Source organism: Rhinolophus sinicus, chromosome 3, assembly GCF_057876585.1.
Source record: "Rhinolophus sinicus isolate RSI-liver-muscle chromosome 3, RSI-T2T, whole genome shotgun sequence".
NCBI lineage: Eukaryota > Metazoa > Chordata > Mammalia > Chiroptera > Rhinolophidae > Rhinolophus > Rhinolophus sinicus.
The window spans coordinates 44,875,694-45,452,409 of record NC_142503.1 but is presented as its reverse complement, the minus strand read 5'-3'; the positions used below and the strand labels follow the sequence as shown (position 1 = coordinate 45,452,409).

The 576,716-nt window shown below is 38.3% G+C and overlaps 13 protein-coding genes, 2 long non-coding RNA genes, 1 other non-coding gene and 4 pseudogenes across 52 annotated transcripts; 7 read left to right on the top strand and 13 right to left on the bottom strand.

Annotated features, from left to right (window-relative positions):
• Positions 1-124,396: 124,396 nt before the first annotated feature.
• Positions 124,397-127,697, bottom strand: CARTPT (CART prepropeptide). Its single transcript, XM_019728230.3, has 3 exons — positions 126,314-127,697; positions 125,802-125,885; positions 124,397-124,938 (listed from the first exon to the last, which is right to left on the bottom strand). The coding sequence occupies exons 1-3, from the start codon at positions 126,470-126,472 to the stop codon at positions 124,831-124,833; spliced, it is 351 nt and encodes a 116-aa protein (XP_019583789.1). The 5' UTR covers positions 126,473-127,697; the 3' UTR covers positions 124,397-124,830.
• A 279-nt stretch (positions 127,698-127,976) lies between these two features.
• Positions 127,977-143,123, bottom strand: LOC148758483 (uncharacterized). The gene is made up of 3 exons (XR_016020633.1): positions 142,976-143,123; positions 131,466-131,552; positions 127,977-128,763 (listed from the first exon to the last, which is right to left on the bottom strand). It is a non-coding gene; the product is annotated as an uncharacterized LOC148758483 (long non-coding RNA).
• Positions 143,124-159,977: 16,854 nt separating this feature from the next.
• MCCC2 (methylcrotonyl-CoA carboxylase subunit 2) lies at positions 159,978-215,404 on the bottom strand. Its single transcript, XM_019728086.3, has 17 exons — positions 215,116-215,404; positions 209,773-209,839; positions 206,249-206,333; positions 204,363-204,464; positions 201,550-201,677; positions 199,841-199,953; positions 190,061-190,174; positions 186,412-186,476; positions 180,067-180,166; positions 179,861-179,956; positions 175,906-175,978; positions 172,917-172,993; positions 170,219-170,285; positions 167,628-167,784; positions 166,679-166,793; positions 164,763-164,848; positions 159,978-162,088 (listed from the first exon to the last, which is right to left on the bottom strand). The coding sequence occupies exons 1-17, from the start codon at positions 215,242-215,244 to the stop codon at positions 161,971-161,973; spliced, it is 1,692 nt and encodes a 563-aa protein (XP_019583645.1). The 5' UTR covers positions 215,245-215,404; the 3' UTR covers positions 159,978-161,970.
• A 1,038-nt stretch (positions 215,405-216,442) lies between these two features.
• BDP1 (BDP1 general transcription factor IIIB subunit) lies at positions 216,443-295,801 on the bottom strand. Of its 5 annotated transcripts, XR_012495098.2 has the most exons (38): positions 294,568-295,797; positions 292,767-293,043; positions 289,964-290,073; positions 289,033-289,092; positions 284,764-284,892; positions 283,491-283,624; positions 282,206-282,300; positions 277,465-277,519; positions 274,352-274,495; positions 271,470-271,751; positions 269,748-269,895; positions 266,409-266,567; positions 263,931-264,090; positions 262,274-262,365; positions 260,894-261,089; positions 259,971-260,104; positions 253,454-254,645; positions 252,570-252,757; positions 251,904-252,126; positions 250,537-250,715; positions 249,555-249,756; positions 248,619-248,809; positions 247,277-247,664; positions 244,084-244,203; positions 238,946-238,982; positions 238,387-238,479; positions 237,088-237,316; positions 236,449-236,603; positions 234,994-235,138; positions 234,587-234,767; positions 230,953-231,016; positions 230,418-230,604; positions 229,471-229,675; positions 226,476-226,515; positions 225,584-225,851; positions 223,111-223,360; positions 220,865-220,956; positions 219,253-219,388 (listed from the first exon to the last, which is right to left on the bottom strand). XR_012495098.2 is itself a non-coding variant. In XM_019728085.3 (37 exons), the coding sequence occupies exons 1-37, from the start codon at positions 294,777-294,779 to the stop codon at positions 219,257-219,259; spliced, it is 7,056 nt and encodes a 2,351-aa protein (XP_019583644.3). In that variant the 5' UTR covers positions 294,780-295,797; the 3' UTR covers positions 216,443-219,256. The 5 variants fall into 5 exon arrangements, 3 of the variants coding, with proteins under 3 accessions (XP_019583644.3, XP_074184954.2, XP_074184955.2); XM_019728085.3 differs by lacking the exon at positions 220,865-220,956 and having other exon boundaries at positions 216,443-219,388; XM_074328853.2 differs by lacking the exon at positions 220,865-220,956 and having other exon boundaries at positions 216,443-219,388; positions 266,409-266,564.
• Positions 244,212-247,267, bottom strand: LOC141570696 (ATP synthase F(0) complex subunit g, mitochondrial pseudogene; annotated as a pseudogene).
• On the bottom strand, positions 274,628-276,492 carry LOC109445666 (dual specificity protein phosphatase 12 pseudogene; annotated as a pseudogene).
• Positions 295,802-298,793: 2,992 nt separating the features above from the next.
• LOC109445594 (small EDRK-rich factor 1) lies at positions 298,794-302,759 on the top strand. Of its 2 annotated transcripts, none has more exons than XM_019728083.3 (3): positions 298,794-299,286; positions 300,111-300,296; positions 302,487-302,759. In XM_019728083.3, exons 1-2 carry the CDS (start codon positions 298,809-298,811, stop codon positions 300,278-300,280), a joined length of 648 nt encoding a protein of 215 aa, XP_019583642.3. In that variant the 5' UTR covers positions 298,794-298,808; the 3' UTR covers positions 300,281-300,296; positions 302,487-302,759. The 2 variants fall into 2 exon arrangements, with proteins under 2 accessions (XP_019583642.3, XP_088652684.1); XM_088796558.1 differs by having other exon boundaries at positions 299,089-299,286; positions 300,111-300,219.
• A 9,090-nt stretch (positions 302,760-311,849) lies between these two features.
• On the top strand, positions 311,850-336,474 carry LOC109445593 (survival motor neuron protein). Of its 8 annotated transcripts, none has more exons than XM_019728079.3 (10): positions 311,864-312,024; positions 314,759-314,830; positions 316,302-316,421; positions 317,288-317,488; positions 317,656-317,811; positions 319,399-319,497; positions 320,266-320,376; positions 328,080-328,130; positions 332,076-332,101; positions 336,121-336,474. In XM_019728079.3, exons 1-8 carry the CDS (start codon positions 311,944-311,946, stop codon positions 328,125-328,127), a joined length of 888 nt encoding a protein of 295 aa, XP_019583638.3. In that variant the 5' UTR covers positions 311,864-311,943; the 3' UTR covers positions 328,128-328,130; positions 332,076-332,101; positions 336,121-336,474. The 8 variants fall into 8 exon arrangements, with proteins under 8 accessions (XP_074184963.2, XP_019583638.3, XP_074184960.2 ...); XM_074328859.2 differs by having other exon boundaries at positions 335,144-336,474; XM_019728081.3 differs by lacking the exon at positions 311,864-312,024 and adding an exon at positions 312,686-312,880.
• Positions 315,046-378,079, bottom strand: NAIP (NLR family apoptosis inhibitory protein). 7 transcript variants are annotated; one of them, XM_088796555.1, is made up of 16 exons: positions 372,876-374,667; positions 372,225-372,792; positions 371,055-371,154; positions 366,289-366,370; positions 365,322-365,373; positions 360,272-360,371; positions 355,293-355,374; positions 354,205-354,262; positions 352,006-354,108; positions 349,764-349,928; positions 348,267-348,419; positions 347,820-347,906; positions 345,512-345,676; positions 335,128-335,254; positions 333,115-333,315; positions 315,046-315,534 (listed from the first exon to the last, which is right to left on the bottom strand). In XM_088796555.1, exons 1-14 carry the CDS (start codon positions 372,915-372,917, stop codon positions 335,157-335,159), a joined length of 3,855 nt encoding a protein of 1,284 aa, XP_088652681.1. In that variant the 5' UTR covers positions 372,918-374,667; the 3' UTR covers positions 315,046-315,534; positions 333,115-333,315; positions 335,128-335,156. The 7 variants fall into 7 exon arrangements, with proteins under 7 accessions (XP_088652681.1, XP_088652680.1, XP_088652677.1 ...); XM_088796551.1 differs by lacking the exons at positions 315,046-315,534; positions 333,115-333,315 and adding exons at positions 341,679-342,240; positions 344,023-344,440 and having other exon boundaries at positions 372,876-374,666; XM_088796553.1 differs by lacking the exons at positions 315,046-315,534; positions 333,115-333,315; positions 335,128-335,254; positions 372,876-374,667 and adding exons at positions 341,673-342,240; positions 344,023-344,440; positions 374,696-374,769; positions 377,493-378,079.
• A 125-nt stretch (positions 378,080-378,204) lies between these two features.
• Positions 378,205-380,101, bottom strand: LOC109445678 (TIMELESS-interacting protein pseudogene; annotated as a pseudogene).
• Positions 380,102-385,245: 5,144 nt separating this feature from the next.
• On the bottom strand, positions 385,246-408,484 carry LOC109445591 (general transcription factor IIH subunit 2). Its single transcript, XM_019728069.3, has 16 exons — positions 405,127-408,484; positions 402,746-402,835; positions 402,068-402,145; positions 401,707-401,743; positions 401,409-401,495; positions 400,280-400,330; positions 399,901-399,955; positions 396,164-396,269; positions 394,819-394,909; positions 394,568-394,655; positions 393,949-394,056; positions 392,121-392,184; positions 389,596-389,699; positions 388,927-389,029; positions 386,950-386,989; positions 385,246-385,700 (listed from the first exon to the last, which is right to left on the bottom strand). The coding sequence occupies exons 1-16, from the start codon at positions 405,678-405,680 to the stop codon at positions 385,581-385,583; spliced, it is 1,776 nt and encodes a 591-aa protein (XP_019583628.3). The 5' UTR covers positions 405,681-408,484; the 3' UTR covers positions 385,246-385,580.
• A 1,820-nt stretch (positions 408,485-410,304) lies between these two features.
• Positions 410,305-457,842, bottom strand: OCLN (occludin). 6 transcript variants are annotated; one of them, XM_019728064.3, is made up of 9 exons: positions 457,704-457,842; positions 450,283-450,399; positions 445,962-446,637; positions 442,777-442,938; positions 423,576-423,721; positions 417,491-417,706; positions 415,113-415,284; positions 412,700-412,741; positions 410,305-411,375 (listed from the first exon to the last, which is right to left on the bottom strand). In XM_019728064.3, exons 2-9 carry the CDS (start codon positions 450,330-450,332, stop codon positions 411,274-411,276), a joined length of 1,566 nt encoding a protein of 521 aa, XP_019583623.1. In that variant the 5' UTR covers positions 450,333-450,399; positions 457,704-457,842; the 3' UTR covers positions 410,305-411,273. The 6 variants fall into 6 exon arrangements, with proteins under 6 accessions (XP_019583623.1, XP_074184958.1, XP_019583624.1 ...); XM_074328857.2 differs by lacking the exon at positions 457,704-457,842 and adding an exon at positions 457,596-457,702; XM_019728065.3 differs by lacking the exon at positions 457,704-457,842 and adding an exon at positions 457,525-457,659.
• On the top strand, positions 426,410-426,523 carry LOC141570841 (U6 spliceosomal RNA; annotated as a pseudogene).
• Positions 445,223-445,329, top strand: LOC141570969 (U6 spliceosomal RNA). The gene has a single exon (XR_012495394.2). It is a non-coding gene; the product is annotated as a U6 spliceosomal RNA (small nuclear RNA).
• Positions 457,843-483,955: 26,113 nt separating the features above from the next.
• On the bottom strand, positions 483,956-503,063 carry MARVELD2 (MARVEL domain containing 2). 8 transcript variants are annotated; one of them, XM_074328867.2, is made up of 8 exons: positions 502,762-502,935; positions 500,410-500,554; positions 498,618-499,781; positions 496,494-496,529; positions 489,547-489,695; positions 489,140-489,311; positions 486,528-486,578; positions 483,956-485,929 (listed from the first exon to the last, which is right to left on the bottom strand). In XM_074328867.2, the coding sequence occupies exons 3-8, from the start codon at positions 499,764-499,766 to the stop codon at positions 485,807-485,809; spliced, it is 1,680 nt and encodes a 559-aa protein (XP_074184968.2). In that variant the 5' UTR covers positions 499,767-499,781; positions 500,410-500,554; positions 502,762-502,935; the 3' UTR covers positions 483,956-485,806. The 8 variants fall into 8 exon arrangements, with proteins under 8 accessions (XP_074184968.2, XP_074184967.2, XP_074184970.2 ...); XM_074328866.2 differs by having other exon boundaries at positions 500,508-500,554; XM_074328869.2 differs by having other exon boundaries at positions 500,508-500,554; positions 502,769-502,935.
• A 233-nt stretch (positions 503,064-503,296) lies between these two features.
• RAD17 (RAD17 checkpoint clamp loader component) lies at positions 503,297-529,434 on the bottom strand. Of its 6 annotated transcripts, none has more exons than XM_019728050.3 (18): positions 529,342-529,434; positions 528,903-528,945; positions 527,905-528,008; positions 526,363-526,620; positions 525,699-525,782; positions 522,249-522,405; positions 520,805-520,941; positions 520,274-520,326; positions 520,068-520,193; positions 519,908-519,977; positions 516,970-517,081; positions 514,711-514,896; positions 512,738-512,823; positions 512,473-512,619; positions 511,096-511,245; positions 509,373-509,493; positions 505,533-505,590; positions 503,297-504,071 (listed from the first exon to the last, which is right to left on the bottom strand). In XM_019728050.3, the coding sequence occupies exons 3-18, from the start codon at positions 527,944-527,946 to the stop codon at positions 503,807-503,809; spliced, it is 2,052 nt and encodes a 683-aa protein (XP_019583609.2). In that variant the 5' UTR covers positions 527,947-528,008; positions 528,903-528,945; positions 529,342-529,434; the 3' UTR covers positions 503,297-503,806. The 6 variants fall into 6 exon arrangements, with proteins under 6 accessions (XP_019583609.2, XP_019583608.2, XP_074184964.1 ...); XM_019728049.3 differs by having other exon boundaries at positions 529,255-529,392; XM_074328863.2 differs by lacking the exon at positions 528,903-528,945 and having other exon boundaries at positions 529,255-529,392.
• A 170-nt stretch (positions 529,435-529,604) lies between these two features.
• AK6 (adenylate kinase 6) lies at positions 529,605-543,201 on the top strand. Its single transcript, XM_019728057.3, has 5 exons — positions 529,605-529,740; positions 531,910-532,002; positions 540,467-540,525; positions 540,632-540,777; positions 542,450-543,201. Exons 1-5 carry the CDS (start codon positions 529,713-529,715, stop codon positions 542,640-542,642), a joined length of 519 nt encoding a protein of 172 aa, XP_019583616.3. The 5' UTR covers positions 529,605-529,712; the 3' UTR covers positions 542,643-543,201.
• TAF9 (TATA-box binding protein associated factor 9) lies at positions 529,694-533,839 on the top strand. The gene is made up of 3 exons (XM_019728056.3): positions 529,694-529,740; positions 531,910-532,002; positions 532,798-533,839. The coding sequence occupies exon 3, from the start codon at positions 532,815-532,817 to the stop codon at positions 533,607-533,609; it is 795 nt and encodes a 264-aa protein (XP_019583615.2). The 5' UTR covers positions 529,694-529,740; positions 531,910-532,002; positions 532,798-532,814; the 3' UTR covers positions 533,610-533,839.
• LOC141570697 (uncharacterized) lies at positions 539,163-548,570 on the bottom strand. The gene is made up of 4 exons (XR_012495105.2): positions 548,434-548,570; positions 544,614-544,736; positions 541,063-541,285; positions 539,163-540,733 (listed from the first exon to the last, which is right to left on the bottom strand). It is a non-coding gene; the product is annotated as an uncharacterized LOC141570697 (long non-coding RNA).
• On the top strand, positions 548,544-574,816 carry CCDC125 (coiled-coil domain containing 125). 2 transcript variants are annotated; one of them, XM_019728054.3, is made up of 12 exons: positions 548,544-548,667; positions 555,101-555,446; positions 558,023-558,081; positions 559,328-559,414; positions 560,248-560,325; positions 561,021-561,106; positions 563,929-564,011; positions 566,142-566,257; positions 567,029-567,136; positions 568,230-568,404; positions 572,916-573,046; positions 573,781-574,816. In XM_019728054.3, the coding sequence occupies exons 2-12, from the start codon at positions 555,140-555,142 to the stop codon at positions 574,081-574,083; spliced, it is 1,533 nt and encodes a 510-aa protein (XP_019583613.3). In that variant the 5' UTR covers positions 548,544-548,667; positions 555,101-555,139; the 3' UTR covers positions 574,084-574,816. The 2 variants fall into 2 exon arrangements, with proteins under 2 accessions (XP_019583613.3, XP_019583614.3); XM_019728055.3 differs by having other exon boundaries at positions 548,646-548,777.
• The last annotated feature ends 1,900 nt before the right edge of the window (positions 574,817-576,716 follow it).

Sequence of the window (576,716 nt, the reverse complement as noted above, 5' to 3'; positions counted from 1 at the left end):
TTGAGGAATGATGAGGGAAGAAGCCCTCTGATTCTAAGCACTTAGCCTTAATTTGGGCAATGCAATGTGTGATAACTGGCCTCCCATAATCCTCTGCTAACAGTATTATGGAAATGATGGTAATTACTTCCAAGCCCCTGGTGAGCCCTGTGTCTTTGGTGCCGTTCATTGTCAATTCACCTCAGCCAACCAGCTGTCTTATGGATTTGTTTTTTGTACCAAACCTTTAATGAAACTGGCATTTGTGTCAATAAACTTTAAGCCCACCTTGCTGAGATAATTATCTGGGTCACTCAAATTTCAGCTACTTCAAATAATTACAGCCTTTTAGCCTCAAATATAAGGTGATGATTAAAGAAGGAGTCAGAGGTCCCCACGCCAAAGTCAATTAGATGAAAATGCTGGCAGGTCTTGGCTCAGGCCTCTGATTTGAATACACAGCCTCTGGGCTATGTCAGGGCCTCGCAGAGAATAAGTCACTCATAAAATACACATTTGTTTGTCTGACCCATGATCTAATTTGTGGACACAACAATTTCATCATATGAGATGTTAAGGGGAAAAGCTATCTCATGAACACATCATAAAGACTGCTTTGTGATACAATGGCATCAACAACCAGAGAGCAAGTCCATTTTCCCCAAGAACAAAAATGATAGCAAAAATCACTGTATAGATTTCAAAGCTATCCATATCCAGGGGCTAAAGACAAATTTTACAGTCTCATAAGATTTCTTTTCCATGGCTTGATAAAACTTCAAGGGGCTGACTTTTGGTCCTTTCATGTATTTGTCCCTATATTCTTAATGTAACAAAACTCACTAATTACAAAAAGACTCACGTTCTCATTTTGGTCAAACGCTTGAAGTGTTCAGAAAAAAATATCTTTGGAGAACAGGAAGTCTTGACACTTAAATCCCTTCCCTTCCATGAACTAGAAAGACAAAGCCCTTTATTAATCACCCCCACCCCCATTTCCATCTTCACCTGTCAACATTTAAAACTAGAGACTAATGGCCAAGAGGCTTCTCCTGCAGATCGTAATTGCCTTTCCAACAGAGAAGCTATCTCCAAAGCAACCAAGATATGAGGTATGAATTCAAGCTGCAACTCTCTATGTAAATTGCTTGCAATGAAATTGAAATTTCCCAAAAGAAAGCTGCCCTGGTTTGGTCTGTTAAATGCATTCCTATCTCAGATCCAGAGATGTACTCTAGCAGATAGAAAATTGTCCATACTTTGTACATTGTACAGACATAAGACCAAAGTGCTTTATAACCTGATCTTAATTTTAAAAAGAAGTCCTGTCATTATTGATAACGTAATTCAATAATCATTATTCATTATTGAAAGCATCCTGACTGTCCACAGCTGCCTACATTAGTCCCAAAAGGAAATAATGGTGTTCTATACACCCTTATCTCACATTGGCTTTTTTCCCCCCACATTAGCTTTGTCATGTTTTTGTGCAATGTATTTTTGGTCTTTGGCATGCCTTGACTATTCAGTATTAAAAGTTCCCATAAATCTTCCTGTTTTGTCTTGTTTTGTCTTCTTAATATTTTTTGCTGTAAATATCTCTATCCCCCAAACAGGATCTACTGTCAGATAATGTTCTATTATACTAAGCAACATTATTATTGTTCAATTAATAAAAAATTTGCCTAAACAAGTCTGTCAAGGGGATGAGATATGTGAACCCAAAGGGGCACCAAATTCGGTGAGCACTTGACATAGACTTCCAGATGACTGAACCACTCACACTTCATTTGGCCCACATCTGCCTCCATTGGCCATCACCAGCCCCTCCCTTTTCTGGGTTCACCTTACTTCCCACACCCTACATACTCAATACCTTAAGGCTCCCCCAAACTCTGTTTATGAATGAAAATAAAAAAATAAGGAAATAAACATGAGACTTCCCCTGGGTGGGGCAGAGTATCCCCCACTATTCATTTGTCCCATCTCCCATTACAATACAACACTTGACTTTTAGCTGGACACATGACTGCCTGGAATATAGTTAGGGATGACATGTGACTAGTTCAAGCCAATGGCATAGAAACAGAAGTTCCCTTTTGACAATGTTTGAGAATTTCCACTAACGTGTGTCCAGCCTGGGCCATTTGCCCTCTTTCCTCTTTGTCCTTTTCTCCATCTTGCTGTCTGGTAGACATAACTAGAGTTCTAGCCACCATCTTGGTGCAAGAAGTCAAGGGCCATACCCTAGGTGTGGCAGAGAACACTCTGGAACAGTGCCACCATACTAGCCCTAGACTGTCTATCTCCAGATCTTCATGTGAGAGAGAAACACACTTCCATCTTGTTTAAGCCACAATTACTTGGGGTGCCTGTTACTTGCAATGGAATTTGATCTTAATTATAGGCACTATGATTTCCATTAGTGCCGGGCTGATTTTGTTTGTGTCTGCATTCAGATCATGAAATTGTTTAAACACCTGGTAAGATCACATTCTTGACCAACGCTCGACAAACTAATTAAAACAGTAACCCCATTAGGAAAGAAAAAGCTCATTTTGTTCACTCAATGCCAAAAATTGTCAGAATTCTAACAAATAAAAACCTAAAAAGCATGCCTTATTTATGGAATATAAAATCTAGGTTCCTAAATTTGCTCACCAACTGTGTGATTTTACTTCCTGGGACTCACTTTGCTCATCTGTACAATGGGCCCCTTATCTCAAGGGGCAGGGAAGTAGGGAGGGAGCAGGGCAAGAGGAAAGCCCAGTGGGTATACCTCCAGCCCTGCAGCCCCTGCTTCATCCCAAGCAGCTCCACCTTCAGAATTCCCCATAAGATTTTGTGTTATAAAAGAGTTTCACCAAGGAAATGACAATCTTAAAAATCACTGGACCAGATCACCTGTAAGGTCCCTTCTAGTTACGATATTTTATAATTAGAAAGGCACCCATGTGGCCAAAATGAGGACGGGGTGACGCTGCTATGAGCTGAGTCAAACTGGGAGTGGTATTGTCCTGGATGTGTGTCAAAGGCGAAGCCTGAGTCATAGAAGGCAGAATCAGGACGGGAAGGTGTCAGATCCAGGGGGAAGGCAACAGGACCGAGCTTTTTGTATGTTGTTTCTTCCTGTTTGGCACCAGTTATGCATTAAACACAAGTACTTCAAGTTGAAGAATAGACATTTGCTTAATAGACACATAGTAAAGGCTATACATTGATGAGTTGTTATACGTGTTACAATTGATCTGAGTAGATGCTGCCTGGATGTATCTCATCTCATTTATTCATGAGATGCTTAGCCAGAGGGAGTGGCAAGGTCTGAGTGGGGTAGAACCCCCACATGCAATGCTGGCTGGGGATGTCATGGTCCAGGGCAGGGATGTGGGAAGGGCCCTGCCAGCTCCACTGCAGACGTGGAATGGACACAGGTCCGGGAGCCAGGAGCCCCTGCCTGGTCTCAGCCCTGCTCCTGCATCAAGTGATTTTCCCTCACTGAGTCTCAGTTTCCTCTTCTGTAAATGGGCACGTTGGTCTAGATCATCTTTGAAGTATACTTTTGGCTGTCAAATGCCAGGGTTTAATGTGTAAATGTGTGTGGGGGTGGGGAAGGAGGGATCATGCTTCTTCTCCACTTGACACATGTTTCTGGATAGAGGAAACTGCCCCAGTGGGACACTTCTGGACTCCCTTTACCCCTTGACTCACACCACATCTGTGTGAGGTGGGGACCTATCTGGTTGGTAACTTTAGGGGGGATGTATAGGCAAGCTCAACCCCATCCTTCCTGTTTGGCACAGGGGACAAGCCGTTGTCCTCCACCGCTGCTCCAGGAGGGGGTGCCTGCCTGCCTCCAGCACTGCCTAGGACAAGGTAGCTGTTCGTCATATGGCCTCAGCACGTGCCAGCCCTCTTGGCTACACTCCTAGTGACACATCCTCCAACCCGGTCTAGGTGTGACTTCATTTCACAGTCTGAATGTTGGGGTGGCCATCAGCCCCCGGCCCACATGCCAGCATCAAAGGGGGTCCCTCTATCCCATTGATTCTTTTATAAAACAACCTTGTGAGGGAGCTACAATTATCCCCATTTTATAGATTAAAAAACTGAGACTCAGAGTTTAATTAACTTATGCAAAGGCTCACAGCTGGGTGATATTGTCTACCTCGTAGGGTTTATGTAAGAATTGTATAAACTGTTTGTGAATGTGGTTTTTGAGGTCGTGTCTTCAAGGCCTGGCTGTGTGACATGTAGGGGGATGTCATACAGGGTGTGATGCAGGGTCTCTGCGCCTGCTCCCCATGTAAGAACGCAGGACATGGTGAGGCCAAAAATTAACACCCACGGAGCTATATATACGGGAGTCATGCCACTATATTCTCGCTGGCGGCTGGGTTGGAGACACAGAAAGCAGGAGCCATACTGTCCGCAAACCGCCGTCCTAACTGCAATCCGCGCTTGCCAGCCACCATCTTCTTGCTAGCCCCCATTTACTGCGAGCGTAGCCACGGCACTTATATTAGTGGCCAATGGCTCACTGGTTACAGCTGACGGCCAACTAGCCACAGCTGATGGCCATCCAATCACAGTTGATGGCTATTTACTACCTAAGTGAGCACCTTTCCACATGAGGCCGAGAGCCTGGAAACTGCACTCCTGGCTCTGTCCCCACAGGGGACCATAGGATGCAGGCCTGTCTGGAGAGCAGTGCCCCATCAACAGCCTGATGGATGAAGGGAAAAACCTAGCTTCAAAGTCACATTTCCAAGAACGCTTCATCTACTGCTCGCGCAGTCCCTACTCAGTAGCAGCTAGCTGGGCAGAGGTGGGGCTATCGGGTTCCCAGGGAAACCACTTCCCTCAGCTGATACCTGATACCAAGAGATGACACAGACAGTGAATTTGGATGTTCTGGGGTGGGCAAGCTTGCAGTCTGGCCATGCTTCTCTCAGGAGGTGCAGCACACCTGGAAGCCACTCCTGAGGATGGCCTCCAACCCTCCCTGTCTGAAGAGAGAAACTTCCACCCGGCAAAGCTGCCAGCTGCAGTTAGAATGAACCATCTTCAAACTGCAGCAGCTCCTAGCTTAAATGTTACCCCCTCCAGAGGTGTTTTCAACTGTCTATATCAGCAGTTCTCAACCCTGAGGCCTACACAGAATCCCCCGGCAAGGCTTTAAAAGGCACTGATGCCTGGGCCCTGTTCCTCCCCCAGGGGAATTAGAATTTCTGGGGTCGGCTGCGGGGGTCAGGGTTGGAAACTCCTGTTCCAGACAAAGCTCAGCCCTCACCACCACTAGGCCCACATCTCACTTTGATGCAGTTTAACAAATGCCACAGCCATCATGTTTACTTAGATGGCTGCGTTCTCTGCTAACTTGTGACCTTGATAGCCAGGAGCATGAGGTGGCCTCCTCTCTAGCACTTAACAACATTTCTTAACATTCAGCAGCAATTCAAATAACATTTGGTGAATAAAATCAAATAGCAATAACTTGGACTTCAGGACTTTTTCCAAAAAAAGAAACCCCAATACAGTTTTACATTGAAAAAACTCAGTATACAGTATGTTTGCATATGTGTGTCTTATAGTCTTATGGTTGAAAAACAGCTCTATATTTCTTATATAAACATTCATGAACAGCTTATATATTTCTTACATAAACCCTATGAGGTAGATACTATATCACCTAGGTGTGAGACCTTGGGCAAGTTAAACTCTGAGTCTCAGTTTCTTCACCTTTAAAATGGGAACAGTGCATCCCTCATAAGGTTGCTGAAAGGATTAAATGAAATAGCTGTAGCACTTAGCACATTGCCTGGCCCATAATGAGGGTTCAAGAATACCAGTTATTATTATGCTGATTATCGTTATCATTCCCCTCATGATACAGAGGGTAAACTGAGGCTCAAATAGGTAAAGTGACTTGCCCAAGATCCCACAGGGTTAGGACTCAAACCAAGGTTTACTGACTCTCAATCTTGTATTCTTTTATACACTGTGTTGAGCACATTCCTTTGAGACGGGGAGAGGCAGGAAATATCAGCCTCGTTTTCCAGATGGGAACTTTTATGACTAAGAGCGAGACTTTCCCAGAAGCAATACAACTGATGGGTCAGTGCCATGCCGGGGGAACAGCACTGGATCAGGGACTACAGATCACTCCCTGCTTCACACAGGCCAACCGTGACCTTCAGCATGCCGCCTTTTCTCCCCCACCTCGGTTTCTGCCTGGAGATGGGGGACAGACAAATGACTGCTAGGTCTTTCGCAGACCTGAGAGTCCGGCACTGCATGCAAGCTGTATCCAGGGACCTCTCAGTACTGCGTGCGTGTGTGTGTGCGTGTGTGTGTGTGTGTGTGTGTGTGTGTATGTGTGTTCTGCTCCCACCCTTGAGTAGAGCAGCTTCCTGTCTCCCTTCTATCCACACTGAGCCCAAGCACAGGAGCAGGTAAAGCCTGCCCTCCCCAGAATGCTTGACTCGCCAAGGAGTTGGGGGAAGAATGAAGCTGCCCTGGGACTCCTCCCTTCCCCCAGGCTGCCAGCGTCATTATGCACTTCCTGAGCTAGGAAGCTCTAGGGAGCCCGTTCCAGGAGATGATGGTCTCAGGTTCTTTCTCTAGAGCATTCTGCAAGGTGGTAAATAGACACTAACGAGTCTCTGGCTTTTCTGTGATGTGCCAAAGTGTCTCTCTCACTGGTTTTGCCAGTCAAGTATCACCATTTTTTCTAGGGAAAGAGGCGCTAGCATTCCTCTAAGCCCCAAACAAAAGGAAACTAGGCAGAAAGCATATAAAAACCCAGCAGAGAAAGAGAAAAAAAGACCCTGAAACCACATCAAAATATTTCCATTCATTATTTCCCAGTGATTTTTTTCTTTGTTTTGTCCTATGATATTTTGTAAATAGTGAGTAGGCTTTAGTTTTCCAAAGGGAAAAAATGTGTATGTTTACCCAGGCAGGAGTTCATGAAGAGGTGAATTGCTTCAGCTTCTTGTTTTTATCTTTGCTTCTGCCATGAGAATCTAAGCTGAGGGCAGGGAAGGTTAGCCAGAGAAGCCCAGCTCCTGTGCCCAGGCAGGCCCGTCTTCGCTGAGCCAGGCCTGTGACAGCCACAGGCCTGAGAAGCTGGACAGAGCCAGATGCCACTCACTCAGATGAGATGACTGGGACAGCCTGTCCCCCTGACCCGAGGCCACCTGTAGATCAGCACATTTCTTCTCCTCTCCTACCTGGTACCTGGCTATGACTGTCTGTGGCCTGCCTCTGGCCAGGCATAAGCTGCTCTCCAGGGCCTCTTTCCCTTAGACTTTCACACTTGCCAAGAGCATCAGGACAGAACACCCACCCTGTGACTTATTACCAACCAGAGGTTTTAGCATTTTGTCTGTTAATTCATTATCTCATCTTCACAAATCCAGTGAGAGATCTTCACAGGCCCCAGAGCAGTAAGGAAGAATGCTGTGTTTCCCCGAAAATAAGACCTAGCTGACCATCAGCTCTAATGTATCTTTCGGAGCAAAAATTAATATAAAACCCGGTTACATTATATTATATTATATTATATTATATTATATTATATTATACCCGGTCTTATATTATATTAAAATAACACCCAGTATTATATTATATTATATTATATTATATTATATTATATTACCCGGTCTTATATTCAAATAAGACCGGATCTTATATTAATTTTTGCTCCAAAAGACACATTAGAGCTGATGGTCCAGCTAGGTCTTATTTTCAGGGAAACACGGTGGCTACCCTTTTATACAGCACTCCCAATATAGGTCCAAGGATCTTTACACCTTCAGTCATTCATTTATTCAACAAATATCTACTGCCTTCCTGCTATGGGCCAGGCATTACGCTATGCTTGGTGCTGAGGATACAATATTGAGTAACACAGATAAAACTCCTACCCATGGGGAGTTAATAGACTTTATCTCAAATCCTCTCAAGGAATCTGCATAGTTGATATTGTTATTTCTATTTTACAGATGAGACAACTGAGGCTTAGAGAAACTAAATAACTTACCCAAGCTCACACAGCCAGAAAGGAGCACAGGCAAGATTTGAACCCCGATCTATTTGAACTCCAAAGTACACTTTTTACTACACCGTATCATTCCTTAGCAAACACGGGAGAATAGGTCTCTTAGCTCTGCATTGCTGGGGCTTCACTAACTAAATTGCACACACTGGAAAGGACGTCTTACATTTCTTTATAATCGCATGGTGCTTAGTACGTCTGTTACATAATAGATGCCCAATAAATAGGCGAATGAATTAATGCAATAAAATCTCCGGATTCACCAACCCTTTCCGTCTTCCTCTCTAGCCACTTCTCTCTTTCCTTCCAGCCGTGATTTTAAAGAATTGTCTATAATCTGTCAGCTTCCTCACATGCCTCACTCCTCAACCCTTTCTGGTTCTGGCTCTACTTCCCCACCACCAAACGTGCTCTCTGCAAGTGAGTCAGTAAATTCTTTGTCACTAAATCCATGGGTCCCTTTCCACGCTTGTCCTTTCAGTACTTTGTGATTCCTTGAAATTGTTTTGCCTCAGCTGCCAGAACTTCAGCTTTCCTCCTACTCCTCTGGCTGCTTCTCCTTGGCTCGTTTTTTTTTTGTTGTTTTTTTTTTGTTTGTTTTGTTTTTAATTAATCATTACTCTTTCATTGCCCCTCGGTTTAAGGCGGGTGTCCCCAGGGTTACAGCTCAGGCTCTCTTCTCTCCTCTCTATCTCCACTCTCCCTAGGCAACTACACTCACACTCATCTCCTTCAAATTTCCATCTCCTGCCAGACTTTGACCCAAGATTTAGACAGCAACCCTCTCCTCTAACTCAAACTATCTGAACACGAATTCAGTGTTCCCTTCCACAGAGCTCTTCCTCCTGTGCACATACAAGAATTAATGACATCCCTGTCACCCAGACACTGAGGCCTCCTCCTCCTCTCTCGCCTCCACATTGATCTGGCACCAAACCCGTCTACCCTACTCCTCAGTAATGTCTTAGTTGTCCACTTCTCTCTCTCATGACCACCACCTATTTTCAGGGGCTCGTTGTGTCCTACCATCACTTCATCATCCAGCAACTGATCTCATTTTCCTCAGCGAGTCTTGCCTCTTTCAGATCATCCTCCACCCTGACACGGGAAGAAGCTTTCAAAAGTTACAAATCTGTTCGTCACCTGCTTTAATTAATCTTATTGGATTCCTCCTTGATTTGAATTCATTATCACGGCCTCCAGGACTCGACAAACTTCCTTTCTAGCATCATCCATCACTACCCATCCCTATCTTGTGTTCAATGCTCTGACTATATTAAAATAGATTATAGATTCGGTACCATGCCAAATTCTCCACCCAGTATATGCCTTTGTACTTGCTGATCCTGCTGGTTGGAAAGCTCTCCCTGACCCCTTTTATCCTTCAAGACTCAGTGCAGGTGTAATCTCCTCTAGGAAGATTTCCTTAACCTTCAATCCTGGATTAGAGATTGTCCTCTGGGCTCCCATTCCTCCCCTACATTCCTTTCTCACAGCATCTAGCACACTGCTCTATAATGCCACAGGTATTTTCTCTCCTATTAAACTCTAAGGTCCTTAAGGGCATGGTTGTCTTTTTCACCTTTGTACTTGGAGTCCCTCATACGGCCACAAAACTTGGTATATAGAAGATGCTCCATGGAAGGATGAGTGGGAATATGGGAATGGCTGGGTGGATATGAATGAATAAGTAGGTGACTGAAACTCAGATGGAACTGGAATTAAAGTTGTCTGTCAACACCGAGCTCTCAATTCCCCATCCCCCAGGAATGGAAAGCCTAAACTTGCAAAATTGTTCCAAAGCCCTGTGAGAAGCAAGATTCTAAATTATCTGGGAAAAGGATATGGCACAGACAGAGAAACTGAACAAATAGTTTAATAACAAGCCATGATTTTTTAAGTGGGGTATGTCCAGGTTGGCATGAAAAAAATTCAGAAAATGTTGACTTTTATGTAAAGTTATATCCACATATACATTCACATAATGCAGAGAGCAGAGTTCTCAGCCAACAAATAGTCTAACTATTTCACTGGGTACAACTTATACCACTCTACACCAAGCCACAGGGATTTTTGACAAAATCTCCTAAAAATATCTAAGTACCTACTTTGACAAGAAAAACAAATCCATAATTAATTAGTATGTTGGAAAGATTTTTCAAATCATAACTGCGATCTGTAGTCAAGGTCTGAAAATTGATGAAACCAACGACTGCTGCCATAACAACATAGATAGCGATATCAAGTCCTTACTGGGTGTGGGACATGGTGCCTCCCTCCCCAAGAACTCAATATTTCACAAGACAGCCACCTTCAAACTTCTTCTTTCATCTGATCCTTATGACAACCCCAGGAGAAGGGCAGGAGAGGGCTGGTATTTTTATCCTGAGTAAACATGAAAATGAATGAAAAGAAAGGAGAGGACTGTGAGCTTGGGGAAAGCTGATGCCAAATTTCCTTTCTCAGCTCTAGTTTGGGGCAATTCGAATGGAAAGTTGCCAAGATGAGAGCACAAGAGACTACCTGATAGAAAGAGATGGCACTGTTTTCCCTGTCTTATAATGATGCCCGCCCCTCCCAGTGCTAAACTTGAGAGTTGCCCTCCTTCTCTCATCTTCTCCTTTCTTTTCCTTCTCTTGTATTCACTCTCTTTATCACTCATGACTCTTTAGCTACTCTGGAAAACTTTGCTTCAGTGTTAATCTTATTTCAATCTTTGCATCTGCTGTTCCCTATGCCTGGAACATGTTCTATAAGGAACTCTTTCCAACCCTTCAGGGGTTCAGATATTAGCTCCCTAGAGATATACACTTGCTGATAAGTAGCCAGACACCTCCCACCCCAACTCTCTTCCATCCTATTACCCTATTTTGTTTCTGCAGAATCAATCGTGGGTCTAGAAGGGATCAGTTAGGCTTCATGCAAATTCAATGTGGCCACTGTACTGTTCTCTCAGATATTATCATCCGCAACTGGGTGTATTCTCTTAGAGAGCATTTTGTGTTCTGGAAGAGTTCACCACTGTATGTCCTGCAAAACAAAGCTGGTCTCTCTAATATGAGTCCTGACAGTGCCGACTTCCTTCTCTGCCCTTACTTAGATAAGTAAATTCTGTTTGATTTATCCCAGAAGTATCAGAACCTGGTCTTTCCAGTAATACAGTCCTGTTATTGACATTGTCAGTACAGTACTTGTGCAGTTTACCAGCACTGAGACAATTCGTTGTCTCAATTCTGTTTTCTTCTTCCTTCATTGAAAACATTTTTTAGCTGGATACATGTTGTTCAGTATAAAGACTACACTTCCCAGACTTCTTTGCTTCTAGCTGTGGTCATGTGACTAAGTATTAGCCAATGGGGTGTGAATTAAGTTATGTGTACAACTTCCAGGTCATATCCTTTAAAAGGAAGAGGAGTGTTCTTACTGTCTTTCCCCTTCCCACTTGCCGGAATATAATCTAGAGGAGGTAGTTAGCCATCTTCCACGTTGTTGATAACCACATCTAGTGATGGCAGATCAGCAAGATAGAAGGAACCTGGGTCCTTAACACCATAAAGCTTCTAATTATCCTAGACTGCTCACCTGCAGACTGTTACATGAGAAAGAAATGAGATTCTCTCTTGCTTAAGCCATTTGTCATGTGGGAGACCCTGCTCGCTCAGCCATTTGTTGTGTGGGGCAGCCTGCGGGGTCTCAGGTCCCACTCTCCACATAAGAATGCAGGATGTGGCTAGACCAAAAAGGAACACCCACAGAGCCATAGACAGGGGAGTCATACAACTATAGTCTCACTGGAGGCACTATAGTCTCACTGGAGTCTGGATCCACACGACCTGCAACCTGCTGTCCACTCCTCTGCCTGCCAACCAACCCACTGACCAACCAACGCAGCCACAGCAGTTATATCAGTGGCTAATTGGCTAACTGGTTACAGCTGATGGTCAATTAGCCACAGCTGACAGCCATCTACTACCCGACTCAGCACCCTTCCACGTGAGGCTAAGAACCTGGAAACTGCTCTCTCGGACTCTGTCCCCACACTATTGTTATTTGGATCTCTCTGTTACAACAGCCAGCCTATAATCTAATGACTAGAATCTGAAATTATCATATTTATTTACTTATTGTATGTTATTTTCTATCACCTCTATAAAACAAATTTAAAGAAGACAGAAACCTGTATCTTTGATCATCATTTTATCCCTAGAACTGGGAACAGTACCTGCTAGATAACATTAGACAACAAATAATCATCAGACAATAAGTAAATATTTGCTATGTGAATGAATAAGTGAAAATATTAAGAAACAACTTTCATTGGTTGACTGAGTTTCTTTCTGTCCAGACTTTTGCTATCCCCTCCCTTTCTGGCCCTCTCTTTCAGCTTGTCTGCCCCTGTTATAACAGACATCTCAGTACTGAGGGTACCCCCATCTCTTTCCACATACTTACCTGATCTTAATGTGAAGGAGGAACTTTTTTGGCTCAGGGGTCTGAACTTTTCCCCAGTTCTTTGCTAACTCAAGTAAGTTTGGAAAGACCTTTTGGTACAAGATCACACTTCAAAGAAAGTCATCTGGGATATCCATTAGCATCTGGTCCCTCCCTGGGTTACCACTATGGTGCTCAGTTTTCTTCCCTTTCATGATGAAGTATCAAAACATGAAAAACAGGGGCTTAGCTACTATGCAATCTGTTGGATTTTTCTCTCACATCCCAGGTGTCTTGGGGTAACCTGAGGTTGTGAGTCTGAAAATATATTAGTCATGGTTTAGAGCAGTGTAATCCAATAGAAATATAATGCAGACTACAAATGCAAGTCGTATGTATAATTTTAAATTTTGTAGTAACTACATCCCATTTAAAAAGTAAAAGGAAACTCATGAATTTATTTTAATGTTATATTTGCATTAATATATTCAAAATATTATCACATCAATGTGTAATCAGTACAAATATTAACAAAATATTTCACATTCTCTTTTTGTACTAAATCTCTGTATTTTACTCTTACAGCACATCTCAGTGGAGTCTAACCACATTTCAAGTGCTTAACAGTCACGTGTGGCTCATGAATGTCATATTGGGTGGCATAAGTCTAGAGGAAAAGGTATTGAATTAGACTGTGTTCAAGTTCTGTCTTAGGCCGATCCCCCAAGGCAATCTGACCTTCAGTTTCCTCATATAGAAAAAGGGGGTAACGGGCGCTGTTTCATAATGCTTTGGGGAGGAATTATAGAACTAATATAAGTGAAAGTGTTGAATAAGTATAAGACACTGTGATTTTTTTTGTAAAATATAAAGGCAGGTTCAGCACACTCTCCCTCTCCTACTCCTCTCTATCAACATCTGAGTTTTTCAGCAAAATAAAGCAGAAGGAAGAAGGACTCACTGTTTTGGTCAATGGATGCATCCTCTATGTCTCTTTCTACGGCCACTGTCCATCTCAGACCTAGGAGGATTTCGGGTGGGGGACACAGTATTAGTCAGGGTTCTCCAGAGAAACAGAACTAATAAGATATAGATATAAATATATACATATAGAGAAGAGAATTATTACCCATTGAGTTCCTGAATAGAACAAAATGTAGGGGGAGGACAAATTCGCTCTCTGCCTGAGCCAAGCCATGTATTTTTCTCCTGCCCAGGATGCTGGTTCTCCTGGTTCTCAAGCCTGTGGACTAGGACTAGGATTTACACCCCTGGCTCAGATGTCCATTCCCACCATCCTGGTTCTATCCCCCACAGCACAGCTATTCCCCTCAGATCCGCCCTCACTGTCCTAGAAGTGGAGTGATTTAGGGGGCTCTAGAAAACACTTTGATTTCCAGATGTCGTTCCACTGTGCCTGACACCCACCATAATGATTCCTTCTAAATGGGTTTCAATCATTGTCCTCTGCTCATCACACCTCCATCCTTAAAATGTGAATACACCTGAGGATAACAACACTTGGGGAGCACAGTAGTTCTTAAACCTCAGTCTGATTCAGCAAGTCTTGGTGAGGGGTCTGGAAATCAGAGGCTTAAACAGCACCCAAAAGAGATTTGTGGAGCATGCTTTGAACAAAACTGTCCTTAAGCTACAGCATGGCCTTGTTTCTCTAAAGCTTTCCTCCTGTGGTGGCTGAGAACACAAATGGCTGGCAGGTCTGGCTTTTCTGACACTTCTGCCACAGAACAAGATCCTAGGGCACTGAGCAATAGGGACTCTGCACATTCATGCACACACACACACACACACACACACACACACACACACAAACATACACACACACCTGCTAAATACAGTGTCCCCACAGCACCTGCTCTGAACCCAGACCACTAGCCAGCCTGCCTCTTGGGCCCCAGACCTTTCAAAAATGCTGGGTAGGTCACAGCCCTCCTCCTGCTCCCACAGACAAAAACACAGTTCAGATGCAGGCAGCAAATTCTTGCTAAGGACACGTATCCATGGGCTGATTAGATAAACACCGCTTAATTAAATTCAAGATCAGAACCTGTCTAAACCCTGCTGGCTGCCCAACAGAGTCGCTCATGAATCTTTCATTTTCATAAATGAGTGATTGTTTGCCTGCTTTGGGGCTTGCCCTGAAGGAAGAGGGGCCTCTGGGTAGAAATAGCTTCCTCTGTTCTAAGGAAAACAGTTACGGGATATTGTTATTCAGGGGATTGGGAGGCTTTGGAAGCTTTTTATGCTTTTGGGAGTGAAGTAAGCATCATGCCTGTTACTGGGCACAGGATGAGTGTGACTAAGGCTGCTTCCAAGAGCCAGAAGGTTGTTAAGAGCTCTGGAACATTCGACCAAATGTATAGCGAGAGGGAGCTACAGAGAGTCAGAGATGGAGCATTGGTAAATATGCAAGCTCACTGCACATGAGACTGTCATGAATAGGCCTAGGGAATTCAGAGAGACAGGCTTTCAATGGTGTTGGTTGCTGCAAGGAATCAGCAAGGGGGTAAAAAAAAGCACCTGTCCCAGAAAATTTTCTCAAAGGAGGTGTCATACGAGATAAAGAAAAGCAACTGTGAAGCCGTATGGGGCAGAAAGAATTCCTCTGCTCAGCAGGGCAGAGCCCACAGTTGCCTTCGAGAGGCTGGCCTTAGAGGGACAGGAGAAAGAGCTTCTCAGCATGACTGGACCAGCACAGTCAGGGGTGCCCCCCAAGAGCCTGGTTTACAGTTCTTGCTATATGAGTCACCTGTGCTGGAGAAAAGGTGATGGAGGAGGGCACAGACACCGCCACCCCCAGGGGAACCTTTCAAATGCCGGGCCCAATGCCTGCCCCTTGCCTTTGCCCGCATCTAAACATTAGATCTGCAGTGTCACTGTGCAAAACAGCCTGGGCTTCAGTTAGCCCGTTTGGGGGTCTCCTTCATCTCTTCCTCTCACTCCAGGGGCTTGTTTCTTCAGGCCTATAGTCTCTTCCAGAAGGCTGAGCAGAGAAGGACAAAGAGGAGAACTGCACATTTTGCAAGTTCCAGTGCAAGGCCTTTGGGGAAGGAAGTTGAAACTAATGGGTAAGCTGTGGCTTTCATTCATCTAGGCGACAGTCACTTCCATTAGCCCGGAAATGTGAGAGGAGGACTGTGCAATCTATCATTGTCCTTTGTGTGTGCCAGTGACACTGCTGACGTGTTACTTTCTAGCTTCAAACTTACCCTCATCAGCAGGACTTTTGCTCCAAGTTCTTATAGAACTGATGCGTCTCATCGCTTTGCAGACGCTTTACGCTCCACCACTGGCTTCCCACTTAGTTCATCTCTCATCTCCCCCTACTGCCAACTCAGAGGCAGTGACAACCGAGGAGACATTGCTGTTCCTATAACCCTACACACTTGTTTCCACTGCCAAGCCCAAATCTGAGACTTATCCCAGCCTGGAATATCTCTCCATTAGCTTTATGACCAGTAGTAGAGATGTCTCCTTGTCATTCTGATAAAGTGCTCTCTGCCCAGTGACACCTTCCAGACTACTTCTCTAGCTCCATTCATCCAGGGATCCCAGAGTTGTAAGGATCAAATGTGAAAGTGCACTATAAACTATGGGACATTCCACCAGACTAGAGTCCATTGTCATGTGTCATGGCTGACTCTAAACTCTGAGTACATTAAAGAGCCATTTACAACCCAAAGGACCCCGAGCTTCTAATTCCCAGTGACAGACCCAGCCCATAGGTTTGTTAATCTCCTCTCTCTACAAAGAATCCAAGGGAGATCCATCAGGAGACTTCAGATTTCACAATCTTTCTGTAACATGCAAATATGCAAAGCAGATGGAGCAGTGTTAAGTCAGAGCTGAACAGAAGAGATACCGAGAAGATAAAGACAGTGGAAGGCAGGATGACAAATGAGAATAGAAACAGGGTCACTAATTGAAAGTCTGTATATAGAATAACACCCCTGACATTTCCCTCCAACATCCCTGCTTGAAAGATGTCTGGCAACCAGGTATTTACATCCAAGCCCAGGAGAAAAAACAGTTAAAATTAAAGCTGAAATTTTGTTTCTACAGAAATGCGAATGAATCTTCTGGTAAGAACTAGGGTATCCAGTGTGGGATCATGCTGTGCTTCAGCAAACCCTCTCATTCTGACATTCAGAGACCCTCCAAAGAACAAGGGGCTGCCTTCTCCCTCATGAAAGCCGAGCCCACCACAGTCAAGGAGACTCGCCACCATCACAGGGCTCCTGGGCAGCCTTGCTATCGTTTCATTCTTAAGCAGCCACAGTCACCAGACTGTGAAATAAAAAGACCATGAGAAATAAAAGATAAAATGACCTTGGAGGAAAAATAAAGAATAGAAGAAAATTAAACTGAAAAAATCTCTCAGTATTTCCAGAGAAAGCTGCATCCATAATACATATAGAAAAGAAACCAACAGAGAAAAAGAAAAATTCTTTAAAAAAATAAAAATATGATTGCTAACTAACAAGAGCAACTGGACCTGGAGCTGAACTGCGCCCTTCACAACTACGATTGAAAGGACAACAACTTGACTTGGAAAAAGTCCTGGAAGTACACGCTGTTCCCCAATAAAAGTCCTGTTCCCCTTCCCCAATCTTTAAAAAAACAACATATGATTGCTAAAAAATTTTAAAGTTAGTAAACATTGAAAGATTAAATTCCTGAAAGTATCCCAGAGTGTAAAACATTAAGACAAAGTGGGTGAAAAAAAGGGAGAGAAAGAGAAGAGGTACACAGGGCAATCCAACTAATAAGATTCCCAGAAAGTGAGAAGACGGGAAATGAAAGGACAGAAACAATCAGTGAAATAACAAGATAATTTCCCAAAGCTGAGAAAGGATGCAAATGTTTAGGATGAAAGGTCCTAAAGGACTGTCAGAACAGTCCTTTAAAAAAAGTCCTCTGTTAAATCACAGCATTGTGACATACTGGAACATAAAAGACAACAATAAAGTCTTAAATGCATCCAGAAAAAAAGAAAAGAGGTTCTTAGTTACAACAACAACAAAAATAATCAATACGGCTAACTTATACAGAATAGAAATGCATGGAAGGATGTTGAGTGAACTACCTATTGATGGAATAGCTGTAGACAGAGGCTCAGAAAATAGGCAGAAACAAAGGGAGGCCAAAAAACAAGAGGAGAGTCAAGGTCATGCCACAGAAACAGCCTGGTTGCAATAGAGCTGCCACTACTGCTGGGTTCCGCGTCCTGCTTCCAAGATCACCACCACTATCACTACCATTGAACTCTGAATACTTCCCCCACCCAAAATAAATTTTGCACTATTCACTCCAGATTCAAAGTTCCAGATGGAAGTATCTGATGCACTAAGCCAAGGCACATGCTACTACCCTAGCTTTTAGAAGTCAGAGAGAATAATTAGCTGTCCTTCTGCATGGAAGTTGGCCCCTGCATCCCACCGAGACTCTCACAAAAGTAGATTTTTCAAGCTTCAGAAGAGGTTCAGATGCCAGGCCATCAACACCAAAATAATAAATGTCTACTACATTTCACCCCTCTGACTCTTCACCGTGTTTATATACCTCTCTTCATATTTACAATTCCAAAACATACATTAAAATGTTCACACCTTCAATAGGCAACCATCTTCACACACACACACCCCCATGTAATAAAACTAAAGTTATATTAAACTTTGGTGCATCTGTCAACAATTCATGACTTTCTCGGTGATGTCCATTTTTCTTCCAGCTCTATCACAATCCCCTATTGATTTGTGAAAATTTGGGGCTTACATACCTTAGACAGGACAGTGAGATAAAGAGAGAGGAAGGAAAAAAATAAATTAAATTTAAATATATATGAAATTTGGGTAAGTATTACAGTCTTCATTTCTGCAAGTGGTCACAATGCTATGTGAACTTTACTCCTCTTCAGTTGGTAATGGTAGTAGACACATTGTAAGAAAAATAAATTTAAACTTAAGAATCTACTCCAATGAGGACAAATCACTGTCTTCCACATGAGAGAAAGAATCTAAAGCACTCAACCTTCCACATGGTGCCAGCTAACCCTCTCTGAGCACCATATTGGAGTCCCAGGGTTGTATTGCACACCGAGAAGCGGCAGTCAGCCGATCCGCCTTTGTAAATGGAAGGGCATCTGTTCATCTGATTATTAAGAACCCTCCTTGCAGCGAGGAGTCTTTGGTGAGCAGCCTCCAGGAACACAAGTATTCTCACACTTCGTTCATTTGGAGAAGCCAATGCATATAACTCTTCTCCAAACCTTCCACTCTCCCACCATCCAGTGTTGCTCCTTTCAGATCCCCAGCCATAGGCCAAAACACTATGTGTTATACATGAAGCAGTGTACATTCTTTCCCCGGGCCACTCTCTTTCCATGCAAATGCACAGTGACATGGACTGTTCAAAACTCTGCCCACTAGGAGGTTCTCTTCCCCAATGTCCTTTAGGGCGACCCCAAGTGAAGCTGCTGTTCCAGCCTACTTCTGGCTGATGCCAGAGCACTGAGCTCTGTTTGATTATGCTGTTTTTCAATTCTTGCTAAGCATCTTTCCCTCCCTCCTGCAGCCACAGACACCCAGAGAATGACTTCTACCATTTTTCAGTTTCAAGTCTAGTCCCTGAGCATTAGGGGCAAGATTCCCCTTTATAGATACAAACATATTTGGAGAGGCTTAGGGAACCACCTTAGAGTTCCTCTGATCCAATCACGCCCTGGCCATTCTTTCCTTCAGGCCTACACACAGCCCTCAGATATGGCTTATTCACATAGTGGACACTCATGAGGTTGCTGACTGGCTGACCTGAAAAGATGGATATTTAAGACCGCCAATGTTTGAGGCCCCACGTGTTTATTATATTGTTTAAAAATAAATGCATTAGAGCAGGTTGGGTTACCAGGAAGCAGATTCTGAGATGGGTGTTAGTGGGAGAAGGTTTATTTAGGAAGATCTTGGAATCAACACTTGGAAAAGAAGAGAAAAATGCAGGTTGGGCCAAAGGAGCAGATGGAGTGTGATACAGGATCAGTGACAGCTGCGGGTCCTATAGTGAAGCTCAGAAGCGGAAATGCGCTTTCAGAGCTGTCCTCAGTGGGAGCAGAGGATGCCCAGCTTTCACATACTACATTTCATTGGAAATACTTGATCTATATTTAGATTTTATAAAACTTACAGTTTAAAAAGTAGATTCATATACCCAAGTTGTTCCAAACACACTTAAATTTTCCCAATAAGTAAATTGCAGATCAGTTTTCAAATGTAAATTAAGTGACAGTACATACAATTAAAAATTCAGTTCCTGGGGCCGGCCCGGTGGCTCAGTTGGTTAGAGCTCCATGCTCCTAACTCTGAAGGCTGCCGGTTCGATTCCCACATGAGCCAGTGGGCTCTCAACCACAAGGTTGCCAGTTCAATTCCTTGAGTCCTGCAAGGGATGGTGGGCAGCGCCCCCTGCAACTAAGATTGAACAGGGCACCTTGAGCTGAGCTGCGCCCTCCACAACTAAGCCTGAAAGGACAACAACTTGAAGCTGAACAGCACCCTCCACAACTAGGATTGAAAGGACAACTTGAAGCTGAATGGCACCCTCCACAACTAAAATTGAAGGGACAACAAATTGACTTGGAAAAAAGGCCTGGAAGTACACACTGTTCCCCAATAAAGTCCTGTTCCCCTTCCCCAATAAAAAAAAAAAAAAAATTCAGTTCCTCAGTTGTACTAGCCCCATTTCAGGTACATAATCGCCACACGTGGCGAGTGGCTGCCCTACTGGACAGTGCAGGCCTACACTATAGAAATCATGTCCATGTACTCCTTGTGCGGAAAAGGTTATGGCTTTAGTCTGTAAGTGCCTCAGTTTCCTCCTCTTCAACATGGGACCAATAATGTAGAGCTGTTGGGACAGAGCCAGGAGTGCAGTTTCCAGGCTCTCGGCCTCACATAGAAAGCTGCTGGCTCAGGTAGTAAATGGCCATCAACTGTGATTGCATGGCCATCAGCTGTGGCTAGTTGGCCGTCAGCTGTAACCAGTGAGCCATTGGCCACTAATATAACTGCCGTGACTATGCTAGCAGAAATGGGGGCTAGCAAGAAGATGGTGGCTGAGCTAGCAAGAGCGGATTGCAGAGAGGTGGATGCTGCCAGTGAGACTATAGTGGTATGACTCCCCCATCTATGGCTCCATGGGTTTTCCTTTTTGGCCTCACCGTGTCCTGCGTTCTTATGTGGGGAGAGGGAGCTGAGACCCCGCAGGCCACCCTGCGTGACAAATGGCGCAGTGAGCAGGGTCTCCCGCATGACAAGAGCACAGATACAGGTCATTACCAATCCATTACAGCCACCTTACAAAAACGAATGTATACAGGTGCCTACTTCTGCCATAAAACTCTTAGAGTGTCTGTGGTTCAGAAATGGAAAGAGAAGAAACTGCAAAGCGGACCGGCCTACGGGAGCTGACCGTGGCAGATCCCAAGCAGCGTCACAGGCAGGACTGGCTTGTCTATGAGTTTTGCCCCAACCAAAGATCTCACCTCCTAATTCCAAAAGGTCAGAATGTTCCTCTTTGCTTTTTTATGGTGCTGACAGTTCTACCAATTAGAGATTCCTCTGCGTCTCAATTCATATAACTGTTAAAGATATAAGATTATTAATCATTCATATCTTAGAAATATTTTGATCAGATGGCTTACCTCTTAACACCTACGTGAGATCAACAGTGAATTCAAGACCTTTCAAGAAAGAAAGGAAAACAGTAATTTCAGGGCATAAAGCGCCACCTGGGTGTGGAGCCTCCTTAGAAAGCTCACAGCAACCTGGAAGCACTGAGGAATCTGCCACGGGGCATCAGGAGATGGAAGGGGTGCAGAAATAAATACAGGAGGAGCTGCCAAGGAAATGTCAGGCAATGCAGTCCTGTGGCCGAAAAGAAAAAATGGGACACTGTTTCCTCCTCACCTCCTTGCTGCTTTTCTTCTCCTACTCTCCTTTTTCCTCTTCTACCTCCTTTTCTTTCCCTGTCCTTTTCCTCCTCCATCTTCTCCTTTGTCCTTCCTCCCTTTCTCAGTTCCTGTCTTTGTCTTTCCTTGTCCCTACTTTCTCTGCTCACGTCTACAAATGGCTTCCTCCTCGTAGAGAGCAGGAATCAAGCTAATATTTGCAGTGGTAAAAATATCTACTACATACTGAGTTAAGTTTCCTTTTTTGGACTACTCTGAGAAATTACCACTAGGTATAATATTATTTTTGTAAGAAAATGAGTTCCTAGTTCCAAGCATCTATTTACTTAGCTGGCAATTGCCTGTATGTAGACTCTGGTATGCAGGGCCCTGCCCAAAGTGAAGCTCAATAAATATTAGTTTACTAGAAATAAATAAAGGTGTTGGCATTCTTGGATGTAAGTATATTCCATCACAAAAAAACAAACCGAACACATTCTGGTAGGTTTAGTAGCCAGATTGAGAACAGACTTTGATGAAAATATTCATCCATCAACTCAGAAGCCACCTTTTGTTATAACAACAAAAATCTTCCCAATAGCTGGAGGCCGTATGTTAAACAAACTTGAAGAAATATTTTCATCAGTGAATGTCAACTTCTTACATCTAAACCTGTCAAAATAATGAGTTCTAAAACGTAATCTAAATTCAGTTTCATATTTATAAATGGAAGGTTATTTTTTCTGTTTCTGACACATGAAAATAAGCAAGTGCACATTCAAGTTTTACCAACTCCCCTGGTTAAATTTTCAAATTAATTAAAAAATGTCTCCATGTAATTTGTATAAAATGCTAGGTTGGAGCTGTTTTTCTTTTGTCTGAATATACACACAATAAAGATCATTCTTCCAGGGTCTTTTCTTTTTTGTGGAGGGAGGAAGTGCTTTGGTTTGTTTTTATTATTATTAATTACATAATAAAAATATAATAATATTAAAATTTTAAAAACATGCTCATAATTTTACCACCTCTGCAGAATCAAAATGTTTTTATTTCTTTAACTGAAGTTAGTTTTAAACTAAAACTTCTGTCTGGATATAGGCAAGACTGTCACACACACACTGATGTCATTAACATTTTAATTATGCAAACAAGTTCTTTTCAGATACTAACATATGTATTACTGTTCTTTTAGCTTTATAGTTGAGAAAATACGTAATATAGTTAGTGTGGAGCCAGAGCACGATTCTCGACAAATTCACACTTGACCCTGCCTCCCACCCACTCAAGCATACTAGGGTCTCAGCAAGCTCTTTCTCTAGCTGCCTAGCAATTGTGCTTCCAGACCGCAGAGTCAGATACCTAAATTAAGGAGAGTCACACAAGCTTTGGAGCGGGCCTCCTGGCCATCAGCAGTGCAGTTATCTTTGGAAATTTAAATGTGACACAGAGAACTGTCATGAACTGGGAAGTACTAAAGTGAACTCTGCCAATCAAAGTGATTGAACCTCTGGCCTAGCCTTTCTGCTCTCAGAACGGAATTGCACAGCCTGGCTGCACTCATTGCTGTACTGTCCCTTCAGCCAATTAGTAAGAATAGGTTCCCTTTATAGGAGTGATGCTAACAAAGGGGTGAAAGGAAGAGAGAACACAGGGCTTTACACAGTTTTACCAACACATTAGATGCTTAACAAATGTCGGCTTGTTGATCTTCATGTAGAAAAGAACACCATTAAAAAGCACAATAAATTACTCCAAAGTTAAGACATCCCAGTCACCACCATTCAGATTAAAAAAAAATAGAGCATTATCAGCAACCCAGAAACCTGCCAAGAGCCCCTGCAGTCATTGCCTTCTTTCCTCCCCATAGGTAAATACTATCCTAATTCTAACACCATAGACTATTCAGTTCTACAGCCATGAAACTGCACGTGTTTATTCTAACACCATAGTTTAGATTTGCCTGTTTTGAACTTTATATAAATGAAATTGTACAGTATGCATGTTTGTGAAATTCATCCACATTGAGGTATACAGTTGTAGTTGACTCATTTTTTTTACCCTGCATGCATATATCATGCTACATACAAATACCTTTTCTACTGTAGAAAGATATTTGGGCTGTTTCCAGGTTTGGGCTATTACAAATAATGCAGCAATGAATATTTTCATGCATGTCTTTTGGTTACGTACACATGCATTTGTTGGGTTTCTGTTAAGGAGGTTCAGAACTGGCCTCCTCAGGATGAGCCACTTTGACCCTGGAGACCCTGAGGGCTCACGAGAAGCTTTTACTTCTCCCTTAAAGAATTTACATTTGGGGCCTTGCCCATAATAAGAGTTATTACCAGAAATAACTTTCTATGATTTATGGCAGGGCAAACTTCTAGTTAAATTGAGTATCTGCTCTTCTTATCACCCTGCAAAATGACCTTCCTCCCCTCTGAAGCCCCAAGGCACCTTACCTCATCTCAGCCAGAATGCCATACACACCTCATTTTAACTTCCTGTCTCTGACGACCCCACAGAGAAAATCTCTGACTTTCTCACTTACGTGGGGTTCCCATAACGTAAGCATGCAATTAAATTGGGTTATTTTCTTTTCTTTAAACTGTCTCATGTCAATTTCATTATTAGACCATCCAAAAGAAGTTAGAAGGGTAGAAAAAAGTTTCTTCCTCCACTTTAGTATCTAAGAGTGAATTTCTACGTCCTAGGGTAGATGTAAATTTAACTTTATTAGAAGTTGGCAAACTTTTCCAAGGTGTTTGTATTAATTTGTACTCCCCCCAGGAGTATAAGAGTTCCAGTGCTTCCATATCTTTGATGACACTTGGTGTTATCAGTCTTTTTAGTGTTAGTCATTCTGGCAGGTGTATAGGGCTATTTCATTGCGGTTCTTAATTTAAACATCCCTGATCACTAAAATAACTAAGAAGCTTTTCATGTGTTCAGTGGACATTGAATTACCAAAGTTCCTTTTGAGGTTCTTTCGTCCACTTTTTATTAGATTGTCTATCTTTTTCGGATTGATACAAGGACATCTTTTTTATAATCTGCCAAGGATCCTTTTGCTATATGTACTGCAAATATCTCCTCCCACTCTGTGACTTGACTTTACAACTCTCAATGGTGTCTTTGATAAACAAAGGATCCTAATGTCAGTGTAGTTCAATTGATGAATATTTATTTTCTGATTAGTGCTTTTTGTGTTCTGTTTATCTTTGTCTTCACAAGATCATGGAGATACTCTCAGATGTAATCTTCCAGAAGATTATTGTTTTATTTTCACATTCAATCTACAGTCCACCTGGAATTTATTTATTAAGCATTAAGATTTATTTTTTTCCAGATGGATGTCTAATTTGTCCAGCACCATTTATTCAAAACACCATCTTTTTCTATTGCTCTATAATCCCACCTTCTTTATCATAAATAAAGTGTCCATATATATGTAGATCTATTCTGAACTCCATTCAATCACATTTGCTTTTTTTTTTTTTAAGTAGACGGTGGAGTGTGTTTATCTGCACTTATGCATTGTTTTTTAAACTGCATACTAAAGCTTTATTAAAACTTAATTTGCAATAAAGTAAGTCTTCCAACTTTCTTCTTCTTCAAGATTGTATTGGGTTTTTTTTTTTGGCCCTTTGTAATTGTGTAAAATTTTAGAGTCAGCTGGTCAATTTGACTAGAACAGCTGCTGGGATATTGATGGGACTACCTTGAATTTATAGATCAATTTGCAGAGAATTCACATCTTTATGAAATTGAGTTATTTAGTCCATAAACATAGTCTATCCTTCCATTTATTTAGGTTTTAATTAATTTCTCTTCACAATGCTTTGTAGTTTTCATTGTGGAAGTCTTATACTTCTTTATTAGACTATTATGTATATGATATATTTTGATGTTATTATAAATGACAAAAAATTTTAAATTAATTTTCTAATTCTTTATTCCTGAAATAGAGAAATGTTATATTTATACTTTTTGACTTTTAGCCAGTGATCTTGCTAAATTCATTTACTAATGCCAATATTTTATCTGCAGATCCCTTTGTGTTTTCTATATACACAATTATGTCATCTGTAAATAATGATAGTTCCAATTCATTTACTCTTTCAAAAAATTGATATTGACATATTATGCTGCATAGAACTTCCGATACAATATTGAATAGAAGTGATAATAGCAAGAATACTTGTCTCATTTTCAATTCCTAAAGGAAAACATTCAATATTTTATCATTAAGTGAGATGTTGCTAAAGGTTTTTGTACATACCTTTTGTCTGTTTAAAAAATTTTTCTTTCATTCTTGGTTTTCTAAGAAGTTATTATTATTATTATTATTATAAATGGATATTGAATTATATTGTTTTTATGCCTATTGAGATAATTGTATTATTTTTCTCCTTTATTTTGTCAATGACATGAATTACATTGATTTTTAAATGCAAAATGAACCTCACATTAGTAAAGTAGAGTCATAATGTATTATCTTTTTATATATCACTGAATTTAATTTGCTAATATTTTGTTTGGTATTTTTGCATTTCTGTTCATGAGAAAGATTGCTTTACAATTTTTATTTTTTGTAAAGAACTTAATAGGTTCTGCTATCTTAAAATGTGTTGGAAAGTTTTTCTTCTTTCTATTCTCTAGAAGAGCTTATGTAAGAGCAGTGTTTTGTTTGTTTGTTTGTTTGTTTGTTTGTTTTAAGTAATTTAGAAATTTTATGATGAAGCTCTCTGGTTCTGGAGTTTTCTTTGTGGGAAGTGTTTCTTTATGGATTCAATTTCTTTTAGAGCTATAGAACTATTCAGATATTTTATTATTTCTTCTACGTCACTTTGGTAAGGTGGTTTTTGATAAATAGGAATTTATCAATTTCAACTAAGTTGTCAAATTTAGTGGCAAATTTAGTAGTTCATTAAATCCTTTCATTATCCTCTGAAAGTCTTTTTCATTCCTGATATTACTACATTGTACCTTCTATCTTTGTGATTGGTGTTGCCAAGAGCTTATCAATTTTATCAGTCTTTTTACAGAACTAACTTTTGGCTTTGTTGATTCTCTCTCATACATTTTTACTATATCATTCATTTCTGCTTTTAATTTTTACATATTCTTCCTTATGTATTCTGGTTTAATTTGCTATTTTTCCTACTAATTAAGATGAATTGTACTTTAAAAAGATGAATTGAGATGATTGATTTCTCAGCTTCTCTTCTTTCCAAATACATACATTTAAATGCCATAAATTTCTCCCAAATCATACTTTAATGGCATCATGTTTCAATATGTCATATTTTAATTATCATTCAGGTTAAAATATTCCCTTATTTCCATTGTTATTTTTTCCCTTGACTCATGAGCTATTTAGAAGTATATTGTTTAATCTTCAATCCAAATACTTAGAGATTCTCCAGTTATCTTTTTGTTATTGGTTTCTAGTTAAGTTTTATTGTGGTCAGAGAACATACTTGATATTGCTTCACTATTTTGAGGTTTATTAAGACTTAATTTATTGTTCAGCATATAATCTATTTTGCTAAATGTTTCATGTACACCTGGAAAGAATGTACATTGTGGAGTTTTTGGGTACTGGGTTCTGTACATGTCAGTTAGGTCAGTTTGTCAATCATGTTGCTTACTGTTTTGTGTGTGTGCGTAATTGTTCTATCAGCTACTGAGAAAGATGTGCTAAAAATGCCCACTATAATTGTGGATTTGTCCCTTTTGTTTTTGTCATTTTTACTGGCGCCCTAGCCAATAAAATGCAAATAAGAGAAGAATTTAAGGCATAAAAACTGAGAGGCAGAGACAAAAACTAGCACTACTTGCAGGTGATATTATTGTTTACTTGGAAATCCATTTTTAAAAGATTACAAATAATAAGAAAAGTCAGTAATATTGTGGAGTACAAAACTAATATAAAATAGTCAATAGTTAGAAGCTAGTTGATTGTGATAGAGGAAAATATTTCATTTACATTAATAAGAACTATAACAACAAAAAGGATAAATATCTTACAAATAAATTCAAGAATAAATGTACAAGATGTATACTAAAAAAAAATCTTTAAAATATATCAGAAGGACACATCAGAACATATAAATAAATAAGAAAGCATACCATATTTTTGGATAAGATGACTCAATCTGATTATCCTTTCTTATATCGAGTATACTGATCTTCTTAATTTGATTTTTAAATTTAGTATAATCTCAATAAACCTGAAAATGGGTAGGGGGGGTTAGCTAGACAAAGGAATTCTAAAGTTCACACTAGAAATTAAGCAAACAAGATTTTCAAGAGAAGCTCTGATAAAGAGATCAAAGAAGGAGGGTTGCCAAATGTAAAAATATTCTCCAAAGCTCAGTAATTAAAGCAATATAGCACCAGCACATGAATATATGAACCAACAGAATAGAAAGTCAAGTCCAGAAAAAGAACACAAACACTAAATCAGTGGGCAAAACTTAGCCATTGAATAATGAGAAAGGGTGCGGGGGGTAACTAGGTAGCTAGCTGGGAAACATTAATGTTGGACTCATATATCACTCTGTGTTCCATGATATGTTCCAAATGGATCAAATCTTTACATATAAAAAATAAATCAATAAAAGTATTAAATGACTAGATGGGATAATTTTTCATAATCTCAGAGTGTGGAGAATTTTTAATTATGACCCAAAATCCAGAAACCATAAAAATATCAATAAATTCAATTATCTAAAACATTTTTAACCTCTGCCTGACAAAAGTAAATCCCTCCATCAAAAAAATGACAAACTGGGAAACATAATTACAACTCACTATAGACATAGAAAAATCTTCCTACTAGTATATAAAAAGCTCTGGCGATTGATCAGAAAAAAGGCCAATAACCCATTAGAAAAATGAACAAATCTAAACAAACCTACAATTCAAAGAATATGTAAATTATTCTTAAGTATACTTTCAAGTGCTCAATTTCACACATAGTAAGAAACATGCAAATTGAAACTTGCCTAAGAGATCATTTTTCACCATAAAATTGGCAAAAATCCAAAATTTGATCGCATGTTCTGTTGCCAAGGCTGTGGGAAACAGGCACTGTCCTACCTTACTGGTGGGAGTATAAATTTGTACAACCCAGATGGACGGCAATTTAGCAATAGCTATCAAAATTCCAAATGTATGTGCTCTGAGACCCAGCAGCTCCACTCTGAGGAGTTTACCCTACAAATATATTTGCATAGCTACAAAATGGCAAACATAAAGCTTATTTATTGCAGCATTGCAGTCAGCAGTGAAAGATTGGAGAGAACCTGATACTTGTCAGAGGGGGACTGGTTAAATAAACTCAATGAAATATTCTGTAACTGTGAAAAAGAAATAAGGAAGCTCTTCTATACAGTGATATGGAAAACTCTCTAAGACATGTTAAGTGAAAAGAGCAGGGACTGAATGCTGTATAGAGCACACAAATATTTATATTGCAAAATAGGGAAAACAATACATTTGTATTGTTATTTACATTTGTCTTCAAAATCTCTGGAAGGGTAAATAAAAGACTAAAAACAGGGCTTACCTTGCCATTGGGTCTGGGGACTGAGCACATGAATGACCAGTATGGGATGGAGATTTTTCAACGTAAACTTTTCATACTTCTTGACGTTTTCACTATGGGAGTGTATTACTGTTCACATTTATTTTAAATATAAAACAAAGAACCATCCTAACACTATTGTCACACACATTTAATTCCACACATGGTTTAAACGCACTGTAGCTTTAACAAGGCCCTGTGTGCCTTTACTAGGTACATCAGTTAGGATGTTTTTGACTGTATGTGGTAGAAGGCTTAAACACTAAGACAATTTACTATCCCAAGTAACAAAATATCCAAAGTTGGATTGTCCCAGGGCTGGGATTGCTTCTGTAATTTCAGGCATCACATAGAGACCCAACCACGAGAAGCCAAAATGGACAATGTCCCTGACTTCCTGTGTGTTGCCCAGAAGTCCCCTCTAGACTTCCTCTCAGGTCCAATTGACCAGTAATGCATATGTCTACACCAACCTCCAGGAGATACTGGGACATAATTGCAATAATAATACCAATAATCACTAACATTTCTTGAGCACTTCATATGAACCAGGTACTGGTATAAGCACTTTACATGCATCAACTCATTTGCTCTTCAAAGCCACCTGTTAAAGAGGTAGCATTATTATACCTATTTTGCAGATGAGAAAAGTAAGGCACAGAAAAGTTAAATAAGGTCACAGTAAGTGGTGGAGCTGAAATTCACAGTTTGGCAATCTGGCTCCAAAGTCACTTTTTCCAACTACCAAGTATATTACCTGAGAATAAGTCTTCAACGTCTGCAACAGCCAGAGGTTGATTCCACCAACAAGGAAGAGGGGAGAAGAATGGCTATTAGATATACAACTAGTGGTGTTTCTCCCTAGGAACAAATTGCAGCTCTTGACTGGCATACACCAAGCCATCAGTGACAGACCCTGGCCATTTTGTCAACACCTCCCCATCTTCTCTTTAGACCTGTGTCTCTGATTAATAGTCAGGAGGAAACCCTGGGCAATGACTGGAGTCATTCTAGAAGCAACAATAGCAGCAGCTCCACCTAGAGAAATCTCCAAACTAATATGAACATGCCTACCAGGGGACATTGGAGTGAGTTCTGGGGAAGAGACAAGCTTTCTCCCAAGAGCAGGAAAGCCACCGGAGGCTGGGCCCCCATGTAGGACTCTGAGGTGCTCTGGTGACTGCCACATACGCACAGCTCCCCTGCAGTCCATGGTGCAGTACTTCTTTCTCCCCAGGCAGGAGTAGTGCTAGACTGCCCACCAGCACTTCACTAGTTACCAGCAGAGGTGCACCTTGGCGATCAAATGGAGTCTTTGGTTTGTGAGAAAACCAGCCCTGCCTGAATGAACTTCATAGACAAACCCCAGCCAGTCTGCTCTGCTGTTGATAAGATCATCATGGGGCATTTTCCTACTGCAGAGTCTTCCCCTCTCTCTGTGCCTCACTTACCACTTGAGAGTACCCGTCGCTAAACATGGCTAAAATACTCAAGGCTCTTTTTTCAAATAAAACTTCCATCTTTTAGGACTTTACAGCCGCTAACTCTACCCTCCTGTGCTAAAAATACCACTTTTTCTCCTCTGTCATTAATCCAGTAGTTTTTTTTCATATATTTGTCTTTTCATAGAGTCAGAGATACAGTGAGTCAGTTTCCTAACATCCCAAGCACATGGCCCAGGGAAGGGGGCGGATGTATTCTTAGCTCAAGAGCACTTTGCTCTGCCTTATGTAAACCCCCGCAGCTGGATGTCTCCAGACTCAGATAAAGAGGCGCCCAGCCCAGGGGGAGCAGAAAAGACCAAAGAATGAAGCCTCTGAACACCTAGCCCATCTCCCTAGGAACCTGATTGCTGCCTGCAGATCTGAAATGGAGCCCGCGGCCTGTGGGACACCTGATTTCTCTCAGACAGGAGTGAACAGAGGGGGAATTCCTCTCCAGGCTTCTTCCCACAGAGGTCTCAGCGCAGGTCCCGCAGCAAGGCCTGTGTTTTGGTCAGCCTGGGAGGCCACGGCTATGCTGAGGAGAGGTGAAGGGAGCTGGCCACCAGGGCACTGGGGACTCCCAAAAAGAAATTGTAAGAATAGTAAGAATAAGATGGAGTGTGTCTTGCTGGCTATCATGACCAACTATCCTCAGGCTGCAGAAAGGCTGCAGTCATTTTCATATATGCCCCAAGCCATAGTATTTGAATTTAAATTTTCCAGAGCCAAGAAAGCCACAGTCACTTATTTCAAGACTGTGCGGTCTGGTTGAGCCATCTGCTTTTGCAAGCTACCGGCACAAAGGCCAGAGATCTGAGACATACCCATGTTCTGAAAAGCCCCTGTCAGGCCTTGTAACAGCTGGTTTCAGAATTCTTCAGCTGTGGTATGGCCACTGACCTTGGCCACGTCATGTCCCCTCTATGGGTCTCCATGGCCCCAACATGAGGGAGGAGGCAGATCCTGACCTCCAGGCACATATCCAGGTCAGAAGTTCTGAACTTGAGAAGAGGACTTTGCTTCCCTTTGGAGGATGGCAGTGCCTATGCCCACCGCTGCATCTGCTTCCGTTTCCTTCACTTTCTCTATTCAGCCCTGCCCAGCATTTAGTGGAAATGCTAAGCAGACACCCTGACAGAGGTCGCAACAGTTTCTCAATCTGGGATGGCCAAGACAATCGATGACTTATTTATAGAGTACAATAGGCCAAATAATGCCCACTCCCAAGGTGGCCACATCCTAATCCCTGGAACCTGTGAATATGTTATGTTACTCACAAAAGGGACTTCGAAGGTAGAATTAAGGTTATTAATCAGTGACCCTAAAATAGGGAAATTATCCTGGATTATTCAGGTTGACACTATCTAATCACATGAGCCCATTAAAGCAGAAAACCTCTTCTGGCTGGAAGTCAGCCAGATGCTGCAAAAAGGGAAAGTTAGAGAGATTTAAAGATTGAGAATGGGCCACATGGGAAGCATGAGATGGAAAATGAGCAGCTTTTAAGATCAAAAGTCCAGCCCCTGGCTGACAGCCACCAAGGAAACAGGAACCTCAGTCCAACAACCAAAAGGAGCTGAATACAGCCAACAACCTGTATGAGCTCAGAAGCAGATTTTTTTCTCAGAGCTTCCAGAAAGGAACACACCCTGTCAGTACTTGTGGGAATCTAAGCAGAGGACCCATTGAGCCATCCTGTGCCCAGATTTCTAACCTATAGAACTGTGAGACAGTAAATGGTTATTGTCTTAATCCACTAAATCTGTGGTAATTTGTTATAGCAGCAATAGAAAACCAAAATACAGGGACTGTCCCTGACAATTGTATTACTTGAACATGAAAAATTTGTCCTTCCCAGATACCTCTTCCTGCCTATGGAAGCAGGATGGCAAAGCCTGGCCCAAGACACTGGGCTCTGTTTTACTTCCAGGAATTGACACATATTAAAGCTTTGAAAGAAAGGACAAAGAATGCATGGAAGGAGGGAGGAAGGGAGGGAAGGAGGAAAAGAACTGGCCCTGATTTTGTTATTACTGTAACTCCCATAGGCATGAAAGTCACAACACTGCCCTCTTCATAATTAAGAAAAGTGACGTTGGCTGCAGTGACCCTATGGAAGAAGGGCCAGGAGTGCTCTGGAATCCAGCAACTTAAATATCTGCAGAGAACATCTTGCCAGCAGCCCTTTGGCTGTGAAAATGCAAATGAGCCAAGCCAGCCGCCAAGTGTCACAGGGAGGCTCAGCTGACACAGCAGTCAGGGTAGAGCTCCATTCTCAACTCTCCTTCCCATAGAACCAGAGCGGAAGACACTCAGAGCGAGGTGCACCCCAGAGCCCCCCCAGGGATACTCAGCCCGGCAGGCAGGGCGCCCGCACCGCCTGCAGCTCTGGGGCCGCTCACCTACCTCTGGAATGAGTGTGAGGACGAGCAGTTGGTCTCTCGCCTCCTTCTCCTCTCTCACCTCCCTTTCAAGTTCCAAAGTGAAAACTGAAAATTAATTTTGCCGTCTCCTGCTCTCCTTTCTCAAATATCATCTCATATTTATGTAATGAGATTGTACCATGAATTTCTATTACTCATAAACAGCAAAAGGAGAAAAGACAAAATGTAAGAGGTCAAAGATCATATATATTTACATATATATACATATATGTACACACATATATATATATACATATACCTATATGTACACACACACACACACACACACACACACACACACACACTCACACAGGTCCTGTATATACATATACGTCATGTCTTTTTTTAGTTCTGGAAAGTCACCTCACACCTACACAGACCATGTACCTCCACTCGCACTTGCCCTGAAACTCTGATCCCCTCCTGTTGCCAGCCCAGATTATAGGGAAGCGGACAGCTGGGGGAGCAGAGCACGGGGGCCACAGATAATCCACTATGGGGGGGGAAATGTTTTAAGATTATCAACAGCCTTTAGGCCCTGAGAGAGTTTGAGAATTCTTCCCATCTGGTAATAATTATAATGACCAAACTCATTCTCCAAACAGCCTAAAGCACTCAGCAGGGACCCGTGCTCCATTTTAAAGGTCACAAAGATTGGGAATTACAGCCCATGACCTAAGTCAATGTTTCCTGAACTTTCAGTGGATGATTTGTTCATGAACTTCACATAGAGGAAACAGAAATGTGGTAAGGATTGGGGAACAGGAGGTTCATGTCCCTGGATGTTCCCCTGTGCATATAAATACCACTTCATCCAAACACTCCATCATCCCATGTAAATGTGTCTGCATGCCCACACGCATGCATACACACACACACACACACACACACACACACACACACACACACGCCGGCCTCCTGCTTTATTCCTCCGAGTCCAAATCCCATCTCAGCACCAACCCCAACCTACCTGGGAATGCCACACAAAATGCCACCCAATCTGAAGGACGCTCAGCTTGGTAAAGAAGAAAGTTACCCACCTCAGAGACACCAGCAGAGCTAGAAGCAGAGCTATGAGCCAGAGAAGAAATTGAGAAATCAAAGTTGGTTCTGCCAGCCAGATCCATCTCCAGGAAGGAAACCCCTCAACTCCAGTGTACCCTTTAAAATCCAGCAAGCCCTCCTCAACCCCACAGACCTGCTGCCACCCAGCCTGGCTGAACCCAGGGGCTCAAACTTCTAGTGTGATTTTACTCATGAGACTCGAAGGAGAAATCTGTCCCAGCATTTGGAAGAGCATGTCCCCTGGTTTGATCATTGTTCTTTCTCCAAGGCCATCTGTTGATGGCTATTATTCCACTAGAACACAAGCTGTGACGGTATTCATTTCTTTTGCTCTCCTGCTTCTAAACCTCATGATACATTGAACGATCCTTCAAAAAGAGACTTTCGGCATTTGGGTCCCTGTCCTATGAAAAGCAACATAACACCAAGCCATTATCAAGTGCCAAAGACTGTTCCAGCACTTTACAGGATTTAATTCATTTACTCCTCACAACAGCCCTCTGAGGTGGATTCCATTATTATCGCCATCTGACAGTTGAAGACACTGAGGCAAAGGAAGTTAAGTGAATTGCCTGCCGTCATGGGGTTAGTACACAGGTAGCAAATCTGGGATTCGAATTCAGAGAGCATGGCTCCAGAGTCCACAGTTTCAAATCTTAACCAGTGTGCTTTCAGCATTCCCAAACATTGTATCTGAGGAACTGCCCAGCCCCTTGGAAGAACACAGTGAATAAACAACACAGACCAACAGCACATTGTCTATAAAAGAGAAGAAATGTGTCCTCTGCAACACATTCCTCCACATTCATTCCCCCACCGCTCTGTCTCTCTCCTCCACCCCCCCCCCCACACACACACACACTCCTGCTGTACTTGGATCTAGTACCACCATGCAATGAGATTTAACTTTGACTCCAAAGAGTGATTGAGGCTGCAGGACACAGACACAGACTCTTCCTCACCCTATCACTTCATGCTCCCGGGTACTGTGACGGTTCACCTTATGAGTCCACTTGGCTGTGCCATGGTGCCCAGATTCAAACACGAGTGTTGTTATACTACAACTGTGTGACACAGGCACTGACAGTCCCAAGGGGCCACACTTTCCTTTCAAGTCAGAACTTGCTTCAAACGCAGAAGGAAGGCAGTGGCGTTCTAAGGAACACAAACCAGCAAGAGCTCTGTCACATCCTTTCATACCCGGGTTACTTGCCTGTATTAATTGACCGCTTACTCCAAAAACACTGGCATATAAGGGGAAAAAAGATAAGCCAATCCATTCATAGTTCTTTTTCTTTTCAGACCTTCCTTACTCACCAGCAAGCCAAAGGTAGGGAGTGTTGGTAGAACGTGCACATATCAAGAAGTGAAATGAATAGTTGAGTTCATTTCGTGTAGCGTTTCCCTTGTTCTGCTAAGAATGTAATACATATGCACGTATGAGCTATGAAATACAATTTGTATGATTTCGGAGACTCTGCATATGAGTTAAGTGCTCTCATATTTGCATTTAAAACTAAAATTGTACCATATAAAAATGAACTGTAAATTCACACTATCAATTTACATTTTTTATCTTTCTTCACTTAGAATGGCATTATAGCAAGTTTGTAAAAAACGCTATGACAAAATAGGAGACAGACTGTAGAAGAAAGGAAAAGAACCCAAAGCCACAGATAATAAGACCTCACAAAATTGTTGGGAGGACTAAATGAGGACTTGGTAAGAGGCCTGGGACATGGTAGGTGTATGTTAACCGCCCCCCATCGTAACCAACAAGATTCCAGCCTGACACCTTAATGAGAATTTAGGGATTCATGTAACTTGCTGCCTTTCTTAGGAGTATCTACATTTTAAGCAAAAGACACAGGATTTCAGATACGCAGTCAGTTGGAAGATAATGTGGGACTCAGGGCTCTGTCCAGACCCTCAGATCATGGGAGAAAGCCATAGTCAACCTTCCCTACTCAAAAAAGGAACCAAACTCAGCATTGCCATCTTTCTTGAGCTTCTCTTCCAGGTTTCACTGGGGAAGGAATTCCTTGCTCTTGTGTCTTAGGGAATAATGGCTGACTAGCTCTGGTTTCAGGGCCACTAATGCCTCTTAATAAGCTCCTCACTGTGGTGAGGGCTGGGCCTCCATCGCTCTGAGGTCTGTTTCCACCAGCCCACTCGGGGAGTGTCATTTAAAATCTGTCCACCTCCAAAGACAGCATCTCGTCACATGACAGCTGAGCCTGGGGAAGCAGGCTATTACGGTCAGAAGTGTCCTTTCTAATGACACAGGCAGAGCAGCAGGAAGAGCTTGCTTGGGAAGGGGTCACAGGACTGAGCAGTGAGTAACAGAGTGGCCGGAAGAGCACAAGGTCGGAGACTGTTGCACTGAGAAACATCCTCCAATGGGCATTCAAGAGGAGCTGCAGATAACAATTTCATTGTGTTGACGCAGACCTTGTTTCCCAGTGTTTTAGTCTATAATCTGTTCAAACTCTTGTTATAAAAGGAAAGAAATTCTGCATTCAGGAAGCACTATCGATCCTGGCTAATCTGGTCTATAAGGGGCAATTTAAACAGGTTGCCATGGTAACACTCCTGTTTTATTTATGGTAACAAGATCAAGGTATGGGATGTGAGAGCTCATCTCATTGCTGTGATTTTCAACCTCTGTTCCGAGGAGTGGGAGTTTGGGGAAAGACTCAAAAGCTGTGAGATGGGGGGGGGGGAGGGGGGAAGTTCTGGCTCCCACCTCCACCATACCTAGATCAGCCTCGCTTTGATCTCTTTTACGTTTTAGGATTACACTGCTTTTAAAAAATAACCAAAAAAAAAGAAAGAAAGAAAACCAGAGAATTATCATAAAGAGCACTGGATCAGGAATTAGAAAACTAGCTCCTCATCCCTTCCTCCCCCAAACAGGCAGAGCCGGATGCCCAAGGCGTTTCCCAGCCCCAACAGCCATCCCTCATGCCCTCATGCCTTTGGCCTGACCTTCAACCATCTAAGACACCCCTTTCTCCTCTGGCGTTTTGTCACAGAGGTGTTCCTCCTATACCGCCCCCCAGTCCCCAGAGGTGGCAGATGGGGCAGGCTTTCTCCTTACTAACAAGTCTGGTGGAAACCTGTCTTATGCCATGATCTCCTCCTTCATGTGACAGCCTTCACTTCTACCTTCCCTGAGGCTGAAATGGCAGAGAGGATGCAGAGACAGAAACTTAAACAACAAAGGGAAGAATCTACGCTCTTCTCCCTGCCACACAGGCCTGAGTGCAGCATGTGTCAAATCAGACTCTAGATGCAGAGCTCCGTGGGTGGCAAGTGCAGCTTTTCTTCTCTCAGCCTCAGCTGCTGAGGCTTTTTCTTCCCTCCACCCCACCCCTCCTTCTTGTTCTCTTCTTCTTCTTCCTAGTTATCAAGAACATCCTGATTCACACAGATAAACAGTTGAAAGAAAGCAAATTTTATAACAGCTCATCCTGTAGTCTCGAGATTCTCCTTCATAAACAGAGACGGCAGGAAAGGGTTTACCCCAGGGTCTGTGCCAAAACAAGTCTGACCTTGCAAGGTGTTGAACTGTGCATACCTGTCCTCCTACCAGGGAAGGAAAAGGGGATGGGCTGGTGCAGAAATCAGACCTAGAGGCAGATCTGGGAACCACGCTCAGAATAGCCTAGAACAGAGGTTATGACTGATGCACAGGCCTCTCTGCCTGGGCCTGAATGAGGGCAACTAAGTAAAGGACCCTGATTTGTAATGTTTGCCAGTTTCTATGGTGTATCTATTCCTACCATGGTCAATTTCAGCTACCCATGTGATGCTATCAAATGTGGAGTTGGGAAGAGATGTACAATAACATTATTATATAGTATTTGTATCATACAGATACAGTAGGCGGAAGTAACGCCAAGGTCAGAGATAATAGTAAAAAATTGTAAAAAAAATAATTAGGAGTGACATTTTGTGTATTTATTATCTTTGTTTTAATGTAATTTATTTAATTGTAACCTCATATAATTTAATTTCTAGTAGTAGCCATGTTTAATAACTGGCTCACAAGATGCCTGAAAATTTAACAACTGGCTCTGATGAGCCCCCTGCAGCACACCACTGCCCTGACCCTGCCCCACTGCCCACTCATGTTGCAGGGTGGAATTTGTGCAGAAAATTCTCTACCTCGATGATAAAAAAATATATATGTAGTAACAAAAAGCTACAGGTTTTTTCCAAGTCTAAAGAGGTAGTATATTGATTTCTGATCCAATATGTATTGTCCTGAGTTTTGCCTGTTTTTTGACACAAACATCTCAGTTAGGTCTCTTTTAGTATTCACCTTAGACCAGGGCAATCAACCCCTGCCCTGGATCCTACACTTTGGAAGGCCCTGCTCTGGCCCTCCTTCATCTTTGCCTCTCCCTGGATGAGGAGTTTGTGGGGCTGAGGGGATGTCCCGTCAAGGACCTCATGCCTCCCCTTCCAGCCCACACCCCACACATGCAGGATTCCTGGCCCCAATGGCTGTGGGCCCACTTCAGAACTCTGTGAGCCTCTTCCCTGAATCTGTTCTCCTGCGGGCAAACTCCACGGCTGCTTACCTGTGTGCATACACATAGGCTTGAGTGGTGACGAAGGGGAGGCGCTTTGTGGCCAGGGCAGTAGATGGAGAGTGGACGTTCAGACTGGGATGTCATCAGCTATGTTGCACTGCCCCTTGTAGTGCTAGATGGAACTGGGGATGGCACGAGAAGGGGGTCTCTATGTGCACTCTTGCTCTGGGTCCCCACAGGCAGGCATGGGCTTCTCGCATAAGCCTCCAGGCTCACAGGACCCATCTTTCTTACTTCTTGCCCCTCTCATGACTAGCAGGCCCACTCCACAAATATTAGGGAAGGAGACTCGGCCAAAAGCTGAACTTGATCATTTTTTTGGTATGAGAATCTCATCTCAACCTTAGCAGAGCTAACACGATTGCCCTTGAAAAACAGATGATGACAAGTCTTACTGATGCAATGACAGTCTGTCTTAACCAAGCCTACAACTCTCATGAGCCTGAAAAAGCTGCCCTGAAGGCTGCAGCTTCTCCAGCAGGATGAGAAATCTAAAAATCTATTCACTTCAAACAGCATTCGCTGAGTACCTATTACAGGCAAGGCACTTTTTGTCGCTACTTTATGCCTAATCATGTGAGAAAGACATTAGGTTCTGCCATTAAGAAATGTATCATCTAATAGAATGGAAGAGTTAGGGGCTGATTAAACTTGCACAAAGAAAATTAGAACAGCAGGAAAAATATTTTCAGTATGATAATAGGTTCAAAGTGCATGAGAAAATGCCCAAAACTAGAAGCAACCAAGATATCCTCTAATGGATGAATGGATAAACAAACTATGATATGCCCTTAAAATGGAATATTATTCAGCAATACAAAGAAATGAGCTACCAAGCCACCAAAAAAGTATGGAAGAACTTTGAATGCATAGTGCTAAGTGCAAGAAGCCAATCTGAAAATGCTTCATACTGTATGATTCCAACTATATGACATTCTGGATAAGGCAAAACTATAGAGTCAATAAAAAGATCAGTGGTTGTGTAGGGATTCAGAGGGAGGCGGATGAATAGGAGGAGCACAGGAAGTTTTTAGGCCTGTGAAATTATTCTGTAGGAAACTATAATGGCTGCTCTATGACATTCTGCATTTGTCAAACCCCATAGCACTGTATATCACAAAGAGTGAACCTTAATGTAAACTATGGACTTTAGTTAGTAATAATGTATCAATGTTGGTTCTTAATTGTAACAAATGTACCACAGTAATGCAAGATGTTAATAATATGGGACACAGAAAATAATGTGTTGGGGAGGATGTGGGGAAATTGGAGCACTGTTCACTGCTAATGGGAATGTCAAATGGTGCAGCCACTATGGAGAACAGTATGGAGGTTCCTCAAAAAATTAAACATAGAATTACCATGTGATCCAGCAATTCTAATTTCGGGTCTATGCCTAAAAGAATTGAAAAGAGGGACTTGATCAGATATTCGTACACCCATATTCATTGCAGCATTATTTATGATAGCCAAAAGGTGAAAACAACCCAAATGTCCATCGATGTATGAATGGATAAACAAAATGTGATATCTACATATGTGGAATATTATCCAGCCTTAAAAAGGAATAATATTCTGACATACACTACAACATGGATGAACCTTGAGGACATTATGTTAAATGAAACAAGCCAGACACTGAAGAACAAATATTGTTTGATTTCACTTACATGAGTTACCTAGAATAGGCAAAAATTCATAGAGACAGAAAGAAGAAGCGAGGTTACCAGGAAGTGCGGGAAGGAGAAATGGGAAGTTACTGTTCAATTGATACAGAGTTTCCTTTTGGGAAAATCAAAAAGCTCTGGAGATGGATACTAGTGATGGTTGCACAGCAATGTGAGTGTGCTTAATTAAAATGACACAGAAATCTACACTTCAATATTATTAACATGGTAAACTTTATGTTATGTATATTTTACCACGATACATAAGAATACTAGGGGAAACTGTGTAGTGGAGGGCAGTACACGAGAACTCTCTATACTATCTGCTTAACTTTTCTGTAAACCTAAAACTGTTCTAAAAAGTGAGGTTAGTAATTTTTTAAGTACATGAGAGTACAGTTAAAACTAATATAATGTTATATGCCAATTATGTCTCATTTTTTTAAAAAAAGCAAATGAGAGGTCAACGCAAGGAGATATATCATCTAATCAAGGGTACAGGCCAGGAAAGACTTCGTGGAGAGGACAGTTTTTGAGACAAGACTTAGAAGGTGCTAGGATTTCAACAAAGGAAGAGGTGGGAGAAGGCAGCCATTACAAAGAGAGGTGACGATACACACAAATGTACAGCAAAAGGAGAGGATAGATGTGTGGCATGGATATCTGCAATTTGACTGCAGGGTATAGGGATGTAGGTAAACAGGAGAAAAATACTCGGGAAAGTAAGTACATTAGTTTATTAAACAATAATTAGTTAAAACTTGCCACATGCCAGACACAGTTATTGGTGGTGAGGATGGAACCGTAAAAGTCCTCGTCTGCATGGAGTTCATACTCTAGCAGACTATATCACAGAGGTTTTGAATGCCAGGTGAGGTGTTTGTACTTAATTCATCAATCAGTGGAGAACCAGACAAGGTTTTTGAGCAGAAAAACTAATGCACATTCTTTTCTGTGTAGTTTCCATGATAATCTAAGAGCAACAAGGTTAGAGAGTATTTTACTGTAATACGACCTCATGATTTGTACTGGCCCCTGAAGACTGTGACCTCTCTATAGAAATCTCATCCTGTCTCTCTTTTAAGCACAGTATGAGAGTCCAAAATCATTATACAAGTGATTCTCAACTGTCAGTGAGGGACAAGGTGTTTCCCCACTCAGTGATCTGAGGGGAATCTTGGAGAGATTTAAAGGCATGTATGCCTTTAAAGATTCTGAGATATCTCTCTAGGAAGACCATGATACCCTCCCGTACACATACTCTATAAAGCAGGATTTGGTCAGAAAAATAGGAACCACTCAAGGTATTTCAAGGAAGAGATGTAATTCAGGGAAATGGAGGCTCACAAAACTGTTGGAAAGGCTGAGGAAGCAAAGGTCGGGAAAAGATGTCACTCGCTTCCAAGGAGTTTCAGCAAACTATCACTGATGATCTCAGCTTGTTACAACCCCAAAAGAGACAATTTGCAGGACACTCAGAAGTTACTGCAAAATCTCCCACGTGCCGTCAATCAAAGCCTATCCGTTTGCCTGCTGCTACCACAGGAGCAAAAACAATTTCATTGTACAAGTGCCTCTTAATGGCAGAAAAGAAACCAGAACTCTGATACTCAGGGATTCTGAAGAATGTAGTTCTCAGGCTTGCAGTCCCTGCAATACAAGAGAAAACACAGATGGAACGAGGGCTGAATGCTGGTTTCCAAAAAATACCTCCTATGATGGGTTGAATTGTGCCCCCCAAAAAAGAAATATTCAAATCCTAACCCCTAGAGCCCATGAATGTGATTTTATTTGGAAATAGGTTTTTTGAAGATGTAATCAAGCTAAAATGAGGTCATACCAAATTAGGGTGGGTTCTAATCCAATGATTGGTATCTTTATACAAAAAAGGAAATTCAGACACAGAGACAGGGGAGAATGCCAAGTGAAGACAGAGGCAGAGATTGGAATGCCACATCTACACACCAAAGAATGTCAAGGACAACCCAGAGGAAGCAAGGAAGGATCCTCCCCGAGAGCCTTTGAGGAGACCTGGTCCTGTGGACATCTTGGTTTCAGACTTCCAGCCTCCAGAACTATGAAACAACAAACTTCTGCTGTTTTAAACTACAGTTTGTGGAAATTTGTTACAGCAGTCCTAGGAAATTAATAAACACCCCCCCCCCCACGCACACACACACACACATTGCATACAGCCCAGTGTCCTAGTGAGCCACTATTACAGATAGAAGTATGTTGGGAGCAGAGGTTGGGAATGAGAAAATTGAGAGATGAACCCCCAGTTTTTTCATGGGGTTCCCCTACACTTAGAAGACAGGTATCATTGAAGGGACAGGAAGATAACAGCCCTTCCCCCCAAAGCCATAGCCCAAACTGGATAGGAGTACCTAAAATATAATCCTGGTTTCACCAGATATGGAAAGTTGGTTACTTTCTTACCCTGATAATTGCGAAAGGAGCTGTATATGGCTGGAACAAATTGGCACACAAAGTATCTTTCATTGATTTACTCAGTGTACAGCTCTGCTGATTTTAAAGCAGCTAGCAAATCTGTTTCTAAAATAAAAGGGCTGTGGTCTAAAAGCATATCTAGTTACCAAGTTCATAATGTTCTTGGACCAAAGTGGCTTTAGGAAGAGAAGAGCCTGCCTTTCTTTTCCCGTCTTTCCCTCAAGCCGTAGATCATTGAGTCCTTGGGCCCACTCTTCAGACACCTCCCCAGGACATTTCAGCATATCATTTGCTTCAAGGCCCATCCTTTTCTTAGACAAGTTTCCCAGAATTTAACAGAAGAATCATCAGAGTGGGCAGGTTGGCAGGAAGAACAGAGAAGGCCTGTTTGTCTGTGCCACGTGGGAGGAGGTAAGAAATAAGATGATGCCACAGACCTATGAAGACTGTGAGACGTTAAACCCTAGTTCTTAAGCAACCCATTTTCCTGGACTCGTGTCAAAGAGACTATTTTGTCTGCATTTTTCTGGTCAGTATTTCTTCAGTAGAGTAAATCTCAGAAATTACAAAATACAGGTAAGTAGCAACTACATTCCTAGTCTTGGGAAGTCTGAGCACCCACTTTTATTTGCCTAGCAAGAAAGGTGACTAAAAAATAGAATTGAACTTTGTATATTTGGCCTAATCTGAAAGCAGACTTGCCTGGAGGGCAGGAGACTGAAGCTATTGAGCCCTGGGGTAACTTTCCAACTGACTGTGACGTGTGTTGGATAATACTAGTGGTTTCTTCTTTGTCTTTAGCAACAGAGCAGCTCAAACATTTGCTAGGACCACCTCCTAAGTCACGTGGTTGGTCGTGCTCAGAGGTGTTCCACGGGCAGAAAATCTTTCTGCCTTTCCCAGTTACATGAAACTTCATGTCAAAAGACTGACAGAGGTGATGCTTTGAGCTGCAGAATTTTCCGACTAAATCCTAGCAAGGCCAAATACATGCTTATTCCTGCCATTCTGACCTGTCTCTAGTGGGCTGGCAGGAAAAGGCAGCTCAGCAATGAGCTCTGTGACACTTGACATATTCTGCCCTAAGCCACACACTGAGATGCTATGGCTCCAGGGCTCCTCTTTGCATGACATTTATCCAGGTTTAAGTCTTGAGTCTCTTCTTTGACACCAGCCCAGGAAAATGTAGAGGCTAAAACCAGACAGTGACTACACATTTTCAGGTTTTGCCCAGAGGTGATTTCTTTTCTCTCATCAGAATTCATTCCCATCAAGAAGGTAGGTTTTCTCATTAATAATCATGACAGTGATCAGCCCTCCTCGTTTATCAAGTTATTGCTCATCCCAAAATGTCAAGTGATCTAACACGATTAGGTAGCTGTATGCAGTGTCCCCGCTCTGAGTCCTCATCTGGACAATCTAGGAGACAACCTGGTTTTGCCTTTGCATAAAACTGAATGATCATTAAAGAGTCCACAGGACTATGAAGTCTTGGGGCCCAAAGGAACCTCAAGCTGTTAGTCAATTCATTCTCCCTCTCTCTAGACAAAAATACATGCAAGCGATTTAGAATACTCATCATAGTTAATCCACAATTGCAAGTAAGGAGACTATGTAAAAAAAAAAAAAAATTAGATAGATAGATAGAGATATATAACTAAAAGAAAGGCATCTTGTATTAATTACTTTACATGCATTAGAACTACTTTATGAGGCATCACTATTATTATTCCCAGTTAATATAAGTATAAATCAAGGTTGAGAGAGATTAAATGTCGTCCAAATTAGTGGCAGAAGTGGGATTTAAACACAGGCATTACTTGTATCCCAGAGGGTCCTTGTGACTAAAAGAATCTTGTTCTTATTATTGTGGTTGTTCTTTCCACATGAATCCATAGAGAAGGGAAAAAAATTTTTTTTTCCCTCTACCCACTTACGTTCTGTGTCTGAGGCTCTGCAAATTAGACTGACAAAAGACAGATTAGCAGGAGAAAATCCTTATTATTACATATGCTTATGCATGTGGAGGACTTCATAGAAAAGTGAAGACCCAAAAAAGGCAGATGAGGGGAGAGGGGTGGTAGATGAGGGTAAAGGGGATCAAATACATGGTGGTGGAAGGAGAACTGACTCTGGATGGTGAACACCTAGTGTGATATATAGATGATTTATTACAGAATTGTACACTTGAAACCTATGTAACTTTACTAACAATAGTCACCCCCAATAAACTTTAATTAAAAAAAAAAAAAAAATGAAAAAAAGACAGATAGGCCTGAGAGCTTATATACATTTTAAACAAAGAACAATAAATTGTGAAGCCTTGACATGACAAACAAAAAAGGGGTTTGGGCTAGGGGTGGCAAATTGTGGAAAAGTGAGTAGGAAATAAATGAGGGAAACTAGTGGAAGATAAAGGTTAAATTAGTAAGGTTTGTTTGCAGACCCATCCTAGTGCCGACTTTCTGTCTGCTTCATGGCCATGAAACTCCCCCAGGAGAAGAGATTTATGGCAGCCCTCATTTCTCAGAAGTTTCTGCCTCTACTCAGATAAGAACAGCTCTGAGAAGGTTTCTTTCTGCATCTGTTGATGCTCATTGGCCGCCAGCTCAAAACAATCAGGCCAAAGTGGCATATTTGCGGGCAGCATGTTCTGATCCCCTTCAAATCCGTGCCATCTTTCAGTACAATTTAGAAAGTATTTCGAATGTCAAAACAAGATATACATTCTTTTCCTCACTTTTTTAACCAACAGGAGGCCACAAACTCCCTTTCACATGTATCCTTGGTGCTTCCCAACCCCTTCTATGAGGAAGTTCTTTCTGAAGCTTAATTTTAATGCCTCCCATTGTAATGCAAGCCCACTCTCCCTATTCTGTCTTGAGGGAAAGCAGAACAGAGGTTTCCTTTTTTTTTTTTACATGGTTGAAGATTGCTGACTCTGTGTGTGTGTGTGTGTGTGAGAGAGAGAGAGAGAGAGAGAGAGAGAGAGAAAGAGAGATTTTTCTATCAGTAATTTGGAAGAGAACTGCCCTTGGTAGATAATCTCCAGCTTCTTTATATACTCAGATTTTTCACTTGCATTGTTAACTGTAACAGTCAAAATGAAAGATGTAATGTGACATTTATACCACCCCCCTTCTGAGATTCATAAAGTACCAACGATACTCTTGACTTATGAATAAATAGTTTCTAGTCCCCATGGTCTGCGATTCATGGCCCAGACTGATCAAAGTGAAAAAATTTAGCATAACATCCAAGCTTTGAGAAATGAAGACTTAAAGGAACCTCAGAGAAACCATTTGTCTCTGAAAAAGTCTTCCAGGAATCAGCAGAATTAACTTTATCAGAAGCAGCCACAGATGCATTTCAAAATAGGATGAATCTCTGAACTTCTTTATTTTAACGTTAGAGACATTTCAGTAGGAGGAGCATTGCCTTGAATGACTCTGATTTTTAAAAATCATTTGAATTGTTTGTTGAATTACCTATTTCTATCGAGGCCTCTGGAGGGCTAGCTAAATAAATGTTTACAATTTCTAACAGTTCTGTACCACTTGCAGTAGCTATATGCTAAGTACCATAACCAATTCCAATTCTCGTTCAAAGTGCTAACATATCATGGAAGGTTTCACAGACCAACAACAGGTTCATTTCAAACACCCAAATGTAAGCCCAGATGACGTTCTGCAGGTGTTATGGAACACTGAAGTTGGTCCTTTGAAACACATGGAAGCAGAAACACAGCTATTCTCTATAGCCAAGAGAGCAGTGCTATAGGTCAATTTTTATCTTTAGGGAACAAATTCACTGAATTGTGTCCAGCAGTTTTTAACTTTATCGCTTCCATCACAATAGGACTATGACCATTGTGTAGCACGGTATTTGTTCTCAAACTGAGTGAATAGCAGCATAACCTGAAGAACTATTTTTTGGAAGTTCCTCCAGTAATTTGGATGATCACCCAGGGTTGAGAACCATTATTCAATGGTGCTGCACAGACCGAGCGGTCCCTCAACAGAATTGAGACCTGGGCCAAGGGAGGCATAAGGACCAGCAAGTTTGTCTCAGGAATAGGAAAGGCCTGGAAAAGATGGGATGGGCAGGTGGAAGAAAAAGGGGGCTGAAGGGCAGGGCAGAAGCCAACCTTAGCCAAGCATCAACTCAGCTTAGGAACTGCACAGCCGAGGAGCTGGCTCAGCAGTTGGGGGATGAATCCACGCACACGATTCACAGCCTGGAAGGCAGCTCAGTGGAGGAAACCTGCAACGTGGAGTCAGACAACCTGGCTCTGCCCCTTGCAAACAGTGGGACCTTGGGAAAGTTACATATCCTCTCCAGGTCTGTGGCCTCATTTCTAAAATGGGGATAACATAGTAGCTACTTTAAAAGGATGTTGAAAGGATTAATAAGAGCTTGAAGTGTTTAGCACAATGCCTGGTGCCTCGTACTCAGAAGCTACTGTTATCTCTCCCCATCATGACCAAGGCATCCAGCTGTGATATTAAGAGTGGATCTGTGTGTGTATAAACTACATCTAAAGACTAACTGATGTGTGTTGATGAGCAAATCCATGGCCTGGACCTCAGGAACACCAAACAACCCACTGGACACTAGTCACCAATAGGTGAAGCACGTAGATCACAATAAAGGAAAAAAGGTTGAAAATTTCAGTATCTTGAGGAACGTGGCACAGTTTCTCAGTTAACTCTTCGGAAAGTGTATCTCATAGAGTGAAGGATATGGATAATTTGAACTGAAGGTCTGAAGCTGCCTCTCCTTGACAGTTCACTGTTCTCGTGGTCTAGCAGAGGGCAAGACCCAGTCAGAGCACGGAACATTGCACTTGTTGGGGCTGCATTTCCCTCACACACAGCATAGGCATCATTATAATACTTTCCGCAGAGCACAGTGAGAGTTAAATAGTGACAGCAAACAGAGAATCTGTGAGAAATATGGGGTCATTGTTAGTTTCTTCACAGCATTATTTTATCCACACAGTCATTCAGAGATTCCTGAAATAGGAATTTAAAGTTAGCAGGAAGTAGTCTGTATATCTCCAGCGCTTAGTAACTAACACCAGCAAATGACCAGAAAAGCTTTGTTTTAATTATTTCTGTGTTTGGGGATTTTTATGTGTTTTGGTTTTTTAGAAATGGAAGGAGGGAGGGACAGGGGAAGGGAGAGAGAGAGGGAAGAAGACAGGAGGGAGAGAGGGAGAAGGGAAGATGAAATATTTACTGACAGCTAGTGGGCTATCCCTAAGAAAGCTATATGGACCAGGGAAGCAGCAAGACAAATGTCCAGATTCCATTTCTGCCTCATTCCTGGGGACCAGGGTCACGGTCCCCATGGAGGAGTTTAGGCCTGGGGCCAACCGGAGCTACAATCCAGGCTCACTGACTATTTATAGTGCGGGGCTGCTGGGCAGATCTCTTCTGAAGCTGGTATTTCCAGCTCTTTCTAATTCAAAACAGCTCTTCACAGCCCTGGGCCATCACACTGTGTGTTTAAGTGTACAAATCAATATCCTGGGTCTCCCTGGATGCATAGATTAAAACATGTTAGTCATTCCAGTTCACTCCTCAAAGTAAAATAAACCACTCAGGAGTAGCCATGAATTGTTCTCCTTTGTATCGTAAAAAGGTTTAGCTCTGTAGTCACTGAGTTCGTCTTTCCTACTCCTTGTAAAGATAAAATTTAACTGTAACGATAGCTTCAGCTGTACTTCTTGTAAGCATGTTTTAAGATTCCTCCTCCTCCTGCTTAAAATTCTGAGATAACAGTGCGTCCTCTGTCCAGTTTAGCTGGTGTTATGAATTATGGATGCCCCAGCCACTGTGAGACCCACCGGTCACTGATATGGAACAGTTCTGAGGAAATACTGCAGCCAGGTTAAATGGTTTTCCAGAGACTCAGAATATTGATAAAACAGGTCGCCGTTCCAAAGCCAGGCCTTAGTAAGAAGTGCGCCTTTATTTGGTGAGTAAATACGAGTTTGGTAGGGTAGCCTTGGATTGTCACCAAAAATGAAGAAGAAAATGGAGGTGGATTGTGAATGGGGTCAAGAATGGAAGACTGTTAAATTTTATTTCTTGGGATTTATCTTGAATTTGGCGGGGTGGGAGGGGAAGAAGGGCAGTTGTCTTCATTTTTTTCCTTCTGGCTTCAGAAGATAAAAATATGCATTAATACCATCTTTTGACACCAAAATTAATTTCTTAATAGTAGGAAAGTATTATATTGAGAAACAACTTTTTAAAAGAGTGGCCTAAAATCTCATAAGGCTTTAAATACTCCTGTGTTATAGTATAAGGCATTGTCACAATATAGGGCTATACTACATACCTGATATAGTCTCTGTTTTTCTAGAACTCATATGTAAACTTGAGACCCAGAGCGTAGAGGTCTGCCAAGTCATGGAGACCTTAGGTTTCCTTCATTTTTCCCCTGTATATATATTTTTTTCTTTTTCAATTACAAAATTGGTACATGTTCAATGTAAAAAATTGGAAAATGTAAAAGGTATGAAGAAAAAAATTACCCATAACCCTACACCTAGAAGTAACTAGTGTTAACATTGTATGTCCTAATCATTTTCCTTAGCACATACACAGATATATGTGTATATTTTTTACAAAACTGTATTTTATTTTATGATACTATGTATTTTATTTTACATATTACTTTTGTCACTTAGCAAATTATCATAAATATTTTTCTGAGATGGTAAATTTGACTTTTAGTGGCTATATAGTATTCCATTACATGATGTACTACAATTTACTTAACAAATCCACTATGATTACATGTATTAGACTTTCACTATTATCAAGATTTTATGAGGAATATCTTTTGCATATATATTTGGCCATAACTCTGCTGATTTCTTCAGGATAGATTCCATGTGGCATGCTTTCACAGCTTTTAGTCATAATATCAAAATTACCCCCAGAAGTGATGTAGCCAGTAACCTTTCCCCAACTATATATGGAAGTACCTATTTTGGCAACACCTTCACCATCACTGGGTATTAAAAATTTTAAATGATAATTTAAAATGGAAATAGTTATCTCATTGCTTTCACTCCCTTTTTTTATTCTTAAACACATTTTTCTTGTATATACTATTAGTATTTTTTTCTTTTGTGATTTGTTCTTGTGTGTTATTTGCCATTTTTATACTGAGCTGTTTATACCTTTCCCATAAATTTGTAAGAGCTCTTTAAAAAAATATATCAGTGTTTTGTCTATCATTAATTTTATAAATATGTTTCCCAATTTCTGTTTGGTCATGATGTTTTATGACACCAAAAGTTTCTAATTTTTATGTGTTTAAATCTATTATTTTATCCTTTCTATTCCACTTTACATAGTCCTTCACTTTCTCCACCACAAGACTAAATTATATTTATCTAATTTTATTTTTTCTTATGGTTTTATATGTTTATGCTTAATTTTTTTATCACTTAAGAATGTATTTTGGAATAAGTCATGAGGTAGGGAAGCTAACTTGATTGTTTCCCAGGTGATTAGCCAGTTGCTGAAAAGTTGTCTATGGGATAATCTACCTTTTCCTTTAATTTGAAGTGGAAACTTTGTTGCATAATAACTTTCAAATCCATATGTAAAATCTATTTATAGACTTGAAGATTTTCTTTTCTTTTTTTTCTTTTCCCTATTTATCCATCAGTAAAAATATTTAAACTATATGGCTTTTGACATCTGGTGGTGATAGATATCCTATTATTCTTGTTTTAACATTTGTTATTATTTTTCTTATTGTTTATTCTCACAGATAATTCTCACTGGACAATCATTTTCAAGTTAAAAAATAATGTTTGGATTTTTATTGAAATTCTGTGATTAATTTATAAATTCATTTTGGGAGAACTGATAGCCCTACAATAGTGAGACTTACCATCCCCTATTTGTCTAGCTGCTTTTAAAGTTTTGTAGTTTCCTTTATATAAGTGCTTTCACTATTACATGCTTTTTCTCCCCTAATTATTTTATATTTTGGATGGCTATTGTGAATGTTAAGAAAACTATTGATTTGGGCCATATTATTATATTCTGTTATTAATTCTGAAAAGTTTTCATTGGCATTCTTGGATTTTTCCAGGTGGTCAATTATATAATCCCATAAATAATGATAATTTTCTTTTCCAGTATTTGACCTCACTTATTTTTTTATTTTTTAGGACTTTTCTTTTTTTTTCCAAGTCAAGTTGTTGTCCTTTCAATCTTAGTTGTGGAGGGTGCCATTCAGCTTCAGGTTGTTGTCTTTTCAGTCTTAGTTGCAGAGGGCTCAGCTCAGCTCCAGGTCCAGTTGCCATTGCTAGTTGCAGGGGGCATAGCCCACCATCCCTCGCGGGAGTCAAGGAATCGAACTGGCAACCTTGTGGTTGAGAGCCTGCACTCCAACCAACTGAGCCATCCGGGAGGCAGCTCAGCTCAAGGTGCTGTGTTCAATCTTAGTTGCAGGGGGCACAGCCCACCATCCCTTGCGGGACTCGAGGAGTTAACTGGCAACCTTGTGGTTGAGAGCCCACTGGCCCATGTGGGAATCCAACTGGCAGCCTTCGGAGTTAGGAGCACGGAACTCTAACCGCCTGAGCCACTGGGCCGGCCCCCTGACCTCACTTATTTTGTATGTCTATTTGCTTTTTATCACTTCTAGAATGATGTTGAACAATATGGTTACCATTCTTGTGAGGTGTTTTATTTTAACAAAAATGATAATAACTAATGTACTTGAAGGACTTATGATATGCAAGGCACTGTTCTAAGCAATTTAGATGTTTCCTCATTGAATCCAATAGTACTTCGAGGTAAGTACTATTATTATTCCCATTTTAAAGGAAAGAAACTGAGACACAGAGATACTGAGCAAGTTGCCCAAGGTCATACTGCAAGTCACTGGCAGAACCAAGACTTGAATCCAAGCATTCTGATGAGCGCGGTGGTGATGACCCACAGTGTGCTATGGCATAACAATTTATAGACTCTCCTGCCAGGGACTGGGATAGGATACAGGCTGAAGAAGCTCCACTGACATTAGCAGTATCCCTAGTGCCTCATTCCACCAACACTAGACTAAAGAGAACAGCCATTGGGCCCTCTAGTGTCAGTGGGAATGAGATTCCAGAAGAGCAGAGGCCAGGGAGTAACACTTAACCATCAGAGCAAATGTGAGCCATCGTTATCATGAAAACAGCAATACCACAAAGACAGCTGGGGTTGCCATAGTATTCCTGAGGACAAGATAGATGGTCACCCAACAGTGTATTGCTTGATCTTTATGATCACAAGAGATTAAAAATGGGTGAGTAGAAAGCTGATGTCAGCTACCCCAGTGGAAGTTCATAATGACTCAACCAGTTTCCAGACCTGAGTCATTTCTCAGCTCTAGAACAAATCAGTTGAAGGAGTGGCTGGTTCCCCTTGTGCAGAACTCCGCAATGCCATGGCAAGTGTACACAGTAGTGGTTCTACCAGTCCTTCTCAAAGCAACAAAGCCATTTATCTGAATAATTACACACCAGAGAAAAGAGAATATCCATATGATTTTTCAAGGTCTATTGGTGATAGGATATGGTTGACACTAATACTTAGAGGAACAAAATGCCATTAGATCCCCATGTAATAGAGGTGGTATTGGAGGCCAGGTGATAACAGAGTCTGGACCCTAGTCTGTCTTATTATAGATCCAATGTGTTTGTAGAACCCCCACACACACACACCTTATGTTCAGCGCCCTGATTCTTGAGTTCATAATCTGCATGAACATGCATTGGTAGAATCTAATATTAGTTGGCCTCACCTCTGGAATAAGAACTCTGCTATTAGTTACTAAGCTATAGACTCTCACCTTCAAGCCTTCAAGGTAGAATAGCAGAGATTGGGGCCACCTTAAAAGACGTAAAGGAAGCTGGCTGGGGTGGTGGTCCCCATCATATTTCCATTTAGTTCACCAATCTGTCCCCTAGAAAAGCCGACTTAACCAAGTACTAACCCAACCACAACAGCTGTCCCAGATGCAGTATCTTTATATCTTTATTTACTACAACAGATCTACATGGCTTCTGGCACTTGGTATGAGGCTATTGGATTGGAAAATGTCTTCTTTTCAACTCCTATTAGAAAGGAGAATCAAAGGCGGTTTGCTGTCACTTGGAACAGACAGAAATATACATCCACTGCCCTGCTTTCAAGGCTGTTAACCTCCCTGCTCTATGTCACAATAGAGTTTAACAGGATCTTGATCATCTGGATATTCTGTAGAAGGTCTTACAGTTTCACTCACCAGTAACATCATTTTTAATGTGCCTGGGGAACAGGACGTAGTAAATACTCTGGATGCAATGGTCAGACATATGTGGATCAAAGAGTGGGAGATAAACTTCACAATCAAGGGCTTTGCCTTGATCAGCATAGGTTTTCACAGGTCCCGTGGTCTGGGACATGCCAGGTGACTCCAAGGAAAGAACAAATTAGTATACTTTCCACCTCCTATCACTAAGAAAGTGGCACAATGCTTGATAAAACTAAGTTTTGAAGATTACATCCATTACACTTGAATACTGCTCCAACCTATTTATTAGTGATTCCAAAGGCTGTCAGTTTTGAGTGGGTGCTGGGATTGCACTGTGTCCTCCCAAATCAATATATTGAAGCCCTAACCTCCAGTACCTCCGAATATAACTAGATTTGGAGATAGGGTCTTCAAAGAGGTGTTTAAGTTAAAATGAGGTCACTAGGGTGGGCCCTACTGCAATCCGACGGATGCCTTCATAAGAAAAGGAAATTTGGACATACAAAGAGACATCAGGGGCTCATGCACAGAGAAAAGGCTATGTGAGGACACAGCAAGAGGGTCGTCATCTGCAAACCAACAAGAGGCCTTGGAGGAAACCAAACCTACCAACACCTTGATTTCAGACTTCTTGCCTCCAGACCTGTGAGACAATAAATTTTTGTTGTTTAAGCGACCCAGTCTATGGTGTCTGGTTATAGCAGCCCTAGCAAATGAGTACAGTGGGCGTGGAGCAAGAGAGAGCTCTGTAGAAGGCCCAGGTAAGCTACGAGCAACCCTAGAGCTCCAGCTCTGTGACCAGGTAACCCTACGGTGCTAGGCTCTGTACAATCTCTGACCAGCCTCAATAAGAGAATCACAAAGCAGACCCCGAGAGGTACTGAGCAAGCCCATGCCAGCTGCAGCAGAGAACTCTTCACTGCTCAGGGCCCATGGAGTGACTGAGCATCTGAGCATGGTACATCAAGTGACCATGCAGTGACCATGCACCCACTGCTGCTTTTATGAGATGTATATTATCAGAGCCACCGGGTCATAAAGGTTGCACAGAAGAAATGTATCATAACCTGGGACTTAGACCTCTTAGAAATAAAGATCTGATTGCTCCACCAGGCAAGCAACCTAAACCCACAGAAGTGCTGGTCAAGGAGAAGGGGGGCTCTACAAAGTGTGGGAGAGAAGGGACATAATGATGAACATCTTGGGACAAACTGCAACAGCAGGGAGAACTTGGCCCACCAATCTTCCTGTTACAGATTCTTTTTCTTTTTCTTTTTGACCTTGAAGATTCTGTGATAGGGTAGAGTAGCGTACCACAGGGAATGTGAGTGGTACAAAGTCTGGACTGTAGTAGATGCTGTTCAGACCCCCTCGTCCTTAATGTTTCAGAACACAACTGTCTACCTGTCAGCACCTAGATTTATTTGCCTGGGGTTTTCTCTGGCCTATGGAGCAACTCTACTCCTGTGCACAGCGGGCCAGATGTGCCAGAGAAATGACAGCATGCCCCCAGGAGCAGCCTTTAACTAATAAGCGATGGGACCTGGTGGGTAAATATCCCAGCTCTCTCGTCTCTTAGGCGGGATGACTCTGAGGCCCATGCCTCAAACAGACCCTCAAAGCCCCCAGGACTAAACTCCAGTCACCTGTAGTGCTCAGTGGCTTGAAAAGAACCTTCATTTACTGTCCTCTCTTCACTTCACTTACTCCTCTACCATACTTTCCTGTGATCATTTCCAAAGTAAATAATTTGCTCTATTGTCTCGATGTCTGCTTCTGGGGGGACCCCGATTAAAATAAGACAATGCACCTATCAAAATATAGACAATTTCTAATTAACAACATTTCTAATTTCTTCACATTGTTGTCTGGGATTGCTCTCTCTTATGTGTGCCAAAGGAAATGAGGTAGTGGACTGGAGAAGTGACGGAAAAAGAGTACATTAGCCGCTTAATGGATCAACACCTGTAAGGTAAGGCAATTGCACTGTTTTCTGGTGGGTACAATCCCTGGGTCTCTGCCTAAGGTGATAGAGAGTGGAGAATGTATTGTCCTTATATTTTTCAGTTGTCACTCTTGCGTTATCTATAACCTGGGGGTGCCATAAGGCATTCCTTAAATCTATTCCATTTGCCTTTTATATAAAGAGGAGCGACTGCTCCAAGATTCTGGCATTTGTTGTCCATCAGTGTTCCTTTTAGTCATCATTGTAAATTTCCACATTTTCCATGCCTTCATTTGCTGTGCTGTCATAGGTATTTTAATGAAAATTGAATGACACTGCATGATGGAGGCTGCTGGCCATATGGTATTTTGATCTGAACATCTGCAATATTCTATCTCAAGAAGCAGTAAAGTAATAAAATGGAAGATGAAATTCCAAAGGTCCAGGGAGGCCATCTTCCTGGAATAAGACCATCTTTCCATATATAGCCACAGCAGAGATGCAGTAGTAAGAGGCAGCAAGTAGAGAACTAGAAATTCAAGTGTTCGTTAGCATGGTTCCTCAAATGATTCCTAAGAAAATTATGAGCTTGGACAGAGAGAGAGAGAAAGGGGGTGGGGGAAGGGAGGGAGGGAAGGAGAGAGAGAGAGAGAGAGAGAGAGAGAGAGAGAGATGGGTCTACACTTCAAAGAGGCCTTAAGTCATAATTATTTCTCCAGAGACCTCATGCTCATTCAATAATGCTTGGAATATTTTGAGAAGAATTAAAAAACTATTTCATTTTAAAGTTAGCATTCTGAGTATTATTTCATTCTGTAGGTGACATTGTAATGGCCAAACAATTACAGTGCTGCAATAAATTCTGGAAGTGTAAGGGTTATTTTCCTTTTGGGCGAGGTCATGATTTGAGTGATTTTTCATTGGTTAAGTTCCATTATTATCTGAGTGACACTTCTTGTAATAATAATCTTGCCTTGTTTGCCATCTTGTCAATTTATCTTTCTTGACCCGATGCCACTAACACTCGACCCTGTGATAGTAGCTAGTCTGCCCTGACCTTTGCAGCTATTAAACCCAAAGGGGCTAATAAGCAACCAATCCACACCAACCCTAATTAGCCATTTCCAACTGCTATAGGAAAAAGGCAGTTCTTAGCCCTTTCCATCATAAAAATTGAGAGAAATTTAACATAAGCTGGAAAGGAAAAACCAAAAGGAAAACACCTTGGAAAACCCAAGAAGCTTCTCAGCCAAACTGAAATCCCATTTTAGCACTTCCAAAGCTTTCCAGAGTGACTCTGAACAGTTATTCTAGGGATGATGGTATTGGTTTAAAAATTCAAATGCAGGGCCGGCCTGGTGGCTCAGGCAGTTAGAGCTCCGTGCTCCTAATGTGAAGACAGCCGGTTCTATTCTCACATGGACCAGTGGGCTCTCAACCACAAGGTTGCCGGTTTGACTCCTCGACTCCTGCAAGGGATAGTGGGCTCCGCCCCATGCAACTAAGATTGAACTCAGCACCTTGAGCTGAGCTGCCACTGAGCTCCTGGAGCGCATCCTCTCAGCTGCAAGGTTGCCGGTTCAACTCCCACAAGGGATGGTGGGCTGTGGCCCCTGCAACTAACAACAGCAACTGGACCTAGAGCTGAGCTGCACCCTCCACAATTAAGATTGAAAGGACAACAACTTGACTTGGAAAAAAAAAGACCTGGAAGTACACACTGTTCCCCAATAAAGTCCTGTTCCCCTCCCCCAATGAAATCTTTTTAAAAAAGAATAAAAAGATTCAAATGCATATTCAGTGTGATGCACCGGAAATGTGCTAGGAGCTGAAGAATCATGAGACCATATAAATGAGCTGGGATAGCAAATAAGATGCATTACACATTTCAATATAAAACGTTTGGGTCACCTAGATACCTAATCTGTCTGAAACCTCCAATTACTATTGTCTGAGACTATGCTTTGAAATTATGTCATAGTTATATCTTTTTATTCAGCAATGAAAACCCCATAGAACAATATTTATTTAACTTTCATGTGCCTTAAGGTTGCCTGGAGAGGTCATCTCAAACCTCAAACGGTCTGAGAAGAGACCTAAGAACCTGTATTTCAAAAAATATAGACCAAGTTTATCTTGAATTATGCTTTTAAATGTTCCAGTAATAAATGTTGAAACAAAATTGTGGTAAAACCCAAAGCTTCACCATATCTTCGCCAATGGGGAACAGATATGCAAATAGAGCATCTGAGATGTCAGGATGAGACAGATTACTCTAGGTCAGAAGCCCTATGGCTGTTGGAGTTTTGTGTGTGTGTGTGTGTGTGTGTGTGTGTGTGTGTGTGTGTGTGTTTTAAGATTTTATTGGGGCAGGGGAACAGGACTTTATTGGAGAACAGTGTATATTTCCAGGTCTTTATTGGGAACAGTGTGTTTTTTCCCAGGACCTATCAGCTCCAAGTCAAGTTGTCCTTTCAATCTTAGTTGTGGAGGGCGCAGCTCAGCTCCAGGTCCAGTTGTCGTTTTCAATCTAGTTGCAGGGGGCACAGCCCACCATCCCATGTGGGAGTCGAACTGACAACATTGTTGTTGAGAGCACATGCTCTAACCAACTGAGCTACCTGGCCGCCCCTGGCTGTTGGAATTTTTATCACATTTTTCAACTGGCCATTTTATATTCAAATGGCTTTCAATGTAAAAATTATCCCTAGACTAAGAATACAAACTTATTCATTGAGCACCTGACTTGCCTAGCACTGTTCTAGTTATTATAGGAAAGTCAGAAGGAGAGGAAGACAGGGTCCCTGTCCAGGAAATAAGAGAGATTACCTTATCCTCCTGAAACCAGAAAAGACAATGAAATGCTAAATAAATCCCTGCACTTAAGAAGAAAAATCTCCATGCAGGTTACAGTGCCTACAGAAGGTTTCACATGAGGAGGTGGGAGGCGCACTGGCATTTGACTTGGGAAGAACTTAGGATTGGATTGGGGAAAAGAAGGAAGAACAGAAGCAGTTATTCGATATCTGGAATGAACACACACGTCAGAAGTCAAAGCCATATAAATTCATGGGCCTCGGGTTTCACAGAGCTTGGGAAGTGGAGAACTCCTAGGGGATGCGAGATGTACTTGAAAGTAATTTGGAGAAGAGAAAAACACAAGAACATGGTCAGAATAAGGACTGGGTTGGGCTCTAGCCCTGAGTCCTATGCCTGGGTCTGCTGTTCCCGCTGCGTCACATGGATCTTACACGGAACCCCTGTGTGGCCTGGCCTCCCCTCGCGCTGGCCCTCCACGATGGGGACAACACTGCTTACCTCATAAGGATCTTTTTGAGTTCTGAGTAAATGAGAGAGGCACCTGCAAAGGGCTAAGGAGCAACCCATAGAAAGAAGTTTAAGAATTTCCAGTAACAAAGGGACATTGTGAGAGTAACCAGTAGTGAGGGAGGAACTCCCTGAGGCAGCCCAGCGGCTGGGATGGGAAGGGAAAGCCAAGTGCCCTCTCCCTGGGCACAGCTGCCTGAGAGGAAGGAGGCACCTCTAAGAACCAGGCGCACAAGCCTTACATGTGAGCAGGAGAATACTAAAGCAACACTTTGTCAACATCTTAAGAAGGGACCTCTTGATAACCTTACTGTCAAACTGGGAGGAGAAAGGATGTGTTTGACAGCTGGTAGTTAAATGGGACCTCAGGGTTTGCTGCCAGCCTCTAGCACCCCATGGGGGGATCTTCTCTCCTCCCCTTATGCACAGGATTTTCACATATCATTTTCATCAGTGCCAAATCAGGCCGAATCCCCAGCCCTACTCCACTCCTACATGGGAATACAGATCCAAAGGGATTTAAGTAGCTAGGACAAAATAGATCATACAAATGTCTTTAAAACAGCAAAGCTTTGTCTCCCAATGTAAATCTCAAAGAGGGTATTTCAAAGAAGCTCTCAGACTTTCCTTTTAACCTTAAACCCATAATATTTTTAATGCAATTTTTCCTAAATAAATCTGAAGGAGAACGTCACAGGCAGTAACATGATGACATAAGCCACATTTTAGAGTTTATTTACTTCCTATGGATTGTCATTCTTGCAAGTGGGTATTTTAACCCAGTGAGTGGTGGTGGATTAGCTTTATCTTCTGGGCAGAGAAGGACTCTGCACTTAATATGTAGGCATTAAGTCCCCCCTTCATCCTTGTAAATCTTATTTGCAGTGAGACCCATCGGCAATGGTTTGACAGGCTCTTACCATGAGTGGATCCCACCTGTGTATACACTTCTGGATGGAGCCAAAGACTCTGGGCTTCCATCAGAAGACCTACCCACAAATTGTCAGTGGACTAGCTGATGAGTCCAGGCTCAGAGCACTTGGGGTTTACGGCCTTCACACAACGTTGTCAAGCTGCCTGCTAGTCTCAGGGCCAACAGAGGAAGCCCCATACTGAAGGCTGGTGTTAGTTCAATCATTTTTTTGCTCACTGAGCATTTGTGGGCATGTGCTATGTGTCTGGCATTATGTTAGGTGCTAAAGACACCAGGGTGGACAAGCTATATTCAAAACTGTGTGTTTTCTCCTGAGGGCAATGGGAAATTATTAAAGGAAATCAGCCTGGGTAGTAAATTTCTGAGGTCTGCATTTTAGACTTTCATTTGACTACAGATGGTTGGAGAGGGCTGTCACCTGCCTGCATTCTTGGAGAACATATGGGCAATCCTGAGAGTCCTTTTCCGAGGGGACACCTCCCTCACACAGGTGAGACTTATACCCTTGAGGGGTGCAAGCAGTTTCCAGCCACTGCTATACCTTCCTGTCCTCCACAGTGCCTCTATATTTTGCACTGCATCTAAATCCGCTAAACTGGCTTCTGCCAGTTAAGCCACAGAATTACCTATGGTTGGTTACTCAAAATAGTTGTTATGGACTGAATTGTGTCCTCCCACAATTAATAGTTGAAGCCCTAACCCCCAATGTGACTACATTTGGTGATTGGACCTATAAGAAGTTTATAAATGTCCAATAAGGTCATAAGGGTGGGGCCCTAACCTTATAGGGCTGGTGACCTTATAAGAGAGACACCAGAGATCTCTCTCCGCCCATGACAGGAAGGCTGCCATCCATAAGCCAGGACGATATGCCTCCCCAGACACCAACCCTGACGGTGCTGTGATCTTGGATTTGTAGCTTACAGAACTGTGAGAAAAGAATTCTTCATTATTTAAGCCCTTCAGTCTGTGGTATTTTGATATGCCAGCTCCAGCAGACTAATACGGTTTTAAGCTGAGAAAACTATAAAAGTCTTCTATTTCATTTTCTGTGATTATAAATACTTCCCCCAAGTTTCCCTTATGATGAAAGGGAGTGGAAACATTGAAGAACTATTTATTTTTCAAGAGGAATGGAATTCTTTCTAAACTAGTGAGGAAGGAAGGTGGGCAGGATTTCTAGCTATTACACTATTTCGGTGGCGGTTTCAATCATTAGAAATCTCTTTAATGAGATTACCCATGACTCCACAGAATCTAAATCCTTTGACAAGAGAGCTTCAAGTATTTGTCCCACTGAGTCAGTTAAGAACATTTAGCCGTCTACATAGAATTAAGCAGACATGTGTAAAACAAACATATTCTCTTTCCTGCTTTTTTTTGGTTTTAAAACAAGGCCTAGCAATAGAATATTTACTATCCTCCATTTAGTTCCTAAAAATTCAGGGTTAAATGTGTTGCCACACAGCAGCCTAGTCGACTGTCCCCCCGTGTCTTTCCTTGAGGAAAGAAGGGTCTGTGAGACTGTGCCCTTCTGGGACTTTGTTTTATCTTGATGTTTAACACCTCATGTCTCTCTGTCTGGTCCCCAAAAGATGGTTTGCAGCCAATGACGAGTAAGATTCCCCACAGGGGGAACAACTCATGCCAGGCGGAACTGTGTGGGGAGCCCCACTGAGCTGCCATGGAAGATCTGGGAAGAGGCCTTGCCTCCCCTTCCCCCTGCCTGGAAAAAGCCACTGCTGACTCTGGTTTTCCCCTCTTACCTGATTGTGAGAGAAGTCATGAGAGCGATAATATCAGCTCTCCCCTCTAACCCTACAATTAAGTTTCAGCATGAGAGACCTGTCCCTAAGGAGGCACATACCACCATTGTTAAGACATCATGGGACTTTCTGTTTCGGCTGTTTACAGGCAAGGGTGATTGGTTTGAATCAGTTTTCTGGAATGGTGTATGAGATTCACAGACTGTGGAAAAGACAATGCTACTTCCTTGTATGATAATCAATAAAAGCCACCAGTCGCCTCGATTCTGGGCTCCAGTCTCTTGTCAGGCTGTGAGACCCCCTGGCCTTCTGAGATTTAACTGCATTAAATCTCTGTGTCTTTCTTTCTTAAAACTTAACCCAACGCCGCCCCTTCTCATTCCCTTACTGCCCGTGATGTGCTGGGCGCGACATAAATGGAATCAGCAGTGAGCAGTCAGAAACTGGTTAGGAGGTATCCTAACTTCCAGCTGAAGAAGTCCTAGTTATGACAATAAATGGGTACCCTGAAAGTAGGGGAAGATAATATTAGCAAGTAAGTTGATTGCTGTATCAATTGGAATAGACTAGGTTCTGCTGTGCTGCAGTAACAAAAATCTCAGTAAATTAATCCAACCAAGGTTTATTTCTCACTCACACAAAGTCTTTCAGGTCTCTGTTGGCTCTACAGGGCAGCTTCCTTCCAAGGAACAACTTGGGGTTCCGGGCTGATGGAGGCACCACTATTTTGTAGCAGCACCATCTGCAACATGAGGCTCCCACAGCCAATATGGTAAACAGGCTGGAGAATCATAAAGGAATTTTGCCCTGACTCAGCCAGGAAGTGACATGTCACATTTCATTGGCCAGAACCATCTCAAGGCCCTTCCAAACTTCAAGGGGGTTGGAAAGTACAATTTCCCATGTGCCCAGAGGAGGCACATGGAAACAGATCTGATAACACATAGCTTTTTCTCTGCCACAGCTGGCAAACAGTGAAAACTACCAGATGGAAAGACGCATTTCTGGTTATCAGACCTGAAATTGAGTTTTGAGTAGAACAGTTCTTAAATGTATGGTTATAGAGCTGAGACTCAGAGTGCCACTCACTTTCCTCCCCTCTGAGGATCTGGCAGGTCCTACACGAAGACCACTAGACAAATACAAATGTAGTATCTAGTTATCAATAATGCGGCAAGCTCTAATACCCCAACACAAAGCTTGGTCAGAGCTGGATAGAGACACATCTTAGATTGGAGGCTGAAATGGGATTCCTTATTCCTGATCCTTCTTCCCTGAATCTAAATCTTGAAACAGAGAGAAAGTGACCCAACCCAAACAGCAGAGTGGACAATGGCAGCAGACCTGGCTTGTCCAGCTGGACAAAGTCCCAGTGGAAAGAACTGGGAGGATGGCCAGGTGCTACACAAGGTGGGTATGGTAAATCCATGTGAGCAGGAATGGAGTAGAGCTTAGAAAGAGGAAAAGAAAATGTAGAGTCTGAGTCATGCCTTTAAGGCACAGTGAACCTCCCTACAAGTTAAATATGGCCAGGTGAATGTCCTAGGCATTGACCAATCAGATTGGCAGCAAGGGAGGATCATCTAAAGGAAGGATGGAAGTTGGTCCCAAAAGTATTCTCTCCTTCACTTCTTTGAGGAAAGATATGGGGCAGAAGTTCATTTCTCTATAGATGGAGGCCAAAGTATAAAGGGGGAAAGAGAGCGATAGAAAGAGAGAGAAAGAGATTGAGAAGGGTTCCTCTCCTAACAAAAAGTGGGCGACATTTTTTCATGACAATTTGTGATTCCCTTGTTATGACAGACTCCGTCCCCGATTTGAACTCAGCAAGGCCACAGTACCCATGGCTACAGGCAAAGGCATCTGACCACTCCACTTTCTTTTGCCATAAGTGCAGCAGCCTCAGCAGGGAAGGCTGACCATTTGGAGACTTCTGGTACTGGCTCCATCAACAACCCAGGGGCTCTCTCCATTTGGGTGTCCAAAGGAAGCAGATGATATTGGTTTTCAGGTCTTTTCATTTCTGTGTCTCCAGCACCTAGCCTATGGGGTATCTATTAGATAATCAATAAAGCAGGATTTGAATAAATGAAGGACCAAAGGAAGAGAATCGTTTCTCTCTCAGGATAGGAGACTGCAGCAAAAGAAAGGTTGTGTCCTCTGGAGGCATGCACGATATTTTCCTAGCGGAAGAATTACCTTCTGTGCAGCTGACAGCTGGGCTGATAGTAACAGTCATCTAGGAATGGCATCTCCTTGGGAGCCCCCCAGGCCTGCCTGTCATCCAGCCCATGTGACCAGGGTATCCATGGGTCTGCAAATGGTGGCAAAAGTAGAATCCTACCCAGCCCAATGCCCTCCTCCTCCATGAAGTAGTCTCTGACTATCCCAGGGCTCAGTGAACTTTGAACTCCTACTAATTTTCATCTGCTCTGTCCTTTTAGTTTTCATTGTACTTTATCTGTGACCTTGTTCATATTACTAGGTTGTACTCACGGTTGTTTTGTTTTTTTCGTGTTCCCATATTTTCTCTCCCCAACTACTGTTAATACTTCTTGGTATTTCTACAATACATAATATTGGCAGGCATTTAATATATATTTGTTGAATTATAATAATAATAATAATAATGCAAACTTTATTGAGTGTTTATTACATATAGGCCCAAGAAATAGTACACTTATTATATTACTTAATTCTCAAAACAAGGTACAGCAGGTCCTCAAATAATGTCATTTCATTCAATGTCTTTTTGTTATAATGCGGATGAGATGCTATCTTAAATCTTGTGTATATCAATTAGCCTGTGGTAAATTGATTTCATTGTACTTTATTTCACTTAAAGTTGCAGAATCTATCAACAACATTAAGTAAGGACTTACTATAACGGCTACTACCCCCATTTTACAGATGCAAAAACTGAGTTAAAGAGGTAACTTATCTAAATTCATACAGACGGTCAGGGTGAAGCTAAGATTTGAACCCACAGCTGTCTGACTCCAGAGTTCACACTCCTAGTCATGCTGCAAATGGGTGGATAGAAGGAAAGATTTCCTGCTTGAGATAGTCTTATATGGCTTTCTCTAAGTATAAACCAGAAATCAGTTCTCTAGTTCCATACGTCACAGAGAGATACCCACAAATTTGTGAGTGACATGTTGAGTGACAAATACTGATATAGCCACTGGGCTTAATTTAGCATACACCTAATTCAGCACCTGGGCCACTCAAATATTAGCTTCAGTCACAACAACCCACAGAAGCATAGTTCCTCACTTTCCAACCTAGCAGTCAAGGAAAATTATTTTCAAGTCCCAGATCTTTATAATCAACTGAACTATTGTCTGATGAAATTGTAAAGCAAAATATAGTTAGAAAAAATAAACAAAAACGTATACTTTGTGCTATTACCCTGGGTCAATGAATGTTTCTGAGTTCAAAGGAGCCACAGTTTTATCTCCCTCCACATCTATGTTTAGCCTGTTTCCTGCCCTTTGATTCACTTGGCCAACAGCTCCCAGAGCTCCTTGGCTGGGAGGCCGGAGACTGAAGTAGCTGTAGCCCACATCTCCACCGCAGGGGCAAGCACATGCTCATCGCTCATCCAGGGTGGATCCGTCCCTCCCGTGGCCAGGAAGAGCCAGCTCAGAGCTGCGTTTCAGAAGGGTAATAAAATCCAGATGGGGAAAACCATTTCCAGCTGAGGGAGCTGGCTGCACTGTCTGATCATTCCCCCAGCAGAAGCAGGATGAAATTCACATCACCCTCGGCCACCAGCCACCCGTAGGCCTTGTTGGCCTCTGTCACAAACAGTAGGGCAAGGCTCTGATGACTGAATTCAGCCTCTTTTCCACTCTGAAGGCTCCTTCTGGGTGAAATGCAGGCCTGTCTCCACACTAAAATGAACATTTGCTCAGGGGCTCATTTTCACTACTTACTCACCTGCTCCAAAAATTAACCATGCCCTAAAGTTGTGCCACAATCTGTAGTTCACAGGAGGAGAGCCCTGAGTTGACTCCTTGATTCACGCAGGCCAGCTTCTGATCTGCCTTCCAAATGAATTCTTGGCAAAATCTAATTAGCTCAATATACATCATATGTATGGCTAGAAGCATCTATTCAGATAAATCTCCGATAAATAAAGCTGATTCTTTTTAAGCAAGGTAATAGGAACAAATTGTTTTGCTTTCCTGAGAAATTATGCTACAGAGGAAAACCTTCATCTGTGTGCTAAAATATAATGGACTTAACCAGTATGTGTCTGATGACTCATCGTCCAGAGAGACCAGCCAATGAAGCTCACCGTTCTACTTTAGAGGAATGGAGTTCTGATTTGTAGAAAAATTCATTCATAATTTCATCACAAAGCAAAACATAATTAGAGGACTTTCATTATCTACTTGCATGCCTAAAGCTGAGGAGAGTGCCAAGTTATTAATGTTTTTTTCCTTCGGATGTAGATTTTGGCAGGTTTTATGCCATTACAGCACCTTTCATTTTAGAACTCAAAAGGGCTGCTCAATTTTTCATTAATTATGGAATAGTTGCTATTTATCATGATAGGGAGCCAGTATCAGAACTTTCATTTTTCAAATAAAAATAACCTAAAACACAATCAAGTTCAATAGCATAGCCAAAGTCATATACAAAGACTTGCTCTCTGGAAATACTTATCTTTCAGTTTCTCAACTCCTTTCTATCTGGAACGTTCTTTGCACCCTCCCTCCCCATCTTCTATCCCAAGTACTTTTTGCCTGGTTAACTCCTATTTATTCTTCAGATCTCAGTTTAAATATCTTTTTCCTTATTATATGCTTTCATACAACTGTGTACCTATTTTTCAAAGCACTCACTATAATTTGAAACAATACATTTCTTTTTGTGTTTATTCAACTAGCATCTGTCTCCCCTACTGACTGTAAGTTTTGGGAGGCTGGGACTGGTTCCATACTTGTCCATCACTGCATCCCAAATTCCCAGCATAGTACCAGATGTAATCGGCTCACAGAGTATGTGTTGTGTGGATGGATAGAGGCACAAATAGATGGATTCACTCTCTGAGTAGGATGCAATTTTGCACAGCAGAACTATATATTTAAATGTTATTGTGATACTAATCAAAATGTATGCACCACCTTCTAACCTTGATATAAAGGTGAAAATAATGATTTCAAAAATAAAAGCCAATGTCACTACCCTCAAAGAACACTTACTGATTGCTTGCCATGTTGTCATCGTTGTCATGAAAGAGCCCTTTGTTAAAGGGAAAAGATCACTTCTCCGAACATGAACACATGGTGTTTATATACATAGAATAACACTGTAATATCAAATCATAAAAATTAATCAGCTAAGTTTCCAGGTCTTCAGAGATATCTACAACCATAATGCTTAGTCACAGAGTGGGCGAGCTGTGCCAAGATGTGACAGAATCACCCAAGTGACTTCTCAAGTAAGTGAGTGTCTCCAAGGTTGTATTGTGCCCCAAGAATAGTAAATATGTCCTTATTTGTCATTTTTAATTACTTCAATATCCAAAGATCGCTACTGACAATACAAGTCGGCTAAGTAAACAAGCTCTCTGTAGGAAATCTTGATGAAGAATTTGCAGTCGAGACAGCAACGTGAAAGCTTGTATTAAGCTTCTGCCTTCCCCGTTTGATGCAGACTTTCCTATGCCAAATACTGAGCAGGCTTAGTCCCTAACTATATTGAGAAGTGAGTGCAATTTGCCTCAGATCCTCTCCCGCCTCTTTCCAGCAACCCTCCACCCTCACCTTTTTATGTTCTCTGCACACTCTGTTCCTCTCCTAACTCAGTGCTGGCCCCCGACCCCATGGCTCAGAATCCCTTGCCCACCCCATTCACCCGCCCCAAACTAACCTGCACCCCTGGTCAATAACTAAGGCCTGCTCTCTCCATCAGTGCCTGTGTGTTAGGTCTCATCCACTTCTGTGTTTTTCTCTCCTGCACCACTCAACTTATTCCTAGGAAACTAAGCCTTGACCAAATGTCAATAATTAACAGCAGGCTATGTGGTACCCATGACTGTATTTTAATTAGAGAAGTAGTACTCCCAAAGAGTTATTTTGCTAATGGTAAGACACCAGGCATCAGTTTTTAGGCAGTATGTGTCCCCAAATTAGAATAAGCTGAGATCTAATTTTCCTATACTGAAGACAATTTCATCAAACTCAAAGAAAATTCTCTCTGGTGTAACAAAGGACCCAAGAAACTGGAATTACATCACAGTTTTACTTCTGAAATTTGCAAGATTTTTTTCCAGCTGTAGGATACCCTGAGAAGACCTACCAATAAAAAACAAAAAACAAAGAACGTGCCTATGTCCTCAGCAACTCCCTCCATCCCCCTGACACTGGTATTTATCAGGTCAAACTATTTAACAGCAATATGGGGTGGGGGTGCTTTCATGTTTATCACCTTAAAACACCTTTCAGCTGAAAGGATACAACACAAGAAAGTTAATGAAGCCAATAAGTCACTATGCAATGAGAATGGCAGTTGGCAGTATGCCCTTTGGAAAAACAGAAGTCCCTGCTGCTATTTTGCCTGGGTGTGGTTCTTTACCTGCTTCTGACATCTTTCAAGGTGAAGTCCATTTCAGGCAACAGAGAACAGGGTTCATGCAAGGTTAGGTGAACTGTTCTTCTCTGAGCCTACCAGTGCTGGCACAACAGACAGACTGTCTTAGTGGATAGTGGTCCAGAGAGCATATCACTCACTCCCCCTCTTTATCTGCTCCCAGTTCAGTAACCTCCAAGTCAATGCCTTGCCATCAAACTGGACCCTCTCCCATCAACCTCCTCACCCATGACCAACATGATCTGTCTAAATACAGCAAAGGAGCCAGCACAGTAGAGGATGAGAGTAAATGTCTACTTGTTGGTTGAGTGAATAAATGTAAATGGATAAAACCTTGCACCAAACCCTCAGAGCTTTCTTAATCTGAAGAGTACATTAGTTTCAGTTTTCACATCTCTGTTGAACTGGTAGGTGAAAGAGTTGCAGTTTGAACTAGATATTCCTAACAACTGCATCGTGTCTTTAATCACCAAAATGGTATGCGAATCAGATTTCCCTCCAGGATAGGACAAGGTTCAGAGAAGTTATTTGGGCTGGAGCAGTGTTAGGGAGGGGGTCTTAGGTGGGGTGAAGATTTCCGTTGTGTATATTACATGAGCATTTTTAAAAATCCTAAATAGGCAATGCATTTTTATGGTTCAGACATTTTTATTTTAAATTATAAGGTCTACAGTGAAAAGTCTTCTCTGTATTCTATCTACCTGTTTTCTACCATCCAGATAACTACTATTATTATTTTCTTATGAATTTCTAGAGTTTCTTTATGCATGTGCCAAGAATATGTATTATCCCCACCACTACCTTTTTAAGCAAAAGTAGCTGACAATAAACACTGCTCTGCAGTGCACACTTATATACACTGCTCTGCAGATTCTTTTTCATAATTGCATAGCATTTTGTTGCATAGATACACTATAACTATTCCTTTATTGATTAACATTTGTGTTGTTACAAATCTTTTATTATAAATGCTGCTGCAATGAATAAGCTTGTACAAATTCATTTTGCTCAAATATATGGTGATGGAAAGAGAACTGACTCTGGGTGGTGAATACACTATGTGATATATAGATGATGTATTACAGAATTGTACACCTGATAGCTACATAACTTTACTAACAATTGTCACCCCAATAAACTTTAATTGAAAAAAATTCATTTTGCATCTGTGCAAGTATATCTGCAGGATAAATTCACAGAAGTATAATTGCTGTGTCCTTTTTTCATTTGCTTTTAGTGGACATCAAAACATCCCTGGCTCAAGATAACTGCTTCAAAATAACCATATCAATGTGTATACAAGGTGGGAAAATGATTTTTATGGTACTGATCAGTATTGGAAATGAAATTGGTTAATTTTCAGCTGCTTCTAATCTCTTTCTTAAATGTTGTGGACATTTATTGTTTTTTGGCTACTCAGAATCAAAAGCCTTAAAAATGGCCTGGATACCAAACTCTAAATAGTGCACCACCTGTTTACATTTCTCAGAAATAGAGATGACCTTAGGCAAAAACCTACAATGAATCACAGCAAATGCTCACTGGTTCTTTTGGATAATCAGAGAATTGGCAGGATCAAAATAGGAGAAGTAGTGAAAAGAAAGGATGCTTGGAGTAAACTTATACAGATAAACACCTGAGACTTAGGCCCAGAATATGAGACTATTTGTGCCTCATATATACACATGCTCACTAACAAGTATCAGTGTAGAAGCATTCTTTAATATTCTAATATTCTAATATTCAATTTATTCTATGTATGCTATAAAAATTGAGGCAAACATATAAAAGAAATCTTTATGATTTCCAGTCAAGATGGCTCCCCAGCCCAGGGTTTCAGTCCTGGGAAGAGAAATCCCCACATCTTCTGGCTGTGAAAACCACTGGGGATAGTGGCTGAGAGAGACAGAGGGCAGCTAGAGTACAGCCACTCTTCTTAAAGGACCCATGCAAAGACTTACTCGCTAATGGACTTACTTGCTCTGAGCTCTACCACTGAAGCAGCAGCTCAAAAAGCACCAGGAACATACAGGAAAAACTGAACTGTCTGACATCAGGGCAAGGACTGGAGAGGCAGCTTTGTCCTGGAGAGAGGAGCTGATGGGAGCCATTGTTTCTTTGTTGAGCCCTCCCCCTTCCCTGCATGCAGACTCTGGTGACAGCCACATCTGAGTCTCCATCAACCTCGCTAACACCATGTGCTCTGCTCTGCTGACTCCCTGAGACCCCACCCCACCCAACTTGCAGGCCCACCTAAGCCACTTCCAGTAGCTTTTCCATATAAATGGCCTGTTTTGATTCATGCTGCGGACTTTCCTAAAATCTCTCAAAGGTTCACAAAACCCAAACAAGAGTATATGGCTTCAGCATGCCCCATACTTCTTGCTGAGCACCCCACGCCTAGCAGTAGCAGCAGCCATTCTTGGTTTGAAGATTGGCCTCTTAAGGCACCTCTAAGCCCAGCAAAGGTGGCCATCTGTCGATTGCTTTGTGGCTCATGCCAGGTGGCCCCAGTCAGGGCACAGGATGCAGCAGAACTTGGCCTGCAGTAGGGTCCCTCCCAGGAAGCCCTGGGACTGGCACACGTGGTGACCAGCTTGGGGCCAAGCCAGAGCATCACCCAGCTGCCTCTGAGGATGACACACCCAAAGGGCAGACAGGGCAGGCACCAGAGCCCTGCTAAAGTGAATTCTGATCCATAGGGTCAGCCCCTGCACAACAGCTTCTCCACTATAGACACAGCCAGTCCTCACAACTAATCAGCCCAAGGGTCAATCCCTTCCACTGATGTGCAAACAGCAACCAAGGCTCAACTACTACAGGAGGGCACACACAACCTACACAAGGGACACACATGGAGTACCTGGCTCTAGTGACCAGGCAGACTGAGCCACTGGGCCCCACAGGACACCTACTACATAAGGCCACTCTACTAAGACTGGGAGACATAGCAGCCCTACCTAATACATAAAATCAAACACAGAGAGGAAGCCAAAATGGAGAGACAAAGAAACATGTCCCAAATTAAAGAACAAAACAAAGCTCCAGGGGGGAAAAATACTAAACAAGATGGAGACAAGTAATCTACTAGATGAAGAGTTCAAAACACTGGTTATAAGGATGCTCAATGACCTCAGGGAGAACTTCAACAAAGAGATAGGAAACATAAAAATGGAGATAGAAAACATAATTAAGAACCAGTCAGAAATGAAGAATATAATAACTGAAATAAAGAATACATTAAAGGGAATCAACAGTAGATTAGATGAAGCAGAGGATTGAATCAGCAATTTAGAAGATAAAGTAGCATAAAACACCAGAACAGCAAAAAGAAAAAAGAATCCAAAAGGATGAGGACAGTTTAAGGGACCTCTGGGACAACTTCAAGCATACCAACACTTGCATCATAGGAGTACCAGAAGGAGATGAGAGAGAGCAAGGAATTGAAAACTTATGTGAAGAAATAATGACAGAAAACTTCCCTAATGTGGCAAAGGACATGGATATTCAAGCCCAGGAAGCTCATAAAGTCCCAAAAAAGGTGAACTCAAAGAAGCCCACACCAAGACATATTATAATTAAAATACCAAAGGTTAAAGACAAAGAGAGAATCTTAAAAGCAGCAAGAGAAAAAAAAGCAGTTAGTTACACAAGCAAGCTCCCATAAGACTGTCAGCTGATTTCTCAACAGAAACCTTGCAGGCCAGAAGGGATTGGCACGAAATAGTCAAACCAATGAAAAGCAAGAACCTACAACTATGATTACCTTACCTAGCAAAGCTATAGAATCAAAGGACAGATAGCTTCCCAGACGAAAAAAAAAACACAAAAAAAAACAGCTAAAGGAGTTCATCACCACCAAACCAGTATTACAGGGAATCTTAGAGGAACTTCAACAACAAAAAAATCAAAAATATGAATAAGAAAATAGAAATAACTACATATCTATCAACAACTACTTTAATTGTAAATAGATTAAATGCTCCAATCCAAAGATAGTGTGGCTGAATGGATAAGAAAACAAGACCCTTACATAGGCCTACAAAAGACCCACTTCAGATTGAAAGACACATACAGACTGAAAGTAAAGGGATAGAAAAAGATATTTCATAAAAATTGAAATTTTAAAAAGCTGGGGTAGCAATATTTATACCAGACAAAATAGGCTTTAAAACAAAGGCTATAACGAGAGACAAAGAAGGAACCAGTAATCCTACTGTAAGGTATTTATCCAAAGAAACCCAAACGCTACTTTGAAAGGACAGGTGCATCTATATGTTCATTGCAGCATTATTTACAATGACCAAGATGTGGAAGTAGTCTGGGTGTCTGCCAATAAAAGAATGGATAAAGAGGAGATGGTACATATATATAATGGAATATTGCTTGGCTATGGAAGGAATGGATTCTTGCCATCTGCAGTGGCATGGATGGACTTGGGGGTATTGTGTTGAGTGGAGTGTCAGACAAAGATAGATGCAATGTGAATTCTCTTATATGTGGAATCTAAAGAACAAAATAAACAAACAAAACAGAAACAAACATATAAATACAGAAAACATTTTGATGGTTGCCAAATGAGAGCAGGGTTGGGAGTTGGTGAAAAAGAGGAAGGGATTAAGAAGTACAAATTTGTTGTTACAAAGTAGTCATGGGAATGTAGGATATAGCATAGGGAATATAGTCAATAATATGGTAATAACTATGGATAGTGCCAGGTGGGTACTAGACTAGTCAGCAGACTCACTTCTTAAATTATATAAATGTCTAACCACTATGTGTATACCTGAAATTAATATAAAATAATATTGAATGTTAACTATAATTGAAAAATTAAAAAGGGGGGAGGTGAAGGGGAATAAGAGGTTCAAATTTCCAGGTATAAAACAAACAAGTCATGGGGATGTAATGTACAGCATAGGGAATATAGTCAATAATATTGTGATAACATGGTACAGTGTCAATTGATTACCGGGCTTATCTTGGTGATCACTTCTTTAGGTATATAAATGTTGAAAAACTATGATATACACCTGAAACTAATATAATATTGTATGTTAGCTATATTTTAATAAAAATATATTTTTTTAGATAGCATAGTGCCTCAAATGGAAATCAGAACAGTGGGGTTAATAATAGAATATCTGCCATAGGATTGTTTTGAGGGTTAAATAAATCATGTCCACCAGAAAATAAGTTTCCAATAAATGACACTTTACGTTATTATATAAGCTCTGTGGCAGAACAAGCTCCCCAAGTGCCCTAATTTGAACTATGTCAGTACCCCTAAGTCCCTTCCATTTAGAAAGTTTGAGAGAACATTTGATTTAGACAGAATTTGCCAAGCATTTTCTGGTTTTCCATGGTCACCTCTCTCCCAGCTCTTAAAAGGAGATGTCAGTTTGCCCATGTTGTAAGATTGTCTGCACAGACACCCTCTACCCAATAAATGAACACAGTAGGCACTCAGTAGAGAACCAAAGAACCGAAGATCACAGGCCATGCTGCCACTGAAGGAACACCAATTCCTGGTCTGTGAGCAATGGTAAAGGTAGCAAATTCCAACGGAGTCTTGTGCTGAGTAGAAATCAGCCATCTTAGAGTCTAAATTTCCATGACCACCTCAATCCCACATTTTCAAAACCCCAAAATGTGGTCTTCGTGGTTGCTGCTTGATAAGATTCACCAAAGTGTGCAAATGCAACTGATACTTGTGGCAGCTCCCATTTTTCACTTTAGTCCTAGATAGTAATGTCAAGCAGCTCCTTCAAACATCAGTGTCTCCAAAGCTCTGTGCCCAAATTTCAGACCAAGGGCTGGAATTTGATGGAAACCCCATGTAATCTTAACCCCACACAACCTACTCAGGTTTCTAACATTTAACCAAAGTTATCTCATTTGGATGAAAGGAAATTTTTATTTATTGCAGAATTGCATTGCATTCTAAATAGATTAAAGGATAATTTTTTTTTTTTAATTTGGCATTTAGTCTGGGCCATGAGAGGGCTCCTTGCCCCATAAGAATGCACCTCAAGAAGAGAAAGTAGATTGTGAGGCTGATATTTTGAGTGTTCTACACAATCCAAGTGACAGGGAGGGGATCAACAGGCACAAAGAAGCAATTCTACTTAGAAATGTCACACTGCAGGTTTTCAATTAAAAACTTTTGTTGAGATGCAGTCACGCATGGAAGATGCCATGTGCTGTGAGAAGATTTAGAGGCACCTGTGTCACTGGTGTGTGGCTTTCTTCCACCAGCTTGGGCACTCCTTGTAAAGGGGGGAAGGCATTCCTGCCAGTAACTCTGGGATTCAAAGAAAGAGTGTCAAGGGAATGAAGAACACCAGCCTGAAACTCAGATTATTATCCTACGACTAATTCCACTATGAAACAATCAGTTCTCTGGGCCTAAGTTTATCTTCTGTAGAGTGAAGAATCTGAGTTGGAGGATCTCCAAGGTCTATAACTCCAGCCACAGGGAATGGAAGCCTGTCCTCTTTCACAAAGACTCTTTGTTGTGGAATTCCTTGCTGCTGACCCTCCAGACCCCATGCAAGCACAATCTTTAGAAATTAGCATTTTATTGATTTTGACATGTGCTATTATTGACACTCCTATTTTATGTATTTTAATTAAATGTTATTATTTGCCACTATGTCCTGAGGCCATGTGCTGGGAATGGGTGAGATTGCATAGATCAGATCTGGAGTTCTGTGTTGGGAGTCCATTGACTCTTCTCATGATGTCATTGTAATTATTTCCCTTCAATCAATAGAGAAGCTTTGATGTTCTCTTTATAGCCGAGAGAAGGCTTCTTTTCATTTATCTCCCACCTTGTTGAAAATGCACAAAGCCCATCTCTAAAACCCAACGTCCTGTGATGTAAAAATGAGCATTTTGTTTTGTTTTCAATGTTGTTGCTATTATTAGATGCTACCATCTTTCTCAAAGCCACCTCCACTTGGAGCCTGAGAGCTCATTTTACTCTGTGCTATGAAGTCCTGACCTGCGACGGTGGTTTCTGCCTGTTCCTCTCTCTGCCCCTATTTTGGTTTCCCCTTTGTTCCCTACACACTGTGCAGCAAGCTCTGGACCACCATTAATTTGAAACTTCTTCTAGATTCTTATGTTGTGAGGGATGGGACTTTTATTACTCTCTCTATGCCCCACATGTCTGCTTTGCACAAAGTTAGTGCTCAATGCGTGTTGGTTGAACTTAGTTGAGAGGAGAGAGAAATTTGCATTTTTCACAAGTAGAATCCTCCTAGAGCCAGCTGAGATTCATCCCAGAGCCTGAACCCCAACCCAGACAGGAAAGACCATTGCTAGAGAGCAAAGAGGCTATAGTCGTTGGGTTTTTCTTACAACATTAATATGTGTGTTAAATCCAAATAATACTAATAAATAAAAAAGTCTGTTATATATAATGAATTCTTAGAATAATTTGGGGGGGTAGGAGGTGGAGAGACTGCTTATTAACCATTTTTTACTCATGCTCAATAAAGATTTCTTGAATAAATACATAGAAATTAGGAGCCAGAGCAAGTGCAAGCATGTGCTCAGAATCCCTTATCTCCCTCAACCCAAATCCAGCCTCCTCCAAGAAATAGGGCCTTCCCCCACACTAGCATTTTCATTTTTCAGAATTTCTAAAGCCACAAGTTTTTGCTTGATTATACCTTCATTTATTTAACAAATATTTATAGAGCACTGTGCTCCAGGCACCGTTCCAAATACTCCATATATATTAACTCATTTAATCTTCATAGCAATCCCACGAGCTATGTGTTATTACTATTATCATTAATCTTCAGCACACTGATAAGGAAACAGAAACAAAAAAAGAGCTCAATAACTTGGCCAAGGTCACACAGTTAGCAGGTACCAGAGTCCGGATTGAAACGCAGGGCATTAAGCCCCAGTTTTCACCCACTATTCTAGACTGCCTCCACCTTAGCCGTGGATTGCTCTTGGTTTCTTTGTGTCAAGCTGGATTCTCCAATTGTACTGCGAGCATCCTGATGGGTGGGTGGGACCACTACTATACTGCTTTTATTACATCCTCCCACCATGTTCATTCAATAAATATTTATTAAGCACCACTTCTGTGTCTGGAATGATGTAGGTTCTAGAAATACAGCAATAAACCAGACTCAGGATCCCCGCCTCATAGAGCTTACATTCTAGTGAGAGGAAACATACAATAAAACATACAATGCCTGGGTAAACAAGCCAACTAACCAATTGAGAGGACAATTAGAGATCACCGTAAGTGTGATGAAGGGAATAAAAGAGAGCAATGGGGTGAGGAGGACTTGAGGCAGAAGAGCCTCGTTAGATTCTGTGGTTCTCAGATGGGCCCTTAGAGGAGGTAACATCTGCACTCCGTCCTGAGGAGAAACAGCCAGTACTGTGAGGGTTTGAGGGAAAAGAACTCCAGTCAGAGGGTTGGCAGGTGCTGAGGCAGAAATGGGCTTGTTCCTGAGGCAAAAATGGGCCTGGCAAATTCAGAAAGAGAAAGGTGCGCGGAGAGTAATAGCCAAGGGGGCGAGGGGAGGGAAGCAGAATTCAGATCATCCAGGTCTCAGAATTTGGATTCTTTGTGCCATGTTGTGAGAAGTCATGGAACATGGCCCAGTGCTGAGTCCGAGATCACCAAACAATTCCCACACTTCTACACCTGTATGCTCTCAGCACACTGACCTACCTGGAACCACTGAGCACTGCCTCCAGGGTGCCCAGTTATTTCCCCCTCCCGTTGCCCTCCCCCAGCCAGACGTGGAGTCAGATTTCCTGGGTTTTAATCCCTGCTCTCCTATTCACTCGTTGAATAACTTTGGGCAAATTATTGAACATAAGCTTCAGTTTTCTGGCCTGAAAAATGGAATAGTAAAGTACATATCCCAGAAGATGACTGTGAGGATTAAGTGAAAGGATGAGTGTCACGTGCTAGGCACAGAGCTGGGAGGCAGGAAGCAAGCAGCAAGGCAGTTTTTATGTTGGGATGGTTAGTTTTATTAATTAATCTTGGTAGGAAATCAGCCCTGAAGTGTAAACAGTGCCTGTTAGAAAGTGTTGGAATCTCTAGTATCAGTTCTATTGGTTTCTGCTTTACAGCAGCAGATCAGTAAAAAGGGTCTGAAAAGAAAAAAACAGCGTAATCCAAAACATTACTATTTCCCGAATAACGTGATCTCGACTATTTTTTTTTCATGCAAAATACTGGAAAGTTCTAACTTCATTCATTTAAAATCCCTCTCCAAGCATGATTCTGTTTTATGTTAGCGTTTGTACCAAGACAACAGCAGACACAGAGTGACCTTCTCATAGAAAATCACTAACTGAAAATATGGGGCACCATGACAAGAAACTCAGTTTTAACCTGATTAAAAGAGAAGAGCATTTAACCTGAGGAATGCAAGGCCAGGATTTCTGTTCAGATTTCCTGAGAAATAGAGTTTCATCAAAAAACAACTACTCTAAGCATTTGGTTTTCTTTAGTGTTCCAAGGAACCATTAAGAACCAAGACGTAAAAAAAAAAAAAAAAAAAAAAAAAAAAAAAAGAACCAAGCCCTGGCGCCATCTCCTGGCAGTCTCCAAAACAGACGCTAAATATGAGGGACCCCCACCTTCCTTGACAGAAAGAAATTAAGTTCAGGGGGGAAAAAAACAAACTGGTAATTTTATAGTAACTTCTGTGTTTTCAACCTCCTGTTAAATATTTGAATCGAGAAGAGCAGATGGTAACAGTCTCAGCCACTTACAGTCCCCACAAAGGACAGTGCCTGCTATGCCACTACTTCCTTTGTTCCTATAAGAGCTTGTCAGCCAACAGCGGTACCTACAGATCAGAGGCAGCATATTTATTTTCAATGGGCCAGCGCTTGGCGCCACTCCTGCCAGTGCACCCAGTCTTACTAGAGGATAGTCTTTTGCCCAAATTGACATCCTCGAATATTCCACTTGCTGGAGATACTTTACACAAATAAATCATGCATGGAATCTGCCTTCAAAGAGTTGGGCTCCCAGTTCACTACTGAACCGCAAAGCTAAGTTCACCTCAGTACCCAGAATCTCACGCTAGCAATCAATTTGGGGTCTGCTCTTCCTGGGGACAAAAAAGATGGCCACCCTTGTTATCACAGCCACTTTCACTTTCCAAGGCTCTGATGAAAGCAGGTGGCTTCCTGGCCTGGGTAGTTTCGGCAGTTTATACTCACCTTAAAGCCAGGCAACTTGTCATCAGCAGGCATAGAGCCTGAAATGGCTAAGACAAATACATCCGCAGGGTTGCTGACCGAGGAGTGAAGCAATATCCCAAAGAATTCTGCTCATTACTCCGGGGTGTAAGCAGCATAGTTTGGAACACAAAAAAGTCACTGGCTGGGCTGGTTCCTTCCTTCTCTATTCAAGGATATATATATTTACTTATTTAAAATGCATTGAGCCCCTTCTGCTTGCCAGATAATGTGATAAGCACTTTATAAAGCTCCTCACTTAATCTCAACAACAACCCATGCAATTGGTAACATTTTTATTTCCACTTAACAGATAATGAAAATAGGCTTAGAAAGAGCTTAAATATAACTTGTCTAAGATCTTAGAGCAAGTAAATAGCAGAGGCAGGATTCAAACTCATACATCCTGATTCCTTTTAACCCATCTCATAAAGTATCTTACAGAGACAAAGGACTTGTGTTTTTCATAGGCACTGCTGAAAATACAGTCACTCCTGATATTTGCAGGATGAATGGAATAATTCTCCATAGATTAAAGAAGGCGCTCTCCAAAGCCCCGGGAATGCGTGTGGTGGGAGAGAAGGAAGTGCATTCGCATCAGGCACCACCTAGTCTTACTTCTTCTTGAACAGCACACACCCAGTATAAATTCTTCCCCTTACTCTTCACACACTGGACGCAGTTACTGAATTGTAGTCTTCATCCCCAGCCAGTTTTCTAGGACCCCGACAGTAATTTTCCCACACCGTCCATGCCTAACGAGTAATGGTTATTTGCAAAAGCACAAATACAAATGCTATTACACAAATACAAATGCTATTAACTGATAATAAAACTAGCCAGCTGTTTCTAAAACCCAGAGCTGGCAACAGCTCTGTGGCCTTTGGGGATCCTTGGTTTGCCAGATCCTGCTAAAGCAAATATTTCTTTTTGACATTAACATGCCAAGGGAGGCAACCTTGTCTTTTGCTCTTTCAAAATGTATAGAATGATTAGGTCTGGTTGGGTCAGGAGTAGGGGGGCAGTCTTTTAAGAATCATCGAAAGCTTTCAGGATTTCTGATTCCAGAAACCACCCACCGGTCTCAATATATAGAATTCATATTTTTTCCAGATAACATTGGTTTTTTTAATTAAAAAAAAGGTTCGTTAAAGAAAAAAATATTTTTTAAATAATAAAAAGCATTCATTAACCATCTGTTATGTTCCCGACACTGTGCCAGGCATTGTGGATACCAAAGAAAGGTCCCCATACCTGCCCTTAATAACTAGTTACAGAGGCATGACTCCCACATGAAGAAATTCAAGAATAAGAAAAAGCAGGACACAGACCGGTGTGAAATGGGAAGGTACAGATAGCAGGGACTGTCATGTTCAGAAATCGAAATGGTCAGCCTGGTGGGAGCAGTCACAAGGGAAGCCCACCAGTTCAGCTACTCACTAACCTCGTGCACCTCACCAGTCCTCAGTTATCAGATCTGTAAAATGGCAGAGCTCAGCCATTCATACAACACATTTGTTTTGAGCACCAACCATGAACCAGGTACTATTTGTGGTTCTGGTGATATACAGTGTTGAACAAGATAATGGCCCTGCCCTGACGGATGTTTTGGTCTGGTGGCGGAAAAGGGAAGGCAGAGAATAAATAGATGGATTGAAAAATACGTTACATGGCAGGTCGTGACAAGGGCTATGAAGAAAAATAAAGAGGTTAGCAAGTGGCAGGAGGTTGTGTCCAGAGGGTGAATGGGGGACCTCACTGATCAAATAACACCGGAGCACAGATGTGGATGATGTAAGAGAGGGACCCAAACCAACGTCTATGGGAAGAGCATTCCTGGAAGGAGAAACAGCAAGATAAGGCCCTGAGATGGGAATGACTTGAAAGGGTTGAGGAACAGCAGGGACGGCAGTGTGGCTGGATTCCCGTGAGTGTTAGGGAAGTGGTGGAAAATAAGGAGCAGCCAGGAGCCAGACCATGCAGAGCTTAGTAGGCCAAGGTCCAGAGTTCTTTGGGCAGCCCTGGAACGCTCAAGAATGTGTGACCAAGTATCCAAACCATCTCTGATTCTAAGGGGTGGGACTTGAACAGGGTAGTCCTGAATGGATAAGATCTAGAATGGAGGAGTCCAAATGCTAAGTATTCAAATTTAAGATGATATAGGCCCCTTTGCATTTGGGGAGTAATTAGGAAAGTGACCAAACTACGGGGAAAAATATCAGGGGTAGAAATGTGGAGACCAAGGAGAATCTCAAGCATTTCATGAGCAAATTGGAAAATATATGGTGCCTTTGACCCTCTTTAGGCAGCCAGTGCCCTGATGTCATCCTTCTTCTGTCCCAAGACTCCCAATGAGGTGCCCTATTAGGGCCATGTGAGGTCTCAGCCTCCTAAACACCAGTGCCATTCAAAACTCACTAGTCCCGTGTTTCATAGCCACTGTTATCCATGCTATAGATAACAGGTAGATGCTAATGTTGAATAAAGCCATTAGTTGCAGCCTATACAACCAATCCATTGGTTGGTGCATCTCAAATTTCCTACTTTCTAGTTATTATTTCTCCTAAGGCAGAAGAAAGAAAATACATGGCCCCAGATTGTCTGGAAGTTGCCAGGTGAAACAGTCCATTGCAAGCAGGAAACTAAATTGATGATTCGTGTTTTGTCTTAACATTCATGTGACTGCTACATTCTATTCAAGATCTACTTGGAAGAACTTAACAGCAATGTTTTACATTATTCAAGGAGCAAGTGTGACCCTTGAAGAAGACATGCCACATTTATCCTGTGTGTTCCCACACACCTGGCACACTACACCATACTGCTAGGGCTGGACAAACTCAACCTGGAAAGCATGAAGTTTATAATGAAACTTAACCCCATTGAAACACTCTTCTTCCTAAAAGGACCCCAAGTATTGCTAATATTTGGGACTTCAAGAATCGTAACTCTCTGTGAGGGGTTATATATGAGGCAGAGAGCTCCTAAAGCAGATCTGGGTATCTTCTTAAATAAAGTCCTTAATACCAGGCCTGGTTCCACAATTACTTATCTTATGAATGCACAAGCCACTTCGAATGTGTGTAGCATCACTATAATAATACAAGTTGGAAACATTCTGCCTCTTAACCATCTCTGAAGATCAGCAGGCAACATGGGAAGAGCATGTCCATTATGACAGCTCCATAGCTATTACACAGTCTGAGTAAATCCCTTCAGTGTCACATGCTCTTAGGAAGCGATGCTGTTGCAATAAATAAGAAAGCATTCTCAAAGAAACTGACACTTCTGTTACCTAAATGGTAGTTTACAGCATCTGAGGGGCTATGTTTCTCATACTGTGTTTACTTAATATGTGGCAATATCTTGGATCATACTATAGTGGGTTTGAGATAAAACGATTACTTGTATATACACGGTTGCCCACACAGATGGGAGAATGTTTATTTGAGAGAGGAAAAAGAAAAGGAATAAAAACCTCCGTAATACATGCATCAATACTACTACAATTACACAATGCTGTATTAACAATATGTTGAGGGACTTACACTAAATCACCGTCCTTCCTTCCAATTCAGAACCCATATAATTACAGCTTCCTGGCGACCAGGAAAGGAAAGGATGCCATATTGAATGTTGCCTGTGCAGGGAGGTTGTGTAGGCTGCTACTGCCACACAGTGAGGGCTGCTGAAATGGCAACTGCAGGAAACCACCTACTTCAGCCAAAGGGAAAATAGAAACTACAGAGGGTACAAAAAACTGTATACACATTTCAAGTAAGGAAAAAACTATATTAAAATCATAATACTCAATACCATGTTTCCCCAAAAAAAAGACCTACCTGGACAATCAGCTCTAATGCGTCTTTTGGAGCAAAAATTAATATAAGACCCAGTATTATATCATATCATATCATATCATATCATATCATATCATATCATATCATATCATATCATATCATATGATATTAAGACCCAGTCCTATTTTACAGTAAAATAAGACCAGGTCTTATATTAATTTTTGCTCTAAAGGACTCCTTAGAGCTGATTGTCCAGCTAGGTCTTATTTTCAGGGAAACATGGTATATACCGATAACAAAAGATGAATGTGTATACATTTTTTCGGCACCTCTGGTATTTACTTTTATGCAATTTCTTTTTTCAATACTCTCACATTTATAGCAATTATAATAAGTAACAAAAAGTATTCTTTATATAAAGAATACTGCGTCATACAGCACAAAATGCATTAAAGATAAAGTAAACATACAAACATATCATTTTATTCTGTTATTTTACCTTATTCTCTAAATATCTTATCTATGTTGTATTTATAGCATAGAGTACTTTTTACTTTTTTAATTTTAGGTCTGACATATGGTTTTTATGCCAAATTAAAAAAATGAATAGCCCAAATCCAAATAATATCTCAAATCTTAAAGCATTTTTGCTTTTGGGTACAAAAAATATCTCATTATGTGATGACAGTTTGTTCTCCCTTTTTGATTACGCTAGGCATCAATTTTAGATAGAGTCTACCTATCTAAAAATTTTAAGAATTCTTATAAATTAAATGGAAGTCTTTGTTTAACACATAAATTACTTTTTTTAACTGGATATTAAAAGAATATTCTAATGATGCACTTCAGAAATTGATAGAGGCAGATTCAGGATTGGGTTAGCTGGGGCGCTTTCCAGGAAACCAGTTAACATGGAGCTTTGAAACATGAAGGAAACTGTAACAAAATAAGAAAAACTGAATCTATTAAATCTATTTTAGGTAGAATACTGTATCTAATCTGAAGGAATACTTTGGATAAACCTTTTGGATTTGGGAGGAGAACCCCCAAATAGAATAATAAAGCTGCCTTTAAGAAGATAGTTTATCAAATATATGGTGATAGAAGGAGAACTGACTCTGGGTGCTGAACACACAATGGGATTTATAGATGATGTAATACAGAATTGTACACTTGAAGTCTATGTAATTTTACTAACAATTTTCACCCCAATAAATTTAATAAAAAAGAAAAGAAAACTTTGAGTCACAAATGAAACAAACAAAAAAAGAAGACAGTTTATAGTACCTAGTAAATTGGGAATAGAAGGTCACTTTTTTAATTCGATAAAGGGCTAATTTTTTACCCACTATCTTTAGCAATTATCATATTAAATGGTGAGATATTAGGAGCAATGCAGAAATGTTTGTAATAGTGATGGAAAATATCCATCAACCAGAGAATGGATCATTAAATTGTGTTAATTAGCAATGGAAAAGTAAATAGCAGTTAAAATTAATTAGCCATTTGGATCTAGATGGATAGTGCTTGAAAATGCAACATTTAGTGAAAAAAGTCTGTTTTAGCATGTTAAGTGCAGCATGCTATCATTCATGTAAATTAAAAAAAAGACACATAGCATCATTACATTTTGTTCATAGATTCATAAACATATAAACATATGGACTAGATTCACAAATGAATTCACCCCTTTGGGGTGAGGGGGGAATATTCGGGCCTTCACTTTTATGTGTAACATTTTATTCCATTTGAAAAGAGAGAGCGAGAAGAAGAAGCTAGGAAGCATATATGACCAAATATTAAATATTGTTTTACTTGGCATGGTGGTTACACAAGTGTTTTTCATACTATCCTTCCTTTATTCCATTGAAAAGCAAAGGCAGTCGATCTAGTTCATCACAAGATCTTTGTTATACTGAGTTTAATGTGAAAGTTAAGGCCAGAAGTAAACAAACAAGGGGTCCCACGTGTCCTCTTTCTCCTGCAGAGTGCTCAGCCTTTCCTCTAAATAAAATCAAATCAAACATTTACCGAGAATACTGATGTGAAGATATGTCAAATCATTATTCTGCCCAGAGTGCCCTCATGTCTCCTCCAGCCCTTCTACTGAAACATTCAGTCTCAAAACTTAAGGCGGACATAACCATCAGCTGTTTTGGTCCCGAGCAGCCCTGCTGGTATCCTGAAACTCCTAAGTCAACCACTGAAAAAATTCTAATAACAAATTTTCAGAGATAAAATAGAGAATAAAATAGAAGGGCAAATGTTTTCAACTAACATATGTACACACATGTATATTCACATATAATCATCCTATATAAGTAAAAAACAAAAAAGGGATTTGGGGGCAAAAAAGCTTGTCACTGTATCTTCCTTAGGCATATAACCATTGTCTGAAATTCATTAAATTCCTAAATTCCCACTCTGACCTCAACGACTGGTCATAGGGAGGAAAAAAAAAAAAATCATTGAAAATCTTAAAAGCAGCAAGGGAATGGAGAAAGATAGGCTCCCCATCACCTGTTATCTTTATTTGAATTATCACTGTGTGTTTTAGCAAATAGGAAAATTCCTAATTTGTGCTCTTGTTCTAACTCAATAGGATGCAACGAAAACAGTTTTATAGACTCCAGTAACTCCCAAACACAGCAGATTTATTCAGAACAGGAATTTGGCAGACACGGATAGAGGAAATTTTAATTTAATTCATACCATAAATTACAAAAAAAAAAAAATGTGTCCATGCATTAGCAGCTCCTTGGAAGGACTATTTCTTTGAAAATAAAAAGGAAATGTGATTTGGGAGAAATGTACTTTAGATTATTATTTCTCTGTGTTAGGAAGCTAAAGCTGGCCCCCAAAATAAATTTTGCAGTCTAGACTGCAATCTAGAGAGAAATGAGACTGTAAGCTACACGTTCCTCTTGCTTTCACAGTAGCATCACTCACAGTTGTGCTGACAATTATCCCAAATTATAAGGCATAAAAACTGGCATTGCCTCACATGTTATTAGTCTATTTGCAGATGGCACCACAATTTACAACCCAGTCCTATTTCAAGAAACACTGACTCCGCAAATACTCTGTGAGCAAGAATGAAGCACTTACAAATCACAGCAGTGCCATATTCTGTCTAAGCTTTACAAGATTTACATTAAAACTGTTCTTGAAAGTCATACGAAATAACTCTATCCTCTTCAAGTCATTGAAAATCTTTGGGAATCAAAAGTGGATATAAACCAATAAATACCTTTGTTGCTCTCTAATTTAATCACAAACAATTACACAATCATTTCACAGAGTGGGAATTTTAAAGGACCTAATGTGTTAAACAACTGACAAAACATAATCAGCAAAACTTTAGTTAATTAAGATTACTTTAGCATAAAGTAAAAAAAATATTGACTATGGAGCTGCCAAATCCAAAAGTAAGCCATCTTACTGACAACATGGAAGAGGTTACTGGCAGATTAGGAGATTCATCTCAGATGAAGAAAGACCGAGGATTCCAATTCTCTGGTCTTTTTTCTGACATTTACACATATGAGCTCCCCTAAGTCTACAGGTTTAACATGAAAGCCAAAATAACCAGTCAATTCCTTATATTTATATTTACTGTTTGGACAGATGGAAATTCAGATCACCGTCACAAGCCCGTCATTTCTGATTTAACAAACAGTTACTGAGGACCTGCTGTTTGCACAATCTCCAGGGTAAGGAATACATCTGCATAAATCTTACCACAATTTCATCACCTCCTCCAGCAAGACTTTCCAGCTGTACTCTTTCATTTTGCCTGACTTGTGTTTAATTCAAGTTTGTTTCATTATTATTAAATAATACATGCTCATCACAAGAATCTTGGAAAATACAGAGAACTAGAATAAAGGTGGAAAGCCATCCATTAATCTCACCAGGTAGAAATAATTATTAAAATCTTTATGATTTCCACACAATATTTTCTTGAAAACTTTTATAATTTCAATCATGAAATATATCCAAGATTGTACACATTGACTTTATAAGTAATATACAATATCATAAAACAACCAGACCTAACAGAATGCTTTACCCAACAACAGCAAATATACACTCTTCTCAAGTGCACATGGAACATTTTCCCAAATAGACTGTGTGTTTAGTAATTTTATAAGATTGAAAATAGAAAGAATATGTTTTCCAACCACAATAGAATAAAATTAGAAATCAATGACAGAAGAAAATTTGGGGAATTCACAAATGTGGAAATTAAACAACGCACTCTTAAATAACCAATAGATAAAAGAATAAATTACCACAAAGAATATTTGAAAATACTTTATGATGAGTGACGTATTTTAAAACGCATACAAAAACTTTTGGGATGAAGCTACAGCAATGATTAGAGGGAAAAGTGAAGACAACCCACAGAATGGGAGAAAATACCTGCAAATCATGTATCGCTGCCAAGGGACTTCTACCTAGAATATATAGAGAACTCTTACAACTCATCAATAAAAAGACAAATACCCCAATTTTTTAATGGGCAAAAGATTTGAAAAGACATTTATTCAAAGAAGAAATACAAATAGTCAAAAGAACATCAAAAATACTCTATCATAAGCCACTAGGGAAAAGTAAATCAAAACCATTTGTTACACACCAAGATGGCTAAAATTAAACAAATTAAAAAAGCAGAAAACACCAAGTGATGGCAAGGGTGTAGAGAAATTAGAATCCTCATGAACTCTTTGTGATACTGTAAAATGGTACAGCTGCTTTGGAAAACAGGCAGTTTCTAAAACTGTTAGACATAGAGTTACCATATGACTAAGCAATTCTACCCTAGGCATATACCAAAAAGAATTGAAAACTATGTTCAGACCAAAACTTGCCCACAAATGTTCATAGCAGCATATTCAAAATAGAAAAAAGGGAAAACAATTCAAATGTCAATCAACTCGTGAACGGATAAACAAGTCGTATGTCCATACAATGGAATATTATTTGTCTATAAAAAAAAACCTAAATCTGACACATGCTACAACATGAATAAAGCTTGAAAAGAAACCTGACACTAAAGGTCACATATTGTATGATTGTTGATATCAAGTTCAAGAATAGGCAAATCCATAAAGATAGAAGTAGATTAGTGGTTTCCAGGGACTAAGGGGAGGGGAGAATAGAGAATGCCTGCTAATGGATAGGGAGTTTCTCTTTGGAGTAATGAAAATGGTCTGTAAATGGACAGAGATGATGGTTGCACAATTCCATATATAGTAAAAACCACCAAATTGCAGACATCTAAAAGATACATTTTATGGCATGTGAATTATTAAGTTGAGAACATTTAACATGTAGTAATTTTCAAGCACAGTTAACACTGCAACAATCATAGATCATAGACAGAAAATAATATGCAAAGGAGTTTGATATCATATCTGTCCCTGAATGAAGTATTCTTCTTTCCCAATTGAAAAATAATACTGAAGTCATTCAGGATGAGTTATCTTTATCATTTACTTTGTTAGGTTTTCCTTTCAAACTAAAAAGGCAATGCATACTTTTGTTGCCTTTTAATTACAAGCCAAAATAAAAAGTTCTAAAGGCATCAAAGAAAACCCAACAATATTCCCCTTCCCCATAACCCTCACTGCCAAGACCATCTCTCCCTGTAGACGATAAATGTTAACAACTTAATGTCCACATTCTTCTCTATGTTCATAGCAACGCCCCCAAATGAAAACATTCACACCAAAAAAAGTTTTTTTTCTGATTTTACAAAAAGAGGCTCATTCTACTTACATTTCTCTACAATTTGCCTTGTTGTGGCCTTTCCCATGGATCAATACATATAAATCTAACCCCTCCTTTTTGATAGCTACAGAATATTCCAGAAATATGGACATACCACAGTTTATTCAACTGCTTTCTATAGTCAGCATTCAAGTTGTTTCCTTTTTTTCCGACTCACTGTATATCTTTGTATGTATACTTACAAACCAATTCTTTTATTTCTATAGGATAAAATTGTTTGATCCAAGTTTAAAAGATGCAGAAAATCCTTACTTTGCTTGGCAATAAAAAAGGTTTTTATGAGGCATTAAACGTCCTGCTTGGTGGAAATGGGAAAATGTATTTACTTCTCAGCCCTGAGTCACAGCCCTATAAATAGATTAGGCTTTGTTTGCAAATACATTTTTTTTAAAAAAATACAAATTACAAGTGTTCACCAAACCAAGCCTCAGATTCTATCTGTATGAGGGGACAAAGGATGTGTCACAGCAGACACGTTTCCTGATACAGGAAAATGAGCAGCTGAGGAAGGAAGCAGCTTAGAGAAGCACTGCTGGACCAGGCTTCACTTTTTAACTGCAAAATTCCCCCAACACCAAAGAAATCAATGAGGTTCCTTGGTTCAGGGTTGGCTTGCAGTTAGGCTTAGGTTAGAGGTTAGAGCCACGGGTCCTTTCAGACCATGGGTCCCTTATTTAGCTCTCCACCTTGCTTCTTCTCTTGCTTGGTTGGCTGAAGCACTTTTTTCAAGAAGGGCATGTGAGTGGTGTAATCCTGCACCTTTACATATCTAATAATAGCTTCCTATTGTATCATATACAAAAGTCAACTCAACTTATTTTAAATGCTTGGGTCACAGCCTTTTCTTCCTCAAAATCCTGTAGGTAGTGCAGTTTTAAAAGCCTTCTAGATTATGGCGATCCTGAAGACAACCCGATTTGGGTTTCTTTGCTGGTGACTTGTATATGTGCACGTGTGTGGAATATAAATGTAGTAAACTGTAAATGCACTCTCTGTCGTCGGAATGGCCAACAGCCAAACTGTCTGATCTGATAAGTCTCAGCTTATCCAAAGTGATAGGACAAGGAAGGAACTCCACATGAACTATGCCTACAGCAATATGACCATTACAACAGTAACTGCCAGTCTTGAAGACCCCAAACAGTAAGGCCACAGCAAATTAGCCTGAGGTGATCAATTAGAGATTTGAGTTTATTCTTTAGCTTTATGTTATCCAATGCCATCAAAAGACATCTACTCCACTCACTGTTCCAGAATGCCTCATACCCTTTATTTTTTGGCATCTGCTATTCACTTTCTCAGAGCGCCACCCTCTGGTGTATCTAGGGAGATCATTATAGTTCTGTTGGAGTACACAGTGAGTTGTTGGGACCTGTCCTACGAAAGGGAATGTAACTGCCTTCTTTCTCATTCTGGCCAGTTACCCAGTCCCCCCAAATCTACATTTCTCTTAGGGTGTGTTTCCAACTGGAGCAAAAGTTGAATTTACAGAAAAGACATGAGAATTCAAAATCTAAAAGAAAGACCAACGGGCTTGAAAAGACAGAAACAGAGCCACTCCTAGAATTTCAGTTGGAGGAACTGACAATGGACATCATGCCATTGTAACGAGGGTAAATGAGCAGAAGCAACTATCTTCTGTCTTTTTGTTAACTCTGCTAAAGTTCCAATTCCAGAAAGAGACTGTTCTATTAGTCTCAGGTCACATTCCCACTTCTTGGCAGGAAAGGAAAAGTATCTGACAGTTCCATTGTACTGACTCAAGTCAGGAAAAGGCAATTCCCCAAAATAGTATCACAGTGCTTTTAGAAAGAAAAAAAAAAAAAAAAACAAAACAAAAAAAAAACCACTCAATTTGTCCCTCCAATTTATAGATAAACTGCTTTTTCTGAATGAATGTTTGTAGGATTTCTTTAAACTCACGTAATTCAAAATTTTTTCTTTGAATATATCTAGATGTGGGTCTCTTCCATTTTTGTCTGAAATGCAGTGAGCCCGGTCAGGCTGTGTACTTAGGTTTTGTTTCATCCTTTATTATTATCGCTTCTAGTTCCTTTGTTATGCTGTCTTCCCCAAAAACACAAGAGATTCATGTTAGACCTTTATTCTGGCTTTCATTTTCTGGTTCCTTCTGCTTTTTGTCTGCATCGTAGAAAAGCTCCTCAAATCTGTTCTCCACATAACTGATTCTGACTTGCATGCAGCCAGTCATGGTCCAATTATGTTGTGCTCTTGTTTCCCTTGAAAGTCTTTCATACCTCAGTTATCTTTTCTTTTCAGCTTGTTCTCCTTTCGTGGTGTTCTATCCTGTTGCACATTCAGTGTCTCACTGAAATCTATTATTGTAGATTCTAAACAATATCTTACAATTTTCTTCTGGATCCTTTAGGCTCTTCAGAGATAGGGAATTCCTATGAGGTTCCAGGATACTTCCCCTTATCCTTTGCTCTGCGGTATTTTAACTGGACCCATATTTTGTTTTGTTTTCATGTTTACTCATTCTCAAATGAAGCAAGATCTTTCCAGACTCATTGATAGCTAGCTAATAGGCATGCATTTGCCCACACCCCACTCTTTGTCTACATAGGTAAGAATCAAATAACCTACTTAAATCTATAACTAGGGGTGGCCAGATGGCTCAGTTGGTTAGAGCGTGAGCTCTGAACAACAGGGTTGCCGGTTCGATTCCCACATGGGCCAGTGAGCTGCGCCCTCCACAACTGGATTAAAGGACAACAACTTGGAGCTGATGGGCCCTGGAGAAACACATTGTTCCCCAATATTCCCCAATAAAAAATTTTTTAAAAAAAATCTATAACTAAAGGAGAGATCAATGTGTCCAGTTCAAAGCTTACTTCCCAGGCAGTCATCTTGAGCAAAAACTGGATGGTGAGGTCACATCTTTCCCTACCCTCACAGTTGTTCTCTGACTAACCAAGAAGGAGACAAGCTTGCAGCCCCTAGGTCGATCACCATTAAATTAGTATGCGTTAGCCCAGTGAAGTTTTCAAACTGGGTATACTCTTCTTGTGCTACCTGTATTCTATCAGGCATCTTTTTCTAAAACTGAACTGTTGCATCTACATTAAAAGTATCTTCAAGCAGATGTCATCCCCCTCCTCCTAACTCCCTCACTTCCTTGATGATCTCCAACAGTATTCTAAGGAATTTTTAGCAACCAGAGTGTAGCAGACACTGTGATGCTCCAACCAGAACTCCTCGGATCTCTTTTACAATTTCAGCGCACGCTCCCAGCTTCTGTATGTTTTTGCTTCCAACAGCCCATGTCTGTGACTCTTTTAGGGACTGCCATTTTTAGGCTATAAAAGCCACTTTGCTTCAATAGGCAGAGACCTGGAAACACTTGAGAATTTACATCTCCCCAAGTGACCCTTAGTCAACGACTAACTTGTATCAAATTATGAAAAACCAAGCTCCCTGGACAAATCCTAAAGGTAACTTATGCTTCAGAGTCACCCTAATAAATCAGGCTGAAGCTACCCTCCGTAAGACCTTACCTGACGTAGCCTGCTTTCCTTCTCTGTCCTGCTTCTGCCACTCCTTTAGCAGTTTCTCTTGGGAACCTCAAAGATCTACATCTGGGAAACCTAACTTAAGACACATGATCACCACCCTCTCCGCCATCAGGATTTAATCTGATGTTGTGCAGATTCAAACGAGTCTTGGCCCTTTGGAGCCATCCAAGACCTGCAGAGTGTGCAACAATATTTTCAGCAACAGCACTTCTGCCGTAATTTGATCTGTACTTTCTCAAACCAACTCCTCGTCCTCTCTGAAGTTAGCAATAGAACAATAGGCTTTGATGTCGATGCTAACCCTAGGGCCACTGTTTAAGGAACCTTAGTAATTTTTTTCTTTTTCTTGGGAAACATGGGATTTAAAAATTGTGATTTCTATTTATTGTTCTTGAGTTCCCATTGCTCAGAAAAAGAATTATACAAAAATTCAATGAGAGACAAGATCATTTAATGTTTGTTAAATTCCAATGAGAACTCTCAGACCAGAAACTATGCTTGATGACTAATTTAATAAATGCATTTTTTTTAAATAAAGAAGGAAGAAACTGCACATTAAATGTGCTTCAAATGAAGTGGTAGAGTTACACTTGGATAGCCCCAAATGTCACCATGGCTCGTCATTTCTTCCCAGGAAAGAAATAAAAGACATCAAAGCTTCTCCTATTCTGAAGGAGTCACTTGGTTGTGTCCACCCAAGAAACAAATAAGCAAAACACAAGTAAACAAATGTACTGTGACATTAGAAAAAATTTATCCCAACATAAGGTAACCAAAAAAACAATGGGATAGCATCTGGGTGTTATTTACCATTGTCTAGTGTAGAGAAGAAAGTAGGAGAAAACCCTTTGGTGCAGTGGCGTGCTGAAGCCAGCTCAAGCCAACTTCCTGGAGCCAGTTGTACATGTCTCCTGCCACCTCCCAAGTAAGGAAAAGATATTAGCAGCTCTGCTCTTCTCCTTTTCCTCTGCTCTGCTACCATTCCACCCCCTAGCGTCTGTCAACCATTAATTTTGTTTTGTTTTTAATGGTCAATTATATCCAAAATTCATATGATTTTTGATCATTTGTTTATATTTAATGATGGGAGACTAGGTAACCACCAAATATTTTTCCTACTGCTCTGTATATAGGTCTGTTTTCCTGTTAGGTGTCTCCCACCAACAGGATATTCTATGTGTGTCAGTGGAGTTTGACAACTAGTCAACTTTCCTCTAGGGGAGACAGTTGGGGCACTAGACCTGGACATCTCCATAATGGCATCCACATCGCCATCATCCACATCACCATATTGGCATTTATATTATAAATACTTCAGTTGTAATAGTAATAAAACCATCACAATATACAAGGTATTATGATATCATACCAGAGATGCTTTCCCAATTTCCCATAAAATGTCCAACAAAAATAAAAGAATTATATTGGTAATAATACTGTAACTAATGATATGGAAAGACCATTCACAGGAGTCCAGTGCACCATCAATAGGAATGAATATAGAAATAACATGCTGGGTTTTAGCAGACCCACCGTCTCTCACAGAAAGCAGAAAGAGGCTCTGGCATGCTCCCACAGTCAGACATACAAAGACTCTATTGACCATGAAATAAATGGACATCCACTACTGCACACAAACTGTCTTTTGAACTGGTGGGTGCCACGTCTTTCCACCCCGCCGCCTTCAGCCATTCACACTATCACACCTATTGATCCATTGTAGCCCTTATCAAGATATCAATAAAGTTGTACTTGTACCTATGCTAAGCCAAGCCAGGTGACCAGCACCACGAGTCCCAATTATCAAAACATATTATATAACCCATAGTCATTCAGATAGTCCTGAAATACCTTCCCGTGTGTACAAAGAAGATGGAAAGTAACAACAGAAATCCAGTAGTCATGAGCATGGGACTCACTCTTTAAGAGTCTTCCATGAAGCAATTTTCTTTTCAGTCAGCGACAATAAATTACCTTAGACTGAGTGACTTATAAACAACGTTTATTTCTCACAGTTCAGAGTCTGAAAGTCAGAGATCAGCGTGCCAGCCCCCTTCCAGGTTGCAGACTGTTGACTTCTATTTGTATCCTCACATGGCAGAAGGGGCAAGACAGCTCTCTGGGGTCTCATTCATGGGGCCTCCGCCCTCATGACCTAGTCACTTCCCATCTCCTAATCCCATCACACTGGGATTAGAGTTTCAACATATGGATGTCAGTCCATTGCAGCAATCATGTATTACACACAAAAGAAATTAGAATACTAGAAGTAGAGAGAGCAAAGAAATTTCTAGTAACAAAAATCACCAGCTGAAACATCTATATGAAAAGCTAAACACCACTAAACCCACTTAGCTTTGGTGGATTCTGTTTCTCAGAACAGAGTTGTTGCCTCTAGAGAAGATAAGCCCCCAGACAGCTTGCAGTGTCCTCTTCCTGCTGCAGAGGGCAGTGGAGGACCAGTCTCTCAGTGCCCACTACAGGATTCTAAGAGAACAGTACTACTCAAACCATGCCATGGTTTAAAAGCCACCATCAATGTGACAACTCTTTCTACCACAGCAGGTTCGTGGTGAGGTCAAAGACTCCTGTGGCCCCAAAGACTGAGCCTGCTTCCCTGTTCTTCCTGTGTGAGTCAGCCTTTAAAGAGCGAGAGCTGGTGAAATAATCAAGCCCTGCCAAGCTCTGTAAATCTGGAAGTGGTGGCTACTATGAAGGCTCTTGGGAGTGGGGGTTGTGGAGATAAATCTGAAAGGAAGTTTTCCTGCTTCCTGTCTGTGGCATAACCTTCTTCACACTCGAGAGTGATACCTTTGTTCCTTTCTACACACATAAGATTTTAACCATAGTCTCTTTTCTTAGAATATCTCAAAGGGGTTCAGAGCATGCCACGCCAAAACATGCCACTCTGGTCTAAAGATTGTTTTGAGCTGAAGGCAATTGAGAAGAAGCAGACACAAGAAAAATTCCTGCCCCCCCACACACCAGGAAGGGCAGGACTATTCCTAATCACCAGAGACAACTCTAGACTCTTATCAACCCAGAGCTAGACCAGAGGAATTTACATAACAAACCTTATTAAAACAACCTTTATCTTCCATTAGTTTCCCCTATATATTTACCTTCCCATAATTTGCCTCCTCTAGAAGCTCACAGTGCCTTTCTTTGTCTCTTCACTTCTCTACATATTTATTGTTCTTTTGTTAAGATGCTCTAAAAGCCCAAGTTCTAACCCACCCTTTGAGTTACTCACTGACTTCTCCCATGTATACTCATACGCATGCATTAATAAACTTTTGATTGTTCTTCCCCTGTTAATCTGTCTTTTGGCAGTCTAATTTGCAGAGCCCCAGCCAGTAAACCTAAGATGTGCAGAGAAAACATATTTTTTCTTTCCTACATCCCGCTCCCATCCTTCATGTCCTTCATGCTAAACAGACTTTATCATTATTGTTGTCTCTCTAACTTCCCAGTCGAGAACTGATGGCCTTGCATCCAGGGCAGGCACGTGGCTCCTGAACAGCCCTGGATGCTGTGAGTAGGAGGGTGCTGGGGCAGCCTGGGGGCGGGGGGGGGGGGGGGGGGGGGGGGGACTGTATGGGGCTGTCTGTGCATGCGGAGTCCCACGTGGCATCCATAGAACTGCTGATTTCTCAATGTTAGATTTTTTTAAATCCATCTCTTTCATTGTATTTATTTGCTTTTTAAAAATAGGTAGTCACATTTAATAACACAAGGAAGCACGAATACATTCCCACAGTAAATATGTTAAACGTTACACATATTAACGCTTTCCCAGAGCCCTGAATCCCAGGCCCTCCCAGAGGGAACCACCATGGCAGTTGCCTTGAATCCTTCCAGCCAATATCTATGCATGGATAGTCACACAGGCATACTTATCAAAATACATAGTTTCATTTTGTTGTTGTTGTTAATCATTACTTTACAGAAATGACATCAAGCATTACCTACTAATCTGTGACTCTCCTTTTGTTCACTCAACAGTAGGTTTCAGACACTGTTCATGCAACCTGTAGATCTACCTCGTACTCTGCACCTGCTGTGTAACACTGTCACGTTTACTTAAGCACTCCTCTGTTGGTGGATATTTAGATTTTTTTATTTGTTTTTGTTATTGTACATAATGATTTAGTGAATAGCTATGTATGCGTAAATATTTTGCTACAATACAATCTAAGAAACAGAATTTCTGGGCAGAAGATATGTACATTTAAAAGTTTCGTATGGTTTTAGAACTCTCTCGGCCTGACCTTGGGAATAATGAACAAGGGGCAGCTGAAGTGAAGAATTCCTTCACTCTAAAAATTGGGATATGGCAGCAGGAAGCTACAGTTTTTCCGAATGTGTGAGGCTAAGCCACCTTTCAGTTGAATTGACCAGCGCTCTCTCTTTAGAACCGAGCCATTTGCTTAGAAAGAGACCATTGGTCTTGGACTTAATTGGCGATTTTCAGGATGATCCTGGCTGTGGATAGAGCCCAGATGCCTTGGGTGTGGACCCATTTGGAGCATGAGAACACGGCCACTGTCCTGATGCTGAGCAGCCAGCTTCTCCGCTGCCAGATCGGGGACATGCCGAGGACCTTACAGCTGTGCTGCCCCAGGTAACCATCATCAGCTGTACTAGTTTGATACTGACCTACAAACTACCCATAAAAGTGACAGGACAGTGGATGTGGGGACTATCTCCGGGAAAAGGATGCACAAGAATGGCTCATAAGATGAAAATTTTTAAACCCTAACCTTTGTTTAACAAAATAATCAATTTAAAATAATTGTAATAAAACTGACTTTGCTTGCTTTGAAGTGGCTTTTTCATTGTTTAGAACAGTGGTTAGTTTTTTTCAGTTATAGTAAATATTGCTAACGACAATTTCTAATTTTTTAACAACCAGTAATAATGTAAAATAGAGGTTGGCAAACTAAGATCCACAGGGCAAATCCAGCCCACTCCCTGTTTTTGTACAGCCGCTGAGCAAAGAATGGGTTTTATTTACATTTGTTAGTGCTTGCGGATAGAATCAAAAGAAAAATAATATATCATGACATGTGCAAACTATGACATCTAATTCATAACGTCCATAAATAAAGTTTTACTGGAACCCCACCTTCCTCACCAGCCAAGACATTATCTGTCTATGGCTGTTTTCATGCTACAACTGCAGAGTTCAGTGGTGGCAACAGAAATTGTATGGCCCACAAAGCCCAAAATATTTACTATCTGGCCTTTCATAGAAAAGGTTTGCTGATCCCTATTGTAGACCACTAATTCACAATTATTTTAATTTTATTTTTAAAGGTCCAACATTGTGTGGGCTCTTTATATAAAATAGACAAATAAAAATGTTTCAATTAGTTTTTTGTTTTGTTTTTTAATGTGCTTAAAACAAGCAATTGGTTTGGGTCAAATATTGTCTGAAATATGTCCAGGTCAGGGTTAATAAAAGATGTTATTTAGAATCTTGTATTGGACAACTTACCAATTGCCATGGATTCCAAAGTTGTTCTAACTTGCTCTGCTAAGATGCTTCAGGAGAAAATGAAGTTATGAAATAGTTCTGAATCAGAGTAAACATTTAAGTGGACAAAAATTTTAACACTAACAAAACTTTTAATATAAATTACCCTCCAGAATACAGTATAATTTACAATCCCACTGGTCGTATACAGTGTGTTCTTGTATATATCCATCTCCCCATATCCTTGTGAACATTAATTTTGACCAATCTGATTGGTGAGAAATAATGCCTTTAAATTTGTAGTTCCTGTTTACTAGTGATAAGGAGCATCTTTTCATGTCTATCGGTCACTTTCCATTTTCTATTCTGTTGATTGTCTGTTAATATCTTTGGAATGTTGAGAAAATATACCTTATTATCTTTTAATTTGTATTTCCTGGATTCCTGGAGAGGTTAAGCATTCTTGAATGTTTACTGGTCATTTTTTATTTCCTATTCTGTGAATTGCTTGTTTATAACCTTTGCCAATTTTTCTATTGTGCTGCTGCTTGTCTTGTTCTCATTAATATTGAATTCTTAAGATTTACTTTTGTTTAGAGGTCTCAAAGTACAGTCGGTTTTCAGAAAGCAAACATAATCTGATACAACAACCTAAATTAAACTCTTGTCCAAGCCAGTCCTGGGGTTAGCATATTGCCCCTGGTCTATGTTGTACACCTACAATAAAGCACAGCAAACTGACAAATGATACCTTAGTTATCTTCTCTAGCAAATGCCATGTGCCTCTTCCTGTTTTAAATAAGCTGTTCAAAGAAAGGAGGAAACTGATCATTAAAAATAGCTGCCGGCACTACTAGCAGCAATCAATAGCAGTCAGAACCCATTTGGGGCTCAGGCACCAATGGCATGTTCCTCTGTGTGTGCAGCAATGCTGATGATTCCTTAAGAAGATAGCAAAAGACTTTCTAGATGCCCCTGGTGGGGGTGAATGTGTGGCAGTGGTGCTAAGCAAGATCAGACCAGCCTGCCAGGGGAAAAGATCCTAGAAGGGGTCCAAGTGAAAGCCCCTGGAGCCTGCCATGATCAGTACAGGAAACAGAGATCAGTTAACAAGTCCAGAGGGCAGGAACAGGGCCAAAGGTAGGGGACAAGCTGAGGTTTAGGGCCTGGATGGACCCGGAAAGAAAGGAGAGGAGGGAGTATAGCTAGGCAAGCCCTAGAAGTTTGCTGTTCTAGAGAGGACGATCCCCCATGTTCTGTAACAGCCACGAGACATCATCCATGAGTCCTCCGGTGGAGTGACTTAGAGCAGATTCTCCATTCTCACTGTGCAACCCATGGGAGCTCGGGTGCCTCCCCCAGAGAGATGGATTCATTGGCCTGGGGTGGAGTCCAAACATCAGTATTTTTTAAAACCTCTCAAGTTAACCTAAAGCTAGAGTTGAAAACTACAGGATTAAAGAGTCCATCAGCTGGAATAGAGGGAGGAGATGTGGCCACAGTCCTGTACATGTTATTAACTATTGTGCTCAGAAGCCCAGCCCTGGGTGAAGAGCTGCTCTGGGCCACCCAAAGTCAGGCCTGAGAGGGAAATCAAGTCCACATGCCACAAGGGAAGCGTCTTATGCCTAGAAGAACTGTGATGCCATTAATTAATCTAGGAAACATGGCAGAAGTGGCTGGTTTGAGCAGATGTGTTCTGTGGGAGACCTCCATAAGTGTGTGGGTTAACTACATGTCAGTTTGTTTCAGCTGAAAATATAGATGAATTGCTAAAGGGAAAACTCTTGGCTAAGGATGTACATTAGGAAATCACCAAGAGCTCCTATGGACTGAATTGTGTCCCCCCTAAAATGAATATGTTATAGCACCAACTTGCAGTGTGATAATATTTGGAGATGGGGACTTTGGGAGATAATTAGATTTAGATGAGGTAACAAGGAAGGGCCCCTCATGATGGGATTATTGCCTTTACAAGAAGAGACACTAGAGAACTTGCTCTCTCTCTCTCCCCTCCCTGTGAGGACACAGCAAAAAGGTGGCTATCTACAAGCCACAGAGAGAATCCTCACCAGAAATTGACCAAGCTGGCACCTTGATCTTGGACTTCTAGTCTCCAGAACTGTGAGAACATAAATTAGTATTATTTAAACCAATATTTTGTTATGGCATTTTGTTATGGCAGCCCAACCTGACTAACATGAAAGCCATTGGAATGGACCAGATTATATAAAGAGACTCTAGGGTAAGAGTGAGATGAGAAATGCATCTAGACTAGAAACTTGGGGAGTCCTACATTTAAGGTGGGGCAGAATAAAGAGATCCAGAGAAGGTGCAAACAAGCCTCCAGAGGGACAGAAATAAAACTAGGAATGTACCAAGAGAGAAGAGATTTGAAGAAAGCAGAGGTGCTGTGCGAGGAACTGGAGAAAAGGGCACAGTGGAGGGAAGGGCGAGAAGCCCTTCAAATCTTCCACAATGAAGTTATTGGTTACTTCAGAGAGACAGTTTCAGGCAAAGGAGAGAGGCAGACAACAAGATCACAAGAGAGACTTTTTTATTCTTCTCCCTGTTGTAGCGCTCGATGCCTGTCCTTGATTAACCAACCCTGGGACCTAAGGCTTGTGGGCTGGAAAGTCTATTAGGAGCTCCTTCTACACCAGCTGGGGGTTTGGTGTTGCCATCCCATTGGTAGTGGTCAGTCCCCTTCTCCAGCCCACCACTGCCCTATGCCAGTGTAGTCTTTTCCCTGCCTCCTTTCTCTCTGCCTTGGGAGCCGCAGTCATGCCAGAGGGTTGGAAGCCACAGCACTGATGACACACGCATTCACTTTGTTCCAAGGTGCTGTCCTTACTGGCCTTTCTGAGGACTTTGATGCCTCTGCCAATATGGGAACCCTTTCATCACTTTTTTTTTAATAACATGAACAGACATATCAACACATTTGTCTCAATCACAAGTCAACAGAGAAAATTCAAACGCTTAACAGAGTAAATACGAGAACTGTCTCCAGGCTGCAATAATCTTGCTAGAACTCAGACATAACAAACCACCTCTCATCTGCCTCCCACCAAGCCCATTGCCTGTCACTCCTGGACCCTAATGATCACACCAGTGAATAAACAATTAGGCTTGAAGCAAGTTTCTGGACCAAGCTGAACCCACACTGCCTGTGGCCTGATCTGTGATGAATGATCAAGGATCTTAGAAAACTCTGTGCATCGTATATCACCCAGGGAACAATTTCTTGGTGTCAACTTTTTAAAAAGTGATTTCCAAGAGGGCTTAAAAAAAAAAAAAGCCCACAAGACATCACCACCCTACTTCAGTTTTGTAGAATCCTTTCATATGGTCGGATGAAAGAAACAGTCCTGTGTAATTAATCGAAGCCTGTGGACAATCCCCTAAGGTCTGAGGGTATTGGGCCAAGCATGATGGATGCAGGGGCAACCGCGCAGGGTACGCAGCCCTGTTTGCCGACAGCCCCCAGGATAGTTAAATGAGCCCTGTGTCTCCTGTCACCTTTCCCCTACAAACAGGGCAGAAACGAAATCCAAACCAGGGGCTCTGTTAATAACCTGAATGCACAAAGAGGATGTGATCATCTCTGGCCCTGGCAAAACTAATCTGCCTCAGTTTCTCCACTGGGATTGAAGATAGATGCAGCTTGGAGCAGATGCAGTATGTGTCTATACTGGTGCTGTTCTATGCAGATGCGCTCATTTGTTCCCACTCCAGTCCCCTCCATCCTGCCCTTAGCCACTCCATTCCTGGTCAATAGCCAGGAACGGTCAGCCCATCAATCCAAGTATCAGTATCTTCAAGAAATGATATTGGACCTCCTTCCTCAAAGATTGGATGTTGCTAAGTACCTCCAATAGTCAGCTTCTGTCTGTTTCTTCAGGTCCTGAGTACTGATCTCTTATTGTCCTATCCCATAACCCTCAGTTGGGTAAAAAACACAATATTATATAGAAACACAGACGACATGTCCCAGGTAATCTGCCTTACTGACCCATACTAAACAATACACACAAGCATCTGTTCTCACCATCTCAATGAATACAGCATCAGGACCAAACATATACCAATTACTTTCTGAGTTGCTTGGGTCAGAGGCTCATTAGTGGAAACAGTGGTTCTAGTGACAGCACAGAACATGCTGCCCACAGGTACCAGATGCCAAGCATCAGAACTGGCCGGTAGGAGGCAGCGGGAACATCGAGTCCCAGTCCTGACTGTGTCCCAGGGTCACTCGGGGAGTTTGTTTTTGCTCTGCCTCACCTTCCTTCTCCGTGAGAACACTAGCTGCCTCCCTGGGAGACCGGATTGAGGTGTCCCTAATGAGGGACTTGGCAGCCGTTGATAGTTGTCCTGTGGGGAACAGCACGTCCTTGTTAGCCCACATCTCCCTCCTCCCTTCCGAGATATCACAGGCTCACAGCAGGCAGCTCAGCTACAGACACCCACAGACCTGTCGGCTCCGTGAGGCCCCCTGCATGGTCTGGAGGCTACTCAAGGATCGTCACTGTTATATTATATTATAATGCCTGTGCTTCTATTTCCTCCAATGATAAAATTAATTTACTTAGGATACTTAATGAAAACCAGGCATCAGCACCTCATCGCTAGTTCACCGAACAAGGTGGTGTTCATTCCATCAGTACTGCTGAGGTTTTCGCAGAGTTTGTGTTAGATTCAGGGGGGCTACAGAGAGGCTCACAGCCAGGGGAAGTGAGTAAGTGGTCAGTGAAGACTGCCTACCCACAGGTTGGGAAAAGTTCAGCTATAGGCCAGCCTTTTAACTTGTGTCTCCACACTTGTCATGCAGCGTTGAGTCACTTAAAATAAGCCGTCCCTCTCTTGGGTGAAATTGGACCTGCTTTGGGTCACACAAAAAATATTCTTGGCGGTAACTTATGGAACCTGCATCAAGCATTCAGTAATGGGCTGCATCCTGATTTCAAGAGCCTGGCCTCTGGCAGCTCACCATCTCACTCCTTTTTCTCCCTGTTCCTTCTCCTTCACAAGCAGCAGTGATAGCCACTCAGTGCTGGAAACCACAAATGCATGAGTTTTTACTTCATAATGATTGTTAGGAGGAAGGGTGAGGTTGTTTTCACTCTACTCACGGTCACACAATCAGAGACTCCGGATTCACAAGCTCTGCCCTCCAATTCATCTGCTCCCTATAGCAAGAGTCTAGGAAGGTATATACAGAGTACAATAGCAGAATGAGAATAAAGACCCAATTTATTAATAGCTCTCAAATCCCTGACATTCTGAAAAGAGCTCGGTTAAAAATGCTAAACCAGGGGCCGGCCTGGTGGCCCAAGCAGTTGGAGCTCCGTGCTCCTGACTCCGGAGGCTGCCGGTTCAGTTCCCACATGGGCCAGTAGACTCTCAACCACAAGGTTGTCGGTTGGACTCCTCAAGTCCCGCAGGGGATGGTGGGCTGCACCCCCTGCAACTAGAAATGGCAACTGGACCTGGAGCTGAGCTGCGCCCTCCACAGCTGGGACTGAGGGGACAACAACTTGAAGCTGAACGGCACCCTCCACAACTAAGATTGAAAGGACAACTTGACTTGGAAAAAAAAAGTCCTGGAAGTACACACTGTTCCCCAATAAAGTCCTGTTCCCCTTCCCCAATAAAATAAAATAAATAAATAAAATGCTAAATTAGAATAGGTAGAGTCTACTTGAGAACTTAACATAACTTACTATTTCCCTTACATTTGAATCTAGGGCCTAACAAGCTCACATGTGTTTATAAAGAGGGATAAAGAGAGGAATGACCCTCAGGGTCCCCCCAGGGTTCAACCATCCAACTCCTTGGACTCAACATGAAAGAGAAAGAACTGACAGTTTACCAATTCCATACAATAAGGTGAATGAGAAAAAACAAGAGGAGGTAGGAGACTTAAAGATGGCACTTTCAAGGCACATTGTCCCCACCCCTCCAGTAACTGGGACTCTGTTCCTTTATCACATTAGCAAGTCTTTAGCCCTTGAGAGGCAGACAGAGGTCAGTACTCTTGAGTAGAGTGAAGAGGGAGAAGTCTTCCTTCCCTTATCACCGACAGCAGCATCGTGGTTATTGTCAAGCCTAGATATACCTTTCATCTCTAATCCGAGGCAAAACTGATACCATGTGACTGAAACTCCCCTTATAAATCACATTGTTGACTATCTTGTGGCCAAAGCCCCTGAGCAAATGAACACACTCCTATCAGGCAGGACTTTCCCAGGGCCTGGAGATCACCCTCCAGTAGCTGAGGGAAAAGGCCAGATCTCTCTTTAGGGAAAATTAATTCTTCACTACACTGGAAGGTTACAGTAGACCCATGTCACTGGCACCCCTTGGCTCCCAGCATCAACATTTTAGGCCAGCAGAATTAAGGTCAAGCAATAAACTCACAATTAAAGTTAATCAAGCGCTTGAGAAATTAAGTCATCATGTGTGACACTCAATGGAAACAAACAATAGATTTAGACTTCTAAAGGCTGCAAATATCGGAACCGTCAGACTCAGTATGTAGAATAGCCAAAAAACTATTTAAATAAATAAATAATGGAATTTGAAATATGTATAAAAACCAAGATTCTATAAGAAATAACAGGCACATTTGAAAAAAAACTAATTGGAACTTGGAAAAATAATAAGGGAACTAGTACACTGGAAAATACAGGTGAAGAAATTATCCAGACTGCAGCCCAGAGATAAGTATATGGAAATTATGAACAAGAAGATAAGCGATATGCAGGCTAGATTAAGAAAGTCTAAATGTTTTTAAACGTACCCGGGATTTGTTTTGGTGTGTTAAGAAATGCAGACACAAATGCAGGTATGGTAAGAAATGCAGACACAAAATGACTGTCATGAAGGAAGAAGTTATTATATTCACAGATTCCTACAAACAGGAGGCAAAGCGTGCCACATAGGGCCACATGGGGAAGCACCAGGGTTGGTCAGACAGCAGAGGAAGTGAGGGGGAAATGTGGGCTGGATTCTCTATTGCAGTTTCCATGGAAGGAACGGGCAAGTCAGCATAAGCAGGCTTGGGATCAGCTGCTTTGAATAATTGCAGCAGGCTCCAGAGTGGAGGGGCGTCTCTAGTTCTCTGGAGCCTGGTCCTGGGTGATATTGGCCCTGAATGTGAGCGCCCAATAGAGGCGATAGTAGGATGTGTGAGCTCTGGATTGGTTAGTTTGCACATGAAAGACACATTCCTGGGTGAGTCATTTATTATCTCTAGGAATTGTTTAGCCCTGGGAGGGGCAGTCTCTCCAAGATCCAAGATGTCAAAGCATTAGAAAACACAAAAACTAAAAATGCATGATTAATACACTAATATATGTCTAATATGAGTCTAAGAAAGAAAAGAATAGAAAAGATAGAAAAGAGAGAGTTTTTGAAGAGATAATAACTAGAAAATTTCAGGAACTGGTGATAATCATGAATTTACAAATCCAGAAGACACAACATATCCCCAAATATAAAGAAATCCAAACCTAGATACACTACGGTGAAACAGAACAGGAAAGGCAAGAGAAGATACTGAAAAGTAGCCAGAGAAAACTGACAAATAACTTTCCAAGTAATGACAGTTTGACTGAGAGCAAATTTCTTAACAGCAACAATGAGTAGTTAGAAGAGAGAGAGAAATAACTATCAACTGAGAGCTGTACTTCCAGAAATGACAGTGGGGTCCCAACTCTAGAAAAGGTGGAGTGAACACACTTGACTCTGTTGCTTTCACTGAATGCAACTACAAACCACGAACAGAATGCTGGGAGCAGGTATGTGAGGAATCTGAAATGTAAACAACATAACAGGAAGACTGTGGAATGAAGCCAAGATTTCAAGAATTGAACTGGCAGTGAGTTTCCCCCTTTTTTTTTTTCTTTTCCAATATTACTAGGCCTAGACTCAAAAACAGCCAACCCAAAGCTTGTTGAGAAAAAGAAGAGCTTGAAAAGAATCTCTCTCTTTCTGGTCTGAGGAGTAGGAAAGGGAATTGTAAAGGTCTAAGAGAATAGGAGGAGGGGTGGACGAGTGGCTCAGTTGGTTAGAGCGTGAGCTCTGGGCAACAGGGTTGCCAGTTCGATTCCCACCTGGGCCAGTGAGCTGTGCCCTCCGCAACTAGAATGAAGACAACCAGCTGCCACTGAGCTTCCAGGTGGCCGGATGGCTCAGTTGGTTGGAGCGTCCTCTCAACTACAAGGTTGCCAGTTGGACGGACTCCCACAAGGGATGGTGGGCTGTGTCCCCTGCATCTAAGATTGAACAACAGCAACTGAACTTGGAGCTGAGCTGCGCCCTCCACAACTAAGATTCAAAGGACAACGACTTAACTTGGGGCTGATAGGTCCTGGGAAAAACACACAGTTCCCCAATAAAGTCCTGGAAATACACACTGTTCCCTAATAAAGTCCTGTTCCTCTTCCCCAATAAAATCTTTATGAGATAGAGAGAGAGAGAGAGAGAGAGAGAGAGAGAGAGAGAGAGAGAGAGAGAGAGAATAGGAGGAAGCTCATATTCTTTTTGCAGTTATTTTAAATTTCTTTTGATTAAATTTATTGGGGTAACATTGGTTAATAACATTATATAAGTTTCAGGTGTACAATTTTATTATATAATACATCATCTGTATATTGCATTGTGTGCTCACCACCCAAAGCCTAGTCTCCTTCTATTTCCATATATTTGATGCCTATTCCTCTCTTCATGTTTTTTTTTTTTTTTCTCTTTTCCATTCTCTTTCACCCCAGCCCTTAGGGACGGAACTACAGCAGCAACATGATGGTAGCAGTGGCCAGACAGGCACTTACAATTACCAGGGAGAGGAATATTTCTCTCTGGCCAGAGGAAGAGGATAGAGTGAATTCCTGTTTCTTTCTCTTTCTCTCTCTCTCTCCTTCTTTTGCTTGACCTTGGATGGAGATATAGTCACTGGAAGTACACAGCAGAAGGGGGAAAATAAGACCCCAGATTTCTGGCCAGAAGACTAGGAATGGGGACCCCAATCAGCTGGAAACTGTGAGACAGATCAAGAAGAGAGGATGCAAGAGAGAGATCCCATAAAGTTGTAATCCACATAGATTAAGGACTCAAATCTGAAAGGCCAAACTTCAAAAGTATTAGAAGAAAACAAACAGTATATTATTTGAACAAAATTAATAAAACTATTTTTTTAAAGCAAGGGAAAGAAAACAAAAGATTTGGCACAGTGGCTACCTCAGCGGATAGAGAGGAAGTATAAAGGTTAGTGTAATATTACAAGTGTTTGATATTTATTTATGCTTTATAAATTACATACAAGTCATATTATATCATTTTTGTGCATCACATATATAAAAGATAATAGGAAAAATAAAATATAAAAAGTAAAATAATGAATTTGGGATTATGAAGCACATAATCCCAAATAGTTAAAAATATATGTATTTACATATATTTACAAATAGCTAAAAATAAATAAAAGTCTGGAAAGAAAAAAAGTCTGGAAGAAAAAATATCAGAATGTTAGCAATGGTTATTTCTGGGTTGTGGAGCTTAGATATGGCTGTTTTTCTTTTTGTATAATTGTATGTTTTCTACAATAAATATGCAATGCTTTACAATTAGACAAATTTGCTTCTTTTTATGTCAGCACATATGGGATTCAACTTGCTGTACTCGGTTATTTCCCAAACCCGCCGTGTATCTTTACACCACCTCAGTACAAAACTTAAAAAAGAACCCATCTCTATTCTCTAGAATAGATGTTTCACATGCCTTTTCATGTTTTTATTAATGACAATAGTAACAATGACAGCTGACATTTATTAAGCACCTACGATGTGTACTTTGTTCTAAGTATTTAGTGAATAAATTCAATTAATCCTTACAAAAACACAATAGTTGGGTGGAATTATTTTCTCATTTTACAAATGTAGAAAAGGAGGTATGGCACTAACTTAAGTAGCTTGGTTAAATTGTTTACCCAAAACCACATAGGTAAGAAGGTGGTTTCCCATCACCATCAGTGAAAAGGAAAGCAACACTTGGAATTTCAAATCTGGGTCCTGTTTTAGGGCCCATTTTCTCAGAAATAGCTTGGTGAAATTATTCTACCTACCAACAAAAAGTAGGGAGAGAACTCATGAAAAATTTATTAGATTTCCTGATCTAATAAATTAGAACAAGCAATTTTAATTACTGGCGATGACAGAACTTCCTGGCCAAAATCAATATCTGTCTCAGTGAGTAGTGTTTGGCTATTCTCAGTCTAATCAAGACAAACAGAAACCTGGATGACATCAGCAGTGGTTAGACTCAAAAGAGCCCTCAGCTTCATAGGCCCTGGGGTCTCCCGCAATTTGGTTCACCTTCCAAAGAAAAGAGACTAAAATTCATTAGCTGTTCTATTGACTGTTAGAGAAAGTTTCAGTGACTATTTCCCTCACTCTCAGTGTACGTATGTATATGTTCCATGCCGACATAATCAATTACCTTACTTGCCAAATATAATGGAAAATAAATACTATTGATTTCTCCTGGCAACATCATGCTGAGATACTGAGGCCGTTTCAGTCCAGAGGCATTACTTTTCAACCACAAGTGGCCTGAGACATCACTAAGTAACTTATTTAATTTTATTCTACTAAAATCCCCAAACTCCCTTGCTTTTAAAAAATGTTTATTTAGTTTCATTTTAAGAAAATAAGCACCTTATTGGAAAACCCAAGGCCTCAAATCCGTGATGGCAGCAAAATGAGTTTGTATTTGTGGGGATCAGCCTGAGCAGCCTGAGTTTGGGTCTGACCAGGCCCAGAGTGACCACAGTGGCTGATGGCTTAAATCAGCTTCCAGGAAGGACAGAGCCACACCCCAACCCAGCAGCTGAGGACAGAGGAAAAACAACATCCGATGAGACCAGTTATTCACAAGGTTCTTAGAAGTGGAAGAGGAAATTAGAAGAGGGAACCTAAGAGATGGCGGCATGAGATGGACTCCTCTTGATGTTGTTGGCTTTAAAGATGGACGAAAGGGGCCATGAGTCAAGGAGAGTGGGCGGCCTATTGAAGCTGGAAAAGGCAAGGAAATGGATTTTTTGCATTGATTGTTAGACTCTGCCTACGAACATAATTCACATTCTTTTGTGAGCCACACACACAGCTCCTCATAAAAGCATTCCCCACAATTTCATTTCCTATCCTTTCCTTTATTTCTCTATTTCTCCGAACAGAGCAGAACACAAAGGCCTTGGTCCAGCTGTTGGATATGCCAAGCCTGTTTTTCAGGGACCCACAAAAACACAACTTATCCTTGGCCATGTGCTTCACCCCAAAGCCCTGTACTTCCTCAACTATTTTACTCCTCTGATTTTGAAGAACCCTGAGCCACTTAAAAGTACCCTCTCATACAAATATTTATTGCACTTCTATCATGTTCTAAACATTGTGCTTATCTCCAGAGATCAAATGATGAGCAAAATAGACATTGGCTTGGCCTTGGGAAGCTATTGAGGAAAAGAAGTAGTGAACCATTACATAAAAAATAAAAGCAAATACTTAGATAGGCACTATTTTAAATACTTAACACACATTAACATTTTCTTTTCCTAGCAATCCTAATGGTTGTTATTATTTGTGTCCCCATTTTACAGTTGAGAAACATGAAGCTCAGAGGAGTTAAGTAACTTGGCCAAGGTTACCTATTTAGGTAGCAATGGAGCTAGGATTCAAACCGAGGTCATCAGCATCCAGATTTGGGGTTCTCAGTCTTTTTAAAGTATCACCTCTTTGTGACCCTATAAATGCTGTACTACCCAGTTTTCTTCTGCAGCAAGATCTATTTTTATCTAGAGTGACAGATCAGAAATAAGATTGCTGAAAAGCAGGACAAAGAAAGAGAATAATCAGAATCAAATACCTGATACCAAGACCAGAAGCCTGGTCTAGTTTTGGGGGAACCTGTTGTGGTCCTAGAAATGAACACCAGTGTTGGATCCCACTAACCATACATCAAAACTCTACCATTTGCCCCAGAGAACTGTGACTGCTCTTCAGGTTGCAGTTCTCGATAAGTCTGCTCTGGCCCCAAAATGGATCCCTGCCTTTACCTGCCTTCATCAAAACCAGATTCCACCTATCACATTCTCTCCTAGTGCAATAGCCGGGATCTCGGCCTGAGACTTCGCCTACAAGGAAATGCATCTGCATTAATTGTATGAGACCACTAAGAAATCTACCCTCAGCCAAGAACCATTTCCTCTCCTCTCAAAACTCACATATGACCAGCTCCATGGTGGGCATTGCCCAAAAGAAACACAGGTTTCTCTCCCAGTGCAGGAGCCTCTTTAGAACTTTTCTCCTGAAGATATTCCCAGCTCATACCCTCTCTTAGTCCCGGAGATCTGCAGAATACACCAAAGTATAAAAAGGAAAGAAATAGGAAAAAAGTGAATGAGACCCCTAAACTCCCCAGTACCTACCTAGTAAGGCCTAAGAGAACCCAACTAGGTCTCAATAAGAGAAATAAACATAGAGGATAAAGTCAAACGAGTATTACCAGATGCAGCTTTGCCCCATCCTTCTCTATGGAACCCTGAATGAGTAGACTAAACCATACTTCAGAGGGTCTTGCTTTGGCTGATCCAGATTAGCCTGAGCAGCCCGAGTCAAAAACCATTTGAGTGACTTCCTTGTTCCACTGTCTCTAGGCCCATACCTTCTCTTAGTCTTGGAGACCTCACCAGTGGTGAGAAGAGACAAGAAAAAATAAACCTGTGGAAAAACACACCCCAAAAAAGGGGAGTCTTTCTTTCCCTTAAGTTTCCCAATATTGGCTTAAAGCTACCTACCTCGAGGTCTTCCTAGGGCACAGAGGAGGAGGAAGCGTCCCAAGGGACAGAGGGTCCAGCCCATCTCCCTGCATGAAGAGAGGGAGCATTCCAAGGGACAGCTCCAGCTAGAACACACACAGGGAACACCAGGAGTCAGCCTCATGGGGAAGATTCAGGGAGGAAAAGCTCCCCAAAAGCTTGAACAATACATAGGAGTCATGACTTTCTTATTTTCTATTTTACTCATGATTTATGAAAAATAATAATAGAGTTAGAAATAAAAAACTAAAAAAAAAATAAATTAAGAACCTAGGACAGTGTTTATTATTCAAATATTTGTTGGATGAATGCATACTCCCTTCTCTTCACTCAAGAAAAATTGCCAAATTTCCAGAACAGGTTCAGGATCCTACAACTACACACTGGATCCAAAAGGCTAGTAAAAATTTTGGCGTATTCAGCTTCAAGCTGCCCTGCCTGTTTTGATATTGCGCACCCCGTTTGAGAGACTACTTCCAGATGCCTATCAGCTTCTTCTTGCTAAGATGGCAGCAGTGACCTGACAGTTGCTCAGATGCAATAGTGAAACTCTACTGTTATGTCCCACAACATCTGAAAGAAATTCTACAGCAGCCAGTGACAATACACAGAGCCTAGAAAATGATGCCGACTTTCCTTTATTCTTGCGAATAGCTAACTTTTACTAAATACTTATTGTGTTCAGGTACTTTTCATATATTTTAACTCATTCAGTCTTCCTTGGGTCAACAAGGTCAGATCAAATGGGGAAAAAATACTGCCTTCTTAGATAGCAAGAGTCACCTAAAGAGGGCATCAGTGGCTTTACAAGACTATTTTGTTTTAGAGGGCTGTGTCCAGTTCTTGGAGTCACATTTTAAGAAACACTCCACCTGTACTGAGAAGACATCCTAGTAAAGATGACCCCATTTCATAGCTGAGAGAATAAATAGGCTGAATGACAACCATGTTAACATTATACTGACACTGACATTCAAATAGCATCTTCACCTGCTTCATTTTATCCCATTACGCTTACTTCACCTCCTCTGTCTCTGAGAAAGAAGAGTTCAAAGGAATTCAAGGCAAAACACCCACCCCTGATTTATTTATGAAATATGGTCTGTCTCTACTGAGCCTGCATAGGAGGGGGAATTATTTTTCTCTTTTCCTGAGGGACATCATTAGCATAGTGATAATTAATGAAAAGCAGCCACCGGAATTTGGTAAATTATTAATGGTTTTAATCATCCAGAGAGCAGACAGCCCCTGTGTGCAACTGTCCTTGGTGATTGTGTGGAAGTGCTCTGGGGAAACAGGGACGGTGGGTGCAGAACCAGAGGATGTGTGCGTAGCTCTGCCTTCCAGAGTCTGCACACATAGGTTCAGCCTTGCTCTTCCAAATGGACTGAGTTTTCATGCAGAAGTGTTCCTAGATTAAAACTGGGAGTGTGTCCCTCTGGCAGGTGGTGGATACTATCAGATTCTCCCTATAGAAAGGCTAAGTGAGAAATAAGCCTTGTCTCAGGGACCTGTTGGAAAGTTGGGGAGAGGAAGAGACAGGTCTCTTAGATCAACCATAGAGATTGGGGGCCACAGAGTAAAACTGAGAACTGCATTATATCAGTGCCAAAGTGTAGCTGGAGAGCGTATCCAAAATGGGTTATCAGAGACAAAGGGTTGGAAACAAATATCAGGTGAGATACACAGACAAAGGGAATCACACGCAATCTGGCAAATGAGAGTGAAGAGCATCATGTGGGAACAGGTGAAAGAAGAGATGATCTGGACAAATACCCAGGGGAGAAGGATCCAATGACACAGTAGGAATCTTTCTCCCTCCCTTGGTCTTCCTGTATGGGTCCCACTTAAAAAAAACTGAGCCTTCTTGTTACATAAGATCCTAAGTTCCTTGAGGGTGGCAATCTTGACTGTTTTCTTCTCTGCTATATCCCTGGAGCCTAGCACAATGCCTGACACAGAGTAGGAGCTTACAATGTTTGTTGAATAATAAAGTATAAATGAATGGATACAGCTATCTTATCATGCTGGACACTGGCTAAAGGAAGGAAATATTGAGAAGCATTTTTTTCAATAAAACCACATCAATTGTTACTTTGAGTAACAAAGAATTTACTAAGGAATTCATTAGAGGGCAGGAAAAGAGGTTTCCAATATACACAACCACACAGCAAATAACTGGATATGTGCTCATTAGATATATGTGTTTCCCCTAAATTCCTTTTCCAAATGTTGTTTCTTTCAACTCTTCCCCAAGAGAGAACATCTTTCTCCCTGCTCCTTACTAAGTGTAAAGTATAAACAAAAAGTTCTCTTTATTATTTCATATGTTTTAAAAATCAGTCCTCTTAGAATCGTGACGTGATTTGAAGAAGGAGAGGTGTCACTCCTACATGCCATCTCAGGGCCCTTGCTATCTTCCTCCTTATGGAGGTGAGTGTGACTTTTTGAGCTCTCCAGCCACTAGCATGTATCCATAGACCTCTGCTGGAGGCTGGCTACTTCTCCAGGATGTATATTAAGTCAGATTGTTCATAGATTCAGTAAGATATTAATAGCTTATGTTTTAAAGAGGGTTATTTCAATAAATGCAGAAAAAAAGCCTAAAAATTAAATACTCATCTATGTCTGAAAAAACAATTTATCAAATCAGGAACAGAAGGAAATTCCTCAATCTAAGAAAGGTGTGTTTAAAAAAAATGTACAAAAAAAACAAATTTTCTGTTAAACTTTGGAAGTATTGTCACTAAAGTCAAAATTAAGAATGCCATTATACTGACAGATGTATGTATTCAATGTAATAAGATAATAAATAAAAGTATAAGAATTCAAGAGGATGAGAAAACTATCCTTATTTTCAGATAACATCATTGTCTACATAGAAAATCCAAAAGAACATATGTAAATATTTAGAACTAATAAAGTTCAGGAATATTATAGGATATCATTAATATATGAACATAGTATATAGATTCCTATATACCAGCAAACCAATTATAAAATATGATAGAATTCAAAAACATACATATTAGCAATAAAAAGTAAATACCAAATAATAGATCTAAAACTTTTAAAAAATCTAAAATCTAATAAATCCGAAACTATGTGAAGAAAATTATTAAAGTTGTTGAAGACCATTTTAAAAGATCTAAATATCTGGAGAGACCATACTATATTCATGGATTAAAAGATGAAAGAAGATAAATATTTTCATTCTTTCTTATTTAATTTACAAATTCAATGCAATTCCAATCAAAATCCAACAGAACTTTTGATAAAATTTTACAGGCTGATGCTAAAATTCACATATAACAGGAAGAATAACCGCAAGTATTTTGCAGAACTGTGTAAGGGTGAGGAGAGGATTGCTACACCAAATGAGACATCTGTGAACTGCTCTGCTGCTCACAGCTGGCCTCAGTGTTGTTGGAAGCCAGCCTGGTGCTCGCAGCTGATCTATGTTATGCTCCTGTAAGACATACACCATCCCATAGAACAACAATCTCAAACAAGTTCCCTCTGAGACCATAATAAAGTGAGTCAAAACAAAGCCACTTGATAATTTTGCCTAAGCACAGATAAAAATAAGTTTCCTGTGTAATCCATAAGGTATCAAGCATTCCCTTCTCTCAGCTAAAACAAGTAACTACTACTTCCTTACCAGGTACACTTTTGTCCTTACTCTAGCCTGCTCTCTCTATAGATAATAATTACTGAAATAGCCAATCATAGAGCTGTCTCCACTTCCTGATGACACTCAATCTAGAGTGAATCCCCTCTTGCTCAGGCCATTCCCAGAAACATCAACAAAAGCCCAGATCCTACAAAGAGTTTTTTTCCCCACACTCTTACTGAGATGCCACATGGTTCCCTGATATCAACGGAAACTAGTAATAAACCTAATTTGTTTAAGTATAGGTATGTTCCTGGAGGTCTTTGGCTGAAGGATGTTGACAGATATCAAGACTTATCTTGGAGAAGAGATCCAAGATGGCAGAGTAGATATATACTGTGTCTGCTTCCTTCTGTGAGCACATTAAAATTACAACTGAATTATATAACAATTAATCTGGAGAACCATCTGAAGTCTGGCTGAATAGAAGTTCTATAACTAAAAATACAAAAAAGAACACGTCCAAATTGGTAGAAGGGGCAGAGACTCAGAACAGGCCCCATACCTCTGTGTGGCAGTTGAGAATCAGGAGGGATATCTTGGCCGTGGAGTTTCCCCTTAGAGGATCGAGGGACCCCAGCCCCCAACACCAGGCTCCCCAACCCTGAGTACCAGTGCTGGAAAGAGGAGCCCCACAACATCTGGCTATGAAAACCAGTAGGGATTCTGAATGTCCAGGTGGGATAGAGGCTGCAGGAAACCCAGACATCATCCTCTTAAACAGCCCACGCTCAGACTCACTCACTCATAGGCACTCACCTTGGGCTCTGGTGCAGGGACTCAGCAAACACTGGAGACATGGAGATGGGGGCGGAGGGACAGACTGAGGTGTGTAGCTTCGAGGGGAGGACTGGAAGGCAGTTGGCATTTTCCCGGTAAGGTAGTCCTCCTTCCGTGCAACCTGTAGTTGGGGGCCATCTTGCCTGTATTAAGCCCGCCTCCCACAAGCCAAATCTGAATCTGATTGGTCTGGTGAACTCCACAGCTCAGCCCTGCTGACTCAGCTGGGACCCCACCAGACCCAACTCTCAAAATGCTGGAGGCACTTTCTCATGAGCAGCCAGCCCCACCCACATTGCACTCCTTGGAAAACTGTAGGAGTCTAGCAGGACCCAGGCAGACAGTGACTGGCCTCCATGTGCTCTGAGACTTTTGCTGAGTCACTCCAGGCTTGGTGCTGGCACCAAATTGGAATCTACATTAACCTGGTGACCATAACTCTTCCCACTCTTGTGACTCCCTGAGACCCTGCCTCACACAATTTGCATACCTCATGAGGCTTTATCTGCAGCTGAACCTTAATGGAGCGGGCAGGTGGCAGCAAACTATCAGATGTCCTGGCTTTTTGTGGAGATACCTCAGGCCTGGTACTTGTAGCAGCTGATTTTGGTTCACAGCGAGGCCTCTCCCACGTGCCTCCAAGTTTAGCACAAGCAGTGAACAACCACAGATCACTTTATAGCTCCTACCAGGTAGTTCCCAGCCAGTCACAGGCAGTGGATGACCTGGGCCTGCACCAGAATCCCTCCCAAGAGTTCCCAGAATGAACATATTTGGAGGTTGGCTTCAGACCACAACAGAACACCACCCAATTAGCCCCACAAGAAGCACACACACACAAAGGGTGGTCTCAACAGGCACCAGGTCTGCTGGGATGAATCCTGCCGCATGTGGTAAGCCCCCCACACACACACACAGCAGCCCATAAGCTGTGGACATGGCCAAACTCCACAGCCAATCAGTCTAAGGGTGAGTCCCACCCACTGATGTGCCAATAGCAATCAAGGCTCAACTATAACAGGACAGCAACAAAACCAACACAAAGGACACTCCTGGAGCACCCAGAGCAGATGACCAGGGAGACTGTGCCCCTGGGCCCCACAAGACACTATATAAGGTCACTGGCTAAGACTGGGAGACATAGCGGATCTATCTAATACATAGAAACAAACACAGAGAGGCAGCCAAAATGAGGAAACAAAGAAACGCATCCCAAATGAAAAAAGAGAAGAAAATTTCAGAAAAAGAACTAAAGAAAATGGAGGCAAGCAATCTACCAGAGACAGAGTTCAAAACAATCGTTATAAGGATGATCAAGGAATGTAGTGAGAACTTCAACAAAGAGATAGCAAGCATTAAAAAAAAAAAAAGAAACTGAAAAAAAAGAACCAGTCAGAAATGAAGAATACAAATAATGAAATGAAGAATGCACTAAAAGAAATTAACAGAAGATCAAATGAAGCAGAGGATCGAATCAGCAATTTGGAAGGCCAGTATTACAAGGAATGTTACAGGGACTTCTTTAAAATGGAAAAACAGGACGTCATAGGAATGGTGGCAGCAAGACGGACTTTTTGAATTCTCCTCCAGATCTTATCACAAACGGGACATCTATAACCCATCAAAGGACTCTCTGCTCATCACGCAGAACAGCTAAGAGACTCATGCAAGGATTACTTGAAGTACTATACACAATAGCCAAGACATGGAAACAACCAAAATGCCCAACGGTAGACGACTGGATTAAGAAAATGTGGTACATTTATACAATGGAGTATTACGCAGCCATAAAGAAGAAAGAAATCTTACCATTTGCAACAACATGGATGGACCTAGAGAACATTATGTTAAGTGAAATAAGTCAGACAGAAATACCATATGATCTCATTTATATGTGGAATCTAAAGAAAAGAATAAGTGAATGAACTAATCAGAAACAGTTTCGGAGACATAGAGGAAAAACTGAGGGTTGCTAGATGGGCGGGGGGGCTGGGGATAAGGGGGAAGGTGAGGGGATTAGAAAGCAGTCAGTAACCACAAGATTGCCACGGGGTTACAAAAGTTAATTTGGGGAATGTAATCAATAATGTTGTAAAGATGGACACTCGTCTCATCAGGGAGACCACCTCAGGGAAGATGTAGATGCCTGATCACTGCACTGTACACCTGAAGCTAAAGCTGAACAATAATGAATGTCAACTACAGGTATATATATATATATATATATATATATATATATATATATATACTTAATTACAAGTATATATATATATATGTGTGTATATATATATATACTTACTTATAAATATATATATAAATATATATATATATTTATTTATATATATACTTACAAGAAGTGGAGTACAGCATTAGGAATAGAGACAGTGGAAATGTAATGGCTGTGTGCGATGTCAGAGGGATAATGGATGGGGGAGGGGGGTTGACACAGTGTGAGGGCTATAAATGATAAACATCTAACTATTACTTTGTTTTGTGCACCTGAAACTAATTTAAAAAAAGATTTTAAAAAAAGATTAAAAATAAATAACTAATAAATAAATAAAATGGAAAAACAATTTCAAAATTATGAATAATAAAATGTCAATAGCTACATATCTATCAACAACTACTTTCAATGTAAATGGATTAAATGTTCCAATCAAAAGACATAGGAGGGCTGAATGGATAAGAAAACAAAACCCTTACATATACTGCCTACAAGAGACTCACTTCAGATTGAAAGACACCCACATATGGAAAATAAAGGGATAGAAAAAGTTATTTCATGAAAATGCAAATGAAAGAAACAACAAAAAATCTGGGATAACATACTTATTCCAGACAAAATAGACTTTAAAACAAAGGCTATAACAAGAGACAAAGAAGGACCCAGTAATCCCACTTCTGGGTATTTATCCAAAGAAACCCAAAACGCTACTTTGAGGGAACCTGTGCACCCATATGTTCATTGCAGCACTGTTTACAATGGCCAAGATGTGGAGGCAGCCTGGGTGTCCATTGATGGAAAAATGGATAAAGAGGAGGAAGTACATATATACATTGAAATATTACTTGGTCATGGAAGGGAATGGGTTCTTGCCATCTGTGGCGGCGTGCGTGGACCTGAAAGGTATTGTGCTGAGTGGAGTATGTCAGACAGAGAAAGACAGATGCAATGTGATTTTATTTGTATATGGAATCTACAGAACAAAATAAATAAAAAACAGAAACAAAAACATAGATACAGAAAATAGTTTGATGGTTGCACTAAAAGGAATTAACAGCAGTGGGAGGGGGATTGGAGGTGTGGATGAAAAGGGGGAAGAGATTAGGAAGTACAAATTGGTAGTTACAAAATAGTCATGGGGGTGTAAAGTACAGCATCAATATTACGGTAATAACTATAGTGCCATACTAACCTGGTGAAGGTTCTTAGGTGGGTGCTAGACTAATCAGGGGGATCATTTCTTAAATTATATAAATGTCTAACCACTATGCTGTACACCTGAAATTCATATAAAATAACATTGAATGTCGATTGTAATCAAAAATTTTTTAAAGGGGCAAAAAGGTGAAGGGGAATAAGAGGTTCAAATTTCCAGGTATAAAACAAATAAATCATGAGGATGTAATGTACAGCATGGAGAATATAGTCAGTAATATTGTGACAGCGTGGTACGGTGTCAGGTGGTTGCTGGCCTTATCACGGTGATCACTTCTTTAGGTATATAAATGTTGAATAACTATAGTGTACCCCTTAAACTAATATAATATTGTATATCAGCTATATTTTTAATAAAAATCTTTTTTAAAAAAGACTTATCTTAAATACTGTACAAACAGTATGTAGCTGTGGCACCCAGATGAACTAATTTGTCAGTGGAACAGAATAGAGAGTCACAAAAACCAACTCACAAATAAAAGAAAACTTGAAAATTGATAGAGGTTATTATTATATGTTTATTATTATATTATATGTCAGTAGTGAAAGGTAGAAACTTCAATAAATGCTGATAAACAATGACTCTTTCATATAAAAACTAGAATTACATCCCAAACTTATACCATCATACACAAAAATAAATTTCAGGTACAATAATAATCTTAAAGCATAGTACAATATTCCAAATCTTGTAAAAAGTATATAGGAATGTCTTTATGATTCCAGATGATGTTATATCTTAAACAAGGCACAAAACATGAAAAGATCAACTCATTTGGGTACATTAAAATTTGTAACTCTGCACAACAAAAAAACACTATGGTAAAAAGATATGCCACAGATTAAGAGGAAATGTTTGCAATACACACAGCCAACAAGGAAGTAGTATTCAAAATATATGAAGAACTCCTACAAATTGTTTAGAAAAAGATAAGCAACCCAATTAAAAACCAGGCAAATACAAGAAGAGAAAATTCACAAAACAGAGGATTCGAATAAATATAAAAATATATTCATCCAAAGTTGTGAGAGGGATGCAAATTACAATAACAATGAGATACCATTGGTATTTCATCGGCAAAGTTAAAAATTTAACAATTCCAAGCATAAGTGAGGTTTTGATGCAATGGGAAGTCTTGTGTACTACTGGTGGGAATATAAATTGGTACAGTCATTTTGGAGAGAAACCTGATAATATCTTGTAGGGTTAAAGATATGCAATGCACAACCCAGCAGTTCCACTACTAGATCGTAGATAAACCTACACAAAGCAAAAGGAGTGGGAGAGGAGGGAGAGGCAAGGGAATGAGAGGGGAGAAAGAACATTTGTGAGTGAGAAAGTAAGACAGGGAATGAAGGAGAGAAAAAAAGACAGAGGAAATGACTCCTGCTGGCTTTGGGATCCAGTTCATTTCCTCTGCTTACATTTCCTGCCCTCTAATCACCTTATAATAAATTCCTCCTTTAGACATAAACTCAGAATTTGCTTATATATTTTTTGCCACCAAATGACATGTCCTAGGTGACTTAGCTCAAAAGGAAATCAAATTTTAATATAGACGAACAGGAGATAGAAAGATTAATATAACATAATCAAAGAGGGTTTATTTCTCCCCCAAACACTTCTCAAGGCATTCTCCCAAACTCAAACAGTGCTCTTCCTAAGAGGAATTCTGGTGGATAAAATGTCCTACAACTGATTAAATATACTTGCAGACTGATTGCTTAACTGAAGTTTCACTTGGTTACCATAAGGAATGGACAAATTGGTACCTTTAGGGCCTTTGTCTCCTCATTTATAAAATGAGGTTTAATTAAATGACCCCAAAGTTCCCTTTCAATTCTGAAACTCTGTGACCAATCCCAAAATTAAGACAATTTATAAACTAGGTTTAGCAAACTATATGGCAATAATCACAGCAAACTCCTAAGAAAACCCACAAAACACAACCACTTCAGAACATTAATGTAGACACTATAAATCCTGAAACACAATAGAATGTAAATAGGGGGGGCTCATGAACCCTCAAATCCCCAGTGGAAACATAGGAGCTCAATCCAACCGAAGTGTGGCTTTAAGACTTCAGAGCCCTAGAAAGCATTTTCTAGTATAAAATTTTCCAAGTTAAAAACATTCTCTAGTTATATCTATACAGAGATTTTCCAGTCTTTATGAAGAAGGCATGAGTGTGTTTCCCTGGAAAGTCCCAGCTGGGTCCTAACCACCAATACAAACTTGGAAATGAGAATACACAAGGAAGTAAATTATACTGTGTGTGTGGAAGCAACTAATGTATATAATTTATGTACATATATGACATACATGAATAATGTATCTTTAAATTATAATATATTAAAATATATTATACATATTATATAGTTTTAAAATTGTATATAATGTATGATAAAAATTATATATTATACATTTTCTATAATATTAATATACATTTATAATTTAAATATATAACTATAACATTACATATAATTTTTACATATAATATATATGTATATAATTTAAAAGCAATTCGCTGCAAGTTCCAGAAGTGCAGGGTTAGTCATACGATTGCTTAGCATTTTAAAAATCCAAACTTATGAAATTGAGGTGATTTTGTGGTTTATTCTTTCTTGTTAAAGCCTACAGTTCAAGTAAAGTCAAAACCAATTTGGGCTGGAACATATTTGTTTTACTTCCCAATTGCTCAAACATAGAATTTTAGATATGATCAAATAATGTAGAGGGCAGTCTCAAAATACCTCAGCTGGGAAAGGGAATCTCAGATGTCTGCCTCTCTGAGGCCCTGTACAATTACGTGACTTGCTTTAGGTCACACGGCTAATGAGTGTCGGAGGCATGACTGGAAATCAGCCTTCCTGCTTCCATTGCAACAGTGCCGTGTACTTGCCTCCATTCTGGTGAAGCCACTTCTGGATTGGAATCTAGAGGAAACCTAGGTCCCTTAGATATTCCAAATTTCAGTCCTCTCCCTGCTACAAGCATCTGCTCCTGTGTTTCCTTTCTCTGGCATGTACCCCCCAGCTTTTCAAATTCCTCATTTCGTAAGTCTCCACGAATTCAATAGTTGGCAAATTTTTGGATTGTCTAGACCAAATTTCCCACATAACTCTGGCATCCCCAAATAAAGATGCTAAATTTTGCTTTGTTAATGGAAACCTTGGGAAAACAACTACTATCATCTCATAAAAGAAAAGACATTTTCAACACTGAAAATGTAGGGAGTATACACTTCAAAAGAATGAATTTTATTATATATAAATTATACCTCAATAAATCTGACTTTTTAAATGCAGATATGCTAAACTTTGAATTAAAACAATTAGCAATTAGATTTATCTAACTTTGCTCCATGCCATTTTATCATAGATGAGGGGAAACATCACAGACTAGAAGAGTTTGGGGGAACTACTGCTTCAGACTCTTCCTGGACGATGTCTTCTGCATTCCTCCTGTCCATCCTCACTACTTTATCCATTCAGACCCTCATCACTTCTTTTCCAGCTACTGTAGTTTCTTCCTGCCTGCCCTTTCTATGGCCGCATCTCCCTCTCTGGTCCCACCTTTAGTCCTTTGTAACTTGCCTTCTCTTTCCCCTGCGTAAGGTCACTCGCACTATTTCTCACACCTTAAACAAATTTTCCCCAATCTTCACCTTTTGAAATATTACACATTCTTCAAAGAATACTCAAAGACCTCTTTGCCTATGACCCTTGACAACTCACCCTTTGTGCCTCTAAATTCATCTTTCTCTCTGTCTAGTACTTAACATATCATGTCTTATTATGGTGACTCTGTCACCTTAGGGGGGAGGTTTGGTTGTCATCAATTTCTATATTGTGTATATGTAATTATTGAATGGATAATTTGCTTCACCTCTTTCTCAGACAATAACTTTATATGCTATATCCCTTGGAAAACAGAAGCCATGAAGTCACTTCCTGCCAACACACCTACAAATTCACCTGCATCATTATATATTATACATCATTATACATTATACATTATGTGCCCTCCCACCGTCTTCCTCCTCCCCCAAACTAATCTTCCTGGCTCCAAATTCCCATCCTCTCACTCCTGACAAGACCCTTGCTCCATCAATTATCTCCTCTTTCGTTTACGTTTTTAACTTTTTCCTTTCTGCTAATTCCTTTTCACAATAGTTCAAGGAACACAAGTTCCTTGGAACATCATAGAATTTCTCTTGCCTTATAATTTGTATTTTGTTTGTTTCTTATTAATTGTTCTAATCACCAGACTATACATACTATGAGAACAGGGATTATGTATTCCTTGTTTACCATTATATTCTCAGCACCTAGCACATGAAAGGCACTCAAAAAAAAAAGTGTGGAATTAATGGACTATATGAAAAACTAGCTCAGCATTGCAGTGGGTCTAGGGTAGGAAGCTCAGCAGAACTGCCTAAGGATCTTATTTAAACTACACAATCCTAAAACCCCTTCCGTAAGCACACTCCACTAACTGTCAAAGAAAAACCAGAGCTGGATAATAGTTAAAGCCATAAAAACAGATTTTATTCAGTACTATTGCAATAGGGGGGAAAAGACCTCAATATAGAATGGGGCTCAATTCCAAGTACAATATAGGCAAGTAGAAATATACAGTGAAAGAGTAGGGTGGGGCTCAGGGGATGAAAATTACTAAGAAGAAGCATGAGGGGTACGTGAAGCTTCTGGGTAAGCTCACCTAACAGGGTCTTTGCGGAAGACAGGCCAGCGTGAACAGACATCACCTGGAGGACGGTGGAGGATGAAGACCCTGATCAGATGTTGCGAGTGGGAGGTTCCTGATAAACTGACTTAGCTGGGTTCTTGCTAAAACTGGATTTTACAAGCAAGTACACAGATAGGCCTAGGAGAAGCTTCAAGAAACTGACTGAAATTTGGTCAAACAAAAAATCTCTGTCAATACCCAGATTCAGATATACCATTGGGAGGGAGTATAGGTTTACGGGTACACCATGTGCTCCTCCAGATTCTAGCAGAGGGTGAGGAGTGTAATATCAGTAATGACTATGGAAAGAAGAGTCCTCCGGTAACTTTCATACGTCATCTCCAGGCATTTGTGAGACCCACTGCTCTAGGTACCTCATTCTTATGCCTCGCAGTATTCCCCAGACCTTTAGATGTAGTTGCTTGTCAACTCTCAGACCCCAAATCTTTCAACCAATCTCAAAAGGTCTCTGAGCCTCATATGTGGATGACTACTTTTCTCATTAAAATTTTCTTAATCTTTAACATTCTTGTCCTCAATTAATAAACACACTAAGGCATTCTATTTGAAGAAAAGCTCTAATATTGATAAAATGAGAAGATTAAGTTACTTCCAACATGTCACTTAAGATTAAATGTTGCCATCATTAGTGTGGAATGTTGTTAACACAATAAACTTAAAACCTGGGCCTCCAGACAAAACTTTTGGGAAAAGCCTTTTCATACCGAGGCTGCAGATTCCCCATCAACAATCCCCCTTAAGTCTCTACCTTTTAGTTGTGTCCAACAAGAAAGAAGGGGTAGGAGTGTGGGGAACAAGTTAAAGGTGTTTAGAGCAGAGTTCTTGTTCCTTTCTTTAGACTACAAATTCCTCCAGCATCTCTTGCTTCCAGAGAAACATTCAGGCTGAAATAGGAAGCCGTTCTAAGTATTATCCCTGAGGGTCTTGCCTGTGCACTAATAAATGATTAAAGCAACTTTCTGATCTTATTTATTTAGGGCTGACATGAATGGGAACAGTTAAGAGACTCAAGAAGAAGGTTAGCATTTTAACTGAAATGCTCTCTGAAAAATAGCAGACTATGAAACTATTAAATAACTCTTTGCAGTTTTTAAAGATTAATACAATTTTAATCACAACTAAGCCTGTCATGGAGGAATTCAAATGGAAATGCGACCCCAAAAAATAAATTGGCACCCCAGTGAGCTAATTTATATTAGAGAAGAAAAGTTTTCTGGGGAATATGGGAGAACAAACAGTCTGTCCAAATGCCCAAAGTGACATGAAGTTAAAAGACAAACAAGCCTTTGGAGTCAGAGGGATTAGAGCTACAATCATAATTTAAAATCATGTGCCTTGAGTAAATTCCATCAGCTCTCTTGGTCTCTGTTTCCTCCTCTGAAACATGGTAATCATATCTATCTTGCAAGATTATTAAGGGAATTAGCCATGCTATTAGGTTGGTGCAAAAATAATTGTAGTTTAAAGGGTTTTCTCACCAACCTAATAATAGTAATAAAAACACTCAAATAGCAATTATGTATGAGAATATTTTCTTTCAGCATACTTTATCTCCCCATGAATCAGAGAAAGGACTTTCTTTTTCAATTCTACTATTATTCAGGTGCCCCTTGAGTTTGCATTAGGAAGCTGTAATCATCTGTTCCTGTCATGATGCTGTGTCTTAAATGTTAGTCTTGTTTAAACCCTCAGAAATGTGACCTCAGGTAAGCATTCAGAAATATTGAAAGGCTACTTTACATTTAAGATTTTTTGTATTTCTTGAGTTGAATCTGCTCCCATCAATTTTCGTTTGTTTCCCCTCAAAACTCTACTAAAATGACCATTTTTCCTTTGAACAGATAATTTTTCCAAAATTGTGTATTTACTAGAGGGAATAATTGAGTCTCACACCCTGGTTGCACCTAATATAGCTATTACTCTTGGACAAACAACAACCTCGAAAGAGTGCATTTAAAAAAAATGAATGCATGTTTTCTAATAACAGGGTTGCCAAAACAAAAGTCCTAATGTTTCAGATTGCTTTTAATGTGGCTAAAGCAAAAAACAATTTATCTTTTATTGGTCTTACTGTTAAAATTAAGGGATCTAGCTAAAGGTTTTAACAAACGAGATCATATCAACTCAGCTCCAACCATCTCCATCTCATCTCTCACACACACACACACACACACACACACACACACACACACACACACACACACGGCACCACTGCAATAAAAAAAAAAAAAAGAGAGTGTGTACAAAAGCTTGCGTGGCAAACTCCTAATTAATGACCACACTCCGTGGAGTCAAGGTGCTGTTCTCCCAAAAGACTGCTGCTTTTAAAATATTTCTCTTTGAAAACCACCGCATGATTAATCCCACCATTCCTACTTATGTAGAAACAACAGTGTACTGTGAGCAATTATTAAAAACACTTTATTATGTGTCATTTGTACATGCTTCGATTGCTGATGCTTGGGGTGATTTATTTTCCAGGTTGTGGTATCATCTACCAACATTCACGAGATCTAATTTTCACTCTGTCATGCCACACATGAAAATACAATGTTCAAAGCAAAGTTCCCCGACTTTACACAAAGATACACAAGAGTTTGTCAGACAAATAAAATAAGAAAAGAATACTTTGCACACGTGTGAACACCATACAAGGCATTATCCTTCACAAAGTAACATCTACTGTGTTCTTTTATTTGAAAACAGCAGGAAAAGAGCCCCTTCGCCCTCGGAGGGAAATGCAAATTTTGTTGCTAAAGCCCAACTCCAGGGATGAAGTGGTCCTCTCCGGGAAATACGGGGCGTGGGGACGGCTGGAGGAGGGTGGCCGCCTCACAAGCACTTCAGGAGGAAGGAATTGCAGGAGGTGCCTCGGGGACAGTCGCACAGCTTCCCGATTCTAGCTCCTTTTCGCACTGCGCACTGCTCCCCAGCGTCACACTGCGAACAACACAACACAATGCGTGGCCGTCCGGCATGCGCAGACCCAGCTCCCAACAGGTACCTCTCCCCACCAGCACAAGTTCTGCCTCGTGGGAAAGCTGGGTGGACCCTACCATCGTCACCAGAGGGCTACGTGTAGTCAGGCCTGAAACGCAGAGTCTTGTGCTTATAATTTCAGTGAGAGAACGTTAAAAGAAATGTGAATGATTGAGCCCCTCCTACATTCTTTCACCTTTAGCAGGTGGTAGATTACATTTCCTGACTCTTTTAATGGCTCATCTAAAAGAAAAAAATCAACCACACCATTTTTTCTAAGAAATAAACAGTAGATCTGTCATTTCTCAAAACCCTTGCTCCTCACTTTTGCCTCCTCACCCCAAGAAGAAAGATTTAAGTGTGTGTGTGTGTGTGTGTGTGTGTGTGTGTGTGTGTGTGTTTTCTCCAAGGAAGGGGACAAGCCCTGGTCAAGAATTTTGACCCTAGAACTGAAAAAACTAACAGTGCTTCGGCAGGCAGGAGGAAAACTGGAGGAACGAGAACTGAATAAATTTAAGGCCCTTCCCCCTCAGCATTCTTCCGGAGGTGCCAAAAGCTCATCTTCAGGAAAGGCTCCCTTCCACACAGACCCGAGCTCTGGTTCCTGGCACAAGTGTTTGAGCCTCCAAAATGGCCCGTCTATCTTTTGCCCTTAGAGACCACGGGCAAGGAGTGACCGTGGAAACAAAGGGGAGCCCAGAGAATCTGCAAACCAATTACCCGAATTATTTAGCCACTCCCGCAGGGAGAAGGCGTAAACAAGATTCAAGGTGGTATATTTCCTCTTGGAAAAACACGGGGAGGGGGCGAGGCCAAAGCCTTACCATGGGGACTTGTCCATACTTCTTCTCGTAGATGGGAATACGTTTACTCTTGAGCTTCTTCAGGACTTCCTGCAGCGCTTCGATCTGCAACACACCGCCCGGGAGCCCGAAGTTGCCGCCTTGGCTGCGAGCCCAGCCCAGGTGCTCACTTCCAGCCCTAGTTATGAGCCCCAGAACCACACACACTCCGCGCTGGGACTCCGCAGACAGGAAGGATGCTGGAGCAGCGGAAACTTAGGGAGCGCTGTCCCAGGTAGTGACAGCAGGTCCCGGAGCCGCTGAGGCTCCTGTCGCTCGGAAGAGCGGGGACGACAGATTCGCTCTACAGATTGCCGGGAGCCTGTGGGCTCGAGGGGGCCTTCGGATGACAGCGGGAGCCCGGACTTTGCGCTCATCTCCCCGCGCCCTGACTCTGAGAATGGGGGTGGGAAGGAGGGAAGAAAGGAGGGACGCATACAAAGGAAGGGACCGCCAGGCAGCCCAAGTGAGTCGGGGGCGTGGGGCATACTAACCAGCTCCTTCTCGTGGGAGGCGTCCTCCACGGCCGAGTAGATGTCCAGGGCTCTGGGCTGGAGCTCGGCGTCCTCCTGGGCACCGGCGCCCAGCAGAGGTAGCAGCACCAGCAGGGCGGCTCCCAGAAGGGGCAGCAGCCGAAAGCGAGGGCTCTCCATGGTGCTGAGACTGGGCGCTGCTGGGGCACCCCGCGCTCCCGCCTTTTATACCGAGCCCGAGCCCGAGTGCAGGGAAGGGTGGGGAGCAAAGGAGGAGCGGGGTGTGGAGGAGGGTCCAGGTCAACCGTCTGTAGGCAGCGATCCGCCGCCGCTTGACGTCAATGCCCGCCGGGCTCCAGGAGCCCGGGAACGAGGCTCTGCGCGCAGATGGGCAAGAGCGCCGAGACCGGAGACCCTGCACCCCCAATTGCTGTCAGCCCCTCGGCAAGGAACGCTCCCCAAGGGGCGTGAGCTGAAGTCGAGGGGCAAGAGGTGAGGAACGGAGAACGGGAGCGGGTCAGGAAATGGAAAACGCCTTCTAGGCAAGGCACAAGCAGAAGAGTCCCTCCCCATCACCTAGCAGCCTTGCCTGGACTCGCATCCCAGCCCCACACGTGGCAGGAAGAAGGGAGTGTTGCCTCCAGGTAGGCATGTTCCCTGAGCACCTTACTAGGCATAGGAGAGACGAATACAGTATATAAAAGAAAGAGAAATTGTAGCCTTCCTCACGATGGGTTCTTCAATGGAAACTGTGTGGTAATAATGAGAAAAGGGAAAAGAGACTGACCCGGATTCAGGGATGGTGTGGAGAGTGCAGAGAGCTAGACTCTGGTTCCAGTCTTGGCTCCCTCACTTAGAAGCTGTGTGACTTTGAGCAAAATAAAGAACCTCTCTGAGCCTCACCTTTTTCTTTTGTAAAACTGGAATTAAAAAGATGTACCTCACAAAGTTATCAGGAGGATGGAATTAAAGATTGGGTGTATAAAACCCCTGGCTCTTAGTACCACAAGCACTAAGCCTCCCTACCTCTCCCATTGAACTTTGAGACAGCGCAGGTAAGTGGTTGTGTGCGGTACCTTCATAAGCCCTCCTCCAACCCACCACCCACCTCTGATACCCAAGGAAGATACTAAAGGAGGTGAAAAAATGTAACTTCCTGTTTATGGAAATACCTCCAGAGATCAGAAGTCAGTGGTGAGCCAGGTCCTCAGTGACTTGTGAAGACACTGTTTATTTTTTACAGTTGGGGTACTTATAGCCTGAGTGCAAATGAAAGTTCCTGTAGAAGGGGTGATGTTTTCCCACTTAGCGGCTCATCGTACCTACCTGCCTACGTGGCTTCCTTCACCACACGCTTTCTCTCAAACTGCTCCTAAATCCACCCTCTCTTCTCCATGCCCTTTACTACCACCCCAGTGCTGGACAGCTGCCCCAACCTACGTCCTGCCCACTCCCAACCCCCATCCTTTCTTCTCTTGCCGCCCTCTAATCCATAACTCATCAGCAGCCAGAGTATTTTTCCCCTTAAAATACACTAAGGGCTTTGCATCTTACTAAGTACTGAATCTAAATTCCTTGTCCTGATTTACAAAGTATGGCATGATTTGTGTCTCTCTTCAATCTCATGTCCTACACTCTACCCCAGGCCTCTCCACTCCATCTTCACTGGCCTTTTTTTTTTTTTTTTTTTTTTTTTTTTTGGTTCTCTAACAAGCCACGCTCATTCTCATTTTGAGGTCTTTGCACTTACCTGGAAAGGTCTTCCTGCATCTCCAAATGGCTGACTGCCTCTTGTCATTTAAATCTCCATTTAAATGTCTTTGACCACCTAATCCAAAGTATCCACCAATTTATTCTCCACAGATTTATTGCTTAGTAGATGAAGTGAGTCATTGGGATAGTTAATACATAATATGTGTCTGGGTATTTCATTTATCAAGTACTTAATTGTTACTCAAATGCACAGGGGGAAGCAATTCAAGAAGTAATATCTCTTCTAATGAATAGTATACATATTAACAGCATCAAAATATTTTCCCTTGGCGTAAATCCAACTTGAAAATGTATCTAACACCTCCTCCAGCTCTGCGTTTCACACATACCTTTTGATTTTATACAACAAAACTTTGGTGGCAGCACATCATTTTACTGTTTAAACCTGACAGAGACATATTGGCACTCATTGCAAAAATCATTTCCGGTGATCTCAAAAACATTCTAAGCTTCAGAAGAAAAACAGCCCCAAGTAAGATTTTAGCCCATCCTTCTGCAAAGATAGAGTATTCCTAATGCAATACTCTCTCTCAAATTGTGTTCTACCCTGACACAAGTAATAACTTTCCCTTTGTGCCACTTCTGTTGGACAAATGACTCAAAAATTCAAGTCCTGCTGATATTGGGTGGCTGCTACCATCTTCCTGTACGCAGGACACCATTTTTAGTTGAGGCTGGTAAAGGGACCCTTGGACATCCTGTGAAGCAAGCAAGGTGCATTCGGTTATTTACACATCACAACACTTTGTTCACCTTTGAACAGAATGACTTGAGAAACTGTCGTTAGGAAGCACGGTACAGTAAGACTTCGGCCATTTTCTTCCCAAAGACAACTTATTTAAGTTATAACAAGGGAGGACACAAAAGCATAAAATGTTCTGCAGTCTTTACGTCATACTCTCTCAGGAGAATTTATATCTTCTTGCTACTTTGTAATGACTCCCTTAGAAAGAAAAACTCACCTTTATGCCCCCAAACAAGTGAAGAAAAGTTATAATTTGATTTAATCACTACTTCTCATATCAGGTATAGAAAAGGAAGGCAGGTCTCCTTGCAAAAGAAAAAGAGTGACCAGGAGATTTACTGTGGACAAACGTGTCTAACCATTCCTCGTAAGATAGAGTAGGCCTTCAGTTCTGCTCTTTGGAATAGCTCAAGGAGAGAAATATCATCATCAGATACCTGAGAAACTAGTGCCCATAAGATCAACTTGTAATATACCACTATCTGAGAAGAAAATGTAAAACGTTGGGAAAACCTCTTCTTATTGATGTCTATCTCTTGAGTTCTGAAACTTCCACTATAAAAATAACCCATTAATTGATTTGCAACTTGGCAAGAGAACAGTCTACCCTGCTTTGGTCTAAAATCCTTTAAACTATAGGAACTGATCAATGTTACTAAATGATAACTCTAGAGCCCTAAGATGTGAATAATGGGAAGACCCTCCCCTCAGACGCTAAAATGATGTTTTTTTCAAGCTCCAGTACCGCCCTCTCTCTCCCTCCTTCAAATTTTGAATAATTTCTTTTTCTCTATGGCCCAGATTGGCACTGGCCTTTTGGGTTATCATATTGCTCAACTGTCAGATTACTTTGTTATCTATTAGCCTCCTCTCCATGCCCACCCCCAGCCAAGTCTTGTGCAATAGCAAAACTTTCTCAGTTTCACTAACTTCTTAAATATTTGTATTTAAGAGTGCTTCTCTTGTGTTCACTGTGTATTCCTCCAAGTTAAACTGCACTCAGTTTTCTTTGGTATACATTTGTAATCTCTTAAGGGGTACACTTTTCAGTTCTCTATGGTTTGCTCTCCACTCTCCCTGCCTCCAGAAGAGAGATTCATTTCCATTGACAGTCATTTTCTGTTTACCAGCTTTCAATCCATAGCCTTCCAAAGGAGCTGGTGTTCAGTCTGTTCTGACTAAATATCTTTGTAACTGTCTGGAAGAAAATAATCTGTTCAGTAAAGGACACTGCTCAAGTGGGGGGAAGCACTGGAGATGAAAGCAAGAATATGTGCTTAAAGAACGATGTATAGTGCCAAGTGGGTAGGAGACTAATCGGGGGGAATCACTGTATAAATTATATAAATATCTAACCACTCTGCTGTACCAACTAATATAAAATAATATGGAATGTCAACTGTGGCTGGAAAAAATAATTAAGAAAAAGAACATGTGCTTTACAGACAGCCTTTGAAGGAGTAAAGCAGGGAAATTAAACAATGCTTTCTCTTAATGGTTTTAAGCTTTCAATTAAAAGGCCTTCAATTTCAAGCTTTGAAATGTAAAAAGTCTGAATGCCCAATATTTCCCCGCACGCTAAGTGCCATGAGGACCACTGAGATCATCGAGACACTGTTCTTGCTGGTGAACTTTGCACCTGGTCATGCCCGCAAATACCTACAATGCGACAACTCAGTGAGGTGAGGGCCCTAATAGAGAAAAGGAAACCCAGAGAAGACATAGATTAACTCCCTCTAGAGTAGAAGCTTCATGAAAAGAAAAGTGGCGTATGAGCTGTTGGGTCTTAGAAAGGGGGTAGAATCTCAGCGGTAACAAACATCCCACTCTGGGGCATTGGGTGCCTGTGGGCAATATAAGTGAAGTCACAGAGGCAGGGGCTTCTTGGAAAACAGTGACGGGCCTGGGTTGCTAGAGAGTAAGGTACCTGGAGAATGTGAGAGGTAGAGCTGTGCAACAGGAAACTGTAGAGTTGAGAAAGAAAGCACAGAGCAGCAGTAGGTAGTGCCAATGAACAGGAAGTGGGAGCATAGGCGAACAGAGAGGATTGAGTTTTTCAAATGCTAACACAAAAAGCAAGCTTTTTGACCTGTAAAGTTTAGCCTAAGAAAAGTAGCCTGTCAGATATAGGGAGGTGTCACTGATGAAGAGACACTTGCCCTGTACAAAGAACCTTTCTCTGGTTTTCTTTGGCCAGCATACCTGCAGTGCAGCAGCAGGAGTGACGCGCTCCTACGCCACACTCCCTATGCCACATCTATTAACAGCTCATCTTCCCCTATGACTTTTCTGGATCCAGATCTCCTGAACTTATAGGATTCACACGAAAGCAGCAGACTAGGATGCTCCAAAAGATGAACAATACGACTTAATAGAGAGCAATTTGAATCCTTCAATGGCTGCTCCTTGCCTATAGTTTCAAGTTAGTGTCTCAGCACGATGTCAAAGTTTCTCAGTTTGGTCCTGACCCATATTTCCAATCTCATTTTCCTCTACTTCCAACCAGTCCTGTACGATATCCTGTATTTTATTTTGCCAGTATACCATACTTATCTCTTAATTTTGCACTGAATTAGAAGAACAGACTAGGTTATGCAGCCATAACAAACAACCTCAAAATCTCACTAACTTGAAAAAAACAGATATCTCACTCACATGTGCATCAGGGTTGATAGAATGTTGTGTTTATCATGGTCACTCAGAGACCCAGACTGACTGAACAGCCATGTTGCTGCTTGTGTTCTAGAGAGAGAGAGAGAGAGAAAAAAAAAAAAAAGAGAGCTCTGGAAAGTGTTGAACAAGGTGTTAATAGCTTTGGCCCAAAAGTGATAATTCACTTTTGCTTCCCACTCATTAGCCTGAATTAGTCACATGGTTCCAAAATAAAAAGGATTAAAAATGGCAGTGCTACCGTGTACCTAGAATGTATTAATGACTACCACATGCATTCTGCATGTTTATTCCTCTGCCTTTGTCTATGACCTTCCTTAAAAACCCCACCTTGAACATATAAAAAGCTCATGCTTCAGGACACATCCCATCTAAAGCTTTCCTCAGCCGCTGCTCCATCACACCACGTTTTTGTTTTCATAAAACTCTATACATATGCTTAGTAAAACACCTAACATGTGTTATATCATATTGTCATATGATGTAATCATAGCTCACTTGCTAAACCAGGAGATCTTTGAGGGCAGAGACTATATCTAATCACCTTTCTATTCCCAGTATTCAGTTTGGTGCCTGATACACAGACAAGGAAGGGAAAGTTAGTTGTTATGAAATAAAGATAACATTTACACACTAACTAGATGACTTTTCCATAAAGTATATAATTTATTAAGGATAGATTCATTAGACCGTTTAAAAGCACCGCCAATTTACCATCTAGAAACACTTATATGAGGGAGAAATGTGCCAGAGGGTACAACTGTTTCACAGGTAGTCAGTTTCAGAAATAGGATTTCTGAGGTACAGACTATGACCTCTCTCAACATTTCCTCTGATAATTAACGGCATTTCAGTTGTAAAGTGGAAATTTTTTCCCAAATGCAAAACTTGTATCACTAGAAAGAAGGGTATTGTCTCCACATTCCTGTTACAGATTTGTACGTCACTCCTTTTCTCTCACACTCTCTATACAGTACAATATGGGAAGAAAACTGGGACAGGACCACATCCTAAGAAACCTTGGGAAGTTTAAAACCTGTCCCTAATCACCAATATCCAGACTATAGATGTAAAGAAGTGACTCTTGCTGGGCAGATGTTTGGCTTAATTGACATCTAAGGTCACTTTTAAAACCACAGTTTTGGGGCTGTTCTATGCCTCCTTCAGAACTCATCAAAGTGAAGTCTAGTTCTTTTGACATAAACTCTCACCTCAGGAGAAACAGAATACCATCCGGCCTGATCCAAAGAGGCAGGGCCTGAGGGCAAATGTATGTTTTATAGGAAGAAGCATCCTCAGTGAGTCTCTCCTTTAACTTTTTAGGGGATCTGGGGCCCTAACATATCTCTATTGTGCATCAGCCAAAGTTTAATCTGGTTCTGGTTTTAATGACACATCCATCATGTTGGTTTGGCTTATCAGCTAAGTCAGGCCCAACTTCTCCTGCTCTGTACGCTAGATGTACTGACATTCAAATCTTTGCACTTCCCATCAAACTATCTCTCTAAAGCCAGTCTGGCAAGGCCTCTGAGATGGATGGGCTAGCAACCATTTCTTAAGCTCCGCCAACATTTACAGGAAGTCCACAGAGACTGTGCTTATTACTCAGGAAGGTGAGATTACAGTGGGACTTTGAGGAGACTGAAACCTACAGAATGGCAGGCTTGCCGAAGGTCGTGTGTCAAGTTTTCCTCTCCTATTAACTGACGGCTGGAAGACAGTTGTTTGGAAACCCAGTTTAACTTTATGAACAGGATTATAGACAAGGCCTCCCTTATATTTATATACAGAAGAAGCTTTATGAGCTTAGGAAAGGCAATCCAATCTGAAGAGGGGTGCCAGGGTACATGCCTTAAAGCTTCATTTGTCATAGGGAGTCACTGTTTTAGGGGGACCTCAGGGTAGTAACAATGGACATTTTGAGAATGCTGAAAAACAAACAAAAAACCCTCAACTTTTCTCAGCGCCCCATAGCCCCTTAATTTTCACCCTTCTCTAGGAAAGATAGCTATTCAATTGTACTCTCCTCTTTTAGACAGGCTCTGGGGCCACTACACCCATTCATCTAAGGATGTGAGCTATTCCTTCTCTTTTCTGTACATCATGGCAGTCTGTGGAGACCATTACCCGTGACCCACTGTATGATCATACTGTGTTACTATTCACAAATATTCAGTGCCACTCCCTAGAGGAGGATCACACTTGATTTGACAGGAGGGCCCTGTTCAACAACTAAGTGGCCATGTGACTCACTTTCACCAATGAAATATAAGCAAAAGTATGATGTGTTGTTTCCATGGGAAAGCTTTAAAAGTCAGTGCTGTTTTTCCTCTTCCATGATGATTGGCAATGTTGCAGATAGAGGTAGCTCTGTTGGCCTGGGTTATAGAGGGTTTGGAGGAAAGAAAACGTTGAGCATGCCTACAACCAGCCTTCAATGGACATACAGTGTGAGTGAGAAATACACTTTTGTGGATGTAAGCCACTGAGCTTTGGGGGACATTTGTTTCTACAGCATAATTTAGCTCAATCTGACCAATTCAGGCAGACAGACTACCATGTCCACCAAACCATCTCATAGAAAGTATTAGTTCTCTATTGCTGCATAACAAATTACCCCAAAGTTTAATGGCTTAAAACAACACATATGTATTATCTCACCATTTCTGTGGGTCAGGAATCCAGACATGGTTTAGCTAGATCCTCTGCTTCAGAGTCTGTCAGGAGTCTACGATCAAAGTGTGTCCCAAGGCTGCAATCACAAGGTGTTGACGAGGGCTTCAGTCATCTCAAGGTTCAACTGAGGCAGGGTCCACTTTCAAGATAACTCAGTGGTTCTTGGCAAGATTCAGTTCCTCACAGGCTTTGGACTAAAGCCTCAGTTACCTGCTGGCTCTTGACCAGAGGCTGCCCTCAATCCTTCCAGGTGGCCCTCTCTATCAGAGCAAGCATGCGAGATGGGCCTGAGAGAATGGTAGCAAAACAGAAGTCACTATCTCTTCTAACCTAATCACGGATGTGACATCCCATTGTTTTGGCACATTCTATTCACTGGATCCCACCCACATGCAGGGGTTTTCATAAGGGTGTGAATATCAGGATACAAGGATCTCTGGGAACCAACTTAGAAACTGTCTACCACAATGACTCTGTCAAAAAGAAATAAATGAACAAGAATTGTGCAAGAACCTAAGCTTGAGTGGTGAGGTAAGAAAAAGAAATGTGGAGTCTTATAGCTGGGGCTCTGATACATAGAAAGGTTAAATACGTTGCCTCGGGTATACAGTTAGAAGTAAAGCCAGAACTAAAATTCAGGTCAGTGCTATTTTCACTAGACTGAGATAAGTGAAAAATTAAATAGCAATATAAGACAAATTGCATTCAACTGAAACAGAAGCTAGACCATCAATTGCTAATTGAATTGTCAAATAAATCATCCAGACAATGAGTGAATTAAAAGTGCAGCGAAGGCAAGCTCTTTAAGCTGGGGCAGTCACAAAGGTAGGTCATGATATGAACTAGGCTTTAAAGGGTAGAATTGTTGGAACAGAGAAAGGCAAATTCTTCTTGGCAAGGGACTGGCCAAGCTGAGGTTTCTTCAGGGCTACTGTCCCCAGGCATCACATGGGAATGCTACTCTTCTCTCTTCAATCTCTATTCATCAGACGACATTTTCCAAACAGGCTGTCTCTGGCACACTGCGCATCCGAGGCAAGGCCAGATAGAGACCCTTTGATTTACCTTTAGAGAAAGGGGTTCCCAGCTTGAGGTGGAAGTATCAGAATCAACTGGAAGTTTTTGTTCACTAAACTACATGTGTTTATACCCCAACCCCAAAATCTGGGTACCAGAATTTCTGTGGAGAAGGGCAGTCTGTCTAGCTCATGTCATTGGAAAAAGTTGCCCCCAGTGATTCTGATATAACCTGATGGACATTACCCCCTGCTATATGTGTCAGTTGAGGAATACCACTTAGGGGATCTTTGCATCATCTAGTGAGCTGTCAGGGAGCACACTTTGTCCTAAAAGATCTCCAAGGCCAAGACTTTTCAGGATTCCAATACCCTTCCCTCTTAAAACATGAATAGCTTGATAGCTAACACAGTATGGATGGATGAAATCAAGTCACAGCTCAACAGGGATCTCCATTGTCCCCTCATTGAAAAGGTCATGAACAAGGGGCTTTCCAAGGGTGCCTAACATGCAGAGATAAGCCCCCAAAATAATAATAAATAATTAAACCTGATGAAAGACTTACTTACACCTACCTTGAGCAGATATTGTGTTCCAATTCTGTAGGTGATAAAACTGATTATTTAAGTAACTGGATCCAGGTCCCCAGGTGGGTCAGAAAGAATTGGACCCAGATCCTTTGAAAACTTTGTTTTCTTATTTACATTGTTCTGCCATGTTATCAACTTTATCATTTTTAAAAAGGTGAGAAAAAAGAGCAAACGAAAGAGAAAAGCTCTCTTTTTCTCACCTTTTTAAAAATGATAAAGTTGACAAAATGGCAAAACAATGTAAATAAGAATACAAAGATTTCAAAGGAAAAGAGAAAAATAAAACTTGAATTCTAAAATAATTTCTAAATATTGTGAAAGATAGTCCCTAATAATCAAAGAACCCCATTACTCCCTGAAAAATCAAGTCCTTTTCCATTGAAAGCTGCAGAAATGTAGGTTGAGTCTCCAAGTGCAAGCTCTGACTTTCTAAATGTGAAATGGGACTCTGTCTTATGACTGAGATCTTAAATTTTGGACTGAGATCAACCTTGATGCCCCTTCGGAGATCTCCCAGACAGACTGCAGAGGCCCTTGAGGGACTTTTGGTTGATGTAAGAGCAAAGACTTCACCCTGTGCTGACACAAACGCTTCATGCCTGACCAATGAGGAGAGACCCTGAGGAGCCATAGCTACAAACAAATACGATGCTTTTGCCCAGATGCAAATGTCATTTTCTGCCATTTGCACTCTTAGCCAGGGTAGCCCTGGATAAAGACATCAGTGATGGACATGGCCTTTTCCCAGAGCCCCGCTGTGGGGATTGGAATGAACTATAACTGTAGCTTTGCCCACAGCAGTCATCAGATACCCGCAGAGACCAAGCTCTCCCCGTGCTTGCTAATGAAATTTCTCCTCGGGAATGAAAAAGACTTCATAGAAACCTGTCAAATTTGTTTTATTTTTTTTGTGTTATTATTATGTTTTATTTCTGAAGCACATGTGCACGTGAGAGCAAGTAGCTTCTAAATGTCATTACCTGTTTCCTAAGAATCTTAATATTTGCCATAAGATGGTATTGATGTTTGAGCATTTATAAGGAAAACTTTGAAATACTTTATTCCTTTCTCGTCTATTCTCTTTCTCCAGAATTCTGTGAAAACACATCTTAGCTCTGAAAGTGTTGATGTAACCATTGTAAGGGCCCAGTTACATGTGAGTACATCAGGATGAGGTCAATGAATGGAGCTGCCCAAGAGGTGCCTGGAGACCTATGAAAACAGCAATTTTGTGTACAAGACTTCATCAACCCATTTCTCTGAAAGAGACCGAAGGCTGGCTGCTAATTACGGGCAAATCCTAAGCAGAGCTTCCTAAATTGTTGCAGATTAGAACCACCTTGGGAACTTTTCAAACAATATCCCCCTTATAGATTCTGATTCAATCAGCCTGGGGTGGTGCCGGGAAAGGGTCATTTGAAAGCTCTCCCAGTGGAAGCCAGAAGTCCTTCCCTCTCAGTGATCACTATGGTTGTTCTGGTGCCTACACTGAACTGGGCATTTGGCTTTCTTAGCTTTGCTCTAGCCTAGGGGTTGCAAGCTCAGACATCTATGGGGGCCAGCAAGCAAGATAAGGCATGAAGGGGGCCAGATACAAGGCAACAGAGAGTGGTACAACTTTTTCAATAGGAGACGGAAATTTGGATTTGTACATGACACTTCCTAATTTTAAAATGTTGACAACTGATTTAAAATGAAACTCTTTGAAAGTGCACAAGGCAGCAGCCTTGGTTCCCACCAGTAGTGTTTCCTACACTTGGTCCTGTGATGACCTGGGTATATCTTTCTCTTGGTTACGGTAAACTAGAAAATTAAGGCAAGAGAGAACACATCCGCAGAACTTGATTGCATGACCTGGTAAACACTGCCCCATCAGTCGGGGGTGGGGAGTGGTTCTCATTTATACTCATGTATCTTTAATTGACATGCAACAAGACTGTGGTTATAGGGAAAGCACAGGAATATCCCCTCGACCAAGATGCATGCCCCTGACCCAAGAGGCTTCCCCAGGCCTTAGACAAAGATATGCCACTGAGTCCAAGACTTCAGAGTAAACTCAACAAAAATAAGAAGAATAACTCTCCCAGAGATCGTTGTTGGGCCTTTTTGTTAAGCTCACCGATCTGGGAGTATGGTATGTGGGGAAGAGCAGGCCTTGAAGCCAGACACCTACCCACGGGACAGCACCGGGCAAACCAAAGCATCGTCTGAGCCTCAAACTCCACATTAATAAAATGGGCAGAAAAACACCTTCCCCAGAGAGTTGCAACGATTAAATGGAATGAATACGGAGCACCCAGCACAGTGCCTGGCACATAGAATGCATACCATACATTCCCAATCAGAAGAGGCCACCGTTTTCATTCCTTGGTAATCGAACTAAACCCTCATAAGTGAAAAGTTCTTCCAAATATATAATTTAATTCTAAATTACTTTTGTTTACCTGCAACAGTTGACAATTACACATTCCTTCCACATATTTGAACACAGGTAATAAATGTCTCCTCCCATCGTAGCTCTTTCTCCTTCCAGTGTTTTTCCAAGGCTCTAGTGATTCTGTTCCCCTCTGAGTTCTGCCCACCTACCACATGCCTCAAGTACAAACTCTGACAATTAAGTTCGCGAACTTGCCACTGTGTGCTTCCATTGGCAGCACTGTACAAACAGCTCGGTAAGGTTTCATAACCTCGGTATATCAGCATCTCACAGCTGTGTTCATGTCGACATGTGGCGGTGTCTTGCTGAGTGGCGTTCATTATTGTTGCGTGCTTTTGTGTGCCGTCACAAAAATGTCTGAGCTTGAATTAGAGCAATGAACAAATATTAAATTTCTTGTGAAACTTGGCAAGAGTGGAAGTGAAATCAGGGACATGTTAGTCCAAGTTTACGGGGATAATGCCGTGAAGAAAATGCAGTGTACAAATGGATTAAACATTTTTCTGAGGGGAGAGAATGCATCACTGATGAAGAGAGGTCAGGGCGGCCAGAAACGAGCAGAACTGACAAGAATATTGCAAAAATTCATCAAATTGTGCATGAAAATTGTCAGCTGACTGTGAGAAGCATAGCAGACCAAGTAAGCATCAATAAAGAAACAGGAAAATCTTAACTGACAATCTTGGCATGAGAAAGGTGTGTGCAAAAATGGCCCCAAAGGAGCTCACTGATGAACAAAAGTAAAGGAGAGTCAAAGTTTGCCAAGACCTTTTGAAGAGGCAAGATGATGTTTTGGGCCACGTTATCACTGGTGATGAAACATGGGTGTACCAGTACGACCCTGAAACAAAGCGTCAAAGTGCATAATGGAAGTCAGCCAATTTTCCACAACCGAAAAACTTCTGTCAGTCCAAATCAAGAATCAAAATGATGTTGCTAATTTTTTTTGAAATCAGAGGGATTATTCATTATGAATTTGTACCAACTGGACAAACAGTTAACCAAGTTTATTATTTGGAAGTGCTGAAGAGGCTGCGTGAAAAAGTTAAATGAAAACAACCAGAACTTTTTGCCAACAATTTTTAGCTCTTGCATCATAACAGTGCACCAGGTCACATGGCACTGTCTGTGAGGGAGTTTTTAGCCAGTAAACAAATAACTGTATTGGAACACCCTCCCTACTCACCTGATCTGACCCCCAATGACGTCTTTCTTTACCCGAAGATAAGGATATATTGAAAGGAAGACATTTTGATGACATTCAGGACATCAAAGGTAATATGACGACAGCTCTGATGGACATTCCAGAAAGAGTTCCAAAATTGCTTTGAAGGGTGGACTAGGCACCAGTGTCAGAACATAGCTTCCCAAGGGGAGTACTTTGAAGGTGACCATAGTGATATTCAGCATGAGGTATGTAGCACTTTTTCTAGGATGAGTTCGCGAACTTAATTGTCAGGCATAGTATATCACAGTATTTATCACCTGCTACTAAGCATACCATAATGTGAAAACATCACAACTTAGCAGTCTGCATATAGTTGCCTGACATTACACTTAGGCAAGATACTGTGTGTTGTTCATTTTTCCATCCGCTTCAGATATAGAAACGTCACCCAGGAGATCGAAATGTCACCCAAGGCCTTTTCTCCAGCCTCTTTCTGCAAAGCCCCATCTTGCCTCTAGCACCCACTGCCGGTTATGAAATCCCATTTCCCATCTTGGTGGGCTCTGCATTCTGAAAAGCAGCTACAGTCGCGGCTCACCCTTTTCCAGGACATCTGTTTATATTCAATTTAATTCCACAAACATGTAGTGACTTCTCTACTCAAGCCCCGGGGAGGAAAAGCTGAACAATACACAGCCCTTTGCTCAAGCTCCCACAGAACTGAGATTATATGTCAAGTTTGCCTGAGGGTGTGACACACCCATCAGTGATGGGGCAGCTTTTATTAATCTTTCTCTGTTCTGTATCTCTTCACCAAGCCATCCATCTCTGATTCAGATTCTCTGGCCCAGAAATAGAATGGGTATGACTATTAACTAACATAAGTGATTATTTTAAAATAAAGAGCTTCTTTGTCCAAATGGACTTGAAGGAGATCAGGATATGCTACCCCAAAATATGCCACCTTGACATAAGGATTATTTGGATAAGAATTGGAACTGAAGGCAATTGAGAATCAACAGACACAGGAGTTTTCTGCCCTCCCCTTGTCTGCCTAAAAGCAGGACATAAATTTCGCTTAGTGAAGGTGTCCCCCGCTCCTGTACCAGGAAGCAGAGAGTGACTGCTATCACCAAAGATGAAGATCCCAGCACCCAGATGAATCTATAGAAATAAACCTTACTAAGATAGCCCTTATGCTCCATTAGTCATTAGTTTCTCCCATGTATTTCCTAGTCACTTCCTCACAATTTATCCTCCCTTGAAGCCCTCTTTCCTTTGTTAAGAAGTCCCAAGTCTAACTGCTTCTTTGAGTTTCACTGCTTTTTTATGGACTCCCTGCACGTAAATATTTTTAAAACTTGTGTGTCTTTTCTCCTGTTAATCTGCCTAATGTCCATCAAATTCACAGGCCCCAATCACTGAACCTAAGAGGGTGAAGGAAAAGTTTTTCCTTCCTAACAATCTCCTTAAAAGAAGAGGATTTCGGGGACAGTATATGTACACCCCAAACCTAAAGACCTGCACCCCTTTCTTGGAAGGTGCATTGTAGTTGATCTCATTAGCAAACAATGATTGAGTCTTTGTGCACGCAGGGCCGCAGAAGGATAATAACAAACACTTACTTGCCCCTGAGCAATGGCGAGGCTGTTGCGGGTGGGATGAGGGGGCCATCCCACAACTTATATAGCACAGTGTGAGATAAACTATAAAAGAGGAAAGCACAGAATACTCCACACTGGAAATCGCAAACTGTGTTTCTAGCCTCTTCAAATCCCATTCTCCAACATAGCAGCCGTAGTGTTCTTTTTAAACATAAATTGAGTCTTGTTCCCCTGCTTAGATCCCTTGAACACTTACCTTTGCACCTCGTATGAATTCCTAACTCTTTTCATGCTCCATCCTCATTCACTGGTTTTTCTGAGCATCTACTAGGCTGTAGGTGTCAATTTATTTCTTTTCATGCCGTTCCCCCTGACCCCAACCTACTCCTGAATTGTTTCTTCTTGTCCTCTAGGTCTTTTACTCTAATGTCACTTCAAAGAGGCCTTCTCCAACCACCCAAAATAACTGCTCTTTGTTATTCTTTATCACAGAACTCCATTTCCTGCAGAGCACTTATCACTGTCCATAATTGAGTAAGTTGTTTCCTTCTTAAATGTTTATTTTCCTCCTTAGACTGTAAACTCAGTGAGGGTGAGGATGTGGTCTGAGTAGAACAATACCAGCCACAGTGTCCAGAGAATGAACAGTTGTGTGTGAGGAAATGAGCAGCAGGTCAGCCTTCAGGGCCACCCTTCTCACCCCCTACCTTGACATGCTGGGCTGGTGCTGTCTGCAGCCAGCCACCCCTCACCTGGTCACGCCTGGCAGGTACAGATACTCCCACAGATGCCTGGCACACCCAGCAATAATTCAGGCCCCTTTGCAGTTACATTCCTGCTTTCCCTCCCCTCCCCAGAAAAGCTTTAGAAAGCCAACTGGGTGGAAATAAAAGCCTGTTCCTTCCCATCCCTCCTCATCCAATGTCCCATGTTGACAGTCATGTGTATACACACACACACACAGGAGAGGCATGCCTAGGGTTCCACTGACAGAGACACAAACTGCCAAGAGCATCTCCTATGAAGGGCAATTGTGGCTTTATTCTAAGATCTTTAACTCTTGGTCCTTCACTCCCAAGTTGTTTCCTAAGGGAGTCTATGCTGGGCCTTGATCTAGGGCTCCTGCTGAAACCCACAAGTCAGGCCTGAGGACAGTCTTGTGGCTGTCACCCAAAACATCAAGTGTGACAACAGTTCCCAACAGTGCCTGTGAGTGACTGCACCATGGAGTGACATCATACATGACTTACTACTAGACTTTCAATGCCGCACAGCACTGTCTTCATCATAAGATCTGGAAAGTACAGATTTGATGCCTCCAGAACAAAATAGCTAACATCTCTTTTCCGAGGGGATCAGACAGTTTGAGCTGAAATGGGTGCTAATAATACCCACAGATTGCATCTCAAGGACCATTTCCCTGAACTAAGCCTGGGTGTTGCTGTCAGAGAAATTACTCCTTTATAGCTGCACCCACTGGGAAATTTTCAGTTCTAAAATTTATAGCATTAGAGAAATGGGGAAAATAAAAACCTGTTACAATTATATAATGAAGAGGTGGGGAGTCATTAAGAGATTTAGATAAACATTGTGTCTGTGTCCTACTATAAGCACATTAAAATTACAACTAAATTATATGACAATCAATCTGGAGAACCATCTGAAGTCTAGCTAAACAGAGGTCCTACGACTAAAAATGTAAAGCGGAAGCCACATTGAAACTGGTAGAAGGCACAGAGATGCAGAATTGGTCCCAAACCTCCATGTTGAGAACCAGGAGGGATAGCTCAGCCATGGATATTCCCTCTGGAAGAGCAAGGGACCTCAGCCCCACACACCAGCCTCCCCAGCCTGGAGTACTGATGCCGGGAAGAGGAGCCCCCCCATCTCACTGTGAAAAGCAGTGGGGATTCCAACCATCTGGGTGGGAAAGAAGGCTGCGGGAAACCCAGACATCCTCTTAAACAGCTTGCGCACACTCTCACTTGCTCGCATGCACTCACCTTGGGTTCTAGCAGAGGGAGGATGGTGGCCTGGGAGGCGTCGGAGACAGACGGGGTAACAGACTGAGGTGTGTGGCTTTCGGGGGGAGGAAGGAAGAACAATCCGCACTTTCCCTATATGAGGTCCTTCTCCCATGCAGCTGGTAGGTGGGCGCCATCTTTACTGTGTTGAGCCCGCCCCCATCACAGCCAAATCTGAATCTGATTGGTCTTTTGAGCTCCACTGCTCCACCCTGTTGACTCACTGGGACCACGCTCCACCCAACTCCTACTTTCTCTGTGTGCAACCAGCCCTGCCTGCATTGCACACTTTCCTGGAAAACTATCAGAGTCTGGCAGACCTGCAGCAGGCAGCAACTGGCCTCGGTGTGCTCTGAGACTTTTGTTGAGTAGCTCCAGTCTCAGCACTGGCACCAAACCAGAATTTACATTAACCTGCTGACTACAACTCTTTCCACTCTAGTGACTCCCTGAGACCCTGTCTCACCCAAATTGCATACTGCACAAGGCTCTATCAGCAGCTGAACCTTAAGGGAGGTGGCAGGTGGCAGCAGGCCTCGGAGTGTCCTGGCTTTTTGGGGACCTACCCCAGCATGTAAATGAATTAAACACTTCAGTCAAGAGACATAGAAGGGCTGAATGGATAAGAAAACAAAACCCTTACATATGCTGCACACAAGAGACATACTTCAAATGAAAGACACATACATACAGAAAGTAAAGGGATGGAAAAAGTTTTTTCATGAAAATGGAAACAAAGATAAACAAAAAGCTGAGGTAGCAATACTTACACCAGACAAAATAGACTAAAACAAAGGCTGTAAGAAGAGACAATGAAGGACCCAGTAATCCCATTTCTGTGTATTTACCCAAAGAAATCCAAACACTACTTTGAGGGGACATGTGCATCCATATGTTCATTGCAGCATTGTTTACAATGGCCTAGATATGGAGGCAGCCCGGGTGTCCATCAATGAATGAATGGATAAAGAAGAGGTAGTACATATATATAATGGAATATTGCTCGGCATGGAAGAGAATGGGTTCTTGCCATCTGCAGTGGCATGAATGGACCTGGAGAGTGCTGTGCTAAGTGGAGTATACAAGGTCTGACAATTAAGTTCGCGAACTTGTTGCTACAGTGTTGCTAACCTTTTTTGATATCAGAGGGACGATTCATTATGAATTCGTACCAACTGAACAAACAGTTAATCAAGTTTACTATTTGGAAGTGCTGAAAAGGCTGCGTGAAAAAGTTAGACGACCTGAATTTGTTGCCAACAATTCATAGCTCTTGCATCATGACAATATACAAACTCACACAGCACTGTCTGTGAGGGAGTTTTTAGCCAGTAAACAAATAATTGTATTAGAATACCCTCCCCACTCACCTGATCTGGCCCCCAATGACTTCTTTCTTTACCCGAAGATAAAGGAAATATTGAAAGAAGAAGAATGTCATTTTGATGACATTCAGGACATCAAGGGTAATACGATGACAGCTCTGACGGACATTCCAGAAAAAGAGTTCCAAAATTGCTTTGAAGAGTGGACTAGGCAATGGCGTCGGTGCATAGCTTCCCAAGGGGAGTGCTTTGAAGGTGACCGTAGTAAAATATTCAGCAATGAGGTATGTAGTACTTGTTCTAAAATGAGTTCGCAAACTTAATTGTCAGGCCTCATATTAGACAGAGAAAGAAATATGCAATGTGATTTTGCTTATATGTGGAATCTAAAGAACAAAATAAACTCATAGATGCAGTGAACGCAGGTGCATGTGGGAAATCTCTGTATCTTCCTCTCAATTTTGCTGTAAACCTAAAACTGCTCTAAAAAAATCGTGTTTAAGTCAAAAAACAAAACATAACTTGGGCACTTTCTGGGGTATGGAAAATTTTCTTAAATAAGAGACAATGTATCTAGGGCCAGCCCAGTGGCTCAGGTGGTTGGAGCTCCATGCTCCTAATGCTGAAGGCTGACAGTTCAATTACCACATGGGCCAGTGGGATCTCAACCACAAGGTTGCCAGTTCGATTCCTCGACTCCTGCAAGGAATGGTGGGCTCCACCCCCTGCAACTAACAACAGCAACTGGACTTGGAACTGAGCTGCGCCCTCCACAATTAAGATTGAAAGAACAACTTGACTTGGAAAAAGTCCTGGAAGTACACACTGTTCCCCAATAAAGTCCTGTTCCCCTTCCCCAATAAAAAATCTTTAAAAAAGACAAATGTTACCGTAATTTAAAAAAAAAGAGACAATGTATCTAAATAATAAAAATATTTACATTAAAAAGAGGTGGGGAGGATGATTAATTAATTGTTAGGATAGCATAGAGCTTCTTATTGAACAGCAGCCCTAAAGAAAAAAATGCATTAGCACTCTTGGGGGGGGGGGGACACACTCAATAGATTCTGACATCAGAACCCCATCATGTATGCCAATGGAGCCCTGACTCTGGGCCAGGTGCTGAGCAAAGCACCTGACAGGCATCTCTCATTTAAACCAAGAATGAGGAATTATTCTCCCCTTTTCACATGCAGAAAGCTCAGAGAGGTTAAGTAGTCACACAGCTTGTAAGTGGTGAGTCTGAGCCCTTTGCCAGATGGCTCCATCAGTTCTTCCTGACATCATCTCTGTGCTTTTGCACTAAAAGGTCAACAAGAAAGCCAGAAATCCATCATCCACTGTCATGTTGTCCTCCCCCTGCTTCCGTATAGGTCACCACATCATTAGCTGCCCTCGGCCGGTGGCTCTTAAGGCTGATACCTTGAAATAGAACCTGTAGGAGCCATGAAGAGAACAAAGAGCATAAGGGCAAAAGTCTCACGACATTGACTTGCCACCTACTCACAGTGCCCCAGTCACCCACATCCACAGCCTCCGTCACACAGGACACCGATGACTTGGCTTTGAAACATTAATAGTACCCTGCATTAGTCACCACAATTTTACTAAACCTGAAAACGATGCACTTTTTAAAAGCTACTGTTTTTCAAAGCTCTATAGACAGAGCTGAATTTAATGGGTGCCCTTCAAATATAACCTAGCATAGATAGGATAGCAATAACAGCAATAATACTAATAAATTGCTACTGTGTACTGAAGGTCTACTATGTGCCAGATACTTTACACAGATAATTCTCTTCAATAGCTGTATCAGGAATAACATACACTAAATGAACACTTTAATAGCGATTAATTTGGTAGTTATTCATAGTATCTTAGTAGTATGAATACACTAGTAAAGTATTTTATTTATCCACTTTAAATCATTTGTAAAAATAACCATTTCATTCTTTCAGACTTTTATAGCAATTACTGTCCCACAGTTAGACAAGTGGTAGAGGCAGGATTGAAGCAGATCTGATCCAAAGCCCACACGCTTTCTTCTCACTACACTGCCTTTCTGGAAGAATATGCTGAGAAAGGATTTCAGTTCTGTTTTCCTATTAAACCTGGAATTTATGTTAAAAGCTATTAATCAAGGGAGGATAAACACACCTAACACTCATACAGTATAACTTACTTGTCACTCTTTGCTCTATTAGTTTTCTATCCTTCATAAATTTCGTATCTCCAGGGTTTTTTTATAAATCATATTGATTATCATTAAAAGGATTGTCTATTTCATTGATTGGTTTTAGTGTGAAATTCTGTGAAGTGTGCTATAAGCTTGGATTCACACTTTGCAGTATTTCTTTTTAGTTTATCATAGACTCTCCCTTTCTCCCTTGTTTTCTAAATGGTTTATTTTAAACCAAAATACATAGCAGTAGAAACCAAGGGGTTTTGTGGGAAACGTATCTGTGGATACTGTTATTAATTTATTGTTTATTGATTGTCTATTCATTGTTAATTCATTGAAATCATGAACCTTACTCCAGGATTCTGGATAAAACATGGCCTACAAAGCAGGCAGGGGAGGGAGGAGGAAAATGGTTAGACATCATCGCAGTTGGGTCACACAGACAAAACAAACTGCGTTCCTTCCTTAAAATGCTTTATTTAAAAGCACAATTTGTTTTTCTTTGCCTTTTACCACATTTTGAGGCGAGTTCTAGCCTCCCTTTTGCTTCAGTTGGCTGGCTAACCCTGAGGTCATTCACGATCACTTCCCTGATGTCAGACGCAGACCGAGCAGAAAAGGATAATGGCTGTAAGGTTAGAGACTCAGGCTGCTCCTCCCTAGAACTGACCTACCTGGAGCGGGGAGTCTGGCTGCCCCAGCCCCCCACTAACTCGAAGGAGCAAGGGACCACTTGGAGGGAAGGCCTGCTCTATTCTCTGTTGTCTGTGTGTCTCTCTCTCTCTCAAACTACTTCAGAGCTTAGGACCAGGGATTGGACTGAGCCAAAGCAACGCCCTGAATATTCACAGGCTGAGACTATCCCCCTTCTTCCTCTACAATCGCACTGAAGTGCTCTTCTTGGGTCCCAAAGAACCATAATGGCGGAGCATTTTCTGGACACTGTGCTGAGCCTCACCTACATTACTCGGTACCTCTAGGGAGTGAGTGCTGATTTGCACCGTTGCCCAGATGAGGAAAAGGAGGCCCAGGCTGGGACTACAAAGCCAGGCACGCTGCCTCCAGAGCCCACTACCAAGGATGCAGCTCTGCCAGTAGAGCACCCCAGGACCCCAGCAGGGATCGGGGCGCATTGGGTAGGATAATGGAGAGTAAGAAGGCCAGGAGGCCCAGAGCAGGGGAAGGAAGACCATGGCAAAGGCTCACAATCTGTACCTGTCCTCTACCCTCCGGGTCTCAAGAGGCAAACATAAGCTCCAGACCCACCTGCAGGGCTGCAATCTGGGTCCTCAGAGGAAATGAACTTTCAAATTGCTTTCTGGGCCTGCCGTAAGCTAAGAAAATTCTGCTTGAGGGCAATGACAGAGTCTGGCCCTGGACACGGACCTTACGGGGAAAGAACAGACAGGCCTCTCTCCTGGGTATTACACTTGCTTCCACCAAACCAGGATGTTCTGCTGATGCCCCAGCCCCACCAGCACGGAAGTCCTCTCTCCTCTTCTCCTATCTGCCCCTTTCTTTCTCCTTCCCTGAAAGTCTTCACTAATTGGACATTTTGAAATATTCCACCACTTGTCTAAAACTTAGTCACACCATCCAGTAATTCCTTGAGCTCCTTCATATACAGACAATTAAATAGTTCTTGGCTCAGTAATAAGATTTACTCTGTCAGACTGAAAAAAAAAAAAAAGGTCTCAAAATGGCTTGTCCCCACAAATCACTCCTCTTTCAAGCCCGAAACAAATGTCTACAATTAAGTGTCCATTGAATAAATAAAATGTAATTTTTTTTTCTCTAATAAACCCTAATTCTTGGAGCAATAAAAACAGTTCATGTTGACAACACCCTTGTAAATCTTTTCTGTTTTTTCCTATTGGTCTTACACGTATCACATTCAGCTAAATGCTCACAGTGAATTCAGTGATGGAGTGAGGAGACTTTCAATGTGTCCCCAGACAGGCCCCCTGGATGACTGCTGCCTCCCAAAGACAATGTTCATCTCTGGGGAACTTTTCCATTAGCTACGGGTCATCACCATTCTCAGAATTTATTATGTTTGTCTCTACACATGACTCTGTAAGTCAGGGAAGCATAACGCAGTGCTTTGGCATTAAGCAGCCCTGGGTTCTATTCCAACCCAGCACTTCTATCCTCCCACGTGCGCATAACGAGCCATGGACGTGGATAAATATTACAGCATTGTTTTTAATAGGAAAACATAGGAAACAACCTAAATGTCCATTCCCAAGGAAATTCATTGATATGATATAATATTATACAAGAGTTAAATGAAGTGATCTGGATAAACACAATAGCTCCCATTTAAGTGCTTACAATGGAATGAATGGACAAATTTCTGTTCTATAGCTAATAATTTCAAGTCCAGCCCCATGCAGCAATCTTGGGAATGCTTGAGGCACAAGAGGAATTCAGTGGAAATCTGTATCACCCAAAGAAATAAACAATTCAACATCTTTGTCTTAGAGAGGACCAGCCGGTGGCATCTGTAACAACAGCAACAACACAAATAGCAGTTACTGAGCACTTCCTGCGTCAGGTGTTGTTCTAAGTGCTTCACATGTTTCAACCATACAACAACCCAATAAAGTAAAGACTATCTACTAGAGCTCACATTTCACAGATAAAGAAATTAGGACACAGAGAAGACTGGAAATTTGCCAAAGTCACCTAACTAATAATGGCAGGACTGGAATTCAACCCAGGCAGTCTGATTCCAGGTCCTGTAATCCAAACCTCTTAGCTCTGTTTCTCTACAGGAATCAAAATGGATAGATGCCAAAATAAAATCTGAGTGGGAAGGAAAGCAGGACGCAGAACTTTATGTAAGATATAATTTATGGAAACTTTACGAGCACATGTATATTCTAATAATACTATGTATTAGCTACTAATATATAAATGTATTATGTAAAGTTTTTTTAAGTGGACTGGAAGAAGCTACACCTAGTTCCTGAGAATGGTTCATTAGGGAAATAGGGGGAAACAAGACATGGGGAGGGAGAAATGAGAGAAGATTGAATATCTCTAATATTTTAGCTCTTTAAAAAGATGTCCTAAACTTCAATGTACATGAAGTCAATATACTACCTTTTTTAGCTTTCCCAAGACTTTAACAAAATGTACCCATATTTTCCCTTCTACCTCCCCATTTATACTTGCAAAGCCCAGAATCATGTTCCAATTTTAATCCTATCAGTTAACATTTGCCTTATTAGGAGAGTGATGAAATGACATTTACTTTTAAGCAAAGTTTATTAAGCTACGCATTTTAATAGTGTGGAAAGATAGAAGGAAAAAACCAAATAGGTTAAAACAAACAAATTTTACTTCATTATAAAAGTGATGCAGGTTCATCTTAGAAACTTTAGAAAATTCCAATATGCAAACAGAAGACACTTCACCAGTATGCTACTGTTTATATTCCCATGTATATTATTCCAGGTTTTTTTTTATGATTAAATATACATATATAATTTTATACAAATATTTATATATTATACTGTATATCTATCTCTATAAACTGCTATTTTCCACTAAATATACAGCAAATGCCTTTAAATGTATTTTTGCATTATTTTAAACAGTTGCATATATTTCATTCTATCGATGTACATATTGTTACTTCCCCACACATAATACACATACAAAAAGAAAGTTTTCCATTTTCAGAAAAAGGAAAGCTGGGAGGATAGTGTAGCAGACCTACACTGCAAAAACAATGTTAAAGGAAGTTCTTATGACTCAAGGAAAATCAAACTACACAAAGAAACGAAGATCATCGGATGGTAAATATGTGGACAAATTTTTTGTTGCTTTTTAACATTTCTATAAAAGATAGTTTACAATTTAGAGCAAAAATGAATAACAATGTATTGTGAGTTTTATAAAATGTAAAATTAAAAGGTATGACAATAATAGCACAAATGATGGCGGGGGGAAATGAAAGCAAACTGTTGCAAGGTTCTTACACTATTCACGAAGTGGTGTAATATTATTTGAAAGAAAATATGTTAAGATACACATTGTAAACCCTAGAGCAACCACTACATAATTAAAACAAAAGATGAAATAAGACAGTAAACACATGATTCAAACCAACGACTGGTATTTAAAGAAAGGAAGGATGCTTCACTGAGAGATGCAGGCCAACTTCTCCACTATTTTCACTTGCTGCATTCCAGAAATAAAAGTGTCCTCTAACAATTGGACTCTGGTCTAATTCCTTAGTCCCACCTATCAACTCAAAATTTGGAGGCAACTAAATCCACCTGAGCAAACTGCGAAGGAAACTGGATATAAATAGCCAGAGGGGTCCACAGAGAGAATTAAACTAGATGAACTCCAAGCACCCTTGTCATAAGCCAGAGAAGCTTGGGATCTGAAGCCTTGACATTAATCACCCGGATTTCAGTTTTAACAACATTATCAACCAAAGTGGAACTGTGCCGGCATGCTCAATATCGAGGGATCAGTTCTTCTAAGGTTCGGTTCCTTTTTGCATCCACGTGCCCACAGAGACAAAAACACAGTGACTTGGGCTTGAATGAGCCCTCGAGGGAACATTCAGCTTTTGATGCCAAATGCATATCAGAGCTCTGGTGACGGAATCAACCAGACTTTCTGAATCATCCTCTCCTGCTGCCTGGATCCAGGCATAGCTCTGAGCGTCTGAGGGGCAGTGAGGGCCAGCCAGAGGCTGCAGGGCTCTCGCAGCCGGGGGTTTAAATGGTCTGTGAATCTCAAAACTCGTATTTATCACTCCAGACCCATCCTAGACCTCCTTTGTGGCTTTGGGCAAGCCACCTCACCTCCGAAAATCTTGCATTAGTCACCTGGTAATTATTATATTAATATTATCTAACACTTAGGGCTTAGTATTTGCCCTCTATGGACTTTAAGTGATTATACATATATAATCACATATATAATCATATATATACACATATATGTGTCATATACATGTATATATGTATTAATTATACATATGTACAATTATATATAATTATATATGTATAATTGTATAATGTATACACACATATGTATAATTATTCATATATATGTATAATTATTCATATATACATATATGCAAATACAACAATATAATAAATAATATAAATAAATAACATATATTCACTTAATCTTCACAGCAGATAATGAAACTGGGGCAGAGAGAATTTGAGTAACTTGTCCCCAAATTACAACTAACAAGTAATGGGAGCAGCCGGATGGCTCAGTTGGTTAGGGCGCGAGCTCTTAAAAAGGTTTCAAGTTCAATTCCCACATGGGATGGTGGGCTGTACCCCCTGAAACTAAACACTGAAAACAGCAACTGGACTTGGAGCTGAGCTGCGCCCTCCACAACTGGATTGAAGGACGACGACTTGGAGCTGACGGGTCCTGGAGAAACACACCGTTCCCCAATATTCCCCAATAAAATCTTTAAAACAAAAACAAAACTAACAAGTGTGGAGCTACTGGGACTTCAAACCCAAGACTCGGCTCCAAGTTTCCACCTCCATACTCTGGTTAAAAAAATGAATGGTGAGAGATAGACATCACGCAATCAACTCCTAGCAACAATTTCAAGAGGACAATAGACAAACACTTGGACAGAACACAGTAACCTCACTTCTCGCTCATGTCCCTACCAATCTGCTGTCCCCACAGCCTCACCTTGACTGTCCCAAGTGTTCATCTTATGAGCATTTCCCCAAAGGGTGGTTGGGGATAGACAGCTCCCCCAGTCACTCTGGAGAGGCCAATCTGTGCAGCAGATCCTGTTCTAGGTGTTGACTCATTGAGCTAAGCTGCTGTTCGTACCTTTAAGGAAGGCATTTATTTGTACAGTCAACAATTCTTACAGCACCTGCGAGGTGGCAGGCCAGGCAGTGTGCTAAGGACAGTGCTCAGGAAACAGCTATAGTCCTGAGCCTTGCAGACATACACTCAAGTAACGGAGACAGAGAGTGAACTCACTATTATAACTGCGGAAGAAGGAGGGTCAAATTAGGGACAATGTGATAGAAGAGCAAAGGTTTAAGCAGAAATTTGAGGAAAATGTGGGAGTTTGTCAGTCAGACCAGGAGAATAAACTTCCAGGCAGAGAGCAAGCACATGCAAAAATGTGAAAGGAAAAAACAGATTTAAGGGTTCCGTGACTGCTGGATTGTGGACAAATGATGATAAAATACGTAGGAAGTCAGGGGAAAGAGATCAGGCAGGCTTTGACTGAGGAAAGCCAAATAAGCAAGATGTGTCTCCTCACCCTCTTTACACACCAATACAATGAAAGAAAGGAGCACAAAGGGAATAAGCTGGCAACGGAGATATAGACAGGAGGTTATCAGTGGATATAAAAAAGAATTCATCGAGGTCAAAAGCTCTGGAGAGGGTATCGACTCATGAAGCAGAGTAAAGGAAACCACACTATGCAGAGAGTGGCTGCAACCAAGTTCAGAGCTCTTGACAGATGTCTAAATTTGGGGTTTCCCAAAAGTAGACCCTCAGACAAAGACTTAGATACAGGTAGTTTGCTTGGGAGGTGATCAAGCAGCCAGATCCTTTCAGCAGCTCTGTTACCCTCTGTCAGCTTCATCCTCCTACAGCAAGAAGCGCCACAGATCCCCGAGTTACACCTCCACACAACAAGATACAGAAGAAGAAAGAGATCAAATTTTCTGGCCTTTCCTTGGAGCAAACAATAGATATCCTACTACCAGAAGCAAGGGCATCAATTCATTAGAAATGCAGACTCTCAAACCCTACTCCAAACCTACTAGATCAGAATCTGCATGATACTAAGATCCCCAGGTGATTCATATTCACATTCAAGTTTGAGGTATTGCCCTGCAGCATCCTGATATCCGGGCTTCTCTTTAATCTTTCCTGGGACAGGCTAATCCATAACCACACAGCTCGCATTATTAGGAAATTCTTACTAAAGCTTCCCTAATCATTCCACACTTCCCCTCATTCTGCCACCTCAACTTACAAACGACAACCCATCAGATCTTGGAGACACCTATTATATCTACCCATAGTCCTGTCTCTTTAAGCGAAATATCCACTCCCTTCAAAATTTTCCATGTTGTTCATGTCCTCCGTATCAGATGTGCATTAGAATCACTGAAAATATCCAGGGGTGCATCCCAGAAACCTGTGTTTTTTGCATAGTCCCTAAGTATAGCCGTGGCCCACTTCCCGAGCCTTAGAACCACCACCCTGCATGCCCTGCTCTAGTTTGTCAATATTCTTCATGGAATATAGCTTATAGCACTGAAGATGAGAGTCAGCCTAAAAGTATAGGCATTATTATGGCCCATGATCAGGGCATTTTTAAAATTAGTGCAGCCTAGAATGTTATAAGGAGTCTCACCACATTGTTAACCTGTATAGACGTTGTTAATAACCAAAATTCCAGTTTGTTTGTTTTTTTATGTAAACTGCTGCAAAGTCAGGTTTCCCTAATTCTGTACATAAGTATTTATTTTCCTGAATTTAGATTAGGACTTTGTATTTATTACTCTTAAATTTCCTCTTGTTGTTTTGAACCCTTGATTTCACCTCCAAGAGTTCTGAATCTTTATTCCATCCTTACTGGATGGATGTGAGTGCCCTGGGAAAAGTTGGGCTCTAGAATCAGATGTACTTGGGTAAAATCAGATTTATTTGAGACAAATGGCTGCGCAGAAGACTGTAACTTAAGAGGCCAGCTTAGGGCCTGACAAGAAGTGTTTGTGCAATATAACATTTGCTGGATGAGTTAATGAAATAATGACTGATGGCAGTGATAACCAGGGACGTGGGTTAGGAGTCTCTAACACTGATCCAAGTGAGAATAGAGAGCAGTCTGATTGAGGCTAGTTCAGGGATTAAATAAAAAAGGATTTAGGGAGGCATGTGAGAGGTAGAATCAATAAGGTTTGTTGAACAACTGAACGTCAGGGTGAGGAAGAGGAAAGAATCACAGCGACATCCATGCTTCTGGACTGAGCAGCTAGGAAGCTGCGGCTGCTGAGAGCAGGCCTGATGCATACAACCTCCGCCCATCCCAAGGCCGCCTAAAGGCTCCGGGGATAGGAGTGTCTCTGTCACCTGTGTGTTTGTTTAACTGCAATAACATCGACACCTTTATGGACCTAGTTCAAGTGTGACATGGATACATTTGATAAAAAAAAAAAAAAAATCTCTGGATGAAACTTGAAGACATCATGCTAAGTGAAATAAGCCAGACACAAAAAGAACAAATACTGTATGATTCCCTTATACACACAGAATAGGCGAATTCATAGAAAGTAGAATAGGGGTTGGGGAAAGGAAAAAATGGGGAGTTACCGTTTAATGAATACAGAGCTTCAGTTGGGGGTGAGGAAAAAGCTCTAGATGGATGGAGGTGACACTGCCCAACAATGTGAATGTCGCTAATGCCACTGAACTGCACACTTAAAATGGTTAAAATGATACATTTTGTGTTATGTGTATTTTGCCATAATAAAAACGTTTTAAACGTAATTTCCAGTTATCAAGCATCCGTGTTGATGAATATTCTTGTTTTATCTAGTCACGGTTGGTTGGCAGTGAGGAACTGGTAGAGGTCCTCGGAGACTCACGTCCTCATTTTAATCCACTGAGCTGTTGCAACAAAGGCACCAGGGCGTAAAGAAATGACTCAGAGAACAATTCTGTACAAGCGAAATGTCCACTGCCGTTATGCCCCATTATGTAAAAGACTTCTCCTGTTTTTGCTTGTTTTCTTTTTGCTCTGATCTTATTTCTTTCCATCCCCTTGGATAAACCTCATTAGCAACTTTCAGCTATTGGTAACAACTTTTGGTAGTTATCCTGAAATGAGGTACATATAGAAGTCAAAACAAGGCAAACTTTTATCTAGGCTGTTAGTTACACCTAAAAAATGCACACACAATTTAAGATTTTAAATTCATGGAAGTGTCTTGAAATGAGCTAAATTAATTTCAGCTGCTCCATTCTGACATCACCCGATCTGGCCTTACCCAGAGAAGTGCCTCTCAGCTTTGGCTGCACATTGCAATCTTTTGAGGGAGCTTTAAAAACTGATTCCTGCATCTTAACCTGAATCTGATTAAGTTGCATGGAGTCCGGCCTGGGCATCAGGATATTTCATAAGCAAAGTTCCTCAGGTGAATCTAGGGATCAGTGAGGCTGTGAATCACTGACCAAGAAGTTAAGACCAATTCACCCCACGTTGAAAATGGGGAGGAAGGGAAATGTACAGTGACCTAACCCAAACTACACAAGAGTGATAGTATCACCAAGGCAGAAACTGATCTTGGAATCCTAAAATTATAGAGCTAGGAAGGAGCTTCAAGATCACCTGGAGCAGTCAGGGTTTCCCAAAGTGATCCCAGACCGGTAGTATCAGCTGGAAATGTGTTAGAAACGTAGATTCTGGGGCCCACGCCAGACCAACAGTGTCAGAATCTGGGCTGGAGCCCAGCAATCTGTGTTTTAAAAAACCCTCCAGGCAATTCTGAAGCCATCTGAATTTCGAGAATCATTGTTCTAAAGCAGTTATGGGGAACTCTAAAAATATCCCATCACTCCCCGCAAAGATTCTGATTCCAGCGGGGATTGTTTTAAAAACTCAGCTGATTCTAATTTGAAACCAGAGGGAAAAACCACTAATCTAGCCCCACTCCCTTATAAAGAGATAAGGAAAGACTAACCCAAGATAAGACAGCTAGTTATTACCACCATCTAGACAAGAACCAAGTTCTTGATTTAAAACTGAGCTCTCTGTCCAGCAAGTAATTCTCCATCTCTTACCCAGAATGCTAGATCCATTCTGGTATAGATTTAAATTATGCCCCAGTTCAGACTCCATTGTTCCTTTACGTATAGTGTTCAGCTCTAGAAACGTGATCCTTTAGTTACCTTTTCTATAACACTTGTGGTGGAAAGAGGTTAGAAGATAGGCCACACAAAAATCAAGACAAAGTGAAAATAAAAGACACCAATAGCTCCAAAATAAGAACAGGAGCCTCACAAATACTTGCAAACATTCATGTAAAAAAGTGTTCACATGTCAAAAGAGATTATAGACAATCTGTTTACCATTCTTAAAAGACCAGTACTGTGGACTACGGCTCCCCAAAAGGTCCCTTGAGGCTACCTAAGAAGTCACGTAGTTCTACCTTCTGTCTCTTGGTATGGCTGTCTTTAAATTATCCCCAGTGAGAGACTGTCAGATATGTTAGCCAGATTTCCAATTAAGAGTAACTTAAAATCTTGCTCAATGACATATTTCAATGATCATAAAGGTTGCAATAAATCGAGTTTCTCTTGTGGCAGTTTAAACACCCGATCCCTCCTCACTACTGATGGTACTGGGATGGCACATCCTCCTTTGAATGCTCTGTGTATCTGAAGGGCCAATATCCTCAGTTTACTCTTCTGTCTCCATTATCTTTTCAACTTAGTTTCAATGTTCCAGTGGTTTCATTTCTAAAAAGATTTTTTTTAAATGCAGGCACTGAAGCTTTCACCAAGTTTGAAAATATAGAGGAACTTATTTTAACCTTTGACTTGTAGGGCATGCTACCAGTTAGTGTTTGTTGCTACAAGCACAGGAGCCTGACTCCGGCAAAAAAATTTTTTAAAGGATTATTGGAAAAATACAGGATGCCAGGATACCTCAGGCTCACAGAGTCTCAGTAACTAGAGTGCCAGGGAGCCCAGAGCAAGAATGAACAAACAGCCTCTAACAGTCCCCTGGAACAACTCAGGGCCAGTCAGCTTCCATCTTTGTACCTCTGCTCAAGAATCAGACGCTGGAGAAAGTCAGCCTGGCTAAGGCTCAGTGAGGTGTCCAGCTCTCGGCTGGGGACCAGGGCTCTTTGCTTGACACTCCCCTAAACTGCACAAAACAGGAGAGGGATAGCTCCCAAAGGAGAATGAGGGTGAAGTTACCAAAAGCTAGAGGGGTCCTGAGCAGGTGAAAATACTCTCAGCTCACCTGATTCACTGCTGCACGAGGTTAGGCACCAGGTCCTTATCTCTGTATCCCACCTCAAAGCCAGCCACATAGTAGGCTTTCAGTAGATGTTAGTTCATTTGACAAATGAACTTAAACACTGACAAAACTGAAGAAGGCATTATCCTGGTAAACAGTCTCCACCATCAGTCTCACCAAGCCATCTGATACACTATGTGTAGAATTAAAAAAGCTCTTATCACACCCTACTTTTTTTTTTTCTAGCTTCTGACAAGTAATTCTGTCATGTTTTCTCTTCAGTAAGTTTTCTATTAAATCCTCACCTTCTAAAACCCTCCCATTCCTCCAATTCTCAGCCGACTTTCCTCAGTCCTGGTAGAAAGAAACAGGATCCCAGGAAGTGGAAAAAGAAACATGGACATCTGAAAAGAGAAGGAAACAACTGCTAGGTCAGAGAGGCTGATTTTTCCCTTCCCATCTTCCTCAAGTTCACACAACTTTTTAGTAGCAGAAGTAGGGCTGACCTGTTCTTCTCCCAGTCTAGGTTTCTTTCCATGACCATGATGCCTCCCACACATTTGTGCTGGGTCTGCACAATTTGTTACGAATGTGACATTATCATCTAGATACAATATTTAAAAATTAAAGGAAACACTGTTTCCTAAACAATTTAATTCCACTGGAAGTTATTTCAGTATAGGAAAGAACCAGGGTCATCATTATATCCAGCAATAATTGTAGCATAAATGTACATTAATAGAGCAGAATTTAGCAATATGCCTTAAAAAGTCTACATACACTTTGATCAAAAAATTCCACTTCTAGGAATTTGTACTAACAAAATAATCACAGCTATGTAAAGAAACTACAGGATGTTTACTGTAGCATTATTTTGTAATAGTGGGAAACCAGAAATAACCTAAGTGTCCAACAATAGGGGAGTGGCTAAATCAAACTGGGCAACGATACAATGTAATATCATGCAAAACCAAAATTATTGTAGAGGAAATGTTACATAACATGTAAACATGTCTATACATTTACACTACATTGCAGATTATAACTTTTTTGCAAAAAAAAAAAAATTCTTATAGAGAAAAGGGAATAGTACACAACAAAATATTAATAGCAGCTGTTATTTCTGAGTGGTGGGATTATGTAGAATTTTTACTTTATTTTCTTTACTCTCTAATTTTTCTACAAATAACCTTGTTGGGTTTTAAATTATAATTTTAAAACAAGTTAATTATCTTATAGCTATAGAAATGTGATGAATAAAGCTGTGGTTGAAAAATGTCAAACACGGTTTCTACAGAACCCTCTCGATATTAGTTTGAGTACAGTAAGTCCTCATTTAACGTCATTGATAGGTTCTTGGAAACTGTGACTTGAAGGAAACGAAACATCACTAAACTTATAAATTAAAGACCCAAAACACTTGTGAAGTAAATGTGAACTAGACATACATTTAAGAAAGATTAATAAAAACAAGTAAGATAATTATTTTCTTACCTGCTTGTTCCAGTTCAGGGTCACAGGTCACCGGAGCCTATCTTGGCAGCTCAGGGCGTGGGCAAGGGCACATACACACACACATTCTTTCTTTCTATCTATTTATCCATCTATCTATCTATCATTTATCTATCTCTCAGACTGGGACAATTGAGACAACCCAATTCACCTCACATCACATGCACATCTTTCAGATGTGGGAAGAAACTGGAGTCCTGGGAGAAAACCCATGCAGGCAGTGGCCCTGGCCAGGAATCCATTTTATTTCCCCATCAACGCTGTAACAAAACGACTTCAAACAAAATGATGAACGAAAAGACATGAAATGACATTACTCGAGGAACTGTTGTACTCCAAAATTCTATTTGTTCACTTTTTACAATTAACACTGAACTGCACATTAAAAATATCTTTTTTTTCCAGTTTACTCCTAAGAAGTAGTTCTGGTCACATTTTCTCTTCAGTAAGTTCTCTATTAAATCCCCGTCTTCTAAGACTTTATTCTCCCTCAGACACTTCTCTTCCATAACATAAGGAGCTGCACAAACCTGTGACTTGGGCCAACTTTATGAAAGAAAAAACTGCCAGACATACTGAAATGCTGGGTGCTACAGAAAATAAAATTGCTCCTGCACTATGGTAAACGCTTTTCTTGAGTCAATTAAATGGCTCTTTAGAATGCTAATACATATTATATGTTTGCTATCATACTGAAATCTATAAAAATTACAAAGCAGGCAGGAGGCTTCTAGAAGCTGAAAAATGAATTTTTCCCTTCAAAGCTTCCAGAAGGAATGCAACCCTGCTGATTGAAATGAAAACATTTCATATTCTCTTGATGACCTCCTCCTACATCCTTCTAAAAATGCAAGTTACCTCTGAATTGAGATCATCTATTAGCACCCAACTCAAAAAACTAAATTAACTTCTAATACACAAATGTAACCTAAATTGAACATCACACAGAAATGTCTGAAATACTAATTTTATTAGAAAAGCATTTGATAGTTGTATTAGCTCATATAACCAATCACTTAATTTTAAAATGGCGTGGCCTCAGGATATCAATTAAAATATGGATTTTTTTCATTAATTCAACAAATATTCGAGCACCTACAAGTGCCAAGCACTGGAGATACAGGCTAAACAGGAAGATCCTTGCTCTCATGGAGCTTACATTCTAGCAGGAGGGTAATATTAAAGAAATGTTTATATTTCTTATAAACATGTAAGACAGAGAAGTGACAGGAAGTGGATGGTGCTTTACAAGAGCATAATGTGGGTGACTAACTCAGCCCAGGGAAGTCAGAGACAGAAAGATAAGTGTGTAAGGGAGACTAGAAGAGTTCAGGCAGCAGGGACCTTGCAGACGCTGAGGTGGGAAGGACTTTGTAGGTTCAAGGAACTAGAAAAAGTCTAGAACGGCTGACGCACCAAAGCGTGAAAAGAAGAGTCAAGGAGATGAGACTCGGTGATGATCAAGATCACAGAGGGCACTGGGGGTCTGGCAATCCTACAGGAACCCGTGAAAGCTTTAAGTAAGGGGGTAACATGACCAGATGTGCATGTAGAATGGCCATCCTAATTACAGAGCGATGGAGAGATTAGACTAGGTAAGGCTGAATGCAGGTAGACCACTTCTAAGACTCAAGTAACTGGGGGAATTTAAGTGAGAGTTAGGAGGCAAAATCAACAGAGCTTGTTGACAATCTGCAGTTCCTCTAAGATAATCAATGCAGATACCCAGGTCTGAAGCTCAGGGGAGAACTGTGTTATGAACTGTCGATGCGGGAATCATCTGCATTTATATGGCAACTGAAGCCATAAGAAGGGTTGAAATGGCCCAGCAAAAGTAAATCAAGCCATGAGAAATACATATGTTTAAGAATAAGATGTGCCAGGGGCTGGGGGGCGGGGGGGGGCGGAATGAGGAGTTAGTGTTTAATAACAACATTTCAGTTGGGGATGATGAAAAGTTCTAGAGCTGGATGGTGGTGATGGCTGCACAACAGAGTGAATGTACTTAATGCCACAGAACTGTACCCTTACAAGATGATAAAATGGTAAATGTTACGTCATGTATATTTTCCACAATTTAAAAAAGAATGAGGAGATACTTCCGTGTTATTTGTATCTTTCAAAGTAAGACTGTGTCCGTTATTAGTAGTGAAAAATCAGGACAAATGGGTGAAGGGGTGTCAGAATCAGCAAAGGAAGAGTGGCCTGCGAAGCGAACTAAACGAGAATGGCCAAAGAGTTTGGTAGAAAACCTAGAGTGTTAGGAAATGGAAGCCCAGGATAGCATTTCCAGGAGGAAGTATTCAACAGATTTGAATGCTGCACAGAATTAAATCCAATAAAGGCAGAAAAGAACCCACTAGCTTCAGCAACATGGAGCTCAATGGTGGCCTTTGAGAGGGCTGCTGGCCGTGGAGCCAGCGAGGGGTAGTGTGAGGAGAAAATGGGCACAAAACAGTCTCAAGTGCAGTCAGCAAGAAATCTGATTATTATGAGAAGGAGTAGGATAGTGGCAGGAGGGAAAAATAATAGATGCTTTTAAAAAATAAATGTATTAAAATATCATGCATAATCATAACCAGCAAAGTAATCATTTCGGTGGGAATACAACTTTATGTTAATAGTCTTGATAATACCTGGAATTTATACCTTATAGGACTTTTCATACTACTTGTACGTTAGAAAAGATAACTGTAAGTTAGTCTTTTCATTTTATGGGTGATAAAGCTGAGCCACTGAAAAATCTCTCCAAGAAAATTTACAGGGAATTGAGGTTCATCAAATAAATACCTTCACTGATTTTTTTAAGGTAGAAAAGTACAGTGCACTGTGTTACGAAAACAATTTTACTGTAACAGTCACATGCTGAAAAAGTCTAAAATTTTAATGCTATGAATGTATTAATTTTTGGTATGTGGCCAACAGAAGATGCTTCATATTCCAGTTACATCCTCAAGGTGCCAAAGTCAGTCTTCTGGATCGGTGCATTGAGGGCTGCACTAAGACTGAGACCCAGGACCAGTCTGGTGTCCGCTGGATCAATAATCCCATCATCCCACAGCCTGACAAAAGAACAAAACATGAGTGATTAGGAATCCACCACCAAACTACCACTTACACACTCCCTACCCAGAAATGGCAAGGAGATTTTTCTTCAGGTAATATATATGGATCTACTGATTAGATCCTGTGGACTCTAATCTCACTGCTGAAACCATGTTTAAGAGAGAGGGAAAAGGGAGAAAGAAAAATGAAATGGCTTTCATCCCACGCCCCCACAGAATGTCAAATCAAGCTTATGGCTTTAGGAACAGCGTGCTCAAGAAACTACAAAATAATCCCTGGTCTAAAAACATTTTTACTTATTTCAGGGAAAACTTTCCTGTCCCTCTTTGGTCCACACAAACATACAAATCAAGGTGATGTATTCCTGTTAACATGAAGAGCCACACAAACCCAGGTAAAGTCTCTACTGGAAAAGGTGTATTCCCCAAAACTCCTCCTTCAGAAACTATGAACATTACTGAACAGACTTCAGTATATTTTATTAATAAAACAATACCTGCATATGTAGTTCTTTATTTTTTGCTATGATAGGAAGAACAAGAAATAGCTTTAAATTGCTTTCAGAAGAAACTTTTAAGTAGAAATTTTAGTTTGCTTTTCAATGACAACCTCAAATTTATAAGAAAATTGAATGAGAAATATTGCTTTTTTTAAAGGTCATTAGTAGGTGGCAGTTTTGCTTTCGTTAAACAAACTGCCTTCAGTATCTGGACATAACATCAATTATTAAACCATACTTACATTGACAGATCATGAATCAAATCTCTGCTTATAAAACATTCATAATAGGGACCCTGCAGTATCAATAGCCAATTTAAAAAAGGCTACTCATGTAATTTGTAAGCAGGTCAATTGATTACACTCCCTCCTGAAGCCTACAGCAGAGTGATGTAGCACGTGATGAGGGGGTGGGGTGGGATGGGGGCACTGCTTCATGATGGTCATTAAAAAAACCGCTCCAGATAAGAGGCCTCAGTCAAATGCCTGAAAAGTCAAATGCCTGATTATAAAAGCAACTGAGCAGAATAGAACTGGCATGCATGCTGCATATGTAACATGTAAGGATTAAGAAAAACACAGGAGGTTATAGTAGTAGAGGAGAAGACAGATGGAGCCATGTGAAAGCCTAAACCTGAGATTTATTAAACCCAAGGAAGGTGCCATAAACTGGCTTGAAAATCCTTTCATCTTTGAAAGAGAGTTGCTGTCTCCATGCCACCAAATGTTTCAACAGAAGGGTTCAACATCTACAAAGTAACAGAAAAACCTACTATCTTTCAATATTTCTTTCCAAAGATAAGTCTATCTGGGCTATTTGTTCTCCTGCCTTGAATATAATCCATTAAAAAAATAATAACGTAAGTATGACAGTAATAAAGGATTTAATCTTTCTCAAAAGATGGCTTAGTCAGGGCTGAAAACAAAGTAATGGCTCACACCAAATATGCTATTTTTCAAAGTTTAATATTTCAACTGTCCTTGTGAATTTCAGTTAAAATCTTAAGCTAAAAAAACTGTAGGTGTGTTTACAATATATATTTTCTCTTAAACCTTTTATATGGTTTTCTATTTCCTCTTTGCTTCTACTGGCTACGGTATAAAGCAGAACATGTTTAGTTCTCAAATCAAAGACTATAAAACAGTTTGTTCCTAATTCCAAGAATCAGTGACCCACCCCAACAAAATGTACCTGTAAAATTGCTTATAAAATAGGTGTTAACAAAAAGAGAAACAGGCTTTTAAAAAATCCCAAATGGTATTATTTGAAGTCTGAAACTAATTATGCTCTTAAAATAAGTATGTTCAGTCTTTGAACATACATTCAAATGATTGAAATGGATTCTAATTTTTTCTTTTCTTTTCTCCCTCCTCTCCAGTTTCCCTTCACCAGTAAATGGCATAAATCACAGCATAACCTAATTTCAAAAGATACAAATTGTTATTTTCTTTTTTCCATCTGCCCAAGGGATAAAAGGAATCCATGAAGCTTCCTCTTCAGAATGCAAAACATTAGAGTTATTGGAAAAGCGGTCTGAAAGCATATGCCAGCAAGTCTCCAGCTGGGACAGGCCGTGACAATTTATTACCTTATTAGCTGGGATAAGAACCAAACAGAAAACTAAGAGCTACATAGGTGTATGAGGTAATTATTTGATGCTGACACATGGACCCTGGCTGTGACTGACTAATCACTTTCTGAATACACTGGTTAATAAGTGACAAAAAGTATTCACTCTTGTGCTTACAATGAGGTAAAAACAAAATAATCAAAGAGAGGGAGGATGATAGAAATCCATGAGTTTAGCAAACATTATAACAGAACTAATTTGTGAAAGCGACACAGCCAGGATTATAACTTGACTCCCCAGCCCCAGCGTGGCCCACCTCTGGCTGCACGCACCTGAGCGTCACTCAGATCCCAGACAGCTCAAGGAGAGATGGGATAAAGGAAGAGGAGTGAAGCGTGGCAGCGACAGACCAACAGTGGGAGAGGGGCTGCGTTTCAGCAGGACACATTCCCAGGACAGGGACGACGTACAAAATTGTGTCTAAACATTATTTTTTGGTTCCCACAAAGGATGGACCATCCCGACTGCCCAAATCTCCAGAAAGCTGCAGCCCTAACTGTCAACATGTGCCTATCAGAGTTAGTTATTCTCTGGCTCCCACCTTGCACTGGAATAGTAAGGGTTTCCTTCCTCTTCGAACCTCTTCAAGATGGGCTCTTTTAAAGCTGCTTCCTCAGCACTGGAGAACTGAAAGCAAAGGAACCACGAGTAAGTCTGCTGTCATAGAACAGATCCACTCAAGAGACCCTCAAGAGAAAAGGATGACTGTCGTGAATGTTGTTACAACCAACATCTGCACAGTGACGTACGGATTACAAGTGATGCCTTAACATACAGAATCTGAGACATGAGTATCAAATTAACGCACTGCAATAGCTATATACGATGTCAGAGGGGTAGTAGATTGGGGGGCGGGGGGCTGGGGTTTGTCACTTTGTGAGGGGATAATTGTCTAACGTTGCTTTGTACACCTGAAACTAATAAAAAAAAAAATGTAATGCACCATCATATCCCCCTTATGAGAGACAACATCCTGAGGCTGGCTGTTCAATCTAAGGTCAAAACCACGGTTATCACACAGTCCAGCAGGGCACAACAACGGATGTGAATCATACACTATAACAAAAGGGTTACATTACATTTAGCAGCTTCTGTTTAAGAAGGTGAAGCAGGGAATTTTCATTCAAAATAGCCAAAATTTTAAACATTTTAAAGCTTAAACCTTTTCAGTTTCCCAGATAGCTGAGAGATATTTTTCTCTAATTAAAAATTTAGAAACAAGGGATAATTAATTCAGATGTAAAAGTATTTATGCAGATTAATTCTGAAACGCTGAAAAGTAGTTTCAACTTAAAAAGTATTCCACACCAGAAACAAATGACTTATTTCAAATAAATCTAACCTTCTTTTATGTACTTCCATCGTTTAATATCATTTATCGGTCAAGAATTCAGAGGGAGAACCACTAAAATCCTGTACTTTCTTTTCATATATAAAAATAGATGAAGTCATGCATCGGTATATCAAATTAATCAAAGAACAATTATTTAATAAGAGATCACCATGCTGAGCTAGAATTTAAGACTTATCTTCAAAATACTGGAACCTTCACACACACACACACATAAAGCTTTCCTTTTGCTTGGACACGCGTCGGTGTTAATCTGAAACCTCAGTTTAAGTCTGCAAAGTGCCTGCTGCTTAGAAAACACAACTGGGGATGTGAGGCACAGGTGGGGTGTATCCAGGGAGGCAGGGACCACCCTCCGGCTCTGTTATTATTCCCGTCCCACACACAGACTAGGCGACGGACCAGATGCTTCCCACACGGCAGGACTGAAACAACGCACCTCGCAATTTCAGGAACATGCATTTCAAGGCATGATGCTTATACAAAATAGTTAAAAGCTAAGACTAATAAAAATGAGTGCAAAATTTCAGAAGAATCTCTAACGAAGATACAAACAAAGGAGTTCATTTATCTGCTTCTCATGAAGCTTCCAGTGTCCTTTCCATTTTTCCTCATTTATACTCTCACAGTATAAGAATGTTAATCAACTCTCATTAGATGACTGAGTACTCCCACTCAAGGTATCCTTCATGACAATTAAAAGTAAAATAGAAAAAAACAAAATTCTGCTGCTTTAGGTCATAAAATCCAAGAAGTAAATCAGATTTATTTAAAGCTCACTAACTGCGAATGACGCAGATTCAAAATCTTTACGCCTCAGGCACTCGCAGGCAGTTTCTTGAAGTGTGTTCTTGAGATTCTGAAAAATTTGTAAATTACCACAAGAAGGTACCTCAAATGAAATGGCTCTACAAAGAGAGACAGAGAATGTGTAAGTCCAAACTCCTGAAACAACTTCCACGTCAGCGTCTTCTTAAAAGCTAAACATCGCTGCGCGTTGGACCCCAGATCCACAAACAGGAGGGCGTCTGAGGGCGCTGCTGCCTGGCCTCAGCGTGTTCACTGGCGAAAGCCAAACTCTGAGATGGAGGACAAATGGCATTTACCTCTTTCCCTTCCCGTGCTCTTTGGTCTCTTGCTATTGTTGCCAACACGTTGGCTGCCTGCTCTCCTCCCATCACTGAGATACGAGCATTTGGCCACAGGTAAAGAAATCTTGGGCTATGGGGGGAAAAAAGAATGATCAAATTAGTTCACTGTTTAACAGATATTTTCAGAAGTCCATGTTTACCTTTTAAATGAGTGGTTCTTCATTCTAGCTGCACATTACAATCATCTGCGGATTAAAAAATATTACAGCGCCTGGAACCACCTCACACTAACCTCCAGAGGTGGTGCCTGGACCTGGTTAGGACTTGAAGTTTTCCAGGTGATCGATATCTGTTAGATAAACTGTATTTTTCCATTTCATGTAAATTTATTTGACATAAAAGTATTCAAAATATCCTCTTCTTATCTATGGTTTTACCTATTTTCCATTCCTGATATTGAGTATATGTGCCTTCTCACTTTATTTTTTAGTGAAAAGTTGGTTAAGCTTTCAAACAAAGCAACTCTGGGCTTTCCTGATTCTTCTGTCTTGTGTTTGTTCTTTACTATGTCCTGTTTCCTATTTTTGTTTTGTTTAAAATGCTGTTCTTCTTTGAACTTCTTGAGCTGGCTACTTGGCTCACTGATTTTCAGCCTTACTTCTTTTCTATAACATGCAAGTATATAGAAGTCTACACACCTTTCTCAAAACAAGATGTAGCCACATCACACAAGTTATGTTATATAATATATTCATAATCAGCCATTTCAAAATATTTCTTGATTCCCATTGTGCATTTCTTCCAAGGAGTACTTTTAGCACTAGATTTCATTTCACCCCTCCAGATGATACAAATTATGCTAAAACTGATCAAGATTTGTGAATGCCATTCTATATTTCAAATAAACCTGACCACTTATACTTGAAGTGTGATTCTTTCAGAGAAAATCAAGACAATCACCTACCTATATGCTCTGCCACACATCCCATAGTTTCCAGCCCCATAGGATCCCCCGATGATTAGAGTTATCTTAGGAACATTGGCACAGGCTACAGTGGCCACCATCTTGGCACCATCCTTGGCAATTCCTTCAGCTTCATAGTCTCTACCAACCATAAATCCTAAGAGAAAGAACAGAAAGAGCCTCTGGGTGACAGGATTAATGTGCAGAAGTCAATTCCATCAAGGTATCGGAAGGACAACTTGTCAAATCACATTTCACTACAGTCCTCTCACCCTAACAAAATATGTATATGTGAAATACACCCCCCAAAAAAGTTTGCTTTAAAAGATAAAATAAAATTTTCTCTAATCACTTTAAAACTTTTCTTTGAATGGTTCATTTGGATGCACACAGAGATCTTCGAAAAAGACAAAGATGTAATTTATCTTCAACACATCTCAAAACAGTAGCTTGGTGATGAAAGAGCGACATGGCAAGCTAAGGAAAACGGACTGTGGCCAGCTGAACTGTGAAGGGTGGTAGTATTCACTGACCTGGTTTAAAAAAACAGACTGATCCTTCTGAAATGCTGCTTTAAAACTTGGATGAAATAAAAAGGAATGTTTCAGAGATGTTACAAGTCTCTGTCAGGGACTCGATAGCATTATCATCACACGACCCTTCTACTTGTTCAAGCTCCCAGCTCTGTTGGATGCTCAGAGCTGCACTGGGCCTTCCGGGCCTTGGGCTCCTTCCTCTTCACCTAAGAAACACCCAATCAGGCTTCCTGTGTCTCCCTCCGGACCGTACACTCGTTAGCCTACTGGATTGTCACTGCTCTTGCTTTGCACATCTCCAGCATCAGGTCATCCAACTGAATTCAACCAGTTCTTATGGAGCACCTGTACCTGCTGCAGATACAAAAGTGGTGACAGGACAGCCCTGGCCCTCACCAGGCACCACCTATTTCCTCTGCCCATCTGAGCTGGGCCATCAGAATAACTCAGAACTCCTTTATTTACCTTATCTTGACTCCCTGTAATATTCCCACAATAGCTATCTCAAATATCAACTCACCTCCACCCCCACCCACCACCCTGCTGCCCCTCTAAGTCCCTGTAGATAATTTTGCCTTCAGAAATCAAAACCAAAAAAAGATTGAGGCCATCTCACTTGGCTTTTTCTAATCCTTCTCCTTCCCACCTTGAAAAACAGTATAATTATACTCCATTTCTTCTTAGTGTCATCTCTGTGGAAGAAATTAGAGTGACTCCCAGATTGTCCCTCTTCTCTTCCTAGGGTATTCTTATCTCTTCCCACAGCCTTAAATACCATCTCCATATTCTGATGGTACCTACACTTTCACCTTCAGCTCACACACCTCTTCTGTGTTCAAGATTTTTCAATGGCCTATTATATATCTCCAGATGGATGTCACACAGGTCCCTCGAATGCAATGTTATGAAACCAAACTCAGCCTCTGCTCTCTGCCCCCAACCCAGCTAAATTAAATAAATAAATGAATAATATATTTTTTAAATGTAGGAATCTCCCCAGCACACGGTTTAACTTAATGGTGGTTAATAAACTATGCATCATTATTAGAAACAAGGCTGTTGCACTAGTGACACTTCAGAATACTTTATATCTGCCTTTTTATGAGGTTTGACACATAGGGCCCTCAGGCTGCCATCTGGATAGAATTCCTCTCAAAACCCATCTAACCAAGTATCTTAAACTTAAATCAATACTATTGAAAGCCTTGTGCCTGTCAAGAGCCAACTTCCTCTTCTCATGAAGGTTTGCCTGATCCCAACAACTGGTTAAGAGCCCCTCCTTCCTTTAAACCTGAGATAACCATGGGTGATTTACACTGAGTCAAAAAAGAAGTTTTCAGCTAGCCTACATATTTAAGTGCCTCCTATATGTCAGGAACCATACAACATACAAAACAAGTATAAATAAGAGAATCATGGAATTCTAGGAAAAAGAATTCTAGAACCATAAGATAAGAGACCTTAGAAAATCATTTCATCCACCATGTTAAGATCATCTATGGAACATGAAATCCAGAGAGTTGACATTGGTCACACCATTCTTTGGAGTCAAAACTCAAATCCCCAGACTGCGGTTCAGGATGTGCATGTACATTTTAAAAAGATGTCGCCTGAGGTAGAATTAACTGCATAATAAAAGATGAGGAAAAGTGAGGACCATAGCAGGTGCTTGAAATCCTTTAAGGGGAACAAAGTACTGAGAAAGGGACGACGGGCCAGACAACATCCTCAGGCAGTGGTGAGAGAGGGTCAAGAAAAAGCTCTGCTGCTCTCTGGGTGTGCGGGTGTGTTCGTGCAGGAGCAAGGGGAGGCCACTCAAATGCCTGCATTACCGTAACTCAGAAACTGCCTCACTTAAAAATGTGGATAAACCCCCCCAAAATATTTAAGATTCATGAGACATTAACCTTTAAAGAGACTCTAGGAAGAGTTTATCCAATAGACCTTTCTGCTTTGATGGAAGTGTTCTATGTCTGCTCTGTCCAATACATGAGCCATCCTGGACAGTGCAGCTCTAGAATGAACGCAGCCAAAATGATTACACTATTTCCTTACCAGTAATGTTCTGAAGGAAGAGCAGAGGGATATTCCTTTGGCAGCATAACTGGATGAAGTGAGCCCCCTATAAGCAAGTAAGATAAAAATCTTTATAAAGGGGGTGAACAAATCTGTAATCATCTTGCAGCCTACAAATACCACACTTGGGTCAAAGAAAAGACCCAAGATTAGCCTTTGCTTGGCTAATCTGACCGTAGAGTAACAGTAACAACAGAACTACCGTGCAGCCCCATTATCAATGGGACATGTGGCTGTGGTTTGTACTGCACGTGTTGGCACAGTCACGTGTGTGACCACTGGCACATGGCTGGAGGACACGTGCTGTATCAGGGATCAAGTCAATCACAAACATTCCGAACAGCAAGTGAAACCCCAATAACACAGAAGAAAGGACTGCTTATCAGTGAGGATTTCTGAGCCTCACTACAATTCCCTAGTTCAACACTTTAAAAAAGATAGAACATAATCTCTTTAGGGAGATCTATGATGACATTTATGTTTTCATGATCATCTGAAATTCTTTCATGCACCAAGATTAGAGTAATATCTTTCTTACCAACACACCCCCAAATAAATGGGATTTTAGATGAGTGCTAGAGACCTTCTAACCTTGAGTTTAGGAAATAAATTATTTAATAACACAAAAATATAACTATTCCTTTCCCTATCTTCTAAAGATTATTTGAGTAAGAAAACCTTTATAAACCATTTCCTTTATATTTTACTCTCTATCTGCAGATACATTTAACTTTGCAGGAAATGCCCTGGCAAGTACAAAATTGCAAAGGAATTGCTCAACCTCAATACAAGAATAAGGAAATCACACAGACTTTTAGGGCTTACTTCTATAAATGAAAAATCAGATTGAAGCCAAACATAACTTCTCCCCAGTTTATTTGTACCAAGCCACCAAACCAAACTAGGTGGATTTTCTTGGCCTCAGTCTGACATTTCCTCTATTGAAATAAGTATATTATATATTCATTAAAAGAGATTATTTCAGGAATATTTAACATTTTAGAAACACTATATATATTATTAAATGAAAACAAGCAAAACCTCTATATACAGCTGACCCTCTATACCACGGGTTCTACATCCATAGATTCAATCAACAACCATGGATCCAAAATATTTAAAAAAAATGTTTTTTCACTTTGTTGCTGAAGTGTACTATGTAGTTAGGCCTATGGTGGTAGAGTCTGTACTGAATATGTACACTTTTTTTTGGTCATTATTCCTTAAACAATACAGTATAACAACTATCTACAGAGCATTTGTATTCTATTAGGTATTGTAAGTAATGTAGAGGTGATTTAAAGTAATGGGAGGATGTGCACAGATTATATGCAAATACTACGCCATGCTACACAAGGGACTTGAGCAACCAAAGATTTAGGTACCCGTGGGGGAGCGGGGGTTTGTGGAACCAATCCCCTGCAGATACTGAGGGACAACTGCATACGGCAACACCAATTTTGTTTTTAAAAAGGTAGGAGAGAGATAGGAAAAACTAAGGAACCATAATAAAATGTTACTCAAGATTATTTCTGGTATGAGTGTAGGTGATTTTTATTTTCCCTATTTTCACTTGTTTTTGTTTTATAATCACAGTGGGGAAACAATAACCGATAGCAGGATGAAGAAACTGACTTCACTGGTAAAACAAAGACAAATTCTTTGTTTTACCGTAAAACAAACACAAATTCTTCCTCAATTAGGGTCTGAAAGAGCTTAACTGCCTGTTACCTGCATCAATAAGAGACCCTTAACCTTGTTATTTACTCTGTCATTTGAAGAGGAAACACAAGGCTTAACATTTTTTTTTCCTGAAGAAAACACTACCAAGTAAGTACATGAATTACATTTATTTAAGTTAATTATTTAAGTTTAGGTAAATCTGAGACAATGATGTATGAAACAGAATACTAAACCAAAAGATATTCATGAATTCCCTCATTTAAAACCAGAGCTTCAGTAAGAAGACCCACTATCTTTCCTTTTGCAAAAAGTGAAAACAGTATCAAATTAAAGTGATGATGGGATAGAATAAACAGATCATGTCTCAGAACCATCTGGAAAGTATCTTTGAATCCCTCAAGTACATGAAGCACTAGAGAGTAAAACACTTTCAAGACAAGTATTCCAGCATTCTTAGAATATGTATATATCGCCCACAAAAGTTATAATTCAAGTAGCTTATAAGAACTTTCCCCCCCAAAATTTAAATTTTAACAATGCTCAAGATGGTTCAGCACGTTCATGTAAACCTCCACAAAAACTGTTTCAAACACTCCCGTGTTTCCCTGAAAATAAGACTTAGCCAGACAATCAGCTCTAATGTGTCTTCTGGAGCAAAAAGTAATATGACACCCCGTATTATCTTACTATAATATAAGACCGAGTGATATGATATGATATGATATAATATAATATAATACCGGGTCTCATATTAATTTTTGCTCCAAAAGATGCATTAGAGCTGATTGTCTGGCTAGGTCTTATTTGCAGGGAAACGTGGTAACACACGTGCACACACATACATGCTGACTTGCACACACAGTGTTCTTTTTGCTAAGGCATCTGGTTAAATATCTTAAAGCTTTTATGCAATAAATTTTCATGCATTACTTGATCTTGAAAGTTCATTATGTTTTAAAACAGACAATCTTGAAGCATGTTTAACAGTACTTACCTTTTTTGCAGATTCAGAAAAGAGAACTCCGTTATTTCCAATGATACCAACTGGGTATCCAAATATTCTAGCAAATCCTCAAAAGAAAATTGAAAAAAAGATTTATGTATTTCAGAGGACTTTTAATTCACCGCAAACAGATATATTTAACATTCTGTACTTCCAAGTCAAAGTTTAAAATAGAGATTTTGTCTATGGTACGAAACAGCTCATGTCACACTTTGTTTCTAAGGTACTAGAGTCTGGGTGTTTTGCTTTCTTGGAAGGGGTGGGTTATGTATATAGTTATCCACTTGTCTGGCTGGTTGGATTACTGGGTTAGTGTGTCATCCATTCATTCATGTAACATGTATCTGAGTGCCCACTATGCAACAGACATGAAGGATATTCTGAAATAGAACAAATCAAAGATGCAGAGCCTTTTAAAGCTCAACGTTCAGAGCTGTTGGCCAGTTTCAGGTGACTTGCTTGCCTGAAAAAAGCCTGTGATAATGACTGGCCTTTCAAATACTGAGGATACATTCAGCAACGGCAATTTTTAAAAAAGGGAAAAAAAGCAGGAACACCATCAAGCCTGGTGGTGACCAAGTTTTAAATAAGAAATCCAGTTGAAGCTTAGAAGAATGAATCACTCCACCTTCATCTTCTCTGGGTCTGCATCTTTTTTTCTTTCTCCCTTCCACAAGTTTCACTTATATCTCATCACCACTTCTACTACCACTCCACACACACACAGGTGATTTCAGGAGGCTAATTATTTTGTGAACCTGAAGAACTTCACTAGAGAGACCTTCCCAAGAATGATTTTCAACAAGCCCACTTATGACTATATATAGATGTCAAATACTTGGAACGCAGAATCAACGAGCTGTGCTAGTTAAAGTGGGTCAGAGAAAGCACGCTACCAAACTGGAACCAGACTCTGTCTCCAAGCTTAAGCCGGACAGGCTGCTGCTGAGATACCCACAGAGCGATGCTAAACACACAGCAGGTGCTCAAAAAATTAATGGATAAGAGAATGTCAACCTGTTGATAAGCCAGAATGCTGAATTTTTAAAGATTTGTTTTTAACTTTGGTCTTGTCATGATTTATTTTTTAATTGGTGTGTTTATTTAATGTGGTAAAATGAAACACTGATTTGATGGTCACCCAGATTTCTTTTCATCTTTCAGGCCTAAAGTCTATGCTGCACACCCTAAGTGCAATGCCACTTACAGAGGCAATGCAGAGAGGTGAACTTCCCAGAAGGCCTGGCGATCAACTTAGAGTCCTGCCCCACCCACCAAAGGAGCTGGGAATCTCACCTATCTCTCAGCAGTAAGGTGCTACAGTGAAGGTATACTGCCCTCTAACTGCCCTCGTAGCTATTTAGACTTTCAACCCACCCCTAGCCCTGCCTGAGATCTCCAGGCACAGGACCTGCTGAGTAGGGTGCTATACTAGGCACCCCCATGGAAGAAACACCTTCACCAGCTTCCCATGGACCAAACAGGAAAGCAAAATGTCCAAGAAACTACTAGAGCCAACATATGGCAAGTGTAAACCCCTAAGAGCTGCCAGGGACACCTGATCCTCAGAAAAATCTGTTCTTCCCCCTCCTCATTCGCTCCCCCCCTTATAGCTCCCTCCTCTCATACCCCCCTAATCCTCATCCCCTCTCCCCCTCTCATCCCCCCTCACCCTCTCATCCCCCCTCACCCTCTCATCCCTCCTCACCCTCATTTCCCCCACTCTCTCATTGTCCCCTCACCCTTTCATCACCCACCTCACCCTCTCAATGCTCCTGCACCCTCTCATTTTCCTCCCTCACCCTCTCACTCCCCTCTTCTTCTCACTCCCCTCCCCTTTCCCCAACCTTATTTGAATTCCAGTACAGTCAAGAAGAGATAGAGGAAACTGGATATATCCCTAGTGTTCCAGTGAGCAAAGGTGCCACAAGACTTTTAGCAAATACAGGACACACACATCAAAATAGATGACAAAGACAGCCATCCATCTGTGAGAAAGCAGCAGTAACAGCTCTGACTTGCTTTAAACTGCTGCACAATGAGGGTTCCATCCTGAACTATTTAGTGACAAATCCTGTCTATATATCAGACAAAAGCCCTTAATCACTTAAACACCGAAATACAACAACATAAATTCCACTCTCAGTGTGAACCCTTCTCTTGCTCCTAAATCAGACCAGGAGAAAGTGCTGTGACTTATCCTTAAGCCTCAAAGTATGTTTGCAATTTGGAATTTGGCAGTTAGTTGTTTCTTCTACCCTGATATGTTGTCTTCAGACTAACAGCTATATTTTCGAGCTTTTATAAGACCAAATAAAATGCCCACATTTGTTTTGCCATTTGTCCAAAATAGATTATTACGGGTCTAGCATCTATGTTTCAAATATTTTTCTTCAAAGGCCTACAAATTTAACACTTCAGATGAATGAATTAACTTTTATAAACATCCTTATTTTGTTTTTTCAGGCGTGGTATTCTGTCCTGTATTCTTAATCTAGTGTTTGCATAAATCAGCATAAAACCTACACAGAGGCCCGTCAGAAGGCTTAACTCAGGCTACATCCTTTGGAGAAGACTTAAATAGCGTATGAAACTTGCCAGGTAAATTGGAGACTAAAGAATAAAGTAAACAGTGCTCAAATTTTCAAAATAAATACATTTATCCAGAGAAACAAAAAGAGCTACAAACATTTCTGCTCATTTTGCTATGATAAGAAACTTTTTATACAGCTAATGCCACAGAGTCAAAGATAAGGGCCTACACCACAGCATCTAAACATCATCATTTTAAACTCTCTGGATCCATGAAGCTGTTCAGCTACAAATGATCTTTATAAATCAGCTCCTTTGAACACTGACTCACACATTTGTACTGCTCTAAATAACAAAGCTCACGTCAAGTGCATTAAAGCTTTGAGACAAGACATCACTTATTTTCCAAGCATCAGAAAATGTTCACATTTTCAGTTCATCTTTATACCTGTAACTAATGTGTCTCCATATAAGGCTTTGAACTCATTGAATCTGCTTCCATCCACGATTCTAGCAATGACCTAAGAGGGAAAATAACAATGTCCCTGAGAAATTATATTACAAAAGAATTGTTGCATTAAAGTTATTTATAAGGAAAACAAATTCAGAGTGAAGTTGTTACTTTCACAAAATTTCACCCCACACAGAAAATCTCGCTAGTATTTCACTCTGTATGCATGGTTAATGCCCCAAAGTCATTCTGGGCTCAGATTTTACACTTCACCATAAAAGCAACAGCACCATGTTGCATACCAGAGAAGCAGAGAGACTCTGTGGGCTGGTTGCTAGTCGCAAAGCCTCAGTGGCTGTTCAAATGTCTTGGGTGAGGGTCAGGGATTCTATCAGAAAGCAAGGTATGGAGCTTAGACTCAGAAGACTGAAGCTCCAACCTAAGGTAGCGCATGTGATTTGTGTGTCCTGGAGTAAGTCATCTAACCCCTCTGAGTCTCAGCTGTCACTTCTGCAAAGATGGGACAAAGTTGTGAAGTTGTGATGACCTAGTAGTAAAGGAACCGAAGAAACTAATGCTGAGATGAAGAACCATCTCGGACTCCCAGATCTAGCACTGAGAAACAAGACTCACAGGCTGGTTACCTAAAATCCTCTCAGCCTCAGCTTCCTCATCTGTTGCTGTTGTTGTTGTTTTAAATAATAATACTTAAAAAGTGCTAACTACAGCACACTTCCTGGCTGCTACTAAAAGGTAGCTGTTATTATCAAGCCTTTGTAGAGGTTCAGAACAGGCCTACCTGAGATGTCCTACTGTGGCACGCGGATTACTTTGAGCTGAAGGCAACTAAGACCCTGTGGGCTCACGAGAAACTTTTACCTCTCCCTTAAAGAATGTAAATTTGGGGCCTTGCCCATAATAAGAGTCATCACCAGAAATAACTTTTTATGACCGATCTATAAGACAGGGCAAACTTCTAATTACTGAACATATGTTCTTACTGTCCTGCAAATGACCTTCCTCTCCCATGAAGCTCCAAGACACCTTACCTCATTCTTAGCTCAAAATGCCATATATACCTCATTTTGTTTTTTATCCCTGAACCGGTCTCTGATTCTCTCATGTATGTTGGGTTCTCCTACATAATATACAGAAGGTGTCAAAAAAATGTATACACATTTAAGAAAGTAAAAAACTATTAAAATTGTAATACTCAATATATACCGATAACAAAAGATGAATGCAAGTCACGTTTGACTTCTGCAATTACCAGAGGCGCTCAAAGTGGTTACCATCAGCATCCAGACACTTCTGATTATGGCAAACTACTGCTTGAGCAACGTTGACCAAAGTGTCCACTTGTATACATTTTCTGGCACCCCCGTCAGTATAATTAAATTTGGTTATTTTTCTCTTTTTGAATCTCATCTGCCCCATGTAGATTTAATTCTTAGATCAGCCAGAAGAACCTTAATGGGTAGAGGAAAGTTTCTTCCTCTCTCACACCTTCAATAAAAGTTCATTGATTGTGAATCTGATATAACCGAATGATCAACCCACATATACCAGGGTGCCAAAAAAATGTACACACATGACTTGTATTCATCTTTTGTTATTGGTATATATTGAGTGCTACAATTTTAATACAGTGTTTTCCTTTCTTAAAATGTATATACACTTTTTTGGCACCCTCTGTATATAACTAATCTAAAAGGAGTAGAAATTACTAAATAATTTATCCTTGGGGTTCATCATTATGCATCAGAGCTATTTCAAAGAGTTCCAAACATAAAGCATATTCCAAATTTCTTCAGAAACTATTTTAGATGATACACGTCATTTTTCTATCTAATTTGAACTTCCTTTTTCCTATTTACCACATCACTCTAATTTGCAAGATGCAAAGGCTGAAAAATGAGTGACTGCTTCCCAATATCTTTCTTTCCAAAAAGCAAAAGTTTCTTTGAACTATTTTTTAGTTATTTTCCTAAAAGGTCCAATTATATAATGGAAATATTAACAGTTATCTGTTCTAAGTGCTATGTGCCACCAAAATTGCATCTTTTAAAAAACAATCAACACATAACCACCATTCTTCCCGGCAAAGATAAAGCGGCTCAAAGGGCACAGCAACCTAGCACCACGTAGTGTGAAACTACTTTCTAATTGCTTTATGATGAACACCACTCAGCCATATAAAACATAGTAACTCATCTTCACAAAGACTCAAACTTCAGAAAGTAGACACAGTACATATTAGTAGCACGACTATTCCTATATGTAAAAGCTGAAACTGATGCTCAGGGTTTCCATCCCAGTACCACTGACTAGGGAGACGAGGACTGGCGTCTGGGCTTTCTGACTCCTATTCCAGTTCTACCCCACAGATCAATATACTAGAAAGACTTCCATACAAAGCTAATTTGCTATTACAGAAAAATGTAATAAATTGTCATTACAAGGATGCACATGAGCTAGCAGAAGGTGAAAGTCCAGGATACTATTTAAAAAGGCAAGAGACTATCTTTATAAGAAGATCTCCATTAAAATGAAATGGAACTACTTTGAAGGCATGGATTTGCATCTGTTTTTTTGCTCATTTCTGTGCCCCAGGTACATGAAATAATACCTTCATAGAAAAAGTACTTAATAAATACTGTTGAATAAATGAAAAAAAGTGTTTATGCTTAAGAGGATGAATTCTTAGCTATCTAGAAAATTCGGCTATCTGGAACTACTCATTTTTCAGGCACATCAGATTGTAAATACCATTTTTTTTGTGCCTGTAATCAGTTGGAAAGTCAAACTAAAATCCTAATTCTAAAACTTACAGTTAACTAAGTCATCTTGCCAAACTGAAGCTGCATAAAAATCCAGGATTTAAGACCCTCTAACAATAGTAAGGTATTGCCTAAAATAAGTAACTCTATATATCTGTAAATGGGATATTATAGCTATCAGTTCATTCGAAAAAATATTTACTGAGTGCCTACCATGTTGCCAGGTACTATCATAGGAATTAGGACATAGGCATGGAAAATGTTTCATGAAAAACTTTTAAATAATGGGCAAATATTTATAATTTAAATTGGGAAAAGCAGAATTCATTTATATGTATACATATATATATATATATATATATATATATATATACACATATATATATATATATATATATATATATATATATATATATATATATATATATAATCTCAACTACATAAAAATGTATACACATAAGCCAAAATACCAAAATATTACCAGCGTTCTCTGGATTGTAGAATTATAAGTAATTTTATGTTTTTCTATATTATCTACATTTTTTACAATTAGTACAATAATAGTTTCATTATTGAAAAAGTAACAAAATATGAAGGCAGAATCTGGATTATGGTAATTTTCTAATTTAAAAAATATTCTGCCAGCTCTGGATACTGAACAAAATGAAAGACTACATGCTATTATATATGCAAACACTAAAAATTGTCAATCTAGGCTAGAAAAGACTAGGTCGACTATCTGTAACCATAGCAACATCCACTGGAATCAAAAGTCTAATCTTTGCTAATACAATTATTGATCTAAAAGGATATGTTTATCTTTCAACAACTTACTGACATTTCATCTATTTCCTGAAATAAGAACATTGAAAAGAAATGTTAATAGCGGAAGTTGCCCTCCATCATTCCTAATGTTCACAGGTATTATTTAGGAATAAACCAAGCTGTCATTGTTCAATGAAAACTTCCCAATAATTAAGAATCCCCCCCCCCCCCTTCATGTGTATCAATGATACCTACACTATAGAAAGATACCTTTCCCTTAAATGTCACTCCTGACCGAATCCACCACAGTTCCTGGGCATGAATATATCTAAACAACCTTTAGTTTTAAAAATGGATACACACATAAAGAGACTGACAGAAAGGTTTACAGCTCAAAGTTTACATGCCTCTCGGACATCAAAGTTCCTCTTAAGGTTAGCACCAACTATTCCGTACAATTCATCAGCAGGAAATAAAGGATCCTCAGAAGGCTCAATGGTAACCTGCAGAAAATAGAAAAATCATATTAACAAATTTAAGACATTATTTCAAGACAACTTAAGCCAAAATGCTTTTCAGGAAAATAAAAGATAAAAGAACATATCCTACTCACATCCAATTTCTTCTGATAATTTAGATTCCTCACAATCTTCCTAGTTAAGTGAAGGGCGTGATTATCATCCAAAGCATAGTAGTCAGTGACTCCAGACTTTCTACAGAGTAAAACACACTAAATAATCAGAAAAGGAAAAGGAAAATAATTAAATATCTTAAACCCCAAATAGCTTCTCTCATCTAAGGATGACATTAATTTTTACTTCCAAAACACTTCAACAAATGTTACCTAATTTGATCTTCATAATGTCCCTGGCAAACATGGTGATGTCCCTGGTGTTATCCTTATTTCACAAACAGGAAAAACTAGGTACGCATAAGAACCTTGCCCTAGGACCACCAGTAGCTGCAGAAGAACCCACGCCTTCTATGTCTCAGTCTTGATCTCCTTCTACTAGACCATGGCCTTGCTGACGAGGACTCCTATTTAATGCTCATGCCGGGCAACTCAAATACAACTCTATGTGACAAAGTTCAACCACAGATGGCACAACGTTGTGATGCTGTTGTTAACAAAACGTGTTTTTTCCTAACTGAGCTCCTAATGAAGATGCCAGCTATGGCCTCTCGTTTCTGAGAAACTGCTGAGCCCCCTCCTTACAAAGTGATACCCAGTTTTAAGCTGCAGCAGGGTAACAAACACAAAGGCTTCAAAACATTATCCCTCACACCATGGCTAAAAATGCGTATTAATAAAGTGCTTCTGTGATAAAGGGCCATGGACGTTCCAGTTCAATTTCAAATTCAGTGTGAATGAAGCCAGGGGCTTGCTCTGGTTATTAGTTCTGTTCTGATTACATGGCTTGTTATTTCAGATGTAGATATGCCATGACTTTCTAATAAAGTATAAGAAAACCATAAAGTCGGGCAAAAATAGATACTGAAAAAAATAGAATTTGGCTCATTTTATGAATAAGGACTAAGCAGCTGTGATCTAAATTTTGATGTCTTGGCTAGGGAAAATGCTAAATCCTTGGGAGACATTTCTTAAAATTGGGCTCTCATAGTGGTTTAATGTTACTCTCCACCTCTGAATAAGAGCAGAGACCATATTTACTCCTCATTATGGCCCTCCAATGGCTTTGCAAATGGCAGCCCCTTCCGTTTCTGTAATACAACATTTACAATTGACCACATCTTTTAAATGCTACATACGCAATGCTAGCTACAATTGCTGACTTTTGGCTACACTAGTAATCCAGAATGCAAATAAAAGCAGAAAAAACTGCTTCCAAATCAGTAAGTGTTTAAAATAAAATGCTTTCTTTTAAAAACTGCCTAGTATGAGGCAGCTGGATGGTTCAGTGGGTTAGAGTACGAGTTCTGAACAACAGGGTTGCTGGTTCGATTCTCATATGGACCAGTGAGCTGCACCTTCTACAACTAGATTGAAGACAATGAGCTGCCTTGAGCTGCAGGAGGGGCGGCTGGATGGCTCAGTTGGTTAGAGCATGAGCTCTCAACAACAAGGTTGCCGGTTCAAATCTGGGATGGTGGGCTGCACCCCCTGCAACTAAGATTGAAAACGGTGACTGGACTTGGAGCTGAACTGCGCCCTCCACAACTAGATTGAAGGACAAGGACTTGGAGCTGATGGGCCCTGGAGAAACACACTGTTCCCCAATATTCCCCAATTAAAAAGAAGTAAAATTGAAATTAAAAAAATAAAAACTGCCTAGTATTAGGTCACAAAATAAGCCTCAATAAATTCAAAAAGACTGAAATTATATCAAGCATATTTTCTGATCACAATGGCATGAAATTAGAAATGAACTGCAGGAAAAAAAACTGGAGATTAAGCACCAGGCTTCTGAACAACCATTGGATCACAGAGGCAATCAAACAGGAAATCAAAAACTACCTTGAGAAAATGAAAATGAAAACACAACCTTACAAAATCCATGGGATGCAACAAAAGCAGTTTAAGAGGAACGTTTATAGTTATACAGGTCTATCTCAAGAAATAGGAAAACAACACCAAATAAACAATCTAAACTTACACCTAAAGAAACAAGAAAAAGAGGAACAAACAAAACCCAAAGTAAGCAGAAGGAAGGAAATAATAAAGATCAGAGCAGAGATAAATGAAATAGAAAAATAGAAAACATTAATGAACCTAAGATCTGCTTCTTTGAGAGGATAAATAAAACTGACAGGCCTCTAGCAAGACTCATCAAGAAGAGAGATAAAACAAATCAATAAAATCAGAAATGAAAAAGGAGAGATTACAACCGACACCACAGAAATACAAAGGATCATTAAAGAATACTATGAACAATTATATGCCATCAAATTTGACAGTCTAGAAGAAATGGATAAATTCTTAGAAACATACAACCTTTCAAAAATAAAGGAAGAAACAGAGAATCTGAACAGGCCAATTACTAGCGATGAAATTGAAGCAGTAACCAAAACACTCCCAACAAACAAAAACCCAGGACCAGATGGCTTCACAGGTGAATTCTACCAAACATTTAAAGAAAAGTTAGTACCTATCCTTCTCAAACTATTCCAAAAAATTGTAGAGGAAGGAACACTTCCAAACTCATTCTACGAGGCCAGCATCACCCTGATACCAAAATCACACAAAGACTCCACAAAGAAATAATTATAGGCCAATATCCCTGATGAACCCACATGGAAAATTCTCAATAAAATACTAGCAAACGGAATTCAACAGTATAGTAAAAAGATTATACACCATGATCAAATGGGATTTATGAGGGATGTAAGGATGGTTCAAAGTCTGCAAAACAATTAATGTGATTCATCACATCAACAAAACCGAGGATAAAAATCCTATGATTATCTCAATAGATGCAGAAAAACCATTTGACAAAATTCAACACCCATTTATGATTAAAATAAAACTCTCAACAACATGGGTATAGAAGAATCTTACCTCACCTTGTTAAAGGCTATGCTATGTATGACAAACCCACAGCTAACATCATACTCAATGGTGAAAAGCTTTCAGTTCTAAGATCAGTGGCCAACAAACATATGAAAAGATGCACAACATCACTAATCATCAGGGAAATGCAAATCAAAACCACAGTGAGATACCACCTCACACCAGGCAGAATGGCTATTATCAAAAAGTCAACAGATAACAAGTGTTGGTGAGGATGTAGAGAAAAGGGAATCCTTGTGCACTGCTGGTGTTACTGCAAAATGGTGCAGCCCCTATGGAAAACAGTATAGATATACTGTTTTCAAAAAACTAAAAACAAATATGCCCTATGACTCAGTAATTCCACTTCTAGGTATTTATCCCCAAAAAACAAGAACAGTAGTTTGAGAAGATATGTGCATGTCTATGTGCTCTGCAGCATTATTTACAACAGCCAAGATATGGAAGCAACCTAGATGCCCACCGACAGATGAATGGATAAAGAAGATGTGGCATATATACTGTATTTTGCTGTGTATAATGCGCACTTTTATGCCCAAATTTATGAGGAAAAACTAAGGATGTACATTATACATGGGTAGTACTGATTCCATATCTGAATAAATGTTTTTAACTCTTTTATTTATGCTTACGTATAAATGTTTTTAACTCTTTTATTTATGCTTATGAGTTAAAAGTGTAACTTTAGAAATCAATAATGATATCCATGTGCAAAATAATACTCTGGAATACGATAATTGGTTTTGTTGAACTTACGATAAACTTGGAACAATGAAGAGTTCTTGCCCTTCTATGATGCATAAATATCATAAATTTGTTACCGGTACCTAAAATTTCTTATACCTTGTATCTGTTGTTGTGTTTTGTAATTATTTGTTACATAAAATTTCTTGTACCATAACATGTTAGAAAATAATTGCTAAAATTCCTTTATAATACAAAAAACAAGTATCTAAATGTAAACAAATAAAAATTTGAATTAAAAAATTAAAAGTTTTTCCCTAAAAGTTTGGGCCAAAAATATGGGTGCAAATTATACACAGGATCACATTATATATGGCAAAATACAGTGTGTGTGTGTGTGTGTACACATATATACATTACATATATGTACACATATATGTATATACAGATGCATATATGTGTATATGCACACATATGTATATACATGTATACATATATGTACATATATGTATATACACACAAACACAATGGAATATTATGTAGCAATAAAAAAAGAATAAAACTTTGCCATTTGCAACAACGTGGATGGATCTAGTGGGTATTATGCTAAGTGAAATAAGTCAGAGAAAGACAAATACTGTATGGTTTCACTTATATGTGGAATCCGAAAACAAAACAAACAAACAAAACAAAAACAGATTCATGGAAACAGAGACCAAAGGGATGGTTACCACAAGGGAGGGGGTGGGGGGATGGGTGAAAAGGGGAAGGGGAATACAGTCAGTAATGTGATTAAGTTCACATGATGACAAATGATTACTAGAATTAGTGGGGTGATCACATTGTAAGGTATAAAAATGTCAAATCAGTATACTATACATGTGAAACTAATATAACCAATGTAAGATTATATACCAACTATACTTAAATAAAAAAATAAAATAAAAATGAAAAAAATGTATTTATTTATTTGGAAAGAAAGAAAGAAAAAGAAAGAAAGAAAAAAAGAAAGAAAGAAAGAAAGAAAGAAAGAAAGAAAGAAAGAAAGAAAGAAAGAAAGAAAGAAAGAAAGAAAGAAAGAAAGAAAGAAAGAAAGAAAGAAACTGCCTAGTAGTTAGCAATAGAACAAGAAAGAGAAAGCTTTGATGAGCCACTATATTATGCCTTTGTGTCCAATTAACTCCTACGGATGACTAATCTGAGTTATAAATATGTATTTATAAAGACAGAGAGAACTCAAAGCAATTTGTGACTAGTAAATTGTATGACACTATTCCCCCAAAAAGAGCCACCACCACGTAATCTTTGTCCCATGATTTTAATATTAATAGAGTGTTTAGTATGCACCAGACACTGTGCTATGAGGTAGGAACTATTCCTATCTTCATTTAACACATGAGGAAATAAAACTCAGCAAGGTTAAGCAGTTTGTCTGGTCACAGGGGTAATAAGTGAAGTAAATGAAAGATGAATTCTAGAACCTACACCCTAAATTGATACACTGCCTACAGCTTTCATGGGCACAGATTACTTTTTTTAAACATTCAAAATTTTTTAAAAAAAAATTAATGCTCCTCAAACATTATCTTTATCTACTTTCCCTGATTAAGCACCTACAAACAATGGCAGTCCACTCTGTCCTGCACCCCACTCACCCTATTCTACCTGTGTCCCCTTTCTGTCCAGGTGAAAACATCCACTCCACTATCTCCCTGTAGCAGTCAGTAAATGACCAGATAAGAGAGTATCACTGCAGCTCCACTCACACAGTTGTGCTCACCTAAATGAACAAGTATTCTGTTCAGACTCAGGTAGAAACTCAAGCTCTCCCTCTAAGCTTTTCTGTCTACCTCACCTCCACTCCAGTCATTCCCTCACTCATTGCTCCTTTTGCCTCCAGTTGTGAAACTAGATCAGTAGTGATCAGTTGTCTCCCCTGCCTCCTAGCACCTGTATGCTTTATGCATCCCTTAGATAAGACCCCCATGGGGCTTACCAAAACCCCACTCGTTTGGTTTGAACTGACCAATATCTGGCCCTAGCCCAGGAACCCCAAAGCACTCCAACCTGGGACCCTATTAGAAACGTGTGTCCCAGGCTCCCTCTCCCTCTCCCTTTTCCCATGCTGCCTTGACCTTCCTGTGTGACCACTCAAGGCATGCCATGTACTTCCTCCAGGACCTGTGAATAATAAACTTCTCTATTCCAACTTCTCTCGTGGTCTGTTGTAGCACTGTGGCTCCCGATCCAGCACCCTGTGCTCCACTTAACAAATGCTAATTTAACAAAATCATAACAGCTACATACCGCTGGGCCTGATCAACCTTCCACATGCTCTCCCTACATTTCTCCTTAGTAAGCCGTTTCTCATACACACATTTATATAGTTTTTTGGTAATTATTTGTTTATTGCCCACCTTCCTGACTAGAATGCAAACTCCTTAAGGTCAAAGACAATGTATATCTTCTCTCAAATATCTAAAACAGTGCCTGACACATGACAGGTGCTTGAGGGATGTTTGTTAAGTAAGAAACCTACCTCCCCAGTCTTTGTACAATAAAAAAGCTGATGTTCTAGCATAAAAATGCAACTCTACAGTTCAAAGAACTGAACACTAAAACAGCAGATCAACAACAAATAAAAGTATGGTTTGTCTGGCAAGTTTGACACTTGGAAAAATACTTTAAAGTTTTTTAAAACAAGTGAAAATCAATCCTGGAAAGAAACAACTGCTTCCGTTTCACCTGCAGTGAAGATCAGCACCTCCGAGATCCTCCGCTGACACCTCTTCTCCAGTTGCTGCTTTAACCTACGGCAAGGAGAACAGTCAATGGTGAGTCAGCCCATCCGAGACATAAAAATGCTTTCCTAACATGCACCGCCCAACCTGACTATACCTACAACTTTCTTTCACAGAGCTGAAGAACATTTTGTTTTCTAATTCCACCCACCTAGCAAACCTAGATCATATTTTCTCTAGTCTACAGATGAAAAATCTGAACCCAGAGTCACTGAGGAAGTTGCCCCCAGCTCCTGAGCACGTGACGGAATTTGATCTGAACCCAGGCACTTCTGGCCAGAAAGCCTGCCCTCTCCCCTACGTTAGGCTGCCTCCGTGCACGGCACAGCCTTCTTGTCTGGGCACGTGCTGCTGCCACTGCCTAGGCTCCCTTCTCCCTCTCGTTCACCTGGTGAATCCCTGCTTATCCTTCAAGCCCCACCTGCTCTGTGGCTTTCCCTGACCCACCCAGACCTTTTCATCATTAATGATACTGCACAGTATTAATACAGCAATGCTTGTTTATCCATCATCCAAGAGTATTCCGCTTACACCTCCAACATGGCACTTGCCAGACTGTATCAGTAATTTGCATGTGTCTCTGTCATCTCTATACTGCGAGTTCCTTGGTGGCAGGAACTGTGATTTATTCATCTTTGAACACTCAATAAATGTACTGAAGTAATGACTTTATTTCCCCTATGCTGAAAAACTCGTCTTAAAACAAAGTCTTAAAGGTATAATATCTTTAAGATGGGAAAAAATATCTAAGATTACTCACATCTAAGATTCAGCAGAATATGACCAAAAAGAAAGAAACCTCAAGTAATAAATTAAGAATGACTTAATTACAGCCTGAGAAATTCTAACAGGTAAAAGAAAGAGAAATCATTTAGTTCTAAATGCCAATGTGATCCTGTAGGAATTGCTTATTGATTTCTACTTCTTTGAGTTGATTGATTTGTTTCTTTTTCTTCAAACAGGAAAAACTTTAATTAGAATAATGAACATTAAAATACAGCATAGAAATGACTTATTCACTACATCGAAAGCTCTGTCTTAAATAAAAAATTATTCCATGGGGAGAGGAAATTAAAATTTTTATCTCCAATAATTCCATATGCAGACCTAAATTTCTGGTTCTCTGCTTCCCAAAAAAATTCAGTGTAAAATAGCCTTCAGACCAGACAATAACTAATTATAAAAGGTGTCTGGATATTTAAAATTGTTAAAGGAATAAACAACCAATATACTATGTTTATTTTCAGGGATGTGACTAAGAAAATAAAAATTCGTCATTGGTTAATATTTGTTGAACACCCACAACATTTGATACAGTGATAGGTGCAAAGAGAAAATTAAAATAGCTCATTCTATTAAATAACAAGTTCAGAAGATAAACAAAAGACAGGAAATCAAAAAGCTCCTTCAAAAACTTGTCTTATAACTATGCATTTTTTCAATCATTTTAAGCTACTGAAAACTATAGCAACTCAACCCCACATTATGTGTGAAACCTACAAAGCCTTTTCTCAATTTTCAGTAAAGGCAGTGTCAAAATTTAGAATTCTCAAGAAGATGAGGCTGCTGCTGCTTGTCTAGTAAGACTTTTGTTTGCAAAAGACTTGCAAACAAGTCTTTTGATGGTAGACTACTGAACAACGTTCAGTTCTGTGACAGAACTGCAGACTTCTCTGGCTGCTAAGTTGCTTCTTTCTAAGGTACAAGTTAAACCTGAATCCACTGATAACTGCTGACTTTTAGACAAAATCTCTGGAAAACAATTAGCATTATCCTATGATGCTGCTGCCTATATTCCCAAAAAGATGTTTCAAGTTTTACTCATATCTTTATTCATTCTCTAATAAAAAATAAACAAGAACTACTCATGAAAGTTTGTACCCTTTACCATACAAAGGTAAATTTTCAGTGGCTCTTCCTGTCATTAACTAATGATAGCTATCACATAAAGCTAGAGAAGTATTAAAGAATAATAAACACCACAGGCTTTTTGAATTATGCCTTGAGACTTTTACCACATTTGAAATGGCAGCTCTTCACACTTACTTGATCCTCAAAAGTTATTAAAAATTAACAGGATCATTTGGAAAATACACTTATTTCACATCAAACCATAATCTCTTTTTAACATTCTTTTTAATAAGTGTGTGTTAATATTCCAAAACCAAAGATTCTTTGACAGACTTTTGAAGCAATAAACTTACTTTCTGAGATAGAATTCACATACTGTAAAGCTCACCATTTAAAGTATACAGTTCAGTGCTTTTCAGTATATTCACAAACTGTGCAACCATCACCACTACCCAACTCCAGAACATCTCCTCACTCTGGAAAGACACCCCGTACTCATGAGCAGTCACTCCCCACTCCACCCTCCTCCCAGGACCTCGCAACTACTACGTAATATACTTTCTGTCTCTATGAATGTGCCTATTCTAAATATTTCATACAAGTAGAACTATACAGTATTTGTCACTTTGTTGTCTGGCATAATGTTTTCAAGGTTCATCCATGTTGTACCATGTGTCAGAACTTCATTTCCTTTTATGGATGAATCATACCCCATTGTCTATAGATTGTCTATTATTATAAATAATATTATTATCTATAGTTTATAGTTTTATAATGTGACATTTTTCTTTTTACTGATTTAATATTCTTGGATTTTACTTATATAATGGGACATTTTGTCATAAGGTGCAGTGATGACCTGTGTCTTCACCTACCCTCTATCCCTTTGAACTCTAAGATCATATTGTGATATAAACACAGCAGAGTGATGACTGCGGAAAATCACTGGAATGGAGCTGACCAAAGGAGAGGTGAGGGAGAGCCAGGATGATATAATCCAGTCTAGTCCTGCATCACAGGCCCGTGACCAGTGAGGTTGCACAGGGTCCCCTCTCGGAAGGGCCCTGTGCTTGGAGTTTAATGCTCAGTAGTCACCCTACTGAAATTCTAATTTATCTTTGAATTTGTGTCGTGTAAGTGAAGTCTGACAGGGCAATGGGGCATATGTGTTGGGGTTTAGAGCCTCAGCCCTTGGTCAGTCTGCCTCCTATCATCTCCCGGGGATGGGGTCTTGGCTCCCTGCTAACTGATGCCTGCTCTACCTTCTCCTCCCCACCCCTGCCTAGCAACTGTTACATCTGCCCCCAGGGAAGGCCTGGCACGGCGTGGGATCAGGGGTCAGGCATGCACCCCACGGTGTCACAGGGTGGACGACAGCACGTCATCACTGTTCTGGGCTGGCAGTGCTGAGTTATGTTCTCCAGCAGATGACTCGGTGCGGGTATGAGCTAAGGGCTAGCCTTTCACCCATTCCCCATCTAGGTACTAAGCAAATCCTGGCATGGAGGCTGCCTACCCTTGGGGGGTCACGTGTCCACTGGGAGTTGGGATAGTGGGCCCACTGAAAGCAGAGATAACCTGAGAGGGAAAAGATGAGAAAGCTCTGGAGATGGATGATGGTGATGGTTGCACAACAAAGTAAATATACTCAATGCCACAGAAATGTACACTTAAAAACGGTTAAAATGGTAAACTTTATATTATGTATATTTTTATTCAATCAACTGAGATTATGTTCTTACCAAGGGGGGTCCTCCCAAGAAAATGGTACCCTGCTTGCGTATAATGACATTTTCATCAGCCATTGCAGGCACATAGGCACCACCTGCTGTACAGGAACCCATGACCACCGCTATCTGGAATCCAAGCATACAAGAAACCCATGAGGTACAGCTCAAACAGTGAATTATACAGTTTCTGGATCTATAGTCCCATAAACATTGCAGTATCAAGGGATATTACTAACTGGTCTCTGTACTTCATTTTAAAAATGGAGTCCACTTAACATTTGGAAAAGTTTCTTAACTTATTGTATCAAAGTATTTTGAAGGGCTTATGTCATACCTTCACAAAGTTTATGAACAATCTCCCTGTGAGGAAGAAGACTGGCAAGGTAGACCATTAGCCTAAGCAACTAATGGAAAGAAGAAACTCATAACCTACCCACAGATGAGCAAAACTGTATTAAACGGATAATTTTTAAATCAAATAATAGTAAGTCCTGTAAAAAAATGCCACTTAGTCACAGGAATACTGAAATTTTCCAAACAAGTGTTGTTAATACTTTGTGTTATCCTGAATATGATATAAAAGCTTAAAAAATATTCTTACTTAGAGATTAGTATGACACAAAGAACAACAAATATGGGTTTGACAGATTACCCCTAGATAGGAATAAATAATATCACAAAGAAAATTAAGCGAAGTACGTAATGGATGTTTTCTTAAATTATCATATGAAAGCAGTTTTTGTTACTAATTCCAATATTCCATCATTTTCCCTTATGGTCATACAAATATCTGTTTTGAAAACAAAAGACCACACTAGTATTAATCCAAAAATGGTAGGCAGCACAAGTTCATATTTTTATGTCTAAATGGCTATCACAAGAGCATTTTTTCTTATTTAATGTATGTTATTAAAAAATGGCTGTAATATTTGTCAACATGCTACAGAAATATTTATCACTTATTGTTTCTGCTTATCAATCACCCAGAAGTTTGTTTTCAAAATAGCGATGGCTAGAAAAACTCTTGCCAATGAGCACAAAAAAACATTCATCACAGGAGTGTTCATAACAGAGAAAATGTGCAAATAACCAACATGTCCATCGACACAATATTTTGAATGTGTAAATGAATTATTGATAAATTCTTTAAGAATTGGAGGCAAAAATAACAAATGAAATGTTAACACTTCATAAATCCAAGCAGAGGGTACATGACTGCTCTGTTCTATAAGTCTCTGTACTTTCTACATGTCTGAAATATTTTATGGGCTTTTTCTTTAAGATTCTATCAGGAGCAAAGGACACGATTTCACCTTCTCAGCTTGTTCTCTCAAAACTACTTCAGTACTAAAAAAAAAAAAAAATCAAGGGAAGTAGAGAAGAGTCACAATTAAGTAAGAATCTAGAAGGGGACAATTTTCAACAGTAAGAAGTAAACAGGCATAGCAGGGTTCCAAGAAAACAACCAGAGAACAAAAGGAAAGAAGAGAACACTGTCAGCAAGTATTCCGAGACCAAGGATGGGCGTGGAGGTGGGGGGAGATGGAGGAGACCAACAAAGAGGAATCAGTCTGTCAAAATGTAGTAAGACAAAAATAAGGAAGATGTATGTCAACTCTATAGCAATAAAAAATTTTTTAAATGAGAGAAATGAAACTGAATGCCATCATGCCATCTGGGGACGGGGGGAAGATATACCAATTTAGTAGAAAAGTCTCACAAATGAATAGCTGACAAATTATTAGTACATCTATGACAGAGTTTTATCATATTCCAAAGGGCACTTCAGATGCATTTTCTCCATAGTACTTCTGAAACCAAAGAAATCAACAATCTACTTCTCTGCCACCAGCTAATAATGGCCCCCGATAATCCCTGACTCTGGGTATTCAAGTCCCGTGTGCTCTCGTCCCCTTGAGTGTGTGGAAGACATGGTGATGTGCTTCTATCCAATGGCAGTGCTACTTCTGCGATTAAGTTATGAGACTGCTTCTTCCATCCTTCTGGCCCTCTCTCTTACCCACTTGCTTGCTCGCTCCGATACAGCCAGCTGACATGGCAGGTGAGATGCTCTATGGAGAAACCCACATGGGAAGGAACCTGGTGAGGCCTCCAGCTAACAGCTCCTAAGGAACTGAGTGAGGCCTGCAAAGATCTAAATCCCGCCAACAACCACTTGAGCGAGTGAGGAAGAGAATCCTTCCCAGTCAAGCTTTGAGGTGACTGCAGCCATGGGAGAGACCCAGAGCTAGAAGACCCAGCTAGAAGAGTGCTCAGACTCCTGACCCATAGAAACTGCAAGATAATAAACGCTGTTGTTTTAAACTGCTCGATTTTGGGGTAATTTGTTCTGCAGCAATAGATAACTAATACAGAGATCAAAACCATCTACTTTAAGTGATTGCAATTGAAGCACATCTGAAAACTTGGGACAGTCCGTTTACAGTACTTGGTTGTTGTTGCTCTTCAATGTATCTATCTATAAACCAGGTCCTGTATTCCAGATGGGAGACAGGCCATAAATAGAATTCTGTGCCATCCCAGACAGTGATGAAAACCAAGAGAAGGACATAGGTAAATCTTGAAACCGGTCACAAAAGACCACACATTGTATGATTCCATTATATAAAATGTCCAGAATAGGCAAGTGTATAGAGACAGAAAGTGGATTGGTGGTTGCCAGGGGCTGGAGAGACTAGACAGAAATGGGGAACAGCTACTAATGAATAAGGCATTTCCTTTTGGGGTGATAAAAATGTTCTAAAATTGATGCAACTCTGTGAATAGCCTAAAAACCATTAAATTGTATATATTAAATAGGTAAATTGTCTGATATGTGAATTATATCTTAAAAGTTGTTACAATTTTTTTTTTAAAAAAGCAAAAGCTAGAGTTACTAAGTATACCAAGATCAAAATTCTCAAATTTACCATCAATAAGAAAGGCTATTCCACTCAGACATACCTAACAAGAACAAAATTTAATATTGCTAAAGCAAATTCTGATACTAGGAATAAAAATTAAATAAAAGAGCACTGATAAGTTGCCATTTGTCATCATTTCATTCTGAGCCATTAGCTCACTCACAAAATAAAGTGAATGAGGTGTCCCAAGAACTCTGCCACTGTGTCTGCTGCTGCTTCTCACAAAGCACAGGGACCCCAGGGCCAAAACAGCACTGACGACTTTCCAAGTCCCAAAGCATCAGTCTGTGGTACAACAAAGATCTTACACTGGGCCATGCTGGACAAATGATCTGGAACCTCAGGAAGGAAATTCTGTTGTTTCCTCCACTAAAAGGATATAAGATGCTTAACTATAAACTATTAGGATGACACTCAGAGGCGTGTGGGGGACACAACACAGCCACTGTACCAGGAGAGACCCTCCCCTGCATCAGGTCAACGGAGAACTCCCAACACCTGGACTGAGAGGCTACAATCCACCCCGTCACCAGTGAGGGGGGTCTGCTCTGTGACGGACAAACCAAGAGATCCCGCTTGCAGGCTGAGGAAGGCCCTGGTGATTCCATAACTTGAATCAAGAAGGCTAAGAATGATGTATACCTGACAGTAACAGTATTTGTCATAACCACCACAGAAAGCACAAGCAGAATTTCTGAATAAATGAGATGCTACAAAGCAGAGGTAAAAGTCTTTCAAAAACTTTAGACAAAACTTTATTACCCTCCAGGTCTTGTCTGAACAAATAGAGACTGGGTCTCATTGCACCCAAACCAAATTACAAAATGTTTGTCAGCAGTCTGCCCTATGGAAAGGGTCTCTGAAAGGGAGTCAAGAGGTTTTATACCGAATTCTAAAAACTGTGTGAACTCTAAACCTCCATCCTTCCCCTGAAAAATTGCAGAAGACCATCCAGTTCAAAGGCACACAGTGATATAAATGTATTATAACTTGGAGAGGGGGAAAGTCCCAGTTTGTTACTTGATGGAAAAGCCATTAAAAATATAACAATGTTTTTTAAATCTCTCATCTTCTTTTTCAATTCCAAGTAATTGTGGAAAGCAAATACTGCCTGTATCACATTTTTTTTCCTTCCTGTACTTGAAGAGCCGCCGTTAAAAAATAAAAGCCACAAAATACACATGTCCATTCTAGAGCTATCCAGTATTTAAGAACATTATCAACTATAGAGACTGCTCACACCACTGATTCTAGAATGCTCATGCTAATCTGTACTAACTGGATAGGCCGAAATGTACACGGAAAACAAAAAGTCCATCTTACCCAAAACATTGTGTTTCTTCCTCAATCTTTCTATCAGAGACTCAAAGCAATCAAACAGGCCCTATCCGGCTTCGTGAACAGGTTGAAATGCATTTTTAAAGTAATATAATATACAGTGCCTGTCCTGACTAACCCCCAACAATCACCAATGTCTGAAGCAAAGAAAATAAATTTCAAAAACAATGAGCTAATGGGGGTGGCCAGTTAGCTCAGTTGGTTAGAGCGTGGTGCTAATAACACCAAGGTTGCCGGTTCCATCCCTGCGTGGGCCACTGTGAGCTGCGCCCTCCTTAAAAAAAAAAAAAAGTGCTAAGCCAAGATGGGGAAGAGGGAAAGGATAGGAAAGAGGAAAGGAGGAACACCTGAGAATAATTTTAAGTACATCTCCAAAAAGAGAATAGGCAGAAACACAAAGAAAAACAAGCGAAAGGCCTGAGGAGCTGCAACTAAACCTGGCTCAGTGAATAATGCCTGTTTCAGAAGAAATAAACTATTAGTAAAAACAAAAACACATTGTTGCTGGTGTAGTAAGGATTACACTAAAACAAGGAAGAGAACTGATGCATCGGAACAAAAATCACTCTAGACTGGACTACCACTAGATCATAAAAATTAATGGTAATGTGAGACCTAAAAAAAATAAATACAAAGATCCCACTTTGGAAGACAAGTGTCTCACATTTAAAAAGCCAGCAACATGGAAATAATCAGGAAAACAGAAGAAGTGTATTTCCAAGGTCACCAGGCATGGATGGATCTGGAGAAGGCCCAGGAAAGGTATCCTCAGAACGTGAGAACCAAATATTAGGACAACCAGACATCAATACGCCGTATCTTTAAACTTCAAAAACAAACAAGGCATCCTAAGACCTACCAGAAAGGAAGGAAAGATGGAACTCAAGAGAATACAAAGATAATACTTCATTTAACTGTCTTTGCTCCTCGAGAGCAAAAACAAAAATTTTAAACATGGAAGACGTGTAGGAATCTGTCCACACTTTTACAACTGCAAAAATATAGAAAATAACAGAGGTCTGATTGTCAAAAGACACAGAACTTAGAAGTAGGATATGTGGATTTACAACAGGCAAGGTTAATAACATTAAATAAAAACCAACCCTGGGAAGGAAAACAGGAAATGAACCAGTAAGGAAGACTGTGTTCACTATCAAAATGCACACGTAACATAACTGGAGTTATAAGGGACTGTTTATATAATAACATACAGAAATTGTTTTTATCACCCACCTAAAGCTAAGTCTTATATAAATAATAAAACAGTACAGTAAAATATGGGAAATAGAACTACTCAGTATGTCAGATATCACTTTAATAGTTATAAGGAGTTTCACTCTTTTGATAAATATTAAGTACCTTCTCAGGGAAATGTGTGAAGATATAAACATTCACCTAATATTGTCTCTAATCTCTAGTAGCTTAGAGTCTAGTGAGGAAAATTAGTTAGGATATATCTAGATAAAAGGGATAAATGCCATTAATAAGGTATAGCTCAAGAATTACGAGAGATGGGAGAAGGAAAAGATTACTTCCAGTAAGGGATTCTGGGAAGCTTTCCTGAAAAAGGTAACACCTGAGATGAGCCACGGAAAATGGGATGGAGACTTAGACCTCAAAACCGGGGGAAAGAGGGCATGGCATGGACTCGGGCTGACAGTGATGAAAGGCCACGGTGCACAGGCACACCAGTGAGTGCGTCAGATTCACGGCAGCTTACAGGGGATGAGCAGTAAGGCTAGAAAGTTAGTTTACAACTAGATCACTTGGGGTCTTAAGTACCAGGCTAAGAAGTCTGAATTCGCGTTATAGAAAATAGGGTTTGGAACCAAGGAACTAGACAAAGAATAACCTTGCAGTAATGTGTACAATGGACAGAAAAGGAGAGACTCGGCAGACGGGACACCAGGCCAGCATAGCCCGTGCCACAGGATAGTACCAGGACAGCTGGTAATGAAGGCCTGAACTACCCACGGTGACGAATGGAATGGAGAGGAAAAATCGATAGGACTTCATTCGCCAAAGGGTTTCTATGTGTTAATTATCTGCCCAGCATCAGAAGAGCTCCTGGGGATACAAAAATAAGGAAGATACTATATATATTTTTGACCTACAAGAATTAAGTAGGGGAAAAAGCAGAAAAGAGTCCAGGATGACATCAAAGTTTCAATCCTAAGGAAAAGAGCAAGAAGGAAGTACCATCAATAGCAAACAGGAACACAGGTGACGGAACAAAAACCAGCGGGGAAGCAAACATGCTCAGTGTCTAGTTTGAGCTGATGGTGCCAGCAGGAAATCCATAGAAACAGAAGCCCTAAGTGTAAGCAGAGGTGTGAAGGGAGGGCAGGACTAGAAAAAGATCATTGAGGTGGCAGGTATGTCGTGAGATGTTATTAAACCATTAAGGTCAAGTTCTTGGGTGGGGTTGGGAGGATTAAACAGAGAGAGTGGGTGTAGGGAGCCGGAGCATTAAGGGTTAAGAAAATGTAACTTCAAGCAGAGTTTGGGAGGATCGCTAAGGAGAATTCCGATAAGCATAAAGAACAAACAGACACCTGCTGCCCTGGGAATGGGAAAATATCTAAAGGTCTAAGAACAGTCAGGGCCAAACTTTGAGAAAACATAACTAATCTGTACTTGCTGCCTCAGCCGCTTTATGTAACCTTCTTGTTTTTGTGTGTATAAAAGAAAGCTGAAAAATAAAGTAGACGCAGCAGTCTAATTAGAACTGCTCGCCCTCCCGATCCCATCTTTGTCTCTTGTCTATTTTTTTCTCAATCCTCACTCCCCACTTCAGGAACCGTTCGTCTCGTCGGCAGGCTCCGACAAGTGGGAGAATAAGGAAACCCCAGTGGCATGAAACCTAAGGAGACTCTCAGGAAAGGGAACAATGACGATACCGTGAGGTTGTGCCGACTGAGAATCTGGTCTCTAGAAGGTTAGCAAGACCCTCTGTGGGCAGTAAGGCTGTAAGGAGAGCGAGCAGTCAGGAGTAAAGATACTGGGCCAATCCTTAAGAAGTCTGGGAAGTCCAGGAAGGAGGGAAGCTTTGAGGACGAGCAGAAGCTAGAAACGGTCCTTTTCTTTTGGCATCATTTTTGGTACTTTTTCTTTTTCCTTTAAAAAAAGAGGACATCAACGTTAACTATTGGCTATAAGGAAAAAAGAATAAGTGGATGAGAAAATATTAAAGTAAAAGAGAGAAATGAGGTAAAGCACAAAAGAGGGGTTGATGTTAAGATTATAAGTGACAACTTTAGCCTTGGAGAAGAGGGACAATTCTTTCTGGGATAAAAGACTTCAGAGTAACAGTGTTTTCAATAGAAAGAGCAGCACTCACACATAGCCTGACTTTTTCAGTAAAGTACGTAGCAGTAGCTTCAGTGCAGATGTCACGTTTAGAGTTCATATACTGGGGGAAAGATCAGAACGGGCGCTATGAAGACTAGTATATAATAACAATTTTTTTTTTTTTAATTTCAAGAGGTTCATAAGAATATCAAAAGGCAAATCTCAACCATAAACTTCCTATTAGAGAGCAATAGAAAAAATATGCTAAGAGTAGTGGCTCAGTTAAAGAAATACTGATGTGAAAATTTTTAGGAAACAAAAATAAAACAGGCGAAAGGAAGGAATTCAGTCAAATGCCCCTCAGGCATTTTAGATTTTTTTTTTTATCATAGGCAGGTATTGCTTATTCAAAAATATATGGACGCTTTTAATTTTAAAACGAAAAATATATGGATCCTTTTAATTTTAAAACGACCTGTTTTTAAAGCACTTGAAGCTTTAGGTTCCACAGGAGCAGAGACCCTACCTGATTTTATTCACCAGCATAGTACCGGCTTACAGTAGGTTCTCCATAAATAGTATTTGTTAATTGTTGGTTGATGTTTTATATAGTTTCCACAAAAGCTACATGAACAAAAAAAGAACTAAAAATGAAATTGCAAGGTGACAGAGGTCTGCAGTGGGTGGAATAATGGTCCCAACAAAGATATGTCCACACCCAAATCCCCAGAACCTAGGAATGTGACTTTATTTGGAAAGAGCCTGCAGATATAATTAAGGATCTTGAGATGAGATCAGCCAGGATTAGCTGGGTGGGCCCTCCATCTAATGACAAGTGTCCTTATAAGAGAGGGAAGAGGACACACAGACACACAAAGGAGAAGGCGTGTGAAGACTGAGGCAGAGATGGGGGTCATGAAGCCACAAGGCAAGGGAACACCTGGAGCCACCGGAAGCTGGAAGAGGCAGGAAGAGTCTCCCTTAGAGACTCTCAGGGAGCATGGTCCTGCCACCACCTTGACTTCAGACTTCTAGCCTCCAGAACGTGAGAGAATACATTTTTTTCAGTTAAGCCACTCAGTTGGTAGTAATTCATTATATCAGTCCTAGGAAACTAATGCAAGGTTAGTACAGCTATATAAATTATAATACCAGATTAAATGGGCTAACCTCCCCTATAAAACAAAAGATCACAATAACAATTTCATACAAGATAATGGAAGAGCCATTTATGCAAAATTAAGCAAAGCTGGTTTCTATTTAGATAAATAAAGCATAGAGATATAGGCAAGGTCACTGCACAACAGTAAAATATATAATAATAGTAACAACATACCCTATTGATAGAAAAGAAAAAAGAAGAGATGTAGTCATTGCAAGTGAAGACAAATTAGAAGATTAATAAAAATATTACAAACTTAAGAAATCCAGTAACAACATAAACAAAGGAGTAGCATCAGTATTATGAAATATTTCAAACATGTAAAAACAATTAGAGAAAAATAAAATAAATATCCTTTCACCTAATACCAAATCTTAATAAATCTTGACAATCGGCCAAATTTAAATGATATTTTTAAGGAATAAAGTATTTCAGATATAACTGAAGCCTCTACATACCTCCTACCTGACCCCTTTTTCCTCCCTCCCACCTCAAAGGTAATCATTGTTTTAAAGCTAAGTGTATCATTCACATGTACATGTTTAGCCATAAATAACACAGTATTATTTGATATATTTAAGCTTTACATATGTAATAATTGGCTGTGTATTTATTCCACTATTTTTTTCTCAACATACTTTTGAGACTTATTTACGTTGATGCATGCAATTCTAGTTCATTCACTTTAACAGCTAAAAATTGTATTATTAATCTCCCATTAACGATCATTTAGGTTGCTGTTTAACTTTTGCTGTAACAAACAATACTACAACTTTCTTGTACATATCTCCTCACACATTTCAACAGTGTCCAGCGTTTCAAGAGTCCAGTCCTAAAAAAATGATTACTCAGTGCCCATTCTTTTTAAAAACTCTTTTCCTTTGGTGGATAACCTTTATAACAGTATAAGTGTATTCCCATAATTAACAAAAGTATCTAACTAGAGGTAACCTTAAGATATTTTCTACGGAAAAAAACTAAACCCTGAATTAACTTCTGTTTTAAGTTATCTCAGAGTACCTACTTAGCAAAGTCACTTGGAGCAAAAAGCAATATATCTCATTAATGAGAAATTACCTGTGCAATATTTTTAGAAGACATAATTGCCTGATTATAAAATATACGGCCAAAGTGATCTCGATCTGCAAATTCCTCTGCTTGTCGAGGTAAGTTTGCCCCTCCTGAATCAACTGAAGACAAGAGAAATGACAGAAATAAATACATCTCTATGAACAAAATATGCGACACACAGGAAGACTTGTATCAATGACAGCAGCAGTTCTTAATCCCATTCACAAAAAACTTGCCCTATCATTCTAAACTATCCTGCAGCACCTTTCTCCAATCCCCCAATGCCACCAAAAGGATTCCGTTTTCCTCAAATCCATTTGGCTCTCCTACCCCTGCACAAAACTCCACTTGAAATGTGTAGGCCATTCTCTCCTTTGAGGACCAGCTGAAGCCCCAGAAACACCATATATGCTTAACCAGTTCAGCTAAAAAAAAGTATCTCTCTTTTAAATCAATACAAAAACCTCCTATGCAATTCATGTGACACTTTATCACATACAGCCTTTGGGTATTGTTTTTACTGCAGATTAGAGTAGTGGATAAGAATGTCAGCTGAGTTCAAAACAGAGCTTAGTGACTGTATACAGGCCTGTTTCCTAGACCTTCTATGTCTTGGTTTCCTCATCTGTGAAATGAAGGTACCAACAGTAGCTATCCCATACAGTTGTTACTGGGATAACATGAAATAATGTGTGTAATGCACTTAGTTCAGCACATATTGTGAATGCACACAGTAAAGCTACAAAGTTAGCTAGTCCTATACCGATCACTTTTGGATACAACCGTGAGGCTCTGATTGTTAACAGATACATTATATCCTGACTCCTATCAAGACAGAAACAACATAATACTCTTCCCAGCATCCCCCACAGTGTTTGCACAGCACCTGCAAGCAGCAGGGCCTCATTTGCTGTATTCTACATGTGCAAAGTACTTCACAGTGTAAGTCAACCAGGTAAATTCACTTTCGTAGGGAAAAAAAAAATCTCTGCATCAGTACCTATTCAAATACCCACATAAATGAACAACATATATTTGCGTGTTACCAAACTAAACCAATCTCCATCCAGAAGTGGCAATTCCATACTACCTTGCTTTGATATTCTTTTTTGAAACATCCTCAGATTTAAATCTATTTTAATTTTAAACATAAATATATTTTTATTGAAAATTAAATTTCCTTACTAGATTTATTGGGGTGATCACTTTGTAATGTCCAATCAATATTAATGTCTAATCACTATGTTGTATACCTGAAACTAATATGATATTGTATGTCAACTATAATAGAAAAATAAATTTTAAAAAATTAAATTTCTTTAATATCTGCTCAAATTATAAACACACTCAAACATTTAACATAGCATCTGGCACTCAAGAGATCCATAAATATTAGCCACTATTTGTTCATAGTTTGAACCCATTATGGTTAACAGAAAAACAAAATATATAGAAGAAAAGAAAATACACGTGCAGAGAAAAAACTGGCATGCACCAAAATACTGTCAGAGGTTATTCCTCAGTGATGTTATTATGGGTAGTTCTTGTTTACTTTATTTCCCAGCGTTTCCAACACAAAACATGCATTTCTTTTGTAATAATGGGAGAAACGAACAGTTATAAATACTAATTGATAACGTCATATAAATAGCCTTCTAAACAGTCTTATATTTTACCAGCTAAAAATAGTTTATTTTACAACTACTGTGACTTACCCAAGTAGATGCAAGGGAGCCTGTTTTGCATTGCAATTTCTTGTGCCCGTAAATGTTTTTTCACAGTCACTGGGTAATAGGTACCTCCTTTGACGGTGGCATCGTTGGCAACAATCATGCATTCTACTCTGAAAGGCAGAAATTTCATTGGAAAGAGAATGAGAGATTTCTTCAAAGTTAAAGGCCAACGACATCACATTCCATGACACTCCAATGCCACCTTCAACTTCTAGTACATATCACAATGACAGTCATTATATCATAATCTTGGGATACCAAAGCAAGATTTAATCACAATTCATACATTCATTTATATAATATAAAATGATCACTTTTAACAAGTTTACAAACTCACACTTGATTTTTATAGTCATCAGTCCTATATTAGTAGTGAAAAATTAACACCCTAAGCCACATTTCATAATGCTTATTTGAATAAAAGGGTATTTGAACAAGACAATAAAAATAAAAAAATCCAAGTCTCAAGGGTGAGAAAACCCATCATAATAAACCTTCAAGTTTCCTTTAAGGAAGGTACTTTGCAAAAATGAAAACTAACCCATCACGAGTATTTCTTTTCATGTTTTCAAAAGTTCACCACTACTGCCATATGCTTTTCTATAAAACTAAAAGAAGTTTAAAATACACCATTTATCTTTCTCAAAGTGACAACAGATGCAAACTTTAAAATAGTATATTGGAAACATACACTACAACGTGCCCTTTCTCTGCAAAACCATGCTGTTGGGTACCTCAGCCCACAAGTCACACACTGAGCAGCAGAGTGGGGAACGCGGGCGGTCAGTTAGGGAAACTGCTTAACTTGTCAGGAAACCTGAAGATCAGAGGTTCACTTGAAACTTGAAAGAACAGTGTGCTCTTTACAAAACTTAATCTTCTTTATATTGATGATGTTTCTGCAATCGCACTTTATAGTCTCTAGAATTCTAAAAAGTAACTCATTGAATCTCTGTTGAAAGTAGAGAACAGGAACTGAGCGCACAGCCTGTTGGGCTCATGCTGTGCTTCTGGACTAGGGTACAAGGCCTGCAGAGCTCTCCACAGCGTAACAGGGCTCCTCTCCCTGGAGCATCAATTGTATTCATTAGAACTGTGGACAGGGGAAAAAGGGGCTCTGGAAAGTAACCTCACAGGGGGATCTGATCATAAATTCCTAACTGGGCAAGCCAGAGCAGGCAGTCACACCCCAGGCATAAACTTTTTAGTAAAAAGTTTATCTTTGCCTTAAGCAAGCTCTGTCCATTGTTTCTATGCATCTAGGTGAACACACCTTTGAAATAAACTGTAACCACCCTCCAAAAAAAGCACACAATCTTGTTAGGTATCCTGTAATCAAATCCCCACCTTGCTTTTTCCCACCTCCATGTAATCTTCCTAAATTCCTTCCTTCATTTCAAATGTATTTTTAAAGAGCTGCAAACCTGTCATTCTCTGGAGCATTCGAGATAGTGTTTCCCGGCATATGTTTGTCTCAAACAAACTCTTAGATAAATCCTCTACAAGTTTGGACATTTCTTACCTGGACAGGTCATATAAAGCCTTTTTCCATGACTGGAATGCAAATTTTTAATTACTTTAACATTAAACAAACTAGACTTGGAAGGGAATTTAGGCTTAGGGCTGGCGGCTGGGCCAGGGCCCCATATCTCCAGGACTGTGGTCACACTTCCCTGCCCTGCGGTGCTGCAGGAAAAGCTTAAGAAGCTCTGGTGATGGGCGGAGACCAGGCTGTGAAGTCAATCAAAGCTTGGCTGCAATTCTGGCTCTGCCACTTGCTACGTACATGACCTTGAACAAGTGACACAGCCACTGTTACTCTACTATTAAAAGGTCACAGACACGTTACAGAATGAGAAACAAAATCAGTCCAGAAAAGTACCGTATTGTACATCTATTGGTTTGCCTATCCAGCATTTCTTATTTTGGCAACAGAATGAAACTTTCTTTCAGAAACCGGCTCTTCTCTATTTTTAACCCGTGTGGGTGGAACTGACCCCAAAGCCCATATTCAAAGATGGGCACAGGAACCAGGCCTTCTACTCAGAGTCCACACTGTGACCGGAAATGGGCTCGGAGTCCACCTGCCTAAGGTCAAAGCTGAGCTTTTCCAGTGGCTTGACCTTGGACAAGTTATTTCACACTCTCAACAGTTCCTATATCTGCAGAACGATGATGACAGTAACACTCTTTCTCACAGATCTGTGGTGAGGATGAAAACAACTAATCAGCGGGAAGTGTTTGTCACAGTGCCGGGCATGGTAACTTCACAGAAAACATGAGATCATACACAAATATATACAAATGCATTTAACATCTAGATTCCCTAAGTCCACAGTGGTTTGAGAACACCGACTCCAGGGGCCCACCCCCAGAATGTGACTTAGTGCCTCTTGGGAAGACCTGATAATCTACATTTCTAACAAGTTCTTAGGTGATGCTGATGCCACTTTGGAGAGCTACTCCTTACTTAGAGAGCTACTCCTCTAAGACAGTGGTTTCCTCCCTAGATGTAAAGAGATCACGTGGAGCCTGGAAAACCATACAAGCCAAGCTCACACCTGGAGGTCTGGATTGGGACCCTGGGAACTTTGCTAGTGTTTTTTTCCCCTCAATTTTTGTCTCTAAAGCTCCACAGATGAATCTAATACATGTCTCCATAGAAAGCTTCAGTCCTAAATAACATCAATAGCATAAAATTTGCATGCTAATATGCAAAGCAGTGAGTGGTGGATGCCTGTGCCTTGTCAATCTTCTTCCTGACCCACAAGATTGAGTGTAAGTAGAATACTCACCCTGATACTCTCCCAATGCCTGTAATAATGCCACCTGCAGGGACCTCCTCATTACCATATAACTGGTAACCTGCAAACTGGGATAATTCCAGAAATGGAGACCTGAGGGGAAGAAAGGATATTGTTTGGATTAATGTCATTATATATATATATATATATATATATATATATATATATATATATAATACCTATAAATATATATACACATATGTGTATATATATTTATAGGTATAATATATATATACACATCATATATATATATATATATATATATATATATATATATATATATATATATAAACGGTTACATGTGGAATAAGAAGATATTTTTCTTTAATGAGTCAATGTTTCAAATATGCATGTTGTATATAAAATCTACAAAAAGAAGAATATCTAAAACAAAATCTAGTGTGAATACTGTGGGGATTTATAAGGTATAGCCATACAACAGAACACTAGGTACTTATTTTAAAAGATGCTGTACAAATGTATTTATTAATATAGAAAGAGAATAGCACCTAAAACTGACGTAGCACTTACCATGTGCCAGGCTCTCTTCCAGGACTGTTAGACACCTAACTCATTTACTCCTAAGAACTATCTTCTGAGGCAGATCCTATTATGATCCCTAGTGACTGATAAAGACACTGAAACACAAAGATTAAGTGACTTGTCTAAAGTCACACACCTCGCGAAGTGACTGAGCTGGGTTTTAATAGCAATCTAGGACCAGGCTCTTACCTACTATATTATTCTAGCTCGCTCTTACTTAAATGTTCAAGATACAGTAAGTGGGGGGGAAGGTTATAAAACCTCACATTTAGTATGATTACATTTTTCTTTTAAAAAAACGACGTGTCTAATACACATATGAATAAACAGGGTCTAGAAGGACATATGCTGGGTGTTACTAGCAGTGTTTGCCTCTGGGATGGGTGTGTGCATGGATGTCATGAAAAGTACTTTTGGAATCTTCATTTCCTTCTCTCCACCACCATACAAGCCAGTCCTTCAGGAAATCCCACTGGGCCAACTCTCTTGGCAACACACCCAGAACCTGCCATTCCCATCATCTCCACTACTGGTACCCTTGTCCAAGCCACCAACATGTCTCTCTTGAATCACTTCAGTTGCCCTCTAACTGGACTCAGTGCTCCCACCCTTGCTACCCAGTCTACTCACAACATAGCAGCCAGAATAACCCTTTCCAAACATTAAAAAGCCCACAAAAGCTCCCCATTTCTCTCAGAGTATGAGTGAAAACTCTTACACTGGCCTATACAAGATCTTACGTGCCCCATCTCCTAGGTACCACTCTGTCCTTCCTGTCCCATACCCAACCACGCGGGCCTCCTGGCTCCTTGGGCATATCAGCATATCCAGCACATTCCCACCTCAGGGCCTTGTACTGGCCATTTCCTCTGCCTGCAACATTCTTTCCCCAGTATTTGCAGGGCTCTCTCTCTTCAGTCCTTCAAATCTTTGTTCAAACGTCACCTTCTCAATGAGGCCTACCCTCACCACCCTGTTTAAAATTGCAACTTGACCCTCATCTGTTGATCCCTTACTCTAGTCTACCTTTTCTTCTTCCCATGACATTTACCAGTTTTAACATACTGCATAATTTACGATGTGTATCATTTATTTTCAATGTCCTTCTGCTACAATGTAAACCCCAGTTGGGCAAGAATCTTTGTCTATTTTGTTCATTGAGTATTCCTAGCACCCCACCTGGAACAGTGCCTGACACATAGTAGTCTCTCAATAAACATCTGTTGTTGAATCGGATACTAAGAACCAGAATTTAAAATCACTGATTTATAAAACTGTCTAAGAAAGTACCATGGAATAGACAACACAGAGTTAGGACTTCGGTATATACCAACCCTGGGTCCAAAAGACCATCGACTCTTTCTCTGGGTAACAGTTTTCCTCTTGATATGTGACGTTCTCGGGCTTTCTCACCACCTCCTATGATAAATTAGGATATGATAAAACAGGATTGGATTAGAATGATATAAAAGGTCTCCATTTAACTTAATGCCAGAAAAACATATAACACTCGATCCAAAATATAGAGCTTTTAAAAGTTCAACGTATCCTGTGAGAAATGGCTAATTTTTCAGATCACTCACTTTTACAAGCTGCCAATTTTCTGAAGTAAATAATTAAAGTGGCGTTTTTTAAAAGTCAATCTATTCCTAATTTCACAGCATATCATACACTTTCTGAATTAACTAATAATTACTTAAAGAAATAATATAGTATTTTCTCTGCAACTCACGCATTGCAAACACTGCCTCATCTCCACATTTATTAAATACCTACTCCAAATATCTAACACTGTGCTGCATGACATTTGAAAAATTCCTAACTTCCTCTGTACCAGGTAAACAGCACTATTTTAGAAATGACTTCCATGATAAGCACAGCAAAACTTACCTAGGGGGGCCATTAGTGACCCATAACTTTTTAGACTGTCTCCAAACTGGAGAGAATTTAACACCCTATGCAGCAGTTTAAAAGTCCCCTTTTTTTGTTAGTGTCTTGACTCAGAGACTGTCTTTGGTGCTTTCTGACGTTGTTCCACACAAAGAAAATTACAATAATTTAAGAGTCCGCTGAGGTAGCCTAATGCAGCTGCTTGGTGCGAGAGGTACACCCAACCTCACCCACCTGGGAGCTGTGGGCTCCGGGGCTTGGGAATACCAATAACCCACTCTCAGCAACCAAGGTAACAGATCAGGAGGATCAAACTGTACCTTAAAATGCTTATTTTTCCCTGTTGCCCAAGAAGTTCATCCTAATATACTCTGTCTAACAAAATGTTCAGCTATTTAAGAAAGCTGTTTCTTTGCTTTTTAAGTGAGAAAATAAGTCATATCTATTTCAAATAAGGTTCCAAGTATAACTGTATTTTTCAAACCAGTACTCTTTCCTGTATCTAAGGGGTTTTTTTTTTCCTGAAGAAGTGGATGGCATACTTTTAAGATTAAATCTGCCTTAAAGTTACAAATAATTCTGGAAGGGAAAGATTTAGATATAAAATAGTGTAATAAAGCCAACGCTTTTCTTGTTTCTCCCAACCACAGTTAACTCAGAGTTCCCTACTGAAGTGCATTTAAGGATACGAGAGGGAGTGAGGGAGATGGCGGGGGGGTGACAAAGGGGCAGAGGAAATTTCTGGGAGTGAAACGTTCATTGAGCCAATTGCGGTGATGGTTTCATGGGTGCATACATCTGTCAAAACGCAAAGTGCGCTCTTTAAATGATGCAGTTCATCATGTAAATTACACCTTAACACAGCTGCTTAAAAATAAATAGTAAAAGAAAAATGAACTCAAAGCACTGTAAGGAAGGCCAGGCCCCCTGGTGAGGGTCTTTGGGAGTCAGGTGACGTAAGTGCCCACTAAGGGGCTTAGCAGGGGAAGGGGTCTGAGGGGAGGTGGGATGACAACAAGATGATAAAAAAAATTTAAGTACTTAAGACAACATCATTCTTTCTTAATTCTGCCTAGAGATTGAATTTGCAACTTGGAACATGTAGTGAATTCTGGGTTTATTAAGGAAAAAAAGAAAGTGAGTGATCTGGTTATCCTGAGGCAGATTCTCAGAATTAAGGTCTTCTGGCGTTTAAACTTGCCTCCGAGATGTGGACCTGACAAAACAACAGCAAGACACAACCTCTTAGTTTTCCAAGGATTATTCTCAAAGATTTTGTGTTAATGATCTCCATTCCCACAAACTCAGAGCCAGAAAAGCTAGTTTCCTTCTATCTCATTCACCATACTGCGTCGTTTCTGAGACATACAGTTTGCTCACATTTAAAGATCCCTGAAATGAGAAAGCATTTTACAGTTTGTAGCATCTTTCCATTGCTGTCTCCAGGGGGCAGTCATGACCCAGCTGTCTGCCTCTGCAAGCACAGCACAAACACCTATGGTCACTTCAGCTGTTCACCTGCATTGTTGGAACTACATGCGTGGAATTTAACTTCCACTGTAAAATGTCTTCAAAAACTACACATGCCTTACCTTTAGGTCATTAAATACCCCTGTTTCAACCACCAAAACTATTTGTGATTTTTCTATATCAATAAAATTATTACCCAGCTTTATAAAAAATAAGCACTTCTGAATCTATCAAAACACAGCCCTTCAATTAACTTGTGTTAATCAAAGCACTTAGTTCTGAGTATTATGAGTAACAGGGATAGGTAAGTAGGAGGGTTACTTACAGAAACAAGGTTAGTGGACATTTGTTACTCTTTTTGACCAGACAGATCTTGAACCCCTGTTCTAATGTGGGGAAATGGTGTTAAAAAATGACATGAGTTTTGTCTATTGGATATGATTTGAGAGGCAAACTATCCTGCTGGTAAGCTTCTCTGAAAGATAACTGGAATCATACTCTTGAAGCCATTTTGAACATTCATATGAGCGTGATGCTGTGGCTGAAACAAAACTTTAAGAAGTAATAGTTTAAAAATTGATGAATTTGAATTTCTACTTTCCCCCAAATAGTGGAGGTGCTATGTGAGCAGAAAAACTGGCCAAGTAATAGGAGAAAATGTCTGCATACCAACAAATACAGTCTTGAGGAGTTAAAAGCTTAATGCTACTAGTTTTTCCTAAAACCAATAACTATGAAGGGACATTTTAATTAAGTGTAAAAAATAATGTAAATGGAGCCACTTCAAAATTGAGTCAGAGCTGCTATTTCAGACAAACTGCCTTGCACGTCTTACTACTCAAATCTTTGGAATGTTAAAAGTAGGCAACATTACCTTTGGACTGGGCCTAAAGCAGCATTATATGGCAACTATTTGCAAAGCTATCAGAAAAGCAGACATGACTACAGGACTGAAAATTAAAGACATTCTTTTTTTATTGGGCAATACTGGGGAACACTGTGTTTCTCCAGGGCCCATCACCTCCAAGTCGCTGTCCTTCAATCTAGATGGAGAGGGCACAGCCCAGCTCCAAGTCCAGTTGCCATTTTCAAGCTTTAGTTGCAGGGGGCACAGCCACCATCCCATGCGGGAATCGAACCGGCAGCCTTGCTGTTGAGAGCTCGCGCTCTAACCAACTGAGATATCCGGCCGCCCCTAAAGACATTCTTTAGAATTATCATCACTATGTTAGCTTATCTGTATCTATCTATAGAAAGTCCTTCCTTAGCTCATGAACACCCATCGAAATTCTTTCCTTGTTTCTGTAATTATTCCCCTTAACTTTCTCATAAGTACCCCTTATCTTCACCTCCTATTTGGAACACTATTTGGGTTTCAGCCTGAATCAGTACGTACTTCCAGAATAGCTATACTTTTCATCTCAAATAAATGCTTGTTGCCTCTCACTTTGGCCTTTTATTTTTAAAAACATAAATTGAAGAATAAATGAATATTTACCTCGTTTTATCTTCTGTGCTCGTTCATGGAGTTCATTTACTAGTGCTTTCATCTGTTCATAGTTTTCCTAAAACAGAAATAAAGAGTGATACTAGAAAGCAAATACCGCAAATACCTTTCTTTTTTTTTTTTACCAAAATAAGGGTTAAGGAGAACATCATGTGCCAAACCCATGTGGTCTCCATGCTGGGCCAATCCACTGTACGGAAAAGATTAATTCCTGCCTCTCTTCTCTCTTTCCTCAGGCTCTTTACGACTAGCACTCCACTCTGGTCCATGTATCCAAATCTCACCCCTCTTTTAAAGCCTAATTCATGTTTCACCTCATCTCCAACACCATTTCTGGCCACTCCTACTCATTTTAATATCTTTCTCCCTTAAACATCTACTGAACTTAATTGATCTCTACTTGTTTTCCTATTTTAACAAAAATAAGCCATATGTTTCTTAACTTTTAAGGGTTAGAATGACATCTTATTTTTCTGTCCCATCTTGAGGAGGTTCTACCCAATGCAGAAATACTGGCTTACTGACAAATTACACTTAAAAACAAAGCCCAGGGGAAAAGAAGTGTATCCTATTTCACGTTTAAATAGGAACAAAACTGTTTGCATATGCTCAGAAATTTTCTTGAGTATATACAAGAAAATATAAACAGTGAAAAGTGGAAAATGAGCAGAGGTATTAACTTTTCACCATTCTGTATTATAAATTTTTTCAGTACATTACTTTAGTACAATACTTACGTAGCTAATTATTTTTGAAAATTCAGAGTTTATCCTGCTAACACATTTTGCTCCCCACAATGTGATCAACATATCTGGTGCTGTCATTCCCTTTATGTGACACAATACTAAACAGCTTTCCAACTGTTCAAAACTAGATGAATCTACAGTCTTTATAATATATCTCCATTATTTCCTATTTTCTACAGCTCCAAGAGTTCCTGAGGTCAAGAAACATTCCTATTTTGCATGTTTGAAATTGATAAGATAAAGAAAAAAAGGTTTCAGTGACATCGTTTGGGGCTAATTCACCGCAGGTCCATCCAGTCATCATGACATCCTATCTCCAGCTCAGTCCTATTGAGCTCAATAGCACTAGAAAATGAAGGAACAGGCAGGTTACATTAGGGCAAATTACAGAGTGGGGGGTTTCACTAACACGTTCAGCCCCCCTTTAGTGTGGTTCATTGCCATTGCTGGTAACTTTCTTTCACGGAAATTTTCAAACATATAAAAATAAAATAAAAAAGAAAAAGTCTAGTATAATGAAATGTACCCACCGCACTTCAACTATTATCCATAAATGGCCAGTTGTTTCCCTTATGCCCCCCACCCTGAATTATTCTGAAGAAAACCCTACATGTAACACTCATCTATAAGTGCTTCCAAATCCCCAAAAGGACCATCGTCACATGTCAATAATCTGTTAATATCATCAAATATCCAATTAGCGAAAACATTTCCCCATTGTCAGACAGATTTTTTTTAAATAGTTTATTTGAATAGGGTCCTATGGAAGGTCTACATACCCACAACTAGCTGATGTATTTCTTAAGCCTTTTATAAAGTATAAATTCTCCATCTTCTTTGTCTTAAAATGTTCTGTTTATCGCACGGATTTTTCCCACAGTGCTAAATACATCCCCAGTGTCCTCTAACAAGTTCTTCTTCCCTTGTAGATCTAGAGGCTGATGGGATTCTGGAGTGCCTTTAATTTTTTTATTCTTTCTCCTCCCGCTCCGCTCCTGCATCCTATCTGCTGATCTGCCAACTTTGCAAACCACAGGCACCAAAGTTTAGAGCTGATGAAAAACAGTTCACATACAGAGAAAAGAAGTAATCCTCTATTAAAGCATAGCCAAACCCCAAAGTACAATCACTGCAAAGTACAATCATTGGCTAATGAGGCTGCCCAGTGTAGAACAGCGCAATGAAAGCTAAAGCTGGTTATGCAAGGGATCTTTACCCTAGCTAAGCCAGCCTCTCATTAAAAAATAAAGGAAACTGTTACTACCTGCCAAGGCTTTCTGAAACACATGGTTATGGGAGAAGTGAGAGCGGGCCGCATGTATTACTGTCCTAATGTGAGTGACTAGGAAAATTAGGCAGAGAGAAACTGGACTGTGGCCAGGGCCCCTATGTGCCATCTCTCATCCAAGGCACGGCTTTATTTTTTGTTCCCCTTTTGTGGGTTGTTTGTATCAAAGTTTACTACTTGTAGCTGGAGGTCCCAGAAGATACGGATGCACCTAAGCGAAATCTTTTAACATCCAACATAACTTACGAAGAACACACCCACTCTCTCCACGCTACTTATTATCTGTGGCAGACAGTATTAGCTGCTTGTCCCTGTCCATTCTTCCAGTCTTCCATGATGCTGGAATCCCAGTTTTATTCCAGGTGGCAACATGCCCAGCTGGAAAAGTACCATATCCTGGCTTCCTTTTGTAGACAGGTATGGTCGTGTGACTAAATTCCAACCAATGAAATATAGACAGAAGTTGTTAGGTATGACTTCTAGAAAGGCTCCTTAAAAAGCAGACAAGCAGAAGATGTCCTTTTGCCTACTCACCTTCCTCCTACTTTGTACCTGGAACTCAGACATAATAGTTGTAGCTTAAGCAACCATCTTAGGTCACGAGGTAAATTGTATTAATTGTTTAAAATTCTTCCTTGCCAAGGCTCACTGGGAGATTATACTTCCCCACCCCACAGTCCATGAGTGTGTCCATATTACTTGCTTTAGTCGGTGGAATGTGGGCAAATGTGACAGTGTACCAATTGCAAGCAGAGGTCACCATGTATAGTGTCAGATAGGTAACTAGACCTACCAGGGGGATCACTGCATAAATTCCATAAATGTCTAACCACTACACTGTACACCTGAAACTAATATAAAATGATATTGCATGTCAACTATAATTTTAAAGAGTCATGGGGATATGTAGTACAGCATAGGGAACATAGTTAATAATCCTGTAATAACTATGTACAGTGTCAGATGGGTAATAGACTTATTGGGGTTATCACTTTGTGAGGTACATAAATGTCTAATCACTATGCTGTTTTTACATCTGAAACTTAAAAAAAAAAAAAAAAAAAAAGAAGAGTTACAAAGTGTTTCCATACTCTCCTCTTGTGGCCCAGCCTTCCACTGTGAGAAGAGCATTCCCCCAGTACCCACTGTCCCTTCAGTTTGGGTCCTGGATGAGAGACAAGCAGAGCAGACCTATCTCATGCACTGCCTAGACCAGAACTGCTACAATCAGATCCAAGAGCAAAAACTAAATATTTGTTATTTTGGACACTGAGATCTTGGGATTATTTGCTACACAATATTACTGAAGCAAAAGCTGGCTAAAATACAGATCATGAGATGACTTTGAGGAGAGGAGGAAAAGCATCAAGAACTACTGTTTCTTGAGGGCTCTATCAGATGCCTGAGGCACAGGGAGGCGAAGTAACCAGCCCAAGGTCACTCAGCTAACAAGTAGTATAGTTAGGATTCAAACCAAGGCTCACTAGCTCCAGAACCTTGTTCTTAAACCAACGTGCTACACTGCCTCTCTGCCCACTGACAGGGCCACTGTTAACATTTTAGCGTATTTCCCTCCAGGTATTTTCCCCCCTATGGAAATATGTTGTTTGTTAGTTTTTAATATACATCAAATATAGACTAGTGCTTTTTCCACCACACCACAACTGCTTCCCTGTTTTAATTACTGGTGCAGATTAGAACAGAAGATAAAAACATTTTACATAGAAAAAGAAGTTAAATTCTCAGACCCACATCCGTAACCCCTAGCTACAGCCACCACCAAAACACATCAGCCCAGACCTGATGTCAAAAAGATGGCAGGCCAGGAAGCTACAGGCCCTCATTCTCCAACAGAGACATCAAAAACAACCAAAAACTGGTTAAAAGAACCTTTTAGGGGCTCTGGAAAACAGTAAAAGGCCTACAGCAAACAAGAGAACACCCAGCCAAGAAGCAGCCATATTTATTCAAAATGGCAGGAGATCCAGCCTCCACAATGCCATCACACTGATGATTCTATTTCCACAGGATCATGCCACTTCTCTACTTAAGTATCTTAGCAGACTGCCTGTAAAATGAAATCTAAAGGCGGCTTCTGCATGCAAGGTGTTCCTTTATCTGGCCACATAATCTCATCTACTCCACGAATTTTACACCCCAGGCATGACTTCCAAGTCCTCACACCCACTATATACTTTCACAACTTGGTACCTACGTTCTTTTAACTCCATTAGTTTGTAGTCTTGCCTCCCATCCTCTCCCCTGAACCTGGCCAGCTTTTACCCAGCCATCAAGATCCAATTTGTTCATTATTTCCTATCTGTAGTTTTCTGCAATCACCTTTTCAAGCTTTAGACCCCACTTATCACAATGTATTATCATTAACCTCCTTTCTTGTCCATCTTCCCCACAAAATTATGATTCTATTACTATACATCTATACCAAATACCTAAAATAATACCTACACCAAAGTAAACACTCAATGTTTCTCAATTAAACATTCTCTTGACCCCAGGAAATCTAAGGACTTCTGAAAGCCTCTCACTAGATATGGTTCACATTGTCTTTCAAGTTCCTTGTTTTCCCAGGGGCAGGAATTCTTTAAAATGTCTTCTCTGAAAGTTATTTTCACAATTTAAATGTTGTCTGTAAAAGCTTAGAAACCTTGGCACAGGCTTAAATTTTCCAGCTGTGACATTTCACAAGATGCAAATTGTTTTTTATCTTCTAATATCTCCCAGGTTCCAAGAAAAGCCGCTCAAAGATATCGTAGGGATAAGTATTTTCTGTTAACATTAACAACTATTTAACTTAAGTCTGATAAGCACAATCTCTAAGGTTTGCTGTCCTAGGCCAGTAGTTCCCCAAACTGGCTGCCACCACGCCCTCAGGACCTTAACCACGCAAACACCAGAACCCCACCCCAAAGACCCAAAAAGGTCCAGGGTGGAGCTTAAGGCAGCTGTATATTTATCAAGCTCCTCAGGTGACAATGCTAAGCCAGGTTTTGAGAACCACCGATTTCAAAGACACAAAGTACAGTGCCGATGCTAAAAGTGAACTAAATGAACTTGATCTGGAATTTTTTTTTTTTTTTAACTTCATGACCCCTTAGTGCGTCCCAGAATCACAACTGGGGCTCCAGAGAAAAGAAAAGCAGCTGTAAAATGTGTGCCCAACCTCCACCTGCTTCCTACTCCGGCCAGCGCCTACTCCCGTGGTTATGGCACTAGCGGACGTGATAGAGAAATCACAGACTCGGCGCGGGGGCTCCAGGCCCAGGCCCCGAACCAGCCTACCTGGTAGATGGCAGAGCCGGAGTCTGGCTGGGTGCCCAGCGTGGCCACCGAGTCGCCGTGATAGGCGCGCCGCCCGAGGGCAGCAGCGCGGGCGCACTGCCACAGAGCTAACCGCCGGGTGGCCCACATGGCAGCGGGCAAAGAGCGAGGGAAGAGCGCAGGAGAGCTACCGCGCCGGCCCGGAGCCGGTGCTTTTACCTCCGGCTTCCCTGCTTCCGGCTAGTGCTCAGCGGACGTTCTAAGTCCCAGCCCGACGCCTGAAACATCCGAGTCCCAGGCCAGGCCCGGCACGGGCCTGTGCATATCTCCCGTGATTGGTCGGCACTACGCACCACGCCCCCCAAACTCAGCCAATAAGGGGCAGATGTGCAGACACGCGAGCCCCTGTTCCTCGCGATTCCACCAGCACTACGAGTCCAGGGGTGGAGCGACCCTTTCCTCGCGGTCCTGACTCCCGGGGCGCTGAATTGATGAGCTACCTTTGAATTTCCTTGGACTCGGTCTCAATTCATTTTCTATTGTGCTTTTTTCTTCCCGTGCTAATAAAAAGGGTATTCCAAGACTTGAAAAAGCGTATCCTTGTATGACAGCAGGAAACTGAACAGATACTAAGTTGCCTTAAGAAATAAAACTCTTTAGAGATACATATTTATTCATCCAACAAATATTTCTTTAATGTCTCCAGTGTAAGGTGCTCTTCTGCGCTGGGGTTACAGTGCAGAACAAAGTGTCTAATTTTATAAAGCGGCAAGATGATCAATAAGTAAGCAAAAAGAATTCTAACAGTGATAAATTACAACTTAGATGTACAATTATTATCAACTTGTAAAACTTTGCCTCTAACAAATCTAGGCTTCCTCACAATCCCTTACCCGCTGGACAATAAGAAAAAATAGATTCAACCAACCACGGATCCAAAATATTTGAAAAATGTTATGTAGTTGCTGGCATGTACTACTACACAGTTAGGTCTACGATGACTGTCTGTATTGAACATGTAGAGATTTTTCCTGTCATTACTCCCTAAACATACAGTATAACAACTGTTTACATAGCATTTACTATGCATTAAGGATTGTAAGTAATCTAGAGATGATTTAAAGTATACAGGAGGATTGTGTAAATTGTATGCAAATACTATGCCATTTTATAAGGGACTTGAGCATCTTCAGATTTTGGTACCTGTCCAGGGTCTAAAACCAATCCACGCAGATACCAAGAGATGACTGTACTATATTTTCATGGAAGGAAGAAAGTAAGTATAAGCTATAGGTGAAACGCTACTAGTTTTGGTTAACTAAACATTAAGAAAAGGACACAACAAAAATAGTATAAAATAACTTTTATTTACATAATTTATATCTATAGAACATAACTGCTTTCTTTAGAACAAGAAAATTTACAAATGACAGATACTGCTTTTTTTGTCTCAGACTTCTTCAAGCAAAATAGTATACATGGTCACTTCTATTTCAAATAACACAGTGGTAAACAATGGATATTTATATTTTTATCTGTGCCTGAATCATTTACCAACAATTAGGGTTTTATATGTTGATCATTTGCTAAGACAGAAATGTTCAGGAGGAAAAGTCACGGAAAAATAAAGACCTAATTTAATCATAACTCCCTTAAGATTTACAAAATACAAATTCTTCCAGACATCATCATCTTTACATGAATTAGATTAAATACATTTGTGAGTGAACAAAGTCTTTTCTACCTTGTAAGGTAAATACACTGATTAAGTTTTCTTTTCCCAAGATTACTTTTAAGTATATAATAGTAGGATAATTTAGCTGGCTGACTTGATTCTCTAATACAATGAATGCCCAAAGATAAAATTACTCTTTATACAGTTAGAAGTTACATCTTTCATAAAAGTAATTCACTCTGGGGGCAACTGAGTGGCTCAGTTGGTTAAGAGTGCAGTGCTCATAACACCCAGGTCACCAGTTCGATTCCCCCATGGGCCAGTGAGCTGCGCCCTCCATAACTAGATTGAAAAACAACAACTTGACTTGGAGCTGATGGGTCCTTGAAAAACACACTGCTCCTCAATATTCCCCAATTTAAAAAAAAAGTGATTCACTCTGGATGAACAAGAGACAGATATTAACAAAGTTAAAAAATATTACATAAGGGGTAAAATAATGTTTAATTGTGCAACCTAATATCCAAATCAACATTACTCAAATAACAAACCTATTCAGAATATGAGATTTTTAAAAATTTATAAAAACAGGGCATTAAAATAGCAATGTGATTTACTACCATGATTTTTGTGATATATTATTATAATCACATGAAATAAATAAATGCATACCTATAGAGAATTTCTACTCAGATTTATAAATCCTCCTTTATGACAAAAAAGTTAAACTGTAAATTTCACTATAAGGAAATGAAGAACTGCTCTAATACCATCAATTGTTTTAACAAATTAGGATTACTGTTGTACTTCCTCCTCAGCCCTATCCTATTTTACTTATGAACTTGAAAACTGGCGACCATTTTATTTCAATACATAAACACAATTATCTAGACATTAAAATATCTCCCCAATTGAAATACTAATCCTTTCATAATGCAATTAACACAGTTTTAATTGTTAGGCACAATTTATAACTTCAATGACAAATATCTCATAGATAAAGACATCAGCACCTTTAGGTAAGAAAATTACTGTCTCATTGTAGGGGTCAAACTAAAAACCCAATCCAGACATGTCTATCATCTTAGTATTGTCTGTGACTGTTTTCAACTGAAATGGCAGAGTTGAGTATTGCCCCAGAGGCTATCTGTCCTAGAAATTTGAAAATATTTTGTGGAAAATGTTTCTGACTCCTAATCTAATGCATTATCAATCCAGGAGGCTTTTCAAACAAAAGAATAAATCTTTCAGAAATTTAATTTTAACCACCAAAGATTTACTCGGGTGAATAACAGAATAACGCTCACACATATATAAATCACAAAATAAAAAATAACCCTTAAATTCATATTGATGATAACCACTGATTTAATAAAGTCTTATTATCTTATTTTCTGTTTTTAATATCACAATTCTGTTCTGTGCTTAAAGGCCTAGTGTTCCTTAAGCAGAATTTAATGGGGGTAAAACTACCAAGAAACTGGTTTTTAAAAAAAGGAATGTGTACATACATATAAGTGTATGTGTGTGTAAAGGAGATTGAGTTTTGAGTTTTGTATGGAAATTTGCCTCATAAATGAAGTTAAGGGTTTTTTTCCCATACAAATCCTGAGATTATCCAAGAAATAAGAAAAACAAAAAATTCACAGTACAAAGTCAATATACTAAACTATGAGAACAATGTATTCAAAACATATACACTATCCAAACACTTTTAATTATATCACTTTAAATATATTTAAAATTAAAGAGGGAAAGGAGACAAACACAAATTTGTTAATGCCTTCTTTACCCATAATCTGGGGTGAAAATAATTAAAACTGAGTATTCTTTTAAATAAAAAATTTAAAAATAAATAAGCTTTTTGATGTTTCATTTTTATAAATAATAAGTTTAAATACTAGTTCTTCAATTAGGACTAATGTTACATCATGAAATAGAAAAATACACATTTTTCAGTCAGTCAAATAGCTGATAATAGAAAAGTTTTTAACATTTATAAGTGGTGTTTCACAATTTGCTTTCATGTACTTAGTGACAATTGTAAAGACCTTAATCATCAAAAACAAATCCAAACAAACAGAAAAAAACCTTCACAAAAATAGGTCGATAAATGTTAAATACAATCCACCTCCAAATATGTGGGCACTGTGATTTATAGAGACATTTATCCACGCACGACATTCCAAAATGTCCATGTGTGTTCAGCGCAGGAAGAGTTGAATGTAAACAAGAGTTGCTATTTATGTCCGAGAAAGCAGTCATAATTGCTTGGTATTTCCAAAATGCCAAATTAATTAGAATGAAAGGATCCTCAGTAATGTTTTCCACTGATTATAAAAGTTTCAAATCAAGCTCATTAAATATTCAAAATCAACCTAAAGAGAGATACAGTGATGCTTTTTTTCTAAATACCATTTTGTTGATATAATTGACTCTGAAAGTCCTAAACTTAAAAAAAGAAAAAAGAAAAAAAAAAAAGAGCCTTTATTCTGCTTCATCCACTTCAATAAATATATCATTAAAGAAATATTCAGAGACTGTAGCTGGCTCCTCTTCAAGTGCCTGGTTTTGGACACTTTTACATACTTCTTTCGGTAAGGAACAATCACAAGCAGCCTAAAAAGGTAATGAAAATAAGTATGCAATAAAACGTTTATATATTTTGTAATGTTAGTCTAATTAGTATCTGTTTGAAAAGCAATATAGCATAAATATTAAGAGTTTTAAATATGTTCATACTGACCAAAAAAATCCATTTCTATGCTATTATATTAAGGAAATAATACTAATATAGAGTTCTATGAATAGGATAACCTTTGTAGCATTCGTTATAATAAAATTGGAATCAACAAATATACAACACTAGACATGATTAGGTTAATTATAGTGTACAGTATACATGATCCATTACATCACCCTAATTTCCATGAAAAAATTTTAATATAGAAAAACATAACATTGTTAAGTCTATAATGAAAACATTTTAATAACCAGTATAAATATAGACAGACCCTCCATTACATCACCCTAATTTCCATGAAAAAATTTTAATATAGAAAAACATAACATTGTTAAGTCTATAATGAAAACATTTTAATAACCAGTATAAATATAGACAGACCCATGAACCAGAAGAGTACCCCAAGAAAACATCACAAATGAAAACAATCTTATCAAAAATTCTCATACTTATAAGTCTATAAAAATTAAGACACCATGGTATAGGCACAGGAAAAGACACATAAATGCCAATGAAATAGAAGACTAGCAATATTCCCAACACATATAGATGGAAATTTAGTATCTGATAAAATGACATTTCCAAATAGAAAATGAGAAAAGTTGGATTCTTCAATAAATGATATTGGAAAATGACACAATCTCAGGGAAAAAAGTCAGAACTGTGCCTCACCAAAATAAATCTTATATGGATCAAAAGATTTAAATTTAAAAGTATATTTTTAAAATCTAGTATAAAATACTATGGGAAAACTTTCATAATCCTGGAGTTGGGGAGAGGGAGTGCCTTTAAAATGGCATGAAAGCCAGAAGCCATCAAAGATTGGTATATTCGTCTAAATAAAAATAAAAAACATCTGAATGGCGAAAACCATCATACACAAAATCGAAAGACAAATGACATACAAGGAAAAAAATATTTGTAGCCTATATCACAAAGGGTTTTCTTTAATATAATAAGAGCTTCTACAAATCAATATGAAAAAGACTAATAACGCAATTTTTTAAAAAGTCAAATTATATGAACAAATGGTTCACAGAAAAAGCGTAAATGATTCAAATACATGAAGAGATGCTCAGTCTCATTCATAGGTGCTCATTAAATCCACGAAGAATGTCAAAAGTGAAAAAAATTGATAACGTGCTATGTTGAGGGAAAAAGCTAATAACAATAGAAACTGTTATATGAGGACAATCAGGCAATATCTGTCATAAGAATAATCATTCCTTTTGATCACCAATTCTATTTCTAGGAATTACTTGTAGATAAATGTTCAAAATGTCCCATTTATAAGTTAGCTATTACCACACTGTTTGAAATAGCAAATAATTAGGAATAACCTAAATGCCTACCAGTGTGAGACCAATATCACTTTATGGTACATCCAAACAATGGAATATTATGTCACCATTAAAAATAAGGAGGGCATGCTGTATATTCATTCCTGAAAAACAAAAATTTATGTCCATACCAATACCTATATACGAATGTCCAAAGAAGTTTTATTCATAACAGGCCATGAATGAAAACAACCCAGATGTCCTTCAATGGGTAAATGGATAAACAAAACTGGTACATCCACACTATGGAATACTATTCAGCAATGAAAAGGAACAAACTATTGATACACAAACCATCTGGATGACTCTCTAGGGAACTATGTTGAGTGAAAAGAAGCCAATTCCAAATGTATGATTCCATTTACACAACTGTATATACAAGTCATTTATATCACTTTCTCGGAATGATAGATTTAATGAAGAACAGGTTGCCAGAGGTTAAGGAGAAAGTAGAGGTGGGAGGGAAGTGGGTGTGTCTATAAAGGGCAACACAAAGGACCCGTGTGGTGACAGAAATGTTCTGTGTCTTTACTGTAGCAATGTCAATATCCTGACCGATACTGTACCACAGGTTTACAGATGCTACCAGTGGGGAAGCTGGATAAAGTGTACATAGGACTATCTCTGTATGGTTTTTACAACTGCATGTGAATCTACAATGACCTCCAAAGAAGATTGAACTTAAATTTTTAAAAACGAGAACAAGAGAGAGAAGGAAGCTCTTTATCTAATGTTTTGCAAAGATCTCCAAGAAATACTATCAGGTGAAAAACAGCAAGAAAGAGAACAGTATGCTATTATTTATATTTAAAAAAAGAATGTTTATATTTGTGTATACATAAAATATCTCTGGAAAAGTAAAACAACTGACAATACTATGTACCTGTAGAAAGGGGGAACTGCGAAGCTAATGAACACATGTGGGAAACTTTTTACTGTAAAGTCTTTTTTGTAGATTATAAATTTCAAAACATATATTGGAATATATTACTTACTCAAAAAATAAATAAAATAGCAATTTGTGAATAACATTTAGTTGAGTCTTGCCCCCCCCGCCATATACTAAATATACCTCACACTATATACCACAGTCAATAACCATGAGTAGAATTATTTTGAAAACTGAATACTGAAAATTTCATACCTCTGGAGAAAAACCTAATCATAAAAGCAATTTAAGAAATTGCAAGGAAAAAAGTAATGTATTTGACTAAACATTTAAAACTTATGCATATCAAAAAACCTCCAAAATTTACAAAAGTAAATAAACTTGGAAAAACTACTTGCAGCAAACAGCTAAAAGGTACATGGCTTTTTTTCACATACATTAAAATCTCACACAAATTGGTAAGAAAACACTAAAATCCCAAAAGCTATAAATCAGCAAAAGACGGGAACAAAAAAGAATATCTAGTAAATATATGGAAAAAAACTAAGTCACTAGAAACTTAAAAAATGCAAATTAAACAAATGAAATGACATGTCCACCCCTCTACCATTATATAAGGAAAAAAAATTACTTTGAAGAGTTAATATATAATGCTGGAAAGGATGTGATTACACTGGCACTGCAACACTGCTGGTAATTATAACACTGTTCTCCAAAGTAATTTGGCAATAATAATAAAGACTCATAGAATCTTGGTCTCAGAAGATAATTCTAGGAAATAATATAAAATATTTAATAATTTTTTAAAGATTTTTTTAAACAAAAGTACACTTTCCTTTGAGTCTCAGTACCCAATAGATGGTCAACTGCCTTTTCTTTGTTGAGATCTTAAGTTAGACTAATATTCTTCTGAAGTCTTTGAAACAGGTTCACTGATTTTCCCATCCTAGTACTTACCATATAGACAGCTTCAGAACACATATAAATAAAACATGCAAACAAATTTTAATTTTACCATTTCTTGAATTCATGTGGGTATTGGGACATTTCTCCTAAAGCAAATAAAATGCAAACACTGCTTTGTTTTGCTTCTGGGTCAGAAGGGTCTTTGCTTTAAAGAAATGGCAATTAAGTGTCCATTTATGGCTGGTTCATTCAATGACTCTGTATTAAGCCAGAAGTAACTTTCTAATTCAACACCTCATCTTCTTCCAGTATAGTGGGTATGATGGGAGGAGATGGACAGGAGCTGCTCTGCAATAATTTCTGACACCCAAATGAAAATAACAATTGTTATCCATGGTTTTCCTAGTTGATCTGATATCCGACCCATTCTATACAAACAGTAAAATAAGGAGTTATCACATACCTGAGTCGCTGAACTGCTAATGTTCTCAGAATGAGTATTAACACCACCACTTGGAGATGGAAGCAGATCAGAAGGCTCTTGAATTTTTTTCTGACTTTCATTGAGTGGATCAGATCTTTTCAAATTCCGTCTTGATACAGGTATAAGAGGTTTTAGGCGTTTCTTACTATGAACCTGAGTAGGTTCATCAGATTCCAAACTACTCTTTGAACATATTAAAGACAAAAATCCCAGGGGTCTTCTGCCAGGTCTAGAAACGCAAACATAAAGATATTCAAGGATATCTAGGAAGACACATTCTTTTATTTTTTAATTACAGCTGACATTCAGTATTATATTAGTTTCAGGTATATAGCATAGTGGTTAGACATTTATATATCTTACGAAGTGATCACCCCATAAATCTAGTACCCACTATTATTGACCATATTCCCTATGCTGTACTTTACATCTTTGTGACTATTTTGTAACTGCCAATTTGTCCCTCAGTTTTTTCACCCAGTCCTCCAGCTCCCCTCTCATCTGGCAACCATCAACTTATTCTCTGTATCTATAAGTCTGTTTCTGTTTTGTTTATTTTGTTTTTTAGATTCCACATATAAGTGAGATCATAAGTAAGGTATTTGTTTTTCTCAAACTGACTTATTTCACTTAGCATAATACCCTCTAGATCCATCCATGTTGTCTCAAATGGTTAAGATTTCTTTTTTTTTTTTTTATGGCCAACTAATATCCCATTGTATATATGTACCACATCTTCTTTATCCAATCATCTAGTGATGGGCACTTAGGTTGCTTCCGTATCTTGGCTATTGTAAATAGTGCAGCAGTGAACATACGGATGCATACATCTTTTTGAATTGGTGATTTGGATTTCTTCAGATAAATACCCAGAAGTGGAATTGCTGACTCATAAGGTAATTCTACTTTTAATTTTTTGAGGACACTCCATACTGATTTCCATAGTGGTTGCACCAATTTGCAATCCCACCAGTAGTGCATGAAGGTTCCGTTTCAGAAAGACATATTCTCAATACTAACTTCTTTCCATTAATCCTAAAATGGTACATGTGATATCTCATTAGTGGTATCAGCACATCTACTAAGTAAGATAAGTACTGATATCACTATGGCATGACATATATTTGTGTGAAAGAGCAAAGCTTACTCAGAGCAGCACTTAAGCTGAAAAGTGCACACAAATCCATGGTAATCGTATTGACAATTCTGACTGAGTTGGTGGGGGCGTGGAGCCTGAGTTCTATATTTCTAGCAAGTTTTCAAATGATGTCCATGCTGCCAGTCCCAGGACCAGACTTTGATTAGCAAGGCTCTAATGCAGATATCAGCCAACTGTGGTCCACAGGCCAAATGCAGTCTACTACCTGATTCTACAAACAAGTTTTACTGGAACACAGCCATGCTCATCTGTTTAAATATGACTGCTTCTGCACTACAAATGCAGGATTGAGTAGTTGCAACAGACATATGGGCCACAAAGCATAAAATATACTATATGACCTTTTACCCCAAAAGTTTGCTGACCCTTGTTCTAGAATACCGCTGCTCAACCGGTTTTAACCCAAACCCCATGATGCTTCCCTCAATCAATTTTCAGCATTTCTCTGAGGCCAGAAAACATATTGCTGAGATTTATTTTCTGTAGTTTATATAACAGAAACAATAGATTCATGAAATATGCCTTTTCAAGCTACACATGCCCTTTCTTCCCTTTTCTTTAGTGGAGGTTAGTGTACGTCTTCCCCACTTTAACTCACCAACACCATGTTACTGATTTGAACGCGACTGACAAGTCAAAAATTATCCATAACCTTGAAGGCTGACTTCTAGAGTATGAGGAAAATAATGTGGGAGAAGCTGGCTTTGGGCTTAAACTTCACACTTACTTTTATAGGGAGAAAGCCATGGCTTACCTCTTAGGTATGCCACAAGGGAGAAAAATGTACACATTATTTGGAACCTCAATAAAACAACATCCAGAGCTACTTCTGATGTTAGATCTTTATTTCAGACCATCTACATCTGCATTGGCAACTACTATATGGTAGAATAAATAATGATGAAAATTAATAACCATGGACAAGCTGAAAAACAAAGTGTACAATACTAAATTCTACAGATTTTCTATTTAAAAAGTTAGTTTCAGCACTTAAAGTTAAGCTATTATTATATGGTTTGTATATTTATCTGGAACAGTCCTACAAAAATGTTTGACATTACCATATTTCCTTCCTTTTACATCAGAGGGACATGTTTCTAAAACATCCTTAGTACTGGACTTAGTCTTTATAGATACATAGGCAGATATAGATACCTATATATCTATAAATATAGACATCAATATAGATATAGATCTATAGATATAGATAGATATCTGCTCCATATAGGTTACATTTATTTACTGAGAGAAAGAAATAGAGAGGAACATTTATTAAAGATTTTCTCATGATACCTGGATAGTGAGGTTTTTGAAGACGATGTGGTGCTATCCATTTGTTCAGCCTTAGGAGCTGCACAAGTTGTTTCTTCCTTATCAGACACAATCATCTCATCCTGAGGTAACTGAGGTGCATTCTTTTCTGTATGTGTATCTATTATTTTATCAGAAGATCTAGATCCTATACTCTGAAAAGTTGGTTCAAGTTGCTCTTTCTGAGGTCCTGGAGTTGTACGTGTGCTTTCTGAGAGAGGGAAGCTACCTTGTCCCTTATAAGACTTCCCTTAAACAAAAAAGAAAACAAACGGTAAGCACACATGTTGAAATTAATACATCCAAATGAATTGCAACATTTGAAGGAAAAAACCCACGATGTTCTATCATTAATGTACCCTAATAAGAGTAAGCTAAATTATAAATTAATGGAGTTACCTGGACTCTTAAGAATATTATAATTGGTTAAAAGCCATAGTAACAGCTTCTGCATTCAGATACAAAGTAGTCATATCAATATATTTTCACCTAAAAAAATCTTTCTCTACAAATATTTCTTGAACTAACAACAAGAAAGAGTGATCACTTTCTAATTTCAGGGTACAGCTAAGGACCTATAAAAACTCCTTTATACCCAGTTTTCTAATTCCTAAAATGCAGTTATTGAGCTCTTACAGGAAATCCCATAGACATAGGATTTTCTATTAATTACAGGAAGAAAGTAGCTTCTTATAGCTACCAAAGTGCCATATCCAAGATCTCAGCAGGGAAGAAAAAGTTCTAATAATAAAAGCATGATTCTTAGCAAAAAGTGAACAAGACTCTGCTTCAATCCCAAATTTGAACAAGATGCCTCAAAAATAACCAAGGGTACTTAGAAAAATATAATCACATTAAAATTTATTTTACTCACCTCCTTCCTCAAAAACCTTTATTAATTCCTTTGAGCACACCTGTTTTAAGAAAAAGTACAAAAAAAATTTGAAATCCATTTATCAAATAAAATTAATTTTATTTCCTTCTTTCTTTTATAAGAAAACATGTATCAACCCAGAAAGCTCTAGGGTCAAACATTTATGAAAAAGCCATTGTTACTATTATTTAAACTATTCTAGAGCACAGAAGAGGGAAAGTTTCCAAAAATCCTTTTATAAATCAAGCACAATATTGATACCAACTAACCAGTCTCACATCAGTGCAAAAATATCAAATGAAATATTACAGGCACAATTTAGCTGTACTCAAAAGACTAATACAGCACGATCAAGTAGAGTTTGTTTCAGAAATGCAAAGATGACAAAATATTACAAAATCTATTAATTTAATTCAACGGATCTTAAAAGAAAAATATTATCTTCTATTATAGGAAAAGTACCCAATAACATTCTTTAAAAATTTAAAATAGACATTTTCTTAAAACCGTAAAATACAACTACTGTAAACCAACAGTCAACAATCCCACTTCATAAATACTCGAGTCAGGAACATTAAAGTCAGGAAGGAATAAGGACAATTTTCAGACATTTTTTTTAGTTCCATTAGTCAATATAATTAGAAAAGAGAAATTGAAGGTATAAAAAATAAAAGAGAGGAATTACAGTTAGATTTGCATATGACATGACTGTTTACCTAGACAAGCTAAGAGAATCATTGAAGAATTAATGCACTCTAAGAAGGGAATTCAGTAAGCTCTCTAGATAGACAACAACTCAATGATAATAACAAAAAACATAAAATTCTTAAGATAACCTAATAAGAAATGCACCAGATTTACATGAAGAGCTTAAAATACCATTAAGACACACAAAAGGAGACAAACAAATGGAAAGACACCATGTTTTTGGATAGAAGATTCAACATCACAATGATGATGTCAATTTCCCCTAAGTTAGTCTGTCAAGTAATACAATACTAACACAAGTACCAATAGTTTGTTTTTTTTAAGTTCTGAACAAGGTAATTCTAAAATTGATCTGAACTTCAGGACATATAAGCAACTAGGAGGAACCTGAAAAAAGAAGAAAATTGTGGGGGGGAAGAGGCTATCCCTTTAAGATATTAAAGCACTTAAAACCTACAATAATTAAAACTGTGATACTGGCCCCAGAACAATTAGATGAGTCAATGTAGAAGAAAAGAAAGTTCAGGAATATACCCAAATACATGTGGGAATTTAATATTAGATAAAAGTGGAATTTTAAATCAGTGGAGAAAAGATGAATTATTCAATAAATGGTGCTGAGACAACTACATAGGCATCTGTGGAAAATTAAGTTGGTTCTACTCTTCCTAACACCAAAATAAATTCTAAGCAAATCAATATTAACTAGAAGAATTTATTTCAAAACTCAAGGTAGATTTTCAATGTATAACATAATCATCAGAAGCCATACATACAGAGACTGACAAATTTGATCACAGAAAGATAGAAACTGTTTGCATGTCTATCTGAACGCAGTAGATGTGCATTCTAGAATTTAAAATTATAACTCTGATTTTCACAAGCAGTTTTTTATTGTTAAAACTTGGAAACAAGGTTTAGAAAATAAAAATCACAAAGAAGCCCAACAGACATTGTACTTTTCATATATATATTTAGTCGCACCAATGTACATCTATCATTTTTAAATGGCATATTAAAAACCAATGTCCTAGTTTTGCATACAGTAAAGTACGGAGATCCACCCCCCCACCCCCATCATTAAATATACTTTTAAAACAAATGAAACAATGTCTGCATGGAATGCTAATAAATTGTTAAATTTGAGTGACTGGTACATAGGGATACACTGTACTATTCTGTCTACCTCTTTAAATGTTTGAAATGTACATATTAAAAAGTTAACCAAACTAAGTCTGCATGAGAAAAATCAGTCAAATAACCAACTGGGAAAAAATATTTGCAACTCATATCACAGACATATATAACAGAGTTCCTCTGAATCTGTAAGAAAAAGCTCAACAACCCAACTGAAAAAAATGGTAAAGAATATAGAGTCATTTCACAGAAAAGGAACTAAATATGGCTCTTAAGCGTATGGAAAGATGCTCAACCTTACTCATAATAAGAGAAATTACAACTATTCTGGGATACCATTTTTCACCTATGTGATATACGAGGATACACTACCTCTGCTGCCTACTGTCATGTAAGGACAACAGGTCTTCAACTGTCCCTTTGAGAACAAAGATTCTAAATTAACTTTTCCATAGTGCCGTTACATAATGTAGTACCAGAAACAAACACCAGAAGGTGCTAAGAAACCTACAACGTGGTGGCTGCTAACAGAATCTGTCTAGTATCATCAGGCTTCCCCAAGGTAGTGACAATTGAGCTAAAGTAATTTGTATGTTTTTCAAGGAAATGCTTCAGAAAAGAGACAGCAAAAGAAATGCCCTAGGATATGAAAGAGTACAGTGCTTTTGAGAAACTGAAAGATGGCCAATGTGATAGAGAGGGAGGGAGAGATGAGACTAGAAACAGAAATGAGCCACATATATAGAGGGCCTTAGAGGTTCTGGTTTTATTCCTAATCGCAACAAGGAGCTTTAAGCATTGTGATAATGGTGGTGGTGATATCACTATCACCATTTTACACAACAGGAAACTCAATCTGAGGTATCTTGCCCAAGGTCTCACAGCTGTTAAGTGGTACAGCCAAGATCCAGATCTGCATGATGCTTTCAGCTTTATTTTTAGCTAATGGCACAGAGCTGGGCATGGATTTCCTGATTAAAGTCCATCAATTTTCACCTAAAGCAGGTTGAAAGTGAAAATATAAAACCAGTTTTACCTGATTTATGGTGAAAAGTATTAGAACTACCTTTATAGAAAGAATTAAAGGAAAAAACAGGAATTTATTTGTTGTAATATGGCCATCTTACTTGCTTAATTAAGCTTCTCTTACCTCAGAGGTAAATTTTTGACAATCATCTCTTGAAGTGAACAAACTTTTTTTGGCAGGAGGAACATGGTCGCTTTCATTAAGCCTACAATGAAGTCTCTTCCTAGATATAAGATCCAAATTAGCAGGAGGCTTTTCAGAATCATCTCTTCCAGAATTAGATAAACACATGGCATCCTGACCAACTGAAGTTACTGGAAAGCTCATACTGCATAGAAAATACATACATATTAAATCAGTGAATTAGAAGTTACTTAATGAGGTTAAAGGCTGAACTATTCCAATGCAAACTGCTAAAAAACCTTCAAAGTAACTAACATATACATGGCCATAGCCACAAGAATGTTAGTTTTGAGCTCCATTCATACTTAAAGGCTCACAACTTAAAATAAAGTAATACTGAATTAAATCTGACGTATAAAAAATGTTTTCCTTGTCTGTAAAGTTAAATTTTAATCTAAAATGTCTCTTCCTAATATAAAAGGCTTCAATTTCTAAAGCTACTTAAATGACAATTAAGCATCTTAACCAATGACTATAAAAATAAGAATTCTAAAAAATTATCAAAAATAAACAGAAATGTTAGCTCTCTGTACTATTTTTGCAACCTTTTGTGAATATATATTCAATTCAGAATTTAATATATATAAACGTTTACAACATAACCATACCTTTCATACATGCCATTTTATGATCCAGATTGCTAAATGTTTTTAGCTTTCAAAATACTGAAATTACCAAACAAGTTTCATATAGAAATATTATATAATACATTTAAATGGCATATTTTTCAGATATAAAATAAACGATTTCTTCTCTAATTTACCATATAATTACTAAGCTCTCCAGGACAATTACAAATATTGTCGGTGAATGACTCGTTCAATCAGTATTATTCGATTCATAAAGCACCTTTCCTACTAGCAAAAACAGCTTAGCTCATTCATTACCTCATGTCACCCTTTTCTTCTGTATTCACTGATTTGACCAATATGGGTGCTGGCAGTAAAGGGTTTGGCATTAACTGTGTAGCAGTATCAGTAAATTCTTCCACTGCATTGGTTGGAATTTCCACCAGAGTTAAAATGAATGCTTGTTCATCCTCACCATCGTGGTGTACGTTAGCAACTAGATTCACTATCAAAGTTTAAAAGTTAGTAATGAAAAGCTGAACCATGAAAGAACAAAAAATCATTTATTTCATTTCTAAAAGAGTCTCACAACAACTTATCACCAAGAATAAAAAACTGAATTACATCAAAAAAAGTAATTTCATAAAGAATAAAGATGATTCACTATGGAGATTTATAACTTTGAGCAAAGAAGCTTTATACACAAAATACTTCAAGTTGTTTTTCTTTAATTCAAGGCCATTATAAACAAACAAACAAAAAAACAGAACTGTTTTGTTTTTCCAAATAGGGGTGGAGGGTTAAAACCACACTGTTAGGTTCTGAGACACTTTATTGAAGCAAATTATCATACCTGTTAAATCTTGAGGATTGATTACACTCTCTTGTTGAACTTCTGGAATACTAGTTGGTATACACTGCCATAAAAATTAAAATGAGAAAGTGAGGTTGACCAAATCTAAATTTTGAAAAGGATTCCTAACAATTTGATACAGTGAACAGTTACTGTTTCAAAACTCAACAACTTATCTAACCATATGCAATTTTTCAAGTGTTTTGAAAATTTTAGTTGTACCAATAAACTTCTGATTAATTTAAATATATATATAAATACACACACACACATCCCGAAGGAATTCAAACTAAGTTGTACAATATGTATGTATAATTTATGAAATGATTTTTGAAGTAACAGGAAAGGGAGATCCAAACCCCTCAACCTTCTCTCTATTCTCATCATAGTAGCCGTTGTAATATTAGTCGGTGATACCTGAATAGAGACAAACTGGTCTGCCTTCAGCATGGCTCCCTCCAATCTGTTTTCCACAAAATTGCATTCTTTTCTCTAAAATGCAATTCTGATTATAATTCTCTATTGTTTAAAATCTTAAAACTTTCATTTCGCAACTATGATTGAATCAAGCAAAAATAATTAATAAATACTAAAACCACTGGGTAACAAGGCTGCTAGGTCTCATTTGACAAATTACTTATTAAGTGGAAAAAATGCTGTTATAATGGAGAAATCTGGCAGGCACCATTCTAGCCAAGTGATCTGTCAGCATCACCAATAATGGAACAAACTGCTATTGTACGTCTCCTGATGTGATACAAAAGGAAGAAATACCATCACCTATGTAGTAATCTTGCCAAAAAGTGTTTAACCTGAATCTAATAATGAGGAAGCATTAAAAAAAAAAAAATCCATATTGTGGACTAGCCTAGACTATTTTAAAATATCAAGTTCACAAAAGATCACACACTTCTCCCAAGAAGACATACAAATGGCCAACCAATATATGAAAAAATACTCTACTAGGTATTAGGGAAATGCAAATCAAAACCACAATGAGATACCACCTCACTCCTGTTAGAATGGCTATTATCAACAAGACAAGTCATAACAAGTATTGGAGAGGTTGTGGAGAAAAAGGAATGAACCCTCATATACTGTTGGTGGGAATGTAAATTGGTATAGCCACTCTGGAAAACAGTATGGAGTTTCCTCAAAAAATTAAGAATAGAATTACCATATGACCCAGCAGTCTCTCTTCTGGGTATCTACCCAAAAAAATCTGAAAACATTTATCTGTAAAGATATATGTACCCCTATGTTCACTGCAGCATTCTTCATTGCAGCCAAGAAATCGAAACAACCAAAGTGTCCTTCAATAAATAGATGACTGGATAAAGATGTGGTATATATTTATATGTATTGTGTTTATATATATATATATGGATATATATATATATATATATGGATATATATTATACATATACAACTCAGCCATAAGATGAAATACTGCCATTTGCAACAACATGGATGGATCTTGCAGTTATCATGCTAAGCGAAATAAGTCAGACAGAAAAAGTCGAGAACCATATGACTTCACTCATATGTAGAATATAAAAGTGAAAGCAACAAACAAACAAGACAAACAAACAAAAACTCATAGACACAGACAACAGTTTAGTGGTTACCAGAGGTTAAAGGGGGGAGGAGGATGGTAGAAGAGGGTAAAGGAGGTCAAATACGTACATGGTGATGGAAGGAAAATTGACACACCATGCAATATATAAATGATGATGATGTATTACAGAATTATACACTTAAAACCTATGTAATTTTACTAATCAATGTCACCCCCAAAATTTAATGATTTTTTAAAAAGCTCTGTAAAATAAACAGATGACATCCATTAAAAAAGTCAAGTTCACAAAAGAGGAAAAAGGGCAAGACAACTACTCTAGATTAAAAGAGCAAAAAGAAATGACAAATGCAATGTACGCATAAAAGTCTTGACTGGAATTACATATTACAAAATATTAAATCAATGTTAGATAGTACAGTAACATTAAGTGGGACAAGAGTACTGTCATTTCACTGTATGAGAATGTCCTTGTTCTTATCAGCTACAAGCTAGAGTATTTTGGGGTGAAGGCTCATGTCTACAACTTGACTTTCAAATGGTTCAATTTTTGAAAAGTATTTAACTACAGAGATGGAGAGTGAGACAGACAGAGATGCGGAGTCGGGAAAGCAAATGAGGCAAAATGTTAACAATGAATGAATCCAAGTGAAAGATATATGAGAGTTCTATGTAAGATTCTTGCAGCTTTTCCCCAAGTTTGAAATTATATCAAAATAAAATATAGAAGGTGGGGGGGTGAGGGGAAATCCCATAAACTTTGGATGTAGTCCAAACGCCTCACCAAGTCATAAAAATTCCTTTTACAATATGTCCCCAAGCTACCTATTTCTTCATCTCTAACCACTTTCTTCATTTATATCCCACTCATAACTACTTGTAGTCACTGAACATGTCATATGCCATTCCTCTCCCTTTAAAAAAAAAAGTGCTAATGCCTGGGCCCTATTCCCCCCAGAGACTGATTTCACTGGACTGGGTTGCGAACCTCTCCTCCAGTCTTGTGCAACTCTCTTTCACAGCACCTACCAGACTGAGTTTAATCATTCATTCACTCATCTGTTTCTCATAACTCTTTACCCCCATATCTCACATAGTGTTGGACATGCGGTAATAACATCTCAATAAACACTTGCTCTATGAATAAAGTTCACAGATCCAGGGCCTAAGAAGCAAGAGGTGAATTTTCTGTGTACAAAGCTTTTACAACAAAGCTAGGTATGGGTTAGGTTATCTCTGCTCCAAAGCCTAAAAACACACTTAATAAAAATTCTACCACAGGACATTCTTGCAAAGACAAATATAGGGGGGAAAAACAGCTCAGGGGCCGGCCTGGTAGCTCAGGAGGTTGGAGCCCCATGCTCTTAACTCTGAAGGCTGCCGGTTTGATTCCCACATGGGCCAGTGGGCTCTCAACCACAATGTTGCTGGTTCGATTCCTCGAGTCCCACAAGGGATGGTGGGCAGCGCCCCCTGCAACTAAGATTGAACACAGCACCTTGAGCTGAGCTGCCGCTGAGCTCCCGGATGGCTGTTGGTTGGAGCGGGTGCTCCCAACCACAAGGTTGCCGGTTCGACTCCCGCAAGGGATGGTGGGCTGTGCCCCCTGCAACTAGAAATGGCAACTGGACCTGGAGCTGAGATGTGCCCTCCACAACTAAGACTGAAAGGACAACTTGAAGCTGAGCTGCACCCTCCACAACTAAGATTGAAAGGACAACTTGACTTGGAAAAAAGGCCTGGAAGTACACACTGTCCCCCAATAAAGTCCTGTTCCCCTTCCCCAATAAAATCTTTAGGGAAAAATAAAATAAAATAAAAAACAGATCAGTGGTTGCCAGGAGCTGGGGTGGGGGGAGGGGGTGACGAAAAAAAGCGCACTGGAGAATTTGGGTGGTGATGGAACTGTTCATGTGCTGGTTATAGGACTGTACATGTTTGTCAAAACTTACAAAACTGCACACTAAAGAGGGTGAAGTTTACTGTACTTATATCTAATTTTTTAAAAACGAGCATCAAACAGCTAGCCACCACTTGTTATATTTGACATTCTTTTACCTCTGGAACATAAAGTGTAAGCACACTGTCTCCATCAGAGTCCTTTCTCAGGGGCTCTCCAACAGAACTCTCACCAAGACCGCTACCCAAACCAAGTGTGTTGGGTCTCGTCTCGGAGGAAACAATTGGAGCAACTGACAGTATCTGAAGCTCTTGAGATCCCTCTTCTCGATCTTCCTTTCTGAAAAGAGAAATTAGTATGTATTAAGAGTTTTAGTATGTATTTGACACCAATGGACAACCACACAATAATGTTTAGAGTTAGGAATGTCAAATTCATCTAATTTTATGTTTTTTAACTTTGTTATATTTAAAGCAACAGAACCCATTTTTCTATCAAATTCTTACAGCTTATGGCTATAGTTGAAACAGAATAGAAACCAAATCCCAGAATTCTTTCCTTTTACCTTTCAGTTAGGCTTGTTTCCTGCAAAATACAGGCCTCTTCAATACCACGTACATGTGCCAATCTGCTCTGCTCCTCACTCTCTGCTGCTGTAACTGATCCAAGGTTTTTATCTTCTATTGCTTTAGAAGCATTTTTCTCTGTTTCTTAAATAAAAAAACATATTTAAGATATAGTCCAAAATAATACAGCTAAAATCTCCATATTAGAAACATATTCTCGCTTCAAAGGCAGATCACTATATAGTTAGTGGCTCTTCCAAATTTCTCTTAATCCAAAAAACAAGCTTATTCACAAGACAGACAGTGGTCCTGGCTGACAAAATTTCTGGACAGTAAAACAGATGATTAACAAATCCCACACTGCACATAATTCACTTCCGGCTGCCACAATAATTGTATCCCCACTTTATGGTAATAGCAATATAATTAGCAACACACATAAAAGAGAGGTTTAGAGGTTGGTACACATGTGGTCTGGCTAGTTCCACCTTAAGAAGAGTGTTGGAGAGGGAGCTATTCTACAAAAACAAAAGTCACAAAGGAAAAGAAAAGGGCTTCTAGATAGACAAGGAAACTTGATTCTACATAATGAGACAGCTTCTGGGTACTACTCAAGCCTGAGTAAGTAATGAATTAACTAACTGAACCACAGGCATTGCTGGTTGAAAGAGAAATCCCGGAAATCAGGAATCCCAAAACAGAGAAAAGATGATGCTAATTATCCAGATCTTCTACATATGGAGTTTAATTCAATCTTGGTGAATATACTAACCACCACTGAATTGTACAGTTTAAATGGGCAAATTATGATATATGAATTATCTCAATAAAACTGTTATTTAAACAAGTGCTGAACAATATACAGTAGTGCATATATTTTTGTCCTTTCTGAAATGAATATACATGTACATGTGTATATATACATATATATGCATGTATATACATGGATGTATGGTATACACACACACACCTTCATTTAGATGCTTATGTGTATCAACTATTTCTAGAAGTCTACAACAAAATCTGTTAAGAGCAACTTAACACTAGAACTGGGATTAGAGAATTGGACAGGGGGAAGGAAGGACTTTTTAAATTTTATGCCTTTTGGGCACTGTCTTATTTTTTGCCACATGCATGTATGCCTTTCTAAGAGATGCATGCTTGAGTTTTCATGTTTACACATACACACACACACACACACACACACACACACACAGAAAAAAATACATACGAAGAAAAAGTCTGATCAATATATCAAAATGATAGTAATTACCGAAACTAATAAGAGGATTTTCTTGGGTGTTTATTTTATAGCTCATTTTACTTTTTATATGTTTGAAACTTTTAATAGTAAGTTAAAGTAAGTTTAACAACTGAATATTCCATTTGAAATGCTACTGTAATTTCTTGTGTCAAAGTAATTTTATAACTTGCAAGGGAACAATAAAATTTACCTCTTTGAATTTCTACTTCTTCTCCTTTAGTTACAAACAAACTGGGAACTTCCTGATGAGCACCAAATTTGTTGGTCCCTAAAATCTTCCTAAGAATTGGCTTAGCCTTGGCAAATCGATTTCTTGAATTATTGGTCACTTCAGAAGTTGTATTCCTAGAAAAAGAGAAGAGAAAAAAAAAGAGAAATTTGTCAACCACGTAAGAATACTCTCTCACATTGATACATTCCGTCTAGCATTGATAAAATTATGTGCCACCTTCTCAGGTGCCACATTGTTTATAAGTGTTCATTTCTTACTGGTAAAATTACATGGTACTAACTTTACTAAAAGTCTTGAGAAGGGAAGAGAATTGGACCATATTTGTAAAACAGACTATATTTATATAAAACTATTTCATTAAAGTTTCAGACACACATATTACAGTAATTTTAATATGCAAACCATTCAACTAAAATCAAAATCAGCCAATCATTACTTTAAAGAGGGAGAAATTAGTATTGCCTACTTCACATTTATACAAGTGTTATTCAAGCTATTAATTAAATTGATGGTTTAATTATATTTATTAATTGAATACTGTAATTTAGTTTTTAATAAAACTCAAAAGAAATACTAGTTTAATAAAGCAAAGTAAACCTGGTTGTTAAAGTGTTTTCCTTTATTTTCTCCATTAAACCAATTTCTTCATTAGTACTTTGTTCCTCCAATACAATCTTGTTTTCTTCTATCGGTGAAGGAGATGTACTACTGACAGGTGAAGGAAGCTCCTGACATTCACGAACAATGTTGTGGTTTACATTATCTGGGCTAAAAGGAATATGGCTTTTATCCTTTGAATGAACATCAGGAAGTACACATACTCCTACTGCAGAAAAAAATAAAAAATCAAAATTGACCCAATACAAATAGATGTCCAAATAAAATAAATCCTTCAACACTGAGCAATTATAAAATTCTATATTGTTTTTAAAGTTTGCTCTTTTTGGCTCCAAATTTAAATTTATGATCTCATATTTCATGCCAGAGATTTGACTTACTCTAAAGCTTAGTAATTCTTAAAGACTGAAATTTTGGTACCATTATAAGTAACAATGAATCTTTTTGTTACTTTCAGTAACCACATAACCTCAAGTGAATTTCAAGATAGGATTACCTTCCTTTACAACTTTTTAAAACTTATATTTATGTTCTAGAGAATTGTAACAGGGTCTAAAGCAATATTCTGCCATTGAGAAATAAGCCCTATAGGGAACATAAATCAGTGTTTCCTGATAAATATATAGTTATGGGCCTAAAAGTCTAACATCTAAAATAAATGTCAGGCCACTCATCAACAGTGAAAATAATTAACAGGAATATAATTAACATGATTATCCATTTAACATACTTAAAGTAGAACATACTTAGATAGTAAAGACTATAGCTTCTCTAGAAGGTCAGACTAAAATATTCAAAATCTGGGTTGACATATCTTTTGGCTCAGTCTAAACTAAAACAACAGTCTAAACCAAATGCTCTCAATGACCGCTATTGCCCATTCATAGTGGATTTGACTGTCACGTAATTGTGAAGACTATCTGAAGAGGCAGCTCCTTTGCTGAAGAAACATGTATAAAGTAATCAGTGATCTATGAGCTCACTTAACCAATGATGTTTATAATGACAAAGGTAGAGGATTCACTAGATTACTATTCCACAAATGCAAATTATTCTTTATAAACCAAGTACACTATCTCGAAATGGTGGCCACTACATCCAAAGGGGCTAAGATGGATAAATCGATACACACATATTGCCTTTTCTGGAAAAACAACAAAGTGATGCCAACTTCAAATGTAAAAGGCAAGTATTCACTTATTACTGAAATGTGGGTATAATTTCTTAAAAATTGCAACTTAAAAGTTTCTTTGTTGAGAACTTGTTTTTCATTCTTACCATCACTCTGTTCTGTACTGATCTCTGATTGTAACACTAGATCTCCCATTGTAAGTAAAGTTATGGCAGCTTCGGTGCTTCCATCATTGGTACCTTGTGAGAAAATATACCAACATTAAAACAGAAGAATGAATCTTGAAAATTTTGTTTACATATAAAAGTGTTAATTCAGATGTTTATCCTCTAGTAACAAGCTTCAATATCCTCTGTACACTAATGTTTTTGTTCAGCTTATACCCTACAAATAAAGAAATCAACTGATGGCTTTTACTCACTGAAAATGCCTCCCTCTCAATTAAATAACTTAATACCTTCAAAGAAAATGCATCTGTGCAGATCAGAGGCAATAAATACTTCTTTATTAAACATTTAACTCTTAATTCACATTCTAAAATAACATTCCAAGAATCCACATTTCTCCAAAAGATAACAAATTCAACAGCTGAATCTTTTTGTTCAACTCTCCATCAAAATGACTCATTTACTAACTACCACCACTACTAAATCATCATGCTAGCGTTAATCAAGTAGTTTTAACAGTTTCCTCATTGATAGTTACCTGTTTCATCTTGGGTATGTTCACCTGTGGTCATCTCCTAAAAAAGGAATAATAATAATATGTTACGTATTTTCCCAAATATATGTTCTATATCTCAAAAAAGCACTATTTTACAGGTCTTTCTATGTTTCGATTATGACTGAGTGGAAATTGGTGTTTCCCCCTTACTTTATAATTATTCATAACATTTCATAAAGAAAAACCCAATTCTTTTGTATCTTGGTTCTTGTTTTACCTTTTCCTTGTATTATATGCAAAAGTTAAGTCTGATCATATTGTAATGTGCATCTACCATTCTTACTTTACTCCTGCACTTTCAAAATCCTTTAACTTCAGGCATATCTGCCACTAGTTCCAACCCAATGGAAACCAAGGTCTTAAGAATACTGCCATTTTTTACACTATTAAGAGGTTTAAAACTTAAATGAATTTTAATAAATTAAGAGGTTATAGCATCAATGTCCAGCATGAGAGCATGAGGAGTTCTGCTGACCCTCTCCCATTGGCACTGGTGAAATTTATTTAAAAACAACCATTAAAGCCTCTGGAAATGGACCTATGGGAATAAGAGGGAGAAACAGCTGTTCAAGAAACTAATGAAAATTCAGTAACAAAGGTGAAAGTCTGAGGTATTTGAACTACGTCTGCTCTCTCCTTCCTCCATCCCAGCTCAGCAAGGCAGAGACTCCACCTCAAACTTCTGCAGCCAAGAAAACAGGGCCCTTTCTCCCTGCAGGTCCCAGCTGGATGGTTTTCTTCCTAGAAGGAGGAGGGCTTCAACTTCTAACACAATAATCTGGTGTCAGACTCATAATAGATAATAAACCAATATCTATTATGAATATGGGCACAAAAATACTAGTAAACCAAATCCAGCAACATACAAAAATTACACATCATGACCAAGTAGGATTTATCCCAGGGATACAATTTTTGGTTTAACATCCAAAAGTCAATCTATGCAATACATCATATCAATACAATAAAAAACTAAAATCATATGATCATCTCAAAAGATGCAGAAAAAGCATACGACAAATTCCAACACCCTTTCATGATCAAATACTCACACAAACTAGGAATAGAATGGAACTTCCTCAATTGATAAAGGGCATCTATGAAAAAAACCACAGCTAACATCGAACTTAACAGTGAAAGACTAAACACTTTCCCCTAAGACCAGGAACAAGACAAGAAGGTCCACTCTTGCCACTTGTATGCAGCACTAGCCAGGGTAATTAGGCAAGCAAAAGAAATACAGGACATCCAGCTTGGAAGTGTTGTAAATCGAATTGTGTCCTCCAGAAGATATGTTGAAGTCTTAATCCCCAGGATCATGAACATGAAAAGGGGTTTTTGTAAATGCAGTCAAGTAGAGGTCATACAGGATTCGGGTTGGCCCTAATCCAGTATAACTGGTGTCCTTATAAGAGGAGAACAAACACAGACATACAAACGGGGAGAATGCTATGTGGCAATGGAGGCACAGGCTGGAATTGCGCTGCCATAGCCAAGGAATGACAAGGACTGCCGGCAACTGCCAGAAGGTAAGAGAAAGGCCGGGATGGTTTCTTCCTCAGAGCCTCTGGAAGGAGCCATCACTGACAGCACCTTGATCTTAGAATTCTGGCCTCCAGAACTGAGAGAATAACTTTCTGTAGTTTTAAGCCACCCAGTTTGTAGTAGTTTGTTATCGCAGACCTAGGAAACTAATACAGAAAGGCAGAAATAAAACTCTCTCCGTTCACATATGCCATGATCTTGTATGTAGATAATCCTAAGGAATCCATTAAAAAATTATTAGAATAACTCAATTCATCAAAGGTGCAGGATACAATACCAATATACACAAATCAATTGTATTTCTATACACTTGCCATAAATAATCCAAAAATGAAATTAAGAAAACAGTTCCATTCATAGTAGCATTAAAAATAACATTCTTGAAAATAAACTTAACAAAGGAAGTGCAAAGCTTATACTCTGAAAACTACAAAACACTGTTGAAAGAAATCAAGGACAATCTAAATAATATCCGATGCTCACGGACTGGAAGACTCAACATTATTAAGATGGCAATAGACGTACCCCCTAACCCCCCAACACACACACAAAAACTGATCTACAGATTCAGTGCAATCCCAATCAGAATCCTAGCTGACATCTTTGTAGAAATTGACAGGATGATTTTAAAATTCATATGGAATTGTAAGGGATCCACAATACCCAAAACAATCCTGAAAAAAAAGAATGAAGTAAGATGATTTACACTTCCTAATTCCAAAACTCACTACAAAGCAACAGTAATCAATAGAACTTCACCTGCACAGAGACATATAAATCAATGCAACAGAATTGAGTCCAGAAATAAATCCACACATCTACAGCCAACTGATTTTCAACAAGAATGCAAGACCACTCAATGGGGAAAGAATAGTCTTTTCAAAGAAGGTGTGACACTGGATAGTCATATGCAAAAGAATGAAGTAAGACTCTAACCTCACAACATATACAAAAATTTACTCAAAATGGATTAAAGACTTAAATATAAAGCTATAGTTAAAACCATGTAACTTTTAGGGGCTGCCAATTGGCTCAATTGGTTCCCACATGGGCCAGTGAGCTGCGCCCTCCACAACTAGATTAAAAACAATGACTTGACTTGGAGCTGAGCTGTGCCCTCCACAACTATGTAGATTGAAAAACAACAACTTGGAGCTGACGGGTCCTGGAAAAACACACTGTTCCCCAATATTCCCCAATTAAAAAAAGTAAGTAAAAAATTAAAAAATAGATAAAAAAATAAAAAACAAAACATAACTTTTAGAAGAAATATAGGAGTAAATCTTCAGGATCTGGGCTTTGGCAAAGGACACTTGGATACAACAAAATCGTGAGCAACAACAAAAAAACAGATACACTGAAGTTCATAAAAATTAAAAACTTTTGTGTTATAAAGGGAACCTTACAGAAAATGAGAAGACAACCCACAGGATGGGAAAAAATATTTGCAAATCATATTATCTGATAAGGGACTTGTATCCAGAATACAGTAGTCCCCCCTTATCCACGGTTTCGCTTTCCATGGTTTCAGTTACCCATGATCAACTGTGGTCTGAAAATATTAAATGGAAAATTAAAGAAATAAATAATTCATAAGTTTTAAATTGCATGCCATTTGTGTAGCGTGATGAAATCTCCAGCTGTCCTGCTCCAGCCCACCCAGCATGTGAATCATTCCTTTGTCCAGCATATTCACGCTGTGTATATAGTACAATAAAATATTTTGAAAGAGAAACAGATCACATTCACACTAACTTTTATTACAGAATTATTGTCATAATTGTCCTAGTTTATTATTGTTGTTATCTCTTTCTGTGCCTAATTTATAATTCAAACTTTACTACAGGTGTTTTGTTTGTTTGTTTTGTTGTTTAAATTGGGGAATATTGGGGAACATGTGTTTCTCCAGAGCCCATTAGCTCCAAGTCGTTGTCCTTCAACCTAGTTGTGGAGGGCGCAACTCAGCTCCAAGTCCGGTCTCTGTATTCAATTTTAGTTGCCGGGGGAACAGCCCACCATCCCATGCAGGAATTGAACCGGCAGCCTTGTCTTTGAGAGCTCAGGTTCTAACCAACTGAGCCATCCGGCCACCCTACTGTAGGTATTTATGTATAGAAAAAATATAGAATTAGGTTGGTGTAAAAGTAATTGAGGTTTAAAAGGTTAAAAATAATTGCAAAAACCACAATTACTTGTGCACTATCCTAATAGGTATAGGATTTAGTACTATCAGTGGTTTCAGGGATCCACTGGCGGTCTTGGAATGCATCCCCTGTGGAGAAGAGGGGACTACTGTATATAAAAAAATTCTTACAACTCAGTAATAAAAAGACAAACAGACCAATAATTAAAAAATGGGCAACGGCTCTGAACAGACATTTCTCCAAAGATTATTTTAAAATGGCCAATAAGTACATGAAAAGATGCTCAACATCATTAACGATTAGGGAACGCAAATCAAAACCATAATGAGGTAACATTTCACACCCACTAGGATGGTTAGATCAAAGTAGTCAAACAACAAATGTTGGCAAGCACATAAAGAAACTGGAACCCTCATACACTGCTGGTGGGAATAAAATGGTGCATCAGCTTTGGAAAAATTTGCTGGTTCCTCAAATGATTAAACATAGTCATCATATGACAAAGCACTCCTAGGACTGTACCCAAGAGTAATGAAAATATATGTCCTTGTATGTATTTGTAGACAAATGTTTACAGCAACATTATGTATAATAGCCAAAAGACGGAAACAACCTAAATGTCCATGAACAGATGAATGGATAAACAAAATGTGGTATATCCATCTGTACTATTATTTGACCACAAATGGAATGAAGTACTGATACATGCTACAACATGACGAACCTTGAAAACATTATGCTAAGTAAAAGAAGCCAGACACACAAGACCATATTATGAGTCCATTTATATGAAATGTTCAGAACAGACAAATCATCAGAGACAGAAAGCAGATTATTGGTTGGCTACGCCTGAGGAGGGTTGGGGGGAAATGGGGTGCAACTGCCCATGGGCATGGGGTTTCTTTTTGAGTTATGAAAATGTTCTAAAATTAACTGTGATGTTTGCACATATTTGTAAATATACTAAAAACCATTGAATTGTACACTTTAAATGTGTGAATTGTAAGGTGTGTTAATTGTATCTTAATAAAGCTGTTTTTAAAGAGTTGTGATTCCAAGTCTTCATTTGCAAAAATAAGATAAATACCAACCAAATAAGGAAGAATGCTAAACAAAATGCAACTAAATATATTCCAAATAATTTATATTTAGTATAGACTTAATGCAACAGAACTTTAACATAAGTCTCTGATGATATTAAGAGTTATACACAAACACACACACATGCGCACACACAAATCACTGCTTTTCAAGTCAAATATAATACTAGTGAATGGATTATTCACTAGTTTCTATTGTTCATACGTACAGCTCCCTACATGCTAGAAATTAGCTAAGAACTGCTTGTAAACAAACCAAAAGCTTCTAAAATAAACTTTCAGTCTTTTGAAAGTAAACAAAGAATTAAAACATGTTAAAATGGATGCTTACAACTGGTAATGCATTCAAATTTTCTTGTTTCATTTCTTGCGCGGTCACATCTGTGTTTGAGAATTGATGTTCGTCAACAGTTATGAATCCTATGTCTGGAACATTCACGGTTATTTCAAGCTGTCAAAATGAAAAGTCTCATTAATTCATTTTGGAATACTAAACACAGCAAAACAAGCAAAATAAAATGTTAAACTGAAGAAATAATCCACATTCATACATGATTAAACAATTGAAATATAGTCATTCTTAAAACTGATTTGACATCAACTTGGCAAAAGTAAAACATTTAAGATTTCTGAGGGGTCTGTGATTTTTATAACCAATAAACAAAATTTCCAAGGCTAATCTTCCTACCTAGTATCTAGCATTTCACTTTGCATTATCCCCACTGTGTCCTTACTTTCACATAATTTCTCTCATCAGTTTGTTGACATTTATGGAGTGCTTCTGCAGGTACAAGGATACAAAACTGAAGAAGACAAGTTTGGCCCTGCCCTTGAGGAACTCACAATCTAAGAAAAACAGATATGTAATCAACTAACTATATACTGTCCTAAATACTCTGAGATGAGTTGAAAACACTTAAAAAGATTTATTCCCTCCCCACCAAGGCAACTACCCTCTCCCATGTTCCAAAACCTGCATCACTCTTGATAGCCATGTCAACAGCTGTGTAAAATAATGGGTTCACTTGCATTTACTTACTATTCATTTAGCAGTCTTACTGGTCAAAGATCCCTATAGTCTGAAGACAAAAAAGACTCAGATTTATCTCCTGGACTATATACAAGACAGTCTGGCTCCTATTCCCTTATTAACAGATAAGTATAAGAGACTGATTCAGTAAAACTGAGTAAAGACTCAAGTTTGAAAATCTGCCTTCAAGACATGTTTATTATATAGTTAATACTTGTGTTCGGGTTTGTTTTCTCAGATGCAAACATTAGGGAAAAATCTTTGCTAAGATCCTATATCCCTGGGAAGATTAAAAAGTTCAAGTGATTTGAAAAGATAAAATATTCTGAGAAGTTGGGTGGAAAATGGAAATATTCCAGATAATTGTAAGTTGGTTGATTGAGCACCACACATTTTCAAAGCTCTACTTTTTTTTAACAACTTTATTGAGGTACAATTTACATACCATAAAATCCACCCATTTAAAGTGTGTAATTCAATGTTTTTTGGATTGTGCACAAATAGGTACAACCATCACCAGTTACTTTCAGAACATTTCATCACTTTAAAAAAGAAACCCATACCCATTAGTTATACCTCCCTTAACCCTCATCCCCAAATCCCTAAACAACCAACCACTAATCTACTTTCTGTCTCTCTGGATTTTCCAATTTGGGACATTTCATATGAATGGAATCATATAATATGTAATTTTTTAAACTGGCATCTTTCTCTTAGCACAATGTTTTCAAGGTTTCAAGGTTCATGTTGTAGTGTATATCAATACTTTATATCCCTTCATGATTTAATAATATGCCAGTGTTAAATGCTTTTTAAAGGAAACATTTTTTAACATATAAATGATTTAACTGCCTTCATAATCTGGCTATAAGAAATATACTTTAAGCTTTCCTTACTCAATTATTATGATTAATGTTTTTTGTTTGTTTTTAGCAAAGAGAACCATCCAAATTTTATTCTTTATACTACTGACATGACTTTGGTACATGGTATTAGTATTTTTCCTAGGAGCAAAAGTAGCAAGTTCTACTTTTCTCAAGGCCTTTCTCCCAACTTTCCTGGAAGTAAACATTATTTCCAACCTTCAAATTAAAATATTACCCTCATAAATATTGTAACAGGTTGGTATATTCACATATATCCTTTCCAATTTCAGGCTAAGCAAAGACATGCATTTAGAGCTATACTAACATCATTAAAGCAAAAGACAATCCAACTTAATGTCAAGAGAAAATGTGACCTTCCATGCAGTATTTGATATGGAAAATATTGATTTTGACACATTCAAATACCAGTCTGATCACCCATGGTCCAAGAACACTCAAATAATAAACTAAAAAGAAACAGATGTTAACGATTCGTCTTCAAACATTATGATTTCGCCCACATAAAACCACATCCACACCTCAGTGGCTGCCAAACCATTCAGCGGAGCTTCCTTAACTGTGAGCTGTTTGAAGCTATCAGTTTGAACACTACAGACTGTTTTTTTCAAGCTCTGAGTAGCCATAGGGATCTCAGCAGGTTGGAGGAACCAGCTCAACTTTGGCATAGTGCCAAAATGTGGCCAATCAAGGCTTTGAGTAAGTCACAGCAGCGTTTACCAGCACCGGGGCCTTCTCTGCGAGGTTACGGACAAACTGGGCCATGGTTCTAGGATGGAAAGTCCGTGGCCTCGAACAGACAACTGAATGTCACCCCCTGGAAAGACCCCTGATTAATGTTATTTAAGAAGGCATTCTGCATTAATTGAGGGATAAATCCTAGAACCTGATTTTCAGAAAATTCTGATATTAGTTTTCACTAGCAATTTTTCTTTCACACAAAATACAAAACATACAGCTAAATGAATTCACTTACATGACGTACCTAAAATAAAGTCACAGAGACAAAAGGAGAATGGTGGTTAGCACAGACTAGAGGGGTGGGGGTAATGGGGAATTACTTTTTAATGGGTACAGAGTTTTAGCTTTGCAAGATGAAAAAAGTTTTGTGGGTGGATGGTGATGATGGCATAGCACAACAATATGAATGTACTTAATGCCACTAAACTACACACTTAAAAATGGTCAAGATGGTAAATTTTATGTGTATTTTACCATAATTTTTTTAAAAATGTCCCTACCTTCTGTACCAATCAGAGCTCAGCCTGATCCTACCACAGTTAACAGAAAACACCTGCCAAATTGTTTTTTCATTGATCAGAAAGTAGAACAGATATAAATGCAATTGTCAGATTTCTATCATTATTGGTATACTGATTACCTTGTGGTGGGCCTGGGCTGTAGGGGCTGAGTAATCACAGGAGATCCCATAAGCCTACTACTGATTCCTTAGGCTTATCCACTAGGTCCCAGACAAATTATATTTGGTAGAGGTCATTTAAGAGAATGAACTCTACAAATCCTAGTAATCACTAAGAGAAGAAAAAATGATCCACTAAAAGAAAAATACAAGTAAGATAAAGTTCCAAGCATTCAAAGAAAAAAACTACCTCTTCCATCGTTTCCTCGATCTGAGCAGAAACAGGTTCAGGAGATCTGAGACCAATAGGCACAAACACTGGAGCTTTGTTTACTTCTTCTGGAGCAAGATGATAGCTTTCTTCTTCATAGTCAGACTCTAAATCTTCAGCATCATCTTCGTCCTCTTCCTGGGAAGCCCGAAGAGTCACCAGCATGGCCTTGGAAGCTCTAGGTTCCTTCTTAGAGGTCTTACTCCGAATTCGTTTGGATCCACGCCCTTTGGTAACATTTGGTTTGATCTTTCGATGCCTTCTCCTTTCAGTATGATCTATCTCACACCCAGGGGCAGAAGAGATAGTTGTTCTTCGATTCAGAGCAATTTTAGAGTAATTTGATTTTTTTAGCAGTTGTGAACAGCTGGATGTTTAATCAAAACAACAATATAGTCACTACAGGCACAAGGTTAATTTAGATAACCAAACTTTTAGAGTGAAATCCCAGTTCAAGCCATTAAATGAAAACTCCCAGAAGAAAGGAACTTACTATTAGTTTCTCATTCAGAGTTAATTCTTAGTTATCTACCTACAAATTTTCCATAGTAAGTTTTTATTTCTGGGCTATTTTTCCCTTTGCTATTTAGGTGGAGATGAAATACAAGGCTGGCAAGTATCAGAAGAATAAAGTACAATGGGCCAATACATGCAGAATATGGGGTCAAAAAGTGATAACGGTTTATATTACTGAGTAAACATATTAGGATATAAGGAAAAAGAAGAGGCAGAAAAATCCATCAGAACAATGTTGTTTTTCAGAACATAGGTTCCCTTCCACTTTCCTTGAAAATCATGGAAGAAGGGTACCCTTCACTGTGTTTGTGACCCCAATTCAATTATCACTCAAATTATTTAGGCACTACTCTTTGGTCAGGCTTCTGTTCACGTCTAATATACTCAACACCTACAAAATTTTAAATGTAGGAAAATCTTCCTAAGATCAGAAAAAAGTTAATTTTAGTAAATAAAAATCAAAAAAGGAAAACAGACCTGTCAATTAAAAAAACAATCTATACAAGCCATATTTTACTCTATCAATAAATTAAGGTAGGGGGCGGCCAGTTAGCTCAGTTGTTTAGAGCGCGGTGCTCTTAACAAAGTTGATGGTTCAATCCCCACATGGGCCACTGTGAGCTGCACCCTCCACAACTAGATTAAAACAACTACTTGACTTGGAGCTGATGGGTCCTGGAAAAACACACTTAAAATAAAAGTTTAAATAAATAAACAAACAAATAAAAATAAATAAAGGTAGGACATACATAAAGAGTAAGTTTCTATTTCCTATTCTGAAAGTATATGTTAAATAAAACTTTACCTTGCTAGTTTACTGAGATACTGCTCTTCAACGACTGAAGACATAGAATTATCCCCTACAGTTTTCTGTCCAACGCTTGCTGATGGTCCAACTTCTGACTGAGCATCTTTTTTGACCAAACCAATCTCTTTGGAACCTACACAATCTTTTCTTGCTGAAACTCCAAGGGATGTCAGAAGCTCAGCTTTTTCCTTAAATTTAAGAGGAAACAGCAAGTAATATTACCATGGAAATAATCTTTATGGTAATTTGGTTTGACAGTTTGGCCTAATCTTACACACACACACACACACACACACACAAATGGCTTCTAAAGTTTTATAACACTAGAAAGTCACTCAATTTTCATGAAAATAGTTAAAATACAAAAGGCAGGGCCGGCCCGGTGGCTCAGGCGGTTAGAGCTCCATGCTCCTAACTCCGAAGGCTGCCGGTTCGATTCCCACATGGGCCAGTGGGCTCTCAACCACAAGGTTGCCAGTTCAACTCCTCGAGTCCCGCAGGGGATGCTGGGCTCCGCCCCCTGCAACTAACGTTGAACACGGCACCTTGAGCTGAGCTGCCTCCCGGATGGCTCAGTTGGTTGGAGCGCGGGCTCTCAACCACAAGGTTGCCGTTGGACTCCCGCAAGGAATGGTGGGCTGTGCCCCCCGAAACTGGCAGGACCTGGAGCTGAGCTGTGCCCTCCACAACTAAGACTGAAAGAACAACAACTTGAAGCTGAACAGCACCCTCCACAACGAAGATTGAAAGGACAACAACTTGACTTGGAAAAAAAAAGGCCTGGAAGTACACACTGTTCCCCAATAAAGTCCTGTTCCCCTTACCCAATAAAAAAAATCATAAAAAGACAAATACAAAAGGCAAACTATGTATGCTTTTAAGGCTTTCCCTCACAATCAGCCCACTGATAAAAATTATGTTTTTCAAACTTACTTTTTGAAGGAGCTGGGTGTCAGAATCTCCTTGCTGCAGCAAATTATCTTCTGGCTTCTGTGACTCACTCGGATCTGCTCTGGTTTTTTCTATACCTGATTCCTCTTTCTTACTGTGTGTTCTTCCCAAATTTGGCTTGGCCTTTTGGAATTGCCTTCTTATCGATTGTGCTGGACTGGGAACATACGTTTCATGTTCATGTCTAGAATGAAATACAAATCACGTGAAAGAAGAAAAATCAGAATTCCTTCTTAATGTAACAGCTGTTAAATCAAACAATTTTTCACACAAACCAATTCAATGTTCAAAGGACTACATATAAATTGGCTATAAAACGAAGCATGTAACATGAAACTACACATGCTGATATAAAAGGAAGAACATAAAAGCTTTTATAACTTCCACTTTCTGTACAGCCTGGGAAAGTTTTACAATAATCTTTTTTACTTTCATTCCCTGATTCCGGTTTGTGGTTTCATTCTACCATAAAACTCATAGAAAAAAAGTCCAATTGTGGTTGCCAATAAGTGAAAGAAGTAGGGAATGGGGAGTTATTGTTTTATGGCAGGTTTTCAGACAAAAATTCTGGAGATGGATGGCGGTGATGGTTGCACAACAGTGTGAATGTACTTAATGCCACTGGACTGTACTTAAAAAATGGTTAAAATGGTAAATTTTATATGTATTTTAACACAATTTTTAAAAGGCAAATAATACATATCTTATATACGTATATTTTTAATTACACTGCTTTGTGTAAGATCTTAAGCAGCGAACAGTGAATATGAGCAGGGAAGCATTAAAAGGTGTTGAACTCAATCTGACTTTAAATTTTAGGCAGTCTGCCATATGAATAAAAATAAACCAAGTACAATACTCTTTATATTCACTTTTAAAATACATTAACACATCTTAATAAAAATGAAGAAGTATTTGAAAGAACTCTCTTATTTTAGATTTTCAAAGGACTATCACTGTTTACCCTGTAGAAACAACTAATTCCTTTTTCTGGACTTGTGCAGACTGAGACTTCTCTTTAGGTTCACAAGAACTTGAAGGCGAAAGGTCCTTTTCAGTCTGTATACATGGTAATATCATAGCCTCATTCTCCCCGTGACCTGACTTGTCTTTTTCTTTTGATGTCATTAGGGAAGCCACATCCTAGAAGGCAGATAAAATAAACTTTGTTGAGGGTTGGTAGAAGTATAGGGAAATAGGAACTTACATATGTTAGTAGAAGAATAAATTATTATAGTTTTTGTGGAGGACAATGGGGCAGGTCTATTAAAATTTTAATTCCCAGAGATTCCACTTCTAGACATGTGTCATAAGAATACTCAAATAAGTATCTAGAAAATAATATACAAGGATATTTATTATAGCAATATTTTTGCCCCAGAAAAAGAAAAACAAAGAAAAAATTGGTAACAGGACAAATCTATCAGGAGGGGATTAAAAAAATAAATTCAAATTTCTTTATAATGCAACAGTACAGAGCCATTTAAAAGAAGATAAATTTCTATTTACGGATCCAAAAAGATGTTCACAATATTGTGTTAAGTAAAAAACCCAGAAGGCAAGTTATGACGTCATTTTTGTAAAACAATGAAAATACCCTCACATTTTATTATTTATATAAATAAGTATCTATACAGAAAAGTCTAGGTGGATATATTCAAAATTGCTACATGATTAACTTGGGCGGGAGAGATGGGACATTATAAACAACTTTTGCTTTTTAGATTATATATTTTTTCCAATGTGAATTATGTATAATCAGAAAAAAATAGGAAAAAGTGATTTATCTTTTTAAATACAAGGAGAAAAAAGTACAAATATTCAAGCATAGTAAGAACTATGCTTTTTTAAGATGTAAAATACGAATTTTAATTCAAAGAAATACATGTTTACAACAATTTATGACTGCTAACACTGTATTTCAAAGTTTTTGATGCTACATCATACAATCTTACTCTGTTATGGACCAAGTAAATAAAATATCTCCTTTCACTCATATCAAGCTTTAACTTTTTACCTTCACAACAGAATGAAAAATGATTGTCATTCCCATCTTTCCCATGAAGAAACAACCTGCATCATTTGGCTATGGTCACATAGCAAATAAAGGTCACAACTTGAACTAGAACCCAGGCCTCTTAAATTCCTTCCCATGACACACTTGCCCATCATCAGAGATTTGAGATTCTTACACAAACCATGTGGAACAATGAGGCACATTAAGTATAGCTATAACAACACCACATGCAGTAAAAATTATATGAGGAAATATGGTGTTTTACCTAAACATAATAAGTAAAACAAAAACCTCCATCTTAAAATATCACTCACATGTTGAGAAGGGAGAGTATTCATTTGTTCATCATCCTGTTGTACCATAATAGTCTCCGTCTTATCTGTTTCCAATTTCTTCCCAGATACATATTTTTCTGCTCCCGTAGTCTCTCTCTTTAAAGCTGCTCTTGATAAGTTTGGTTTTGGTTTTTTGAATCGAATTCTCACAAAAGGTGCTGGCTTGACTTCAGATGGCTTCTGTTCTTGAGGAAGCGATTTGCTTTTGGAACAAGGATTATCAAGCTTTAGAATGAACTGAAGGGCAGTGGGAGCAGAGTCTTAAGACAACTTTAGAGATTGGCAATAAACATTTAATTCTAATTCCTAACAGCAAAACAGATCAGACTATTTAGTAGATCCTGAAAAACATGAGTGGTACAATCCAGATATAAGCCTAGGAATTATCCTTGCACAAAGAAAATACAGGTTTGTCACACTCATATTGACTTACGAGTGTGTATTACATACAATTCTGTATGTTATTAATTCTCACAACCAACTGTCAGAATGACTTCAATCTTCACTCCCACTCTTCTCAAAACCATCTTCAAATATCTAACACTATATTATAGATATTATGTCTTAAAACCTCACTTAACATAATCTGCAAATATAACTTTATATACTCTTTCTTTAAAAACACACAGATCTATATACTTGTACCTTAAATTCATATCTGAAAACTTCTCAGAAATATCTGGAGATTGCATCCCATGGTCTTCTGTTTTATCATGTTCAGAAGTCTGTGAAGAAGTCTTCAAATGACTCAACTGACTTGATACTTCCTTTTCAGAATTTCTTTTTTCTTCTACAGATGTATGGACCATGGATGGCACTTCACTGTTAATGTTCTGGAAAAATAGTCACAGTAAATCAGCACATATACAAAATTCCTTAAGAATTTCAAACAAAAGCCTACTACATTCTCACCACTTTTCTTTAAAAATCCAGAAGTTTGTTTTTTTTCAATTTATAATAAAATTTAATTTACAAATGTTAAAACATAAAATTCAGGAAGAAAACTTTTTATATTGTGTATTATGATTTTTCCAAACCACAAATGCCATTATTACCTACCCAACAAAACAAGTTAGAAAAAAAGAGCCCTCGAAAACGTTAGAATGGCATGAACGTCAAGTAACTAAAACCTTTAATGAAAGAAACTTTAAAAAATGGAGTAAAGTAGGGTAGGGCAGGAAAAAAAGAGAAAAAGTGATAGATGGCCAAAAGAAATAATTCCAGTGTATGTTTATACTAGAGTTAGCAAATTCAGTCCAATTTCCTATATTCCTTTTATTTAAAGATTAACTTCAAACTGACATTAAGAATAGTAACTTTTCTACAATTAAAATTTTTAAAAACATTTTTTAAAAAAGAATGTATAGTTTCTTCATGGTCCTGAAACACAGAATTTAGGGCTGGGAAAAACTTTAGGCTCTTGAGATTTTAAACATTGTTAACTTAAGGGTAATAATCATGAAATTATTTTGATAATGTTTCTCTGAAAGAGTATTCAAATAAATTTTAAAGGACAGAAAAATACATACTGTTATATTCAGTGGAGGCAAAGTGCCACAGTCCCCACTGCTGCTCTGCATTGAATCTGTCTCAGTTTGTCTTGAGGTCCCAGTCTCCTCTGGTTCATTTTTCCTTAGAGAAATGTCTATTTTTCCAGTTTTTTCCAAATCTGCCATTTCCTCCGTAGCACTGATCTCTTCTGATCCACTTTCCCTCAAGGAAATTTTTCTTTCAGTTTCTTTCAAAACTGCCTCTGTTTCCTCAATGACAGTCATCTTTCCGGATAACTTTTCCATCAGGGAAATGTCTCTTTTTCTAGTTTCTTTCACATTAATCTCCATTTCCCCTATAACACTGATCCCCACTAGCACTTTTTCCCTTGGGGAAATTTCTTTTTCAATTTCTTTCAAATCTGTCTCCATTTCACCTACAGTTTTGACCTCTGGGGCCTTTGCTGGTGTGGATATTTCTCTTCTTTCAGTTTCTTCCAAATCTGTCTCTCTTTCCTCAGTGACATCAGTCACCTCTGGTATCTTCTCCCTTGGGGATATCTCCCTTCCAGTTTCTTTCAAACCCGTCTCCCCTTCACCTATAGCGTGGACCTCTTCTGGGGCATTTTCCTGTAGGGATATTTCTCTTCTTCCATTTTCTTCCAAATCTATCTCTCTTTCCTCAGTGACATCAGTCACCTCTGGTATCTTCTCCCTTGGGGATATCTCCCTTCCAGTTTCTTTCAAACCCGTCTCCCCTTCACCTATAGCGTGGACCTCTTCTGGGGCATTTTCCTGTAAGGATATTTCTCTTCTTCCAGTTTCTTCCAAATCTGTCTCTCTTTCCTCAGTGGTATCAGTCATCTCTGGTATCTTCTCTCTTGGGGACATCTCCCTTCCAGTTTCTTTCAAATCTGTCTCCATTTCTACATTGATGTCAACCATTTCTGGCATCTTCTCCCTAGGAGAGATGTCTCTTCTTCCAGTTTCTTCTAACTCTGACTCCATTTCCTTAGTAGTGTTAGCCTCCACTGGTACCTTCCCCTTTGGTGAGGTTTCCAGTCTTGCTGCTGTCTTTTCCCCAGAAGCAAGAATATCCTCTGATACCTCTTCCTTTGATAAAATGTCTCTTCTTCCAGGTCTCCTTCCTATATTTGGCTTTGGTTTCTGAAATCGATTCTTTGTAACTGGAATTTGTTTGAGTATATTTCCTTTATTATTCTCTTGAATACTATTTAAGAAAAAAAAAAGACACACAATCAAATTTTAAAACAGACTGCCTGTTGGAAAGATAATGTTAGGAAATGACTACTAAAATACCAGGAACTATCCAAAAAAAAAAAAAAAAAAAAAAAAATTAAGGAAGCACCAAAAATATCTGGGTAAAATTTAAAAATTAAAAGGGAAAAAACAAATTCCATCTTTTGAAATTATGGTAAAATTTTGAAATAATTAAACATATCTAGTTATATAGAAATGTAAAGAGAAGTCCATCAATAAGGTCAATTAGAGTAGCTGCCAACTGGCCCTCAGTAGTTTCTTCCTAATTGTCATCCACACCAACCTTTGCAAATACTGGTGAGAAAGACTCTCCAGTTCTTTACATCGGAGCTAGGCCAATTTGTGTCTGCTACTTTCACATCTTGCCCCCACTATCCTTTACACAGATATATGCCTTTCCATAAGAGTTAAGAACCTCATTTATATGGCCAGACTTGACTAGCATCTTAGACAGCTGGATGGAGGCATGATTTGAATAAGATACAACCTTATGATTAAGAACTAGGTCTGTGACTCCTCACTTTCTAAAATTAATTAAAAATGAGATTTCCTGTATAGACATTTCTCTAAGAGCTGTGATTTCATAATACACATTGGGAATATAAGCAAAGATTAAATAAACAATATTTTGCGGTTTGCTGAATGCTACTGGGCATAAAACAATCACTATGTAGAACAAGCACCTCGTTCTCCAGAAAAGCAGCAGCACCTTGGTTTGCATTTTATCATAATACTAGATGGAAAAACCAATAAAAATATATAAATGAATGAAGAGCTCTTAGCGACTGGTTAAGAAAGGTCATTAAATCTCAGGCAAAAGCTAGTTCAAATGAAACACTAGATTTATTCAGCAATGTTCGTCTGAATAATTGTATACACTTAACAGCTTTTAGAAAAAGATTTAAAACAATATTATTGCTGTTTGAACTCGTCTAGGTCCTAACCTATCTTTCTTCATTGAAACAACAGTTTTTCATAATGCAATTTTTGATAACACAAGGACGTTAGGAAAAAGACTGCTTTTCAAATTGTACTCATTTATATAATTGAGGTGCTTTATATCTATCAACTTCAGTAACTGATAACGTTCAGTGCAAAAATCAATAAAGGAAATTTAATTTGATTAGTCCTCAGTGGATTTCGTTCTGTTTTCTGACTTAACGATACTTTTCATCTCCATCCAGAAATATCTAACTTTTAGTGAGGTTCCTGTGCAAGCAATCTTGGTTTGGTCATCATGGGAAAAGATAGTGTCTTTATAAAGTCGTATTTTAAATACTAGCATATTCTTAAAACACATAAATGCTTTGTAAGCAAACGCTTTATTAATAATTTTATTACTTCAATATCAATTCAGATTTTAAGATACAAATATGGAATGATTACATTCTATCTGCTTAGATTGTCTCTAAGTAATAAAAGAACTTTGATAAGCTTAACTTTTATCAATAATAAATATCATATTACTTAGAATTCATGAACAATCAATAAACATATAGTTCCAAGCACCTATTACATGCCAGAAAGGCATGTGCTAGGAACTGGGAATACAATGGTGAACACTACAGAACTTCTTTCATAGAGCTCATATCAGCTGCACAATTAACTGAAGGGCAGTAACTCAACTACATTATTTCCCAACTTAAAACATGCAATGCATACACTCTCTCTCCTCAGATCACAGAATTTAAGGAAAAAAGCAAAGAAAGAAAGAGGATCACAATTGGAGAAAGTAGGAGAAGGCATGTGCACGAAAACTATAAATCTGTTCCACGGTCCACATATGCGTTTTTCTCAAATAAGAGTTTAAGAATCTACAAAATATTTATAAACCTCCATAAGATAACTCACCAATCATGACTTTAACCCCAAAACATTTACATGAAGTATACAGGATACAAAATTAGCCTAGAGGAATAAGCTTCAAAAATATATTTGCTAATTTATCTAATCAAGTAGAATTTTTAATGCATTCTTCATCTCAGAGTCTCTTTATTTTCTCCTTTTCTTACACAACATCTTGAACAGTCCAAGTGTTTGGGGAGGGGGAAGAACTGCATATTAGATACCGTATTTCTCCGAAAATAAGACCTAACTGGGAAACAAGCCCTAGCATGATTTTTCAGGATGCTCATAATATAAGCCCTACTCCAAAAATAAGCCCCAGTTAAGATCATCAGCCCGACGGACGCATTTAGTACATCTGTTGCAACACATGACAGACATACTGAATTATAAAATAAATGATAAATTATAATTAAGTATTTGTAAATACCCAAGAGGGCACCTTTGGACGAAAGGTAAACGCCTATGCAAACAGATGAACTCGAGACTTATTGCCAAATGACCAATCGGAGCACAGACACAACACACGAATAACGTGCGCACTTAATAATGAATGGATGCGGTTGTGTCTTACATGAACCTTCATAATTCAGTATGTCGTGTGTTGTAACAGACATACGTAATACCCTCGTGTGAAATAAAGAAACGTTTTCTGAATTTTAGCGCCTGCGATTTTTCGTCGTTTTTGTGTGGACCATCATTCTTAACTGTCATCATTTTTGTTGCCATTCCTGTCTCGTAAGTCTTCAATTAACACTTGATTTAATGGTAGATTTAAAGGGAATACTATTTTGACCCCCAGACAAGATGAGCGCAAAAAGAAAGCTATTCGGTGGAGTACAAGAAAGGAATCGTGGAGGACTCCTGGGGCAAGAATCTTATGGCTTTCTGCAAAGAGAAGAAGGTGGATCTCCGAATGGTCCAAAAATGGTGAGCAGAGTATGATAACCTCAGTCAACAGGTGGATGAGGGAAACACTAAGAAGAGTAAGTGTGGCTCAGGTCGGCAATCATTATTTCCTGAGCTAGAAGACATCATCTGTGAATGGATTGCCGACAGGAGAGCAAAGGCTTTGGTTGTGCGCAGGGCTGATATTCAAGCATTTGCCCTTGCAATGGCACCACACTCAGAAATATCCCCAGAAGAATTCAAAGCATCACAACACTGGCTGGATGGCTTCCTTCAGCGATATGAACTGTCTGTAAGATCGACAACACTGTTCAAGCAGGAAGATACTGAAGTTATTAAATGTGCACTTGCATTCAAGTCCTTTGTTGATGGCATCAACTTTTCTAAATCCCAACTCTCCAACATGATTGCTACGGATGAAACTGCAGTGTTTATGGGCCAAGGATCTCAAACGACAATCGATCAGAGGGGTGCCTCGTCAATCTACATTCCTTCCACTGGTTACGAAACTGCACGTGTTACCTGTATTTTGGCAATTCGCCTGGATGGAAAGAAAGCCCCACCTCTAATCATCACTAAAGGCAAGAAAGATAAGGTTAACGTGTCTTAGGCATTTATGTTCTTGAAACCAAAAAAGCCTGGTACACACAAGCCTGGTACACACATAACTATAAAGAAGTGAGTTGATTTAACGCTGCCACTTGTTTTGTGAGGTGGCCAAAGAGGTCTGCTAGTCTGAGAATCAGCCAGCACTCACCGCGCTAAAGACATGAACTTCCTTGCAGAGAGAAGAATAGCTCAAATAATGATTCCCGCAGGAATGACTGCCTATCTCCAGACTCTTGATATTGCAATAAACAAGCCATTCAAGGAGCATTTGCACATGGAAATCAATGACTACATTGAAAATAGAATGGAGAGAAATCAGCGTGGAAACTTTGTGAAGCCTAGCCTGCGAGAGGTCGTGACTTGGGCAAAGAATTCATGGGATAAAATCACTGACAGCTGTGTTGTCAATGCGCTACGAGCAGGTTACATGGACGAGAAGTGCTCATTTAAGGAGAGCTCTACTGCTGGACATGAGAGACTAGGGGCAATGGTTCTACAGGAAATGGAGTCGCAAGAAATTCAAGCCGGAATTTGGGGTTTGGAGAGTTATGACGACGCTCTAGAAGATGACATGACTGTATTTGAATAATTATAGATTTTTGTACGTGAATAAATGGATAAATGTAGATTGTTGTACATGAATAAATGTAAATTGTTGTACATGAAAAAATAAGACATCCCCTGAAAATAAGCCCTAATGCGTCTTTTGGAGCAAAAATTAATATAAGACCAGCTCTTATTTTCAGGGAAATGTGGTATAAAGAGGCATATGATTTGATAAAACACAGAATCTTAGAATTGTTTTTAAGGACGTGGGAGATTCAAAGACCATAAAGATCACATGATAAAACAGAAAGGACACTTGGAAAGGAAAGTTGTTGCCATCAGACTGGATAGCAGTTATAAACAATATGCATCAGGGTTCTAAAAGCCAAAGACCACTAAGGGAAAAACTTAATTTTCTACTAAACCACATGAACTATTAAATAGAGTCCAGTAAAGTGAAAAAAATATAAACAAAAAATCCAAACTGTCAGATATCTGTAACTAATATCTGTATCCGAGATATATAACAAGTAATGCTATTGTAGAGAGATTCTGTGGCAGAATAGTAAAACAGTTTGGGAGTGGAGGAAAGGGAAGGAAGTAAGAAGCAAAAGAGAAGAGGAAGAAGTGAGGAATAAAGGAATTTTTCTGTCTTCTAATAAAAATCTTTAAAACAGTTCAGGAAGCCTAGCTTTCACACTCAGGTTAGGTATTATTTAAACAGCCTAATGCAGCTAGTATAAGAAAGTAGAGGATAGGCCAGACTTTAAATGTAAAGACTGGAAAAATATTAATAATGGTAGAAACTACACAATAGGTACATGGGAATCCATTTTCCTGTTTAATGTGCTTTTGTACACATTAAATATTCCCAAAAGGAAAAAAAAAATTTAAGTATACTAATAATTCCATCAATCTAGTTTGCTGCTCTCCAGAGGGGAAATAACAAATATAAAAAGCTTTGGCTATGAGAAGTATGGATTTTTACATAAAATTTATGTAAACCTTAAATAAAGACAATATGTGATCCATCTAATCAAAAAAAAAACAATAAGAAAATTAGTCGTTTCACATTTGGACATAGACATCTAATTTAATATGCATGTTAAGTGATAATGCGACCCATATTAACTCAAGGTCTATTTTGTGATAAGTAGCTCTCTTCAAATCACTCATAACTAGAAATCAACATGAAGGTTATGATATAAATTGCCTTGAAAAATGAAGTTATATTTATACATATTATATAACTTGATATACAGAAAACAAATCAGTCTGATTTGCTTTTGTTTTTAAAAACTGATTAACAATTTTTAAAACTTTATACAAAATTCAAAAGTTAAATAAACAGTAAGATGAGCCTTACCTTAGACATTCATCAAGAGCCTTGGGCTCATCCAGTTGCACACTTTGAAAAGAAGTATCTTTTTTTTCACATTGTGATGTGTTGTCTTCACACTCAAAATTTTTACATAACTGATCTTCTATTTGTTCAGGAGTCTTAATAACAAACACATTTTAAAACAGTTTTAGGTTTCAAAATGAAACAACCATTTATAAAAGAGTTCATTTTGTCTAATTTGAGTACAAGGAAAATGGTAAACATTTCAAAATTATAAAATGATATTCAAGAGACACTTTTTAATGTTTTATTTTAAGATATCTTAGAAAATTTCATAAGCCACAACTTTTACCTCATCTCAAAGCCCCCATTTTCCTCCCAGTCAGAAAGCAAGTTACTGCTTCAGTCTTATCTGTAAAAATTATTCCCTGGGGTCTCTTTCTGAAGCATTCTTATTATTATAACCACATTATAGACCTTGGGAACTATAACAAAAGAAATTAAAATCTCAAATTATGCCACCTGTTACCCTTATCACGAAGACTAGTTATATAAATAATCTAAACTCCATAATCTTTATTCTTAGAATTATATTTTAGAAGCATGCTTTTAACACTTTATTTTGTTTAAGCCAGAGTAAAAATTCATATATCTAGCTATTATTTTCAAAAGGAAAGAATAATTCAAACACCTACTAAGTAATGGGGAAAAAAAATCCAAATATGCAGAAAGAGGGAAGGTTAAAGCCAATGATGCATCACATAAGTGATCAAAATTCAGAAAGCTGGGAGTTAAATGGCTTTACAATTAGTAAAGCTTCTGGCTATGAGATTTTGGCCTTGTATTTAATGAACAATGTACATAATTATATAGTATTGCTGTTTTTAAAAGGGAGTGAAAGGAGGCTTACATACTTAAAAAAAACTGGGAGAAATCAGAGTACTTACATCTCTATCAATACACGATTCATTTTCATTCTTTTCTACATTGGCTCCAATTTCTTCCTGTGATGCAAGAATTTCTTTTCTTTCAGCAGCTTTACCTACATTTGGCTTTGGCCTCTGAAATCGGCCCCTAATTAGTCGTGCAGGTCTGAAAGCCTTTGGTTGATCATCTTCCTGCAGACATATTTTTTCACTCAAACTAGAACAATTACAAAGGAATAAAATCAATGGTTATTCTGAAGTCACATGCTTGCTTTTCAGTATTCCCTTCTTCCAGATATGAAGTAAACCATTTGTAATATAAAATAATTCGCAAGTGTACTCAAGAACATCTTCAAAGATATTTCATACTTATCCACCTTAACTCTTTGGAACAGACACAGTCCTGGAAGCCTGAATATAAAAAGCATTTTAAAATCAACTTTTTCAGGGCCGGCCCGGTGGCTCAGGCGGTTGGAGCTCCATGCTCCTGACGCCGAAGGCTTCCGGTTGGACTCCCACATGGGCCAGTAGGCTCGTAACCACAAGACTGCCGGTTCCACTCCTCGACTCCCACAAGGGATGGTGGGCTCCACCCCTGCAGCTAAGATTGAACACAGCACCTTGAGCTGAGCTGCCATTGAGCTCCCGGATGGCTCTATGGTTAGAGCACATCCTCTCAACCACACGGTTGCCCATTCGACTCCTGCAAGGGATGGTGGGCTGTGCCCCCTGCAACTAACAATGGCAACCGGACCTGGAGCTGAACTGCGCCCTCCACAGCTAAGATTGAAAGGACAACAACCTGACCTGGAAAAAGTCCTGGAAATACGCAGTGTTCCCCAATAAAGTCCTATTCCCCTTCCCCCTCCCCCCCCGCAAAAAAAAAAATCAACTTTTCATCACAAAATTTGAAAAAATCTACACCTAATAAGCATGTAATACTATTTCCCGCTCAGGATACTACTGTGTAATGTACACCTCCAGAGCACTGGAAACAGATTATGGCATAAGTATATAGTCATATCCACTGGTTCAGATTCATCCTGGAGCAAGGCCTATTCTGGATGTCCACTGCAAGTTAAATATTCCCATTTGAAACCCCTTGATATAAACAAAATTATTCAGGACTATATATCTTAACCATTAATTTATCTAACAAGACTGTTAATGATCTTGTTAATAAGTTGAGGGAGAAACGTAATTGCTAATTCAATGGATCCATATCATAATTTATTTCTATAGTATTAAGTATAGCATCATTAAAATATTTCAACACCTATAGTTAAAAATGGACTTAGAGTACGTTAGCTAAAATTAAATTCTGACATTATCAAGTAAAAAACTAGTTGTTACAATCATTTCTAAGAGTTACTATTTTTATTCTACTTTCTAAGTACTTACTTAGATACAGTAGCAGCCTCTGAGTTCTCTCTCTCTGTTTTCTCCATTCCAGAAATGTCAGATGTTTTCATTTTATCCTTTTCCATGTGAGTCTACGAATTCAATTTTTTACATTTAATCTACTTAACATAAAGTTCAAATTTTGTAATTAAATAAGTGGAAATTAAAACAGTAAAATTTCCTTTGTACTTCTAATTAGAAGAGTTTTAAAATCATACATACAAATATAAGTATTATAAAACATAATCTCATACATTATGGACAGAAGTACAAATTGGTATATCTTTTCTGGAAAGCCTTTTGCCAATATTAATCAAGACCCTTACAAATGTTCATACTGTTTGACCCAGTAATACAGTTTCTAAGCCTCCATTCTAAGAAAATATTTAGACAAAGATTTAAGTACAAGGGTGTTCACTGGAAAATTATGTAAAATAGCAAACACTATAAACAGACAAAATATTCAACAATGAGTAAAGGGTTAAATAAATTCAATTACACCCATTGACAGAATATTATAAAGTCACTAAAAACCTGTTTTCAAAAGACGTTTAATGATATGGAAAAATATTTATGAAATGTTAAATACCAAAGAAGGATACAAAACTGAATTAATACTAAATTTTGTTTGGGGAAAAAAAAAAAAAGCTGTAAGGATTATATGTTGAAAGGTTGGTTGCATCTGGATAATGAAATTACAAGTAGTTTTCGTGTTTTTTTACATGAATCTGTATTTCTCCAATTTCCTAGAATATAAAAATGTCTTGTAAGATAAAAATTAACTATATTATTAAAAGTTTGATAAAAAATATTTCATATAAGAGGGAAAAAGGCAGACTAACATTTTTAAAAGTATTTTAGCCAAAATAAAAAGTTTACAACAATATCATGCTGGCAGGACTATAAGGAAACAGGAACATTCATTTAATGCTTGTAGTAATGTAAATAGATTCATTTATTTGACTGTCAGTTTGACAATGCTTATTAAGAGCCATAAAAGTATGAAAAATAATATTTTGACCCATTTAATCCCACCATTCCTGGAAATTTATCCTTTGCCTTATCCTTAAGAAAGCCCTATTTACAAAATTGTTTGCTTTTATTTCAAGAGTTAAAAAATATGGAAATAACCTAACCATCCACCATTAAAGAAATGGTTAAATTAATAATACATTAACCTGATGCAACTATTTAAAAGATCAATTAACCCCAAAAATGTATAAATGGTTTCAGAGAGAAAAGTTTTAAATTTTATGTATGTTATGATTAAAAACTACATAAATGTTTACATACATAAAAAGAAAGATAAAGTTTATAACTGACAAACAGGAATGTATGTGTGTTTAAATGAAAGGGTTGTGGGAATTTTATGTATAGCTGGTTTAAAAAATATTTTGAATAAAAATTTTATATATTTAAAGAAAAGACAGATTTGTCATTACTGAGGATGTCTGAAGTTTGCCCTTGATTCTAAAAAAAATGCATAGACTAGAAAATCATAGATTAGTAAGACAAATTTAATACTCATGTGTAAGTTCATGTGTCTTTGTTTTAGTATCAGTAACATCACTTGGTAATTACAGCTACATATTTTTAGTCTCACGATTTAGGGAAAATTTTTATAATTTTAATTTCCATAAAGTCTCTTACTCCATACCTTTTCAACTGAAGTTTCTGGATGTAAACTCTTGCTCTCTGCATCTGTTTTACCTTGTGAAAGAATTAATTTCTTCCCCACTGCCCTTGACAAATTGGGTTTAGGTCTCCGGAGTCGTCCTCTAGCCATCGGTTTAACATTTTCTATTTGATCAGTTTCCCTAAAAAATTAACATTATTTAAATTGCACCATCATGCAGGCATATTAAATTCTGAAAAATTCTTTAGAAGTCCACTCAAAGTCAGAAAAGAACTCCTTTAAGCTAACTTATGATAAGAGTGGCAAAGAAATTGAGAAAGAGCAATAAAGAGGAAATAACTTGTTCTATCGGATGTTAAAAATATACTATTAAGCATCAATAATTAAAACACTATGGTACTGATATATGAATAAACAGGTAAATGAAACAAAAAAGAAAACTGAGATGACTCCAAAATATACATGATTTCAGTATACAATAAAGGCAGCATTTCAAACCAGGATTAGATGAAATACCAAATAATATATCCTTAAAAATAAATATTAAATTAAATGATGATAGAAAAATGGGGAATAAAATAAAATTATCTCCATTCCGTGCACTGTACTCACAATATATTCCAAATGGATCAAATATTTAAATAAAGAAAACATGGATGTATTCTTTTATAACCTTGAGGTGGGATAAGACCTTTTAAAATCTGATTGAAAACTCAGGAGCCATAAAAGAATAAAAAAATTCAAAAAAACTAACAACTTAAAAATCAAAACTTTGGGGGCAACAGGAGGGCAGAGTAAAAAAAAAGTCAAAAATTTTACATGGCCAAAACATGGCTAAGTCAGAAGTCAAACAAAAAACCAAGAAAGCATGTTTTGCAACTCATATCACAAGGCTAACCTCCACAAAATATAAAGAACTTCTACAAAACAATATCATCAATAGCTCAGTAAAAAAACTAGACAAAAGGTATGCACAATTCAAAAATAAATGAACAAAATAAAAACAGGTTTAAATGTAAAGAGATGCCCAACTTCATTCCCAATAAGAAAAACACAAACTAAGAGTAGAAAGAGAGACAAACAGACAGCACAAGTAAGCACAAACAAAAAAAGACATTATGAATCAGAGAATCTAAGTGGAATTATATAGATGTTCACTGTTCTATTCTTTTAACTTTTCTTTATGTTAGAAAATATTAAAATAAAAAACTGAAGGAAACAAAAGAATTACATACTCCTGCCAAAAAAAGGAGGAGTGGGGTATTGATACTATACTGAGATGTTATTTTAAAATCTATCAAACCAGCAAAAACCCAAGTTTGATAACCCTGTTTGGTGATATGGGAGACAGGTGCTTTGTTACACAGCTAGTGGAAATATAAACTAGCATAACGACTATGGAAAGCACTTTGGCAGTATCTATCAAGATCATAAATGTGTAACTGTACACACATACACATACATGTATACATCCTTGGAACAAGCATTTTTACTTTTAGGAACTACCGTACAAATACACTTGTATATAGATGAAAGGATGGAGATGTAAAATTACAAGCATTCTTTGTAAAAACAACCTATATACCCATCAATAGGGCACTGATAATATACACTGTGCTTCTTCCAAACAACAGAATACCACGCAGTTACAAAATGAATAAGGAAGGTTTTTATATAAAGGTATAAAGATATAAGACCAAAAAATTGCAAAATTATATGGCTAGTACACTACAATTAGGTTTTTAAAAAAGTATACAAGAATATATATTTGTATTAGCTTTAGTATACTTTAAAAAATCTGAGAATATTAAAAATAACACTGGTTACTAGTTAGAGTGGATGGAGACATGGTAGGAGGGATACTTCACTTGATACCTTTTTATACTTTTAGACACATGAACCACAACATATTGCCTATTCCAAAGACTAATTTGAATTTGTATTTAAAAAATAAGGTTGATTCTCAATGTGATTTTGCTTTACTGAGAATAAATAATAATTCATAAACTGAATAATTTTTAAGCCCATACGAGGAATTATGAGGGAGACAAAAAGGAAGTCTGAATTGTTTAGATTGCTCTTCAAAGAGAAATTCTTGTGGTGCTTTTATTCTGTTTTTAGTGAAGGTATTAATTTGCATACGAGAAAACATAATAATCTCTTCAAAGTCATCAATATCAAAATCTACTACTTTGACAACAGGCATGAAAAATAACTCAAACCAAGTAAAAGTAAATCTCATAGAAAATATTTAGGCTTCTAAATTATTTTAGAATCTCATAGTTACCACTTTGCTAAAACTCCTATCACTATAATACACCATATATGAAAGAGACTCACTCTGTAATGAAATATAAAGTGAAAAGTACAATTACATATTAAATGGTCTACAGTTCCCTTCTAAGACCTAAAGGAAGCAATGTTATAAATTCTTACATGATAAGAAATTATTGAAATTTTGAAAATAAACTTTAAAATCCTACCATGTAAAATACTCACAGTGATTTGTTTTTTAAGTTAGTATTTCTTTCTTCTGTACAACTAGTTTCAGCATTATTCACCTCACACAATGCTCTAATTCCAACTTCCAATGAATCCAAATCTGAAATGCTTGATTCTGAAGTCTCAGTTGCTACAGACATGGCATCATTTTGACTACTAAGAAAATGGAAACATCAGGAGGAGAAAAATTCTTAGTAATGCATAGTTTATACTAATTATTTAAAATATTTTTTAAATATTGTATATGAAACCAACATTTTGGAAGATAATCCTTCATATTATGAATAATCGAAATGGATATTTTGGTTTTTCTATGATCCTACTTGTACCATGTCATTCAAAAACCATTCCTTCAAAGAAAAGTAGCCAACACAAATTAACATGCTTGGGAAAGTGCTCAAAAAGTCACAAAAGGAAAACCTCTTAATTATATGGGGTTCACAAATCAAATCTATGTTTAAAATCATAATAATTTTTAGGAATTATCTTTTGTTAAAATTTTATATAAACAGTCCTTGCTTTGCACAGATTTATACTGTTAACCAAAGTCGAGTAAACCGAGGACATAGTTCCAATATTCCCAAGTTGCAGTTAACACAGTACTATGCAAAGAGAGGACTGTTGTATTATTATTTCAATTAACAATAATATAAACTATGGCCATGTACTAACTAGCACTCAGATTCAACACATATTCACATTTAGCCATACTTCTTTTTTTTCCGCTCATTTTTTTCTATTGACGTTCTCCAACTAATTAGCCGGAGCTCTTTGTTCTTTTTTAATTAGAAGTTACATATAAAACCTCCCAATAAGTAGCTAGCCTTTTACTTTCTTTACAGAGCCGTTTGTCAACAGAAATATTTAATTTTACTATAAATTTATTCATTTCAATTTTTAAAGTTTGTGTTTTTTATGTCTTAAAAACTCCTTGACATCAGAAAGATATTTTCCTATATTTTCTTGTAAAAGTTTAAAGATTTGCTTTATACATGTAGTCTTTATCCAGAAATTAGTGTATAGGGTGAACCAGGGATCTAATATTATATTTTTCATATCTCAGCACCATCTAATGAATGGTTAGTTTACTCTTCACCCACAAATTTCTAATGCTACTACCTCTGCCAAATGTCAAATTCCTACATCTCTTCTTAGACTCTACATTCAGTTCCTCTGAGTCAATTTGTCTCTGTACCAGTACTATACTGCTTTAATTACTCTAGCTTTAGAAGTCTTAATACATTTCCTCTCCAGAGCCGTTTCTCAAAATGGTCTTTAATACTAACGACCCTTTGCTTTTGTGTATATAACAACTTTAGAGTCAGCTTGCTGTTTTATTAAACCTGTTGAGATTTTAAGTCATTACGAGGTTCTTTTCCCCCTATATTAGAAAAACAAATCAGTATTGTTTTGTGCATAGTTTATGAAATTAGTTGTATCTCTGACGTCATAATTTAGAAGTCTGTCACCTAGCAATCAGACGTCCATGGCTCATCTTCAAAGAAACTATTAACATTCTGAGCTGTATGAATAAATTGGCGTATATGCATATGTGTATTTTTCTACATGAGATAAATAACTTCCACCAAATTTTTCAGAAATCAGACATGCAGACCGATAGAACACAATAGACAACCCAGAAATAAACCCACGCATATAGGGTCAAATGGGTGCCAAACTACACAAGAGGGAAAGGATAGTCTTCAACAAATGATATTGGGAAAGCTGGATATCCACATGCAAAAAAATGAAATTGGACCTTTCTTTGTCTTATACCATAAACAAAAATCAACTCAAAATGGATTAAAGACTTAAAGGTAACACCTTAAACTATAAAACTCCTAGAATAAAACATAGGAGAAAAGCTTCATAACATTGGTATAGGCAATGATTTTTTGGCTATAACACCAAAAGCACAGGAAACAAAAGCAAAAGTAGACAAGTGGAACTGTATCAAACTCAATAGCTTCTGCACAGCAAAGGAAATAATCTAACAGAGTCAAAACGCAAACTATGGAATGGGATAAAATATTTGCAAACCATGTATCTGATAAGGACTTAATATTGAGAATATTAAAGGAACTCCTACAATTCATGGCCAAAAAACCAAATAACTCAAATAAGATGGGAAAAGAACTTGAATAGATCCAAAGCACACATCAAATGGCCAACAGTTACATGTAAAGATGCTCAACATCACTAATCGTCAGAGAAATACCAATCAAAACCACAGTGAGGTATTATCTCACATCTGGTAGGATGTGCATTATTTTAAAAAATAATAATAATAATTAATAACAAGTGTTGGCGAGGATGTAAAGAAACTGGAATCCTTGTGCACTATTGGAGGGAATATAAAATGGTGCAGCCACTATGGAAAATAGTATGGAAGTTCCTTAAAAAATTAAAAATAGAACTACCATATGATCCACTAGTCCCTCTTCCGTGTATTCATTCAGAAGACTTGAAAACAGGATCTCAAAAAGACACTGCACTCCCATGTTTATTGAAGCATTATTCACAATAGCCAAGAGATGGAAACAACCTAAATGTCCATTGACAGGTGAATGAATGAAGACAATATGATGTATACATACAACGGAATATTATTCGTCCATTAAAAAAAGAAGGAAATCTTCTCATATAACATGGATGAACCTTCAAAACATTATGCTAGTGAAATAAAGCAGTCACAGAAGGAGAAACATTGCATGATTCCACTTATGTGAGGTGTCTAAAGTAATCAAACTCATAGAAACAGAAAGTAGACTGGTGGTTGCCAAGGACTAAAAGTTAAGAAGGAAATACGGAGTTGCTGTTCAATGGATATAGAATTTCAGTCACACAATAAGAAAAAGTTCCAGAGATGTGTGCTGTACAACATTATGCTTATAGTTAACAATACTGTAGATACACTTTAAAAATATGTTAGAAGAGATCTCTCGTTTTGTGTTTTTTACCACAATTTTAAAAAGAACAACAAAAAAACTTACCAGGATACATCACATTCAAACTCCTAAAAACCAAAACTAAAGAGAAAATCTTTATAGAAAATGATAAATCCATGCAAACACTATCACAAGAAAGCTATAGTGGCATAGTAAGCACCAGAACAAAGTGCAATATCAGAATATCATGATAAAAGGGCAATTTCTCCAAGATACAACAATTCTAGATATGTATACACCTAATAACAGAGCTTAAAAATACATAAAGAAAAACAAATATAACTGAAACGAGAAATTGGCCAATTCACAATTACAGTTGGAGACTTTACACTCCTCTCTCAGTAACTGACGAAAGATGCAAACAAAGTCAGGAAAAAATTTAAAATACCTTGATGAATGGATAGGGCCAGTTTTCTTCTCCACTTTGTCACTGGAGGATAAATCCGCAGTGTCATTTGTGTTCTGTATACTGGAGAGCTTCTGTTCCTTATAGCCTTCATCTTCATTTATCTCAGGCCTTAAAGACTGACATTCATCTATGAATGCAAAATGCATGTTAGTCTAAAAATGATAGCAAAAAATCTATATTTTAAAGTTCAAAGGACAACAACATACATGGTGTTGTAAAGTTTACATACAACACCATCTTTTATAAATCATTCATCCATTCAACATTCTAGTTCCTATATGCAAGGAATGGATTATATTTTTAGAGTTATCAATAAAAAATCAATCACTCATAACTGTTGGTGTTTTGAGGATCAGCCCAAATTTCCTGAGCAGTTTGTAGCATCTTCCTTTACCATGCTTAAATTTTAAATGGTTAAATTGACTTCTTTTGTATGTGTCTAGTTAGGAAACTTAAAGTGGAGTTGGCTATTCTGCTCCTTCAGAAGCGTTGTAATTAGTAACACAATAATAGTGATCACTTATTGAGTACTCACTAAGTGACAGAAACTCTAAATCCATCAGATGAATATCGCATTTAACATTCAAAACAATCCTATTAAGACATATTAATATGAACACCATCACAAAGAAAAAGAACCTGAGTTTAAAGATCGTAAGTGACTTGACCAAGGTCACAGTTGGCAAAAAAAGAGCTAGACTCTAAACTCTGCTTGATTTCCGAAGTCCAATTTCTTAATGATTGAGCAAATTTGCTTTATATGTAATGTCTTTAATAGTAAGTCAGCTACAAAAGAGCATAGTATTTTGATGTCTATAAATAACACTATGCTACCTACCAGGACTCATTTATTAAAATCGTATTGATGAGGCTGAACTACATAAAATTTAAATTCTATAAAAAGGTTATTCTGGTCTGCTAGTATCTTTCTCTCCTCTTTACTTGAGTATCTGCTTTAAGTAATCTATACATGAACTTGCAAGGAAAGAGGCCAAGACTTGCCTAAATTCTTAGGCCTCATTCCCTAGCAACTCATAAGTATCAATACATCTATATTCTAAGGAAGTTAAAAAAAAAAAAGAAAAGTGGGAGGAATACTTATTCCAGTAGCTCTTTTACAGAAATTAAACAACTTATTGTGGGTTCACAGAGGTGCTCTGAAGGTAACATGAAAACCTGTCATTTATTACCAAGACACAAGCAATACATATTTAACTACAGTAAGTCCTCACTTAACATCGTCAACAGGTTCTTAAAACTAAGGTGAAATGATATAGAACAAAATCAACTTTACCATAGGCTAACTGATGTAAACAAGAGTTAAATTCCCACAGCACCTCACCACGTTGTAACAAAATGTTGAATGAAATGAAGTTATTCGAGGACCTGCATTATATCTCTGTGACTTCTAATTATTGTTAATGGGAGTACACAGCAGGTAATACACCTTAGAAACAAACTTCAGAAAAAAAAAATCTCCCAATTTCACTTTGTTTTTTTTTTTACAACAATAAACACTTTTTCCTATGAAATTAAAAATAAAAGGGTTTAACACGGTACATTAATTCAGAACAAATTAATAAGCATTATTAATTGCTACTATCCAGAAGGAAGGCATTTAAGTTATATACCATATATATATATAATTATACATATGTTCTCCAGTAATACAGGGACTATTAAAATACGTAAGAAACTCACTTTTCTGTTTTTCTCCTTTAGAACAGCCTGGCTGAACAGTGGCATTTCCTGAAAAATTTTTTACTTCTTGTTTACCAACTTCACCCTGATTCTTCCTTCTCCTTTGCTTTTGATTTAGGTCTGGTTCTAATGCAATCTGATCTGAATCCTGTCCTGATAAAGTCAGAGACTGTTGTTCTTCAACTGTCTGAGCATCGTTTTGAGATTCTTCTGTGTCTGAAATTTTAGCGTTCATAGACTCATCTGGATCATCACTCACTCCTTCACTGGTAACTTTTTTCACTGACAATTAAGAGAAATGGTTATTAACAAATAAAAAACAAACAGAAAAATTCTTAAAGACTAAGAAGGTAAATACTCAAAGATAGCCTCTGCAGTATTATCCGCATGAGCAGAATTTTGAAGACAACATAAAATATCCAACAGAAAAAAACTAAGTAAGTTATAGTATTACATTTATGCTATAAAAATCCATGCAGTAAATAATAATGAGGTAGGCTTATATGTAGTGATGTAAAAGATTTCAAAAAATATTGTTGCGTAAGAAAAGAATCAAGTTGCAGAACAATATACAGTATAATTTCATTTTTATTAAACAAAAACAATTATATGTACTGTAAGATACACACACACACACACAAACACACACACACAGAGAAAGGAATTTAGTTAATAGTTATCCTCAGAAAATCTGAAGAATTTGATTTGAAGGCAGAGTAACAAAGGGAGTTCAAGAACTGTATTTCCTGTATCATTTGTTTTTCAATAAATAATCTTTTCATCAATATTTTAAAACAATTTTTGTTTAAAGGCACATTAATAGTCAACTGTATCAAAACATAAAAACAATGTTACTTAAATTTTTAAAATCAAAAATAGAGATCACCATGGAATAGCATCCAAACAACAACAAAAAAACTTAACTTCACAACCATGGTTGATCAGACATCTCTAAAAATATCTAATCTTAAAATATACTAAAACTCAATGTCATTACTTTTGTTTAAAAAAAAAGGCAAAACAAGATTTTTAAACTGAGAAAATAACACTTGATTTATTCTCTAGCAGAATAATCAGCAATTTTTAAATTCTAAGTCTTGTAATAATATAACTGAAAATATAACTGTAATTAAATAAGATACAGTGATATAAAGCAACTAATTTAATAAAATCACTATTTGAGGACTTAAAAAAGAGATAGTAAGTTACTGTAATATCACCTATAAAATGATAATCACAAGATTAATGTATCTACTTTAACCTCCCAGGATTATATATAGTAAGTAAAAATAATTGACTAAAGAATGAAATAACTTCGGGGTACTGGGATGGCCCAGTGGTTAGAGCACAGTGCTCATAACACCAAGGTCAAAGGTTCAATTCCCACATGGGCCAGTGAGCTGCGCCCTCCACAACTAGACTGAAAACAGCGACTTGACTGGGAGCTGAGCTGTGCCATCCACAACTGGACTGAAAACTGCGACTTGACATGGAGCTGATGGGTCCTGGAAAAACACACTGTTCCCCAATAAAAAAAAATTTTAAAGGAAAAACAAAAGAAGAATGAAATAACTGCATTTACCAATACTACTTTTAAAAAGACATAGGCACCATACACCAGTAAAGGAAACTCTAGATTGGCTCTGTGCATAAGAGAGTTAACATAGCAGGCCATTCTTCGAAAGTTCTACTTTAAAAGGTTGGCCCTTTGGCTGTGCCTGGGAACTCAGGTTTGGAGAGCGTTCCCATCAGCCTAACTGACAAACACGGCTCACTATACCTAAATTGTACAAACAATGTGGTTTATGTTAACAACTGCTTTCCTTCTGGGAGTCTTAAAATCTAGTACATGCTAGGCACAGGGTGTCTATATGACCAACCTCCAATAAAAATCTTGGGTACTGAGCTTCTAACAAGCTTCCTCAGTAGATGTTTTTCGTATTTCGTCACAATTGGTAATGGGGGAATCAAGCACATCCTGTGTGACTCCACTGGGAGAGAATTCCTGGAAGCTTGTAAGTGGGTTCCCCTAGACTTATACCCATGCGCCTTTTCCCTTTACAGATTTTGCTCTGTATCCTTTTACTGTAATAAATCTCAGCTGTTAGTATAATTACAAGCTGAATCCTATGAGTCCTCCTAGCAAATAATCCAACCTGGAGGTGTTCTTGGGAACCCCCAACACAGGCTCTCACAGTCCTAGGTTTGAGTCCTGCCTCAGCCACTACTAACACTGTGACCCTAGAAGAAAGTGGCTTTGGATCTGCCGGGCTATTTCTGGGTGATTAAAACAAACAGAAAGGGACTGGGATGTGGAATAGCTCACAAACAAGGTTCTTTACATTATGTGATTACAGCTAAACATTGTCCTCAAAGATCAGAGTTCAAATAATTAAGAAAATACAAGCTTAAAAATAGAAATATGTACACATAAACAATTTTCTATCTGGTACAAGTCAACATTAACCCTCAGAAATAAGTTATGCTCACACAATACAATTTACAACCTTAGTTACAACCTTGAAATATTAGAGTTCCATTTTTTTTAAAACTAGAATTTTGTGCCAGATTTATTTTACCGATGAAAATGGTAACAAGTAACCAAACATGACATTCCAAAATTCTGATGCTCTTTTCTTAGCTACAACGATGCTCTAGAATCAAAACAGATGTCAAATAGCTCAGCCATGCCAATTAAAAAATTTAAAAGGAATCTGCTGTTTTGAACCAGATAACTGGAAGACTGAAGAAAAATCAATTCCCTCCGAATGGATGCCTCAATGATCTCAACTACCTGAACTACATGTGAATGCTTGAAGACTTGAGGGACAATATTGCAAGTATATTAAGTAAAATAACACACTTTCTTTTAAAATAAATACCTTTTATACTCTTCCGTGGTTTGGAGGATTTCTTCTCCTTTAAACTCTGATTTTTAATAGATTTTTGTTTTCTTTTCTCTTCTTCAGCAAGAACTTTCTGAAGCAAATGAGCAAAAAAATCGAAGTCAAAAGGGCGCTTTTCCTCTGTTTAAAAAAAAAAAGACAAAGTTGTTTTATTCAAGTTTTTATTTTAAAAAACAAATGAACTTTCAAGTTTTTTTTTAAAGTATAACATCAAAAGCAAATGGGCTTATCAGGAGGAGAATGGATAAACAACTCTAGTCACTATAGTAGCCACACACTGAGCAATAAAAAGGAACAAATTCTTTTCGTTTAAAAAAAAAAAAAGGAACTATTAATACAAACAATAAACAGGTGAATCTCAAAAGATGTTGAAAGAAGCCAGACATAAAAGAGTATATACTGTATAATCCCATGATAAGACATTCTAGAATAAGCTAAAATAATTTATGATTCAAATGAAAATAGTGGTGGTCCTGGGTCAGGATAACAGCAAAGATTGACTAGAAAGGAAAACAAGGGGCCTTTCTGGAGTGATGGGTTATAGATGATTTATATCAAATAAAGTATAATTTACATGATTACAAAGTTTCGATTTCCACAGATTATTCCACCTAAACAATTTCCCAGTCATGTCAAGTGATTGTATCTTCTCACATTGCAAATGAAACGCTGATGGTCTAAAAACCAGACAAGAAGCTAAGGTATCATCGGCAAGTTCTTTCAAGCTGTCAAAGGTCACAAGTTCCTATTTTTCTTGTTTGTGATCCCAAGCCGCCACCATTTTCATCTCATCCACTCTGTTCTTATGGATTTCAAAAGCAGGTGTAATCCACCTACCACAGGAGAATTGCTCACTGCACCAATTCAAAGAACCCAACTTGGCACTGCATTTGGGGCAAACAAGCTGTCCATCCATCACCCCCAACAAGGTGATCCCATCCACTGTACAGGTACAATGAAATAGGACATACACTGGGTCAGACTCCCTGTGACAGGCATGAGGGTTGGTGCCATCCTCTTGTGGGGAAAGGCTATAGGACCACTTCCCTCACTATGATCCAAAATCCTACGACTTCGAAATAAAGATCACCTGCATTTTCTACATTTGTGGAGAACTTCAATCCTTGTGAAACAGTGATTGCGTCAACAGCCAAGAGCTCTTGAGGTAAGTTCTGCAGTACTACATGACAATTAAAATGTATCCATTGGTTGGAATCAACTCTGAATAGTTCTCTGTAAGCTTCTGTAAATGATCTGCTTATAAACTGCACTAGAGGTGTCTACTTCATATCCCATGGTCTCGTATAATTTCAGTTGCCACGCAAACCCCTCATTCATCTTAGCCTCTGGTTTGATAGTCTGGAGGTTTTCATAGGTTTTTTTCAAAGGTAAGTTGGTCAGTCTTCATGACAAAAGCAGTCATGACTGCCACACTTTGACTCACTCCTGCGTGACACTGCACCAGCATTGTGCGGCCCTCAGCGCGGACCTGGCCCACGAAGGCCACGTATTGGTCCAGGTGGCTCAGGAGGTCGGTCTTGGGCTTGTCCAGCGCGGGCACGAAGAGCCTCCACAGGCCCTCGACCTGGAAGTCGGGCTTCTCCGAGTTCACCGTCAGCACGGCCGTGATGCCCACCCGCTGCAGGTAGCCCGGCTCCAAGACAACCACGACTCTGCCCAGGTACAGCATCTCTGGCAGCGGGCCAGGCGCTCACAGCCCCCAGACTGCAACATGGCAGCACCCAGGGGATGGGGGCCAAGGCCCTGTTTTATTGTAGACCCTACCTTTATTTGTTCTGACCATCCACAGCAGTAACTGTGAAAAATACAGCACTAAAATCCACAAAGGTTCCTAGATGCATTTAAAATTTAAGTGCCAAAAAACACCATTTAGGTTTTAATTTTTTTTAACTACAAAGGACCAAAATCAGTGAATTTTAAAGGTTATCTACTACAATGGCTTTAACAATGATTCTGCACCCCTCGAAGACTGTTTATAGATTTATAAATTCTTTTCTGATTTTAATGAGTAATGAAAAATTTCAGGATCCATTTTCTAAAACGGAGAGGATTCAGGACCACAATCTTCCAGCTCTTCCAAGAGCCATTCCTGGAAGTGGTTTCCCTGAGGACCCAAAAGAACACTGGGTATAGGGTACACTCATCTACCTTAGTGTTTACTCATAAAATAAATGTACATGCTACACAACCTAAGTCCTACCTTTAGATTTTTTTTCCTGAGGTTAGCCCTTCAGCAAATAGGTACTGAAAACATACATTAATCATTAGACATTGATAATTATCTCTCAAACAAATAATATAGGAACTACTTTAAACAGTACATTTAATTCTGTTTTTCTTTATAGATCCCTGATGTGTTACTCTGGACTTAAGAAGAAAAAAAATGTTAGTTTTAACGAGGCTATTAGAAGCCAAAAGGTATATACATAATTCCTTCAACTCAGGTCTAAATTCAAATGTCATCTCTTCAGATAGAACTTCCCTGAACACATAATCTAAATATCCACCCTATAACTCCCTTTATTCTTCTTCTTAGAAATTAATCACTATGTGAAATTATCATGCTTACAAACTATATCCCTTCCCCCTCCCTATTAGACTCAAGGCTCTAAAAGCAGGATTCACATCTGTCCTGTTCACCGTTATGTCCTCAATGCCTAAACAGTGATTAGCACACAGCTGGTGGTCAGTATGGTTGATTGAATGACTGACTGACCACTGGAAGGAATCATCTACAGTATAGTATCTTCCAGAAACAACTCCTTCTTGAACACAGTTCTCTCAGAATAAAGAGCACTTAGAAATTGTATCTTCAGTCCATTTGTAACCTCCTGGACTCAGAACTCTACTTACTTGGTTCTTGATATTTTAGCTATCCCTTGCCTATAGATCTGTATTAGCTGCCAGACCCACACTGCTAAAGAGAAAATTTCCAGTCTTACTTTTCTTGTGACAATATAAGGAAAAAACAAATCTAAAACACAGACAAAATCTGAACCAAAGACAAAAGATCGGTCACTTTTTAGGATCTCCAAATGATATGTTGTAAAAAAGGACTTAATACTTACGGAATGCTTTGTCTATTCTCCATCCATTTGTTTTCTCTTCCCGTTTAAATTTATTCTGTTAACAAAACAAAAAACCCTATAAATAAGTGAGGATTAAATAAGTGAGGATTATGTTTTTTAAAAAAGCATTAAAACGGAACTCTTGCAGTAACATTTGATTCCCAATAAATAAAAAGTCTTTGGCAATAGGCAAGTTGCTTTAATCTTTCGCTTTTTAAAAATAGAGATGAAAGATTTTTACTAAGCGTCCTGATCCTCATTATGATCAACAGTATGAATTAGTAACAGAAGCTAGATTTACAGAAAATAGAAAAAAACAAAGTCCGCTAGCACACAGACAGACCAAACCTACAATCATTTAAGCTAACCAGTATTAACTCTTTAAAAACTAATATATTCGTATTAAGTTAAACCTCTTACATTATTATTCTAATATGTTTTTAATGGCATGGAGGGAAGACTGTAAAGAAACAACTAAGCAAAATTTTGAAGCTGGCCAAGTTTATCTTTGGAAACTTCTTTACATTAAGGCACATTTCCTCATACCCCATTCCCAGTTCTACTCCAAGTTAACTCCATTACGATGGAGATGGTTATGGTTTAAGGCACAATCAATCCGAAGGTCATTAGGATATCTGAGAGCATAAGTTTGTGTCTGAGAATGTCTAATCATGTACATACATCCCAGGAGAGGGAACAATTAGCTAATCTCTCCCTTGTACAGATCAGTGGTCTAAAGCTTTTATTGGAAATATAAAAATAAAACTTTTTATTGAAAAAAATAGAGAAAAGCACACAAAACAAAGGAACTACTTTATGGCCCACGTCTTCCCTCCGCCAAGAATCTAACCTGACTTTTAGAGCAATTATTTTCTTGCATTTCCTTACTGTTTATCATTCAAGGCTACATTCTTAGACTCTATAGTTTATTCTTGCCCATTTTTTTTTTAATTTCATGACTTTAACATCTTTTAATCTAGATTACCCCTCCTTTCCATTCTTTATTTTTCTTCATAAAACTTATTACCAAGTAATATAAAAGTTTTCAAGGATGATCATCTTTCTCCCTTAAAAGATATTATACTTTAGACATCTCAAAAGTTAACAAAAGTGACAGGCTATAATCACTAAATTAAACATTCTGAGAGAAATGCCAAGACTTTAGGCATCATTCAATTCTAAAGTATTGCTACATCATTTTTTACCTAATTGCGAATATAATTCAGAACAATTTAAAAGTTTTTTGAAGAATGTACTGGTATTAGTCATTGATTTCTGACAGGAACAAACAATACATCAAATTTTATGATCATAAAATAAGTCCCTTAATTTCCACCTGTGGCCCTGACAAAGTAACTTGTTATAGGCTTGTTCCACATATCCAACCACACTGTAAATAACTTTAACAATGAACAAAATGAACTTACCAACTATTTTCAAGCACTGGACAATATAAAGAACAAGAAAGACTAAATCCCATAATCACGGAGAAAAAGGAAATATACAAGATGTACCAATGTTCACCCTGGCTCTGTTCCTGAGTTAAATTTCCTAACCAACGAAAGGGAGATAAAGGCCAAACAAAAGCACAGAGATACCACTGAGCTGAGGAGGTAGACAATCTTTAGGCGCAGGGTTCTAGAGAAAAAGAGAGCTAATTAAAAGGGAGCTTCACAAGCCTGGTGGAAGCAACCCCCGTCTTGGTCTATATCTGGGTTGCATATGTCCAGAGCATAAGGCCTAGTAGAGAATAGCTGCTACAGGAATGAGAAGAGAAAGAAGGTACTAGAAGTTATATAACACAATGAGATGACAGAATTCTAGCCCACATGAATGGAAAGACTTCATTAACACCCAGACATTTACTTCAAACACCAGAAAAGCCACCACTTAAGAGATAGGGATGGCACTTTAGAGTTACTTTTCTCAATCAAGGTTCTAGCATGAGAATTAAGCCCTAATGCCCTAAAGCACCCACCACATGTAATGAATTACCTTCTCTCCTATACATTTGAATAGTACTATTATGACCATCCTTGGAGAACTTGGAAAACAGTAACTCAAATTGTTTTCTGTTGTTCAGATGGAAAACCTAGAGGACCAGTTTAGAGGACCAGTTTAGATCTGCCTTAATGAAGCCTAAAACCAAGCCTTGAGAGGAACAAGCAGAGTTATATTAACTGCCTTCCAAAAACAAAATTCAAACACTTTTTAAAGGAAAAAACAAACAAACATAATCCAGACACTGTACACATATCATCCACAACAGCCAGCATACAATTTTAAAAAACCCACAAGCATGAGAAAAGATAGGAAAATGTGATGCACTGTCAAGGAAATAAAAAGAATGTCAATAGAAACAGATTCCCAACATGACCCAGATGTTGAAATTAATGGATGAGAAAGTTAAAGTACCTGTTATGACTATGTTCAAAGATTTAGAGGAAAATATGGAATGAACAGATAAGTAAATCTCAGTAGAGAAATGGAAACTAAGAAAAATAACCAAGTAGGAATTATAGAAATGAAAAATATATCGTATCAAAAAATATAATATCAAAATGAAACATTAACTGAATGGGCTTAACAGCGAATTGAGGATAGCAGAAAACAGGTTCAGTGAATTTATAACATGGTAATAGAAACTAACCAAATTGAAATAGAGAAGAAAATTGGGAAAAAAAATGAACAGAGCTTTAGCAACCTGTAGTACAATTTCATGCAGAGAAACACAAGTAAGCAGAGTCCCAGAAGGAGAGAACAAAGCAGGAAATATTAAATATTAAAAGACACTATCCCCAGGTAAATCATAATTACACTGTTGAACATCAAAGTTAAAGAATAAAATCTCGAAACAACCACAGAAAAAACAATTCATTACATACAGGGGAAGAATGATATCAATGATGGTTGACTTTTCATTGGAAACACTGGAGGCCAGTGGACAATGGAATGACATTTTTGTAACACCAAAAAGGAAAAACTGTCCAACCAGACTTGTATACCCAGCAAAAATATCCATCAGAAATGAGGCCGAAATGAAGATTTTCAGATAATGAAAACGGAGAATTTTTCAACAGCAGATCTGCCATTCAGACAGATTTGAAATGAAAAGCATAAAAAATGCTAAGTGACTAAATATTAAAGACTAGTTTATTTTTTCAACTCAATTTTCTCTAAAGACAAAAGACTTTAAGCTAAAATATGTAAAGTGATGTTTATATGGTAGGTAGAAGCAAAATATGTAATAGCACAAAAGATAGAGGGTAAATGGAATTATGCTTAGAAAGAGTTTATCATTTGTGAAGTATGAAAAGTAAAATGGTACAACAGAGGACATAAAAATACTAAAATAAATTTGATTAACCCAAAAGGCAGCAGGAAAAGAGGAATAAAATACAGATGAAATAAATGGAATATAGTGAGATGGTAGGCTTAAACACAGCCATACCAACTATTACATTAACTATAAATGAACTAAATTACTACACAGAAATCTAAAACAGACATTTTGCTTTATTTTTATCAAGGGTCAACGTAAGAATACAATGATCATTTTCTCATCTCTTACAGAAATGCATTATATAAAAAAATTAAATTAAAAGGCAGAATGTCAGACTGGATAAAAAAGCATGACCCAAATGTAAATCTAAACCACAATGAGGCATCACTTCATACCTGTTAGAATACCTATTATCAAAAAGATAAAAAATAAGTATTGGCAAGGATATGAAAAAAAGGGAACGCTTGTGACTGTTAGTGAAAATGTAAACTGGTGCAGCCACTATGGAAAACAGTATGGAGGGTCCTCAAAAAATTGAAAATAAAATTACTATATGGTCCAGCAATTCCACTTATATTTATCTGAATGAAATGAAAACACTAACTGAAAAAAGGTAACTGTACCCCATGTTCATTACCACATTATGTACAATAGCCAACACATGAAAACAACCTACGTATAACTGTCCATTAATGGATGAATGGACAACGAAATTGTGTATATACCTACACAATGGAATTATTATTCAGCCATAAAAAAGAATGACATCTTGCCATTTGCAACAACATGAATGAACCCTGAGGGTATTAGCTAAGTGAAATAAATCAGACAGAGAAAGACAAATACTGTATGATCTCTCTTATATTGGAATCTAAAAACAAACAAACAACCCAAGAGCTTGAATACATAGAGAAGATTGGTGGTTGCCAGACTTGGAGGTAAATGCATGATGGAATCATAAGGTAAAAAAATTAAAAAAAAAAATCCTAACCCCCATTGTGATGGTATTAGGAGGAGGTGGGGCATTTGGGAGGTAATTAGGTCATGAGGATAGAGACCTCATGAATGGGATCAGTGCCCTTATAAAAGGGGCCTCAGAGAGCTCTGGCCCTCTTTCCTGCACGTTAGTGTACAATAAGAAATCCTCAATCCAGAAGACAGCCCTCACCAGAATCTGACTATGCTGGCACACTGGTCTTGAACTTCCAGCCCCAGAGCTATGAGAAATAACTGTGTTGTTTATTAAAATGAAAAAAAAAATTACAAAGCAATATCCCTCATAAACAAAGATGTGTACCAAAAACATAATAGTGAAAATGGGCAGAATGATATTTAAACCAAAGGTTAAAAAAAATATATTAGTAACTGAAATTAATATAAAATAATATTGAATGTCAAAAATAATATTAGTAATTTTTAGTCTCTTTCCATTAAATAAATGTAATGGGTTTACTTTACCTTAATTTCTATCCTTGCTCTGTGAGGAAAAAGCTGTCCAATCATAGAAAAGTCAGTTCCTACCATGCTGATGGCTAGAAAAAACATATCTGTTTCTGTAAAAATAAATATTTAGAATGATTGAAAATTAATCTTCTCAATAATGCAGAGAGAAAAAAAAATCTTACCACAGTATATATTTTGAGTTAAAAATATATTTGACAGTATTCAACAGTTTTTTTTATTATAGTCCAGTAAATCTTCAGTCATAGAACTATGTCTATATACAAAACCATACATATTTCAATTTTATTGCAAAGAACTGCATGGATCTAAAAACATCCTCTTTAAACTTTTATACAGAAACATGGTATAAGAAATTTGCATGCTCATACCTAACAGCTAGAATTAAAAAAAGAGAGACATTCTGCCTATCTGGTCTCAAAATCAGTCATAGCCAGTACAATTATTACCGCTATATACGCAACTAAGATGTGTTTAGTGCAGAGGTGTCCAAACTGCGGCCCACGGGCCAACTGCAGCCCGAAATCCATTTTTAATTAGCCCGCAGCAAATTCCAAAAATATATTTAGTGTACTTAAATAAACCAGGTGAGGCAATATATACTTCACCTCGAGTGAGTGGCCCGGCTGTTTGTGTATTTTACCGCATATGGCCCTTGGTAAAAAACGTTGAAAAAAGTTTGGATATACCTGGTTTAGCAGTATGTGAAAGAAAGTAGCTAGAAAAATACATAAGAAACTGTTAACAGAAGTAAACTCAAGAAAATAGGATTGGGAAGTCAGAGAAGTATAAAATCTTCTTTTTTGCTCTATATTATTCTGTTGTGTGTGAATTTTTTCCCAAAATAAACTGTATTATGTCTACAATAAAAACAAATAAGCAACAGCATGTAATAGTTATATACTTTTTTAACAGCATAATTTTTACTTTTAGAAACTTTACTGTGCATTACTATTGGAGGTAGAACATTATTATAAGCATTAGAAATACTGTTAATTCTTCATTAAAACAGTATTTGTTGTACAGGGACTTGACAGAGAGAAATACTCTGGCCAAAATGACCATAATGCTAATTCCTAAAAAGATTTCTAAGATAAAGTCAGAGATATAGTTCATGGTTCGGAGCAGAAGGGAGGTGCTAATAAAATTAGCTAGAGAGAAACAACATGGTTGTTTGCATTTTATTTACTTAGGTGAAACCTGGTTTGATTCAGAAACAGAAAAAATAATTCACTTCACTTCAAATAAATGACCTACACAATTTAAAATGAAAATTAATTACCTTTATTTGACCATGGTTTAGAGTAATAGTTTTTCCTAAAACTGGAATATGTAGTTGTAGAACCACGCTCAAATATGGGGTCATTTTCCTCAACAACACAGGGACCTTTTGTCCTTAAAACTTCTACAGTTAAACTGAAAGAAACACATTTTTTAGTAAGTCCACACTAAAAACAAAGAAACAAATAGTAAATGATATTTTAATAGTAATATTTTGAAATTTACCATAGCAATGTCATACATTTTCTAAGAATCCACTCATTTTCACTTAAATTGTGATTGCCAGGGTGTCAACTTTTTTTTAATCCTTAAAAGCAATATAAAATTTAGAAACTATCTTTGGGCAACCTAAAAAATTATTTATTTTACTGACTTCTGCATGCCTCCTATATTTAATATATATTATTTTATGCTAGACTCAAGAGATATTGAGAAATAAAAACATTTTATATTTATGTTTTACATTCCTGCACACAAAGCAGTTAAGTATGCCTTTAACTATTTAATGACCAGTAAAATCATCATCACAAAACAATGTACAAAAACTATTACTGACAATATTACATTTACTGACAACATTACATTACTAATAATATTACATTTACAGAACATAGAATTTGTGTTCTGACTTTTTTACAAATTAAAACTCTCAGAAGACTTTCCATCCCTCTTTCTTATTTACTTAACAAATTATCTTCTTTTAAAAATACACTTTGGACAAACAACTAAATTCCACAATACCAAATTTGAGAAATGAAACATTTTAACTGAGAAATTGAACCAAAAAGAGAATTAAACCTCACCATAACAAAAGCCAGGAAATGTTAAATCTGTTTCATTACAGTTGCATTAGTTACCACCATACACCAAAATATGGTATTTGTTAATAATATGAAAATTTGAATATTGACTTCAAGACTGAATCAGTATTTGAAATCTATCCTCAGTAGAAGACAGCATGTGATTAGCTCAATAGCTCCTTCCAATTACCAGTAAACTTGGTTAAACAATGTTAGTAGGTTAATGGATCAAGTCAGCAGTGCCCACATACAAAAACATACAAAATCTTCTTATACAAAATGCAGAATTACAAAAATTGCTAAAAATTAAAATTGAATACAGCACACAATTCTATTTACGATATCCATTATGCAAATATAAATGTTAGAGACTAAGTGACCATGACAGGTACAGAAACTCAATCTCTCTCATTAGACAAAGCAATTTAGTTCTCATGAAACCACAATCTCTCTCGCTTTTTTTTTTTAACTTACCTTTCTTCATCCAAAATTATAGAACCATCTTCTGCCACTTTCACTCGGGGAACCAGCAATGGCCCTTCATCCATTTCTTCTTCTACTTCTTCATTATCTTCAGCATCAGGAGTACTCTTATCTTCTTGCCTACCAAAGACAGATTAATTCATATATCCGTGAGAAAAAGTGTCTCCAACTACTAGTATGAACTTCTAAAATAAATTATTGCAAATTCAACTTTGTAGATATTCCCAACTTTCCCTATAACCTAATTGAAAATACTTACGTTGTTAAGGACATAGTTATAAGATGTTCTCAAATTTTATCTGGTAGCATTTAATAAGAATTCTTTACTCTCTTTGAAGATAAAGAGAAATAAATGCTCATCTTTTCTATCTCAACAGAGTATGAGAGTAAACCATCCAGGTATTACAGAATTAACAAAAATAACCATTACATTTATATAGCAACAGTTTCTAGATCATTTTATTAACTCTTCAAAACAATCCTTGGGGGTGAGTATTTTCATACTCTTTTGAGGCTTGGAGAAGATAAGTACCTTTTGCTCTAGATAACACAACAGTAAGGGTAGATCAAGAAGCCAAACACAGTTTTCCAAGTAATGACTCCAAATTCCATATACTTTCCAATTAATTACATTGTCCCCCTTAAGGTTTTACTGAAGCAAACATAACTTATAAATCTATAAAACCATAACAGATTTGTAGCTTGACAGTACAGTTTTAAAACAATATGGAGTCTAAGCAAAATAGTAATCATTACTTAATAAGCCCTGAAGCACCTAACAACCACAAAATCCCAATATGTCTGCTAATTTTCCACAATCCCTCACCTTGAATTATAAGGCTACCATAACTTCCTAAGAGGTCTCTTGGAGGGCTTTTTTGGAGTAAACTAACATGACAAGGCAACAGGAGCTTGTACAAAAAATGAGACTCTCTAGTGACACCAAAACTGTACCTACTGCTGGACAGCACACACGGGATGCTAAAACAACAACAACAACAAAAAACACTAAAAACAAAACAAAGGGGAAAGGGAAAGAGAGAAAAATGGAAAGGAAAAATAAAAATACTATATACATGCTTGCTTAAATAAACATAGACTGATATATCAAAAAATTGGTAACATTTGTTGCTTCCAGGGAGAGGAACAAGATGGCAGAAAAACAGAGTTGGAAGACTTCACAGTATACTTGTTACTTTTGAATTTTGTACCATGTGAATATATTATTATTCTAAAGCAAAACAAAACCTCTTTAAATTCTAAAAGCTTTAATTTAAAAGCATATGATCCTCAACAAAATATTAGCAAACCTAATTCAGCAATAATTTAAAAAGATTATACACCACAACCAAGTGGGATTCATTCCTGGTATGCAATGTTGGTGCAATACCTGCAAGTCAGTTAACATGATATACCACATTAGCAAAATGAAAAATAGAAATCATATGGTCATATCAACAGATGCAGAAAAAGCATCTGACGAAATCCAGCATCCATTTATGATAAAAACTCTGAGCAAAGTGGTAACAGAGGGATCATATCTCAACATAATAAAGGCCATATATAATAAACCCACACCTAACATCATACTCAATGGGGAAAAGCTAAAAGCATTTTAGCTTTAAGATCAGGAACAAGACAAGGTTGCCCACTTTCACCACTTTTATTCAATATAGTTCTGGAATTTCTAGCCACAGCAATCAGACAAGAAAAAGAAATAAAAGGCATCCAAGTTGGAAAGGAGAAATAAAATTGTCATTATACACATATGACATGGTACTGTATACAGAGAATCCCGAAGACTCCACCAAAAAACTATCAGAGCTGATAAATGAATTTAGAAAAGTAGCAAGATACAAAATTAATATTCAGAAATCAGTTGCATTTGTATACACCATAACAAACAATCAGAAGGAGAAATTAAGAAAACAATCCCATTTACAATTGCTTCAAAAACAATAAAATACTTAGGAATAAATTTAACCAAGGAATTAAAACACATGCACTTAAAAAACTGTAAGACATTGAAGAGAGAAATTAAAGAACATACAAATAAATGGAAACATACCATGCTCATGGATAGAAAGAATTAATATAGTTAAAATGTCCATACTTCCTAAGGCAATATATAGAGTCAATGCAATCCCTATCAAATTACCAATGACATTTTTGACAGAACTAGAACATATAATCCTAAAATTGATATGGAACCATAAAAGACCCTGAATAACCACAACAATCTTGAGAAATAAAAACAAAGTGGGAGGTTATCATGCTACCTGACATCAAATCATATACTACAAGGTGATAGTAATCAAAACAGTATGGTACTGGCATAAAAACAGACACATAGATGAATGGAACAGAATAGAGAGCCCAGAAATAAATCCATGCCTATATGGTCATTTAATCTAAGACAATGAAAGCAAGAATTTACATTAGGGTAAAGACAGTCTGTTTAATAAATGGTACTGGGAAAATTGGACAGACATGCAAAAAAATGAAGCTGAACTGCCTTCTTACACCATATACAAGAATAAATTCAAAATCAGCTAAAGACTTAAATGTAAGATCTGAAACCACAAAACTCCTAGAAGAAAATATAGGAAGTAAATTTGTAGACATTACCCTTAGTAATATTTTTATTGATATATCCCCTTAGACAAAGGAAGCAAAAGGAAAAATAAACATGTGGGATTACATCAAACTAAAAAGTTTTTTTTTCACAGAAAGGAAACCATAAATAAAACAAAAAAGCATCCTACTGAACGGGAGAAGACATTTGCCAATGATACATCAGATAAAGGGTTAATGTCCAAAATTTATAAAAAACTCATACAACTCTACACCAAAAAAACAAATAACCCAATTACAAAATGGGCAGAGGACACAAAGAAACATTTTTCTAAAGAGGACATACATATGGCCAACAGACATATGAAAAAATGCTCAACATCACTAAAGAGAGAAATGCAAATGAAAACCACAATGAGATACCACCTTGCCCCACTCAGAATGGCTATCATCAATAAACCAACAAAAAACCAAGAGCTGGCGAGGATGTGGAGAAAAGGGAACCCTCGTGCAGTGTTGGTGGGATTGCAGATTGGTGCAGCCACTAGGGAAATAAGCATGGAGGTACCTCAAAAAATTGAAAATGGAACTACTTTATGACCCAGCAATTCCACTCGTGGGTATCTATCCAAAGAAATCCAAAACACTAATTTAAAAAATATATGCACCCCTATGTTTATTGCAGCGCTATTCACAATAGCCAAGATATTGAAGCAAACAAAATGCCCATCAATAGATGATTGGATAAAGAAACTGTGGTACATTTATACAATGGAGTATTACTCAGCCATAAAGAAGAATAAAATCTTACCATTTGCCACGACATGGATGGACCTAGAAAATATCATGCTAAGTGAACTAAGCGAGATGGAGAAAGACAAATACCATATGATCTCACTTATATGTAGAATCTAAAGAATATAACAAATGAGCGAACAAAAAATAGACTCAGAGATATACAGAAAAAAACAAGTGACGGTTGCTAGATGGGACGAGGTGGGGATGGGAGAGAAGGTAAAGGGATTAGAAAGTACAAATCAGTAGTCACAATAGTTCCACAAGGATATGAAAGACAGTTTGGGGAATATAATCAATAATGTTATAAAGATTATGTAGGGTGCCAGATGGGCACTGGACTTATTAGGGAGACCACATGCAGATGCCTGACCACTGCGCTATACGCCTGAAGCTGAAGTCGAATGTCAACTATAATTAAACATATACACACACACACACACACACACACACACACACACACACACGCACACACACACACATACACATACAAATAGTCACGGGATGTGGGTACAACACAGGGAATACAGTCAATGGAATTCTAACAGCTATATTCAATGTCAGAGGGGTAGTAGATTGGGGGGGGGTTATCACTTTTTGAGGGGTGCAAATGTCTAACTATTACATTGTTTTGTACACCTGAAACTAAACAAAATAAAAATAAATTTTAAAAATCATAACATTAGCCATTTATGTATGTAATACACAAATAGCTTGAGGCTTTCTTATTGATTTAAATCAGGCAGGAACTTTTATTCTTGTTAGTGATTCTATTTAAAAATTCCTATCCCATGTAATTTGACTACAACAGGAAGTATCATTTGATTTCTTTTTTTTTTAAATGTACACATACCAGAATATATTCAAAACAGAGTAAGATAAGATGCTTACACTCTTGTCTGGACTGGTGTCAATGATTTTTCAGTTTTCTTTTCTTGCTCCAGTGAAGAACTATTAAACACAAACAACAGAATACTTTTTAATAATTTACATCTTGCCAATTCTATCTGTAGGCAAGAAGGAAATCATTTTAATTTGCATTTTTTAAATGATATACCGTAACATTAGTATTGATAGTAATGTGTCTCAACAAGATAGTGTGTCTTAACAGACAATTTTTCAGTCAAAAATTTTTGTCATCAAGTATAAATAATTTGTTTGGCCCAAAGTGGGGAACTCTCTTACCCTCTGATTCCTCAGTGAAGGGAGGCTCCCAGTCCCAAGGCATGAAACAACCTAGTGGCTCGTCAAACACTCAAAACCTAGGTTTCTGGCCCTTCCCTCAACTAGGCCAAAGACCTAGTGAACCTGAAAAAATCTATACTGAAAATATGCCACTACTCCTACATCCACTGGCTAAACCATCAACAACACAACACTGAAGAGATTTATCATAAACCCTCTGCTTCCCCAGGCTAACTTTGATCAAAGAAACTTTGTTCTTGGATCTGTTAATCAAATGCCACTGCCTTTAATTAAGAGACAAGGCATAAAAAGTAGATCACACCTTTCAGTCAGGTTACATATAGTATGCAAGAAATAGAAATTGCAATCATGATAAAGCTTAGTTAATTTTACTATATCTTAGTGATATAACAAAGGAAACTTATTTTTAATCTCAAAGGTGAAGGGCCTTACCATTCCAAGAATGCAGTTACTTGAAATATCACTAATTTTTGTTGTCAAATTCTATTTAAAAGGACATCAGATGTGCTATAAATTTTGTCAACATGTTTTTGGAAAACATGACACTGTATTCTAAAAATTATACTTAAATCATTACATACTGAAACAAAATAAAACAAAAATAAAGTTTACTTACATCATTGGATTCTTATCTGGAAGGTAATATATGAAGTCTCTCATAGTCATTTTTGAACGATCTGGTGGCCTCTGACTTTCATTTACGGCATACTTGTTTTTCCATTGCTTCTAGATACACACACACACACACACACAATAAAATATCCACTTTTATTTTATAAATACAGAATTTCAAATGTACTATATTCAAGTATACAGCCAAGTGTTGCAATCACTGCAAGTGCTTAATATCACTCCTACCACAATTATGCCTAATTTTAGGAAATATTTTATAAACTGAGTATTAAAGAGTTATAGCACATTAAGCAATTTTAAAAACTAAAGTGACTGGGACTTGATAAAAGCCCAATGTTTAAAAGCATGCTTACTGATGCCTTTTATCTACAATAGTTTACCAAAAATTTATAAATGCATAGCTTGTTTACCCTGCAGTGAACTGGAATTCTCTGTATTTTATAAAATTCTTGAAGCAAATGTTTAATTTTCAATTGCCCAAAATAAACCTAATTAATCAGATTCTACACAACAGAACACTTTTAGAAGCCTAGATTTTAGAGGATATGGATTCAAATCCCTTATCCTCCACTGATATTTGACAAAAGAAATAACCTGTTTGAGCTTGTTTTCTAATGTATAAAATAGTAATATCTACTTCACACAGAAAGAATTAAATAACAAGTATAAAGCACCAAGCTAAGTGTCTTCCTCTTAATTAAAATAATTCTATAATTAATAATAAGAGCTGACGTTTGTTGGGCTCTTATTATTTGCCAGACACTAGTCTAAATAGTTTTGCATGTATTAACTCATTGAATCTTCACAAACCTCCAATGAGGTAGATACTATCATTAGTTCTATTTTAAACATGAGGAAATAGACATAGAAAGATTAAAATGCCTAAAGTAACAGTCAGTAATCGATGATTCAAACTTTAAGTATCTAACTCCAAAGCTTGCATGCTTCACTATTGTTACATAATACTCTCAGAAAAATAATTTTCAAGATTAAAAAGAACATGGACTCTATGCAAACATGCAAATTTTTCCCATTTGCAATTTTCCATATTGTCTGTGTTTTCTTGCATCTTGTTGAGTTTTTTCAGAACTGCAATCTTGAATTCTCTGTCATTTAAGTCACATATTTCCATATCTTTAAGTTCCTTTTCTGGAGACTTTTCACTTTCTTTCTGAACTGTCTTGTTGCCTTGGTTATTCGTGGCAATTATTGATTTATTATTTCTCTTCCTAGACATCTACAGGAGTGGCTTCTGCAACAGGTTGATAGGAAGAGGTCTTTCTTTTGTTTTCCAGTACTTGTTGGTAGAATGTTTTATTTTCTCTCCGACTGCAGCCTTTTTCTCTCTCTCTCACACACACACACACACACACACACACACACACACACACAGTAGTGCTATATTTTCTCTGCACTATTCCAGCTTCTCACACAATGGTGGGATTCCCTGGGAGACGGGCTTCTCCTCTGTTAATAGTTCGCCTGGGTCACAGGGCACACTGTCCAGGTGGGTATGCGGAGAGCTTTTGAAGTTCCAAAGCTCTTCCTGCACCAGATTCAGAGCCCGTATGTTTCAGCAGTTCTGTTTACTCCTTCAGGGATCCGCCTAGATAGGTGGGGCAGGGGCGGGGTGAGTTGTGAGAGGTGGCCCAGAGCAATGGCGGCGACCACCACCACAGCTGGTCCTGCTTCCACAGCTCCCTCCCCTTTGCCAGAACTAGTTGGGCTGCGAATTTGTGTCTGTGGTCCACAGTTCTCAGAACAGCAAATATTTTGTTCTTTTGCTCTGACACTGCTACTGTTCTGTTTCTAGCACTGGGCAGGTGGGGGCGGGGTGAGCTCTGGGAGGGTCGGGAGGGGGCGGCTAGTCTCAGTGCCTAAGGCTTCCATTCTCTGCTCGGCAGTGAGGGCTTAAACCACCGTTTTCAGCCTTCTTCCCTCAGTCTTTTCTCCGAGGTCTCTCCCGTGAGCGTTGGGTTCAGCCGTGTTATATGCTGCCCCCTCAGCCCTGTGGGCCATAAGCGGAGCCCTAGCAGTCCGAGTTCTTCCCTCTCCCGCAGCTGCGGTAGTTCCGGGAAGCAGCAAGCTCAGAGCACTGAGCTAGGTCTGCGTCCTGCGCCCAAGCGGCTCCGTCTCCGCACTTCTCCCCTTCCTCCTTCCCCCGCTCACGCGATTCCCGCACCTTTAGGTGATTTCAGTAGTGGGCCTCTTCGTCTTGCCTGTCTGCTGTGCAGGGAGTCCTTTGTGGAGTTATTGTTGTTCGATTAGTTGTAAATTCCAGGGGAGATTTACAGAGGCTCACCTCACGCCGCCATTTTGATGACGTCTCCAATAATTTTCCATATTGTCAATTTAGAAAACAGTACCAATTCATTTTCAGTCAACTATATCTGTCTTAAACCAAACGAATATAACTCATGTCACTTGGACACCCTCACAAAAAAATCTGATTGAAAGCTTATTTTATAAATATGCTTGTGTGTTTGTGTGTGTGTATGTGTGTGTGTGAAAGAGAAACTTCTATTTAGGCCTTCACCAAAAACAATAAAAAATATAGATGAAATACATAAAAATTAGTATCATGGAAAAAAATAGCGTAAATCCATAGCGCTTCTTAACCATTTTGTTAATAAAAGGGGATACTCTACTAACATGAGGGATGTTATTTGGTTTTATTCCCCCATAAAAATGCTACACATGCTTATTTTTCCTCCAAATGATGCCTGACTGACATAACAACAGAAATCTAACAGGCAACAGTTAAAATTCGAATTTTTCTCTCTTACCTTCTCTTTTCTTAATTCTTCTTTTAACATTTCTCTCAGTTTCTGGGCTTTATATATTCGGTACCTGTCTGAGCATGGCTGTTTCTCTTCAGTTGGAATGGGGTTTGGCTGTGAGGTTTCTTGATTAACTGTAGATAAGGGATGAGGTTCTGAAGGAACACTGACAGTAGGCTTAACCAGGGTAGGAGTACTTGGTATCCGTTTTCTCCTCTGTGAAACAGTAGAGGAAGATTTACCGGATTCTTCAACATCATTCTCACCATCAGTCTTTTCATCACTGTTGTAATTCAGAAAGAAAAAAAGGACATCATGGATCTTCTTTTAAATACTCTAATTTTAAAAACTAGTCGGGTAAAAATCCAAAACTGTAAAGTCTCATTATTTAAAAAATCAATGACTTGAGATACATGTTAATTGAGACAGAGCTTGCAATAAAAATTTGTAGTAAATCTTAACAGACATGTAAATTCTAATGAAAACTGTTAATCATTTTACAAAATTCAAGTCCCTAAGCACATTAGAGCACATAATTTTATGCTCATGCCAGGTCCCTCAAAAAAGAAAAAAAAAAACTGACAAAAACAAAGTTTGATTAGCCTAATTTGAATCACTAGATAACTAAGAGTTGTTTCTTTAAACTTTAACTTTATAATGTATATATATAATTTAAAATTTCTAATCCATATTGCCATTCCCCTAAAGTGATCTAAATTACTGGCATTTCATTTTATCAACCTGGGATCAGTCAAACCAAAACATGTAAAACTTCAAGCCTCTGAAATCCTGGTATGGCAATATTTGAAGATATACATTTAGTTACATTAATCAAACTAAATTCTGTTTGAGGCAGCAATAATTTGTCTTTTGTCAAGCACACCTTTACAGCGATCAAACTCTTCAGTCAAAAAAGCGCTCAGTCATTCCATATATTAGATATAGTTCAGATTGGATACAAATTTCAGGAATGGTCTGAAAGCCAGTTAAGTCAAGAAAACAAGAGGTGTTAAGTCAAGAAGTGTCCAATTAGGCCGGTCCGGTGGCTCAGGTGGTTGGAGCGCATCCTCTCAACCACAAGGTTGCCGGTTCGACTCCCGGCAACTAGCAAAGGCAACTGGACCTGGAGCTGAGCTGTGCCCTCCACAACTAGGACTGAAAGAACAACTTGAAGCTGAACAGCACCCTCCACAACTGAGATTGAAAGGACAACAACTTGACTTGGAAAAAAGGTCTGGAAATACACACTGTTCCCCAATAAAGTCCTGTTCCCCTTCCCCAATAAAATCTTTAAAAACAACAAAAAAAGGGCCCAATTAGCTCAGCTGGTTAGAGCATGGTGCTAATAACACCAAGGTTGCAGGCGCGATTCCCACATGGGCCACTCTGAGCTGCCCACTCCTTAAAAACAAAACCAAAAAAAGCTGTTTCAAACATTTTTAAACTACTTATCCCTGCAAAGCACTACAGAAGAATGAAAACGATAGTAACCTGTAAATTCTCTAATGAACAGTATCACATGCAGATATTCTTCACTTCAAGACAGTTACACCTGGATTCCTCCCACGACCACTTGAAGACAGGGTCCCCTCCTTGAGAATCTATAGATCATTAAAACATCCACATGTGCCACACCCTGTGGTCAGAGGCACAAACTGTAGTTTGGAGTGGGTTCATCCGGCCTCAATTATAACACTTAGTGCAAGCGAGGGAGTTACTCCAACGGTCAAGTTCATCTGCTCAGCTTCCACCTGACAGGACCGTGGAGGCGGAGCAGATGATGATGCTCCCCTCTTCAAGCATTTACCTGCTCCTGGGAGCCTCTTCTTGGAGCTCCGCTCCTCCGAAATCCACCGGGGGCTCATCTGTGGGCTCCGCTGGCTTCGGGGCAGAGGCGGCTGCAGGTTCCGGCGGCCTGGGAGCCTCTTGTCCACGCTGGGGATTGGAGGCGGTGGAGCCCCTGGCGCCTACACCAGGCCTGACATTCGGCTTCACGCTAAGGCGTGCCCTGCGGAACATGGCGGAGCCAGGGGGCCCGGGGAGGCGGCCCCAAGGCCGCTCTCAGCCCCGAGCCCCGGTTGCTGCCCGGGGAGGGGGTTAGGAACTACGCCCTCCCCACAAAGCCACAAACCAGGCCAGCAGGCAGCTACCGCAGTTTCACGCCCCCGCCGCCTCCTCCTGCCTCCCGCCGCCGCCTCTTCTTCATGACCCTGCTACACTGAGAGCTAAGTTTCCCCTACACCTTGCTCCCGCCCTCAGAAGGCGCCTGAACTAATTGCGTCATCAGCGAGCGCCTCGGAATTACATAAGACGCACTCCGCCCGTAGCCATGGTAACTGTCAAACTACAGAGTCTAGGTTACTTGTGAACCGGAAATAGCAACGCAAGGCGTGTGCTCTCCCCTCTCCAGGGGTCCTTAGGAGTTGATGAAAAGAGGGGAAGGAAGTAGTCAATCCCTCAGCCCAAAATTTTACAGGAACTATTATAATCTCTGGCCGATTTTGTTTTCAGAGGGTCCTGCAGAGCAGTGTCTGTTCACCAGCACATCCCCAGGGCTTAGAAATTCTAAATTGAGTAGAACAAAGATTAGAAATTCAGGTGTGAAGAAATTGATAATAGTCACCTCCTAGGAAGGGAACTGGGTTTTGGGGGAACATGTCATGGGAGGAAACCATTCACTGTATATGCTTGTGTACTTTTTTACTGTAAATGTATTACCTGTTCAAGAAGTATTATAGTTAAAACTTTGTAAATTAATGTATTTTTTCTAAAGGAGGGCGCAGCTCATAGTGGCCCACTCGGGGATCAAACTGGGAATCAAACCAGCAACCTTGGTGTTATCAGCACCAATCTCTAACCAACTAAGCTAACCGGCCATCCCCAATGTGAGTATTCTTAATCTGCTTCAGGAAATAGCAGTAGAGCAATAAATGACATTCTGGTTGGGAAGAAAAATACAACAAACAAATGAGCAAGATAACTTAAGAATGCATTACTATGTACAGAGTCAGATGGGTGCTAGACTTATTGGGGGGATCACTTCATAAATTATATAAATGCCTAACCACTGCACTGTATGTACACATGAAACTAATATAAAATAACATTGAATGCCAACTACAATTAAATATATATATATATATATATATATATATATATATAGTCACGGGATATAAAGTACAGCATAGGGAATATAGTCAATGGTATTGTAATAGCTATGTACAGTGTTACATGGGTAGTAGGTTTGTTGGGGATAACTTTGTAAAATCTGTAAATGTCTAATCACTGCGTTGTTTTGTACCCCGAAACTAATTTAAAAAATAATTAAATAATAAAAGAATGCATTAAATGCCATAAAAGAAATATAAAGGGTAATATGACAGATTAATAGGAGACTGGCTTACTTTAGGTAGGATGGTTAGGGAAGGCCTCTATGATAGAGGAAAATTGGCCAGAGACAAGGTTGGCTCTACAGAGTGTGGGCCGTGTTTGAACCTGCAATACAAATCCCCTGACTCATGGAAACACAAAGGCTTAACTTCCTTCTTGAAAAGAGAAAATGAACATCCTGCTACATTAATAACAAAATGTCAAAGGAATAAAGTCCTGAATTGACTGAGGAGATTACTAGGTCAACCAGAGGGAGAAAAAGAGACAAGTGCTTTTGAGAGTAGAAAGGCAAGGCTGAGGCACAGAAAAAAGATTCCTCCAAGACTGGGAAGAAGATAGAGGCCTGTGGGTTCTGTGGGCTCCCTCCCGTATTCTGGGGAAGGAACAGAACCTCAGATAAACCTAAAAGAGCTCAAGAACGCTACAAAGAAACCCCTGCTGAAGATGTGTCAGGAATCTTGGAAGCCACTGCCGCCGGGACCATATAGCTTTGGACAGCAAATTATGGTATAAACTGAAGACACAAGGACCTTCCCCAAATGTTCTGCTCCACATAAGAGTCTAGGATTAACCACAATTCCATAGTTAAAGAATCAATAATTTTTGGGGCCGGCCCGGTGGCTCAGGTGGTTGGAGCTCCGTGCTCCTAACTCCAAAGGCTGCCGGTTCGATTCCCACATGGGCCAGTGGGCTCTCAACCACAAGGTTGCCAGTTCAATTCCTCGAGTCCCGCAATGGATGGTGGGCAGTGCCCCTGCAACTAAAATTGAACACGGCACCTTGAGCTGAGGGGCTGCTGAGCTCCCGGATGGCTCAGTTGGTTGAAGTGCGTCCTCTCAACCACAAGGTTGCCGGTTCGACTCCCGCAAGGGATAGTGGGCTGTGCCCCCTGCAACTACCAATGGCAACTGGACCTGGAGCTGAGCTGCGCCCTCCACAACTAAGACTGAAAGGACAACAACTTGAAGCTGAATCGCACCCTACACAACTAAGATTGAGGGGCAACAACTTGACTTGGAAAAAAGTTCTGGCAATACATGCTGTTCCCCAAGAATCAATAATTTCACATTAGTAAAGGGATGTGAACAGTCAGATTTAATTTTATTATTAAATATAAAGTTGTAAGATATCTGTTACACACCCAAATTTGTGAACTAAATTCTTAATGGCATCACTGTAATTTTAAGTCTCCAGTTTTCTCTACAGACACACCCAACATTCCTGATGTACATACTATACATCATGTGTATCCCTACAACTCAAAAACTATATTCAGCTGCAAAGAAAAAGCTCAATTAGACTGTAAATTAAGACCACATACAGAAACAAGATCTCTACCACTTACTTACCTTCCAATCCCAAATTCCTTCCCTCCTTTCCTCTATAAACAATCTCTTTGTCTCTATAAAAAGCCTGGCCAGAAAGTCAGTCTTTTCCCCTTACTCAAGTTACTCCAGAAGAGGTTCACCAAGTGTAAACAAATACCTGGCCTGTAAAACATATTGAGGAGGAGGAGTGGCGTGTGGAGAGAGTTATAAGCATGCAAGGCTCTCAGAAACTGAAAAAATCATCATGGGCAACCTGTTAGCTCAGGTGGTTAGAGTGCAATGCTCATAACACCAAGGTTGCCGGTTCAATCCCCACATGGGCCACTGAACTGTGCCCTCCACAACTAGATTGAAACAATTGCTTGACTTGGAGCTGATGGGTCCTGGAAAAATAGACTTAAAAATAAAAAATAAATAAAAAATAATCACAACGATAGCTAACATATTGAGTGCCACCATAGGCTGAGCACTTAGTAGTTCACATATATTAGTTCAATTAATGAAAGAGGTACAATTACCTCCCCGTTTTGCTGGCAAGGAAGCTTTAATGCAATGAAATATCGTACCCAGTTTCACACAGCTCCTCATTGGTGGAGCCGAGCTTTCAACCCAGAAATTCCATCTCCAGAGCCCTCAGTCTTCATTTTCTCCTGCCTTCCCTAAAATAGGCGATTTTTATGAAGGGTAAAAAAAATTATTGAAGCTTGGTCATGTATACTTGGGGTCCATTAAAGTATTTTCTATACTTTTGTATATGTTTGAATTTTTCCAAAATAAAAGCCTTAAAAAAAACAGGGTAATTTTAGGGTGTCCAGACTAACTCTACATATTTCTATTTGTAATAATTGACAGAATAAAGAAAATAGGAAGCAACCAAATGAACCATCAAGCATCTGTACACGTCTGTTTCTAGCAATGGCAGATGCTCCACAGCTTTTACATAGGTTCCAAGGTTATTCTGGGCTATTCTGAATGCGTGGTAAGGCGCCATGCCCTGCCATCCTCTCCTATCACACGACCCAAGCACAGAGCCATTATTAACCTAAAACTCCTACTAAAGTACCTTCGACCGTAACAAGGGCACTGGGATAAAATGGGAAATGAACAAACCGTAGAGTCCGTCTTAAATTTGAATCTCACTTCTACCCCCTACCTGTTGGGTCAGTAGTTTCTGGTCTGGAGTCTCAGGTCTCCTCTTGAATAAAGTGAGAACAATGAAGCCTGCCTGCCTTGCATGGTTGGTGCGAGAATAAAGAAGGAAATTAAGTAAAGGGCAGAACACCTGCAGTCTGTGCTGTCCCATTCTTCCCCTTCCCGCCGCTGCAAGGAGATGAAGAAAGCTGATGTTCTTTGTCGGAAAGTTAGATATTGTAGAGTTTATTGTCGTTTTTGTCATTACCAAAAACGGGGCTGGCCAAGCACCGGTGCCCGGCACACGGCGGGGAAAATCCACACATGCCTATCCCTCTCTAAGACACAGCACCTGTTTTCTGGACTCTACCAAACTCGCGTGACAGAAGGGCCTCAGGCGCGGACTGGTCTCCTGGTGCTGCGGCCCGGGAGTCCCAGTCGCGCTCGGCCCCGCCCGCCCAGCGGCGCACGCGCAGTCGCTCGCCGGCCGAGCCGGCCGCTCAGGTCTGGTCTCGGTGGGCGGGGCGGTGGACAGAGCAGAGGCGTCGCCCTGCGCACGGCCCGCGCCGGCTCAGCCTTCCAGATCCACCGGTGGGGTCGGTCGCTGAGCTTGCGAGGAAGCCGTTGTTTTTCCGAGTCGCTCCTTTCCAGGCTCGGTCCGGTTGTTGGCATGGCCCGTGAGTGTGCGGACGGGTGTGGGAAGCGGCGGGGAGCGTCCGGCGAGGAACCTAATGGATCACTGAGAAAGAAGGCGGTTGGCGGGGAGGTGGGGGGCTGGCTGGTGAATCCCCATGGCTCCGGCGGGGTGGGGGACCCTGTCTTCAGTCAGCAGAGAGAGAAGGACCTTTGGCTCCGGTCCGGCCTGAAAGGTCAGGCAGGTGCCTGCCCTTCAGGTGCGAGTTTACACAGTAAAGGAACACCTCCCCGGAGGTGAGGTGTGTGGATCCGGTGTGTGGAGATGGGAGCCTCGGGAGGGGTCCGGGTCTGGAGGTGGTTTATAGCTGGTACTTAAAATTGTAAGGCCTAATAAAAACCGGGAGTTCCGAATGCGTCTCGGCCCTAGTTCTTTTGTTTGGCCCTCGCAGGTAATGTTTTACAAGCATCTGCATTTGCTTGCTTAACAGTTGGATTGTGATGGGCCAACTTGTGCGAGGTGTGATCTCTGTGTATCTCGCTTTCTCTTTCTACCCACACCCCTCAAAAGCCACAACTTATTTTGGAATACTGGCCCACATGTATAGATTATTGGAACGCCCGTTTTAAGAGATCTGGTGTGTACAGCCAGTGAACACCTTGATTGGTATGATAATACTCTTAAGACCTTAAGTGTTTACCTTTCAGCTTCCTCCTTGTGGTCTGACCTGGGAACACCATTGAGTGCAGTATACTCTGATGGCTTATCTTATTAAAAAGTAAACTTAAGATGCTCTTAAATAAGAGTCTTATAATGGAACTAATAATTTTGGAGATGGGAAAAGAGCATGACTGTTTCTCTTTATAGGTGGAAATCAACGAGAACTAGCCCGCCAGAAAAATATGAAGAAATCCCAGGAAATTAGCAAAGGAAAAAGAAAAGATGATAGCTTGACTGCCTCTCAGAGAAAGCAGAGGTCAGTGATATTCATGGAATTCTCAAGTCACCGAGTTTTCATTTTAGAGAATCCTTGGTAGAACCAGGCAGAAAGAGGTAATGGTTGAATATCTGTTGTGTGCTAGGCATACTAAAACTACATGGGGTAGTTGTCTTCCCAACCCATGGATGAAGAATTTAAAGCTCTCAAGCTGTAGTCTGTCTTGCAGAGAATCTCATGCAACTCCACCACAACCATGAGAACTTCATTTAGCAAAATAATTGAACATCTTCCATATGCTCACTGTTAGGGTTAGGTGTTAAAGGATACAACATTTTCAAAGCAGACATTCTACTCAAACTTGTCTGGATGACAAGTGACTCGATTATAGTAATAACTGTTTTGAAAGACACAAAAAAAGTACATGTAGCTATATTGACTTCTGAAGATCCATTGGGCTGGAGAGAATGCAAGTACACAGCTTTGATATACGACTATGTGACATATAAAACAAAACTACAGAAATACTTTGAGCTTAAGTGAAAAAACGCATTCGTGTTTAAAAAAAAGTTAAAGTTTAATTTTATTCTAAAATCAAATTTTGTTGTCCATATGGAACTTGTAGGTCAGTGACTCATTGACTAACATGCTACAGCATGGTTTCTCTATGGTCTTTGAGCCTGGCTGAACATTAGAACCATCTAGGAAACCTTGCTGTCAACCCAAACCTATGCCCTCCACAGGTCTAGGGTTGGGCATTAAAAGGTGCTCTAGGTAAGTTGTATTGTACGTAAGTTAAACCTGACTTTTAAAAAGCTCCCCAGGTGATTCTGATGTGCAGCCAGAGTTAAAAATCATTGTTTAATGAGGTGGAAGACCTTAAATATCACTTCATGCTTTCTTTCTATGACATTTATTATTAAAATGATAAGCTTTGCCTTAAATTTCTGTTTACTGACATTGGAATAAAAGTGAAAGTAGTACAGATCAGTGACCCTAATTAGAGAACCTAGTCTAGCTTGGTTCAGTAATAGCCACTATATAATGAATTCCAACTTGTTATAAAGCTCTGTGCTAGGTGGTCTATATGTATTATCTCTATTCGTCACAGCCCTGAAAACTGGTATTAGGCCCAATGCATAGAATAGGAAACTGAAGCTCTGAACTTCCATTGCAATACTAAGGTCATACAGCAAACACAACAGAGCTTGGTTTTAAACAGAAAACTATCACTATTCTTTTCTACAGTACCTCGTTTCTTTGTAGCTGTCTTATTTTTCCTTATTTTTCCATCCTTGTTTTTGCTATTGTCTTTGCAGAAATGTCTTACTGTCCTGAACAGAGATACTTATCCTGAATTAAAATATAATATTAAATCTATGCAATAACAAGATAGGAAAGAGCCTGGACCTTGAAATTGGGCAAACCTTGGTTTTTATTTATTTTGGAGAAAATTATTTAGCTCTCAGCCTTTAATTTTTTTTATTACTTTTTTTAATCTGAAACATGGCAATAATAACTCAGAGTTGTTGTGAGATTTAATCAAGAGCCAGTAAAGTACCTGGCACGTAGTAAGTGTTGACTACATAGCCATTTAATTTGGTAGATGGTCTTCTGGACCATCTACCCTAGGTAGTCTGGTTGTAGCTCACACTTAGTATGGCATCTGGAGTTCAGCCAGAGGCACAAAAGGTTAAGAAAATCCCTGAATATCCTGCTTTTCTTTAGTGTAATCCATTTTTAATCACTAGCTATTGGGCTTTTGGACTTGTAAGAAACTGAATTGCTTCATAACATCTGTGTTCTAATCCTAGGTACCACTTAGGATATCTAGGAGACTTCATAAATCCCCCTTTTTTCAGGAAGAAATATAGAGTGAATTAATTTTGTTGACAACAAAGAGTGTCATTTCTGCATAAAGCTAGCTAATGTCACATGCCTTTATATATATATATATATATATGTATATATGTATATATGTATATATGTATATATGTATATATATTCATAGCTATTCCTGAGAACAATGTTGATATGTACTGCTCTGATTTTGAAAGGGCTTTGAGGTTATTTGCCAAGGTCACAATAACAGTAAGGGTGGAATTCAAAATAATATCTGACTTCAATTCAAGCCTTTCCATTCTTTGCCTTCTCATTCTGTCTCCATCCATGAAAATGGAAACACATGAATGTTTATATCGTCTTTTAAATTATCTTCTAGTATACTGAATGGGTTGTAGATAGAAAACAAGTGAGAACATAATCAGTTTTTCTGTAACAACTTACAGCCTTTTCTCCCATTATAGGGACTCTGAGATCATGCAACAAAAGCAGAAAGCAGCTAATGAGAAGAAATCTATGCAGACAAGACAAAAATGATGACTGACTATTTGGAACACTTGGGTGCTATTGCCAACTAGGTGTATCATAAGCTCTATGATCAAGATTTTGTAGAGTGAACAGTCATTACGTATGTTATAACATATCCTTATAAAACTGTTTTAAACTTTACCTTCAGCCTGACTTAGTGTAATATCTCAGAACCATTCTTCAAAGAATAAAACACACCATGCATGTGATATATTGGTGAACATTATTTTTTATCAACAGTGAGCATGTATATAATTTATTAAAGAAGTAATGTGATCAGATAATAGGATCGCATATAACTCTAGAATCTTTGCCATAAATTTTTATTGTATAGAATTTAAGATAATGGTTATCTATTAGTAATTTTGCTTTGTACTCAATGGGTTTGCTAGAAGAATTTACAATAGATACATAGTACAAATGACCTGGAATAGCAACTAAATGAACATAAACTAAATGAGATCTCAGTAAGAGTTCTACTTAGAGCTTTAACATTTTTTGAATAAGTGCCTTTTTTTTAATAGACTATTTTTCAGAGCAGAATTAGTTTTACAACGAAATTGAGATTTCCCCATACCCCTGTCCTTCTCATGCAGAGCCATCCCCACTGTGAACATCCCCCACCAGAGTGGTGTGTTTGTTACCATTGGTGAACCTACATTGACACGTCATTATCACACAAAGTACATTGTTTCATTAGGATTCACCTTTGTGTTGTTAAGAGTGACATTTTTTAGTCTGTTCTGAGACTCTTCAAAAACTTAGGACTTAATGATGGTTATAACTTTGGAAATATGTTAACCTAGAGAAGCTAAGGTTTGAGACCTTTTGCTATTCTGAAGTAAATATGCATAATTATTGCAAAGAGAATTAAAATACCATTGAAAAAATAAAAATAAATAAAAAATACCATTGAAGTAGTAAATAACATAACTTTAAAGTATTATTCAAGTACTTGATTTTTTACTTAATGCAATTCAAATTTTTACTGATCATCTAATATGTCTACCAATATGTTAATGGACAAATCTTCAAGAGTTCACCTAATATCTTAATGAAGGTTCTGGTAATCTTGTGATAAGTCGCTTACCACTGGTATCACCCATAAATAGGATAGAATTCTAAATGTCTCTAATACTAAATGAGGCAAACAAGAAATTTTCTAGCTTGAGTTTTTATCTTCATAGTAGGACTGATTTTCATTTAAATTAAAGCTTTGTTCTAATTCTTGGGTTAACTTCAGTCTTCAAAACTTTATATGATAGTAGTCACAAGGGTAAAAGGATTTACAACAGTTTAAGTTACATTGTGATAAAAGGGATAATGAAGAAGTCTGATTGCACTACCAAGATTCTTTATGGATCTGATTTCTGTAATTCTATCTCTAGAATTTCTACACCAAATGATAAGCCATGATACAAAGAACTTTTTATGCTTTAAGCCATATCTTTTATTTGCTTTTTTTAATGAATAATTTTCAAGTTTAAAATATCCCATGTAATGGAATAACTTGAGACTTTTTAATAAGTTAAATAATTCTTATAAATCTAGGGAAAACTACAGTTCCAAAAGAACATGAATATTAGGATAAAGAAGCTCTCTAGGTTGTAATTAATCATTAAGACTTAAATCCAAACTGAATGTTATTAATTTTTTATGGTATTTTGAAGAAATTCATTAAGATAAGGGTTTGATTTTTAACTTCAACATTACCAGACATTTCCTCCAGACGGACAGCAAAGTTATCTAAGAAGAAGAAAAGTGTGATTGCTGAAATATATTGACACTTCAGTTTCTTTTCATGTAGTATATTTAAGCAAGGTAACTAAAATAGCTAAACTTCTAAAGAGGGAAACTGGTTAATTATAAGATAGGGGAAAATACAGGTTAATAATTGTAATCAGTTGGTAAAGTTAATTCATGTATCAACTTTAGATATTTCTTTGACTTGTTGCCAAAGCAAGATAAAATTATTTAGAAGAAGTAGAACCAACTTTACAGTGTACTTTGGAAAATACCAAACTCCATGGAACACCCTTATTATAGACATTAAAAATACTGTCTTGCATCATCCTTAACAGGAGGTAGTGCGTTATTATTAGCAATCTTGCTAAGTCCTGCTGGAAATAAGAGGGAGCAGCTGCTACTATCCAAGGTGATATACAGAGGTCAGTTTCATCAGTTACTTGATTCCCTTTGAATGCCTTTTCTATTAATGGCAGAGTAAGAAATTGTTACCCGCTTATCAAACTAGCCTGTTTTTGAAAATTGGTCTAAAAGGGAATATTGATTACTGACATTATTTTCCCAACTTTAACAAAATATATTTTTCCCCCCATGTTTTTATAGATGAGAAGAGTTTACCCACTTCTAGAAATTGACAATCTATTTTTGTATAATATTTTCAAGTTCTACCTTGTAAAAAGAGCTTTCCTCTTTAAAACAGGTGTACTACTGCTGTTAGCTTTGTACACCTCAAATATATTCAGTATTTGTCTATCATACCTCAACAAAGCTGGGGAAAAAACATATCCCTAAAGTGAAACCTAATATAAAATTGACTTTGACTATCAGATTATGAGATTTGTACATTTTACCATCTGTGTCAGGGTTTTAACAGTGATATAAACTAAGCAGGGAGCATGTCAACTTCTTTAGGTAAATTCCTAATTGCCTTTGGTGGTAAAGACCTATAAACACCAAAATTTAATTTAAAAATTGAATTATTTTTATGAAATTGTCATTCGTTGTTTTCCATTAGATCAAAACTGAATAAGAACACTTATTAAACTGCTTCTTACAGCTTCATCTGCTAAAGTACTTGCTATATAATAATGTACTGGAATATGTTGTCTTTCCAGATGGCCGAGTTATGAAAATATCACTGAGATAAGAACAATGACTACAAGTTGCTCAAATGCACTTCCCTATAAATTCCAGAAAGATTTAAAACTTATTACAGACTTTTCCTTACAACCTTGCTTCTTAAAAACAAAAACCTGTTACATAGTGCTAATTAGCTAATACATATTAGGTAATAGCATTTGCCCAGGAAAATTTAGCTTTTAAAATTTCATTATAACATTTATAGAAATATTTTCCATGTCACATATTACTCTTGCTACTTTATCAGTTGGACATGACTTTGCTTACAGGTATATCAGTGCAGGAACAATTCCTTGCATTATAGTTTGGTAGAGCCTTTCTCTACACTTGTCAGTTTACAAGAAATGGTTTACCAATCTCTCTGAAATCAAGACACAATCCTATTGAATATTTTCCTTTTATAAACATATTGCATGTCAAGGACTTTTTTGCGGGCGGATGTCAAAGGCTCATTTGGCCTTGTACCACTCAAGATGATTGTTAGGGTGGCTTATGAATGGATATTTAATATAGTTATGAATTTTAATGTATGCTTGAGGAAATATAACCACATCAAAACTGATTTCATGATATATTGGAATTTTTGGTTACAAACAGAATAATTTATTAATAACCACAACCATTATTTAAAAGGATGAGAGACTCCAGGGTCCAAAAGTTGAAGACTCAAGGCTTTGGAAAGGTTAAGAGTTGAAACCTCCAGGTATCATGAAGACATTTTTTTCCCCACAATGCTGCTATCAGGTTGAAATCCTGACAACCATTTTCAGTCTTTATGTCACTTAGAGTGCCTCCAGATGGACTTGTTTGGGTTATGTGCCTTCCCCTCGGCAAGAGGAGGACAGTTCATCAGAGTCCATGGTATAAGCAAAACTATATCCAGTGAGGAATAGGTGGTCCCCCAAACAAATCTGGGGTTTAGTTGCCAGAGGAAGTAGGGATGGATGGTGGGCAGACTAAAATGAAATAAGAGTCCAATACTCTAATTGTAAGGCTAAGACTAAGTTTTAAAATTACAGATAAATGATAATACAAATCATGAAGGTGGTAAGGGAATGTCTGAAGTGTGAGAAGCAACAATGAAGCTTATACCATTTGTATCTCTACCAGCTTTCAAAGTCCAAAAATGCAATGCCTGCTCATTATAGAAACATTGGGAAAATGCAACAAAGGGGCTAAAAGAAATTTGGCAATAAATTAGGCAGTTACTTAGAAAACTAAATATACCCTTACTGTGTGTCCCAGTAATTGCTCTCCTCGGTATATATCCCAGTGAAATGATAATAAAGAGACTACAGCTTAAATGTACATTTCAATTGACTTTTACATAAAAATACTCCACCCAGATCAAGATACATAGACATTTGCAGCACCCTAGCAAGCTCTCTTGTTACCACTTTTATATAATGCCCCCATCTATCACCATGGATTAGTTCTTTGTTGTTATTTTTGGATTTTTATGTAAGTAGAATCATTCAGTATGTACTTTTGTGAGTCAGGCTTCATTTGCTCAACATTGCGTCTGTGACACTCTATCTTATGTGTAGCAGTTTATGCTTTCTCATTGCTGTGTAGCTTTCTGTTATATGAGTATACCATAATTTAGTTATCCACATTACTCTTCATGGACATTTGGATTGCTCTTAGTTTGGGGCTATTATGAATATATGTATCTTTTGGTGGTCATTAGCACTTATTTCTATTGAGTGTATTCCAGAGACTGGAATTGCTGGGACATAGGGTATATAAAAGAATTGTATATTCCTCTCAATGCTTATGCACACATTTAAACATACATATACTCGTAACTAAGGGATGTGGGGAGTTTCCTAGGGCTGCCATAACAAATTACCACACATTTGGTGGCTTACGACAACAGAATTTATTCTCACAATTCTAGAAGCCAGAAGTCTAAACACAAGGTGTCAGCAGGGCCAATCTTGGGGAAAGAGTCTAGGGGAAACCTTGCTTTCCTCTTCCAGCTTCTAGTGGCTCCAGGCATTACCTGAGTTGTGGCAGTATAGCTTCTATTTCAGCCTTTGTCTTCACATGGCCTTCTTTTCTGTCTTCCTGTCTTCTAAGGATTTTTGTCATTGGATTTAGGGTCCACTCTAATCCACAATGATCTCGTCCTGAGAGCCTTAATTATATCAGCAAAAACCTTTTCCCAAATAAGGTCACATTCACAAGTATCTGGTGGACTATTTTGGGGCCACCATTCAACCCACTACAAGGAATTTTGTTTTGTTTTCCTACAAAAATGGGAAACTTAGCTGTAACTTGATATTTTTGTTTTTAATAGGCCTACAGGTCAGTACATATAGATCTGACCAGAGTATAGATGTACAATAATTTCTCCAGTCACTTCCTTACTCAAGGACAATCAAGATGTTTGTAAGCTTTTGCCATGACAAATTCTATAATACTCATATACATATATTGGCATACTTAATCCCATGTAGGGGTGCTTTTATGTATATAAGAATGGATTCTTTTTTTTTTTTTTTAATCTATGAGGCATTTTCTTTTTTAATTTATTTAAGTCAAGTTGTTGTCCTTTCAATCTTAGTTGTGGAGGGTGCTGTTCAGCTTCAAGTTGTTGTCTTTTCAGTCTTAGTTGTGGAGGGCACAGCTCAGCTCCAGGTCCAGTTGCCGTTGCTAGTTGCAGGGGGCACAGCCCACCGTCCCTTGCGGGAGTCGAACTGGCAACCTTGTGGTTCAGAGGACACGCTCCAACCAACTGAGCCATCCGGGAGCTCAGCGGGAGCTCAGCGGTAGCTCAGCGGTAGCTCAGTTCAAGGTGCCATGTTCAATTTTAGTTGCAGGGGGCGCTGCCCCCTTGCGGGACTCGAGGAATTGAACTGGCAACCTTGTGGTTGAGAGCCCACTGGCCCATGTGGGAATCGAACCAGCAGCCTTCGGAGTTAGGAGCACGGAGCTCTAACCACCTGAGCCACTGGGCCGGCCCCAAGAATGGATTCTTAAAGGTAGGATTCATAGGGCAAAGGTAGATGTGTTTGTAATTTTAAACATGTTTTCCAATAAGAGGGTAGCACTTCGCAGCTCCATGCCCTTGATAACATCAGATATTATTAATCTCTAATAATTTTGCCAACCTGAGTGAGAAATGGTTCTTAGTTTTTAATTTGCAATTCCCTGTCTATAGATCTTAAGCATAGTTTCATGTTTATTGGACATTTGTAATTTTTTTTGTGAACTCCCCATGTTTTCTGTCTGCTTTATGCTTTTTGTTTTATTTGGTCTTCACATGTAGGTACTACAGTGATGGCCGTATTTATAAAGATATGGGATTTGGGTAAAGGAATTTCCCCCAAGGTCACCAGCTTTTAAGTGGCTGGTTAAGGATATGAACCCAGGCAGACTGAGTACAGAGCTTCCAGAGTTGAGGCTTATTTTTATACTTATTGGACATTTTTTTCCTCTATGACTAATTTGTTTTATCTTTGCCTGTTTTGCTGTTTTTACTTTTAATTTGACAAAGCTCTTTTTAAATATGTAAGGAATATTAGTATTTTCTTACATGTTACAAATATTTTCCAAACTATTGTTTGTCCTTTGATTTTATGTTGCTTTTGCCATAATTTTAAATCACATAATAAAATGTATAGTTTCTTTATGAGTAAGGATATCAACTGACAGACTTGCCCTGTGTAACATGTTACAAATTTTTAATGTGAACTCAAATGCCTTTATTTGGGTGGAGTAGGTGGAGTGAGTGGGGTGTGGTGGAGGGATAGCCTCAAATTTACTGATTACAGTACCCACTACCCCTTACTGCTAACTCTTCCTTAACTCATTTATATTACCTGCCTGACCCTCAAAAGGTATTTGAGTTTTCAATCCTTGTGTGGTTTCTTGTTTCTATCTTAAGATCTCACCTATCCCAAGTTTATAAAAATCACCTAGAATGTATTTGTGGTATATGATGTGTATATATATATATATATATATATGGGTAGGGAGTCCAAACCTCATGTACTGGACGACTAATTATATCTTTAGTTTATGAATTATACTACCATTTGCCCATTCTATAATTCAAATATTCTTCCAAAACATCATTTGGAATTTTCAGTTTTCTGCTGTTCTAACAGTTTGGTGTGCACTCTATGCAAATCACTGACATATCTCTGATCTCCTGACCCGAAAGCCTAAAGTAACGTAGGGTAAGGAATTAATTGGTTTTGGCCTTGTCCTTCGCATATTCACCATTCCACTTCACAATTCCAATATACGTTATTCAAATTGGAAATCTGATTACTAATCATTTGAATTCTTTATTTGAGTAGGGGCAACTTCAAAAGTGACTAAATGTAGGTTTTTGGTCTGAAAATTCCACATGCACCAAGATTGGTTCCAGTTCATGAAGAAATTTAATGTTTACATAAGTGCCTTCAAATCTGATGAAAGGGTTTCCTTTGGAAATTCACTATGTTATGCTTTGAGTGCTTTGTCTATCATATGAAATAACTTTGTAAAATACAATAATTCAAATCTGGATGTCACCATCAGGAAAAACGTCATAATTTCTTTGAGGACAGAAATATCAGAGGTTAATTTTTGTTGAGCCAGATTCTGATAAGTAGAAATACTTTTTCAACAAAGAACCTACCATTGAGTGGCCTGATGGCTCAGTTAGTTAGAGCATAAGCTCTGAACAACAGGGTTGCTGGTTTCTATTTCCACATGGGCCAGTGAGCTGCGCCCTTCACAACTAGATTGAAGACAATGAGCTGTAGCTGAGTTGCTAGAGGGGCGGCCAGATGGCTCAGTTGGTTAGAGCACAAGCTCTTAACAACAAGGTTTAACAAACAAGGTTTGTAGGTTCAGTTCCCTCCATGGGATGGTGGGCTACGCTCCCTTGAATATAGAGCTGAGTTGCATCCTCCACAACTAGATTGAAGGACAACTTGGAGGGCCCTTGGTAGGGCCCTGGAGAAACACACTGTCCCTCAATATTCCCCCCCCCCTCAAAAAAAATTACTCTGAAGTTGATTTAAAAAAGCGGTTAGAGCTCCATGCTCCTAACTCCAAAGGCTGCCGGTTTGATTCCCATATGGGCCAGTGGGCTGTCCAATTCCTGGAGTCCCACCAAAAGACAGTGGGCAGCGCCCCCTACAACTAAGATTGAACACAGCACCTTGAGCAGAGCTGCCACTGAGCTCCTGGATGGCTCAGTTGATTGGAGCATGTCCTCTCAACCACAAGGTTACCTGTTCGGTTCGACTCCCTTAAAGGATGGTGGACTGCGCCCCCTGGACCTAGCAACGGCAACTGGACTTGGAGCTGAGCTGCGCCCTCCACAACTAAGATTGAAAGGACAACAACTTGACATGGAAAAAAAAGTCCTGGAAATACACACTGTTCCCCAATAAAGTCCTGTTCCCCTTCCCTAATAAAATCTTAAAAAAAAAAAAAAACCTGTCATTTAAAATTCATTAAAACATTCCTCCTTGAAAACATCCAAAGTGAAAAGAGCCAGACACAAAAAGCCACATATTATATGATTCCATTTACATGAAATGTTCCAGAATAAGTAAATCAATACAGAATGGTTGTGAGGGGCTAGAGGGAGGAAAGAATGGGAGTGACTGCTGATGGATACAAGGTTTCTTTTTGCAGTGATGAGGTAGTGGTAGTGGCTGCACAGCCTTGTGAATATACTAAAAACCATTACATTGTATGCTTTAAAATGGTGAAAAATCTAATTGAGCTTTAAAAATATATATTTCTTATATCTATAGAAGCTAAAAGGGGAGGCCTCAAACTTCCTTGGACCAAGGAAGTTTGTAGTAAATTATAATATATACATGGAAGTCATATGGCAATACTAAATGCCTAACAAAGAATACTGGAAAAATAAATGGTAAGAACTAAGAACAGCACTTGATCCCTTATTGTTGTTTTTTTTTTGAGTTCAAAAATTTACTGAAAAAGATTTGGAAGAATGGCCATTAAACTAAATGTTAGGGTTAGGAAGTGACTAAGGGTATGAACTCTGCTGCCTGGGTTCTAGGCTGCTGTGTAAACACTCTGTACCTCAGTTTCCTCGTCTTTAAAATAGGAATACGAGCCCCTAACTCGTAGCGTTGTGAAAATAAAATTTAGAAAAACTCTCCGGTGTACTTTTAAAATAGTTATTTTGGTTACTTCTGGACTGATTGTTATTGAATTGCTTTACCCATATTTTCTAAATTATCTGCAACGAACACTATTTTCTAAGAAAATGTATTGTTCAAAACAAAAACACCCTGGCAGAATCATTTTACAAATATACGAAAAAGTGAAATCAAAGAATTGAGAGAACACAGAAAAGAAAAACCAACGCGACCAACGACGCAAGACGGCGACCATCCGTAAACAGCGCGCAGACACCCGCTCGCTCTCGGGCCACCGTACTCTTCCGCTCCCAGAGGCCCGGGGCAGCGGAAGTCGTTATTCTCGGTGGCCCGGAGCCCACGCCGCGAGCCCCGTAGTACCCTCGCCATGGCGACGGGGGGAGGAGGCGGCGGTGGCGGTGTTCCGGAGCAGGAGGACTCGGTGCTGTTCCGACGCGGCACAGGCCAGGTGAGGTCGCGGCCGGCTGCGCCGCCCGATGCGCGCCCCGTGCGGGCCCCGAGCGCCCACTTCCCGACCCCGCGATCCTTCCCCGGCCACGGGGCGGGATCTTCCAGTCCGTTCACGGCAGGACTGTGGTCCTCGTGATTCTACGTCTTTCCCGATTTGGTAGCCTTAGCCGCAAGCTCTTTCCTCGCGTAGTTTGGGTGCCTGATGGCTTTGAGCCGAGGTCCTACCACAACTTGATCGTATCTTGGTTTTTACACTCCGACTGGGGAGGGGGGGCTGGGGGGCAGGCCAGGGTGAAGCAGGGAAATCAGGTGTCTGTTGAAATGACCTAGACTTAAAGCGAGGTGTCAGCAAAGGAGAATAAAGTACTTGGATTCTTGATATATTTTGAAATCAGAGGCAACACGTGTTGCACATGGATTTGATAATGCAGGTTTGTGAGAGGAAAGTCAAGGATAACTTCAAGACTCTTCAACAGTTGAAAAGATGAAGTTGCCTTTTACGGATGTACTGAGATGGGGAAGACTGCAAGTAGAGTAGGTTTATAAAGGAGAAGATCAGAAGCTTAATTTGGGGTGGAATAGTGGGGGTGAAATCTGATTGGAGTTCGAGAGTGGGAGAGGAGAAATTCAAGGCAACATTTGTAAACAAATAGTTCCAGGAATTTTATTATAAATAGAAAGTACAGAGATTGGTCAATAGATGGAGGGGGAAGTGAGATAAAAAGGATTCTTAATTTTTTTTAAGATGAGAGAAACATGTTTCAGCATGTTAGTGGGCTGATAGGAAAGATCCAGTAAGAATGGAAAAATTGATGATGCAGGAGAGAGAATTGCTGAAGCCTGTTCTAGAGAAGGTAAGAGGGGATGGATTTGACCTTTGATAGGAACATTGACAGTTAACCTGGTGGTTGTATGGTACAGAGGAGTCTGTGTGGATGGGCAGATATGGTAGTGGGAGATTGTGAACGTGGTCTTTTCTTTTGATTGTTTCTGTTCTCTAAGTAAAAGAAATAAGGTCATCAATCCAGGAATGAGGATGTGGCAGGTGTTGGAGTTTTGAGCAGAAAGAAAGTAGGAAGTAGGCCTCTAGGACAGGGAAATGTAGTGGAAATTCTGCTAGGCAACATTAAAGGCCTACTCGAGATTTGTGATCATGAGTTTAAAGGAGGTTAGACAGCATGATTGTGTTCTTCGCTACCTAAGTTCAATTCAGGTGTGTGAGGGCAGGCGCAGAGTAAACCAACAGTGGAAATTACAGTGGTCCCTCGATTTTCAAACATAATCCGTTCCGGAAGACTGTTCGAGTTCTGAAACATTAGAAAACCGACGCACGGTTTCCCCATAGAAAGTAATGCAGAATGGATTAATCCATTCCAGACCTTTAAAATCAACCTCTAAAACTGCAAATTTAGCATGAATTTTACTATCTAATGATACCACAGATCCATAAAATTTACAACGTTTGTAACTGAAATGTTCATCAACGGAGACATTCGAAAACCGAGGTACTACTTACTACTGTAGTGGGTTGTACAGGAGTACCTCATTTTATTGCGCTTCAGCTTATTGCGCCCCACAGGTGTTGCATTTTTAACAAACTGAATGCAAGACCCTCCACCACCAAAAAGATTACAACTTGAGGGGGGTGACAGGTTAGCTCAGTTGGTTAGAGCGTGGTGCTAATAACACCAAGGTTGCCAGTTTGATCCCTTCATGGGCCACTGTGAGCATGGGCCACTGTGAGCTGCGCCCCTCTTAAGAAAAAAAAAATTACAACTTGCTTTATTTTAATTAAAACATTGTTTATACTTCACATTTTGATATTTGATGATACTTGTTTTCTATTTTTTGTTTGTTTTGTGTGACAATATGTCTTAAAACCCTTATTAGACCATCTCTTGTGAGCAGGTAGCATGATTTCATGAGCCTCTCAATGATGAGTACTTAGTAGATACATGGATAGTGGGTGCTCAAGATTTTATTGGGGAAGGGGAGCAGGACTTTATTGGGGAACAGTGTGTACTTCCAGGATTTTTTTCCAAGTCAAGTTGTTGTCCTTTCAATCGTAGTTGTGGAGGGCGCAGCTCAGCTCCAGGTCCAGTTGCCATTGTTAGTTGCAGGGGGCGCAGCCCACCATCCCTTGTGGGGGTTGAACTGGCAACCTTGTGGTTGAGAGGACAATGACCCATGTGGGAATTGAACTGGCAGCCTTCGGAGTTAGGAACACAGAGCTCCAACCGGGCCGGCACAAAAAAATATATATTTTTTTAAATAAATTTAAATCCTACTAAACACTCATTAAACTTAAATTGAAAAATAGAAATGATATTTAGGTTTTTTCCAGATTACTTAATATCAGATGTTTTCCCACTAAAACTAAACCCTTTATCTTATCCTTGGTTTGCCAAATTAAACCCTTTATCTGCTCTTAGAAAAGACTGAAATGTGAGTTACCCTTGAACAAATCCACTTATGGTCAGTGGATAGGGATTAAATTGTGAAGCATTCACTTCATGGCATACCTCTTAGAACATTTACGTGTGTCTAGTTTGGGGGTAATGACACATAATTTATAAGCAAGTTAGGTTTCTTGTGGTTATAATTAGGATTTTAAATACCCATTTTTAGTTTAAACTTATTATGTTTGAATTAAGATGTCTCTTAGCAGTAACATACTTTTTTTGATGCTACCTATCCAAACTTGAATTGTTTTTATTCTTCACCCTTCCCAGAGTGATGATTCTGACATTTGGGATGATACAGCATTGATAAAAGCTTACGATAAAGCTGTGGCTTCGTTTAAGGTATAAAATGTTTACTCTTTTCCTTGTTTCCTCATGTTATTCACTTGGGAAAAAAAAATCAATAACATATTTACAGTAAAGTGTACATATTATTCAGTTCTAATTTTGAAGATTAAAAGATGACATGGGTTATTTAAATTAGATATCCTTCCTTAGAAGTTGGTAGGTAGCCTGTCTATATGTCATCCCTTTAACAGAGACAGTTTACTCGTAACTAGAATTTTAAACATTGTTGATTTTAATATGTTTACATTGCATCACACTATGGAAGGCTTCTAATTCAGAATAGTAGAAAGACAGTCTGAATTATAATTTTTAAACATTTAGCAAACCTTTATCGAAATAAAGATGATAAATAGCAATAGTATAGTAATTAATACATAGAGTATTTACAATGTTCTAGGCACTGTTCTAAGTGCTTTACATATTATGTTACATTAACTTAATCTTCCCCAAGTCCAGTGAGTTGGGTATCAAGTTGGGTGTTCCTGATGGTATGAATGAATATACAGTACTTTTAGGGGGTGTAGTATGTTTTTTTTAGCCCAAACAAGAACTTAACACAGTTGCTCAACATCACTTTACTCACTGTCTGAGATACTTGGTCTCACTGAGCACCTTGTGTAAACCATCAGTGGTCCAGGCAGAGCGCATCCACGCATACCGAGTACTAAGCAGAGTCCAGTTCATTCCTATAGTTGTTCCTGTAGCGTGAGGTAAAGAGATCAAACTTGTATGTCATCTTTGAAGCTAAATTCTAAATTTGTCAATAACATGCTTTCCAGTATACATTTAGACTAGACCTGCACTAATTCAGAGTTACCAAGAGAGTTCTATAAAATGCAGGTTAAAGGGAGGCTCAGTGTGGAATGGGGTTGGTGACATTGTAGGAGGCAATAATTTGAATAGAGGAAAAGAACTGATTTGAGAACAAAATAGTTTGCTTTCACTTGTGTTGAGTTTGAGGTAAATGGGAAGATATAAAATTGGTAATTGGCAATGTTGGATTGAACTAAGGAGAAAAGTCAGAGCTGGATAATAGCTTTGGAAGTCTGTTTGCATAGAGGTTATAAATGAAGTATAGATAGGAATAGATGATCGTAATCAGGTAAAGCCAAATTTTGTTCAGAATGCCCATGTTTAAGAGTTGATCAGAGAAGTAGTAAAAGCATTGGGGCCCTGTGTGGCTGTGTCATCCAAAATGTGAATATCAAGAAGAAAGATGATTATCAGAGGCTAATGTTACACAAAGGTTGAGAGTGAGGAGGTTTGATTCAAGGGGTCTTGAAAGCCGATAATCAGCTATATGATGCCTTTCAGAGCAGTTTCTGTATCACATGGGATAATGAAAAGCCGAAATAGAGGCTATCTAGTTGGTAGGGCCTTAAGACTAGCTTATAATGACTGAGTTATATTGTGAGTTTTTCTGTATCATTCTGTAACATGGACATTTCTGTTTGTATTTTCATAGCATGCTCTAAAGAATGGTCACATTTCTGAAACATCAGATAAACCAAAAAGTACACCTAAAAGAAAACCTGCTAAGAAGAATAAAAGCCAAAAAAAGAATACCACAACTCCCTTGAAGCAGGTATTTTAAAACATTGAGATTTAACTTCAAAGAATTTCTTAATACTGTTACTAAGTAGTGTAAAATATCTTTTACTTAAATGGTTAGTAGTGTTTTCCATTGACATGTAATAAAATTTCTAAAACAACTATTAAACTTTCTATTGTTCAGGAACATGCATGTCAATAAAAGTATAAGGAATTAGGTAGGAATGATGAATACTAAATTCAAGACAGTGTTTACTTTGTGTGGGGGGAGACAATGCTATTTGGGAGGAATATCGTAGGGCCTTAAACTGAACTGGCAGTGTTTTACTTCTTAAACGAGAGATGGGTACCCTTATTTTCCCTTCAAAACCCCTAAAACCATTAATACCGGGAAACCAAAAATTCTGGGTAGACTCATTTCTGCCATTTAAAACTAGACCAGGAAGCTAAATATTTTGGTGTCTCATTAGTTACTTTACTTTCATCATTACCAAGGAGGAAAAGAGCTAATATTTGTTAAGCATCTGCTATGTTCCAGTCCAGTCTTTACACACATTCCCTCCTTTCTATTCTTCACAACAAGTAAGTGAGGTGGATGGATTATATTATATCCACTTACTAGATAAGGAAAATAAGACTCAAAGAGATTAAGAAACTTATCCATGATTATAAAAATGGCAGAATTTATGTTATATGCATGATTATATAAACAGCAGAATCGTATTTATATTAGAATTCAAATGTATGTGTTTTTGGTCTCAAGTCTTTTTCGCTGTTTCATTCTGCCTTCCAGATAAGCTAACTGGAGACTGTCCCACTCTATCCCACCTAAACAAGATTATGGTTTACCCTCTTTAAAAGAAATTTGTGTGTGTATCTTTGGGTTTTTTTTTTTTATAGTGGAAAGTTGGTGACAAATGTTCTGCCGTTTGGTCAGAAGATGGATGCATTTACCCAGCTACCATTGCTTCAATTGATTTTAAGAGAGAAACCTGTGTTGTGGTTTACACTGGATATGGAAATAGAGAGGAGCAAAATCTGTTCGATCTACTTTCCCCAACGTCTGAAGTAGCTAATAATACAGAACAGAGTGCTCAGGAGGTAAGGATACCAAAGTAAAAAAAAAACAAAAACAAGAATTCTTGAAAGCAGAGACTAGTTGAGAAACTAAATAGTATAACTAGTTGTCAGTTTGATCCACTGAGTCATTACATTCTTTTTTAAAGACATCTATATAACAAAAATGCATATATTTTTTCTTTTTAAAGAATGAAAATGAAAGTCAAATTTCAACAGATGAAAGTGAGAATTCTTCCAGGTCTCCTGGAAATAAACCAAATAATATCAAGTCAAAAGCTGCTCCATGGAACTCTTTTCTCCCTCCACCACCCCCCATGCCAGGATCAGGACTGGGACCAGGAAAGGTAATTTCTGCACAGAAAAAGTTTCCCAGGATATAGTTAATAATACTGGAACATTCTACCCCTGCATTAAGAGAATTGTAGCTTTTCCCTTGAAACTTTTGTAGCTTTCTGTAGATGTTATAAATACAAACTGAGAATTTTTTGAAAAGGAAATAACATAGTAATGCAGAATAGTTTATAATGAAAGGCTTTTCCAACTACTTATATGGAGTATTAAATATTAGACTAATAATATAGTGAACTTAAGCTAGGAAATAATGATATTTTATCATTATGCTGTAGTCCCTAGTCACTTGTGTAAGACTAAAAATTAGAAGAGAATACAGTATTTGCATCTAATACAGGTAAAATCCTAAGGAGCTCCCAGATTGTTTTATAGACTAAAATGTAAATACTGTTTTCAGTTATGGTTCTTTTGGTTATAAGTAATAAATCAGCTTTAAAAATATTTATATTTTAGGTTATATCATGGAACCCAAGTAGGTATGTCCCTCTCTGATTGTTTTGTATAAAGCAGTGATTTCTTCACTGGAGGTTATGGTATTCAGGCAATAATAATTTTTAAAAAATAAAAAAATCAAGCATGACTTAATAAAACTTTTCCTAAGATTATCTGTGAGAGCCTTCTTTTTTTTTTTTTTAAGATTTTATTGGGGAAGGGGAACAGGACTTTTATTGGGGAACAGTGTGTACTTCTAGGCCTTTTTTCCAAGTCAAGTTGTTGGCCTTTCAGTCTTAGTTGTGGAGGGTGCATCTCAGCTCCAGGTCCAGTCGCCATTTCTAGTTGCAGGGGGCACAGCCCACCATCCCTTGCGGGAGTCGAGGAATTGAACTGGCAACCCTGTGGTCGAGAGCCCATGCTCCAACCAACTGAGCCATCCGCGAGGCAGCTCAGCTCAAGGTGCCATGTTCAATCTTAGTTGCAGGGGGCAGAGCCCACCATCCCTTGTGGGACTTGAGGAATCGAACTGGCAACCTTGTGGTTGAGAGCCCACTGGCCCATATGGGAATTGAACCAGCAGCTTTCGGAGTTAGGAGCATGGAGCTCTAACCACTTGAGCCACCGGGCCGGCCCTGTGAGATCCTTCTTGAGGTTTACATTATACTAGTTCTAGAATGATCAAAACTTAATTTACATATACATATCATGCTTCATTGGTTTTGGCTAATTTTTCTTAAGTGAGAGATTTACTGATTTTTTATAATATATGCTTTAAGCATATGTAACTACTAAAAGGACATCCATAAAAAGATTACACAATTTAGTTAATGAAATTGTGAGGGATATAGTCTTTTATGATTGAAATATCTTGCTAAATACACTATCTCTTGATTTATTAGGTATTGATAATTAAAAATCTTTACTTTGGTTTTACTCCCTGAATGTGTATAGAAAGGAAATGAGAAACATCTAGATTTATGAGTCTGTTTGACTTCAGCATTTGGTACATGCAATTCTATTTAATCTTTTGGATACGTATAATATAGATATTCTGGGCAGTGATTTTAATTCTTTTGACATTGAATCTTTTCTACCTTTCATATTGAAATTGGTAAATTAGTCTTTCTTTGAAATACTTTTTACAGCCAGGTCTAAAATTCAATGGCCCACCACCACCACCACCACCACCACCACCACCACCTTTCCTATCATGCTGGTTGCCTCCGTTTCCTTCTGGACCACCAGTAAGTGCAAAAGAATTCAGATTAAACTTTTCTTTCATACATAGTTTGAGGTTTAGCAGAACATAAGTCATTAGGAATTGTCATTTTAGACCATCCCCAGGGCCAGGTTCTAATGGATAAAATTTGAACTAAACCTCAGGTATTTTGTTTTAATGCCCTTCTGCTACACAGACTCATTTCTCTTATAACCCCACCACTTAGCCCTATATTGCCTTCTTCGTTCCTGGCAGAGGTTGTATCTTATTCTATAGCCAGGTAACTCCTATTTGAAAGGATTTAATTATATTGCACATAAGGATTTATGTTTTGCCCTTCTAGATATGCTTGAATGTTAGCTTCTAATCTCACAGACTATGCAGATATCGATGGTAGACTAATAAGCTAGATATAAAGACACTCTTGGCAAACTGTGTGTTGGTATCGGGGCAGTGCAGATGTTTTACCCAGACCTTATTTGAAATGCTGTTGTGTTTTTTGAGGAAAACCATCAAAATATTTATGCTTGGTCTTTTACCCATAACTTCTAATGGAACAGAAAAATCGTTTTGATTAAAGCAAAATGTTTAAACATTTTACGTGACATATTGTCTTTTGATGCTTGTTCAGTTTAATTTTGTTGGTCTTCAAATGTCAGACGTTTTTTTTCTATAAATTACATAGAATGTAGAGAAAGATACAACTAACATCCAGCATTCCCTCCATAAAATGAATCTCCACACTTCACATTTTTGTTTACTGACTTTAAAGTATATTTTTTTCCATCTCCAGATAATTCCCCCACCACCTCCCATATGTCCAGATTCTCTTGATGATGCTGATGCTTTGGGAAGCATGTTAATCTCTTGGTACATGAGTGGCTATCATACTGGTTACTATATGGTAAGTGATCACTCAGTATCTTTCCCTGACAATCACTTTTGTGGTTCTGTGTTTGTGACTAAAGGGTGGTTTGTTATGTTAGGCAGATCCTAAGGGTTAAAAACTATCTTAAAGTTTAAAAAATACAACTATTTGTCTAAGGCTTAAGTTACTCTTGTATTGTTTCCATTAATTGCAGTGCATTTAAGAATCTTTCATATTATTAATTTTGATTATACATCTTCTAATTTAATGACACTCTAAGTTATTTTCCAATCTCATTAGTCTTTCTGTTTTGGAATAAAATGGATTGTGGGAGACGGAACAAAAAAAAAAAGGATAATATCTTGTCCCCCAAAAAGAAGAAAGACAAAAAGATTAGATTCTTTTTGTACATAAAGGAAAGTCTGGGGTGATAAATGCCAAACTGGACCTTAGGGACTGAAGCTTCAGACTTGTCATTTGATATATCAATCTGTTGCAGACATATCCTATTGTAGTTCAGGAAATTTTTAAAATTTTTAAAAAGGAAACTATTATTCCATACTAAGATTATGATGTTTTATCGTAGGCACTTAAATTTTTAGTTAATTAATATACGTAAGAAAATAACTCACTTGAAAGTGTAATTTTTTTAAGTGTGTCAGCTGTCCCTGTCCCCATTAATAATTCTTATTTAAAAGCTACTCTTCCACTGTGGTATAACCATGATAAATTTGTACTATATCATGAAATTTGCCTTTTAATGACCAAAACAGTAATGAAAAGTGACAAATTAACAGTTTGTAATTTGTCTTGAGACCAGTCATCTGACTGACTTCCTAAGTTTCCTTCTTCTGCACTTCAAATTTCTCTGCATGCTTTTAAATTACGAAATATTCTGAAAAATCATGTATAATACATACAAAGTTTTGACGTAATTTATGTTTACTTTTAAATTTTTAGAGAAAAGGGGAAAATTCATCCATAGCTCTGTTACCCAGATGCACTGAATTTTTATTTATTTTCAGGGTCATGTTATGTATAGGTTCGTGGTTTTGTTTGTTAATGTAAACTTTTGAATGAAATATGCATGTAGAAAAGCGCACAGATGTGAACAGCTTGATGAATTTTCATGAAGTAGTAACATTTGTGTAATCAGCACCAATATCAAGAAAAAGAACATTATCACAATCCCAAAACTCTTTGTCCCCTTCTAGTCATTACCAGTCCCTTTCCCAAGGGTAACCACTTTCCTGACTTCCAACACCATAGATTAGTTTTGCCCTATTTTGAACTTTAATGGATAGACTTATACATGTACTCCTTTGTGGCTGGCTTATTTTGCTCAGTACTTTGTGAGGCTAATCTACATTATTTTGTGTAGTTGTATCTGTATTGCATTCCATTGTATGATTATACCATAATCTGTTTTAACCATTGATGGACATTTGGGTTGTTTCTAATTTGGGGTTTTAAAAATAGTGTTGCTATAAATTTTTTCTTAATTAAGCTTTATTGACATATAATTCACATAGCATACATTTCATTTTTTTGAAGTATAGAAGTCAACGGTTTTGATTTTAGTATATTCACAATTATGTAGCCATCACTACAATCAATTTTAGAATAGTTTCATTACTTAGCCCCTGCATCCCTCAATCCCAGCCTCCACCCCCTATAAACAACCCCACATATTCCATTTTCTCCAATCTTTCTAGCCTTTGACAGTGACTAGCCTACTTTCTCTATGGATTTGCTTATTCTGGACAGTTTTAACAAATAGAGTCGTACTATATGTGATCTTTTGTGTCTGACTTGTTTCACTTAGCATAATGTTTTCGAGATTCATCCATGTTGTGGCATGTATCAGTACTTCTTTTTTTTATTGATAAAAAATATTTAATTGTGCACACCACATTTTATCCATTTACGAGGTGTGATCAAAATATACAGTGAATGTTTAAATAAAAGAAAATTTATTACAGTAAGACATTGCCATTAATCCCCCTCAAAGTACTCCCCCTCACTTAGAACACACTTATCGCATCGTTCTTGCCGCTTCCTGAAGCAGTTCTGGAGGTCCTCATTAATGAGTGTCTTTTGTTGCGCTGTTGTGGCTGCCCTGATGTCCTGAATTGATTCAAACCATTTACCTTTCATGGTCATTTTGAATTTGGGAAAGAGCCAGAAGTCGCATGGTGCCAGATCCAGTGAGTAAAGTGGATGAGGACACACCGTAATGTTTATTTGACAGAAATTGCCGTACCAGAGCAATGTGTGACATGGAGCCTTTGTGTAAAATGTGTGATCACTGTGTGATCAAAACATACAATGAGGGGGCCGGCCCGGTGGCTCAGGTGGTTGGAGCTCCATGCTCCTAACTCTGAAGGCTGCCAGTTCAATTCCTACATGGGCCAGTTCAACTCCTCCAGTCCCGCAAGGGCAGTGCCCCCTGCAACTAAGATTGAACACAGCACTTTGAGCTGAGCTGCCTCCCGGATGGCTTAGTTGATTGGAGCGTGGGCTCTCAAACACAAGGTTGCCGGTTCGACTCCCACAAGGGATGGTGGGCAGTGCCCCTGCAACTAAGATTGAACATGGCACCTTGAGCAGAGCTGCCGCTGAGCTCCCAGATGGCTTGGTTGGAGCGCGTCCTCTCAACCACAAGGTTGCCGGTTCGACTCCCGCAAGGGATGGTGGGCTGCACCCCTACAATTAGCAACGGCAACTGGACCTGGAGCTGAGCTGTGCCCTCCACAGCTAAGACTGAAAGGACAACAACTTGACTTGGAAAAAAGTCCTGGAAGTACACACTGTTCCCCAATAAAGTCCTGTTCCCCTTCCCCAATAAAATCTTTAAAAAAAAAAACATACAATGAATGCTGCTGCTGAGTGCCGTCAAACGGAACAGTGGCGCATTGAACCTTAGTAACAGTGTGTGACAAGTTTCAACTTGTTCGGTGTAGGTGGGTGTGAGCTACGGTTGAGCAAAGGTGTGTTTTCAAGTGTGCCGTAAATCATCCTCCATCATGACAGTGCTCCATGTCACATATTGCTTCTGGTATCGCAATTTTTGTCAAATAAAAACATTATGGTGTGTCCTCATCCACCTGACTCACCAGATCTGGCACCATGTGACACCTGGCTCTTCCCCAAAGTCAAAATGATTCAGGACATCGAGGCAGCAGCCATCACAGTGCAACTAAAGTCATTCAGGAAAGAGGACGTCCAGAACTCTTCAGAAAGTGGCAAGAATAATAGGATATGTGTGTTCCAAGTGAGGGGGAGTATTTTGAGGGGGGTTAATGGCAATGTGTCTTTTACTGTGATAAGTTTTTTTTATTTAAACATTCACTGTATTGTGTGATAACACCTCGTAGGTTGTTTCCACTTTTTGACTACAATGCAGAATGCTGCTATGAACATTTGTGTACACGTTTTTGTGTTTATGTTTTCATTTCACACCTGGGAGTGAAATCTCTGGGTCATATGGTATGTGAAACTTCAGCTTTGGTAGATAGCCAAACCAAAGTACAAGTGTTATTTTTTTTTAACTCTTGTTTTTAAAAATAAATTCAGACTTACAGAAAAGTTGTGAAAATAGTGCAAGAATTTCCATGTATTCTTCACCTAGATTCCCCAAATGTCAGCTTTTTGCCACTTCAGTTTCTCATTTCTTACTCATCTCTCCTCCTCCTTCTGTAGCTATCACATCATTTATCTTCTCCCCTTCACAGCCAAACTTTTTAAAAGGGTTCTCTCTATTTCTTCCTTACCTCACATTGTCTCTGCAGGCCTATCAGGTGGAACTTGTGTTTTCCCTACTTTACTAAGATTTTACCTCCAGACTCCTAACTCAGTGGTCATTTTCTGCTTCTACCCCTCAACAACATTTTTATATATTTGACTACACTTTTGAAACATGTTTTTCTCTTGCTTCCTGTGTCACCATATAATCTAGTTTTATGCCATCCTCCTTGGCTGCTCCTTTTACACTTCTTTAACAACTTTTCCTCCTCCTCCCAATCAATATAGTAGTCTTCCTTTATCCACAGTTGCACTTTTTGCTGTTTCAGTTACTCTTAGTCAACTGCAGTCCAAAAATATTAAATGGAAAATTCCAGAAATAGTTCATAAGTTTTAAATTGCACATCCGTTCTGAGTAGCATGATAAAGTCTTCCAGCTTCCTGCCAAGACATAAATCATCTCTTTGTGTAGCGTCTCCACACTGTAGGTGCTCCCTGCCAGTCAGTCACTTAGTAGCCCTCTGTGTTATCAGATCAACTTTCTCAGTATCACGGTGCTTGTGTCCAGGTAACCTGTTTTACTTAACAATGCCACAGTCACATAACTTTTATTACAGTATATTTTTATAATTGTTCTGTTTTATTATTAGTCATTGTTTAACTCTTACTGTGCCTAATTAATAAATTAAACTTTATCATAGGTATATATGTATAGGAAAAAACATAGTAAGGCTTGGTACTATCTACAGTGTCCATCCACTGCGGGTCTTGGAGCGTATCCCCTGCGGATAAGGGGGGACTACGTATCTGAGTGAAATTCCTTATTTCCACCTTATATCCTCCTTGTCTTCTCTAACTATAAACTCTCACAAGGTGACCTCATCTACTCCATAGCTTACACTGGTATGTTTGTACTGATAGTTCTCAGATCTGTCTAGCTCTGAATTTCAAACTTGTTTATCGAAATGCCTATTTTCCCTCACCACATGGATGTCCATTTAGGTACATCTCAAACTAAATGCAGCCAAAACAAAACTGAGTGTCATCCCACACAACCCTTTTCATCTCAGTAAGCAAAAACGTTGGTGCACTAGTAGCACCAATTTCTCAAGCCACAAACCGGCAATTAGTACTTTCTTTCCACTGCTACCACCCCATTCATGATATTATCTTTTTTAATTGTGATGTAATTCACCTCTTTAAAGTGTACAATTCAGTGGTTTTTAAATTACATTCAGTTACGCAGTTGCTATCTAATACCAGAATATTTTCATCACCCAAAAGGAAACCCCTCTGGCAGTCACTTTCCAATACCCCCTACTCCCAGACTCTGGCAACCACTAAGCTACTTTTCTATTTCTATGGATTTGCCTATCCTGCACATTTTATATAAATGGAATGATACAGTACGTGGCCTTTTGTGCCTGGCTTCTTTCACTTAGCCTCAGTTTCTCAAGTTTCCTCCATGTTGTAGCATGTATCAGTACTTCAGTTTTATTGTTGAATAATATTCTATTATGTGAATATACTACATTTTGTTTATCTACTTATCAGTTGACGGACATGGGGTTGTTTTCTCTTTTTGGCCTATCATGAGTAATTCTATTATAAACATTAGTGTATAAAGTTTTATATGGACATGAATCTAGGTTTTTCTTGGGTATATATCTAGGAGTAGAATTGCTGGCTCAAAAGGTTACTGTAGAGGACTGCCAAACTATTTCTAGAGTGGCTGCATCATTCTACATTTTTACCAGCAGTGTCTGAGGATCCCTATTTCTCCACATCCTCGCAAACACTTATGATCTCCCTGCTAGATTATAGCCATCCTGGGGGTATGAAGTGATACCTTGTGGTTTTCATGTGCATTTCCTAATGACTAATTATGTTGAGCATCTTTTCATGTGCTTGTTGGCCATTCGTATATATTCTTTGGAGAAATGTCTATTCACATCCTTTGCCTGTTTTTTAAATTGGGCTGTTTGTCTTTTTATTGATAGGTTGTAATAGATTATATATTCTGGCTTATAAGGCATCATCATCTCTTAACCTTACTGCAACAGATTCCAACTGTTATTTTTGCTTATAAAATCTCCCATCCCACTCTGCCAAATCCATTCTCCATACAGCAGCTAGAATGATATTTTAAAATGTAAAGCATATCATATTTGTCCCTTCAAGACTCTGATAGCTTCCAGTCACACTTAGGTTAAAATCCAAAATTCTTGTCCTGGTGTGTAAAGTATTACATGATGTATATCTTGCCAACTTTTTTATCCACATCTTATTCCACATTCTGCCTTACTCCACTCCTGCAACACCGGCCTCTTTTCTTCCTTATATATACCTGGTTTATAGCTTCTTCTGGGCCTTTGCACTAGCTGTTCTTTAGTCTGGAAAGTTCTTCTTCCAGATTTCACTTGTCTGTTGTCATTCAGCTATCTACTGAAGTTTCACCTTCCTTGTTTAATCTAGAAGTGATATGCCCTCACTCTGTTTTATCACCCCACTTAAATTCTCTATGAGGCATTTATCATTCCTGGTATGATTTTCCATACCTGTTTATCTGTATGCCTCCTGTAGAATGTAGGCCTCATAAGAGCAGGGACCTCGTCTGTCTTGTAACTCTTGGATCTCTAGTATCTGGAATGGTGCCTGGTTCATAATAAGCTGGGTTCAGAATAAATTCATTCTGAATGTTGAACCTTAGGTAGCAAGAGTTAAAAAATGTGAATGTACTAATGTGTTAGAATAGATTTGATTTGAAGGATGTCATGGATGAAAATTAGAGTTGGCTAAATTGTATTTAAAAACATTCTTATTTCATGTACTTGCTTATACTGTGTTATTAAAATCTAGCAGATTTTCAGTGGACTTTTAACTCTGGTCCTGACCAACAAAATATAGGTGCTTCTGTTTCTCTCATGAGTTTAAGCACCAATTCTTAGGAAAGCAGCCTTGCCCAGAATATTTGCCACAAATTCAGGGCCAACCTATCACAGACTTGTTCCAGAGAAATGATCTTTACTTTTAGGAGTTTTATTTGTATCCTGCATAAATGAAAATGTAAATAAACATATGCTTATATTCCAAAGTATGAGGAAATTGCAGTTTCCTAGATCTTGTATTTTTGTCTCTTTGAATTTTTTACCACTAAAAAGCCACTACTCACTGTCAAGTTTTCTAACACTTTAAAAAATGTAAAGTGTTTTTTAAACACCCTTAACCTCAGCTAATGATTCTTACCCATTGCTCCACAGAAGCACACATAACTGACAGCTTGTTCCCTGTTCCCATAAGAGCAGCAAGATAGTTTGGGTTTAGCTCTTACTCTCTGCCTTTTTCTCTCTCTAGAGACCCAAGCAGAATGCAAATGACCAAGAGTAATGTTACTGGAATAACATTAGATAGACTATAACTTTGGTACTCGTTAGTAACAAATCTCTCTTAATCTTATGGACCTCTAAGGCATAGATTAGCAGTGAAGTGTAAAACTAGTATATATGTAGGGAAAGATAGGAAGCATTGAGGGCAGAAGAGAGAGAGAGAGGACATTTGGGCTAGGTCTGACCAGGAAAACAGTACATATTTTAGTATTGATTTTTGTTTTAAAAAACTTCTAAAATGTTTTTGTTTAGTGAGCACTGGTCTTTAACGGTTTTATCTTAATAAATGAGTATGACAATTGTATATTTTATTTGATGGAAATAAGGTATAAGTGGGCTCATGAACATCATTGGACTTAGTGAAGGAAGGAAATTTCTTAATTACAGCCTAATTATTTACTGTGGGATCACTTTTAAAGCATTGGATCCCAATAAATTTAATAAAATAAAATTAAAAAAAAAAAAATAAAGCATTGGAAGACTATAAACTTTTTTTCCGATGATATTTTTTTAAATAGAATTAGTAAAATGTCTTATGTGAAACAAAATGTTTATTCACGGCTGTATAAAATGTGTATACTATTTTCAATTTCTTTATTTTTCTTACAGGGTTTCAAACAAAATCAGAAAGAAGGAAGATGCTCACATTTTAATTAAGGAGTAAGTCTGCCATCATAAAAGTGAATCTTTTGTATAAATTTTACAGTTTGTGGAAAACATTTTAAAAATTGAAATGTTAAAAAGTAGAAAAGTTAATATAAAACAATATTAAAGACTTTGGTAAAAGGTTTATATGCCCTCTAGAATTCTCATGACATCACAGTATCATCTCACCAAATACTTGTTGGTTGGTAGTGTGGAAAGTAAAACATACTTTTCAATAAAGAGATCTTTAGAATCAGTATTGAAACTTTTCATCACTGTGATCAGACAGCCAGACTTGCTTTTTAATTCATGATACAGTATGGAATACACTGTGTTACCTGTGAAGTGTTTTGGTCAAAAAAAGTGTAATTGGAATTTAATAAAGCCTTTAAGATCTACTTTCCATTTACCAGAAATACTGGGGATAGAGCAACAAGTTAAATGACACCACAAAAGAAATGATCAGACAGCTCCACAATGTGGTAGAATATGGTAGAAGATTACTGACCTCGTTTCTTCAAAAAGTCAGTGTTATGAAAGAAAAAATGGCATGGAGTGGGTAACTATTCTAGATTAAAAATTACTTAAGAGACACCACAGCCAAATACAGTGTGGCATCCTTGATTGGACCCTGGTTTGAAAAGACTTGGGGATTGAGGAAATTGGAATATGGACTGGATTTTAAATGATATTAGATAATTATGGATAATTTTATGAGATGTGATAAGGATGTTGTAGTTTGTAAAAGAATGTTCTTAAATTTGCATACTAAAGGATTTAGAAGTATTAAAATGTCTCAATATATTTTTTAATGATTAGCAAAATATGTGTTTGTGTGTGTATGAGGCATACATGGCTATTGAATCTAAGTGGTGTGTGCATGGATGTTCATTGTACTTTTTTTTTCTATTTTCTGTATGTTTGCAAAGTACATAATAAAAATGTTCGGTACTTTTAAATTAAATTAGTAAAAGCTATGTGTCTATCATTGTATTCCTTTTTCACATATTACATTACACTTTTAGTTCATACTCATCTATATTTTGATATGGATGTCATAGCATTTTTAATGCTTTTACATATTCTTTCTGCAAGATTGTTTGTCTATATGTTATGCTACTTCTGTAGTTCAGTAGTTTTGGGCAATCTGGATAACATTACAATAAATACCATCCATCTGTAGTGATTTGATTCTATTCTGTCAGCTGTAGAGTGAATTTCTGTGTTGTGACTACTTGATTAAAGATTGTGGATATTACTACGATTCTTGGTAGATGTGTCCATGTTGCCTTGAAAAGCAAACTTTGAAAAACATTGTTTTTTGCCTTTTAGAATGGGTGATGCACTCATGGGAGGGTTATTTTTTAAATTGTATAGATCATCACATTTGAAAGTATATTAACCTATATTTCATTCTTTGATTGAAGTCATTTTCATTCAGTTGAAGTTTTTCAGCTAGGTTATTCAACCAAGTCTAAAAAGGTGAATAGAAAAATTAGGCAGGGGATGAAATGGGTTGAAGTGTTCTAGACAGAGAATATACAAAGCCAGAAGAATTAGGACAGTGTGTTTCAAGGCCCAAGGTAGCTCAAATGTCTATCACTGTTCCTAATGCCACTCAGCCTTCTTATCCCCCCATCCATACAATTTCCCCTCTTTGAATCTCCTCTTTACTTACGTCTATGACATAGTGTTTCACATTATATTATCTTTTTTGTTCATATATCTGTCTTTCCTCTGTCGTTAGAGGCAAGGCACTACATCTCATTCTTAATCATGTCTACAATATTTGGCACAGTTTTTAAAGTATAGGATGGGCTTAGAGCATAGAATGCAGGGAATGTCAGAGAAGAGAGAAAATGGTAAATGGAAGATAGATTTCAGAGTTATTTTCAGATTAGATCTTTCACCCATCATGAAAAGTTAGGCATCAGCTCTATTTCCTGCCAGTTTTAAAGACTCCTTTATAACAAGTCCTACAATTAGATGAATGGTTTTAAAAGTTAATTAAAAGGGAATATATGTAACATTTTGAAGATATCAAGTAACATGGTTGGAGAAGCTTTCGGAGAAACTTACTTTTGAGATTTGAAATTCTGATTTTTTCATTAGTATTTATTGTGACCCATAAAATTGGCCTTTTACTTTTTAAAATGACATATAGAGTTGAGCCATATTTCACTTTAAATAAAATCAGTTCTTGGTTTCCAGGCAGAAGAAGCAGTTTCCCTTAGCATTAATAATGAGTCTTTGTGTTTACATAGATTTCCGGTTAAGAATAAAAAAATCTTTGTAAATCTTGGATTCAGTAGACTCTTAGGTACATGTTAGTTTGAGTTTATATTGTGAAGGAAACTAGAAACTGCCACGTGAAGTTTTTCTTCCCTTTATAAGTAATACTAGCTATTTTTTGAGTGATTACTGTGTATGCTAGGTATAGTTATTTCATTTAATCTTTGTAACACCATCAAATTAGATACTATTATTTCCATTTTACAGATGAGAAAGCAGGCCCACAGAGTTGAAATGACTTAGTTTGGGCCACGTCTATAGTAAATGATGAAAATCTGTACATACAAGCTCAGAATTCTCTCTTCAGCTCTCAGCACCCCTCTTGCCCTCCTCCTCCCACTGAACAATTGCTTCTTCCAGGCTTTGTGTTTTGTCCTACATGCATAATTTAGGATTTGGACAAGAACCTACATGGAAATCCTATGCAAATTTCTGGAACTTGTTCTCTTCAAATTCCTCCCTAGACCCTACTTCTTCAAATTCCAGCTGCCTAATTCCAAGGCCCAAACTCCGATCTGTTTCTTCTACCCAGAAAGAACAGTACTCTCTGCTCAGGCTCCACCTTCCATGCTGCAGTTTGGGAATTGTGTCCAGCCGAAAACGGTGGAAAGCGAAGCTCACCTGACGTGTTTCTTTTCTCAAGGATCTCAGCCTTATGCTATCTGTTGCCCAATGTCTGAGAACAGTTGTATCATATATTGTGCCCACTATATTTATAATCTATGGCAGGAAAACAATTACACCAGCTAGCTAGCTATTCCCCCTATTTTTAAACAAACATTTTATCATTTTCCTCATGGATACTTGGTAGGATGATACAGTTCATTGTATCACCTTTCCCATTTTGGAACAATTAATTTTCAGTTGTTGCATGTTTTCTGAAAGATTAGTCTATTGTATGTGATGGTTAAAACAAAATGTACTAAACAATGATATTACACTATATCTGACAAGTACATCAGATTAATATGTCAAATTTGGGATTCTTATATATTTCTACATGGCAGTAATAAATCTATTTTGGGCTTTTTTGTTTAACATAGTTCCGTAGAATTATTTTTTGTGCATTGATGATTAATTTTATATATTGGGCTTCAGATCCTAAATAGTTCTGTAGATCATCATATGAGTATGTTGTCCTATTGCTTCCCCAGAATACACTAGTTAATGATGTCCCCATTCTTAACTAATTTTTAGAGTATCCTCTTGTTATAATTTATTTAAGAGTTATTTTTTATTGCTACTTTTATATAAACTAAAAATTCTAAAATTTGAACTAATTCACTTTACTCTTTTAATTCTTTTTTGTTGTTTTTTTTAAACTACATTGTTGCTTGTTATGTGTAGCATTTTAATAGGAAGATATATTTAAATGAAAATAAAATGCTGAGCTGTGTATATTATGCTACCTGCTATTTGTATAAATATATATTCGCATACAAGTACATGTATGTATTGCATTGATGATCATCTCGGCCATACTCAAGTTACCCCTGAAGAGAGACTAGAAGACAAAGGCATGTGAGGGATAGATACTTCACAGTATATACACCTTTTTATATTTTTTATATTTTGTGCTATGTACATTTACTGACAATAAACAATATGTAATTAAAATTAGTAAGATATCTATCGTTATTTTAAACTTTTAATTTTTTGTTTTTATAGGTATTTCATACAGTATTCTTTAACAGGTAAGTGCTTTTTATTTCTTATATTGAAATATGTACTCCATATCAGCGTAAAAAACTTAAACAGTTGCAGGATATTCTTATATATAAGTGTATACCATACTTATTTAATTGAGCTCTTATGGATGGAAATTTAGGTCGTTTGCTATTTGTAGGTATATGAATCCATCTCTAGGATTATCTCAATAAATAGAATAAGAATCTAGAATTCTAATCTAGAATTAGATTCTAGAAATAAAACTGCTGGATTGAAGAGGATATGCTTTTATAATTTTAATAGGTTTTTGCTGAATTGCTCTCAGTAGATATTGTATTAATTTATATTCCTACTAACACTGACTTCCTGTTTCCCAGTCTAGCCAATAATTTATCAAACCTTTGGATATTTGTCAATCTAATAGTTGAAAATGGTCTCATTGTATTTTTAATTACCTTAGCGTGAAGTTCAGTACCTTTTCATGCGTTTAAGAGCTATGTATGTATCTTTTCTGAAAACTTTATGACCATCACTTTCGCCCACTTTCAGCTGGGATATATGTTTTTCCTTTTTGACTTGCAAGAATTCTTTATATGTTAATGGAAACCATCCGTATGTGATATGAGTTGTAGATATTTTCTAGCATGTCATTTTTTGTGACTTTGCTAATAGTGGTAGCAGTTGTTATCATTTTGACAGAAATCTTTGTTTTTTATGTAGTCATATTGCTTAATTTTCATATCGTCAGATTCATCCCTTTTTTTATAGCTTTTGGGTTTTCTTCTGCCTTTATTTTTTCATTTAGTTGTTTTCCTATATCTATATGGTTATTTCCCCATTATCATTTTACATATTTGTGTTTGCTCTCTTAAATTTTGGCTGCTAAAATTTTACCTACAGTAGATCTTCCTCATTCATAGATTCTGTATTTGCAAATTTACCTACTTGCTAAAATTTATCCGTAACCCCAGAATCAGTATTCATGGCACTTTCCCTGTCATTCACGCACACGTGCAGAGAGATGAAAAATTTCAGTCACCTGACAGATGTTCCCAGTTGAGGTTGAGCTTTGCTGTTTCCTTGTTTCAGCTCTCTTACTATAAACAAGTCTCTTTTTCACAATCTTAGTGGTACATTTTTCATGTTTTTGTGCCTTTTGATTTCACTCTTTAAAATGGCCGTCAAGCATTGTGCTAAAGTGTTGTCTAGTGTTCCCAAGTACTATAAGGCTGTGATGTGCCTTACAGAGAAAATACATGTGTTAGATACACCTCATTGAGGCATGAGTTATAGAGCTGTTGGTTCAGTTCAATGTTAATGAATCAACAGTACATATTAAATAACATGTCTTTCAACAGAAACACACGTAAAACAAGGTTATGTATGTATCAGCTGATAAAACTGTGACTAGGCTTGCAGGAACTTAGCCCTTTATTTCTTCTGGAAGCAATGGCTGACTAATAAATGCAGCATTTGTGGTGACTCTTTAGAACATAACTGCCATGAATAATGAGAATTATTATTAGCTGTATTTCTTTTTAAGTCATTTTACAAACAGTACACAAAAGAATAAAGAGATAGTGCAAATGACTTTTGTTAGCAATTTTAATAATTTAAATATAGCAAACCCAAATGTTTATATCTTATTTTCCCAGTTTTGAATGTATAGGGGTGTGTGTGTGTGTGTATCCACCCACAATGTATAACATTCTTTGAATGCAGCTAACTAACTGTTCACTAGCTGTAATGTGTGGACCTGGAATATATTTGCCTTACAAATACTGACTCTAGATTTTAAATGTATGTCTACTGTATTCTAGATTTATAATTTCTTTGTTTATTCATGCACTTGCTTCATCAAAATGCAGTGATTTTGAAAACTTAATGGCTTATAATTTAGTTGAGTAGACAGATGATAACTTTATTGCGTAACAGCAAAACATTTCATTTTTACATTTATAAACACCAATTAGAATGATCAGTCCAATTACTGTTTTTCATTTGTACATCATCTGTAACCTTCCAATTACTTCATATATGCATCTGTCTTCCACATTTGTTCACTTACAAACTCTTATCAAGTAAATTTTGATGCACAAGCATCACAAAAGATGAAAGAATACTGTCACATGTCCTTTTAGGAAAATGGGATGGGTCAGGTTTTTATCACAAAATATTATATAAAATCCTGTTGAATAACTGGATGATTCTACCATAGTTCCTTTTTTGTGCTCAGAAATATATTAATTCTTGAGTTTGAAAATATTCATCTAAGTAGAATATGCCATGTACTATGAAGACACATCAGTGGAGACGTTGCTTACATGAACAATTTTTATATGAACAGTCACGGTTAGTATAGAGTAGGGATCAAAAATTTATTCTTAAAGGATTAGATAGTAAATATTTTGGGCCATAGTTTTCCAGTCACTGGTCTAGATGTTGGCTACTTGTCTATTTACATTCATCTTCTAATTGGTTTAATAATTGTGAAGTAACTTCCTCTGTCAATTTTCCTGGTTGTTAAGGACAGAAAATTAAAAAGTCTGAATTCTCAACTGTATTCAAGGAAAGCTTGGGTTGGGGGGTGGGGAAGACTACAAGGATGGAGTCTCCCGACTTACATTCAAACTTCTTGAAAGATAATCTAATACTTTGGGCAATAGAATAAGAGAACTGAAGGATGATATAATTGTGAGGATTTATTTCACGACTGATAGTTTATTTCATCATCCTTTTAGGTGACTCCTATCTCTAGTTTCTGTGGGTCAGAAATCCAGGAGCTGCTCATTAGGTGGTTCTCATGAGGCTGTAGCATCAGCCTCAAGACTGCAGTCCTCTCGGGGTTCTACTGGGCTAGAGGATCTGCTCCCAAGCTCACTCACATGGTTGTAAGGAGGCCACAATACCTTGCTACTTGGGCCTCTCCATAGGCAGCCTGAGAATCCACAACATGGCAGCTGGCTTCCCCAGAGTGAGTGATCCAATAGAAAATGAGCAACACCCTACCCACTTGTATAACTTAGTCTCTAAATCACACATCATCACTCACCTTTTTTATTCTTTAGAAGTCCATCCCAGTCAACTGGAGGGTATTACAACAGGGCGTGAATACCAGGAGGCGGGAATTATTGGGAACCATCTTGAAGGCTGGCTGCCACAATGAGTTAAAATAAGTCCTAGGATGAAGAATAACAAAATGTTTCAAAATAAGGAATAATACAATCATGAAGATTCTATATTTTCAATTTATAAAAGGCCGGTAGAGTTGTAGCATAATTATAAGACAGGAGTTTCATTAATTTTTTTTTAATAAGTAAATTTTCTTTGCTCTTTAGCAGACCCCTAGGAAACAGTGAGTTATGTATCCTTACAAATAGGACTGCTTGAAAAAGAAACTCAAAAACTAAAATTGGGTCCCGTGGACCCAGATGATATACCAGGAATTAATTTCTTCTTTCTGCTTTCAAGTTTTTTTAAAAATTCCTTAACTATTATTTATTAAAATGGATATTTTAACACCATAAATTTTCCTCTGACAACGCTTTAGTTGTATTCTGTAGATTCTATTATGTAGAATTCTTATAATTTTCTAGATATTCTAAAAGTTTAGGTTTGTTTCCAACTGTGGAAATGTTTAATAAATGTTCTAATTCCTGGGTAGTTAGAAACACCTTTTAGTTTTATATTGTAGTTGGAGAATGTTTGCATTGTTGTAATCAGTATTGTTTTTAACACGATTTTGATAATTGTTTTGTAATATGTTTTAAATTTTATTAAAACAGATCAAATACCAGTGTTCCTCAAAAATTTAAAAAATACTCGTCCATTTACTCTTCCAAATGAATTTCACAATTTGTGTCTATTTAATGTATCCAATAAAGACTGAAATTAGTATTACATTAAGTTTTTGTATTCCCAGATTTTTATTCTAGTTTTACTTACCTTGATGAGTGCATTGCTTTCCATTTTCTTTACGATTTTGTAAGAAAATAGATTTTTAAATTGCATAATTGTATCTAGACTTTTTTTCTTTCAAATTCAGGTGCAGCTGTCTCCCAAGGAGAAGGGTATAGATGTGCCCGGGTTGATGGTGAACAAAATTTTCATCATTTTCTTCATGAACACTTGGTTGAGTGGCACAGTCATTTGAATTTCCCTTTGTCACATGTGACTCATGTTTAAATAATCAGCCAGGTATTTCTATTTCTAGGGAATAATCAGTGTGAATAACTGAACAATGGAAATGTGAGTGATTAAAAGAAACTCAAGGTCACATAAAGTGCAGAAAAGTCAGTCTGTCAATATCGCGATTGAGCGGTATGTGTATATTGTAACTTTCTTAGTATGTTAAGCTTTTTATTAATGTCTTTAAAAATAAATGATAAATTTTTTTAAAGTCTTGACTATCTGTGTATTCTTTGAAATACATATGGGGAGGTGGAGTCTGTAAAAAGTAAGCTACTTAGGCTTATTTGGGCAGTGGGTAGTACTATAAAGATACAAGCAATTGTAAAATAATGTTGCTGATAATCCAAGGTTAGGAAACAAAGCCTAGCTGAAGCTGAGTGTCCCAAGGACTGGAGCTGGCCAGTCAGGAACCAAGGTATGTTGTTTTCTGGAAGTCCTATTGTCACTCTCCTCCCTGTACCTTCTCTTGTCTGGCTGCCTTGCTCTCCTGGACTCCATATGCTCATTGTACACACTGCCTAACAAGGTTGCTGTCATGCAGGTTCTCTGGTTCCGCTCCCCACATAAGAACGCAGGATATGGTGAGGCCAAAAAGGAACACCCACGGAGCCATAGATAGGGGAGTCATACCACTACATTCTCACTGGCAGCCGGGCGAGACACACAAAGCAGGATCCACACGATCTGCAATCCGCCGTCCACTTCTCTTCCTGCCAACCAACGCAATCATGGCAGTTACATCAGCAGCCAATTGACCAACCGGCTACAGCCAATGGCCAAACACCACCCGAGCCAGCATCCCCCCATGCGAGGCCGACAGCCTGGAAACTGCTGTCTGGGACTCTGTCCCCACACTCCACACCTCCAGGGTCTTGCCTCACAATCTGTGTGACAAGCGTCTTCCACAAGGGGCCGTGTGTCAGGAACCCAGCTCACGAAAAAAAAAGGTCCAGTCCAGTTCAAGTAATGTCCCAGTTCAAGTAGGTGTCCCTCAATGTCCACCTACTTTCTGGGCACAGCCAGAGCTCCCAGGGCACCGCCAGTCTTTCTGGGCACAGCCAGACCTCCTGGGCACAGCCAGGGTTTCTCAAATAAGACTGCAATCTGCGCCGGTATCAACTAGGGCCAAGACCCTCTGCACATTAGAAGGGGGCCAATGTATGGACAGTTCCACGTGGGGCCTCCGGTCCCCTCCCCATTCGTCTCCTCTGACTGGGTACCTTGTCCCCACCCCAATCGAGCTGAAAGGAGTTGGCCTCAAGCGGCTGCATGAAGTCCTGCAGGGACACAGGTCACGCTTTCCCAGACTTCTTTAGGCTTTGCCGGAATTGTTCCAGACACAACTGTTTCCAAAGTTCCAACATGAGTGCCATTGGGTTGTTGGTCTATTTTTTCCCCCCATCAACCCCTGCTGCCACGAGATCACGCCACATCTGTGCACCTGTTACTCTGAGGCCCACGACCTCGCCCCCTTACTTTTGATTTGGCCTTCCAGGTCTCGACTTCTCAGATCTCCTGTCTGAACTTCCTTTGCCACCTGCTTTTTTTTTTTTTTTTTTTAAGATTTTATTGGGGAAGGGGAATAGGACTTTACTGGGGAACAGTGTGTACTTCCAGGACTTTTTATTTTTTTCCAAGTCAAGTTGTCCTTTTAATCTTAGTTGTGGAGGGTGCTGTTCAGCTTCAAGTTGTTGTCCTTTCAGTCTTAGTTGTGGAGGGCACAGCTCAGCTCCAGGTCCAGTTGCCGTTGCTAATTGCAGGGGGTGCAGCCCACCATCCCTTGCGGGAGTCAAACCGGCAACCTTGTGGTTGATAGGACGTGATCCTACCAACTGAGCCATCCGGGAGCTCAGCGACAGCTCAGCTCAAGGTGCTGTGTTCAATCTTAGTTGCAGGGGGCGGAGCCCACCATCCCTTGCGGGACTCGAGGGATTGAACTGGCAACCTTGTGGTTGAGAGCCCACTGGCCCATGTGGGAATCGAACCGGCAGCCTTTGGAGTTAGGAGCATGGAGCTCTAAACGCCTGCGCCACGGGGCTGGCCCCACCTGCTTTCAACATCCCCTAGGGTGGCCATGGCAATGGCCAGGCTGGCAGCTCGCCAGCCTGTCCCCATACTGTGCGTACCACAGCAGTGAGCCACTCCATTAGAGTGTGGTTGCCCTGGTCTTGGGCCAACCTATGGCAGTTCTGTACCCTTTGTCGCAGGGACAGATGCCCCGTCACAAAGGCTAGCTTTTCCATTTCGCCTGGGGAGCAGAGACCGCTGTCTGTCCCCTCATCCTATAAACGTAGTAGCCAAGCCGAGACTGACTCTCCAGGGCGCTGTCCGTACCACCTCCCCAGTTCCTGCAACTCAGTGGGAGTGTACGGGGTGTAGGATGTGAACTCAAGTCACATCTGGGTTACTGGCAGCAACACCCCCAGGGCCCAAAGGTTGCTCATGCTTTACCTTTTGCTTCAAGATGGGCCGGGCTTGGGGGTTGGGAGCCACATTGTCTCCACTCGCTTCCTCCGCTTCTGCCTCAGTCTTCACTGTGGGGCTCCTCCTCTAACAGGTGACCCGCGATTCCGACGCCTCCCACCGGGACACCTGGTCCCGCACCTGGGCTATTCCAGCAAGCGTTTCCTCTGAGTTGTGATGCAGCGCAATGAGAACCTCCTCTAACCAGCAGTCCCGAGCTTCTAGCGCCTCCCCCCCGGGGCTGCTGGTCCTGCACCTGGGTCATTTCACTAAGCCCACTTTCCTTGTTGAGACTCAAGGCCGTGAGGAACATCCAGCCCACATGGCCAGCTATACACTTTGCCTCCTCCGGCAACCGCTCAGCCAGAACCTGCAGGGCCCTCTCCACACTGGCTGGAGAGCCATCCATGTCCTCCCACCCCTCCTCGGACCAACGCAGTCACGCCAACTCCTGAGAAGAGTGGCCACCGGGCACCACACAGTGTGGGGGCCACATGTCCTCCTGCCCAGAGTCAGACGCCATTTGTACCTGACTGGAATCCTGCTCGCCATGCCAGGCATCGATTGGGTGGAGGCCTCAGTGCAAGATGCCCGCAACCCTCAGAGCCTACAGCAGCAGCAGACTACCAAAAGGAAGGCGATGCCTTCTACCGCCAAGAGGGTGGTGTGCCATCTGGAGGCTCGAGTCTCCCAGGCCGACCACGCCTCCCGTTCCCAGTGCAGCTCCTCACAAGCCTTCTGAAACTGAGCTTTCATACATATAAACTGCTCCATTACCTTAGGGAGAGTTTCGGCCTACACCAAACCCTGCTCGCTGCGCCATGTCACGCAAGGTCTCTGGTTCCGCTTCCCGCATAAGAACGCAGGACATGGTGAGGCCAAAAAGGCACACCCACGGAGCCATAGGTAGGGGAGTCATACCACTATACTCTGCTGGGAGCCAGGCGAGACACACGAAGTAGGATCCACACGATCCGCAGTCTGCCATCCACTTCTCTGCCTGCCAACCAGCCAGCCAACCAACACAGTCATGCCAGTTATATCAGCAGCCATTGGCCAACAGGCTACAGCCAACGGTCAACCACCACCCAAACCAGCATCCCGCCATGTGAGGCCGAGAGCCTGGCAACTGCTCTCTGGGACTCTGTTCCCACAGTTGCCCAAGCCATTCTCTCTTCATCACTACCTTGCAGTTCCAGCTATCACCCATTTGACTGTATTTATATCTCTCAGTTCACATTCTCAGGAGAGGTAGGAGGTCATATGTTTCAGTTTAGTCTGAGGTTTGATGTCCAGGGCACCTAGGATTCTTTCTGGTCCATTTAGTTGCCGGAGAAGAGGTTAACAGGCTAAATGCTATTTCTTTCAGAGGTTTTGCGAGGGAAAACCAAATGTGCCTAGCATATCAGGAGCTGCCCAGTACATCTTTGCTGAGTAAATGAATGTTCAGTGTGTGGTAAGTAAGCTTTGCAGAATGGATGCTCTATGACTTAAGCTCTCTTGTACAGATAAGTGGAGTTTTACCATTTTTCTTGACAATCAGCCAATATTTTATATATTTAGCATATTTTAATTGCCTGAGTATATGCCTGGTTAAATTTAGTTATGAAGGCAGTTTATTTGCTTTCTAAGATATTTTTGGATGTTACCTCCCTTAATATCTATAATAACAGTTGGAGAGAGATTGTAGGTTCAGGAAAATCATTTCAGCAAATCTTACTAACTATTGTAGATGCTTGGGAGACAGCAGTGAACAAAACAGATGAAAGTTCCTGCTTAGAATGGTGGGAACCAGCTAGTAGCAAGCAAGTGAACTTTTTAAAAAAAATTAGTTTCAGGTGTACAAAACAATGTAATAGTTCGAAATTTACATCCCTTACAAAGTGATAACCCCTCTCCCCCAGTCCACCACCCCTCTTGACAACGTATATAGCTGTTACAATTCCACTGACTCTATTCCTTATGCTGTACTCCACATCCTGTGACTATATATATATTACAGTTGATATTCAGTAGTATTCAGCTTCAGCTTCAGTTGTACAGTGCAGTAGTCAGGCATCTACACCGTACATGAAGTGGTCTCCCTAATAAGACAAGTATCCATCTGACACCCCCCAGAATCTTTACATTATTTTTCCCCCTGCCCCCCCACTCTGATTCAAGCCATTGTTTTCAGTCTAGTTGTGTAGGACACAGTTCAACAGCCCATGTTGGTATTATGAGCCTTGCTCTCCACACGGCTAAGGCCGTTGGTCACTGGTCAAATGCTCACAGCGGCTTGGCTGCTGGCCACTCATGCCAGCCACCGGCCACTCACAGTAGCTCACAGCAGCTCAGCTCCAGGGAGAGCTGTTGTTCACAATCTTAGCTGTACAGGGCCCGCCAGCTCACTGGCCCATGTGGGAATTGAACTGGCGACCCCGCTGCTAGGAACACGGCACTCCAACCACCTGAGCCACTGAGCTGCCCTACAACATTATTGATTATATTCTCCATACTTTCATATCCCCGTGGCAATATTGAGGCTCCCAATTTGTGCTTTCTAATCCCCTCACCTTCTCCCTCATCCCCATCCCCTCCCATCTAGCAGCCATCAGTTTTTTCTCTGTATCTCTGAGACATTTCTGTTTAGTTTGCTCATTTATTCTATTCTTTAGATTCTACACATAAGTGAGATCATATGGTATTTGTCTTTCTCCGTCTGACTTATTTCACTTAGCATAATACTTTCTAGGTCCATCCTTGCCATTGCAAATGGTAAGATTTCATTCATCTCTATGGCCAAGTAATACTCCACTGTATAAATGTACCACAGTTTCTTAATCCAGTCATCTATCGATGGGCATTTCAATTGTTTCCATGTCTTGGCTATTGTGAATAGCGCTACAATAAACAGGGGTGAATACATTTTTTTTCAAATTAGCGTTTTGGATTTCTCCAGATAGATACCTAAGAGTGGAATTGCTGGGTCATAAGGTAGTTCCATTTTCAGTTTTTTGAGATACCGCCATACTAATTTCCATAGTCGCTGCACCAATCTGCAATTCCACCAACAGTGCATGAAGGTTCCCTTTTCTCCACATCCGCGCCAGCACTTGTTGTTTGTTGATTTATTGATGATAGCCATTCTGACCTGAGTGAGGTGGTATCTCATTGTGGTTTTTATTTCCATTTCTCCAACGATTAGTGAGGTTGAGCATTTTTTCGTATGTCTGTTGGCTATCTGTGTGCCCTCTAGAAAAATGTCTCTTCATGTTCTCTGCCCATTTTTTAATTGGGTTTTTTTGGTGTTGAGTTAAATGAGTTTTTTAAATAAATTTTGGATATTAATCCCTTATCAGATGTATCGTTGACAAATATCTTCTCCCATTCAGTAGGATGCCTTTTTGTTTTATTGGTTTTCTTTGCTGTGAAAAAACTTGTCAGTGGAGCGAGAGACAACACTGCTCATCACTGTTCCTCTGCTGGACCATGTTACCATTGTATGCAAGTCAACCTACATCCTTACATACTGCAGAGAAAAGTGAAGCAGGGAAAGGGGTTAGGCAGAGTGAGATTGTTGGAAGTGGGGATGCTTTTTTTTTTTTTTTTAGTTTCAGGTGCACAAAACAATGTAATAGATATTTATATCCCTCACAAAGTGATTACCGCCCTCCCCCCATCTACTACCTTTCTGACATCACACAGCCATTATATTTCCACTGTCTCTATTCCTTATGCTGTATTCTACTTCCTGTGACTATATATATAATTATAATTGACATTCATTATTATTCAGCTTCAGGTGTACACTGCAGTGGTCGGGGATGCTTTTTTAAAAAAGAAAGGTCAGTAAACTCATTGAGGTGACATTTGAGCAGTGATCTGAAGGAAATGAGAGCCATTCACATAAGTAGAGGGAGAGCCTACCAGAGACAAAGGAAATGACAAATGCAAAGGCCCTAAGACAAAAGTATGTTTAGCATGTTCAGGAAACAGCAAAGAAACCATGGCTGAGAGGAAGTGAGCAAGGAGAGGTTAAGGATTTGAGATGGAGGTAAGAGAGGTAGCCTGGGGTCAGATCTTTTGTAGGCCACTGTAAGGTTTTCAGCATTTACTTTGAGCTGGGAATCCATTGGAGGATTTTGAACCAAAGATATAGCATGATGTGATTTATAAAAAGAGACTTCAGGCTGCTATGTTGAAAATAGATAATAAGTTTCAAGGGAGGAAACAGGCCAACTAGTTACGACAAGTGGGTAGTAGTAGTGGTTAGATCTGACTGTATTTTGCAAATGGAGCTCAGAATTTGCCAATAGATTACATGCGAATTGTGAAAGAAAGAAGAGGGGTTAAGATGATGCCCAAGGTTTTTAACCTAGCAAGTGCAGAATAAAGTTGGCATTTAGTGAGATGGAGAAGTCTGAATAAAGATCACTTTGGTGGAAAGCCATTCAGAAAATTCTGCTGCTTAACTGGTAGGAGTGAAATTCTGGACACGCAGATGTAGACATTCACATTAAATGTAATACCTTAAGCTGTATGAAGTTACTAAAGAGAAATATGTTCTGCCTAAGCAGAGTGGAAAAATAAGAAAATTCTAAGGCATTATAGCATATGTTAAACTCTCAAACATGGTAATCTAAAAAAGCATTGCTATTCAATTTTCTAGAAAACACAAATTTAGCTAATCTTCAGTAATGCTAAATTCTATTCTGCATTTTTTTGTGTGTGCTTATATAGCAATGTTGAATCAAAAGCCTCTAGAATAAAAGCATTTTCCCTTAAATCCTATTTCTTCACAATGGCAATGGATAAAGGGAAGGTATACGTAAACTCTATTACACCAAAGGTAAATACAAAAAAAGTCCCACAGGATTGAGGAATATCTCTAGACCCACAAAAGATTCATCTGACATGAACTCTTATTTCACCTGTGTGTGAAACTGAGTCAGTCCTTAAGGTTAGTCATTTCACATGTAACTTGAATACTTTTTCCATATTGTGGCGTTAAGATAGATCAGTGTACCTTCCCCAACCCACTCTCTGTGGCTTTGTTACTCTTTACCATAGTTAGCCTGAAAACCTGATGCTGACTCTAAATATGGAGGGTTAGATGTATAAACTTGATTGAAGGGCTGCTCTTTAGTTGGGGAGGATCATTCAGGGACTTCACAGATACTGGTAATCTATTTCTTAAGCTCTGTGATGGGCAAGCAGGATTGGTTTTTTTCTTTTTTCTTTTTTTACATATGCCTTACATATTTTACAGATATTCTTCTGTATGTAATATTTAATGTTTTTGAATAATTACGTTTTTAGAATTGTTGACAAAAATTTTCTTGAGTCACCAGTTTCTGGCTCAATCTATTTCTCAATGATTGGAGAGAATGGCAGTGCCCATTTCCAGAAAATAGTTAAGAGTTTAGACTGAGGATGTCTTTCTTTCGTAGAAGTAAGCAGTGTGATGTCTTCTGCGTCCAGGAGCCAGCTTAACATGTTCAGTCTGATGAGCCTCGGCAGCCGTAACATACATTGACTCAAAGACTTGATTGTTGTGGCCTGAACTTTGATACAGTGCGTGAAATGCCTGGAAATAGTCAACTCTTGCAAGTTTGGCAGGTTGTCTAGTGCTTGAAAGAAATTTCTATATCCTTCCTCTGTAATCTTGTGATTGATTGAAAGATTTAAGTTCTCAAGTTTCTGGAAACCTCCATTGATTGCTACCTTGGCTATAAAAGCAAAATATTTATGAAAATAGAATCGTAAGGACTTTTATTTCAATAATGATAGACTAGATTATTTCAACCAACCTCCTCTCCTATCATCACTACCACCACCACTGAGAGTAAAAAATGCCCGATAGAATCTCCTTAAAAGTCCCAAAGAGCTGACAAGTTAATAAAGAACTGTCTGGCCAAAACCCAAGGCAAAAGCAGAAATAAGAGAAGTAAAGCTAAGCCCTAGAGCCCTGAAACCACTTTTGATATGCGAGTTTTGTCATTCTGTGCAAATTTGGACTTCTCTTTTGTTCTCATAGGAGGACAAATGTCAGAGCACAGCATGGCTAAGAAACAGGCTAAGTTACAAGGGATAATAGAGATTGTGGCAACGACATCTCCCCTTTTACAGAGAATAGGATGTGACATTCCTCAAACCATGTCTTCTCACTGTCTACTACTAGACACTACACTTGTTGCCCAGAAGGCACCCCAGTTATTGAGGGTTCTGAAGGATATGGGATCCTGGCACACAGGAAGTTCTCAATTAGTTAATATATGTTGACTTTACTTTGGAAGTGGATACCTAACAAGGTTTTTGTTTTGTTTTTCATTGGTAAATCTCTTTTCCTTAATTTGGGCTAAGATTAGGTTTGTTTTCACTCTACAATCCATGATTGTAGCAAGACTAACTTTAGAGACTGAGGTACTGAGAAAATGAAAACATTGATCTGTACATTTACGATTTGTGTACTTTTCTGTATGTGTATTAATATTCCATTTTTAAAAATACTGTAGAAAGAAGAACATGGAAGGTATGTGGCCAGGAGTCTGAAATGCTAGGTGTCAAGAACACAGCCTTTAGGGCTTGTATAGCTTCAAATGGGAGGCCGTCTTTTACTTCTGTCTCTGGCCAAAATGAACCTAATCCACAGAACATAAGAGAAAACAAAAAGATAGCAAAAATGAGGAAGTGTCTTGAACATTTTTAGAGAGACAAAAGTATGGACATTTTGCAGCAGAAAACAAGAAATATCACTGGCTTTCATGCAAGCTGAAACATTTTATTTGAGGGTAACTCACCAATTTCCATTATACTGTCATCATTCAAAGTTTGGAAAAATGAGAGAACTCGGAGATATTGAAGATGCTGACACTGCTGGATGATCTGTTTGGCCACTTGATGAATCCCATCCCCAGTAGGAAGGATCAATTCTTCCAGGTTATTAAGAGAACCTAAAGTGTAGGCTATCAGAAGAGACCCGAAAATTATTTTCCACACTGTGTTCCCAAACAATAGTAATCTACAGCCTCAAAATCATGCACCATACAGGACACCCCATGTAGCATAGAGGCTATTCCTCTTCCACTCCAAGAGCAAGGGAAAGGGGTCAGCCTATACCTTGATCTCCATTGCTCCCTCCAGACAACCGTTCCTCTACTCTCCCCCCAATGAATCTGTTCTGCACTGGAGTCCAGAATGCCTAGCATATATCCATTTCCTCTTTTAGAATGAAGCTTCTACTGGCCTCCAGGATACTCTCCTAGCTCAATGCCTTCAGCACCCTTCTTTTCAATCCAACCTCCTGCTATTACCTCAGTGATTTCTACCTCTGCCCCTTTCCCGCTCCCCACCCCCACTAGCATTAAAGTGTCACAATCCACCACTCTCATAGCTTTCCTTTTCACTTAGGTCCCTCCTTAGCATGGTACATTATGGATCATTTGATCCCTAGAAACTTCTCTACTTCTGAGGCCTCATACCTGGAAATGTTTCAAACACTTTCTAGCATAAAACGATGTTCCAGGTTTATCTTTTACTTTCCCTGTCCCAGTTAATATCTGCCATTTCTCCAAGAACCTTGGTTCCTTTTAGGGAAGCCAGTGTTGAGAAGTCAAGATCTGGGTATTTGGTGTGCTCATTGCTATTAAGGTGCTCTCTAGCCTCTCACTTGACTGAGCTGAGAAATATGTATATTAATTAGTGTGTGTATATAAATGGATATCTATATGTATACACTGATCTGTTTATTTGTGTGAATAGGTTAAAAATATGAGCCCACACCAATATTTCCAATTCTAATTTAATACTACCTCAAAGTTCTTTCTAGCCTCCGCTTTCAATATTTATAAATTCTTCTCTAACAGTGAGGAAACTTGGCCCTCGTTATACTCAGTGTATCTGCTTAATCAACCGTTTGTACATGCCAGCCACCTCCTTGGCCCCTGATCCTGCCTCTGCTATCTCAGGCCTCGTGTTCCACCCCCACCAACAAAGCTACCTCCAAAGGAAGAAAACAGGAAGAGGAAGAGATCCAAGTGATCCTTAAGCATGCTAAAGTTTGAGAAGCACTACTGCTCAACACTCCCTGTCTCCACTTATATTTTCCTGTGGTAACAATGAGACAACACGCGCAAAATGGAGTTGCTTATGCTAAGCCCCAAGTCACCAAACCAAGACTTAGAGTTTTGGCTCCCCCAGAAATGGAATCTTAAACCAGTCAATCAGGAATCGCCTGAGCAGCACTAGTGAGGTAATCTGCCTGATAGACCCCTGCCATCCCCTGAAGGAAAGTAACCTTGCAACAACCAACCCACTTTTTTACCTAGTATAACTTCCTTATTACTGCTGTCTTCTGCCAATAAAAGCCTTTCATTCTGTACAGCTCCTCAGAACTCTCTTCTATCTGCTAGACTGGATGCTGCCCAATTCAAATCCATTTTTGTTCAAATAAATGCTTAGAATTTGTAATATGCTTCAGTTTAACACCTGTTAGAATTTTTTTCCATGAGCATACATTACTTTTGTAATCATAAAAAAATTAAAAAGTATTTAAGCTCTTTCTATAGTTAATCATATTGTTAAAGCCAGATTTTCACATACTGCATTTTCTTAACCTTAAAAGATGGCTTCATCTATACCCCAGTAATCTTTGAAACAACAGACTTAACATGTTTGGAATGGGTACCTGACAATGAAATTGCATAATGCTATAATGACCAAATATGTATTCTAAGAAATAAGGCACTCTGAGGATATTGCTTTGAATGAGATCGAGTGAGATGAAGGCATTTGGGAGGTAAAAGTTGAGCAGCACTCTCTCTCCTAATTAGCGATGGCAGCTAATAACGGTGATTTGTTGTAGCTAATGCGAAACAGGAAATGGATTTTTTTTTTAAGTGTGTTTTTCCAGGACCCATCAGCTCCAAGTCAAGTAGTTGTTTCAATCTAGTTGCGGAGGGTGCAGCTCACAGTGGCCCACGTGGGGATCGAAATGGCAACCTTATTAAGAGCACCGCGCTCTAACCAACTGAGCTAACCAGCTGCCCCAGGAGATGGATTTTGTAGGGAAGAGAATAATAAGCAAAAGGCACTGTTTTGTAAACATACCAAAATTTTCAGATGTTTCCTTATCAGGAAATTGTTGTAATTCAAGATTTAATATCTTCAGAGAAGTAAAATTTGGCAAAGTGACGACTATAAAAGGGAAAATAAAAATCTAGTTATTATGTCAGCTATATCTCTTATGCCAAAAAGTAATACATTTAAAGAATATTTTTTAAGTGACAAAAAGTAATACAGTAATTCAGATTGAACTAATTAGTATGACTAAAATAAAACAAATCTTGGCTCAGGAAATAATTCTGATAACTAGAAATAGTTAAACTTCTAGAAACAAATACAACTTATTTGATAACTTCATTTAAGATCAGATACCTATTACAATCGTTCTTTGACATCAATTACATTTTAAAATTTGACTATTTTTTTAAAAGTGCTTAGAATGACTGTTCACAGAAGCGTCTTAAACCAAAATTTTATGATCACAGCTCTTACCAAATGGGATGGCTTTAAAAAATGCTCCAGAAAGCTTAATTTCTTTGAGTTTCTTGCAGGAAGCAAGTACAGTCATGAGAGACTCAAAATCCGAAAAGAAATTACATTTCAGATGGAAAACATGAAGGTTTGGAGAATTCTGAATTAATTTAACTGTAAAATATCAATGATTTAAGAAATTAGAGAAGATTGCAAATTTCTATCAGGATTAGCCACATAATTTATTGTTTTGGTTCAACAATACTGAATTAAAACAAAGCACCACGATGTAATGATCCAACAATCAGGCCACTTGGGGCTTCAGTTCAGGTTCTACAACTAACAAGCAAGCTATGTTGAATTTGGACACATAGTTATTGACCCTCCCTGGTGACCAGTTTTCTCTTCTGTAAAACAAGGGCATTGACTCAGTACAGTCACCTTCAGCTTTAACATAACATCCTAATGTCTCTAAGTTGGACATTTACACAATAGGAATACTATATAAAGAAACACAAAAGCAAAGAAATAAAAAGCAATTCTGAAACAAAACCTAAATTTGAAGTGAAAATTGCTGACAAATATAATAAAACTACCATTTCCAGCTTCAGCTTCAGGTAATTCTTTTGAATGCAACTCTGCATGTCAGTTCCATAGAGATTTACATTTCCTTAGTCCTTAGTGTTCAGTCTTTATTAAACTAAGGAACTGCTGATGCCTAAATCATTTTGCTAAATGATGTATTTACAAAAGATGGCTGTACAAGTAAGTGGTCCATCAACCATGAGAAAAACAGGGACGTGCTTCTGATTGCTACCAATCAGAATATTTCCTTCTGGCAGATCTGTAAGTTGCACTGAAAGAACAACTTAAAATAAAAGAACTCTACAAATTATTTTGGAAAGGCAGTATACCAGTGGTTAAGAGCTCAGACTTAGTACCGTGTTTCCCTGAAAATAAGACCTAGCCGGACCATCAGCTCTAATGCGTCTTTTAGAGCAAAAATTAATATAAGACTATGTTGATAAGACCCAGTCTCATATTATAGTAAAATAAGACCTGGTATTATATTAAGTTTTGCTCCAAAAGATGCATTAGAGCTGATGGTTCGGCTAGGTCTTATTTTGGGGGAAACATGGTAGTAGTTAGGATTCCTGTGTTTGAATCACTGATCTATCATTTCCTTAGCTGGGTGACCTTGAGCAAATTACTTAACCTCTTTATACCTCAATTTCCCCAGCTGTAAAATGAGAATAATTATAGTACCTTACCTCATAGAATGGGTATGGAGGTTAAATGAGTTAGATTTGTAAAGTGCTTGGAACAATTCCCAGCATGCAGTAAAGGCTCCTTACAAATAATTACAAATAGCTCTATGCTTTCTTAATGAGAGGTGCTATTCCCACAATTTACTATGGATACAGGCCACATCCATACAAGCTTTTAATTCTTAAATGAATTACTGGTCAAGCTTTTCCAAGTGATATAAAAATAAGTAAATCAAAGTGCCACCCTTACCTAGTTTGGAAGGACTATCCTCCCCTGAAATTTGGATTAGTAATTTTTCCATATGGTGGAGATTTAGGAATTCTTCAGAAATGACTGAGAAAACGTTTTCTTTATCCAGATTCACAGACAATTCTTTCAGGCATGGGAACTTGTCCAGATTAGGAAAGAGTTGATCTAGAAAGCAGCACACAATTTTCCATTATTAATCTAAACAGTTCCAAATGGAAAACTTGAAATTCATTTTGATTCATCAAGCTCTTTTCATATTTTCAAATGAAAACCTTTCACATACCATAACACATTATTTTCTAGAAAATATATCTGTGAAGATACTGCTTTATGCAGCATTTGCTGAACGTCTACTATGTGGGAAGCATTGTGCTACTCTGGATTTGCAAAAATAAGACCTCGCCTCAACAAATGGTGCTGGGACAACTGGATTACCACGTACAAAAGAATGAAGTTGGACCCCTACCACCCAGCACTATATACAAAATTAACTCAAAATGGATCAACAACCTAAATATAAGAGCTAAATCATGCAACTCTAAGAAAACATAGGAGTAAAATCTTCATCACCTTGGATTTATCAATGAATTCTTAGATATACTACCAAAAGCATTAGCAAAAAAGAAAAAAATAGATTGGACTTTATCAAAATTTAAAACTTACATGCATCAAAGACATTGAAAAGACAATCTATAGGAGAAAATAGCTTCAAACCACATGTTCAATAAGGATTTAATATCTAGAATATACAAAGACAACTCAAAAAGACAACACAATTTGTGTCTCAAAGACACAGACAGCTAATAAGCACATGAAAAGATGCTCAACATTATTAGTCATTAGGGAAAAGCAAATGAAAACCATAATGAAATACCACTTCACACCTACTAGGATGACTTTATGATTAAAAAAGACAATAAGCATTGATGAGGATGTGGAGAAATTGAAGCCCCCTGTCCAATGTTCTTGGAAATGTAAAATGGTGCAGCCACTGTGGAAAACAGTTTGGAGGTTCCTCAAAAATTGAACAGAATTACTATTAATATGATCCAGCAATTCAACTTCTGGGTATATATCTACAACAAAAGCAGGGTCTCAAAGAGATATTTGCACAGCCATGTTACTAGCAGCATTACTTAACAGTAGCCAGAAGGAACAATGCAATACACACACAGTGGAATATTACTCAGCTAAAAAAGAAATGAAGTTCTGATTCATGCTACGACATGGAAGAATCTTGAAAACATGCTAAGCTAAATAGGGCCAGACACAAAAGGACAAGCTATTGTACAATTCCCCTTATATGAACTAGAATAGACAAATTCATAGAGACAGAAAGTAGAACAGACACCAGCAACTGGGGAGAGGAAGGAGTTACTGTTCAGTGAGTACAGAGTTTCTCTTTGGGATGATGAAAAGTTTCTGGAAATACTGGTGATGGTTGCACATCATTGTAAAAGTACTTAATGCCACTGAATTGTATATTTAAGTGGTTAAAATAGTACATTTTATATATATTCTACCATAATAAAAGTATTAAAAGTAGCAAGCAAAATTTTTATAAATTTAATGATAAATAACCGACAGATCCAAAAAACATTCAGTGACCCTCAAGCAAGATATATACAAAGCAAAGCACACCTAGTCATATAACAACCTGTTGAAAAACCAAAGCCATAACTATCAACAATTAGAAAATGATAAAATATATATTTACACAAGTATCAAAAAACAAAAGTACCTAGGAATAAATCTAATGAAAAGAAATATAAAACCTACATGGAAAACTCTCAAACATTATTTAGGAAAGTGAAAGGAGACACAAATAATTGGAGATACTATTTCCCAGAGAGTATAAGCCCTTCTTTCCATTAAAAAGGTAGGGGGAGGGTGATTCTCAGGCATCATTTTTTTTTTTTTTTGAGATTTTTATTGGTTTTCAGACATTATTTTTACATATAGATCATTCTTTTACTAATAACACGTAATTTGGGTCTGTTTATTAAGAGCCTTCAATAGTTAATATTTTATTAATTTTTATCCGAGTTGTTTGAAAATCATTATTTAGAGGCCTTTCACTAATTCATACTACTGACAAAAATGAAGTGAAGGTTTATTTTATATCTATTCTATCAGCAAGAATTTATGGTCCCAGGCTTTCAGAAGCTTTATCTACCTAAAACTCAGAGTGAGCAAATAAAATTACCATCAGAATAGTTGGCTAAAATATATTCAGGTATACCTTGTACGTGGGTTGTCCCTGAAACTTCAAGAGATTCCAGGGAAGACAGGTTGAGAAGCAATTCCTGTTCTACCTCAGTCAGCTCAAATTTGCTTATGGAGCACTTGGTAAAAGAGGCCTTATACTGTTCAAGAGCTGGGCGGAGGCTTTCAATAAAGCCCCTGCAGTTCATTAAAAGAAGCTCAATGTGCTGTGAAGCTGAGAAGACGGCCATTAGAACCCTGAGCATCTCCTGGTCCAAACCGTCGCTGTCGGTTACGTGGACTTCCAGCGTGGGAATCTTGTAACGCTTTGGAGAAAGCAACCAGTAGCCAGTGTTGATGTCTGGTGGTGCATTGCGCTGCATATCCAGAAACCTCATCACGTTTTCTTCTTTTTCAGCTAAATTCCGCTCCCATTCATTCATAGGTTCAAAGGCAGAAGTATATTCCTGATCTATAGTTGGTGCCTGTGATTTGTCTAAACACGTTTCCAGGACTGAATAATCTACTCTAGGTAATCTTTTTTTCCCTCTTATGGAGACCTGGATGCTCCTCAACAGTAACAGGCTTTCTGGGTGGTCAAAAAAATAGTGTAACTTAAGCACATCCAAAGCCAGGGTTCTCCCTTGGAGGAATTGCAAAATAAATGGAGAACATGCAGCGACACTATTGCTTTGATATGCAATTTTTAAGGCAAGAACCAGTAAATGTTTTGAAACCACTGAAAAGTAACCTTCTGGAGATGATTGGCAGAGCAGCTGCCTTAGTAACAGCTCCCTCTCCAAAATTTCTGGATGGTGCTTCAGGTTGTCATAATTTTCAGATATATTCTCCAGTGATTCTTTATTATCCACCAAATGAAGCAAGTGAGATACTATTTTTGGTGCTGCTTTTGTTGAAGGGTAGCAGGAGACATACTTCAAAAAGTGGCTACAGGAACTTACAGTCATCATGGATGAGTTAATTTGTTTCAAATAATAAAGCCCCAAATCTTGATCTTCTTGCCTATCCGAATCCAAGAGTAAAATCAGCTTCATCCCAGCAAGAAATTCTTGGAATGCAGGGTCTAAAAACTGATAGACTGGCCTCAGTCTCTGGGCCGTGAATTTACTCATCAGGTACATGGTTAGATCTTCAGCTTCATCGACCCCTGCTTCTATAAGGTCATCGTCACTAAACTCAAAGCGAGATGAAAAGAACCCTTTTAAAGCCAGCTCACCACAGGAGGACAGAACTGCTTTGAGAAGTTCACCTGAAGTTTTGTGCTTTAAGAAAAGGCATTCTATATAGGACCTGAAAACAGCCACATCATCAAAGGATTGGCCAAAAGGATACGGAAACCAATAAGCACTGATTGCTTCTACAAAAAGAGGAGTTTTCTGAATTCCCTGCAAACTTGAATTTAGGCTGAAGTGAATTATAAACTTTTGCAGGAGGGATATATTGTGTGGAAAGAACTTCCGTAATATACAGATAGTATTAAAGAAGGGAAACACTTTGATCTCAAGAATAGTATCTAGGTATTGGCGGATGTCCCTGGCCCTGTTTGTATGGACAGCAATCAATAAACAGGTCCTTGACGAGTAGTTTTTTTGAATCAGTTTTTGTAAGACTTGAGGGACTGAGCACATTTCTTTGTAGTCATCCAAAAGGAATAACACCTGATTCTTTAACTGCTGGATGATACTCCTCAGGCACATTTCAGTAACAGATCCTTCTGTCTCTAGGAGTTGGTCACAAATGATGTTGGCCAGCCCCTGGTCTGGTCTGGTGGAGCTAAGGGAGAGATAGAAGACCAGCCGGAACCTGTTTAACAAGGGACAGCATCCTGATGCCCACAGAAGAGCTATTTTCTTCAGGAAGACCGTCTTTCCACTACCAGCTTCACCCTCCACACACATGACAGAGTTCAAGTTGGCAAAGACCTCAGGCAACATCACAGGCTCTTGCACAGGAGTGCTGATGTGCTTTAAAGCAAGGGACAGATCACAACCCAGCAAATGGTCAGTGGCTAGACCAGAAGACACCTCAAGCAAAGACATGCGGCGGAAACTGGCATTGGTGTAGGCTTTTCTCAGTTGCTCACTCAGACTCTTTGCCTCCTGAAACCACTGGGCTATCTCTGTGGAGAGAAGAAAGGCACAATTACAAATACTCTTTTAAAATCCCCTACATACGAATATATGTACACATACATACAATCCCATGTGCTATTTACCTGGCACGATAGAACTAACTGCTGCTGAATCTTCAAGATTGCTTTCACTTGTGGTTTCCTTTGAAAAATAATCCTCTATTAATAATCAAAGTTTGTATAAGAGGGTGGGGTTTCACGTTACAGTTGAGGACCAATCATCTAAACACAGTTCACCCTTAAATATGTATGTCAATTGAAGGGAAGAGAGCTACAGATATGGAGTAATAAATGATATGCAAACATCTGTAAGTGTGGCTCCTAGGTGGTACATGTACAGTACATTCCATGCATTAGTCAAGCAGCTATTACTGTCCATCCAGACAATCTGAATCATAGCATCTAAAGCAAGAAAGCCCTCCAAAAATCATTAGATACAGCTTTGACCTTAGCTATTAACATTTTTAATATTACATATCCAGGATCCAGGCAGGGATCCTTTAAAAATAAGCTACTTATATATCCCCAAGTTTGTTTTTTTTTAATTTCGTTTTTCAGTTCACAATTATAAAATTTGAATCAAATAAATAGCAAATTACTTTGTTTTATTTCTGTGGAATGACGAATGTAATATACCTAACATACAACCTCTAATAAGGGGTGGTGTGTGTGTGTGTGTGTGTGTGTGTGTATGTGTGTGTGTGTGTGTGTGTGTGTGTGTGTGTGTGTAATTGATAGTGGCTTATATCCCAGAGAACTAAAAAGGATTTCTCAGTTTAAAGGGGTCAGCCTATTATTTGGGTTTATGATTTGGTCATTTGCTTTTGTAAAAGAAACATAACAACTTTCCAGCTCCGAGAGCAGCCAAGTAGCAAGTCAGACCTTACTGTCCTACAAATGAAGATCATAGATGGAATCCAGACAGCCTGGATACTAGTCACCTCTAAGTCTAAAAGAGTCTGAGCCCCAAAGTAGAAGGGATTGAGTCTACATTTCATGAAGTTAGATATTATGTCTTGTTTATTGTACTATCCCCATGTGCACCTAGCTCATCACAGGTGCTTAATAGATATTTGTAGGATTTATTTACATATTGATGATGAGCAATTCCTGTTCAAAAATAGTTTTCAATGACGTACTGCTAAAATAAACAAGATGGTATTGTTCATTACCGTTAATTCAGAAAGTTCACCATGGCTCTGAAGGTCTGGAATCACTTCTGCAGAGGCCTTTATATTTTGGAGAAATTGACAACTAAGCACAAAAGTTAAAAGTTATAAAAATAGTTGTAGACAAGTAAGCATATGCATTAGGTTTTTAAAAACACTGCTGGGGTTTTAATAACAAAAATTAAATTTAAAGTTAACGTTTCCAGTGATTTGCTCTTTCAGTGTTATTATCAAACAAGACATTTATACTGTTGCTCTTAGCAATAGAAATGTAAATGGTTTATAAAGTAATAATGGGGATAACCAGTGAATTTGGTGGAGTGAGTACATATTGAACATTTATCCATGAAGCCAACTAAAATGAACCCAAAGAATCAAAAATAGAGAAGGAAACTCCATCTGTGGATTCTGGAACACACAAAAGAAGACAGCAAAATCCAAATAAAGTCTGGAGTTGATAATAATGTACCAATGTTGGTTTCTTAATTTTGACAAGTGTACCATGGTAATGCAAAAGATGTTAGTATCAGGAATCTGGGTGTGGGAATATAGGAACTTTGAATTATATTTGTATTATTTCTCTAAATCTAAAATTATTCCCAAATAAAATCTTTATTAAAAAAAAAACACAAAAAAAAACCCTCTATCAATATGAAGACTAAAGAATGGCCACAAACATACTCTCTAAAAACCATTTGCCAGACTTCATGAAACTGGGACGTAAATGTCCTCTAAACTCAGACATGATGTCTACCTGAAAAACAGGGAGAAAATTCCAAAGAGCTCTTCCCAAAATGATTCACTTGGATAGGTGAGATCTATAAATGTGAGTAGGTGAATGGGAAGACTAAGACCAACCAACCTACTTGGGCTCATTTTCATGCTGCAGAATCACAGGAAAGCAGGAGATAAAGCAAGAGGACACTCATTTTTATTTTCCTGCATGGCTTAGAGATGAGTCTGGGAAGAGAAGGGTAGCTGCAGGAAAATGGCAAGTAGGACTTTTAATATTTCTGCCCAAGGTCGCTATGCAGATAGACCCATCAAGGAAAAGGACTCTGAAGGAAAGTGAAATAGAGGCTTTTTCATACAAATGAAGCCAATACAGTTATTTGCCAGTAGTCCTGCACCATAAGAAATGTTCTTTAGTTGAAAGGAAAATGATAACAAATGGAACTCCACTTGGTTCTAACCAAAGGAATGAAGAGTGCCAGGGATGGTAACTAAGTGGGTAAATATGAAAGACATTTTTTTCTCTTTTTTAAATGTATTTAAAAGATAATCTAAAGCAAAAATATAACACTATATGGTGATATTTATACTATATATGGAAATAAAATAATAAGACAATAGCACAAAGGATAGGAGGGGAGAAATAGAAGTATACTGTTATAGAGTTCATACATTGTATATTAAGTGTTATAATATTTGAACATGACTGTGATATGTTAAACATGCACCTTGTAAACTGTAGAGCACGCAGCACTTAAAAGACAAAGATGTACAGCTAATAAACCAATAATAGAGATAAAATGGAATACTAAAAACTAAAGAAGTCAGGAAAAGAGAAAAAAAAGAAGATATGGAATAAACAGCAAATAGCAAAATAGATTTAAATCCAAGTATATCAATAATTACATTAAATGTACATGTTATAAACTCCCATTACAAAGCAGATATTGTCAGACTTAAAAGAGCAAGATCCGACTATGTTGCCTACAAGAAACTCACTTTAAATATGAAGTCATAGATTAAAATGATTTCAAAAAAGATATGTAAAAACTGCAGAATAGCAGGAGTGGCTATATTAATATCAGATAAAGACAAGAATAAGGAATACTATGACGGATAAAGAGGGACATTTCATACATTCAATGAATATGAAAGAGCAAAGAACAATTGAGACGCAATTTTGAAGAAAAATAGTAGAGAAATTGTAAGGGAAAATATGCAAATAGGCTCAATATTATTAGTAATTAGATTGTCAAAAATTAAAATTTAATCAATACTAAGTTAGTGAGGAAGCAGACCAAAGGAAACTCATCTGTGCTAGTGGGAATGTAAATCAGTACAAGCAATTTTGTAAAAAGTTTTGCACAATCTAGTAAAGTTGAATGTGTGCAAACCCTGTGACTCCAATTCCATGTTTTGTTACGTATCCTAGAGAAATACATGCGCAAAGAGAAATAATGTGTTTCCCAAAAAATAAGTCCTAGCCAGACAATCAGCTCTAAGGCGTCTTTTGGAGCAAAAATTAATATAAGACCCGATCTTATTTTACTGTACATAAAATATTAAGTAAATAATATTAAAATTAAGTAAAAATTTTATTTATAGTAAAATAAGACTGGGTAGGATAGGATAGGATAGGATAGGATACTGGGTCTTATATTCATTTTTGCTCCAAAAGATGCATTAGAGCTGACTGTCCAGCTAGGTCTTATTTTCAGGGAAATACGGTATGCACAAGAATGTTAGCATTATTTGTAGCATTATTTGAATTTGCAACTCTGAAAACAACTCAGATGTTGAATCAAGAATAGGATGGATAAATTACTATATATTCATAAAATAATACACTATATAGCAGTGAAAACAAGTGAACTACAACTCTACACACAATTACGAATGAATCTCAAGAACAACGTGGAGCAAATTTGTCACTCACAGAGGAATCATGCAGTATGCTTCTACTTATTTATACTTCCAAAACAGACAAAGTTCAATGTTTAAGGATACACATGTAGTTTGAAAAACCATAAAGTGAAGCAAAAGAATAATTAACCCAAAATTCAGGTTCATGTTTACCTCTGGGTTGGAGGGACAGGATATAACTGAAATTGGGGAAGGTGTGCACACACTGGTTTTCTAAGGCATTGGTAATATTCAATTTCTTAATTTTAGTGGTGAGTTTATTGGTTTCTTTTATTATTGGCCTTCAAATCATAATAAGTATTCTAGGTACTCCTTTGGAGGCATCCTAGTTTTTTATTTTAAAAAATGGCAGAGGAAGAGTAAAAAGTCATACAAAAAGGGAGCTGATAAGATTCTAGAAAAAAATTCTAAATAAAATTAGACTGCAAAATTAGATACTGTATCCAAACCTATCTTTCCAAGAATTAAGAAGGAAGTCCCCACTGTTCTCAATAATTTATTACATACTAAATTGAAATTAAAAAAGCAACTACTTCTGTCAAAACTCCTTCAAAGCAATATTCTCTTTAGAATCTTAGAATTAGATCGAAGTATTTATTTTAAGATCTACATGTATTAATATTTACTTCTGAAAAACTCTTACAAATTACAAAGGGAAAATGACAAATTTATTCTTGCAATTGAACATTTCTGAAGATTTTGGTGGGTGAAAAATAAATAAACCAAACATGTTTAAAGATCCACTGAAAAAAATATTAAATAGCCATTTCTTCATGAAATTTGAGAACACTGGAAACAAACAAAATCCTAAAAGCTTCCAGGAGGGGAGAAAGTAGTTTGCAATTAAAGGATTAAGAATCAGAAAGGCATGGAACTGTTCAACAGCAACACTGGAAGCTATAAGAAAATGTAGCAATGCCTCTACAATCTAAAATTAGAATGACTTCCAACCTAGAACTTATACCCAGCTAAACTACCAAACAAATGTGCGAGAGTGTGTGAAGATAGACAGATAAGCATTATACTCATATACAAGCTAGAAACATGGATCTCTTGTGCAATCTTTCCCAGGGAAATGTGGAGGAGTGTTCCACCAAAATGAGTGAATAAACCAAGGAAATATTAGGTTGGTGCAAAACTAATTGCGGTTTTTGCACTTTTTAACCTTTTAAGCCACAATTACTTTTGCACCAGCTTAATAACATTAGATCCAGGACACAGGACCTACAACACAGGAGAAAGACAATAGGAATCCCTAGGATGACCATGAAGAACGATCCCAGCATTGTAGGATGACTACAGGACAAAGAATTCATATTGGAGACTCCTTCAAGAAAATGAAAATGATGGGATATCTTATCAGTCCGAATGACTGGAGAGGAGATTTAAACATTTGGGAGAATTTGAACTAGTGCTAAAGACATTTTAAAAAAAAAAACGTAAGCAAATGGCTATAGTTTTTTTAAAAAAATAAATATTAATGAGAAGATGGAGAAATTGAAATATATATATTTAATAAGTTGAAATACATATTAATATATTAAATATATATTATAGAATATAGACTATATTTTATATATATTGAATATATATATAAATTGAAATATATATATATTACTCAGCTAGTTAAAAAGAATAAAATACTTACATGTTACTACATGGATGAACCTCAAAACATTATGCTAAGTGAAAGAAGCCAGATACAAAAAGTCATGTTGTGTGCTTCTATTTATATGAAATATCCAGAATAGGTAAATCTATAGAGATAGAAAGCAGACTGGTAGCTCTAAGAAGCAAGAGTGGAGTGGGCAGTGACTACTTAATGGGTACAGTTTTCTTTTAGGGTAATGAAACTGTTTGGAATTAGTTGGGGTGGTTGTACAACATTGTGAATGTACTAAATGCCACTGGATTGTGCACTTTAATATGGTTAATGTATGAATTTCATTTCAAAAAACAAAAAACTAAGCAAACGTACTAAGAAGACAATAATTACTTTCTACAAAAATTAAAACTTGTACAGGGAGGGGAAAATAAGTCATAATTTACTACAGGTTCAGCTCTGCATAGTATTTATATAGTCATAAGTAAACATATAATGTAAAAATACTGATCTTACCAAAACTATACTATAACTATAATGAGAGGAAGGCTAAATGGAAAGGGTGTCATGAGAGCAAGGGGATAAAAGATAAAGACTCATTCTTCATAGTATGATTCAGAGGGGTGGGCAAGATTTAATCAGAAGATCAAATGAGGAAGAAAATGAGGGAAAAACTGTTAAAGTACATCCAAACTTACAGACACTAAACATTCATTCTACTCACTTAGGAAAATGTTTGGTGTGATCTTCTAATGGGTCATCACCTTCCTCCCACTTTTCCGAACATCCTCTACAGAGAAAACCCTGGATGATGTCCTTTATACCTAGAAGTAAAGAAATCTGATCAGTGCCATTGGCATGTGTATTTGTCAAGTGATGTGGGTAATAATCGCCAGGCCTTTATTAGCAAAACCCTACCTGCATTTCCAATCAGATTTTGTGACACAGTCACAAGTTGCGTCATCAGTGAGGCGATATTATATACAGGACCAGTGGTATAATGAGAAATAGCCATAAATGCTCCTATGTATCATGCACTTTGATGAACCTTCTCCCTGTCCCATACTCCTATGGAGCAAGAGATTTGCAAATCAGAGTGTGGAATTAAAGCTCCAGGAAGGAAGAGATTTTTGTCGGTTTTGCTCACCAATGAATCTCATGGACCTAAAAGAGTGCCTAGCACTTATTAGGTACTCAGTAAGTATTTTTTTAATGAAATCAGAAAGAATATATTTGGAGCTCAGGAAAAAAATAGAAGCAAATGCAGCAGCGCGTATGTAAGTTAATGAGGAATCAAATGCCTCTTACTACATTATTGCCAGGTTTATTCCACTAGAAGTAGGATCGAGTCTCCTTGTGAAACTGTATTTCTTTGGAAGGAAATTAGCATTTGGATCTACCAAAGGACTGAACTAGAAATGGAGCGTCCATCATCTTCCTTCCACTCTTGGAGCCCTGTGAGCACTGCAAAGGTAGGGCAGAGGAAAACCTTCCTTTGTGTCTGGACAAAAATATGAGGTACTAACTAGAACTTGCCCTAAAAGGCTCAGATGACTAGGATCTGTGGGGAAAGGTGGAGGTCCGAAAAGGAAGAGGGTGAGGACACTGGGCAGAAGGTTTTTGAGGGAGGCTGGCAAAAGGCCAAAATAGAGAGAGTAGGGAGAAAGTGTAGACACTGCCTTTCCATATGCTTAAGGCTATGAAGCATTAAGATTTTTTTGCAACCAATAGAATATTCCCGTTAAAGTGATCACTACATTCCCCTATTCTGTGCTGCTCTGTGGTATCTACTTGACCTCTCAGTAAAAGATCTGCATGGACCTCCACTGTAACTCAGTTTGTGTGTTTGGTCTGAAGGTCAGCAAGGTACCAAGGAAGGACACAATTTCCTTTCCCTGATCACCTTCCTGTACCCCAGGCAGACACTTAGCTGAGGGGAACCTACTCTTCGTATTACAGAGTGGTACTTCCTGATGACCAACAGCCAAAGAGAATACTATGAACTGGTGGAAGATTCTACATGCTTAGGCCTCATTAAAAAAGTATTTCTGGTTTTGTCTTCCAAGGATGTGTCAAAGACTGCTTATCCACACTCCCAGTATCTCTCATTCTTTCATAGAATCAGAAACTCCAATTTTTAGCTAGGTACATTGACAGCCAGGAAATAGAATGAATGTCCGAGCTTCTCTTGTAACTAACTAGGTATGGGCACCTGACTGCTAAGTTCTCGTTAAAGAGATAGAAGCAGAAAGGTCGTGACAGTTTCCAGGGGATGGGGTGGTGGAGGGCAGGAGACTAATGTATAGGAAGACATGATAATTATCCTAACCACAATACAGGTTTCTCCTGCTATCCGAACGTACAGCATTCCTATGAAGTCTTTCATAAGCTGAGAGGGCAGAAAGTGAAGAAGCAATTACCTTAGGACACATCTTGCTAATGGATGCACAAAATAAGTCGAGATAAAGCACAGATGCTCATAGAGACAGTTCAAAGCTATGGAGGTTTGATGCTGAGATGCTGAGTATAGTTCCCAGGGAAGCTTGGCAGCACCCCTCTCACTGCTTGGGGGTGTGCACTGCCTCTATAAGGGCTCACTGCAAAACAAACGCTGAACACTATTTTTGTTATTCGCCTTTTTTTGTAAAAGCAAAAATCCTCTTCGGATTTCTTTTGGTTAGTGAAAATAGGTACAGGCATACCTTGTTTTATTGCACTTTGCTTTACTGCGCTTCACAGATGTTGCATCTCTTACAAATGGCAGGCAAAACCCTCCACCAGCAAAAAGATTATGACATGATTATTGCAATAGTTGCTTTATTGCAGTGGTTTGGAACTGAACCCGCACTATATCCAAGGTCTGCCTGTACTAATGTATGTCTTAAATAAAAATGAAGGCGCTGGCCCGGTGGCTCAGGCAGTTGGAGCTCCGTGCTCCTAACACAGAAGGCTGCCGGTTCGATTCCAACAGGCCAGTGGGCTCTCAACCACAAGGTTACCGGTTGGACTTCTTGACTCCTGCAAGGGATGGTGGGCTCCGCCCCCTGCAACTAAGATTGAACACAGCACCTTGAACTGAGCTGCCACTGAGCTCCCAGATGGCTCAGTTGGTTGGAGTGAGACCTTTCAACCACAAGATTGCCGGTTCGACTCCCGCAAGGGATGGTGGGCTGCGCCCCCTGCAACTAACAATGGCAACTGGACCTGGAGCTGAGCTGCGCCCTCCACAACTACGATTGAAAGGACAACTTGACTTGGAAAAATCCTGGAAGTACATACACACTGTTCCCCAATAAAGTCCTGTTCCCCTTCCCCAATTAAAAAACCCTTAAACAAAATAAAAATAAATAAAAATAAAAATAAATAAAAATGAAGTGGTGTAAAGTAGACTTTTGAAAACTCAGGATATCTAAACTTGTGTTTACTGTTAGTCCAGACTGTAAGGTTTCAAGTATGAAGCTTCTCTACCCAAGGGAGGTGTGGAAAACTGGGAGAGGATTTCTGATATAGCAAGGAAAAGGGATATACAAAGAAAGAATGAAAGAGTGGAGGTTGTTGAGACTAGAAAATACAAGCCCAGGATCATGAAGTGCATGTGCTATTTAAATGAGCAGCAAGGCAAGAGTTTGGTAGAAACTACTGGCTCACCTTTGTAAAGGACCTGCTTTGGCCAGAGCTGCAACTCCCATAGGGGGTGCCTGGGGCCAGTTCTTAAAAGAGGTCCTAGTTCTTCATTAGCAAAGATGCTGTCATTGCAATAAGCTTGAATAAAAGGCGTACAATGAGACCAACAAGTTTTCATATTGCAAGTATAAGTGCTCAAGTTATCCTTTCACATTTACAGATAGAATGATATGATGTTTGCGCTATACTTCAATATAATGGAGGAGAAGTAAAAAAGAAGAAAGGAGGTTGGCAGATGGCTCAGCTGGTTAGAGCACAAGCTCTGAACAACAAAGTCAAGGGTTGCTGGTTCGATTCCCACATGGGCAGTCAGCTGTGCCCTCCACAACTAGATTGAAGACAACGAGCTGCCGCTGAGCTTCCAGAGGGCGGCCGGATGGCTCAGCTGCTTAGAACGTGAGCTCTTAACAACAAGGTTACTGATTCAATTCCCACATGGGATGGTGGGCTGTGCCCCCAGCAACTAAAGATTGAAAACGGCAACTGGACTTGGAGCTGAGCTGCGCCTTCCACAACTAGATTGAAGGACAACAACTAGGAGCTGATGGGCCCTGGAGAAACACACTGTTCCCCAATATTCCCCAATTTAAAAAAGAAGAAGAAGAAGAAAGGGGTTTAGATGAAGCAAGACTGACCACAAGTTAAATTGTTGAAGCAGAGTGGTGGGTATGTACATACTATTGTCTTATTTCTGTATATGTTGAAAATTTTCTATAATAAAACCTTTAAAAATTATTTCTTCATCATCTAACATCAGAATAAAATTAAAAACAGCTAGAGGAGACTCACTTCTTACTCAAGATTTGAAAGAGGCAAATTTTCCTCATAAATCCCTTAAGACCAGGCAGATTTATTTCTTGCCCTTTGAGGTGTCCACTCTATGGACTGGTCTCCATTAGACTTCCCACCTTAGGTGGGTCCTGGGATTTGGTTCCTGTTGTCTGCGCCCTATAAGGACTTTAAAATTAAACTTCTGTTAACTTGTTTCTGCAAATTTTCTAAAGATGAGTTTGTTTCAGAGTTCCACTTAATCCCAGGATTTCTGCCGTCACTTCATTTTTAATCTGCATATACTTAATATATTGGAAAATCCTCAATCTTTTCCTCCTGTGTGTCTCCTTGACTCTCACACTACACCTCTGACACCAGATGTGTGGGGGTTTTCCTCCATCAAGCAATTCTCTGACACCAGCTAGGTGTCCTACAGTTTTACTCCATTCTGACACTCTACCTAGACAGTGTCAGCTCCCACAGGTTAAGTGCTCAGTCCCACAGGCCTGCTCCCACTCCACTTCACTTACTGGAGTGACTCACAGAGCTCAGGGTGACACTTATGTTTAAAGGATATGATGAAAGATACACCCAGATAAAGAGATACATACGCTGAGACCTGGGAGGGTCCCAAGAGCAGGAGCTTCTGTCTCCATGGAGTTGAGGTGCATCACCCTCTCAAAGTGGATATATTAACTCACCTGGAAACCCCACAAATCCTGTACTACTGGGGTTTTTATGGAGGCTTCATCACATTGATCACTAACCCCATTTCCAGCCCCTCTCCCCTCTCTGGAGAATGGGGAAGCAAGACTGAAAAGTCCAAGTTTCTAATCATGCCTTGGTCTTTCTAGTGACCAGCCCCCATTCAGGAGCCCACCCAGAGTCGCCTAGTTAGAACAAAAGATGTTCTTATCACGTAGGGATTTACAAGGGTTTTAGGAGCTCTGTGCCAGGAATTGGGGGCAGAAACCAATATATACCGTATATATTTTCTATTATCTCACACTTAGTTTCTTAACAGACATGGATCCATTTAAGAATGCTTTCAAAATCTTTTTATCCAGAAATTGTAATTGTTTTAGGAGAAGTGTCAGTCAAGGACCCAATCCTGCCATATTTCCCTATGCTCATTTATGCTAAAAAACTAAGTCACTCCAGAAGACCAGAAATCTTATGAAAATAAATTTTTTTAAATGACTATGGCACCATAAAATGGAGAAGAAAATGGAAGGATTTTTATAAAAAGGATGAGGACAAAAGAAAAGCAAATGAAAAAATAAATAAGCAAAGACTTTGGAATATGTCTGAATGTTTACCTGATGCCATAGGTAAATCTCTCTTGATCCAGGAATTCACAAAATGTTCCCCCTGAAGGAAATTAAAATTCAAGTTATCAACTTTGAGTTAGAGTATACACCAATCTATGAATAAAAATGGAAAGAACCCCTCCCCCAATGGAGAGTTTCATTGGATTGAGTGGCAGGGTTGTTGGAGATCATGCCTTTAATTTTTATTTCTATTAATGTTGGAATTTTTTATATAGTGCAAAAAAGAAAAGAACCCATGAATGTTTATTTATACCTAACAGAGGAAGCCTTCTGGGGTCACTGCTTCTAGAGATCCAGATCCAAAGTGGATTTACATGTAGATATCACACAGGTACTTTAGCTAATAAGGAAGTATGAGATATTGGAAAGAAAACTGGATTCAGAAGGGCATTGGGTATTGGGGTGCAGCTGACATTTCTCTGATAATTGCACTGGATTTCTTTCTAAGGAAACACCTCTCCCCCACTTTCAGGCCATGTTCTCTCTTCAAGGTTCTGATCTGAGTCATATTAGCCAATAAATTCATTTTTTAAGCTTAAACCAATTTGGGTTGGTTTTTCCACCATGTGCCACTAGGGAATCCTTATTAATAAAATAACCAGCTAGGAGGCAGCAACTCAGAGGCCCTCACTATGGATGACGGTGCCAAGTTCCCAATATTCAGATGGGGGAGCCAAGGAAAGCTAAGTGAGGAGGCCTCAAAGAGGGGAAGACTGTCAGGAAGGCAGACAGACCAATCGAAAGCCAGTCCAGGAAAAAGGAATTGTAAGGGCTCTAGTTCAGCAAGAGAATGTGATTTTCTTCACTCTGCCAGATGAGACGTAAGGGAAGGAAAGAAGGAATAAGAAAGAAGTACACCCCATGACAAAAAAAAGAATGCCCATCCCCTTCTAATTCAGATATTATTAGGTAATCAAAAGGAAACTTGAGGGGAAAAAATGCTGCTGTAAATTACCGTGACGCCAACAAATCCCTTGTAGCTTTGAATATACTGAGTAATTTCCTCTGAGGATTTCTTACTTCGAAGAAATTCACATCTATAATTAATAAACATAATTAAAATTTACCCCAAAACTATGATAGAGATGTCCTATATCTCTATTATTGTGGTGATGGTTACACAATGAATATTTGTTAAAACTTACTGAATTGTATACTTAAAATTAGTGAATTTTATTAAACTTCAAATAAAACTGTCAAAAGATGTATCTCAAAACTTATTTACACAATGGAAACACTACTCTGCCATAAGAAAAGATGAAATACTGCCATTTGTGACAAAATGGATAGATCTTGAGATGATCATGCTAAGCAAAATAAGTCAGAAAAAGTCGAGAACCATATGATTTTACTGATATGTGGGATATAAAACTGAAAGCAAAAAGGAACAAGACAAACAAAGAAACAAAAACTCATAGACACAGACAACAGTTTAGTGGTTACCAGAGGGTAGAGTGGTTACCAGAGGGTAAGGGGGAAGGGGGGTGTAGATGAGGGTAAATATATGATGATAGAAGGAGACCTGACTCTGGGAGGTGAACACACAATGTGATATACAGATGATGTATTACAGAATTGTACACTTGAAGCCTATGTAATTTTACTAACAATTGTCACCCCAATTAAAAAAAAATTTTTTTTATGAGAATCACCATTCTCATATAACTATTCTTTATTTCTATTAGTGACAACATGAATAATTTATAATTAAATCTTCAGATTATCTCTTTTCTTGAAACAATATATAATACAATAAAAAAGACTGCTTTATAGTAATACATAGGCTGGGGGTTCTTTTTGTTTATTAAATTACGGTGACTAAATCTAGTTCCTGTGGTTATATGAAAGATACTGTCAGTAAGGGGAATTATATAAAACAATATATTTAATCTATTGAACAAAATACACCGTGTTTACCTGAAAATAAGACCTAGCCAGACAATCAGCTCTAATGCATCTTTTGGAGCAAAAGTTAATATAAGACCCGGTCTTATTTTACTTTAAGACCGGGTCTTTTATAATATAATATATAATATGATATATATAATATAATACAAGACCAGGTCTTATATAAGACCAGGTATAATATAATATAATATAATATAATATAATATAATATAATATAATATAATAATACTGGGCCTTATATTAATTTTTGCTCCAAAAGACACATTAGAGCTGATTGTGTGGCTAGGTCTTATTTTCAGGGAAACATAACATCACCAAGGATCCTTAAACAATGAAAGTTAATAAACTTTGAATTAAAAAGAGCATACTGAATACCTTTTAAAAGCACATTCCTTTCCACAAAAGAGAAGCAATGTTTAAATTAACTTGAAAAAAAAAATCCCTCTAATTCAAATTTAAGGTATCTTCCTAGTAGTGCTGTAATAAGTGGGCTGGGAATCAAGAGGCCAGAATGTCAGCCCCGGTTATGCCATTAACGGGGATGTGACCAATCTTGCCACTGTTCTTTTGTAATCACATGAGAAAATGAACTCCTTTAGATGATTCATATGTACTCCAGGGCCACCATTCTATGGGTAGCCAGGGTGTGGAGGGGAGACTTTTCCATGGAACCCCTGTCTGTCCTGCAAGTTGCACCTGGGCCAGAACAGAGGTTGGGTTCCACAGACCCCGCTTAGAGACTCTCTGATCGTAACTGATGTTTATACTGACTGACGTAAACCAGCACTCCTCCCCTGCCTCCTGCAACGTGCTGGTTCCTGGAACAGGTTGTTGTCCTGACCTGGTCAAACATAAAAAGTAATTTCCATACGCGGTAGCATCACATACTAGTATCTATATAATTCTCTGGCACCTGCCAAGCACCGTGGGGATCCATTTCATCTTGTAGCTGCCCATGACATGCCACACATACAAGTTTTCCTTAATAAACTCTATTAATTACTAGACTGCAGTGGCAAGCCTTTCTTCAGTCTTACCCTGCCCCTCACTTACGGGGAGCAGATTTTCTACCCAGAGGCTTTCCCCTGCTGTGTGTGTACCAACACAGGGCCCCCATTCTGCAGGTGTACAAGTCCTCCTAGAATTTGCCTCAAGTCTGCACATAACCCATTTAGCACACAATGGATGGGGCGGTGACCTTACTACGAACTGAGGAGGCCCTCAATACATGGTACTTTCTTTAAAAATTACAATAAAATCCAGTTACATTTATTGAGTATTGCATTTTAAAAAGCGTAAGAATACTCAGACATTTTGTCCATAGTATATAAAATAAGCAACAAAGCCAGTCTACAAAATTGAAGACCAAGCAGCTAAGAGATAGAGTAACCAACAAGAAACTTGGGGATTCTTAGTTCTCATTCTAGCTCTGAAATTTATTGGCTGACCATGTGCTCACAATGACAAACAGAAAAGGTGAAACAGTTGGTTATCTTCACATAATAAATGGTAGTTTTTACAAGGCATTTGCTCCATATAACTTTATATAACTTATGATGACTCTACAAGCTACATATTATCATCTGCATTTTTATATATGAGACTCAGAGTAACTTGTCTACGGTCTGATAGGAAGTGGCTTTGCATTATCTCCTGAGCTTCTGAACTCTGCCCTGCCTATGTTTGTATCAGCAGGCCTTAGCTCCTTCCCTTTGAGGCTGGTTACTGGACTGGTTGGTGTCTTCTCTCCTGTGCTTCTACCTTTCCTTCAGCCCTATGTCAGAGAAGGCATACCAGGGCCATTCCAGACAGGATGTGCCTCTCTAGTTGGTACTAATCACATGATGCTCTGTGTGAATAGTGTCACTGGGAGTTGCCCAGTGTATAACCCAATGACATTAAATATGGTGGCCCTGAGTATAAGTGAAGAGTGAACTGAGGCCAGAACTGAGACAGGTGCCCAAGAACCATGAATACTGACCAGAGCTGACACTTATCTGGTATCTAACTGTAAGGTATATGTCAACATTGAGTATCATTGGGCTGATTCTAATTGGTCAAGGAGCCAGAGTAACATTCAAAATACTTAACAATCTGGTTTCATGCATCCCTACAATTGTCTTATCTGCTTGTCAGGAAGCGCTTTCCCCTCCTGACTCTGTCTCTCTCTCACTCTCTCTCTCTCTCTCTCTCTCTCTCTCTCTCTCTCTTTCTCCTCTCCTTCTTTGTTCTCTTTCTCCCACCCACCCCTCTCACTATTCCTTTTCAACTATAAAATACACATTTGTTTCCACAAATTTAAACAGATAGAAGTGAACAAAGTAAAATATGAAAATCCCTTTCCACCTCATCTCACAACAAATCCAAATCCAGATACTATATATCTATTGTTTATTTTTATATCTTTTCATAACTTTTCCTATGTATTTTCAAACAAGTCCATATATAGGTTGAGTGCCTTTACACATTTTTAAGGGCTTACACTACATATATTATTTTGCATTTTTCTTTTTTCATTTAACACATCATAGACATCCTTTTTTGTGAGCATGGCTGTCCATGCACAAGATGACTTATAAACGTAACTGCCCAGCTTTTTTGGGGGTTACCTAAGATCCAACCAACAACTTCTTTGCATGTAGGTGTATGACAAATGTTTGTTAAAGAAATAGAATATGAGCCTGATCGCACTGCTAGATCCAAGTATTAGGTTAGAGGAAATACAGGAAGTAGAGAAACATGTTAACACCTCAGAAACACATTCAGCCAAACCTAGAGTACAGGGAATTACACAGATTGCATGGCTTCTTTAACAAGCAAATGACCCGACAAAGATGGGAAAGGGGGAAATCTAGAAATTAAAACTCTTACGAGACCTATTGACTAAATGTAATATATGGACTGTGTTTGAATGTTCATGCAAGTTATCCAACAGTAAAGAGAGAGGGAGATGGGAGGATGTAGACATTTGAACACTAATTCAGATATTTGATAATATGTATTAAGGAAATACTGTTAATCCTTTTTAGGAGCGATAATGATATTGTGGTTATGTTTCTTAAAGATAATCATATATTTTAGATTTATATACTAATATATCAACAAATGACATTACATGATATCTGGGATTGACATAATATAATCTGGTTATTATTATTTCTGGGGAAAAGATGGATGAAATGTGATTTGGCCATGTGTTGATAATTGTTTACTCACTATACTGTTCTCTCCACTTTTGTATGAAATTTTCCATAATGAAAGTTTTAAAAATTGTTAAGGGAATGAATCTACTTAGTAGGTACAAAGTCATGTACAACATACTAGTAAACATAGGATTAAAAATAATTAAAATACACTTTGTTTTCTAAGTAGGGAACTAAAGACCATTCCCAATAATGAAAATTGCATTTTTAAAATACAACATTTTCATTTGGTATATAATCAGCAGTACATGAAACCATTTGTAATGACATCTTAAACATTGTTTTACTTTCCAACTCCCTCTGTATATAATTTCACATCATCCCTATGCAAATAATTCTTGTTTGTTAATTAAGGCAGATCCTGAAACTTCTATTTAGCAAAACATGTCTTTGCATTTGGGATAATAAAACATTTAAGAAATTATTTTAAAATTATGTAATTCAAAATTTTCATGATGTAATCAGGCCTTTCTTGCTTAAGTGCTTGAATAAGTTCTGGAATGTCCCAACTTTGGATAGGAAAAAAATAAAAACTGAAGATGCTATTCCAGATAAGTGACTTTCTTTAGTTTGTTTTGTCTAAAAAAAAAAAGGGTATTTATCTACTTACTTAGGGAACCATTTGGCATGTTCCTTCCAAGGATCATCTCCTTCTTCCCAATTTCCTAAACAGCCATCACAGGAAAAACACTGTACAGTGTCCCGTTTACCTGTATATAAAGGAAAACATTTAGATTGCCCCACAATGCCACCTGCGGATAGTCCAGAAGGCGTATGTCTGGGAGCTGACTGCTCTGCGCATGAGTAAGACGTGCTCCTGCCTGTCTTTCCACTCACACTCTCATCTGGCTGAATCTCCATTCACAGCCCTGCTGCCCTAACTGACCATTTTCTAAGCCCTGGACCCCACCCCTCAGCCATGGCCATACTTCACGTACAGACCGCTAAGCTGTTTGACTCAACACACCTGGCAAGGTGTTCCCAGAGTTGGTGTTTTGCTGTTGAGCTCTCAGAGCAGAAGTAGTGGGGAAGCAGAGAAACCCCAGCACTCATGAAGTAAAGCAGTTAGAAAGCCTAAGTTGTAGTTTTGCCATGAAATTTCTGTGGAAACTAAGGCACGTTTCTTAAACTCTTTGAGCCTCAATAAATTCAACTGTGAACTTGGGGGAAATGGCAAGTTTCTTGGATCAGAATTAGTGCTTAATCCCTGTCCTGCTGGTACTTAGTAAATGATAGCTGTTAGTGTTATTACAATTCTCATTCACATCTGTCGTACATTTATGGCATGGCTAGGACAATTCAAACAAGTACAATTTTCTAAAATGCAGTCTTCCCTATACATTAGAGTTTGCCCTAAGATTAAAACCAACCAACCAACCAACCAAAAAACCCCTCCAATATTGCAGCAATTAAAAGAATCAAAGGAAGATCATGCAAGAGCAGCAAAAGGAACATGTGTGAGAAGGAGACTGGAGGCAGGCTGCCCTCGTGATTTATTTTCAGGACCTTAAAAATGCAGTCAGTATTGTCTAGGGTCCAAACTTAAGTGTGTGTGTGTGTGTGTCTCTCTCTCTTTCTCTCATATATCAAATTAACCCACTGTATGAAACATAAAATAAAGCTAGAGTAAAATTACTTAAGTTGAATTTTAATAAAATAGACCTTGTTCCTACTATGACACATTTAACAAGTGAGGAAAGATTCACTAATATTGCAACTGAAATATCGAATCGAATCTTAAAACTCCAGAGAAATACTTCAGAAAATGATTTCAAATTACCTGTAAAGGCAAAGCCAGCCGCTGAAAGCTCCCTTGGGGATATCCTGTGGACATAAAATGGCCAGTCCTTGAAGGACTCGAGTCTGGCCTTCTCTTCTTGGTACCTTGCTTTGTCTCCTCTTAGTGTCTCTGGATTCTTAACTCTCACATCATACTTGGCAATGTTACCAACATCTTTGCCCAAAAGGAACTCACAATCTGGATGAAACTTCTTGTGGTCTTCTATGGGGAGTCTCCGGAGGCTAGTACAAAATAGAATTAAGCTACAGCAAAAGCACTGAATCCCAGATTTTACGCCAGTGAAATAAAATCCGGCTGCTGCCATCTCCTGTGGTGTCCACGAGCGGTCGGACTCATATGTCACGAAAGTTTTTAACCGTTTTGCTTCACTGCGCATTTCTGAGTTAAAGCCTTTCTGCATTTGTCCTCGATCTTTCTGCTCCTGTTTTTCTGCTTCCTTTGCATATTGAACTGCATCTATGCCCAGAAGAGCAGACAGCTCCGGGAGCAAAGCATAATCATACTGGGAAATCCTCTCTTCAGCTGCCTCCTCCTGAGTGGCCATTTTCTGAAAAGGGAAAAGAGAAAGTTAATGAACATTTCCACTTGCTTTACTAGCCCTGAGATTTTTTTCAACCCTTTTGTTCTTACTGTGTCTTGTCTTCTGAACAATACTGATTTTCTGTTCATCATTCTGCCCAATTCAGAGCAAATATGCTAGTAGATGTGTGATAACGTCTCTCACTGCAACCTTCCCTCAGTAAGGTCATGTGGAGTCCAAGTAGTTGGAGGCCCTCCTATCACAGCATCAGTCATCACTTAAGTCAAAGGTATAAAATAGGGGAGATCTTGGTATCATCATATAACAAGTCCAAAGATGCTTGCTTGCATCCTCAACATTTCAGGAACCTCAGGGGTATTCCGTTTAATACTCACAGGTGGAGTTGGATGGCTCCACTTTACAAGGTGTGTTTTATGTGCCCCCGCCTTTATCCAGTTCAACTGATTTGCAATTTGCCCATCTACCCACATTTCAGCAAAAGTGGCAGCTAATAGGAGATCGTGACCAAGCATGCCCTTCATTTGGCAGTACCTAATGACAGGAAAAGAGCTCCTATGTCAATGTGTTAAATCCATTTCAGCAGTGTTCCCTCAAGAAGCTCTATCAGTCCACAGGACTACTTAGCTTTTTGACTGAACAGCTCCTTTGCCTCTGTTTTCTTGATGTCCTCTCCCTGTAGAGTCTCTTTAGTGGTTATCTATCAGATAAGGGTCTCATTCTGACCAGAAGAATTATCTGCCCACCTCTCCTGTGGCCTCATGTTCCTTCCCTTCACAGAAAGAACCAGCCAAAGCTTGGGGGTCTTGGCAGCCTAGGACTCTTTCCTAGTTACTTTCATTTTTGCCAAAGCAGCAAACACCAGCCAAGGTACATTATTTTTGACTGACTTCCCCGCTACCTGAATTTCTTTTTTAATCCATTTAGCTATTTCCTCTGGCTCTGGACTGACCACCTTTAAATTCTATTGCTGTGTTTTCCCTGCTATCAACAGTCATAGTACTTGAGTGAATTCAAACCAGGAATTCCTCAGCAGCCAGCCTCCATCAGTGGTTCTAAATCTTCTCCCAACAAAGCTTTAGCTGTGATTTAAATTATAAAGACAAAAACTGTTTGAATTATCCCATTCACAGTACTATATCTTTAGCAATTACACAGGGTTGGATAATTGAAAAAACTCAGAGGACTCTACGTAGTATACTTACATAGGACTTTGATAAAGATAAAATACAAAAATAAAAATAAGAAACAGGCAACCATCAGAGAGGTCTCAGTTTCCAGGCCCAGTTCCCAGGGGGCCTTTTTCAGTTGCATAGGCTGTGCTGCATTTTAGGTAATGAACCACCTAGATGTGTGCAAGATACCTTGGTCTCGGGGAAACCACAATCTCTTCCGAGAAGGGGTCTTTTATACCCCTCTGGTCATATGGCCAAAACTAGGATGCATGACAAATCTCAAAATCAGAAACAAGCTGGTATAGGCTGCCCCCGGTCTGTCTCAGACCTTAGCATAGGACTACATTAATCACTAGTTAGCACATTCTTTCAGGTTTGGCCAAGAGACAGCACCATGGCTCCAGCCCTCCTGGAGATAATTAAGCACACGATTGCAACAGACCAGCTGGGATCTATTTTGTCAGTTTTGCTAATCCCGAGGCCATTTCTGGGGAGGACAGAGGATTCTGGGGAGGACAGAGGATCTCCGAGGCCCTCTCCAGATTCCTTGGTCTTTGACTACGAGTGGTGAGTGCCAGTGTGACTACGTCATGGAGCTGGGATTGAAACCAAGTCTGTGTGAGGCTGGTGACTGTCCTCTTGCCTCCAAAGAGAGAAACCACAATAAGAGAAATAAGAGGGCCATAAGTTTAGGTGTGGAAGAAAAGCACCTTGGCCAGAGGAAGTAATTCACTTACCTAGAGGTTTATCCAGAGTACCAGTCAAATGGAAGGAGAATGTGTACCCTGAGTACAAATGCTCTGTGTTTGTCCTTTAATAGAAGCAATGCGAAAATATTTGAGAAAGTAAAACTCAAAACAAATTGCAGTTCATTGGGAAATTACCAGTAAATGCTCTAAGATATTGAGTCAAAAGGGCTTAGTCAGGACCCAAAAGGAACAACAAAACCTACCAAGTTCCACAACAGAAGTATTTTATTCTAAACAGTTAAGATCGGTTAATTGTTACAGAGCTAGTGTCTTATTTTCCTGACGATGACAGTTTCTATCTTTCTGGTATCTTGTAGGATTTTTCTTTTTTATCCTTGGGGTTATAAAACTTCAAAATATTGTGTCTAGATGTGGGTCTTTCTACATTCATTGTATTGGGTGGACACTCATTGGGCCTTTTCAGTCTGAACATGTGGGTGTCCCCCATCAGCCCTGCAAATTATGTTCGATAATTTCTTTGACAATTTCCTACTGTTATTCTTGTTTCACTCTTTCTGGTATTCTCATTATTTAGATAGGGATTTAATTGATTACCTAAATTCTTATCGTTCCCCCCCATATATTCTTAGTGCTTTTGCTCTACTTTCTGAGAGACTACCTATTAGTAATTCTTAATTTCAGCAATCCTGCTTTTAATTTCTCACAGCTTTCTTGTTGGGTTCCTTATTCTCATGACATCTAATTTTTTTTAACCAACGCAATCTCTCTGGATCTCTTTTATGATACTGACAAATGATAAAACTAAAATAATTTAGTAACGCATTTGATGTCCTTGATTCAAGGGAAAATAACCCATGGGTTGGGGGAAGAGCAGTGTCTCACAAGCACTGTTCCCCAGCGATTTGGGGCAAAAGCGAGTTTTATAAACAGGCAACATGGAAACAGGGTATGATTGGCTAGAAGGGCAGGGATTTCCATATAAGGCCATAGTCCTGTTATCTAGGGGAAGGTAAACTAGCTACTAAAGCTGAGTTGGGGGGCGAGCCCGGTGGCTCAGGTGGTTGGAGATCCATGCTCCTAACTCCGAAGGCTGCCGGTTCGATTCCCACATGGGCCAGTGGGCTCTCAACCACAAAGCTGCCAGTTCAACTCCTCGAGTCCCGCAAGGGATGGTGGGCAGCGCCCCCTGCAACTAAGATTGAACACGGCACCTTGAGCTGAGCTGCCGCTGAGCTCCCAGATGGCTTAGTTGGTTGGAGTGAGACCTTTCAACCACAAGGTTGCCAGTTTGACTCCCGCAAGGGATGGTGGGCTGTGCCCCCTGCAACTACCAACGGCAGCTAGACCTGGAGCTGAGCTGTGCCCTCCACAACTAAGACTGAAAGGACAACAACTTGAAGCTGAGCAGCACCCTCCACAACTAAGATTGAGGGGCAACAACTTGACTTGGGAAAAAAAAAAGTCCTGGAAGTACACACTGTTCCCCAATAAAGTCCTGTTCCCTTCCCCAATTAAAAAAAAAAAAAGCTGAGTTGGAAGATTGTGATTGGTGTATGTTAGGTTTCCATGACAGGTGTTTTCGTCAGCACAAGCTGACTTGGGTTTAGATTTGTGACTTGGGGTGGGCCACTGGAGTGGCCTCCATTTTGTGGGTTCTCATAAATAAATTAACTTTATCAATACTAATGTTTAGTTCCTCTGTCTCCTGAATTATATGTTTGTTTCCTCCAAGGCTATTGCCATGTACCCTGGTACAGTAGTACCTCAGTTTTTGAACATAATCTGTTCTGGAAGACCAAGTTCTGAAATATTCGAAAACCGAGGCACAGTTTTCCCATAGAAAGTAATGCAAAATGGATTAATCCATTCCAGACCTTTAAAATCAACCCCTAAAACTGCAAATTTAGCATGAATTTTACTATCTAATGAACCATAGATCCGTAAAATTTACGACATTCGTAAACCAAAATGTTCGTCATTGGAGATGTTCGAAAACCGAGGTATCACTGTATTTATTTTTCACATTGCCATCTTTCCTCAAATGAATCCTGATCCTTGGTTTTCAATGTATGTTTAAGAATTAGGCAACTTAAAAGTTGACTGGGAAAAATTATAGTTAAAATCTAATTGAAAGCCATATGAGTGTGACTTGAACCTAAGCCCTTTACTTCATGCAGACCAGAATGGGGAGCCAAGATTTACCCTGAAGAAGCCCTAGATGTCAGGGAACTCCTCAGAAAATGACTGCCAGTTACCTGTAAAGACAGAGCTAGCAGATGAAAGCTCACTTGGAATGTTCCTTGAGCATAAAATGCCCAGTTCTCGAAGGATTCTTTGTTTTGGGGCGCTAGTGCCCACACTGGCTCCTCTAAGTCAGCTGAAACAGTTTATTCAATTTTTTTTTTTTAAAAAGAATCATCTAATTTTTTGCCTTAGGGTTAACACCTGTCTATCATGTAATCTGATGGTGGGAGACTGGGGAGAAGTAGAAGAGGGTAAAAGCAGTCAAATATATGGTGATGGAAGGAGACTTGACTTTGGGTGGTGAACACACAATGCAAATGATTATAAAATTGTACACTTGAAACTTATATGATCTTATTAACCAGTGTCACCCAATAAATTAAAAATAAAATTTTTAAATCTTTTTTTAAACTAGGTAACAAATGCACATATATAAAATTCAAAATGTACAAGAGGCTGTACAGTGAAGACTACATCTCTCTACTACCCGAGTCTAGCATCTAGAGGCTGCCTCTTTTATAAGGAACAAGTGCTTTCCAGATGCCACCACTTTGCAGTAACCAGGCCCCTTTTCACTTACTTGCATTGTCTGTCTGGCCCTTGTCATTTGAGTTTGCATCCAAGCCCATTTTACAGCTCCTCTTCCGCCTTCCCATAGCACTTGGCATAGTATTCACATTTTCACAGACTTCTTTATAGATCTGCCTTCTAGGCTGGGAGGTTCACAGATCCATGAGGTTAGGGTTTGTGTCCTCTTTTTGGTGTTTATATCCTACTGCCTAAGATACTATTAGATAGATAGCAGATATTCAAGGTTTGTTGAGTGAGTTAATAAATAAATGAACAAGTTGTGTATTATTACAATGATAATAATACACTCAGGGTCCTGGCCTGAGGTGTAACTCAAATAGCAATTTAGTCAAGTGAAATCAAGAATTTAAATCCCGGGGCGGCAGTTTGGCTCAGTTGATTAGAGCGCAGTGCTCATAACACCAAGGTCGCTGGTTCGATTCCCACATGGGCCAGTGAGCTGTGCCCTCAATAACTAGATTGAAAATAGTGAATTGACTTGGAGCTGGGCTGCGCCCTCCCCAACCACATTGAAAATGACTTGACTTGGAGCTGATGAATCCTGGAAAAACACACTGTTCCCCAATATTCCCCAATAAAAATTAAAAAAAAAAAAGGAATTTAAATCCCTTAAGAACCGCATCAGAACTCCCAGTCCACCTTGTAACCAGTCCACCTTGTAATAGGTCCCCCCAGAACAGAATTAGAATAGAGAACATTGGTAGAAAATAATGAATCTTTAATTCTTAAAGAACAGGACCAAAAAGGGGTCTTAAGACACTCCTAGGGCTGCTTCCCAGAAGCGTGACAGTCTCCTATGCCCTTTTCTTCCTTACGACAGGCCCCATGGACTCAAACTTCTTGCCATTTCTCCTAAACTCTGCGACCCACTAAAGGCCTTGCAATTCTACCACCCCACTTCCAGAGGACCGGCTGTATGTATCCTTTCTTTCTCACCACTCATGAAATCACTTCATGTTATGAATTTGGCAATCACTAGAGAGCTACGGACAGCTGAACATCGATGACCATGAACATGAGGATTTAAAAAGTATTGAGAAATCTTACAAAATGTTTGTGGTTCTTCTGAGCAGAAGTCCTGCTGTCCCCTCACTGTTTTGACATGTTAGTGTTTTGATTATAATATGCATTCAGGTATACAGTGGGTCACAGTTGGTCCTTAAATACAGGACTTTTATGCTTTTAATCTAAACACTTTTCTTCAGCCTTGTAGAGGAGAGACTGTTCCAAGACATGATGGCTGCCTGACCCACGAGCTGGCCCCGGGCCAGAAGGGAGTGATTGCTTCCCACTAAACACATTTGAAGAACTGTCTGATTGTAATTGATGCTCGTTCTTCTTGTCTGTTTGTAAGATTTTTATTTTTTTTTAATTGGACATGAATATTCATTACATATTTACATCTTAAAATACCACCCAATTTAGTGAAAACAAGGCATTTGATGGCAGCAGAAGCAGCTTATTAACTACTCATTGTTATGAAGTCATACCTATATAAACACTAAAGTGAATAGATTTAAGTTAATAAGACACAAGTATAGTTATAAATAATACTAGATTTTAAACAGGAATCTGTAAATGTTTTACTACATAAGGATTTCAAAGTAGACAAAATACAGTTATCTCAAACTTGGAGGATATCAAGTTCACAGATTTCCTCTTAGTTGAATCCTATCCAACCTCAGTAACATTTCTGGATGAAGCATAAAGTTACTGCTATACATTTTTAAAGGATTGGTCCAGTTGTGTTTTCTGTTTTTAATTCCTGCTCTTCATTTACAATATTGGCAGCAGCAGCATCATGTAGATTGTCTAGAATGTCTTTGTTAAATCCATCTGACTCCTTCTCTTTTTGATCCTCAGCCGTATTAACATCTTTAGCTGTCTGTGCCCTGGGTGTGTTTGTTAACAAGTTATTTCCTAGGGACTATTACTCAGTAGCTTTGCCTGGCTTCTTTCCAAGACCAGTTGTTTATTTCTCTCCATTCTCTGTTGTTGCTTTTCGGTTAGTCTTCTATTTGTCTCAGAAGCAAACTTCTCACTTTCAGATGAATTTGTCAGAAAGGGATCTGATTCAATAGCAGTTACATCACGGCCATTATTTTACCCTACTTCATCATTATTGCTAATCAAATCTGCATGTAAATTAGGGAGATCAAGTTGAATTTGTTTTAAACAGGTCTGAACTTCCTTTTTTATTTCTCAGGTATTCAAGTCTGTCAATAAAATCCTCAAATTGCAGTTTAGGGAATAGCCTATGTGCCCAGTGCTCCATGTGTCTGATTAGCATCTTCAAGTCTTCAGCCTCCTGACTTTAACCTCTGAATTTTGCCTTATCAAACACATGCCTTAATGCGGGAGGCCCTCTCTGAAATAAATCTCCGAGTATCGAGCTTGGGTAGATTTCTTTTACCTGTTCTCTTTGGAGGTACAGGAAGAGGAGCTTTCCTTCCTGACCCTTCATCAGGTTCGGCTCCTTTACCATCTTCTCTCTCTGGAGAAGCTGGAGGTGAGAAAGAATCTGGAAAACTTTCATCTTCTACATGCTCATTATCTGGCTCATAGGTCAATCAAGCCATTCTCCTATGGCTCCAGCATCTTTTCTTCTGGTTTCCTCCCATTTTAGACACTCCTCCTGGATCTTCTTTGATTCATATTCCTCTACCCTGCTCAGTCAGACTCCATCCTAGGCCCTCTTTACTCATTTACTCATGTGCCTGAGCACATGGCTCACGCAGACTGCAGTGGCCACAGTACATCTGATGCTCGTTCCGACATAAACTGCTCCCACTTGTTCCTGGAACAAGCCATTGTCCTGACCTGGTCAAGCATGTAAAGCACTTACCCATACCTGGAACTAGTCATGTACTACTGGTGACTATCCTGCCTTGTTGTAATTCTTTGGCACCTTCCAAGCGACAGGACCATTTCGCCTTGCAGCTGCCCAAGATGTGCCTGGTTTGTAAGTTTCCCTTAACAAACTTTACTATTTACCAAACCGGAGTAGCCAGTCTCTTCCCTGCTTCCGTGTCCTTTGCTTATAGAGATAGATTTTCAGTCCCAGGACCTTTCCCTGAGTCTGCATGTACTAAGCCTCCAAATAGTACTGCCATCTTCATCTTGTACAGATAGTTATTCTCAGGGGAAAAGAGGTCACAACAAAATAGAAATGGTGCACATATTGACACGTATCAGTGGAAAACGCATTGTTGAACCATGACCCAAATAAATGAAAAGGAAATTTTATTACAGATCCCCTCCAACCTCCAGCTCCATACTTACTACCTTCTTTGATGATCATGATTGCTTTTGTGTTTATTATTCAGGCCCTCAACTAACAACTAACATTTGTTACATTACTTTTTTGTCTTTTTTTTTTTTTTAAACAGGACTTTATTGTTTTCCTTTCAATCTTAGTTGTGGAGGGTGCCGTTCAGCTTCAAGTTGTTGTCCTTTCAATCTTAGTTGTGGAGGGTGCAGCTCAGCTCCAGGTCCAGTTGACATTGCTAGTTGCAGGGGGTGCTGCCCACCGTCCCTTGCAGGAGTCGAGGAATCGAACTGGCAACCTTGTGGTTGAGAGCCCACTGGCCCATGTGGGAATCAAACCGGCCGCCTTCGGAGTTAGGAGCACAGAACTCCAACAGCCTGAGCCACCAGGCCGGCCCCACATTACTTTATTTTCATTTGTTTCACTGCAATTTCCCAGGATTCCATAAATTTTGTTTTTGAATACTTAATTTGTTTACATGGCTCAAAAATTTAAGCTATATAAAAATATTTAAAAATAATTCTCACTCTCCTCCCTGACTTCATCTACTCTTCTATACCCCCATCCCAGGCAACCACTTTTATTAGTTCCCTGTATATTCTCCCAGTGTTTCATTTTTTAAAAGACAACTTGAGATATACATCACATACCATAAAACTTACCCATTTAAAGTGCGTAATTCAATGGTTTTTAGTATGTTCAGAGTTCAACAATCGTCACAATCAATTTTAGAACGTTTTCATTATACCCGTTAACGTTCACTCAGTTGTTCATAGTTTTCCCTTACAACCTTTATTTTGGTCAAGTCCACAGTAATGGCTCCTTTCATTCCCGATCTTAGTGATTTGAGTTCTCACTTTTTTTTTCCTTCTAGCTACAGATTTTTCAGTTTTGTTGAACCAAGTTTTCGTTTCACTGATTTTTTTCTCTATTATTTTCCAGTATTTCTTTTCATTAACACAAATACACATTCTTATTTTTCCTTCTTCCTTACATAACAGGTAACATACTATATACCTTCAACACTAGCGTATTCTGAAGAATGTACTTCAGTTGAAGGAAAATGATCTTAAATAGATCTGAGATGTAAGAAGAAATGAAGACACAAAAGTGGTTAATATGTGAATAAATCTTAATAAACATTGACTAATTAAAACAAGTATTAATGTCTTGTGAAACAGAAAATAATTAAATATACAACAATAATAATAGATAAGTGAGAAAGGAGATAAATGAGGTGAAACGTATTATCTGTATTAACTTTAGATTTTGGTATTGTGTATATGGACACATGAGTATTGGACACAAACTCCTAATGCCTCCTCAGATTCCCTTGGCCGCTTTCTTCCTTCCAAGGTGTTGCCTGTCTCCTGCTCCACACTACTGCTGCTTTTGCTCAGCTTCCTCAGCTAGCTGGAGTCCAAACTTATGCACACCAAGCCTATCTGATCTGAGTTGCCCCTCTGCCTTTCAGAGTTGGCTGCAATGCCACACCGCTGAGCATGAGACCTGGCTTCCTGAGCAGTTACCAAAGGACCAGATGACACAGCCCTGTGTGGCAAACCTTGGCCAATGGGAAACAGAAGGAGTCAGGAAATTATATTACCTCTTCCTTCCTCCCTTCAATAGACTGCTCAGTGGGGCAGTTTCTCCTACAAGCCATCTGGAGAAGTCCCACACTCAAAATGAACGTACTTGCTGAGAGACTTCCACAAGTCTTCATAGCTTGTCACCAAGCCTGGCCACTGTGGTAACACACTGCATCAATTTTTTTCTTGACTAACTTTCCTTTTTTCCCTACCCTCGCTTCCCTGGATCTGCACCTCTGAAATAAAGGAACAATCCTTTCATCTTTGCCTCAGGTTCTACTTTGTAGAGGACCCACGTTAAGAAAGTATGTGTATTATAATTTCTAGGGTAACACTAAAAGAATAAAAAATAGAGTATGTAATTTCCAAACTAGTTAAGGAAAAACAAAGAATAATAGAAAACAATCAATCCAAAAATGGCAATAAAGAAGAGAAAAAATAAAGATGAGGGGCGGTCGATTTGCTCAGTGGTTAGAGTGCAGTGCTCATAACACCAAGGTCACTGGTTTGATTCCCACATGGGCCAGTGAGCTGCACCCTTCACAACTAGACTGAAAATAATGACTTGACCTGGAGCTGAGCTGCGCCCCCCACTAGATTGAAAAAAAAACAAAACAACTTGACATGGAGCTGATGGGTCCTTGAAAAACACACTGTTCCCCATATTCCCCAATAAAAATTTTTAAAATTAAATAAATAAATATGGAATAGTTGAAACAGCATAAAGTGAGACAATAGATTTAAACCCAAATATATCAGTAGGCACATTAAATATAAAGGGACTAAATGCTTCAGTGAAAAGATAAAGATTGTCAGGCCAAATAAAATAAAACATGAAGTAAAATGCATGTACTTAAGAGTATTTGAAATTAATTTTCATAATGAACTTTGAGTTTTAAGAAGTTTTCTAATTAATCAAACAGCAGAACTCAGAAAGACATACTATTCAGAAAGATCTCTAATGTTAAAGAGTTTCCTTCACATTATACTATACTGTGGAGTTCCAAAAAGAAAATTAAAGGCCAGAGCTAACAGTCTGAGATCACCATTTCTATTTCTATAATCTTAAACAAGCCAGGATTTTCTTTATAATTGTGAAAAAGAAAATTCCCCCTTAAGTCTAACTAAAATATTCACCTTTACCTCATCAAGTATGCAGATGAAACGCAAAACTACAGGAGATAAGCAGCCAAAATCAGGCACTGACTATTCCTTTGATATACAGTAGTGAGATGGTGTCTCTAATATATTTCTAATAACTTTTCAAGGGGTGACCACTCATGGCCTTTCTTCTACTAAGTCAGGTAGAATACTCTGATCATGTTAAAGGTATCTCCTATAAGCTACTGATACCTCTGTTGACAGGGCAGAAGGAAGAAGACAGTCATTACCTCGTTATCTAGAGCTGAAATCTGTTTCCACATAAAGAACCATTTGGGTCTAGGTTCAGAGTATGACACCTGGGAGAAAGATCTGCTACTTCGGTCACATTATATTTTGCGTGTGTGTGCATGTGCATACATGCAGTTAAAAATACATATTCGTGGGCTCCATCCAAGACTTAATGAATAGACTCTCCAACGTGTCTTTACTGATAATGTACTTTGCTAAAAACTGTTATTTTTAAAATCATGACTATCATAGTGAAACTCAATCTAGAGTGACTAAAGTTTATAGATTTAAAATAAACATACCTTTGCTATGGAAACCTGATTCACTCTAAACAGGATAAACCTTGAAGAGTTTTGCCTATAATAGTAAAACTGTATTGAACCTGAAACAAAACTCATCATACTTTCTCATCTAAATTTTTCTGATGATCTAGAGTGGGAAAGTTGAAGAGGATTAAGTTGAATAATCCCTGGCTATGAACCTGAGTGAGGCTGAGAAGGATACACAGACACTACAACTTCCATTAGCTTAAACTATAAGGTAAACCAGTCTCAGATACCAAACAATCAAAATGGTCGTATTAAATATAGTACTCCATTAAGTAAAACATTTTACCAGTTATTAAAGAGGAAGGTTGAAAGCAACAGGTTTAGCATATGAGAATGAAAAGATTAACAAGGCCTTTGCCTTTACTACATGTGAATCTCACCTTCAGTTAAGATTTCTAGTTCTGTTATCATGGTAACTGATAAAGGTAGGAATGTCAACTACATTTTTAGGATACTTTGCTTATGGTAAAAATTTCTTTCTTTCTTTTTTTTTTTTTTAATGAGGGCGCAGCTCACAGTGGCCTATGTGGAGACAGAACCAGCAACCTTGGTATTATTAGCACCACACTCTAACCAACCGAGCTAACCGGCCACTCCAAAAATGACTCTTGATTACTAAATTGGACCTGGACTGGATGTACTATAAATAATCTGATGGGAACCTCATGCTTCAGGCTTTCCTCAGTGTGGTGACTCTTGAAACTGACATGTCCCTTATGGGATACGTGGAAGTTGGGCGTACGGAATTGTGATAAGAGGCCCGTGGAAGGTCTCATCGTTGTGCACCTACAATGTACTGGCTGAACTGCTACAAGAACTTTCACTACTAATGAGAACTGACGCTGCTCTACTGGCAGCCTGATGTTCCTGTTTAATATCCTTCTGAGTAAACTGGTACCATGTATGACCATGGTAACTTTGTGAGTTTGAATGTTTAAGTTGAAAAAGACCCCTATCAGTCACAGCCACAAATAATTTCAGATGCATTAATTTTATAATTATATTCTGATGGTTTAGTTAAGCCAAAGAAAGATCCTTTGAATGGGTGTAGCAGTATATAATTTCATATGTATTAATTTCATAACTAGTGACTAATTTTCATCCTACACTGAATTTATACTTACACTTACTTTCCTTTTTACACTAAAAATGAATAAATATAAATCACTGAAGTTCTGTATTTTAATTATAAAACAGTGACATTATCACATCAATTTAATCATGTAAGTAACTTAAATATTATAATGTATAATGACTTTGAAAACATTACAACTCAAAATTACAGAAAACAAAATTAACTGAAAGATACTATTGAATTCCAGGTATTTCTGTGACAGGATACAAATTTTAAAATTTAATAAAATACTACATTTTCTTAGCAAAAAGTTTTTCCTTTTGAACTACTTTTCAGGTTTTAACTGAAGCGTCTTCTAAAGAATCATTTTATTTACAGTTGCAAATTTCTTTTTAACACATACAATATGTACTATATGCTGGAATCAAATACCTGAAGGGGTTGGAATATTATGAATACAGCCAGGACAACAATGGAGAGAATCATGAACAAAAACATCACAGTCCACACAGAAAACATTTCGGCACACAGTGCAAACATAGACCTGCAATAAAGAGAAGAAAAGTAAATTTAAATAGTAGTTTCCAAAAAACAAAAAGTAGTTTCCAAAAGTTAAGCAGACCATAGCTAGAAGACACTCAAGTTGCTTTGCTCTTTTATATCTCTATCAAATTTTCCCCACCCACCTACCTACTTTATTACCTCCAATGTACGATTTTTTCCAAAAAAAAGTATTCCTTAAAAATGAGGAAATAACTTTGTTTTGGAGGCCTTAAAAGTCTCTTGTATTATAAGACACTCTTACTTCATTTGGGAAGACACATAAGCTTGAAATTAGCTCGAGTTCTGAAAGCTTAGAGAGGACATCTGACTGATTCAATTAAAAAGAGAAACACAAAAATGTATGTAATTACTTAATTATTCCTGGGGAATGACCTCACAATTGCAAAAATTATATTCCCTTTTTAATTAAACCACGAAAGAATAAGGCAAAAGACACATAAAAAAGAAAAAACTCATTATCCTATTAGTATTAATTAGTATATGGACACTTGTGCCTGGGATAAAATTTCCAGGGCTAAGCATTGTACCCAGAGATTTAAAAATCATTAAATCTCAAACAGCATAGAAGTAAAGATGATGTGTTCTTAAAACCTGTCAAATCAAAAAATGGTTCTAGTGAGAATGAAGCTACTGATAATCAGAGGCATATAAAACTTAATAAAATTGTTTTATGAAATATGAGAGTAGAATAAACAAGCAATCCAACTAATATTCTATATAGTTTATATAGTTTTAAACATGGACATGTAACTAAATTAATAAAAAATTAAAACTAGATAGTGATCTATCTTATTTCCGCCTTTATATAAGTTTATACATTCAAGTTGGCCCCCTTCAAAATTTTTAAAAATATTTCCTCATTGGCAAAATGGGGGCATAACGTTTGGTCTGTGGCCACCTTAAATGGTAACTTCAAAATGGGTTATAACAGACCCTAAAGTACCATATAGAGAAATAACTTTGAACACTTCCAAACTAAATGCAGTTTAGCTTGCAAATTGAAGACAGTTTAAACTACTAAAATATCTTTGTAGCAAAATTGGAATGCGGAATTACAAAACAACTATTTAAACTACTGTGTTCCCATGTTATCTCTACCTACTGTTATTACACTTCTAAGGAATAACCTGATATTAGCCTGGTCTTCAGAAATCTACTGAAAGCTTATAACACTATTTTCCCAATATTTCTTATACATTACTTCATATTTAGAAAGCACATGAACTTACATGTTGGTCTTTCAATTGCCCCTGACATCCATAACAAAATCTGGAAAAGTTTAAGAATTATTTTGTTTAGAATTCATTCCTTAAAATAGCTCTGCAAAATCTCATTAACAAAAATCCTTTAATTAATAAGTAATTTTACTTACAATTAAGTAACACATGACTTTTAGGAGCAAGAGTTAAGAATACTAGTAATTTAAGAAAATTCCACAGTATATCCCAAGGTCATCTAACAGTTGGTCCAAAATCTTACTTTAAAAATAATTTAATTTTCATCAAGGTTAAATATGAGCATGTGCTCTCAACTGGGATTCTGAGAGGGAATTAAACCCTACAAAAAATTATTTGAGGGACAATTTTTCAACTCTCCCAGAGATAACAGACAGCTGGTACAACTCTACATGAACAGGAAAGAAGTTAACTTATTGCATATAATGGATGCCTATGGGCTTAATTTTCATGGAATGGTTTAAACAGTTAGAAGTTCTCAAAACTTGTTACTAAAAAATGCAGTTCCCTGCCTACCCACCCCCTACTTCATTTCTGTTCCCCACAGCGCTTTTGAAAACTGTTTGATAGCTACCTATACTTAGAGTGCTACCTCTTGGTTTTTTCACAGGCATTGGCTATGAACTTCCCACTACAGATGATGAGAATTTAATTCGTTTTCAACCCTCTTGAACTAATAGCATATATGTGTATAACTAATATCATTCTTTTTTTTTCCTGTTTAATATCATTCTCAATACTATGTAGTTAAATCATTTTGCACAGAATAGTAAATGTTTAGTTTATTATGACTCTATAAACATACTCAACTGAGCCATGTGATATAACTTTTCCTCTCTTTAAAACATTTCTTCCTAGAGTCAATAACTATAGTTATTCAGAAGCTTAGTTTTCCATTTAATTTCCATTAACTCAGTCCCAATTTTTCCCTGAGAAGTCTCAATTTCCTCGCTATGTTCAACTACATCAGAAATTCTATAGTTTCATCCTCTTGGTGACATCTCTCCTAGAGCATTCTGACCTCCAACTGAACTGTTCTCCATTTTTGACACACAAGCATCATTCTGGGATTTCCCCTTATCATCATTCTATGGCCTTCTTTAGCCACTTTTGAATTAGATAGATATTCCTCTTCTCTTTCATTCATTCTCTTTCTCAGTTCCTTTGAAGCATCTCTTCCACAGCTTCCCCAGAAAGTCTCTTTTTGAGACCTTTCAAGTCTGAAAATGTCTTTATTCTACCTACATTTAATTGACAGCTTGGCTGGGCATATAATTTAGGTAAGTAATAGTTTTCACTCCAAATTTTGAAAGAAAATGTTCCCTGTCAGTATCTAGTGTTGCTGATGAGAAACCAAACAACTTGAATTCCAAGTTATGTCACCTAATTTTCCCTTTCCAGAAATATTCAGGGTTAGTATTCTGCTGCATATTCTGGAATTTCACAATGATATCATTTCACAATGATACTTTAGTGTGGGTCTGCTTTCCTTCAATATGTCAGGCACCTGAGAGTCCCTTTTATCCTTGAAGTTCTCTACTTTAATAGTAGAAAATGTTCTTGAACTATTTCTCTTCTACTCTTCTTTTGATTTTTTCTTTATTTCTCTGATTTCTTTTCTTTATTACTCTGATAGTAAACCTTCTGGATAAATCCTCTAGTTTTACACCATATAAAGCAACCAATGCTAAAAATATGAGCTTTCTTTTTTGTTTCTTTTTGGAGAACTAATTTACTAGTATACCACCGCTCTTACTATACATAGGTGAATTTATGGAAATTAATAGATTTCTGGAGATCCAGATCTGTTTGACAATGAGTCATTTTAGTCATAACCAAGGCATTCTATATCTCATTTTCTATATAGAAGTAATCTTGACCAAGTTAATGTAACTATCTTTTTAAAAGTAGTAACAATGTATTCAAACACTACCACTTAGAACAGATATAGGTTAATAAAAACTCACATACCTTTCTCCATTATGTTCTTCTAGGGGAATTTCTTGAAAAGCATCCAAAGGAAATAAATGATGGTAAGATCGTGCCAAATGGGGAGCAGACACTAGAGTAAGACCTAACACATAAAGCAAAGAGACATACTTAATAGCCCAAACCTCATAAGGACAATAACTGAAATGTCTAATGATAGAACTTAGTCTAAATATTTTCAAGTTTTATTTTTTTAGGATTGCAGGTATTCATTACTTCAGTTTACCTGTGGCTATAAAAGGCGAGTCCAGGATGGAGTCTTAGTTCTGTCACTAAGTATGTGACTTGTATTTGCCTATTTGCTTACTTACAAATAAAATAAAATTCTACAATCCTATAATTTCATTCCTCTTCCTCCTTATAGATATTTATTTTATGTAGTTAAAGAGCTGCAAAAATGTCTACTAGATCTGGTGCATTGTCTTTAATGAACATACTTTTTTCAGAAAGAGAATCAGGAAACTCTTCCAGATGCCATGTTTATTCTTAGAAATGGAGTACTGGGTACTCAGTGAAAAAAAATAATCTATTTTTTTCCTCACATTAAATCCAGAAACATAGGCAGAGCTTAATATTTACATTTATTTTCATAGCAACATAGGTAAGTTATTCAAGATTAGTTTACCGAATAGAAAACAGTTGGTTTCTTACCACAGATTTTACATTCAACGGGAAGCTCACAGTACTTTGCCCGACACTGTGGGCAGAAATAGCCTCCTAATGTAAGTCCTGGCTCAGTGTTGCTATCCAGGTGCCTGTGGGGAGAAAAACATTTCTTTAAAAATGTGATACATAAAGATGGGAACAGTTAGAGCAAAAGAAAGTACACTACCTTGATTTCAAAATCTTGGAGTTGTTTCATAGCTCACTTATGTTAATTTTTTTTGTTTTTTTCCCCTCTGCATTTTTGTTTTGAATAGTTTCCATTAATGTCTGTGAATTTACTAATCTTTGCTTCTTCAGTGACTAATCTGCTGTTAGTTTTTCATCTCAGACATTGTATTCTTCATCTCTGGAAATTTCATTTGGAACTTTTTTCTGTCTTCCATATCTCTTATCATGCTCATGTTCTCTACTTTCATGAACATATGGAGTATAAATATAATAGTTGTCTTAACATCTTGTCTACTAATTCTATCAACTGGGTTATTTCTGGATATATTTCCATTCTATGATTTTTCTCCTTGTTATAGATCTTTTCTGATTTCTTTGCATGCCTGGCAATTTTTGACTGATTGCCAGATACTGTGAATTTTGCTTTGTTTTAGGTGGATTTTTTGTATTCCATTAAATATGTTGGAGGTTTTTCTGGAATATACTTAAGTAACTTGGAAATAGTTTGATCTGTTCAAGACTTGACTTTGTTAGGCTGTCCAGAGCAACTATTAGTCTAGGGTTAACCTGGTTCCATTACCCTATTCTATTGGATTCCATTCAAGGTCTGTTGTGTTAAGAGGTCTTTCCAAACTGACTGGTGGGAACATGAACTATTCCTTGCCCTATGTAAGGTCTAGGGATTGTTCTGCCTGCTCCTCTCCACACGTTCTTTCCCTGGCCCCTGGTAGTTCCCTCACAGGAATGTGTTGATCAATACTCAGCTAATGACTCATGGGGAAGTCTCTGCATATCTCAAGAGCTCTGTGTGTAGCTCTTTATTCTCTAGTACTCTGCCCTGCAAAATAATAGCGATTTCAGCCTCCCCAAATGCTGAACTTTGTTTCTTCAACTAAGGAAGAGCTTTCAGGCTGTGTGTGGGTTTTCTTGCACTGCAGCCTGGAAATTCTCTCTAGGCAGTAAGCTCATGTGTTTCCCTTTTTTCAGGGATTATTATCTGCACTACCTGTTGTCCAATGTCTGAAAATGTTGTTTTATATATTTTGTCTGGTTTTCTGGCAGGAGGCAGGAGGGTAAATCCAGTCCCTAATATACCTTTATAGCTGGAGGCAGTAGTCTGATCTGTGATTTTTTAAGAATTACTTTCTTAAATTTAGTTTTGTTTTCTAATTATGTAAAATGTAAAGCTCCAAAGTTAAAACAAGATATATTCAGAGGGGTGGTTCATTGGCTCAGTTGGTTAGAGTGTATTTCTCATAACACCAAGGTGGTCGGTTCAATTCCCACATGGGCCACTCAGTGAGCTGTGCCCTCCACAACTAGACTGAAAACGACGCCTTGACTTGGAGCTGAGCTGCACCCTCCACAACTAGATTGAAAACAACGACTTGGAGTTGATGGGTTCTGGAAAAACACACTGTTCCCCAATAAAAATTAAAAAAAAGATACAGTATTCAGAAAACTCTAAGATCGGGCCGGCCCGGTGGCTCAGGCAGTTAGAGCTCCATGATCCTAACTCTGAAGGCTGCCGGTTCGATTCCCACATGGGCCAGTGGGCTCTCAACCACAAGGTTGCCAGTTCAATTCCTCGAGTCCCGCAAGAGATGGTGGCCAGCGCCCCTGCAACTAAAATTGAACATGGCACCTTGAGCTGAGCTGCCACTGAGCTCCCAGATGGCTCAGTTGGTTGGAGCGTGTCCTCTCAACCACAAGGTTGCCGGTTTCGACTCCCGCAAGGGATGGTGGGCTGTGCCCCCTGCAACTAGTCACGGCAACTGGACCTGGAGCTGAGCTGCACCCTCCACAACTAAGACTGAAAGAACAACAACTTGAAGCTGAATCGCACCCTCCACAACTAAGATTGAAAGGACAACAATTTGACTTGGAAAAAAGTCCTGGAAGTACACACTGTTCCCCAATAAAGTCCTGTTCCCCTTCCCCAATAAAATCTTTAAAAAAAAAAAAAAAGAAAATTCTAAGGTCTACCCCTTTGCCTTTCTCCACACACCACCTAGGTCAAATTTTTTTCAGTTTTCACTTTTTATTTCCATTACTATTTTTATTAATATAAACAAGTATAGCTATCTACTAAAATCTCTACCTTCTTCTTAGATGATTGGTAGCATACTACACACTTTTCTCTACCATGTTTTACTTAGTAATATCTACTAAAGATTCCTCATAGGAGTATATATAGCCCTTGCTCCTTTTTACAGTTATATAGAAGGTAATCTTTTACAAAAGCCATTACATTTCAAGCCCATCTTCTTAATTTATAACTTATAGAAGGGAGTTAAAAATATAAAAACATCATCACTGACAGTTTCAACATTTATACTTACGCCATGCTGAAAGAGGGTTTTGCATCTTGATCAGACAGAGAAGCAACGGTATGCTGAGGAAATCCTTTATAAAAGAAAACGTTTTACTTTCTTTTTCTAAGCAAATTAACAAAATTCTAGGGCTAAGATCCTAAAAATGTTCCCACCACAAAGCCCATGAAATTGTACAAAAGTTCTCTTTCCTGCTTTTTAGATATGTTTATTATAGCATGGCCAGACTGACAGTAATTGCAAGTTACAAAAAAAATTAAAAATAGAGGAAATGGGGAAAGATCTGTCCATAAATATGGCCTCAGATTCTAAAGATCGTATCTATGTTTTCTAATAACAATTAACATATACTGGTTTTTAAAAAGAAAATGTTTGTAAGTTTTAAATAGTTTCTGACACAATAAAGGAGTCTATTACATATACTACTTTCACTTTATATAAAAACATACACCTCTGTTTAAAATTCTGGAATGCCCAAACCTAGGTAGTTTGTTTTTCATATATATATATATATATATATACTTTTTCTTATTTTTTGTTTGTCTTTGTTCTTTGTCATATATTTTTAAATTTGAAGGCAAGTCCAAGAAAAGCAAAAAACATAAACAAAGAGAGATTTCATTACATAAAAATTTTAAATCTATCTACGTATCAAAACAAATAAAAGGTAAATGACCAACTGAAAAAATATTTATATCATGTGATAGAAATGAGTTGATATTCCTAAATAGTTTTAACAAATCAATTTGAAGAATAAATTATTATGTTTAAATAACTTTAAAATGGGCTAAGGAAATATATCAGTAAATCAAAAAAACTAGCCAACGTAATATTTAAAATGTATTGAGTGTTTATGTCAAGCACTATTCTAAATGTTTCATCTGTAGCAACTCAATCCTGGCAACACATAACGAGATAGATACTAATATCATTTTACAGATGAGGAAATAGGAAAGGGAGGTTGACCAATACTATAAATGGCCTAAAAGAAGGCAGAAAAGCATTCTATTTCACTGACAAAAAATTCATATTAAACAAAGAGATTCTTTTTATATTTAAGCAGTATGTCTTTTTCAATTATAAATTTAATAAATGCTCATTACAAAATTTTTAGAAAATAGAGGGAAACAAAAAAATTTTTTAAATGATGCGAAACCCATCATTCGCCCTCTCCTGAAAAAGATCACCTTGAACAATTTGATTGTTCAACCTTCTGTCTTTGCAGTATGTATTACACAACTTTGATCAAACAGTACAGAGGATTTTATAGCTCAGTTTTTAAATTTCCTAACACAAGGGTTTTTCTATAAATGTAGTATCTTTATATATTTCTAGTCTTAACAGTAAAAGAAAGCCAGTAGTGTTCTCTGAGTGATAGGATTACATGTGGATTTAATTTTTTTACTTCTCTAATTTTCTAAAATTGCTTAAACAGCATAATTTTCTCTAACTATAAAACATTTAAGTTAAAAAATTCTTAAATGTTAAAATGATAACTTGTGCAAATGAAAATAGAAAGTGGGGGGTAGCCGGATGGCTCAGTAGGTTAGAGCACAAGCTCTCAACAACAAGTCTGCTGATTCAATTCCCGCATGGGATGGTGGGCTACGCCCCCTACAACTAAGATTGAAAACGGCAACTGGACTTGGAGCTGAGCTGTGCCCGCCACAACTAGATTGAAGGACAATGACTTGTAGCTGATGAGCCCTGGAGAAACATACTGTTCTCCAATCATCCCCAATAAAATTAGGAAAAAAAAAAGAAAATCAAAAGTGAAGTTTGAGCCAAAATATATTTTTTAAATGTCTATTTTAAAATACCACAAATTAACACTTACCCATACGAATAAGTGAGCATTCAGAACTTGAGCTAGCCGGAGGAGGACTAACATGATGTGTTAGCAATTCTTTGTAATGGCTTTCATCTAAAATAACGTGGTATGTGCCTAACAAGATGAAAAGTAAAACAAAATAAAATCAATTTTCTAAACGTAAGAATGAATAATAATTTTGATGTAATTCTGTAAACGTTTTACTATCTGAAAATGTACATTTTCAATATAAATATTTAAGTTAAATTATCATTTTTCAAAAACCTTATTTAAATAACACCTTTAAATTAACTTCTCTACAAATCACTATAATTACAATTTAATGAAAGCCAAGTTATAAGATCTTTACAAAGTAATTCATATAGTGAAATTACTAGCTTTTCAAGAGTTATAAATGATTCCTCTGAACACCGACATAACTACTGAAAATTCCTTGTATTTTGAGATGATATCTTATAGCACCAAATGACATATTTAAGAAGGCTACCCATATTTTGGACTTTAGCACATGAACTGATTTAAGTTTAATAGCTTAAAAACAGATGAAAACATTCTAATTTAATTAATAAATTGTTACTTCTTACATAGAAATTATGAGCAAATATTGAAGATTCTAGATATATACCACCAGTTTCACGAGCAAGGACAGTGCAAACCCGAACCTCTGCAGACAATCCGATAATAGACACTCTAATTTTAGCTGCCTTTAGGGTCTTCATAAAATCCAAGTAAATGGAGGGTTTTGGAGGAAGACAAAAAAAAGCATTGAACAATTAATATGTCTGAAAAATAAATGTTCTGAAAACTAGTAATAAATGCACTACAAAATTTTCTTTAGCGTTGTAAATTTGGTTTTGATTATAAAATTGGTTCTACCTTGATTAGATCATAGATATTAGATGGATCACAAGTTGTGAGGCTGCTAAAGATGATTAGGACTTCTCTACTTGTATGTCCAGGCATGTGTCTAAAGAAAGATAAAATATTCTCCAATTAAGCGTAACAAATTATGCTAATAAAAAATTTACCTAAAATGAATAGTACACTTCGTTTATATATTTAGACTATAGAATATATCTCATTTGTTTCAACATTACAAAGGAATGAATTATATTTCTAAACACCTTAATGTAAATTTTTCTAAAATTAGCTACACAGTTAAAAAAATTCACTGATTCATGTATTCATTCAATAAATATTTATTGAATACTCTTAAGTTGTGGGGATAGAGTGATAAACAACACTGCCAAGGTTCCTGACACCATGAAGGTGAGAATGGTTCCTGACACCATTCTCGATTTGTTTCATACAAAGTCTAAAGTGTACATTGGAAAGTATGACAATACAGGAATAATGTACCTCTTTTTTAAAGACTGCAATTTAACCTCAGGGTGATTCAGAGTCATAACAATCATAAACATTAATTTTGCTACCATTTAATTAAATGATGGCTTATGGGATTTTAAGATGTGATAAGCTGTTTTCCTCTATACTAAATAGAAATTTTCTATGCTTTTAGGAACAATTTTATCAGTTATTTATAGCTTTCCTGTATAACTTCATTGTTAGGCTCCCAGCTTTCACTTGTGGATGCTGCTATTGTGCCTAACTTTAATACTTATGTTGCCTTCTTCTCATCTATTTTAAAACTATTAAAATATCTATTATATAAAGGTGTAAAAATCTGAGTCAGAACAGATCCCTAACCAGGGACAAAATATATGAGCTTTAACTATACTGAATACTTCCTCTCAGATCTTAGTTATATTCCACATAGTTGAACTTGATGAAAAAGAATGCTGTTAATTTACAGATTACAAAATAAGCTAATGAAAGTCAATAAATGTACAACAAACTCACAATTATTATATAACATTAAATTTCACATACAATCAATTCTCAATAAAATATTTTTTCATAACATATTTCTTTTGTACTACTACTAATGATACAATTTTTTTTTATAATGATACAATTTTAATTACATTTTTCTAAAACCTTTAAGGATATACCTCACCAATTAAAATGTAAAATAAAAATTACTAACACCACACTAAACATCCTAAATGACATTACATGTCTCTTAGTAACGATTTCATTATAGTTGGGTTTATATTATAATTTCAACTTAAATGATAAATCATTTGAATGATAAATCATTTGATTAAGTCAATCAAAAAACTTTGAAATCAATTATAAATAATAAATGTAAAACACTAACTTTAGAGTTTGCATAGCCATGCTTAAGGAGTTATAAAGAGATGGCTCTCCATGGCAGGTCATATCTACAGCTTTCTTCAAAGATGTTATGTGTTTCCTAGAGTTTCCTAAAATAGAAATGAAAAAATTCACTTTTAATAAAATTCTACATATATATTACGGAAATTTATGTCTCTCCCAAAATTAACGTATCTATGATGTTAAAGAACAGAATCCCTTCAAGAGATGTTTGTTACATAACGTCTCACTTCATACTAGAAAGTAGAATACAGTTAGTCCTCACTTAACATCATGGATAGGTTCTGTGACTTTTAAGTGAAATCATGTATAGCAAGGCCAATTTTACCACAGGCTAATAGATATAAAGAAGAGTTAAGTTCCTACAATATCTAATCATTATAATGAAATGACATTGAACTCAACTTGACATTGAACTTGATAGTTGTACAAATCTCCTTTGATCTATTAGCACACATTAGAGTGCATAACTTTTTACTTTCAATATTTCCTTATCTTATCATTTTTAAGACTCATATATTTTCACATTTTAACATCTGTGAAATCATGATGTGTCTTACTATCACTGGCAGCCAGGCAGCATTTGTGACACAGCTGTCATCACCTACCCATGTGAGAACCTCTGAATGACTACAGATGTGTTGTTGCTTAAACTGTATTATGTACAATGTGCTATTTATGTTGCGTTTAACTGCAATTGAAAGTGTTTTTACAAAGGTTATAAAGGTTAAATCTTTATGTAGAAAGGCATGGAACAGAGCAGTGAGATGTACATTTGTTATCAGTGAAGCAAAAATTCATTGACAGAAGAATGCCTGCAATTACATATTTTTCTTCAAGGGAATAACACAAGAACTTTATAAGACCTAAGATAGGAGGATTTCCACAAATAGACAAAGTTGTGTTATCTTCTGTTACAGAAATAACATCTGAAAAGGTTATCTCTGTATCTCCAGTCAAGCAATACAAACAAAGGGAAGAGAAACTGCCAAATTTCTTTAAAATAGTTGACAAACATATTAAATCACCAAGAAGCTAGTGTGAACAATTCGCATATCATTTGACATTGTGTCAAAGTTTAAGTGCTAGAGTTTCCTTCTTGATGGCTCATAAACTAAAGGTATCTCATAAATGATGGAATCTGAGATTCAATGAAATATGGTATTCTTTGGACATTTTCTCCTATTTCAACTCTGTCTTCATATTAACAATAATCAAAACATTAAATTGATTTTATCATATAGTATAATTCATCAAGCTACCTACATACTGTTGAACATTTATTTTCAATTTGTTACTACTACACTTACCGTTGCAGAGTATATTTATAGTGAGGTTTTTTCTCTCCTTTCATATCATTTCCTAAGTATAATTCCAATGAACAACCATTTATATGGCTCTTTCCCCAAAAAATGCTAAACTAATTAACCAGACTATCATCACTATAAGTAACCAGTTTCTCCATGGTTCAGCAAGCAATATATTACTTCTGAAACTTCATTTTGCTAATTTAAAATAGATAAAATAATAAAATGTTGTTGAGTGGCTTGTTTATTTTTGATCACTTGTTCAGCTTTTTTTTTTTTTCCTTCTTTTTTAAAGGAGGGCACAGCTCACAGTAGCCCATGCAGGAATCAAACCGGCAACCTGGTGGTATTAGCGGCATGCTCTAACCAACTGAGCTAACTGGCTACCCCTGGCTAACCTTTCTCTTTAAATACTGTGTCTCCCAAAAAATAAAACCTAGCCAGACAATCAGCTCTAGTGTATCTTTTGGAGCAAAAATTAATATAAGATTTGGTCATATATTATATTATATTGTATTATATTATGTTATATTATATATCGCTTCTCGGCCTTTTGGCTAAGATCAAATGTTATATTATATCATATCATATCATATCATATCATATCATATCATATCATATCATATCATATCATATCATATCATATCATATCATAGACCCCGTCTTATAGCAAAATATGACTAGGTTGTACATTAATTTTTGCTCCAAAAGATGCATTAGAGCTGACTGTCCGGCCAGGTCTTATTTTTGGGGAAACACGGTAGTTATTTAGTTTCTCTTTTTATCCTCATATGAAATTACTAGTCTTCTTTATCCAGTTATCCACTTGGAGCTTCTTGGTGTTTTTATTTATCTGAATAAGCTTTAAAATGTTAACCAGTTGCCATATGTAATATACATTGCTAGTATTTATTCTTGGAATCATTTAGTCATAGAAATGAAAAGTACCTCACTAAGTCCAAATGCTTTGTTTCATGAGTAGGAAACAATTCTATCAAGTTAAATATTTTGCCTAAGGACATATACCTACCCAATGGCAAGACCAGCACTCAAACCTAGATCTCCCGGCTCTCTACCCACTTCTCTTTCTACTCTACCATACACATATTTTTTCATCTCCCATTGCGTTGTGAGTGTGGGGAAAAGAAGCGTATTACATTACTGTCAGTGTGGTTTATAGCGGTGATTCTGATCGGAGGGAGAGAGGGTGCTTTGAAGAGGCCTATCAGAATCTACAGAGGATTTTTCATCTCTATACACGACTTCACTGGCACCCATAGAAAACTGTTATTAATTTGGAGGTAGGGGGCAGGAGGATTGGCCCTACATCCTTTCCTTGGGGGAACGAACCATCCTTCTCCCATTGTATGATAATCCAGCTTAGACCAAGTGGTTCAGGTGAAGCTTACCCTGCTCCCACCCTGCTCCAGGCACAGGCATGTAATCCAGGCCTACCAACAAAATACTTCGTACCCCTGGCCACTCTTGACTGCTCATGGATGGGTGGATCATAAGCAGATTCAGTATTCTCTCTGGGACTTGTGCTAAAGCTACAGACTACAGAGGTTATACAGACTTGGGACTATTAATAGATATCTTTTCATCTCACAGAAAACCTTTATTCTTTATCAAAGAATAAAGCCAGACAGAGCTAGGACACCTGAAAATGACTATATATGAAATCAGCCCACCTCTGAACAGTAGCCAATAATTTCCCTTTTGTGCCTAAGCTACTTTGAGTTTTTCTGGTTACTTGCAACTGAGCTTCTTGGATTACTTCAGTCTAACACACATTTCACTCCTTACTGTCATCGTGAAAAACTACAGATGATGAAAGTATGTCAGTTCCCTCATGTGTATTGGTGAGGATGAAAGATTTGAGAATGACATTTAAGTGATAATGTATTTCATAAAATATAAAATAGAATTAGTGATGTAAATTTGTAACAATACATATACTAAAGCAAATAAAACCTGCCATTATCTTTTAAGAGAATAAAATTCAGTTAGACATGCCATATAAACAGGAAAATTGGATCATTAACAATAACTACAATTCACTTTCTTAAATTCTTTGCTCTTTAGAAGTTTAACTATTTAAAAATTAATTTTAAGATTAAGTGGATTTTCTGAATGATTATAATAATTTTATCTCAATATTTTCAAGACTGTACAGATCTTAAATAAACACATTTGCTTTCATTGTAATACTATATTCACCACTGTGCAGAAATCTATTTAAAACAGTTCATCTTAGACACTGAGAGTTTAATGGAGGGTTTTCTAGGGGTTTCACCTAGACAGCATACAGGAAGGCTTCATTTTACTTACTAGACAACCTTATGAACAGGGTTACAAGGTTTGGTCAATAAAGCCAAGTACTTGAATTCTGTAAAGGTAATTTTATGCATACCTGATAGTTCTGTCAGTTTTTCAGCTCTTTTACTCTTTGTTACAATTATTCCAATCTCGAAATAAAAACAAAAATGATTATTAATTTAACAAGTTATTTCTTTTCGGTGAGAATGTACTAAAATAAATTAGTAATTACAAAAGGAATAAGTAACATGTGAGAAACTTTTTCTCATGATGGTTTTGACATAAATTTAGCTGAGTTCACTATACATAATTTAACTTTTAGAGTTATCTTGCTTTTCATTGACAAGTGTACCAAAAACTGCTACACAATCTGAATCACTTAATTCACAGAATATATGCCCAATGTTTTAAAAATAAATATTTTGCAATAATATCAGAAATCTAATTCTTAATTCCGTCACTTATCTACATACCTGACTAATAGGATTTTGATCAAAATATTCCTCTACGAAATACTCCAACAACTGTTTAAAGAAAACAATAAGGAAATACTAGATTAGAGTAAAATAACCATAGATAAAATGTTTTGGGAAACCTATTTGTCAAGCATCACTTATGATTTTTAAGCTTATAGATTTTCAAAAACTGTTTAGCAGTAAAAATATTAAATTAAAAAATGATAAATTTAAAACTGTTAAGTAAACAAAAATTAAAATATTAAATAAACCTGAATTTGAAATTGTAAGTGATGAGCTAGGTTTAAGCTAGACCTTAAAAGATGGAACCATTTGGACATGTAAGACAGACACAATCTAAATAAGGAAAAGATCCAATGAAAACAGAAAAAGAGAAGAAGCAGAATTGAGGATAGGTTTTGATAAATTATGAATAATCTGAATGTGTTTAAAAACTGAGGTGACTCAATAATTCAAAGGAGAATGAGATTCAATAAAGAAAAGGAATAACTGACTTGGGGTGGGAGGGTAGAAATTAAAGGAATAAATATAGTAGTCTCCCCTTATCTTCAAGGGATACATTCCAAGACCTCCCCACATGGATGTCTGAATCCATGGATAGTACTCAATCGTATATACATACTATTTTTTTCATATATATACATACCTATGATAAAGTTTAACTTATAAATTAGGCACATAAGACAGTAACAAAAATAACTACTATTAATATAGAACAATTATAACAATATACTGTAATAAAAGTTATATGAATGTGGTCTCTCTCTCTCTCTAATACCTTATTGTACTGTATTTACAGAGTACATACACCAAACAAAGGGATTATTCACATCCCAGGTAGGATGGGGCAGGACAGAGCAGGACAGCATAAAATTTCATCATGCTACTCAGAATGGCATGCAATTTAAAACTTATGAATTACTTATGTCTGGAATTCCCCATTTAATATTTTTGGATCACGGTTAACTGCTGGTAACTGAAACTGCAGATATGAGGGAAATGCTCTAATTAGCTATTTTGGTGTATCAGTTCCCTAAATAATCTGGTAGCACTTCTAGTTAGCTGTAGTTTGTATTTAAAAAAAAAAAAAGAGTGAGATTGTATTCTTTTAAAATTTTCCTTTTACCTTTAAAGTACATGTCAGTCTATTCGGCTTTAAATCTTGGTCTTCCATTGTTCTTGATCCATCTACCACCACATAAAGATGGCGCATCTACAAGAAAAAAAATACAAATAAGGACAATTTTCATATACACTGTTCACCAAGAAGTAAAAATGCAATTAGTATTCAGATATTTTATACATATATTTTTAATATATTGTTTTAAAATGTTTGTTGTTTTACTATTGTTTATTCGATCGTGCCAGAAGTTTTCTCCACCCCAGAATAGTTCTGTACCAGTAAAGGAAAAAAAATAACATACCATTCCAAGTCGAACTTGTCCATGGTGCTCAAATACTCTGTTAAAATTATGCAAACATTTTAATGGAATACCATATACTACCCAAAAAAATCAATATAACTTTTCAACTAACCTGCATTTTTTAGTGAAGGAAATTATTAACTTATGGGTTCCACATAATTATAGGCATTTTGGATAGTCTCTGAAGACCCATTTCCCTGCTGAGGTGCTAAGTTGCTGGTTCCTTCCCCCCATTCAGAAGATTACAGTCAGTTTCCCTGAAACACAGCTGAAATTAAGTACTGAAGAGTGGGTATAGGTGGACAGAAAGGCTTAAAGGAATATATTTTTACCTGTTGTAACACACAAAAAATTTACATACCTTTTTCTCTTTGCTTTGAAGAGAATGTCTTCTATTGTAGCTTTAAGCGATCCTGATTCATCTTCTTTAAGAATCTCCCTATGAGCAGTAATTACTTGTTTAAAAAGATAAGCTAAAAATTTATTAGCCTATGCAAAATAAAAGCATATGTCCACACAAGGATTTGCATGTAAGTGTTCAAAGGTGCATTATTCTTAACAGCCAAAAGTTGCAAATAATCTAAATGTCCATCAACTGATGGATGAATAAATCATGGTTTAACCATATTAATAAAATACTCTTCAGCAATAAAAATGAATTCCTGATACATGCTACAACATGGATGAACTTGAAAACAGAATGTTAAATGAAAGAAGCCAGACACAACTGACAATGTATTATATGATTACATTTACATGAAATGTCCAGAAAGGGCAAGTGTATAGAGACAGAAAGTACATGAGTGGTTGCCTCAGGATAGAGACAGAGATGTAATTAATTGTAAATGGGCATGAGAGATCTTACTGGAGTGGTGAAAATGTTCTAAAACTGATTTATGGTGATGAATGCACAACTCAGTAAGTTTTCTAAAAATCACTGAATTATGCACTGGAAACAGGTGAAATTTTAAAATGTGTAAAATATACTTCAATAGTTATTAAAAAAATGTCTAAAAGAGAGTAATAATTCCCTACTTACCATGTTCTTTCATAGCCTCCTTCCCATCGCTTAGTTCTCTCAGGTTCTTCATCCATTTTTTTCTTAAACGTATTTATATTACTCAATGTCCTATAAAAAGCATTAGATTGTGAATTTCTAAAGATGTTTGTCACCAAATGCATACAATTAAATTTAAAAGTAGAGAGGGACGTAAATATACAAAGTAAAACAAAACAAAACTTAGAATGCAATGTCATCTTATTCCTTTATTTATTTAACAATTGTTGTTTGGTGAAAATACTTGACAAAATTCTCATGGAACTTTTTTCCATCCCCAAGAAAAAACGGAAATATTTATGCACATATTTGGCACCAATAGAAGCATCTTTTACAATTTAAAAAATAATATAAATGCATTATAAATGTTTCATAGGACAGGCCCACAGAATCATTGGAAATAGGTATGTGTGTAGATGAAACAAGATTAGCCCCAACTGAGATTATTATAGCTGAGTGATGGATACATGGTGATTCATTGTACTACCTCTCCACCTTTGTGTATGTGTGAATCTTCTCATAATCAAAAGTTTCTAAATGAAATTTATTATTTATAAATAGTAAATGCTTATGGCTCGTAATTCAAAAAAAGGGCACAATATTAAACCTACACTATAATCTCAACTATTGGAAGAAAAAGAAATATTTAGTAATTCAATAAATACAATTTCAATAAGTAGGGCAAATTCAATAAATAGGTTTTATCTAGATGATAGAATTAAGGGTGATTGGTTTTTCTGCTTCTTTATTCTTTTTGTACTTTTCATATTTTCAATATGAGCATGTTCTTTAATAATCCGGGATAAAATTGGTGATGGGGAGAACCTATTAACCATAACCAAGTAATAAACATCCCCATCATATCCACACTTTCCACCGTCCTCAATGGAATCTCCTTCTGTATCCCACTCATTTTCAGCTTCCTTTTTGCATAAATGAAGGCTCAAAGGAATCCTAAGTGCCAAGACATTAAGGACAAAACAGGTCCCATCACTGACAGAGGCAAAGATTAATTTTTGTGATGACGACAACCAAGACCTTACCGTCCCTTTGTATCATTGTTCCTATAGAAAAATACATATAAAAATCTAAAGAATTGACCTATAAATAGACTTCTAGAATTACAATCTATTGACAAGTTGGAGACTGCTTTTATGGCACCAGTTTTCAGGGGCACCTGCTATAATCAGATATTATTTACTAAACTTCTGTTTCTCACTGAATTAACCACTCCCTGGCATTGGATTCTCCTTTCAATAAATCTGGTGATCCACTTTAATATCCTGAAGTAAGGATGAAATTCTAACATCTGTGCTATTTCACTATATTACCTATGTTAATGCCTTGTAAGCTTAATGATTGTAGTAACGTAGTGTAGTGACTAAATTGAACAATTTGATCCTCCATGCAAGTGTTTTTGTATTTATTGTGAATGTTAAAAATCAAAAACTTACGTTTTCAATGTTTTTAAACCCAAATTCTTAAAAACGTGGCTACTGCCTCCATCACATCAATATTTAAATTGTTTTATTTTTAGTTTATTACTTTGAATTCTCTGAAAGTTCATAAACAAATTGCAAACTAATGAGTAGAAACTGCAAGCGGGAACACTTCTGGTTCATTGTATACGAGGACTTAGCGCTGCCTGCAACGGGAAATGAAAAGGATAGACGTTCGGCCGGGAAGATAGAGGTTTACAATGCATGCTGTTAATAGAGAAGGGATTTATTTATGCATCCTAGAGAAAGATGTACTTGGTGACCTCTTAGGTCAGTGTCTCCAACGGCCTATGACTTCCTTCCATTGTCTTACAAATATCGCTGATCTGTTTCCTTGGAATCCAACCCCAGAAAAGCTACCTGGCCCAGCGTAAGCCTGTCGGTGTGATTCCTGTCACGTGAGCTCAGAATACTACCTGAAAACAAATAAGATCGGCACCAAACACCGCGATTTATGAGGCTTCCCTCAAACCTTATCCTGCCAAGCGCTGAGAGAAAGACAAGGGTGACTACTGTCCTGTTTTTCAGGCGTGGAAGTCGAGGCTCCAAGGTTGGGAACTCTCTCGAGGCTACATAACTAGAGGGAGGTCACAAACTCGAACCCAGGATCACACTTCCCAAAACTCGCACTCTGCCTCAGGGAAGGAAGTAGAGCCATCCCCAGACTTCACACGCTTCCACGCAGCTCCCCAGACGGAAACTGCCCTTCTTCTCCACACGCTCCCACACAGCCTTATTCCCTCTGAGGCTGGTCGGGGCCATTCAGCCTACGCCCGGGGCAATGAAGGCTCTTTCTTGCCACCGTGCTCTCCAGGTAGCCATTCAACGCCTGGGATCCGCTCCGATCGGTACCCGCAGACTCACCAGTCCCGCCCGACGCCGCTCCGCCCGGAAGCCGTTCTGCCCGGAAGCTCCGCCCAATCCGCTCCAATGGCGACTTTGAAGTTCTTCCTCCGTGCGCAGTGACGACGGAGAACCGTTCCGGTTGCTTTGAGTGGAGTTTGTAGCAGCAGAACGTTTCGGGGTCGCGGCATTCCGGGAATTGATTTTGAGTGAGAGAAGGGACCGCCTACACCCCCGTTCAGCTCAGAGGCGGGGAAAGTGCCATCATTCGCTCTTGGATGTTCGGAGGGCCGGTAGCTGTCGACCTGAGATCTGAGGAGCTGATTTATTTCTAAAAGGTTGGCATGAAGAACTCTGACCGCAGCAGCAGCAACAGCAGCTGGGCCAGCAGCACCTTGCTGTGCAACGTTTTCCAGGATGCCCTTGCTGTTCGTGCAAGAAATATTTATTGAGCACCTACTTTGGGCCTGATTCAGTTCTAGGCACTGAGGAAATAGCAATGAAAAACTGCCAAAAATCCTTGGCCTTACCGAATTGCTTCTGCTGTGAAGATCGTTATCAAGAGATAGTGCCATAGAGAAAATTTAAGCATGGAAGGGGAAAGGGTTACAGTTTGAAATAGTGTGATCAGAGGAGTCCACACTAAGACAGTTGAGCCATGACCAGAATGAGGGAATTAACCACGCTGATACTAGGAAGCAACAGGAGCTGCTGCAAGTGCAGCTCCAGGGGTGGAAACGCGTTGGTGTGTGTGAGGGAATGCATGAGAAAGGGTGAAAAATGAGTGGTAGCAGCTGAAATCAGAAGTGGAGGCCTCTGAGCACTGAGAACTTTGGAGGGACGATGATGGCTTCAACTAGTGTAGTATGGCAGTGCAGCTAGTGAGCAGCAGTTGGATTCTCATCTTGTTGATAGACTGGATGTGTGTTATGAACAAGGAACCAGTGACTCCAGAAGTTTTCAGTTGAGCAACTGAAAGGTTGAAGTTGCAATTACTGAGAGGGTGGAGGGTGAGTCCTATCAGTTCAATTTTGGAAAAATTGTTTGAAATGCGAGCTATACATAGGGAATTAAATACTAGCATTCGCCCCACATTCAAGAAATGGAGAGGCAAGTCACCCCCAGAACACGGGGAGAAAAGGTTAGGCCCAGGAAAAGAACAGAAAGGACATGCGGGAGATGGAGCCTCTGTTTCCCCATCAGCATATGCTTCCCGTGTTGCTTTATTATACCAAAGTCTTCTCATGCTTCGCATAAACAGAAGCCATCCTGCACAGTAGTGGAAAGAACAGACCTGTGTTTAAAATCATGATCTGCCACACTAGCTGGGTGACCTCAAGCAAGTCACAACCCACGTCTGACCTATAAAATGGGGATACCTCCACCTACCTTACAGTGTTTATACATCACATAGTGACAGCTCCACGACCAGCTCCTTTTATCTCCCGCCAGAAGACAAGGCCTTATTATTTACTTTTGGTGCCGTCTTTAAAAAGGAGAGGAGGGGAAATTAGCTTTGCTGCTTCTTTCCCAGTGCCACTCAGCCTTCCATCTTTGCCTCCCTGACAAACTCCACTTTCTCCTTTTTCTTTCCTTCTGTTCTGATTGGCCATCCTATTCCAAGATGGAGTGCATTCCTATAGGACAGCCCCAAGCCCAAGCTCCAAGTTTCTCACTTACGTTTACTACCCATCAGTCTGCGAACTTTTAACGGAAAAGCAGGAAAAGGGCAGAGGACTCCCAAATAAATTTAAATTAAAGCATATTTGTGGAGAGGAGGCTGAATCATTCCGGCTTTTCCAACTGTAAAGTTTACTATCCTCTATATAGGTTTTAGTCATAGATCTTAACTAGGAATGGTACTAGGCAAAACAATATACATAAATCCATGGTAATCCCTTGCCATAATTATGACTCAATATTCTAATTGTGTACAAAGTGGTAGAAAAAATTATCTAACCCCGCCAAAGGTTTCAACTGGTAAAACTAAGGGACAACTATAAAGAGTGGAACAGTTTGTTCTTTGCCCATGGGTGGCTGGACACAATCTACGGAATTAGGAAATTCATGAACAGCTCAGCCAATGGAATCAAGCTGAAATTCAAAGTGTCCAACTTCAAAGACTGGTAGAGGTGAACCTGCCTATTCTAATATCTTCAGATGGAACTTAAATCATTCGAAAAGAGACTCGTTAAAAAGCCTCTAGAATTGCTTATAACAATAACTAAGAATCCTTATCTTGACATGTAAACTCTATTCTCTTTTAAAGCATTTGTTCATCATCTATGAATCATCACAATGCCAGGCCTAATGCAGTTCTGTCTAAAATTCAGAATTTACACCCTAAAGCTGCACTCCAGCAGAAAGGAAGAATATGGGGACTGGGATGATACATAAACTTTTAAGACACAATTTGCTTTTTAAAAAGTTGTTTAAAGTTTCACCTCCTGGCTTTGGGCAATAGGTGTAACTAGCCATATTTATTATTTACTTTCTGACAAGGACTGGTTTAAGTCACACATTAACCACCTTCATAAAACTATTAGGTACAAATGTCTCTCTTACAAATAAGCAACCGGAGAATACAGGAAGACTAAGTAATTTGTCCAAGGTCACACAGCAAATAATTGCTGCAGGGCAAAGCAAGGATAAACAAACATGCAGGGAAGAACTAGCAGGTCTTATGACACTAATTAGAATTTTGGGGGCACACACACTTCCACATTTTGTTACACACACAAATATCGTAGTTATGTGTATGTGTTTTTTTCTAACTCCAAAGTGGCATTATTTTAAGAGTGTTTTCTAAAAACCACCAGTGACTTGGGCATTTTTATTCCTGAAAATTATTCCCATTAGAAGACATATAAACAATATAAAACACAGCAGGAAGGAAGAGACATTACTTCACCTAATCAGTGCTTTCAAACAAGAGAGGTTACATGGTGAGTACAGAACCATGAGCTGCCAACATGAGATTGAACTGATTCTTCCAGCTGAGTCTTTAAAAATGTCCACTTGAGATACTTCCAATCCTGATGGTGAAGACTGGAGAATGTGTTTGCATTAGGAACTCCCATACCCCCAAACTAAAGCTAAAATCCCTGGAGCCAGGATTAAAGAACTCTTCTGTCCTGACCTTGCTTTACACATACTTGTACATACCCCCATTCAGGTAGTTACAGATACCTCAGTATTTCATATGAAGCATTTCATGTTATTAAACATACTTAAAATAGGATTATTTTATTAACATCATACAGAGCAATTGTACCTTATCCAACCCATTAATTTATTAACAAAGTCAAGCTAGAATGGGAGTATGGAACGTAATATTCACACTAAGATTCCTAGTTTAGTTACTTGCTATATGTGACAATGGACCAGTTAATCCACCAGATCATTGGTTACCTTATCTATAAAATGAGAATCATTGAAATGGTTCCATGTCAATAGACTGTTGTAAGAATTAAGTGATATTTCATGTATGTATCTGTATATACAATGTAACTTATACTCTAAATACTAATAGACTTAAATTTATTTCCAAAAATACAAAGCATATATGACAAAACTAACACTTATTTCTGGATGGTAGGTACATACATGTATGTTTATAGTTTTTTGTATTTCTTTAAAATTTTCATAATAAAATATTGATCTTATCTACTTTTAATACAGAATCACACGTTAACAAAATCACTTTGTACACTGAACCTTTATCTCATGGACCACATTCTTTCACAACAAAATCTTGGAACAATGATATACACAGCAGAAAGCACAATGCAGGCATAAGAATCACAGATCAGAGATGAAGAGACCTCTGAAATCCCATCTAAATCTCTTATTTTCTAGACTAGGAAACTGCTTGAGTGGCTTTTCAGCTACATCCAGCTAGTAATGCCAACCCCAACAGAAACACCTTGATTCTGGCTCCTGAGGTGGTCTTTAGTAAGTACCACATTTGAAAAATGATTCCTATTTTGTTTTTTTTATTTCGAAGTCCAATTTTATGGCACAATTTTACAACGCAAACTTATGCTATTTGATCTGCTTTCAGCTGAATAGTCTCGTTTCGTCGGAACACTGGCAAGCTTGCCTTCATAAACTAAGTACATTGACTTCTAAGAACAAAGACTTAAAATTTTAACATACACAAAAATCAGTTAAGTTGCTCAAGAGTGTCCTTACCATTTGGTGTGAACCCAAAAGATATGAAAAGCACAGACTATTACCTTTTGTCATAAGTATGTACAGCACATAGAAAATTAGGAATTTCTTCAATTTGAAGAAATGAATCAGTGTTATAATAGAAACATTATTTAAAAGTTTATCTTTGGAAAATGATTCAGACTTGTATATAAAAAATTATATACTTAGGATGAAAAAGGTGCTCTGTAATAAATCTGACAACTCCAGTACTGATCATAAATTCCTAACTAGGCAGGTCAAGGTGGATAGTCACACCCCAGGTATACAACTTCTTGAGTAAAAGGCTTATCTTTGCCTTAAGCAAGCCCTGTCTATTGTTTCTGTGCATTTAGGTTAACACACCTTTGAAAAGCCAGAATAATCCTTTTTCAGACCCCTCAGAAGGAGCACCCTCAAGGGAGCACATAATCCATTAACATGTCCTGGAATTCAGTCCCCACCATGCTTTCTCCCACCATCATTTAATTTTCCTTATGTTCTCTCCCTAATTCCAAACGCAAAAAAGAAACTGTAAAACTGTCATTCTTGAGGCAGTTGAGATCTTGCTTCCTGGCATGCTGTCAGTTTGGCTCAAATAAATTCAAAAATCTCTACAGGTTTGGATGTTTCTTACGTTGACATACTTAAGTGTCTGAATTGCATACTAATGATTAAAGATTATTCTTCAAAACATTTTATAAAAAACAGAATTGTAAGCTTGAGTGGATAATCACAATCAACTTGGCTAGTGATATACCCAGTATTATCAGCTTTTACTTTTCTAATAAAAATACGCATTTTTTAAAAAGTGCTGAAATTTAAGGGCACAATTTGAAATAATTTGGGGTTTTGTGGTATTGCATTTTACTTTCAGATAAATAGGCCTTCTTATAACTAAGGGATTGGGAAACAAGCAACCAGCACAGCACCCAAAATAGTTTAAAACAATTTAACAGACACAACTGCCGAGTGTAGTTTTGCACAGCTTAAAATTAACAGCACTAATGACATCAAACAGGTATATTATAGAAAGAAAACAACTGGTTTAATACCTTATAAAGTATGTACAGAACTTGAACTCTTGTAAGATACATTTCAAGTCACAATTAAATTATAACTGTAATTGGATGCTCTGATATAATGAAAAGGCCTAGTTGGTTAAAAAAAAGGACACGTAAACCATAAAAGATTAAAAAGTATTTTAAAATACACAATAAAATTCTAACCAATAGGTTTAAATTTTGATTTTAAAAAAGTAAATATATATTTACAATCTTTAAATTTCAATTTGTTACTTTTACATGATCTTTATTACCAAGATAACATAAAACAACAAAAAGTTCTTTAACCATTTATACACAGAAAAAAAATTAATAGGGAGTTTGGTAGAAAGTGACATCCTTAGTAGCTAAGATATGAAAAGGCCAAGAATTTTATTAATGGAGTCATAAAACAGACTTAACCAAAACTGCAAGCTAGGAAACAAGCAGTTTCACGTCATTGCAGGACCCAGTTTCCTTGGGACCCAGATTCCTTATCAGAAAGGGTATGATTATGAGTAAGGGTTACCTGAAGGGAGAATTCTGAGAGGATTAATAAACAAGATCACCTATTCGAACTAATGAAGCATTAAGATATGACTGCCTCGGGTGTGAAAGTTCACAGCACAATCCATTCATGGACCTTCCTTAAAGGCTAAAAAACCCCAAACAATCCTTAGTTCTTAAAACAAGAACCGGTGTTTAAAGCATAAAATCCTTAATTGGAGTGTTCAGCCCAGTTGATTACCAAAAGCTATTTATAAAATGCTTCAATACTGATGATAATAAACTGATGATATTAAAGCTACCAAAACTTTGTAATGATCACAAAGGTCTGGCTCCTGGGTTAGAGTCGAAAGTCATTTTGCCTTCTGACAACATTGCAGAGACGTCAGATACGTCTTAATCTCTCAAACAATGTGGAATCTGCCTTCTATGTTTTCCGTTTATCATAATCTCCAACCATCTTCTTAATGTGTGACAATTTACTCTTCAACTGCTTGCAATAATTCCTCTTACTTTTGTAATCTGCCGACTAAAAAGAAAAAAAAGGAACCAAGTAAATTTAACAAAATAAAGACAAGCTATGTGTTAGCTGCTAGGAAGGCAGAGGTGAATGAAAAAAAGTGGAACAGAAATCACAGCGTTGTTGGGAGTGTTAAATGAAGTAACATAGATAAGGCAGTATCTCAAACCAAATAGGCAGATGATTCTCTGCTCAATTATATCTTTGAAACTGAGTTTCACAAAGTATACACTACTTTCTAATAATCTGTAAAGTGACCCAAAAAACTTATTGACCTTTTTACTAACACATCATCTGAAAAGAATCAGTAAAACAACAAACTGATGGTATCAGTTAACTTGGGAAAGGGGAACTGGGTAAATGTGGAATGAGACAGGAAACTTTATACTCATTTAAAGTCTTGTATTTAAAAAGATGTTCTGTAATTTTTAAAAAACTTAATACAAAATATTTTAAAAACAAAACATGTTTTAAGTCAAGAAAGACTATAACAGCAAGTGTTGGTTAAGGATATGGACCAATAGGAATCTACAATGCTCGGTAGAAATCTAAGCTGGCACACACCAGAGAAGCTGTTTGACAGTACCTAGTCAAGGCTGGATTATATTTACCCAACGACCCTGCAATTTCACTCCTAAGTATACGCCTGACAAACGTGTGCACACGTGCACAGACACTTACAAAAATGTTTGAAGCTGCATTATTTGTAAAAACCCTAACTTGGAAAAAACCCAAATAAATGCTCATTAGCAATAGTATAATAAGTTGTGTTTTATTCACAAAATAAATAAAAAATAAATGAACCACAGCCACATGCCAAAATATGAATGGATCTCACAAAGTACTGAGCAAAAGAAATCATATACTTGTATATGATTCCATTTATATAAAGTTCAAAATACGCAAAATTAATCTATGATGTTAGAAGTTAGGATGGTGGTTACCTCTGGAGAGAGTGTAAAAACTGGAAAAGAGTACAAGAGAGCACTGTCAGGGGTACAAGGAAATCTATTTCTTGATTTGGGTGCCGGTAAAAAGATATATGGTTACTTTGTGAAAATTTACCAAGCTATACACTTAGGATTTGTACACCTTTCTATATGTATATTTCAACCTTTAAAAAGTTTTTAAAAAATCAGTATTGGTTGTTGCTGCAAACAACTGAAATTAACGTTCCAACTTCTTACGTAGTTCTAGTTTATCTTGCAATTATTGGGCCTTTTGTCTATCGTCAGTGCATACATAACAAGATATTCATAGTCACTAAAGGTTAAAGGAAAATACGTAATAGAAAAGTTCCTCCTAAAAGAATCTTACAATCTAGGATACTTACTCCTTTAACTTGCTTCAGTCTATTGTATTCATCTGCAGCAGCCTATTAAGAGAAACACAGGGAAATTTGTTTAATGGGGCACTTTCTCTTGCAAAAATAACACTATTGATGCTACACTTTGAAGCTAAGACTGCCAAAATTACTGGAAATTAAAATAACAAAGTCTTAAAGCTCTTAAAACTATTATGGTCAACAGGAGGCCTGAAGGAATCCAGTGAAAAGAAACTGATGACCTATTTCTTAGGTTCCATTCACATAGGCAGGTAACTATTTGCTCTACTGCCTCTCATTTCTCCCCATGCTAGTCCAAGTGCCATGCTGATACCAGAGATCTTTTTGTGAAGCACAGCTCTGATCAGGTTCTATTCCATTCTAAAATCGGTCAGAGCTCCCCATTAACTCCTCTACTAATCTACTTTCTCACCTATCCAGTCTTAGCATCCATCACGTGCAAGTCCTTAAAAAAAAATTAAGCACATTAATGCTTCCAGACTTCTGTCATGGTCTCCTTATGGCTATACACATGTTACCCCTCCCCCATTTTGTCTGGAGAGACTGTAATGGTTACTTCTCAGTTAAGTCTCTCCTCAACTCTTCAGGCCTTCAGCAGATCTTATCCCTTCTCTGAGCAATTACAGTACTTTCTACACATAATGTGAATACAGCATTAGTCACATTGTCTAAGTTGTTTAGATGTCAGTTTCTCTCTTAGAATATGAGCTTTTTGAGGGCTACACCGGATTTTATTTATCTTTCTAACTTCAGCACTGCCATATCATCAAGGCACATTAACGATCAATAAAAGTTCACTGAATTGAGAAAGGCTTATGACAACACCATACAAAAGCCATAAAAGAAAACAATAGTTAAATCAAACTATGTAAGAAGCAAATTCTTCAAAACTGAAAAACCAGATCACCCAATTAAAAATGGCAAAGGGTAGTTCATAAAATGAATATGAAATTCCAATAAATATGTGATATGATTTTAAAAGTTTAATTACTAGTATGTAAGACAGAAGGCAGTAATTTTTCAGGCACTAAATATTAGTGAGACATGGGTCAAATGAGCCCTCTAGAGCAACATTAGCAGGAATGCAGTTGATATAATCTTTCTAGAGCAGTTCTTCAAGAAAAACTTAAATGTACATAACCTCTGATTGAGCAATTTCCAATTTCACATTCTGGAATTTGTTCTAGCTAGATAAGCAGACAAGTGTGCAAAGATGGAGAGGTTCACCAGCATATTACTGGTACTACTAGGGGTGGGGGGGTGGGGGAGGTAGGGAGGTGGGGTGGTGGTGGTGGTGGTGGTGGTGTGTGCGCATCAAGGAGTAGACATACCTAAAGTCTAGTCACAGACAAAGACTCTTAAGTAAATTGTGGTACAACCCCAGAATAGAAAATTGTGGGGCTAACTTTAACACATAAAAATATTATTTTTTCCATAAGTAAATCTTTATTATTTACATGAAACAATAAACATAAGCAACTGTTGAGTAGAAAATCAGGATATAAGCTGTGCCAGAAAGCATTTAAAAAGAAAAACCCCCAATGATGGAGGTACATCAAAAAGACAAAGAAGGCAACTGAAAGAGTTCCCAATGGTCAAAGCTATAACAGTTCTAGCAACAAAATAAAGTAGCATTGGATTATAGCCCAAAGTATAATATAGATATCCCTAAGTCTATACTGATATGAATGAATGAATAAAAAAGAGGAAGTGACACATTTACCACGCAGAAGAATTCCAAATAATTTGTGTCGGTACACCACCTTTAGAGATCTGGAGTACAATTCCCCACTCCTTAAGTGTGACCTATGTACAGTGACTTCCTTCCAAAGAGTAAGGAAGGGGGATTAAAAAGGAAAGAGTAACTTTACACGGACAACCACTACTTCAGTCAGAGGATCAAGGGAAAAAAACCAGACCATGACTATTTTTGAGTGAAAAAAGGAAAGATGTAAGTAAAACACATAAAATGATTCCTTATTGAAGACTGTGTGTGTCTAGGTGCCCTTGCGCACACAGAAGATATTTTAACAACTAATATTTTGGTGACAACCAGGTGGAGGACTTTAAGGCAATTTATCTTTCTGCATGCAATTCTGGATTGTTTGAATTTTTTACAGAAAGAATGAACTGTGTATATAAATAGAAAAAGTAATACAGCTACTTCCTCTTAAATAGGAAGGGATATGTGTACATAGTTTGCCTTATAATTCTTAACTACATTAGTACACTCTTCAATTTGGAAAGGCTTTTATCCAAGACTCAATTTCAATTATTCTTCAATGAAATCATTTTGATAATTACTAGCAAAATTTGTATCAACATTAGTATAAAGGATATTGTATCCCCATAGATCAGAATAAAATTTTGTGTAATATATAATTATCAGGTTTTAATTTACCATGTACTCTTCACTTTCTTCTCTATAGTCGTCCAATTCTTTGTCCAGACGAGAGAGTTCTTTATTGACCTCATCAAGTTCTGCTTGTAAGAGCTTGTATTCCTGCAGGCCAGTGTCAAAATTTCTCTTATAAAGTTGTCTTTGTTGATCTGAAGTGATAGGTGGATATTCCCTAAAAATTGAGAAAATGACTACTTAAGTATCCATAGGAGACATAAAACCCAGTGTTTCTTCCTCAAAAATAATAAAGCTGGTGGGATGTAGAGAATGACATGCTCTTATTATTTTTGTAGCTTATGGGGAGAGGAAGGTGGGGTGCAGTAAGTTCTTTTAAGAAAAATTATGCTTGGGGCGACTGGATGGCTCAGCTGGTTAGAGCACGAGCACTGAACGACATGGTTGCCGGTTCAATTCCCACATAGGATGGTGGGCTGCGCCCCCTGCAACTAAAGATTGAAAACGGTGACTGGACTTGGAGCTGAACTGCGCCCTCCACAACTAGATTGAAGGACAACAACTTGGAGCTGATGGGTCCTGGAGAAACACACTGTTCCCCAATATCCAATATTCCCCCCAAAAAAATTAAAATATACACATATACGTGTATGTGTATGTATATATATATATATTTCTTAAAAATAAAAAAAAGAATTATGCTTTATACATCAAATAAACCATTCCTCCATAATTTTTAGAAATAATGTTAAAAATCTCTTATGAAATTTAAGGTTCAAGTCATAGGAACTCATTCTGAATACACAACATGTAATGTCTTAAAACTGGAATTCTGGAACACAAAGTACTCGTATGTTGTCATCACTGCAATCGGAGACTGACAGCTGGCTATTTTCTTATTTTCTGCTCTCCCCTATAGTCGTCAGACTGTTTTGAGGGTCATGGTGTTTTTTTTGGTCTTGTTTTGTTTTTCCAAAATGGAAATAGCTTATTTTAAGTCCTTTGATTATAAAAGTAGATATTAAAATGTATATGTATAAAAATGCATACTCTGGGGTGGCTGGATGGCTCAGACGGTTAGAGTGTGAGCTCCCAACAAGGTTGCTAGTTCAATTCCCTCATGGGATGGTGGGCTGCGCCCCCTGCAACTGAAGACTGAAAAACGGTGACTGGACTTAGAGCTGTGCTCAGCCCTCCACAACTAGATTGAAGGACAACGACTTGGAGCTGATGGGCCCTGGAGAGGCACACTGTTCCCCAATATTCCCCAATAAAATTTATTTTTTTTTAAAAAAAAGCATGCTCAGTGTACAAATAATCTGGCAATGCATTCAACCATGAAAAAAGCTCTGAAACTCTGTATCACTTGTTATCTCTCAATATACCTAAGCTATCCTTTACATATGAAGGGAATGCTATTCACCCATAATCCACTAAGGAATTACTCTGAATTGTTTCACAGAACTCAGGAACTTCATAGCAATACGGAATTTCAAAGTTTAGATCTAAGTCTAATATCCTCATTTTACAAAAGGGAGGAATTAAAGGATTTGCTCAAAAGTGAAACAAGAATTCAGGATTGTTCAGAGTTTTCATTTAAATCTTCCATGATATAAGTTAGGCAAATGTATTTTACAGACAAATGGCTGAATTGGGCCAACAACTCTAGGAGGGAGAGAGGAATACGATGTATGAGTAGGGGATTTCAAGCTACACATGCCCCACCCCACCGTCCTACACCTCCAGAAGCAATGTTTTGATTAATCACTATTCGCACTATAAACGTTTCTGATTTACATGCCATTCCTCAGAATACTTGGGTATAAAAAGGCTACACATCAAACTCGAGTATAGCTGGTGATGTCGGACTATAACAAAACCACTGACACACACACAAAGGAACTTAACCACAACCCTGGCAAGCACACTAAATTGTTAACTCAGTTGTTTACGGAACTGTTTGCCAAAGTCCTTTGGATTAAACTTTTGAAAGAATCTCTGGTCTCATCATGAAAGCTTAACTTCAAAATAAATGCCAAAGGAAAGCCATAGTACCAGTCTAGGAATTTTAAAATAAGGTAAAATGAAGTTCCTCTGTGTTTGTATTTTATTTCTTTGAAAGACCTTTCTTGGGTGACTATTGGTAAAAGTAAGAGCGCTGGTGAGGTTTATCAGCCAACTTGTAGGGGACGTTGAAAATATTTTTAAGACATGGTTACAGCCAAACACATCCCTTCCACACCTATTTTTATTACAAGAGTACTAACCAAAAAAAAGGAACAAAAATCCATCTTCAGTCCTGACTGGCAAAGAATGGAATGATACCCTCCACCCCAGTTTAGGAGGCAACACCTCCAAAACCTGGTTGGCCCACGCTAGTATCAGACACGCAAGTGGTTCCAGCAAAAGGGGCGACTCGGTACCTGATCCAGTCCTCCTCCAGTTCATCGCAGGACTCGCCGCCCGTCGTGTAGTCTGTTTCATAGTGGTCTTGCTCTGGTCTCTTTGACTTTCCCGCTCTTCGCTTTGTGGGAGCCCTTTTTGAAGGTGTCTCCAAGTTACCACTGCTGCTGTAATGAGGCAGCCTGAACTCATCCACAGGTGAAGTCACTGGAAGCTCCTGAACCACTTCAGGCACCCTAATAAAAGAGGAATTGTCTTTCAGTGATCATGGGGTACACGCCAAGCCTTTGCCAGGGCACTGTAACCACAAAGAGCAGCAGCAGGGAGCTGGGAGACGTCCACATGGAGGTGTGTGCGCTCCAGCAGTCCCTTTGCTCAGCCCCGAGCAGACCCCTAGTTCCTGCATTCAGGAAAGCAGCAGCTCAGATCCTCTAACACACACAAGTAGCTGTAAGGGTCCTATGGAAGGGGAGCCCATTAGCAAACCTTCTAGTACGGAAAATGGACCTAAGATTTCACATTAGGAAGTTCAGGCTGTGTGGAAGGTGTGTTTACCTGACCTGTGCCAGGGACACACCCTACCGAAGGCTGTCAAGAAAATAATGGTCATGACTGTTCTACAGGTTCTTCCCGTTCCATGGACATAACTACCTTTGGAAGCAGACTCTCAGAGACAAGCTCTTTGTTATATTAATTTTAGACTCCAATAGAGCAATTATCTTTTCAAAATAACACGAGAAACTAAAAAAGCTAAAAATTTAAAATCCAAAACACTAAGAAGCTTTATATTGTAATAGATGAAAGAGTTCATTAAGATTTTTTTCAGTTGCTCCATCAATCCTGAAGCCACACAGAATGAACGGAATGGAAGGATTACCATTACACTTATTTATCTAATGTAATTATTCAATATTGCATCAGATTTTTAACTGCTTATAATGTTTCTGCCACAAGTTTAAAAACGAAGCCTATCACGGAATAAAATACCAAGAGCTGTGGCAACTGTACACTACTTCTGAGTAACAGAAATGCAACGATTAACTTTCCTCTGTAGCAGAGCTGGAGAAGGGCAAGAAGAGAAAGGAAAGGAAGACAGAGTACCTGAGACTTTCCAACATCAGTCCTGCTATTCAAATCAACTACTAACGACATCTGAAGATTTTTTTTCTTACTCTTTTCAACTCACCAAAACTGTAATCTTGAGCTTTATTTATGAGATTTACTTTCTCTTCTATGTGACTAGAACTGCTCAATTCTAACTGCTGTCAGTTTTAGATTTCTAATCACACTTAATTTCTTGTGGATTCCTAAAGCTTTGCGAGAGAGTGTGTGTGTAGTTGGTGGTGGTGGTAATTATTTCTTCTTTCTTTATTTATTCAGGTTAACGTAGCTTTGTGCACTATGTAAATGCTACTTCTAAAGGAGGGAAAATGTGACTTTCTCTGCGAGTCAATAATTAAACAAGTTCCTAGACACTCTGCCAAAATTGCCAGGTACTATGAATGCTTCTTGCTCTTTGGCGACAAACAAAAACCTTTAGAATGCAGTGGGTTTGTTTGAGGGGGGAGAGACCAGAGGGGGAGGAAGCTAAAGGGTAAAAGAAATTAGAAGAAAAAAAAACATTGAAGCAGGCTGCCTCTCATAATTTTTTATTATATATTGATATTATAAATCTTTACCATGGAAGTTTTCCACCTCCCCTCTTCCTATGCCCTTTGAAACACTAAACAGTAATACACTTGATATAGCATAAAAGCTAAAAACAAAATGCTTAGCAAGAAAAGTACATATAAATATAAAAGCTAGGGAACATGTGTACTCTCAATAATCTTCGAACCTACTTTTTAGATACACATTCTATTAGATCAAAATCCGTACAACCCAGAAGAGGTAGCCAGCCGTCTACTTTCCTCAGTATCCGACCTAGTCTCCCAGGTCTGGAATTTCATCCTCTTGTAGCTTTTGGATTCCTTCTTTTTTATTCATTTGTTTTATTCTAACACACACACCTTCACATGCCTTTGCTGCCTTATTTTGCCCCAACTCTCTGTAGAGTTACTGTACACCTTCTGCCCTTGTTAGTTTGCAACATCCATGACATCCATGGACTTTGTATTCCCAGGGTACCTGGACAAGGAATGTGTACATGGCAGGTGTTCAAGGTAATGACTGAATTGAAAACACAGTCACAAGCATCGTCCTTCCTGATGACAGCCAGTTATCAGTGAAGGAAGAGAAACAACATCCGATCAACATCAGTGTTGACTGATCAGAATGACTGTCAGAATGATGTCCATTACACATGTGCTATTCTAGAACTGCCACAGTTACTGGGGGAAATAACTAAGCCTTGCCAATCAGACAACTCCATCTTCCTGGCCCCGAGGATGACAGTGACCTAACATAGGCCAAGGTTTGATATATAACCTTTGGGAAGGGAAATTCCATTTTCTGAATCCTGGACTGGAAGATGAGTGTAGCTTGGGACATGTGGGTGCTCACCCTGTTACGACGAGAATAAAGAAAACATAGCCACAAGAGCCCTGATATCCTCTGAGTCCTTGGATCACGCTATGCCTGAAGCTCGACCCACCCCCTGGGCCCTATGTGAACCAGTGAATTTCTACAACTTGCACAAAAGTCCTAACAGATTACCCTGCCAGCTTATCTGCTACAACCAAGCAATGGTCTCATTTGACATTCAAAGATATCATCCTGCCTTGAAAGATCTCTGCAGTGTCAATGCTCAACTTCCTTGATTTATTAAGGTTAATTCACCCTGGGTGTAGACAGGATAGTAAGGAGCATACCTAAGAGGGCTCTCCCAAATTCGCTTAAAGGGTAAAGAAGCAACCATCTTCAGCTAAATTCTGCTGTCTTCTAATCCAGGGTTAATTCTACCTGCCTTGAAATTCTAAGGTATAGGACAGAATGATGAGCAAAAGGAGCCAGACACGAGAGTAATTACCATATGATTCCATTTTATAAGAACTCTAATAACAAGCTAAACTAATAAAGGGTGATAGGCATCGAAATAATGGTGGTGGGGTGGGAGGGGTAGCGATGACGAAAGGGCACAAGAGGACCTTTTGGAGTGCTTGAAATGTCTCTCTCGATGTGGTGCAGGTTACTTCAGTGTTCACACGTGTGAAAACTCATCAGGCTGTCAGTCAAGATGAGTGCTCTTTACTGAATGTAAGTTACGCCTTGGGGAGGAGGGGGGGGAATCTTAGTATTGAGGTACCTTGTCCTCAACATGGACCTCAGACACAATGTTCCCATTCTAATTCCTTCTCTGTCTATTACAATAGCAAGGAGGAGAGGTGCTGGGTTATGGACCCTCCAAGAAGCCTGAGGAACGACAGGCTGCCTCGTTGGGAATCCTGCACAGCACCTGACAATGTCTATTACTCCCCAGAGGCTGCAAGTTCCTTCCATCACTACCGCACACGTCAGGTGCTGTGGGAGATACTGTCACATTTGAATCCCTCAGCACCCCCTCCTCCCCTTCTGGGTTCTAAAATTAAGCATCACACTTACATTTTCAAGACCTTCGAAAAAGTTCTGGGGTGCAGGCTGGGAGTGTGAACTGGTACAAACATTATGGAGTATAGTTTGACCACATCTATCAAAGTGAAATAATCAATTTTCTTTAGCCCAGCAATTCTACTTTTAATGTTTCCTCCAGATATATTCACATATATGCAAAGTGATAAATATGCAAGTTTATTTTCCCTGCAGTGGTTGTAATTATAAAACATTGGGAAAAACTGTGCATCAATATGAGATTAATAAATTACTGATGGAATATTATGCAGCTATAAAACAGATCAGTCAACTCTTTGTACAGCAATAGGAACAATCTCCAAGATATACTGCTAACAATACATTTAATATGCCAGTATTTTTTTAAAGAAAAAAATAACCAATATACACATTTGGCCAGCATATTTAAAAAAAATAACCTCCGGAAGGATGTAAAAGAAAGTGGTAACACTAGCTGCCTCTGGGAGAGGAACTAGTACTTGGGGACATAAGGTACCCTTCTGTCCCTTTTAATTTTACATTATGAATGTATTGGCTTGCTCAAGAATAAGTAAGATTTTTAAATTGTTCCACATAAATTTGTGAAAATATCTTGGCTTTTATGAAAAGGGACAGCATGTGGGAATGCTGTGTAACCATACAGATCTCAGAATTGATTCAGAGGCGTAGCTGGTCACAAGGTGCATTATAGATATTTATTTTGCATACGTGCAAGTCCTGTAAATCGCAGCTTGACACTTTCCCAAGGACGGCATCTCTCCTGTGTACCTTTGCCCTTAATAGCCTCAAGTGCTGTGGTTTTTGTCAAAATCCAAAGAGAAGGAGGAAAATAGAGAAAATGCTCTTCCTCCAAATCATTCACAACTGAACTGAATGGCAAGGTCAATTCTGAAGACCAAAGCAAAATAAATGGAGGGTAAGACTGCCAATCTGTTTCCAAATTCCATTCCAGGGTAATAATAAAACCTATTGTCTTCAAACTGCTTTCCCAATTGACTCAGCTGCGGGTGTCATCTTATGGGGTTCCAGGCACCCACTGTGCACTCACTGTGGATCTCTATATACCTCAGCCACTAAATGACAGTTGAGGGGTTGGAGACAAAACTTTGAAGGAACAAAAAGTTGTCCAGCAGATATACCTTTAACTAAGAACAATGAAACTAGCTGAAGGGAAGGTTTCTTTTGTGTGGTCTATAAAGAAATTTGGAGTTGTAGAATTATACATAGCAACACTAATTTATCATGCTTAGGCGAAAAGTACATCCCCGTCCTTACGTCCAACACCTCCAACATACTTCCCTCACTAGTCATTCAGTTGAATTAGAACTAGGCTTTAGGGTAAACTGAAAACACAACAGGGACACCATTCCAATAACCATAATGGCTCGTCCTCTAGGACAGAAACTCACTCTGAGGTTTTTACTACATGTGAAACGAATCTATAGGCTTTATCAGCAATATGAAGGATCTAGCACAGCAAAGGAGACCTCAGAATTCCTGAATTCAAATGAAGTCTACTAGTTCAATACAAATGTATGTACACAGGGAGTGATCAACAAGCAATCTCCTCTTTCTAGTGAGGAAAGAGTGACGATGGGGAAAATACAAAATGGAGTCATTTTAACAAAGCTGCTAAATTATTTAACATCATGAAGGTTGAGGCATGAAGAAATGATTATTTTTCTTGTCTTAACTACCCTAGGAACTTAAACTTTTGAACTTTCCAGTCCTGGGTCACTACCGCAATAATACTATACCAGTTGGCGGTGCTTCAATTTCCAGACATACACCAAACATGTAGATAACCCTCTGACTACCCCCCAAAGACTCGGGACACGACCAGACCTCCTGACATCTGACTGAGACCGGTAATTGTTCTGGACTAATTCGAGGGCAGGACTAATTATTCTCAAGGATGTGACTTTTACTATAAAAACTCTTAATTTTTCTTTCCCTTTTGGAACATTTCTAGGTTTCTGCCTAGTATTTCCAGTTTACAAACTCTAAGACCCTTGAGTAAATTTTCATCATTTATTAGGTTGGTGCAAAAGTAATTGTGGTTTTTGCAATTATTTTTAACCTTTTAAACTGCAATTACTTTTTGCACCAACCTAGTGTTTCTCACCAAAGCCTCCCAACTCTTTGTGCTTAGTCAACACTATTAATGAGATCTAATAATTATAGGCAAAAGGAGAGATTATTGAGAAATGCACTTAGATATGCTATCAATCCTTTCATCTGCACCTATCTATACCGAAAACCAGAAGTAGGAAAGAGATCCACATGTCTAGAGTGAAAGAACCTAACTTACCCTTCATCTGTTAAATCATGAGAAACGCATTTTCAGCTTAAAAGGGGAAGAGCACCCCACCAACTCACAGCCCCCTTCCTTATCTTCCAAGGGACCCTAGGCATCCCCCTACAATGCAAAGATCAGTCTCCAGACTTTATGCAAACTCTTGGAAATTTTTTAAGGCGAACAGCACAAAACAGCAACTAATTTATAAACACGGCAAATACTCATTCTTTAGACTCATTCTATAAGAAGGTGCTACTTACGGTGTTGATTTATAGGACAACTCTGGATACATCCGCTTGTCATTCACTTTACCGTTGGAAGAGTAGGCCGTGGGACTATACACTCTCTCCACATAGTCAGAAGGCGGAGGAGGCATGTCTTGTGTGCCAGCAGAAACGTTTTTAACCTAAAGAAACAGCCCCAAGAGACACAAGTATTATTTAGCCTGTAATTTAAAAGGGGAAGAAATGGAAGAAAAATATCACATATAAAGGGATCTAATATTTATTGAGTTCATGAACTACTATTAACCTGTAATGACTGCCTTGTTATTATTACTGTTAACAGCCAATCAGTATTTTTACAAACATATAAAGGGTGTTACTGTTAGTTTAACAAGTCCAGAAAGAATTACAAAGAAGAAAAAAAACTCACAATTACCTAATTCTCTTTCGAATTTGATTAGGTGGAATAAGTATCCATGGTAATTGCTCCTCTCGCTATCAGGAAGACTAATCTCATTTTATCTAGGCTAGGTCTGTGCTAGGGTGAGAATTTTAGTAATGCTGTCTGAGCACCACACCTGAAATACCACTTAGCTAGGACAAGGGACAGAGGACAGTCACCCTAAATATGGAATGTTAAAACCACAGAAGAAGCTCAAACTGATTCTGCCACAGTTCTTTAGTGAGATTTGTAAATTCTCCCTTAACATACATTCCCTATGGCTCTATTATTTAGTAGCCTGTGGAGTACAATCACATCATTGCCTGCCTCTCTGCTTTCCCTCTTCCCTTCTGACATGTAAGAATCCGTCCTAAAGAGGAATATGTATTAGAGATTATGCTTTGCTAACATGGAAGGCTCCCCACAGAACCTTTGGGAGAAAAATTCAAATACAATAAACACAGTCAATTAGATTCCCGACATTGAGTTCATGAAGTAGAGTTCACTCTAAATTTTACCTAAAAATCTTTACATTATCACATGTTACTCTGCAACTGATTAAAAAAAAAAAATTACTAAACCCAGATAACTCATTAAGTTGTTTGAAAGGAATAAAGTGTGTGGGAGGCAGGGGGAGGGGGGGAGAGGAAGGAGGCAGGGATTAAAAATAACTCCACAAATTATTTCTGTGAAAAAGAGCAACGTTTCAAAAATAGGGAGGTGGGACGACTGGTGTAGCTTGGTGATGAGAACAATGGCAGCAGATCACCTGGGCTTACACCAGATCTGCCAACTGTGAAGTCCAGACAGCCTCAGTCTGCTCCTCTGTAAGAAACGGGGCAGCTACCTACTTTATAAAGCTTTTAACAATTAAGTGAGGTGACAAGGTATCTCCTTTAGCACACTGCCTTTGTGAACATAGTAACATCTCAGAAGATGCTGGATTCTGGAATTGAAGCCATTGGATCTAAACAAAGAATGTTTATAAGTATTTAAATGTGACAGCAGACATTTAATTGGATGATTCTGCTATTATGAATCCTTGCAATTAGGTTCAGCATCAACACAGTGTATTTCCCTGCAACGCACACACTTGACATCTTGTTTTCCGTTAAGCATAGCATTATAACACGTCCTGCTCCCTTTCCTATCTCTGCAGTATCACATACCAAAGATATTTATTTACCCACCCCTGTAAGTACACACAGAGGCCTTCTTGATTGTTGAATATTCCCATGAGTCAGAAAGGAATGGAGTCATTTCCTCCTGAAAGTAGAGATTGGCAGGAACTGGGAAACCAGTGGGTGGGTTGCCAGGGAGTGTGCTTAGATCCCACCACAGGGGATCCCACCACGCGTGGCTCCCACTGAATTCCTTAGGACTTGACACTGTCACCAGCAGTACAGACAAATGCGCTGCCAAGCACAAGACCTATTCTTATGCTCGAGACTTCATCCGAGTTTAAAAAGACGTCCTTTTCTTTAAAAAACCACTTAATACTTCTCCAGGTTCTTTCCCTTTCCCAACAACCTTTAGCAGAGGTTGCAAAGCGCGTAGATTTCCTATGACTCTGGCAAACCAGAAACTAAAACCTTACAAAAAAGGTGCTGTGTGTCCTTGTACAGACTTCTTACTACCTGGAATGGAATGTCCTTCCCCCTTTCTTTGCCAACTAATCCTTAATTAGGCTTCAAGTCTTGGCTCGCTGCCAAGTAGTATTAGTGCCACTACGTCCTGGAGGTGTTCCCCACGTGTCCCTGCTGGGTGAGGCACCTACGTGTCCGCCTATCTCCCCCAAGCACCTGTGCATACAAACCTCCCACCAGAGCACTCACGGGCTGAGGGACAATTGTTTACATACAGTATAATGACTTGCTCCCACCTCTCTTAACTTCAGTAAGTAGTGGACTGTTCTTAAAGCCACCACTGTCGGCCTGCTTACAATGTGCCAAATACTGAACTAATAGATCATTTAGGAGGCACACCCTTACAGGTAAATACTATGACTCCCTTTTCAGAAATGAAGAAGCTACGGCTCAGAGAATTAGACAACTTTCCTGAGGACATACACCTAGTAAACGGAAATGTGGGTTTTGAATAGAGGCGTCACTTGAAGGAAAGACTCTCTGCTCCATACCATCCACCACCTTTCCCTGGGCCGTCTCCTACCTTCCTCTTTGGGTCTCCCAGCCCAGCACAGTACCTGGCACAAGTCACCCAGAGTTTGCTGTCTAAAGGTTACCTCATTTATTACGGTTCTATTTCTACACTGTGTATATCTGAACATCTTATCAAATGAGCTGCTCTGAGCCGACCTTTATCTCTTAGCGTCAGCAGGACTGGCCGAGCCTGTGCACTGACTTCACCCACCAGCACACGTCTTTTGTTACTTAAGCTTTTTTTCATACACACAAAAAATTCCAAGGCAGTGCTTGCTTTGGCAGAACATATACTAAAAGTGGGACAATACAGGGAAGATTAATTATTAGCATGACCCTTGCAAAAGAATGATGTGCACATTTGTGATGGTTTCACATTTGTTAAAAAAAAAAATCCCCAGACAGACTCAAAGATGAATAAGCAGCAGCCTATGTCCTTAAGAGGAGTTTAAGAGTCTAGAGGCAGAGGCAAAACATATTTTTATGTTTCACTTTTCCCGAAAAAAGCTGAAATATTACTTTTTCTCATGGCACCAATGCAAAATGAGGATAAACCTGCTGCTTTGGAAAAGAGTGGAAGAATGGGGGAAGCCCCAGTGGAGTGACCAGATACTAGTAATTCATACAAGGAGTCCTCGACCTGGGCTTTCTATTATGAGAAAAGGGATTGCTGAGCTTTACTGTTATTATTGACAGGATCCCCAGCCACCCACAGAACTCAATGATGTAGTTAAAGTTCTTTTAAAAACATACAAACAAAACCTCCACCATTTTATAACATATAATATAACATAATATAATATAACATAATATAATATAATGTAATATAACATAATATATAATAATAAATAAAACTTGTTTAAAGATTTAGAACCTGAGAAAAACCAGGCTTAATTCTAAACAGTAAATGGTGAACAATTTTCTTCAAGTAACTTGAGAACAGCTCTAAGAAACTAGGGGAAGAAGTGAAAACACAAATTAAGAAAGATATGTCTTCCACTAAATACTGTGGGGAAAGAAAAGTTTAAGAGTCACTCATTCCAGATCCAAATGCTGGAATTGTCCTGAAGCAGAGAGGAGCCTGGGTGGCTGTGCCAGCGCTCACACCCCCGGGCCGTCCTGTGGGGAGGAGACCCAAGAGGGAAGGGCGCTGTAGCAGCAGGAATCCATGCAGCAGGGCCCACCCAACCTGCTCCTCTTATCTGCAATCTGCTCTAGGAATTCCTAGTCTACACTCCACATCTATACTATTAAAGGGAAAGATAAGACGGTGGAGGGAAAGACACATGTCCAGGAGAAGGACATCGAAGCAACCAAAGAAAGACTCCGACTCACTCGAGACTAAATTCAAAAAGGACAAGCACTCACACAGACCTTGTTTAAGGAAGACACAGGAGAAGTTTTACTCAGATTCATATTCCAATCAAGAAACATGTTTCCAAAATGTCAAAATGAAATAAATTCAAATGAAATAATTTCAAAAAGATCTTCACAAGAGGTTATTATGAGGATAAAATTTTATTCAAAATTAAATTATACTCCCAAGTGTTCTGATTATGTCAATTGTGAAAAAAATCTTTGTAACAACATCTAACATTCCTTGGAGAGTTAATGAAAACATTCCAAATCCCTGTGGGGTGCCAACAAGAGAACAAAGAGGGTGGCTTTAGAGCAGCTCTTCTCCAAACACCTGTCATCATTGTAACTCCCTCATCTGGGACCAAAATGCATGTACACAATCGTGTGTGGCTGCTGCTGCCTCTGAGCCACCTTCCCTGACTTCTGTAGGTCAGAGATGGAATAAAGAGGTCAACAATGTTTCAGGTCCCTTTGGAAAAAAAATCTTCTTCCCCCCAAAACAAAGTTTAGGGAAAACAATTTCATATGTCATTTGGAATTAGTACAAAATGGAGCGATGAAAGCCATTCCCCATTTTTCTCTTGGTTCTGTCTTCATTCTTAGGTCATACAAGGGAGAAAGAGTCAGGACAGACCTGCATCCAACTGGTGTAGAAATCTGACAAAAAGTTATCTACCTCTGAGAAGGAAAGAAAAGTTCCTGTGTTGATTGATGAGATAGGGGGATTGTCAATGGTGGCATTAAATCTTCTATTTAGAGATTTGAATCTCTGCATAATTTGATTTAAAAAGTGTAATTTAATTTGGGACTTTTTGAAAGCTTTTCTTTCTCCACTTCCTTTCCGTCCGGACTTAATGATTCTGCTTCCTGTACATTTACTATGCAGACCAGTTTCAGTGTTTCTATTTACTTCGGCCCAGTGCTGGCCCTGTGACTTGGGAGAGATTTTGCATCTGTATGAGATCCACTCCTGGCTCCACCTTAAATATATGTAACATAAGCAAAGGTTGCAATAACCAACTTAACTGTACCTTCCCCCACCCCAATGAACAAGCCGAACTCAGTAGAAAAGTCCACTATAGGCTGAAGAAATTTACATCCTGGTTAGAAAAAATAAAACTTGAGACTAAAGAAAGAGTCGAAGCAGTAGTTTCCAGCAGACACTGCCCAGCTGACCCTCCTCTTATTTCTTTCACGACCCGTGAGCAAGCAGCCACAACACTGCGTATCCATCATGGGCCAGGTAAAACTGGACCTTGTTTATTCCTCACCACTGCCTGGGTGCATACAATTATCTCCATTTTCAGATGAGAAAACTGAGCCTCTACAATTAAATTAATTTGCTCAAGGTCACACAGAAGGTGATGTGGCAGCCAGGGGATTTGAACCCTGGCCCCCATGGCTCCAAAGCCCAGCTGTTTCTCACATAACAAACTGCCAACTCAGTAATGTAAATATGGCTTGAGGTACCCATCTCATCTGGGTACTGACTAGTCCCGGTAACAAAAGGAATCACTCTCATTGTGTTAACTCCTCACCACACCCTAATGAGATGTGACATGAATAAGAGTTTTATTTGCCTATTAGACTAATGTTGTAAGAGCAGCTTTTGACACAAAATTACTATGAATATGTGCTTCAGTCACCAGGTGCTTTTGTTTAGGTGAGAGTGTAGAAACACCAGCCTCAAAAGGGAAAGAGAAGGGTTTTTCCTGCTTGGTAATTAAAGTGAAGAAAGACATCAGACATCAGAGAGAGGAGCACCTTGATCTCAAAGTACAATCTCCAGTTTTACAACCTGCCATCCACCTTCACTACACGTTCTCAGAACAGTAAGTGGTCCAACTCGTTTTTCCCGTTTTCTGGTATTTTACACCCACAGATACTCCTCCAACAAGAGCCTTCAAATTGCCTCTGGAAAGTTCCCTCAGACTTTTCTCTACTCCTAGTCACTTGAAGGCAGAGGCTCCCAAATAGACCAGTCCCACTAATGAAGAGAACACAGACTAGTTTGAGCAAGTCTGATGAACTTACTGTTGATTAGATGATGGCACAAGGACTTAGCAATCACAACGTCCCCACCCCGATGCACGTCGCCCGATGCACGTCGCCCCTAGGAAAATATTGCCATATACCAACGAAGATGAATTCTGAAGCTCCCTAAGAATCAATGAGCTGTTAGAGCTTGGGGGCGTGTGTGCTGGAGAACTTTATACTCAGTGAGCGCTCTCATTCAAGGTCTCCTTGCTCTGGAAACAGTAATCCTGGAGCAGACTGTTAATACTCATGTATCTTAGGCCCACGCTCCCCAGCAGGTGTGCCACAGACACGGAACACGTTAGTCCTCAGAGTCCCCAGTCAGTCACCATCTGGGGTCCCGAATCTCCTTCCATTTACTCCACCACTTGTACAACGTTATCTGTTCCTAAATATGCCATGACGTGGAAAAAGCCTTATGCACACCTTAACTCACTGGGCTTGCAGTGTTACAACTGCAGCTCGGCTCTACACAACAGTGGTTCTCAAATGGTGGTGCGCAGACCACCAGCACCAATGTTCCCTGGGAATGCATTAGAAATGCAAATTCTCAGGCCCCATGCCTGGGCTACTGAATGAGAACCTCTGCGAGTGGGGCCTAGAAAGCTGTTTTAACCAGCCCTCCAGGTGATTCTGATGTTTGCTAAGAACCAGGTCTGAGAACCAGGGACCCAGGCAGACAACTGCCCGTTTGTACCATTGTACTTATCACCTATCATTAAGTTAGTGTTCATTTTATTTAGCGCTGGAAATCTAGGAATTGCTGCCTTCAGAGAGCCACAGAGACACTCACCAGCTCCAGTACATTCTCTACCTCCTTCGATACCTCCCATGACAGCTCTCTAAAATGGCTCTCCAGGATGCCCAGGCCTGTCTGCCCAGCCCTTGTCATTCGCTGGTGCTGGAACACACAGGGCCTGCTATACTCCATGCTGGTCTCTTCTAAGTCGAGACGGACAGGCCACTTTCACTTTTGTTCCATTTTGCCCTACTTCAGGCCACAGGCAACAGTGAATTTCTTCCCAGGGTGAGAGTCTAGTATACCAACACTCAGAGGCCCACAGGACTGCTTTAACATTTACAAATGCGTGTACTGGTTGAAAATAAAAAAGTTATTCAAATTTCGTCAGGTATCTACTGTTAATTACCACCAATGCCCTGTCCCCATGCATATCTGTCTCCACCATCCTGGGTGCAAGGAAATAACACGCAGAGCCTACACCTTTCAGAAAATATTTGTTCTCATCAGAACTTGTAGCAAGCTGATAAGCTTACGAATAACAGGAAAATTAAGTTAAATTGCAAACAACATTAAATGCACTGACATTTTGGGTACTCGTACCCCAGCTCCCTTATTCAAGCTCATCATTGCAAATACTAACAATTATTACTCTAGCTAAACACGTATTGGGTGTTAAATTACGTGCAGGCCCTGACTGACCTAAGCCCTTTAATCATTGCAGCATCAGCGTATCTGAATGGAACTTTTATTTTCCCCATTTATATATGAGGAAACTATTTAATAAACAGACAAAGTAATTATACTCATCAGAGTCCAAGGAAACCAAAAGCTACCCAAGGCGGACCACAAAGGATAATCAGGGACCCTGTCGCTTCTCTACACCCAGCCAGCTCATCCTCACTAGCTCCTACCTTGGCAGGTAAGTGCTGGGAACAATGCTACATAAATGTTGCATCACAATGTCAAAGCTTTAGAAACTTCTAGAAATAAAACTGCTTACATAACATACTACTTAGATAGGCATGAGGACACCCTGGAAACTGGAATGTTGTATATTTTGATCTGGGTGATGGTTACATGGCCATTTATGTATAACAATTCATCAAGCCATACAATTAAATTAGCGCACTTAATGCACTTTACTCTGTGTGCAGATATATACATTATATTTCAATGACATTTTAACAATATTAAAGATGTTTTCGAGGGCCCGCCCGGTGGCTCAGGCGGTTAGAGCTCCATGCTCCAAACTCCGAAGGCTGCTGGTTGGATTCCCACATGGGCCAGTGGACTCTCAACCACAAGGTTGCCAGTTCTATTCCTCGAGTCCCGCAAGGGATGGTGGGCTTTGCCCCCTGCAACTAAGATTGAACACAGCACCTTGAGCTGAGCTGCCTCCCGGATGGCTCAGTTGGTTGGAGCGCAGGCTCTCAACCACAAGGTTGCCGGTTCGACTCCCGCAAGGGATGGTGGGCTGTGCCCCCTGCAACTAGAAAACGGCAACTGGACCTGGAGCTGAGCTGTGCCCTCCACAACTAAGACTGAAAGGACAACAACTTGACTTGGAAAAAAGGCCTGGAAGTACGAATAAAGTCCTGTTCCCCTTCCCCAATAAAATCTTCAAAAAAAAAAAAAATGTTTTTGAGGAATACTTAATGATGTAATTTTAAAAAGCCTACAACATATAATGTTCAATCCAAAAAGGTAGGATTTTATATTGCTAGGGAACATAATCGTACATCAAATTTAAAATAAGAAGTAAGAGGGGATAAAGGATTAAAGAAAATACTGAAATGGTAACTCAGGATAGTAGAATTTTCTTTATACTTCACTGTATTTTCAAAATCCTCTATAGTTACAAATCAGGTTGAGTGATTGATTGAATAAATACACATACGTGTGTACACACACACACACACACACACACACAGTCACGTGCTGCATAACAATGCTATAGTCAACAAGGGATCACATCTACAACAGTGGTCCTGTAGATGGCAATGAAACTGAAATTTTTCTATTGCCTAGTGACTGGTAACCTTTGTAACGCTGTAGCAAACACACTACTAACATGATTTGGTAATGTTGGTGTAAACAAACCTACCACACTGCCAGTCGTATAAAAGTACAACACATACAATTATGTACAGTACATAATACTTGATAATGATAATAAATGACTGACTATGTTACTGGTTTATGTATTTACTATACTATACTTTTTATCATTATTTTACAGTATATTCTTTCTACTTATAAAAAATGTTCACTGTAAAAAAGTATGCTGTGTTATGCAGGCCGCAACCTCGTATACCTTTACCACATCACATGATTGCACCATTTTCTGTTGGACTTGAGTTAATTTCGTGTTGTTTTGTACAGTAACCTGTGTACAGGCTTGTCGCCTAGCAGGAGTAGACTGTACTATATTCCTTGGTTGTGTACTAGGCAATATCATAGGTTTGAGTAAGTGCGCTCTCAGATGAGCACAACGATGAAATCACCTAAGGATGCATTTCTGAGAACGTATCCTTGTTGTGCAGCAATGCATGATTGTATTTTAATTCAGAAAAAGTACCAATTAGATCTGGGGTTTAAGGACATAACAGAAAAAACAAAAACCTGTAAACTTAATTAAAAGAACTTTAAAACATTTAAAATACAACAATTGTTGGTACAAACTTAAGTGAGTGACTACAAAGGATGAGAGTAACACAAAGTGTGCAAACATGGCCTGTTTATTTTACAAAGTACAAGATAACGCACATAGGTCAGAGCAAAAACAACCCTAGAAATCACTACGAAGGCAGAGAAACCATTGTGCTGAAGATTCAGAGACAGGAAATTCGAAAGCTGCATGTTTTCTGAGAAGGTCCCCGATGGCAGCAGCACAGGAGGATGCTGAACTTGCCCCTCCCAAGAGCACATTGAAATATACACCCATAGAGAGAGAAAAATACTCCTGAGAGACAACGGAGGAATGAACAGTTTCTGAACAACAAAAGAGAGAAAGGGACCAAACAAGGAAGGCTGGGAAACCACAGCTTCCCAGGTGCTGTGGGAACACTCGGCAGCTGCAGGAACCCTCCAGATCGGAGATGCTGGTGAGCGCCATTGTGTACGACCCCTTCCACCTCGCTAGGGAAGGCACGAGCTCTATTTGGAGGTTTGACGTGTGTGCAGATTCACATGCAGATACACTGCCCAGAGCACATTTCGGCTTAGAACAAAAGAAGCAAGCAGGATCAACAGGGTGTCACAACACAAACCTGGCCTCCCTGTCTGAGCTGCTCCTGCCTTGCAGGCCAGCACCCAGGCACCATGAGCACCTGTCTGACTCCAGCAGGCTGTCAAACCAACGCCGCACACACAGCAGACACACATCACTTCTACACAAGGTCACTTTTTCAAGACTGGACGAGATAGCTATTTTGCCTAATTCATATAAACAAACATCGAAAGGAAATTAAGTGAAAAGACAGACTATTTCTCAAATGAAGGAATAAGAAAAATCCCCAGAAAAAACCCCAAGGCAATGGGACAAGTAATTTGATAAAGAATTCAAAGAAATTAAGGATACTTACCAAACTTGAGAGTGAAATAGAAGAACTTAGGGAGAAGTTCAACAAAAAGGCATAATGTATAATAAAAAGCCACGCAGAGCTAAAGAATGTAATAACTGATATAAAAAATACAGTAGAAGGAATCAACAAGATAAGCTAATATAGAAAAACAGATCCACGACCTGAAAGACAGACTAGTAGAAATGAACCAATCAGAACAGCAAAAAGAGAATTTAAAAAACAAGGACAGTTTGAGAGGCCTGTGGAACAAAACACAAACATTCACATTATAAGAATCCGAGAAGAAAATGGGAAAAAGGAACAGAAACTGTATTTACAGAAATAATGGCTGAAAACTTTCCTAACCTAGGAAAGGAAACAGGCATCCAGGTCCAGGAAGCACAGAGAAAGTTCCAAACAAAATGAACTCAAGAGACCCACACCAAGATATATTGTAATTAAAATGGCAAACTTTAAAGATAGAGTCTGTTTTAAAGGCAGCCAGAGTAAAGCAACTAGTTATAAAGGAAAACCCAAAAGCTATCAGCTGATTTATCAGCAGAAACTTTAGAGGCCAGAAGGGAATGGCAGGATATCTTTAAAGTGCTGAAAGAAAGAAACCTACAACCTAGATTAATTTACCCAGCAAAGTTATCATTCAGAATTGAAAGAGCGAGAGTTTCCCAGACAAGCAAAAACTAAAGGAGTTCATCTCCATTAAACCAACTTTAAAAAGAATGTTAAAGGGTATTCTTCAAGCACAAAAAGCCATAACGAGAAATAAGAAAATATCAGAAAGGGAAAAAAACTCACAGGCAAAGCCAAATATTTAATAAATACAGCGAATCAGACATTTAAAAAGCTACTAAGAAGGTCAAAAGACAAAAATACCAAACTGAATTCAAACTACAATAACAGGAGATACACAAAACAAAAACACCTAAAATACAACATCAAATACATAAATTATGGAGGGCGGAAGTAAAAATGTAGTCCTTTTAGACTATATTTGAAATTAAATGCCTATAAGCTCAAAATAGACAGCACTATAAATACTGTGAGATTTATCGTACAGTAACCATAACCCAAAAACCTACAAAAAATACACAAAGAATAAAGAAAGGACCCCAATCAAAACACTAAAGAAAATCAGCAAATCACAAGGAACGAGATCAAGAGAGGAAAGAACAGACGAGAATACATGGGTTGATTGCCCCTTCCCATACTATAAAAATCAATAACCGGGGCCAGCCTGGTGGCTCAAGCGGTTGGAGCTCCATGCTCCTAATGCCGAAGGCTGCCGGTTCAATTCCCACATGGGCCAGTGGGCTCTCACCACAAGGTTGCCGGTTCAACTCCTCGACTCCCACAAGGGATGGTGGGCTCCACCCCCTGCAACTAAGGTTGAACACGGCACCTTGAGCTGAGATGCTGCTGAGCTCCCAGATGGCTCAGTCGGTTGGAGCGAGGGCTACGCCCCCTGCAACTAACAATGGCAACTGGACCTGGAGCTGAACAGTGCCCTCAACTACGATTGAGACGACAACAACTTGACATGGAAAAAATCCTGGAAGTACACACTGTTCCCCAATAAAGTCCTGTTCCCCTTCCCCAATAAAATTTCCCAAAGAAAAACACAAATTCTAAAAAAAAAAAAAAATCAGCTGAGAATACAAAAGTAACAAAAAAAACAATTAACAAATGGCAGTAAGTACATACTTATCAACAATTACTTTAAATATAAATGGATTAAATGCGCCAATAAAAAGACATAGGCTGGTTGGATTAAAAATCATGACCATCTATATGCTGCTTATGAGACTCATTTCAAGTCGAAATATACATTCAGTCTGAAAATGAAGGAATGGGAAAAGATACTCCATGCAAACAGAAATGAAAAGAAAGCTGGGGTCGCAATATTCATGTCAAACAAAACAGACATTAAAAAAGTAATGTAAAACAAAGGCATTACATAATTATAAAGGGGTTAATTCAGGAAGAGGATATAATAAATGTAAATGTCTATGTACCTAACATAAAAGCACCTAAATATATAAACTTTAATGGACATAACGGGAGAAATTCACAGTAATACAATAATAGTAAGGGACTTTAATATTCCATTAGCATCAATGGATAGATGATCCAGACAGGAAAGTAAAGAGGAAATAATAGCCTTAAACATCACATTAGACCAGATCAAATTAATAGACATTTATAGAACATTTCATCCAAACGTGCAGAATACTTTTTTTTTTTCAAGTGCACATGGAACATTCTCAAGGACAGATCACATATTAGGCTACAAAACAAGCCTCAATAAATTCAAGAAGATTGCAATCGTATCAGGTATGTTTTCTGACCATGAAACCAGAAATCAACTACAGGAAGAAAACAAAAAACCACAAATATGTGGAGACTAAACAACATGCTACTAACCAACCAATGGGTTAAAGAGGAAATCAAACCAGAAATCAAAAACTATCTTGAAACAAATGAAAATGAAAACACAACTTTTCAAAATTTAGAGGATGCAGGAAAGCAGTTCTAAGAGGGACGTTCATAGCCTACTACAAAAAAAAACAAACAAAAACACAAAGTAAGAAGAAGGAAGAAAATAAGATCAGAGCTGAAATAAATAACCGTGTTTCCCCAAAAATAAGACCTAGCCAGACCATCAGCTCTAATGCATCTTTTGGAGCAAAACTTAATATAAGACCCGGTATTATATTACATTATACCCGGTATTGTATTATATTACATTATATTATATTATATATTATATTATATTATATTATATTATACCCGGTCTTATTTTAATATAAGACTGGGTCTTATATTAATGTTTGCTCCAAAAGACATAAGACCTGGTTCTTTGAAAAGATGAACAAAATTGACAAACTTTTAGCCAACCTCATCAAGAAAAGAGTGCCCAAATAAGTAATAAATGAAAGAAATTACAACAGACACCACAGAACTACAAATAGTCATTAAACAATACTATAACTACATGCAAACAAAATTAATCTAGAAGTGAGGCAGGCCATGTAGTCTAGGAAACCCTGCCATGGTATAACTTGAAGTGCTCCATTGGTTAGACCAGTAACAAAGTGAATGTATCCAGTACCTCCAGCTGGAGAAAAACAAGAACCAGTTTCTTCCAGCTAGGCTGATCCCTATGACTGGGACCTGACCTTTAGCTAATTATAATGTCATTATAATCTCATTTGCATTGCAGTTACTACGACTCCATCATGCATCTGATGCCATGACAGTTCCAGAGGAACCAAATAAAGAAAAAGTGGAAAACGGAGGGTCCTGCCCAGGGGAGGAGATAAATGAACCATGTCAATGGGATGTCACCAATTCCTGCACTGGGAGGGGTAAATACCCCTGATCGTGACTTCCTCTGGGTGACTTTTCTCTGAGTTCCCGCACTTTCCTCTCAAGTGTGTACTTTTGTTTCCAATAAAACACTTTTGCTTTCCTGCATCTATCTCAATCTTGAATTCTTTCTTGCATGGATACAAGAACCTAGTCAACACTGCTCCAGGTTGAATCTTCTCTAGGACATCCCATGAGCCTCTGGCGACATAAAAATGGATAAATTCCTAGAAGCATACAATCTTCCAAGACTGAACCAGAAAGAAATAGAAATTTAAACAGAACGATTACTGGCAATAAAACTGAAGCAGTAATCAAAAAACTCCCAACAAATCAAAGTCCAGGACCAGACAGCTTCACTGGAGAATTCTACCAAATATTTAGAGAAGAATTAATACTTATCCTTCTTAAAGTATTTTTAAAAATTGAAAAGAAACACTTTTAAACTTATTCTACAAAGCCAGCATTTATCTGGATACCAAAACCGAAGACATTACAAAAAAAAAAAAAATTACAGGATAATACCCCTTATGAACACAGATACAAAAGTTCTCAACAAAATATTAGCAAACTGGATTTGACAATACATTAAAAGGATTATTCACCATGACCAAGTGGGATTTATCCAGGGATGCATGGATGGCTCAATATCCATAAATCAATCAAGATACTTCACATTAACAAAATGAAGGATAAAAATCATATTATCATCTGAACAGATGCAAAAAAAGCATTTGACAAAATTCAATATCCTTTTATGAAAACAATTTTCAACACAGGAGGATATAGAAGAAACATACCTCAACATAATAAAGGCCTATATGACAAACCCACAGCTAATATATACTCAATGGTGAAAAGCTGAACTCTTTTCCGCTAAGATCAGGATCAAGACAAGGGTGCCCACTGTCACCACTTCCATTCAACATAGTTTTAGAAGCTCTAGCCATAGCAATCACACGAGAAAAAGAAATAAAAGGCATCCAAACAGAAAAGAAGGAAAACTTTCATTATTTGCAGATGACATGGTAATATATGTATATAGAAAACCCTAAAGACTCCATTAAAAAAAACAAACTATTAAAACTAATAAATGAATTCAGTAAATGAATACAAAATCAATATACAGAAATCTGTTGCGTTTCTATACATCCATAACAAACGATCAGAAGAAGAAAACAATCCTGTTTAGAATTGCATTAAAAAGCATAAAATACCTAGGAATAAATTTAACCAAAGAGGTAAAGAACCTGTACTCTGAAAACTATAAGACACTGAAGAAAGAAACTGAAGAAGATGCAAATAAATGGAAGGCTATATCTTGTTCATGGATTGAAATGATGAATATTGTTAAAATGGCTTTACTACCTAAAGCAATCTACAGGTTCAATGCAATCCCTATTAAAATACCAATGGCATTCTTCTCAGAACTAAAACTAATCCTAAAATTTACATAAAACCACAAAGGACTCCTAATAGCCAAGGAAACCTTGAGAAAGAACAAAGTGGGAGGTATCATGTTCCCCGATTTAAAATTATACTACAAAGCTACAATCATCAAAACATTATGGTACCATGTTTCCCCCGAAAATAAGACAATAAGACCTAACCGGAAAATAAGCACTAGCATGATTTTTCAGGATGCTCGTAATATAAAATAAGCCGTAAGGCGTCTTTTGAAGCAAAAATTAATATAAGACCCTGTCTTATTTTAGGGAAAATACAGTAGGGCTTATTTTATATTACAAACATCCTGAAAAATCATGTTAGGGCTTATTTTCCAGTTAGGTCTTATTTTCGGGGAAACACGGTATTGGCATAAAAACAGAGATATAGGTCAGTGGGATAAAACAGAGAGCCCAGAAATAAATCCTTACTTATATGGTGAATTAATCTATAACAAAGGAGATAAAGATATACAAAGGGGTAAAGACAGTCTCTTCAATAAGTGGTGTTGGGAAAACTAACAGATAGGTGCAAAAAAATGAAATTGGACCACTTTCTTACACCATATACAAAAATAAACTGAAAATGAATTAAAGACTTAAATGTAATACCTAAAGCCATAAAACTCCTAGAAGAAAATATAGGCAGTAAACTCTTTGATATTGGTCTTAGTAACATCTTTTTTGATATGTCTCCTCATGCAAGAACAACAACAAAAAATAACAAATGGGATTACATCAAACTAAAAGGGTTTTGCACAGCTAAGGAGACCATCAATGAAACAAAAAGACAACCTAATGAATGAGAGAAGGTATTCACAAACCTACATCCAGTAAGGCATTAACATCCAAAATATGTAAGAAACTCATACAACTCAACACCAAAAAAAAAAAAAAAAAAAAAATCCCATTAAAATATGCGCAGAGGACCTGAACAGACGTTTCTCCCAGGAGGACATACAGATGGCCAAAAGACGTATATATGAAAAGATGCTCAACATCACTCATCATCAGGGCAATGAAAATCCACACCACAATGAGGTACCACCTCACATCAGTGAGAGTGGCTATCACTTAAAAAAATCAACAAATAGCAAGTGTGGTCAAACGATGTGGAGAAAAGAAAAGCCTCGCACGCTGTTGGTAGAACTGTAAACTGGTGTAGCCACAACGGAAAACAGTATGGAAATTCTTCAAAAAATGATAAATATAGCTGGCATACGACCTAGCAATACCACTTCTGAGTATTTATCCGAAGAAAATAAACGCACTAATTCGAAAAAATATATGTACCCCTATGTTCACTTACAATAGCCAAGATATGGAAGCAACGTAGGTGTCCATAGATAGATGAATGGATAAAGACGTGGTACAGGTACGTACATGTACACACACACACACACAGACACACACAATGGAATATTACTCATAAAAAAAAAAAATTTTGCCATTGGACAGCATGGATGGACCTAGAGGGCATCATGGTAAGTGAAATAAGCCAGAGAAAAACAAATATCATATGATTTCACTTATATGTGGAATCTAAAGAAACAAAACAAACGAATAAACAAAACTGAATCAGACCCACAGATATAGAGAACAAGCTGATGGTTGCCAAAGGGGAAGGGGTAGGGAATGGGTTAAAAAAACAACAACAACTTATAAAGTAATTGTGAATACTGAGTGATTAAAAAAAAAGAAGGGTTGCGCACTTTCTCACCGACAATACAAAAGGGCTGAAACCATCTTAAAACTCTGAAGTATCACCTTTGGAGGTACCTTTGCATGGAAGATTCTAAGCCTAAAGATTTTAAAAATCCAAGAAAGGCAGTGAGATCTAATAAAATGATGATTATCTAAACCTACCATAATGTGTAGGGAAGGAGTAAACTAACATTCAGTAGCTATTTAATTGCTCCGTTAGTAAGTTTATCTTTCCCCCCAAACAACCCATTATTAGCCAGATGGGGAGTTTCTTGTCTTAGTTCTCCAATTAGAATTCAAATTTTAATCCCTTTTTAGTACACATAATTAATTCTAGATTTTCTTCCGTTATTTTAAGTGGAGATTATTTTTATGATATTAATTTCTAAAGACCAAAAGGAATCACCAATCCACTCCAATGTCAGGCACTTTAGATGCAGCATCAAACATTTCCACATGGGCAGTTATCAGAGTGAAATCGATTTGAGCAGAATAGTGAATAAAGGCAGAGAGAAAGAGTAATAGTCTGCATCTGGATGTGGAAGTAAATTAAGGAAAGAATGCGAATATGGTATCGAGTTCAGCAAAGCAAACTTGGGCAGTTGAGCAGAGAGAATGGAAGGAAAGGCAAATACTTGTGGCTAAAACAACCTCCAAGTCGCTTATTTCAAATACTAGCCTTTCTTAGGCATTTCAGTTGGGGAAACAAAAGGAAAAAGAAATGATGAATTTGCAAGGGATTAAGCATAAACAGTTAGTATGCTCAAAAATCATAGGCCTGCTATTCAACAGATGATTCTTCAAGTTTCATATGACGAAACAGTTATTACTCGAGACAAACTATTAAGTACATGTCAAACAACCTACTCTGGCTATCAGATCTCCAGGGATTCAGTAAGGAAGCATTATAAAAATAATGCCTTCTAAAAAATTAAATCCTTTCAGCTTCATCATCATCGTTGTCACCTCCATAAATTATTATGACTTTTTTTTTTTTTTTGCCGAATTATCAAAAGCACCTAGAACTGATTAAACTTTCAATATAGTAAAATCAGATGAGAGCCCAAAGTTCACTGGACTCTAATATTACTGGCACTGGTCTCTCTTCAGTCAGGTTTTTTTTGGTGTGTTTTCTTTTTAAGGCTCTCGAAACCTCGAGTAAACAAATCCAACAGCCAGTGAAAACTGACACACCCAGAAACTCTCTGCAAAACATTTACTTCATAGTTCACAATAGACTGTCCTATTCCATCTACAGGTGGCCTTGCCTAGAGCTAAAGGTCAAAAGAAAACACTCCCTAATAATACCTTCACACTTTATGGGTAGAAAAAAATGAGGAAAAAAGAACAAGCAGGCTTCAAAAAGAGGGCAGGGATGTAGGAACTATCATCTCCATGGAACACACATACCACACTTTCGATCTTCCTAAGACTGCTTCATTTTTGCTCCTTTACGAACTACAAAAATTTTTTTACATCTACATGTCTAGAATTCTTCAAGTATCAGATGCTAGAGCTAAAGGAGCCTTCACAACGATCAATGTCTTTACCCACGACCTGACCAGCAGTACCCACCCTCAGCCCTCTCTGCTTTACCCCCACAAGCCAAAGAAAAACCCCATCCCAGAACCAGCCTTCATGGCAAGAAATCAATTTGCTCAGACAGCTATAATGGCAGTTTCTGAGGTTGCTCCCAACAGTATTCTACCAGAGGATTTCTGAGAAACAAAATCTCACTCCAAACATCTCTAGAGACAGGTTAGGAATCAGTGACATGTACTGACTGGGGAGACATTTTTGGAGAGAGGGACTTTGTGGGCAGTCAGCAAATCACGTCATACAGGAAGCCACCTAATGGTATTAACAGTATATACAAAAAAAGGAAATTGGTCTCATCTTTGGTTCACTAAAATACTTCATTGGTAAAGTTAATGCAGAATTAATCACTGTGATGGACCAGGCTGTTCTCCATGTAAAAAGTTTAAAGGTCTGCCACCTGCTACCACTCCAAAAACACCCTTTGCCAATCTTGACCCAAGAAAGCTCCTGGACTATAGTGTTTCTCTACAAATGATAAGTAGGAAAACAAAAGTGGAGGGAAAAGATTTGTTTTAGTTTTGTAAAGGCCAAGTTCTTTCCACTTGATTCGTTTAGAAGCAATTTATTTTCATTGCCTAGATCCACTTCTTGAAAATGGAAAGCTGATTCTGACCTTGTAGTAAAATTATTTCCACTTATCCCACATTCTTGAAGTTCTGAGTAAAACCTAAGGCCACAATTGTTGCAACATAGACAATAATTCTAAGAATAAAGTTTCACAAAGCACTAAAAGTCAAACATAGAGAGAGAAACCTAGGGTTTTAATAAAAGATTGGATACTTGCTGATTTTCTTAATACTTACCCATTCTTCAACATTTGGGGGCTGCTCATCATAAATATGTTCCTTGTCCCACAAAATATTTGCCTCGTCATACTGGTCCATCTTTCTTCGGGTTTTCACAGCAAAGAAAATTATTAAAGCAAAAGCCACAATAACCATGAATCCCAACACAATGGCAATGGCCTAAAAAGAGATTGAAGATATTGACATAATTAGATTTTAATTGCTTACTTTATCCCAATCCACTCTCTACAAATACCCTACTAAATATCTGTGGTTACACTGATATAAAACTGATACATATGGTTACATTTTAGAAATATAGAACCTAGCCCATACCATTGTGCTAAAGCTAGCAAAACACACTCTCTCTCTCTCTTTGACTCAGTCCTCAGAACATGCTTAATGTTCTGTGCTATCATCGTCCCCGTTTTAGAATTACAGAAAACGATTCCAAAGCTTGAGCATCAAGGGGCCATATTTTATAGAGGCTCTGCCTTACCATAAATGATGCAGACAGAATCTAACCAAGCTATCCATGGACTAATGATTCATTTAGTCTGGCGGGTTTCTCTGTTTCAGGAGTCTTTCGTGCATTTACTGTAAAGGGCCCTGTGACAAGGAAGCCCTCCCCACCAGTTCTCCTGATGTCCGGCAGGTGTGTTAAGAGGTGTACTGGCCCAGAGGCACTGGGAGTGGAGGCAGGGACCAGGACTCTGGCCTGGATGTCGGCTAACGGGTACAAGGAGGCTCTCTGCAGCTGCCTAACAGGGACGTCCTTTCTCAAAGAACACAGGTTTCAGGTAGTCAGAGGACTAAGAGGAACAGGAGTGTGGTCAGATAGGAGTGCCAACCCTCAGCCCTACTTATCACAGATTCATCTGCATGTCAACAACAAACATTCTGAAAATCTACATTTGCAGGGAACACATTTCAGTCTTCAAAACAGAATGACTCATTCCAGTGAAAAAATGAGAATTCCTGAGTCAGTGTAAGGAGAAAAAAAAAAAAAAAAAAAAATTAGTAACCCAGAAACATTTTAATATAATTAGGGGGTGACTCATGGTTACTGAAAGCAGGTTCTCTCCCCAACCTGTACATTTGAATCAACTGGATAGCTTTTTAAAATACTGACTTACACTCTGAAAAATCACAAAACACTTTAGAAAGGAATTAAAGGTTACCTAAGTAAACGGAAAGACATCCTATATGTTCATGTGTCAGAAGGTTTAAATGTACAGATGGCAACACTCCCCAAATTGACCTACATATTCAATGCCATCCTTCAAAATGGTAGCTGGCTTTTTTTGTGTGCAGAAAGTCACAATTCAATCCCAAAATTCATATGAATACACAAGAGCCCCAGAATCTAGCCAAAATAATCCTTAAACAACAAAGTTGGAGGACTCCAACTTCCCAATTTCAAAATATATTATAAAGCTACAGTAAACCAGACAGTGTGGTACTTGCATGAGGATAGAAATATAGATTAATGGAATCCATTGAGAGTCTAGAAATAAATACACTTATGATCAATTCATTTTTTACAAGGACATGAAGACAATGTAATGGTGAAATAGTCCTTTCAAAAAAAATAATATCAATACAGCTGGATAGCCACATGCAAAGAATGGTGGACTCCTTCCTTATATCATGCCCTAAACTCGGGATCACAGACCTAACTGTGAGAGCTAAAATTAAAAATCTTAGAAGAAAACAAAGGAGTAAGTCTTTGTGACTTTGAATTAGGTAAAGTAGCCTTAGATATGACACCGAAAGCACAAGCAACAAAAGAAAAACAAATCAGACCTCATCAAAATGAAAGACTTTTGTGCAAACAAAAATATACAGAAAGTAAACAGAGAATGACAAAATGAGAAAAAAATACTTGCAAATCATACATCTATAAGGGACTTGTATCCAGGTATATAAAGAATTACTAAAACTCAGTAATAAAAATACAAGTAGCCCAATTAAAAAATGGACAAAGATTCTAAATAGTCATTTTTTCAAAGAAGATAATATACACAAGAAAACCTGCTCAACATCATTAGCTGTCAAGGAAATGCAAATCAAAACCAAAACGGGTACCACTTCACACCCATTAGCATCAGAATCTGACAGACAGAAACAATGTTGGTGAGGATGTGGAGAATCCTACATATTTCTGGTAAATGTACAGTAGTGCAACTACTTTGGAAAGGAGTCTGGCAGTGCCTCAAAAAGTTAAACATAGAGTCACCATAAGACCCAGCAATTTCTAGGTATATACTCAAATCAAGAAAAATTAAGACATCGGCTAATAGGTAAGAGGAGGCGCCCTGCAGCTGTCTAACAGTGATGTCCTTTCTCAGAGAACACACAAAAACATGCATACAAATGTTCAGAGCATTATTCATAATAGCCAATGTGGAAATAGCCCAAATGTCTATCAAATGATGAATGGATAAATAAAATTTGGTATATCATGCTCACTTCGGCAGCACATATACTAAAATTGGAACGATACAGAGAAGATTAGCATGGCCCCTGCGCAAGGATGACACGCAAATTCGTGAAGCGTTCCATATTTTTGGATTTATAGATGATGTAATACAGAATTGTACACCTGAAATCTATGTAATTTTACTAACAATTGTCACCCCAATAAATTAAAAAAAAAATTTGGTATATCCATACAGTGGAATAGTATTCAGCAATAAAATAAAAAGTAATGAAGTACTGATGCATGCTATAACACAGATAAACCTTGAAAACATTATGTTAAATGAAAGAAGCCAATCATAAAAGATGGCGAAAATATTGTGTGACTTTGTTTATATGAAATATACAGAATTGGCAAATCTATAGAATGGGATTACTGGCTGCGTAGGTCTGAGAAGGGTTAGGGAAATGAGGAGTGACAGGGAATAGTGTTATAATTCCCAGTATAAATGCTATCAAATTGATTGTGGTGATGGCTGCATAACTCCGTGAATACACTAAAAAGCAATGAATTATACTTTAAATGGATGCATTACGTGGTATGTTAATTGTATCTTAATAATGACACGCAGCCCTTCTTCCAAATTCTGATTTAAATAGAAACAGGGCCTTGGCATCAATATTATTTAAAAGTTCCCAATGTGGTTCTATTAAGCATCCCAAGTTGAGAGCCTCTGACCCAAGGGGAAAGGGGTTGGGGAAAAAAACAAAACTACCCATACCTCCTGAGGATCCACAACACAGTAGTGATACAAATACTGATCCACGTAGAGTCCAGAAGCTGCAGGTGTATAAAATTGGTTGCAGAGGGCAATAATTTGTGAACCGTACAGAGATCCAGAAGCCTGGGCAGTTGGATTAACTCCCATTATGTAGACAATTGTGGCAATAAACACCATGAAGCCCAGGATAGCACTCGCTATGATCACAGTCAGGTAGTATGCTCTTGTTCTAGACATTTCAGATCTTATAACACTGGTCACAAATATCACCAAGGCAGCAATGAAACAAAAGGCAGCCATAGCCAGGAGGAAGCCCTTTGCTGCTCTTGGATCTGTGTAGCCTCCTCCATAGCCATACCCGTAGCCATAACCATAGCCATTTCCGTAGCCTCCAAAGCCACTTCCTCCAACAGGGTAGCCTAAACCACCTCCTATTAGATTGGTTCCATAGCCTCTGTCCCAGGCAAGTGTGGAGGCGACACAGGCAAATATGGCAATGCACATCACGATAATAAGCATAGATAGAATCCGAATCACTCCTGGAGGAGAGGTCCATTTGTAGAAGTGAAGAATTTCATCTTCTGGGTAGAAAGAATACGCCGTATGAGAGAGCATTGGTCGAACGTGCATCTCTCCACCGTACATGTCATTGCTTGGTGCATAATGACTGGGTTTGCTGAAATGCACATGAAAACAATTTCAAGTTAGCACTTTTTGGAGGTAAGCAGAAAGACTGTATAAAGTACTTGGAATAATTTAAACAATCCATTGGCAAATAAAACTATTGTTATTACTGCCCCACTGCAATGGGGCAATTTGTGTCCCCCCAAAATTCAAATGTCAACATCCTAAGCCCCAATGTGATAGCATTAGGAAGTGGGGCCTTTGGGAGGTAATTAGATCCTAAGGTAGAGCCCTCATGAATGGGATTAATGCCCTTATAAAAAGACCCCAGGGGCAGCCGGATGGCTCTGTTGGTTAGAGCGTGAGCTCTGAACAGCAGGGTTGCTGGTTCGATTCCCACATGGGCCAGTGAGCTGCGCCCTCCACAACTAGATTGAAGGACTGTGACTTGGAGCTGATAGGCCCTGAATAAACACACTGTTCCCCCAATATTCCCCAATAAAATTTAAAAAAATAAAAAATAAATTTTTAAAAAAGAGACCCTCTCGCCTCTTCTACCACATGAAAATACAACTAGAAGTCAACCTAGAGGAGGGCCTTCACCAGAACCTGACAATGTGGACACCTTGGATTTCTAGCTTACAGAACTGTGAGAAATAAATGTCTGTTGTTTAGAAGCTACTCCGTCTATGGCACTTTGTTAGAACAAGCAGAACTGACTCAGACACTCACTGACAGTGAAGGTCCCTGTGCATCAGAATCAGCTGCAGGGCTTGTTAAAATATGCAGATTGGTGGCCCCCACCCCTAAAGCTGCTAACTCTGCAGGTCTGGTGTAGGACATGTTTCCAGATGCTGCCGGTCTGGCAACCATATACTGAGAATGACTGCTCTAGTTTCTGTGGAACAGAGGTTCTCAAATTTTGCTATCTATTAGAATTACCTGGAGCATGTGTAAAACCCTGGATGGAGCACTCCTTCCCAGTTAAATCGTAATCCCTGGGGATGGATCCCAGGCAGTTTAGAACAAGCGTCAACTCTTGCCTGTGTGACTTGAGACCCGTGCATTCAGATATGACACCTATAATGGCCTACCCAGGGTTCTGTGCGATTCCTGGCAGTCTCGCTCTCTCACCTAAGAAGGCACATTCATACATTTACTCAGTTGACAGCTATTTAATGGAGCTGCCAAGTTGTCATGTGCTGAGAACTGTGCTAGGTACTGAATGGAAATTCTGCACCCTTTCTCACATAACTTGCCCTATGTATCTCTTCCATCTGGCTGTTCCTGAGTTATATCCCTTAATACAATAAAACAGTGATCTAGTAAGTAACATCTTTCTCTGAATTCTGTGAACCATTCTAGCAAATTAATTGAACCCAAAGAGGGAGTTGTGGGAACATCTGTATAGCCAGTCAGTCAGAAGTGCACATAACAATCTGGACTTACAACTGGCATTCTGAGTTGGAGGTCATTGGAGCCTCCAATCTGTAGCCAGTTGGTCAGAAGCACAGAGCTCCCCGGCTTGAAGCTGGCGTCTGAAGTATGTGTGTGTTCGGAGCTGAGGGCGTCTTGTAGGACTGAGCCATTAACCTGTGGAATCTGATGCTATCTCTGGGTACATAGTGTCAAAATGGAGTTGAGTTCTTGAACACCTGCTGGTGTCCTACAAATTGTTTGTTGGTATGTGGGGAAACCCCCACATTGGAATTGGGTCTGGGTACCCAATTGAATGGGTAACTGTGATATATCCATCTGATAGAATGCTACAGAGCTATGCTGTCCAATATGGCAGCCACTAGCCACATGGATTTACGGAATAAAATGTGGCCAGTCCAAACTGAGGTGTGCTTTTAAATACAGAGTGATCACAATATGAAAAAAGAATGTAACACCACCAAAAGGGAACCCCAAAATTTACTATGTACTTTGGCCAATAATGATGTATCAATGTCGGTTCACTGACTATAACAAACTAACCGGTCTGGTGGTGGTGCTGACAGTGGGGGACACATGCACGAGTAGGGGGCACATGGGAAATCTCTCTCTACCTGCCTCTCAATTTTGATGTGAACTTAAACCTGCTCTAAAAATAAAGGCTTAATAAATGTAAACTATGTCATGAATCAGTGTTTATATTAATCTGCTGAAACTGTATTTTGAATATACTGGGTTAAGTGAAAAATATTATTAAAATTAATTTTTATTTTTAATGTGGTTATAAGAAAACAAAATTATATATATGGATCACATTATATTTCTATAGCACTGTTCTGAAGCAAAAAAAAAAAAATGTTTAAAAACAAGTAAAACTAAACTGTATTGTTTAAGATGTATAGAGAGGTAGAATAATAGAGAAAAGCAAGGGATGACCATCATATGTTAGAACAGTGGTTTCCAGGGAAAGAAGAAGACACAGGGCAGGTCTTTGAGGTGTGCTCTTTCTTGACTTAGGGGATGATTTTGCTTTGTCTTTATTCATCATCTCATACAAATGTTCTGTGCCCTTTTCTATTTCACTATTGTTTACAAAAGCAACACAAAATAAGTATCAGGCTAATGGAGCACTAATCACTAATTATATTCTCTAACATACTTTCAGTACCCCATTGTCATAAACAGTGTCCCTACCATGTTCAGGTATTAGTCAGGAGGCTAAGTAATATGAACACTCAGCTAGTTATCAAAGAGTTAAAGCTACAAACTATTTCAAGGAGGAAACCCCTATCAATGTTTGATAACAAATTTAAGAATTTACTGTTAAATCTCCAAATAACTAAGGATTCCAAGAATCCTCAACTTTGCTTCTTGTTTTATATAATGGCAGGAATCACTCTTAAAACTGACAATGTAGAACACATGTTAAGTGAAAGTCAGTTATAAAAGACAACATATTGTATGATTCATGATTCCATTTATATGACATGTCCACAATAGACAATTCTAGAACAGAAAGTAGACCAGTAGTTGCTGAGTACTGGGGGGAGGGGAATGGTGAGTGACTGCTAATGGGTAGAGTTTCTTTGGAAAGGGGGTCATGAAAATGTTCTAAAACTGTGGTGATGCTTTTACAACTCTGTGAATATATTAAAACCACTGAAAGGTCCATTCTAAGTGAGTGAATTGTATGGTGTGTGGATTATATCTCAATAAAAGTGTTATTCAAAAAATTGATGCTATGTTGCCAATGGTCATCGAAACAAGGCGTTAATATGGAAGCTTCATACCAATTGTGAAAAACCAGAAGGAGGGGCGGCCAGTTAGCTCAGTTGGTTAGAGCGTGGTGCTCTTAACAAGGTAGATGGTTCAACCCCACATGGGCCACTGTGAGCTGCACCCTCCACAACTAGATTGAAACAACTATTTGACTTGTAACTGATGGATCCTGGAAAAACACACTTAAAATGAATAAATAAAAAGTTTAAAAAAAAAACGGCGAAAAAAAAAAAACTGAGAGCAATAAATACACACAAAAATATAAGCCTGGACTATAGAAACAGATGATAACAGCTGCCACTGCAGAGGAAAACTGTCATCCTGGAAGTTGTGGGTAAGAAGGAAACTCATTTTGCACTGAATACACATACTTTATTTTTAAAGTAAACAAACAATAGATGAAAGTTTCAATGATAGGTACCTATTTTTTTACATGTGATAGACGTTTAAAAATAAGAAAACTACAGAATCATTTACTTACAATTCATCAGGTCTATATGGAGGTGGACTTTCAAAAGGCCTCGAGGACATGGCTGATGTCAATGGTCACCAGATCTTCAAGATGAGTAATATGCTGTAGCTCCCAAGATACACCAATCTAAGCAACATAAGTAGGGTAATGGCATTACTACTGAGCTTCGAGTTTCCTTGCATTACTAAGAAAACGAATGATACCAATCTCAAGTAACCTCTCAGAGCATGGTTATTTCTCGTGCCCTTCCCACTGCTATTTCTGTACAATGGACCATTGATCCTTGAGCACAGGAAATCACTGAGCATAGGAATCATCCAGCCTGCTAGCCTCACAGCGTGGCGCATCGCGCTATGCACATCACCAGCATACAAATCACATTGAAACTTCAAATTCTAAGTGGTAGTAATGAAAATTTCACGAAGCTTTTACAGCCTAGGTAAAAACGGTATTCTAAAAAATAGTTCCTTCAACAAATACCATGTGATCTCACTTACATGTGGAATCTAAAGAATAAAATAAACAAATAAAACAGAAACAGACTCATAGATACAGAGAACAAACTGATGGTTATTAGATGGGAGGGGATTGCGGGGCTGGGTGGGAAAGGTGAAGGGGATTAAGAAGTACAACTTGGTAGTTACAAAACAGTCATGGGGATATAAAGTACAATATGGGGAATAGAGTCAATAATATTGTAAAAACTATGTATACTGTCAGATGGGTACGAGGCTGATCGGGGAAATCACTTCATAAATTATATAAGTTATATAAATGTCTAACCGCTAAGCTTTACGTCTGAAACTAATATAAAATAATATTGAACGTCAGCTATAATTTAAAAAACAGTCACATGATATAAAGTATAGCATAGGAACAGAGTAAATAATATTGTAATAACTACGTACAGTGTCAAATGGATTATCACTTTGTGAGGTATATATGCTTAATCACTGTGTTGTTTTGTACACCTGAAACTCATACATACATACATAAATAAATAAATAAATAAATAAATAAATAAATAAAGTCCCTTCAAAGCTCAAGGAAGATGTATAAAAGAAAATTTCTTAAAATATGTTTAGTGTTTCATATTACTTTTGAAAGTTCATATAAAATGAGAATGTATAAGAAAGTGCCTATCTAGCAGTCTAGCACATACTGGACCCTCAATGTTAACTAAAGCATAATCTGGTTTAAAAAAAGTATGCTTTTATCATTACAAATAACTACAAGACGCATCTGTGGATGGCTGGATTACAGACATTGTCCCCTTCTGCTCTTCCAAGTCTTCAAAACCCAGCATAATGTTTACAAAAGGAGGAGGAGGGGTATTAAACACACATTGTATTAAAGAGTCCTCTTCTCTAAATGAAAAGCAGAATGATTTTGTTCTAAAATTCCCCAGAGCACACAAATCCCTAAACATCTGGGAGGCAATGTCACCCACTCAACAAGTATTTATTAAGTGCTTCCAGTATCCCAGAGGAGCCAGTTCTCCAGAAGAATGAGCCAGTTCTCCAGAAGGTCACACACAAAGGAAACAGCTACTACAACAGGCAGTATTTAGGGCTGATCAAGTGCAGCGTGGGGATAACCAAAGACTTGCAGAGGAAGAGGCAGAAGCTAGGGGAAGGGATGCAGGACACTTGAGCAAGATCTATACCTGAGTATATTAAAGTGTCTAATATTTCTTCCTTTTCAAATAAGTTATGAGCAGTCGTACATCACTGTTAGGAACTGTGAACGAAGAACAAATTCAAACTCTTTAAACTTTGCTCTTTAAGATCAATGGTAGCTATCCTCCACATCATTGAAGACAGTCAATTCCAAATGTCTCAGGATAAAATACTGCCCAAACGTTTATATTAGGAAAAACCTCAAAGATGGAAATATACTGAAGGGTAGTAACATCAATACAATTAGCATAATTTTCCAAACACAGTTGTGGGGAGCCATGGTTGCAGTTAACTTTAAAGCCTTAACAGAATGGCTCAGTTTATACTTAACCTATTTCCTCCCACTGAGGCAATTGTCTCTGCCTGCATCTGGAGAGAGCTTGCATGCTGCTCAGGAATGTGGTGGGAGTGGCCAGTCACAGTGAGGGAAAATAATTTCTCTACATTCTTTTATTTCTAAACACTGTTTTATTGAACTGTAACATACAGAAAAGTCCATAAATCATAGGTGTACACAGCCCTAACTAGCACCCAAACACACATATAAATGAGCAATTTAGGCCAAAACATTATGGTGCTATAAAAAAGTAAAAGTCCAGATTAAATGTCTTCCTAATTGACATTCAGAAAAATATTAAGAAAAACTGAATTTAAACATTAAACGTGGTACCTACTTCCAAAGCTGAATTTCAAATACTGACAAATTGACCTGAGAGGAATCTTATTCTTTCTATACCTGTGACTCACTCATTCAAGACTATGCCAAAAATTCCAGGCTCAATGGTGATTTTCTGAAAATGATAAATTAATCCAGACTCAGGCTGCAATTTAAGTATTGCCAAAAATCCCTTTCCAAACAAACTATTTCCTGAATTCAGAGTTTAGCTGTCATGTCTCGTCTACTAGCAGAGGTTTTAAACGGTGAAGCAAATAATTTTGGAAAGCTCATTAAGAACACGTCATGCCACACCAACTTCATTTCCTTTTTCCAAGGTTACCAAACTGGTAGGTGAAGGAAATGCAGAGAATCCTAAGCACATTCTAGCGTACAGTATTGTTAGGCAGATTCCTAAAGGGTGAATAGTAGGAAGAAAGAATGGACCATTTATGTCCACCTGAAGGGAGGTCTCTAGTGGTGACCACTAACAAACCCATTGGCTACAATACAAGTACATCAACACTGATGGAATTCTCTATAAAGCCAGAATGATGGGTTAAAACAAATCTAGCGGTTTGAAAAGCTCACTGCTTCACACGAGTTCCTTATCTTCTCTGAGCCTCACTAACCTCTTCTGTCAATGGGGGGAATAATCTTGACCTGTGGGCTGGGATACCTAAGTAAAATAATGGATTAAAGAAGATGAGCAAATGTATTCACAGAGAAGTGGTTTACTGTGAAGGTGAGAAATTTCAGTGTCTAGGCAATTAGGTATATCGTATCCATTTTCAAATATTGGTGGCATGAATAAATAATTTTAAAAATGTAAACTGAATTTTAAAAAAGTAATAGTACACATGCTGGATAAGCCAGATCTGGCTTAATAACTGTTCATTTTTAAGAGTGCATGTCTGTGGTGAGAATTTCAACAAAAGGTAACATGCTATTCCAAACTCAGGCAGTATTCACAGAGATAGTGCTTAGATCTAGGAATGATGATTAAAAAGAAGCAAACCTCTGCCTAACCTTGAAATGTATGCATCCTGTTCCAACTAGGTGTCTCTCTAGGAGGGTGACTAAAATTATTGAAGATCTAGAAAAACCATGTCGTCAGGAAAATGATTAGAAAAACAAGAAATGTTTGGCCTGGAGAACGCAACTTTAGAAGGACCACTATGGCAGCCTTCAAATATCTGAAGAGTTGTCTTTGTAGTCCTAGAAATGGTTCTCTGAAAAAAAACACCACAGGGTCAGGTTTCCTCTCAATGTGAGGAATTATCTCCCTCACCCTGACCCCACACACCCTCCAAAAATAACAAATAACAATGTGATCTCATGCCATTTACGCAAAGCTTAAGTAGTTTGATTTTGATATTTTGGGGGGACTGGACAGGAGGACGTCTAAGGTCTCTTTCAAGGCAGTCTGTGACTGTGCTTTAAGACCACAGCCAAAGGTGAAAGACAGCCAAGAACAGACTGCTGTCCAATGCCCAGCACAGCAAATCATGACAGTGATAGGAGCATAAGTCAAATAGCTAAGTAAGAGTCAGGGGCAAAAAGAAAGCAGCAGACCCTTGTGAATATGTTAAGCTGAAAGCCAGCTAATGTTAACATATAATAAGAGTCCTCCCCTTGAAATTGTTTACTGGTAAAAAGCTGCCTTAATAAAAAAAAAAAAAAATTTAAAAAAAACTAAGCTAAGATGAAGTAGAAAAGTCTGAAAATGCTATGCATTTTCAAATTATTCTTTAAACTGTCAAAAAGGAAAAAATAAACTTTGTATTTAAGGGCAGTCGGTTCCTTTTCAATCACATACAGCAATAGTTCATTTGCCTTTAAGAAGTTTTTAAAGCTGTGCCTGATATTAAATGATTCTATTTAGGTTATAGGCACATCATTAGTAAACTGCCTAAAATTTTGAAATTAGACACATTTTGAAATAGACAAGCTCTGCATCAGAAACTGCATTTTTAATAGGTTCTCCAGATAATTTTTAAGCACACCATATATTTTGAGAATCGTTGCCTAGAATAAAGGTGTCAGTCCAAGGAGGGCCTTGGTCTTGTGAGCTTCTTGTCTAGAACACCCAGATCTTCAAATGGCAGGTGCCTGGGGCTCAGGGCTCAGCTCAAATGTCACCTCCTCAGGGAGGCCCTTCCAGTCACTCATTCCATCCACCAAACCTGTTTTATTTTCAGAGTAAATTCCCCCCGCAATGAAATTATTAGTTTTTCCCTTTTTTTTTATGCCACAATCTCCACCCCAACAAGAATACCAGCTTCACACGTACTTAGATGTCTATCTTGACCATCACACTTATTCTTGATCCCAGGTACAAAGTGATGCTCTACCAATATTTTGATTTATAGAACCAATAGCTGGATCAAATATATAGTGAATGAAGGAGAACTGACTCTGGGTGGTGAACACACAACGTGATATATAGATGATGTATGACAGAATTGTACACCTGAAACCTATGTAACTTGAACAACTGTCCCTGCAATAAACTTTAATTAAAACAAAAAACAAAAAAACAATAGCCCACATTACAGCTGGGGTTTCAATCTAGCAATGAATGTCTTGAAGTTCTTCACTCAGCTAATCCCCAGTAAATACAATCCTTCAAGTTCAACAAAAGTAGTTAATAGCTTAAAGTCTGAAGGCAAAGGAGAGAAAAAGGTCAAATACACGAAACCATACAGGCATCACCAGGAAGCTTGTTAGACAGGCAGAATTCCAGACCCCACTTCTGACCTATTAATCAGAATCTGTATTTCAGTTAGATCCCTAGGTGATTCATACTACATTCAAGATTGGAAAGGTAACTAGGTTACAGAACAGCTGTAAGCCTGAAGGCTAAAACAAAAGGTGTAACAAAAATCTGCATGGGCTTTTTACTCTAATATTTTAATAAATAGATGAAAAAAAGCCCACTAAATATTCTAATGAAGTAAGCCTCAAAATGCAACTGAAGAAAACTTTCCTCTGGAAGGTTCCTGGGACAGTGAAGGATATCAGTTAATTAATGAGGTTACAATTAATCTTTTATCATTTTGAAAGGGCAATAATTCCAACTTTATCTTTAGAACAGGAAGAATTTTACATTCACATCAAATAGGATGCAGAAAACTTATACGAGGCAATAGGGACTAATCAAAAGAGAATTTCAGAGAAACTCCCCAAATCTGGTTCTGATGCTGGACTATCAAGAACTGCTGCTTTTCTAGTGTACATTCCCTGATAAGCTGAAGTAGTTTTTCAAGCCAGCCCTTTTTGTAACATGTTTGCCCTACAGGTGTTTGCTCACCCTTAAAAAGGGTTCTAATAAGGTCTACCTTTTAGAGTGACTGATTAAATGATACAACTACAAAACGCTTTTAGCACAGGGCCTCCCACACAGGAGGCACTGCCCATCATTCCCCTAAATAACCCGGAATTGTCTAAACCTCCACATCCTGCTCTCCATCACCTAACAAAGGAGGAATAAATGCAAAACTACCAAAAAAACAAAAAAAATAGTGTTGCTTTGCCTAAGGAGGTATCTATTACTGTGACTCGACCATTTACAATATTTAAAAAAAAAAAAAATCACACAGAAAATAAAGATCTATACGTACAACGGAAAAGAAACATTGTTACACTTGGGAATGCGTAGTTTGAGAAATCTACCTCCGTCTAGAAAGAAGTAGTTTTCAATCACAGCAAGCATCAACACCAGTGCCTTAAGGGGAAGGGTTCTCTTTTCCAGGGATCCCAAGAATACACCTGTTGTGCGCGAGGGCCACACACTAACCTGGAAGGCTGCCTCGTCCCCGCCCCGGCTCATTTCCCAGGTGGGCAGTGTGCCCAGCCAGCCCCAGGGCCGGCCTGAGGATGCCGTGACTTCTCCGGCTTAGTCGCTTCACCTGGGGCACGAGGGGCCTGGAGTCGCTCTTCCAGTCGCTTCCAGCCGCAAAGTGCAGAGGCCATTTTGGCCCCTCAACCCACCTTTTCCCTCACTTCCTCCGACGCAGGCAACATGTCTGCTGGACGTGGAGGTGTAGACCCCAGCGGCCGGGCCGGGGGCAGGTCCCCGGGTACATGAGCCCCCCGGCGCCCAGGAGCACCCTCGGCAGGGCGCGCTGGCCCAACAGGGACCGCCCGAGGCCTTTTGGTCACGGCTGAGAATCCCAGCGTGAGCCGATTCCCTCGAAATACAGCCTCCCTCGAAATTAAATCCCCGCCCCCCAGCTTAAATCCACAGCGCTCACCCAACTCCCACTAAGTGGACTCAGAATAGCCGGTCGGCCCACACTGTCCTCCAGGAATAGTATTCCACGGATTCAACCCGGCCACCCCCTCTCCCCGGGATACCCAAAAGGGTGGGGTGGGGGCGGAAATGATGAAGTCCCCAAGATCTAAGCTGCCCCCGCCAGCGAGCGGCCCCCTCCCTCCAGCCTTGGGGTCCCAGATCCGTGAGGAGCCGGGCGCTGTGCCCCTCTCCGTAAGGACCCCTCAGAGCTGCAGCCCGGAGAGGAACGCGCAGGATTCTCACTGTTCGTGAACCTCCCGCCCCGCAACAACGAAAAGTTGCCCGAGCCGCCTGGGCGCACAAGCGTTAAGCGTTTCCGCGGAAGGAGCTGATCTGAGCCTCCAAGTGGTCCCTGGCACCCGGGGGCAGCCTCCCAGTTAGCCCCGCGCTGCTCGCTCCGCGGACGCGCGCCTCTCCGGCTCCCGCGAGTTACAGCCCAGGAACGAAACCGCCACCGAAACTACGGCCGGGTGCCCTCTCCCCGCGCCTCCCCTACTAGACAGAGGCGCCGCGGGGACTCGGGGGGTACCGTGCGCCCGGGTCCCGCGCCCAACTCTCCCGTACTCACTGGAGCCCAGCCCGACCTACCAAGGACGACGAAACCCAGGGAGCTCGCTCACCTGGCGGGCGCACCTGACGCTGTGCGGGCCGTCAGCCCGCAGCCCGGGACCGAGCTAAGAACTCAGCTCACCTCCTTTTCCTCTTGCCCCTCCACCCCGGCCGCCCTGCCCTCGGGCATGCGCACCAACGCCAGGCCCGGCTGCGGGAGGGTCCGCGGCCGGGTGCCGGTGAGTCTCACCTGCTGCACCTCGCCGGGGCTCCTTGGCGCTCTGGCCAGCTCTCCCGGGAGTTCCGCCGCCTCTGCCAGAGGAAGGAGAAAGGGGGAGGTGGACGCAGGCCAGGAGGTGTGGCTGCTTCCTCCCTCGGTGACCCATCCACCTGAAACTCGGATGGGAGGGGGAAGGGAGCGGTGGAGAAGAAGGCGGGAGGAATTGGCCCGGCTCCTCACACCCTTGTAGTGCTCTAAGTTAAAGGAAAACTCCGCGTTTCGGGCCGAGGGGCGGGGATCCAGCTCAAAGGAAGGGCTCGGGTTCCGGGGCAGGGGAGGGCTTGGGGCGGGGGGTCCTAGACCACCCTGGGGCGTGCTCCGATCTTCGCGGGCTTCGGATAGAACAGTGGACTGAGGTCTAGATAACACTGTTTTCCTCCAGAAGAGAGCTCAGCTTTCGGCAAGAAAAAAAGCACGTCTTCACACAACACTTTCCTGCTCCAAAAATTTGGTTCAATTTTGTTAGAAAGAAGCATCCAGATGTGGGAGATTTTCAAAAGTTATGCGTAAATTTAAGAAATGTTTCTGAATCTCTGGATCGAGGAAAAAAGACCATTACTCTGAGTGGTTAAATGAAGGTGAAGTACTGTAGATACTGGTGTCAGTAAATTTGCCATCAAAATTAAGTGCATACTAACGGTATACAATATTACCACTTCAGGCTCCTCTGCTCCCCTTCCCAAATTTAACTGATATGATGGAGAATCTGCTCTTGGGAGGATTGAAACTATCTTAATATTCTCTTTAGCTTGAAAAAAATAAAGTTCTGTGTGCTGTGTACTATTTCTTGATCTGGAGGCTGTTTCCAAAAGAGTGTTCTCTTAGGAAAATTCATAGTCTACATTTCACAATGTGTACACTTTTACTCGTATATATGTATGTTGTATTTCAATATATATTTTTTAATTTTACTCCAGAAGTTGGCAATTTTAGTTCTTGCTACTTACCATCTGCATTGAAGGCTGGATTTTAGGGTTTCTTAAATCCTGCTTCATTTTGTGTTCCAAGCTGGAATGTCAGCATTGCTAATCAATTTCTGTCCAATCCCACCCACTTCTCTGCCTTTAATTAAGTGGTTAGAGATGTGACTCTCATACAATAGATCTCAAGGCATAATTCAATACTGAAGGAAGTAAAAGCATTATATAAATATAAGGTATTTTAATAGATGAGAGCCTTAATGGGTAATTAATCTGATTGGTGTTGTTTTCATGGAAGTCATTGCTATAATTATTTTAGTATGACTAGTTTTTGAATGATGCATTTTAAATTGGTGTTGTTAACACTGGGAAGTCAGGTTAATCCTCTTAATGTTCCCTGTCAGATTACAGAAATCTCCAAACATTCCACTTGGTTTATAATTAAACAAGAGAACATTTTCTAATACTCTCAGATTTATAAACACATCTATTATTTTAGTGTACTTTGACATGTTCTGAAGAGAACTTTAGAGTTTTTCCCCCCACTTTTTAACATTGAAATATGTATCACATACCATAAAATTCACCCTTAATGTTAAAGTGTACATATAATTAGTAGGTTTTAGTACATTCACAAGGATGTACAACTATCACCACTACCTAATTTCAGAATGTTTTCATCACCCTAAAAAGAAACCCTGTGTCCATTAGCAGTCACTCCCCATTTCCCCTTGCTTCCAGACCCTGGCAACCACTAACCTACTTTCTGTCTGTATTGATTTGCTCTTTCTGAACATTTTATGTGAATAAATAATATAATATGTGGTCTTTTGTGTCTGGCTTCTTTCACTGAGCATAATATTTTCAAGGTTCATTCATGTTGTAGTACCTACCAGTACTTCATTCCTCTTTATGGATGAATAATAGTCCATTGCATGGGTATACTACATTTTGGTTAAACCTTCATCAGTTGATGGAAATTTGGGTTATTTCCACTTTATAGCTATTCTGAATAATGCTGCTATGAATTTTTATGGACAAGTTTTTGTGTGGACATATGTTTTTAATTATCTTGGGTAAATTAGGTTTTTTAATTAAACTTATTATCACTTTAAGAGACTAGCTAATGCATATGTTATTTTTCTTATTCCCATACCAAACCTAAACCCAAAGGCATCTTGTGTTAGAATGGAAGCTTAGTTACCATATTTTATTTGCTTTCCTTATTCATTCATTCATTCAACAACCATTGTCTGATTGCCTACCATCTGCACAATAGTGAACAAAACGCCCAAATCCCTGTCTTGGAGAGGCTTATTTTCCTGCTGAATTCATGCATGTGGAGTAATAGAATTTATTAAGTTGAACTATATGAAATTGGAAATAGTTGTTCATTTTAACTACAAAATGGCAGTTTCATGTGGTTCAACTTAGGACCAAGTATGCCATTGGAATAGTATGCCATTTTATTCCATTCATATTAATTTTCCAAATGATGCTGACAACATTGAAAAATCTAAAAACTGTTCTTTTAACTCTTGCCTAATGGTGTGCATATTAGGTAGTAGTTGAAAATGTTCAAAAAGAAAGTCCAGCCTCAAAACCTAAACACATCATTCTTCAACAGCAAAATTTGTTGGATGTCCTGCTCAGTGTAATCATGTTACATAATCATAAATTGTAGCAAAATTTTAATTAGTTTTAATCAAATATTCCTTCTTGACAACTCAGAGCAGTATTATGGACTATGATCCCCTGTTGAACATTATTTGACTAAAATCCTCATGACGCAAAGTAAATATTATTCTCAGAGGAACTATGGTTAGAAATTTGTTGATTTTACCTGCAGTCGAATGATAAAAACCAATTTTTTCTTCAGTTTTATATGTAAAGGAGAAACTTAAGAGCTCAGAATTTGGTGTCAGAAACATAGGTTCAAATCTCATGTTGCCACTTATTAGTTGGATGGATTAATCCTTAAGGGAAATTAAAGTACATAGGCTCGTTTTTCCCCACTGTACATTTGGGATATTAATAAATAGTACTCTTTTCCTAAAATTGTTGAGAAGCACGTGGACAATTCACCAAGAGAAACCATACCACAAGCTGGGCCACAAAACAAGTCTCAATAAATTTAGCAAGTCGTTGCTATATCCCATCTGCCTGAAACAGTCCCTGTCATAGAGTTATTCCATAAATACTCATTGAATGAGCAAATGAATATAACCCTGTTTCTTGAATCCAGCATGCCTGTAGAGTCTTGTCCATCTCTCAGACAGTCCTCTGTCATTATGAAAACAGCACATTCCTTGATAGCATTTCAGGGCTTACATCTCTAGTACTAGGTCTTAAAGAAGAAAAGAAGGGGGATTAGAATATTTCCACTCTGCCTCACCTGCTTAATGAATGAATCCAAGGATTGGTGTTTGTTCAAGGGCAACTCAGGAGTTGCTGAGGACCTGGCCTGAAGGGCCTCTAATTTTCCCACCCAATCACAATCACAAGGTGGGAGGTTCCTAGGGCAGTTTCTTTGGACAAATTTATGGAGGAATTTATGGGGAAGTCACCAGGAAGGCAATTTCTGAGAGGATGTTGAGGATGATGACGTGTGGTGAGTAAAGCTCTCTCTCAATTGCTATGTATTAAGCAAGATCCTCCAGGAGGAGCCAAGGTTAAACAGTCAGCTCCGGAAGTGGAACTTCAAGTGGGATACTAGTAATAGTAATTGCCATCCTTTATTCAGGGTAACCATGTGCAAGGCACTGTACTAAGTACTGTATGGACTTTTATGTCTTTCTTTAAAAAAAAAAACCAAAAAACAGTCTTTTTTTTTATTGGGGAATATTGGAGAACAGTGTGTTTCTCCAGGGCCCAGTCATTGTCCTTCAATCTAGTCGTGGAGGGCGCAGCTCAGCTCCAAGTCCAGTTGCCATTTTCAATCTTTGGTTGCAGGGGGTACAGCCCACCATCCCATGCAGGAATTGAACTGGCAAACTTGTTGAGCGCCCACGCTCTAACCAACTGAGCCATCCAGCTGCCCCTCTGGAAGCTCACTGGCAGCTCGTTGTCTTCAATCTAGTTGTGGAGGGCACAGCTCACTGGCCCACGTGGGAATCGATCTGGCAACCCTGTTGTTCAGAGCTCCTGCTCTCTAACCAACTGAGCCATCTGGCCACCCTATTTTTTGTCTTCACAGCAATCTTATGATGTAATATTATTTTACCCATTTCTGGAAAGTAAAGCTCAAAAAGTTTTGATCATTTACTCACAATATTAGCTAAGTTGTAGAGTCTGGATTCAAACACAGGTCATTTAATTCCAGAATTAATGTTCTTAACAGTTTTACTGCTTTTTGTCTCTAAAAAATACCCAAACTCCTTTAAACTACCCATACAAAGATTTCAGAGTGCAGCCATAGGTAAAACAATCCTAAAAAAAAAAAAGGGGCGGGGGTACAAAGGAGTGTAATGGATAAGAATGAACCAGTTAGAGCAACTCCTGACAACACAGTGAATTTTTTAAACAATGTCCTCCCAAAATACAGTATGATTCCATTTATATAAAGGTCAAAAACAGGGAAAACTAAACTACATCGTTTAGGGATTCTATACATAACAGCAAAACCGCAAAGAAAAGCAAAGAAATTATGACCATAGAAGTTAAGATACAGTAGTGGTTACCTCTAAGAGGAAAAGAGAGAGTAAGGATGGGAAGAATAGAGATGCTTTAGGGGCGCTGACAGTATTATTCCTTCATGTAGGTTCAGGTTACATGGCTGTTAGCTTTTCAACAATTTATTAAACTGTACACATATGTCTTTTGCACTGTTTTGTATGCAATTTATAATAAAAATTGTATTTAAAAGACTAGAATTTAGAGACATTCTTAAAAGGTGGTTGAAGACTTTTGTCTAGTTGTTTTGTTTTGTTAATAACAGTCCTCAAATACCAGCAGAAAATAACTTTGTAGGATTAGTGTAAGTTAAGATCATTACCTGAAGAGGGAGAGGAAGGGTTTTGATCTTGGACGGAAGATTGCCACAATTACGTTTTTTAAATTGCATCAGTCATAGTAATTTCCATTGCAGTGGAAAACGGGCATCGGAAGCTTTTTCAGGAACTGGCCCTGAAGCTTTTAAGCTTAAAAAAGGAAAGAGGATAAAGTAAACGTCAACCAAATACTATAGATACTGTGTTCTCACATCTAATTTTAACTTCATGAAGCTCTTTACTTCCTGTGTCCCCCAAACTTTAAAATGTACTAAGGATAATCTTGTAACTTATCACAAGGAATCCTAACCCTAGAAAACTCACTTGAACTGGGTTGATATGAAACAGATATACTTTACACAGATCACAAACTTCTCTTGACATTCTGTTGGTTATAGGCACAGTTCTTTTATTCATTAGAGGAGCTTCCACGTGGCCACTTTTCTGATTTTACTTGGAGTTTCTTTAGAAGAAACTTTAGGAGCCTGCAAAGAGAAACTCACTACAGCTCCTGAAATAGCTGTATAGCTCTTGATACTAACCTACATAAGGTGTAGTCTAAGTGGCATATGTGTGAATTGTATATGAAAAGGAATAGTTATTCAGTCAAAAAATATTTACACAGTACCTAATATGTACCGGACCCTGATCCATCTCATCCCTGGGAGATACAGTGGCCTCAAGATAGACAGGGTCCCTCACGGAGGTTTATACTCTAGTTCAGAGCAGATATGCAACAAAGATGATTAAATTGAAAATGAACACGATGATTTCCGATAGTGATGAGTGACTTGAAACAAAACATGCTAAAACAACAGCGAGGGCTGGGAGAGGCAGTCGGGGAGGAGCTGCCTCCAGAGAGTGGTCCCTGGAGGCTGCTCTGAAAGTGGTGACATTTGAGCTGAGACTTGAATGTTGAGAAGGAGCCAGCCACATAAAGATGTGGGCCAAGGACACCCTAAGGCAAAATCTAGGACCGTTTTGGAGATTCAAAGTACAGGAGGCCAGAAGAAGGCGAGAGTGTGGAAGATAAAATCCGAGGAAGGCAGAGGTCAGATCTGAGATGCTGTGCCACCTGAGTGTGTGTATTCTTCTAACTGCAACGAGAAGCCTTTTAGGCATTTTCATAGTGATGAATTTATGTTTTCAATTTTGTGATGTTTTAAGCGTCAACCTAAACATTTTCCTGTTTTTTAAAATAATTTTGTGTAGCACTTGAGTATTTAACTTTAAAGTTTATAGCTTCTGTATAGAAAGGATTAAACCTGAGAAAGAGAGCCAAGGTGATCTGAAACTCAATTGATAGGATCTTTAATGTAAAGGACTCCTATTCATCTTCCTGCCTGAATCTTAATTAGCAAGGTTGGCCTTTGTGCCTAAGAGTTATAAGCTGTGCAGGGACTAGAAAGGGAGATGGTAAGAAAAGCTCTACCATAGCACGTGATTATTTTATTTTTCATGCTTTTTCTACATTTTCTAAAATTTCTCAATGAACAAGCATATATTATGTTTGACAATTAGGAAAAAGATGTTTTCACTTTTTCCTAACTTACTATGTTGGAAAATTCAAACCTATACAAATGCTAACAAAATAACACAATGAACTATATTTTTCACCTAAATTCACCAGTTGTGAACATTGTCCGCATTTGCTCGCTTTTTCTCACACCCACACTCATATATGAAATATCTATAGTACATAGTATATTCTTTTTGCTCAATTATTTAGACAGAAGCATTCGTACTGTTTTTGGTTCAACCATTTAAAAGTAATTTGCAGATATGATGACACTTCACGCCTACATACTTCAGCATGGATCTCTTAAGAACCAAGACAGTCTCTTGCATAACCACTGTCTTAGTTTGTGCTGCTAAAACAGAATGCCATCGACCATGAGGTTTATAAACAACAGTTTATTTCTCACAGTTCAGGAGGCTAGAAATCTGAGGTCAGGGGTTCTGCGTGGTCAGGTTCTGGTGAGGACCCTCCTCTGGGTTGCAGACGGCAGTTTTCTCCTCATATGGTGGAAATGGCAAGAGAGCTCTCTGGGGTCCACCCTCGTGATCCAATCAGCTCCCGTAAGGTCCCACCTCCTAATATCATTGCATTAGGGTTAGGATTTCAACATACAAATTTGGACAGTGGTGGGGGGACACAAACATTCAGTCCATAACAACCACCATACCATAATATAACCCCCCCAAATGAACATTAATACATAACCTTGGGCCGGCCCGGTGGTTCATGCGGTTAGGGCTCCATGCTCCTAACTCCGAAGGCTGCCGGTTCTATTCCCACATGGGCCAGTGGGCTCTCAACCACAAGATTGCCGGTTCAATTCCTCAAGTCCCACAAGGGATGGTGGGCAGCGCCCCCTGCACCTAGAAACGGCAACTGGACCTGGAGCTGAGCTGCGCCCTCCACAACTAAGACTGAAAGGACAACAACTTGAAGCTGAACAGCACCCTCCACAACTAAGATTGAAAGGACAACTTGACTTGGAAAAAAGTCCTGGAAGTACACACTGTTCCCCAATAAAGTCCTGTTCCCCTTCCCCAATAAAATCTTAAAAAAAAAAAATTAAGAAAAAAAATACATAACCTTATCTAACACACCGGACATACTCACATTGAGCCAATTGTCTCAAAAGTGTGCTTTAGGGTTTGTTTGTTTGTTTTTTAATCCAGGAGCCAGTCATGGATCATTCTTTGCATTTCATTGTCATGTCTCTTTAGTCTCCTTAATTCTTGAACAGTCTCATTACCATTTTTGTCTTTCATGACATTGCCATTTTAAAAAACAATCTGGGCCTGTTGTCCTGTAGAATGTCTCACAATCTGGGTTTGTATCCCCACCCCCACTATTAGATTTAGAGAAAACACTGTTGGCAAGAATACTCTATATGTGATGTTGTGGATGTCGTACTGTATCACGACAGGATGCTGATTCTACAGAGCAAGTTGTCTCAGGAAGAGTGATGCCAAGTTTGAATCAGGTATTGCCCTCCAGATCTGCCTTTTCCCTTGATAATTAATTATTATTCTGTGTGGTGATACTTTGATTCTATGTGAATATCTTATTCCCCAACAACCTTTCATCCCATAAAAGCTTTTCGTGTCCGTTGTTGATTCTTGCCTGACTCAAGTATTGCTTCAGTTGGTACATAAGTTATATTCTAATGCTGTCAAATATTGCTATTAACACTAGTACTATCAAGAAAAAATAAAGAATTTTTTTTCTGGCATAAGATTCTAATTAATCTGAGGCTTCTTAGGAGAAATAAATGAGATCACACAGATGAAAACACTTGTAAATAGAAAATACAAGGTGAATAAATTTTGTGCTATTGAAAGAATATAATGAATAAGTCCAGTTATTGTAATAGGCCTAGGGTTTTGTTTTGGTGATACAATCTTTAAAAAAAATGTTTAACTTTTTCAATTACAGTTGATATTCATATTAGTTTCAGGTATACAGCATAGTGGTTAGACATTTATATAACTTATGAAGTAATCCCCCGATAAGTCTGGTACCCCGCTGGCATTATACTTAGTTATTACAATATCACTGACTGTATTCCCTATGCTATAGTTTACATCCCATGACTATTTTGTAACTATCAATTTGTACTTCTTAATCCCTTCACCTTCTTCACCCAGCCTCCTAAGCCCCTTCCCGTCTGGCAACCATCAGTTTGTTCTCTGTATGTAGAAGTTTTTTTCTGTTTTGATTATTCATTTGTTTTGTTCTTTAAATTCCACATTAGCATAATACATTCTGAGTCCATCCATGTTGCAAATGGTAAGATTTCATTTTTTTTTATGACCAAGTATTATTCCATTGTATATATGTACCACATCTTCTTTATTCAATCGTCTATTAATGGACACTTAAGTTGCTTCCATATCTTGGCTATTGTACATGAAATGTCTTCTGTCTCTTGTTATAGCCTTTCTTTTAAAGTACATTTTGTCTGATATAATTATTGCTACTCCAGCTTTTTAAAATTTCCATTTGCATGAAATACCTTGGTCTATCAATTTACATTCAGTCTGTATGTGTCTTTTGATCTGAAGTGGGTCCCTTGTGAGCCAATTAAAGAATTTTTAAGTGTGAGAAAAAGAAGATGGAAAACATTCTAATTCATTAAAATAGTGATCTTACATGAAAAAATTTTCCTTTTGATTATACAATTTCTTTCTGTTTTACCTTCAAGGAGTTAACCAATCCCTTCACCTGCATAATATATGTATTGTTTGCTTATTTATTAAGGACGGTAAGTGACAAGGGGAGAAACCAAAGCTTACTTTTGCACAGCACTCTTCCCTTTGGTCGTCTAGGAGATGAGATGTACACTCATAAAAATAAAAACTAATAAAAGGACAGGTAAGTGCTCGATGAGTGGTAGAGATAAGAAGACTCTCTTTTCTGAGTAAGTGGAACTGCCCACCTGATACCCACATGCTCCTCCCACTCCTGTCTCCGTGGCTTGTCTTTTCTTCACACTAATTCCTATACATCAAATGTTCTCCTACCTTTGTTTGCAACTTCATATACTAAAGTATTACCAGTGCTTCAAGACTGGGCTGCCACCTCTTCTATTCAATAACAAAACAACAAACCTTCTTTAATTTCTCTTATTCTCTAAGAAGAGGTTTCTCCCAATTCTGTACATATTCCAAAAATAATTTATCTAAATCTGCTGATGGTCTAATGTTAAATCACTTTCTAACTTGGATCACATGGGTGTGTAGGACCTTCTCCTAGATGATCCACATTGAGGGTGAGCTCTCCTGATTTGCCTAAGCTCAATGTGGGCCCCTCCTTCTGGTACTTTGCACTTTTGTTACTTTCGGTGAGTAAATGAACAATCATCAATAAACTATCCCTAAGGTATACTGGAATTGAATTGTGCTGGTGATAATTCAGAAGCTCTACCCTTGCCCTCTGTGCTAATTTTTTTCTAACATGTTCCATATAGTAGTAGGTTCACAAGGAAGTTTCCTTTACTCCCTTCCTCTAGACAGAGGGAAAAAAATAACAGGAAACCAACCCACAGCAAACAATGAAGACGGATATCAAATATTTGTTCCTTTCTATACCAGAGGAGTTATGCACAAGACTAGGACATCACAGGAGCACTTGAAAGAATCAAAGTTGCTTTGAGCTTTAAGAATTTCCAGTATAACAATTTGGCTGTTTTTATCTAAATGAAGTCAAGTTGAAATACAGCCTTTTGACATGATTCCAGTATCCATAATCATCTGGAAGCTATGCCTATTATCAAACCTGTGACCCAGGAACCTGGTCCCATGCTGCAACCAGATAACTTGTTTCCTTAACTGTGCGTCCCTGTTCACTGTACATTGTAATAAAAGAAAGAAAAGGTACTATTTAGTGAATAACTTCCGTGTCACTACCTACAACATCACAAGTTAAATATTATCTCTATTTTGTAGATAAGAACACTGAGTTTCGTAGATGATAAAAACTTGTTTCACATTACACAGCTAGAAAGGATAAAGCTGGGATTTAAAAACACGTGTCTTTCTGATCCAAATTCATGCTAATAAGACTATGTTTTTATAGATGCCTGCCTCCTACACCAAACTGTGAGGTCCTTAGGTCCACATGACCTACCCCAATGCTTGGTGCATGAATACTGAATATGATTGAATATCTCCTGGATTCCATTACCCCTGTCTTCTTATTTCACAGAATCTCAATTTCATTCTTATATTCACCCTCCTCAGGCTGCCAGGGACTTCAAGAGAAGGTGACCCCACCCCACCTCATGGAGGTTACTCATCTTGTCCAAGATTACAAGTAATGGAGCTGAGACTCAAACACTAGCTTGACTCTACATCTTCCTCTACTTCCAGTATACTAAACTACCTTTAAGGAACTATCTTCATGATAGAGTGTTCGCACATCAAAGTATTGTCAAACACATGGCAAATATTAACCTTAGAAACAAAATAATATGTGAGGTTTCCTTTGGCAGATTTCACAACTCAATAAATTAATAGTCCAAGTAGTGATGACAGCCATCCATTATACATACATGTAATTAGGTTGAAAGATAGATACCAGTCGCCTACCACCAGCATGGCCTCGAAGGACAAAACCATATGAAGCCTTCTAAGAAGTAGTGAAAGCATGACCAAATATCTCTTCCCTCTTTCCTTCCTCTTTGACATCAGCCCTGGCAGCAAGAGAGAAAAAAAGAGGAAGACTTCCTGAGGGAACTGGACTAGAAGCCAGGAGACCCAGTTATGAACTCGGCTCTATCAGAAACCAGCTGTGTAACTTTTGTTTGTTTGTTTGTTTTTGTTGTTGTTGTTTAATTATTATTATTATTATTATTTTATTAGTTTCAGGTGCACAAGACAAAACAAAACTTAGACGTTTATCATTTATATCCCTCACACTGTGTGAACCCCCCTCCCCCATCCACTATCCCTCTGTACGTTCCCCAAATTAATTTTCAAACCCCCATGACCATCTTGTGGTTACCGACTATTTTTCAAAACCTCTCACCTTCCCCTTATCCCCACCCCCCCGCACCTCTAGCAACCCTCTGTTTTTCCTCCACGTTTCCAAAACTGTCTCTGATTAGTTCATTCACTTATTCTTTTCTTTAGATTCCGCATATAAGTGAGATCATATGGTATTTGTCTTTCTCTTTCTGACTTATTTCACTTAACATAATGTTCTCTAGGTCCATCCATGTTGTTGCAAATGGTAAGATTTCTTTCTTCTTTATGGCTGCGTAATACTCCATTGTATAAATGTACCACATTTTCTTAATCCAGTCATCTACTGATGGGCATTTCGGTTGTTTCCAGGTCTTGGCTATTGTGTATAGTGCTGCAATAAACATAGGAGTGCATAAAGATTTTTGAATTGGAGTTTTGGATATCTCCGGATAGATACCTAGGAGTGGGATTCTAGCTGTGTAACTTTAAGCAAGTCATTTAATCTGTCTTTACTATTAACAATAAAATAATGTCTGTGAAAATGTTTTGGAAGTATAAAGTGCTGTAAATAGCTATTCATTAGTACAATATTATATATTCGTATTAGTATCACTATCTAATACTAAGCTGCTTCTATGGGTTTGGTCTTGGGGGAATACACGAATAATTAAGGCATTGTCTGCTATGGACATCTGTTGTTTTTGCAGGTCTAGCTTCTCTTAAGAGCACACAGTTTATCATTTGAAGACTTGTCTCTTCCCCCACTTACTGAGGTCTGATGGGATTGTCAGTCACAGTGCTCTATCCGCACAATAGTGGGTAGGAGATCCAGGCTGGCTAATGAGATGTGGTGATTGGTTCAAAGATGGACACATGACCAAAATCAAAGCCTATCAGAGGCTTCTCAGAGACGTGGTAGAGGGTTGCTGGAAAAAACAGTCTCTCCTGTAATCCCAAGAAATAACCATGCTGCATACTGGAGTTGAGCCATCTTCCTCAACCACACAGAGAAAGTATAAATATGAAAACATGAGACAAATATGCTTTGAGAAGTGGAGAAGACAGAGGTGGACTGAGAGGGAGGCCTGAAGCCAAGTGAATTCCTGAACTTTTCAGTTCTCTAACTCAATAGATTCTCTTTTATGCATAAAATCATTTGAGTTCAGTTTCTGTCACTCGCAACCAAAGGAGTTCAAATACAGTTTCAGTCCTCAAACATTTCATATCTTATAAACTGTATAATCATTTACTTAATAATCAAAGAATAGATACCATTAAAAAAAAACATATCAGTTAATTCAAAAACATACCAGCTAAGTTTCAGTACCTTGTAATGCCCCCAGCACCCTGGTATCTCACAGTTGGAAGGAAATTTTCCAGTGAACCACCCTTCCTCTCCTCCCACAGTGGATTTGGTGGTTAGCAACAGTTGCTAACCAAACCTGTTACTTCACTTGTACCTGTTTGTGTGTGTGTGTGTGTGTGTGTGTGTGTATAATTTAATGAAATATTATATGAAGTAATAAAATATGATGGACCCTTAAAAGAGATACGTTTTATGAAAAGCAAGTTGTTAAAAGATTCAATGAAGATGTTGCTTAAGGACATTTGTTGTCAAGTTAGTCATCACAGAGACAACTGTAAAAGATTGGAAGAAAAAAATACAAAAACTTGGAAGGCTTCTACACTCAGATTGCTTCCTAAGTACCTTTGATTTCTCATTCTACTTTAAAGGCATTGAAACTAGAAGTCTTATTAAAATGGCTTATTCAAATGAAAAAAACATTTGAAAATAATGAGAAATTATGAGAAACTCCATAAGCAAAGAAAAAGCCTTGAGCCTACATCAAACTATTGGCAAATGAGTACACATTATATAGTTTAAATTAAAAAGGAACTGTTTAAGGTATGTATATGTCACTTTTTGATCCTCCGCTTTAATCTACTCTTTTCAGTTGACATTCAACGTTTTGGTCCCAACTATGTGAGGTAAAAGCAACAACTTGTTGACTTCAAAATTATCTTACTGGAACTATAGGAGGTAGAAACTTCCTTAGGGGTTGGAATATTGATTTTAATCATTATGACTCCATGTAAACTTCTGAAAATTTTAAATTTATTTTCAAGACAACACAACTGCAAGGTGATTAGTACAATAGGTGACAGTGCACTTAATAAGAAATATGTGTTATTTTTAATACCATTTTGCCGTAAGTCATATAATTTGGACATTGTATATATCTTTGTATTTTCATGATTGAGCAGAATGCCTGGCCCCTAAGAGGTGAATGAGAAGAAACCTAGCTAGGGGAAAGGGGGCATTCTAGAAATAAGGAAGAGCATATACAAAAGCCTGCTTCGGGAAGTAGCCTCTCAGCCCACCCGACCCTTACACCACTGAGATGAAGGTGCAAGGTACACCCTGGAGGGTCCTGCATATGCTGGAATTTTCGATTTTATGGTTTAGGCATGGAAAGGGAGCTTTTGAAGGAAGCTGCACAAACAAAATAGTTAAAAGATCCCTGGTGACTAGAGAAAGAATGGATTATGGGAGACTGAAGCTTGAGATAGGTGTCTGAGATTGCTACTGTGTGGTCCTTCTAAAACCTGGCATTTTCCTGACCTCCAAACCCTCAAGGATTCTCAGTAACAAACAGCTCAGCTTGCCATGCCCTCTTCCCTCTGGGTCTGTGCCTTCTTGGGGACCCATATCCAATCCAGTCAATCTCACCTTCTCAGAGCCTCTTAATACACACTGTTTTGTAAATCCAGCTCTGGGTTCAGCGCCAACCTTACCTCTTCATCCAAACATCTTTTGGTCGTTCCAGCCTATTGTAGCCTCTCCAGAACTCTCCCTCCCCAGAATTCCTGACATTAGGTGTCTGCCAATCTGGAGATAAGCCACGTAAAGTGATTAAGAAAGGATAAGGATTGTATAAATGTTCAAGTATAGTATCTCTTGAACCGTTATTTCAACATAAATATATTGCCCCATCCTCAGCTCAGTGGAAAATTCCTGAAGGATCAAAAAATGCTTTTCAAACTCCTTATAGTGAATTTTAAATAGCACTGCATTTCCTAATTCTTAAACCCACTCTAGCCCTTACATTCCTTCAAACTTGGTTCAAGAGAGCTGTGCTTTTACTGAGAAAATCCAGGCCATTTTCATCTTTCTGAAAGGGTATCCCAGTCAACCCTCTTCTTTAATCCTCCACTCCCTCCCCTCTCCATCACACAACCTATCAGGATTAGCTCTTGTTCTCCAAGTGCACCTCTTAAGGGTTTGTCCACTAATGCAAAATGCAGAAGTGCTCTTTTTCTTTTTAAGAAGCAAATTTTTCTGAAAACAAAACAAAACAAAACAAAAAAAGTAAATTTTTCTACAACAGTAAGGACCACTAATAACCTTCTATGGAAGTTATTAAGGGTAACTCGTCTTTGCTCTTCATAAACCAGAGTATTGGTCTTTAGTGCAAGTTTACACAGGAATTGATTCAGCATTGTACTAAATTGAGTTGCCAGCAACTTTGCAAAGTTCCCACTGTGCAAATACCCAGATAGTTGGAATTCCTTAGTTTTCCAGCTCAAAGGCTTTGTTAGGGGTGCATTCACAATGTTGACTCAGATTGGTCTCTAGGTATTACATTGGCTTAGTCTTTCTTTTAAATATCCATTATTGTTAGTTTAGCTTCATTATCATCAATTTGGAGTTTTGCTTTGCTAACCATGTAGTTTTTATGATGCTTATTTGCATCCATAAGAGTTTTGGGTCATAATTTTAAAGGACCTAGGCTTTACGGTGTGAATGGTTTGGTTTGATATTCTTGTAGGACTGGAGTCTGGTTTACTGCTGTATCTCCAGTAGTTAGCATAGCCTGACACATAGTAGATAGTCAATAAATTTGTTGAATAAATGAATAGAAGGTCACTGGATACAATGGTTTTGAGAGACATTTAGGATGTAAAACCTGGTAATGAATTAATTAGATGTTGGGGAGCGTAAAGGATGTGCACAGGTTTCTGAGAGGAAAACAGGAGGCTGTTTTTCTGCATGAATGTTTTATTCACAGGTGGGTGGGGCTCCCTTGACCTGGTCTTCATAATTTAAAACCTTCTCACTGGGAGGCCAATTCCTAATTGTAGAAGCAAGCTTCCGGAGGAACAATAGATCTGACTTCATCCAGTTTTTTAATTTAAGGAAGCAATTAGCTTCTTTGAGACTTCTCTTTCAGTATTCCCATGGAGATTAAGACAGAGTCATTTCCTGGTAAAGAGCATTTCAGAGTGGGCAGTGAAGAGACAAGGTAAGGTCAATTACTATAAGCCAGCCAAAAATAAAACAAAAATTTTGTGTGGAAAGATAGAGGATGGTCGCTGGGTTCATAGGTCATGTCCGTAGAAATTGAGAGTCACAAATCTGAGCCACAGACTCTTCACGCCCTGCCCTGGATTAAAAGTTATAATAAAGTTGCAAAAAATTTACAAAGGAGTTAATATAGATGTCGATTATTAAAAGTTTGTGATGGTGCACTGTGATAGTTTGACATGTAACTCAAAAGAATTTCAAAGAACTGAGTGACAGAATAATTCATTCTATTTACTCATTTATGTGAACAAGGTTTCTTGGTGTTACATCTATAAAAAATGAAGAATAGGAATAGACTTGATGGTAAATCTTGATCCAGTCTAGCAATTACTAATACTCAAGGCAATGAAGTTATTTTTAAATAAAAAGTTATTTTCATTAATATATTTATCTAATTTTTATCTCTTACGTTTAATAATTTGTTAAAATGTTTAATTTACCATTTTTGGTTAATTATATACTAATAATTATAATAAATCAGAACAAATTTACTTTTTTATCACAAAGAGCATTATGATTACAGTTTAAAAAAATAATTTCACGATACATAAATGATCAATTAAAGACTTTCAAGTTTAAAATAGGAATAACTCCGGGAATGGATTTATTAGTTCAAAGAGAAAAAGGAGTGAAGTAAAATATATAACTATTGAAGAGTTTGTACATGTATAAATGTATTTAGATTCTGTTAGATACATTTTAAAGTGATGTAACAGTTTATTAAAGTAGTTTTTTTAGAAAGTAATAAACTTAGTCTAGGACTTCAATTGATCTGCTCCCAAAGTAACTAAAAGTTATGATGCCACATCCGATTGTCCTTATTTTTGGAGACTGGTCTTAGCCATCCACAGATTTTAAAACTTGTGAAGAAAAGGAAGTAACACCCTCTCCAGGTCTTTTGAACTAACTGCTAGGCCGTACCCTCCAATTGGCTCCACCCCAGCACCTCAGAAAAGAAAAGACAGACTTTCAAAGCCAGCAAAGTAACAAAGTTTGGATTATTAAATGGAAACAAAAACAAACATTTACAGACCTTTTTCCACTTCTTAGTCTCCTCCAGGCAAAGATTTAATAAGTAAATACCCTTTGTCCTCGTTCATTTTTCTATAAGAAAATAAATCCACACCACTTTTCTCTCAACTAAATTTTATATTTTATACAATATAATATAGTAAATTAAATCTACCTATATATATGACTTTTCAATATATGATATGATTCAGGTCCTATTTTATAGATTAATAAAACCCAGAAATTTAAAAGTTATTTATTCATATTTTTAAAGGACTAATTAACTAGTTTTAGTAGAATTTTTAAATATCTTTCCCTCCTCTTATTTGGAATATATGTTGAATAATTATAATGAAATAACTAGATAAAAAAGTTTTCTATAAAATTAGATATAACCAATTTGTGTGATGCTATTTTGAAAAGGTCAATTTTTGTTAGCATGGTGCTTTAGGTATTTGTAATATTTATGCAGCTATTTCAAAACTTAAATGCTTGTATCTTGTCTTCAGTTTAAAGGTTTAAACTGGACTACAAACAAGGCAAAGGTTACAGCATGAAAGTAAATATTTAGATTGCCTCTTAAAATAACTTTGCCAGCTGCAATATTCCCATAAGACAGTGTTTCTAAAACCAACTCTGGGGGTGAAAAGCATAATTGCGTGGTTTGTTTTAATTTTAAAACCCTGATGACCCCAACTATTTACTTCTGAATAACTACTTTCCTATTCTCTAACTTAGTTTATATCTACCTGCCATTCTCTCCATGTCTCTGAAAGTGCTGTCTTTCAATGTACTCCTAATTTCAGTCCTATGTCTCATAATGTTCACCAAGTATACACTTTATTTTCTTCGGAATCTTTTTACCTAGAAGTTCCCTGAATGATTCACTGGAATGCACCTTCCCTCACTACAAGCCAAACACATCTCTGAAACTTGTCCCTTCCATTTCCCACCAGTATATGGACGCCCAGGCTTGGAGTAGAGAGGGCAGTAGTAGACTTGGGTACCAAGGCATACAGAAAACACAGGTCTGAAACGAGTCTTGTCTTTGGTTGCTTGAGCTTGATTTTTTGTGTGTGACATTGTCCTTAACTCATTTGGCCAGCTCAGCCAGCAGTCCAGTAGTAACATCTGTTGACCTAAGTATACTCCACCATCATTCAGCTCAATCAGTTTATATTATTTCATAGTATTTTTGCTTTTGAAGATAAGCTAGTTCAGATTATTTTCTGGAGTCTGTATTTATAAGTCTTCTGATGAACGAACAGATGAATTTAGTCAATTTCAAAACCAAATCAAATCCAGAACTCTTACAACTCGACAACAAAAACATAACCCAATCAAAAAATGGGCAAAGGACTTCAATAAACATTTTCCACAGAAGATACACACATGACCAATAGGTATGTGAAAAGATTCGCACCATCATTAATCATTAGGGAAACAAAGCAAAACCATAATGAGATATCACTTCACACCTATAAGATGGCTCTTTTTTAAAAAAAGACAAAGATAAAATAACAAGTGTTGAGAATGTGGAGAAATTGTCTTTTGGAACTCTTTGCTGCCAGATGATGGGTCAGAATTCTGTTTTTATTAATATATATGGTCTGACGATTGCATATAGGTTTCTTACAGTGTATGAATATTTGTATGTATATAATTATTAACACTGAGATGAACATATGTGCCCATAAACATCTTTGCACATATCTAAGAATTTGTCCTTGGGATGAATTCCTAGAAGTGAGATTGCCTAGTCAGAAGGTATCGCTTTTTTAAAGGATTGTATTTAATTCTGACATTTTGGCAATGGACATTTTCATGGTTTACCAAATTCTGCTCTAAACAGCTGTGGATGAGGGTGTTTGTTTCTCTCGTATATTCAGACAGGTGACTTCAACGCTAAAATAGTTCATCTGTTATTCAAGTAATAATAATAATTAACCCACCAAACCAACCAACATGAGTTTGAGTCTCAGCAATGTGTTCCACTCTGCTAAGGGGTGTGGAATATAGAGATGATGTAGAAGACTTGGTCTCTGCCCTCCTGCAGCGTACAGTCTGGCCAGGGAAGGGAAAATGAATACATGACATAAATTTGGGCTGCCAATTATTCTATAAAGTGAGAGTTGGATGACACCTCCTTGAACTCTCTGACTCCGGCACTCTATATATTTATGGAATTAAGAGAATAATGAACTGTGGCCCCTGCAGCTCTGACTAGAAATGGTGCAATAGAAGAAGGGTGAAGATGTGAAGGGTGAAGAGTTAAATAAGCTGGGTGTTCAGTGAAAGGCCGTGAGAGCTTCAGTGCAAACCTTGTTAAGAACAACGCCCTGTACGTAGAAGTGAGCTTTGCTTACGTGGGAAAATTGAGGCCCTGCCTCTGGGCCCCCGTTTCCTCAGTTGTACAGTGAGGTAAGAACAGCAGTCCTAGCACAGAGTTGATGAGGGTTGGGATTCAGTGAGCTCACATGGGTGTTGGATGTACACCTCCAGATGCACTCTCCCCACTTCTCCACTCTGACCCAACGGGCTGACCTGGGTGGACTCATCATCAGGCTCCTTGTCTCTGCCTTCCGGTTGGCTCCAGCCAACGGGAGGTACCAGCAGCACGTGGGAGGAGAAGGAGGTTGGAGTATGTGTTCCCTGGGTCTCTTCTCTGGTATCCTCATGGGCTGGATCAACACATACCGTGTTTCTCCGAAAATAAGACCCAGCTGGACCATCAACTCTAATGTGTCTTTTGGAGCAAAAATTAATATAAGACCCGGTATTATATATTATATTATATTAATTATATTAATTATATTATATTATATTATATTATATTATATTATATTATATTATATTATAATATTATATTAAAGACCCAGTCTTATAATATAGTAAGACTGGGTCTTATATTAATTATTGCTCCAAAAGCCCCATTAGAGCTGATTGTCCGGCTAGGTCTTATTTTCAGGGAAACATGATACAAGTTCCTGGACCCCACTCCAGACTGGTCAAAAAAATCCCAGGGAGGGAACTAGGAATCAAAAATAGGGAAGGGCTAGTGTCATTCCCATATTATTAACACACAGCATTTTCCGCACCTGTCATATATCCTTCAGTCTCCTACCCTAGCACAAGCAAAGAGAATTCATTGGCATCAATACAACAATATTAGGACAAAAGCATATTTTATGAATAATTTGTGAATGTTTGCTGTGATACTGCATACTAAGATACAGTTCTAAGTGCTTTATATGTTTTAGTTTGCTTAATCTTCACAAAAACCTTAGGGGCTTGGTGATATTGTTATTCCCATTATACAATAAGGAACCTAAGGCCCAGAGAGGTAAAGTAACTTGCCTAAGGTTACACAGCTACTAAGTGGCATTGCCAGGATTTGGACCCAGTACTGGCTCTGGACCCAAAGCCAGTACCCTTAACCACTCTACTATACAGCTTCTAACAAAGTTCATGGCATATGGCACACCAGTGACTTCTATGGAAAAACAAAACAGAACAAAACATGGTTAGGTCTCACCAGTAGGATAAGCAAAGGTTCTGCTTTGCACGTGGGAGGTGCTCATTCGTGTTCAACTTACATTACAAAATGGAGATGGGAAGACCAGTTAGGCGGCTATTCCAGTCTAGAAGTGAGCTGCTGAGGACTTAAATGTTACAAAGATGAAGAGGAATTTCTCTAGTCCAATCATTCACTACCAATTTTTCATCATGACAATAGGAGAAATTCAAGGAGAAACCTGTAGAGAGATGGTGGCACTTATGAAAGTGACTCATGAAGAATTAGTCACTGACATAGGTGGTGTGATGACATCAGACACCTACAATAACATTCTTGCAGGATGTAATCTCTCTGTATTCTCTGATTTCAAACCCTTAATCCCAAGGGTTTCTAAGAAAATCCTAGATATCACCGCTAATTATACGAAAAGCAACAGACTGTTCCCACCACACTCTTGCATCAGGGAGGCTGAATCACATGGCAGGCACCTTCCATATTTTTGCGAAGGTAGTTCTGCATAGTTTTGTCCCACAGTTTAACTCGGGTTTGCCCTTCGGCAATAACAATCCCCAGAGTACTGTTGACTATTAACAACATTGGCAGGCTTCCTGATCACAAACAGCATTTAAATAGGGAAGGGCTGCTGTTTTTCACACATTACTAACAGTATGTCCCTCACCTGTCGTGCATCCTTCAGCTCCCTGCCCTATGCACAAACAGAATTCATAGGCATAAATATAACAAGGTTAGAATAAAAACATTTGAACCCATATAAATAGTCTCCAGGTTCATTCTTTTGTAGACTTTCTGGTTTTGGACTGCTAATAGAGGAAAAGGGGAAGAAAATGATTATAATCTGCCATCTCACATGTAGGGTTTGGTTCAAAGTCACAAACACACATAATCTTGGGTTTCAAGTATGAGTCATTAAACCAACAGTTGTAAGATTGTTGTGTTGCCTTAGCCATAACTTTGTAAATGTTTCCCTAAGACCACTAGAACACCAGGCAGTTCTCAATTTATGAAAGGACTGTTGCTAAATTTACATCATTTTAAACTGGGAACATACTTTTCTTCAAACATACACAATTGTTAAAAATTGAGGTATTACATAAGTACAGTAAAAGACACTAATTTTAAGTGTTCAGTTTGACAAATTTTTACATATGTATATACCCAAGTAACCAACCAGATCAAGGTAAAGCGTCCAGAAGATTCCCTCATGCCGTTTCCCAGCCCATAACCATCTCTGAGAGATAACCTCTATTCTGAATTCTAACACCACAAATTAGATTTTTAAAATAACTTTTTGATTGATATAGAACAGACGTATGTTAAATACATAAAGTGAACTAATACTAAGGCTAGAATGAAATATTTAACTATGAATAAATCCATGTAACTACCAACCAAAGCAGAATATAGAACATTTTTATGTATATAGAACATTTTATATATATATAGAACATTTATGTTCTAGATTCCCTCTTACCCTTTCCCAGTTAATAACAGGCTCTCCCAAAGTAACCCGTTCTTATATCACCGTTTAATTTTGCCTGTTTTGAGGCTTTATATAAATGGAATTGTGCAGTATGCACTCATGTCTGGCTTTTGTTCAACATCGTGTCATGTTTTATAACAGCAATTCGTCTTTTTTTTTTTAACTTCTATGTAATATCCTATGACTTAACCACAATTTATTTCTCATTTCTACTACTCTATTGGTGGACATCTGGGTTATTGCCAAGTATGCGCTATTATAAGTAACACTGCTAGGAATATTCTTGTACATGCCTTTTGGTAAACATTTGTACTCATTTCAATAAGACGTAAAGGTGTATACGAGCATATCATAGGAGAATTGACCCTAAGCTGGGAAGGCCAGGAAATTATTGTACTGCATTGCTTTTGGGTGATGTTTTCTGAATCTCAAACCTGGAGACCAGGAATACATCTTCTCTGTCTAGGACATTAGTGGGGACCCTTCCTACCTTTTCGCTCCGCCCTGGAAGCATTAAGGTTGAGGATGTTCTTCTGGCTTTGGCTGCCATTTTTATATCTGGCTTATTCATAACTGATGAAGATAAATCCCTGACTACACTCACAATTAGGACAACTACTATTCTGTGGGTGGGGGTGATATTTGTTTTCTTTTTGGCTGTCAGCATCCAAATCCCTTCATACTTTTGGGGAACTCCCCAAGTGGTAAGTCTCAGTTGGAGGCCCAGCCGGTCTCCTGAAGCTCACCAGGCCCTCGCTGTCCCAGGCTTCTTTGTAACCAGAGCATGGTAAGGACCTAGGTTCCAGCAACCCACTACTCACTGAGTCATCTGAGAGCGCCAGCATCCTAGGATGGCAGGGTTGGTGGTACATTTGCCACATAGAGGGCAGTAAGAACAGAAGAGCTGTTTTCACCAGATGGGATTTTAGACGTGACTTTGAATATTGTTCCTGCTGCAAAGCCTCCAGCTCAGTTCTTCAGCCCTCCCAGCAATTCTGTAAGCTAGACAGTAGATGGTAATAAATTCCTCTTCTTAAATCATACAGCTTGGATTTCTGTGGCTTATAACTAAGAATCCTGACTGCTAAACCCTATGAAAATTCCACCCCCCACCAAAATGATGATTATACTTATTATCTGAATTGGTAACACAAAAAGATTTTGTTTTGTGTAAAAAGAGCAACATTGTATGCTATTTACAGTTCAAAACTGTCTTGGTAAATGCCTATTACAGATGTAACATCTTGTAGTAACTTTATTTCCTCCAAAGCAAGTAAAAGGTAGGGTTATCCATTAAACAAATTACTTAACAGGACAAATAGAATGAAGTCTTTAAATACATACCTGGAGGTGGGGTGTATGATAAGCTCCTTATATCTGGGGACCTTTTTTCCTTCTTTATAGAGAAGAAAGGAAGGCGCCACATCTGTATCCTGTTGATAGGAAAACACTACCCTGGTTCCCCAGCCTTCTCCTCTCTTTCCTCCTTTCAAATTGGCATAGGATGTGTGGCTTCTGTCAAGTCAATCAGTTGAAATGGAAAAGGAAATGTAATTTGAATGTGTCAGTGCCACTGTGTAGCCAGTAGGCTGTACCAGAATATAGAGACCTCCAAAGAAGCCCTGATTATATAATAAATACACTCATTAACAGCTCAAGTTATTAATAAAGAACTGTACTTCTACTAATGAAAAGTTCTTATTGATAACACCAGAACAAAGAATTTAGAATTAAATGTAAGGATTTTAATAGAGCTTTATGATTTACAATATGATTTCAGGTACTTTTATCTCATCCGATCCCATTGCTCAGAGGAGGTGATTTGCCTGAGGCCACACAGCTTGAACCTTGACTTAACTCCCATTTCTCTGCTTTTGCCACCATACAACACAAACATCAATAACTTTAAAACAATGATAACTGAATTGCATTAAAATGAAATAGAAAACATAAAAACTCTAAATTCAGAAAAATTAAATGATGCAGTTCCATTCTTAATTAAAATATAAAACAACATACTATGTAATTTTTAAAAAAATTATTAAATGCCAAAACTTCCTTTATATGCCTATATAAACATATACCTGAGTAAGATGAGGATAGAAGGATATGCTCCAAAATATTAAGTGACTCTCTCAGGGGGAGGGTAGAATTACGGGCAATTTTATTTGTGTGTGTTTGGGAGGAAGAGTGTGAGCTTATCTTCATTTTCTACATTTTCTACAATAAATGCGCTCCCTATATACTTTCTGAAAAGTCTTTTATCATTGTTATTATTAAATAGTGATTTTGATATTCTACCTTTAACACAGTCCACTTGTTTTCTAACTCAGTGAAAAGTATATTTGAATATCCAGCCAGCACTTATTGAGCAAGAATCTTCCTGGTATTTTACCTACATTACTGCATTTAATTTTCACAATAGTTTCATCAGGCAGTATTATTATCCCATCAGAGATAAGGAGGCTGCTTGCTGCTTAGAGAGGTTCATTTGTGCAGATCACACAGTAAGAGATGGTCTTGGTTGTGACGACTCAAAAGTCCACCTTCTCCATGTGCTGGGCTGCACCATCCCTCCTACTTTTGACTATCCCATTTCTGCTATAGGAGAGTTGCTCTATCACACGCTAGTGCAGCCTCTCAGATACTCTTCTTCAAAAACACATTTAAAGTATTAAACAATTTTTATATTTTATATATCATCAAAAGACTGGAAGGATATGCTCCAAGCAGTATATATTGCCAGGGAGTAGATAGTGGTAGGGCTTTTATTTTCTAAGCTTATTTGTGTGTGTGTTTTTTTTAATTTTCCACAAGTGTTTTTTGTGTTTTTTTTTAAAGGTGAATGAGTATCAGAAAAAGTCATAGATTTTCCCTATATTGTTTATCTTTCGAACACTGGTGCATCTCAGAATCAGCTTCACTACACAAACCACTTCTAGAAATGCACCTAACAAAAATGTGTACTTCATCACAAACCCCTTCTCTTCTCATTCAGATCTCCTGTTAGACAATAACCTCAGGTCTCTACCTGTTTACTTACTGCTGTATCTTTAATGCTAGAACAACACTTGATCAATAAAAGCAGTTGGCACATAACTGGCAAGTGAGTGAATGAGTGAAAAATATATACTTTCCTCTTTCCAAGTTTTAGGTACACTGACATATTCTCATATTAATATTCAAATTAGAATACATGTTAAAATCAGGAGGAGGAAAAAAAATGTATAGGGAATTGCCTTTGCTTCTCAATCTCACACTTGCTAAAGGTGGCTGCTACAGATTGAACTGTGTTCCCTTCTCCCACCCCAACCCCCTAAAAGATTTGAAGTCCTAACCTTTGGTACCTCAGAATGTGATGTTATTCGGAAATAGGATCTTTGCAGGTGTAATTAGCTAAGGTGAGGTCATACTGTATTGCCCCGAAAATAACACCTAGCTGGACAATCAGCTCTAATGTGTGTTTTGGAGTAAATATTAATATAAGACCCGGTCTTATTTTACTATAATTTGAGACTGGGTGTTTAAAAGATAACATAACATAACATACCATACCATAACATAACATAACATTACATTACATAACATAACATAACACCGGGTAAGACCGGGTATATAAGACCAGGTTATCATATCATATCATATCATATCATATCATCATATCATATCATATCATATCATATCATATCATATCATAATACCGGATCTTATATAAGACCGTGTCTTATATTAATTTTTGCTCCAAAAGATGCATTAGAGCTGATTGTCTGGCTAGGTCTTATTTTCGGGGAAATCCAGTAGTAGAGAGGGAGGGTCCTAATCCAATATGACTGGTGTCCTTCTAAGAAGACGGCCCTGTGAAGACAAGATTTGGGTGATACATATACAGGCCAGGGACACCAAAGATTGCCGGCAAACCGTTAGATGGTAGGAAGGATTCCTCTACAGGTTTCAGAGGGAGCTTGGCCCTACTGACACCCTGATTTTAGACTTGTAGCTTGCAGAACTGAGACACAATAAATTTCTGTTGTTTTAAACCAATTCAGCTTGTGGTACTACCGTGTTTCCCCGAAAGTAAGACCTAGCTGGACAATCAGCTCTAATGCGTCTTTTGGAGCAAAAATTAATATAAGACCTGGTCCTGTTTTACTATAAGACCGGGTCTTATATAATAATATAATTAATATAATATAGTATATAATAATATAATTAATATAATATATAATAATATAATTAATATAATATAATGTAATATAATACTGGGTCTTATATTAGTTTTTGCTTCAAAAGCCGCATTAGAGCTGACTGTCCAGCTAGGTCTTATTTTCGGGGAAACACAGTATGTTACGGCAGCCTGATGAAACCAACACAGTAGCCTTGAATTTGAATTCTTACAAATAATGGGGGAGGAGGAAATAGTCACCTGAATGTCATGACCTACAGGTTTTCAATGACTTTCCGGTTTATTTTCTGATAATGAAAAATATTTTCAAGAACATGCCCAGTCAACACAGAAATTCTAGAAAAGCAAAACAATAGGTAACTAAAACTTTAATATGCCTAGATATTGACATAAAAAATTTAAAAATCAGTGTTACAATATCGGTTTTCAAAGAGTAACATTTACAGTTGTAGCAAAATAAAGTTGTACAAAGTTAGATTTCCTTAACACTTCATTTCAATATTAATCTAACTCTTTACAGGCTATCAAAATAATATTATTTCATCTTTTTTCCCAAAGCATTGGTCCTCTTAAGTGAAACGTTATCATGGGGCCCCAATACATAATACAGAAAGTTTTCTAGTTGTTTTAGTTGGGGGGCTTCCAGGGAGGGCCTCATACTTCCCTAGGTGTCACCTCTTAGGGCCCTAATCATAGTCTGAGAACCATGGAATTAAAATATTAACAACAAACACTAAATAAGATTTCACTGACAAAGAAAAACTAGGAAGTTCATTCAGTAACCAACACCCTTTTAACTGTCTGCTTGTTCACAGTTTTTTCTTTGGTTTCATCACTGTAGAAAATTTCTTTGAACATTAATTGTTTGAATGGCAGCGCTATTAACCAGAAATTGTATTTCTACACCTGGGAAATTATCTACAAGATAGATGCTGCTGAATAGGATCCAGTAGCAATGATTTTTAAAAAACATTTTTTAGGCAGTTCATTGTTCATACTAATAAAAACATTTCTCATGAATAAAGCCCAAAGCCAAGATAATCCTTGGGAAGATGAAGCAGCCCAGTAAGTGAAACGAAGATTCTAAGTAAATGGAACGCCATGGGGCCCAAGGACGGATATCCAAACAGGATGGGGAAGGCAACACCGTTTACACAGCCTTCTGTGTGATGTGATGTACACAGGAATGGCTGGGCTGTGGGGATGTGGAGATATATGTGGACAGTGATACTGATTAAAAATGGGAAGGCTATGTTGGACCCCAAGGGGCAAAGAACCACAGGGAAGCATCTGCTTAAGGCTATGTGTGGTTAGAGTTATTAACAGACAAAAAAGAAAGTCACGAGACACATGGACTTTTGGTAAGCTGGCTGGACCTGCTCATCAAGGACCTTTCCTCTGGACTTAACACGTATGCTAGGTAGTTTATTCATTTCAAACACTTCTACAGATTCTACAAACACTGATGTGGTGCTTATAATGTGCCAGACTCTGTTGTAAGTACTTCACAAATACTAACTCATTTTATCCTCATAACACCCTATGAGGTAGGTACTATTATCAGCCCCATTTTACAGATGAGGAAGTGGAGGTACAGAGAGATTAAGCAACTTGCCCCAAGATCATAGGGCTTGAAAATGTTCATGTTGGATTCAAACCCCTTTCAAGGAAAAAAATGACACCTTTGGCTATGAAGTTTGTCCTAGAAAAATCTAAGGAACTGGCCTGAGTAAAAAGAAAAAATTGATATTCTACAGCACCAGAATTGACACATTCTCGGCACCAGAATTGATATTCTACTTGCTCATCATACCACAAGGATAAGGTCTCTAAATCACTTTTAATTTCAACAAGATGAATGTAAATTGTACACAGATGACTACAGGATCTCTTTCATTCTCAGTAAAGGCCCTCAGTAAATTTGAATTTGTTTTGAAATGTCTGGAGTGAAATTATACTGTTTTAAGATTGCAAACCAGCTAAACCAACTAGAGTCTGATTCAGGAAACACTTGCTTCTCTATCACAGAGACAAACATAAAAAAAAAAAAAAACCCAGTAAATAAATAGTTAAGTTTGTTATTAAAAAAGTAGTTTCAAATAAGGTTTAAGAATAACCTTGCACATCCCAATTCATTACTTTATCATATTCTTGAATTCTTTGCTTTATGTGAGAAAGTTTATTCTTTAGATAATCACAGCGTTCTTTTTTTTCCAGAAAGGTAGGATCCTGGAAAAGAAACATAGTTGTTATGTCAGCCTCTGCTTCCTCAGCAAAGAACACACAGACATGATCGCCCAGAAAATGACCCTTCATAGCAGATTTCAAAATCTGCCTAAATAAGAGTAACAGTTAAGTTATCCACAATGTTTTTAGTAGACTTTATTTTTGAGAATAGTTTTAGGTTCACAGCAAAATTGGGAGACACAAAGAGCTGAGGCACCTTTAACTTCAGTAGTTTAAAATATATAAAAAGTAAGTAAGTACAGAAACATTTAATGAACGCTCTTTCCAGTCTCTACTGATTTGTGTAATTAAGGATGGAGTTAGAAACATGTAAAATAACTTAATCTTTCTGAAGGAAATGTGGGTGAAGGGTTTTATATTTGTGCTCATTTCCCTGGGTGGCTAAATCAGGACATAGAATGTAACCAGAGCAGAGATGAGAAGAAAAGGGGTGTCCGGCAGTCAGCCCTGTTCCCTAACAAGCAGCAGCTTAAGAATTAAAAAAAAGAACTACTTTAGCTAAAAGAATCTAAAGTCTGTCAGTTGTTACCATTGTACTTGGATAAGAATATGCTTTGAAGAAGAAAATGGTTTTACTCACCTTCTTTTTTTTCTTAAACTCTTCATGGATTCGTGAAATTCTCTCATGTTCCTAAAAATAGTATATTGTATACTGGAGTTAAAACAGTTGCATTCACTCAAATCCTATCTCAAGAATGTCTCAAGTACACTGGGGATTAGAACAAAAACCAATTTTTAACTAAGACTATAATGAAAATATTCATACACAAAAATTCAATTCACTGGACGAGTATGTGAGGGCTTACTGGGACCCAGGGGTAAGCAAGGAGAAAGGACCCTGTCTGCATGAAACCAGAACCAAGTGCCAGCGCCACTGCCTGCCAGCTGTGTGACTTGGGCAAGCTCTTCACCCTCTCCAAGACTCAGTTTCCTTATTGGTAAAATGGAAATAATAACTGCAACTACCTCATAGGGTGGTGAGAAGGTTCACTTATTTGAAATGATCCTTATAAAACGCTCACCACATAATGACCACAACATTAGCTATTATTAAATATCATTTTCATCCCCGTTGGAAAGTTATTATGTTATTAGGTACTTTCATGTTATTAGGTTTTGGGATTAAGAGGTTGAGACTATCCAACTTTTGAAAATCACTAATATGAGGTTCCTTCTAACTTTATTCTAAGTTTTGCAATAATAAGAAATTTGTTAAGGGGTTGAACAATCTATCCACAGATGACTAAAGGAATGCCTTCATTTATCTATGTAAACCTATGCTATAGAGACTGTCAGACACTGTAAACCTCATAAATAAAACGTAACAATTTATAGTTCTGAAAGCTTCCCCTGAGAACATTTTCCATCATTTACCTCCACCTTTCTCCCAATACATTTTAATTCATCAATGCCTTTTACATACTAAGATCATGAGTGTCAAAATTTGTGTCCTGACTGCTGCTAGCAGCACGATAAAGCTGGTGGTTCAGCTGCCATCTGTCTGAACGGGTCCTGAACTCACTGCCTGGGCCCAGGGCTGCTGTGCTGGAGCCTCGGGCAGAAGGGAGAGCTGCAAAACCTCGCCTCGAGTCTGCCAGAGGAACTGAATTTAAGAGGATGAAGACCGGAGGGATTATTTTGAGCAATGTTCCTATTTCATCGGCTTAGAAAAGTCATATGATTGTTTGATTTTTCAAGGGTGCACAACCAGGTTTGTGAGAGAAACTGTGCCTCCAAGCAGGCCCCCTAGGCTTTGACACAGCTCCCTGGGGACATGCTGGGAAATGAATGAGCCTTAGTGGCAGACTCCTGCCCAGAGCAAAGCTGGCCCACTGCTGATGAGAAGTGAACTATTGTGATACAATGAGTATTTCTACTTTAGATAGAAACGACTGGAAGAGATACCGAGACTAACTGTAGTTGGCCCTGTCATGTGGCTGCTTATTTGCCATACCACGTTAAAAAACAGAGGACAGGGCTGGCCCGGTAGCTCAGGTGGTTAGAGCTCTGTGCTCCTAACTCCGAAGGCTGCCAGTTCGATTCCCACATGGGCCAGTGGGCTCTCAACCACAAGGTTGCCAGTTCAACTCCTCGAGTCCCACAAAGGATGGTGGGCTCTGCCCCCTGCAACTAAAGATTGAACACGGCACCTTGAGCTGAGCTGCCTCCCGGATGGCTCAGTTGTTGGTTGGAGCGCGGGCTCTCAACCACAAGGTTGCCAGTTAGATTCCTCGACTCCCACAAAGGATGGTGGGCTGTGCCCCCTGCAATTAGCAACGGCAACTGGACCTGGAGCTGAGCTGCGCCCTCCACAACTAGGACTGAAAAGGACAACAACTTGAAGCTGAACGGCACCCTCCACAACTAAGATTGAAGGGACAACAACTTGACTTGGAAAAAAGTCCTGGAAGTCCACACTGTTCCCCAATAAAGTCCTGTTCCCCTTCCCCAATAAAACAAAAAAACAAAAACCCAATAAAACAAAACAAAAAACCAAAAACAACAGAGGACATGACTATGGTTGACATTGTGTGGAGATGTCATGGGAGGACTCAGTCTCTCGGCCCCTACTGTAATCATGACTCCCTCACCTCCAACTGTAGACACACATGGCTCAGCCCTTGCCCTATCATACAAAGCCTACAAACCAGAGACCACTGGCTCTAGGCTCAAAGACTACATGTCACGGTTGGGTTTTTCAGCATCTTAGTCTGTCAACCAGCTCGCTCTTCCCAATCTGAGCTGATCCAGATTCTGGGGCCTACTCATTCTTTCCTGCATTCATTTGAGGGCCACTAAACTTGGTCGCCCTCCTTGGACCTGTGGACCTTGCTTGTTTTCCAAATGATACTAACTGACCCTTGACCTGCAGTATTTGCTGGATTTTTCCTGCTTCCTGCTACTAGTGTCACTCAGCCAACACTATCCCATTGCTCCAGGATTGGGAAAATGTCACTACTCTACGCATTTGGCTCAGATAGCTCATAATTACAGCTGAATTAAATGTACACTTAAAAGTACATGGTCGAAACAAAGATGCCCAATTAATATGGGCCTAAGGAGAAATATATATACTTTCCTAGACACAGACAGCTGTCACAGATGGTTATGGCTTCTCTACATTTCAAAAAAGGTCAGATTTTCCCCTTTCTTAATGCTCAGCACTCCCCCTAGGCAGCTGCAGGCACTGACCTGCTGGCTGCCCGGATGATGCGGCAGTCGGCTCATCACTGCATCCAGCTCATCAAACTTCCTCAGGACGGCCTGAACTTCTGCGGAGAGCTCTTTGTACTCGGAAAACTGGTCTTGGAACACAGCTTTATAGCGTTCTCGTTCATCTTCCGTCTGAATCACAGGGTATTTTCTGTGGGGGAAAAAAAAAGAAAGTTGTAACTTTTTCACTCAAACAAGCTGAAGGGGAAACCGGCTTAGCTTACTCCTTACTGATCACAGTGTAGCTTCAACTCAGGTAACAAAGAATTGCTCCAATATAAATGATTTTAAGCAGAGAGGATTCACTTGGAGAGAGACAGGAAAATGAAAAGCCCAAATGGAATCTCTCAATTGCTACCCTGAAAAGGATTTAGACGGATACTCACGCCACGTAGTCCGGCAACACGATGGGTTTAGGAATGTGGCCTGAGGGGATGTGTCCACTCAGCACTTCAGTTTTCATTTTTGTTGCTCTCAGTTCTTTGAAATGAACTTCTTGGTCTCTCTGTCTGTCACCACCGATGGCCATTTCACACTATAGTTAGCGACAAAAAGAGGATTTGTTTATAAACAGAGGCAGAAGGAAAAAAAAAAAAAAACAACCCGAATTTATTTGTAGGAGAAAATGGAGAGAAGGGCAGGAAGAAGAAAAATGAAAACAGCAATTAACATTTCACTTCAGAATTGCATGGTTTATAGTCACAAAGTTGTTCTCAATGGTTTTGTGACAGCTAAAGGCAATCACTGAAGTGGGAATAAATACATAATAATAGGTAGAATACCCTCCAATCCCCATCGTGTGTGTCAAAGACGGATGATGAAATGTCAAATGTGGGCTCTTAAGTACTTTGTTTATTTAGGATTTATACCCTAACTAACTAAAATAATAAAAACTGTAGTTAAAATAAGAAATTCAGGGAATAAAAATGGAACAAGGCCACTTAAACGGCAGGAGAAAAAAATGACACGGGAACCTGAGGTGAACCAATTCCAAACAGCCATGGAGGAGGTCAGAAAGGGAAGCGAACTGTGTTGTTTTCATTATCTGAAAGGAAAGCAAGCCAATCCAGAGGAGAGGTCGTGGATGTCTTTAATGTGCCCAAGGAAGTCTCCTTAACCTGCGATATCCTGAGGAGGCTGCAAGGATGCTGGAGGTGGTAGTTTAAGTCACCCTGGTTTCTAAATTGAAGAGCTCCTAGACGCCTTTTCAGTAAAAAAAAAAAAAAAAGGTACATTCGAAAGAGAGGAAACGAACATAAGATGAAATGGCCCAGAGAGGAAGTATAGGGGACAGGCCTTAAGAGCCAAAATAGCCAACAGAAAGGAAGTTGGAGTGGATGGCCGAGTGGACCCGCCCTCCATTGGGCAGGCTGAGATAGGTGTGCAGTTTTGGGGCTGGGAGAAGACTGTTTGGGGACCCCATTGGGAAGTGCCCAGAACACCACCCAAGTAGTTGAGGCTGGTGGATGCCAGGAGAGGGGTTTCCATTTTACATATACAGGAGCAAGGTTCAGAGAGGTTCAGTACATTCTCCAAGGTCTCACAGCTATGAAGTGGAAAACCACCATTAAAACCCAGAACTTTTTGGCTCACTGATACTTCAAATGAGTAACACAAGGAAAGCAGTTTACTTAGCCATATGTTATTCAATCCTCAAGTTCCCTAAGGTTCTGGGAGCACGCTAGAAATGGGTTTGTGATGGGCATGGCGGGCAGATGCGGGAGGCCAGACTGCTGCAGGGAAGTGAGCTCAAGCGTGGGCACCGAGATTCCTCCTTAGAGCAGGAAGCTCCCCTCCACTGGCCCTCTGGGCCTTCAGTTCATGCTTGCTGCATTCAACTCCTTGAACTAAACTGAGAGTGGCGTAGGAGGGCCCTTACTTCACTGAAAACAAAATATAAAATAGGACATTAAAATCTTGCCAGGCAGCTTTGAAAAGCCTTTGTTCCCTCATTTCCTATCTCTGAGGCTGCCTTTGAGGTTTGGTCTAGCATTAGCTCATTCTAAAAACCACTAGCTCTTAACTCACCAAACAGTGCAGCCCTGATGAGAGGATTAGACAAAGGAGGGTTAGGAAAAGCAGAAGCTCACAGCCACGGTGCTAGGAGAAAGGGGACCAGATCACCTCCATGTGCCTAGCTATTGGGCCCCAAACAGCAGGAATGTGAGTGGGCGGGCAAAAAACCTTGTACACACCCCTCTAACCAGTGTTCCTGACTGCAAACACAAGGCCCCGGATTTCATGACCTGTCTTTGCTTCTAGTAAAAACTAGTCTTGTCAGTAAGTATCAGTAAAGCTTTCCTATCAGGCAAGAGAAAGTAATTAAGCAATGGGGATAAGTAATGCTTTGGATATAATTACTAAGCTTTTCAAATGAATGTGCTGTTAGGCTAGAAAGAGCGAGAGCCAGATCTGTGTTTCAGTGTGCACTTGCCCAGATTCGGATTCTCTCTCCCTTTGAGTGTATAATGGAATGATGCATAGGCTCCTTATCCCAAACCCGTATGTTTACTGTTGATGCCCAGATTAGCTTTTGCCTTTTCTAGCTTGGGAAAGAAATCTGCTCAGCACTTAGGGACATATGAGAATTTGTTTCTGTCTCTATCTGATCTTATTTTATGTCTGTATATTATTTCTTTTTACAGTGATCTTATTTGCTCTTTACAAATTCTTTTCATTAAAATACAAAATAAGAAGGGACAGCCTACTAGATAGTCCCAAACAAATGATAGGAAACTGAAATTCCGAGAGGGTAAGTAAGTTCCCCAAGGTCACAGAGCTAGTAAGCAGTTTATCTAGTACTCAAATTAAGATCTGCCTGACCCCAAAGTTTATTTTCATCACACTTTACTGCCTCTCCTGTGGTAGTCTGCCAACTCTTCCCTACTAAGGACTAGGAAGAAAGCAGGTGAAAATCATACCCAATAAGAAGCTGGAGAGTCAACCTTTTTAATACGGTTTCCTCAGTTAAGTCATGAGATTCCCTCTAACAGAGGTCTGACTCTAAAATATATCTAATTATGTTGACTCACAGACATCCATCTCCCAGGATGGATGGACTTTGCATTTAGCTCCCAGATCTTGAAAGAGTACAAGAGTATAAATAACTGGATTGCAGGCTCTTAAAAGAAAGCCCAGGAATGGGAGATCCAACTCTGCTAAGGTTATTCATGATAGTTCCAGGATCTCTCAGGATCTGGGACGTTACAACACATGCTGGGCCCCAACCTTCTAGGGTGGCCTGAAAGAGGTACCCTAGAACTCCCTGGCAGATCTTTCTAATCTTGTCGCACATGTGGAACCTGCTTCAGCCACATTCTCACCAATGACACTGACCACTCTATCATTTGAGGCACCTTCCTCCAATTCAGCCAAATGTTTCACTCAACTCTGCACTTAATCCCATTGGTAAATCCCACTGCCTTAAAGGGACGGACCAGGAAGCCCATAAATTCCACCCCAGCCGAGAATGGCCACCACTGCCACAGCATTGCCACACGCAGCTCAGCGACACAGCCCTGTCCAGCCGGTGTCACCGCCTATACCCCCACAAAGCAAACAGATTCTTTACTTCTGCCCCTGAGGACGTCCTCAAACATATTTCCTAATGTTAGCACTGTGACTTGCTAACTCTGAGATCAGATTTTGATATCACTTGTTAACAAGAGTCAACTTTTAGAAAGTGAATTTCCTCATATGAGGTCTGACAATTACGTTTGCGAATTCATCCTAGAAAAAGTGCTACAAACCTCACTGCTGAATATCACTAAGGTCACCTTCAAAGTATTCCCCTTGGGAAGCTATGCACCCACGCTAGGGCCTAGTCCACCCTTCAAAGCAATTTTGGAACTCCTAGAATGGCCATCAGAGCTGTCATCGTATTACTCTTGATGTCCTGAATGTCATCAAAATGTCTTCCTTTCAATATTTCCTTTATCTTCAGGAAAAGGAAGACGTCACTGGGGATCAGATCAGGTGAGTAGGAGGGTGTTCCAATACAGTCATTTGCTTACTGGCTAAAAACTCCCTCACAGACAGTGTCGTGTGAGCTGGTGCATTGTCATGATGCAAGAGCCACGAATTGTTGGCAAAAAGTTCAGGTCATCTAACTTTTTCATGCAGCCTTTTCAGCACTTCCAAATAGTAAACTTGGTTAACTGTCCAGTTGGTACAAATTCATCATGAATAATCCCTCTCATATAAAACAAGGTTAGCAACATCACTGCAACAAGTTCGAGAAATTAATTGTCAAACCTCCTATATAAGATTTTAGGCCCCCTTTCCATTATAAACAGTCTTTCTAATCCTGATATAGCTTCTAAACCAAAGGTCCTTTAAACTCAACTTTTTCCATACAGTGAACATTATTTTAGGACTCATGGGGCTGCGATTCATTCCTGGCCAGGGTGGAATTTATGAGTTTCCTAGCCAGTCCCTTTGAGACAGCAGGACGTACCAATGGACTAAGGCAATACTGGTGATTGTGAGTAAGAGTATTGGCGATGACCCGCCAATGCCACGCTCATGATGACTCCCATGTGGGAAGACTGCTCTCTGCATCTAGTCAAACTCACTCGTGTCTCTGTACTAATACTGGAAGGCAGCTCAGAGGGGATGTGAGGGAGGTTGTACTTAAATCTCAAATAAAGGGCCTGTGTTATTTAAACATCAGCCTTGTATCAATTATCTCAATATTTGAAATGAGTATTTATTAATTTTTTAAACCTTTAAATAATTTTTAAATAGGTAATACATACACATGATATTATAATTCAAAACATCCAAAGGGGTACATAATGAAAAGTCTCCTTTTACCCTGTCCCCCTGCAGTTAGTGAGGTACCCTCCTAAAGGCAACTACTACTATCCCTTTCAGGTATGTCTGATATATATATTTTAGATAGCTTAAAGGTGAGCATCCATTCAGCTTACTCTGGTTGTTAGTACCACTGAGTTACAACAAGTCTAACTGAAACGTATATCTTGACAGCAATAAATGTTGAATAAATAAATGAACATAAAACTAACTAAAACACAGAGAATCAGGAAGTTAAAACAAAGTACAAAACAAACAAACAAACAAACAAAAAAGCCACATGCACACACTACAGTAGTATCTCTCTAATTCTATGAATAAGGTTTAAAGTGTATAGGTCTGTAGACCAGCTAATAAAAGTCTCATTTGTCCCACACCTGGTCAGTCAGCACCGGGCAGGTATCTCTTGATAGCTAAAGATTTATGAATACCCAACATCATCCCAGAAAAGCAGTTGAGCCATCTCAGCTGCAATTCACATGATTTCACATACATCTCAGAAATAATTTAATACAACTGACTCTTTAAAAAGAAGTGGCAAATTGTAAATCCCCAAAGATGACCAATTAACAATGCTAAGTTTGAGACATTATCATCCATAAATTCATTTCTCTAGGAAACATCAGAGAAATACAAATCTTTAAGCAAATTTTTAAAATTTCGTAGTTCTCGGTGCTTGTGCCCTTCTCTCAGTACACACACACACACACACACACACACACAAGCACACACACATTATCACACTCTACTAATTTTTTGTGTATGTTTTCCTTTTTCACTAGATTTGTAAGCCCCTGTATAGTAACGGTGATGATACTCCTTGTAGTATTCATGTCACTGGCCTACAGCCTAACTGGTACATGTTTGCTCAATGAATGAATTAATAATGACACTGATGAATTAATCATGATCCCTTGGAAAGACTGTTCACCCACTTCATAAATCCCTATTTCAGCATGAACAGAATATTTTCAAATAGTATTTGCACGTTATAGAGAATAAAGTTAAAAAGAACCTCATAAAAGGTATTTTTCAAAATGTAGGCACTTAACAAAGTACTTCTGCAAATTAGCAATCCAATAAAAAAATTGGACAGTATATGACAGTTAAGAGAAGAAAATGCAAACACAACATATGAAAAATGCTCAACCTCACGCCTGATAAGAGAAATGCAAATTATAACTACATGAGATACAGTTTTCACCTATCAGATTGACAAATGTCAACAAATTTCCTAATACACTATGTTGATCAAGGGGTGAGGAAGCCTGTCGTGCTGTTGGGAGTGGAAACTGGTAAAACTTCTACTGGGTAATCTGGCAATCAAAATATATTAATGGAAGTCTGTACAAGTATATACATATATGCTTAAGGTTATTTACTGTAACATTGTTTTTTATTTTTCAATTATAGTTGACATTCAATATTATACTACAGTATTGTTTTTAATAGTGGAAGATTGAAAACAACCTAAATGTTAATTTATGGTTAAATGAATTATGGTACATCCATACAATGCAATACTATGTAGTTGTAAAAAGAGAATACATAAGTTTTTCGTGTACTAATAAGGAAACATCTTAGAAATGTATTGTTAAGTGGAAAAAATAAGGAACATAATTGTATATGGTAATCTACCATTTGTATAAAAGGGGGAGGAGAGCGAATATATATATAACACATTTCTAAAGGAAATACAAGACACTGGTAACTCTGGTTGCTTCCAAGCAGGAAAACTGGGAAGCCACAGTGCAGGAGGTAAGAGAAGACTTTGCATTAGAGAGTCTTTTGATTTTTGAACCGAGTGAATATACTCTCTTTTCAAAGAAACAAATAAAACCATGAGTTGGATTCTCAACTTATACTTAGAAAGAATACCCAATATCTTAAAAAAGAACTTTTCAATGAGGTAAAATCAGTGAACATTATTTTAGGACTCTAAATAATTTAGGATTTAATACAACTAAAATGTATTAAATTATTACATATATGTAAGTAATTATAATAACAGCATCTCATTTAATGCTCTCAGCAATCTTGTGGGGTAGAAATTATTATTATTCCAATCTTACAGATGAAGACCAAGGAACTGTATGTTAAAATACCTTCCCGACTGTGACACAGTTAGTAAATCATGGAATAGGAATTTCTTTCTTGGGACAACAAAATTTGGCACCTGAGAGCAAAGTGAGGACAGAAAAAAACTGCAAAGAACTTGAAAGAGACTGAAAAAAAATTTGGGAGAATTACCGCCATTTTTAATAAATTAAAATTTAAACATCAGGAGAACCAACAGTTCACTTGCATAAGCTTTCATGTAACAAAATTAAAGAAGCTATAAATAGCCTTGTCTAATTTGGTCCTTTTAGTATTAGGAAAAAAACTGCAAGTACTATTATGAACTTAATGTAATAGATACCCTTACACAGACAGATGATCTCCTCTGTAGATTTATAGATAAGAGAGAAAAGTGTTTAACAAATCTAGAGATAAATTATAATGTGAACTTTATTCTTACCATTTTCCTTTTTGATGGCAATGATAGCTCACTTATCTGAAAAAGAGTTAAAATGATTTTTCAAAGGCGTGTGACGCTACTTTGCATATACTTTCATCCATTTGCATTTATAGCCCAATCTCAATTTTATAGAGGTTGATTCTCTATTTGCCAGATGTTCCTTCTACTCTTTTGGCCATGTTTTGATGGCCAGTGGAGAACCAGAGGAGGGATAACTGGAATTCCCTATGAATTAGGAGGAGAGAGCATTGTTGGGAATATGGAGATGGTACAGATTGTTTGGTGAGTTGCTTCAAATTACCTAGAGATTTTATTTATTCTTGGCTCCCATTCCCTTGCACAGTTAAAGAGTCTGGGACAGTTACAGTAGAAAATTAATAGGAAAAAGCCACAGGTCATTACATTTTCTAACTTTTAGAAAGTTACAGCAACACACAAACCAGCACAATCTCCAACATCAGAGATGATTCAAATCTAATCAACCATTACAAAAAGTCTGATAGAAACAAGTTTTTGTTGAAAAAGGGAAAAGAAATATGAAAGCATTATGTTGATAATTGCAGTCATAGTCATGCAGAATTTTGAAATGACATTAAGAACTCTGTTGTTATTAAAGTTACATAAAATTATGAGGATGTGTGTGTTTCTCTATCTAGATTTGACACTGATTGGAATTTAAAGTTCTCTACTTTGTATACACAGATGTAAATTTAAAGAAATATGCTTAACATGCCGAGAGAACTTTTAGAAATAACTTGACTCTATGTCGAGTTCTAGTAAGATAAGTATATTTTGTGAGTCACATTGAAACATGTTGAGGTTCTCCATGTAACACCTAAGGTACTTGTTATAAACTGAGTCAAGTTTTTCTGTTGTTGTTATGCATAAGATTCTTGCAAAAGATTAAAAACAAAATACTGAGGTGCCAAAAAAATGTACACACATGACTTGTATTCATCTTTTGTTATCGGTATATATTATTACAATTGTAATACAGCTTTTTCCTTTCTTAAAATATGTATACATTTTTTGGCACCCTCTGTAGCTACGTCAGTGAATAAATAGGTTATTAAGTAAGGACAGAGTTTCATTTTTACCTGTAATTTTGCCCAATATACACCATGTGAAATTAGACAGTATCTAGGAGGTCTTTGGAAACATGGGGAAAGAAAGATGCATGATACAGTTGACTTAAAATTAAGAAAAAAATTAAGGTGATACGGAGAATTTCAGTGGCATAGGAAATACTATTACATACTCCTCAGAAGAAAGCAAAACATTAACTTGTTTCAGGGTACAATGAAGTTACTAGAACATATATTTCACAATAACATTTTTGCTATCATTCAAATAAAATAATTTTAAATAGGGCTTATATATAGTCTCATCCTCTAGGTATGATTAATATTAATATTAATATTAATTCTCCTCCTCTTCCTTCTCCTCCTTCTCCTTCTTATACTTAATTAGTTAACTCCTAGAAATAAAATCAAGTGTATGGCTCCCATTCTAATTCTGGAACACTCATCTGGCTAAAATAAGGATAAAACATCAAAATGCCTGGGCAAGTTTTCACAATGTATGTTGATTACAACCTGCCCTCTCAATAATTAAAAAAAAAAAAAATCAAATGTGGTTCATATTCTTGCTTGACTTACTTGTGGAAAAAAGTGTGGCACATCATAACAGATTTAAACGAGCACTTTCCTCCTCTAACTGAAAAATTATGTTTTTTTAATTGTCTTACCATACTAAAGAATCAAGATTGTTCTCAAACTGTAACGATGAGACACTTAATTTACTGAATATGTTATTCTTCTTCTTTGCGGCAATTCAGTAGCTGTGTTTTCCCCTTAAGCATCAGAAAGACTTAATAATGCAGCCAACAAACTATATATTACACATCTCATGTCTATTTGCAATGTTAGACAACAGTAACACACTAGAATGCATTATCTCAGTCATAGCATGTCAGATTCTGAGCTAGGACTGTTGAATTTCAGATCATAACAAACAAACAAAAAAGACTTCTATAAAATCTTTGTTTTGAGAACTATACATATTTAACAAGGGAGTAAATAACAGAAAAGACATTAAAAAATGAAAGACTGTGACATTCCTTACCTCCTGTTGTTGCATGTACTCCCTATGTCTCCGAGCTGCCTCATGCCTCCATAACTTTAGGCAAACCAAAGCACTAATGAGGTAGACAATCATGGTGACAAACAAGAAGATCATTGCTGCTATTTGTCCTCCTTCCACCCGGCAGAACATCGCATTCACTGGAGTATTAAATATTGGATAGTAGCACAGTCCACCTCGGTTGATATCATTCACATAGACTATGGCTGCAGCCATATACAAAATAAACAAGGCAACGTTAATTCCAAATTCAGTTAGGGGCCACCAGTTAGAGTCCAAAAGAATGGTCTGATAATACATGGACATGCCAAGAACCAGAATAATAAGGGTGGTGATCCAAGCTAAAGCAGCAACCACAAGTACAAAAGGGGTTTTGGGGCCACTGTAGTAATAGCCCCCATATATACTGCCCAGGCCACCAATGCCTCCCATGGCGTTAGATGGTGAATATCCAAACATGTTATACCATTCGCTGTCCTTGTGAATGTAAGCTGTGACACAAGCAAAGACGCCGGCCCCCAGGAGCAGCTCCACCACACCCAGAATTCTCAGCAGGCCTGCCCACGACTTCATGTAGGAATACCTCAGGTTATACTCCTCCACCTTCTCGCTGTACGTTCGAGCTGTTTGTGTGTGTCGGCCTAGAGATCCATAGGGATCCTGGGGAAGCATCGCTTCCACCTCTTTCCGGGAATTATAGGTTCCTTCTGACCCTCCACAAGTATCTTGGCCGGAGTTGGAGGGTGAACGGTGGTTTGGTCTTACTGGAGAGGCTGGAGGTGAGCATTCCACTCCATCGGAGATATATCTGATGTCCGACACTGGCTTATCCCATTCTGGGTCCTTTTTCTTCCCTCTGAAGAAGTTCTTCCAGGACTCGGGGACAAAGCGCCTCACGGGTTTGAGATCTGGTGCTATGGCCGGTTCCTCTGTGTCACTTGAGTAGAAGTCGGGGCCGAATGGTGGCTGTAATGGGAGAGGGGGTGGTGGCAAAGGATCAGCGCTCACAGCCAGCTCACTGTCATGAAGAGTCTGGAGGGTTCTTATGGTGCCATCTTGATAGGCCAAGTCCCCTGAGACCTCATCATGGTGCCTGTCCCGATTCCTGGATCTTCCATCGTTTGTCGACATTTGTGATTTCTACACCTGTGGCCAAGATTAGAGTTATCACTTATGCTTAGCAATTTATTATTTCAATGATGCTGATTTTATTTACTTAGTAGCAAATGACCATATTTAGGAAACCAATATGATCATGTTAATTATTATGATATATAAAAATGACAACATAAATGTTTAAACATATGTAATAATTATGTTAGCCAGGGATATAGTCATCATTCTATATGATTTGAAGGGCAATCAAAATTTTAAATCTTAGCTCTGAATTAAAAGTTGTAAGTCTAATTTATCTATGAGCCCTATAAGCAACAAAATGTAAAAAACAAAAATAAGACTATTTAACATAAATTTTAACAAGACAGGATGCTACCTCATTCCAAGCAGAGTCCTTTCCTCAAACAGCTAAATAAAAATATTTAAGAGTTTGAGCATACCAAATTTGATGGGTCAGCAAATACTCTTCATTTTTATTAACTCAAATCTGCTTTGGAATGAACAGCCCCAGAGAAGCTGCCTATTAAACACAGGGAATGAAGAGCCCCTTTCCTTCCTAAATCAGGAAAGTCAGTTTAGGGGAGCTGCTTCTCCCCCTCTAAACGTTAACACTTAATATTCGATTTTAAAAATTGATTTCTCGGATAAAAAAAATCACCAAAGGTAAAGATTCCCCAAAAGTATTATACAGCACAGAACAGCAGCAACGATCATGTATATCCCTCTTTCCAGAGCAATTATCTAAAGGTGACTTGCTGTTGCTATGGAGACTCAGGAGGTATCCTAGAGTGTATTCAATCCACCTAAAAAAATAAAGCATAGAAAAAGCACTTTTACTAAACCTGTTGACTTCCTTCATGAAATCAATGACCTGGACACATGTACAAAAAGAAGGAAACCACCTGCTAATGTAACTCCTAGGTTTAAAGCACATGAATTTCTCCCTCAAATTGCTTATACGTGTGTATTTACTTGAAGACTCATTGGGCACGTGACTTTGTACCTGGCACTATGAAGGTGGTATCAAGATTTGAATGGATGATCCCACATTTATGGTGTTAAACAATTTAGAAATTCCTAAGGTTTTGTTTTATTTTACTTTGTAAAATGAAGACCAATCATTCAACAAATATTTACCGAGCACCTGCCATGTACCAGGTTTATCAGTGCTGCGTACCATGCTGAAGGTGTATCAGTGAATGAAGCTAACTGAAATCTCTGTCTTTGTGGAGCTTATATTCCAGTGTGTGTGTCTGTGTGTGTGTGTGTGTGTGTGGGGGGTTAACAGATGATAGATAAGGGAAGTGAAATATATCAGATGCAAAGGAACAAAGTTAAGAAAGGGGATAAGGAGTGCATTGTGGGCAGGGTGTTACAATTTTATTTATTGTTATTTTTTATTTTTCAATTACAGTTGACATTCAATATTATTGGGTGTTAAATTTTAAATAGAACAACCAGGGAAGTCTTCACAGAGAACGTGACCTCTGAATACAGAAATGAAGGAGGTGGAGGAAGCCAGGCAGGTATCGGGGTAAGTATTCCACACAGGTGGAGCTGCTAATGCAAAAGCCTTGAGTGCCTGGCACGTTGGAGAACTATTAAGGCGTGGAGGCCAGCACGGCAATAGCAGAGAGGGTGAATAGTAGAATTGAGGCCATCTGAATCATTAGGGCCTTGAAAGCCATTGGAAAGGATTTTGGCTTTTACTGGGAGTGAGATGAGAAGCCACTGGAGAATTCTGAGTAGAGGAGTAACACCATCTGACTTGTTTTAATAGGATCATTCTGTGGCTGTATTGAGAGTACACTCCAGGAGACAAGTGTGAAAACAGGGAGACTGGCTATGAGGCCACCAAAATAATCTAGTGGGCCATGGTAGTAGCAAGAAGTGGTCAAATTCTAGATATAGGGAATTAAACTTTTTTTATTATAGAAAATTTCAAACATAAAAAGGGGAAAGAATAGTGTTATAAAGCCTTACGTATCCCTCAACCAGCTTCAATAATGATCAATTTATGATCCATCTTGTTTCATTTTTACCTAGTACCTTATTCCCTCTGCCAATAGATTACTTTGAAGCAAATCCCAGACATCAGATCATTTCCCTCAATATCTATGCTATATACGCATTTAAAGGATACTCCATTACTTAATTTAATTCACTGGTAAAAAAAAAAGTGTGCTTCACTGTAATGGATTTATCTTCACCTGTGAAAAGTGGCTTATTTAAATTAGACCACTTTATCAGTGTTTAAATGAAAAGTAAAAAAAAAATTTGAAGAATTGTAGAATAGCAAAATCTGTGATTTTAGAAAGGGAACGGTCATCTGTATTTTAGCACATCTTAAATATCTGGATATCCCTCAGATCTTTCAGGGTGTCATTGGGAGCCCACTTAAAATTCAGCATCTGAGGCAGAGTGGTCTTCGTTTTGTTCAAGCCCAGGACCCTGACTCCATTCCGTTGGGACACATAACTGGGACAGCCAAGGCGGTGGGAGGAGAAATGGATTCCCCTCCAGCAAAATGTCACAGGAATTGAGATTGGTCACCTTTACACAAACAGAATCACAGCTTTAGCGGGCTTTAAAGTTTTGCTGGACCCAAGAAAGGGGAAGATTTCGGATGTTTTGGAGCTTCCAGGAGGTTGGGAAAGGCCTTGAGGGTTTGAACTTCACCCACGCGTGAGTGCCACGGGTCACTAAGCATCTTTGCTCGGGTCTCTGCCGAGCCAGCTCGGCGCCCGGTCCCACCCATCTCGTTCAGTCTTCTGCCCACCCGCCTGAGTGCTCCGTCTCGGCGTCTGAGTGAAAATCCACTTAGTCTTTGGAGATTCCGCCCCAAAGTGGCCGGAACTAAGCCGGCGCAGACTGCCGGGTCCAAATGACCAGGATCACCGCGCCCGGAAGAACGGCGGCGACGCGCGCGCACCTGTGTCCCCTGACTGAGCCCACACTGGACAAGGGGCTCTTCTGACCCCCCGACCCTGCTTTCCCCGCAGACCCTCACCTCTTACCGCGCCGGCGTCCGGCCTCAGCCGCAGGTTATGGCGGGACTGACTGATCAGCGAGCGCCGCGGATCCGGGGAGCTCCGAGGGGCCCGGCGAGCGCCGAGAGGGGCCGAACACCCCCTTTCCCCACACGCTCACCTGCCGGGCCGCCGAGCCCCACCCCTCGGACCCCCCTCACCTGCTCCGCCACCGGAAGAGCGCGCACACCGCCCGCGGCACTGAAACTGGATCGGTCTCCCGGGGCGGGGCCCAGCCGAGCCTTGCCCCGCCCGGCTTTGTGTCAGGTCTCCCACTTGGAGCCGGGGCGGGTCGGTGCCCGCACCCAGCACCTCACTGCCAAGGTAACGAAACCCGGCTTCGCACCGAGTGCTCTGGAAAGGTAGTTTCGGGTGTGATTAACGCCTCGGGAGAGTTCTCTCCCTTCCCTATTTTTTGAAAAGTTTGACACTGGATGGAGATTCATGTACTATGCCCAATGACACACTGCAGGCAGTACATGTTAGGAAAAGATTAACATATAGGAGAAACAAAAAGAAATTCAACATTTTAATTTTGGTATAAATTATGTAAAATAGTTTCCATAAGTATCTAGAATATTCCACTGTACAACATATAAAAATGGTATCTGAGAAGCCAGAGACCCCAGAGAAACTGTGATTAAGGCACAAAGTTTATTTACATTCATAACTGCATACTGAAGTGTTTTGTAATTCACATTTACAACCCTATAAAGTTTTTGTATTCTGAATTATTCCTTCATATTTTATGATATTTGGCATAATGTTCAAACACACTTCATACACACTGACCTCTTCTCCCAACACCACTCACAAGACTAAATAAATACTAGAGAAAAAAATTGAGCTATCTGAAGGCTTGATCTAATCACTTCGATGACAGAAGAGTCAGTTTCTTGTGCTGAAATACAAGAGTGAAGACAGCAAACTTAATTTACTTGAAAAGCGTAGTATGCCTGTTAAAGTACCACTGAATAAACCTAATGTGAATCTGCCAAGTTGTAACGTGATTTGGTGGGCTGGTTTCTATGTCCCATCGCTCTCATAATCTTCTATCACCAAGTCTTCTTCTTCTATGTCATCCTGCACTGAAAAGGGCTGAGGCTGGCTGGCAGGCAGTTCACTCCCACTATTCTGACTCAAAGGAAGAGACCAAGTTTCGTGTTCAGCGGTTTGAGTGGGTTCATCCAGAGCGTCCTCAGCAGGCCGCCCTCCATTAAGCTGGGCTTCATCTCCACTTTCCGGGTCTATCATTCCATGCTCCTTGTCAATGAGGGCTTCCATTTTTAATCTGCAGATTCATAATGCAGCCATTAATAGCCAAACGAGGGGACTCCCTTAAATTATACACAAGTATGACGACTATCAAGCCATCTCCTATAGCTTTCGTTTACCTTCATTCTGCTATTTAGCCAGACCCTTTAGTTTATTTAACAATATCAACGAAAGTATAAGGTAAATGACAAATTGTGAATAAATCATTATAAGTTACAATACAAACCTGTTGATTAATGTCTTTAGTAAAGAGTTCTTACATTATTAAAAAGAAAAAATTAAATACAAAAGAAAAATGGGCATAAAACATGAACAACTTACAGGAAAACAAATAGCAATGGTAACTAAAATTGTTCAACCTAATTTGTAATTTTAAAAATGGAAGTGAAAATAATGGGCTACTATTGTCATCTTTTAAGCAACTTTTAAATCTTTTAAAGAGCTTTAAAGTAATAAAACCCAGTGATGGCAAGAGTTAGGAGAAAAGAACATGCTGATACACAATACACTGTAAGACGGCATAAAATTGTCAACATACTCTTGGAAGCAATGTGGGAATATAGAGCAAAGGCTTCAAAAACATGTATATTCGTTTGAGAAATTTTATTTCTAGGAAGTCATCCTACGTAAATAGTACTTGTTGTGCATGATGATTTAGCTATAGGGAAGGCTGTGATAATAAAAGCTGGGTGTAAGCTAAATGTACAAAAATAATGTATAAGTTGAATTATAGGAAACTATGCAGCTATTAAAATATTGACTATTAAGCTAAATATTAATATTATCAATATGAATCAAAGATATTAAATGTGCTCATCATAAATGAAAGATAACAGTACTAGTAATTGTAATAAGTAGCAGCACTGACAAATCCTGCCTCCCAAGTCAGATCAAGTATTTGAACCAATCATACTGATTAAAAAGGGTTAAATACAATGCCTGAATGCATAATTTGACCTTACAAATAAGCTAAGTAGAAACGAAATACAGATATTATATTAATCACTGATATTAGTCCAGAAATCATTTTGCAATAAAATGAACAGTACAGATAGTATATTTTTTCACTTGTCTGAATTTTCTATGATGAGGAAATAAAAAAATGGTACTTTTGATGTAGTTCCTGGTCATTGCAGGCTTCAAACATAGGCTAAGAACACCTCTTGACAGGAAAGGTGAAAAGTGGTTTCCACACATGCAAGATTTGTTGAACTAGAGGATTTTAAAGATTCCTCTGCCTTTGTGATTCCATGATTCTATTTAGTCTGCTTTCCATTGCAAGCTGGTGAAAATATACTTATATATGTAATAAAATGGTGGGTCTACAATGCAATCATATGGTCTTTAATGACTGGGTCCAATGTGTATTTCTTGGGTTTTACAGATAACATTTATTGATTGTATACTGAAAAAACAGGTAACATATTCTGTGGACATTTCCATAATAGGTCTATGAAAATTAAAATCATCAGCTTACCTTCCAAAGTGTCGCTTCAGAGGAAGTCTTCCAATATCTTGGATAAAAGAAATCTGAGCTGAAACAGATATCAGAACATTTTGTATCAGAAGGAAAGTACTCAAAGAGTAATGGAAACACATCAAAAGGCACAGAGTTACCTTAAAGCCTCTTGCCAAATCGGGACAATTTGGGACCAAAATAAATAATGAGAAAGAGGAACTACAACTGAAAAAATAAGAATTGGGAGTCCATACTAATATAAACAAACAAACAAACAAAGAGACAAACAAATGTGGGCGAAGTAATACCTCACAGTACAATTGACCTACACAAATGTAAAAGGAATATATACCATTAGAAAATCAGTATCTGCCAACCATCATAGATTTAGAAAATAATCATCCATAGGTGCTATAAATAGTGGGTGAAATTTTAATGAGAAATAGGATATTTACATAGTCTTAAAGTATCTCCCTACAAAATACTTAATAACTTTACATTAGAAAACCTGTGATAACTTTACATTATCACATCTTACCAAATAATAAAAGTTAACTTCACCAGTAACAGTATAAACAGACATCATATTCTCTTGATATGATGTAATGAGAAGAGAGCATCACTTCTCCTGCCAAAAATACGTATCCTGGGGCCGGCCCGGTGGCTCAGGCAGTTGGAGCTCCATGCTCCTAACTCCGAAGGCTGCCGGTTAGATTTCCACATGGGCCAGTGGGCTCTCAACCACAAAGTTGCCAGTTCAATTACTCGAGTCCCACAAGGGATGCTGGGCTGCGCCCCCTGCAACTAGCAACGGCAACTGGACCTGGAGCTGAGCTGCGCCCTCCACAATTAAGACTGAAAGGATAACAACTTGAAGCTGAATGGCACCCTCCACAACTAAGACTGAAAGGATAACAACTTGAAGCTGAATGGCACCCTCCACAACTAAGACTGAAAGGACAACAACTTGACTTGGAAAAAAGTCCTGGAAGTACACACTGTTCCCCAATAACAATAAAGTCCTGTTCCCCTTCCCCAATAAAATCTTTAAAAAAAGAAACGTATCCTGAATCCACTTATAAGGGATCATCAGACAAACCCATGAGGTGTGATCAAATAATACGGTGAATGTTTAAATAAAACAAAAAACTATTACAGTGTAAGACACATTGCCATTAATCCCCCTCAAAATTCTCGCCCTTGCTTCAAACACATTTATCCCATCATTCTTACCACTTTCTGAAGCAGTTCTGGAAGTCCTCTTTCATAAGTGCCTTTAGTTGCGCTGCCGTGGCTGCCTTGATATCCCAAATCAATTCAAAACGTTTACTTTCCATAGTCATTTTGACTTTGGGGAAGAGCCAGGAGTTGCACGGTGCCAGATCCGGAGAATAAGGTGGATGAGGACACACCGTAATGTTTTTATTTTATAGACACTGCAGTACCAGCAGTGATGTGTAACATGGAGCCTTTACATTGTGATAAAAAATTATGGTGAATGCTGCTGCCAAGTGCCATCCAATGGAGAGGCAGGGATCTTCAATACAGGAGGCGGTGCATCAAACCTTAGTAACAGTGTGTGACAAGTTTCAACTGGTTTGGTGCAGTCAGTCGTGTGTGAGCTACTGTTGAGAGGTGTGTTTTAAAGTGTGCTGTAAATCATCCTCCATCATGACAACATTCTGTGTCACACATCACTTCTGGTATGGCAATTTCTGTCAAATAAAAACATTACAGTATGTCCTCGTCCACCTTATTCACTGATCTGGCACTGCGTGACTTCCAGCTCTTCCCCAAAGTCAAAATGACCATGAAAGGTAAATGTTTTGAATGATTCAGGACATCAAGGCAACCACGACAGCACAACTGAAATTACCCACAAAAAAAGGACTTCCAGAACTGCTTCAGAAAGTGACAAGCGTGATGGGATAAATGTGTTCAAAGTGAGCGGGAGTAATTTGAGGAGGATTAATGGCAATGTCTTTTACTGTAATAAAGTTTTTTTATTTAAACATTCACCATATTGTTTGATCCTACCTCATATACTGAGAAACAGTCTCTACCTAGTAACTGTCCCATATGCTTCAAAAATTTCATTGACAAAGAAAGACTAACGTACTGTTCCAGATCAAAGGAAACTGAAGAGACATGGTAACTAAATACATCATGTGATTTTTATACTGGGTTCTGGACAAGAAAGACAAGTTTTTGTTGTTATTTTACAAAGGACATTATAGGACAACTGGAAAACTCTAAATAGAGTGTGTATAAATTAGATGCTAGTAGTGTATCACAGTTACTTTCCTAACGATGTGTATGGTGTGGTTATGTAGGAGAATGTCCTTGTTTTCAGGAAGTATATGCTGAACTGTTTAAGAATAATGGTATTATGTCTGCAATATACTCCAATACGGTTCAGAAAAAAAGTGTGCGTTCATGTACATATAAATAAAAAGAGAGTAAAAAGATAAACATGGTAAAAATTGAACACTTAGGAATCCTGGTGAAGGATATATAAGAATTTTTTCCTCCCATTCTCACAACTTTTCTCTTTGAAATTACTTCAAAAGAAAGTTAAAAAACTAGTATAATTTTCAAAATAATAGGCATATATAGGGAAATCTCTGTATTCTAACTCACAGATTAATTTTGTCCAATGCTCAAAAGTCATCCCACTTCTTCCTATGAATGTAGAATATTTTAAATCTTTAGGTATCATTATTCTTAAAAGCCACAAGATGGACTCTTATTGTATTAAGGCAGACATTTACTCTATAATCCTCTCTTCGAATCAGTCATAAGGCAAACCCTATCTTTAAAATTTCTGAGAAGTCTGATGAACTATGTGGTAGATTATTAATATTTCAAATATTACACAAATTCTCTGTTGTACCTTGAAGATCAGCACCATGGACACGTGACCTAGGACTCTTAATGAAATGTGGCATTTAAAATACACAATAAAAAAGAGAAATAAATGATGGCAAAATCGGTGAAGTTCATAAAAAGGCAAACCTCAGTAGACATAAGTTCTGCATGTGTGCTTTGCAGAGGTATACTAATTTTTTAGCATTATTTATAACTTCAAAATTTGGAAATACAATGTAAATATACCATTAATGGACAATTATAGTAGTGAAATCAAACAAAATGTCTATTACAAAGGTTAAATCAATTATAAATTTTTAAAAACTGAGTTCGATCTGAATATACCTTAGCTTTGTTAATTTATGGACTGAATGTCTGTGTCAACTCAAATTCATATTTTGAAATCCTAACCCCCCATGTGATGGTTTTAGGAGGTGGAGCCTTAAGAGGCAATTCGGTCATGAGGGTGGAGCCCTCATAAATGAGATTAGTGCCCTTATGCAAGGGACCCCAGAGAGAGCTCTCTTGCTCTGCTCTCCACCATGTACGAAAATGAGAAGATAGCCAACTGCAAACTAGGAAGCAGGCCCTCTCCAGACACTGGATTTGCTGGTAACTTGATTTTGGACTTCTCAGCCTCCAGGGCTGCTTTAGCACTAATTTATAAAATATGAAATGCTATCTATGGTATGTGACATGAGCAAATTAAAGCTTATATCTAATATTTGTATATGCACAGAAAAAAGTCTGAAAGAATTTATACCAATCTGTCAACAGGAACCACCTATGGTTATAGTACACTTTCAACTCTTTATATACTTCTGTATTATCTGACTTCTTTTTTTTCTTAAATCAAAAAACATGTATTCTGGATCAAAAAATAAACGGAGAAAAGCTTAGTCTCACTAGTATACAGCAATGAGTTGACTTACAAAAAGATAATGTTATAAAACACTACTTCTTGGGGAAAATAACAACCCATGTTATTACCTTGATTTCTCATTGGAATGGTTAGCAAAGCAAGGTATGGCAACAGTTGAGTTTGGAGGCATAAAGCTGGTAAGCAGAAGTCAGAAAAAAGTGCTTTTGCTGCCAGACAATTTTCCCGATACTGTATAGAAGAAAAAAAAAGATGAAATGAAAAATAAAAAATAGGGATATGATTCCTAGACCAAGTTTATTATATCACAAAAGTATGTGGACTTATATACTACAAATATATTTTTAAGAGTTTATGTAATTAGTTCTTTATAACTATCCTAGCATTCTAATAAAGCATTTTACCTACACATCATATTTGACATAACAAGAAGAATATTTTTTAAAAAGACTCAAGGCAGAAGACCTTAAAAATAAAACAATTCTGCTTATGAGCATACACACATCACAAATTATGTGACAATATTGTTTCTCAATGAAAGAACTTATTTTCTTCAGTTAACCAGTTAACACAGGTCCAATGTTAGGCTGATAAGGCGAGAAGCATAATCTTGCCTTTAAGGAGCTTTCAGTCTTAGATATAACTCATATGTAACTATAATGCAAAATTAAGAAGTGTTACAAAAAGCAAAGCAAGTGAATAATGAACATAAATTACTTGAAAGTCATAAAATTCTCCAAGAAATACATTGGAAAAAATTTCGTAGGTTATGAATTAGAGGCTCATATTTAGTCATATGATTTTACAACGGCAGGACATCTTAGAGATGAGCTAGTCCAACAGGTCAAATTCAAATGTTACAGGAGCCAGGCAGCTAACACAAATCAGTACAGTGGAACAGCTGGAGACAGTGGTACCTGCCATTCCCCCTTTCAAGGGGCAGATTGTCATGTAAAAATATGGGCCAGTGTTACGTACTTTCCACCTTTTTGCAGGAAATTCCAGAAATTCTGAAGCTCAGAAATCCGTATCTGAGTTTTAATTATCATACTAATTTTTAAAGACTGGCGATTCATTTAAAAAAAAAAATGTGTGTGTGTTATATTCAATTTGTGGGCCACCCATTTCTGGCCTCTCCGTTTTAATCCTCTCCATTTATGGTTCTGGAAACTAAGTGAACACACTTATTAGTTCTTAGGTAAAATAACTTGTCCAGATGGTCAGAGACAAAGCCATGATTTCTTTTCTTTTTTTTATTAAATTTATTGGGGTGACATTTGTTAGTAAAATTACATAGGTTTCAAGCGTACATTTCTCTAACACATTACCTCTATGTTCCATTGTGTGTTCACCACCCAGTCAGTTCTGCTTCCAACACATTTGCAGCATTTATATTCAATTAAAACTAAAATATAATTATAACTATAGTTTGATTCTAATTGTCAATAAATAGGTATTGTGTTTTCAAATTTTGAGTGTTTTTTATTTTTAAAAAAATGACTAAGCATGTAAGAAGACTGTCCTTTTATGTTTTATCATAATTTTAAGAAAATTGTGGGTCTCAGCAAGTATTTCTTGTTAAGAATGAAACATTTTTCTTTTTAAACTTAAAGAAAAATGTTTCATTCGTTCTTAACAAGGGTGGCTGGTTAGCTCAGTTGGTTAGATAGCACCAGGGTTGCTGGTTTGATCCCCGCATGGGCCACTGTGAGCTGTGCCCTCCTTAAAAAACAACAACAAAAAAACCCATATATATATAAACAAAAGTTTTACTGACATAATTCACTTACCAAAAAGTTCACCTATTGAAAAGGATACAATTCCTTATTTTACCTTTTTGTTTATTAGAAACCATTGGGGTTTGTGCAATGGTCGAAAACTTGATCCTCCCCCTTGGCTATGAGCAAATCCTCGTGCTCTGTTGGAATGCATCACACCTCTCGTAGCTACAGATGTACTATATTCCCTGAGTAAAGAGCGTGTCTAAAAAAGGAGATAAAGAAAATAGATTTATAAAGTAGTATTACTAGTACTACTGACACCAAAAAAAGACTAACTATATTTAATTACTGTATATTCAGTTTTTCAACATCACTGCAGCCCTAAAGATAATATGCTACAGATTATTTAAAGGAACTCCAACCGAGAAATAACAATTGAATGCTATGTGTAAACTGACTAGATCTCGGATGGAGGTGGGAGAAACAACTTTAAATACATTTCTGAGAGAACAGGAGAAATCGAAATAAGGACAATATGTTACCAAATTAATGTTAATTTTCTTAGGTGTGATAATGCGATAATACTTGTAATGATGTCCTTATGCATGCATAAATATTGTCATGGTGTTTGCAATTATTTTGCAATTATTCAGCCAAAACAAATGTGTAAATACAGAGATTAAGCAAATGTGGAAAAATGTAAAAACTGCTGAACTAAGCAATTTAGTTCACTGTACGATTCTTTCAATTTGTTGTAGGTTGGAAAAGTTCAAAATAAAAAAGCAATATAAAAAAATTAAGCAAATACAACTGTTGAATAATGAAACTCTACGTATGACAGACACTGTATCATTAATGTTTTTTATTGTTTTTCCCAATTTTAATTATTAATGCTACTTCAATATTTATAACACAGAGAAGATTAACATATAAAAACAGTATTTACCAATGGAACTTTCTGTGATAGAAATGTTTTGTATCTGGGCTGTTCAATACAGTACCTATTAGTCACATGTAACTGGAAATGTGGCTAGTGTTACCAAGGTACTGAATTTTTAATTTAATTTAAATAGCCATATGTATCTAGTGGCTACTATATTAGTCAGAGCAGTGTTAAAATGTTTTTAAAAATAGATTTTATAGTGAATAATTTCAAATTGGTAAAAAATAAAAAATTAAAAGACTAGCAGAAAGTATAGAAAGAAACAGTTCTTACCCTTTTATCCACTTTTCAATGGTTGTTAAAATTTGAGTATACATTAATTTTATAATCAGAAAACAACTTCAGAAAAAAATCAGTTATATTATCACCAGAAAAATCAGATTAACTGCTGAAGCTTCATTACAAACAATGGGTTGGATGAATTAATTTGATCAGTTATTAAGAAGTTACATAAAATCATGTAAAATAATGAGAATAAAAGTAAATTTCTTTCTCAATTTTGAGGAAATATTCATAAACAAAAACATTTAAATCAAATAGTCTTACATTCCAGTCACCACTGAGGATATCTGCAAAACTCAGAAATTCACTGGCTCTCACAAGATCTTCTACTTCCATGAAGAAATCTATGTAGTTTTGGTGGAGATATAAATTAAATAATTCTCCTGGCATGTGTGACATTTCTACTACTTCCTATAATATAAAAAGAAAAATATGCATATCTTTGGTAAAAATGCAGTAGTCAAATGTATATGCTCACAAATATAAACAATATGTTTTGTGAATAGTACTCAGTGTTATGAGACTTTACCTCTGGTTGAACAAGTAATGTATCCCGTTCATGCTGAGATAAATGCGAGGGCAATTGAGGTGAGTCTAATTCTGTTAAAGATGCTCCTATAAAAAAAATTTCTGGAATTATTAAAAACAGCATCAGCTTTATAATTATGTCGCACCTCTCATTTTAAGGTTCTCAACACTTTAGGCACGTAATGCCAAAAATACTAAGTGAGCTGTGAAAAAGAAAAAACAAAATAACTGGAAGTTTATGTGAGTTGCCTCACTATTAGCAAGAAAAATTTAGAATTCTGATGCCTAGGTTATGGCTTTTCTAAAATTAAAATATTCCATTTCTTAAAGCACTCTGCATTTCACCTTTCCAGCTCTGCACTGCTTTCTTCTTTTGTCATCTCAATACATAGGTCTTTTGTGCTTTATTTACTATATAGGCAGATGCTGCTCTTTGCATGAGGGCACAGGAAATCCCATTCCCTAATACAAGAGGTTACAAAAGAATGTTGAGGAGGAAAAGAAAGGGTAGAAGGAAAAGAATCAGTGGAATAGTCACTGAGGTTCCGAGGTCAGAGGAGCCACGGACAGAGGAGTGTCTTCATTTCCACCTAAGTGATGCCTGTTTCATTTCCTTCAGGTGGCATGAAGGTTTCCATTTAGAAATCCCAACTTTTGGACCACCTGGAAAGACTAAACTGAGACATTAGCCTAAAACAAGGATACCCGCAGTGAGGAGGGAATGAAGCAGAAATACACAGGGTGCCAAAAAATATATATACACACTTTAAGAAAGGAAAACTGTATTAAAATTATAATACTCAATATAAACCGATAACAAAAGATGAATACAAGTCACATTTGACTTCTGCAATTACAAGAGGTGCTCAAAGCGGTTACCATCAGTGTCCAGACACTTCTGATTACAGCAAACTACTGCTTGAGCAGCATTGACCAAAGTGTCCATTTGTATACATTTTTTTGGAACCCCTGGTATATAGACACAACAGAATACAAAGAGGCAAGGAAGATAAGATGGAAAGCAGGTATAAGTGGCATTCACAGAGTTTTATAGGATGATGAAAACTGTGATTTGAAGTAACTGAGTTTTTGGCAACCAGAAAATAGTCTCAGATAGTTATAGATATGATAAGCCTGAAGCTTCAGCGCATGTCTCTTCATATTTGTGACTCACTGATACAGCTCTTTTACAAGAGATCTGAAAAACTATCTGAGAGAATACTGAGGATACTGAAAACATAAGACATACGAACATGTGGTTCATGACGATTGCTTACTTTTTGTTATAATATATAAAACTTCTAATCTTCATTTTCCTTCAAATATTTATGTAAACTGTTTTATTCTCTATAAAAATCACATCAGATCAACAACAAAAAATAAATCTGAACTTTCTTCCTTCAGGATTCTAAGACTGAAAACTGGTATTTTCCATATAAAGAACAGGAGTTTTGGATTTCATTGAAAGGACAGTTTGGGAGCTTAGAGAGGGGGGACTGGGGTGGAGGAGCTGAGGGGAAGCAGGCATTAAAGACAGAAGAGGGGAATGGAACAGCTAGTGAAAAGAACAGAGAAACATAAGAGAATCCAAAGAAAGTTTAAGCCACCTGGCAATTTGTCCAGGGCTCTGGTGGCCAGAGCTCAGTGCTACGAGGTCTTTGGACAACCAACACTTGCCACTAAAAGTCTAGATGGACCGATGTCTTACCGTCAGCAAATATAATTTTAAAGACTTACAAACATGAACATGGGCTACACTAGTTAGTTTTTATATTTAATCCCACACATATTCCCAAAAGACTTTAAATACATTTTTCTGGTTTGTCTTAGCCCTTGCCAAACAGTATCTGAGCTAACCCTCGTTCTTGATTATAACAGAACCAAATACATGACATTTAAAAAAATGTGGTATATTATTCCAGTTGTAAGACTAATATCTAAAGAGATTTTTAAAAATGTATAAGGCTTCCTTACTTTTGCAATATAGTATTTTCCCCAAAGCTCTGAAGAGAAAGAGAGAAACATCTTTGCCACCAATAGCTTGGACCTCTGGATTTTCAAAAACCTTATCCGATTTTTTTTTTCGTTTTGATTTTGACAGCGCAGCATCTGATTTTACTGAAGACATTCCTTTTTTCCTTAGGCATGAATTGTTTCCTCCTAAATAATATACACCCAAGTGACAATATTTAAAATAAAATTAAAATATGAAAGCTAGAACGGAAACATTTCAGACAGTTACACTAAGTATTCTAATTAAAAATTATTTTTCTAATAAACAATAATTATAAAATATGTGAACTGACTCAGAGTCCTCTTTGAGTTGCTGAACTATTAAAACAAAATAATTGTCATTTTAAAGTATCTCATGAAGGGGCAGCTGGTTAGCTCAGTTGGTTAGAGCAGGGTTGCTGGTTCAATCCCCACATGGGGCAGTATGAACTGTGCCCTCCACAATTAGATTGAAACAATTACTTGACTTGGAGCTGATGGGTCCTGCAAAAACATACTTAAATAAATAAAAGTTAAAAAAAAAAGTATCTCATGACACAGACGTCAAATTTTCACATACACAAATGACACTCTTTCTAATACAGTTGATATTACCTTGATTTCTCATGGTGTTATGTGCAAGGTACTGTTCTTGGTGCATAACATGTATTAACTAATTTAATCTTCATAATTCTATTAGGAGAGAACTATTATTACACAGATTAAAGAAATGAGATATAAACAGGTTAAGTAACCTACTCAAGGTTAACCTTGAGAAAGTGATTTGAAGCCAGGCAGTCTGGTTCTGCAATCCATGCTTAACTTTTCTATATTACCTCTCTACTGATTTGGGCAGTCTCCAATTTATGAATATGTCTATGTTCAAATTTCATTGGTAAATCTGCTATTTAAAACTCAGAATGCATCACTTAAGAAAAGCAGCCTGGAATAGTGGAAAGAACACAGGATCTGGGTATGAATGCTAGTACTGATTTCATTAGTCTAGTCTGAGAATTAAATGAAAACAAACCCACAAAAACATTTAATTGCTAAAATAGTTCCTGACCCACTCAAAGATTTTTATTTTCTTCTCTTTACAATTTCTGAGCTCAGAGCAACAATGTTATAAATGGTAGTTAGGATCCCAAACTGGCCCACTTGAGCCTTCCTAACCCGTAATTCCCATAGTGAACCTGAGGACGATTTTCCTTTATGTTTCTACAGGAATAAGCAGAATTCACACTAAGGGTTCAATAAATGGCCAGCTGTTAATGAATTTAATAATATTGTGCTCAGGTAGATTTACTTTTGAACTTATTTCGTATCTGCTTATTTCGTATAAGCAGAATTCTGTTTTCAGTTGTTAGGCTGTCTACTTCTCTACAATTATTTTGGAAAACAAAGATGTAAACTAAATGAACATTTTATAATTATGGGTAGAAACTAGTATTTCAGGTGGATTTTAGGAGCTCCAAAGATGGCTTTTAATTTTTTAAAGTTGATTTCTCAATGTTAAGCATCAAATAGGTCACTTGTTAAATGGTTTTTGATGAAGACTGTATGCAGTAAACTATGACTATTAGAGTAAAAATGTAACTCACTGCCATTAGTGGGGTGATATCTTTAATATAGTATGGCTATGTACCCTTTTTACATATTAATAAAGGGAAATTAATTTATTAAACATATCATATAGAAGATATGTAATAAGTTCAAAAGTAAATCTACCTGAGCACAATGTTATTAAATTCATTAACAGATTGCCATTTATTGAACCCTTAGTGTGTCAAGTACTGGAATAAATACTCTACAAGCATTAATTCACTTATTCATCACATATCACATAACTCTTAAAACAGGTTCTTATATAAAAGGTGAGAAAATAGAGGCACAGAAAGATTAAGTCACTTGTAAGATTAAGTCACCGCTAAGTGGCAGAACGAGGAATTTCAACCAGTCAGTCAAATGAACTTTGAAAGGTAAAGTATTGAAACATATAATTGAATTGAATCAGGTTTTATCTCAGATATACGGGTATGTACAATGACATACTCATAGGGGTGTGTGCATGCATGTGTACATACGTAATTTTATGATCCTGTCTCTATAAAAAACTAGTAAGTGGAGACAGGTCTGTATCAAATGTAAGTTAAAGTATGTTTAGCTTGATTTCTTTTCATGAACAATTAATAGAAAATCGTCACCCATACAATGCTATAAGAATGTATCTTTCATAGTTACCTTTTGAAGAAGAAAACTGGAGGCTATTTATTGCACTTCTGATATCACCAGAACATCCTTGACAGAGCAATTCTAGAGACGTTTTATCAGGGACAGTAGTATTTCCTCCATTCTAAAATGAGAAAATTAAAAATTTTAAAATGTTTCCTAAAACAAAAGAAACAAAAAACTCCCCTATTTTCTAAAGTTAATGGAAGTACATTAGAATCTTTCAAATTTGAATGCTAAAAAGCCTCCATTTTAAAACACCAGTCTGCCTATGAAGGTACAAGCGTCAATGATTTAACATAGTTTAAGGTAAAATTTCAAGAGTATAAAATACTGTTTTACTTTGATTAGGTTGTATTTTGAAGTTCTTTATCGCTCACTATGTACACATACATATACAAACATATACATGTATACACACGGAAACCTCAAAACACAATATAATGTAATAAAATTAAGTACACAAAAAATTTGACAAATCTTTGAAATTTAAATGAAAATCCCTACATTGAAGTTTTCAACATATTAAATCAGTCTGTTGAGTATTAAAAAGCCACAATTGCATCAACTCATATTTAAAGCTTAAGCTTCATACAGGTGTTTAAGATATATAAAAATACACGTATATTTTTAAAGATATACGTGCAAATTAAAAAATATATACATATATCATACCCTTGGTAGTTCAAGTATAAGGCAAGAAAAATTTATCTATCCCCTCTCCTTGCTCACAAACTCCTAATGAATAAAAATTTAAAAAAAAGAAATGCTCCTAAAACTATTTTTTAAAAAAAAAATGTTACCAATCTTTCCTAATATAATTAACTTACAGAATGTCAGAGATTAAATTCTTCTTTAGGTCCTCTTATACCATCATTATCATAACATTTAATTTTATAAAAGTTTGAAGGACCTGGATAGTATGTTTGTTGTTGCTACTGTGATGTAACATATCAACAATGGCAGTTCTAACGTTCACACAGGTCAACTATTTAAGATATAGCACGTTAACACCATAACAAAGAAGTTATGGTAGCTCTTTTAACTAGTATAATGCAACTTGCTAAGAAGTAAATGCCATTTGCAATTTAATGACTTAATCTTAAAATTGAAAAGTTTTGAATTAATGTGATAAAGTAGTAAGATATTATTTTTATTATTTAATTTTTGTTTAATAAATAAAATCTTTAAAACTATTCTTTGGTAAAAGAAAAAACAAAACAAAACAACACCAAAAACCCTATGACCTGTAATTATCATAGTCATAGTAAGGAATGTGGAAAGGTTTTTGAAAATACAAAAAAATCACAAATGATCCAACCATCCAGAACTAATCACGCAGCATTTTTTATGTACTTTCTTCTAGTATAAGTTTATATACAGAGGGTGCCAAAAAAATGTATACACATTTTAAGAAAGGAAAAAAAACATTCAAATTGTAATACTCAATATATACCAATAACAAAAGATGATGAATACAAGTCACGTTTGACTTCTGCAATTATAAGAGGTGCTCAAAGTGGTTACCATCAGCGTCCAGACACTTTTGATTACGGGGAACTACTGCTTGAACAACGCTGACCAAAATGTCCATCTGTATATATTTTTTTGGCACCCCAGGTACACGCACAATTTATTGTTATTGAGAATTATTTATTTTGTTTTAGCACAGTAAGTTAGAGTCAGAAAAAAACTTCAAACCCATCTGATACTTAATAATTGTGGGATATTGTACAAGTTACTTCCCCCCAAAGCTCAGTTTCCTTACCTATAAAATAGGGATAACGTATCAATTTTGTACGGTTGGGGTGAGGTTTAATTAGATCAGGTATATCACAATACTCTGCATAGTGCCTGACATATAAAGGACTGAAGGTATCATTTCTGCTGTTAGCATTATCATATAATGTTGCATCTTGTTATTTTAAAATTCACATTAAATTGTATCTTCCCATGTCACTAAATAGTCTGGAAACATCAATTAATAACATAACAGCTCACCACAGTAACTGCTTCCTCATTGTTGGACTGTTTTTTCCTCTAATTTTTCACTATTAATAATTGTTGTTTATTCAGCTAAGTGCTCTACACATACATTATTTTGTTTAATTCTTAAAACCACCACTCCCTTGGAGATTCCCTTGATTCCTGTGATCCCAGCAGTGCAAAAAAAATTATGTTTCATGTAAGATCTAGAACCATGCTGCGGGGAGTAGAAGTTCTATCAATTTATTTTAACATCACCTTGATTTCAAAGACAGAAGAAATGATGCATTAAAAGTGACAACAGCTATTTCACAACAATGTTAATATACTTAATACTTCTGAACTGTACACTTAAAAATGGTTAAGATGGTATACTTAATAACACTAACATATATTTGAAAATTGCTAAGAGAGAAGATCTTAAATGTTTTCACTCCAAAAACAAATGGTAATTACGTGATGTGATGGCGGTGTTAGGTAACTATGGTGGTAATCATTTTGCAACACATAAGTGTATAAAATCAACATGTTGTACACCTTAAACTTGTGCGACTATATCTCAATAAAGCTGGAAAAAATGGTTTAAGATGGTAATTTTTTTGATGTTTTTTGCTACAATAAAAAAAATTATTAAATAAAAAATGTGATAACCAGACAAAAATGGAGTTGGACTGTTGATGACTAATGTTCCTAGATGCCAGGAACAGTTTCTTGGTAACAGACACAATTTAGAATACTAAACCAAGAGAAAGCTAAGTTTAATAGTAGAAAAAGGTTAAGGATTTTTTAAATCAATATTTCCCACATTTTCTAAAATGCTATGCCTTATGAGTCATTTAAAAAATTAAAACTTTTTAATTCTAAAAACTGAAATATCTCCAACTCTAAGTCTACATAATACCACTTAAGTTTGGCTTTCTATAATTACAATGTAAGATTCAAATTAATTAGTTAAGAGACTTACTTTATTAGCTTCCATTGTCACTATTCGATTAAGAAATTTCATCATAATTGTTGGTGCCACAGGGTTGAAACTGTCAAAGTTTTATAAAGATAGTGGTTAAATGATTAATTTAAAAATACCATGTGTATGTGAACATTATAAGTAGAAATTTCATTCTTACCTAATGTTTGATATAGCACACTCTTCCTGAATTTCTTTGGGAAATAGTAACCTTTGATTACTATCTCCACTGAGACTGTCAGAGATTATAAATATCAGAGGACATCGACCAATATGTACATACTTCCTAAAATAAAATATAGCAATGGTGAAATTCAAGCCACTTACCGTTTAACTTAGAGTTTAGAAAACTTCATTGAAACTCACCTTAGAACTTCATGTAAAGTATGAGAATCTCGATAAAACTGGTTAGGTAAATCCTATTGAAAACATATGACAGATACTCGTTTAGTTTTATTCCCATGTAAATTTATTTTCAGATTTATATTTACCAAAACAGGAAAAAATGTTATCTATTTAATGTATTATAACCAGAGTTTTTACAGAAATAAAGGGAAATATGAAATACCTGACATCCTAAACAGTAACATGCATCAACGGGAAACCCAATTTTTACCTCAAAATTCTTAGGGCCACTACTAGTTATAGTATTTCCACTAAGACGTCATTTTCCAAATATTTCTTTTGCTTTTCTACACTTAAGCCATTACATTTTTAAAGTTCACTAACCTACTCTATTCAAGCTTACTGAATAGGTTTTTAGGTTTCTGCTATCACAAAGCTTTTATATTTTGCCACTACTATCACCACAGAGAGAGTTAATGTGATTATCACATAAGCTATATCTTGCAACTGTTTACTCAATAATTACAGCAGGATTTCAAAAGCTGTACTTACTTCAACCAGAATTATTTTCTTATCAGTTCTCAGATCATCCCCAAGCATTTGTAGTTTGTTATATTTTGTTGCTCTTAGTAGAAACTCTTTAAAAACTGCTATCTGAGATTGATAAGGAAGTACATGGAAGCTTGATTCTGAAAGGAAACATTTAACCCTTTTATTTTCAACAAATTATATACACATCAATATTCCACATATATATATAACATATACATTAATGAATACATTTACATATGCAAGAAAAGCTCACAATACTATAGACTGTTTTCTAATTAGGCACAACTGTTCAAATTTAAAATTGGATATTCAGGAGTTTTTCCACAGCCACGAATGTATTGTAGAGTTAACTGACTTTAGAATACAGCTGTCATTTTATACAACTGGTCAAAAAAATACTTGCGATTTTACCTACACAATACTCTCCAAATGAATGTGTAACTATAAATAATTTTCAGTAATAAAGGTTTAACAACCAAAGCAGAATGACTGATTAGTGAACTTGGGATTAAGAGTTCTCCAAAGACATATTTTATATAGGAGACTTAGATTTTCAAAGACTTGCTAGATTTTCAAAACTAATGTTACTGTTTAGAAAGCAGTAAAAATTCCAGGATACTAGCAGCATAAGGGTGTGCATACTAAGGATATAGTACGCACAGAGCATATTAAAGAATATCCCAGAGAAAGGATTTTAAGGAATATTCCACATTATAATAAAATTGTCCTTCTACAGAATCCCTTTCACTTCAAAGTCACCTAGGAGAGTTGGCTAGCCCTAGTTTAGTTACCTACAGTAGCAATAAGAAAAACTATGAAAGTTAAGCATATATGTGAAGTTATTATGTACTAGATCTTTAAATTGGTATTATTATTATTATTTTGGGATGTTTGTCTTAAGGCTTTCCAAGTTCCAAAGACAGTTTTTGCCTTATGCTTTGATTTGATTCGATTCAAACAAGTCTGATCTAAGCTCTCTCTTCCTGTTTGGGGGCAGGTTCCTTTAATACATCTTAAAGCTTGATTTACAATTAAACAAAAAGATTTTATTTACACAGTCTAATTTCCTAGCCAGAGCCAAGAAAAAAGTACATAAGCAATGCAAACAGATTGATGTGTTAAATATCAAAACCATTAAGATAATCCTCAAAGAATCCCATTCTCTACTGGAGACACTCTTCCTTTTCTTCTCCTGAAATTTCTCTCTGAAACTTGGAAAGTATGGGGGGGGGGGGAAATGCACTCATATAGTTTCATTTGACTGCTGCTCTGACTTTGTGAAGCAGTTGCGAGTGGGCAGATGCCAATCCAGTTAGTACAGGAGAGGAAATACATTCCTTTCTCTCAAAAACATATACTTAAGGACATGGTTGGGGAGTTTGTTTCAAATGTCCTTTAAGCACACTTTTCCTAGTATTTCCATTACCTGCAGAGTAAACCTTACCACGATTAAATGTCTCCTTGAAATCATCTTTTTGGAAGTCTGGTAAAATTGGATTAACCCACTCTTGTACTTGAATACCATGCTCCTTTGACAGTATTTTTATAGTTGTTGTTTTTCCACATCCAGGAGGCCCTGTTATCAATAAAATAGATCCACCCTAAAACCAAATGAATATTAATTAAAAATCAGAATCACTGGATTGCTAGATTATGTTTAAATTTTCTTTCTAAATATTAGTTATTTCTACAAATATTTACTGAATGTCTGGTATAAGAAGACTACATTTCACAGTAATGCTAACTGGAATAAACTAGTCTTAAATAAAATAAGATATTATCATAGATAAAATAAGATAATCTTATTTCCTGAACTTTAAGCTTCTGGTAATTCTTCAATCCTTGCATTATGTCCCTCCCAAAGACTACTTAGTAGCCAAATTACAATAATAGCTGGATTCAAAAGGTAATGTCTGAAACAATATTTTTAGAGGTTACTGGAACTCATAAAATTCAATCTTAAGACAGAACTCTCTTTGGATTATATACTTTGGTATTCTGCAAGTATAATATTCTAATGTGAAGACCTCAGTTTGGCTATCAGATTCTTTGAGAAATGCATAATAAGAAACATGTTTACCAGAGATGGGACTCTAAAGACAGACGAGAGAATGTAGGTCCCAGTAATATTTCCTCATACAGTAAATCAGATAAAAAAGTTAAAAGCCAAAAAATGTCAGGGGGAAGACTTCCTACATCCAGTGGTGGGCTGTAATCCTGCTCATTTGTTCATCTTTATTAACTAGTATAAGTAAGGACCTATGAGCTTGGACCCAGAAGACAGCCAGTTCCACTTTTTAAAATGGGTGAGTGTATGAATTATAGTACTATTTGCCATGAGTTTAATGTTAATGATTCAATAATATACATTAAATAAGGTGTCTTTAAACAGGCACACATATAAAACAAGGTTATATATTGATGGGTTGATATAATGTGACTAGAGAAACATAGGTTTCCCAGGAACCTAACCCTGTATGTCTCTTAGGAACAATGGCTCAGTATTTGCTAAATCCTTGTTTGTAGTAACTTTACAGAACATAACTAATGCAAATAATGAGAACTGACTACTTCCAAGCAGATACTTTTCTTTAAAAAAGAGGAAGATCAAGCACAGGCAGTCATGTATTTTTCTCATGTAATAGAATTAAGTATCTATTTTCTGACACAGAGTAGGAGATACATAGCAAAAGTTTGGCTTCCAGTAAAAGAACTGGGAGGGAGTCTCCTATCAGAATACTGAAACATAAAGATTACTATTAATTCCCCTACTGTCTACATTGTATGCAATATGAGTTTTACTATATTTTGAAGGAAAGAAGTTGCCCTGAAAGACAGATTAAACTTAGCAAATATTTGAAGTACTTACAATAAATTTTAAAAATAGTAATTTTAGGTTGCCCATAAAGAAATATAGACGTTACTAAAACTTTTATATAACAGAGAGTATATGTTTGGTTAAAGTCTAAATTCTTACAGAGAAGAGGCTTTTAAAATTGTAGATAAAATACTTTCCCCAATACCTATATGTATATACATATACCTAAGTTTATCCAACTGGTAGAATAATAACAATAATACATGTGTAGGTTTAAGACATGATAATGTTGATACTAAAAAAAGTACTGATAAGTAAGAAAACAGAGTGGACACTGAAAAATATAAACTACTAGCTAAGCTGACCAAACAAATCAACGAGAAAAAGCCTGGATATAGAGGTGCCTCAGGAAAACTGCCCAAGAATCTATACTCAGGGAAGAGAGGTTTTTATGAGCCAGTAGAGGAATACCAGTGCTGACATTGAAAATTCCATCTTGTACATATTATCTGAACAATAAACCAAAGGGTTATAGCCAGACAGAAAAAACCAGCATTCAAAAAAGGACCTGTCACCATTGGAGGCAACTAAAACACAAACTGCTTCATCTCACAGTTGAAAATTAAAGGGAATGATTTAAAATTTATCCTGTCTTTCCTGCTGGAACTGTATTTAAAGGTAACTAAATAGCCCCACTGGTGATGGCAAACTTTTTCTTATAGAAAAATGCCAGCTAACAATTATAGAGATAACAATAAAATTTAAAAATCACCATGTCACAATCTTAACAAAATAACTAATTCAGACAAGGACAGAGTACAGACGCTAAAGTATTTAGGTGAAAGACTGCTGGGGAACTGGACACTTACATGTTGCCAAAGTGTCTCCCCACAGATCATGTGCTAGTTGCAAGGAAAAATTACTTTACAATGAAGATTTTTGACTATTATCTCCTTAATCTACTGATCAAAGTTAGCATCAAAAACAGCAGAACCAGACATATTTTCTAATATGATGCAATATAAAATACACACCATGACTTATAAAGTATTCTTGCAGAAATGTTCAATTTGAGTCTAATCAAGCCCTTCATTCAAACTTCCAAGTTACAGGAAATGCAGGATAGAAGAACAAGTTAGTCATCATGAGGATGGAACAACCTGACAAATCCAGAATCTGAGACTTCTACCAGTCAACTGTCCTGGTCTCTTCAATAGTCAATGTCTTGGACAGAAAGAAAGGGTGAAGGTTGGGACTGTACTAGACTTAAAAAGACCTAAGAGATATAACAATCAAATGCAATGTGTGGTCCTTGATAAGATTCTGGTTGTGACCAACCAGTTCTAAAAGACATTTTGGGGAAAACTGGAGAAATGTGACTATGAACTGAGCATTAGATAACATTAGGAAATTACCGTTAATTTTGTTAGACAGAATGGTACATATAGTTAATCAGGAAAATGCTTTATTTTAAAAACAAAACAAAACATAGGCACACTGAAGTTTCTAAAAGTCTGACTGAAATGTCACATGTTTATAATTTACTTTAAAATACTTAAGGGGGAAAACGATAGATATACTATGGGTATGACTATGTATTAATAAATTCTATTTTCCTTTATGTTTGAAGAAACTCAAAATAAAGTTTAAAAAGAGAGAGTATTCTAGCTCGCAGGCCAAGAGTAATTGTGGAATTAGGAAATGAAACAAAAAACATCAGTGTGAAATGAATGACTGCTTTAGGCTACATTTAGTACAAAAACTGATACGTAATTTGCCAGCTTGCTTCAATGTGAGATAATCTGATGTGCTAAATACACTAGTACCCTAACTGATTCACTGTGCTTTATGTTGATGACAGTACATAAGAAGGAAAAAGACATATAAGTAAAGGAGAAAACTCAAAGTCTCAGAAGCTTTTAGTGAGGCCAGAAATACTAGTAAGATCAGAGAGTTTTCCACGAAATAGTTTTCTGAACTTATTTCTCATCATAAAAGTTTAACTTCTTAAAACTAGCTATAAGTCAGAAAAATATTTGATGCTAAATATTTAAAACACGTTTTTTATTGAATTACCTGTTTTGGTTGCCTTTCTAAGACTTCAGCTTTTAACCAGGTTTCAACTTCTTCAATTTTCTTTTTATGCACAGCAAGTTCATGCTAAAAATATCAAGTTTAAAATAAAACATTTTAACTGAAGGATTTTTGGTACATCAAAGATTAATCTAAGCATTTTTAATGAAAACACTAAAAAACAAACAAATTAACAAGAAAACACTAAAAAACAAGTAACATGATATGGCAATAAAAAAGGTTGATTACACTTAATTTTTTCTATTGTTATGAAATAAATGTTCTTAAGCTGACACTATTGTATGAAAACAACTGGGCAGGTTTGGAATTATACAATTTTTAAAAATCCTGAAATATATTTTGGGAAGGAAATAAATAGGTATTACATTTAGCAAAAAAGAAAAAACACACACACAAAACACACACACACACACCCAGATTAGATCGATTCTATGTTAAATTTAATCTAAGATAAATACAAATAATCAATTGTACAACTTCAGAATAACTGCTGAGAAAATCTGAGCCTTGGGACATAAAAAAAAGACACTGATTTTTTTCTAATTTATTTAGATAAAAAGAGTTCTATGAGTAATAATCTGAAAGTGTACATCCCTCTCCTTTATGAAACTAAATTACATAGACCTGTTTGTATGCTATTTATTACCTGAGTTTCTGGTTTGTACTTATCCACCCACGGTTCATTTTCAGACAGACATTCTTTTGAATTTTCTAGACCATAAATCTCTTCTGAGGAAGATAGCTTTCCTCTTTTTCTAGTTGGAAATCTGCTACTTTCTAATGGGGCTGACACGTTGTTTCTTCTATGACTTGAGTTTTTCACACCCAATGATGTGGCAGTAATAGTAGAAATGCTTGTATTCTCTGAAAAATCATCAAATGATGGGTCTACCCAGTCTGTTACCTGAAAAAAAGAAATCATGTAAATACTATTGCATTTTTTGCATCTGTTCCCTATGTAATTAAACTGTGTACAAAAAATATTTGTATATTTGCAACATTTAAAACAAACATCTCGCAAATTAGCTTTTTAAATAGAATTAATTTTATATGTATTAGTTATTTTTCTACTTTACAGTAAGTACAAATGCATACTTGTCTACTTGACCATGGTAATGATGAATACCATATACAGGAATATAAGATATAAACTTAATTCTTTTTATCAGTGCAATCTTTCCAGGATAAAGAATAGGCTGATTCTTTTAAACTTGTTTGTAGAACTGAAACATAAATATTTAAATTACCTACCAAAAAAGCAAAACAAAGAAATAAAATATTATTTTACCCACGTACAACAATGAGTAAAGTAACACTTCTGCCTTCACCAGGTTATATATTACATTTCAATACATCCAAATAATCCCTAACAGCTTCAAGACTTTGTGAGGATATAGTCTAAGACTCCTGATGTTATGAATAATTTGTTAATATGACTTAATTATATTCACTCCTCTTTTAAGGACAGAGGATTAAGAATATTATCAGCAGTGGGTAAAGAAATGAAAACTTCTGGGAAAAAATTTGGTCATAGCTACCCAATTCATCTCCTTCTCTTTAAAAGACTGTCACTATTACTATAATTGTGGCCCTTTTCCTCAATTTTTAAGAGTACATAAAAATATTATGTGAATAGCAATTCTGATCTACATGTTATTACTTATACATTTTATAGTTTTACTTCTTACATAAATGTGGACTACCATTTACTGAAAAGAGAGAAATGACAAAGTTAAATAATTTACTTAAGATCAGAGAAAAATAAGATAAACCATTAGGAAAATAGCTAGTTTGCATATGAGAATACTGTCCGACTCTACCTTCATTCTACTCTACCCCCTAACCTTGCTGAGAACTGGCACACTGAACCACATGATTTCTAAGAGGCAGGGCTTTTGTTAAGCTTTAACACCAAATACAACTCACATATTCCTTTCTTCTACTGCTCTTTCTTTCAAGAGTTTTTAGCCTTTTCTTTGTGATTGGGATTGCAAATGACTTTTCAAAATTAAGGTTGTGCTTTTAGTGCAGAGTTGTTTCATAACTTATTAGACTTTTTAGATCACTAATTAGAACAGATGCTGGCACCATTACTTTGATAGCAGTTATAAATCATTAAAAACATGTACAAAAATTTTACTTTTTTTTTTTAAGGCAATTATTACAGGACAATTTTAGTGTATCATACCTTTGTGGAAGATAGCTTTTGTCTAAGAAAAGGTTTTGACATTATAAACTTTAATAGTTCCCATCCGTAGTATATAACCTGTAGTACATTAAAGTATAATTCACCTGGGGGAAAAAATTCTCAATTAAGAAAAACTGTAAAACAGAAGGACAGTAATTAACATATGGGATATAATCAACAGCATAAGAAGATTAAGGCTCAAGACAAGCGAAAGAAAACTGAATGAAAGAAAACTGAGTAAACATAGGTGAAACAAGAGTCAAATGCTAAAATAAATTTTAATGGCTATAACTGTCAAATAATCTATTCATGGTATTTTAAATGTAAATTATTTGATACGAAATCACTAACTAGAGAAAACGGAAAAACCACATATTTGTCTACCTACATTTTGTCATTAAGGAAAACTAGACATTCTATTTGTGCAGTTTTTATACGAAAATTTAAAATTTCCCTTATTTCAAATTACAGTTGCAGTTTTTCATTGCCAAAATTTCAACAAAAACACTCCACCATACAATGAATTCAGACTTATCACTCACTTTGGACGAAGATTTTTAAATCTTACTGTAAATTTTCCTATAACTCTTTTCCTTATTTGAACATATTAGGAAATTTTTTGGCAACACTGTATTTTCCGACTTTCATAATTCTTCAATGTTTATACAAAACTAGTAAACTCGCCAATTTTAAGTTAGCCAGAGGAAAGTTTTAAGGTCTATAAACTTATAAATTGGGAGGTCTATGAGACTTTTTAATAGCGTGGAGGCACACATAATGTGTAAATACTTCCACGTACTAGAAAACAAATCGTACACACATACAAATCGTTCACGATTAGAGGTTTTTGCTTTGGTGTTTCAACAGATACACAGGTGTTGAAAACATTGAGTACATGTATCTGGCAGGTTGAAGTAAAAGGCACAGAAGTAAAAGTAACAGTCTTGTTGCTACGGCCAGGAGTCCAGTCGTTCTTTCAAAACAAGACTGACAATTACCTCCTTTAAAAAGCAGGTAACCGTCCTTGACGATGCCAGGGTCCTGAAACGAGACGTCAGAGGTAGAAGAAACCTTCGAGAATATTTCTAGCAGACCCACCACCACCCTACACACTGAACAGGGGTTAATAAGCTCAGACAGTTGTGCAACGTAATGCTGCTCATCAGTGGAGAGCCGAGATCGGCTCGCTTGCGCAGGCTCCAGGCCAGAGGTCTGCACCCCCACCCTCTCATCGCCAAATGGGCTGGGCAAGTAGGAAGGAGGAGCGACGAGAGCCCGGGAAGGCGTGGAGGCAGACATGGACTCGCATCACTAGGACACATACTGCAGCCGCAGCAGCGGCGGCCTTACTTGCGGGGAGCTGCATGACCTCATGCGCGGAGAGGAGCGAAGGAACCCAGGCTCTGCTCCAGTAGAAGGGAAGCCACCAGGTCTTACCCGGGCTCAGCCCCTAGCCTCTCGGAGGTCCCGCCTCACGGGACCTTCCAGATCCATCGGCCCTTCCGCGACAGAGCCCGAAGGGCGGAGGCAGCCAAAGGAACAAGCTACTTAGGCATCCAGCGCACTGCCTGACCTGAATCGCGGACCCGAACTGTGTCCCTGTCTCGGACCCTGAGACGGAATTATGTCTTAGAAGGTCAGATAACCAATGGTTGGTGACTAGAAGGCGGAGATGGGTCGCGAGCGCCGTGCAGGATCTTGAGGACCCCGGGGCCACTGGCGCTTGCCGCGGCCCGCTCCTTCCGGCTGCAGCCTGTTGTACTTAGGTCTCGTGTGCCGAGGTTCCCAGAGCCGTCGCGGAGAGGACCATGTTGCTTCCGAACATCCTGCTCACCGGTCAGGGCGCGCGGCGGGGAGGGGCTGGGCGGCGGGGCAGGCCAGGGACGCTGAGTGCACTGGGGCCTCGGGCGCCCGAAGTGTGTGTCTCTGAGGGGGGGCGCTCACATGTTCGGTTTCAAGGCTGGTCGAGGGCCTCGAGGCGTGGCAGTTGCCAGGGCCTCGAGATGGGGCCCTCGCGATCGTTGCTGTAGGTGGCGGGGGGGGGGGGGGGGGGGGGAACATTCGTTCTGTTGGCCCGAGGTTGCTCGGTGAGGTGGAGAGAGGTAGACCAATCTAGTTCCCTTTTCTGGCACGCTGCCTGCTCTTCCTGAATCTGGTTTTTGTTTCTAAAATGGATGTTGATTCTTTATTTGGCAGGGTTTTCTTTGGCTTTTTGCTATATCTTGTAAGGCAGTGTTTGGCCCTTAGTAGATCTGTTAATGGTGGATGCCTTAGTCGTTAGGCCTTACCTGGCCGTTTTTCATTTTTCCTTTGTATCTGACAGTCAGATTTCAGTAAAAGGGCTCAGGTGTTTGTGGCATAGGGTGATTAATTTGCTATATATGTTTGTTGGGTTAATATTAGAGGCTTTTTTCTTTTCTTCCAAGAACAAAAGGCATCTACTGAGCATCTCTTGTCCTTTCTTGTGTAGAGATGCTGAAAAATTCCCGTGCGGGCCCTTCTGGGTCTCCGGGCCTGTTATACGTGAGGAGTACTGAAATGCCGCATAACGACTTTAAAGAATGTTATTGTTTGTCGTTTAACTCTGAAAATGTTTATTAAATTGTAGCAGTTAATAGCATCATAGGGCATTCATTGAAGAAAACCTAATGGTTGTAGGTGCTATTACAACACAGAAAAATTGAGACACTCTGGAAACAGCAATAAAGTTTTCATCATTTAACAAAACATAAGCTTGTTGGTAGTGCACAATTTCTGTTTCTGAGAGTTGCAGATTAACCTCTCAACAAATTAATGTTCGGCCTTTAAGATTCCTTAAAAGGAAGATTTGGGCCGGCCGGGTGGCTCAGGCAGATCTCCGTGCTCTTAACTCCGAAGGCTGCCGGCTTGATTCCCTCATGGGCCAGTGGGCTCTCAACCACAAGGTTGCCGGTTTTGACTCCCACAAGGGATGGTGGGCTGTGCCCCCTGCAACTAGCAACGGTAGCTGGACCTAGAGCTGAGCTGCGCCCTCCACGACTAAGATTGGAAGGACAACAACTTTACTTGGAAAAAAGGCCTGGAAGTACACACTGTTTCCCAGTAAAGTCCTGTTTCCCTTCCCCAATAAAATTGAAAAAAAAAAAAGTAGGAAGATTTTACGGCACCTGAATTGTTTGGGTCAGACAGTGTCCTGGGTTTTAATATTAAGCCATATTGTCAAAAATCAATGTGAGCATTTTATTGAAAACCTGGTAAGTTCAGGGTTCAAACTTGGTGTATTATAGTGGAGTTAAGGTAAATGTTATTGTCTTATATATGGAGACTTGATTTATCCCCGTTATCTTGAATTGTAACGATCAAGTTTTATTATTTCGGTGACATTAAACCTGAACAGCCTACAATTATGCATTTATTCATCTTGAAATACAATAGATAATAAAAAGGGAAAATGAAGAACAATGTGTAGCATTGCCATTTATGTAAAAGGGAATCTATGTGTGTGTATGTGCACATAATATGTATACATATATGTACACATGCTATTGTGTATACGTATACATGAATGTGTACGCAAACACATATACGTAGGACTTGGTTGGAAAGATATATAAGAAACTGGTTTACAGTGGTTGCCTCTAGGGAAGAGTACAGGGGATCACAGGTGGAAATGAGATTTGTCTTTCATACTGCTTAGATTTTTTTCCGTGAATAATTTCTTAATTTTTAAAAAATTAAAGCGAACAATGATATTAATTTATGTGAGATGGCTAATTTTACTCTGGGAATTCCCATAGTGTTGGCAAGCAGTCTGTGAATTGGCATCAGAATCACCCAAGCCCCACTCCTGAGAGAATCAGATACACTAGGTGAGACTTGGACATCCATCAGGCTGGGGTGGTCCTAGTGTATGTTAATTCACATGGGATTGCTAGTTAGGAAACTTCATTCAGTCATTAACCTTAAGAGGGGCACATAGCTTGCTAAAGCCTAGAAAGTATTTCATGAACAGTATTTTTCTTACAGGTACACCAGGGGTTGGAAAAACCACGCTGGGCAAAGAGCTTGCATCAAGATCAGGACTGAAATACATTAATGTGGGTGATTTAGCTCGAGAAGGTAAGGGACATTTTGATGTTAAATTTGTTTTTAAAAAGAGAGAGTGTGACAGATAATGGAGTATTAGTACTATACTTGAGAGGATACAACATGCAGAGAAAGATTGCCATTAAGGAGTTATGCTCTATTGGGGATCCATAGAAATAGCATTAAGTGTCTAAAGCTATGTCCTGGCTATTTTGACAATTACATTGCTCCCCAGTTGACTAGCAGTTCTTGTGGACAGTAATAATTGAGGTTTTCCTGAAGAGATTGGATTTAGGATAGGTAGAATCTGAATATGAAGAAGAGGGAGAATGTTTGGAGATGGGTCAACACATAAAGGTTTGGGTGGTGCTGAGCATGTCTTTGGAGACAGTGTTATATTGATCTTACTGGAAGGACAGATTTATTTTGAAATCAGGCAGTAGAACATGACTGTCCTGTGGTATTTTCTTAGATTAATTTGATAGTTGCATGTCTGCATGCAACTGCACATATTCTAAAATATGTTTTTACTTATTTTACCATTTCCCCCTCATCTTTTATCACTCCCTTATTGTGTCTTTATCTTTGTTTATCTTATAATTGTATCTTTATTCTATCATGATTTCTACAGGGTAGAAACTCAATAAATTTAATTAAATGGAACTTTTTAAAGTGTGCCTCATTAAAAAGATTTAACATATTTTTAAAATTTAAATATATTTTGAAAAATTTAACGTATTTAAAATTTTTTAAGTTCCTGACAGTTGCTACTATAGTAACTATTTCAGGTTTGACCTAATGTACGTATTTTTTTCAAATGATCTGAAGTCTGATCACCGGATATCATGGAGTCTGGCAAGATGGCTTCTCCCAAGAGCATGCCGAAAGATGCACAGATGATGGCACAAATCCTGAAGGATATGGGGATTACAGAATATGAGCCAAGAGTTATAAATCAGATGTTGGAGTTTGCCTTCCGATATGTGACCACAATTCTAGATGATGCAAAAATTTATTCAAGCCATGCTAAGAAAGCTACCGTTGATGCAGATGATGTGCGCTTGGCAATCCAGTGTCGTGCTGACCAGTCTTTTACCTCTCCTCCCCCGAGAGATTTTTTATTAGATATTGCAAGGCAAAGAAATCAAACCCCTTTGCCATTGATCAAGCCATATTCAGGCCCTAGACTGCCACCTGACAGATACTGCTTGACTGCTCCAAACTATAGACTTAAGTCTTTACAAAAAAAAGCATCTACTTCTGCGGGAAGAATAACAGTTCCACGACTAAGTGTTGGATCAGTTACTAGCAGACCAAGTACTCCCACACTTGGCACACCGACCCCACAAACCATGTCTGTTTCAACTAAAGTAGGGGCTCCAATGTCCCTCACAGGGCAAAGGTTTACAGTCCAGATGCCCACTTCGCAGTCGCCAAGTGTAAAAGCATCAATTCCTGCAACGTCAGCAGTTCAGAATGTTCTGATTAATCCATCATTAATTGGGTCCAAAAACATTCTTATAACAACTAACATGGTGTCATCACAAAATACTACCAATGAATCATCAAATGCATTGAAAAGAAAACGTGATGATGACGATGACGATGATGATGACGATGATGACTATGATAATCTGTGATCTGGCCTTGATGCATGTGACATGTATACTTGGTCTTGAATCCATTGTACTGAGATTAAACATGCATGCTGGATATTTTCAAGTTGTGTTTTACAAAACTTAAATAGTATTTAATGAGTAAATATAGTTACCATACTTCTCAATTGAGATGTTGGATTTTCTTTAATAGGATTCATAATAGTTTTTCATCATCCTTTAAGTGTAAAAAATAAAGTCCTTCTTCAATTTGATTGTTGGTACGTTGGCAATTATGTTTTTAGAAGCAGTTTTCCCCCTCATTATCACCAACAGGAGTAACAGTTGCAAGAACTTGAAGTTGCAGTCTGTTCATTACCACTAGAGTGTCAGCTCTAGTGTCTTCTGATGTTTAAATCATAGTATTATCTCTGGTATATGTCAATCTTATGTTCCATTTTCTCAGATTGCTAAAGCATAACCATCTCCTTTTTGGAGAGACCACTTGGGTAGTATTTTTATTCATAATAAGTCCTCATCTGTTTGGATTTATCTTCCTCAATTGCCCTATTTCTCCAGGTCCTATTTTTTTGTCCCTTTGGTTATATTTAAGGACCTTTGATGTGTCTCCCAGTATCTCCCCACTTTAAAATTAAAAAAAAAATTTCTAGCCTCCCCCTTTGCAAGTCAATTTTCTGCATCTTGTCATATTCTTGATTTTGTAAGTCACTGTCATGCTTATATTTTTAATCCAGGTCTGGCATTTAAGTTATAGTTAACAAAACTTAGATCTTTATTTGCTGTTGTACATACCGTGTTTCTCCGAAAATAAGACCTAGCCAGACCATCAGCTCTAATGCGTCTTTTGGAGCAAAAATTAATACAAGACCCAGTCTTACATTACATTATATAAGACCCGGTCTTATAGTAAAATAAGACCGGGTCTTACATAAATTTTTGCTCCAAGAGACGCATTAGAGCCGATGGTCTGGCTAGGTCTTATTTTCGTGGAAACATGGTAGCTAGTAGGTCTCCATTTTATACCTGTATGAAATCTGCTTTTGTTTCTTTCCCTGTTGAATTTTACAGTTTTTGACAAGTGATTTCAGATTCATACAGTAGCCATTCTTTCTATACTTAATAATAAAGTTGCTATTTAATCCACCCTGAATAGGATTACAAGGAACAGTCACACCAGACTGTTGGGTCCTCTCCTGCTTGTATTCACACCATGTTAGCCAGTTGTGTGTCCACCTAATGATGTATAGTCTCAAGCATCCTCTTTGTATTTTATTGATGAGATGGTATCTAAGCCTTAAAGGACAAGTGTTTTTTTCTCTCCTATAATGGCCAGATAAAGGATTTCTGGTCTAACTTGACATATTAGATGAGGTACTTTATAAGGTTTATAATGTCTTTTTTTCCTCAGATGGAATTTGTATGTACCTGAGAGTCTTAACTAGAAAATACTCTGAGACATCCAGCCTCCTCATTTTTTCCAAATGATGATATAGTTTAAGGGAAACCGTACAATCTATAAAGCAGTGGTTCTTAGCTAGGGGTGATTTTGCCCTTCAGGGGATATTTGGCAATTTCTGGAGACATTTTTGGTAGTCACGATGGGTTGGGAGAGTTGCTACTGACATCTAATGGGTAAGGTCAGTGATTCTGCTGAACATCCCCCAGTTCACATCTTCCACTCCCATAATCGAATTTCAAGCTCAAAATGTCAGTATTTGAGGTTGAGAAGCCCTACTATGAAAGAAATGAGACTATAAAAGAAAAAAACACTGGTTTTAAACAAATGCTTAAATGGGCATTTATTGCCATCCTAGTAATCATGTTGAATTGCTGTATTACAGTTGACCTTTGAACAACATGGGTGTGAACTGCGCAGGTCCACTTATACACGGATTTTTCCATTGACTCCGCGGTTGGGAATCCTAGTATGTGGAGGGCGAACTGTTGTTGTACACGGGTTTTTCATTTTTCGGGAGGTTGGTTCCCCTAATCCTCACGTTGTTCTAGGGTCAACTATTTTCAAAGACCATCCTAATGCCATTTGGAACCAAGACAGGAAACCTAGTGTGGGCATGACGGTTAATAAAACTATTGGAAGTTGTAAATGTGTGACTAAGAATGCTTTTCATCCCTGTTCTTCCAGTCTCAGATTCCTCCTCACTTAATATCCTTTCCCATATACAATCATTTAATTATATTTACCAGCATCTTTAATTTTCCTGCCATCAGTTGATCAGTCTGAAGCCACTGTTCCTAACCCCAGGATGTTTGCAAGTCTAGACAAAGTAATACTATTATATTGAAATTGGATCCATTGCAAACAGGTTATAAAGCATAGCTGAGCCCTTAATACTTATAATCTTGATCTGTTTCTAACCCAAGGGTTGGCAAGCTGCTGCTGTTTTTATAGGAACCACTAACTAAAGACTATCTCACAAAGCCTGAAGTATTTACTATCTGGTCCTTTCCAGAAGTTTGCTATCCCTGCTCTAACCTCTTTTGTGTCCCATTTTTCCCCTCCACTGGAAGCCTTTGGAACTAACTTCTCCATTGGCCTCTCCGACACTGTTCTCTCCCAATCTTGGCATCTGCTCCTCTGATTTTACTGCAGCCATATTGTAATTCTGCTCCTCCCTCCAGTAATTTCTTTTTTTTTTAAGGAGGGCATAGCTCACAGTGGCCCATACAGGGATCGAACCAGCAACCTTGGTGTTATTAGCACCGCACTGTAACCAACTGAGCTAACCGGCCACCTCTCTCCCTCCAGTAATTTCATTCACTCAGGACTGGTTACTCCCTGTTGCTGCTGATTCTTAAATTTATAATTAAAACTTAGCCCAATTTCTAGACAACTAAATGTAACGATCTGAATAGTTCTCAGACAGCTCCAAATTAATGTTTATAAAGCACATGCTCTGAGGTTATTCCTACGCTACTTGCCCACTCCTGATTCCTATCCGCCACACATACAAACACATTCATACACAACACAGATCCATTTGGCCTTTAAATCTTGATAGTTTGAAAAATCGCTATGAACCACTATCCCATTCCTCAGACTACGGGTGCTGTGTTCCTGTGGTACCCCTTTCTCATTCTTGAAACTATTGGTGCTGAATCTCCTACTCGTCAGTATCTTCCCTGCCTCTTCTACACCATCATGTCCTTTAAAAAAGCCAGGGGAGCAGGAATAACGACTGAACTTGTTACTGATAAAAGTCTATCCTTAATGAAGTACAGGAGATTATGAACTGGCCGTGGTCTACCTTCAGCCTTACCTGCAGCCAATCTTCCCGATGTCCCCTTGTCTACCCACAGTGCACTATTCCTCACCCACTGGGAATTTTCCACCTCCATGTCTCTATACATGCTATTTCCTTACCTGTAGATGCCCTTTTCTGCCTTACAAACAGCTCTTTTAAAAGCCCAACTCAAATGTTACATCTTTGGTGCTAACTTCTCTAAGCAGGATTCATTGCTCTATACTATATAAAACACCAGGTTATCAAAGCACTCAATTTTTCTAAACCAATTAACTTCTTGTACTGATTGCATTACAGTTATAAGCTTCTTGTTGAATTGAGATAAATGGTGGTAAATGTTTCCAAAGGAAAACAATCTAAAAATGTCTTTATTGGCAACAGCATCAAAATAGGTAACTAGTATCCCAATATCTTTAAAGAACAGCTTTCATGTACGTGCAAATTCTAGGATGGCAGTTAAAGAAAACGTCACAATTTTATAGCTTGAATAACAACAGCTAGGAAGGTCTTTTAAGGCAAGAACTTAGCCTTTTAACTGGCTCCATAATTGTATTTTTCTGCAAGTAATACATCTTTATAAAACTTGGTTTACAAAAGTAAGTAATTTTCTAAACTTTTGGTAATGTAATCAAAGGAAGCCTTTTCATCATTGTAGATTAAGATCCTATGTATAGACAGCTACAAATTTGATTTCCGGTTGAAACTTATAATAAATAGTTTCCACCTGTTTTTTGAAATTTGAAATGAAGTTTAGAATCCGTCCATTTCTCTCCATTCCCTATGGTACAGGTTATAATCACCACTCACCTAAAATTCTGCAGTAGCCTTAGTACAGTATCCGTGCTTTTGGATTTGCTTCCTTCCAACTCATTCTCACAAATCAAAATTATTTTAGAAAACTTGAAATTGATCATGTCATTTCATACTTAAAATGCTTTAATGATTTTCTTTTGCCTTCGGATAAAGTCGCAACTCAGGGTAGCCTTCAAGGCCCTTTTTGACCTGGCCTCTGTTTACCTGGTCCTTTATCACTTATTTCCTAACTATTCTGACTTTCCCTCCTTTAAAAGAGTCTGCCCTCCCTAGTCTCTCAGGCTTTGAATACTTGTTTTCTCTGTTGAGAATAGTCTTCCCTACCTTTTTTTCCCTAGCTAACTACTTCAAGTTTCCAGTTAGAAGTCACTTCCTCCAGGAACCCTCCCCTAATATCCCACGATTATGTTCCTAACATAATAGGTGCCTATCCTATTGCTCCCATAGCATGATGAACCATAATATTAAAATACAGTATAATTTCCAGGTTAGTTGTCTGTCCTCTCATTGCATTTTAACCTCTGAGGGAAGGACTGTATTTGTTTTTCTCGTTCTTTTTTGTTCACTATTATACCCTCATTAACCCTGCAGTCACTGGTACCTACCTGGTGTTTGATAGATGTTGTTTGAAATGTATGCTTGCAGGCTTGGATTATACTTTTATTAAAACATTAACATGATTTAACAAATCCTACATTTCAGCATTGGAATAATAGTTGTCTGTCTTTTAGATAGCATGTATTTTAGATTTCACTAGTCTTTTAAGAGTCAAGGATTTAAAATATGAAGGAACCTTAGCAGTTATCTGAGACTCCCACACAGTACAGAATCAGCTGTAGGTATTCTTAGATTTTGTGTATTGTAAAAAAACACACAATACAGTATTTTAAAAATAGACGGAAAAAGTACTTCAAATCCTACTAATTTATTTCTATCTTTTTTTTTCTAATCTTTGTCCCTATTGCAGACAGCCATGGATTCTGCTTTTTATGTTTTACTACTTTTATATCATAAGCATTTATCATGTTGCTACTTATTCTATATTACAGTGTTTTTTAACTACCTAATACTTATTTCCTGAACTTTATTTAATTGTATATTTCATCAAGTGAGTAAACCAAGATTTAACTATTTCCCTATTGAACATTTTTAATCATTTTATCACAATTTTTTTCTGTTTAGAAATTAAATGATTGAGGAAATCTGTATGGGCACAGCATTTTTCTTTTTAAAATTATTTTTTAAATAGATTTCCAGAGTCCATTTACCATATATATGTAACAAATATAACAGGCATATAAAGACTCATTGTAACTTGCATCTCTTAAATAGCTGGGACAGTCCAAAATATTTTTATGTATGTTTACTAGTGATCTTTTCCATCCTGTGTGAATTCTTATTCTTTGTTAAGCTACTTAAATTTATCTGGATTTTTAAGGTCTTTATATAATCTACATTTCAGTCTGTTGTCTTACTACAAAATATTTCTCCCAGTCTGTTATTTTTCTTTTTTTTAAAGTCATATTATTTTTCATTGTACAGAGATTTAACATTTTATGTTTGAATTAGTGATTTTATTGCTTCACAAATTCAAGTAAATCATTCCTTTACAGATTAAATTTTCTGCTAGATATCTTTGGAATTAAGAAATTAGCTCTTTAATCCACCTAGAGTTTGAGTATAAAGATTTAGATTGTTTTCCATATTGTTAACCAGTTTTCTCTACATGAAGACAATTTAATTTTTTAGGCTGATAGAGTTGCTGGTAACTGAGCAGTATCCCAGGGAGGCAGAGGTCACATTAGGGTGATGGAGAGGTGGGTGGCTTATGTCCCCAGAATCAGCCCATAGACCCTCCAGGCAAAGAGTTACAACTGTCTCTGGCCTGCCCCCTTTCGTCCCCCAGGACTACCCTTTTATCACTTCAGAACTCGTACCTCATTCAGAACTCATTTTAACCTGTTTTCGACCTGCGCCAAAATATTAAGGGGGAAGAGGCGGGAAGACTAGCATATTCTCGGAGATGGCTAAGTAGATGATCTTATTCTGCCTTACATTACATACCTCCTAGGGATTCAGGCGAGTGTGGGATTGGTATGTCTCACCTTCTGAAGTGAGACTCACTTTGAAAGCCAGCTTTGGTTTGTTGGAAAGTTCTTATGTTAGATTTAAATGTTTTCTTTACAACTGCCCATTATTCTTGTTTTGCCTTCTGAAATAAGACATTTAACCCTTGGCTTTTGGGGATGCTGGAAATTGAGAAGTAAAGATACTGTTCAGGAGCATCTGGGTACTGACTCTACTTCCCCAGACCCAATGAAGATGTGACCTCAGTGACAAGAGGGTTCATTTCTGGAATCAAGAACTTGTTTTTAACAAGTTTCATATCCTTGGCCTAATAAATTAGGAACTTAACCTGCTGTTAATGTGTGTGTGTGTATCCATATGTCCCCTGTTTGCACTAATCTGTAGGTCACCAAAAACAATGCAGTTCTAATAGCCCCACAAATTCTGTAACTGGCTACAGTCATTCTTTGTTTCAATTTTTGATAGCTAAAAGTTTCAGATATGTCACTGTCCAAGTCTCCCTCTAGACAAAATGCTGATTATTACTGTCCTTTTTATTTGGTGTCCATGTGACACCTATTGTGTTAGTGCCATCCCTTGTCTCTAAAAGAGTGAAAAAAAAATAATTAAATTAAATAAATTGGTGATATATTTCCTTTCCTAAAGTCTAGAATTAATTGAAAATTACTGAAAGTTACTTAGAAAATACTATAACAAGCCAATGTAAATCTCTTTCAGGGCAGTTATATGATGGCTATGATGAAGAGTATGATTGTCCCATTTTAGATGAAGATAGAGTAAGTACAATTTTTTAATAAAATACACATTTAAAAAATTTAATAGGAAAATAGACAGCGGATTTTTAAAGGAGCATTCATCTTTTTTTCTTTCCCTTTCTTATAGGTAGTTGATGAGTTAGAAAACCAAATGAGTGAAGGTGGAGTTATTGTTGATTACCATGGTTGTGATTTCTTCCCTGAACGCTGGTTTCACATAGTTTTTGTGCTGAAAACAGATAACAGTATATTATACAAAAGACTTGAAACAAGGTAAGAAAGGAAAAACATTGAATTCTTAAAAGTGTAAACTTTTCTTCAGATTTCTGAAATTGGCCAATGTGACTACTTTATTTGGTCTGTAGTTAAAACCAAGTCTGCATGGTACCAACATTCGGAATCTAAGAGGAAATATTACTGTTTTTTGTAAACAGCCAAAGACTAACTGAGGTATGAAAAAACTATGAGAACTAGTCTTTTTTGTTTTTAGCCATTGACTAAAGTTCTAAAATAGTCACCTTTAAAAAACAAAAGCTCTACTGAGATAAATTCACATACCATATAGTTCACCCATTTAAAGTATACAATTCAGGGCCGGCCCGGTTGCTCAGGTGGTTAGATCTCCATGCTCCTAATGCCGAAGACTACCGGTTCGCTTCCCACATGGCCCAGTGGGCTCTCAACCACAAGGTTGCTGGTCGAACCCACAAGGGATGGTGGGCTGTGCCCCCTGCAACCAACAACGGCAACTGGACATGGAGCTGAACTGCGCCGTCCACAACTAAGATTAAAAAGACAACAACTTGACTTGGTCCTGGAAGTACACACTGTTCCCCAATAAAGTCCTGTTCCCCTTCTCCAATAATAATAATAATAAATCAAAATAAATAAAGTGCGCAATTCAATGGTTTTTAGTATATGCACAGAAGTATGCATCCATTATTACAACCAATTTTAGAAAATGTTCATCACTCGCTAACCCCACTAAAAAACCTATACTCATTAGCAGTCACTCACCATTACCCCTCAGTCCTCCAGCCCAAGGCTACCAGTAATTTACTTTCTATCTCCGTGAATTTGCCTATGAGGTATTCTGGACATTTCATATAAATGATATCGTACAATATGTGGTCTTTTGTGTCTGGTTTCTTTCACTTAGCATAATGTTTTCAAGGTTCATCTGTTTTATCAGCATACATCGGTACTTCATTCCTTTGTATTGCCAAATAAAATCCCATTGTACTCGTATGGATAGACCATATTTCATTTATCAGATATATGATTTGCAAAACTTTTCTCCCATTCTGTAGGTTGTCATTTCAACTGACCTTTTAAGTAGGTCAATTTAATTTTGATTGTCTTTAAAAGCTTTAACTAATTCGAGTTTGAATTTTCTTTATATTTTTCACAAGCTAATTGGTTGGCTAATATATCTACATAAAGAGTACATAAGTCAATTTTTTTCGTTGTCTGGAATTGGTAAAGTACAGATAGATACATCTATATGATAAAGTACTCAATTAGTATATAATATTCCAATCATATGCATTTCATTATATGCCATCTATTTGTTTTATCTGTCTATACCTAAACTCCTCTAATTCTTTTGAAATCTAGGACCATTACCTACAGACTTTATGTTTATCTCATAGCTGGCTTGTGATAGGTCGATATGTTTGCTAACTGACTGGCTGACAAATTGTGGGGGAAGAAAATTTTAGACAAACATAAACATTGGCCTTAATTTAATCCTCTTGTAGTTTAACCCTCTTAGTTTAACCTCTTATAGGTGCCATTCTATTTTCTATAGGTAAAGAGACTACAAGAAGTATTTTTGCATGATTTTTCGTATATTCAAAAATGTCCAGTTTCTGGTATGCTCCTAAAACTCTGTTAATGCCATTCAGTTTGCTTTTTGTTTGCTTATCTTCTCTTTGCTTTTTAGGGGTTATAATGAGAAGAAACTAAAAGATAATATTCAGTGTGAAATATTTCAAGTTCTTCATGAAGAAGCATTAGCATCCTACAAGGAAGAAATAGTTCATCAGCTGCCCAGCAATAAACCAGAAGAGCTAGAGGATAATATCAATCAGATATTGAAATGGATTGAGCAATGGATCAAAGATCATAGCTCTTAATTTTCAATACTAGCCACCTTATAATCACTGTGATATTTCTCTGCCTACATCATATAAATTGTCCAATTATCATTAAAACTTTTTTAAAATTAAAATTTTGCTGTAGAACTAGTAGGTGGATAGTATAAAGGTTTATGTTTGGGTTTTTCCTCCACGAGAAAGCTAAACCATCTCAAGTATAATGAATATAATATTATTAAAGATTAAAGAATAAATACTCATCATTTAGTGCTTCAGTTGCTAAAGAATAAGTAAATCTGACCAAATGGGTAGATGGATATCTTTTGAGTTTATGATAGAAGAAAATGAAGGTAAGGGCGGCGGGGGGTGGGGGGTGGGAGATGAGGGTAAGGGGGATCGAATATATGGTGATGGAAGGAGAACTGACTCTGGGTGATGAACACACAATGGGATTTATAGATGATGTAATACAGAATTGTACACCTGAAATCTATGTAATTTTACTAACAATTGTCACCCCAATAAATTTAATAAAAATAAATAAATAATTAATTAATTTAAAAAAAAAAAAGAAATAAAACTAAAGTCCAAAGATAAACCATCAGAGTTTTCCATATTTATTTCTTCCTTTTAAAAGGGGTGGGGGGGTAGTGGTAATACTTGCACTCTGTATAAAATTCAAAAGGTACAAAAGGCTATACTGGAAAGGTAGGTTTCCCTTCCAGGCCACCCCTGTTCTTCAGCCACCCCAGACCCCTCCCTTTAGGAAATAATGTTACCTAAGTATCTTTTGAGAGATTTTATGCCTGCAAAGTATGTGTGTTGTGTGTGTACACATTTTTTAAGCATATGGTAGCATACAATGTAAACTGTTCTATATTTTATCTTTTCATTTAGTATATTTTGGAGGTTATACCAGCTCAGAACCTATAGACCTCCCTATTTTTTTTTAAAGTAAGATACAATTCACATATAAAATTGACATTTTAAAGTGTACATTCCACTGGTTTTTATCATATTCACAAGACTGTGCAACAATCACCATTATGTAATTCTGTAACATTTTCATCACCCACCCAAAAGAAGTCCCATACCCCTTAGTAGTCACTGCTCATTCTTCCCTTCTCCTAGCCCCTTGCAATCACTTATCTACTTTGTATATAGGGATTTGCATATTCTGGACACTTCATATAAATGTAATCATGCAATATGTGGCCTCTTGTGTCTGTCTTCTTTCACTTAGCATAATGTTTCCAAGGTCATCCATGTAGCCTGTACCAGTACCCCATTCTTTGTTACAGTCAAGACTAGTGAATAATATTCCAATGTATGGCTATACCACATTTTGTTTATTCCATCAGTGACACAATTGAGTTGTATCAATTTTTGGTATGAGTTATGCTATGAATATTTGTACAGTTTTTATGTGAATGTTTTCAATTCTCTTGGGTATATATCTAGGAGGGAAATTTCTGGGTTATATTGCAAATGAGTTTAACTTTTTGAGGAAATACCCAAACTGTTTTCCAAAGCAGTTGCATTACTTTACCTTCCCACCATCCATGTATTAGGGATCTAATTTCTCCACATCCTTGCTGACATTTGCTACTGTTCATAATAGCCATCCTGTGGATATGCACTCATATTTTCATTTTGGTTTTGATTTACATTTCCCTAATGACTAATGATGTTGAGCCTCTTTTCATGTGCCTATTAGTCAGTTGTACATGGTCTTTGGACCCCTAATCTTTTTGTTGTGTGTATGAAATTCCATTAAGGATGTGCTATGATTGGTTTAATCCCCTACTGATGGACATTAAGGTGGTTTCCAGCTTTTTACTATTATAATGATGTAAGAAAGAATAACACATATATTATTACTATGTGCCAGGCACTCTTAAACACATTGCAAAAGTGAACTCTCTTAATCCACATGACTACTGTGTAAGGTAGGTATTACTTGCATTACAGGTGATGGAACCAAGGCACAAAAGGTTTAAGTTGACTTACCCAAGATCATAGGTAGGAAATACCAAAGTCAGGATTCCATCCTAGCAGACTTACCAATTAAATTGTGCTGCCAAATGCTTATGTAATTTTGCACATGAGCAAGTTTATCTGTCAAGTAAATACCTGGAAGATAAATCGTATGCAAACATAACATTTAGTAAATTTATTTTGTTAAACATAGATTGCCTATTACATATGTGCAAGACTCCACGTGGTAGGGAAGGCCTCCTAAGATAAATTATTGACCTCTAGATGATATTTACCTAGTATGCAAAGAAGATATGCACACAAAAAAGGTAGATTGTGACAAGTGCCCTATTGGAGATTCTAATATACTGAGAGAATAGAAGAGATTAATATTATTTTCTACTATGAGTATCGGAGAAAGATAAATGGATGCAAGGCCTTCAAGACTGGGTATGGTGGTAAAAAAGAAAGATAACTTGGACTAGGAAAATATCACAAAGGTGCTACCCAGTACTACTAATCACATAAAATGAGCACAATTACTTAGAGCTATTGCAAGGATTAAATAAATAGTGCTTGGCATATACTAAGCACCATATATGTGTTTATTATTATTTTTAGTAGTATAGACAGCTGTTTTGAGAAGACTATTGTCTTCACTACTGGGATTCATTCAATTCTCATGCTAATCAAGTGACTGCTAATTGTCCTAACACTTATGATTGACTCATGATAATAAATGAGCTTTTCTTTTAACAGAAGGGAGATAATGGAGCATAATACAGAGCTACACACCTTTTCGGAATTTTGTAAATATTAATATAGTCACTAATTTCAGTCTTAAGTTTTCATGTGAAACTAGACAATGCTTTAACATTTTACAGTTGTTTGGAAAAGGACTTAAAAATGCCTCATTCACTGTTTGTCTCTGGTTTTAAACCTACTTGTTAACTTTTTGTTTAAATCGGCTAATTTAAGCCAAACGAGATAAGTGTGCCAAATTTTTAATCATTTTATAATTCTGTAAATTACACTTCTTGATTTATTCAGTTTCTCAAGAGTGCCTTAAGATAATGAGCTTTGGTATGTGCATAACCAGTGACTTTTTTCCCCCTTATGTCCTTCTTGGTATATTTTTATTTTTGTGGGCTTTGAAATAGGGGTTTGGTCTTCATCTATATTTCTTCTGCATTCTAAGCATGTCCTACCACCAATCCCTACCAACATTTAAATTTGTTGTTAACATAAAAGTGACAGGGGTCAAAACTGCTGAGAAACATTTATTCGTTCCTATGGGTGGGGGATGGTAAGGTAAAAAAAACAATAACACTGTTCTTAAAAACTTTCATTGCTGTATATGTGGAAAACAGTATCATGAAAAATCCTTATATTATATATATCTGGGCTTTTACTTAAAATTTAGTTCCTTAACCCTTTTGATGGTATAAATCTCTTTGACAGTCCGATGTAAGCTATGGACCCACTTCCTTCAAGGAAATACAGATATACATATTAATACAAAATGTTCATATTTTTCAAAGATTCAGACCCCTGAAATCCATCCAGAGGTTTATTGTTTAAGGGGTTTATTTTTATGGAAAGGAGAATTAAAAAATAATTTGTAAACAAGACTAGTGAATAAAAAGCATATGGATTGTCCTGGAGGTCCTAGCCAGTGCATTAAGCAAGAAAATAAAGACATACTGTCCTGAAAGGAATAAATTATTCTCAGTAAACATGATTATTACCTATATAGAAATTCCAATAAGAATCCACACAAAAGCTACTTAAACTAATAAGTGACTTTTAGTAAGGTCAGATACAGGATCAACACACCAAAGTCAGTTGCATTTTCATATAGTAGTGACACATAGTTGGAAATAAAAATAAAAACAATACCATTTATCATAGTACCAAAAAGCATGATGTACTGACATATATGCCTAAAAATATGTGCAAGATGTGCATCCAGAATATTCCAATGAAAGATCCAGTTAGATGGATATACTATGTTCATGAATTCTAAGACTCAATATTATTAAATTGATTTATAAATTCAATACCAATAAAAATCTCACCATAACATAAAAATTGATAAGCTGATCTCATATGGAAACATATAGAAAGTAGAATAGCCAAACAATACTGAAAAAGAACTTTTGAAAAAGTTAAAGGACTTACAGTATCTCATTTCAGGATTTGCTACAATAAAGTTTTAGGTGAAGAAGAATTATTTTTTGCTTGCAAAGCTATTGAATATGTTTATTACACTAAATGAGATAGTACATAAACAGACTTTACAGTTATAAATATATTATTAATCTTTTATGATAATTTTAAATCCCTGAGCATCTAATAAGCACATAGCACTGATCTTGTCCTATAATTAGGAGAAATTTTAGAGCCTCAATTCTGTCTGGTTTTCCATATAACTAGGTATGTATGCTTTTGAAAAATACCTGGTTAAGGGAAATAATGGGCTGGATCTGAAGAAGAGGAAGACTAAAAGAAGTTTGTTGGGGCAGATGGGTGGCTCAGTTGGTTAGAGCGCGAGCTCTTCTGGGCAACCGGGCTGCCGGTTCGATTCTCACATGGGCCAGCAACTAGAACGAAGTCAATGAGCTGCTGCTCAGCTCCCCAGTGGCCAGATGGCTCAGTTGGTTGGAACACCGCCTCTCAACCACAAGGTTGCGGGTTGGCTCCCGCAAGGGATGGTGGGCTGTGCCCCCTGCAACCAACTAACAAGGTACCTGGACCTAGAGCTGAGCTACGCCCTCCACTACTAAGATTAAAATAGGACAACAACTTGACTTGGAAAAGTCCTGGAAGTCTACACTGTTCCCCAATAAAGTCCTGTTCTCCTTCCCCAATAAAATCTTAAAAAAAAAAAAAAGAAAGAAAGAAGAAAGAGGCCGGCCCAGTGGCTCAGGCGGTTAGAGCTCCATGCTCCTAACTCCGAAGGCTGCCGGTTCGATTCCCACATGGGCCAGTGGGCTCTCAACCACAAGGTTGCCAGTTCAATTCCTCGAGTCCCGCAAGGGATGGTGGGCTCTGCCCCCTGCAACTAAAATTGAACACGGCACCTTGAGCTGAGCTGCCGCTGAACTCCCGGATGGCTCAGTTGGTTGGAGCACATCCTCTCAACCACAAGGTTGCCGGTTCGACTCCCGCAAGGGATGGTGGGTTCTGCCCCCTGCAACTAGCAACGGGCAACTGGGCCTGAGCTGAACTACGCCCTCCACAACTAACACTGAAAGGACAACAACTTGAAGCTGAACGGCATCCTCCACAACTAAGATTCAAAGGACAACAACTTGACTTAGAAAAAAGGCCTGGAAGTACATACTGTTCCCCCAATAAAGTCCTGTTCCCCTTCCCCAATAAAAAAGAAAAAAAGAAAAAAAAGAAAGAAAAGGAAGTTTGTTACTGGGAGGAACAGGTTCATCAGTTTATTTCCAAACCAGAGTGATTTTTAAATCCCGTCAAGTTTTTTGATCACTACAGGTCCCTTCAGTTATTTCACGAATGTTGGGGATTAGGAAATAATACCAAAATCATTTCACCAACGTAATTAATCTAATGACCCAACATGTTTTGGTGAGGTTAGAAGGAGGCGGGGCCGTCCCAGGAAATCCACAGACTAGGTCTTCCGAGTATCGGCTAAGGCCATTCCCTCTCGCCCCTTCCCACTGTCAGGCCGTCCCCAGCAGTTCCTTTGGCCTACAATGCTCTCCTCACTTCTGAGTACTGAAAGGCAGCCGACAAGGGCCGCCTCCACCGCTGAACTTCAGCTCAGCTCCATCCTTCTCTTACGGGACTCCTAGACACAAGTGTTTTGAACCAAGTATTTTACCTTTATTGACACATACGCTGCCTTGTTCTGGTTTTCCACGTCTCGTGCTATTATTTATAATTCGGTTGTCCGTAGCGGGGAAAATACGGGCTTTGTAGTTGGATACTGTAATATCCCGCTGCACTCACAGAGTGAGCTTGGGCGGCCTCACCGGCCCTTCCGCTCCGGGCTGCGCCGCTCAGTCACGTGGCTGGAGGATCAGGCGCGGCGCGCGACGTGGAGGCTCCGCGCGGGGTGAGCGCGCTGAAGGGGGCGCGAGGGCGCGAGGGCGGCGGGGGTCCTGACAGCTGAGGCCAAGTTCCCAAGCCCTCCGTGGTGGAGAGTGCGGTCGCCAGAGCTGGCAGGTGGGAGCCGCGAGCGGGGTGGACCCCGGGCTGGGGGGCGCACATTCGTGCAAACTCGGCAGGTTGTGAACAAGCTGGCAAATTGTCTTTTTCCCTTAATGCTAGTTTAAAGGCCTCGTCTGATGTTAACAATATAAGGACTAGATTTGAAAGATCCTGTTTCTGACTCTTTCCCCTCCTCCTATATTTATTTACTTTTCTGTTAATTTTGAGCCTTAACGTTACAGCGCACTAAATGGGACGTAGCATCTTGGATTGGATCCTGGAACAGAAAAAGGACATCAGTAGAAAAACTTGGCAAATTGTAATGAAGTCTGTGGTTTAGTTAATGTTAACGTATTAATTTTGATAACCGTACCCTAATATTAACATTAGAGGAATCTGGGTGAAAGGTACACAGGCGCTCTCTGTATTATCTTTACAACTTCCTGTGAATTAAAGTTATTTTAACAGAAAAAGTTAAAACATAAAATCCTAGGGCGCTGTGCGGCAGGCCATTATTCACCAGGCAGGGGTCCAGTTCCTTCCTCTTTGCCTGCCTGACAGGAATTAGGTGTCTGTTTGACCAACTTGTTTGCTAAGGCAACAGTTGTCAGGCTAGTTAGTGGGTGTGGATCCTTCTAGTCCAAGTTTTTTGGTCAGGAAACTGTTTTCTTTTTCCAATCTGTCCATCAGATATCTTTGGAACACCTGTTATGCCCAAGCAAATAAGACATATGTACTCCTGCACTACGGGAGTGTACAATAAAAGCATTAGGTAGGAAGTGAGGACTATTAAAAGGTATGATGTAGAGCTAGGAGGGCTCAGAGGTAGGAGAAATCATGTCTGGCCCAGGGTAGTCCGGAAGCCTACTGGAGGGAGAGGCTGCCATGAACTGAAGCGGGCCTGAGAGGAAACAGCATTCCTAGCATGGAGAATGGCATCAGCTGAGGCTTGAAGGTGACTGGCCTGGGAGCAGGTGCAGTCCCTTTTCTGTGGAAGTAGAAAGATGCCCAGAGAGTTCTAACAGCTGAAACAGGAAGTGAAATCAGGATTCTTGTAGAAAACAGAGTGACACTTTAATATCTATGCCATGGGAGCTATGGAAGGCTTTAGGGCAAGAGATGGGTATCATTGGATCTATGCTTGGAGATGATTGACGTGGCAACAGTGTGTAGGGTAGCTTGGAGTAAACCAGTTAGGGAACCGTTGGTTTAGTCCAGGAGAGGTAACAAGAAATTCAGCCAGGGCTGTGAAGCTAATGTGCGAAGAAGGTCATGGTTTTGGGAGATTTTGTGGATTTAGTGGGCTTGACAACTGAAGGCACTAAAGAGAAAAAAGAGGGAGGGAAAAAGAATTCCAAAATTTTGGGCCTGGTGTTTTGGAGCATGGTTGATGCATTTGCAGAAATAGAGGACACAGGAGGCGGTTTGGCTGAGGTGGGAAGTGGGGCGGGTAATTAATTTGTTTTTGAACAATCTGTGTTTGAATTGCTGGCAGGATATCCAGCTGGAGAAGTGTATTTAGGAGTGGAAGCCAAACAAATATAGAAGGGACAGGAAGAGGAAAAGGAGCCTGAGCAGGCAGATATGAGAGAGTTGGTATTCCTGTGGAGCTGGGGAGCCAAGGTGGATCAGGGGTCTTGGCATGGTGAGTCAGGAGTCACAGCTTCTGCAGACGTGGAGGTGGCTGAGGAACTGAGACTAGGTCTGGGATTTAGCAATTAGGAAGTCACTGGTCACTTTTCAAAAAGTTGTTTTAGTGCAGAAGTAGGAAGATTGTCTGCTCACAGTCTGCAATATGTTCATCCTATGGCCTTTCCCAAGTGGCCAGAGTACTGAACAAGGAGCCAGAGATATGATCCTGCCTCTGCCACTACTTGTATAATTTGGGGCAAGTCATGTATGCCTGGGCCGGCATAGGAAGATGCATCCCTTAATAAAACCAGAAGTGCCCTTTTATTCCTAGTAACAACTTATAGTTCATAGGACTGGGGTTCCATGGGGCACACTTTGGAAAATGCTAATATAGAACGAGGATTTTAGAGCTCCAAAGAACCAAGTAATCTTATCCAATCCCCTCATTTGACAAATGAAGAAACTAATACTCAAATTCTAATTCAGTAAACATTGATTTCAAATATAGGGTTTATATAACCCTGTAAAGTAGCTATGCTTAAACCCATTTTGGAGATTTGGAAACAGACTCCAAGAAGTTAAACAACTTGCCTAGGATCACAGAGCAGCAACTGGTGGAGTGAACTTTGAACCCAGAACTCCTGAGACCAGGCCTTCTCCATCACACATCCTGCTGCCTCCCTGGTTGTCAACATTGAATGCATTTAAAGCTAGTCAAATGGAATGTTAGTTAACTTCAAATATTTTCCCTTTCTTAAAAGTAATGTGTTCCAAAAGTCAAGTTTAATTTGACTGCATTCCATATTAGCATTACTATTAGCGTAAAAACATGGGCAGGTACATAGCCAACAGTTCCTGAAGTTACATTTTAAAAAACAGTAGAGCATCGGTCCATGTGAAAGCTTGTTATTATGTTCAACTCTGAATAGTGGGAAGAGGTCCCCATGATGCCTGAATATATGTGGTGCATTAAAAAATATTCTTAGGTAATCCTGTGATTGCTTATGCTTTCCCCTGATTGCTTTTTTCCTTTGTGTTGACCAATTCCATTTTCTTCACCGCTAGTTACCTGTGACCACACCCTCCTAACAGAGATGTGAGGTTGCATTTATAAACAGAAATCTGCTGCACTAGAGGTAAAACACAGCCTCTTATGTACTAAATAATTTACTGTCTACCCTGACAAATAAACATAGACAAACTTACTTATTTAGGAAATAAACTTATAAAGGAACCAAAATGATTTTATGAAAATTTGGGGAGAAAATGGGTCCAGTAGACTGTGTTGAGTGTTGCTAAAACTAGCTATTTTAGACTTTTACTTCCAGTTCTATTTGATGTCATAAATAATAGAAATTTGGTTTGCTCTGATGTTAATCTCACTGAAATTCTCCAAATAACAGAAAGCAATGGCTAAGAGTGTTAACAGTGTCTGTCATCAGGGATCTGAATTCAGAATCTGGCTCTTGTTAGCTGTGTTATTTAACCTGTCTGTGCTTCAATTTAATTGTCTAAACTTAAGTATTATAATAATAGTGTTCTCTTACCATGTGCTTGTGAAGACTAAATAGAATAATCTAAATAAAGCACTTAAAATAGTGCCTAGCACACGGAAGAAAGCAAGCAACAAGTGCTAGCTGCTATTGTCACTAAAAAAACTGTTGCTGATTTAAGGCATTCAGTTTAATAATTTTCTTATCCAGGAGGATACAACTGACAACACAATTCTCATCTTGCCCCCTAATCCAGTTTAAGGTCCCTTATTTTTTTCTGTGTTTTAAACAATTTTTCACAGCATATTATTGAGCTATCATTTGCATATGATAAAATGCACCATTGTAAGTAGACAGTTGGATGAGTTTTGACAAACCATCATTCTAGTCAAGATAGAAGACTTTTCCATCACCCCAGAAAGTGTCCTCGTGCCCTTTGAAGTTCACCTTCCCACCCCATTCAATTGTTGATCTGTTGTCTGTCATATACATTAGTTTTGCTAGGATTTCATACAGTATGTGTTTTTTCTGTTAGCATAATGTCTGTAAGATTCATCCATGCTATTGCATATATCAGAAATTCATTTATTGCTGAATATATTCTATAGATGTACTAGAATTTGTCTGTTTTCTTGTTAATGGACATCTGTGTTGTTTCTAGTTTTGGGATAATTTGACTAATGCTATGGGCATTCATGCACACATCTCTGTATGAACATTTGATTTCATTTCTCTTGGGTAAATACCAAGAATGCAATTGCGGGGTCACTGTTTAAAAGAAACTGTCAAACTTTTCAGTGTTAGTACCATTTTATTCTCCCACCAACAGTGTTTATGGATGTCCACGTCCTCAGCAACACTTGGAATTAGCAGTAGTATGTGCTGGAATCTCATTGTAGTTTAAAATCGACAGTTCCCTGATGACAAATGAGGTTGAATGTCTTTCCATCTATGCATCTTCTTTTAGGATGTATTATTTCAAATCTTTCAAGGGCCTTTGTTTTTAGACATTGAAAATATATGTTACTTTGACCCTAAAAACAACAAAAAACCCTTCATACATAATCAGATTTGGCAGCTATGTGTGGTTTTAATAGTGGAAGAATCAGAGAGGGATCAGCAAAAAATGAGACTTAATTATTTTTGAAAGACAGATTTTATTTTTGAAAATCCTGGTAAGCAACTACTTAAAAGAAGGGTATTTAGAAAAAAATGTCAGATGTGTTTTGTTTTTTTTTAAATAAGCAACCTGATTTATTTATTTATTTATTCCCCTTCTTCTACCTCTCTCCCCCACTCCGGTTCAAGCCGTTGTTTCTCAGTCCAGTTGTGTAGGACACGGCTCTCTGGCCCATGCTGGTACTATGAGCCTTGCGCTCCCCCCAGCTGAGGCAGTCAGTCGCCAACTGGCCACTCATTACTGGTCACAGCAGCTCTCCTGGCAGCACACGGTAGCCCAGCTCCAGGGAGAGCCGTTGTTCACAATCTTAGCTGTTGAGGGCGCAGCTCACTGGCCCATGTGGGAATCGAACCAGTGACCTCTGCTAGGAGCACGGTGCTCCAACCACCTGAGCCACTGGGCCGGCCCTCGTTCTTTTTCTTTTTAATGAGTCTTGTGAGAAGGATGAAATATTTCTAAATAACTACAGCAAAGCAGCAGTTTTGAAATGTCTGGTGGTGGTGAAAGTCTATCTTAACTGTACTCTGTACTAGAGAAAGGTACAATGCTGAACGTTTCAGGTGCTCTCCAGCCACCAGGTAGGCCACTATCGCCAGGTAGGTGCTTACAATGGTCTTTACATGGGGAGGGCTGGGTAATGATGATTTCTCTGTAGGGCATTTTACCTGGAGATGTTTTCTTCTAGTAAGAAAGGCAGGTAATTAGCCCCACAGTATCCAGTGTGGAGCCTTGCTGAGGTGACTATTTTGTTTTTCTGCCCTAGAGGCAAGTATTTCAATTTGTATATTCCTTCCTTGCCTTATTCTTTTATTAAACAAGTATTTATTGAGCACTGATTTTGTCTCAGATACTGTTTTAGGCATTGGAAATGCAGTGGTGATCCAAACAGGCAAAAACTTCTGCCCTTGTGGAGCTTACATTCTTCTTAGGGCCATTTAGAGTGGGTTTGGACACTGGGAAGGGAAAATTTTCAGGATGTCATACCTCTTGAGAGGATCCTAGGCAGGCTGAAACCACCTTCAGCTTCACTGGGCTCCCACTTTTGCACTACCGTTCTCCCTTTTAGTGGCATGCTTTGAAAAATGAGTACAATATGGAGGAGGATGTTAACAGGCCATAAATGCTAAGGAGAAAGATAAAGCAGATAAGTGGGACAGGGAGGAGTAGTTTGCAATTTAAGATGGGGTACCAGGCCCCCCTGAGAAAAATGGCATGAAGAAAAGACTCACAGGAGGTGAGGAACCAGCTGTGCAACTATGGAGGAAGAGTATTCCCCCAGATAGCTGGAACACAAAGCTCTGGGGCAGGAGTACCTGGCACTGTCAAAACACTGGGGAGGCAAGGCCGTCAGCCTAGGATGAGAGAGAGGGGCAGAGATGAGCAGAGGACCTCAGCATTGAAAAGGCTTTGGCTTTTGCTCTGATTGCTTGTGAAATAGTGGAGGGTTTTGAATACAGGTGCAGCATGATTTGAGAAAGATAGGTGGGGCACCTTCTTCCTTCCCATCTCTCACTGTCCCAAATATAAAACCTCTGTTAGTTGTCTACACAGAAATGGACCAAGTGGAGCTGTCGGAGAGACCGGAAGAGACCTGAGCACCTAAAGTGGTTAAAGGGCTGTGAAGGGACAGAGGCAGGATAGTCTTAAGTCATTCAAAGTCTCATTTTTTAGAGACTTCTGAATTTTATGTAGCACTTAGTCTTGTGAAAACCAGACCCTTTCCTTTATTGTACATCAAGAGTATTCTTGGCAAAGGCTCTGTCTGCTTTATCCTGATTAGTAGACTACTACATTCAGTAAAAGCCTTTCCTGCCTCCTTACAATTCCCCTCATCTTTGAAATAAGAAGTTGGAATTTTTCTTACCTAGGAAAAGTCCTGAAATGTTGAAGACCTTGAATTTGGATTGCATTTGTAAGCTTGTGCTTTGCTGGGATAGTCATGCCTGCATAATACAGAAAGGAACGTTTCTTCTTTGGAAAACCTAACTTTCTTATACTGATGGTGTTTTAATTACTGTTTTTCTTAACTACAGATAACCTGTTTTTCCTATGGTAAAGACGACATCTGGCTGATGAGCAGCGTGGTGAGGTCACTGAGTGAGGCAGAGGCGCAGACCTGGGAAACAGAGGACGATGACATGGCAGAAGGAGATTTAGGGTATGGCCTCGGAAGAAGGCCCGGCGGTATTTATGAAGCGCAAATTTCACATTTATTTACATCTAGAAAAAGATCAGATGAACGGAACTTTGGCCCTCCCCCATTTCCAAGAAAGGGGGAAGAAAGAAGTGCTGTTTTTCAGCCTTCCAGGCGTGAGAGCTCGCAAGATACATACCCTGAAGTGTCCAGAATTTCCCATCACAGACGACAAAGTAGCACTGGTAAGAGTGCCTAGTGTCCTCTCCCGCCTTTTTCCCCTGTGAATTTTAGCAGTGCTGCCACTCTTTCAACACATGAAAATGGGATGCCAGAGTGGATTTTAGAAATTTATCTTTATTTACCTCTTGGAATTGGTGATGGTTCAAAAGAATTGATGTGTCTATCAAAACAATCTTAATCATAACTAAAAATAAATTAAGCTGTACATGAAGGAAATAATACAATTCAGAATCATATTGTGATAGAGTGATGCAACTCCAGTGATTGGGAGCCTGTGGATGAGTCCATGACTTCGTTGTGGTACAGAGTTTCTGTGGCTGAAGCTTTTGTAATCCCCATTGTAAAACTTCCCCACCAAAGTGGAACAAACACAAATTAGAGCAACAGAAAAATAATTTGAGAAACATGTTTCAGATACACAAACACTATGTTGTAGCTGGGGCTCTATCCCCATCCCACAAAATCCTCCTTGAAATTACGATGGGGTTATTTACAAATTTTTCTTCCAATTTCATATCACGCACAGAGAATGGATACTGTTTTGCAAGCAAGATATTGAAAACTGAACATGATGCTAAAATGCCTTTGTAAAAACTTGAGGAAACCACTGGGATAGAAATAATATGTGATAGTAATAGTATGAGCTTCTGTTTGTTGGGTTATGGACTTTTGTCTTTCTGTCAAAGTTGACTTGCTCCTAGGTAAGAATATTGTGTTAGTTTCCTACTGCTAATAGGTAATTTCCAAATTACCAGAAATTTAATGGTTTAAAACAGCAACACAAATTTATTATCATACAGTTCTGTGGGGTCGAAGGTCCAAAATGGGTTTCACTGGGCTAAAATCAAGGTGTCCGCAGGGCTGCATTCCTTCTGGAGGCTGTAGGAGAGAATCCATTACCTTGCCTTTTCCAGCTTCTAGCGGCCGCCTGCACGCCTTGGCCTGTGGTCCCCATCCCCCATGTTCCAAGCCAGCAGTGGCTGATGGAGTCTTTCTCATGCTGCATCACTCTGACACTGACTCTCCTGCCTTCCTTTCATTTGTAAGGACCCTAGTGAGTACATTGGACCCACCTGGGTAATCCAGGATAATCTCCCATCTACAGCACTTAATTTAATCACATCTGATTAAATTAGATCTGCACAGTCTCTTTTGCCATGTATTCGCAGGTTATGGGCATTAAGATGTGGACTGCGTTGGGGGCCATTATTCTGCCTACCACAAGTATTAATAAAACAGAACTTATTATTGTCAACCTAATGTCACTTTTGTCCCTCCTTGGAACCTCATATCATCAGAATAAAAACATGATTAGGTTTCGCCTTCGATACTGTCATGTTGATGGAAGTTCAGAATAGCAAAGAAAAAAAATGTTTTGAGAAAATTTTAATATCCCTCAAAATATTCTAATTTTTTTTTCCTTTTACTTCTTTTCCTCTTACTTGTCACTTATCACTTTAATGTTTTTCTATTGCCAGGGAGACCAAATGAAAATGAAGCTCCTGGAAAGCCAGGTTAATGTCTCAATTGATTAAAGAGAAAATAATTGAAGAGAAAATAATTGAAGTTTAGGAGACTTCTAGTCATTCTCTTTGGAAAGAAATTAAATACAGGTTACTTCTTAGCTATTCATATCACTGTATTGCTCAAACAAGCCAAACACAAAAATGTATTCATTTCACTCACCAACATTCATGTTTTTTATATTGCGTGTGGACAAAAAAGGGGCCATATACTAAACCTGAAAAGCTCAGGGGTGGCCTGCATAGCAGGCTTTACAAACCCAGAGACTGAAAGTAACCACACAGGATGGCCTGAACTTAAAAATTTTTAACTAAAAGCAAGTCGTGGCAGGCAGTCAAGTCCTACGCCTGAACTTCCTTGACAAAGGTCAATCTTTACCTTAAGTGAGCCTTCCTATTGTCTTTTTTGCATCTAAGATAACACACCCTTGAAATGTCAGTCATCTCCTTTGCCAGACCCGTCAGGGTACAACCACTACACCACAGCTAGAGACTACAATGCCTCATTGTTATCTTGTTCTCCCCGCATACTGTCTCTAGGTGCTGTGAATGTTGGTAACTATCCTGTACCCACCAATGTAAAAGAAGTCTGTGTTTTGCTATTGTGCCTTTTTATCCAATCCATTTCCCCTCCTTGCTTTCTAAAGTATAAAGTAAGCTGCAAAATGCAAAACTGCCCTTCTCTGGAGCAGTTTCCTCAATCTACTGAGACTTTGCTTCCCGGCAATTGTCAGTGTGGCTCAAATAAACTCATGAAAACTCTCTGGCTCAAATAAACTCAGAAACACTCTATAGGTTTGAACGTTGACATGTGTTTGTATGTAGTAACTAACCAATTCGTTCACAACAGCTTTATTTTAGAATCCTTTTTAAAAAGTCTCTTTATTCAAAAGTATGTGTCTTTTCATTTATGAAATGTTTTAAGCTATTTTTTTGTCATTGTTTGGTTTATTATAATTCTTTTCTCTTTGTAATTTAGGGGATACCTGTATTTGATATTTTGTAAATAAATGTCCTGTATTAAGTAGTTAAAAAAAATTTGTTTTTCCTAACAGATTCTAATTCAGAATTGTCAAATGTAGAATTAAAGCAACGTCTTGATGAAACATTAGAGGTGAGTACCTGGGTAATTTAACAATTCTCATGTGAATAAAGTCCCCCGATAGATATTTGTTTAAATGATACTAAAATTGTATGGAAGGTAAATGTTGGCTTTCCAGATACTCTCGAAGAGCCTTGGCTGTGTGTAAATCTCGTATCTTTCAATTGGCCTCCTCAGTTTCTTATCTTTCATCTCTCAAAAAGCCTGTTTATGTAAACAAGCCCCAGTTCTCCTTGCTCCCTTTATCTTCTATTACTCTAATCTCCTCATGGAGAAAATAGTTATTACTTCCTTCTATCTGTCTACCCTGTATGTGTGGCTTGAAACAACCTGACTTAATTTAACCTTTTTGAGGTCAGAAGACCCACCAGAAATTATCCCAAGTGGTCTGAGGAGACCGTCCAGCCTGGGAATAGACATTTCTGTGAGGGATGCCTGTCCTGTGGGAAACGGGAAGCCCATCTTAGTGTCTGTTTGTGACTCTTCTTGTGAAAGCTGCTGTAATCGTTTCCTAGGGCTACTGTAACAAAGTACCACAAACTAGGGATTTAAAATAATAGAAATTTATTCTTTCAATTTTGGAGGCTTAGAAGTCCGAAACCCAGGGGTCAGTAGGCCACATTCCCTCTGAGAGCTCTAGGAGAATCCATGTCTCTTCCTAGCTTCTGCTGATTGCTCCCCACAACCCTCCACATTCCTTGGCTTGTAGCTGTGTCACTCTAGTTCTGTCTCTGTCGACATATGACCTTCTTCCTTGTGTGTCCGCGTCCAAATTTTTCTTGTCTTATAAGGACACCAGTCATTGGATTGGGCTTACCTAATCCAGTCTGACCTCATTTTAACTTGATTACATCTGCAAAGACCCTCTTTCCAAATAAGGTCATAGTCACAGTACCAGGAGTTAGGACTTGAACATTTCTTTGGGGGTGGACATAATTCATAATAGCTACTGTAGCTGTGTGAGTGATCATATTTATGTGGCCTAAAGATTTTTTTTTCCTCATTCTTATCTGTGTGGTCTAGGTGGGTGAAAACAAAAGATTTGGGCTTTGAGTTCTAAATGGCACCTGATAGTAAGGCTCTCAATTTTGGCCTATGTTGCCCACTGATAAATCCTGGAGGAATTTCCAACCTCATTTATAAGGACAAAATGCTTTGAGTCAAAGTGCATGCTGAGCTTAAATGTAGACTATCCGAATTGATCATTTTGGGTTGCATATCTCGCAGATAGGAAGATGAATTTAATTTCTTTCCTCAGGAGGTAGAAATTTTAAAAACTGAACTTGAGGCATCTCAAAGACAACTTGAAGGTAAAGAGGAAGCACTGAAAATTCTTCAAAGCATGGTAAGAAGTTATTTTTAAATTTTCACATTCCAATGTGAAAATGGCATGGTTTAAGCTTTTAAAACAAAAGCAGCAGTACTTAATATAATTGGGGTGTTTTGTGTTTTTTTGAAGTTTAGATTTTTTTTTAAGTTTTATTGAAATAATTTACATGCTATGAATTTCACACGTTTTAAGCATACAGTTCATTTTTACTACACTTAAGAGTTGTGCAACTATCACCACAATCTCATTTTGGAACATTTTCAATACCCGAAAAAGGAACTTTGTACACATTAGCAGTCACACACCATTCACATCCCCAACCCCAAACAACCACTAATCTACTTTCTGTCTTGCAGATTTGCCTTTTCTATTACATGTAAATAGAATCGTACATTATGTGTCTGGATTCTTTTGCATTTGGATTCTTTTAGTTAGCATGTTTTTGAGGTACAAGCATGGTGGAGCATTTGTCAGAACTTTCTTCCTTTTCATTACCAAATAATATTCCATTGTATAGATATACACATTTTGTTTATCCATTCACCAGTTAGTTGATGGGCAGTTGGGTTTCCACTTTTGGGCTATTATGAGTAATACTCGTATGAATGTTTGTACACAAGGCTTTGTGTGGAAAATTCTTTCATTCATTCTCACATTCATTGGGTAACAGCCAAACCAAGATCTTCTGACTTGTGAACTATCAAACATTCCACAAAAAGGGGGTTTCTGTGGAAATTCTCATCTCAAATTAATTTTCTGTTGTCTTAAAATAAAAATGTGAACTTCATCGTGCATATACGAGTGATTAGAAATTAAATTTATACTGATAGGATTTTTACTTTTCTTAGGCAATATTTGGCAAAGCCACAAGTCATACTCAGGCAGTGCTTCAAAAAACTGTGGAACAAAAGAGATCCTTGGAGAAGGTATTTGCCTTTTTAGTGTGGACTTGTTCAATCCAATAATCTTTCAAATAGTTTCCTTCAAAGTCACCATACTAACGGGTATGTCATTTGTGCACACCCTCTGCCAGGTGTGTTTTGACTTCATAAGGTTCCTTCCTTTTTGGAGTTTATAAAGAGACTGTCAAAAAGGGAAAAAGTTAAGGTTTCTTTTATTTCCCCATTTTAAGGTAGTAGGAGGCCTGCCAAGTTGATACTTTCTGTTTTTCTTCTTTTCTTTCTCTGCTTACAAAGCCTGCCTCTTTCTGACCACCTCATCTTTACCAAAAAGGTAGTTAGGAATAGCTTCCTGTGCCCGTTGGACCCTCCCTTGATGGCACTGCCCTGGGCTCACATCTTCAGGGGTGTATTTTGCTTGTGGAGTCTGCATGGGTTGGGAGTGGGGATGATGAGAAATCTAGGTTCAGACCAAAAAAGTTTTAAGCTAAAGAATTTGAAATTTCTCCTATAGTAATTAAGAAAGCTTTGGCAAAGCTCTTTTGAGTGCTACAGAGGCATGTTGTATGTGTTTACAAATGTCAGACACTTTTTGAGCAATGGGTTTTTCCTCTGTAACCTATTTCTGTGAAATGATTAAATTATGTATTTCAGCTATTCGTAATGTCCTGGAATGACTTATTTATAGAATTTTCCATGAAAGTGCTATTTTCTTTCTATAGGAAATAAATGCCTTGCAGTGGGAAATAGAATTTGATCATAATAGATTTAAAAATATAGAGGAATCTTGGACCCAAAAATATGACAGGTTTGTATATTATTATTCCATAGTTTTTCTTTGGAAATCATTTATTTATTATTTTATTTTATTTCATTTCATTTTATCTTTCTTCTTCTTTGAGCTAATTGTAAATATTAGAAAATTCTTATTGCTTATCCCCTTGCCAGCTCCATATTTTCTGTTAATTTTCTTTTTAAAAAAATATAGTATAAACTGCATTTTCAAATACAGTGGAAAAGTCATGTTTTCCAAGCTATTTTAGCATTGGCACTATTTTTTCAAACAAAATGTTTTGAGCAGCTCTTTTATTAGTGTGAATTTAATAATTTTAAATTACAACATACACTTTTTATAAAGTCAATCATTGAGAAATTGATTTGATATTGGGATTTATAGATGGCTTTAGTACCTAATCTTTTATTATTTCTTAACTTTTAATTTGAGATCAGTGAAGATTTACAGAAAACTTGTTAAGAATAGTACAAAGAATTCTATATCTTTTACCAAGATTATCTAAATGTTAACTCTTTACCACATTTGCTTTATCATTCTTTTTCCCTTTCTCTTTGTAGTTAAATATGTAGATATAATTTTTTTTGTGAACCGTAAGAGTAAGTTGCATATATATGCATATATAGATGCATAGGGCTCATTTTAGCTTTGCCCCTTTCCACATCTGTAACTCCTATAGTGAGGAACCTGGCTTCTATTACCCCATATATTTACTTATTTTTCCATCATAGAATATGCACAAAGTAGCTGTAGAATTGCTATACATACCAATGTAAAATAAAACCTACCAACTAGTTTAATATTTGTTTATAGTTTTATTTTTAGCCTGAGGGTATATAGTCAAAATCCTGTGTTCAAAAGTTACTTGGTTAGTCTTTTCACGCTTTAGTATGGTTATGCTATTCATTTAAAATAATTTATTTCTACTTGTATTCTATTTTAGAGTATTTTTTCACTGTCCTTGTTGATTTACTTATTTAATTTTGACTTTGTAAAACAGTGACATGCTTCCAAAGTCAGAACTGTTCAGAAAGGTGTATTATGAGAAGTGTCATTCTACCCCCAGCTTTCACCTCCATTACCAAACTCTTGCCATTCTTCCTTCTCCTCACCATCTGCAGATAACCAATGTATTATTCTCTGATTTATCCTTCCTGCATTTCTGTTTGCATGAATAAGCAGATATATGTATGTTTTATTTCCCCTTCTTTCTTACACAAAAGATAGTTTACGATACTCTTTTGCACTTAGATTTTTCTATATAATAATATACCCTGGAAATCAGATCACTGTGTGGATGTGCCATACTCAACCATTCTCCTACCATGTTTCCCCAAAAATAAGACTGGGTCTCATTTAAGTTTTGCTCCAAAAGACACATGAGGGCTTATGTTCAGGGGAGGTCCTCCTGAAAAATCATGCTAGGGCTTATTTTCTGGTTAGATCTTATTTTCGGGGAAACACAGTATATATATGGGCATTTAGATTGTTTCCAGTGTTTTGCAATTATAAACAATGCTGCAATACATAACCTTGACATATATGCTTTTGTGTTATTGGTGGTGTATTTTCAGGGTAAATTCTTAGAAGCAGAATTGCTGGGTCAGAAGGTAAATGCATATGCAGATTTATTAGATGTTGCCAAATTCCTCTCTATGAGGTTTGTACCGCCTTGCATTCCTGTGAGCAACACGTGTGAAAGTGCCTGTTTCCCTACAGTTTCATCAAGAGAGTTACGTTTTAATTTTTTGATAGTGTTGTTTACCTAATTTGGTTTTTTGTATTTGTTTTGGCTGTACAGAACCCAGAAAATTCTGATTCACATGCACAGATTTATACTTGGTCAATAAATTGCGTTTAGGATCTTCTTCAATTAAGTAGAGCTGGCAGAAGATGCTTTATTATGAGGTCTGCACAAAAACATTTAATGAGATAGCAAAGTTAATGCTTTTTTATTTATTTATTTAATTACAGTTTATAAAGTAATCTAAGTAATTGAAGTAATTTATAAAGTAATTTAAGGGATCTAATAAAATGTTTGTGAGCATCTCAAGAATTTCCTCATGGCCTTAGAATTAATCAGAATGCATTTGGAAAAGCACAGACCTAGTCTTAGGAAGAGGTTGTACTAACAAAGGTGCTTTATTCTTCAAGGGCTACCTACCTTGCTTGAGAACCTGATATCATATTTTATTAATTTGTTAAGTACTTCATAGAAGCAGAATGCCTTAGATTTACATTTCACTTTTAATTGGGAAGTGTTAGCTTCATGACCACTGTTTTAATGATATGAGGCCAACCCTGAATACAGCGTAGAGCATTTCTCACAAACATCACTATACAGTGTCTTGACAGGTATTTCATTTAAAGTCGTAAATTGACCAGATAATCTGGCTACTGCTCTTAATTACACACACAAAAATTGTTTACGCCTTTAATGCTGGGCAATTTAGGAACTCTTGTAAGTAATTCCAATTTTTAGTCAATAAAGATTCCTATGTATCTTTTATGCAAGTTTTTGAAGGTGGCTTAAGCCTTACATATATAGTTGGTAGTCAGATGGTTGTTAAGTTGAATTAAAACTTTAGCAGAGAGAGTGAGTATTCAAAATGGATGCCTTAGAGATATATCTGGTTCTGATTTTTTTTCTCAACTAAGTATATGGGAGGGTTTAGAGTATGTTCAAAATCTTACCACACTCCTTCGAGTGTTCTAGACTGTTTTGAAGTAGGAAAAATTATATTTAGGTTTTTGTGCTCTAATTATGGGATAAAAATACTCTCATTTAAGTACAAAAGTGCTAATGTTTTAGTTATTTGGAAAGTATTTTTTTCCAGGCTAAACTGTGAAAATGGAATCCTCAAAGAAACTTTGAAATTAAAAACAGAAGAAATTAAAATGCTGAAGTCTGAAAATGCAAGTAAGAGTGGTATTTTGATAAGTCTTTAAAAATAGTATGTTAAAAGAATCATTTTATATAGTGTCCTATCAATAGAGACAAAGTGCTAGTATTGCAAAGTAATATATATTTCAAGGATAATAGAAGCAATGTCATTTAGGTTTTTTAATTTAAAAAAATTTGAGGTGAAATTCACATAAACATAAAATTAGCCATTTAAAAGTGAACAGTTCATAACATTCACAGTGTTCTGCAACCACCTATTTCCATAACATTTCCATCATTCCACAATAAAACCTCATACCTATTAAGCAGTTTATCCTATATCCTCTTTATCCTTTAATTTTTATACTCCGTGGAAAACAAAATGGTAGAGTACCTTATGCTTGAGGAACTTGAGTAGGTTTATGTTTTATTGGAACACGTAGGAAAAGTTTGTATAGTTGTTCAACATTATTTTCTTTCAAAATGGGTCTTCTGTGACTTTATCACTAATACAATTATTCTTAATTTTTCAAGATATTATTTGACTTATTAAGAACTTGGAATTTTTTACATATACAGTTGACCCTTGAAGAACGAGGGTTAGGGGCACTGACCCCCATGCAGTTGAAAATCTGCATGTAACTTTTGACTTCCCCAAAACGTAAGTTGTCCCTCTGTATCTGCAAGGGAATGGTTCCAGAACCCACCATGGAAACCAAAATATGCAGATGCTCAAATCCCCCATGTAAAATGGCATAGAACAAGGCATACAGTTGGCTCTCCACATCCGTGGATTCCCAACTGCAGATTGAAAACAGTATTTCGATCAGAGGTTGGTTGAATCCACAGATGCAAAATCTGGGGAACAGGAGGGCCAACTATATATTTATTGAAAAAAATCTGCGTATAAATGGTCCCCGTGCAATTCAAACCTATGTTGTTCAAGGGTACGTGTGTATGTGCACACACACACACCCTTATATAATGAGCCACCTTAAGACAAGAGGTAATGAAGAATATTTAAGTATTTTAAGAATATTAAGGTGGTACCAACTTTTTATAAAATTTTGAGATGATGTTGATTCTTCCTTCTGAGCAGAAACTATTTTGAAGTGGTGGCTTGAATAGACAAAATAAACTCTGAGTCAGGTCATGGGCCCAAGCACTTTACATAGTGTAGTGAGTTGTGGCAATGGCGCTGAGAACTGCACACAGATGGTGTTTCTCAGTACCAGTGATTTGAGCAGATGGAGATTTCTCCTGTATCAGGTTAGTTCTCAGGACAGAAGCTACTCATAACCACCCCTCCTCTGCCTCCCTACCACTCCATCCTGCAACAAGAAGGAAAAGTAACTGTTTTCTGCTCTCCAGTAGATAGCAGGACCCCTCTTGTTCTGAATGATTTGAGAGTCTCTTGTGAAAAGTCTTAACAGAAAAAGCTGATAGTCTGGATTGTTGGTACTTTTGATATAATACTTGAGATCTCATCATGTGGTCATCTCACTATCCACAGTCTGTCTGGTGTTTTTTATAGAGAATAATTTGCCTTTGTAATTTCTTTTTGAAAATCCTACAAATTTTCTAAGAGCAAATGAAGACGAGACTTTGGTTGCAAAGTTAAGATACTTCCACATTAGAAATAACATTTTATCTAGTGTTACATATGTATTATCTTACTTGATACCCACTATTCTATCAGATTTTCTGGATGGGGCCAGATTTTGTGGGCCATGCCTGTTGTATATGCATTGGTTAAGAAATAAGTATATAATGTTGGTGTAACAAGATTAGATGAGGCCAGAGTTAGCCCTTATAACTAACACTTTTTAATTTAGGGAAATGTCTTTATTTACAAATATTTTCCATTTTAATTAATGATATTTTGTAGTACAGATGTCTTACAGTTCTGTAACACAGAATACAAATTGTTTACTATATAACTTCTTAATTTGATGTTTTGCTTTTTGGGATTTTTTTGATAAACTCTATTAAGATGTTTCTGAAATATTACCAAAAATTATCCTATTTGTTGTATTACTTTTTTAATGTTGTATTACTTTTTTAAATATGCTGTTAAGTTCTTCCCCATGCTTTTAAAAGGATGTTTCATTAACATTCATGATTATTTTGTTATTTAAAATGTTTTTGTGTCATGGCCCTTCCTAGGTTTAAATCAACAGTATTTAGAGGTGCTTGCTATGCTTGATATCAAACAGCAGAAGATGGTTCAGGAAAACATGTGCCATGATAAAGGTGGCTTTACAGAGGTTTCAGGTCTTGAGGTAGGTAAGTAGGTATGAAAGCTTAGCAGGAGGGACATTTTCTACTTTCCTTTTTTGTCATCACCGTTTGCTACGTTTTCTAGGGTAGCACCATACTTAGCAATTTGAGACAGAGAGGCCCATTGGTTTGCTGAGGTCAGTTCTTCAGTCTTGCTGGTTACCATACCCCTCAAGCAAGAGATTCCTGGACATTAAGGGATGTGCTAGTCACTTTCTGCCTTTTCTTTCTTATTTCTAGTTTTAGCAGAAGCTGTTAGTAGGGTCTCACATTACCTGATCACAGACTATTTTTTTTTAGGAGTGTTTTTCTCATTGACATTCAAATTCATTCATCATTTCTGAGTATGCAACCCTCCCTGAGTAGCTGACAGCAATGAAAGCAGGACAGCAGGGCCAAGTCCAGTCACAGGAATTCCACACTGTGGATGTTAATATTTACTTTGTTAGGCCAAGTTCCTGCCAAGGACTCAGAACTATAGGGAACTGGTGTCAGGTTAAAGGTGAAGGTGGAGAGTGAAAAGAAGAAAGATAGAATCCCATTAAGTTTTTGTTCTGAGTAACAACATTCTTTTCTCATTTGTATGTAGTTGATCTCCACTTGGATCCTGAAATCCTGATCTCAGCTTTCTTCTATTTTTGTTTTCCTTTCCAGTTTCTTTGAATTAGATGCTTGAATAGAAATATGCATGGGTATGTGTGGGTGTGCCCCCGTGTTTGTGTCCAGCTAAGCAGTGTGACACTTAGTAACAGGGTATGTTTTTGGATTTACAGCTTGCCGTCCTTGGAGCCTGCCTCTGTCATGGTCCCAAAGGGAGCCCCTGTTCCTGTGCCAAAATGGCAGCATCTGCTCGGAAAATGCTTCTTCAGTTCAAACAAGAGGTATCGTATTATCACAATGGTGAAAGCTTCGGTTTTCTTTCTCTATTAATAGTGGAATAAATGGAAGTATCTGCAATGATATAATAGCATTAACTTATAAACTAGATTTTATTTACATAGTACCAGAATACCAATAGTACTTGGCACGATGTTGTAGCTACATAAAGTTGTTTGCCTAAGATTGTAGTTAATATTTCCTAAATTCTATTTTTCTGTCTATACATGGTCCTAAAATTACTATATATTAGAGGAAAAGATGCATTTGTGCTTAAAAATTACTAGGATCCACAACATTGATTAATGGGGAGATCAACATGAAGCTTATCAGAAAAGCAGAAAGGTACAGTGCCTTTGTACTAACCAGACCTAGGTTTGAATCTTGTGTCCATCATTTTCTAGCTGTGTGGCTCTGGACACATATGTTAAACAGAGGGTAATAACTAGTTTGGAGGGTTGTAAGAAATGGAGGAAGTAGACATATGTTTAGCACAGTGCCATGCACATGCCCAACATTTAATCAAATGATAGCTGCCATTATAATTAGGCTTTAATAACAAATACAGTACATGGAGCATAATTTGAATCTTCTACCTTTACTGAAGGTGTGGAATTTAAAGTCTTCAGGGTACATAAACCAGTTAACAGCTAGACACTAACAGTTCATTAGGAAAAGCACAAGATTACAGTCAGGATACACTACGGGAGGTTATCTGAAAGATGACATTCAGTATTATTTTCAGTGGTGTTGTTTGGAATGGCCCAAGGCAGTACTGAGATGCAGGCTTAGCATCCTCCCTTCTTCCTTGTTGGGCAGAACACACACAGGGCCTGTCTAGGATAATGAGGTCCAAGAGTTGGATTAACAGGGAATTGACAGGCACCACAAGGGAAATTTCTGGTAATCTAGTTCAGAGTGGGCAGCGACTGTAAAAGAGAGCTGGCAAGTACTAATTAGTTTAAGCAGATGAAATAGACCAAAGACAGACAGACCCGTGCTAAGCAGGGAGATTGCATTTGCTAATATGACTCAGCATCCATGCAAGAATTATTCTGGTTTTGCTCTGAAATCTCTTAAACTTTCTTTCAAAACCAGTTGGAACTTTTGCAGAAGAGTAAAGAAGAAGCTTATATAATGGCAGATGCATTCAGAATTGCATTTGAGCAACAATTAATGAGGAAAAATGACCATGCACTAAGATTGACACAAATGGATAAACCGTGTAAAAAAGAAACAAAGTGGAAAAATTGGAAGCACCTTAAAGAGGATGGTAAATATGAATTATATTGGCAATAATCAGGTGTAATTTCAGTTGTTTTTGGTTATAATCAAAGGTGATTAAGCACATTTAATACAATGGAGAAAATAATTGAAATTTTACATATTTGTGATTTATTTAAAAATATAGTAACTATGGGAAAAAGATCATTTGATGATACATATACAGATGAGCTACTGGGATCAACAAAACCATAAAATAACAGGAGAATCACTTTTTTAGTACTCTTCTATTTCAATTAAACAAGACTATATTTAGTGGAAAAAATAAGAGTGCTAGGATGGTTAAAGAGAAACTACCAAGAAGGAAGTAATACTGAAAATGACAGTGAAACTCATTAACTGTATCTATCTAATTAAACTTTATTGACATGTGTGATTCTGGAAGAGACTTTGTGGGGTAGAGGAAGTTATCTTAAAGTGGACAAATAAAATATTCTTTTAAAAAATAAAACAGAAATTAATGTTTAGGTTTGGCTCACTAGCCTATCAAAAATCCATGGCTATTTTTGAGTATTATTATTGTAAACAAAATATATAAAAATGGCATGAGGATAAGATTACAATTGAAGTAGATCACCCAATATAAACAAAGTAGCTGTTATTTTTTTAGAAATTTTAGTTTCTCTAAAAGGTCAATATGATTTCATTTGTCAATATTCAGTAGAATTCATATTGCTTCCATTTAAAATTCCAATTTGAAACCATTTATCAGTCAAGAAAGATTAGTGGAGTTTATAAGAAGTTTAAATGTTTTAGTACTAAAATTCTGAGATGACTGTATTTCTATACATTTTCTAATATGTCAAATTCCATAATTCTAACATTCCAAAATTCTCTCATTCTGAGATGAACTTCAGGGCTAATAAGGATCTTATATTATTATTTTTTAAACATTGATATTAGTCATAATTCTTTTATTTTTAATTTTTTATATATATATATATATATATATATATGTTTAATTTTATTGGGGGAGGGGAATAGGACTTTATTGGGGAACAGTGTGTTCTTCCAGGACTTTTATCCAAGTCCTTTCAATCTTAGTTGTGGAGGGTGCTGTTCAGCTTCAACTTGTCCTTTCAGTCTTAGTTGTGGAGGGCGCAGCTCAGCTCCAGATCCAGTTGCTGTTGTTAGTTGCAGGGGGCGCAGCCCACCATCCCTTGCGAGAGTTGAACTGGCAACCTTGTGGTTGAGAGCCCACTGGCCCATGTGGGAATCGAACCGGCAGCCTTCGGAGTTAGGAGCACGGAGCTCCAACCGCTTGAGCCACCGGGCCAGCCCCAAGAATCTTATATTACTAAAAGTGAAACTTTTAATAAGAGATACCTATTTCGTTTGAAATTTTTCTTTTCAAACAGTACATATTAGTAAAAGTATATGGATCAAATGTTGTCAATTTAAGCTTCATGAACTAAACTTTATTCATCCCTTTGCTGAAATGGTAAATAGCTTGCAATGGATAATAAAAACAGAAGTAGTAAACAAGAACCATGAAAGTAGGGGCCGGCCCGGTGGCTCAGGTGGTTGGAGCTCCGTGCTCCTAACTCCGAAGGCTGCCAGTTTGATTCCCACATGGGCCAGTGGGCTCTCAACCACAAGGTTGCCAGTTCAACAACTCGAGTCCTGCAAGGGATGGTGGGCAGCGCCCCCTGCAACTAAGATTGAGCACGGCACCTTGAGCTGAGCTGCCACCGAGCTCCCGGATGGCTCAGTTGGTTGGAGCGTGTCCTCTTAACCACAAGGTTGCCGGTTCGACTCCCACAAGGGATGGTGGGCTGTGCCCTCCACAACTAAGACTAAACGGACAACAACTTGACTTGGGAAAAAAAAAACGTCCTGGAAGTACACAATGTTCCCCCAATAAAGTCCTGTTCCCCTTCCCCAATAAAACCTTAGAAAAAAGAAAAAAGAACCATGAAAGTAGGTAAAAGCTATTTATTTATTCATCAGGTGGAAGTTGGGCAAAAAAGGGAAAATGTTTCTCAACTTTCATTCTTAAAAAGGCATTCCACATTGTCCTGAAATTAACTTCTAAAAGTTTTTCTGACATGAGCCACTGAGAAAATATAATGGCTAAGTCCTCAGCAGTCATTGTAGCAAATACAAAACCAGTATTTATGATTGTTTTCTATAATAACCTCTTGATAAAAGCTGAAGGTATAACTTTAATATCCAACTCAAGGTAGGTGATTTTGCCAGGGAAACAAGCTAACATAGTCCATGTATTTAGCCTTTTAGGAATCAGGAAAACATTTAGAGTATCTAGTTCTACTATGGACAACAAATGAATAGGTGATCTTCCTCAGGCACCTCTTCTCTCAATTAGGCCCTTGCTAGGAGGTGGAGTGCAAAAATTTCAAAGGTATAGTTTTTGAGGGGAGCCTTGGTATTGTTTATTGAAGGCAAATCCCTATCTTGTTTGTTTTGATGGGAGATAGGGAGAAGAATGACAGGACAAAGAAAGGGAGGAAAGACATGGTTAAAGGAATCTTACGAAAGCTTGTCATATTGTCATCTGTACAGAAGACCCCCAACTACATATGGTGGTTGGCCTTAAGGATAGTGCCATGTAGATAAAGCTGGGTTTTTCTTAAGAGGTAGATTCATTTCAGCACTTGAGCATGTACTCATTTTATATTCCAGAATTCCTGGCTCTCTTAGCTAGTGACAAACCTCAGGAACTTTTCCATAGAAAATATCATTTGAGAGGTATAGCTTGCAATCTTTGTTTTCTGTTAAGGCACTGAGAGAGATTGGAAGCAGAATTTAAAACAAATGATTCATCTCTGAAAGGTCTTTACAAGTCCATACAAGTTTTAGGAGCTCTTTGTGAGTTTCTTAGTGACAAGATTTTGATTCATTTTACTCATATTTCAATAATCTTAAGAGGTACAGGATGATTATTACAAGTCATTTTCTTATGTGTGGTTAACACTTAAGGTATCAACTTTTTCTTTTTCTAATTAAAAAAAATATTTTTTATTGGGGATCAGTGTGTTTTTCCAGGGCCATCAGTTCCAAGTCGTTGTCCTTCAATCTAGTTGTGGAGGGCGCAGCTCAGCTCCAAATCCAGCCGCCTTTTCCAATCTTAGTTGCAGGAGGCGCAGCCCACCATCCCATGTGGGAATTGAAATCGGCAACCTTGCTGCTGAAAGCTCACGCTCTAACCAACTGAGTGATTCGGCCGCCCCTCCGGAAGCTCAGTGGCAGCTCGTTGTCTTCAATCTAGTTGTGGAGGGTGCAGCTCACTTGCCCATGTGGGAATCGAACCGGCAACTCCGTTGTTCAGAGCTCGCACTCCAACTAACTGAGCCACCCGGCTGCCCCAACTTTTCTTGATATGGCAGCTTAGACAAGTTCTGAGAGATAGATTATAGGCATATTTCCTTTTTGTACACTGAAAACAGAAATTCATTCACCCACTTATGCAAGTTGCTGAGTGTGTCAACTTGTCTGGCTCTTCCCCTTGCCACACTAGCTCCCGGAAGAGGTCAGGTGTGAGCCCCATCACTGTGGCTTACCTGCTCTCAGTTTTCTATGAAAGCATTTGCAGAGCCTTCCAAAAACATTATTGAAATTTTCTTTGTGTAAATCTACACATTTTGTACCTTCAACTATAAATTCCGTCCTTTCTATGGATGAAGAACAATATTAGTGTATATATTTCATGATGTGGACTTCCAAACATTATGTCAGTACCTGGGCTAGGTGCTTTTCACAACTGTGCTTTTTTTTTGGGGGGGAGGGGTGTTGGTAAAATATACATAAAATTACCACTTTACCCATTTTAAAGTATATTGACATTGTTTTGTAACCATCGCCACCATCCATCTCCAGAACTTTTTCATCTTCCCAAACAAAAACTCTGTACCCACTGAACACTAAGTGCCCACTCCCCTCTCCCAGCCTGTGCTCTATTATTTAATGGCATGGCAACCCTGAGCCATAGGTACTACTGTTCTCATTCTAGACGTGAGGAATTGAAGCTCAGAGAACTTTTCCAAGGTCATGCAGTTAGTAAGTGGCAAAATAAGAATTCAAGTCCAGGTCTGTCTGGCTCTAAAGAAGTTCGCATGGTTCAGAGGCCACCTGTGGCCTGCAGTATTCTCAAATATTGTGGGTAAGTGGCTGACATTTAAAATTGGGAGATAGCACACACAGATCTGGACCTCTGGCTCCTCTGGAAGACAGATCTGCTAGCAGGGGCTGCATTCTCCTGTGGGGCAGCCATGGTTGGGAGCTGAGGAGTGGTGTGCCCCAGTGGCAGGACACTGCTGCTTCTCACACTGTGGCCCTCTCCAGCATTCACCATCCAGGCTCTAAGGCTGTGCTTTTCCAGCTGCACTGTACTGCCTACCTCACTTGTGCTGGAGGTCTCCTGAGGACAACCGACTGATTTAGGAAAGGATTAGCCTTGGTTCATACTTTCCTCTTCCTGGGAAGTACTACATCAGTGAGTGTCTTTTTATGCCTCAGTTGGATTTTCACGTTCAATTTTAGGATCACTATCACAGAAGACTAAGAAGACCTTAGGGCGGAAACTATTGGATATGCTTCCTTCAGAAAACAGTTCTAAGAGGACTGAAGATCAGGATAATCCTCAGGAAGTCTTTAAGATGCTAATAGATCTGGTTGGTATCTTTGCTTTGTTAGAAGTTGTGGTTACGCTCATCTTTTTGCTTCCTAGTAACTCAGCTCCACTCTACATTTGCCTTTTATGCCCTTTTCCCTCTTCCAGAGTCATAATTTTCGTCTCCTTAAACTCTGCATGTTCTTCTTGTGCAAGTTTAAAGCTCCACCTCTGATAAGAGGGGGTTCCCTGTAATTAACTCCAGGTATCTCTGTCATCTGACAGGACCTTCTATTTATTCAGGAATTTTTTATGTACTCAAGGCACTTCCTCAAACATTATGTCCTTGAATCATGACAAGCCTGAAATCTGTCCTGTTATCCCCATTTCATAGATGACTAAAGAAGACTCATATTATATGAACATACTTATCTATAGAAGAGTGTTAAAGTTCTTTGTTTGCATATAAATAAACCATATATAACTTCAACATTCTTTTACAGAGATAAGTACATGTTGATTTTATATACATATACACACACAATATTTTTTCCTTTCTCTTCAGATGACAACAAAATTTTCAACAGAAGGAATGTTTTCTGTTCTTCCTTTTAAAAAAATACTCAATAATATGTAGAATCATGCTTGGGTATCAGTGGACACCTAATTAATTTATTCATATTGACTGACTTGACAGATTGAATATTGAACATTTTGATAAAATACTCCTGACTATAGCTCTGTATTCTGTGATCTACTGACTAACTGGTACATTTTTAATGTTTGTGCATGCAGCTGAATGATAAAGAAGAAGCTTTGGCTCATCAGAGAAAAGTTAGTTACATGCTTGCTAGGGCATTGGAAGACAAAGACTCAAAAGAAAATAAAGAAAAAAATCCTATGAAAGACAATTTTCCATTAGAAAATACCTGGCAGAAAACTTCAGAATTCTCTGCTTTGCGTGATCCTGCACATTCAAGTGTTGAAATTTTTAATTCTGTGGGCTGCATTTGTTCAATCCAGCACCTTCATACAGACCAAAACTACACAAGAACTCTGAAAAGGTCCCTTTCTTTGCCATCAAATATCATGTTTTGAAGACAAACCAGTTGAAATTTGAACTGAGAGCTGTTTATATCAAGAGACTTTGAAAAAGGATTGTATAAATATTGCTACATCTTCAGAAGTTGTGTTTTCTGGATATTTCTAAATTTTAGGAGGCAGCTTAAGTACTCAAGTGCTTTCTACAAGAAATTTATTAGTATTCTCTGTTGATATATTGTATTTATAAATTATATTACTGTATTTTATGGAATGTTCAGTGTTTACCAACATCTTAAAAACAAATAGTGATTTCTCATTAGCTCAAGTGACAATATAAGGCTTTAAGAAATAATGCCTAGGAGTGACTGTTAATTTTTGAAATACATCTTTTTATCTTGTTTTATTTGTGTTTCTCAGGATTTTTCATTTTCCACATAAGTTTAAAAATAATTTCCTTAAGTTAACTTCAATAAAAAGTTACTATGGTGGCACTCTGGCAGAAGTATATTCAAAGTCATAGCTAGTTACCTTCATAGCTTCTTTTATTGTCAGAGTGGTGACATTTTATAGCCAAATCTACACAGAATGCTGGTACTCAGATCATTCTGAATTAACTCCTTGGTTTTGATGCTGAATTTTAGGCCATTTTATTTTCTCTTTCTATAAATATTACATAAGTAATAATCTTTAATACCTTTTGGGAATATTGCTATATTAATAGCATTACAATTATGTCAAAGGAAATGCATTACTTTGTGAGCAATTATAATAAAACATCTAAATATGATCTCTAGTGAAATGAAAAAGATATGTGGCTACACTGACTACTACTACATAAATACATAATAGGGTCATAAGGTAATAATATAAACCATTTATAGTTGTGTTAAAAGGAGAGCAGTTAGCTGGCATTAGTAAATAATAATTAATAAAAGCTGAAAACTTAACAAATACATTTTATAAAAAGGAGAAAGGATGAGAAACTATTGTTACCGGATATTAAAATGTACTGTCCTGATAATAACATAAGCTACATTATTTAAAGTAGTGTCATACCAGCAGGGCAATGGAATAAGATAAAGACCATACACAGATCTAGTATATATAATTATTTCATATAAAATAAAAGGGGTTATTTAACAATACCAAAATTGGAAGTGTAAAAAATCAAATTAAAAAAACTAGAAAGTTTTTTTTTAATGTGTGTGCATGCATATATATAAAACAAACTCATATAAATTGATAAAATTTGTAATACTGACAGATGGACAGAGAATCTGAATCAATAGTTCATAAAAGACAGATTACACATGGTTAGCAAACATGAAGATATATTCAGCCACAGCAGAAATCAATGAAACAAATTATGAGATATTCGCGAAAGATTACAAAGATTGTGAGTGCTAGAGATGTGAAACATACTTTCATACAGTGTCGATGAATGTATATATTTGAGACCCTGTATTCAATTTTTTTGAGTATATACTCTTAAGTGAAATTGCTGAATATGATAATTTTATTTTTAATTAAGTGAGGAAACATAGGTTTCCATATGGGCTGTACCATTTTACATTCTCACCAAGTGTACAAGGGTCCCAATTTCTCCACATCCTTGCCAACACTTGTTTTTTTATAGTAGCCCTCCTAATAGGTATGAGGTGATATCTCACTGTGGTTTTGCCTTACATTTCCCCAGTGATTACTAATATTCAGCATCTTTTTCATGTATTTGCCATTTCCATATCACCTTTGGTGAAATGTCTATTCAAGTCCTTTGCCCATTTTTCAAATTGGAGTTTTTAAAATTGCTGAGCTATGAGAGTTCTTTATATATTCTGGATATTAACCCCTTATCTGATATATCATTTGCAAATATTCTTTCCCATTCCAAAGGTCGCCTTTTACACTCTGTTGATTATGTCCTTTGATGCATACAAGTTTTTAATTATGATGTAGTCCCATGTATCTATTTTTTGCTTTTGTTGCCTGTGCTTTTGGGGTCATATCCAGGAAGTCCTTGTCAAATCTAACGTCATGAAGGTTTTCCTCTAAAAGTTTTGATAGTTTTAGATCTTTGATCCACTTTAAGTTAATTTCTGTATATGCTGTAGGGTAAGGGGCTTCTTCGTTTTTAAGAACTACTGAACAGCTACTGGAGTATAAATCAATACAACTACTTTGGAGAAATATGGCAATATCAATACTAATTAAAAATGCATATGCATATAAATATTCCTTTATTAATAACTGTGAAAGAATGAAAATAACCTAAATGTCCATGTGGCAGAATTCTGAAGATGGCCCACAAGATTCTCATCTAGGGATGATCTAGGTACTGCCTGCCATCCAGAGATTTTTAAAATGTATGTCAAGTCCAAGTGAACTGACCTTAATATACAGATAACCCAATCAGATGAGCCCCCATTGGTTTTTAAAAAGCAGAGATTTCTCTCTTGGTAGCAGATGAGGAAGCCAGACAGATTTTAGGCACTGTGGTTGGCTTGAAGATGGAGAATGCCACGTGACAAGGCACATGGACTGCCTTGAGAGAGAGACTCCTGGCTGACAGCTAGAAGGACAGGAGGCACGTGCATTAAAACGGCATAAGCTTGAAAGCAGATTCTTCCCTAGAGCCACAGATAAGAGCCCAGTCTGACTGACAGCTTGATTTCGGCCTATGCAAAAAA

Excerpts from the sequence above, each read along its gene's own strand:
- TAF9 (XM_019728056.3), top strand. The coding sequence starts at position 532,815 with ATGGAGTCTGGCAAGATGGCTTCTCCCAAGAGCATGCCGAAAGATGCA.
- LOC109445591 (XM_019728069.3), bottom strand. The coding sequence starts at position 405,680 with ATGGCACTATCTCTTGATAACGATCTTCACAGCAGAAGCAATTCGGTA. Across the intron at positions 396,270-399,900 it reads AAAACTGACAGAACTATCAG|GAAACTCTAGGAAACACATA; the intron begins GTATGCATAAAA and ends TTTCTATTTTAG. Across the intron at positions 394,910-396,163 it reads ATGGCTATGCAAACTCTAAA|ACACATGCCTGGACATACAA; the intron begins GTTAGTGTTTTA and ends ATCTTTCTTTAG.
- BDP1 (XM_019728085.3), bottom strand. The coding sequence starts at position 294,779 with ATGTTCCGCAGGGCACGCCTTAGCGTGAAGCCGAATGTCAGGCCTGGT. Across the intron at positions 254,646-259,970 it reads GCTCTTGATGAATGTCTAAG|TATTCAAGAGAATAATAAAG; the intron begins GTAAGGCTCATC and ends TTTCTTAAATAG. Across the intron at positions 238,480-238,945 it reads ACATACCCAAGATGAAACAG|GTACCAATGATGGAAGCACC; the intron begins GTAACTATCAAT and ends TTTTCTCACAAG.
- NAIP (XM_088796551.1), bottom strand. The coding sequence starts at position 372,917 with ATGATGAACAGAAAATCAGTATTGTTCAGAAGACAAGACACA. Across the intron at positions 371,155-372,224 it reads GGCTGGCTTTGCCTTTACAG|GTAAACGGGACACTGTACAG; the intron begins GTAATTTGAAAT and ends CTTTATATACAG. Across the intron at positions 349,929-352,005 it reads AGGGACAACCCACGTACAAG|ATCAACTCTTTCCTAATCTG; the intron begins GTATACCTGAAT and ends GCTGCTTTCTAG.
- CARTPT (XM_019728230.3), bottom strand. The coding sequence starts at position 126,472 with ATGGAGAGCCCTCGCTTTCGGCTGCTGCCCCTTCTGGGAGCCGCCCTG. Across the intron at positions 125,886-126,313 it reads CCTCCCACGAGAAGGAGCTG|ATCGAAGCGCTGCAGGAAGT; the intron begins GTTAGTATGCCC and ends GGTGTGTTGCAG. Across the intron at positions 124,939-125,801 it reads AGTATGGACAAGTCCCCATG|TGTGACGCTGGGGAGCAGTG; the intron begins GTAAGGCTTTGG and ends TGTTGTTCGCAG.
- MCCC2 (XM_019728086.3), bottom strand. The coding sequence starts at position 215,244 with ATGTGGGCCACCCGGCGGTTAGCTCTGTGGCAGTGCGCCCGCGCTGCT. Across the intron at positions 172,994-175,905 it reads TGGAGACACATTAGTTACAG|GATTTGCTAGAATATTTGGA; the intron begins GTATAAAGATGA and ends TTTTCTTTTGAG. Across the intron at positions 170,286-172,916 it reads TTTCTGAATCTGCAAAAAAG|GGGGCTCACTTCATCCAGTT; the intron begins GTAAGTACTGTT and ends ACTTGCTTATAG.
- AK6 (XM_019728057.3), top strand. The coding sequence starts at position 529,713 with ATGTTGCTTCCGAACATCCTGCTCACCG. Across the intron at positions 529,741-531,909 it reads TCCGAACATCCTGCTCACCG|GTACACCAGGGGTTGGAAAA; the intron begins GTCAGGGCGCGC and ends TTTTTCTTACAG. Across the intron at positions 532,003-540,466 it reads GGGTGATTTAGCTCGAGAAG|GGCAGTTATATGATGGCTAT; the intron begins GTAAGGGACATT and ends AATCTCTTTCAG.
- OCLN (XM_019728064.3), bottom strand. The coding sequence starts at position 450,332 with ATGTCCTCGAGGCCTTTTGAAAGTCCACCTCCATATAGACCTGATGAA. Across the intron at positions 415,285-417,490 it reads CTGGAGGAGGACTGGATCAG|GGAATATCCACCTATCACTT; the intron begins GTACCGAGTCGC and ends CTCAATTTTTAG. Across the intron at positions 412,742-415,112 it reads AAGAAAGTGAAGAGTACATG|GCTGCTGCAGATGAATACAA; the intron begins GTAAATTAAAAC and ends TTCTCTTAATAG.
- MARVELD2 (XM_019728059.3), bottom strand. The coding sequence starts at position 499,766 with ATGTCGACAAACGATGGAAGATCCAGGAATCGGGACAGGCACCATGAT. Across the intron at positions 496,530-498,617 it reads AGTACATGCAACAACAGGAG|ATAAGTGAGCTATCATTGCC; the intron begins GTAAGGAATGTC and ends ACTCTTTTTCAG. Across the intron at positions 489,696-496,493 it reads TGCCATCAAAAAGGAAAATG|TGTGAAATGGCCATCGGTGG; the intron begins GTAAGAATAAAG and ends CGCTAACTATAG.
- CCDC125 (XM_019728054.3), top strand. The coding sequence starts at position 555,140 with ATGAGCAGCGTGGTGAGGTCACTGAGTGAGGCAGAGGCGCAGACCTGG. Across the intron at positions 555,447-558,022 it reads CAGACGACAAAGTAGCACTG|ATTCTAATTCAGAATTGTCA; the intron begins GTAAGAGTGCCT and ends TTTTCCTAACAG. Across the intron at positions 560,326-561,020 it reads AAAAGAGATCCTTGGAGAAG|GAAATAAATGCCTTGCAGTG; the intron begins GTATTTGCCTTT and ends TTCTTTCTATAG.
- RAD17 (XM_019728047.3), bottom strand. The coding sequence starts at position 529,203 with ATGTCTGCCTCCACGCCTTCCCGGGCTCTCGTCGCTCCTCCTTCCTAC. Across the intron at positions 522,406-525,698 it reads TAGAAAGGCAACCAAAACAG|GGTGGATCTATTTTATTGAT; the intron begins GTAATTCAATAA and ends ATTTGGTTTTAG. Across the intron at positions 509,494-511,095 it reads GGTTTCTAATAAACAAAAAG|TATCGGGAAAATTGTCTGGC; the intron begins GTAAAATAAGGA and ends TCTTCTATACAG.
- LOC109445594 (XM_019728083.3), top strand. The coding sequence starts at position 298,809 with ATGAAGAAAGCTGATGTTCTTTGTCGGAAAGTTAGATATTGTAGAGTT. Across the intron at positions 299,287-300,110 it reads TCCGGTTGTTGGCATGGCCC|GTGGAAATCAACGAGAACTA; the intron begins GTGAGTGTGCGG and ends TTCTCTTTATAG.
- LOC109445593 (XM_019728079.3), top strand. The coding sequence starts at position 311,944 with ATGGCGACGGGGGGAGGAGGCGGCGGTGGCGGTGTTCCGGAGCAGGAG. Across the intron at positions 316,422-317,287 it reads CCACAACTCCCTTGAAGCAG|TGGAAAGTTGGTGACAAATG; the intron begins GTATTTTAAAAC and ends TTTTTTTTATAG. Across the intron at positions 317,812-319,398 it reads CAGGACTGGGACCAGGAAAG|CCAGGTCTAAAATTCAATGG; the intron begins GTAATTTCTGCA and ends TACTTTTTACAG.